The sequence below is a fragment of the Panthera tigris genome, chromosome D4 (genome assembly GCF_018350195.1).
Source record: "Panthera tigris isolate Pti1 chromosome D4, P.tigris_Pti1_mat1.1, whole genome shotgun sequence".
NCBI classification, from domain to species: domain Eukaryota; kingdom Metazoa; phylum Chordata; class Mammalia; order Carnivora; family Felidae; genus Panthera; species Panthera tigris.
In genome coordinates this window covers 1-470,658 of record NC_056672.1, presented here as the reverse complement: position 1 = coordinate 470,658, position 470,658 = coordinate 1, and the positions used below count along the sequence as shown (strand labels likewise).

Sequence of the window (470,658 nt, the reverse complement as noted above, 5' to 3'; positions counted from 1 at the left end):
AAACTAGTCAGAATGAAACTAAAAATTCTATAACTGAGCTGCAATCACAGATGGATGCTGCAGTGGCAAGGATGGATGAGACAGAACAGAGAATCAGCAATATAGAGGACAAACTTATAGAGAATAACAAAGCAGAAAAAAAGAGGACAAAAGAGCACGATTTAAGAATTAGAAAAATCAGTGATTCATTAAAAAGAAACAAGATCAGAATCATAGGGGTCCCAGAAGAGGAAGAGAGATAAATAGGGGTAGAGGGTTATGTGAGCAAATCATAGCAGAAAACTTCCCTAACCTGGGGAAAGACACAGACATCAAAATCCAGGAAGCACAGAGGACCCCCATTAGATTCAACAAAAACCGACCATCAACGAGGCATATCATAGTCAAATTCACAAAATACTCAGGCAAGGAGAGAATCATGAAAGCAGCAAGGTAAAAAAAAGTCCCTAACCTACAAGGGAAGACAGATCAGGTTTGCAGCAGACCTATCCACAGAAACTTGGCAGGCCAGAAAGGAGTGGCGGGATATATTCAATGTGCTGAATCAGAAAACTATGCAGCCAAGAATTCTTTATCCAGCAAGGCTGTCATTCAAAATAGAAGGAGAAATAAAAAGGTTTCCAGACAAACAAAAATTAAAGGAGTTTGTGACCACTAAACCAGCCCTGCAAGAAATTTTAAGAGGGACTCTCTGAGGAGAGAAAAGATGAAACTATACATATATATATTATGTGTATATATATATATGTATATCTTTTATATATATGTATATCTTATATACATATATATTATATTTGTGTATTGTATGTATATAAAATATTGTGTATTTTATATATACATATATGTATATATATACATATATGTATATATACATATATATATAATATGTATTATGTATATATACATAATACATATAATATAATATACATATATATGTATATATACATAATACATATAATATATATAATTATATATAAATATATGTATATTTGTATATATTTGTGCATATATATATGTACATATATATGTATATTTTCATCTTTTCTTGATATATATATATATATATATATATATATACCATCTTCATCTTTCTTGGTGTGTGTGTGTATATATATATATATATATATATATATATATATATATACCAAAATCAACAAAGATTAGAAAGGAGCAGAGAACACCACCAGAAACTCCAGCTCCACAAGCAGCATAATGGCAATAAATCCATAACTTTCAGTACTCACTCTAAACGTCAATGGGCTCAATACTCCAATCAAAAGACATAGGGTAACAGAATGGATAAGGAAACAAGATCCATCTATACGCTGTTTACAAGAGACCCACTTTAGACCTAAAGACACTTTCAGGTTGAAAAGAAGGGGATGGAGAACCATCCGTCATGCTAATGGCCAACAAAAGAAAGCCGGAGTAGCCATACTTATATCAGACAATCTAGACTTTAAAGTAAAGACTGTATCAAGAGATGCAGAAGGGCATTATATCATAATCAAGGGGTCTATCCACCAAGAAGACCTAACAATTGTAAACATTTATGCACCAAATGTGGCAGCACCCAAATATATAAATGAATTAATCACAAACATAAAGAAACTCATTGATAGTAATACCATAATAGTAGGAGACTTCAACACCCCACTCACAGCAATGGACAGATCATCTAATCAAAAAATCAACAAAGAAACAATGGCTTTGAATGACACACTGGACCAGATGGACTTAACAGATATATTCAGAACATTTCATCCTAAAGCAGCAGAATATACATTCTTCTCCAGTGCACATGGAACGTTCTCCAGAATAGACCATATACTGGGACACAAATCAGCCCTAAGTAAGTACAAAAAGATCGAGATCATACCATGCATATTTTCAGACTACAACCCTATGAAACTCAAAATCGACCACAAGACAAAATTTGGAAAGGTAACAAATACTTGGAGCCTGAAGAACATCCTACTAAAGAATGAATGGGCTAACCACGAAGTTAAAGAGGAAATTAAAAGGTGTATGGAGGTCAATGAAAATGATAACACCAGAACCCAAAACCTGTAGGATGCAGCAAGGCCGTCATAAGAGGAAAGTATATAGCAATCCAGCCTTCCTAAAGAAGGAAGAAAGATCTCAGATACACAACCTAACCTTACACCTTAAGGAGCTGGGAAAAAAAGCAAATAAAACCCAAAACCAGAAGAAAACGGGAAATAATAAAGGTTAGAGCAGAAATTAACGCTATTGAAACCAAAAAAAAAAAACACAAAAAAACACACAAAAAAACAGTGGAACAGATCAATGAAACCAGAAGCTGCTTCTTTGAAAGAATTAACAAAATTGATAAACACTAGTCAGTTTGATCAAAAAGAAAAAGGAAAGGACCCAAATAAATAAAATAAAAAATGAAACAAGAGGGATCACAACCAACACAGCAGAAATAAAAACAATAATAAGAGAATATTTATTGGCAATTATATGCCAATAAAATGGGCAATCTGGAAGAAATGGACAAATTCCTAGAAACATATACACTACCAAAACTGAAACAGGAAGAAATAGAAAACTTGAACAGACCCATAACCACTCAGACAACACAAAGAAATAACAGGCATCCAAATTGGCCAGGAGGAGGTCGAACTTTCACTCTTCGCAGATGACATGATACTCTATATGGAAAACCCAAAAGATTCCACCAAAAAACTGCTAGAATTGATTCATGAATTCAGCAAAGCGGAAGGATATAAAATCAACGCACAGAAATCGGTTGCGTTCCTATACACCAACAATGAAGCAACAGAAAGAGAAATCAAGGAATTGATCCCATTTACAGTTGCACCAAAAACCATAAAATACCTAGGAATAAATCTAACCAAAAAGATGAAAAATCTATACACTGAAAACTATAGAAAGCTTATGAAAGAAATTGAAGAAGACACAAAAAAATAGAAAAAGATTCCATGCTCCTGGATAGGAAGAACAAATATTGTTAAAATGTCGATACTACCCAAAGCAATCTACATATTCAATGCAATCCCTATGAAAATAACACCAGCATTCTTCACAGAGCTAGAACAAATAATCCTAAAATTTGTATGGAACCAGAAAAGACCCCGAATAACCAAAGAAATCTTGAAAAAGAAAACCAAAGCAAGAGGCATCACAAGCCCAGACTTCAAGCTATACTACAAAGTTGTAATCATCAAGACAGTATGGTACTGGCACAAGAACTGATACTCAGATCAATGGAACAGAATAGAGAATCCAGAAATGGACCCAGAAACGTATGACCAACTAATCTTTGACAAAGCAGGAAAGAATATCCAATGGAATAAAGACAGTCTCTTCAGCAAGTGGTGCTAGGAAAACTGGACAGTGACATGCAGAAGAATGAACCTGGACCACTTTCTTACACCATACACAAAAATAAACTCAAAATCGTTGGAAGACCTAAATGTAAGACAGGAAGCCATCAAAATCCTCAAGGAGAAAGCAGGCAAAAACCTCTTTGATTTTGGCTGCAACAACTTCTTACTCAACACGTCTCCAGAGGCAAGGGAAACAAAAGCAAAAATGAACTACTGGGACCTCATCAAAATAAAAAGCTTCTGCACAGCGAAGGAAACAGTCAGCAAAACTAAAAAGCAACCGACAGAATCGGAGAAGATATTTGAAAATGACATATCACATAAAGGGTTAGTATCCAAAATCTATAAAGAACTTAATCAGACTCAACACCCAAAAAACAAGGAATCCAGTGAAGAAATGGGCAAAAGAAGGAATAGACACTTCTCCAAAGAAGACATCCAGATGGCCAACTGACACATGAAAAAACGCTCATCACTCATCATCAGGGAAATACAAATTAAAACCACAATGAGATACCACCTCACATCTGTAAGAATGGCTAACATTAACAACTCAGGCAACAACAGATGTTGGTGAGGATGCAGAGAAAGAGGATCTCTTTTGCATTGTTGGTGGGAATGCAAACTGGTGCAGCCACTCTGGAAAATAGTATGGAGGTTCCTCAAAAAACTAAAAATAGAACTAGCCTACGACCCAGCAATTGCATTACTAGGCATTTATCCACGGGATACAGGTGTGCTGTTTCAAAGGGACACATGTACCTCCATGTTTATAGCAGCACTATCAACAACAGCCGAAGTATGGAAAGAGCCCAAATGCCCATCGATGTATGAATGGATAAAGAAGAAGTGGTATATATATACAATGGAGTATTGCTCAGCAATCAAAAAGAATGAAATCTTGCCACTTGCAACTACGTGGATGGAACTGGAGGGTATTATGCTAAGTGAAATTAGTGAGTCAGAGAAAGACAAAAATCATATGACTTCACTCATATGAGGACTTTAAGAGACAAAACAGATGAACAGAAGGGAAGGGAAACAAAAATAATATAAAAACAGGGAGGGGGACAAAACAGAAGAGACTCATAAATATGGAGAACAAACTGAGGGTTACTGGAGGGGTTGTGGAAGGGGGGGATGGGCTAAATGGGTAAGGGGCACTAAGGAATCTACTCCTGAAATCATTGTTGCACTAGATGCTAACTAATTTGGATGTAAATTTAAAAAAAAAAATTAAAAGTGAAAAAGAAATATACATTTGGTTTTCATTCTTTTTTCTTTTTTAATTTTGTTTTCAAAATTTTAAATATTTTTTATTTTTCTTTGAAACACATTATAGAGCAACGTATGTGTGTAATCCATTATCTCTATCTATCAGTTATCTTGATAGTAATTCAACAATCATAACACAATACTGCATTAGCAAGACAAGAGAATCAGCAGTGTATTCACATTAGGTAATCTGGTGAGGTAGCCTTTGGCTAAAATATCTAGATAATACAGAGAAGACCCTAGTTTTAATTTTTTATTTATTTATTTATTTAATTTATTTTTTTTTTTAATTTTTTTAACGTTCATTCATTTTTTTTAAAATTTTTTTTTAACGTTTATTTTATTTTTGAGACAGAGAGAGACAGAGCGTGAACAGGGGAGGGGCAGAGAGAGAGGGAGACAGTGAATCCGAAACAGGCTCCAGGCTCTGAGCTGTCAGCACAGAGCCCGACACGGGGCTCGAACTCACGGACCGTGAGATCATGACCTGAGCCGAAGTCGGACGCTTAACCGACCGAGCCACCCAGGCGCCCCTAGTTTTAATTTTTTAAATATCCACATAATTGTCTTCTTGTACAGATTCATTACAGTCTAAAACTATTATAAAAATGAATATTTATATTACTCCCAACTCTATCCATTCTTTGACGTTTTCAGAACTATGAAAGATTACCTCTATTTCTTAACTAGACAGTAACACATTTTTTAACATTCTATTGCCAGCCATGTGTATTCTTTTTTTTTCTATCAAAGTATGATAGAAAATTGACATACAATATCCTATTACTTTCAAGTGTACATTATAGTGCTTCAGTATTTTTATCCATTATGAAATGATCCCTATGAGAAGTCCAGTTGCCATATATCACCAAAGTTACAATGCAATTGACTACATTCCCTGTATACATTCCCTCCGCTGTGCTTTCCATGCCCATGACTTGTTTTATAAACTGGAAGCTTGTGCCTCTAGACCCCCTTCACCTATTTCACCCACCCCCTACTCTCTTCCTGCTCTGTTAACCAAAGTTTGTTTACTGTATCTATGAGTCTGTTTCTGTTTTGTTTTGATTGTTCATTTGTTTTATTTTTTAGATTCCACATATGAGTGAAATCATTTGGTATTTGTCTTTCTCTGTGTGACTTATCCCACTTAGCATCATACCTCGTAGGTCCATCCAGGCTGTTGCAAATGGCAAGATTTCATTCTTGTTATGGCTGCGTAATAGTCTGTTATTCATATATGTTGAGTTCTAACCCCCAGTACCTCAGATGTGACCTTTTTCGGAAATAGGATTATTGTAGATGTGATTAGTTACAATGCGGTCATGTTGGAGTAGGGTGAGCCCCTGATCCATTAAGACTGGTGTCCTTCTGAAAAGGGGAAATTTGGACACAGGGATATACATAGGGAACATGCTATGTGAAGAGGAAGGCAGAGATTTACAAACAAGGAACCCCAAGGATGGGCAGCAAACCACCAGAAGCCAGGAGGGAAGTGAGGAACAGACCCTGCAGGAGAAACCAACCCCACCAACAGCTTGACGTTGGGCTTCTGGCCTCCAGAGACAGTAAGTCTCTGTTGTTTTCGATGCTCAGTTTGTGGTATTTTTTTTCTTTTAAAAAAGTATTAGTTTGTGGTAATATTTAATCGTTTTTTTAAATTAATACTTCCTTAGAGCAGTTTTAGGATTATAGAAAAATTGAGGGGAACGTGCAGAGATTTCCCACATCCCCTCATCCCCCCACTCAGAGCTTCTTCCCATGATCGTCACTCTCCGTGGTGGACATTCTGTGGGTTTGGAGAAATGTACAAGGACATGTGTGCATCATTATGGTATCACAGAAGGTATATTCACTCCCTAAAAATCCTCTGTGCTCCTCCCCTTCATTCCTCCCTGTCCCCCATCCCCTGGCAACCACTGACCTTTCCACTGGCTGCGAGGTTCTGTCTTTCCCAGAATGTCATACAGTTGGAATCATGCAGTATTAGCCTTTTCAGACTGGCTTTTTTTTCACTTAGTGATGGGCTTTTAAGTTTCCTCCATGTCTTTCCATTGTTTGATAGCTCATTCTTGTTGTTGATAAATAATATTCCATTGTGCGGATACATAGTTTAATTGTCCATCACCCCATGAAGGGGGTCTTGGTAGCTTCAAAGTTTGGGCAATTATGAATAAAGCTTCTGTAAACGTCCAAGTGCAGGTTTTTGTGTGAGCGTAAGTTTTCAACTTTTCTGGGTAAATGAGGAGCATGATTGCTGGATCACATGGTAACAGGATGTTTAGTTTTGTAAGAAACTAACTGTCAAAGCACTTTCAGAATGGCTGCACCGGTCTGCCTTCCCACCCGCCTTGAATAAGGTTCCCACATCCTCGCCAGCATTGGGTGTTGTCAGTGTTACTGATTCTGGCCATTTAATTTGTGTGTAGTGGAATCTTACTGGTGTTTTAAGTTTGTGTTTATTTTTTATGGCGTTTCTAGGCAATGAATAAAATATACGATGTGTATTTTCATTATTGGGCACCATAGGATCTGTTTTTGTTTTTGATTTGGATGCTATTGGCCCTCATATGGGTCTTTTGGTCTGAAGAAAATGGGCACTTCCTTCCCTATTGAAGTGTGTCTCTGACATCGCCTGAGTCATTTGGGGTATTTCAGACTCCAAAATTATTTTATGTCATTCGGTGTTAGGGGTAGTTTCAATTAGTGCTTGGTGGCAAGCTATTAAGTACTCCAAATTCCTTTTTGGTATCACTTCTTCTGGAGATTTTCTGCTCCCAAATCCCAGCAATCACCACTGGGTGGTGCTCATTGGCTCTCACCCTACACTGTGGTCAGCCTGCCGGCTCCCTGCTTTTCCTGCTTTTCTATGCTTTTCCCGCTTTCCCATGGGTCACACAGCACTATTTGAATTTGTTGGTACCAGCACTCGGACTTCTCAAATGTCATTAATTAAAGTGGTACATTCTTTTGCCCACCAGGTGTTTTATGTTGTTGAAATTAACAAACTGTGTGGGCATGGAAAATTCTGTCATTCCCTATTTTGCATGTCCACTTAATACTGGCCAGAGGGTAAACGTACCTGCCTTCTGTTTTACAATTCTAAGTAGGGGAAGTGTTCCTTAGTCAGACATAATATCCATCCCAAAATTACACTCAAGCAAATGGGACTCAACCACTTTGCACGAAGTCTGTTCAACATTCCAATTCTTATCCCAGCTTTTATCTTAATCCCACCAAGATACCCCCGTATCCACCCCCAATCACCTGTAGCCCCGTTGGTTATCACACCAGGTTTGGGAATCTCACTGCATTGGAACACCATGCCAAGGAACCCTAGAAAAGTCTCCATACCGCCTGGACAATTTGCCCACATGTGTCTATGATCTAGGGTCTCCAGCTGGTGGCTAAGCCAGGGGGCTTTGCCCTTTCATCCTTGTCCTGATTAGTTTGCTGGATCATTGCCCCAGATGACTTGTCATGTTACTCAATGTCATCTTTAATTTCCAGTGTTAAAGGTTTTCCCAAATTTGTACTCAAATTTGAGTAAACAGAGTCAATTGGGGAACCGTCAGGGGTCACACTGGTCCACCCACCTGTGATCATGCTGCGTTAAAACCTCGGTGTTGTCCCTGTCAATACGTTCTTTGCTCATCCCATTTCTTAGTAATTGTCTAAACAATTTCACCTTTTGAGAATGAATCCCTCGACTTTCTCCTTTGTTTTTCCCATTTTCTTTTTTCTTTTTTAATGTTTATTTATTTATTTTGGGAGGGGGGAGGGGCAGAGGAAGAGAGAGAGAGAATCTCAAGAGGCTGTTAGTGCGAAGCGTGACGTGACGCTTAAACTCACAAACCACGAATTCATGACCTGAGCCAAAACCAAGAGTCAGAAACTTAATCGACTGAGCCACCCAGGCACCCCTGTTTTTTCCATTTACTTATGAATAACTCTGATTTTCTGTTGTTCAAGATCATTCTTCCCTTTGGTCATGGCCCTGAGGCCGGTGGCTATGGCTCCAACTGGCCAGAGTCCCAGCCCGGCACTGCTTGGTAGTCTGTCCCTGTGCTCACCTTTATTTAATATCAGCTACAATAGACAACAGTGACCATGAGATTGGATATTTAGCTTGCTTGATGTTATTTTATATTTCATTATGTATCTACTGAGTCAACTCTTTGGGAGTTGGGGCTATCATTTCTAAATTCCACTGATAACTTTCACCTCTATCAGCTAATTACAAAATGGCCACTGCTTCACACCATGGATGACCCAGTAGCCACCCCAGAGTCATAAAGATTCATCAACGCCACCCTCTCATCCTTCTTTATTTCAGATTCGGTAATTCACAAGGACTCACAGAACTCAGAAACGCTGTGAGATTCATAGTGACTATTACAGCAAAAGTGTACAGTTTAAAATCAGCAGAGGTAAAAGGTACAAAAGGTGGAGCCCAGTTGTCCACTCCCAGTGGAGCTGTATACACGGCAAGTGTGCAACAACTTGCACACAGCATTGCCAACAGAGAAGCTCACCATGGCTTGTGTCCGGGATTTTTACTAGGGGTCTGTGACCATGCACCTCCCCTTAGTTATTCCATCCTCAGGTCATCCAGAGGTCACGTTGATGCAGTAAATCACAGTAAATCACATTTTATCGTAAACTATCTGATATGGCCCAAGGCCAAAGGTACCCAGAGGCTGTCTCATCAGGCAGGGTAACCCGAGGGTCTCCAGGTCATGCCTCAGGAGCCAGGTGAAGCCCTGCTGTTTGTTTAGGATGCGCAGAGTCCACACCTCGACTCGTTAAGTCTGTCTCTTACCGCACGGTGCCCAGTTGTCCAGCGCCATTCGACGAGAAGTCTGCTCTTTCTCCCCCGAGCTGCTTTTTTCAAAAATCAGGTTGACATCATTGTGTCGGTCCATTTCTAGATCATCTCTTCTATTTTGTTGGTCTGTGTGTCTATTCGTCTTCCAGAACCACGAAATTGTGATTCCTGCAACCATACAGGAACCCATAGTGTCAGGTAGAGTGATTCTTCTTTTACTCTTCTTTCCAAAATGTTTCGCCTTGACCTTTCCATATACATTGTAGAAAATCTTGTCTGTATCTTCAAAAATTCTTGCTGAGATTTTGATAGAAATCACATTAAACCTATGTATCATTTTGTGGAGAATTCACTTCTTTGTTGACTCTTCCAGTTTAGGAACACAAGATGTCTGTTTATTTAGATCTTTTTTGAATTGTTTTCACCAGCATTATGTTGTTTTCAGGATACACATCTAGTGCATGTTTATTACATTTACACCTAGATATTTCATTTTCTGAGTAACTGTAAATGGTATTGTACTTAAATTCAGCGTCCATGTGTGCATTGCTAATAGTAGAAATACAATTAATCTTTATGTTGATTTTGCATCCTCCTACCTTATAGGTTCTTTAGAATTTTCTACATAAACCATCTTTTCACCTGTAAATAACAGCAGCTTTATCTCTTCTGTTCTAGTATGCATGCCTTTTATTTCCATCTCTTACTCTGCTGCACTGGCCAGAACTTCCAGTACTGTGTTGAACAACAATGTTGAGGGTGGACATCCCTGTTTTGTTCCCAGTCTTGGGCAAAACGTCCAATCCTTCATCATTAACTACAGAGTCAGCTATGTAGTTTTTGTTTTTTTTTTTTTTTTTGGTAGCTACTCTATCAAGTTGAGGAAGTTCCCCTCTACTCCTATTTTTCTGAGTTTTTTAATCATAAATGAGTGTTGATATTGATGCTTTTTCTGCATCATTTGATATGATTATGTCATTTTTCTTCCTTAGCCTCTTTCCTCTCCCTCCAGGATTCTGGTCACGTAATTGTTAGAACCTAGTTATTAGTCCTGTAAATTACTGAGGTTCTGCTTGGTGGTTTTGTTTGTTTGTTTGTTTGCTCGCTTCAGTTTATTTTCTCTCTGTGGTTCAGATTATGTAATTTCTATTGTTTTATCTTTCATTGTATTGACTTTCTTTTGTGTCCTCCATTTTACTCATGATCCCAGCCACTGGACTGTTTACTTCAGTTATTGTATTTTTAAGTTCTAAAAGTTCCATCTGTTTCTTCCTTATTTCTTCTATTTCTTTGCTGAGGCTATTTTTCATTTGTTTTGCTTGTGTTCATAATTGGACACTGAAACATTTTAATCAAGGCTGCTTTTTTTAAATTATTTTTTTTTTGTTTCTTTTTTTTAAAGTAATTTCTACCCCCAACATGTGGCTTGAACTCACAACCCCAAGATTAAGAGTCACACACTCTACCGACTGAACCAGCCAGGCACCCCTAATCAAAGCTGCTTTCTATTCTTTGCCAGGTAATGTTGACATCTCTGTGTCATCCTGGAGTTGACATTTATCTGTTGTCTTTTTTCATTCAGTTTGATATCTTCCTGGCTTTTGGTATGAGCGATTTTTTTATTGGAACCCAGATATTTCGTATTCTGTTGTAAGACTCTGGGTCTTATCTAAACCTGCTGTTTCAGCTGGCTTTATCCGACACTGCTCCAGGATGCGAGGCCACATCGTTACTGCCAGGTCCCCACACGTTTCTCCTGACACCACAGTAAGAGGCTGGTGGGGTTGAAGTCCTAGCTTCCTACTTGGCTCTCTCTGCGCCACTTTGGAGGTGGTGGGAGGGGACATCCGGGTGCCAAGGTTAGAAGCTTTGTGTCCCCACTTGGCCTGTCCTTGGGGCAGTTTCTTCTGTCGTGTTTGGCTGGAATAGAGCATGTTGGACAACCAGTACTCTGATTCTGTGGGAAGAGACTGTATTTCTCAGGTACTAGTGAAATAGTGTAAAAAACTGGGTCTGTCGGCCTATGGGTGTTACAGATGGGCTTTGAGCACAGAAATAACGTATGCAATTTGAACAGTGTGGCGGCATGATCTAGCAGGGCTATTGGTTGATTTGTCTTGTTTGTTTTAAGCAAATAAAAATAAGATGAGAACATACTAACTCTGTAATAGTCACAGAACATAGAAGTCATTTAACATTAGAATTAAAGAGAAATATGTTTTCAGAGGCAAGACAAGAAGTGTCTTGAGATGAGGACAGTAGGGAAGGAAATAGGAAATAAATACTGGTCAATACAGGTTCAGTGAACGGTAGCCCTACTAGGATAAGATAGTGATTTCTTTCACAATTATTTGTTAAGCACCAACTATGTGCCAAGCACTGAACCAATGATACAAGAGCAGCACCTCTAACTGTGTGCTCCATTGCTTGGTTTCTGATTTTGTACTTCTTGCCGAGCCAATTTTCCCTTTTCCTTTCAGATGAAGAATTTAGACCTGAAGTCACAAAAGTGGGAATTTCTGAAGAGTATTTATTCCCTTTTGAGATTATGGATCAGTTCTCAAGGGATGATTGACATGTTGTGACAAACCACGGAAGCTTTTAAGTCAACTTGGAGGTGGTGGACCAGAACTTGGTATCCACCAGAGAAATCATACCCTCATAAAACCTTATGAATATTCTAAATATTGGAAGACTTCTCTCAGCACATCTTGCAGGGCACCAGGTAACACATACTGATGAGATACCTCATGGTGTGAAATGTGTAAAACACTTTAAAAGTAAGTCAGACTCGTCAGACTTCGGAGGAGTCATAGTGAGCACAAACCTTGTGAATGTGCAGAATGTAGAAGAAGCTTTTCTTGTAAGGTCATCTCAAGGCACATCAGAAAATTCATACTGGGAAGAAATCCTATAAATGTGCTGAGTGTGGAAAAAACTTCTCATGTAAGTCAGATCTCTGAAAGCATCAGACAGTTCATACTAGAAAGAAACTATGTGAATGTAATAAATGTGGTAAAACCTTCTCCCTGAAAGCACCCCACATTCACCATCAGGTCACTCATACTAGGGAGAAAACCCATGAATGTAATGAGTGTGGGAAATTATGTATGTTTATTGCTTGTTTGTTTGTTTTAGAGGGGCTCCTGGGTGGCACAGTCAATTAAGCATCAGACTTTTTATTTTGGCTCAGGTCATTATCTCTGGGTTCATGTCAGGCTCTGTCCTGACAGCATGGAGCCTGCCTGGTATTCTCTCTCCCCTCTCTCTCTGTGCCCCTACCCCGGGCTCTCTTTCTTTCTCAAAATAAATAAATAAACCTTAAAAAATAATTTAGAGCAGGCACATGCATAAGAAGGGGAGAGGGGCAAAGGGAGAGGGGGAGAGAGAGAGAGAGAGAGAGAGAGAGAGAGAGAGAGAATCCCAAGCAGTCTCCATGCTCAGTATGGAGACCATCATGGGGCTCCATCTCATGACCCTGGGATCATGACTTGAGCTGAAATCAAAAGTTGGATGCTCAACTGACTGAGACAACCAGGCACCCTGAGTATGGAAAAGCTTTTAGCTTGAAGCCAGAACCATTCAGACAGCAGAGGAACATTCTGGGGAGAAACCATATGAATGTGCAGGATGTGGAAAAGCCTTTTCTCATAAGGCAGGTCTCAAAACACATCGGAAAATTCGTACTATGAATTTTCCTATGAGTGTGCTGACTGCTGGAAATCAAAACTCATCAGACATCAGAGGATTCATTCTGGAGAGAAGCCCTATGAACTGGGTATTGTAAAGTCTTCTCCCAGAAATCACACCTCACTGAGCATCAGTTAATACATACTGGTGAAAAACAACACCATGGCTATGACTATGGGAGACCCTTCATCATGAAGCCAGAGCCCATTAGACAGCAAAATATTCTCAATGGAGATATTCCCTCTTAACATAGTGGATGCTAGAAAGTTCGTCCTATAATGCCCATTTCATTAAGGTTCATTTAATTCATACCAGCGAAAAACCCCATCGAAACAACAAATATGGAGAAGACTGAGTCCGAAACCAGAACTCACACATAAGAGGATTCAGCGTCAGGGGAGGCCTGTGGATGTGCTTTTTCTAGATGGCTTTTATTTGGAAGAACTCTCACAGGTGAGAAAATCTTACAAAGGTACTGAATGTGGAACGGTGAAGAATGTAGCTCAAATCTTCTTAAACTAAAAAATTCACGCCATGAAGGAGCTATCATATTGATGTATTTCAAAGAGCATTAAGGAAAACGTTTATTTAAGAGAAACAGCACACGAGTGGACAGAGGAGCAGAAAGAGGCAGAGAATCCCAGGCAGTCTCCAGGCTCCGCACGAAGCTGACAGGGGGCTCGAAACCACAACTCCGGGTTTTCTGACCTGAGCCAAAATCGGGAGTCAGACGCTCAAATGACTGAGCCCCGGCAGGCGCCCCAAGGAAAACAATTTTTAATTATAATGGTGTTCACTGTGGACTATGGAGCTTGTCAAAGTGAAAACAAATGGAGCCACACAGTGCTCGATTCCATACGCAGACACTTCCCACCTAATGTGTCTGCTGTTCAATACATTACACAAAACTGTAACACTAGCAGGAATTTCTTATGTAAGTTTCACGTAACGATGACAATTCACTCCTGCGGCGCACACAGAACTGCTTCTATCAACTGCTTATAAACACCACGATTTAAAAGTGTAAATAAAATATGTTTATGTGTTGTTAAATATATCACTCAGAGAAAGACAAACACCATAGGCGGTCACTCCAGCGCCCTCAAACGCGCCCCGCCAGACCCACAGGCGCCCGCGCCCACCGCCGGAAGTGCGGGGGCCCGAGGCCGGGCATGTGCATCCGGGGCTGGAACTACGGAGGCCGGGAGGCGGGGCGCGCGCTCCCTGAGGGGATAGCGACCGGCGCCCAACATCCTGGACCTGGGCGCCCGCTGCCGCCCGCCTCGTGGGGACCCGAGATCCTCGCCGGCGGGAGCGGACAGAGCGGCCCGGATGTGGGCTGGAGGGAGTGGGTGGACCTAGGGAAGACCCCCCCCCCCCCCCGGAAGAGTCTGGCCGCTGCGGGGGTGGGGGTGGGGGTGGCCAGGCCAGGTGGGAGCCACAGGTGGCGGGGCTCGTGCAGGGCACGTTCTGTGCGTGACTCATTTCCCAGGGGAGGAAGGCCGGTTCTCCGAGAGGCTCACGAACCCAGCATTCAATCCAACTGGTAAGGACCCTGTGTTGTATTTATCTCCCTGGATTTCCGGGCCCATCAAGATGGCCACAAAGTCTCCCCGACCGAGCCCGAGTGGGGCTCCTCTGCGCCTTCATCTCCACTGGGCTCCACAATTTTAGCGAGAATCCTACTGAGTCAGTTGAAAGAAAATCCGCCACCCTTGGTGTCTGCTCACCTTTGCTATCCGATCAGGTTACTCATCCTCGCCCTCCGTGTCTTACCATCCTGGCCTGCTTTCAACAAGAGTCCTGCTGAGTCCGTAGGAAGAATCCCCCTGGCCTTGTTTCCTCAGACCCAGGAAATTTTCATCCACTCGCCCTCGCTCTGCTCCTTGGCCATAACCCCCCCCCCCGCCCCTTCCTTGTATTCAGAGCTGACCCGAGTCTCTCCTCCAGCAAAAGCCCTTTGCAGTAGTCCTTCACACCTATCATTATAGTCCGGAATAAACATGCCTTCCTGTTTTAACTAGTGTCAATAACTTCTTTAATTTTTTCTTTAACAATAAGGAAACTGAAAACAATAGCTAAGATATGTTTATGTAGCTTCATGTGAAAAATACGGCTTCCAGAAAGTTGAGGCAAAAAGGGAAACTGGATAAGTAGGTACTAAAGGCAAAGAAGGAGCTTGGCATCTTGTGGGAAGTCAGACTTTGTCTGACCTCAGAACTCCCAAGAGGCAGGTGATGGCTTCTGACCTCCTAGGAGTTCCACTGTTTGACCCCTTTTTTGCCAGGCCCCTCTCTTTGACTCCCCTAAATCTTAAATCAGCCATTCCTTTGGTGGAAACGGCCTTTGCAAATGGCAGGTGTGTATTCAGTTTGAGGTTACTAAGTATAAAATTCATAGGCTTTGTTCTCTTGATCATGTTTCTAATCTGTATTTCCTTCCAGGCTCATGCATACTGTTGCATCCACACGACTCCTGAAACAGAATGCTACGGGCACCAGTGACAGTCACAACAAAGTTTATTACAATGAGAGGCAAGGCCGACCGATCGGGACCAACACTCTTGATAAGAGTGCGGCCCCGAACAGCCGGGGGACAGAGTTTTTATAACCAATCACATCGTTTTATCATCACCTGGGAACAAAACAAAGAAACAGGTTCCAGATGAGTTAACAGTTGCCTAATGAGGTGTTTACTTTAGACTTTCTGCCTCTAAGTTGCAACCAGTGGATCTCCTTGACCCTGCCTCTGATGCTCTTTTCTTTGAACTTTTGTTTCCTTAATTGTGAAGCCTAATTTACAAGGGTATGAGGCGTAGTTTACCAGAGCAAAGCAAGGCTGTTATCTCTTAACCTTCAGTGTCAACACAAAGCTGTTATTTTTCAAGCTAAGCATTAGCCCTACACTACAATTTAACCCTTACAATACAAAGGTATGACCTCCCTATCTTGACCCAGTGCCCAGGGACCTCTTCACCAGGAACCCTTTCAAAACTCTTCAGTTAAAGACCACTAGGATCACACCTGTGGTTAAACAGCATTTATGTTGCAGTAAGGAAGAACATCATGGGGAACCATGAGTTATCTCAGAGGAGTTAGAAAGAGCCTACTTGGCTCTTGGACTTCGAATGATTTGCGGTAGAGTCTCAGGGAGGGGGAGATTTGCTGTAGGTTGGATACTGTCAGAAAGTAAGGCAATGTGATGATTATTTTGTGGATGGCACAGCGATCTTGTTTTTCTCTGTGCTTAGACAACATGAAATGTCCTTTTTGTGTTGCAGTTTATCATGGTCTCAGAATAATCTTGTCTGAAGTTAGTATTCTGTAAGATTGTTATGTCCTACGGGACAACAAAATGATGTAGCTGTGTCAGACCAGTTTGTAATAACATTGAGGCCTAGCTATGAAGGAAATATGGACAGAATCGAAGGTAGAAATACAGCCCCGCAACAATAGTTGAAGACTTCAATACTCCGTTTACAATAACCTTAAGACTGAAAAAAAAGGGGGGGGGGCTGACAAGTCCAGATTGACCAGAAATGGTATATTAAGGGGGCTGTGGACAAAAGTGTCTCTTGGGCAGCTGCACGATGAATAGATCTTTTACAGTTTCACATATAGATCCACATAAATATAGTCAGCTGCTCTTTTACAAAGAAGCAAATACAACACAATGAGGCAAAGGTAGTCTTTTCAACAAATGGTGCTGGAGCAACTGGACCTCTGCATGTGCGCACACTCCCAAAGAACCTACACGAAGACCGTATTCTGTTCACAAGAAGTAACTCAAAATTCATCAAAGAACTATATGTAAAATGCAAAATGATAAAACTCTCAAAAGATAACATAGAATATGGGGTGCCTGGGTGGCTCAGTCAGTTAGGCATCCTACTCTTGGTTTCAGTTCAGGTCATGATCTGATGGTTTCGATGAGTTTGAGCCCTGCATCAGGCTCTGTTCTGACAGCATGGAGTCTGCTCGGGATTCTCTCCCTCTCTCTCTCTGACCCTCCCCTGCTTACACTGTCTATGTCTTTCCTAAAAATAAATAAACTTAAAAAAAAAAATAACATGAGATAAAACCTAGATGATCTTGAGTATGACAGTGACTTCTTACAATACCAAAGGCCTATCCATTAAAGAAATAATTGGTGAGATGGACTTTATTAAAATTAAAACTTGGGGTACCTGGGTGTCTTGGTTAAGTGTCTGACTTCTACTCAGGTCATGATCTCACAGTTTGTGAGTTCAAGCCCTGTGTTGGGCTCTGTGCTGACAGCTCAGAGCCTGGAGCCTGATTTGGATTCTGTGTCTCTCTCTCTCTGTCCCTCCCCTGTTGTGGGCTCTCTCTCTCTCTTTCTCATAAACAAACAAACAAACATTAAAATAAAATTAAAACTGCTCTACAAAAGACAATGTTAAGAGAATCAAAGGACAAGTCACCAACTGGAAGAAAATATATGCAGAAGACACATCTGACAAAAAATTGTTATACAAAAGACATAAAGAACTCTTCAAACTCAACAATAAGAAAACAACCTGATTTTTAAAAATGGTCCAAAGACCTTATCAGACACTTCACCAAAGAAGATGTATAGATGGCAAATAAGCAAATGAGAAGATGCTTGACATCATATGTCGTCAGGGAAATGCAAATTAAAACCACAATGAGACAATATTACACTATATTAGAATGGCTAAAATCCAGAATACTGACAAAAACCAAATGCTGGCAAGGATGTGGAGCAAAGGAACTCTCATTTATTGCTGATGGGAATGCAAATAGCACAACCACTTTGGAATACAGTTTGACAGTTTCTCATAAAACTAAATATACTCAATATATGATTCAGCATTTGCACTCTTTAGTATTTGCCCAAAGGAGGTGGAACCTTATGCCCACACAAATATTTATTGCAGCTTTATTCATAATTGCAAAACTTGGAAGCAAACAAGATGTCCTTTGGCAGGTGAATGGATAAATAAACTTTAAGTAATCTTTACATCCAACATGGGAGTCGAACTTACAACCCTGAGATCAAGAGTCACCTGCTCTACCACCTGAGCCAGCCAGGCACCCCAGCAATGGAGTATTATTTAGTGCTAAAAAGAAATGAGCTTTCAAGCCACGAAAAATTTACTAAGTGAAAGAAGCCAAAGTTTATGTACTATATACTATAGGATATAGTATATGACATTCTGGAAAACTATATGATATTCTGGAAAAGTAAAAACTATGAAGGCAGAAAAAAGGTAAATGGTTTCCAAGGGTTGAGGCAGGGGAAGAGAAATAAGCAGAGAACAGAGGATATTCACAGAGGGTACCATAATGATGGATACTTGTCATTATATATCTGTCCAAACTCATAGCCTATATAACACAAAGAGCGAACTATAATGTAAACTATGGACTTTAGGGGATTATGGTACATCAATGTAGGTTTATCAATTGTAACAAATGTACAAGTCTGGAGGAGGATATTAATAGGGGGAGGCTGTGGACGTATGGGAGCTAGAAGGATATGGACAATCTCTGTACCTTCTCAATTTTGCTGTGAAGTTAAAACTTATAAAAAATTAAATTCTTAAAAAATTCCTTTTTTGTCCTTTTAATATTGAATTCAATATTTAATATTTAATATCCATATCATTTTAATAATATTTAATACCTTGCTCTTCTCTAATTTCCTAAGATGGAAGTTTAGATTATTGATTTTAGTTCTTTCTTCCCTTCTAAACAATGCAATCAATTCCGTAAATTTCCCTTTAAACACTACTTTTACTGCATCTTACAAGTGTTTATAAGTTATATATTCATCATTTAATTCAAAATATATATTTTAATGTTTACTTATTTTGAGAGAGAACATGCGTATGAATGCGAGGGTGGGGTGGGGCACGGTGGGAGGGAGGGAGAGAGAGAGAGGGAGAGAGAGAGAGAATCCCAAGCATGCTCTGCACTGTCAGCGCAGAGCCCAGTGCAGGGCTGGATCCCACAAACCGTGAGATCATGACCTGAACTGAAATTGAGAGTCAGACGCTTAACCGACTGAGCCACCGAGGTGCCCCTATTTCATTGTATTCTTAAAATTTCCTTAAGACTTCTTCTTTGGCCCATGGATTATTTAGAACTGTGTTGCTTAATTTACGCGTGTTAGGGGCACCTGGGTGGCTCAGTTGGTCGAGTGCTGGACTTCTGCTCAGGTCATGATCCCATGGTTTGTGAGTCGGAGCCCTGCATGGGGCTTGCTGCTGTCAGCACAGAGCCTGCCTCAGATATTCTATCTCCTTCTCTGCTCCTTCCCAGCTTGCGCTCTTTCTTAAACAAACAAACAAACAACAAAAAAACCCCACGTAATTTACAAGTGCTGATTTCCTGTTGTCTTTCTGATGATTTCTAGTTTGATTCTGTGTCCAGAGAACTAGGCTGTATGATTTAAGTTTTACTAAATTTGATTTGTTTTATGACCCAGGTTGTGACCTAGTTTGGCAAATGCTGCGTGGGTGCTTGAATAAAATGTGTACCTTCCTCTTTTGGGGTGAAGCGTTCTATAATTGCCGATTGTCTCCAATGGTGGCATTGAGTGCACGGGAGCGAGGGGAAGGGTCTCGGTTGTTGCTTCCTGGTTGTCTCGCTCTGGTTGTTTCCTGGTTGAGTCCCAGAGTAGCACCTCCGCCCGGCCGCGTTTCCCGAGACGACTCTGAGCTCCACGGTCTTTACATCACTTCAACATGGCCGCCCGCACGCCTGGGCGCCTGATGGGCGCCGCCATGTTGGCGCGGGCCAGCCATTTGGAGGGAGCCGCTTTCAGCGGCGAGCCATGTTAAGTACTCGCGGGCTAGGGCCAAGAAACCGCTGCTGGGCATGCGCACACCCAGGCGGCCCCGTGAGGAATCCCGCAGAGAGTGGGGCTGAGCGAGAGGGGCAGTCGGCCAGATTTAGTCGCCACCCGAGGTAAACGGCCGCTGTTTTGAGAGGGCGTGGGTGAGGGGTAGGTGGGTGCTGCGACGGGAGCGTCGGGCGATGCGTGGCGAAGCGTCGCTGAGGTCCGTGGTTAGCAATCCGGCCGCTGACGGGGGCGGGCAGTGGATGCGGTAATGGGGTCGATGGGGTCTGGACGGTGGATCCGCGGGGAGGGATGGGGTCGGGGGGGATCTCTGAGGGCGGGTCCGCGGGGAGGGATGGAGTCGATGGGGTCTGGACGGTGGATCCGCGGGGAGCGATGGGGCCGGGGTCGGGGGATCTCTGAGGGTGGAACCGGGGGGAGATGGGGACGGCGGGGTCCTGAAGGTGGATCCGTGAGGGAGAGATCGAGATGGTGGGATGTCTAACGGTGGATCTGCGGGGAGACACGGGGTCGTGGGGTCAGTAGAGGTGGGTAGCTGTTGAGAATGAGGACTGAGGGATATGAGGGCTGAGAGATTGAGGTCTTAATTGATGTTGTCTTTTAAGCTTATCAGTTTGTTACTATTTGTTTTTTAAATTTAATTTTTTGATAAGAGTGTGTGAGTGAGCGAGGGGAAGAGAGAGAGGGAGAGTATCCCACTCAGGCTCTGCACTGTCAGCTTGGAGCCACAAGCAGACCTTGAGCTCACCCAAAGCGGGGCTGGAACTCAGAACTCAGACCCCAAGTTGGATGCTGAACCAGCCGAACCCCCCCAGGCGCCATATTTTTTTCTCCTTTCTTCTTTCTTTCTTTCTTTCTTTCTTTCTTTCTTTCTTTCTTTCTTTCTTTCTTTCTTTCTTTCCTTCCTTTCCTCCCTTCCTTCCTTCCTTCCTTCTTTCCTTCCTTCCTTCCTTCCTTTCCTTCCTTCCTTCCTTCTTTCCTCCTTCCTTCCTTTCCTTCCTCCCTTCCTTCCTTCCTTCCTTTCCTTCCTTCCTTCCTCCCTCCCTCCCTCCCTCCCTCCCTCCCTTCTTTCCTTTCCTTCCTTCCTTCCTTCCTTCCTTCCTTCCTTCCTTCCTTCCTTCCTTCCTTTCCTTCCTTCCTTCCTTCCTTCCTTCCTTCCTTCCTTCCTTCCTTCCTTCCTTCCTTCCTTCCTTCCTTTCCTTTCCTTTCCTCCCTTCCTTACTTCCTTCTTTCCTTCCTTCCTTCCTTCCTTCCTTCCTTCCTTCCCTTCCTCCCTTCTTCCCTCCCTTCCTTCCTTCCTTCCTTCCTTCCTTCCTTCCTTCCTTCCTTTCCTTCCTTCCTTCCTCCCTCCCTCCCTCCCTTCCTTTCCTTCCTTCCTTCCTTCCTTCCTTCCTTCCTTCCTTCCTTCCTTCCCTTCCTCCCTTCTTCCCTCCCTCCCTTCCTTCCTTCCTTCCTTCCTTCCTTCCTTTCCTTCCTTCCTTCCTCCCTCCCTCCCTCCCTTCCTTTCCTTCCTTCCTTCCTTCCTTCCTTCCTTCCTTCCTTCCTTTCCTTCCTCCCTTCCTCCCTCCCTCTCTCCCTCTCTCCCTCCCTTCCTTCCTTCCTTCCTTCCTTCCTTCCTTCCTTCCTTTCCTTTCCTCCCTTCCTTCCTTCCTTCCTTCCTTCCTTCCTTCCTTTCCTTTCCTCCCTTCCTTCTTTCCTTCCTTCCTTCCTTCCTTCCTTCCTTCCTTCCTTCCTTTCCTTCCTCCCTTCCTCCCTTCCTCCCTTCCTTCCTTCCTTCCTTCCTTCCTTCCTTCCTTCCTTCCTTCCTTCCTTCCCTTATTTATTTTAAGAGAAAGAGAGAGAGCATGAGCAGGGAAGGAGCAGAGAGAGAGGGAGAGTGAATCCCAAGCAGGCTCCTGTCAGCACAGTACCATACCAGTCTTGATCCCAGGAAGCATGAGATCATGACCTGAGCAGAAGTCAAGAGTCAGCGAGGTTGGGGGTGGGGGGGGGATGGTCTAAATGGGTCAGGGGCATTAAGGAATCTACTCCTGATATCATTGTTGCATCATATGCTAACTAACTTGGATGTAAATTAAACAATAAATAAATAAATAAATAAATAAATAAATAAATCAGAAGCTCAACCAACTGAGCCACCCAGGTGCCCCATTTTTTTCTGTTTCATACTTTCTACTTTCATTGTAGTGATTAAGTTTCTGTTCATTGTTTCCATTCTACACCCCATATAACTTACGTTTTTTCTTATGTTTTAATTAGAAATGTTTTATCATAGAATATTATCAATTTTACCTTTAATGGCCTCATCCCATCACCACTCTTGTCCTTTTTTATAATCATATCTCTTGCAAAAATTATTGCTGAACAGTATTTTTCTTTGGGAGATCTCATCTGATTCAATTTACATTATTTGGAATACTTTTTAAAGTATTTTCGCCAGATAAAGATAGAGATACTCTGCAAGTACTTTTATTCCTGAAAATGTCTTTCTCTAGCCTTCACAGAGAAATGGCCTTTTAAAGATTTTTTTTTAAGTTTATTTATTTTGAGAGAGAGATAGCAGGGGAAGGGCAGAGAGAGGGAGAGAGAGAGAATTCCAAGCAGGCTCCTGTCAGTGCAGAACCCAACATGGGGTTCGAACTCACGAACCATGAGATCATGACCTGAGCCAAAACCAAGAATTGGGCACTTAACCAACTGAGCCACCCAAGTGCCCCAGAAAAGGCCTTTTAGATACATTTCTGATATCATTTAATTTACTGCAGATGAGGCATCTTGATTTTCTGAAAATTTTCTCTGTAAATAATCTGTTATTTCACATGTGCTTTGGATTTATGTGTTTTTGATTATCTTGAAAATTCAAGAATATCCCCAGATTTGATCATTGATTGGGTTCCTTCCTGTGTGTGTGTGTGTGTGTGTGTGTGTGTGTGTGCGCGCGTGTGCGTGTGTGTGGGTAAGTTTGTGGGGAAGGCTAATGGTACAGGCCTAGTAGTGGTGTGAGTGGTGGGAAGTGTGCTTGGGTACCTGGTGCCAGTGCAGGTGCATCTGGGATTGGGACTCTTGGGATGATTGATGAAGATGCATGGTGGGTGGTGATGAAAGTGTGGAGGCCAGCAATGGGGGCATGTGATATTGTGATATAATAAGAAATAAGTATTTTAGTCTTAGTCCATGGTTCCCAGCACATAGCTCCTAGAACCTTTGTCATTTCCTAAATGATAAGAGCCACAGGGCACCTTTTGTTCCTGACTCCAGAAATTGCTCCAGAGAGATGAAGGTGAAATGGATGTTGTCATCATTCATAATAAATTCTTTTGAACCACACCTGAGTTTACGTTAATGAAGTAATTTTTCTAAAGTCTCTCCATAACCACTCGAGGAGGGCTGGTTGCCAGGGGAGCGAACCATGTGATTAGAGCGTTGGAACTTGAAACCCATGCCCCGAATGGAGGTTGAGTCAGTCACCAATGGTCAGTTATTTAATTAATCATCTGTACATAATGAAGCGTCCATAAAACCCCAAAAGGATGGAGTTTGGAGAGCTTCTGGATTGAACACATAGAGATGCTGGGAGAGTGCGGCACCCCTTCCCCTATACCTCGCTCTATGCGTCTCATCCACCTGGTTGTTCCTGAGGTATGTCATTTTATAATCAATCGATAATCCAATAAGTCAAATGTTATCCTGAGTTCTTTGAGCTGCTCTGGCAAATTAATGGAACCCGAGCTGGGGGTCCTGGGAACCTCTGATTATAGCCAGTTAATAAGCACAAGTAACAGCCTGGGCTTATGATTGGCATTTGAAGTTGGGGCAGGGAACACTCATGAGACTGAGCCCTCAACCTGTGCGATCTGATGCTGACTCCAAGCAGATGATGCCAGAATTGAGTTAAATTGTAGGACATTCGGCTGGTGTTGCAGAATTGCTTAGTGTAGGGATTCCTTCCCCACCCCCGACCTTTTCCAACACACACACACACACACACACACACACACACACACACACACACATATTTGATGACCAGAAGTATTGAGAATAGAGGAAAGACCTATAAGAGGAATTTTTCCTTTGTGGGGCATGGAATTTACTGGTGGCAAGCCAGAACGATCAGGTTAGAGTGTTGGAGGCTCTGTGATCAGGGACTGTGGAATGAATGATTTGGGGTCTATGAGCACAGGGTATGGGAACCGGTGATTCTGAGGTGTGAGTGATGGCTCTCGCGGGAGGTCGGTGTGCCGCAACCTACAGTGGAGCCACTTGTGGAGTGCGAGTGAGGAACTGGGGGTCGGGGTTGGTGATGACTTACTTGAGGGGCTGTGAAGTCAGATGACATCTGGTACAGTGATTGCAGTCTACGTGGATTACTGATATTGGAATAATATCAGTAACGAATTTTAGTGAGTATTTGTATGCCACACCTGTCTGAGTGCTTTTCAAGTATTGTAAGTTTGTTTATCTAAAAAGTATGAAGATGGGGAAACAGATTGAAGAGAGTTCTCTAGGTTGTCCTACTAGAAGATGGAAGAACTGAGATTCAAACATACATTGATTTGGCTCCAAATTCTCGTTGTTCCCCTGTGCCACCCGTCCCACACCGTATGAGGCTCTTGGGAAGACAGCTGAGTGGCTGTCACCATGTGGCACTGTCTCTGCAGGATCTCATTGTGTTTCCACAGATCCCTGGTGTCAGAGCACATAGTGAGCCTTCAGAATCTCTTTTTCGGACTCCAGTCCACCTTGGCCCAATATTTGCTGGCAGAGTTTAGACATGAAAAGTATATTTAATAGGAATACTTTTAATATAAAAGTTCAAAGCAAAAATTAATTTTAAAAGTCTATCATGAAAAAATATTGGGGAGGATAGGTCTAGGGTCAAAGGGACACAATGACCAATGTGTGTGTCTTGATTAGAACCTGCTTCCAGGGGCGCCTGGGTGGCTCAGTTGACTGTCTGCCTCTTGATTTCAGCTTAGGTCACGATCTCACAGTTCGTGGGAGCGAGCCCTGCATTGGGCTCTGTGCTGACAGCAGCGAGCCTGCTTGGGATTTTCTCTACCTCTCCTCTCTCTCTCTCTCTCTGCCCCTTCCCGCTCACTATCTCTCTCAAAAATAAACATTTATTTTTATTTATTAAAAACAATTTTTTAATGTTTATTTTTGAGAGAGAGAAAGAGACAAAGCATGAGTGAGGAAGGGGCAGAAAGAGAGGGAGACACAGAATCTGAAGCAGACTCCAGTCTCCAACCTGTCAGCACAGAGCCTGACACGGAGCTTGAACCCACAAATCGCGAGACTGTGACCTGAGCCTAAGTTGGAGGCTCAACCAACTGAGCCACCCAGGTGCCCCAAATAAACAAACATTAAAAAAAAAAAAAGCTACTTTGTTTTATAAGAATATAAAAATTACCTATAATTTTACCACCACCCAAATAATATATCTGTTAACATGGTAGTATATTTCCTCCCAGACAATTTTCTTTCTTGTGTATGAATGCACTCATATATGTGTCCATGCGTGTATGTGTGCATGTGTATGTACACACATATTGTTCAGTGAAAATGAAACCATACTATTTGGTACATCTTTTTATTTTTACTTGGCCGTTTAACATATTTTTCTACTGTAATTTAATTTTATGTGTCTTTATGTTTTCAGGATGGTCCACAAATTATTTAAAGAGTCTATAGTTATTGGGTATCAGTATGTTCTAGCCTTTTAATTTTGTTGTTAGCCATGCTGTGGTGAAATTTCTGCTTTTCAATTTTTGTGCAGGGGTGCCTGGGTGGCTCAGTCAGCTGAGCATCCGATTTCGGCTCAGGTCATCATTTCACGTTTCATGAGTTCGAGCCCCATGTCAGGTTCTGTGCTGACAGCGCAGAGCCTGCTTGGGATCCTCTGTCTCCCTCTCTCTCTGCCCCTCCCCCACTCTCTCTCTCTTTCAAAAAATAAATAAACATTAAAAAAAATAAATTAAACTTTTGTGCAATTCAGGATGGTTTTTTATGATGTAGTCCTGGAAATGAATTTTTTGGGTCAGGTGCATGGATGCTAAATGATGTATATGTCCATGTGTGGGACTCTGGCACACTTCCTTCTCTCATTGGTCACTCTGTTCATCTCTTCTCAGATCTCTGCCTCTTTCCCAGAAGAGCCAGAAATGACCAAGTCTCTGGTGAGTTCTTATTTGTTCATTTACTTATTTGTTGTTTTGTTTTCTAGTGGATTTTAGGAAGCATCTAACAACCCATATCGTAAGATGGACAAGTATAAATTAATAAAAACCAAGATCAGAGGGCAAAAAAGAACTATCAACTCCAAGTCAAGCTTGGAGTATAGATATATGTGAGTTGTGATTTTATACAGCTATGAACTTTGAACTGTGAGATTGTCTCTGATCTCCGTGAAAGACATAGCAATAATGAAAATGAGATACTGGTTTATATTGTTGATAAGTAATTTATTTCATCTGTAGTAAAGATTGCCTGGTTCTTGATGCTTGAGAAGAATTCTGATGGCTCTTCAGATGAATGGAGACAGAACAGTGTCTTCAACAAGAACACTGTTAGAAATACACTGACAGGGTTTCCATCATTACAAAGTGGTGCTTCTCTCGCTGGCACGTGACTTCAGATTCTTATTTAACAGGGTTGCGATTCCAACAGGGTGTCATTGCTGCTTGTCCAAGGACTACCTTGTGAAACAAAGTTTTGAGGTTTTATCATGAATAGGTGTTGAATTTTGATTTTCTGCATCAGTTGACATGGTTGTGGAATTTTACTTCCTTAGCCTACTGCTATGATGGATTACATTGATTTTCACATACTGAGCCAGCCTTGGCAACCTTTGAATAAACCCCATTTGATCATGGCATATACTTTTTTTTTTTAATGTTTGTTTATTTTTGAGAGAGAGACAGTGAGAGACAGGGCGAGCAGGGGAGGGGCAGAGATAAAGGGAGACACAGAATCTGAAGCAGGCCCCAGGCTCTGAGCAAGCTGTCAGCACAGAGTCTGACGTGGGCCTGGAATCCACAAACTGCGAGATCATGACCTGAGCCAAAGTCAGACACTTAACCGACAGAGCCACCCAGGCACCCCGGCATATACTTCTTTTTATGTATTTTATTTGCTCATACTTTGTTGAGGACTTATATTAATGAGAAATATTGGTCTATTTTTTTTTTTTTTTATTTTATTACTACTGTGTATGAATGAAAGTTCCAGTTCCCCCCTGCTTTTTCCCACACCACACCATTGGAATGTGAACGGGCATCTTTGTTCAGCCAGGCAAGAGTGGGAGTCTAGGCCACTCCCTGGGTCTTTACTGGTGGGCGTGGGGTCAGGCCCAAAGTTTTTTGTTTCTTTGGGTTCTTCATCTGTTGTGTTTGGCTAGAGTATATTTTGCCTAAAATTTTTCTGCCTTCTAGGTTGCCCCTTTGCTGATCTTTTAGCTAGAGAGAGCAGACTTTTCTTTGAGCTCTCTTTGTGTGCTCTTGGTGATTCTGGGTTGTAGAATGTTCTAGCACCTGTCAGGGCTATATGAGGCAGTCTTCAGGAACTAATGTTGTGTAGTTCCTTGGTTCCTGAGGTCTCTAGCCAGTTTGTCTCTTATTCTTTAGCCTTACAGAGTATTCTCAGATTGTTTATGGATGATGTCTAGGGTTTCTAGATGAGCGTAGTGGAATGAGGAGAGATGAGTGCATTTGTTCCCATCTTTCCAGGAGTGGAAGTCGTTCACTGATTTTTTTTTTTTTTTTGAAGGAGGACTTATTTTATAGTAAGCATATTCTTATATATTTTTTCAATAATATTTATTATCTCTGCATTTTAACTTAAAAAAAGATTTTTTTAATGTTTATTTATTTTTGAGAGACAGAGACCCAGTGCATGCAGGGGAGAGGCAGAGAGAGAGGGAGATACAGAATCCCAAGCAGGCTCCAAGCTCTGAGCTGTCAGCATGGAGCTCGACTTGGGCTCAAACCCATGAACCGTGAGATCATGACCTGAGCTGAAATCAAGAATCAGGTGCTCAACCAACTGAGCCATCCTCATATCTCATTTTTTGGAAAAATGTCTATTCAGGTCCTCTATCCATTTTTAACCAGATTATTTGTGGGGTTTTTTTTTGTGTGTGTTGAGTTGTATAAGTTCTTTGTATATTTCAGATATTAACCCCTTATTCAGTGTACCATTTGCACATATCTTTTCCTGTTCAGTAGGTTGCCTTTTCATTTTGCTGATTGTTTCTTTCACTATGTAGAAGTTTTTTTATTTTGACATAGCCCCAACAGTTTATTACTGTTTTTGTTTCCTTTGGCTGAGGAGACATATCTAAAAACATGTCGCTAAATCTGATGTCAAAGAGGTTACTGCCTGTGTTCTCTTCTAGGATTTTGATGGTTTCCTGTCTCACATTTAGGTTTTTAATCCGTTTTGAATTTATTTTTGGGTATGGTGTAAGAAAGTGGTTCAGTTTCATTCTTACATGTAGCTGTCCTGTTTTCCCAACGCCCATTTATTGAAGAGACTGGCTTTTCCCATGGTATATTCTTGCCTCCTTTGTTGTAGATTAATTGACCATATAAAGCCTGGGTTTATTTCTGGGCCTCCTATTCCATTCCAATGATCTATGTGTCTGTTTTTTGTGCTAGTACTATACTGTTTAGATTACTGTAGCTTTGTAGTATCTCTTGAAATATTGGATGTGCTACCCCCAGCTTTGTTATTTGATTGCATTTGCTACTTGGGTTTTTTTGGTGGTTCCATAAAAATTTTAGTATTTTTCTAGTTCTGTAAAAAATACTATTGGCATTTTATAGGAATTATATTGTATCTATAGATTGCTTTGGGTAATATGGAATTTTAACAATATTAATTATTCCAATCCATAAGCATGGTATATCTTTCCATTTGTTTGTATTGTCTTTGGTTTCTTTCTTTCATTAATGCTTTATTGTTTTTCAGGGTACAGGTCTTTCATCTCTTTTCATTAAGTTTATTCCTAGGCTTTTAGTCTTTTTGATACAGTTGTAAATGGAATTGTTTTCTTAATTTCTTTCTGCTACTTTATATTAGTATATGGAAACATAAGCAGTATCTTTTTTGTATGTTAATTTTGTATCTGCAACTTTACTGGATTCGTTTATTATTTCTAATATTTTTTTGGTGGAGTTTTTAGGATTTTCTGTGTATGGTACCATGTCATCTGCAAATAATGACAGTTTTACTTCTTCCTTATCAACTTGGATGTCTTTTCTTTTTCCTTTCTGATTGCTGTGGCCTAGACTTCCAGTACTGTGTTGAATAGAAGTGATGAGAGTGGACATCCTTGTCTTGCCCCTGATCTTAGAGAAAAAGCTGTCAGTTTTTCACCATTGTATATGTTTGTTGTGGGTTTGTCATTTACGGCCTTTATTATGTTGAGCTATACTCCCTTTATTTTTAATTATTTATTTTATTTTAGAGTGAGAGAGAGTGTGAGCAGGGGAGTGGAGGGGCAGAAGGAGAGATAGAGAATCTTAAGCAAGCTCCATGCTTAGCACAGAGCCCAGTGTGGGGCTCAGTCCCACAACCCTTGGATCATGACCTGAGCTGAAATCAAGATTCAGACTCTCAACTGACTGAGCTGCCCAGGTGCCCAGAAATATATTCCCTTTAAACCCGCTTTGTTGAAAGTCTTACTTTTATTTTTTTCATGAACAGGTATTAAATTTTGTCAAATGCTTTTTCTGCATTTATTGAGATGACTACATGATTTTTATCTTTATTTTGTCAATGTGGTGTGTCATGTTGATTGATTTGTGGATATTAAATCATTCTTGTATCCCAGGAATAAACCTGGAAGAAATGGATAAATTCCTAGAAACATATAATCTTCTAAAACTGAATCAGGAAGAGATACAAAATCTAAACAGACCAGTTACTAGTAGTGAAATTGAATTGATAATGAAAAAAAAAAAACCCAACAGACAAAAGTCCAGGACCAGATGGCTTCACAGGTGAATTTTAGCAAACATTTATTTTATTTTTTATTTGTTAAGTGTTTGTTTATTTTTGAGAGAGTGCAAGTGGGGGAGGGGCAGAGAGAGGGGGACAGAGGATCTGAAGCCCGCTTTGCACTGACAGCCGTGAGACCTATGTGGGGCTCGAACTCACGACTGAGATCATGACCTGAGCTGAATGAAGTCAGATGCTCAATCGACTCATCCACCCAGGTGCTCCATCTAGTAAACACTTAAGGGAGAGTTTAAGGGGTGCCTGGGTGGCTCAGTAGCTTAAGCGCCTGACTCATATTTCTGCTCAGGTCATGATCTCAGTTTGTGAGATAGAGCCCTGCATTGGGCTCTGTGCTTAGAGCTCAGAGCCTGCTTGGGATTTTCTCTCTCCCCTCTCTCTACCCCTTCCCCATTTGCTTGCTCTCTCTCAAATAAATAAACTTTAAAAAAAAAGTAAAGGAGAGTTAAAGCTACTCTTGTCAAACTATTCCAAAACATAGAAGAAGGAAAGCTTCCAAATACATTCTAAAAGGCCAGCATTACCCTGATACTAAAACCGGACAAAGATACTACAAAAAGTATAGACCAAGATCCCTGATGAAACATATACAAAAATTCTCAGCAAAATATTAGCAAACTACATTCAACAATACATTAAAAGGGGGTGCCTGGGTGGCTCAGTGGGTTAAATGTATGACTTTTGATTTTGGCTCAGGTCATGATCTCACAGTTTGTGAGTTTGAGCCCCGCATCTGGCTCTGCACTGATGGCACAGAACCTGCTTGGGATTTTTGTCTCCCTCTCTCTCTGTCCCTCTACTGTTTGCTCTCTAGCTCTCTCAAAATAAATAACAATAAATTTTTTTTTTTTAAACAATACATTAAAAGGATCATTCACCATGATCAAGTGGGATTTATTCAATCTTTGCTTTATCTTGAATGTTTAATCCATTTACATTTAAATGTTTATTTATTTTGAGAGAGTGAGAGCACCATTGGGGGAGTGGCAGAGAGAGGGGGAGAGGGAGAGAGAGGACCAACTGTGAGATCATGACCTGAGCCAAAATCAAGAGTCAGATGCTTAATCACCTGAACCATTGAGGCTCCCAAGTCCATTTACATTTAATGTAATGGCTGATATACTTGCACTTATATATACTATCTTACTATTAATTTTATATTTGAACCATCTATTTAATATTATTTTTACATTCCTTTCTGAATCTTCTTTTAGATTACTCAAAATTTAATTTTTTCCTTTGTTAACTTGCTCATTGTATACATTCTTTTTTTTACCCTAGATATTACAGTATTCATCTTTAAGTCGTTGTTATTTCTACCCCCTTCTCAATAATTCTGGGATACCAAATCATCTTAATTCCATTTACCACCTCTCATCTTTGCATTCTTATTTTCATGCATTTAAATTTGACATGTATTTTATTATTATTTTTTTAAATGTTTATTCCTTTTTGAGAGAGAGAGACAGAGCCTGAGCGAGGGAGGGACAGAGAGAGAGGGAGACACAGAATTCGAAGCAGGCTTCAGGCTCTGAGCTGTCAACACAGTGCTGGATGCGGGGCTTGAACTCACTGACCATGAGATCATGACCTGAGCTGAAGTCGGATGCTTAACCGACTGAGCCACCCAGGCGCCCTAGATTTGACATGTATTTTAAACATCACTAGATATTACTGTTACCATTTTTTATAGTCTTTGCAGTTTTATAAAGTTGGATTTGAGGAGCTTCTTGAATCTTTGGGCTGATGTTGTTCACTGATACCTCTCAAATGTTGCCTCTGCCCCACATTCCCCCTCTGTCTTCTCAGACTACAATATGTTATTCCTTTTCACTGTGAATATTATGAATAATGCTACTATGAATTGTCATGTGCAAGTTTTATGTAGACAAATGTTTTCATTTCTATTGGGTATATACCTGGAAGTGGACCTTTTGGGTCATGTTGTAACTCTGTGTTTAACTTTTTGAGAAATTGTGTTTTTCAAAGTGGTTATATCATTTTACATGTCCACTATCACTGTACAAGGGTTCCAATATTTCCACTTCCACACTAACCATTTATTATTATCTTTTTTTTTAATTGAAGCCATTCTCGTGGAAATATACCACTGATGACTAACAGTATTAAATATCTTTTTTATTATAGTCATCTTAGTGAATTTGAAGGGGTATCTCTATGATTTGGATTTCTATATCCTTTATGACTAAAGGTACTGAGGATCTTTACATGTGCTTTTTCCCATTTATGGATCTTTAGAGAAATGTATATTCAGGTCCTTTATTCATTTTAATTGGATTATTTATGCTTTATTGAGTTACAGGAGCTCTTTATATTGTAGATACAGGTCACTTACCAGACATATAATTTGCAAAAATTTTGTTCCAGTTTTTGGGTTGTCTTTTCGCTTTCTTGATGATATCCTTTTAAGCACAAAGTTTTTAATTCTGATGAAGTCCTATTTATTTTTTTCTTTTTAACTTTTTTTAATGTTTACTCATTTTTGAGAGAGAGAGACAGACAGAGTATAAGTTGGGGTGCTGAGCTGTCAGCACAGAGCCTGACGGGGGGGCTTGAACTCATGAACTGCGAGATTACGACCTGAGCCGAAGTCAGATGCTTAACTGACTGAGCCATCCACTTGCTCCTCTACTTTTTTCTTTAGTTGCTTGTGCTTTTGACTTTATATCCCAGGAATCATTGCCAAATCGAGCATCACAAGGATTTACCCTTTTAGCTAAAGTGTAAATTTGGCTAAATATAAGAACATTTAGGCCTTTGACCCATTTTGAGCTATTTTTTTTAATATGGTATGAGGTAGGTGTCCAACTTCATTCTTTTATCCTTTTTTTCCCGGTTTTAAGTTGTTTTGACACCTGTGTTGAGTATCAATTGACTATAAATATGACGGTTTATTTCTTGATTCTCATTTACATCCCATTGACCTATATGTCTCTCTTTATGCTAGTACCACACTGTTAAAAAAAAAATGCCTATTTTAATTATCTTTTTTAAAGAAAGAAATGGACTTATTCAGTGAATTGGTAAGTGCAAAATGAACGGCAGAATATATTTTATCTTTTAAATGAAGTTTTAATGACATATGGCATAGAAAAGAATGCACAAATCATAAAGTTTTATGAATTTCCACAGCATACCAAAAAAACATGACCAAAACAACCCAGAATATTATCAGTACTACAGAAAGAACGGCATGATTTATTTATTTATTTATTTATTTATTTATTTATATTACTTTAATATAATTTATTATCAAATTGGCTAACATACAGTGTGTAAAGTGTGCTCTTTGCTTTGGGGGTAGATTCTGTGGTTATATATATTTTTAATGCTTATTTTTGAGAGGGAGAGAGAGTGAGAGCATGGGGGTGGGGGGTGGGCAGAGAGCGAGGGAGACACAGAAACCGAAGCAGGCTCCAGGTTCTGAGCTGTCAGCACAGAGCCCGATGTGGGGCTCAAACTCACGAACCACAAGATTATGACCTGAGCCAAAGTCGGAGGCTTAATCTTGACTGAGCCACCCAGGCACCAGCATGATATTTTTAATGAGATTTATTTTCCCTCAAATAATGATATAAAATACAGGTGTTTAGTGAGAACTTTATATGTTGTAGCATGATGCAAATTATTAAAAGTAAGTTCCTAAATACCTTGTTTCCATTCTTCACATTGAATAGGAATATGTTTTTGCAGGGGTCAGTGTCATTCAAGGATGTAATGGTAGACTTCAGCAGGGAGGAGTGGCAACGATTGGACCTTGCTCAGAAAAGCCTGTACAGGGATGTGATGCTGGAAAACTATTTCAACTTGATCTCAGTGGGTAAGCACAGCTCCCCTGGGGATAAGGCTATACCTATTTGAGTATATTTGCATTCTCAGTGGAATTTTTTAAATCTGTGGAATTTCTGTGATATGTGGGAATTCTAAAGGCTGCAGGTCTGGGAGGGGCCAACATGGTGGAGAAGTAGGGGGAATCCATACTTCCTGCATCTCTCAAACAAGGAAGTGTGGAAACCAAAGGACTTTGAACACCAGAACCTGGGAGGAAAAGAGACTGAATCTACTAGGATGAAAATGGGAAAGATGGAAAAAAGATAGGTGGGTAACTGTGAACTGGGGGAGATAAAAAAAAAAAAAAGGCTGCGTGGACATGGAGGGGAGGGACCCCCTTCTGCGGAGAGACAAAACGAAGAGATGAGTGGCTAGGGAAGTGTAGGACGGTATCTGGACAGGAGAAAGACCTCGGGCTGAGACTGGGAGGGATCCAGTCTCTAACTGCGGGGCTTTCTTTGAACTGGGGCCGGCTCCCTGTTCACGCACCTAGGGAGGAGGGGAGCCAGGCCTGGGTGCGGGTCAGGGGCTCAGCCCGCAGCTGGAGAAAGTGGTTCCCTCCCTGGAGAGCTGCGCGATAGTACAGAACCTGCCTGCGTCTGCTACCCCTGGGCACGGTGGCCAGGGTGAGGGCGCAGTCTGCAGGAGGAAAAGGCCGCCGTTTGCCTGAAGTGCTTTGGAAAAGACAAAGACTGCCTGCGTGCGCCACCCTGGGGGCTCATGGTGAGGGCAGTGGCTGTGTGCGCAGTAGGAGAAGGTGGTCCTCCCTGAAGTGGCTGTGGCACAGACAAAGCCAGAGGGGACCACATATCGCGGCACTGAGAGGCACTTCCCCAGTGCCAGAGTGCACAGAGCGGGACTTTGGATCCCAGCCAAGCGCAGGGTCAGGGGAGTTGGCAGAGTGAGAAGGACCTTCTTGTCTGTGTCCGTGGCACAGTGAGGGTGACTCAAACTGAGTCCACCGGGTCCAGCTCCGTAGAGAAGAGACTGGGGGATCGCCATTTCCTCCCCCACTCCCCACCACCACCAAGGCAGGGCCTCAGGGATCACTCCTGGGCCCATAGTGGAGGTGGATCCAGAAAACGCCAAACCACGCCCCTTTGCACTGGGTAACTGCTGTCCACCAGCGGGGCACAGACCCGGTGGACAGCTACCCTGCCAAGCGATGCAGCATTGCCTGGATTGACTAGGTCAATTCTGGATACATAGGTAATTCTTCCCTCCCCCTCTCCATTTCTCCTCCTTATCTCTTCCCTCCCAATAACTCTGGTTATTGGTCTGTCTAAACAGACATATTTAATCCATTGTCTTGACACATGTTCTACACCTCCTTCTTTACAGTCCTTTCTCTCTCTCTGAAATAATTAAGCCATATAATTTCTCTGGGTAACTTTATCTTCATTTCATTTTCCCCGCCTCCTTTTTTTTCCTTTCTCTCTCTCTGGATTGAGCTTTTAGTCTCTCTGCCTAATCAGTGTTTATTTTTTCTTCCCCCCCCCCCCCCCCCCCCCCACTCCTGTCATTTCTGTCCTTGTATGTGCTCTTCCATCAGCACCGCCTCTACCCTCTTCTTTTCTTGCAGTCTGTTTTTTTGTTTTTTGTTTTGTTTTTAGTCTTTAGATTTTTGTTTGTTTATGTTATTTGTGTGTTTGGTGTTTTGTCTCCTGTTTGTCTATCTGTTTTCCTTTACAGGGCTACTCCAAGGAATAAATCAAAGCGCATCTGGTGGAGGGTCCAAAATATTATTACGAGTAGGGTAATAAAATAACCGAAGTCACAAAAACAGAGAGCAAGTAACAATCCCTTAAAAAACACCTCCTGAAGGGCCCGGCTCCGGACAGTATATATGAGCCTCCTTTAATATAGCGGTGTTTGCAGGTGCAGAGCACACAACAAGCTTTTAAAATGCATAAGGGACAGAAAACTAGCCAAAATGATGAAACGGAAGAATTCTCCTCAAAAGAAATTCCAGGAAGTAGCGACAGCTAACGAATTGATCAAAACCGATTCAAGCAATATAACTGAACAAGAATTTAGAATAATAGTCATAAAATTAATCACTGGGCTTGAAAAAAGCATAGAGGACAGCAGAGAATCTATTGCTACAGAGATCAAGGGACTAAAAAATAGTCACGATGAATTTAAAAAAATGCTATAATTGAGGTGCAAAATAAAACGGAGGCGACCACAGCACGGATTGACAAGGCAGAGGGGAGAATAGGTGAATTAGAAAATAAAATTATGGAAAAAGAGGAAGCTGAGAAAAAGATAAAAATCCAGGAGTACAAGAGGAGAATTAGAGAACTAAGTGATGCGATCAAGCAGAACAATATCTGTATCATAGGAATTCCAGAAGAGAGAAAGGGGCTGAAAGTGTACTTGAACAAATCATAGCTGAGAACTTCCCAGATCTGGGGAAGGAAACAGGCATTGAAATCCAAGAGGCACAGAGAACTCCTTTCAGACATAACTTGAATTGATCTTCTGCATGACATATCCTACTGAAACTGGCAAAATACAAGGATAAAGAGAGAATTCTGAAAGCAGCTAGGGATAAAAAGGTCTTAACGTACAAAGGTAGACACATAAGGGTAGTAGCAGACCTATCTACTGAAACTTGGCAGGCCAGAAAGGAACGGCAGGAAATCTTCAATGTGATGAACAGGAAAAATATGCAGCTGAGAATCCTTTACCCAGCAGGTCTGTCCTTCAGAATAGAAGGAGAGATAAACAAACAAAAACTGAAGGAATTCATCACCACTAAACCAGCCCTACAAGAGATCCTAAGGGGGACGCTGTAAGTGAAATGTTACAAGGACCACAAAGTACCAGAGACACCACTACAAGCATGAAACCTACAGACATCACAATGACTCTAAACCCATATCTTTCAGTAATAACACTGAATGTAAATGGACTAAATGCTCCAACCAAAAGATATAGGGTATCAGAATGGATAAAAAAACAAGACCCATCTATTTGCTGTCTACAAGAGACGCATTTTAGACCTGAGGACACCTTCAGATTGAAAGTGAGGGGATGGAGAACTATCTCTCATGCTACTGGAAGTCAAAAGAAAGCTGGAGTAGCCATACTTATATCAGACAAACTAGACTTTAAAGGCTGTAACAGGAGATGAAGAAGGGCATTATATAATAATTACAGGGTCTATCCATCAGGAAGAGCTAACAATTATAAGTGTCTACCCACTGAATTTGGGAGCACCCAAATAGATAAAACAATTAATCACAAACATAAGCAACCTTATTGATAAGAATGTGGTAATTGCAGGACACTTTAATACTCCACTTACAACAATGGATAGATCATCTAGACAGAGAATCAATAAAGAAGCAAGGGCCCTGAATGATACATTGGATCAGATGGACGTGACAGATACATTTAGAACTCTATATCCCAAAGCGACGGAATACACTTTCTTCTCGAGTGCGCATGGAACATTCTCCAAGATAGATCACATACTGGGTCACAAAACAGCCCTTAATAGGTATAAAAGAATTGAGATCATACCATGCACACTTCCAGATCACAATGCTATGAAATTTCATATCAACCACAGGAAAAAGTCTGGAAAACCTCCAAAAGCATGGAGGTTAAAGAACACCCTACTAAAGAGTAAATAGGTCAACCAGGCAATTAGAGAAGAAATTTAAAAATATGTGGAAACATGTAAATGAAAATACAATAATCCAAACGCTTTGGGATGCAGCGAAGGCAGTCCTGAGAGAAAAATACATTGCAATCCAGGCCTATCTCAAGAAACAAGAAAAATCCCAAATACAAAATCTAACAGCACACCTAAAGGAAATAGAAGCAGAACAGCAAAGACACCCCAAACCCAGCAGAAGAAGAGAAATAATAAAGATCAGAGCATAAATAAACAATATAGAATCTAAAAAAACTGTAGAGCAGATCAATGAAACCAAGAGTTGTTTTTTTGAAAAAATAAAATTGATAAACCTCTAGCCATGCTTCTCAAAAAGAAAAGGGAGAGGACCCAAACAGATAAAATCATGGATGAAAATGGAATTATTACAACCAATCCCTCAGAAATACAAGCATTATCAGGGAATACTATGAAAAATTATATGCCAACAAACTGGACAACCTGGAAGAAATGGACAAATTCCTAAGCACCCACACACTTCCAAAACTCAAACGGGAAAAAATAGAAAACCTGAACAGACCCATAACCAGCAAAGAAATTGAATCAGTTATCAAAAGTCTCCCAACAAAGAAGAGTCCAGGACCAGATGGCTTCCCAGGGGAATTCTACCAGACATTTAAAGCAGAGATAATACCTATCCTTCTCAAGCTGTTTCAAAAAATAGAAAGGGATGGAAAACTTCCAGAATCATCCTATGAAGCCAGCACTACTTTGATTCCCAAACCAGAGACCCAGCAAAACAATATTCCTGATGATATGGCTACAAAAACTTCAACAAGATACTAGCAAATTGAATTAAACAGCATATAAAAAGGATTATTCACCATGATCAAGTGGGATTCATTCCTGGGCTGCAGGGTTGGTTCAGTATTCGCAAATCAATCCATGTGATAGATCACATTAATAAAAGAAAAGATCTGCAAAGATCCTGTCAATCTATGCAGAAAAAGCATTTGACAAAATACAGCATCCTTTATTTAAAAAAGCCCTCAAGAAAGTCAGGATAGAAGGAACATACTTAAACATCATAAAAGCCATTTTTGAAAAGCCCACAGCTAATATCATCCTCAATGGGGAAAACTGAGAGCTTTCCCCCCTGAGATCAGGAACACCACAGGGATGTCCACTCTCACTGCTGTTGTTTAACATAGTGTTGGAAGTTCTAGCATCATCAGCAATCAGACAACAAAATGAAATCAAAGGCATCAAAATTGGCAAAGATGAAGTCAGCTTTCACTTTTCACGGATGGCATGATATTATACATGGAAAACCCGATAGACTCCACCAAAAGTCTGCTAGAACTGATACATGAATTCAGCAAAGTTGCAGGATACAAAATTAATGTACAGAAATCAGTTGCATTTTTATACACCAATAATGAAGCAACAGAAAGAGAAATAAAGAAACTGATCCCATTCACAATTGCACCAAGAAGCATAAAATACCTAGGAATAAACCTAACCAAAGATGTAAAAGATCTGTATGCTGAAAACTATAGAAAGCTTATGAAGGAAATTGAAGAAGATACAAAGAAATGGAAAAACATTCCATGCGCGCAGACTGGAAGAATAAATGTTATTAAAATGTCAATACTGCCCAAAGCAATCTACACATTCAATGCAACCCCAATGAAAATTGCACCAGCATTCTTCTCAAAGCTAGAACAAGTAATCCTAAAATTTGTATGGAACCACAAAAGACCCCGAATAGCCAAAGTAATTTTGAAGAAGAAGACCAAAGCGGGAGGCATCAGAATCCCAGATTTTAGCCTCTACTACAAAGCTGTAATCATGAAGACAGCATGGTATTGGCATAAAAACAGACACATAGACCAATGGAATAGAATAGAGACTTCAGAATTGGACCCACAAATGTATGGCCAACTAATCTTTAACAAAGCAGGAATGAATATCCAATGGAAAAAAGACAGTCTCATTAACAAATGGTGTTGGGAGAACTGGACAACAACATGCAGAAGAATGAAACTAGACCACTTTCTTACACCATTCACAAAAGTAAACTCAAAATGGATGAAGGACCTGAATGAGACAGGAAACCATCAAAACCCTAGGGGAGATAGCAGGAAAAAAATCTCTCTTACCTCAGCCACAGTAATTTCTTACTTGACACATCTCCAAAGGCAAGGGAATTAAAAGCAAAAATGAACTTTGGGTCCTCATAAACATAAAGAAACCTCTGCACTGCAAAGGAAACAATCAACAAAACTAAAAGGCAACTGACGGAATGGGAGAAGATATTTGCAAATGACATATCGGATAAAGGGCTAGTATCCAATATCTATAAAGAACTCACCAAGCTCCACACCCGAAAAACAAATAATCCAGTGAAGAAATGGGCAGAAGACGTGAATAGACCCTTTTCTAAAGAAGGCATCCAGATGGCCAACAGGCACATGGAAAGATGCTCAACGTCACTCCTCATCAGGGAAATACAAATCAAAACCACACTCAGATACCACCTCACGCCAATCAGAGTGGCTAAGATGAAAAAAATCAGGAGACTATAGATGAGAGGATGTGGAGAAATGGGAACCCTCTTGCACTGTTGGTGGGAATGCAAACTGGTGCAGCCACTCTGGAAGACAGTGTGGAGGTTCCTCAAAAAATTAAAAATAGACCTACCCTATGACCCAGCAATAGCACTGCTAGGAATTTACCCAAGGGATACAGGAATGCTGATGCATAGGGGCACTTGTACCCCAATGTTTATAGCAGCACTTTCAACAATAGCCAAATTATGGAAAGAGCCTAAATGTCCATCAACTGACGAATGGATAAAGAAGATGTGGTTTATATATACAATGGAATACTACGTGGCATTGAGAAAGAATGAAATCTGGCCATTTGTAGCAACGTGGATGGAACTGGAGAGTGTTATGTTAAGTGAAATAAGTCAGGCAGAGAAAGACAGATCACATATGTTTTCACTCATATGTGGATCCTGAGAAACTTAACAGAAGACCAGAGGGGAGGGGAAGGGGGGGGGAAGTTACAGAGAGGGAAGGAGGCAAACCATAACAGACTCTTAAATACTGAGAACAAACTGAGGGTTGATGGGAGTTGAGGGGTGGGGGGAAAGTGGGTGATGGGCATTGAGGAGAGCACCTGTTGGGATGAGTACTGGGTGTTGTATGGAAACCAATTTGACAAATTTCATATAAAAAATGGCTGCAGGTCATCTGAAGTGTGTAATAGCTTGTCCTATTTGTTCTATGTTAGTAATTGCCTATTTGGTGTGTTATGAATATACCTCTATTCTGCATGAAGATTTCTGAAAAGTAAATGGAATGCTTCATTGAATGGCCTCTGAAAGCAAGTCTTTTGTCATTTTCTGTTGATAGGGTGTCAAGTTCCCAAACCAGAAGTCATTTTCAACTCGGAACAAGAAGAGCCATGTGTGCTGGATGGTGACATTTCAAGTCACAACTGTCTCAGTGAGTAGGGGACTGAGAGCATGGAGAGTGTGTTGTATGGGCAGCAGCTGGGCTTGTGGGGCACTGTCAGTAGGACATTTCTGTAACATTCTCCACTTTTGGAACTGCATGGTGGCCGTGGGTGCAGTCCCTAGATATCTGAAGGCCATTCCTACCTTAAGGCCCCTTCCCGTATCAGCGTCCTTGTCTTTCCTTGACTTTCTAGGAGGGAATGTTCTATAATTACTCCTAATTTGGATCTAGGATCCTGCTTTATGGTTTTTCTCCCTTTTTCTAGCATTTCTATTCTCTTTACCTCCATCACATCATGGTCTTAAATCCTTCTCTTACACATTTAGATACTCATTGATTTACCTTTTTAAAAAATTACTATGGGTTACACTATTGCTGGTTTCTTTTCATTTTCTCTCTTTCCCCTTAATGCTTCCGAATTGTCACTTAGAGGTGCCCTCCTGTATCATGTCCCATGTCTCTCCTCTAGCTGTTGACTTAGAGAGTACCATTACTACATTTGGGGGGCAGCGTTTTACTATTTATGACATTAGTTTATGTTTCCTGACATTTTCTTTTTACTTGGCTAGTGTAACACAACACTGACTTCACCTTTCTAACTAATTTACTTATTTTGACATTTTACAAAAAGTTTCTGTACTTTGTTTACAGGAAATTGAGTTAATTATATTCCTTGGTTTGTAGTTAATGTCATTATCAATGTACCTAACATTCCCCTCCCCCAATTTGTTTCTTTATTTCTCTCTTTTAATTCTCAGTCCCCATATTTGTTTTTATCCTTAGAGGTAACTGTTCTAATGTAATTGATATGTTTGCTCTCAAACCTTGAATTTGTAGAGTGTTTGTAAAATTTAAATTGTTGGTATTTTTAATTTGTAGAAATGGTACTCTGCGTACTGTGCTATATGTCCTACTCAGTTTCTTTTTTTTCTTCTTAGCACTAAATTGGCTCATGTTGCAATGTGTTTTTCTAGTTCATTGCTTCTTTTTTTTAAAATATTTTTTAATGTGTATTTATTTTTGAGAGAGAGAGAGAGAGAGACAGAGACAGAGTGCAAGCAGGGAAGGGGCAGAGAGAGAAGGAGACACAGAATCCGAAGCAGGCTCCAGGCTCTGAGCTGTCAGCACAGAGCCCGACACGGGGCTGGAACCCATGGACCATGAGATCATGACCTGAGCTGAAGTCGGATGCTGAACCGACTAAGCCACCCAGGTGCCCCATCTAGTTCATTGCTTCTAACTGATGCATAGCATCCCATAGTGCGGAGAGACATCACATTTTACTTGTCCAGCCTCCCAGCTACCACAATTAGTACTGCAATAAATTTCTGCATGAATTATTCTTTGGTAATGAGAATTTCTTGAGGAAGAGTAATGGGATTTCTTTATCATTGGGTTATAATATTTTATTTGATGAAGTATGACCACATTATTCTAGATTGAATGTGTTATTCTACAGTCCCATGAGTGTACGAAGACATCAGTTTCTTTCCATCCCTGCCCCATTTTCTAAGAATTTCTAATTTGGCTAATCCAATGGATTATAATTTCTAGTTATTACTTTAATTTGTGTTTCTCTAATAAAATATTTTGAACATCTCATCATATATCTAATAGATTCTGACTTTATTTTTCCAATTTTATTGGGAAATACATGACATATATCACTGTATAAACAACATGATGGTTTGATTTGCATATACTGTGAAATGAACCATAGGTTCAGATAAAATCCATCTGCTCATATACATACAATAAAAAGAAAAGAAAGAAAAAAGGGAGAATTGTTTTTTCTTTGTGATGAGAACTCAGGATCACTCTCAACAACTTTCCTACATGCTGTATAGGAATGTTAGCTCTAGTCTCCATACTGTGCATCATGTCCTTGGTGCTTATAACTGGAGTTTTGTATCTTTTGACCACCTTCCTCCAGTCCCCTTCTCCTACCTTCTGCTTCTGGTAACCACAAGTCTGATTTCCTTTCTATAAATTTAGGTTTTTTTCGATTCCACGTGTAAGTGAGATTATCACTTATGTAGTGTTTATCTTTCTGTCACTTATCTTAGCGTAGTGCTTTCAGATCCATCCACGTAGTTGCGAATGGTTGGATTTCCTCATTTTTTTATGGCTGAATAATATTCTGTTGTATATGTACACTACACCCTTATCCATTCATTCATCAATGGACACTTAGGTTGTTTCCATGTCTTGACTATTGTAAATATTGCTGCAGGGAATATCGGGTTGCAGATATGTTTTTGTATGAGTGTTTTTGTTTCCTTTGGATATATTCCCAGAAGTGTAATTGCTGGATCAGATGACAGTTCTATTTTTAATTTTTTGATGATCCTCTGTACTGTTTTCCACAGTGGCTGTACCAGTTTATACTCTTGCCAACAGTACACAAGTGCTCCCTCTTCTCCACATCTGTGCCAGCATTTGTAATCTCTTGTCTTTTTGATGATGGAAATTCCAACAGGCATGAAGTGATATTGCATTGTGTGTGTGTGTGGTTTTTTTTAATGTTTTTATTTATTTTTGAGAGAGAGAGACAGAGCATGAGCAGGGGAGGGGCAGAGAGAGAGGGAGACACAGAATCCAAGGCAGGCTGTAGGCTCTCAGCTGTCAGCACAGAGCCTGATGCAGGGCTCGAACTCACGGACTGTGAGATCATGACCTCAGCCGAAGTCGGATGCTCAATCGACTGAGCCACCCAGGTGCCCCTTGCATTGTGGTTTTAATTCACATTCCCCTGATGATGAGTGAGCATCTTTTCATGTACCAGTCAGCCTGTCATATATATTTTTTTTTTTTTGAGAGAGAGAGAGAGAGAGAGAGAGAGAGAGAGAAAGAGAGAAAACACAAGTGGGGGAGGTACAGAAGAGGAGAGAGAGAATTTTTTAAATATTACATATAATATATTGTCAAATTGGTTTCCATACAACACCCAGTGCTCATCTCAACAGGTGCCCTCCTCAGTGCCCATCACCCACTTTCCCCTTAAACTTAAAAAAAAAAAAAAAAAAGTCCCCTGTGAAGCCATCAGGCCCTGGACTTTTGTTTGTTGTGAGTTTTTTGATTACTGACTCAGTTTCTTTGTTGGCTGTAGGTCTGTGTAAGTTTTCTGTTTCTTCCTGTTTCAGTTATAGTGGTTTATGTTTCTAGGAATTTATCCTTTTCTTCCAGGTTGTCCGATTTGTTGGCATATAGTTTTTCATAATCTCTTGTAATTGTATTTCTTTGGTGTTAGTTGTTATTTCCCTTCTTTTATTTGTGATTTTATTTATTTGACTCCTCTCTCTTTTCTTTTTGATAAGTCTGGCTTGGGTTTTATCAGTTTTATTAATTTTTTTTATAGAACCAGCTCCTAGTTTTATTGATCCATTGTATCGTCTATTTTGTTTGTTTGTTTCTATATAATTTCTGCTCTAATATTTATTATTTCCTTTCTTCTGCTGGCTTTAGACTTTGCTTGTTGTTCTTTTTCTAGCTCCATTAGGTGTAAAGTTAGGTTGTGTATTTGAGATTTTTCTTCTTGAGGTAGGTCTGTATTGGTATATACTTTGCTTTTAGGACCACCTTTGCTGCATCACAAAGGTTTTGGACCATCGTGTTTCATTTTCATTTGTTTCCACGTATTTTAAAATGTGATTTATTCTGGAGAATGTTCCATATGTACTTGAGAAGAACTGTATGTATTCTGCTGCTTTAGGATGAAATGTTCTGAATATATCTGTTAAGTCCATCTGGTCCAGTGTGTCATTTAAAGCCATTGCTTACTTGGGGCGCCTGGGTGGCGCAGTCGGTTAAGCGTCCGACTTCAGCCAGGTCACGATCTCGTGGTCTGTGAGTTCGAGCCCCGCGTCAGGCTCTGGGCTGATGGCTCGGAGCCTGGAGCCTGTTTCAGATTCTGTGTCTCCCTCTCTCTCTGTCCCTCCCCCGTTCATGCTCTGTCTCTCTCTGTCCCAAAAATAAATAAAAAACGTTGAAAAAAAAAAATTTAAAGCCATTGCTTACTGGTTGATTTTCTGCTTAGATACCTGTCCCTTTCTGTAGGTGGGGTGTTAGGGTCCCCTACTATTATGGTATCATTATCAGTGAGTTCCTTTACTTTTGTTATTGTGTCATATATTTGGGTGCCCGCATGTTGGGGACATAAATATTTACAATTGTTAGATCTTGTTGGATAGGCCCCTTTATGATGATATAGTGCCCTTGGTTTGAAATCTAGTTTGTCTGATAACAATATTGCTACTGTGGCTTTCTTTTGAGGTCCATTTGCATGGGAAATGTTTCTCTATCCCTCACTTTCAATCTGCAGCTATCTTTATGTCTAAAACAAGTCTCTTGTAGGGTCTTATTTTTTTATCCATTCTGACATCCTGTATCTTCAGTTGAGCGTTTAATCCATTTACATTCAGAGTAATTATTGGTAGATATGTATTTAGTGCCATTTTATTACTTGTTTTGTTGTTTCTACAGATTTTTCTGTTCCTTTCTTGTCTTTATCACTTTTGGTCTTTCCTTTCCACTCACAGAGTACCCCTTAGGATCTCTTGCAAGGCTGGTTTAGTGGTCACGAACTCCTTTAAGTTTGTTTGCCTGGGAAACTCTTTATCTCTCCGTCTATTCTTTTTTTTTCTTAATTTTTTTAATGTTTATTTTTTTGAGAGAGAGAGAGAGAGAGAGAGAGAGAGAGAGAGAGAAAGAGAAAGTGAGAGGGAAATAACGAGAGAGAGAACAAGCAGGGGAGGGGCAAAGAGAGCTGGAGACACAGAATCTGAAGCAGGCTCCAGGCTCTGAGCTGTCAGCACAGAGCCTGATGCAGGGCTTGAACTCATGAGCTGTGAGATCATGACCTGAGCCACCCAGGCACCCCCTCTCCTTCTATTCTGAATGACAGCCTTGCTAGATAGAATATTCTTGTCCTTTGCCCATTTTTTAATTAGGTTATTTGGTTTTTTGCTAGTGAGTCTTACGGGTTTTTTTTAATCTATTTTGGATTTTAACCTCTTATTGGATACATGGTTGCAAATATCTTCTCCCATTCTGTATGCTTTCCTTTCATTTTGTTGTTGGTTTCTTTTACTGTGAACACAGAATCTTTTAAGTTTGATACAATTACACTTGTTGATTTTGGTTTTGTGGCTTGTGCTTTAGGTGTCACATCTGACTTCATTTTTGATGTCTGACTGCTGACATCTCCTAAGCCTCACCCCTCTCTCCTTGCCTTCTGCCCCACATCTGGGCAAATCTACAAGAAAGCACAGGTGCTCTCTCCCTCGGTGCTGGTGGGAAGCTGCACAGGAGTGGTCAGCCTGACTGCTTGTGCTAAGTAATGAACCTGTTCATACCTTGTTGGTGTGTGTATTGCATCCTCAGTCTTGACATCTGAACCAAATTTGGGGTGGGGGTCCATCCTTTCTTTGCAGGCACCTTAACAGTTGGTGCAGTGAGCAGGATGTCAAGATGATCACCAGTGCCAAAGGGTTTTTTTTTTTTTTTTCTCTTTTGCTATCAGTTTCACCTGCCTGCTGGTGACTACATACTTAGAACTTTGCTGCGTTATGCTACATTTACTGAGTCCTATGAGCCTCTGTCATATGTATAACCAACCCAAGTTGAAAGTTAAAATTGCCATTTAGAGACAGTTGTGTGTCTCAGATTGAAATTAAGGGTCTCAATTCCAGCATAAATTGTGATCATCACTAGGCTCGGCTCAGGGAAACGAATCTTAATGCTGTCACTGTTGATTGTGTGTCTCAAGCAAGCATTGGCCCTTGTATAGAATACTCAGGGGAATGACTGATGGCTTTTGCATTTAAGGGTCCATCTGGTGGCCGCTTATATGAAGGAAGAGCAGGTCCAGTGCAGCATGCTAAGAGTAGATAGCTCACCTTTCAAAATTTCATCATGTTCTATTGTGGTTCTTTACTTTCCCTGTGATACATCTTCTCAAATAATTCTTTCTGCTCTTTTTACTAACTTTTCTGTTTTAGAAAATATCACTTAGATGCCCTCCTCCTCTTACTCAAAACCATGTCTATATTTCTTCAAGCCTTTAAGTTTATTCTAACCTTACTTGGATGTGCTACCTCCATATTTTTTTACTAGTTCATCTTAGGTGCTACTAATAGATTTCATTGTTCAAAACACCACGTTTATCCTGTCATAGGTATATGGATCCCAACTGACGTTACTGCCTATTATCTAACACATGACAAATTCTTCTCTCAGTGGGTTTGTAAACCAAAGAAAGGAAGAGGACAGGTTTTGATTGACAGCTTTCAGGCCCTGCTTCAGAAAGCCACCCCTGTCTGCTGTTATATGCCTCCTGTTGAGTGCATGTATCTCTGCACCCCAAACCAGAACAAAGAATCGAATCATAGATATTTTTTGCCATTTGGCTAAGTCAGAATGACTGAAGCTGCAGTAGTTTCGCTGTGCATAAATAAATTGGTGTTTAGGGCACAGTGATTAATAGGGAAAGAGAAAGTGGGAGATTAGTGGATGAAGGATAACTAGAATAATAGGATAAGAATAATGAGGATGATAAGAAGCTAGACCCATACGTTTCTTTTAAGCCACATAGTTTGTCACTTTGCCCCTCTGACACCTTACTGTGTATTTCTGCTAATGTACATGGAGCTGACATGGCTTCAGTTTGAGGCTCATCTTCTCCAGTCACTAAACATTTGATTTGGGCAAGTTACCTGACTCTTCTGTGGCTCAGTTTCCTCGTCTGTAAAATAAAGACAAGGGTGACACCAAGCACGAAAGGGTGTGATGATTACGTGAGGTAGTATAGAACTTAGGACGGTGCCTGGCACATCTAGCTGCCACTGCTTGTTTAGTAAATGTACTGTAAGGGTTCATTTTACTGCTGTCCCACATATAAATCTATTACAAATCCTGTATTATTTATGTTTTATATATTTGCATACATATTTGTTAAATTTATATAAGCTTCTCACAGTTCTCTGTATTCACCCTAAATCACCTGTATATATTATCCCTTCTATGTTCTTAACTCTTCTTTGTGTGTTTTATTTTTTCCTTCTTTTTTAGATGGGGATATTGGTTTTGAAACTTTACAGCAGGGAACGTCTGAAGAAGTTTCAATACGGTTTGAGAGAATTAATCTCTTTACAAGAGGTGACCCATATTATTCCATTTTAGAAGAATTGTGGCAAGATGACAAACAGACGGAGAGATGTGAGGACTACCAGAACAAAAGTGTAAGTCATGTCGCCTTTGTTGACAAGGAAACCGTAGCTAATGAGAGAGACTGTGAATATAAGGACACTGGGAAAACTGATCATGTAAACACATACCTTGTTCCTGCAAGAAAAAGGCTCCAGAACTATGACTCATTTGGAAGGAGTTTGAAGCCTATTGTAAGCTTATGTAATTATAGAAACAATGCAGTAGAAAATCTTGATAAGATTATTGGATATGGTAATATTTTCACTCCTATGAATTCTCATACAGAAATGAATGGTTGTGAATATAATCAGTGTAAGAAACTTCTGAGTCATAAGCAAGCTCTCATTCAACATCACAAAATTCATACTGGGAAGAATCTCAATTTATTTTCTGATTCTGTAAAAATTTTCACCCAGGGGTCACACCTCTTTGCACATCAAAGTATCTATCCTGAGGAGAAACAGCATGAACGCAGCAAATATGAGACAGTCTTCACTCAGAAGCCCCAACTTGCTGTACCTCAGAAGGCTTCTACAGGAGAGAAACCCTATAGATGCACTGACTGTGAGGAGGACTTTTGCCTCAAGTCAAGTCATGAGGAAACTCACACCGAGGAGAATCACTGTAAATGCAGTGAATATGGAAAAGCCTTCATCCAGAAGTCAGATCTGTTCAGATGCCAGGGAATTCATATTGGAGAAAAACCCTATGAATACAGTGAATGTGGGAAAAATGTTTCTCAGAATTCAAACCTCAATATACATAAAAAAAATTATACTGGAGAGAAGCACTTTGAATGTACTGAATGTGGAAAAGCCTTCACAAGGAAATCAACACTAAGTATGCATCAGAAAATCCATACGGGAGAAAAGCCCTATGTATGTACCGAATGTGGGAAAGCCTTTATACGGAAGTCACATTTTATTACACATGAGAGAATTCATACTGGAGAGAAACCTTACGAATGCAGTGACTGTGGAAGATCCTTTATAAAGAAGTCACAACTCCATGTGCATCAGAGAATTCACACAGGAGAGAATCCCTTTATATGTACAGAATGTGGGAAAGTCTTCACTCACAAGACAAATCTCATTATACACCAGAAAATTCATACTGGAGAGAGACCTTACATATGTACCGAATGTGCGAAGGCCTTTACTGACAGGTCAAATCTCATCAAACACCAAAAAATTCATACTGGAGAGAAACCCTATAAATGCAGTGATTGTGGAAAATCATTCACTTGGAAGTCACGGCTCAGGATACATCAGAAATGCCACACTGGAGAGAGACATTATGAATGCACTGAGTGTGGGAAAGCCTTCATCCAGAAGTCAACACTAAGTATGCATCAGAGAATTCACAGAGGAGAAAAACCTTATGTTTGCACTGAATGTGGAAAGGCCTTCTTCCATAAGTCACATTTTATTACACATGAGAGAATCCACACTGGAGAAAAGCCTTATGAATGCAGTGACTGTGGGAAATCCTTTACTAAGAAGTCACAACTCCATGTGCATCAGCAAATTCACACAGGAGAGAAACCCTACAGATGTGCTGAGTGTGGAAAGGCCTTCACTGACAGATCGAATCTGTTTACGCACCAGAAAATTCATACTGGGGAGAAACCCTATAAATGTAGTGACTGTGGAAAAGCCTTCACTCGGAAGTCGGGCCTCCATATACATCAGCAATCTCATACTGGAGAGAGACACTATGAGTGCAGCGAATGTGGGAAAGCTTTTGCCAGAAAATCAACACTAATTATGCATCAGAGGATTCATACAGGAGAGAAACCCTATATTTGTACTGAATGTGGGAAGTCCTTCATCCAGAAATCACACTTAAATCGGCATCGGAGAATTCATACTGGAGAGAAACCCTATGGATGCAGTGACTGTGGGAAGGCCTTCATTAAGAAGTCACAACTCCATGAGCATCATCGAATTCACACGGGAGAGAAACCATTTATATGTGCTGAGTGTGGAAAAGCCTTCACTATCAGATCAAATCTTATTAAACACCAGAAAATTCATACTAAACAAAAGACCTATAAAGGCAGTGACTTTAAGAAAGCCTTAAACTGGAGGCCACAGCTCAGGATACATCAGAAATCTGACACTGGGGAAGTAGCATGTCCACTGCCACAATCATGGTGTGGGGATACCAAGGAATGAGAGGCTACCATGGGACTAAGAAGCAGGAGGTAACCAAAGCCACCTTACCTCTGGTCAGAAGTAGGAATGTCTGGATTACAGAGCTGATGTCCAGCTACACGTTTGCGGGAGATACTTGGGAGGAAGGGTTTAAGTGATGTGTGATGGCCACACTTAGTTACCAGACAGGTACTGGAATTGTCAAGCCCCTGGAAATAATAGCAAATCTGCAAGGAGAGGACTTAGTCTTTCTTGTTTCATGTTGTGGAGAAGCAGCTTCATAAGTTCAGGGTTGTTGAGCTTCTCACGCCCTGGGTAGCAAAAATATTCGATATTGACTAAAGGAAGTTCTTAATGAGCAGAGAGCTAAAAAAATTTTTTCATTGTCCAAGGGCACTGAAATCAAGGCAAAAGTATGGACAGTTCAGGTCTATAATGAAGAGAAGCCAGAGGTTTTTTGTGAAAATTGACATTAAAGACACAAAGGACTTTTTTCCCCCCTTTTGGAAGAAGCCACTCTTATTTATTATTTATAGTATCTATTAGTGTGTGGAAATTTGGATAAACACTTTTTTTATTTGACTTTGAGATTGGTAATCAGAACCACAGGCCTACTTGAATATTCATAGGCCTCTTTAGTTATTAACCAATATGTTCCTGTATTCATTAATTCCCTGCCATGGCCTAGGTAACTCACACCCAAGAGGCATAAAGTTATCCCAGCTGTGTCCCCAGAGTGACCAATGAGGTAGACAGCAGCCCCACAGACTCCTTACTTGTCACCTCAGGACTGGCCCTGAGGCCATGGGACTCAGGTCACAGATCCAGAGGTCAGCACTTTGGACTGTCAGCCTCATCCACAGAAGTCTATATTTTTTTAAATTTCTGTTTGGAAAAGAGACAAATTAAGAAAATGGGTTTCAAAACCTAGAATTCTTTCCTTCCATGGAAGTTTTGTTGGTACATTCTCTGCATGTCCATTACGTGCCAGGTGACTATGGGACACTACTGTTCACATTTGAGTTTGTTTTCTAAGAAGACAGGGTTGTACTTTCGGAAGAGTAATCCTCTGTCCCCTCCCAGTGTCTACAAATTAATCCCATTGTGTTTGCAGACCCTCTGTATTCTTACAGACTTTTTTAAATCTTTTTTTTTCTAACTGATTCTAAAAGCAGTGTTTCATCTTCCAGAATATTTGTGAATTTGTCTCTCCTGTAGATCAACCCATTTTTTTCTTATATTTTGAGTCTTTGTTTTTACATACATTCAGATTTAGAGTTGTTATACTCTTTCTGGTTAATTGAAAATTATTATGAAATGTCTGTTTTTATTGCTACTGATGTTCTTTTTTGCCTTAAAATTTACTGCATCAGATGTTAATACTGTATGCATACTTCACTCATTGAAGGCTAAAATAAATGAGTCCCCTCTCTACTTTCCAGATGAGGTGAGGAGCTAGAACATTAGCTCCTTTATTTCCCTCTTGGTTTACATGGTATTAATGTCATGCACTTGGATTTTGTGTGTAGTTGATGTGGTCAGTCATTTGAGTCCATGTTCATTTATATTAATCCATATGTTTTCCTTTTTTTTTTTTTTTTGAAAATAAGCTTTCAATGTAAGTACCTTTGAAGATAATGTGCTTTTTTCCCCTTTTCTCTCCCTCCTTCAAAATTTGTCTTATCTTCGGCTGCCAGCAGTTCACAGTGGCATGCCTAGGTGTGATTTTCTGTGTGCTTGTTTGGGGTTTGCTGTGTTTTTTTTTTTTTTTTAATCTGTAGCTTGGTGGTTTTTTTCTTTACCTTTTGGGAAATTTCTTGCTGCTATCTATACAAAGTATGCTTTTGCTTCATGTCTTCCTCTGGTTTGTCTAGAGATTGCCCCACTATTTAGACCCTCTGTAAAACTTTTTCCATTCGTGGTTTCAGATTTTGGTAATGCTTGTTTCCCCCTATACCTGGTAATTTTAAATCAGCTACCAGGCACTCTATATTAGGCACTGCAGAGACACTGAAGTGGTCTGGATGGTATCATCTTCCAGAGAAGATTTGCCTTTGACTCTAACAGGTAGGACTAGGCAAGAGCATAAGCACCCCTGCCTGTCTTCGTCCAGTCTTGTACTGAGAGTGTGAGACTGGGCTCCAGTCCCAGGGAAGGCTTGTCTGGTGTTTTTCACCCTAGAGATGTAGGACTTGGGGAGATTTTCTAGGTGCCTCATTCTGTGAAGGAACTTAATTTTAGTATTTGTCCCATTAGGTCCATAAATTTGTTAAAAACTGTCTTAACCTCTCTTCTTCGGTATTTGCTTTAAAAATTAGCAAACAAACACCTCTTTTTAATAGTCCCAGACTCCAGAGGTTATGTCTTATCTCTAATCCTATTCCTGTATTTTCTCACTTCTTGGTAACTCTCCAGTGCCATCACAAAATTAAGTATATTTAATATTTTCTTCCACCATTTTTAGTTCTCAAAGGAAGTACTTGTCTGTACTACCTGCTCTGTCTAATCATTAGCAGAAGTTTTCAATGCCCTGAGATAGCTGTTCCTTTCTTTTAAAGTTTTTTTTTTAATGTTTATTTATTTTTGAGAGAGACAGAGTGGAGGCGGGGCAGGGGTAGAGAGAGGGAGACAGAATCCGAAGCAGGCTCCAGGCTCCCAGCTGTCAGCACAGAGCCTGAGTGGGGTTAAACTCACAAATGGTGAGATCATGACCTGAGCCGAAGTTGGACGCTTAACAGACTGAGCCACCCAGGCACCCCAATAGCTTGTTCCTTTCTAAGGAGTGTGGAGTCCAGAAATATATTTTTTAAATTACCAGAATTTTCCAAGCTAATTTAAAAGTGAAAATGCACTGATTTGTGACACTGTTTCCTATTTTTGTGGCTAAAAGTTAAGGCATTTACTGTTTTGTTGAAGATTTTGTAAACTTTGAAACCTAAGAGAAAACTGACTGTGGTGGTATCAGATTTTATTATGGTAGCTGCCAATCTTTGGCAAAAGGAGATTGAGACTGTCATGTTTCTTTGTTAATAGTGTGGCTTTTTTCCTTTGGGTAATGAATAGGAAATTAAGTTAATGAAGGCTGGTGTATGAGCCCAGGGGTTTGAAAATAAGGATTTTAAAGACTAATTTAGAAGGATCACTGAGATAGTGATTCTCAACCTTTTTATTCCCAGGCACATTTTTAAAAAATGTGGGCACCTGGGTGGCTCAGTCAGTTAGTGTCCAACTCTTGGTTTTGGCTCAGGTCATGATCTCATGGTTTGTGAACTTGAGCCCCATATCAGGCTCTGCATAACCAGTACAGAGCCTATGGAATTCTCTCTTCTCTCCCTCTCCCTCTCTGTCCCTCCTCTCTCTCTCTCTCTCTCTCTCTCTCTCTCTCTCTGTGTCTCTCAAAATAAACTTTATAAATACATACACACATACAACAATTCTACATTACTAAGCCAAAAAAAAGAAGATATGTTACCTTCTGTCAACATGGCAACATCTAGGAGAAAGGAAGACTTCCTTTTGTGGGCCTCCACATATTTGAAGGGGCGCTGGAAATTGGGGAATGGATGATGGAACAGTTCTGGGTGGAATGGGGGGAGCTAACTCTTACTTAGATGGAACTCCAAGGGTAGTGTAGATTGGATGCATGTGCAAGAAGGAGAGTAGTGTGAATTGGACATAGCTTTTTATGCCAGAACTATAATATAGTTCATTTGTATTTACAGCAGAACTTTTAAAAAAGTTTTACAATGTAAATTTAATTAGCAGTGTACTTTAATTTTTAAAAGGAATCTTAGTCTGTGAATTCAGTAGATGTAAGAAAACTTTAACGCAAACCAACATTTGTATATCAGATGATTCATAGGAGAGAGTAATTTTCTTAGTAAATGTGAGTAGAGCTGCATTCACAAATCATTACTTCATTACATAACAGAGAATTCATGCTGGAGAGAAACCTTATGTATACAATAACCAGAAAAATCATCTGCTGGAAAGTCAGCTTTCTGAACGTCAGCAAATTCACACATGAGAGAAATAACAGGCCAAAAGCTTATTGTTTCCCGGAAACTCATTTTGGAGAGAGAAACCTATAAAAGCAATCCCTTGAAGAACCACGTAGAAATCATAAAATGTCTGCTGGAAGTAGACAAAATTAATGCACTTTGTGTGAAAATATCTTCATTCAGAAATCAGTTTTCAGTATTCAGTATTTGTGCATGAGTGAAATTGTGTATTTTCTGAAAATGAGAAAGGCTTCTCATGTAAGTTTGAACCAATTGTAAATTATCCTACAGAATTGCTGTATGTCAAAAAGTCTTTGTCCATGAGTTGTATCTTACTGGACATCGTAGACAATGGAGAAGAATTAAATCATTTCTTAATACATCAAATTTTCTTTTCAAATACATCATTTTCTTTAAAAAAAATTTTTTTAACATTTATTCATTTTTTGAGAGACAGAGTGTGAGTGGGGGAGGAGCAGAAAGAGAGGGAGACACAGAATCCGAAGCAGGCTCCAGGCTATGAACTGAGAGCCTAGAGCCCGATGCGGGGCTCAAACTCAAAAACCGTGAGATCATGACCTGAGCTGAAGTCGGGTGCTCAAGCGACTGAGCCACCCAGGTGCCCCCAAATACATCATTTTCTTAAAATGCCATAAACTTCATACTGGGAGGATACTAAATTTGTTACAGGAAGAAGAAGTATTCCCATAGAAGCAAATTTCACAAGAAATATAATTCATTTTGTTTATTGGTTAAATTTCATGCCTGTGTCTCAAACCAGTGGGGACAAATAGGCCAGCCCAATAATTGCCTTTTTAAAAACTTTTTAAACTTTTTATGTGGAAATCATTTAAAACATAGAACAGATAGAAGTGTTTCAAGAATAGGAAGAGTACAAAAAATATATAGTAACCCTTTACCCAAATTCATCTATTGTTGATCTATACATTTTGCCTCATTTGTTTTATCATTGAAATTTTAATTCTTAGAGTTTTATTAGTAATGTTGGCAAGAAACAACCAGATTGTGTCAGTAGGGTAATTTTCTATCACTAATCATCATAGAAAAAGAAACAGTACAAGTCAAGGGAAATGAGATTTGAAGGCTGCTACCTTTTCTGCCACCACTTTCAAGGCCTTTCTGATGTCCTTATTCTTTCAAGGGCAGATGATGGGGTTTAGCACGGGAATGACAACACCATACAGGACGGAGACCAGCTGGTCTTCCCCCAGTGAGTGAGGGGCCGTACGTATGTGAACATGGTGCTGCCATAGTAAGAAGGACTTTTGCCTCCCCTCTAAGGAGCGGATCCTCAAGGCCGTAGAGATAATATAGAGGTAGGAGAAGACAATACTCAGGAGAGGAGCCCACCAAATGAAGACCCCAGTGGAGAACAATGCCAACTCGTTGACAGAAGTGTCCCCACCAGACATCAGCCTTTCTTTTAATTAAATATGTTGAAACACATACGTGTGTGTAGACACACATAAAACTATGTAAATGTGACGTGTTCTATTTATTGAACTTTGGACTTTGTCCACTCTTCTAGCAACTCCAGCCACTGCAACAGTCTGTCACCATGTGAGCAATGGTTGTCAACTTCATAGTTTTCTTTTTACTTGGTGATGTAGACCATTAATATATGTGCACACGTATGAGTGTGGGTTTTTTTTAATTTTTAAAAAATTTATTATTTTTGAAAGAGAGACAGTGTGAGCCGGGGAGGAGAAGAGAGACAGGGAGACACAGAATCCAAAGCAGGCTCCAGGTTCTAAGCTGTTAGCACAGAGCCTGAAGCAGGGCTCAAACTCATGAACTGCAGCAAGATCATGACCTGAGCCAAAGTCGGATGCTCAACCGACTGAGCCACCCAGGCGCCCCATCTGTGTTTTCTTATTTAAAGAAATTGCCAGATCTCTGTGGAGTAAGACTTGCATTTCATATTTCCAACATTAGTGTATAAAACGGTTTCCCCTATACTAAAAATAGTGGTTACTTTTTAACTTGGAGAAGTTTTCTGATTGCAAAGTGATAACTACTTTTAATTTACATATTAATGTACCTCTTTAAGTGTTTCTTGGCCATATACCTTGCTCTTTTGTGAGTTGCCTTTTTATACCATTTATTTATTTATTTATTTATTTATTTATTTTGGATTGTCAATTTGTAACAGCTTTTTGTATGTCAATGGTAATAACTCTTAAGAAAACTATTGCTTGACTCTTGACTTTGTATATATTTTCTCATTCACATGATTTTATTTTTTACATGTTTAAATATGTCTGTCTATTATAGTTTCTGAGTTTCTAGTCTTAGTTAAGCTTCACATATTAGAAGATTTTTAAGTGTCTTTTTTGGTATATGTTGTGTATCTTTAGGAAAAGTGATTATTTGTTTCTTGGGCATGGATAGCCACTTTCACAGTTTTAGACAGTGTTGCGTTTGCTAAGCAATTCCAATCCTCTTCCCTTATTGCTTACTTTGTTAGCATCTTTTGAAGCTGTTAGTTTGCCTGGTGACTGACTCAGGCCAGGAAAAGCAAAACACTGATAGGTGTGTTCCGGGAAAACCTTTGCTTTCCTAAAAAGGGACAGATTTAGCTGCTGCCATTAATTTACCCACCTTCTGGCCTTGCACGTGATGCCTGGGGCAGTGGCATGGCAACCTTCTCTCAATCCTAGGGGAAAGAATCAGAGACACTGGTCGTGACAATATTTAGTCAACACTAATAGCAAGTTAACTCCAGACTTTTGCTAGGTGATAGAAATAAGCAGATTTTACATAAGCCATTCTATTCTAGGTTTCTCTTGTATCTGAAAGCGTGCCTAAATTTATTCAGGCATCAAGATGTATAAAGTAATCCATCCTTTTTCTTTTAAAGTAGAAAAATATTTTAAAACCCCAGTAGATCCCCCACATAAGTTTAAATAAGGTAAAGAGAGCAAATTTACATAAGATTTGTAATGAGTAAGAAGAAGCACAATTGATACTGTATCCATTAATAGGATCAAGAGAGAGAATACTACCTAGAGGAAATGAATGATTTCCTGGCAAGAGGAAATTGATCCAAATCAAAAGGGAAATGAAAAAAGTTGATAACCTTACAATAGATGCTAAATATCATTATACAGAGCAACCATTTAAAATATACCAGGACAGGGGCGCCTAGGTGGCTCAGTCGGTTGGGCGTCTGACTTCGGCTCAGGTCATGATCTCGGAGTCTGTGAGTTCGAGCCCCGCATCGGGCTCTGTGCTGACCGCTCAGAGCCTGGAGCCTGTTTCAGATTCTGTGTCTCCTCTCCCTCTGCCCCTCCACAGCTCATGCTCTGTCTCTGTCCCTCAAAAATAAAGAAACATTAAAAATTTTTTAAAAATATACCAGGACATTAGGAAAAGATTTCTTTTTTTTTTTTTTTTTTTTTTTTTTTTTTTATTTATTTTTGGGACAGAGAGAGACAGACAGAGCATGAACGGGGGATGGGCAGAGAGAGAGGGAGACACAGAATCTGAAACAGGCTCCAGGCTCCGAGCCATCAGCCCAGAGCCTGACGCGGGGCTCGAACTCACAGACCGCGAGATCGTGACCTGGCTGAAGTCGGACGCTTAACCGACTGCGCCACCCAGGCGCCCCAGGAAAAGATTTCTTAAATAGGAACTATAAAAAAAAAAAAAAAGATAAATTTGACTTTTCAAAATTAATAACTCATCCTTTGAAAAGCACTACTAACAAAATGAAAAGGCAAGGGACAGAATGGGAGAGAATATTTGCAATAGATATCTGACAAAAGATTTGTATCCTGAAAATTTAAGGACATTTACAACCCAATTATAAGAAAGCAAATAATCTAATTAAAAAATTGCAACAAATTCAAAGGTTGTTCATGAAAGAAGATGTGATGTGGCCAAGAAGGACAAGAAAGCATTTTCAACATTAGCCATTAAGGAAATACAAATTAAAATCACAATTATACCTCTATACACTCATTACAATGACTAAAATCAAAATGATTGGCAGCATCACATGTTGGAAGTTGTGCAGAAACTGGAACTCATTTGTGGCAAGTGGAAATTTGAAATGACAAACCCTTCGAAAAATAGTTTTCAAGTTCTTAAGCAGTCAAAACATACAGCTACCATTACAACCTAGTCATTCCACTCCCCATATTTAACCCAAAAGCACCAACAACTTATGTCCCATAGAGACTTCTACCTGATTGTGGATAGTTGTATTCATAATAGCGTCAAACTGAAAATAACTCACATGTCCATCATCAAGCGAATAGATATCCAAAATGTCGCATATCCATAAACGACTGCTACAGTGCTATTCAGCAGTAAGGAGCAATGACTACTGACATGTGCAACAGCACAGATAAATTGAGGTCATTTTGAGTAAAAGAAGCCATACATAAAGGTATAACATACTGAATAATTGCATTTATATGAAATTCTGGAAATGCAAACTAACAGAAAGTGACAAAAATCAGATTGGCGGTTGCCTGGGGCCGGGGGTGGAGGGAGGGATGTTCATCAAAGGGGAACAAGGAATGTTTTTAGGGTAATGAAAATGTTTTGTATTTTTATTGTGTTGGTGGTTTTGCAAATGTACACAGCTGTCAAATGCATTGAACACTAAATTGATGCCGTTTATTGTATGTAAATTATATCAATAAAGCTGATTTTTAAAAAACAACATGAAAAGTTGGATTCATATCTGATTTTGGTATGTTTAGAGACCAGATAATTTTATTAATTCAAATTATTCCAAATCCTAGAGATAGCATTTCCCAGTATATTTTTATTTCTTTTCATTGCTTCATTGAAATTTAAAAATACGCCATCACTATAAAGCCATCATAATAAATATAATGCAAAAATAAGGAATTATTATTAACTCTTGTAGCTTATGACCATAGATGCAACACTCGTGACATTTTAGCACATAGAATGAATCTTGCAGTATATAAAATAAAAACTAGTAATGATTTTAATCCTGAAATTCAAAAGTGATGGGATATCAGTGAGGATAACCTAAGTTAAAAGAGAAAGGCAGGGCGCCTGGGTGGCTCAGTCAGTTAAACCTCTGACTTCCGCTCAGGTCATGGTCTCACAGTTCCTGAGCCCCACACAGAGCCTGCTTCCAATCCTGTCTCCCTCTCTTTCTGCCCTTCTCTGCTCTTGCTCTTTCTCAAAAATAAACATTTAAAAAAAAGAGAAAGGAGCGGCACCTGGGTGGCTCAGTCGGTTAAGCCTCCAACTCTTGGTTTCAGCTCAGGTCATATCGAGGTTTCATGAGTTCAAGCCCCACATCGAGCTCTGTGTTGACAGTGCAGAGCCTGCTTGAAATTTTCTCTCTCCCTCACTACCTGTCCCTCCCCCATTCATGCTGTCTCTGTCTCTCTCATAAATAAACTTAAAAATTAAAAAATAAATACATAAGACAATAGGTTTAATATCAATATTTACTGAAAAGTATTTGATCAATTCATCATTCTTTACTAATAAAATAGACATGGCTAGAAACTACTCAAATGTAGTTATTTTGTTAATAGCAACAACAAATTATTTTAAGTAGAAATAAATAGTTGAATTAAAATCAGTAGTTAGGGGGCTCCTGGGTGGCTCAGTCAGTTAAGTGTGTCTGACTCTTGATTTTGGTTCATGTCAATGATTTCACAGTTTGGGATTTTGGGCCCTGTGTTGGGCTTCTCTGACAGAGCAGAGCCTGCTTGGGATTCTCTTTCTCCCTTTCTCTGCCCCTCCCACTCACACTCTCTCTCTCAAAATAAATAAACTGTTAAAAATCAGCAATTAGGTTTTTCAACTGGTGCCATTATTGTTTAACATAGTATTAGAAAATATGGCATATGAAATAAGACGAGAAAATGCAAATATTGATATCAACATTGGAAAGAAAGAATTAATAGATTTCAGTTGCAGAATTAATAGATTCTGTTAAAACAACAGCTATATCATTTAGTTCTATGAGAAAATATAGTTCATCTATTACTGATAATATATGCACTTGCTTAAAATATTTAAAACATTACAAGAGAATATGCAGTAAATGCAATCCCCACATTCCTCTGCCAATTTTAATCTTTGGAATTTAAGCAGAAAATCAGCATGGCTGGCTAATTACTCTGGATATTAGTACACATATCTGTATCACTTATTTTTAAATGTTATTGGTATATATTCTATATATACATTGATAATGGATGTACCATTATTATTTACTCCATCACATTTTTTTCATATTAAAAAAAATGATCACCACACCCAATATGGGTCTCAAACTCAGGACCCTGAGATCAAGAGTCACGTGCTCTCCTGACTGAGCCAGCCAGGCGCCCCACCCTATCACATTTTGATGGGCATTTGTTTGTAGCTAATGTTTTTACATGTCAGAAAGTATACAGTATACTTTTTACATAGATTTTTGGGTTGGGGATATTTTAACTTTATAGAAGTTAAAAGATTGTCAAATTTTTTCTGAGTCTGAAATGAGAAAAAGGTAACTATGTACATATTTTTAACCATATTTTAAGTTTATTTATTTTGAGAGAGAGAGAGAGAATAGGCTGGGGAGGGGCAAAGAGAAAGAGAGACAGAATCCCAAGCAGGCACTGTGCTGTTAGCACAGAGCCCAGTGCAGGGCTCGAACTCACAAACTGTGAGATCGTGACCTGAGCCAAGATCAAGAGTCTGACAATTAACCAATTGCGCCATCCACGCATCCCTTAACCATATTTTAATATGAACGTGGTGGGGTTCTTGCGCGCGTGTGTGTGTGTGTGTGTGTGTGTGTGTGTGTGTGTGTGTGTTTAGAAGCCATTTTTATTTATTTTACTGTGAACTGCCTGCATATTGTCTTTGCCTATTATCTTCTTTTTTTGTTGATTTTATATATTTTGGACAGGATTCCTTTGTTGTATGCCTTGCATGTTTCTTACTAATCTGTCATTTCTCTGTTGATTTTGCTTGTGATAATTCAGCTATACTTTTTTTTCTTTAAAATTTTTATTTTGACATAATTTCAGACTGAAAGAAAATTTGAAAGAACATCTTAAAATTCCCATGTATTCTTCACCTAGATTTCCCAAATGTTAACATTTAACTACATGTACTTCAACCCTCTCCCCACATAAACATATCACTTTTTTTTAAAGTTATTTATTTACTTACTTACTTATCATTTTCTTTAATGTTTATTTATTTTTGAGAGTGAGAGACAGAGTGTGAGCAGAGGAGGAGCAGATAGGGAGACACAGAATCCGAAGCAGGCTCCGGGTTCTGAGCTGTCAGCACAGAGCCCAATGTGGGGCTCAAACTCACAAACTGTGAGATCATGACCTGAGCCCAAGTCAGATGCTTAACCAACTGAGCTACCCAGGTGCCTCTTTAAAAAAATTTTTTTTAATGTTAAAAAAATTTTTGACAGCAAATTGTAGACATGACTCCTCTTTATCCCAAATTCTTCAGTTTGTGTTTCCTTAAAAAAGGACATTCCAAATAACCACAACATAACTACCAAAGCAGGAATTAATATTGATCCAATATTATCCAATCCACAGACCTTATTCAAGTTTTGCCATTTGTTCAAATAGCATACTTTATTGCTAAAGAAAATCTTAGAGTTATCTTGTCTCCTTTTATCTACTACAACTCTTGTCTTTTTATGTGATGTAGTTTTTATGTACTTTATGACATTTTTTGAAGTGGTTATTTATTTTGAGAGAGAGAGAGAGAGAAGCAGGAAAGGGGCAGAGAGAGAGAGGGAGAGAGAATCCCAAGCAGGCTCCATGCTGTCAGCACAGAGCCCAATGTGGGACTTGATCCCACGAACCATGAGATCATGACCTGAGCTGAAACCAAGAGTCAGACCATCAACCTACTGAGTCACCCAGATGCCCCCTGAATGACATTTTTAATGAAGAGTACAGACCAGTTATTTTGTAGAATCTCTCAGACTGTTTTTGTCTGATGTTTATTCATGACTAGATTTGAGTAACTTTTTTCAAGGATGCCATAGAAATGATTCCGTATTCTAAGTTCATCATGTCAGAAGGCATAAGGTATTGATTTACTCCTCAAAGATTCATCCAGTATACTTAGCATTTACTCATGTTTCTTACCTAGCCCAATTGTTCAGTCTGATATCTGCAAAATGATAACTTTCTAATTCCTTTTTTCTTATATAAATTCCTATTTTTATTCACCTTTTTTCCAGCTTTATCATGATGTAATTGACATGTAGCATTGTGTAAATTTAAGGTGTGCAATGATGATTTGATGCACATACATTGCTAAATGATTACTACTATAAGGTTAGTTAATATATCAATTATCTCACATAGCTTTTTCGTGTGGTGAGAACATTTAAGATCTAGTCTCTTAGCCACTTTCAAGTATGTAATGCAGTATTCACTATAGTCACCATGCTCTACATTACATTGCCAGAAATTATTCATCCCCATTTCCCCCACACCCCAGCTGTTAGGAATCATCCTCTCTTGTTTCTATGAGTTTGACTTTATTAGATTCCACATATAAGTGAAATCATACATTATTTGTCTTTCTCTGTCTGGTTTATTTCACTTCAGATAATGCCCTAAATTTCCATCCATGTTGCAAATGGAAGGATTTCCTTTTTTATATGATTAGTATTTCACTGTGTGTTTGTGTGTGTGTATAATATTTTCTTTATCATTGATCTGTTAATGGACACTTAGTTTGTTTCCATGCCCTAGCTATTGTGAATAATGGTGCAGTATATGGGAGTGTAGACATCTCTTCGATATACTGGTTTTATTTCCTTTGATATATACCCAGAAGTGGAATTGCTCCGTCATATCCTAGTTATATTTTTAATTTTTTGAGGAAACTCCATACTGTTTTTTAATAGTGGCGCACCAATTTACATTCCCATCAGCTGTGCATAAGCATTTCCTTTTCTCCACATCCTTACTGACACTTGTTATCTCCCTTAAAAAAAATAGTCATTAAAACAGATATGAGGTGGTATCTCATTGTGGTTTTGATTTGCATTTCCCTGATGATAAGTGATGTTGAGGATCTTTTCCTGTACCTATTGGACATTTGGACATCTTTGGAAAAAATGTGTTTTCAGATCCCCTCCCCATTTAAAAAAAAATTTTTTTTAACATTTATTTATTTTTGAGACAGAGAGAGACAGAGCATGAACAGGGGAGGGGCAGAGAGAGAGGGAGACACAGAATCTGAAACAGGCTCCAGGCTCTGAGCGGTCAGCACAGAGCCCGATGCAGGGCTCGAACTCACGGACCGTGAGATCATGACCTGAGCCGAAGTCGGACACTTAACCGACCAAGCCACCCAGGCGCCATCCCCTCCCCATTTTTAAATCAGATTGTTTGCTTTTCTGCTACTGAGTTGCATATTTTGTCTGTAGGTTTCCATTTTGTTTTGCAACTGTTTCACTTGCTGTGCATAAGCTTTTGAGTTTAATGTAGTCCCACTTGATTATTGCTTTTGGTGTCATGTGTATATAAATTATAAATAGTTGCCAAGATCTATGTCAGGGAGTTTTTCCTCTTTTTTGGGAATCTTATGTTAGTACCTGTTACGTTTAGTCTTTAGTCTCTTTCAAGTTAATTTTTGTGAGGGGTAGCAGGGAGTGGTCCAGTTTCACTTTTCTGCATGTAGTTATCCAGTTTTCCCAGCTCTATTTGATGAAGACCGTCCTTTCCCTATTGAGTATTCTTGGCTCCATGTCAAATATTTTTAACTTAATATGCATGAGGTTGTTTCTGGGATTTTGATTCTGTTCCATTGATTTATGGTATTATGCCAATACCATAGTGTTTGATTACTATAGCTTTGTAATATAGTTTGAAATTAGGGTGTGTGATGCCTCCAGCTTTGTTTTTTTCCCTCAAGACTAATCTGGACATTTGGAGGTCTTTTGAGGTTCCATACAAATTTTGGGATCATTTTATCCAATTCTGTAAAAAATGCCATTGGAATTTTGATAGGGGTTGCATTGAATCTATAGATGGTTTGGGGCAATATGGATATCTTAACAATATTAATTATTCTGATCCTTGAACACAGGATATCTTTCCATTTATTTGTGTCCTCAGCTTCTTTCATCAATGTCTTAATAGTTTTCAGTGTACAGATATTTCACCTCCTTGGTTAAGTATATTCCTAAGTATCATATTGTTTTTGACACTATTGTAAGTGACATTCATTTCTCTATTTCTTTTGCAGATATATTGTTGTTAGTGTACAGAAATGCTACTCATTTCCATATGTTGCTTTTATTTTTTTAATTTAACCATTGCAATTGTTTACTGTAGAAATATTGAATAGTATAATAATCTCCATATATCCATCACCAGTACCATTGTTAAAGTTTTTATTTACATTAAAGTTATTTACCATACAGTGTTATATTAGTTTCAGGTGTACAGTATAGTGATTCAACAATTCCTTACAACACTTGGTACTCATCACAACATGTGCACTCCTTAATCCCCATCACCCGTTTCACCCATTCCCCCCACCCACCTCCCTTCTGGCAACCTATCAATGTGTTCTCTATAGTTAAGAATCTGTTTCCTGGTTTGCCTCTCTTTCTCTTTTCTGTCCCTTTGCTTGTTTGTTTTATTTCTTAGATTCCACATATGAGTGAAATCACATTGTATTTGTCTTGCTCTGAGTGACTTTCTCTAGCTCCATCCATACCATTGTAAATGGGAAGATTTCCTTCTTTTTTATGGTATTGTGTATACATACCACCTCTTCTTTATCCATTCATCAACTGATGGACACTTGAGTTGTTTCCATAATTTGGCTATTGTAGATAATGCTGCTATAAACACTGGCATGCATAAATCCCTTTGAATTAGTATTTTTGTACTCTTTGAGTAAGTAACCACCTAGTGATGCTGGATTGTATGGTACTTATATTTTTATCTTTTTGAGGAACTTCCATACTATTTTCCACAGTTGCTGCACCAGTTTGCAGTATCATCCTTGCCCACACCTGTTGTTTCTTGTGTTGTTGATTTTAGTCATTTGGATAGGTGTGATGTGACATCACATTATGGTTTTGATTTGTATTTCCCTGATGATGGGTGATGTTGAGCATTTTTTTCATGCATCTGTTAGCCATCTTGATGTCTTCTTTGGAAAAATGTCTTTTCATGTCTTCTTCCCATTTTTTTTTAAATAAAATAAAATTTATTGTCAAGTTGGCTAACATACAGTTATATAGTGTGCTCTTGGTTTTGCGGGTAGATTCCTGTGATTCATCGCTTACATACAACACCCAGTGCCCATCCCAACAAGTGCCTTCCTCAATGCCCATCACCCATACTCCCCTCTCCCTTGACCCCACCCCCCTGCCATCAACCCTCAGATTATTCTCTATATTTAAGCGTCTCTTATGGTTTTCTTCCTTCCTTCTGTATTTGTAACTATTTTTTTCCCCTTCTCTTCCCCCATGGTCTTCTGTTAAATTTCTCAAGTTCCACATATGAGTGAAAACATATGATATCTGTCTTTCTCTGCCTGACTTATTTCACTTAGCATAATACCCTCCAGTTCCATCCATGTTGCTGCAAATGGTAGGATTTCATTCTTTCTCATTGCCAAGTAGTATTCCATTGTATGTATAAACCACATCTTCTTTATCCATTCACCAGTTGGTGGACATTTAGGCTCTTTCCATAATTTGGCTATTGTTGAAAGCGCTGCTATACACATTGTGGTACATATGCCCCTATGAATCAACACTCCTGTCTCCTTTGGATGAATTCCTAGTAGTGCTATTGCTGGGTTGTAGGGTAGTTTATTTTTAATTTTTTGAGGAGCCTCCACACTGTTTTCCAGAGTGGCTGCACAAGTTTGTATTCCTACCAACAGTGCAGGAGGGTTACCATTTCTCCACATCCTTGCCAGAATCTGTTGTTTCCTGAGTTGTTAATTTAGCCACTCTGACTGGTGTGAGGTGTATCTCAGTGTGGCTTTGATTTGTATTTCCCTGATGATGAGTGATGTTGAGCATCTTTTCATGTTTCTGCTGGCCATCTGGATGTCTTCTTTGGAAAAAATGTCTATTCATATCTTCTGCCCATTTCTTCACTGGATTATTTGTTTTTCAGGTGTTGAGTTTGGTAAGTTCTTTATAGATTTTTGATACTAACCCTTTATATGTCATTTGCAAATATCTTCTTCTATTCTGTCAGTTGCCTTTTAGTTTTGTTGAATGTTTCCTTTGCTGTGCAGAAGCTTTTTATCTTGATGAGGTCCCAATAGTTCATTTTTGCTTTTAATTCCCTTGCCTTTGGAGATGGGTCAAGCAAGAAATTGCTGCCACTGAGGTCAAAGAGGTTGTTGCCTGTTTTCTCCTCTAGGGTTTTGATGGTTTCCTGTCTCACATTTAGGTCTTTCATCCATTTTGAGTTTGTTTTTGTGTATGTGTAAGAAAGTGGCCTAGTTTCATTCTTCTACATGTTGCTGTCCAGTTCTCCACAGCACCATTTGCTAAAGAGCCTGTATTTTTTTTTCCATTGGATACTCTTTCCTGCTTTGTCAAAGATTAGTCAGCCACACATTTGTGGGTCCATTTCTGGGTTCTCTATACTATTCCAGTGATCTATGTGTCTGTTTTTGTGCCAATACCATGCTGTCTTGATTACAGCTTTGTAGTAGAGGCTAAAGTCCGGGATTGTGATGCTTCCTGCTTCGGTTTTCTTTTTCAACATAACTTTGGCTATTTGGGGTCTTTTGTGTTTCCATACAAATTTTAGGATTGTTTGTTCTAGCTTTGAGAAGAATGCTGGTGTCATTTTGGTTGGGATTGCATTGAATGTGTAGATTGCTTTGGGTAGTATTGACATTTTAACAATATTTTTTCTTCTAATCCATGAGCATGGAATGTTTTTCCCTTTCTTTGTGGAATTTCCTTCATAAGTTTTCTATAGTTTTCAGCATACAGGTTTTTTACATCTTTGGTTAGGTTTATTCCTAGGTATTTTATGATTCTTGGTGCAATTGTGAATGGGATCCATTTCTTGATTTCTTTTCCTGTTGCTTCATTATTGGTGTATAGAAATGCAACCAATTTCTGTACATTGAGTTTGTATCCTGCGACTTTGCTGAATTCATGTATCAATTATAGCAGATTTTTGGTGGAGTCTATCGGGTTTTCCATGTAGAGTATCATGTCATCTGTGAAAAGTGAAAGTCTGACTTCTTCTTTGCCACTTTTGATGCTTTCATTTCATTTTGTTGTCTGATTGCTGAGGCTAGGACTTCCAACACTATGTTAAACAACAGTGGTGAGAGTGGACATCCCTGTCGTGTTCCTGATCTCAGGGGGGAAAGCGCTCAATTTTTCCCCATTGAGGATGATATTAGCTGTGGGCTTTTCATACATGACTTTTATGATGTTTAGATATGTTCCTTCTATCCTGACTTTCTTGAGGGTTTTTATTAAGAAAGGATGCTATATTTTGTCAAATGCTTTTTCTCCATCTATTGACAGGATCTTATCCTTTCTTTTATTAATGTGATTTACATAAGAAATACTTTCCTTTTGCCCTGTTAGGGATTCTGAGCTTTGCTCAGCCCTTTTCTGTGGATATGTCTACTCCACACTTCTTGTTCCCTTTTGTGGAGGAAATCTTAAAATTATATGCCTTCTATTGATCCTGCACTGTCAGGTTTGGTACTGACAGACTCCCTTTTGCTGTCCCTGCATTGCTGCTGAGTGCCTAAGTCTGTGGTTTCTCCTAATTCTGCAGAATCAAGCTGGTTTTCTACGCATACTCAGTAGCCCTCTTCAGAGTCTCTCTCACCACTTTTTTGGGCATGCTCAAGGAACGGACCACAATGTACTGGTGTGTGTAGGTGAGGCACTTGAATCACTGGGGGTGCCCATGAACCAGTTGAGATCCACAGGCAAGCATCTACCACAGTCACAGGTGGGATTCCTGATGGAGCCTGCAATGCAGTTAATAGGATCCACATCCCTTTGTGCCCCTGGTTGCTATTCTACCAGCCACTCCCTGTCTCCCAGCCACACTGCATACCTCAATATTCTGGATGGGATGAGAAAAAAATGTGGGTCTGGTTTTCAGCATTCTACATAGGTGGTGAAACTGGGTACTCACATGCTCATGTTCCCTCATGGGAGAAATCAGGACAGACAAAATCCATCTTGGCATCGAGCTGTGCTGCTTTGGTGGAAAGGTAATGCAGGGAAAGTGAAACTGTCCCTCTTATTCTCTTCTATGATTCCAGTCTTGGATTTTTTGTTGTTGGTGTTCCAATGGTATGCTAGTTTTTCTGCTGGATTCCTGGACTTCCACAAATTGAATGCTGTCTTGTCCATTGGTAATTGGCTAAATTGTGTTATTTGGGAGCAAGATAGAAAAGAAAACTCTTACCATGTTAATGACATCACTACCTCTCGATGACTTTCTTGATTTTTTAAATGTTTATTTATTTATTTTGAGAGAGAGAGAGAGAGAGAGAGAGAGAGGGAGAGAGAATATCCCAATCAGACTGCATGCTGTCAGTGCAGAGCCTATTCAGAAGTTACTTGGGAACTCAGCCAGGTGATCAAGGTTAACATCAACAGTGATAAGTCATGTTGATGGTATGTAAAGAGTGGCACTTTACCTTGCGGTCTTCCTCCCCAAAACATAGAACACCAGTATAATCATAAGAGGAACATCAGAAAATCCTAGTTACAGGACATTCTACAAAATTCATCCCCAGTGTTCCTTCAAACTGTCACTGAGAACAAAGTCTAAGAAACTCATACCCAAGAGGAGACATAATAACTAAAAGTATTGTGGTATCCTGGAACACACAAAAAAAGAACGTTATATTAAAAAGTTAAAAAAATGAATATATAAACTTCAGTTACTAATAACACATCAGTATTAATTCATCAGTTGTGACAAGCACACCATACTAATGTAAGATGTAGGTCATAGAGGAGACTAAGTGTGGTACACCTATAGAAAATATCTCTACTATTTTTTAGAGTTTATTTATTTATTTTGAGAGAGAAAGAGAGAGAGCACTTGTGCGCAAGCAGGGGACCAGCAAAGAGAGGGAGAGAAAGAATCTCAAGCGGGCTCTGCACTGTCAGCGAGGAGCCTGATGTGCGGCTCAAACTCATGAACTGTGAGATTATGACCTGAGCTGATTCTGATGCTTAACTAACTGAGCCACCCAGGAGCCCTTCTCTCCTATTTTAAAATAAACTTTTGCTAAATCTAAAACTATTCCAAAATAAAGTTTATTTTTAAAATTTTTCTGAGAAAATTAACTACAAGTCTGGGGAGGTCAAAATGGCTAGATTTCCAGGGCACAGAACCAGACAGGAGGGAGCTGTGCATGTGCACACACACACACACACACACGCACTGCACAAGGCTGCACACACACACGCACTGCACAAGTAGTCCCTGTGCAGGCCAACCAGAGTGGAAAGCCTCATAATTTGTGGGGTATTGGGTAAAGTACTTAGGCAAGTTTTGCCTCACTAGAGAGGCAAATTTAGCTCTATACCAAATGATGTTTTGGCCCTAACAAACTTTATTAGAAATGTCATTTGAAAATATCCTCTTCCATTCAGTAGGTTGTCTTTTAGTTTTGTTGATTGTTTTCTTTGCTGTGCAGAAGCTCTTTATTAAAAAGATGTTTTAAAATATATTTTGGTTAGTTAACATGTAGTGCAATATTGGTTTCAGAAGTAGAATTCGGTGATTCATCACTCACATACAACACCCAGTGCTTTATTTTTTATTTTGTTTCCCTTGCCTCGGGAGAATGTATGTATAAAGAAGTTGCAGTGGCTAATGTCAGAGAAGTTACTGCCAGTTCTTTCTTCTAGGGTTTTTATGGTTTCTGGCCTCACATTGTGGTCTTTAATCCATTTTGAGTTTATTTTTGTGTATGGTGTAAGAAAGTGGCCCAGTTTCACTGATTTGCATGTTGCTGTCCAGTTCTCCCAGCACCATTTGTTGAAGAGACTGTCTTTCCCATTGGAAAATCTTTCCTGCTTTGTTGAAGATTAATTGACCATATAGCTGTGGGTTCATTTCCGGATTTTGTCTTCTTTTCTATTGATATATTTGTCTATTTTATACTGTTTTGATTACTAAAGCTTTGTAGTATAACTTGAAACCTGGTATTGTGATGCCTCCAGCTTTTTCTTTTTCAAGATTTCTTTGGCTCTTCAGGGTCTTTTGTGGTTCCATACCAATTTTAGGATGGTTTGTTTTTGACTCCAAGATTTCTGCTGAAAAGCCTGCTCATAACCGTATTGGGAATCCCTTATATGTAAAGTTTCTTTTGAGATTTTCTTTGATTTGACTTTTGACTATTTATCACGTGTCTCTGTGTGGTTCTCTTCATTTTATCCTACTTGGAATTTATTGAGCTTCTTGGATTTGTGGATCCATGTTGTTCCTCAAATTTGGGAAGTGTTTTATATTATTTTTTAAAATAATCTCTCTGCCCCATTCTTTCTTTCTTCTTCTGGGACTCCAATAGTAGAACATAAATTGGTCTACTTGATAGAGTCCCAAAAGTCCCTTAGGGTCTATTCATTTTTCCTTAATATTTTTCTTTTCCTCCTGAGATTCAATAATTTCAAATGTCTTCAAGTTTCCTAGTTCTTCTGCCTGTTTCAGTCTGCTATTGAATTTCTCAATTCAGCTATCTGTATTTTTCAGCAACAGATATTCTTTTTGGTTGTTCCTGTTATTTTATTTATTTATGTTATTTTATTTATTTAATTGATTTATTTTTTAACTAGGCTCTGTGCCCAACATGGGGCTTGAACTCATGACCCTGAGATCAAGAGTCACAGGCTTTACCACCTAAGCCAGCCGTACCCACCCCCCATGTAATTTAAAATGTCAACTTCCCAATAAAGCTCACCCCAACTTCTCTTTGGAGTGTTAGATATTCTATCATATTCCTCCACCCATAATCTCTTGCCACAGGTATCTGTGTGTCTGCAACTTTCGCAAGCAATACTTGCTGTTTTCCAAAGCTTTTTCCAGGCTGAGATTCATGCTATTCCACTTTTGCCCCATCTGAGCTCCTAATCCAAAGAAACAGACCAATCCCTCAGGCAGCCCCCAGACCGGTTAGAATGTCACAAGTAAAATCTGGTTTGCTTCCTTCATTTTGATGGAGGAAATTGGGAACTGGGATTTTGTTTCCTTTAGACCACCCTACACTGCATCACACCATAGAGGTGTGGAGACAAAAGTGAGCAAGAATGTCATGAAATTTCCTATTTTGAATGTGGCTTTTTGTTGATTGGGCATCTGCTTGATTGCTGTAGTCCATTGTTTTCCAGGGCTTCTATAAAATTATTTCAGGGGCACCTGGGTGGCTGCCTGTTGAGTATCTGACTCTTGGTTTAGGCTCAGATCATGATCTCCCAATTCGTGGGTTCAAGCTCCATGTCCGGCTCCGAGCTGACAGCATGGAGCCTGCTTGGTATTCTTTCCCTCTCTCTCTGTGCCCCTTCCCCACTCGCTTACTCTCTCTCTCAAAAAAATTGTTTTTTCAAAAATTATTTATTTATTTATTTATTTTTAATTAAAAATGTTTTGTTTATTTTTGAGAGAGAGAGAGCGCAAGTGGGGGAGAGGCACAGAGAGAGGAAGATACAGAATCTGAATAAGGTTCCAGGCTCTGAGCTGTCAGCAAAAAGCTTGATGTGGGGCTTGAACTTGTGAACTGTGAGATCATGGCCTGAGTGGAAGTCAGACGCTTAACCAACTGAGCCATCCAGGATCCCCTCAAAAATTTTTTTAAATGTTTATTCCTTTTTGAGAGAGAGACAGAGAGAGACAGAGAGAGAATGAGCGGGGGAGGGGCAGAGAAAGAGGGAAACAGAGGATCTGAAACAGGCTCTGTGCAGACAGCAGACAGTCCATTGTGGGGCTGGAACTCATGAACTGTGAGATCATGACCTGAGTTGAAGTCAGATGCTCAACCAACTGAGCCACTCAGGCACCCCTCTCTCAAAATTAATAAACTAAAAAAAAAATTATTTTAGCCCATGTACAGTTTTAAAAAATGTTTTCATGGGCAAAGAAGGCCTGGGGCTTCCTATTCTGCCATCTTGCAAATCTCCCTTCACTGTGGCCAGTATTATAGTCCCATTTATTTCAATGCTCACTAGTAGTTTGGATATGTGAACAAATTGGATATGTGAACAGAGGCTTCAGGCCTTCCTCATGGTTTCTCAGCAGGAATCAAAATGAGATGTGTTTTAATAGCACAAAATTACATTCAACCTATGTGACCTTGTACTACATCAAAATGGAAGCATTTACATGCTATATTAATGCAATTAAAAGAAATGTAAAGCGATAGTAGATTTTGTTTTGCAAAGCCATGGGTTAGCAATTCTGAAACTACTTTCTGTACATTCTGTCTCCCCACAAGATGCTTATTAGTAATTGTGTAGTGGAGAAATCTGAAAGGCACTACCTTAACCAAATGATCAAAGTTGACAGTGCCTTAATGGGACAATGTGCCTCCTGATATAGGTGCATTAGAATTTTTTGTAGTATTCCTGGTAAAAATAATCTAAATTTAACACCAAGAAAACATTAGTGAAATCCAATTTTGCCAATATTATGAAAATATAAAGAAATCATCAGGAAAACACTAACAATTTGTTGCCTCCCATTTAAAGTAAGCCCTGTCAGTGTGGTTTCTTTTCTTTCTCTTTTTTTTACAGCCACATTGAGCTGTACAGCAAGGGTACAGATGCACAGTGGGCAAAGGTCGTTATATGACCAGAACTGTATTTAACCAAAGCAAGAGAGCAGCCAGCAAGTTACAGGTGTACACAAGCGAGTATACAGGCTGACCATGTTAAGAAGGGAGAAGAGGGATGGCGAGGTATAGACCTATGATCAGTGCATCCGGCGTGGGGCTGGGGAGACTTCCAAAATCTGGGTAGGCGCTTATGAAACTACAAAACTTCCCTGGTCCCGCAGACAGGTGCCTCTCTGGAGACTGCGGCCGCCCAGGGTCAGCCAGGCTCCAAGCCCCACGCACCTCCTGCCGCCCAGGACTACGCTTCCCGGCGGCCTCTGCTCCCGGCGCCCAGGACTACACTTCCCGGCGGCCTCCCCTTCGGAAGCGGTTTCGTCCAGACCTGCCTTCCCGCCGCTGATTGGCTGCTGCCTTCCCGCCGCTGATTGGCTGCTGCCGGCCGCCGCCCGCACGGCTGCTCTCGGAGGTGGTGTCGGTCCGATTGTCCTGACGCCAGGTGTGGGGTGCAGGTTCCGGTTACAGTGGGTGTTGGCGGGCGGCTGACGGTGACTGTGCGCGTGTCTGGGAGCGGGAGTGGACGTACGAGGGGGCGATACGGGGAGGGGCGGGGCGCCCGGAGGTCAAGTGGGCACCGGCGGGCGTGCCTTGCTGGTGTGCCCGCCCTCCCGCTCCGTGAGCTGTGTCGGCACTTTCCTTGCGCGGTGCTGAGGGCGGGGGCGGGGGAGGTCGGAACGTGCGGGAACCTGCGCGTATCTGGGCGTCTGCTGTATTAGGGGCTCTTAGGGTTCCTCGGAGTGCTTCTTCCAACTCATGGTGTTGATTTGTTACTATTGGTGATTTCCTCTACTTGCATTTTTATTGCATTCTTAGTCTTCTTCATTCGAATATACTGTGCATACGATTGCACGAGTTGATGAATTTTTGCAACCCTAATACGCCTTGGCAATCAGCACTGAGACAGGGTGAAAGAAATAAAAGGATATTGCCAGCATTCCAGTTATCATACCCCCCTGCCCCGTTACTGTCAATATCTGATAACGTGAATCCTTTACAAAGAATTCCCTTGTAAAACCTTTGTAAAGGTTTCCTTTGAGATTGCCTTGGCTATTCACAGATCTTTGCACTTCTATAAGAATATTAGAATTGATTTGCTAATTTCATTAAAAAATTACTTTTTTAAAAATTGGGGTTGCTTTGAATCTACAAAGTTTTTTGAGAGAATTTACATCTACTCATAAGTCCTCTAATCAATGAACATGGGATATATATATCGTTCAATAATATTCTGTCTTTTTTTTTAATCTAGAGGTCTTAAGACTATTTTGATTTGTAACTAGCTATTTGATTTATTCTTATACTGTTGAAAGTTACGTCAGTTAAAATTTTGTGTTTCTGTTTAGTTCTTGATTTATGGAAATTTATGGATTCTTTTTAAGTTGACCTTTTTTCAATCTTGATAAAATCACTCAATTCTAGTAGTTATCTATAGATTCTTTAAGATTTTTTAATGTACACAATCATGTCATTTGTGACTAATGAGTTTAATTTCTTCCTTTTTAGTACTTATGCGTTTTCTTTTTTCTTGCCCTGTTGTACTGGATCAGACCTCTAGTTGAAAGGTCTTTTTCATAATTTTAAGGGGAATGCATTCAGATTTTTAGCTTTAATTGTGATTTTTGAGGGAGCATTTTAAGATTTGCCTTATCAGGTTAATGATAGTGTTTCCTTTGATTTCTGGTTTACTCAGTTTTTATCAAAATGTTGGATTTTGTCAGAATTTCTGCAAGTATCCAGGGGATCATGTAATTTTCTCTTTTTTCTATTAATGAGGTGAGGTACACTGATTTTTAGTAATATTATTACTATTTTAAGGTATTATTATTATTATTTAAAGTAAGTTCATGCTCAACATGGGGCTTGAACTCAGGACCTGAGTTCAAGATCAGGAGTCACATGCTCCACTGACTGAACCAGCCTGGCACCCAAAGTACATTGATTTTCAAGTGTCAGACATCTCTTACATTTTTCACATAAGCTCCACTTGGGTATGATATATAGGTATGATTTTTATATATTACTGCTACTTTATTTAAGATTTTGCAGCTTTGTTCATGGGAGAGATTGGTCTGTAGTTGCCATTTCTTCCTTGTTAGGTTTTGGTATTAAGATTACACTTACCACTTAGAAAGAATTTAAGATTGGTGTCACTTCTTTCTTAAATGTTTGGAGGAAGTCATCAGTTAAGTCATCTGGGCCTTAGTTTTCTTTGTGGGAATTTTAAAAGACTGATTTCCTTAATATGTCACCGAATATTCCTATTTTCTACTTGTGGTAGCTTTGATAAGTTGCATTTATTGAGAAACTTACACATTTCATTCAAATACATTTTTTACATGCATTAAGGTTGTTAATAATATATATGTTTTTAAGTATCTGTAGGATTATTATCCCTGTTATCATTGCTGTTTCTCTTATTTTGTTGTTGTTGGTTGGCCTGTTAGGGGCTTATAAATGTTTTTCACTCTTTGTAAAGCAGCAACATTTTGATTTTGTTGCCTTTGCTTTCTGTTTCACTGATAGCCTCCCTTGTCTTTATTATAATTAATTTTTCATTAGGTTTGGTTTGCTCTTCCTTTTCTAGTTTTCTGAGATGAACACTTAAACGCTTCGTTTTTAGCCTTCTTTTCCTTAAGAAGGCTGTAGATTTTCTTTAAGACTTCTTTAAGGCTATAAATTTTTCTCTGTGCACTACTTTCAGCACATCACACAAGTTTTGATATGTCATACATCAGTATTTTTCAGTTAATTATACTAACTTGTAATTTGATTTCTTCTTTGATTCATGGATATTCGTAAATATATTGTTCAACATTCAGGTAGTTGGGGATTTTCTGGTGGCATTTTGTTAGACTTTTAGCTTTGTTCTGTGAGGTCAGTGAGTATCATTTGAATGATTTCCTTGTTGAAAATTGTGTAGCCTTTCTTTATAGCACAGGATATAGCCAATTTTGGAAAGATTTCCAGTGTATTTGAAAAGAATGTGAATTCTGTCATTTGATCAAGTAGAATTCTATATGTTACAATAACTTTGTTAGTTATATCAGTCAGATATTCTTTAACCAATACTGATTTTTTCCTACTTGTTATGTTAACTGTAGAGAGGGATGTGTTAAAGCTCTCTCTCTTTGCATTTTTGTCTTACTGGTTTGCTTGTCTGTTTTTGCCTTCTATATTTTGAAGTTGTGTTGAGTAGATAGAGGCGTAGAATTTTGATTTTCCTGTTGTGTTGACATCTATAATAAAGATGAAATATTCCTGTTTAAGGCAAGAATAACTAATAGACATAAAGCCTATTTTGTTTGATATTACTGTAGTTCTACCTGCTGTCCTTTGGTTAGTATTCACATGCTATGTCTTTTTCTATTCTGTTACTTTCAATCTTTTTCTACCTCATATTTGAAGGGTGTCTTTTGTAAACAGCATGGAATTGTATTTTGTTATTAAATATGCTCCAACAAGTTTAGTCTTTTCTTAGTTTGTGTTAGTTTACATTAAATGTAATTACTTACATAGTTGGGTTTATGTCTGTTTTGTTGTTGTTTTTTCCACTTAGTACATTTTTTTTAAGTTTATTTATTTTGAAAGAAAGAAAGAGTGAGCAGTGGAGGCACAAAGAGAGAGGGAAAATCAGAAGCAGGTTCTGTGCTGCCAGGGCAAGAACCTGATATGGGGCTTGAGCTTATGTGAGATCATGACCTGAGCCAAAATCCAGAGTCAGACGCTTAACTGACTGAGCCATCCAGGTGCCCCTAGTTCATCTTTATGTTCTCTTTTGTCTTATTTTGGGTTAACTGAATTTTGTATCTTTCCATTTTTTTCCTTCCATCATACATTCATGTATGTTTGTTTTAGTGTTTTTGCACTAGAGATTGCAAAATGCATCATTGATGCTTTATAGCGGAATACAAATTACTATTTTTACAATTTCCCAGTGGTGCTAGAATTTTAGAACTTTTAAAACTGCATTTGCCAACTTCATCCTGTCTCTCCATCCCCTCCAGTATTTCTTGGTAATGGATTTTAATTCTACATGTACCTTTTTTTAATTAAAATTTTTTTTATTTTAGAGAGAGAGTGCATGCGTGGAGGACAGGGGAAGAGGGAGAGAGAGAATCTTAAGCAGGCTCCACACTCAGCACAGAGCCCAACATGGGGTCTGACCCTGGGATCATCACCTGAACTGAAATCAAGAGTCAGGTGCTCAACCAACTGAGCCACCCAGGCGTCCCGATTCTACACGTATTTAAATATGAATTTTTTTTCCTGGTTAATATTCATTGAAATTTACCCCTATACTTATTCATCTTTTATGTTTTTATTCATTCTCATGCTTTCAATGAGGATTCTTTCCCTTCTGCCAGGTGAACCCATAAAACTTTCCTTCATATGGGTTTGGATTAGGAGTTGACAGAATATAGGAAGCTCTCAGCACTAATACATGATAATAGGGCCTTTATAGTAGGCAGTTTAGCAATTTTTGTGTAAAAATTTGAACGACACACCCTACAACTTGACTCATGGATATTATCATACAGATTTGTTTGTGCGTGTGAAATAAAATATAAAATAGATAGTGATGGTTTATAAATAATCTAAATATTGATTATTAGGCAGCTAGTTAAAACATTGTGGGTCATGGGACACCTGGGTGGCTCAGTTGGTTAAGCATCCAGCTTTGGCTCAGGTCATGATCTCACAGTTTGTGAGTTCAAGCCCCATGTCAGGCTCTGTGCTGACAGCTTGGAGCCTGGAACCTGCTTCGGATTCTGTATCTCCCTCTTTCTGCTCCTCCCCTGCTTGTGTTCTGTCTCTCTCTCTCAGAAATAAACAGTTTAAAAAATTGTGGGTCATTCTTAAGACGGATTATTTTTTTTAAGTTTAGTTTTTAAAAAAAAATTTTTTTAATGTTTATTTATTTTTGAGAGAGACAGAGACAGAATGCAAGTGGGTTAGGGGCAGAGAGAGAGGGAGACACAGAATCGGAAGCAGGCTCCAGGCTCTGAGCCGTCAGCACAGAGCCCATTGTGGGGCTCGAACTCGAGCCGTGAGATCATGACGCCAGCTGAAGTCGGACGCTCAACCGACTGAACCACCAGGCACCCCTTAAGTTTAGTTTTGAGAGAGAGAGAGAGAGAGAGAGAGAGAGAGAGAAAATGGACGAGTGGGGGAAGGGCAGAGAGAGAGGGAGGGAGGGAGAGAGAGAGAGAGAGAATGAGAGAATCCTGAGCAGGCTCTTTGCTATTAGCATAGAGCCTGACACAAGCCTCAAACTCACGGACTAGGGCATCATGACCTGAGCTGAAGTGAGAGACGCTTAACCGACTGAGCCACCCAGGTACCCCAAGATGGATTATTTAATATCTCAAGAATAAAGGAGCTCTTAATGCATTAATATAAAATGATCTCTAAAGTATATGGTTAATTAAAAATAAGGCAAAAGGAGGTACTTCCACATATTGTAATGAGACCTAGGACAGTCTGACCAACCTGTTAGTGAAAACACTGGTAAGTTATAGGTACTATATAAAAATAATCACTGAGAGATTTTAAAGAGAGTTAAAAACAAAAGTCTAGAAACTTGAATGTTCAGGAAACCTCCTTTAGTAGGTTAGAATGGAGACATTTTATTATAGCACCTGAATAGTATTGTTATTCTTGCTGTAGCAGCGTCCGCAGTCTCTGGGCTGTTGTTACCATGCCTGTGGGAGGTGGGGATGGGGAAAACAGGTCCTTGTGATATACGGTTTGACTTCTCTGAGGAAAGCCTGTCTGTCCTGCCTTCTTTGTATTCAGCTCTGCCCTCTCAGGACAGTCACTGAGAGGACAGATCATTCTTGGAATTCTGAAAACTGTGACTCATGTGAGTTGGAATGATCACTTTCTGTATTTCTACCAGCTCCTATGTTTTTATTGTCTGTCATGAAAGTTGCTCCTGGGATGTCCTCCAGGAATCTGCTCCCAGACCCACTCTTGTGAGCGCCTTCCCTAAGTCCTCTCCTCCCCAGCCTGTTCTTGAGTGTACCGTGAACAGTCTTAGACCTTTCTCACGTGGTTAGTTTTCAGTCAGGAATGCGGATGGAGCACATTTTCCCAAGGGAAATATTAAAGATGCCTGCCACAAAACCATGGCTTAATAAGGCTGTGACAAACCACATCCTTTGTCGATACAAAGTTTTGATCTGTTTCAGGGAGGTTTTAAATTAGACATAATGGTATAACTAGATAATAACTTTCCATCTATGAATTCCTTCAGAGTTTGGGCAAACCTAAGTGTCTAAAATATAAAATATAAGAATGGTCAAGTCGGTTATAAGATACACGATTTATCTTATATAGCAGGAGAAAAATGCTTGTGATCTCCCGACATAATGATGAAATAGTCCTTAGACTGTTTCTTTCTTAAATCATTATATCACATGCAAATTGTGCTTTCAAAGAGAGAAATATGGTCTGAGGTACACATAGGATGGATGGAGGCCACAAGTTTTTCTTAGTCAAGCTGCGTATTTTCTGCTACTTCGCTTACTGGGGAAACTCCATTTTACAGTATTTGTTCACTTCAAGCCCTTCCGTCTGAAGGTGGCTTGTTTCTCCCACGAGCGGGAGGGAGGGTAGCGGCTCCCGACCTGCCAGACGTGTGCTGTAGCCCCAGCCTGAGTCTCCTCCTTTCTCTGATGACTCTCCATTTCCCTTTCCATGTTGAAAAATTGCCTTTAACTTCATCAGTGATGCATATATTGACTTTTTTCAGGGGTTGGTAGTATTCAAGGACGTGGCGATAGACTTCACCCAGGGAGAGTGGAACTACCTGGGTGCTGCACAAAAGGACTTATCCAGAGACGTGATGTTGGAAAACTACCACAACCTGGTCTCTGTCGGTAAGGACGTTTACTTGCAGATCATTCGGTATTTGCCTTGTGGAATTTCTGCCCCTTTCCATGTGGATTTCTGGATTGTCTGAATTCTGTTTCCTGCTACTGAGGGAATAATCTGCACTCTATGGTTTTGGGGAAGACGTCTCTGTCACACACTGTTCTTCGGGAGACCTTCACCCTCCTTGTTACTCTTGTTGTTGTCTTCTTCAGTGACCACAGCTGGACTTGAATTCTGCCATACCTGTAGGTTGATCCTATTTCTTTTCCTTTCTTGAAGTAGGACTTTCCAGATCTAAGCCAGATGTGATCTCCTTATTGGAGCAAGAGAAGCAGCCTTGGATGGTTACAAAGGCCATGACAGGTGGACCTTGCCCAGGTGAGTGAGAGCTCATTGACAGAGAGAGGCCTTGGCAGCCCAGGTGGCCTTGCCCTGCGGCAGTTACCACCTTTGATATTTTTATTGGGAAGTGCCCTTCCAAGGACTGAGGCCTGACAAGGGAGAGAAGGCCTGAGTCATAGAAAAGTAGCTTTATTTCTCTCCCTTCCCCATGACCAGCAATCTTTTCCTTATATGTGCAATCTAATTCTTTCCCAGCTTCCCCTTGTCATTTAAACTTGTGTAAGTATTGTTACTTCTGAACAATATTTCTTAAAAACCCCTATTTTACCTTTTTTTCAATGACTTGATCCTTTTTGAGAAGTTTCTCCTTTTTTCAGTAATTCATGCTTTATTCATTCACTCTTATCCAAAATGTATTGATGTTTAATTTATGCAAGCCTCATTTCAGAACTTGAGGGAATTAAAGTGAGTAAATTATTATTATTTTTTTATTGATGTGTAGTTGACACACACCATTACGTTAGTTTCAGGTTGTCGCGACCGGCACGACAAACACCGAGGTCAGGGTCCTGAGGGTAGGGGAATGCAAGAAAAAAAGAGAGAAGAGAAAGTTTGGGAACAGGAGGGTCCCCTGGGCTGATGGCCTAAGTGACGGCTTTATTGTTGCTGTACACAATCTTTTATATCCAGACTCTTATGGGTCAGGCCATTCTAAGAATAAACAGGTTTCACATAATCGCTGCCCACCAAAACATTTAGTTCTGTGTTTCTTGTGCATTTTCTAGACGGGTCACAAGACCTTGTTGATAAGATTGCTAGCAAAACACAATTCCCATGTTTGTTTCTATCTGACTCGGGGTAGAAAAAGGGAGGTAGCATTACTGCCAACACCTGCAGACCACAGGCTTCAGGAATTAACTTTCTCGGCCTTGACAAGGCTTTCGTATGCCCTTGAAAGTGGGGGAATGGGAGGGGGAACCACCGGGTTGGCTTGAGTCAACAGGGAACGTTGCTCGACCTGGTCTCAGCCTGGCACCGGGGCCCGGCCCCCCACATGAATGGGAGGGGGAACCACCGGGTTGGCTTGAGTCAACAGGGAACATTGCTCAACCCGGTCTCAGCCTGGCACCGGGGCCCGGCCCCCCACATCAGGTGTACAATGTAGTGATTTGACACATCTGTCCCTTATGCTGTGCTCACCATAAGTGCAGCTGCTGTCTGTCCCCACATTACTGTGTTCTCTATGTTGTGCCTCTCATCCTGTAACTTACTCATTCCATCACTGGAAGTCTATGCCGCCCATGTTCCCCCCTGCCCCCCAGCAACCACCAGTTCTCTACATTTATGGGTCTGGTCTGCTATGTTTCTATGTTTTGTTTCTTTATTCATTTGTTTCTTACTTTCCATGTATAAGCGATATTATATGGTATTTTTTTTTTCCTTCTGACTTATTCTGCTTAGTATAATACCATCTAGGTTCATTAGGTTCATCTATGTTGTTGCAGATGGCAAAATTTCACTCTTGGTGTGGCTGAGTAATATTCCATTGTATGTTCACCACATCTTCTTTATCCGTTCCTCTATGGATGGACACTTGGGTGGGTTTCATATCTTGGCTATTGTAAATAATGATGCAGTAAACATGAAGGGTGCATGTATCTTTTCGAATTAGTGTGTTCATTTTCTTTGGGTAAATACCCAGCAGTGTAATAACTAGATTGTATGGTAGTTCTGTTTTTAATTTTTGGAGGAATCTTCATACTGTTTTCCACAGTGGCTACACCAATTTACTTTCCCGCCAACAGAGCATAAGGGCTCCTTTCTTCCACATCTTCACTAACACTGTTATTTCTTGTCTTTTTAACACAAGCCATTCTGACAGGGGTAAGGTGATATCTCATTGTGGTTTTGATTTGCATTTTCCTGATGATTGGTGATGTTGAGCATCTTTTCATGTATCTTTTGGTCATCTGTATGTCTTTGGAAAAATATCTATTCAGGTCCTTTGCCCATTTTTTAATTTAATTTTTAAATTTAGGTTTGCTTTTGTTTTTTTGGTATTGAGTTGTATATGTTCTTTACATTTTTTTGGATATTAACTCTTATCAGATATACCATTGGCAAATATCTTCTCCCATTCAGTAGGCTGCCTTTTCATTTTGTTGATGGTTTTCCTTGCTGTGTAAAAGCTTTTTATTAAAAAAAATTTTTTAAAGCATTTATTCATTTTTTTGAGAGACAGAGTGTGAGTGGGGGAGGGGCAGAGAGAGAGAGAGAGAGAGAGAGAGAGAGAGACAGAGAGAGAGAGACAGAGGGACAGAATCCAAAGCAGGCTCCAGGCTCTGAGCTGTCAGCACAGAGCTCGACGTGGGGCTCGAACTCATGGACTGCGAGATCATGACCTGAGCCAAAGTTGGATGCTTAACTGACTGAGCTACCCAGGCGCCCCAAAAGGCTTTTTATTTTGGTTTCAGTTTGCCTTTGTTTCCCTTGTCTTAGGAGACATAGCTAAAAAAACGTTGCTAAGGCTGATGTCAAACAGATTACTGCCTATATTTTTTTCTAGGAATTTTATAGTTTCAGGTCTCACATTTAGATCTTTAATCCATTTGAATTTATTTTTGTATATGGTGTATCAAAGTGGTCCAATTTCATTCTTTGGATTGTAGCTGTCCAGTTTTCCCAGCACCATTTATTGAAGAGACTGTCTTTTCCTCATTGTATATTCTTACCTACTTTGTTGTAGATTAATTGACTATAAAAGTGTGGGTTTATTTTTAAGCTTCTGTTCTGTTCTATGTGTCTATTTTTGTGCTAGTACCATACTGTTTTGATTAATATCTCTTTGTAGTGTATCTTGCAATATGTGGTTCTGATACTTCCAATTTTGTTCTTCTTTTTCAGTATTCCTGTGGCTATTTGGGTTTCTTTGGGGGTTCCGTAAAATTTTTGTATTATTTGTTCTATATCTGTGAGTAATACTTTTGGTATTTTGATGGGGTTTTGGTATTTGATTGCTTTGAATCTGTAGATTGCTTTGAGTAGCATGGACATTTTAACAATATTAATTCTTCCAACCCATGAGCATGGAATGTCTTTCCATTTATTGTGATCTTTAGTTTCTTTCATCAGTGTTATTTTAGTTTTCAGAGTACAGGTACCTCACCTCTTTGGTGAAGTTTTGTTCCTAGGTATTTTATTCTTTTTGGTGTAATTATAAATAGAATTGTTTTCTTAATTTCTGTTTCTTCTACTTCATTATTAATAGAATGTATAGAAATGCAAGCAGTTTCTGAATATTAATTTTGTACCCTGCAACTTTACTGGATTCATTTGTTATTTCTAATAATTTCTTGATAGAGTCTTCAGGGTTTTCTATATATAGTATTATGTCATCTGCAAATAAGGACAGTTTAACTTCTCCCTTACCAATTTGGATACTTTTAATTTTTCCTTTTCTGATTGCTATGGCTAGGATTTCCAATACTATGTTGAGTAACAGTGGTGGGAGTGGACATCCTTATCTTGTTCCTCATGTTAGAAGAAAAGCTCTCAGTTTTTTTACCACTGAGTATGATGTCAGCTCTGGGTTCATCATATATTGCCTTTATGTTGAGGTATGTTCCCTCTAACCCACTTTGCTGAGAGTTATCATGAACAGATGTTGAATTTTGTCAAATACTTTTTCTGCATTTGTCAACATGGTCATATTATTTTTATTCTTTATTTTGATAACGTGGTATATCATGTTGATTGATTTGTGTTTTATTGAAATGTCTTTGCACCCACCCCTGGATAAAATTCCACTTGATCATGGTGAATGATCCTTTTAATCTATTGTAGAATGCAATCTGCTAATATTTTTTTATTTTGTATCTAAGTTCATCAGGGATATTGGCCTGTAGTTTTCTTTTTTGTGATATCTTTGTCCAGTTTTGGTATCAGGATAATATGGCCTTGTAGAATGGAAGCTTTCCTTCCTTTTCTATTTCTTGGAATAGTTTGAGGAGAATAGGTATTAACTCTTCTTTAAATGTTTGGTAGAATTCACCTGTGGAGTCATCTGATCCTAGACTTTTGTTTGTTGAGAGGTTTTTGTGGTTTGTTTTTTACTAATTTAATTTTGTTACTAGTAATCTGTTCAGATTGTGTATTTTTTCTTGGTTCAGTTTTGGAAGATTGTATGTTTCCAGGACTTTATACATTTCTTCTAGGTTGTCCAATTTGTTGGCTTAGTAGTAGTCTCTTGTAAGTCCTTTGTATTCCTGTGGTGTTATTTTTCCTCTTTCATTTCTAATTTTATTTATTTGGGTCCTCTCTCTTTTTTTCTTGGTAGTCTAGCTAAAGGTTTATCATATTTATTTTCTTTTCAAAGCACTAACTTTTGGTTTCATCGAGCTTTTGTATTGTGATTAGTCTATTTATTTTTGCTCTGGTTTTTATTATTTCCTTCTACTAACTTGAACTTTGTTTTTCTTTTTATGGTTACTGTAAGTGTAAATTTAGATTGTTTTTCAGAGATTTTCTTGTTTATTGGTGTAGGCCTGTATAACTATAAAAGTTCCCTGTTAAAACTGCTTTCACAAAAAGATTTTGGACTGTTGTGTTTTCATTTTCATTTGTCTTCATGTCTTTTTTCATCTCCTCTGATTGCTTAGTTGACCCATTGGTTGTTTAGTAGCATGTTATTTAGATTCCATGTGTTTGTGTTTTTTTCCAGTGGGTTTTTTTGTTGTTGTTAATTTATTTCTAGTTTCATACCTTTATGGTTGGAAAACATGCTTGATATGATTTCAGTCTTCTTAAATTTATTTGGACTTGTTTTGTGGCCTAATGTGATCTGTTCTGGAGAATGTTCCATGTGCATTGGGATGTATACATATTTTACAGATCCTTCCTTGTTCCATTGGATCATATATAACTATCCACAGATAATATGCTTTATTGTTTTGGTGTATATACACACACACATACATACTTAGAGAGTATCAAACTGTATACAGTATATTGTTCAGTAGGCAATGTTTTCACTTAACCTTTGTCTTACTTCTATTTCCATATTGTATAAATTATTGTGACTTTATATATTTTATGTATGTATATGTATTATGAATATAATACATATGTATATGTGGGATATCTTTATTCTTGGTAGAGTAAATCAACTCTGTTATTTTAGCAAAGTTTTCCATTTTTTTTCCCTTATAATTCTTTCTTCCTCTTTATTATATTAACAGTTATCTCTTTAAATTTTGAAAAATTTATCACAGTGAAACTTCAGTGTAGTTTGAGTAATAGTAGTACTAGTGAATATTCTTTTACCATTTTTTAATATGGGATTTTGGTACAGATCTTTATCTCAAAAAGTTTTAAAGATTTTGTGCGTGTGTGTGTGTGTGTGTGTGTGTGTATAGTAAAGTTTTAGTCCATCTTCAGTTTAATCCTGTATTTGGCATGAAGTAGTAATTTTTCATCATTTATTTGATTATTCTCTCTTCATCATCTGGAAGTTTATTCTCTAACATGGTAAGATCTCATAAAAAACTTTGTGTCTCCTTCTGGGCTGTCTTCCTTTTGATGCCTTAAATCCTGTGTCACTACTAATTTAAATTACTCAAGGAAATGTAATAAAATAGCCAGTCAGCTCTGAGGCTGCAGTTAAGATTTGTGTTCTTATATTGAAAATGGACTACTTATCTTCATTTTGTGTGCTTCTCCACCTATGTTCAGTGATTTTGGTGCAGGCATAGGATAAGCAGGAGGTTGGATTGAACCAGAGTTGGAGATCGATTCGAAAGTTATAATGATAGGTTAGAGAATCAGAGCTGAGTAAGCAAAAATGAGAACCAAAGTGTTGGATTGGGAAAAAGTATTGCTGCTTACTGAGTGGTAGTTTATATGAGAGAGGAGTTTAAATAATATTCATTTCATAGTTCTCTTAACTGCCAAACTCTTCTTCCATAGTTATAACAATTAATATAGATACTACATATATATTTTTTTAATGTTTATTTTTAAGAGAGAGAGAGACAGAGTGCAAGTTGGGGAGAGGCAGAGAGAGACGGAGACACAGAATCTGAAGCAGGCTCCAGGCTCTGAGCTGTCAGCACAGAGCCCGATGAAGGGCTCGAATTCACAAGTGGTGAGATTATGACCTGAGAAGAAGTCAGATTCTTAACTGACTGAGCAATCCAGGTGCCCCTAATAGATACTTCTTATTGAGGACTTATATTATGCCAAGGAGCTGTAGTCTTCTTAATCCTCACAGTTCCATGAGAATAGTTATTCTTTATCAAATGAGAGTTTGGGGGCTCAGGTTAGTTAAGTAACAAACTAAGACATAAAAGTAATGGACTTGAAAGTATTTTAATAGTGTGCTGGTCATTTCCACATGGAACTCATCAGTGGTGTATCATTTTCTCTAAATCTACCCATTCTACTTTGTCACTGCTGGAACCTCACTGAATTCTTCCTTACTTCTGTCAGAGACATTATAAAACAAGCATATAGTAGTTGGGAAGTTCCTGTAAATAGACTATATAGTATTCATGGACTTCTATTTATCCTCCATTTTTGTAGACTTACTTAGCATCTTACTGTTTTTTTTTTTTTTAATTCCTCTCCCTGGACTCTTGTCCTCAATATTTGAGAATGTTTTCATCCATTTACTTCTTTAGAACATGATTTTCCCTTATCTAGTTTCTGCCATAGAAGTTTAATTTTTGATGGAAGAGGAATATATTATATGTATACTTTACTGTTATTTTTCAGATTTACAGTGCATGTGTGATACTAAGGAGTTATTTCCGAAAAAGAGCACTTTTGATAAAGAATCATTTCAGTGGTATATAATGGAAAGATTAAAAAACCACCTTGATGGATCCAATTTCAGAGGCCTATCTGAAATAAAACAGAAGTGAGAAGGAATATTTCAGATAAGAGAAATATGAAAAAATGCCTACATTCAGCCAGCACCCAGCAGCACATATTTATAAGGCTTTTCATAAGAATTCTCAAGAGCTGTATCAGATAATTTATACTAACAAGAGACCTTATGAATGTAAGGAATGTAGGAAAGCTTTTAGTTGTGGGTCACAACTTACTCGACATTAGAGAATTCATACTGGAGAGAAACCCTATGAATGTATGGAATGTGGGAAGGCCTTTGGTCATGGCCCACAACTTAATTGACATCAGAAAATTCATACTGGTGAGAAACTCTATTAATGTAGGGAATGTGGGAAGGCCTTTATTCAGCTATCATCCCTTATTCGACATCTAAGAATTCATACCGGCGAGAAGCCATATGAATGTAAGGACTGTCAGAAGGCTTTTAGTTGTGGCTCAGAACTTACTCAACATCAGAGAACTCATGCTGGTGAGAAGCCCTATGAGTGTACGGACTGTGGGAAGTCCTTCAGTCACGGTTCACACCTTGTACAACATAGGAGAATTCATACTGGAGAAAAGCCTTATAAATGTAAGGAATGTGGGGAGACTTTTAGACATATCTCACAACTAGCTCGACATCAGAAAATTCGTACTGGTGAGAAACCCTATAAAGGTAGGGAATGTGGGAAGGCTTTTATTCAGCTGTCACATCTTGTTCGACATCTAAGAATTCATACTGGTGGGAAACCTTATGAATGTAAGGATTGTGAAAAGACTTTTAGTTGTGGCTCAGAACGTACTCAGCATCAGAGAACTCATACTGGTGAGAAACCTTATGAGTGTAAGGACTGTGGGAAGGCCTTCAGTCATGGTTCACACCTTGTTCAACATCAGAGAATTCATAGTGGTGAAAAACCTTATAAATGTAAGGAATGTGGTGAGGCCTTTTTTCAACAATCACATCTTACTCGACATCAGAGAATTCATGCTGGTGAGAAATGCTGTGTATGTGAAGAGTGTGGTAAGGCCTTCATCTGGAGCTCCCAACTTGCTCAACATCAGAGACTTCATATTGGAGAAAAAAAAAAAAGATTATGAATGTAAGCAGTGTCAAAGGTCTCCCTTGGTGGCTCACAGGTTTTCAACAGATTATTTATATTTAGAGTAATCCTATGAATATAAGTAATTTAGAAAAGTTTTTATTCAGAGCTCCTACTTTACTCAACATCAGAAAATGCATACTGTGAGAAATACTACGAATGTAAGAAATGTGAAAAGGCCATTAGTCTTAGCTCAAAACTTAAATATTACAGAATTTACATTGGAGAAAAAAAAATCTTATGAATGTAAGCATTGTGGGAACACCTTTAACCAGAGCTCAAACTTTTGCATCAGAGATTGTATACCAGCCAGAACAGACAAGTGAAGAATGTGGGAAGGCTGGTAGTTGTTCACCTACTGGCAAGAATTTTTTTAAGCTTATTTATTTTTGAGAGAGAGAAAGAGAGCGAGTAGGGGAAGGGCAGAGAGAGGGAGAAAGAGAGAATCCCAAGCAGGCTCTGTTCTGTCAGCACAGAGCCCAACGTGGGGCTCAATCCCATGGACCATGAGATCATGACCTGAGCCAAAACCAAGAGTTGGATGCTTAACTGAATGAGCCACCCAGGTGCCCCAAGAAAGTTTTGTGTAAGCTATGTAGGAAAGTCTTTCTTCATAGTTCAGACCTATTAAATATCACATAATTTATAATGGTGAGAAACCTAGGAATGTTAGGAATACAGAAAACCTTTCATTAGGATTCACAACTAATTGAGTATCAGCAAGTTTATAAGTTGATATAGGGAAACTTAACGTGCAATGCATCAGTTATGTTACAATAAATTTATTAGAAGAAAATCCAATAGATACTAATCTCATTTGCTTCTTATTTATATCTAGGCATCAGAAAATTTATTTTGGGTCAATAATTGAATGTAGAAAATCCATCACAGTTTAGACTGAGAGAACAAGTCTAAATTCAAGATACAAACTTGAGAGAACTCTTCATAGAATATTTTTTTAAAGAGAGAAGCAAACCATAAAATAAAAACTATAGAGAATAAACTGAGGGTTGATGGAGGGAGGTGGGTGAGGGATGGACTAGATAGGTAATGGGTACTAAGGAGAGCACTTGTGGGGAGCACTGGGTGTTGTACATATGTAGTGATGAATCACTAAATTCTACTGAAATCAGTATTATACTATATGTTAACTAGAATTTATATTTGAACTTGAAACAAAATTTTTAACCCCGCATTACATATTGTAGTTCTACCACTCTTTTACTACTGGGACAATGAGTAGGTAAATTAATATCCCTGTTCCTCTTTACTTGTTTTTAAATTGGAGGGAATTAAATATTTCATCTCATATGTTGTCTGACAATCCCCAGTAAATGTTGACAGTATCACTATCACTGGTAGAATTATTATTAAAATGAATGGAGAATACTTTGTTTAATAACATATGAAAGCTTTGATCTCTTACTGCATGTAAAAAACTTATCTTCAGAATGTAATAAATATGAACAGCCCATTATTCAGATCCTTTTTGCTGTGTCTGCGAGTTCATACTGGGAAAATAATAATCTCATGATGTAGTGAATGTGTAATTAAGAGTACAGCTTTTAAACCAAATGTTTTATGAAGTAACCTCTATAACAAATCCTTAAAAGCAAAAGTTGTATAATTTTTATTTTCTGCAGTAGTTATGGATGTTGAAAATTTTGAAGCTCTTAGAAACTTAGTAACATCTGTATGCTTAATTATTTTAAAAATAAAACCAAAATAGATTCTTAAGGGGAGTAACAATGAACCACTGATATATCAAGATATAGAATGTGGTCAAAGCTGTTTTCAGTAGTTCATGCATCATATTAAAAAGTCAAGGACAGTTATTTAGCATTTTCATACTGTATCTTAAACACTTTGAATAGGGAATTAATATTTGTTGAGTAAGTAATTATATGTTTAACTCAAGAAAAGGGAAAAAATTAAAGACAACCCTGAAATGATTAGATAGAAGGGTCTAATAAAATTAAAATAGATTAATGAAAAAGAAAGCAATAGGGGTACCTGGATGGCTAAGTCAGTTGCGTGACCAACTCTTGATTTTGGCTCAGGTCATGATCTCAGGGTTGTGGGATTGAGCCCTGTGTCTGGCTCCATGCTCAGCACTTAAGATATTCCCTCTCTCTTTCTCTCTCTCTCCCCCTCCTCTGCTTATGCATGTTCTCTCTAAAATTAAAAAAAAAAAAAGTAGTTTAAAATAAGGAAAGGAAAAAAAAAGCAATAGGCAAAACCTATTTGAATTTGCTAGACTAGACTTTATCATGTCACATCAGAAAACACTGGTCATAACTCAGTCCAACACTATGAGTGAGAAAGGAGCGATCATGATAGATGTCATAAAGATATTTTTTACTGTAATAATAATTTATTACAATAAATTCAAAAATCTAGAGAGAAGGCATAATTTTCTAGATAAATATGTCACTGAAATTCATTCGAGAAGATAAAATATCTGAAGACACTAATTAATGGAAGAATAAATAGTAATGGAACTTTGTTTTTAGATGTTACTAGATAATTTTACAGGTGACACCTTGAGGAAACCTAGCCACTCATTCTACAAGACTCACATCCTGCTAAAAATGCTAGAGCAATGCTTCTCAAACAGATGACCTCTATCCTCAGGGAGGGTTGACAATGTCTAACAATTTTTGGTGCTGCTGGCGTCTAGTGTGTACAGGGCAGGTTGCTGCTAACCCTACAATGCACAGGACAGCACCCCACCCCAGCGCAGAGGATTGCCAGGTTGAGCATGTCAACATTACTGCTATCAAGAAAAGCTGTGTTCTAGGATGGCACCCTAAGAACAAATGCCAGATCAGTATCATTTGCATAGCTTTCATTTCAGCTTCTCACTCTTAGTTTGTAGAAGGTTTTGGAATATTTTGAACATCATTTATTGAAAGTATTTTTTCAGTCTTTGGTATCATTTTGTGTATATTTTCCTGTGTGTACATGCACATGCGTCTATATTCCATTTAACCACATACCTTTTTCTTTGTGGTTTCTTATATTCCTGTCTTAGAAGTATTCCCCACACCAAGGTTGAACAAATGAATATCCTAATAGTTTGTTTTCTGTGCAGATTTTAAAAGACTTTAAGGCTAATATGTCAACCATATAGCTACTACATAGCATTAACATTTTAACAGTTTTATTTCTTAATTTTTAATATTTTTTTTGTTTTTATATTTATTTTTGAGAGAAGGAGAGAGGAACAGAGAGAGAGGAGACAGAGGATCTGAAGCGGGCTCTGTGCTGACAGCAGAGAGCCCAATGAGGGGTTTGAACTCACAAACCATGAGGTCATGACCTGAGCCGAAGTTGTACGCTTAACCAAATGAGCCACCCAGGCGCCCCTCTTATTTTTCTTTTTCTGTTCTTTACTGTCACTTTTCTAATTTCACTCCTACAACTCCTGTTAGAAATAGCCATCACCATTAATTTTACATATTTTCTTCCTGCATATGTACATACATGCCTGTAACCACTGTGCTGCATGTTCTGTGGGGTTGTTGTTTATTGTCTTTTTAAAAGTGTTTATTTATTTTGAGAGAGAGAGAGCGAGTGTGAGTGGGGAAGGGGCAGAAAGAGGGAGAGAGAATCCCAAGCAGGCTCCGCACTGTCAGCACAGAGCCTGCTTTGGGGCTCGATTCCATGAACTGTGAGATCATGACCTGAGCCAAAATCAAGAGTGGACACCCAACCACCTGAGCCACCCAGGTGCCCCTATTCACCCTTATAGCATCATAGTTCCACCATGGCATATTTAGATTTTGTATTATTTTTATTTTCTTATTCAGATTCAGCATAGTTGTGGAATCTATAGGGATTCATATCTTTCAATTCTGTTGAAAACTAAGTCACATATTCCTTTTCCTCTCTCATTTATTTTCTTTGGGAATTCCAGTTAAACATATATTGGGCCTTCTCAGTCTCTCCTCTATGGTTTTTTTCTTCATTTTTAAATCTATTCCTATCCCTTTTATGTATTCTCTATAATTTTTAAGTCTGTTTTGCAGTTTATTAATTCCTTATATAGCTAAGTCTATTTGTGGAATGTAATATTATGAGTTATTTTTATAGAAATTTTTATTTGGTTGTTTTCTAAATGTAAGTGTACTTGGTCATTTTGATACTGTCTTTCTGTTTCTCATGTTTTTAATGAACTCTTCCTTTTTAACATCATTTCACATTAAAAGAATTTTTTTTAATGCTTATTTATTTTTGAGAGAGAGAGAGAGAGAGAGACAGAGTGTGAGTAGGAAAGGGGCAGAGAGAGAGGGAGACACAGAATCCAAAGCAAGCTCTAAGCTCAGAACTGTCAGCACAGAGCCCAATGTGGGGCTCAACCCCATGAACCGTGAGATCATGACCTGAACTGAAGTCGGACATCCAGCCAACTGAGCCACCCAGGCAGCCCTCATTTTATGTTCTATCTGTTGATACTTCTAATATTGGAAGTCTTCATGGTTCTGCTTCTCATGTATTTTTAGTTTTGGTTTTGTTTACTCTCACTTATGTAATCTTCTTTCCTAGTGTGGTTTTGTTTTGTTTTACCCTATATACCTTAGAATCTGCCTACAGGTTTTTTAAAAAAAATCTAAGTCGACTGTATACTCCAGAAAGGATTTACTTTTTTGTTTCCTGCCATGCCTTGAAGACATTAGCAGTAGACTCTTTTTTTAATATAAAATTCTTTTTTTTTAACGTTTATTTATTTTGAGAGAGACAAAGACTGCACAAGTAAGGGAGGGGCAGAGAGACAGGGGGAGAGAGAGAATCCCAAACAGGCTCCACATTGCTAGCTCAGAGCCCGATGTGGGGTTTGAACTCACAAAGCCATGAGATCATGGCTTGAGCCAAAACCAAGAGTCAGATGCTTAACTGCCTGAATCACCCAGGTGCTCCAGCAGTGGACTAATTTTTAAGTTAGAAAACATGCCTTACAGTTTTCCAGACCTTGCAAATACTGTTAGGTTCTTAAACCTATGTGAGGGCCTGCATGTGACCACAGATACCCAGGGGAGATTTTCTTCCCGATACTTAGAACCAATGTGAAAGCAAACATTGTTTATTTCTGTCTTAATCCTGCTTCTCTCTTTCCCTAAGGATAAAACCATTTGAGTTTTTTAGTTTTATGTTTTTATTATCTACCAACTCACCATAAGTGTGCCCCAGGCCTTTTCTGTTGTCCCATACAGACAGATATGTGTCTTTTATGATAGAAACTCTAGACCTCCAGGATTGGTAGATGCCCTTTGGGGATTCCAACAGCTATTGTACACATTCATGTTATTCCCATCTTCAAAGGATTTCCCTCAATTCTTACCAGTTCATCATATCTTTTAATGGACTCTTTTATCTGTAGAAATTTTCTATGAGGACCTTTTCAGCTTACATGGTCCTTCATAATGTCAAATGAAAGCTACCCCATTCTTTATCCTATTTTGTGGGTTTTCTTCCTGTAGCACTTGTCACGTGTGTGTGTGTATGTATCCCCACATGGGGGTGGAGGTTGCCCTTAATAAGAATGTAAGTTCTAAGAGAGCAATAACATGCCATTCTTCAAATTGCTATTCCACAACTCTAGTAAAGCTCCTGTCCTGTAGCACAGTAAGCTTTGTCTAGATAGAGATAGGAGATGATGCAGAAAAGCACAGTAATTGGTGAGAGAAAAGGGGCTTCACTACCAAATACACAAATCTATTCTTGTTTGCAGTGATGATCCAAAAGAGGCGATAAGTCACAATCTAAATGTTTCCTTGTCACACTTTAAGGGCTTAAAAAAATTTTTTTTTAAGTTTATTTTTGAGACAGAGTGTGAGTAGGGAAGGAGCAGAGAGAGAGGGAGACACAGAATCTGAAGCAGGCTCCACTCTCTGAGCTGTCAGCACAGAGCTCGATGTGGGGCTCAAACCCATGAACCGCAAGATCATGACCCTAGCTGAAGTCGGACGCCCAGTGACCGAACCACCCAGGTACCCCTAAGGACTTTTTTAAAAAATTTATTTTTGAGAGAGAAAGAGTGTGAGCTGGGGGGGGGGGGGGTTGGTCCAGAGAGAGAGGGAGACACAGAATCTGAAGCAGACTCCAGAGCCCGATACGGGGCTTGAACTCCCTAACCATGAGGTCACGACCTGGGCCAAAATTGGATGCTCAACCAACTGAGCCACCCAGGTGCCCCTCCTTGTCGCACTTTAATAAGATCCTGGTTTCTCATTTTAAAAAAGCTGCTAAATTTTTTCTTAAGAAATAAGTCAGAAGGAGCAAATTAGATAAAATGGCTTGAGTTACATACCTCCCAAAGAGCCTATTTACTATCAAAATCTCCATCTCTTGTTCTAGCCCCACTAGTACATCTTTGCCATTTCTAAACTCAACATTTTTAATGTTTTAATGGAGTTTAATCAAATTCTATAATAATTCAGTTGCCCCATTTATGATGCATGTTACTTCTTGAGTTGGTTGTCTTGGTTCACAAAAAAAATGCCTTCCATTTCTCCTTCTAATTCTTTGCCTCATGATCTTCAAGCCTCTGTCCCAGGCCACAGATATTGAAAAGTGGTCTTTTTGTTTTAGTCATCTACTGCACACCCCAACTTTGATTTCCTTTAGTTCCACAGCACAAATGAAATAATTTTCTACCAGACTCTGTGCCTATTACAGAGTCAGACTCTGATGATCTTTTTCATTTCTCTGTATCTTCTCATGTGTGAAGTAGAAGGAGGTATAGATATCCTGCCATCTCACAATCTTTTACATTTAGCAGGTGTCTCTGTAGCACCTACCATATGCACGTTTTCCTTTTGGAGATGAGAAGAGATTGGATATAGACATGGAAACAACGTCAACGATTATAAGAGAGTGCTGTTTATTATGTGTGCCCCTTTCCAAAATATTTAAAAATTGAGTTTCTTTTCCCTCTTATTTTGAGTTGGAATAGTGACGATTGTAGAATGGATTGTTTCCTCTAAAATTCATATGTCGAAATCCTAACCCCCAGTGTGACAACATTTGGAAATAGGACCTTTAAAGAGGTGATTAATGCTAAATGAAGTAATAAGGGTTGGGACCTAATCCAGCATGACTAGTGTCCTTATAAGATGAAGAGAGAACATGAATATGCACACACAGAAAAAAGGACATGCAAAGACACAGCGAGAGAGTGGCCATTTGGAAGCAAGGAGGGAGGTGTCTAAGCCTATAGACACCTTGATCCTGAATTTTCAGCCTCCATAACCATGAGAACATAAATTTCTGTTGTTGAAGCCACCTGGTCAGTGGTATTAGTTATGGTAGCTCTGGCAGACTGATACAGTGACTTTTCAGGATATCTGTGAAAGGTAAAGGAAACAATTGATCCGGATAGTTGTCAGTTCTTTAAAAAATCTGGTAAAGCTAGGCTGTTTGTCCTCAAGTACACCTAAAGTAGGTTAACACAAAAGAAAACAATTGGAGAAAGATTTCCGAGTTTATTATACCACATCCTATTTCCTGGGGAAATTGGAAAATAAGGATGGGTGATACGAAGTGTAAAACTTGAAGCATAGGTACTTCTGGCTGAGAATATTTCTGTTTTCATTGGAGGGCATCTTTTTTTAGGCCATGGCTTATACATGTCTGTTCTCTGGTAATGAACACACCATTGCAGGGCATGCTCTTCTGAAAGATCTGTTGTTTGGAACAAGAGTGCACAGTGCTGCACATCTACGAAAGCTTTTTCCAGGACTGGGATCATTTGTTGAACTGCACACAGTGACTTTCCTAGTATAGGAAGCAGAACTATTGAGTTTTGGCAGGACAAGTATTTTCAAGTTTCTCTCAATTATCTAGGTTACAACATATTCTCTTTGAAGCTTTGTGTTGACCATAGTGCCCCTAGTACTCCATAAACCAGGGTTGTTGATAGTTTTTGAATTTGAATTATTTTTTTATCTTCCCTGTGTGCCAGGTCAGAAGTTGATTGCTGGGAGCCCCTTTACTACTTTATTATAGCATTTTACTGTTCCAAAACAAAGTTAAAATGAACAGTCCTCACAAGATAGTTATGCAGGGCCTAATTTAAGAATAATTACTCAAAATCAACTCAAAATGGATTAAGGAATTGAATGTAAGACCTGAAACTATAAAATTCATAGAAGAAAGCATGGGGTGTAACCTCTTGACATCAGTATTAGCAATGAGTTTTTAGATTTGTCAGCAAGTCAAATTTTGGTAACAAACCAAAATAAACAAGTGGAACATTGAACTAAAAAGGTGCTCAGCAAAGGGAACCATCAACAAAATGAGGTCAACTTGTGGAGTAAGAAAATATTTGCAAACCACATATCTGCATATCCAATAAGGGGTTAATATCAAAATATACAAGGAACTCATACAATTCAATAGCAAACCCCCCCACTGATAACCCAATTAAAAAATGGGCTAATGACCTGAATAGATCTATTCCCAAAGAAGACATACAAATGGCCAACAATACATAAAAAGATGCTCAACATCACTAATAATAAAGGAAATGCAAATCAAAACACAATGAGATATCATACCTGTAAGGTGATTACTATTAGAGAACTCAAGGGATAAATGCTGCCACGGATGTGGAGAAATAGCCATCCTGTGCACTGTTGGTGGGAATGTAAACTGGTGCAGCCACTATGGAAAATAGTACAGAGGTTTCTCAAAAAATTAAAAGTAGAACTACCGTATGAGCCAGCAATTTCACTATTGGGTATATATTCCAGTGGTTACAGAATCATTATCTTGAACTGATACTTGTATCCCCATGTTCATTGCAGCATTATTCACAATACCCAACGTATGGAAACCACCTGTGTTGATCAATGGATGAACAGAACGAGAAAATGGGAAAGCCATATATGCAATGGAATATTACTCAGTCTTATAAAAGAAGGAAATCCTGTTATTTGCAACAACATGAATAACCTCAAGGGCATTATACTAAGTGAAATAAGCCAGACAGAGAAAGAGAAATGCTGCATGGTATCACTTACATGTAGAATCTTTAGGAAAAAGAAAAAAGCCAAACTCATAGAAAGTAGAAAAGAGATTGTCAGGGGCTGCAAGTAGAGGAAAAAGGCAGGGGAGGGTCAGAGAGGGAGACACAGAATCCAAAGTGGACTCCAGGCTCTGAGCTGTCAGCTCAGAGCCTGACGTGGGGCTTGAATCCGTGAACTGCAAGACCATGACCTGAGCCAAAGTCGGACACTCAACTGAGCCACCCAGTCACTCCCCCAAATTTTTTAAATTTATTTTTGAGAGGCGGGTAGGGGCATAGACACACACACACACACACACACACAGAATCAGAAGCAGGATCCAGGCTCTGAGCTGTCAGTATAGAGCCCAAGTAGGGCTCCAACTCCTGAATTGCAAGATTGTGATCTGAGCTGAAGTTGGACATTTAACTGACTGAGCCGCCCAGGCGCCCCTAAGACTTTCATTATTTTTGATGCTGTTAATAGATTTTTTTTTTGTAATTTCCTTTTCAGATTATCTGTGTTTGTGTATAGAAATGGCAACCGATTTTTGTGTGCTGTCTTTGTATCCTGGTACAATGCTGAATTCATTAGATCTAACAACTTTGTGTGTGTGTGTGTGTGTGTGTGTGTGTGTGTGTGTGTGTGGAGTCTTGAGGACTTTTTTATGTATAAGAATATCTGCTCTTCCTTTCTGATTTGGATGCCTTTTATATCTTCTTCTTGTCTAATTTCTCTGGCTGGAACTACATACTATGTACTCCACTACTATGTTGAGTAGATCTAAGGAGAGTTGGCACCCTTGCCTTATTCTGATCCTTGAAGAAAAGCGTTCAGGGGGCACCTGGGTGGCACAGTTGGTTAAGCATCTGACTCTCGGTTTTGGCTCAGGTCATGATATCATGGTTTTGTGAGATTGAGTCCCATGTCGGGCTCTGTGCTGGCAGTGCAGAGCCTGCTTGGGATTTTCTCTCCCCCTCTTTCTGCCCCTCCTCCACTTGCGCTGTCTCTGTCTCTCTCAAATAATAAACTTAAAAAAATCTTTAAAAAAAAGAAAAGAAGAAAAGCTTTCATACTTTTACCCTTATTATGTTTGCTGTGGTTTTTTTTAAAAATTTTTTTTTAACGTTTATTTATTTTTGAGACAGAGAGAGACAGAGCATGAACGGGGGAGGGTCAGAGAGAGGGAGACACAGAATCTGAAACAGGCCCTGGGCTCTGGGCTGTCAGCACAGAGCCCGACGCGGGGCTCGAACTCACAGACTGTGAGATCATGACCCGAGCTGAAGTCGGACGCTCAACCGACTGAGCCACCCAGGCGCCCCTGCTGTGGTTTTTCATGTATGACTTCTATTATGTGGAGGTAGTTTCCTTCTATTCCTATTTTTCTGAGTGCTTTTATCATGAAGGGGTATTGAATTTGTCAAATGCTTTTTCTGCAACAATGAGATCATGTGGCTTTTTTATTTTAGTATTTTATTGTTGTGAAGACTTAAAAAAATTTCCAGTATAATTAACATACACTGTTACATTCGTTTCAGATGTACAAAATACTGATTCAGCAATTCTATACATTACTCAGTGCTCATCATGATAAGTATACTCTTAATCACCTTCGGCTATATCACCCTTCCCCCCATCACCTCCCCTCTGGTAACCATCACTTATCTATATTTAAGAGTCCGTTTTGGGGGTGCCTAGGTGGCTCAGTTGGTTGGGCGTCCGACTTTGGCTCAGGTCATGATCTCACCGTTTGTGAGTTCGGGCCCCGCATTGGGCTCTGTGCTGACAGCTCAGAGCCTGGAGCCTGCTTTGGATTCTGTCTCCCTCTCTCTCTGTACCTCCCTGCTCACATTCTGTCTCTCTCTCTCTCTCTCAAAAATAAATAAACATTAAAAAAAAAGTCTGTTTTTCTGTTTGTCTATTTACTTTGTTCATTTTGTTTGTTTCTTAGGTTACACATGAGTGAAATGTGGTATTTGTCTTTCTCTGACAGACTTATTTCGCTTAGCATTTTACCCTAGATCCACCCATGTTGCAAATGGCAAGATTTCATTCTTTTTTTTATGCTTAATATTCCATTGTATATATATCACATCTTCTTTATCCATTCATCTATGGATAGACACCCGGGTTGCTTCCATAATTTGGCTATTGTAAATGATGCTGCAACAAACATAGGAGTGAATATATCTTTTTGAATTAGCACTTTCATTTTCTCTGGGTAATTCTAATTTTCAAGGAACCTCCATACTGTTTTCCACAGTAGCTGTGCCAGTTTGCGTTCCCACCAACAATGCACCAAGCGTTCCTTTTTCCCCACATCCTTGCCAACGCTTGTTGTTTCTTGTGTTTTTAATTTTAGCCATTCTGACAGAGGTGAAATGATATCTCATTGTGGTTTTGATTTGCATTTCCCTCATTACTGATGCTGATCATCTTTTCAATGTCTGTTGGCCATTTGTATGTCTTTGGAGAAATGTCTGTCCATTCTTTTGCACATTTTCCCCCCATTTTGTAATAAGCTTGTGTGTGTGTGTGTGTGTGTGTGTGTGTGTGTGTGTGTGTGTTTGGTGTTGAGTTATATAATTTCTTTATATATTTTGGATACTAACCATTTAATAGGTCATTTCAGATATCTTCTCCCATTCTGTAGGTTGCCTTTTAGTTTCATTGATTTTTTACTTTGCTGTGTGGAAGCTTTCCTTTCTTTCTTTTTTTATTTTGAGAGAGACAGAGTGCGAGCAGGGGAGGGGCAGAGAGAAGGAGAGAGAGAGAGAATCCCAGGCAGGCTTCATACTGTCTGTGGGGAGCCTGATGTGGGGCTTGAACTCATGAACTGAACCATGAGATCATGACCTGAGTCGAAATCAAGAGTCAAACATTCAACCGACTGAGCCACCCAGGCGCCCTGGAAGCTTTTCATTTTGACGTAATACCAATGGTTTCTTTTTGCTTTTGTTTCCCGTGCTTCAGGAGACCTATCTAGAAAAATGTTGCTTCAGTCGATGTCAGAGAAATAACTGCCTGTGCTCTCCTCTAGGATTTTTATGGTTTTTGGTTTCACATTTAGGTCCTTACTCCATCTTGATTTTAATAATGTGCATGGTGTAAGAAAATGGTCCAGTTTTATTCTTTTGCATGTAGCTGTACAGTTTTCCCAGCACCATTTATTGAAGAGACTATCTTTCTCATTGCATATTCTTGCCTCCTTTATTGAAGATTAATTGACCACATGATTGTGGGTTTATTTGTGGGCTTTCTATTGTGTTTCATTGATCTATGTACCTGTGTTTGTGCCAGTATCATACTGTTCTGTTGCCACAGCTTTGTAGCATATCTTGAAATCTGGGATTGTAGTACACCCAGTTTTGTTCTTTTTTAAAGATTGCTTTGGCTATTTGGGGTCTTTTGTGGTTCTATTCAAATTTTAGGATGTTTGTTGTAGTTTTGTGAAAAATGCTGTTGGTATTTTTTTTTAAACATTTATTTATTATTGAGAGACAGAGAGACACAGAGCATACGCAGGGAAGGGGCAGAGAGAGGGGGAGACACAGAATCCGAAGCAGGCTCCAGGCTCTGAGCTGTCAGCACAGAGCCTGACGCGGGGCTCAAACTCACAAACTGTGAGATCATGACCTGAGCCAAAGTCGGTTGCTCAACCAACTGAGCCACCCAGGCGCCCCAGCTGATGGTATTTTGATAGGAATTGCATCAAATGTGTAGAATGCTTTGGGTGTTATAGACATTTTAACAATATTTGCATTTCCAGCCGATGAGCATGGAATTTCTTCCCATTTTTTGGTGTCATCTTCACTTTCTTTCATCAATGTTTTATGTTTTCAGAGTACAGGTCTTTAATCTCCTTTGTTAAGTCTATTCCTAGGTATTTTATTATTTGGGTGCTATTGTAAGTGAGATTATTTTCTTAGTTTTTCTTTCTGCTTCATTTTTAATGTATAGAAATGCAACAGATTTTTGTATATTGATTTTGTATCCTATGATTTTACTGAATTAATTTGTTCTAGTAGATTTTTGGTGAAGTCTTTCAGGTTTTTTATATATACTGTTATGTCACCAGCAAATAGTGACACTTTTATTTCTTCCTTCCTTGTCTATTTGGATGACTTTTATTTATTTTTTATTTTTATTTTTTATCTGATTGCTGTGGCTAGGACTTCCAGTACTATATTGAATAAAGGTGGTGAGAGGCACCTGGGTGGCACAGTCAGTTAAGCGTCTGACTTCAGCTCAGGCCATGATCTCTTGGTTTGTGGGCTTGAGCCCCATGTTGGGCTCTGTGCTGACAGCTCAGAGCCTGGAGCCTGTTTCAGATTCAGTGTCTCCCTCTCTCTCTGCCCACCCCGCCCCACTCTCTCTCTCTTTCTTTCTCTCTCTCTCTCAAAAATAAGTAAACATTAAGAAAATTTTTTTTAAAGTGGTGAGAGTGGACATCTTTGTCTCATTCCTGACCTTAGGGGAAAAGCTCTTAGTGTTTTGCCATTGAGTATGCTGTTAGCTTTGGGTTTTCCATTTATGGCCTATATCATATTGAGGTATGTTCCCTCTAAACCTACCTTAATGAGAGTTTTTATCCTTTCTCTTATTTACGTGATGTATCATGGTGATTGATTCACAACTATTGAACCACATTTGTATGCCGGGAATAAATCCCACTTGATTATGGTGAATGATTTTTTAAAATGTAGCATTGGATTTGGTTTGCTAATGTTTTGTTGAGGTCTTTTGCATCTATGTTCATCAGCGATATTATCCTGTAGTTCTCTTTTTTTGTGGTGTCTTTATCTGGTTTTGGTAACAGGATAATGTTTTATTCATAGAATGAATTTAGAAGCTTTCCTTCCTCTATTGTTTCTTAGAATATTTTGATATATTTGGATTCTTTCTATTTACTTTTTGGCATGTCTATTGCTGGTTTTTGATTTGTGGTTACCATCAGGTATGTATATTACATCGTATGCATGTCCAGTCTATATAAAGTTGATGGTTGTGTAAGTTTGAACCCATTCTAAAAGCACTATATTTTTCCCCTACCCTCCCCACCTGCCCTATGTTTCAGGTATATGGTACATTCTTTACATCCTTTTATTTTGTGAATCCCTTGACTGACTTTTATAGATATACTTAATTTTACTGCTTTTGTGCTTCTTACTTTTCTTACTTCTGTTTATGGTGTTTCCTTTCCCCTCAAAGAGTCTCCTTTAATATTTCTTATAGGGCTGGTTTTGTGGTGATGAATTCCTTTAACTTTTGTTTGGGGAACTCTTTATCTCTTCTTCTATTCTGATTGATAGCCTTGCTGGATAGAGTATTCTTGGTTATAGGATTTTCTTTCAGCGCTTTGTATCATGCCCCTCCATTCTGGTCTGCAAAGTTTCTGCTGAAAATTCAGCTGATAGCCTTATGGGGTTTCCCTTATTTGTAACTGTTTTTTTCTTTTCTCTTGCTACTTTTAAAATTCTCTCTTTATCACTACTTTTTGCCATTAAAAAATTTTTTTTAATGTTTACTTTTTTTTGAGACAGAGAGAGACAGAGCATGAGTGGGGGAAGGGCAAAGATAGAGGGAGACACAGAATCTGAAGTAGGCTCCAGGCTCTGAGCTGTCAGCACAGACACATGGGGCTCCACCTCACCAACCGCAAGATCATGACCTGAGCCAAAGTCAGATGCTCAACCGACTGCACCACCCAGGTGCCCCTACTTTTTGCCATTTTAATTACTATGTGTCTTGTTATGGACCTCCCTGTGTTGATTTTGTTGGGGGCTCTGCGACTCCAGGATCTGGATTTCTGTTTTCAGTTCTCCAGATTCGGGACGTTTTCAGCTTTTATTTCTTTAGATAGATTTTGTACTGTTTTCTCTCTCTCTTCTGGGATCCCTACAATGTGAATATTATTACTCTTGAAGGTGTCAGTAAGTTCCCTAAGTCTGTTTTCACTTTTTATTACATTTTTCTTTCTTTCCTGTTCAGCTTGATTGCTTTCCATTACTCTGTCCTCCAGGTCACTAATCTGTTCTTCTGCTTCCTCTAGTCTACTATTCATTCCCTCTAGTGTATTTTCAATTTCAGTTATTGAGTTCTTTATCTCTGATTTTTAAAAAATGTTTTCTGGGGCGCCTGGGTGGCTCAGTCAGTTGAGCGTCTGACTTCAGCTCAGGTCGTGATCTCACGGTTGGTGGGTTCAAGTCCCATGTCGGGCTCTGTACTGACAGCTCAGAGCCTGGAGCTGTTTCAGATTCTGTGTCTCCCTCTCTCTCTCTGCCTTCCTCCCCCCCCCGCCCCCCCAAAATAAATAAATATTAAGAAATTTTAAATTGTTTTATTTCTCTTTGTTGAGGATCTCATTGAGATCTTCCATTATTTTCTCAGGTCCAGTAAGTAACTTCATGACCATTACTTTAAATTCTCTATCAGGCATATTACTTATCACCAATTTGTTTAGCTCCCCTGCTGTCAATTTGGGACATATTCCTCAATCTCCTCATTTTATGTAACTCTCTCTGTCAGGAAAGTTAGCTATGACTCCTGATCTTGAAAGTCATGGCTTTGTGAAGAAGAGGTCTTGTAGTGTCCTGCAGTACAAAGTCCATTTTTCATCAGAACCTGGCGTTTCAGGGGTGTCTCCTGTGTGTATTGTGTTAATCTTACTGTTGTGGCTGAGTTATGTTTGCCTTCTGTCCAGTCATCTGAAGGGCTCTCTTTGCCTGTTGAGGGCAGGGCTTGGTCCTTGTGTTGTTAGTGGGCCAGTCTGTGGCTGACTTGGGCTTGAGTTGAGTCAGACCAGGTGTTTTCCAGAATTGCAGTAGCACAGAACTGCAGGGTGATGTCTCAGTGTTGTCCTCTGAGAAGTTTTCATCGGTGGGCAGGGCCTGCAGCCAGACCTGATGTCTGTCCCCAGCTCAGTGCTGGGTTTTCAGTCGGACTGGTGTGTGTGGTTATTATCCCTTCTCTTCACAGCAAGCAGCACTCTGGAGTGGTTCTGGCTTCTGTCAGTTCTGCTTGCACAATGCCAGACTCGTGACGTCGCTTTGGATGGACTCCTGTCAACGTATATTAGAGGCGGCAGGTCTGCAGGAGAATGTGGGGCAGGGTGTACAGTGCCAGCAAGGCCCGTGCAGGCTTGCTTTGGTAGAGGATCTGCAGTTACCTGCAAAAACTCCTGTTGAGGCCAGGATGGAGGTGGAGCACAGGGGCCAGAAGAGCACAGGGCAGGGCTTGTTGTTAGCAAGCTATGTGGATAGTCTTCACACTGTGCTGGTTCCTGTAGCTGTGCCCACAGGTGTCTGTCTCTGCCGGAGGGCAAGGGAGGGAAATGGTGCCCACCACGTCTTTTATCTTAGAGAAGTCTCCTAAAGATCACTGCCCCTTCAGCACCTGCTCTTATATTAATAAACATCTCCCTCCCACCAGCCTAGGCATTTTTCATACTGATGCCCGTATATTCTGTCTCAGAGGGGCTGTTTGTTGTGCTGTCTCTTTAAGGGTGGCAACTCAGTTTCCTTTCATTCTGTGGCTCTCCTACACCTAAGCCCACTGATTTTTAAAGTTCCAGATACTAAGCCCCATAGATAATAAGAAGTCACAGTTAGGCATCTCTGGTTTCCAAAGCCAGAGGTTATGGGGATGCGTCTTCCCAGTGCAGGTCTCCCATGTCTGTGGTTTCTGGTATGGGGTCTGCTCGTCTCCATTCTCTGTGCCTGCAGTGTCCCTCGTGTGGATAGTCCCACAGGCCGCTTTGTCTCTTGACCACATCTCTGCCTTTCCTACTTTCTTCAACGTGGCTTCTTCTCCACATTTAGCGTGGAGTCTGTTCTGCCAGTCTTTGGGTCATTTTTTGGATTATTTACACTGATGTGTGTGTTATCCAGGTGTATCCATGGGACAGAGTGAGCCTACAATCCTCCTACTTCACCAGCTTGCCTGGAAGTCGAAGACTTGTGTTATTACTAAAATTTTGATCCAAAAGCATGATCTCTATATTGATTTTTACTGTCTGGAACTGATTATAGAGACAAATTTGTACACCTTTCCTCTTTTGATAGATGTGCTGATGTATGGTTTCAGACTGGCATAATTTTTTTCTTTTTCTTTTTCTTTAAATTCCAGTTAGCTAACATAAAGTGTCATATTAGATTCTGGTGTACAGTATAGTGATTCAACACTTCAATACAACACCCGGTGCTCATCACAAGTACACTCCTTAATCCCCATCACCTGTTTAACCCATCCCCTGCCCTCCTCCCCACTGGTAACCATGCTTGTTCTCTATAGTTAAGAGTCTGTTTCTTATTTTGCCTGTCTTTTTTCCCCTCTGCTGATTTGTTTTGTTTCTTAAATTCTGCATATGAATGAAATCATATGGTATTTTTCTTTCTCTGACTGACTTATTTCACTTAGCTTAATACTCTCTAGCTCCATCCGTGTCATTGTAAATGGCAAGATTTCGTTCTTTGGTATGGCTAATATTCCATTCTGTATATATACAATGGATCTTCTTTATCTGTTCATCAATTGATGGACGCTTGGGCTGTTTCCATAATTTGGCTATTGTGGATAATGCTGCTATAAACATTGGGATGCATGTATCTCTTAGAATCGGTATTTTTGTATCCTTTGGGTAAATACCTAGTAGTGCAATTTCTGGATTATAGGGTAGTTCTGTTTTACGTTTTGAGAAAACTGCATACTTTTTCCACAGTAGCTGCTCCGGTTTGTATTCCCACCAACAGTGTAAGAGGGTTCCCCTTTCTCCACATTCTTGCCAACACCTGTTGTTTCTTGTGTTGTTAATTTTAGCCATTCTGGCTGGGGTGAGGTGCTTTCTAATTGTTGATTTGATTTGTATGTCCCTGATGATGAGTGATGGTTTCTGTTAGCCATGTGTAATTCTTTGGAAAAATGTCTATTCATGTCTTCTGCCTATTTTTAAATTGGATTATTCTTTTTTGGGGTGTTGAATTTTATAAGATCTTTATATATTTTGGATACTAACCTTTTATCTGACATGTCATGTGCAAGTATCTTCCCCCATTCAATAGGTTGCCTTTTAGTTTTGTTGATTGTTTCCTTTGCTGTGCCAAAGTGTTTCATTTTGATGAAGTTCCAATAGTTTAATTTTGCTTTTGTTTCCCTTGCCTCAGGAGACATATCTAGAAAGAAATTGCTATAGCTGATGTTTAAGAGGTTACTACCTGTGTTTTCCTCTAGATTTTTGTGGTTTCACATCTCACATTTATGTCTTTAGCCCATTTGGAATTTATTTTTGTGTATGGTGTAAGAAAGTGGTCCAGTTTAATTTTTTTTTTTTTTTTTTTTGCATGTTGCTGTCCAGTTTTCCCAACACTATTTGTTGAAGGGACTTTTTACCATTTTATATTCTTTCTTGCTTTGTCAAAGTTGAATTGACCATACAGTTGTGGATTTATTTCTGGGTTTTCTATTCTGTTCCATTGATGTATATGTGTTTTTGTGCCAGTACCATACTCTTTTGGTCACTACAGCTTTGTGATATGACTTGAAGTCCGGAATTATGATACCTCCAGCTTTGCTTTTCTTTTTCAAGACTGCTTGGCTATTTCAGGGTCTTTTCTGGTTCCACACACATTTTAGGATTGTTTGTTCTAGAGCTGTGAAAAATACTGTTGGTATTTTGATATGGATTGCATTAAGTGTGTACATTGCTTTGGGTAGTATAGACATTTTAACAATATTCTTCCAATCCTTTAGCATGGAATGGAATATATTACATACATTTTATGTAATGTATGAGGTCTGAATAAAGTGTTTCTACAGGTTTGGTTACGATTTTGCTTTTAGGTTTTAATTTTTCAGAATTAGTACATTTCCCATGGTGAAAATTGCTGATAAAAAGACTTCCTAATATCTCATTGATCATATAATAACTACCATAAGAAATATGTAAGATTGAACATGGTACACAACATGTTTCAGTTCCTTTCCACAAATAATAATCATGATGGCTAACACCAAATATTTATTATGCAACAGGTACTATTCTAAGCATTTTAGGTTTATTAACCCATTTGGTATTCATAATCATGGTACAAGGTAGGAGCTCTGTCACTATTTTATGATGCATTCATGTAATATCACAAAACATACTAATATATTTCTACAGAGATAAAAGATTTGGAATAATGAAGACTAAACTAATTATGTGGTTACCTTTGGAGAATGTGCAGGGATTTGGGTAGGCATGAAACAGAAATTTAGGAATCTGTCATGTTTAAACCTTTTTCACAGTACAATATATTTGTACATTTAGAAAAATTAATTTTCTAAAATAAAAAGGTAAGCATACAAAGACATATCTAGAAAAATGTTGATATAATACATTGTTCATGAGCTTGCCAAATTGAGAGCAAATTAGCAAATTTATTTGGTAAATACAATTCTATGGGGAATCCTATGTTGCCATTTAAACACAATGAAAGATTTAAACTACTGACATGAAAATTTCTTTGGCATGCGAATGGCAAGTGATAGTATAGTTATAGCATATTAATATTTCCTAAGAACAAAAGTTGGAACGATTTGATCCAATTATTTGACAGTAGTTTGTTCTGGTTGATAGAATTGTAAGTTGCATTTTTTCTTATGTTTCTCTATGTTTCCAGAAGTTTTGTGGTATTACTTTTATATAAGAAAATAAAGCTCTCTTTTAAAACAAAGAGATATAAATCTTTCAGTTATTTAAAAATTTTAAATTCAGGTAATGACATAATGAGAGCAAGTACAGATATTTAGGACCAAAGTAATAAAAAAAGAGGGTCCCTAGGCATATGACTAATATAAATAAGAATATACATATTAACAAGAGGCCATATAAACATTTGAGATAAATAATAATTACATGGTGCTGAGATAAGAAATTGAGGGAAAATAATTTAGGAACTTATATTTTGGGGTACAATTTGAAATGGTTTCAAATGTTAGATATAAATTAAAATTATAGACATTACTGTGTAGAGATAAATTCCCAGGGTTACCCTGACATATGAACTTTGTAATATATATAGTAATATTATAAATTTAAAAATGTGGATTTTCTAATGCCAGATAAGTTGGGGCTATTGATGTTTTTCGACATTTATTGGTTGTTAGGATGTTTCCACTGCTTGAATTTTCTTCAGTTGTGTAAATTCTGATCCAAGAAAACATTTTCTACACAGTTCTTCCATTTATTGGGTTAATTAGCATTATGAATTCTCAGATGTTGAATAAAGCTTTAACTCCTAGTGAAGGCCTTCCCACAATTCTTGCAGCCATCCTGTTTCTCACGTGTGTACATTTTCTTATGTACAGTGAAGTTTGAGTGATAACTAAAGGCTTTCCCACATTCTTTACAATCATAGGGCTTCTTACCAGTGTGAAATCTCTGATGTTGAGAAGGGTTTGAGCTACAAGTAAAGGTGTTTCCACAATCCTGACATTCATAAGGTTTCTCATCAGTATGAATTGTCTCATGTTGAATAAGGCTTGACCTCCTAGTAAAGGCCTTTCCACACTGTTTACATTCATAAGTTTTTTCACCAGTATGAATTATCTGATGCTGAACACGTTTTGAGTTCTTATTAAAAGCCTTCCCACATTTATTACATTCATAGGGTTTCTCACTAACATGAGTTCTCTGATGTTTGGTAAGATAGAAACTCCAAGAAAATGTCTTTCAACATTCCTCACATTCATATGTTTTCTTACCAGTGTGAATTTTCTGATGTTGGGAAAGATATGAGCTAGTTCTAAAAGCCTTTCCACATTCCTTAAATTCATAAGGTTTCTCACTAGTATGAATTCTTTGATGTGGAGAAAAGTATGAGATCCAACTAAAAGCCTTGCCACACTGTCTACATTCATAAGGTTTCTCACCAGTATGAATTATCTGATGTCATAAAAGATCAGAGCCAAAGCGAAAAGATTTTCCATATTTCTTACATTCATGAGATTTTTCACCAATGTGTATTTTCTGATGTTTATTAAATGCTGAGCTGTAACTTAAAGGTCTTCCCACATTCCTTACATACATAGGGTTTCTCACCAGTATGAACCTGTGGTGTAGAGTAAGTTGTGAGCTACCACTAAAAGGCTTTCCCACATTCATTACATTCATATGATTTCTCTTCGTTTTCAATTTATTTTGTGTGTAGAGTAAGAGGTACATGCTGATTAAAAGTAGGTACAACTTCATGTGCGATTATTAGTTGGCTGAAATACACCTCCTGTTGTGACCCTTGCCTTTTAAATTGATCTCCCAAACATCTCTGACACTGGAGCTTGGCATTCTAATTCTTTCCTTTAGTCCAACTGAAATGTTTTTACATTACTAATTTCTTTCCTTAAGGATGGTTTCTTGGTCAGAGACTTTGATGCTTTATTTGAAATAAAATAAATATCAAACATTTGCTTTTTTTCTATTCAGGGAGAAGTAAAAGTTCTATAGTAGCAGAAGTACAGGTAAACCAAAAATGTTTTCAAATAAGGTTCTAATAGTCAATGGGTAAGAAACTACTAAAATATAGCTATGAATTTCAGAAAATGAAAAAGAGATGGAAGAAAGTCCAAATAAAAAGATGAGGAAAATGGCTAAGGAAAAAGATATTATTAATGATTCTCGAGAGAATATATGTCTCAGAATTATTTGGGAAGCTTGGTAAATATATATTGTCCTGGGTGATCATCCAAATTGAAGGAAAGAAGGTTAATTATATTTCTATACGTATTCTATCTATATAATCTACACTATATAATTCTACACTATATAATCTAAAAGGAGAGAAATATTGTATCTCATAAGATAATGTGAGAATTAAGTATAATAAGATGATCTTTTTGAGGTAAAAGGAGTACAGAGAGCTTGCTAAGTAATATATTGGAAATTATGTGAAAGTAGGGTAAAAGAAGATAGAAATCTTGATTGGTTATAACCTAAAGAAAAACGTCAAACAAGTCAGGTATGAATTGAGTTAGAGAAGACTTATGTGGCTGTGCTGAAATATGTTGTGGGAATCTCAATGAAAATACTATTTGGGAAGTCCATGAAACATAAACTTACTGGAGGGAATATTGCTCAGCAAAGGTTACAGTGGTGACAGACTGAGGGATAAAGTCAGCTTTAAGTTCAGATAAATGGAAAAAGAATAGAATGGGTAACAACGTGGTCTTGTGGTAAAAAATAGAAGACTAGGTTACATTTGTACCCCAACAATGAAATACCAGCTTAAATTTTGGGACAAATCACCATATCACTGTAAGCTCTTGTGCAATGAAGGATTAACCTCTTTTTTTTTTTTTTAATTTTTTTAACGTTTTATTTATTTTTGAGACAGAGAGAGACAGAGCATGAATGGGGGAGGGTCAGAGAGAGGGAGACACAGAATCTGGAACAGGATCCAGGCTCTGAGCTGTCAGCACAGAGCCCGACACGGGGCTTGAACTCACGGACCGCGAGATCATGACCTGAGCCGAAGTCGGCCGCTTAACCGACTGAGCCACCTGGGTGCCCCAGGATTAACCTCTTTTAAAGAAAGGTTTGGTCACTGATCAGGTTCTGGTAGGTAACCTCTAAAGCCTTGGCATACACTCTGATAAGATTGTCTTTGTTTACTTAGAGGCCTTCTGTGGGCCACACAAGATAATCTATGCTAATAATATGATTTATGATGCAAGCCTTGGGCCATACACTGTCAACTTGGGTCTGAAGGGGCTGGAGACTGAGGGCAGCCACATGGCAATTAGCAACACCTACATGACCAAAACCGAGTAAAAAAACCTTAGACACAAAATCTCAGGTGAGCCTGACTGGCAATACTCCATGTGTGCTGTTATTCATTGTTGTTGGGAAATGTAAGTGCTGTCCACATGACTCCACCAAAAGAGGACAATTAGGAGCTCATTCCTGACCTCTCCTGGATCCCCTGCTATGTACCACTTCGCTGATTTAATCTTAAATTGTGATAAATGGTGAATGTGAGTACAATAACTTTTCTGAAATCTGAGTTATTCCAGTGATTCGTTGAATCTGAGGTGGTCTTGGGGATCTATGACTGGCGTCAGAAGTGGTGTCAGAATGCTTTTTCAAGCATTGAGTCTAGTTCACTGAAACATGGCAAAAGCACTGTTTGGAAAAAGGAAGGACAAGAGTGTCTATAGGGGCAGGGGGTTAAACTTAGATTCCTGGGTGACCATCTAGTTACTATGGTATAAAACTGCAATTGTGCTGCAATCAGTTACTTAAGGTAAAAGTTACCAGTGGAATTTAGAAATGATAGATTCAACTCCTGAAGCGTTGGCTCACTGGATACATAAGAAAAAACAAAATAAAAATAAACAAGCTCTAGGGATGCCTGGGCGACTCGGTTAAGCATCTGACTCTTGATTTCAGCTCAGGTCATGATCTCACAGTTCATGAGTTTGAGCCTCCACATTGGGCTCTGTGCTGACAGCATGGAGCCTGGTTGGGATTTTCCCTCCCTCCCTCCCTCCCTCCCTCCCTCTCTCTCCCTCCCTCCCCACTTGGGCTCTCTCTCTCCCTCAAAAATAAATAAACAATAAAAAAGAAACAAGCTAAATACACAATTCATTGGTTATTGTTATCTGCAATCTGGGCTAAGCTTGTATTTCATCCATTCTGATGTACAGTCACAGGGCTGCTACCAAAGGAAAAAATTATGCTGAAATAATAGATAGCTAAGATCATTACAGTGAGTTACAGGAGAGTGAGGAAAGGTAAAAATTAAGAGTCAAGGGACTCATATCAGGGTATAAATCTTTAAACAATTTTTAAGAAATAAGAATAAAGCAGAAAAATGACAGAAGCAAAACAAAGGTCTTAATGCAGCAGTATTGTAGGTGGGGTGGATTAGCAGAAGACTGTGCTGTCTCTCAACACTGAAGGACACTTAACAAATCTGCTGCATTTATCCTGTTTCAAAAGAACCTAAAAAACTGCAAGGCAAAGATAACAGTGGGAAACCTGTCTTTGAATTGCCTGGGAACATCAAACTAATCAGTATGGGAGTCTGGGTGGCTCAGTCAGTTGAGCATCGACTTTGGCTTAGGTCAAGATCTCTCGGTCTGTGAGTTCGAGCCCCGCGTCGTGCTCTGTGCTGACAGCTCAGAGCCTGGAGCCTGCTTCGGATTCTGTGTCTCCCTCTCTCGCTGCCCCTTCCCCTCTCATGCTCGCTCTCTCTCTCTCTCTCTCTCTCTCTCTCTCTCAAAAATAAATAAACATTAAAAAAAATAGAATTGACAAAAGGGCCAAGGAAGTGCAAAGACACATGAAAATGTCTGGGTTCAATGCCCAATGGATGAAGAAGAAACTTAGTTCTGAGACTCTGATATGGGAACCCAATGTGCCATTAGAAAATCTTTACATTAGGTGAAGTCCTATTGGGGATATTTAGATTGAGAAAATATTAGGATGAAATAGTTGATAGAATTAATTTGAAAGTTTGGATGAAAATTTGAATGAACAAAATTTATGTTAAGTGGTTATAACTCCTCTACCTGAATGTATGACAAGAATGGACATTATATTTGTCTAGGAATACTTCCCTTACCTATTGTAAAAGCGAAGGTATATAAGGACTGTTTAGCCAATATTGAGTAGACATTCTAAATGGAAACCAACAGAAGTGCCAAAGCTGAAATAGGTTGTTAATTTGAAATAGATAACCTGGTGGACAAAAAGAGATTACCACTTTGATGCCCTGTTAGAAGCTGGAGTGGTGGTACTAACAGATTCTTTCTAAAGCTCTGTGTGGATCATAGACTATGCCTTATTTTAAAGCCACTGAGAACCACCCAGTAGCAAGCAGTCAGGTTTTGTATGAGAACATTTCCAGATACTGTAATACAAGATACATCATTTGAGAGACTCTTACTAGCTTGCTGTACTAAAACTTACCCTATGACTAAAGAAAATAAAACTCTTGAATCCTGAAATATTCATAATGCCTTTGAGCAATTTGATTATGATGTATACTGATTTTTAAAAAAGTGTTTCTTGTGCTATCAGCTCATGAAGATTGTTGGATCTATTTTTGTAAATTGTCATTTTTCAAAAAAATTTCTGCTTCTACCCTTTTTTTTTGGGGGGGGGCTCCAAATACTCATATTTTAGGCTGCTTGAAGTTATCTCATGGCTCACTAATGCTCTTTTTTTTTTAGAATGTATTTATTTATTTTTTTCCAATATATGAAATTTATTATCAAATTGGTTTCCATACAACACCCAGTGCTCATCCCAAAAGGTGCCCTCCTCAATACCCATCACCCACCCTCCCCTCCCTCCCACCCCCCATCAACCCTCAGTTTGTTCTCAGTTTTCAAGAGTCTCTTATGCTTTGGCTCTCTCCCACTCTAACCTCTTTTTTTTTTTTTTTAATGCTCTTTTTTTTTAATAGAATCTTTCTCTTTCATATTAGATAAGTTTCCATTTCTTTGCTTTCAGGTTCACTAATGTTTTCATCTACAGTGTCTAATCTGCCATTAACTTCATCAATTGTATTTTTCAACTCAAACATTTTAGTTTACAACTCTGGAAATTGAATTTGAGTACCTAAAAATGTATTGTATGTCTGTCTCTACTTAAGTTTTGAACATTTGGAATATAGTTATCATTTGCTTAATATTTTCTGCTAATACTAATATTGTCATTTCTGGGTTAATTTTGATTAAAAAAATTCTCATCATTGTGCTCCGTCCCCCCGCCCCCGCTTCTTTCCATGTGTAGTAATCTTTGATTGAACACTACACATTGTGTTTTACCTTGATCTCTGGATTTTGTATTCCTCTAAATATTCTTGAGCTTTGTTCTGGGATTAATTAAGTTACTTGAAAATAGTTTGATCCTTTCAGGTCTTCTTTTTATGATTTGTTAGGAGAATCCAGAACATTACTACTGTTTTTACTGACCAGTCCCATCCCCACTATTAAAGCAAGACATTGCTGAATAGCCTAACCAAAACATCATGAATTGTGAGCTCTTTCTTTTTTTTTTTTTCAATATATGAAATTTATTGTCAAATTGGTTTCCATACAACACCCAGTGAATTGTGAGCTCTTTCAATCTGACTGGTGGGAGCAGGTATTGTTCCTTGCCTTGTGTGAGTGCTGCACATGGTTCCCTTCAAAACTTTGAATGGTTTTTGTTTTGTTTTGCTAGCATCCAGTAATTTCCCATGTGTGATTAGTACTCTGCTGAATACTCATAGGTGACCTCTGAAGATGTTAGAATTCCCTCATTCTAGGTCTCTTTCTTCTTTAGTACTCCTTTGGACAGTTGTTGCCTTGATTACCCCTGAGTGTCAGCGATATCGCCTCAACTCAAGGAGTCTGTCAAGCTCTATCTCACTTATTTTCTGTGCGGTGTACTATAATCTGTCGTAAGGCAGTAAAATGGGGGGGAATAATAGGGTTTTGCTTCCTGTCCCCCACCTCATGAATCACTGTTCTTCATTGCCTGATATACAGGAATATTACTGAAAAATGATCTTCCTCCCTCCCTTTTTCTTCCTTTCCTTCTTTTCTTTTCCTTTCTTTCTTCCTTCCCTCCTTTCTTTCATTTATTTTAATGTCTGTTTGTTTATTTTTTTACTTCCTATAATTTATTTATTTTTTGTAATTTACATCCAAGTTAGTCAGCACATGGTGCAGCAATGATTTCAGGAGTAGATTCCTTAAGCCCCATACTCATTTAGCCCATCCCACCTCCTACAGACCCTCCAGCAACCCTCTGTTCTCTATATTTAAAAGTCTCTTATGTTTTGTCCCCCTCCCTGTTTTTATATTATTTTTGCTTCGCTTCCCTTATGTTCATCTGTTTTGTCTCTTAAAGTTCTCATATGAGGGTAGTCATATGATATTTGTCTTTCTCTAATTTCACTTAGCATAATACCCTCTAGTTCCATCCATGTGTTGCAAATGGCAAGACTTCATTCTTTTTGATTGCCAAGTAATACTCAATTGTATATATATACCACATCTTCTTTATCCATTCATTCATCAATGGACATTTGGGCTCTTTCCATACTTTGGTTATTATTGATAGTGCTGCTATAAACATTGGGGTGCATGTGCCCCTTTGAAACAGCATACCTGTATCCCTTGGGTAAACACCTAGTAGTACAATTGCTGGGTCATAGGATAGTTTTATTTTTAAATTTTTGAGGAACCTTCATATTATTTCCAGGGTGGCTTTTATTTCTAATTTTTTGAGGAACCTCCATACTGTTTCCAGAGTGGCTGCATCAGTTTGTATTCCCACCAGCAGTGCAAAAGATATCCTCCTCCTCCACATCTTCGCCAACATCTATTGTTGCCTGTTGTCGCCAACATCTGTTAATGTTAGCTAGTTTGACAGGTGTGAGGTGGTATCTCATTGTGGTTTTGATTTGTATTTCCCTGATGATGAGTGGTGTTGAGCATTTTTTCATGTGTCGGTTGGCCATCTGGATGTCTTCTTTGGAGAAGTGTCTATTCATGTCTTTTGCCCATTTATTCATTGGATTATTTACTTTTTGGGTGTTGAGTTTGATAAGTTCTCTATAAATTTTGGATATTAACCCTTTATCTGATGTGTCGTTTGCAATTATCTTCTCCCATTCCGTTGATTGCCTTTTAGTTTTGCTGATTGTTTCCTTTGCTGTGCAGAAGCCTTTTATTTTGTTGAGGTCCCAATAGTTCATTTTTGCTTTTGTTTCCCTTGCCTCCAGAGATGTGTTGAGTAAGGGTTGCTGCAGCCAAGATCAAAGAGGTTTTTGCCTGTTTTCTCCTCGAGGATTTTGATGGCTTCCTGTCTTACATTTAGGTCTTCCATCCATTTTGAGTTTATTTTTGTGCATGGTATAAGAAAGTGGTCCAGGTTCATTCTCTGCATGTCGCTGTCCAGTTTTCCCAGCACCACTTGCTGAAGAGACTGACCTTATTCCATTGGATATTCTTTCCTACTTTGTCAAAGATTAGTTGGCCGTACTTCTGTGGGTCCATTTCTGGGTTCTTTATTCTGTTCCATTGATCTGAGTGTCTGTTCTTGTTCCAGTACCGTACTGTCTTGATGATGACAACTTTGTAGTATAGCTTGAAGTCTGGGATTGTGATGCCTCCAGCTTTGGTTTTCTTTTTCAAGATTGCTTTGGCTATTCGGGGTCTTTTCTGGTTCCATACAAGTTTTAGGATTATTTGTTCTAGCTCTGTGAGGAATGCTGGTGTTATTTTGATAGGTATTGCATTGAATATGTAGATTGCTTTGGGTAGGATTGACATTTTAATAATATTTGTTCTTCCAATCCATGAGCATGGGATATTTTCCCACTTTTTTTGTGTCGTCTTCAATTTCTTTCATAAGCTTTCTATAGTTTTCAGTGTATAGATTTTTCACCTGTTTGGTTAGGTTTATTCCTAGGTATTTTATGGTTTTTGGTCATCTCATTTCTTAACAACTATTTAAAGGTTTCTACCCCACCAGGACTACTAGTTCTCCCCTTTCTCATAAAAAATCACTCTTTCACAATTTTCTGTTGTCACCATAACTTTCTCTTTGGTAGCAGCCCTGAGGTAAACAGCTATAGCTTGGACCAGCAGATTTTGAGTTTGGCCCACACTTTTCTTATTTTCATTTTAACTTTTCCCATCAATAGCAGCTCTGAGACTAGAGGATGTAGCTTGGTCCTGCCACAATTTAAGGCTGACCCAGCATCAGGACCTATCTCAACATTCTTCTTTACTTTTGTTTTAACTATTACAGGCCACGATAACCAAGGGACTATATATTTGGCTTATTTCTTGCTACTTTGCATTTCTTTATACATCCAGGGAGCCAACTCCTTCAGACTTAGATCCGTCATTTCTAAATTCCACTGATAATTCGTCTCCTGTAACTGACTGCAGTACAGCTGTAGTTCCATACTATAGGCAAACCTATGGTCACCCAGGAATCAAAAGTTTATCATTTTTCATCCTTCATCCTTTCTCATCTCAAACAACACATTTCACTTTGTCAGGGTCATCCTAGTAATTCCAACTTCTGACACCAACTGCAGAGTTCCAACACAGTCCAAAAGACTCTCTTCACTTCTGACACCATTTGTAAATTTTGTGGGGGTGGTCGTCAAAACCACCCTTAGTTTCAATAATTCACTAGCAGGACTTACAGAACCCACTCAAGGAGAGTTCTAATCTCAGAGCTTCTCTTTGTGGAATCACAAACAGCATTAACTCCTCTTGGCAATGTTTGTGACAATATGCACATAGTGTTGCCAACCAGGGAGGCCACCAGAGCCTTGCTGTCCAGAGCGTTTATTTGGATTCTATGTTCAACTCTCCATGTGGCTAACCTGTGTACAGCTCTTCTGGAGGTCAAACTGATAATGCATGACTTAAAGTCCCCACAATAAATCACATTGTTAAACTTTTGGGTTAAACTTTTGGGCAGCTCCCAACCCAGAGACAGTCAGGTATGACAGTCCAAAGTCTTAGAAATTACCTCCCCCTCTCCCCACCAGAAGCCAATGGCAAAGACACACCTGTCTCTGGGCAAGGTTAAATTCTTTATTACACCACACTATTACCCTTGCTTAAAAAAATCTTCACAGCACTTAACACCATCTGATATGTTATGTATTCAATTGTTTATTATTTATTTCCTCTAATTAAAATGTATACTTTCAGGGAATAGGAACTATGAATATTTTGTTCACTGCTGTGACCTGGAATACAATAGTTACCCAGTAAATACCTGTTGAATAAAAAATGTGCTCTCCTAGGCCTCCCTTTTTTCAATCTTCTCTCCCTTCTCTCCTCCCCATGCAAGACTATATTCCCAATGCCCTCACTGCAGACAATTGCACTCACTTCAACTCTTACTTATTTCCACTTATTTCCTCCAGTCCTGGCCTCCTCTCGACTCTTAATGTGAAAATTCTCCTGTGGTAAATTCTACCTTGTAGAAGTTATTTATGTACATATTCTCAGCCATTATTAAACTATGAAATCCTTAACATTTTACACATTTTTGGAAAGTCTTGCACCCAAGAGTTTGCCTTGTGCAATTTACAAGTTTATTATGTATAGGTTAAAACAATAAATTAATGAATGTGCAAACAAGTGAAACTGGTTAAACAGAAGCAAACATAGGCAGATCATTAAGTGAAGGCCAAAATAGAAATATAATACACACACACACACACCCCACACATACACACAAACACCACATGCACATCACACGCACAATTTTGTGATAAAGAGCATCACTTATACAAGTCTAAATTACAAATAAATAAGCCAAGAAGAATTTAAATACAAAATACACACACAATTACTTTCATGGGTGAGGAAGAAGTGTTAGATGATAAAAAAGGAGGTAAATTGGATTGGGTATGTCGAGGGAGAGGAAGAACAAAAAGAGACCCAATGCATCACTGTCTCCACAAGGCCTAAAAAAACCATCTTCCAGACTCAAGGGTGTCACTTCCTCACTACAGGTGGATCGCTACCTGATACTCCCCTTCAACATTTCCAATATTCCCTCACTTACTGAGCACTGGCTTGTGGTTGGTGCTCTGTCATCTGTCCAGGCCTCCTGCCCTTGCTCCAGTAAGATTACAGCTGGATTAGAAATGGAAAGTCCTGCTCATGAGAAAAAAAGGTCTGGGATATCCCAGAATTCATCCAGTCCTTTGGTCAAGAAAGAAATAGGATTATAAGAAGGACCAACCAGAGAAAAGCATATATCATGAAAAATGAATAAAATTATGTTTCCACCATAATCTATGATGTCACCTATTTCTATCTCACAAAATTCAAACTCTATGAACAGAAAGCAGAAATTCAGCTGGTTATTTGAAAGGTAATTAAATAACTCACAATGTAGGAAGCAGATTCTTAAGAGCAGATTTTGAAATTTAGAGGACAGATGTACTTACCCACAGAGACCAGGTTACTGTAGTTTTCCAACATCGTGTCTCTGTATAAGCTCTCTGGACAGAGTTCAGACACTTCCATTCCTCTTGGGAGAAATCTACAGTCACATCACTGAACACCACCACCCTCTGAAACAGACACATGGAGAGGCAGAAGGAAACAGAGGTGAGCACAGACAAGGAAGTAGTTCTGTATAAAAGGGGAGCTATTGTGTGCCATCAACCTTGGGATGGAGAATTCTAAGGAAACGTGTGACGGAAGCAAATGGTCTTCACATTCTGAAACATTCCATTTTCTCCATGAAGAGTTTCACATGTAAAATGGGCATTTCTGTGATTCTGTGATGGGTATGTACAAAAGCAAACTGTGTGGAATCTCATAATTAAAAGAAATAGCCTATATGCTCACACTCAACACATTTCCTGGAAGAGCAACTCTTTCTTTCTTTCTTTATTTATTTATTTAAGTAACCTACCCCTAACGTAGGGCTCGAACTCAGGACCTCAAGATCAAGAGTTGCATGCTCTACTGACTGTGCCAGCCAGGTGTCCCTGGAAGAGCAAATCTTAATAAATGTTTCTTTTCCCTTCTCTAAGCCACAGAAAGGAGGACTCCTGAGATTCCTTACAAAATGAGTTATGAACTACATTAAGAGTAACATTTTATAATACCTGGTATAAAGACAAAATCCTAAAACTTTCAGTTAGAAAAAGCAGCTCCAATGACAGGTGCAGGGGTAATATGAAAACGAGCTTCCCAACAAGGAGCTTCCTAGAAGGAGGGAGACGCGGGCGGAAGCAGTTCTTCCAGCACCCTAAGAAAAACCAACACTGACCTAAATTCTATGCCCAAACATCAACCTAGGGTGTATATGAATAAAGACACTTCTAGCTATGACTGAAAAAAAAAAAAAACAAAAAAAACCCATCATTTTCAAATGCATCTGCACTTTTTTTTTTTTTTTCTAAAGAAAGCTTGTAGAGTACAAGCTGGAGGTAATGAGAATGTATGTGAAAACATAGGGCTCCCATACTCTCCCCTAAAGGGGTTATTGAAGCAAAGTCCTAGTATAATATGCAAAAGTGACATCTAGATTTAAAAAAAACTCACAACAGTCAAACGTCAGTAAATCACTCCATTTTGGATCAGGGCACAAGGCTCTATAGGAAAGGTCTCAGGAGAGAAAAGATAAAACTAATTATGTGGCCATATGGGAAACATTATTGATAGGCATAGACGGTATTGTTGGACTCTTAGTAAAATGAAATGATAAATGCATGGAAGGACTTTTCACAAAACATGGCAATTAAATCCAGGAAAAAGTTCTACTTCAAACACTGAATTTCATGTGTCACTTGTCATAGCAGTTTAGCATCATTATTATGTGTATACGGCTGGGTTTAAGCAATAACTTACGGGGGGAAAGAGAAGTGGGGGTGTGGCATGGGAATTCTAAAACCCATACGGAATTCAGCAGGTAATATCTAATATTAAGAAGTACCAGGCTAAGAATGTTAATTAGGAATATAAAGGTAAATATCAGAAGCACCAGGTAAAAGAGCTGAGGTGCCACCCTTGGCAGGGAGACTGTGTCATGTAGCAGGGCTCTGTTGTTTTTTTTTTAATGTTTATTTATTTTAAGAGAGAGTGTGTGCATTCAAGTGGGAGAGAGGCAGAGAGAGAAAAGAGAAAGAGTCCCAAGTAGGCTCCACGCTGTCAGCACAGAGCCCAACTTAGGGCTTGATCCCAGGAACTGTGAGATCATGAGCTGAAATCAAGAGTCAGACACTTAGCTGACTGAGTCAGCCAGGTGCCCTGTGTTTTTGTTTTAATAGGCTCTAGTTTAGAAAATAGAATGTGCACATAATAGAGAAAAATTTAACAAATCACATATTCTTATACCACACTGTCATATAAATAAAAAGTTTTCCTTGTTTTGGTACTTGTTTAGTAAACACCATTTTTACTGGCTGTATAATATTACATCACATGACCAAATCTTAAAACTTTGACACCTATTGCTTTCCATCTCTAGAGTCTCAGGCAAAAAATGAAACAGAGAGTATTCCATTTTAACTATCTGTTATAAAAACTATAACTCATAAATAATTGGAGACTTCAGGAAGATGGCTGATAAAGTTGTCTTATAGCTTTATATTTTAATATATGGTTACATATAAGGAAAAGGGGGGCAGCTAGAGTGAACCTCATGGTGTTAGACTAGAATCAGAGACACCAGTAGTAACTCATGGTTTTTAATACTTAGCGAAATGAATATACAAATGTGGATATGGGAGAATGTGTGTCAATATGCATATGCATGTTTCCTACCTCTATCTGTTAAAAGGAATGATACCCAGATGCAACAATCACACCTGATATCTATATCTTGTTTTCTAAATACTATCTTTAATGAAAAGAAACGGAGTTCTTTAGAAAAATGTTGAATGCAGGGCTAGGAAAATACATGATGGGCCTGGAGCATCTTGCGGGTGCCAGCAAATAAAGAAGTGGTCAAAAAATAATAGAGGCATTGAAGGTACACATGACCTAATTTGGGTAGAGCTCCCAATCAACAAAGCTGGGACAATTTGAGCAACAAAATAAATAAATATGAATCTGTACTAATGTAAATAAATAAGTTAATAACAGGGAAAATCGTAAGTTGAATTTCAATGAATAAACAGAAAAAAAATAGGGGAAAATGCCATTAGGCAAATACCACTGCAAAAATTGTTGCCGACAAGCATTGTTTGAAGCTAAAATTAGTGGGCTAACGTATGATGAGAAACAAGGTATTTGGATAGTCTCAAATTCTCTCTTCACAGTATACTTAACAATTATAAAGGGAATGGATAGTAAATTTACCATGAGGAAACCAGGCAGCCAACCAAACCTTAACCAAGTATTGCAGGTTAACACTGCTGTTGCCAGTGATTAGACAGATCATCATATCCGTATCACGCACCCTCCTCCCATGAGATGCTTCTCAAATGGCACATCACTTCTGTGGTACACTTGCCAAAATGCAGAGCCTCAACCTAAGACCTGGGCCATTCTATAAGTTCTTGGAAGTTCTCTTCAAAAGTGTCAAGGTCATTAAAACAAAGACTGAGAAACTGTCACAGATTTGAGGAGACTGAGACAGGACAACTGAATGCAATGTGTGATCGTGGATTAGGTTACCAGCAAATTACATTGGCAGAAAAATTGGCGAAATTGGAGTAAGGTTTATAAATTGGGTTTTCATATTCTATCGATGTTATTTTCCGGGTTGTGATAGCATGCATCATATAACATGTGAACATTAGTGCAGCTGGGTGAAGGGTACATGGGAATTCTCATACTGTTTTTTAAAACAATCTTTTATTTATTTTTGTGTGTGAGAGAGAGACTGAGCATGAGCAGGGGAGGGGCAGAGAGAGAGAGAGGGAGACAGAGAATCTAAAGCAGGCTCCAGGCTCTGAGCTGAGCACAGAGCCTGACGTGGGGACAGTGAGATCATGACCTGAGCCGAAGTCGGAGGCTTAACTGACTGAGCCACCCAGGTGCCCCCATACTATTTTTTTTTTAATGGTAAGAGCCTGAGATCTGTAAGGGAGGTGAAAATCCCAATAAATGCCTTATAGGAAGCTCAGTATGGTGTATTTTGAAAAGTGAATAAATTCCTTAGTCACTATAAATATGCAGAACTCTGAAGGGTATAAAGAGTGTCTTGGTGAGGCCTTATCTTGTGGCTTTAGCATGTACAGAGACATGTGTGACCTTCATTTATATTTTGGGTATCTGTGAGGCAAGAGATTCCCAGAATCTATTACCCCAAAGAGGACAACTATGTGTTAAGTATTGTTACTGCATTGACTGGACCAGATGGCCAGACCTTTGTCAATGGCCCAAGAGTCCATAAAAAATGTGCATTTGGGGTCCAATCGTTAGCCAAGCCATTCAATCCTAAAATGACTGCCTGAGGTTTAGCTAATTGTGCTGACACTTGGGTCCGTCTTTGATCATGAACGTTTGGGTTAAGTAATGAAAAGCCTCATCTCTCCAGCAAACTGCACACCTGTGATCATAGTGACATCCATGAAGTGCACAAACTTACTTTGCTGTGTAGTCAGGTAGTCCTAAGCAGGTCCGCAGGTAGTCAAGGGATCTACACAAGGGGTGACGTCCTCCAGCACCATATCTGGAAAGAAACTGAGGATGAGGAGGCCACCCCTGCTGCAGGGGGTATGCCAGAGGTCCCAAGCCTGGCTCCTATTACAGTAAGGAGGCCTTGATGGTGCCACATTCTGTAAGTGCTCTTTTCACAATGCAACCCATTTGGGCAGAAAGGGTCAAAGACTCTTTGTGAGAGCCTCTATTTCCCAAAGAGCCCAGATGTGACCAGCAATTGCCACTGCAATGGTATGTGGTGTGGGGCTAAGGAGGGCAGTGTCTTGCATCACAAGCTAATGGGCAACTTACGGTCATTATGGTAGTCCAGAAACTAAAAGGCATGAGAAGAGGTTGCTCAAACTCAACAGTGGAAGACTCTGTTCAGGTACTTAATGGAAGTGCCCTTGTACTGGAATTTTAGCAGATTTTAGAGTCTTTTATTGGTTGGTACCCCATTCAGTTGCACTGATCAGCAAGTAACAGTGTAAATGGACTTAAGTAAAATGAGGAACATGTTGCCTCCAGAACATGAGGAGACGTAAAAGATATTTGGCTTGTTTTAACGTTGTGGGTGCTGAAAATAAATAGCTGTGTCTTCACAGTGTCAGGGATGGAGAAGCATGTGGGTTGCCAAATAATTTTAGGAACTTAATGGAGGTAGCTGGGTCTACTATTATGTGTAGACAATGGCCCATTCCCTTTCCCTGAGCTCCTTTGTGTCATGAATGTGTGTCAAATGAGTCTCCTTGGAGGATGGCTTCAATGTGATGCCGTACTTGTGTTCCTGGAGAAAGCCGGATGCAGTTGATCCTGCCTAGAAAGATTGTGCATGAAGTCAAGACTACTGAGGTACACCAAGAGTAGCCTGGTTAAGGTGTATCATGTCCCTGGAGGTAAAGGCAAAGTGTATCTCAGAGGCTAATGAAACAGGCACTAAACAGAACGTATTAGTCAAATGTATAACAGTGAAATATTGACCAGTTGCTGCCTGGATGGCTGCCATTTCAATTATATTGGGTTTAGGAGCCTTAGTGGATGGGTCCAGAGCTGAAGCTGAGGTATTTCACCATTTTCCTGGTTTGAGAGCAGGCCAAATTAGAAAACAGAGAAGTATGGGGGAGGGGCATTGCCCCTTCTCTAAATAGTTTTTATATAATGAGTTTTAATCCTTGACGGCCCTTTTTAACTTACAGTGGATCATTGTGATGGGTAGAATAATGCCGCCTACAGATGTCCACATCCTAATCCCTGGAAGCTGTGAATATACTATATCACAAAAGGGAGCTTTGCAGCTGTTATTAAATTAGGACTTGAGATGGAAAGATTATCCTGGATTATCTGGATGGACCCAATGTAATCAATCTCTAGGCCTTTATAAGAGAGGGAGGTAAGACAGTCAGGGAGAAGGGAGGGATCATGAGCAGAACACTATGGACAGCCACCAGAAGACAGAAAAAGAAAGGAAAACGATTTTCTCCTGGAGCCTCCAGAGGTGATGCAGGCCTGTCATTTAGGACTTCTCATGTCCAGAAGAGATAGTAAACTTGTATTGTTTTTAGCCACCACGTTTGCAGTAATTTGTCACAACAGTAATAGGAAACTAATACAGCTGTATTAACTGTCTTAACTGGAGAGAAAAATTATGTGGATTTCCATTATTATAAATGGCAATTTAAATTTACTACTTACTGGGTTAGAACACCTATGCCCATTATGGGATATTTTAGGGTAGTGAAGCAATGACCATGAGGAATTAAAAAGGCAAACTTTTGATGGTTAAGCTGCTGTATATACCTCTTTGTCTTCTATGTTATGTTCAATAACTCCCCTAAACTTATATAAAGTACCCTGTTTTAATTCAGAGGGAGCCCCAAGTGTAATGAACCCTAGCAGTAAGGACATAAGAAATTGCCAGCTGGTGCATTTCGGCAGATGTTAAAGTTGTGAAGGTGTAAAAGTCTATTAACACTCTTCTTTTTCTTGTATAAACTCTTTTAGTAAATTTGGATTTCTAACTGGATCAAAATATGGACTTGTTTTAGTGTTTTGCTTCCTCTCCACATAATCCAGGTTTACTTCGTCCTTTTTTTTCCTTTTTTTTTTTTTTTTTTTTTTTTTTGCTACTGAATATATACTTCGGTAGGGTGGTGGTGGGGTTCTCCACTCTGCTTCTATTTCTGTTTCTTCCTTTTTAAGAGTCCCAAATACGAATTGTCAGTGTTAGGGCACTCTCCCATGGCAATGGTTGAATTAAGCCCTGGGCTTACTGAGTGTTTTTCCCTATGACCCAGGATCAGTATCGTTTTTGATGACACAGGCATATGCAGCAATAGCAAACCTGCTACATAGCCACCTTCTTCTTCCACAGGAGCAATCAGCTATTTCGTTCATATGTTGCACCAGCCATCAGTCTTCCCCCTGAGTAGTCTATCCAACATAAGCCAGAGTCTGCTGGAGACTACAGCCAATGGTACGTGACAGGGTGAGAGTCTTTCCACTGACCGTCAGTCACAGTTAATGCCACAGAAGCAACATAGTTCAATCTGAGACACACCAGGAGGTCTAGGCTGAGAGACATGTGACCCAGAGTCATTTTAAGGAGGGCCCAGTCCCTTACACAGGTTCCTAAATGCCAGCTATAACTTGTGACTTTGGTAGGTTACATATATGACAGACGTTCATAGGACTTGGCAAATGTAGCAAAGGATTGCTCAAGTCAAAGTGCAAGCGAGGTAGCAGGCAGCAGTACAGCTCAAAGAGCATGTGAGCTGGCAAACAACAGTTCAGTGTGCAAGCTTGAGAGTGGGCGGCAAGCCAGAGCAGCAGAAGAAAGATCTCAGTGGTGGTGGCCACCATCTATGCATCCTGGTCAAAGCAGCAGTTAATTGTTGTGCTCATTCTAGAGCAGGACAGACCCCCACCCCAGCTTTTATTTGGATGTCAAGACTGATGTTGCCACACACACATAAAGGGAGTGTGAAGAGATTGATTAGTCATATCATCAGGCTTTCTGGGGGGAACAAGGTAGGCTCCAACTAGCTCCAAAGATTGTTTGGGAGTTCAGTGATGGGTGACTGGTTCGGGCTTTTATTGTGGTTGGGGATGGGGCCAGGATGCAGGCTTTTGTGCACGGGCCAGGGTAATGTCTTTGTTATAAATATGTACTGTTATTATTCTGTTTATCCAAAATTCTAATATACAGTGACACAAAACAGTTTAGTGATTGCTTGACGGGAAGGGGAAGGTGGAACAGTAATGGGAAACAGGTATTACAAAGGGGGCCTTCAAAGCTTTTGGGAGTGATATGTTCATTACCTTGCTTGTGGTGATGAGTTCATGGATATATAGACGTGTGTACCACAATTTATTAGCAAAGACCAGAGGCTCGATAGCATACTCTGTTGGTCGGCATAATAGACACTCTGGTACATTGCGGGTGGAAATGGATGAAGGCACAGTACCCCTACAGAGGGCAATTTGGCAGTATCTAGTAAAATGACATATGCATTTACCCTTTGATCCAATAAGTCCTCTTTTCAGAGTCTATCTCAAAGATGCGCTGGCAAAAGTAAGAAAAGATATACACAGAGCTATTCACTTTAGCACTACCTGCACGTTAACAAAATGTTGAAAACAATTCACATTTTCATGACAGAGGATTTGTTGAATGAATTATGCCCAATCCTCACAATGGAGTACTATGATACTCAAATAGAAGTGAGCTACCCCTTTATATAGTGCTAAAGGTTTACTTCCTGTGTGTGTGTGTGTGTGTGTAAGAAAAGCAAGGTGGAGATAAGTATGTATATTACAGTACCATTTTCTAAGAAAAAGGAGAATAAGAGTATACAGACATACATGTGCACATACACACACATTTGCTTAAATTAAAGGAAAAAATATTAGAAACACAAAATAAGTTTGTCTATGGGAGAGGGAGGAAAGTAAGTATGGGGACAGTAACAGAAACTAGATTTCTCTGTATATACCTTATTTTGTAGACTGGACTTTGGAACCTTGTAGATATTTCAAATAATTGTAAAATTAAATTAAAATACTAAAAACAAGCCCTAAAACTGAAAAGCAAAATGAAACAAATGAATATACCCACATACTGAGTGGGAACATGCCCTAAAGATGAACAGAACTGGAAAAAATGTATACATATTTAAAATAGCAAAGCAAATAAGTAATTATGACAATGAAATAGGAACCAAATTTCAGTGTAAGAAAAAAAAGAGGGATATGTGATCACAAAATTAAGTAAAGCTCCATATTCCAAACTTGAATCAAAAATGTCAGTTTGAACTCAAAGTACTTCTCCTTTAAAGAAATCTATATTGCCTAGTTTTATTCACAAAAAAAAAGCCAAGAAATTATGACCAACCCCAAAGTACCAAGCACCTATACCATACAGACTGTAATCTGTAAATGCTATTTCCTGCCTAAAGAAAGTAGGGCTCCTTGAATAAATGGAAATGGTGAATTGAGGACAAGAACAGAAACTGTATAAAATAAGCCGCAAGAACATGATATACCAGAAAGTTGGGGCATACTTAAAAGCAATTGTCTTCAATTGACAAAAAGTCTTAGGAACCAATTTAATTTTTTTAATGTTTATTTATTTTTGAGAGAGAGACAGAGAATGAGTGGGGGGTGGTGGGGTGGGGGGTGGGGAGGTGCAGAAGGTGCAGAGAGAGAGGGAGACACAGAATCTGAAGCAGGCTCCAGGCTCTGAGCTTTCAGCATAGAGCCTGATGCAGGGCTCGAACCCACGAGCAGTGAGATCATGACCTGAGCTGAAGTTAGACACTGAACCAACTGAGCCATCCAAGCACCCCGGAGCATCTGACTCTTGATTTTGGCTCAGGTTCTGGGATTGAGCCCCTTTTTGGGCTCTGTGCTGAGCATGGAGCCTGCTTAAGATCCTCTCTCTCTCTCTCTCTCTCTCTCTCTCTCTCTCTCTCTCTGCCCCTCTCCTCTGCTCGTGTGCTTTCTCTAAAATAACAACCAAAAAATTTAAATACTTCAGACTTTAATTAATCTTTAATTAAAGATTTAAAAATAACAAAAATATATGCACCTATCACTATGATTAAGAAATAAAACATTATAAATAGTGGAAGACAAGAATACAAGGAACAGGGAATAAAACAAAGTTGACAAATTTATATTAAAATTCAGAACTTGTATTTATCTGAAGACACCATCTACAGTATTAAGAAAAGAAAGTCATACAACCCAATATTATCTGACTGACTCAAGCAGACACTTTACAAAGGATACATTTTTTCCAATAAACACACGAAAAGGTTCTCATTAGTCATCAGGGAATGTCAATTGAAACCAAAATTAGATACCACTATACATTTGCCAGAATGACAAATTAAAAAGCCCAATTATACCAAATGTTGGTAAGGATGTGAAACAACTAGAATTTTTTTTTAATGTTTATTTATTTTTGAGACAGAGAGAGACAGAGCGTGAGTAGGGGAGGGGCAGAGAGGGAGACAGAATCTGAAGCAGGTTCCAGGCTCTGCACTGTCAGCACAGAGCCCGATGCGGGGCTTGAACTCACCAACTGTGAGATCATGACCTGAGCCGAAGTTGGACGCTTAACCGACTGTGTCACCCAGGCGTCCCTGAAACAACTAGAATTATATTTTCAAGCTGATGAAAATATAAATTGGTGCAACCACTTTGGAAAACAGTTGGTCACTACCTACTAAAGCTGACCATATCCATACTCTATGACCAGCAATTCCGCCACAGGCATATATTACACAAGAGAAAAGCATACGTAAGTCCACCCAAAGACATCCGTGCTCACAGGAACACTCGTCATAATAATCAAAGGATCGAAACCAAATGCCTGCCAGTATCAGAATATGGTATTTACAAATAACAGAGAACAACACACAGCAATGAAAATGTATTGAGTTTCAAGTAAATGCAGCAACCCTGAGGACACTGAAACAGAATGTTAAGAGAAAGGCACTAAATACAAAAAAAGGATACAGTGTATGATTCCATTTATCCACGAAGTTTGAAAACTATGATGTCAGAACAGGTTAACTCTGAGGGACAGAGGGGTGGGAGGTGACTGGAAGTCAGCATGAGAAAGTACACTGGTTAATATTCCATTTGGTTTGGGTGATGGTACAGAGATCCAGTTTGTGAAAACTCACAAGCTACACACTCATGACGTTTGTATTTACTTCTCCTTATGTTAGTGTTCAATAAAAAAAAAAAAAAAAACTTAAAGCAAGGCACGGTGAGATGCCAGTACAACCGACAGAATAGAAATAATTATGTGGAACAAAGGAATGAAGAGCCAAGGAAAACTCTCATATGTTGCTTATGGGAAGATACAAATTGACACATTTGGTTTGTAACAAAGTATTTGGCATTTTCATAAAGCTGAAACAGGCATGATCCAGTGACCTAGCAATGTCCTTCCTAAGTCTACACAAGCATACCTCATTTTATTGCGTTCCATTTTATTACGCCTCACTGACATTGACCCTTTCTTTCTCCTCTACAAATGGAAGAATTGTGTCAACACTGCATCGAGCATCTATCAGTGCCAACAGCATCTGCTCACTGTGTGTCCCTGTGTCACATTTTGGTAATCTTTGGTCTGTTTCAAACTTTTTCATAATTATATTTGTTATGGTGATATGTGATCTTTGATGCTACCATGTAAGTTGAGGCACCACGAGCCACGCCCATATAAGCCAGTGAATTTAACTGGTAAGTGTGCCAAAGCCTCACCCAGAGCAAGGCCCTGACTCTTCGATTCTGGGAAGGCTGAGGAGGTGAGGAAGCAGCAGAAGAGGTAGGAGCTAGCAGAGGTTGGTTCAGGAGGTTTTGGGAAGGAAGCTGTCTCTGTAACATCCAAGTGCAAGGTGAGGCAGCACGTGCTGACACAGAAGCTGCCGGAATTATCCAGAAGATCTGACCGAGAGGACTCATGAAGGTGCTCACACTGAACAGATTTCAATTTGGATGAAACAGTCTTATATTGAAAAATGCTGTCTAGGACTTTCATCCCTAGAAAGAAGTCAATGCCTAACTTCAAAGCTTCAAAGGACAGGCTGACTTTCTCGTTAGAGGCTAAGGTAGCTGGTGACTTTCAGTTGAAGCCAATGCTCATTGACCATCCCCCCAAACCCTAGGGCCCTTAGGAATTATGCTAAATCTACCCTGCCTGTGCTCTATAAATGGAACAAAGCCTGGATGACAGCATATCTGTTACAGTGGGAGTTAGTGAATATTTTAAGCTCAAGATTCAGACATACTTAGGAAAAAAAGATTTCTTTCACAATATAAAGACAGTGCACCTGGTCACACGAGCGCCCTCATAGAGACATACAAGATTAATATTTTCATGCCTGCTAACACAACATCCATTATGCAACCCATAGATTACCCCTAGGAGTAATTTCAACTTTCAAGACATTATTTAAGAAATTCATTTCGGGGCGCCTGGGTGGCTCAGTCGGTTGAGCGTCCAACTTCAGCTCAGGTCATGATCTCGCAGTTTGTGGGTTCGAGCCCCGCGTTGGGCTCTGTGCAGACAGCTCAGAGCCTGGAGCCTGCTTCGGATTCTGTGTCTCCCTCTCTCTCTCTGCCCTTCCCCCACTCACGCTCTGTCTCTCAAAAATGAATAAACGTTAAAAAATTTTCTTTAAAAGAAATACATTTAATAGGGGCACCTGGGTGGCTCAGTGGTTTGAGTGTCTGGCTCTTGGTCTCAGCTCAGGTCATGATCTCACGATTCATGGGTTCAAGCCCCACATCAGGCTCTCCACACTGAAAGCACGGGGCCTGGGATTCTCTCTCTCTCCCTCTCTCTCTGCCCCTCCCCTGCTTGTGATCCCTCTCTCTCAAAATAAATAAACTTAAAAAAAAAAAAAAGAAATACATTTCACGAAGCTATAGCTGCCATACACACTGATTGCTCTGATGGATCTGGGCAGAGTAAACTGAAAGCATCCTGGGAAGGAGTCACCATCCTAGATGCCATGAAGAACATTGGGGATTCATGGGAAGAGGTCACGATTCAACATGAACAGGAGTTGGGAAGAAGCTGGTTCCGGCCCCAGGGAGGACTTTGAGGGGTTCAGGACTCCAGGGGAGGAAGTCACCACAGACGTGTGGCAACAGGAGAACCGGAAGCAGAAGGGGGCCTGAAGACGGCAGGGAGCTGCGCCACCTAGGATAAAGCGGATGAGGATTTGCTTTCCATGGATGAACAAAGAAGTGGTTTCTGAGATGGAACGTGCTCCTGGCAACGATGCTGTGAAGACTGTTGAAATGATAACACAGCACTGAAAATATATTACATGAACTTAGCTGACAGAGCAGCGGCAGGGTGTGAGAGGACGGTCTCCAGTTTTGAAAGAAGTTCTGTGCGTAAAATGCTACCAAACTGCATCACGTGCTACAGAGAAATTGTTCATGAAAGAAAGAGTCAATTGATTTGGAAACCTTCATTGTCTTATTTTATTTTATTTTTTATTTTATTTTATTTTTTTTAAATTTTTTTTTTTTTCAACATTTATTTATTTTTGGGACAGAGAGAGACAGAGCATGAACGGGGGAGGGGCAGAGAGAGAGGGAGACACAGAATCGGAAACAGGCTCCAGGCTCTGAGCCATCAGCCCAGAGCCCGACGCGGGGCTCGAACTCACAGAGTGCGAGATCGTGACCTGGCTGAAGTCGGACGCCCAACCGACTGCGCCACCCAGGCGCCCCTTCATTGTCTTATTTTAAATCACAGCTGTTCCAACTTTCACAACCACCACCCTGATCAGTTGATTAGCCATCATCATTGAGGCAAGACCCTCCAACAACTGGAAGATTACAACTTGCTGAAAGTTCAGATAATGGTTGATGGTTTTTAATGAATCGAGTATTTTAAAATTAAGGCATATACATTTTTAAAAAAGTTTACTTGAGAGAGAGAGAGAGAGAGCAGGGAAGGGGCAGAGAGAGAGAGAGAGAATCCTGAGCAGGCTCTGCACTGTCAGCTCAGAGCCCAATGCGGGGCTCTATCCCCATGAACCATGAGATTGTGAGCCGAAATCAAAAGTTGGATTAACCAACCGAGACACTCAGGCTCCCCTACATTGCTTTTTATAAAAGACATAATGCCATTGCACACCTAGTAGACGATAGTGTAAACGTAACTTTTATATGCACTGGAAACGACAAAATTATTAGCATCACACTCTAACCAACTGAGCTAACCCGCCACTTTGGAAACGACAAAATTAGTTTGACTCGTTTGATTGTGATGTTTGCTTTATGATAGTGGCCTGGAACCAAACCTGCAATATCTTCGAGGTATGCTTGTACCTTAGAGAAATGGGCTAATCTGCACACCAGTAGTTGTGTACAAAAATGCTCCATCCAGCAGCCTTGTCAGAGCCAAAAATTGAAAAGTACCAAAGTAACCATCAATGATATAATGAACATAAGTTAACCTATTTATATAAGGATACACTATCCAACAGTATGAAAAAATACACAATACAGACTAGTTTCATATTACAATGTTCAACAATATAACAAAAGGGCAAAAAGTCATGTAAAGTTAACAAAAAGTAAGTTATCGTTTATTGATGCATACATAGGTAAAACTACAACGAAAACACTGATTATCATAAAAGTCAGCGGTAGATAGGAAGGATGATTTTGATTGGGATGTTACTTAAGTGCTTGCAGTGTTCTACGTCTTGATCAGTTATTTCCTTTTTCTTTTCCTTTTTTCCTTTTCTCCTATTTATTTAATGTTTATTTCTGAGAGAGAGACAGAGAGGGAGGGAGGGAAGGAGAGACAGGGCACTTAATGGGCCTAGATCAGGCATCAAAGGAAAAAAAAAATCATTCAAAAGGCAAGGAAATCAAGGCTGAGGAAAAAGTGAATTATTACAAAAAGAAAATACAGAAGAAACACCAAGCTACCTCCTAAGTGGCTTTTGGACATGCAGCGGCCATTCCTTCCTCGTCCAGGCGCCTCTCGGAGAAGAGGGCACAACTAGGGACGCGAGAAGATTCGTGAGTCCCGACCGCCCCAGGCGAAACCACATTCACACCCGTCCACCCCCACCCCGGTGCCAGGCACCCACCCACACACGCGAGGGGGCTCTAGGACCCTGTGGCCGACTCCGCCCAGTGCAGGTGCGGGCTGAGTGAAGGGAGCCGGGGCCGCGGGCACACGCCGCAGGCAAGCGTCCCTCACCACACAGCCTGCCTGGCAGCACGGCGCCCGCCGCGCACACGAGCGCGCACCTGGGTCCCGCCGCCGCCCTGCCCGGGGTTCTGGAAGCCTCTGCTCTCGGCATCCTCTGGGCGCAGGCAGAGACGACCCACACTGCTTGGGGCACCCGACGCCCAGAGGGGCCGGATTCTGCCGCCAAACCCAGAAGAGCGCGCGGTAACGGGTTGCGCCGCACGGCAGGTGGGCAAAGTGGTGCAGCGCCGACTCAGCGGCTCAGGCCCGGAGGCTGCCACCTGCGGTTCCGCCAGCACCACGCCCACTCCGTGATGCAGCAGCCACGCCTGGCCGCAAAGTCCCGGGCGCCCCTGGAAGAAGCCGGGTCCTTCCCGGCCGCCAGGCGTGGACCGGCTGGCCACACCGCCAGCGCCTGGGGAAAGTCGCGCCGGGCCGTAAAAGCGGCGGTTCCCACGAGAGAGACGCCTGGGTGACGACGCGCCGAGCCGTAAAAGCAGCGGTTCCCACGGAGACGCCTGGGTGACGACGCGCCGAGTCGTAAAAGCAGCGGTTCCCACGGAGACGCCTGGGTGACGACGCGCCGAGTCGTAAAAGCAGCGGTTCCCACGGAGACGCCTGGGTGACGACGCGCCGAGCCGTAAAAGCAGCGGTTCCCACGGAGACGCCTGGGTGACGACGCGCAGCGCCGAAAAGCGGCCCGACTGAGGAGCGAAGCTTAGCTCAGGGGGCTGGAACTTGGGAAGTGTCGCGCGAAGTAAGAGCCGCTGGACCCGCAAGGTGGGTGGTCGTCCTACGGCTCAGTCTCTGGCCTGCGGTGGTCTCTTAGGAGTCCTGAGCGTTCTGGCCCCCAGTGGTCCGAGTTCGAACGGAAGCGCACCGGACTTCGGCTTTCTCGGTGTGGCCAATACTGGGTGGAAGGAGGACGTGGGATTTAGGTGGGGAAGGGGCGGTGTCTGCGGGCCCGGGAGAGGGGAACTAGCGGTGTTGTGAGCTTGGGCCCATAGGAATAAGTGTTTGGGGTGGGTTGGGGCTGAGGGAAGCCTCGGGTGTTTTAAAGTGAGTCCGTGTTGGGGTGCTGGGTGAGTAGGAATCTCCGAGGATACTGGACGGGGTGTTTGTGAGTAGGAGGGCCGTTGACCGCTGACGTTCCTCTTTGACCAGGCAAAACATCAGTGCATTTCAGATTTGGAGAGGCAAAAATCATTTAGAATAGATCAAAATAGACGTTTATTTTGATATGCACGCAAGGTCCGAATTTGTTTTTGAACAAGAAAGATTGAAAAAAAATTTTTTTTAAATATCTTTCACTGATTTTTGAGAGAGAGCGAGCGAGCGGAGCGAGCATTAGCAGGGGAGGGGCAGAGAGAGAGGGAGACACAGAATCTGAAGCAGCTGCAGGCTCTGAACTGTCAGCACAGAGTCCCGCTCCGGGCTGGAACCCAGGGAGCGGCGAGATCAAGACCTGAGCGGCAGTTGATTGCTCAACGACTGAGTCCCCCAGGAATGTTCAACAGGCAGTGTATACAAAGAGCTCAGAATTGAGGAAGGCGGCAAGTTATGTAGGTCAGGTAGTGTGCTCATTTTCTGAAGAGACAACTTTGACTCAATAGAATTTAAGCTGAACATATGGGATCTGGAGGCTGGACCGGTTTTCTGTGATCACAGGCCACTTAAAAAATGTTTGTATGAAGATTTATTTAACACTTATTTCACCATCGTTTCTTTGCATGATTATAAATAATAGAATCCAGTAGGATCGCTGGGCATAAAATTATACTGATGGCATTATTAAAATAATAGTTTATGGATGTAACGGAAGTAAAGACTCCTTTTCCCATTTTACAATAGACACTAATAAGAACAGAAATAAACTCAACATGAAATAAACAAGACATGTTTTAGAAAAACTTTGAACACTAGAAAAAAGAAAACCTTAAAACACAACATAATTGTGGATAGGAAGACTAAACATCAACTATCAGTTCACAGGACAAAAAAATAAATAAGGATTTAAAACACCAAATATAAGGTAGATTTTACGCACAAGTCTTGACTTTAACACTTTGGAAGGAAGATAATACCATCTTATCAAGCCCATGTGAAACACTCATAAAACTAATTATAATATAGGTTTCAAAAGAAAAAACAATTTACTTAAAGTAATAAGACAGTATTTATTTTTATTTATTTATTTATTTATTTATTTATTTATTTATTTATTTATTGAGAGAGAGTGAGCGTGAGTAGGGGAGGGACAGAAAGGGAGAGAGGCTCCGTGCCATCATTGCAGAGCCCAGTGCAGGTCTCAGTCTCACAAACTGCGAGATCATAACCTGGGCTGAAACCAGGATGGATGCTCAACCGACTGACCCACCCAAGTGTCCTGACAATATTTTTAAAAATTATTTTATCATGTAGAAAACTAGAAATTTTCTTTTTTTTTTTTTGAGTATTTATTTTGAGAGAGAGTGCCCCATGGAAATTAATTTTTCAAATGACATACAATTCATCCAAAGAAAAACTGCAAAATGACATGGCAAATTTTAAAAGAAAATAGATAAAGCACAATATATCAGAAACTACAGGGGCCCCTGGGTGGCTCAGTCAGTTGAGCATCTGACTTTGGCTCCCGTCATGATCTCATGTTCATGGGTTCAAGCCCCACATCCAGCTCTGTGCTGACAGCCCAGAGCCTGGAGCCTGCTTCGGATTCTCTGTCTCTCTCTCTGCCCTTCCCCTGCTTGTGCTCTGTCTCTCTCTCTCTCTCTCTCAAAAAAAAAAAAAAAAAAAAAAAGTTGAAATCACTCCCTCTCACTCTCTGCCCCTCTTCTAGCTTGCCTGCTCTCACTCTGTCTCAAATATTAAAAAAAAGTAAATGTCAAAATTAATAAGACTTAAAAGAGAGATGAAAACTAAGTGAATAAGTAAATAAATGAAGTGCAATTAAAAAAACCCTATAATAGTCAAGCCACTCACCATAAATCAAAAAAGTGAAAAAATGAAGAAAAATGCAAGAAGTGACCAGGAGAAATAATTGTGAAAGAGAAAATTTTAGCAGTAAATGATTTTCAAAATTCTATGCAAAATAAATAATAATAGAACAAAAATAAATATAAGGTTTGATTAATAGACTCCTAGGAAAACACATTTATCAAAATTGGCAGAAGTTATGATAAAAAGCATTAAACAAATTTTATTAGAAGAAATGAAGAAATGTAACTATCTCACAAAATCAGGTCAGGCATAGAAAGTTTCACAGAAGAATTCTGTCCAAAAGAGGGAAGGCTTCAAGTTATATAAATGGAACAAGTATAACATTTGGACCAAAACTTGAAGGAAAGTGTACAAGAACTGTAGACAAATCTCTGTAATGAATATTGATGTGAAAATTTAACTATTAGCAGAAACCAACAGCGTATTAAAACCTCATCAGGTTGAATTTATCTAAAAATGTTACGATGCCTCAATATGTGGAATCACATAATAGCACAATCACATAAATAGATCTAAGGACAAAACCATAAAATTTCTCCCTTAATTTTATTATTATTTTTTTAACATTTATTTATTGATGAGAGACAGAGACAGAGTGCGAGCAGGGGAGGGGTAGAGAGAGAGGGAGACAGAATCTAAAGCAGGCCCCAGGCTCAGAGCTGTCAGCACAGAGCCGGTTGTGGGGCTCAAACCCAGGAACCTCGGCCTGAGCGGAAGTCGGATGCTTAACCAACTGAGCCACCCAGGCACCTCTCTCCCCTAAGCTTTTAACTTGAAAAGATCTTTTACAACATCCAACACCCATTTCTAATTAAAAAAAAAATCACCAAAATAAGAATTGATGTATCTTAGACCTAAAACAGGTATCTTCCTTAATATGTAAAACACTGGAAACAGTTTCTTAAGTTCAGAAGCAAAGCAAGTATGTTAACTTTGTATTGCTGGTATTAGCCAATGAAATCAATGAGAAAATAATGAGAGTTATGTAATTTAAAATGAAGTGAAACTATTTGCAGAAGAAATCATCTAAAAAACTCAGCAGTCAATAATAAATTACCGAATATGCATCAGGATTTTAAATTAATACACAAAGTTGATAGCCTCCATTTATTTAAAAAACAGGTTATGACAATAAGGAAAACTCAACATATTTTTTTAAAAAATAAAATACTTAGAACTAAAATGTGAATAGCTATAAGAATAAAACTTTATACTACAGAAAATCACAAAATAGACTTGGTCAAATGTCATAAAGATATAAATTCTTTCCAATTTGATATAAAACTTTAACATAATTCCCCAAACAAACAGGGTTTCATGCTGGAGATTAAAGCTGAATTCACAAGGGGGCCTAGGTGGCTCAGCCAGTTAAGTATCTGACTGGCTCAGATCATTATCTTATGGTTAGCGAGTTCCCCATCGTTGAACTTGAGCCCCACTTCCGGTGAGCTCATGCTCCGCATTGGTGAGCTAGGGCACCTCATCCGTTGAGCTCCAGCCCCGCTTCCGGTGAGCCCTGCTTCTCTCTGTCTCTCTCCCCCTCTCTCCCTCTCTTTACCCCTCCCGCAGCCTCGTGGGATTCTTTCTTCCCCTTGCTCATTTTCATTCTCTCTCTCTCTCTCTCAAAAAAAAAAAAAAAAAAGGGGGGGGGGGAGGCTGAATTTACAAAAAAAATTAACAGTTAAAAAGCTGGAAATCTTGAAAACGACAGGCAGTGAAGGAGGTTTTGCTAACATAATCTAGGTCCTTTGTAATTGTAACATCGTAGAGCCAGAAGCATAAATAGACAAGGGGAATAAAGTAAAAGATCCAGAAGTGGACTGAAGTATATTTGGATAATGTGTACCAAGGATGGCATAAGATATCACTGGGGAAAAGATGGATTCTTTAATAAATGGCATTGTGACAGTAGATAACTATTTGGATAAAAGGTAGAATTGAGTCCATACTTGACAACGTAAGCCAAAACAAATTCTAAATATGTTAGAAATCTAAATGGAAGAAACAAAACCACACAATTACTAGAAAAAGAGAATTCCTTAATACCTTGGGTATGAGTAAACATTTTCTAGTTATTACTCAAATTGAAAGAAATAAGAGAACTTAATAAATTTGCATTAAAAATATCTGTATGGCAAAAATAAGCGTAAGACAGATAATAAATTTGGAATAATTGCAATTTATCTCACAGATAAAGGGCTAACTCACTAATATATAAAAAGCGTCTTAAAATTTTTATTTTTTAATTCAAGTCTAGTTGACACAGTGCTATATGAGTTTCAGTGTATGTTATAGTGATTCAACAATTCTATACATTATTCAGTGCTCATCATAAATATACTCGTAATTCCCTTCGCCTGTTTCACCCATCCTCCCACCCACCTCCTCTCTGGCAACCAGCAGTTTGTTCTCTGTATTTGAGTCTTTGTCTCTTTTTTTCTTTATTTCTTAAATTCACATAGTGAAGTTAGACAGTTTTTATCTTTCTCTGACTTATTTTACTTAGCTTTATAGTCTCTGGATCCATTCATGTTGTTGCAAATGGCAAGATTTTATTCTTTTTTATGGCTGAGTAATATTCCAGTGTGTGTGTGTGTGTGTGTGTGTGTGTGTGTGTGTGTGCGCGCGCCAAATCGTTATCCATTCATCTATAGACACTTGGGTTGGTTCCATATTTTGGCTATTGTAAATATTGCTGCAGTAAACGTAGGGGTGCATATCTTTTAGATTAGTATTTTCATATTTTTGGGTAAATACCCAGTAGTGGGCTTACTGGATCACGGTAGTTGTATTGTTAATTTTCTGAGGAACTTCCATGCTGTTTTCCATAGTGGCTGCACCAATTTGCATTCACATCAACAGTGCATGAGTGTTCCCTCTTCTCCACACTTTGCCAACACTTGTTTCTTGTGTGATTTTAGCCATTTGGAAAAATATGCAGTGATATTGTTTTGATTTGCATTTACCTCATGATAAATGATAATGAGCATCTTTTATGTTCTGTTAGCCATCTGTATGTCTTCTTTGGAGAAATTTCTGTTCATGTGTTCTACCCTTTTTTAATTGGATTATTTGTTGTCTCTTTTGGTCTAAATTGTATAAGTTCTTTATATATTTTGTATATTAATCCCTTGTCAGGTATACTCTTTGCGAATACATTCTCCCATTCAGTGGGTTGTCTCTTAGTTTTGCTGATGGTTTCCTTTGCTGTGCAAAAACTTTATATTTTGGTGTAGTCCAAAAACTTTATTTTTTTTATTTTTATTTTTTTTAAGTTTATTTTTGAGAGAGAGAAAGAGAGAATGTGGGGTAGGGGTGAAGACAGGGAGGGAGGGAGAGAGAATCCCAAGCAAGCTCTGCACTGTTAGTGCAGATTTGGGGCTCAAACTCATGAACCGCGAGATCATAACCTGAGCCAAAGTTGGATGCTTAACCAATTGAGCCACTCAGGCACCACAGTCCAAATACTTTAATTTTGATTTTGTTTCCCTTGACAAAGGAGACATACTAGAAAAATCTTCCTGTGACTGATATCAAAGTGATTACTGCCTCTGTTATCTTCTAGGAATTTTAGGGTTTCAGGTCTTATCATTTAGGTCTCTACTCCATCTTAAGTTTAATTTTGTGTGTAGTGTAAGAAAGTGGTCCAATTTTTTTACACGCAGCTGTCTGGTTTTCCCAGCACCATTTGTTGACTGGACTGTCCGTTTCCCATTGTATATTCTTGCTTCCTTTGGTTGAAGATTGACCATATAATCATGGGTTTATTTCTGGGCTCTCTGGTCTGTTCCATTGATCTGTGTGTCTGTTTTAGTGCCAGTACCATACCGTTTTGATTACTAAAGTTTGTAATATAACATCAGGTCCAGAATTGTGATGCTCTCAGGTTTGCTTTTCTTTTTCAAAATTGCTTTGACTGTTCAGCATCTTAAGTGGTTCCATACAAATTTTAGGATTGTTTGTTCTATCTCTGTGAGAAATGCTGTTGGTATTTTGATAGGATTGCATTAAATATGTAGATTGCTTTGGGTAGTATGGACATTTTAACAATATTTGTTTTTCCAGTCCATGAGCATGGAATTTCTTTCCATTTGTTTGTGTCATTTTCAATTTCCTTTATCAATGTTCTATATTTTCAGAGTACAGACAGGTCTTTCACCTCCTTGGTAAGTTTATTTCTAGGTATTTATTATATTTGGTGTAATTATAAATGGGATTTTTTTTTTCTTTCTTTCATTTTTAAGATTTTATTTTTTTTAAGTAATCTCTATACCCAACGTAGGGCTTGGACTCACAGTCCTGAAATCAAGAGTGGCATGCTCCACTGACTACAGCCACGTGCCCCAATGTGATTGTTTTAATTTCTCTTTCAGTACTTCATTATTAAATTGTATAGAAGTGCGTCATTTCTGTCTATCAGCTCTAGTAGTTTTTTGGTGGAGTCATTTGGCTTTTCTAGATATAGTATCATGTCATTTGCTTATAGTGACAGCTTGTACTTGTTCCTTACTGATTTGAATGCCTTTCATTTCTTGTCTGATTATTGTGGTTAGGACTCTCAGTACTATGTTGTAAAAGAGTTGTGAGCGCGGACATCCTTGACTGTTCCTGACCTTAGGGTAAATAAATACTCCCAGTTTTTCACCATTGTTAGTTGTGGGTTTTTCAAATATATATATGTATAAATATTGTTGAAGTATGTTTCCTCTAAACTGACTTTGTTGAGGGTTTTTATCATGAGCAGATATTTTACTTTGTCAAATGCTTTTTTTAAAATTTACTGTAATGATCATGATTTTTATTCTTTGTCTTATTGATGTGATGTATCACAGTAGCTGATTTGAAAATATTTAACCATGCTTGCATTCTAGGAATAAATCCCACTTGATTGCGGTGAATGATTTTTTTTAAACGTATTGTTGGTTTGGTTTGCTAATATTTTATTGAGGATTTTTGTATCTGTAGTCAGAGATACAGGCCTGTAGTTCTCTTTTCTGTAATGTCTATGTAGTTGTGGTATCAGGGGAATGCTGGCCTCATTGAATGAATTTGAAAGCTTCCCTTCCTCTTCTGTTTTTTGGAATAGTTTGAGAAGAATAGGTATTCTTTAAATATAGAATTCCCCCATGAAGCCATCTGTTCCTGGACTTTTGTTTGTTGGCAGTTTATTGATTACCGATTTAATTTCATTGCTAGTAATCAGTCTGTTCAAATGTTCTATTTCTTCCTAACTCAGGTTTGGGAGGTTATAGGTTTCTAGGAACTTATGCATTTCTTCTGGGTTGTCTAATTTGTTGGCATATATTTTTTTTTGTAGTAGTCTCTTATAATCCTTTGTATTTCTGTGGTGTTGGTTGTTTTTCCCCTCTCTCATATCCGAGTGTATTTGAGTCTGCCTTTTTCCCCCCTTTTAGTCTCACTAAACTTTTATCAATTTTACTGATCTTTTCAAAGAACATGCTCCTGGTTTCATCGATCTGTTCTATTGCTTTTTTTAGTTTCTGTTTTATTTCTGCTCTCATCATCATTATTTCTTTCCTTCTTCTGGGTTTAGGCTGTGTACTTCTTTTTCTAGTCCTTTTCGGTGTAAGGTTAGGTTGTTTATTTGAGTTTTATTTTCTTTTCGCTTTTTTATTTTATATGACTAAATCAGTATTTATTTATGTATTTAATTTTTATTTTTGGTTTTGTTTTTTTCTTTAATTTTATTTTTTACAATTTACATCCAAATTAGTTAGCATATAGTGCAACAATGATTTCAGAAGTAGATTCCTTAATGCCCCTGACCCATTTAGCCCATCCCCTCTACCACACCTCCTCCAGTAACCCTATGTTTGTTCTCCGTATTTATGAGTGTCTTATGTTTTGTCCGCTTCCATGTTTTTATATTATTTTTTTCCCTTCCCTTATGTTCATCTGTTTTGTCTCTTTTTTTATGTATGAAATATTTTTATTCTTTTTTTTAAATATGAAATTTATTTTCAAATTGGTTTCCATACAACACCCAGTGCTCATCCCAACAGGTGCCCTCCTCAATATCCTTCACCCACCCTCCCCTCCCTCCCACCCCCCATCAACCCTCAGTTTGTTCTCAGTTTTTAAGAGTCTCTTATGTTTTGGCTTCCTCCCTCTCTAACCTTTCTTTCTTTCTGTTTTTTTTTTCTTCCCCATCCCGCATGGTCTTCTGGTAAGTTTCTCAGGATCCACATAAGAGTGAAAACATGGTATCTGTCTTTCTCTGTATGACTTATTTCACTTAGCATAACACCCTCCATCCATCCACATTGCTACAAAAGCCCATATTTCGTTCTTTCTCATTACCACGTAGTATTCCATTGTATATATAAACCACAATTTCTTTATCCATTCATTAGTTGATGGACATTTAGGCTCTTTCCATAATTTGGCTATTGTTGAGAGTGCTGCTATAAACATTGGGGTACAAGTGCCCCTATGCATCAGCACTCCCGTATCCCTTGGGTAAATTCCTAGCAGTGCTATTGCTGGCTCATAGGATAGATCTATTTTTAATTCTTTGAGGAAGCTCCACACTGATTTCCAGAGCGGCTGCATCAGTTTGCATCCCCACCAACAGTGCAAGAGGGTTCCCATTTCTCCACATCCTCTCTAGCATCTATAGTCTCCTGATTTGTTCATTTTGGCCACTCTGACTGGCGTGAGGTGGTATCTGAGTGTGGTTTTGATTTGTATTTCCCTGATGAGGAGTGACGTTGAGCATCTTTTCATGTGCTTATTGGTCATCCGGATGTCTTCTTTAGAGAAGTGTCTATTCATGTTTTCTGCCCATTTCTTCACTGGATTATTTGTTTTTCGGGTGTGGACTTTGGTGAGCTCTTTATAGATTTTGGATACCAGCTTTTTGTCTGATATGTCATTTGCAAATATCTTTTCCCATTCCGTTGGTTGCCTTTTAGTTTTGTTGATTGTTTCCTTTGCAGTGCAGAAGCTTTTTATCTTCATGAGGTCCCAATAGTTCATTTTTGCTTTTAATTCCCTTGCCTTTGGAGATGTGTCAAGTAAGAAATTGCTACGGCTGAGGTCAGAGAGGTCTTTTCCTGCTTTCTCCTCTAGGGTTTTGATGGTTTCCTGTCTCACATTCAGGTCCTTTATCCATTTTGAGTTTATTTTTGTGAATGGTGTAAGAAAGTGGTCTAGTTTCATCCTTCTGCATGTTGCTGTCCAGTTCTCCCAGCACCATTTGTTAATGAAGCTGTCTTTTTTCCATTGGATATTCTTTCCTGCTTTGTCAAAGATTAGTTGGCCATACTTTTGTGGGTCTAATTCTGGGGTTTCTATTCTATTCCATTGGTCTATGTGTCCGTTTTTGTGCCAATACCATGCTGTCTTCATGATTACAGGTTTGTAGTAGAGGCTAAAGTCTGGGATTCTGATGCCTCCCGCTTTGTTCTTCTTCTTCAAAATTACTTTGCCTGTTTGGGGTCTTTTGTAGTTCCATACAAATTTTAGGATTGCTTGTTCTAGCTTCAAGAAGAATGCTGGTGCAATTTTGATTGGGATTGCATTGAATGTGTAGACAGCTTTGGGTAGTATTGACATTTTAACAATATTTGTTCTTCCAATCCATGAGCATGGGATGTTTTTCCATTTCTTTGTATCTTCTTCAATTTCCTTCATAAGCTTTCTATAGTTTTCAGCATACAGATCTTTTACATCTTTGGTTAGGTTTATTCCTAGGTATTTTATGCTTCTTGGTGCAATTGTGAATGGGATCAGTTTCTTTATTTCTCTTTCTGTTGCTTCATTATTAGTGTATAAGAATGCAACTGATTTCTGTACATTGATTTTGTATCCTGCGACTTTGCTGAATTCATGTATCAGTTCTAGCAGACTTTTGATGGAGTCTATCGGGTTTTCCATGTATAATATCATATCATCTGCAAAAAGTGAAAGCTTGACTTCCTCTTTGCCAATTTTGATGCCTTTGATTTCCTTTCGTTGTCTGATTGCTGATGCTACCACTTCCAGCACTATGTTAAACAACAGTGGTGAGAGTGGACATCCCTGTTGTGTTCCTGATCTCAGAGGGCAAGCTCTCAGTTTTTCCCCATTGAGGATGATATTAGCTGTGGGCTTTTCATAAATGGCTTTTATGATGTTTAAGTATGTTCCTTCTATCCCGACTTTCTCGAGGGTTTTTATTAAGAAAGGATGCTGAATTTTGTCAAATGCTTTTTCTGCATCGATTGACAGCATCATATAATTCTTATCTTTTATTAATGTGATGTATCACATTGTTTGATTTGTGAATATTGAACCAGCCCTGTAGCCCAGGAATGAATCCCACTTGTTCATGGTGAATAATTCTTTTTATATGCTGTTGAATTTGATTTGCTAATATCTTATTGAGAATTTTTGTATCCATATTCATCAGGGATATTGGCCTGTAGTTCTCTTTTTTTGCTGGGTCTCTGTCTGGTTTAGGAATCAAAGTAATGCTGGCTTCATAGAGTGAGTCTGGAAGTTTTCCTTCCCTTTCTATTTTTTGGAACAGCTTGAGAAGGATAGGTATTATCTCTGCTTTAAATGTCTGGTAGAATTCCCCTGGGAAGCCATCTGGTCCTGGACTCTTCTTTGTTGAGAGATTTTTGATAACTGATTCAATTTCTTTGCTGGTTATGGGTCTGTTCAAGTTTTCTATTTCTTCCCGTTTGAGTTTTGGAAGTGTGTGGGTGCTTGGGAATTTGTCCATTTCTTCCAGGTTGTCCAGTTTGTTGGCATATAATTTTTCATAGTATTCCCTGATAATTACTTGTATCTCTGAGGGATTGGTTGTAATAATTCCATTTTCATCCATGATTTTATCTGTTTGGGTCATCTCCCTTTTCTTTTTGAGAAGCCTGGCTGGAGGTTTATCAATTTTGTTTATTTTTTCAAAAAAACAACTCTTGGTTTCATTGGTATGCTCTACAGTTTTTTTTTAAGATTCTATATTGTTTATTTATGCTCTGATCTTTATTATTTCTCTTCTTCTGCTGGGTTTGGGGTGTCTTTGCTGTTCTGCTTCTATTTCCTTTAGGTGTGCTGTTAGATTTTGTATTTGGGATTTTTCTTGTTTCTTGAGATAGGCCTGGATTGCAATGTATTTTCCTCTCAGGACTGCCTTCGCTGCATCCCAAAGCATTTGGATTGTTGTATTTTCATTTTCATTTATTTCCATATATTTTTAAATTTCTTCTCTAATTGCCTGGTTGACCCATTCATTCTTTAGTAGGGTGTTCTTTAACTTCCATGCTTTTGGAGGTTTTCCAGACTTTTTCCTGTGGTTGATTTCAAGCTTCATAGCATTGTGATCTGAAAGTGTGCATGGTATGATCTCAATTCTTTTATACCTATGAAGGGCTGTTTTGTGACCCAGTATGTGATCTATCTTGGAGAATGTTCCATGCGCACTCGAGAAGAAAGTACATTCTGTTGCTTTGGGATGCAGAGTTATAAATATAGCTGTCAAGTCCATCTGATCCAATGTATCATTCAGGGCCCTTGTTTCTTTATTGATCCTGTGTCTAGATGATCTATACATTGTTGTAAGTGGAGTATTAAAGTCCCCTGCAATTACCACATTCTTATCAATAAGGTTGCTTATGTTTGTGATTGTTTTATATATTAGGGGGCTCCCGTATTTGATGCATAGACATTTATAACTGTTAACTCTTCCTGATGGATAGACCCTGTAATTATTATATAATGCCCTTCTTCATCTCCTGTTACAGCCTTTCGTTTAAAGTTTGTCTGATATAAGTATGGCTACTCCAGCTTTGTTTTGACTTCCAGTAGCATGATAGATAGTTCTCCATCCCCTCACTTTCAATCTGAAGGTGTCCTCAGGTCTAAAATGAATCTCCTATAGAGAGCAAATAGACGGGTCTTGTTTTTTTTATCCATTCTGATACCCTATGCCTTTTGGTTGGAGCATTTAGTCCCTTTACATTCAGTGTTATTATAGAAAGACATGGGTTTAGAGTCATTGTGATGTCTGCAGGTTTCATGCTTGTAGTGATGTCTCTGGTACTTTGTGGTCCTTGCAACATTCACTCACAGAATCCCCCTTAAGATCTCTTGTAGGGCTGGTTTAGTGGTGATGCATTCCTTCAGTTTTTGTTTGTTTGGGAAGACCTTTATCTCTCTTTCTATTCTGAATGACAGACTTGCTGGATAAAGGATTCTCAGCTGCATATTTTTTTCTGTTCATCACATTGAAGATTTCCTGCCGTTCCTTTCTGGCCTGCCAAGTTTCAGTAGATAGGTCTGTCACTAGTCTTATTGGTCTCCCTTTATTTGTTAGAGCGTGTTTATCCCTAGCTCCTTCAGAATTTTCTCTTTATCCTTGTATTTTGCTAGTTTCACTATGATATGTCGTGCAGAAGATCGATTCAAGTTATGTCTGAAGGGAGCTCTCTGTGCCAAAGGATTTCAATGCCTTTTTCCTTACCCAGATCAGGGAAGTTCTCAGCTATGATTTGTTCAAGTACACCTTCAGCCCCTTTCCCTCTGAATATGCACTGAATATGTAGATTGCTTTGGGTACTATTGACATTTTAACAATATTTGTTCATCCTTTCCAGGGACATAGAATATTTTTCTTTTTGTGTGTGTCATCTTCAATGTCTTTCATAAGCTTTCTATAGCTTTCAGCGTATAGATTTTTCACCTCTTTGGTTAGATTTATTCCTAGGTATTTTATGGTTTTTGGTGCAGTTGTAAATGGGGTTGGTTCCTTGATTTCTCTTTCTGTCGCTTCATTGTTGGTGTATAGGAATGCAACTGATTTCTGTGTGTTTTTATATCCTGCAACTTTGCTGAATTCATGAATCAGTTCTAGCAGTTTTTGGGTGGAATCTTTGGGGGTTTCCATATCATGTCATCTGCCAAGAATGAAAGTTTGACCTCCTCCTGGCCAATTTGGATGTGTTGTCTGACTGCTGAGGCTACGACTTCCAATACTATGTTGAATAACAGTGGTGAGAATGGACATCCCTGTCTTGTTCCTGACCTTAGGGGGAAAGCTCTTAGTTTTTCCCCATTGAGGATGATATTAGCTTTGGGTCGTTCATATATGGCTTTTATGATATCAAAAAAACCATAGTGGATCATATGGATCCTTCTATCCATACTTTCTTGATGGTTTTTATCAAGAAAGGATGCTGTATTCTGTCAAATGCTTTCTCTGTATCTGAGAGGATCATATGGTTCTTGTCCGTTCTTTTATTGATGTGATGAATCACGTTAATTGTTTTGTGGATATTGAACCAGCCCTGCATCCTAGGTATAAATTCCACTTTGTCTTGGTGAAGAATTTTTTTTAATGTATTGTTGGATGTGGTTGGCTAATAATCTTGTTGAGGATTTTTGCATCCATGTTCATCAGGGAAATTGGTCGATAATTTTCCTTTTTAGTGGGGTCTCTGTCTGGTTTTGGAATCAAGGTAATGCTGGCTTCATAGAACACGTTTGGAAGTTTTCCTTCCATTTCTATTTTTTGGAACAGTTTCAAGAGAATAGGTGTTAACTCTTCCTTAAATGTTTGGTAGAATTCCTCTGGAAAGCCATCTGGCTCTGGACTCTTGTTTTTTGGCAGATTTTTGATTATTAATTCGATTTCCTTACTGGCTATGGGTCTGTTCAAATTTTCTATTTCTTCCTGTTTCAGTTTTAGTAGTGTATATACTTCTAGGAGTTTGTACATTTGTTCCAGATTGCTGATTTTATTGGCATATAATTGCTCATAATATTCTCTTATTATTGCTTTTATTTCTTCTGTGTTGGTTGTGATCACTCCTCTTTCATTCTTGATTTTATTTGGGTCCTTTCCTTTTTTTTTTTGTTTTTTGTTTTTTTGATCAAAGTTGCTAGTGGTTTTTTAGTTTTGTTAATTCTTTCAGAGAACCAGCTTCTGGTTTAATTGTTCTGTTCTTTTTAGTTTCAATACCATTATTTTCTGCTCTAATCCTTATTATTTCCTGTCTTCTCTTTTGGGGTTTTATTTGCTGTTCTTTTTCTGGCTCTTTAAGGCGTAATGTTAGGTTGTGTATCTGAGACCTTTATTCCTTCTTTAGGAAGGCCTGGATTTTTATATACTTTCCTCTTATGACTGCCTTTGCTGCATCCCAGAGGTTTTGGGTTGTGGTGGTATCATTTTCATTGACTTCCATGTACTTCTTAATTTCCTCTTTAACTGCTTGGTTAGCTCATTCATTCCTTAGTAGGATGTTCTTCAGTCTCCAAGTATTTGTTACCTTTCCAAATTTTTTCTTGTGGTTGATTTCGAGTTTCATAGCATTGTGGTCTGAAAATATGCACGGTATGATCTCGATCTTTTTGTACTTGCTAAGGGCTGATTTGTGTCCCAGTATATGGTCTATTCTGGGGAATATTCCATGTGCACTGGAGAAGAATGTATATTCTGCTGCTTTAGGATGAAGTGTTCTGAATATATCTGTTAAGTCCATCTGGTCCAGTGTGTCATTCAAAGCCATTGCTTTTTTGATGATTTTTTGATTAGATGATCTGTCCATTGCTGTGAGTGGGGTGTTGAAATCTCCTATTATGGTATTACTATCAACGAGTTTCTTTATGTTTGTGATTAATTCATTTATATATTTGGGTGCTGCCACATTTGGTGCATAAATGTTTACAATTGTTAGGTCTTCTTGGTGGATAGACCCCTCGATTATGATATAATGCCCTTCTGCATCTCTTGATACGGTCTTCATTTTTTTTAAATTTTTTTTCAACGTTTTTTATTTATTTTTGGGACAGAGAGAGACAGAGCATGAATGGGGGAGGGTCAGAGAGAGAGGGAGACACAGAATCGGAAACAGGCTCCAGGCTCTGAGCCATCAGCCCAGAGCCTGACGCGGGGCTCGAACTCACAGACCGCGAGATCGTGACCTGGCTGAAGTCGGACGCTTAACCGACTGCGCCACCCAGGTGCCCCGATACGGTCTTCATTTTAAAGTCTAGATTGTCTGATATAAGTATGGCAACTTCGGCTTTATTTGCTGACCATTAGCATGATAGATGGTTCTCCATCCCCTCACTTTCAATCTGAAGGTGTCTTTAGGTCTAATGTGGGTCTCTTGTAAACAGCATATATATGGATCTTGTTTTCTTATCCATTCTGTTACCCTATGTCTGATTGGAGCATTGAGTCCGTTGACAGAGTGAGTACTGAAAGATATGAATTTATTGCCATTATGTTGCTTGTAGAGTTGGAGTTTCTGGTGGTGTTCTCTGGTCCTTTCTAATCGTTGTTGCTTTTGGTATGTATGTATGTATGTATGTATGTATTTACTTATTTATTTGTATTTTCATCTTTTCTTCCCTCAGAGAGTTCCCCTTAAAATTTCTTGCAGGGCTGGTTTAGTGGTCACAATCTCCTTTAACTTTTGTTTGTCTGGGAAACTTTTTATCTCTCCTTCTATTTTGAACGACAGCCTTGCTGGATAAAGAATTCTTGGCTGTATGTTTTTCGGATTCAGCACATTGAATATATCCTGCCACTCTTTTCTGGCCTGCCAGATTTCTGTGGATAGGTCTGCTGCAAACCTGATCTGTCTTCCCTTGTAGGTTAAGGACTTTTTATCCCTTGCTGCTTTCATGATTCTCTTCTTGCCTGAGTATTTTGTGAATTTGACTATGATATGCATTGTTGATGGTCAGTTTTTGTTGAATCTAATGGGAGTCCTCTGTGCTTCATGAATTTTGATGTCTGTGTCTTTCCTCAGGTTAGGAAAGTTTTCCACTATGATTTGTTCACATAACCCTTCTACCCCTATTTCTCTCTCTTCCTCTTCTGGGACCCCTATGATTCTCATGTTGTTCCTTTTTAGTGAGTCACTGATTTCTCTAATTCTTAAATCGTGCTCTTTTGCCTTAATCTCCCTCTTTTTTTTCTGCTTCATTATTCTCTGTATGTTTGTCTTCTGTATCACTGATTCTTTGTTCTGCTTCATACATCCTTGCCACTGTGGCATGCAACCGTGATTGCAGCTCAGTTATAGCATTTTATTTCACCCTGACAGTTTTTACTTCTTTTATCTCTGCAGAAAGGGATTCTAATCTATTTTCAACTCCAGCTAGTATTCTTATTATCGTGATTCTAAATTCTGGTTCAGACATCTTGCATGTATCTGTTTTGGTTAAGTCCCTGGCTGTTGTTTCTTCCTGCTCTTTCTTTTGGTGTGAATTCCTTTGTTTCGTCATTTTGAGGGGAGAAAAGCAATTAATGAGGTAGCAAAAATTAAAATAAAAAAATAAAGTTAAAAAATTAAAATTAAAAAATTAAAAACACACAAAAATCGAATAAATGGTGCTAGATCCTAGGTGTGTTTTGGTCTGGGTGTTGAAAGTGGCTTGACAGATTAGAGAACAAAGGGAGAAAAAAAAGAAAAGGAAATTGTTTGAAAAATTGCAAAAATGAATAATACACTGAAGTAGACTAAAATGATATGATGGAAGTAAAATAGAGTTTGAAAAAATTTACACAATAGTAAAGAATATAGTAGAATAAAATAAAAATATTTTTAATAAAAATTAAAGATAAAAATGAATTTTTTCTCTTTCTGTATTCAAAGGCTAGAAAAGAAACTAAAAAGAGAAAAAAGAAAAGAAAAAGGAAATTGTTTGAAAACTTGAAAAAGTGAATACACTGTAGTAGACTAAGTTAAATTATGGAAGTAACATAGAATTTGAAAAATTTTACCCAAAAGTATAAAACAGTAAAAAAATTAAAAATATTTTCAATAAAAGTTGAAAATAAAAATGAATTTTTTCTCTTTTTGTATTCAAGAAAAAAGAAATGAAAAAAAAGAAAATTGAATAGATGGACCTGCTAACAGACTGAAATATGACTGAAATTACTTCATTTTCCCCTAGAAGTCAGACTATGAAGCACTTTATAGTCCATAAACTAAGCAGGCAGTGAGACTTGTGTTCTTGAAGAGTGAGGTTGGCCCCCCACCCCCAGTTGGGCGGGGCTTAGTGTAACGCCTCCATTCTCCAGTAGATGGTGCTGCTAGCCTACTGGGTGGATTGTTGTGGTGCTTGTAGGTGCGTATGCGCATGCGCGGGAGCGGTGAAAATGGCATCACCCAGCTACCCAGTCTCTAGTATTGGAACTCTGTTTTCCCGAATTAGCAATCATGCACCAGTGCTTTGTCTTCAGTTTTCATCCACTCCCAGATTTTACACTGTCCGTGACCAAGCCCCAGGTCGTACCTCTGTCCTGAGTTTTGTCTCAGATGCGGCTGTTCTCCCTGGCTCCTTACTTCTGGGGGAATGCGGCTTTGACCCATTCTGCCCCTCTGTGGAGGATCTCACCGAGCAATGGCCAAATGCACCCAGGAATGCTTGCGGGATGTGCTGCCTCTGATGCCCAGAGACTGTGGCCAGCCCGCTCCAGAAAAAGTTCACGAGATAGCGTAGCAATAGCGTTTCAGGGATTATGGAAAATCACAACACACATCTGGCACCAGGCTTCACCCTTAACGACCTTGTTCTAGCATCGGCAAATGTGGCCATTCTCTGGGGTCTGCTGGGAACGGGTGGCCTCAACAGTGTATACCAAATGTCCTTCAGCAGTGGAACCACTTTTCCCTGTGTGGCCCAAGAACCTCTCGGACCCCACTCTGCTCCCGGGGATTCACCCTTCCCACCAGAGTGCTGCCAGGTATCCAGCTGCAGAGTTGCAGTGCCCTCCCCCTTGTTTACAGTCTTAATGGAATTTAAACCCTCTCCTTTCTCCTTTCTCCTTTCTCCCTTTTTAGCTTAGTCCCTGTGGCTATTTCCCATTTTTCATTTTATCTCCAGCTGCTTTTGGGGAGGGATGCTTTTTCCATAATCTCCCCCCACCCCCATCTCCGTCCTCTCTCCACATGCATAAGTGGCTCCCTGCCCTCCACGGCTTCTCTCTTCCCAAGTTCACCTCTCTGTGCCGCATACCTGCTGAATTCTGTGGTTCAGGTTGTGCAGATTGTTGTGTTAATCCTCAGATCTATTTTCTAGGTGTGCAGGATGGTTTAATGTTGGTCTGGGTGTATTTCATGGATGTTCCGTGCTGGATGTTCCATGCCTTCCATGCTGTTCCTCCATCTTGGCTCCCTCTGTTTTTGCTTTTTGATGTAGGCCTGTTTTCCATAATCTTCCCTCTTAGAACAACTTTTGCTGCATCCCAGAGATGTTGGACTTGTGTTTTATTTTCATTTGTCTCCATGTGTTTTTTGTTGTCTTCTTTGATATTTTCATTGATGCATTCTTTGTTTAGTAGCTTGTTATTTAATCTCCATGTGTATTCTTTCCAGATTTTTTCTTGTGGATGATTTCTAGTTTCATAGCATTGAGGTTGGAAAAGATGCATGAGATGATTTTAGTGTTTTTGAATTTGTTGAGACATGTTTTGTGATCTGCTTTAGGGAATGTTTTATGTGCACTTGAAAAGAATGTGTATTCTGTCTTAGGATGGAATGTTCTGAATATATTTTAGATCCATCTAGTCCAATGTGTCATTCAAAGGCATTTTTTCCTTGGGGTGCCTGGATGGCTCGGTCAGTTAAGTGTCTGACTTTGGCTCAGGTCATGATCTCCTGGTCCAAGCCCCGTGCTGGGCTTTGTGGTGACAACTCAGAGCCTGGAGCCTGCTTGGATTCTGTATCTCCCTCTCTCTCTCTCTGCCCCTCCCCTGCTTTCTCTCTCAAAAATAAACATTAAAAAAAATTACCGAGGCATTCTTTCCTTGATAGTTTTCTGTTTACATGGTCTATCCATTCATGAAGTGGGGTGTTATATAATTCACTACTAGTATTGTATTACTGTCAATTTTTTCCTTTATGTTTGTTAATATTTGCTTTATTTATTTGGGTGCTATCATGTTGGGTGCATAAATATTTATAATTGTTATAGCTTCTTGTTGGATTGTCCCATTTATGATTGTGTAGCATCCTTTTTTTTTTTGGTCTCTTGTTAGTCTTTATTCTAAAGTCTGTTTTGTTTAATATAAGTATTGCTAACCTAGCTTTCTTTTAGTTTTTGTTTGCATAATAATTGCTTTTCTATCCCTTCACTTTCAATATGTATGCATATTTAGGTCTGAAATGAGTCTCTTGTAGGCAGCATATAGACGGGTCTTTTTTTATCCGTTCTGTCACCCTAAGTCTTTGAATGGAATGTTTTGTCCACTTTACACTCAAAGTAATTATTGATAGGTATGTACTTGTTGCCATTTTGCTACTTGTTTTATGGTTGTTTTAGTAGTTTCTGTTTCTTCCTTTCTTCTCTTGCTCTTTTCTCCCAGTTTCTTGGCTTTCCTTAGTGATACATGGCTTTCTTTCTCTTAATTTTTTGGATATCTATTACCGGTTTTTGATTTGTGGATACCGTTAGATATATACATAACATCTTATGCATGTAGCAGTCTATACTAAGTTGATGGTTGGTTGAGTTTGAACCCATTCTAAAAGCACTACATTTTTACTTCTCTTTCTCCCATGTTTCAGGTATATTGTGCCATAACTTACATCCTTTTATTTTGTGAATCCCTTAACTGATTTTTATAGGTATACTGAATTTTACTGCTTTTGTGCTTCCTACACTGCTTACTCCTGCTTATGGTGTTTCCTGTCCACTCAGTCCCTTTTAATATTTCTTGTAAGGCTACTTTGGTGGTGATGAGTTCTTCTAACTTGTTTGTCTGATAAACTCTTTATCTCTCCTATTCTAAGTGGTAGCTTTGCTGGATAGGGCATTCTTGGTTGCATGGTTTTTCTTTCAGTACTTTGAATGTATTACACCACTACCTTCTGGCCTGCAAGTTAATGCTAAGAAGTCAATTCCCATGCATGCAACTTTTTTCTCTTGCTGCTTTTAGAATTCCGTATCACTACTTTTTGCCATTTCAATTACTGTTTCAAGGTGACTTCGTGGGATGATTTTGTTGGGGAGTCTTTGTGCCTCTGGATCAGGATTTCTGTTCCTTCTTCAGATTTGGGAATTTTTCAGCTATTATTTCTTGAAATAAACTTTCTGCTCCTTTTCTCTCTCTTCTTCTTCTGGGATCATTGTAACATGAATGCTGTTACACTGCATGGCATTGCTGAATTCCTTAAGTCTATTTTTATTTTTTATTCTTTCTTCTCCCTTTTGTTTGGATTGATTGCTTTCCATTACGGTATCCTCCAAGTCATTTATCCATACTTATGCTTCCTCTAGACTGCTATTTATTTTCTCTAGTGTATTTTTAATTTCAGTATTGAGTTCTTCATCTCTGATTAGTTCTTGTGTATATTTACTGTCTCTTTTTTTGAGGTTCTCCATGAGGTTCTTCACTATTTTCTCAAGTCCAGTGAGTAACTTTATGGCCATTACTTTATGTATTAGGTATATTATGTCCATTTTGTTTAGCTCTCCTGCTATGATTTTGTCCTGTTTCATTTGGGACATATTTCTCCATCTCCTTACTTTGCCTAACTGTATGTTTCTGTGTATTAGGAAAGTCAGCTTCTATTTCTGCTCTTGAAAGTCATGGCCTTATGAAGAAGAGGGTACTGTAGTGCCCTGCAGATGCAGTGTCTCTTGTTCACCAGTACCTGGTACTTCAGGGGTATCTCTTGTGTGTGTTGCATGTGCCTACTGCTTTGGCTGAGCCGCTTTTGCCTTTAGATAGGTTATCTGCAATGGCTCTTTTTTCCTGTTGTGGGCAGGGTTTGGTCCCTATGTTATTGGGCTTGTCTGGGACTGCCTGGGGCTTGAACTGAGACCAGGCCTTGCCAGAGATGTAGTAGCTCTGAACTTCAGGGCACTCTCCCTGTGTTGTCCCCTTAGAAGCTTTCATTGGTGGGCAGGTCCTGCCATCAGAACAGATGTCTGTCCTCAGTCCACTGCTGGGGTCACACTTGGACTGTTGTATGTGGTTATCTTTCTCTCTACCCAGGACAAGAATCACTTTGGAGTGGTGCTGGCTTGTCGAGGTTGTTTGCACACTGCTACACCTGTGGCACTGCTTTGAATGGACTCTGGTAAGGGTGTGTTGGATTGTGGGGTTCTGCAAGAGAACATGGGGGTGGGGTGCAATGCCAACAAGGTCTGTACCGGTCCGCTGTATAAGGGGAACTGCAGCCACCTGGGAAGATTCCTGCGGAGGCCAAGATGGATGGGGTGAGTCCACAGAAGGACATGGGCCTGGGCTCACTGTTAGGAAGCTAGTTGAATAGTGTTGCACTGTGCTGGTTCCCGCAGGTATCTATCTAGGCTGTGGGTTTGGGGTGGAGGGTGGATGGCATCTGTCAGCTCTTTTGCTCTTGGACATCTTCCAAAGATTCCTGCCTGATTTTTAAATTCTGGATGCTAAGCCCCACTGATTGTAAGAACTGGCTAAACCAGCTCTCTCTGGTTTTCAAAGCCAAATGTTATGGGGATTCATCTTTTTTGGGCAGATTCCCCATGCCTGAAGTGCTCTGCTCCTCTCTCCTCCCATGACATCCCCCCCCTTCTGTGGACAGTCCCACAGGTCTGTTTGGCTCTAGACCGCATCTCCACTCTTCCTACCCTATTTGATGTGGCTTCTTCTGTACATTTAGCTGTGGAGAGTCTGTTCTGCCAGTCTTTGGGTCACTTTTCAGGGTTATTTAAACTGATGTGGGTGTTATCTAGTTGTATGCATGGGACAAAGTGAACCCAGGATCCTCCTATTCCACCATCCTCCCCAGAAGTCCTGAAATGCAGCTGATTTTTTTATGTTATTTTGCATTCTGCAACTTTAGTAAGTTTGTTTATTAGTTCTAATGGTGTTTTTCAGTGGATTCTTTAGGATTTTCTGTATCAAGATCACATCACCTGCAGACAGGGACAGTTTTACTTCTTGTTTTCTAATTTGGATGCCTTTTATGTTTTTCTTTTTCTTCCCTGATTTCTCTGGCTCAGACTTCCAGCATTATGTTCAATAGGAGTGGCAACAGTGAGCACTCTTATTCTGTTCCTGATCTTAAAAAAAAAATGTTTTCAACCTTTCACCTTAGAGTATGTTGGCTGTGGGCTTGTCATATATGGTGCTTGTTATGTTGAACTATGTTCTTTCTTTGCCCTGTTATCTGAGAGGTTTTTTTTTTTTTTTTTAAATCATGAAAGGATGTTGAATTTTGTCCAGTGTTCTTTCTGCACCTATTGAAATGATAGGATTTTTATCTTTTGTTCTAATGCAGTGTATCACATTGGTTGATTAGTGTATAATATTGGCTGAATTGCATATGTTGAACCATCCTTGTATACCAGTGATAAATCCCACTTGATCATGTAATTATACTTTTAATGTGCTCTGAATTTACTTTGCTAGTATATTGTTGGCAACTTTTGCATTTTCAGAGATATTGACCTGTAGTTTCCTAGTAGTGTCCTAATCTGGCTTTGTTCAGGATAATGCTGGCCTTGTAAAATGACTTTGGGAGTATTCTCTCCTACTTGATTTTTTGAAAGACTTTGAGGGGAGGAGTGGTGTCAATTTTTCTTTAAATATCTGGTAAAATTTATGAGGGAAGCCATTTGATTCTGGGCTTTTCTTCATTGGTAGACTTTTGATTACCAGTTCAGTCTCCAAACTAGTAATCGATCTATTCAGGTTTTCTATTTTTTTTTTTTTAATTTTTAAAAAAATTTTTTGAGAGAGATCACAAGCGGGGGAGGGGTAGAGAAAGAAGGGGACAGAGGACCCAAAGCAGGCTCTGTGCTGTCAGCAGAGAGCCTGATGTGGGGCTTGAAGTCATGAACTGTGAGATCATGACCTGAGCCAAAGTCAGACTCTCAACCAACTGAGCCACCCACGTGCACCCCCAGATTTTCTATTTCTTCCTGATTCATTTTGGTAGGTTGTATTTTTCTCAGGATTTTTCTGTTTTTGCGTGGTTGTTCAGTTTGTTGGCATACAGTTCATAGTAGCCTCTTATGATCCTTTGTACTTCCATGGTATCAGTTGTAATATCTTCTTTTTCATTTATAATTTTGTTGACTTGGGTCCTCTCTCTTTTCTGTGTCTAGTCTAGCTAAGGCTTTGTCAGTTTTATCTTTTCAAAGAACCAACTCTTAGAGTTTGGTTAATCTTTTCAATTTTTCTATTTCCTATTTCTGTTCTACTCTTTACTTCTTTCTGCTAAACTTAGGGGTTAAGTTATTCTTTTCTTTTTAGGTCTTTTGAATTATGTTAATTTTTTCCCCCTTAATATATGCATCTATAGCTATAAACTTTCTATCTAGCACTGCTTTGCTGCACCTTTTAAGTTTTTGTATGTGTGTTTATATTTTGTGTGTCTCAAGACATTTTTTGATTTCTTTTTTGATTTCTTCTTTAATCCATTGGTTGTTCAGGAGTATGTTGAATCAAATATCCTTCAGCTTTGTTTGCCCTAGTAGTACTTCATAGAACTTTTGTGTTGATAAGTGGAATGACTAAATATAAAAAATGCAAATGGTAGCTGTTTTCATAATCGTCAACATCATCATCTCATTATATCCATCAAAATTAAACTGTCTTTGGGTCAGCTTACTGAGAGGCATTTCAGAAAATGCTGAGAAGTAGTCAGGAGTGAGGCACAAAGATCATCAGGAGTTGTTTTTCTTAGCAGGGACCATGTCTTAGACATCTTGTGCCTGTATTGCCTATGGTAATGCCTAATATGCACTGAACCCTCAATAATGGAGAGTCAAATGATTAACTGAATGAGTTCCTTGGTATGGACCGAGTCTCTCTAGCATTATGGATAGTTTCTTGGGAGCCTATTTATTATGATAAAAGCTTAGTAGTCTAGGGGACATTTATGTTTTTAGCGCTACTTAGTTGGTCTTGCAACCTGTTGCCTCCATGGAACATGGTTATGAAAGTCTTTGTTTCCCTGGGATTGGGAAATTAACCCCCACCCAAAGTTATTTTTGGTGTGTGAATATCATCAGCCCCATCTTCTGCTCTAACTTTTGCTCTGCATCTTTAGGTACACTGGTAGGATGTGCAAGGATTACTCTTTTCTGGGGCAGTGTAGTGGATTGACTAGGAAGCTCCATCTTTCCCTGTTTGTCTTGTTCATTATGGGGGGAATATAGTTTCTTCTTTAAATTGCTGTAGTTGAATTCATTTCCCCCACAAAATTTTGAGAGCTTCTTAGTGCTATGCCAAAACTAAGGATCACTGCAACGTTCTTAGTGCCGACCTGCATTCAACTGACAGTTGAAATATATTCGTTCACTCATTCATTTTTGAAGGAAATAGCATGAACATGTAATTGAAAGCAATTTCTTTTAAAAAAGATTATAATAAGTTAATGGTTGCAATCAGTTGAAAACTTTGCTGCTAAGGATGTTTCTTTTGTTTTTAACTAATAATGGAGAAAAACATATTCTGAACATATTCAGAAAAAAAGGTTTTTTGATTCTTCTATAATTGTAGGGCAATAGCCTTAAACAGGAGATTCATAAGCAGTTTTGGTATGTAATTATCTTTCCTAATATTACTTTTATATCCAGCAATTGGCCAGACTCAGAACTCCCCTGAGTGGACTTTTGGGAGCTCGCCATGCTGGTAGAAAAGATAAGGACAAGGAAGTTTCAAGTACTCTTTCATGACAGAAGAGGACAGTACTTTCGTCTAGAATTACTATGGTTAGAAGAGGAAGTAGGTTAGTGTACTTTCATATGAGGTAGTATCACTTTTCTCTCTTACTCCTCTCTTTATGTGTTATATACATTTAATGTGAAATCATTACTGTCGTTAAACAGGAAAGAACAAAAAAACTCAGAAGTGTAGCTGTGACGTATACTGTCTTGATATTACTGCTCAAGAGTGTTTGGTACTAGGAATAAATTGTGAGATAGATTGCTGGGCGCAACATCAAGGAAGGTCAGGCAAACATAGAAAATAAAAAGAAAGGAAAGAAAAAAACTTTCAAGCACAGCAAAGCTTGGGCACCTATGTGGCTCAGTCAGCTCAGTGTCCAACTCTTGGTTTTGGCCCAGGTCATGATCTCAGTTTTGTGAGTTCGAGCCCCGCTTTGGGCTCTGTGCTGGCAACTTGGAGCCTGCGTGGGATTCTCCCTCTTTCCCTGCCCCTCCGCCACTCTCCCTGTCTCTGTCTCTCTCAAACTTAAAAACAAACAAACGAAATAAATACAAGAAATCTAGAAAGTGAGACAGGGGAACCTAGTCCAGATGCTCACTCCATCTATCTTAATCACAGAACTGAAAATGAAAAAGGAAAAACGTAAAAAGAATAAAATCCAAACTCCATTGCCCAAGATTGCCATCTCCCTGGACAAGGGATAGAACGGGAACAGAAACTATTTGAAGAGCCTGAACAGTGCTGTATATCTGAGAAGGGGCAGCACCAGGCATCTGCTCTGGGGAGCCTGGGACTCAGGGTGGGTTCTCCCCATGTGCAGCTGCCTGCTGGGGCTTCTGGCTCAGGAACACCAATGAGCTCTGTGCCTGGACCCACAATGGGACCAGGGAGCTAAAGGCAGCAGACATATTGTCTCCACTAGACAGGGACACAGACAAAAATCAGAAAATATATGAGAAAATTCAATGGTAAATACAGCGGCCATGAATTCAGTCTAGATGGTATGAAGAAATATGTGGTAAGAGATAGAAGGCATATGTCTCAGAAAAGAACCAGAAGCCCAGAGTTCCAGTTGGCAAAGGATGGTGATCTATAGCTGTTTTGTTGGACATTCAGTCAGGTACAAAGAGCATCCAAGGCTGTCCCAGAACAGAAGCTCTACCCAGTGCTCCTCTGTGTTCCTTGCCCAAACTGTTTCTCTTTCCTGAGAAGGTCAGGGAAGGTGCCCAGACAACAATTTCTAGCTGCTCCTGGCTCTCAAACCAGTGCTTAGCCCCTGAGTGAGTGCACTTCCAAGTCCTTCCCAGCAGCTAGCCCCTCCAGGGTAGATCCCAAGGGAGCAGAGTGGGTGCAGAGATCAGAATGTGAGATGTACTCTGAACTTAACAGAGTGAGATTGAAAACAGACTGCCCTTCATAGGATGAATTTTCAGATAGTTTAGTTTCTGCTTTGCAGCTAAGAGAAGGAAAAAACTAACCAACTTCTGGCAGAACAGAGTGCATTTCCACAGCAAACCAGTCTTCTTCAGAATAGTACAGTCCTGTGTTTAGAAAGGCAACTCTGAAGGTCAGAATGGTAGAGGCCGTTCTGGGGACTGGATGGTGATTTTCTTTTTTTTTAATTTTTTTAATTAAAAAAAAATTTTTTTTTAATGTTTATTTATTTTTGAGACAGAGAGAGACAAAGCATGAACGGGGGAGGGGCAGAGAGAGGGAGACACAGAATCCGAAACAGGCTCCAGGCTCCGAGCTGTCAGCACAGAGCCTGACGCAGGGCTCGAACTCATATGACCCAAGCCGAAGTCGGCTGCTCAACTGACTGAGCCACCCAGGCGCCCCTGGATGGTGATTTTCAATAAGACAGTCAGGAAAGGCATCAGGGGGACAACGTGAGAATGCCCGGAGGCAGAAGCGACTTTAGGGGTCTGGCGGTGGTCGGTGTGCAGGGGGCAACAGAATTGGGGGAGGGTATGTGGAGTCTCTGGACCAGTGTGAGGGGGCCAGAGGTGTTGGGCAATTGAGGGACAAGACGTGACAGATTTTTATCATGATCACTCTGGTTACTGTGTGGAAAATATATTGAAAAGATGTGGAAGAACAGTTAGAAGTCATAAAGCAGCCTCAATGCTACAAAGATATACTGTAGAGCAATTGTAAAGAATTAGATCTACATGGACCACTTTTTTGCTTTTGCACCTTTGTCGGACATCATTTGGCCATTCTTACGTGGGGCTGTTTCTGGGTTCTTTGCTCTGCTATGTGTCTGTCTCTCTTCCAACACCACATGGTCTTGATTACTGTAGCTATAAAGTACTTACTAAAATCAGGTAGCACGATGCCCCCAACTTGTTCTTTTTCAAAATTATCAGAGCTACTACTACACTCTTACCATACAAATTTTAGTATCTTCTTGTGTCTATCTACAAAGATCCTTCTGGGATTTTAAGAATTACATTAAATCTGTAGATCACTTTGGGGGAATTGACATCTTTGCCATGCTGCCTCTCCATTTAAGTAGGTCTTGTTTGAGTTCCTTCATTAGTGTTTCGTAGTCTGCATACAGATCCTTCATATATTTTGTTAGATTTACTCCCAATTTTGGGGGGAGCTATTGTAAATGAATTTTTTTAAACAAGATTTTTTTGTGTGGCTGAGTAATATTTTAGTGTGTGTGTGTGTGTGTGTGTGTGTGTGTGTGTGTGTGTGTGTATTGCATTACCTTGTCCGTTAATGCATTGAGAGACCCTTAGATTGTTCCTAGATCTTGGAACTTGTAAATCATGCTGCAAAGAAAAGGAAGATGCATATCTTTTCAAGTTAGTGTTTTTGTTTTCTTCAATAAATACACAGAAGTGGAGTTGCTAGATTAACGTGGTAGTTCCTGTCTTTTACTTAAGAAAACGACATCTGTTTTCCATAGTGGCTGCATCAATTTATATTTCCACCAACAGTGAACAAATGTTCCCTTTTCTCTGCATTCTTACTAATGTTATTTTTATTTTTTAAAATTTATTTTGAGAGAGAGAGAGAGAGAGAGAGAGAGAGAAAGTGTGTGTGTGTGTGTGTGGGGGGGGAGGCACAGAGAGAGGGAGAGAGAGAATCCTAAGCAGTGGGGCTCGATCTCACAAACTGTGAGATCATGACCAGAGTTGAAATCAAGATTTGGACACTTAACCGATTGAGCTACCCAGGTGCCCCTATTTTTATTTTTTAATAGCCATTCTGACAGGTGTGAGGTGATAGCTCATTGTGCATTGCATTGCATAGCATAGCAAATACATTGATTTGCATTTTCCTGATGATTAGTGACATTGAGAATCATGTGCTGTTGCCCGTCTATAAGTCTTTGAAAAAATGTCTCTTCAGGTCTACCACCCTCCTCCCGCCCTTTTTTTTAAATCATATTTTGTGTTTGTTTTCTCTTGAGTTTTATAAGTTCATAATCTATTTTGGATATTAACCCATTATCAGATATATGATATGCAAAATTTCAAAATTTTTCTCCTATTCTGGTGGTTTGCGTTTCCATTTTGTTAATGGTTTCCTTTGCTGGGAAGAAGCTTTTCAGTTAGATGTAGTTCCACTTGCTGACTTTTGTTTTTATTGCCTTTGCTTTTAGAGTGAGATCCAAAAATTTATTACCAAGACTGACATTGACATTACTGCTTTTAGGTTTGTTATGATTTCAAGTTCTACATTCAAGTCTTTAATCTATTTTGAGTTAATTTTTGTGAATGGTGTGATTCAGTTGTCCAGTTTCATTCTTCCGCATGTTGCTGTTCTTTTTTCCAGTAACGATTTAACAATTCATCTTTCCCCCCAGTTGTATTTTCCTGGCTCCTCTGTCATAAATGAATTGGCTATATATGTGTGGGTTAATTTCTGGGCTCTGTTGGTTCTATATGTGTTCGTTTTTATGCCAACACCATACTGATTACTAAACTTTTACAATATTATTTGAAATAAGGGAGTGTGATACTCCAGATTTGTTGTTCTTTCTCAAGATTCCTTTGAATATTTGGGGTCTTTTGTGGTTCCACGAACATTTTAGGATTGCTTGTTTTATATCTATGAAAAAATACAGTTGGAGTTTTAATAGGGATTGCATTGAATTTGAAGGTTGCTTTGGATAATATGCATATTTAACAGTATTAATTCTTCCAACCTATGAACATTGAATATCTTTCCATTTTTGGAGGGTTCTCTTCAATTTATTTCATCTGTCATACAGTTTTAAGTATATAGGTCTTTTACCTCCTAAATTTATTTCTAGGTATTATATTCATTTTGGTGCAATTATAAATGGAATTGTTTTCTTAATTTCTTCAATAGTTCATATTTAGGGTAGAGGGAGGGAGAGAATCCTAAACAGGCTGCATGCTCAGTGCAGAGTCTGACATGGGGCTTGGTCCCACAAACCTGGGATCATGACCTGAGCCAAAATCAAGAGTTGGATGCTCGGGGCGCTTGGGTGGTTCAGTTGGTTAAGTGTCTGACTTGGGCTCAGGTCATGATCTCATAGTTTGTGGGTTTGAGCCCAGCATCAGGCTCTGCGCTGACAGCTCAGAGCCTAGAGCCTGCTTCCAATTCCGTGTCTCCCTCTGCCCCTCCCCCACTTTGCAGTCTGCGTCTCTCTCAAAAATAAACATTAAAAAAAAAAGTTAGATGCTCAAACGGCAGCCACCCAGACGCCCATGGAGTCTTTCATTTATTTTGTTTAGAGTCTGTATGGTTTTCTACATGTAATATTATGTCATCTGCAAATAGTGACAGTTTTACTTCTTCCCTCCCAATTTGGATGCCTATTATTTCTTTTTCTTGCCTAATTGCTCTGCCTAAGACTTTCAATACAATGTTAAATAAAAGTGGTAAGAGTGGGCATTTTATATTGTTCCTTATTTTAAAGAAAAGCTCCGACCTTTTCACTATTGAGTAGTGTGTTATTTGTGGGCTTGTCATGTTTTATTTTGCTGAGATTCATTTCCTCTATACCCACTTTTTGAAGCGTTATCATAAAAGTTGAATTTTTCAAATGTTTTCAAATTCACAGAAACTTACCCTGTGAATAAAATTAATTTTCTAATTGTTTATTGCTAGTATATAGAAATATACTTTTCTCCACTTAAATCCAAGTATCCACGAAACTTAAAAATTTTATTAAATTTTTTATTTTAATCTAATATTGGTAACATATAGGGTTATATTCGTTTCAGTTGTACAATACAGTGATTCAGCTATTCTGTACATTACACTGTGCTCATCATAATAAGTGCGTTCTTTAATCCTTATCACCTATTTTACCCATCCTGCCTCTGGTAACTATCAGTTCTCCATAGTTATGAGTCTGTTTCTTGATTTGTCTCTTTTTCTCCTTTGCTCATTTGTTTCTTAAATTCCACGAGTGAAATCACATGGTATTTGTCTTTCTCTGAGTTACTTACTTCACTTAGCATTATACTATCTAGTTCCATCTATATTATGACAAATGGCAAGATATCATTCTTTTTTTGTGGCTGAATAATGCTCCACTGTATATATACACCACATGTTTAACACTTAATCTATGGATGGACACTTGGACTGCTTCTATTATTTGGCTATTGTAAATAATGCTGCAGTAAACATAGGGGTACCTGTATTGTATCCCTTTGAATTAGTGTTTTTGTGTCTCTTGGGCAAATACCCAGTAGTGCATTTATTGGATTGTATGATAATGCCATTTTTTTAAAACTTTTTGAGGAAGTTCCATACTGTTTTCCACAGTGGCTGTACAAGTTTACATTCCCACAAACAGTGCACAAAGGTTCTTTTTTCTCTACATCCTTGCCAACACTGTGGTTTGTTGTGTTTTTGATTTTAGCTATCGTGACAAGTGTGATGTGATATCTCATTGTGGTTGAGATTTGCATATTTTTGATGGTAAATGATGTTGAGTGTCTTTTCATGTGTCTGTTGGCCACCTCTATGTCTTCTTTGGAGAGATGTCTGTTCATGTCTTCTTGTTTTTTAATTGGATTGTTTTGGGTGTTGAGTTTTAGGAATCCTGTATATATTTTGGATGCTAATCCTTTATCAGGTATGTCATTTTATAGATACCATCTAACATTCAGTAGGTTGCCTTTTAGTTTTGTAGATGGTTTCCTTGCTGTGCAGCTTTTTATTTTGATGTAGTCCCAATAGTTTATTTTTGCTTTTGTTTCCATTGCCTTCGCAGGCATAACTAGAAAAATGTTGCTATGGTTGATGTAAGAGAAATTACTGCCTGAGCTCTCTTCTAGGATTTTTATGGTTTCTGGTCCCACATTCAAGTCCTTGATCCATTTTATTTTTGTGTGTGGTATAAGAATGTGGTCCAGTTATATTCTTTTACATGTAGCTGCCCAGTTTCCCCAACACCATTCGTTGAAGAGAGAGTTTTTTCCTCATTGTGTATTTTTCCTGCTTTGGTGAAGATTGGTTGACTTAAAGTGGTGTTTTTTTTTCTGGACTTTCTATTCTGTTCCATTGATCTATGTGTCTGTTTTTGTGCCAGTACCATACTGTTTTGATTACTGCAGCTTTGTATTATGTCTTGAAATCTAGGATTGTGATACCTCCAGTTTTATTCTTTCTCAAGATTGCTTTGGCTATTTGGGGTCTTTTGTGCTTCCATGCAAATTTTAGGGTTGTTGTTCTACTTTTGTGAAAAATAGTTAGTATTTTGATTGGATTGAATTAAATCTGTAAATTGCTTTGGGTAGTACATTTCAACCTTGTTTGTTTTTCCAATTCGTGAGCATGTCTTTCCATTTCTTTGTGTCATCTTCAATTTCTTTCATCATTGTTTTATACTTTTCAGACTACAGATCTTTACCTCTTTGGTTAAGTTCATTCCTAGTTTGTTTCTTTTTTGGTACAATTTTAAATGGGATTATTTTAATTTCTTTTTCTCCTGCTTCATTGTTGGTGTATAGAAATGCAACAGATTTCTGTATGTTGATTTTGTATCTTGCAATCTTACTGAATCCATTGATTAATTTTAGTAGTTTTTTGGTGGTCTTTCGGGTTTCCTATATATAGTATCATGTTATTTGCAAATAGTGAACATTTTACTTCTTATCTGTTTGGATAATAGATTTCATTTCTTTTTGTCTGATTATTGTGGCTAAGACTTCAGTACTATATTGAATAAAAGAGGTGAGAGTGGACATCCTTGTATTGTTCCTGACCTTAGGGGAAAAGCTCTGTTTTTCTCCATTGTATATGATGTTTGCTGTGAGTTTTTCATGTAGGACCTTTATTATGTGGAGGTATGCTTGTTGATTTTTTTTATCACGAATGGACATTGTACTTTCTCAAATGTGTTTTGTATTTATTGTAATGATATGGTTTTTATCCTTTATTTTATTGATGTGATGTATCACATTGATTGATTTACAAATATTGAACTATCCTTGCATCCTGGGAATAAATCCCACATGATTGTGGTGAATTGAGTTTTTAAATGTATTGTTGGAATTGGTTTGCTAGTATTTTGTTGAGGATTTTTACATAGTCATCAGAAATAATGACCTGTAGTTCTCTTTTTTTGCAGTGTATTTATCTGATTTTGGTACCAGGGTAATGCTGGCCTCCTAGAATAATTTTGGAAGTTTTCCTTCCTCTTTTATTTTTTGGAATAGTTTGAGAAGAATAGGTATTAACTCTTTTTTAAAGGCAGAGTTTGCCTGTGAAGTAGTCTGTAAGGCCTTTTGTTTGTTGGGAATTTCTGATTACTGATTCAGTTTACTTGCTAGTAATTGGTCTGTTCAAATTTTCTGTTTCTTCCTGCTTCAGTTTTGGTAAGTTATATGTTTCTAGGAATTTATCCATTTCTTCTAGGTTGTCCAATTTGTTGGCACGCAATTTTTCATAATCATCTCTTAAAGTTGTTTATATGTTTGTGGTGTTAGTTGGTATTTCTCCTCTCTCATTTTTGATTTTGAGTCCTTTCTCTTTTCCAGAAGTCTGGCTAGAGGTTTATCAATTTTAGCAATTTCCAGCTCCTGGTTTCCTTGATCTGTTCCACTAGTTTGTTTTTGTTTGTTCATTTTTAGTTTCTGTATCTTTTTTTTAGAGTTTACTTACTTATTTTGAGAGAGAGTGGGAAGGGCAGAGAGAGAAGTAGAAAGAGAATACCAAGCAGACTCTGTACTGCCAATGGGGAGCCCAACCTGGGGCTCAAACTCATGAAACATGAGGTCATGGCCTGAGCCAAAAGCAAGTCAGACACTTAACTGATTGAGCCGTCCAGGTGTCTTCCCATCCCCTTTTAAAGGCTTTGCCTGTTCTTTTTCTAGCTCCTTTAGGTTTAAAGTTAGGTTGTTTGAGATTTTTCTAAGTGCTTGAGGTAGGCCTGTATCGCTGTATACTTACTTCTTAGGACCGCTTTTGCTACATCACAAAGGTTTTGGACCATCGTGTTTTCATTTTCATTTGTTTCCATGTTTATATTTTATTTTATTTTATTAATTTTTTTGATTTCCTGGTTGACCCATTCGTTGTTTAGTAGCATGTTGTTTAACCTCCATGTATTTGTGGTCTTTCCAGGAACTTCTGGTTTCATAGAATTGTGGTCAGGAAAGGTGCATGGTATGACTTCAACCTTTTGTATTTGTTGAAGCTTGCTTGTGACTAATATGTGATCTATTTTGTAGAATGTCCCATATGCACTTGAAAAGAATGTGTATTCTGCTGCTTTAGGATGGAATGTTCTGAATATATCTGTTAAGTCCATGCCATCTAGTGTGTCATTCACATCCATTGTTTCCTTGTTGATTTTTTGCTTAGATGATCTGTCCATTGATGTAAGTGGAATGTTAAAGTTCCCTACTATTACTGTATTGCTATCAATTCTTTTATGTTTGTTATTAGCTGCTTTATGTAGCTGCTTTTTGGGTGCTTCCATGTTGAGCTCATGAATGTTTACAATTGTATCTTCTTGTTGGATTGTCCTCTTATGATTAATGCTCTTCTTCTCTTTTTACAGTCTTTGTTTTAAAGTCTAATTTGTCTGGGGTGCCTGGGTGGCTCAGTTGGTTAAGCCACCGACTTCGTCTCAGGTCATGATCTTGCAGTTTGTGAGTTCAAGCCCCGCGTTGGGCTCTGTGCTGACAGCTCAGAGCCTGAAGCCTGCTTCAGATTCTGTGTCTCTCCCTTTCTCTTTACCCCTCCCCTGCTAACCCTCTGTGTGTGTCTCTCTCTCAGTATTAAATAAATGTTAAAAAAAAAATGGAGTCACTTAACTTCTTGAGGCTTCCTGTAGAAAAAGGGATGAATTCCAATTCTTTAAAAGAAAAACACAAAGTCTAATTTGTCTGATATAAGTATTCCTACTGCAGCTTTCTTTTGACATCCATTTGCATGATAAAGTTTTCTCCATCCCCTCATTTCCAATCTTCAGGTATGGTCTAAAATGAGTCTCTTGTCAAGTACAATAGAGAATAGAGATGGGTCTTTTTTTTTTTTTTTTTTTTAATCCATTCTGACACCCTATGTCTTGATTAGATCATTTAGTCCATTTCCCTTCAAAGTAATTATTGATAGGGATGTATTTATTACCATTTTATTACCTGTTTGTCATTGTTTCTGGAGATTTTCTCTTCCTTTCTTGTCTCTGTCACTTTTGATCTCTCCTTTGCACTCAATCTCCTTTAATATTTCTTTCAGGGCTGGCTTAGTGGTCACAAACTCCTTCACTTTTTGTTTGGTAAACTCTTTATCTCTCCTTCTAATATGAATAACAGCCTTGCTGGATAGAGTATTATTGGCTGCATATTTTTCCCATTCAGCACCCGGTATATATCATGCCACTCCCTTCTGGCTTGCCAGATTTCTTTTTGAGAAAGCTCTAGCTAGTCTTTTGGGTTTTCCTTTCTATGTTAAGGACTTCTTTTGTTACTTTTAAGACTTTTTTCTTTGTCACTATATTTTGCAAGTTTAAGTACAAGGTGTCTAGGTGTTGGCTGCTTTTGTTGATTTTGATGGGAGTTCTCTGTGCTTCCTGGATCTTCCCCAGATTAGGGAAGTTTTCAGCTATTATTTCCTCATAAATTTTGTCCCCCTTTGCTCTCTCTTCTTCTGAGACTCTTGCAATATGTATTTTATTACGTTTGAGGAGTCACTGAATTCCCTAAGTTTATTCTTGTGTTGCCTAATTCTTCTTTCTCTTTTTTCAGCTTCATTGCTTTCCATTACTTTGTCTTCTAGGTCATTAATTCATTCCTGTGCTCCATCCATTCCTGCTGCTCATTGCATCCAGTGTGTTTCTAATCCAATTTATTGCTTTCTTCATCTCCAGTGTTTTTTTTTTGTTTTTTTTTTTTTGTCTTTTATCTCTGTGGTAAGGGTCTCACTGATGTCTTCTTTACTCAGGCCTAGGGAGTATCCTTATGGTAGTGGGTACTTTTGGCTGCAGATTTTTCCCTTTTGCACTTTGAAACAATTATGCCACACCTCTTGGCCTACAAAGTTTCTGATGAAAAATCCTGATAGTCTTGTGGGGTTTCCCTTGTATGTAACTCTTTTCTCTTGTTTATTTAAAAAAATTATCATTATTTTCTGTTGCTTTAATTACTATATAGACATCTTGGTGTGGACCTCATGTGGTTGATTTTGTTGGGGATATCTGTTTTCTTCCTCTTCTTCCTTCTACCTCTTTCTTCTTCCTTTTTCTATCCTTGTAATGTGAATGTTACTATACTTGGTAGACTCATTGAGTTCCCTAAGTCTATTCTCAATTTGTATAACTTTTCTCTCTCACTTGCTCAGCTTTAATTACTTTCTATTAGTGTCTTCTGGGTCATTAATGTGGTCCCTGCTTTCTCTAGCCTGCCATTTATTCTATCAAGTGTGTTTTTAATTTCATTTATTGTCTTCTTTATTTCTTTAAGGGTCTCACTGAAGTCTTCCACTCTTTTCTCAAGTCCAGTGAATATCTTCATCATCATTACTTTAAATTCTCTATCAGGCATATTACTTATCCCTGTTTTGCTTAGGTCTCTTGCTGTGGTTTGTCCTGTTCTTTGATTTGGGACATACTCCTCTGTCTCATTTTGTTCCCTTCTCTGTTTTTGTGTGTTAGGAAAGTCAGCTATGTGTCCTTGAAGTAATAGCCCTATACAGAGGTCCTATAGTGCCTGGCAGTACAGTGTTCTGTGTTCCCCAGTGTTCGCTTCAGGAAATTTGGGTTGCATGTGCTCTGCTGTTATGTGCTGGTTGCTTTTTCCTTCAGTTGTTTGCAGAGAGAAGCTCTGTTTGCCTATTGTGGGTAGTGTTTGGACCCAGCTGGGGTCTGGCACATTTTAACAAGGTATGTGCTGGTCTCCTTGTGTAATGAGACTTTCCACTGCTGGACCTGAGGCATATATTGCTAGAAAAGTTGTTGGTAGGGTTTGTTCCAGTCTTCTCGAGGAAGGGACTCATAAGCACCTGGACTGAGAAGGGTAGATCTGCTGTAGAGTGAGTGGCTGGGGCTTGGTGTAAGCAAGTTAGGTAGTGAGTGTGGGTGCTGCACTGCTTCCCACCGGTGGCCATGTGTTTATGGTGGGGAACAAGCGAAGGAAATAGCGCCTGCCAGCCCCTTTGTTCCTGGAGGGTCTCCTCGCCTCTCCTGGCCATTCTCTGAGATGAGTAAATCATTCTCCCTCATGTCTGCCCCCATGCTGTATCTCTGCTGGTTGTTGATGGTGCTTTGGCTTTAAGGGTGGGGATCGAGCTTCCTAATCACATCCAGGCTCTCCCATAGCCAAGCCTGCTGATTTTTGAAGTTCCTGACTTTAAGTCCCAACTGTATGTAAGAACTCACGAAATTCGGCCCATCTCACTTTCAAAGCCAAATATCATAGGGTTCCCCGTGTAGGATTGCTGGGGTGATAGTCTGTTTTTTGCCCTTTACATCACTGTGTAAGGCTCCCTCCTGACCATAGATGGCTATAGTCTCTTTTCACCCCAAACCTACGTCTCTGCCCTTCCTACCTTATTCAGTGTGGTCTTCTCTACCTTTAGCTGTGGTGTTTGCTCTGCCAATCTTCAGATCATTTTCTGGGGTATTTATGCTGATATAAGTGTTATCTAGCTGTATCCCTGGGACAAGGTGAACTTTGGGTCCTCTGACTCCACCATCTTCCTGGCTTCCCCCATCCATGAGACTTTTTATTGTCGTTGACATAAAAATTGTGTTTATTTAAGGTGTACAACTTGATGTTCATGATATGTATCTTAATCTAACCATTATCTCATTGTTTTGAATTTTGTAAGCTTGCAAACTTTATTTTGTACAAAAATATATGATTGTGTACAATTTTAATCAAAAGAGTAGTAATAATAAAAACCCAAACCTTAAAGGATGGAGTTCTGACAGGGCAGTCGCGAGAGACAGTATTTGGTGCTCTCAAGAGCCAGAATACAGGGGTTTCGGGCCCAAGGAAGTGGAGGGATTCCTACCATCACACCTACTAACTAACCCATCTGTGCAGTTCTGAGAGCTGCTAATGGGAGGGATGTGGGTAACACTGCCACAAGGTGACACAGCTATGGTTCCACTGCACTGGAGGAAGCAGCTGTCCTTGGCCTCCTCAGGCAAATGGGTCACTGACATCAGTGGGCAAAAGGAGGGCTCTGCCTGGAACTCAGGAGATTCTCTGGGGGCACCTCTTCCTACAGCTGGCCCTTGAACAACAAGGATTTGAATTGCACGGGTCCATTCTACATGGACTTCTTATGAAACAATACTGTAAATGTGTGTTCTCAAGATTTTCTTAACATTTTCTTTCCTCTAGCTTACTTTTTTGTAAGAATGCAGTATAAGATACATGTAACATACAAAATATATGTCCATGTCAAGAAGCGCCTATTAGTTCAGTTTTTGGTGAGTCAAGTTATGTGTAGATTTAACTGCACAGGTGTTTGGCACCCTTGCCCCCCACATTGTTCAATTGTACTTCATGCCCAGTAGAGAAGTTAGGAGAAAACTATAGCTACCCAAAAAATGGCAGGACTGTGGAAGATCCAGATACTTTAGAAACGCAGATCTGTGTCACAGGGGAGTTTGTGGCAAGGACCAGAAGCTCACTGTCCCTTAGTTCCACCCTGCCAAAAAGGATGCTGGAGGGACGCTGCAAACTGAAGAAGAGGCGTGACTGACTCCTTCCTGTCTTCTCACTTCATTCTGGTGATGCTTCTGCATGCTGGCAGTGCAGTTCTTTCTAAGAGTGACAGCCAAACCCAGTTTGCTGGCAGAACCAGGTACACTGTGTCAACCCCCAGCCATCACCCCACAGAACTTACTTCCAGGGCTTGAAATTCCACCACTGGCCACCTGGCAGCCCCTCTTCAGATGTCTGAAACCCAATCACGTGGGGACCCTTTCCTAAGACTCTAGTTTAATAATTCAGATGTGTATTCTTCCCTTCTCAGCCCAGGGAAACTGCAGTTGTCACCCTCATGATACTTTGGAACAGTAGTTGTTAAACTGTGGTCCCATGATCAGCAGTCACTTTCTCCTGGGAACTTGTTAGAAGCACAGATATTTTCAAGCACCACATGGGTCTACTAAGTCAGTAACTCTCATGGTGTGACAAGGGCTCTCTGCTTCACAAGCCCTCCAGGTGACTGTAATGCATGCAGAAGTTTGAAAACAACTGCCTTAGAGTTCTCTGCTCACTCTTTTAGTTGCCTAGTTAATAATTCTTTCCATTAAATTGTTTGAATAACTGGTGTGGGACACCCTAATAGAGTGGCATTCTACCAAAATGTTTAAAGAACTATCAACACCAATCTTTCTTAAACCCTGTGAGAAAACAGAAGAGGGAACTTTTCCCAACTCATTCTACATGGCCAGAATTACCACATATATCACTACAAAAGACTAATATCCCTTAAGATAATAGATACAAAAATCCTAAAAACATCAAAAATAATTAGTGCACTGCATCCCACAGCATATTAAACTGATTATGCACCATGACCAAGTGGGATCTAGCTCAGTAATTAATGCAAGGGTGGATCAACATATGAAGATCAACCAGTGTGATCCATCACATTAACAGAATGAAGAATAAACCACAGTCATCTTGATGCAGAAAAAGTATTTGACAGAACTAACATCCTTTCATAATTAAAAAAAGAAAACAAGACACCCAACAAACTAGGAATAGAGGGGAACTTCCCACAACACGACAAAGGGAATCTATGAAAAACCTCCAACTAATATCATACTTAGGAAGTATGCCTGCTTTTGACACTGCTCTTCAACACTAAAAATTCTAGCCAGAAAATTAGGCAAAAAACTAAAAGACATCTAAACTGGAAAGGAAGAAACATATCTCTGGAGATGACATGATCTAATACACAAAAAACCCTAACGAATCCACAAAAAAAGAACCCTTAGCACTAATAAATTCAACAAAGTTGTGGGATACACAATCAACACACAAAAATTAGTTGTATTTCTATACACTGGCAGTGAACAATCTAAACATAAAATTAAACAGAAAAACATCCCTTGGTCATATGGGTAGAAAGACTTAAATATTGCTAAGATGGCAATACTACCCAAGGTGATCTACAGGTTCAATGCAATCCCTATCAAAATACCAGCTGCCTTTTTTCCCCCACAGAAGTGGAAAAGCTCATTTTAAATTTTGTATGAAATCGCAGGAGTCACTGAATAGTCAACTTTAAATAATAAAGAGGGAGGATTTACACTTTTTTATTTCAGAACTTACTGTTGTAAACCTAGCTATCAAAACCATGTGGTACTTGTATAAGAACAGGCATAGAGACCAATGGGATAGAATTAAAAGTCCAGAAATATGTACTGGCACAAAAAGACACATAGATCAATGGAATAGAATAGAGAACCCAGAAATAGACCCACAAATGTATGGCCAACAAATCTTTGGCAAAGCAGAGAAGAGTATCCAATGGAAAAAAGTTTCTTTAGCAAATGGTGCTGGGAGAACTGGACAGCAACATGCAGAAGAATGAAACTGGACCACTTTCTTACACCATACACAAACATAAACTCAAAATGGATGGAAGACCTAAATGTAAGGCAGGAAACCATCAAAATCCTAGAGGAGAAAACAGACAACAACCTCTTTGACCTCAGCTGCAACAATTTCTTACTCAACGCATCTCCAGAGGCAAGGGAAACACAAGCAAAAATAAACTATTGGGGCCTCATCAAGATAAAAAGCTTCTGCAACAGCAAAGGAAACAATCAGCAAACTAAAAGGCAACTGATAGCATGGAGGAAGATATTTGCAAATGACATATTGGATAAAAGGTCAGTATCCAAAGTCTATAAAGAACTTATCAAACTTAACACCCAAAAAACAAATAATTCATTGAAAAAAATGGGCAGAAGACATGAATAGACACTTTTCCAAAGAAGACATCAGATGGCCAAAAGACACACGAAAAGACGCTCAACACTGCTCATCATCAGGGAAATACAAATCAAAACCACACTGAGATACCACCTCACACCAGTCAGAATGGCTAAAATTAACAACTCAGACAACAACAGATGATGGTGAGGATGCAGAGAAAGAGGAACCCTTTTGCAGTGCTGGTGGGAATGCAAACTGGTGCAGCCACTCTAGAAGGCGGTTCTTCAAAAAATTAGAAATAGAACTACCCTATGACCCAGCAATGCACTACTAGGAATTCATCCAGAGGATACAGGAGTGCTGATCCAAAGGGGCACATGCACCCCAATGTTTATAGCAGCACTATCGACAATAGCCAAAGAATGAAAAGAGCCCAAATGTCCATTGACAGATGAATGGATAAAGAAAATGTGGTATATATCTAACGGAACCTTACTTGGCAATCAAAAAGAATGGAATCTTGCTATTTGCAACAACATGGATGGAACTAGAGGGTATTATGCTAAGCAAAATTTGAGAAAGACAAATATCAGATGACTTCACTCGTGGAATTTAAGTTACAAAACAGATGAACACAAGGGAAGCAAAAATAATATAAAAACAGGAAGGGAGACAAACCATAAGAGAACAAGCACAGAACAAACTGAGGGTTATTCTCGTAAACACAGAGAACAAACTGCGGGTTGCTGGTGGGGCGTTGGATGGGAGGATGGGCTAAGTGGGCGAGGGGCATGAAAGAGGACACTTGTGATGATCACTGGGTGTTATATATAAGTGATGAATTACTAAATTCTATTCCTGAAATCATTACACTATATGTTAACTAATTTGGATTTAAATAAAACAAAGAAAACCAAAACCAATAACAAAATAAAATGCTATTTTCTTGAAAAAATAAAAATTCCAGAAATAGACCCCACACATCATTGTCCATCAAATTTTTGACATGTGTGCTAACACCTTTCAGTGGGGAAAGAATCTCTTCAAACAAGTGGTACTTAGATCACTGAATATTCACATGAGAAAGAATGAGATTGAAATATCTCACATAACATATAAAAATTAACTCAAAATGGGTCAAAGACTAAAACTCTTAGAAAATAAGGGTAATTTTTCATAACCTTGCATTTGGTAATGAATTCTTCGATGGGACACCAAACATAATAAGCAACAAAAGAAAACATGGAGAGGCTGGATGTCATCAAAATTAACACTTTTCAAAGTACACCATTAAGAAAGGGAAGACAACCCACAGAATGGGAGAAAACATTTGCCAGCCATTTACCTGGTAAGAACCTAGTATCCAGAATATGTAAAGAACTCTTACAACTCAACAACAGAACAACATCCCAGTTCAAAATGGGGGCATGAACTTGGACATTTCTCCAGAGAAAATACACAAATGGCAAACAACTCATGAAAAGAGACTCAAATCGTTAGTCATTAGGAAAACTGCAAGTGAAGACCACATTGAGGTACCATTTTAAACCAACCATAATTATCTATAAATGATGACAAAACAGAAAACAACAAGTGCTAGACAAGGATATGGAGAAATTCGCACCTTCTACATTACTGATGGGAACGTAAAATGTGCAGCTGCTGTGAAAAAGACGGTGGTGGTTCCTCAAATAAACAGTTGCCATATAAACCAGCAATTCCAATCCCAGGTATATTCCAAAGAAGAATTGAAAGCATGTTTACATAAGACTTGGATAAGATTGTTCATAGCAGCATTATTCATAATAAGCTAAAAGTGGAAACCCAAATGTCCATTTACATTTGACTGATAAATGAATAAAGGGAATGTGGTATGTTCATATGATGGAATGTATTTCAGCCTTTAAAAAGGAATAAAATTTGACACATGGATGAAACTTCAACATGGATGAACCGTGGAAACACGCTGTATGAAAAGAACTGGACACAAAATGTCACATATTGTAGGGTCGTGCTTATATTAAATGTCCAAAGTAGGCAAATCTCTATAAAGAGAAAGCAGATTACCAGTTGCCAGGTAATGGGGATAAGGAGAACTGGTAGTGATTGGTAAGGGATATGGTGTTTCTTTATTGGGATGATGGAAACGTTCTAGAGACAGTGCTAACAGCTGTACAACCATGTGAATAAGTTAAAAACCACTGTATTGCACACTTTGGAATGGTTAAAATGGTGAATTTTATCTCAATTTTGACATTTGTTATGCTGGGTAAGAAACTACAATTTTGATAAGCAGTGGTGAAAATGTCATGGGGGCATTTAAAAACATTGTGGCAGAATTGTGGTACAGAGAATTTACCATTTTAACCATTTTCAATAGTTCAGTGGCATTGAGTACATTCACTTTTATGCAACATCTCCAGAACTTTTCTCATCCTGCAAAACTGAAACTCTACCCATTAAACAAGAAGCTCCCGCTTGCCCTTTCCTCTAATTCTGGGAACCCCTATTGCACTTTCTGTCTGAATTTGACTAGATACTTCACAGAAGTGGATAACAGTCCTTTTGTGCCTGGCTTACTTCATTTAGCAGGTCTTGAGTGTTCATCCATGTTGTGGCGTGTGTCAGAACGTCCTTTCTTAGGCTGAGTATTTCATGGTATGTGTGTGCCACAGTACTTTCATCCACGCATCCAACACTGGACGTGCATTGGCCATTGTGAATAATGCTAATAAAACAGGCATACAAATACGTTTGTGTCCCTGGGTTATTTTTTTAATAAAAAAAAAGTTATGGTTTGTTTTTGAAGGGAGTCTGTTACAAATCACTTTTTTTGAAAATAAACCTATCTTTTGCATTAGCTTAAGGATTAGCAATTTAGTTGATAGCCACCGAAAAGAGAACCTGAAGATTGATGGTACTATTTGCTTTAAAGAAACACCAAAGACATAAAAGTATCCATTGCAAATTTATTATGCATTAGGAAGCTTAACTTAAAAACCAACAGCATAGTAAAAAGATATGTTATCTGTTCATAGCAGAACAGGTTTCAAAATATATTTTCTTTTAAATGTATTCAGTCAGTACACAATCCTTATAAAAAATGTATATATATTTTTCTGTCAACACCTTCATTACATTTATAAATACAAGATTTACACAGCACCCCATCAAAAAAAAAATTTAAAACTCCTTACAAATATCTACATATATTTCATACCTATAAAACTTTCAGAGGAGTGCTCTGTTAAAGGTGGGTGGGCCCTAGTTAATGGTCCATTTACTGGTGCAGCAAAATACATATAAATCTGTAAATTTTTCTGTCCATAAAACATCTCGAAAAATTAGCAAGACACTTATTTCTCAAACTGAGCTTCCTAAACCACCATGTTTTAGAAAAGAATTTAATGTGCATATTCCCATGAGATTCAAAAGTCAGATAAACAGATGGAAATACTGACTGGAAACAAATGCACACTACAGAGCAGTTAAGGCAGGAGTGTGATGAATGAGAAAAACTCAGAAGACAAACACAGAAGATGCAGCAAGGAGCAGATGGTAATAATACGTTCTATGGTCCGAAGTTGGATATAAATTCTGCCGGTATCCAGTCACTAATTCTCATCCTCACTTAGTAATATTTATATTGTCAAAAACTTTCTTAGAAGCTTCCTTCAATTTCTGTGTTGCCACCAGACTAGTCGATGTGTATTTTTCTTCTGTAGAATCACCTTGGATCTGACCCAAACACTAGCAATCTGAGTTGCCAGTTCTTCATAATTTAAATTTTTAAGAAAATTTTCCTTTATCTAGTAAAGGTTATCACTGATCAATATTAATAATGTCCAGAGGTTTATATGCTGAATTTCATTCTAGCCAAGAATAGGAAGTAGAAGGAAAAGGAGAATAAGACTTGGGTTTTTGTTTGACCTTTGAACAAAGGCAAGAGATCCCTGAAACTGAGTGACTCTTGGAGCGGCCACTCACGAACACCTGTGGGCTAAGCGGGCAAGGATCAGAGAAGCAGGAAGGAAGAAAATAAGAAGGGACTTTTCACCTCAACTCCTGTCCACACCACCCTGTACCTTCCACGGAAAGGGAGATGGAAAGACCGCTATCACTCCAGAATTACTCAAGGAAAGCCAGGCTTCCTACCACAGATACGAAATCTTTCTATTTAAGTTTTGAAGTGTGGACTCCAGATGACTTTGAGAGCTGCAATACTCTTTGCAGGAAAGTACTTCAAATCTTGTTCTAATGTACAAACAAAAAGAAGAAAAGAACCAGGAGGAGGAAGGAGGCAGAAGGGTGGAGGGAGTCACTTCTCAAACCTGGCCCTGAAGGATGCCGCTAATATCTTCCCTCCAGCACCATGAAATCTCCTACGTGGTGTGGCTCCCCATGGCTCTTAGAGACGGCATCTGCAGAATCCTCCTTTGTGCCCAGTTTACAGCTCGGTGCACCGATTCCCAGACTCCTCGAAAGAAGAGAGCTCCCAGATGCTGCTGTCTTGCAGCAGTGGCTCAATGTCCTCATCACTGCCCCGCTCTGGCATGTTGGTCAGGCTGCCGCTGATGCTGTTGCTGTGTTTTTGAATTCCACTGCCTTTACTATATTCAGGGATGAATAAGGCAACCAGGAAAGACAAAAGAACTATACATGCCCCAAATAAAAACGGCGGGCCTGGGATGACAGCTCCCTGATGGGCAAGGGAAACAAATGGAGACAAAGAATTAGGTTAGTCTTCAATCCAAAATTAGTCCTAGGTGACTCCCCCAAACCACCAAAAAGCAAATCCTTTTTTCATAAGCAAATGTTGCATTAAGTATCAAGGCAGAATCTAAGAGAGCTTGGTGTCTGGAACACGACAGAGGGCAACCAGCCACTGCTCTTTGCACCGCTTCCCAACTGCTTAGATGGCAGTTGTGGATCTCCAGTCCTACCCTATAACCGCAGGTCAGCACTCTGTTCATGAACATGAAGAGCAGTTCCACACAGAAATTAATACTGAACACTGCTTTGAAGGAAGGACTGAAGAAATATCAAATAAATAGGAAAAGCACTCTAAAGCACTCTCAAGTTTCTAGCAGGGATTTAGGTCATCTCACTTTTTATTTGGCCTGGTTGGGCTTCACGGAAGGAAGGCATTCTGACCAGAGTGCTTGAGTAGGTCAAAACGGACTCTGAACAAGATTAAGACAGAGCTTTTGAAGAATATATTAAATCACTGAAATGATCCTTCCCCAATCCCAGGAATGCACGGAACACAGCACTTACTACTACCAAATACAAGAGTAACATTATATAAACAAGAACGTTCTCCAAATTTAAGTTCAGAATTTGCTGGAATCAGACACAGTGGTTGTTATACAACTAGACTTATCACCAGTTTACCTGCAAGGCAGTATTATCAGAATTCAATTCCGGTTCCAACTCAGTCAGTTCCACATGGAACATGTAGAATATGAAGCCATACAGTGCTGGCCCCAGGCCATTACACAGTCCTCTTATTCCAGTTATGATCCCCTGGGCAACTCCTGTATCAGAACAAAGAGAAGGGAGCCGGTCTTCTCAGAAAAGCATCTCAAAATTAGGGACTTACATAAAGTAGATAAGGGACTTTTAGCCTACTGTAGTTTCATTCGGTGCACAAATGTTTTCTTGGTTTTACTGTGTCCTTTTAATATGGTCTTACTCTCTGCCCTAAGATCTATAAGGAGAAATGACAGAGATGATTGTGAAATCTCTTTTGGGGCTGAACCGCCCCCGCCCTCCAATAACAGCTAGATCCTTCCTATAAATGGGGAATAACAAAATGAAAAACTTTAATATTCCTCATTTACAGGTAATTTCCACTTTTCTATGGAATGAAATTTTCCTTCTCTACTCATCTAATGGTGCTTTAAAAATCTCCCCTTTGTCTCCCAGAGCCCTGGTGTAAGTCCACAGCAGCCCCAATGCCGTGTACTCCCATGTTCCTCATGGTGACCTGTACTGAAAAATCCCAGAAGGACCAACTTCTAGATATCTCTGGCTTCTAACATGACAGATAAAATATTAGCCTGAAGCATATGAAATGGATGTTTCCTAAGTTAAAAATGTTCAAAACATTAGGTTCAACTTAATACAATGTGTTCTAATAATGTTGTATGCTGACATTTAGAGAAACATCTGTACTAAAACGTATGAGCATAACAGGAGCCAAAGAAAATTCACGTTATGAAAGACCAGATGGTGCCTGTCAGACTTCAGGGCAGTGCCCATCCCCACAGGTGGCTCACATCTTCAGAAACAATTCCTCCCAAGGACACATGGACCAGTGAACTCCCATAGTCACTGTGACACATGGCATTTGTGGTGTTCAAGTGACACTTTAAATTTTTGTTTTTAATGTTTAATTTTTGAGAAAGAAACAAGAGACAGAGTGTGAGCGAGGAAGGGGCAGAGAGAGACACACGGAATCTGAAGTGGGCTCCAGGCTCCGAGCTGTTAGCACAGAGCCTGACACAGGGCTCAAACTTGCAAACTGTGAGATTATGACCTGAGCCGAAGTCAGACACTTAACCAACTGAGCCACCCAGGTGCCCCTCAAGTGACACCTTAAAACTGGTGAATAAGATGGTTAATTTCTGATGTGGAAAACTAGGTGCAATGAATAAACAATATTTTCCAACCTAGTTTTTTATTGAAACTTTTTAAAAGGCTCTAACACATTAAAAAAATTTTCTTTCTAAAATTCAGTACTTCCTGACAATATAGTAAGCCATTAAGAGAGAAGAAAAGGAACTGCCTGAGAGAGAAGCCAGAAGCACAAGAACGATGAAGTAAGAGTCTAGATGTAGGGGTGCCTACATGGCTCAGTCGGTTAAGCATCCAACTCTCGACTTCAGCTCAGGTCATAATCTCATGGTTTGTGGGTTTGAGCCTTGCGTTGGGTTCTGTGCTGACAGTGTGGAGTCTGCTTGGGATTCTCTCTCTGCCCCTCCCCTGCTCATGCTTGTGTGCACTCTCTCTCAAAAATAAATAAAAAAGAGTCTAGATGCAGAGTGCTATTCTCCACATGGTTGTCTTCATTTTGTTTCTCACTGTGCATTTAACTACACATATTTATCTTTTATCCTCTCAAAGAATCACTTCCTAAATTAAGCTAATGGCCTTTGATTCCAAACTAAAGAAATTTAAGTGATTACAGTGATTATAAATAAAGAGCTCACTGCTTTGCTAACCAGTTCATCATTCATTATTTGACATACATCTGTTAAAAGGATTATATAGTCTAGGTAATTCTCACGGTAACACAAAAAAGGAGTCAAAACCGAAAAGGGAAAATGAACAGTTCTAACTGCTTAGTCCAGATTTAAAGACTGTAAGATCAACGCAGGAAGTAAAACAGAAAGGCATGGTTGCTGAGAGAGGACCACATGGCTGTCACGTGCTCCACGAGCCTCCCCTACTCCAGGTTTATCTTAGCTGAAAGAGGAAAACAGCGAGGGGACAGTGACCTCACCTTGCTGATCTGACTCTGCGTTCCGAGAGACAAGAGCACTGACTGCAGGAAATGTGATGCTGGACATGGCGGCCACCGTCCCTGCTGCCCACATCATCCTGCAATGACAAGACAGGCTGCAGTCAGGCGGCAGGCCAGCCCCAAGCAGCTTGCTGTTCAGAGTACAATCTGGCAAGATCACAAAGTGCTTTCTGTTTTCTCCTGTTGTATTTATTTTTCCCCTCTTTAAAAATGTTTATTTTATTTTACCTCTTTGGAAATCTGTACCTCCTGCTTGTCTTCCCAGTACCAACTTTAGATGTAATAAGCTTAGTGAAGTTTCAAGGATTTCTTGTTTCTATAAACACATCTTCTTCACTGATTTTCCACTTTTCTCTCTGTACTTCTCACCTTTACACTGCCCTTAAACTGCTCAGTTTGCCACCCCACAAGGAAGTGTCATGTGCCACCAGTGGAAACAACAGAGACCTGATGTTCAGGATCACCATGAAAGGAGCGTAAGTGCATGTCAGTATTTAGTAGGAGTGTGGGCAACACGCAGCCCTCATGGCCGAAAATCTGCCTGGCCAGACTTCCTTGGGGCTGAACATGCACATCCTTATTGAAAAGAAAAAAACCCCTGCATTTCAACAAAATCCTTTAAACATACCACGAGTCGGACTGAATCAGCTACTGAACCAAAGTTCACAAGACTGAAATCTTAAAAAACAAGAAGAATCAACCACTGAACCAATGACCACATTTCTAGTTCCTCTAAGTTACGTCATCCACTTACATGCGAAAAAGGAGGATCAATTCTAGTATTTAAAATGGAGCTAGAAACTTGGGTATTTGGTGACCAGGCACATGTATCTTCTTGTTCTTCAGGGCTTATTTTGACCTTCCTGTTTGTGGGACTCTAATATGCTAGCAGTAATAACTACCTTAGGGCACACATGATTTTGGAGGGGATCTTAGTGTCCATCTAATTCAGATACTTTCTTACAAAGGTTAAATCATTACCCAAAGTCACTCAGCTAATTATGGCAGTGAACCCTGTCACAACCATTTTTTCTTGCTTCTTGTGTTGCTCTGGACTGTGTGATGTCATTAAAAATTGACAAGTGTGTATAAAAGTAGACCTAATTGGAGGGGTTGGAAGAGGAGACACACACATTGGATTAAATAAAAACTTCACCGCTGAGGTAAAGGTAATCTGAACAATCTTAGATTATCCAGATCCATCATTCCCTAAATTAGGTCTAAAGACAGATTTTGAAATGCTGAATATACCAAACTCCCAAGTAACCCTTGCTTCCTTCACCTCACACTCACCAACTCAAGTTCCTGTCAAGGGTGCTTTTGTCTGTTAGTTTATGAGAATCCAAAGGAGAGGCTTACCAGGCCTGAGATCCAAAACCATACCAGGCTAACTGGAACATCTGGAAGCCCAAGCCAAGGAGGACAGTATTCTTATTCCCCAACGATCTCATCAAGATGGTAAGAAAGACTGTCTGTAAACAAAGGAGATAATCTTGAGAAACCATGTGACCACATAGATTTGATGCAGGCTCTGTGAGGGAAGCCCATTAACGATGGCCAGGGACCTCTACTGGCACATAGCCTGGTCTGAGACCTGGGGCTCAGGGCCTTCAACCTCCTTCCACAAAGCCTGTTCATCTAATGCTTTGCTAGCATTACCCAAAAGGTCATCATAGCTGGTTAATTATCATGATTGAGAAGGACATGGCTCAGACTCTTAACCACCAGCGAACAGCAACCCCCTGCTGAACATTTACAGAATATGTGGGATTTTGCTGGAGGTTAACAGTGTCACAAAGTTGGATTGATATAAATTGGATTTTAACAAATCTATACTCTGCTGCTAAAAAACAAAACAAAACCAAACCCCACAAAAGTAGCTCAGATAGTCTGTAAAGAGAATAAAAGAGGAGTCTGGGTAATCAACTAACCACTTACTATAAAAACAAACCAAAACCACAAGCAACTTGAAAGCTCCACATAATTTACATTCACTGATACAGTTCAGTAAGGAGAAATAAAAGGCTTTTGCCTTGATGCCTTCCTTTGAGCCCTGTCAATTCTAATGTGCAGGCAAAACAGTTCCATAGTCTTCTGGTTTCTCCCTGAGAGAATTCTCCCAGAAGAGGGCTCTGCTTGGCACTCTACTATATAAAGCAGCATGAAGCCATCTTAGGGAATTGGCTTCTAGGCAGTTCCATGTGGAATCTGAATTCACCCAGGCATGTCAGTGAGTTAAAGGTCACATGACTTGCCTTTTGTGGTCCTACATTTATAATACATAGGGAATGTTCAATGCTCTTTACTCATTATATATATTCTAATGCACTGATTTACCACATCTCTTCAGTCCTGGGGATTATAGCAGGGTTTGCAACAGTTACTGATTTTCATTTCTGTTTTCCACTTCTGCTAAATTTTCAACATTAAAATACTGAAACATTCTCCTGATTATTTTGCAGTATCTGGAGTTAGACTGTTGTTAGTGGTTATAAAGCAAATTTTTATCCGCTGAATTGACCCAGTAGAGTAACAAGTATCCTAACAAGTACTGAAAAGTTGTCTTAACTTCCTAAATCACAACCTCAACATTCTATTAAAAGTAGAATGGTTCTGTAGACTATCCATGTCTGTTTACTGGGTCTGATACTGTACCATAGATATACAAGACGTTACCATGGATGGGGAGGAGGGGGTACAGACTTATTGTGCAGGGGATCTCAACGAACATTTCTTTGCAGTTTCCTGTAAATCTAGTTATTTCAGAATTAAAATGTAAAAAAAGAAAACAAAAACGGGTAAAATGTCACTTACCTGAGCCACAATAGACAGAATTCCTACCATAGCTATGAATGCTGCAATCTTAACAGATCCAAAACCTATGACCTGTGGAAATGAAAGAAAACACTTTTGTAATAGAGACATTGTAAAAATAATCCTCATCTCCAACCCACTAAGAGACAAACATAGTATCACCAAACACTAGAGAGAACATGAGGAAAATGGTTTGACTTTGGTGCTGCCAGCAGAGAATTTGCTCATTACCAAAGTTGGCGGCTCTCAACTTTGGCTGTACACTGAAATCATGGGGGCAACAGGGAAGGGGGGAGCAATGAAATGCTGTAACCCACGGGAGACCAATTAAATCAGACTCTCTGGGCCCAGCCACAGGCATGTTTAAAAAACTTCCATGGTGATTCCAGGAGCAGCCAAAGTGAGCTGGCAAGGATTTCTAAGCCTCTTAACCTCAACTGAAGCTCTGAAAGGCCACTTCAAGTTTTAAATATCAAGTTTTAAAAAAGTTAAATATTTTTGCCCTCTATTGAAACCCTATAAAAATCGGGAAAAGGACTTAAAAACTATTATACATTCCATTCATTTAACAAATGATTGTCTTGCTTCCAGTCACACAACTAGCTGATAAAAGAGCTAGAATCTCAGGTTCCCAAATCAGGGCTGCTGACGAACAGCCGCCTATCACTTGCCAATCAAATGCAATTAAAAAAAAATTGGAACCTGAAAATAGAGATTTAGGGACTATTTCTCAGCCTATATTTGTAAACATAAACATATCTATACTTAAAACAGCTTTATTGAGATAAAGTTGAAATATCCTATAATTCACCCATTAGATATGTAATGAGTTTAGTACATTCACAGAGTTGGGCAACCACCAACACAACTGCAGATGATGTCCTCACTCCTCAAAGAAACATGGTACCACATCAGGAGTCCCACTGCCCTGGCCCATCCCTCCATCCAGCCAGTGATAATACTTCTGTCTCTGGGTCTATTTATTCTGAGCATCTCACATAAATCCAATCAAACAATCTATGGTTGCAGTTTCTTTCACTTGGCACCATGTTCCACAGTTCATCCCCACTGAAGACTTAGCGCTTCACTGCTTTTTCTTGCCAAATGTTAACATCCCATTGTACGGATTTGCCACATTTGTTGATCCATTTCATGAGCTGATGAACATCTGGGTTGTTTCTACTTTTTGGCTATTATCAAAAATTTCTGTAAAAGTTTCTATGTAGATGCGTGTTGTAGGAATAGATTTGTTGGGAACCCTATGCTGAACACCTTGAGAAACTGCCTATCCCATTTCACATTCCCACCAGTCATGTCAGAGTTTCCATTTCTTCACACCCTTGTCTTTTGGTTACAGCCATCTTAGCAGGTATGAAGTGGTATCTCATTTTGATTTGCATTTCCTCGATGGCTAATGTTCAGTATCTTCTCATGTGCTTATTGGTCATTTGTGTATCTTCCTTGGGCAAGTATCAATTCAGTCTTTTTTGAATTTTTTTCAGTTGGGTGGTCTTTTCATTTTTGAGTTAAAAACTTATACTGGCTATAAATTCCTTATCAGATGTACAAACACCAAATGCAGTTTGAACGTGTGTGTGTGTGTGTGTGTGTGTGTGTGAACTGCTCTTAAAAGTGAGCACAAATACAAAATAACGTAAAATGATCCTGATTTACCATTAAGTGTTGGTGGTAGTGACATAAGCATATGTGCAGGAAAAAAGGGTAGAAAAGAAAATATCCACAGTTGCTTATTCTGAAGGAAGATGATTTTTCACTTCCTTAAGCTGAAAATATCCACAGTTGCTTATTCTGAAGGAAGATGATTTTTCACTTCCTTAAGCTTTCCCATTTTTCCTACATTGAATGTACCTTTAATTTAATGCATAATTTAATTACAAAAGCACATACGATTTTCTACATTAAATATGTTACCTCATTGGTCTTCCCTCTAAATCTCCAGCATCTGCTCACAAAAATGAATAAAACTGAAATAGAACTGTTTACAAAAACAGTTTTACTTATATACCACCATATAAAATATTAGTCTCATACTCTCAGGAAAACTAAAAGAATGGCAAGTTTAACAAGTTTCAATTAAAAATATCTCCCGACGGGCGCCTGGGTGGCGCAGTCGGTTAAGCGTCCGACTTCAGCCAGGTCACGATCTCGCGGTCCGTGAGTTCGAGCCCCGCGTCAGGCTCTGGGCTGATGGCTCGGAGCCTGTTTCCGATTCTGTGTCTCCCTCTCTCTCTGCCCCTCCCCCGTTCATGCTCTGTCTCTCTCTGTCCCAAAAATAAATTAAAAAAAAAAAAAAAAAAAAAAACAACTCCCGACAGAGAGGAATTTATCTTAGGAGGAGACCAGCTCTGCCACATGGAATAAACCATAGAAGGACTTCCAGTGAAATCGGTAAAAGACTGGGGCAGGATTGCCATGGAAGGCAACATGCGTCTCCGCAATCCCAGAGAAACAACAACAGTTGGAAAGGGAACTTAGTTTTAAATTGCCTTAAGCTAACCGCCTTTTTGGGGGGAACAAGGTAAAGTATACATTTTTAAAGAGAAAAAAGGTTAAGGGAGAGATTATTTAGATGACTGTTTGCAAGCCCCCTTGAAGTCCACAGCAGTGTTGAGCTATGGCCTTCTGAAGATGTCCCAGGTCAGTTCACATCAAATCAACTTGACCTCTCTTTGTGAAATTTAAATGATACATTCTGTTTATGCTCTCAAGGAAATTTTTCTCACAGTCTACATTTTATAGTATTTGAAAATATCATTGTATTAAAGGTTCCTCTGATTGCTACTTATACGTCAGCACCTACACTTAAACTATAGCTAGAAGCAGGTCCACACATTTTTTCCGCTATACGGTTTTCCTCAAAATACCTTTAGACAAATCCTAATCTTTGATTTCTTCATGTTCTAAAGCTACTAGGCACCCATTACCCACCTGTCTGAGATAGAGAAAAAAACTTGAATACTGTCCAGCTTCAGGAAGGTATGAAAGAAACACGGTGATGCAAATTAGTAAGACAGTAGAATCTTTTCCAACTTTCTTCAGTGACTAGGAATAAGCAGAAAGAGAAACACATAAAAAGTAGGAGACACTGACTGAATCACTGATATTCTGGGATACTGGTTTCATTGTTTTGATCTATTTGGGTGAATTATAAAAGTTGAACAGATTAGAAAAACAAGTAAATATTAACTCTATGGCTGTAAGTCCCAATTTCATAATTTTATGTTTACAGTTTTACAGCTTAAAAAACAAAACAAAAAACAAACACTTGCTCATCTTTGTTAACCATACTAGTTCACACACCCTGTGAATAGATCCTGAAAAAAATACTGCTCCAGAACCTTTTAAGAAAATCTCATCTCTTTCACTCATAATATAACCCCTTTATAAACACTTCAGGGTTTTTATTATATGTAAATTTACTATATTCTTTAAAATGTTAATATTCAATTGGCCTGTAAAACTGGAAGCCAAATAAGTATGTTCTAGTCATGGGGTCAGTGACAAGATTCTCTGACCAGTAACAGCTTTTTCATCTTCTTACAAAAATTTGAATCTTCCTTTTTTACACAGAATTGTTGAGAAGACCAAAAGGTGAGCTGAGGACTATAAAGTGCTTCTGTCTATGGAGACCTTGCTGCACACCAGACACTAGGTGAGTTAACTTATATACTCACCAAAACTCCCACACTAGCCTGGAAAGAATACACGGTAGTAGTCGTGCTTCACAGATGAATTTCCGTGTGTAACCTGGTCACTACATGACAAGAAAGTAGGAGGCGTGACTGGCTCCCAGGTCCATACCTGGTTTCCTTCTCTAAGCACCTCTTTCTCCATGTCTGACATTAGGGCACACACAAAATGACCAGGGGCTCTAGGTCATGGAGGCTTTTTAGAAAAGAATTTCTCACGAGTTATTTTTCTTATACACATTATTTCCTCACAAGTACACTTGGGTGATTAAAATCAGCAATCAAATCTCTGGTTATTTTTTTCCACATATATTTTTCTTCAAGAACAATGTTATGTCAGACAAGGGAGGGAGAAGGGGAGAGGTAAGATTCTTTGTCTCAGTACTTTTTCTAGTTGTTAATGGGATCCTTCCAAAAAAATTAAAAATGGTAAAAGCTTTTTAAAAGTAAAGAACCCATTCAGTCCACAAAATACAAGTCCAGAGCCTCTGGTCAAAGTGGATGTACATTAACAACTGAGAAAATAGCTACTACAGTCAGGCCAAATCCATTCACCTTTTCTGAATTTAAGTGAATGAACACAACCACTTCAAATGGCCACCTTCATTTTGTTAAAAAAAAAAAAAAAAAAAAAAAAAAAGTGAAAACAACCATGCAATAAGAAAAAAAAAAACTTCCTTCCCAAACCCTCATCAGGCATTAACTGAACATTTTTTCTTCTCTCTTCCCTCATGATACCACATGCGTGACTTAAACATAAACTCTATATAATCCTTGATTATATTATAGGATTATAATCTATAATCGTATAGACAACTACAGTCCCTTATATGCAATTTTTTTTTCTATTTTTCCTGGAGAAAGAAAGGGATCAACAACTGATGGGATGCACTAAGCTGCAGAAATATTCAATATTTTCATGTTTTTATTACCGCAAAAGGGTCTGCTTGTTTCCAAGAAATCTTAGCTCCCCAGGAAAGCGGCCTCATTTTCTCTGGCAAAGATTCTGGAACAGCCAATAAGATGAAGCAGATGTCCAGAACAGCCACGACTGTGGCCACCAGCACAACAAGGCTGTCTCCGTAACTGGCTGAAAGGTATGCTCCAATGGCCGGGCTGCTCACCAGACTTGCTGCAAAGGTGGCTGACACCTGTGGAAAAGCACACTCTCATCCACGGTCCTGGCCACTATCACAAACACACACAGAAGGCACACTCTCACTTAGTCCCATCTGCTGCAGGTGCACACCTAATTCTGGTTCTCATGTGGAGTCCCAAAGGGACGGACCATGACTGTCCTTCCCTGGCTTTAAACAAAACAAAAGGGATGTGTTGTACATACATTTTGACAATGGAAGAGTCATTTCATTTTAAGTACTTGTCCATAAACTATGAACTAATGAGATATCCTAGAAAGCTACAAGAATAAAAAATAATGGTATTAGAAACAAAAATTGAGAAAACCTTCCCCATAAATAAAACACACACACTTTAGGGTGCACCTGGGTGGCTCAGACTCTTGATTTTGGCTCAGGTCATGATTTCACTGCTTGTGAGGTTGGACTCCGTGCTGACAGCGTAGAGCCTGCTTGGGATTCTCTCCCTCTCTCTCTGCCCCTTCCTTGCTCGCGCACGCTTGCTCTCTCTCAAAATAAATAAAAAGTAAAATTAAAAAAACCCACCAACATACACTTTAGTCTTCTTTAATTGGGCAATAGGGATTTGGGGAGAAAAGCATGACAAAAATTTCTGCAGGGCTGATCACAAAACTTACAAATTACTCTGGGACTGTGTTGACTTCATATTCTAAAAACACTGACTGTTTGGGGTGCCTGGATGGCTCAGTCGGTTGACCGTCTGGCTTCGGCTCAAGTCATGATCTCAAGGTTTGTGAGTTCAAGCCCCGCGTCGGGCTCTGTGCTGACAGCTCGGAGCCCAGAGCCTGTTTCAGATTCTGTGTCTCCCTCTCTCTGCTCCTCCCCCACTCGTGTTCTGTCTCTCTGTCTCGGTCTCTCTCTCTCAAAAATAAACAAACATTAAAAAAATAAAATAAAATAAATAAAAACATTCACCATTTTATTATTTGGGGACCATTTCATTACCACGGAGATGGAAAAAAACCCTGATATTCTTAGAGAAAAAGCTGTAAGAACATCAAAGCTTTTTAACTAGAGATCCCTGGGCTGTTGATTTGTGTTACTCCCAACCTGCATCCAATACCAGAGACCACAAAGCCAACTGTCACACTTGCAACCTGAATCCATGTGGAATCTCTGCACACAGCTTCCTTTACTTTGGAATGTAATCTGCATGTGCAGAAGCTTAAATGGGCAGTCTCCAAATTATAACCAGATTGAGTGCCAAAAATATAAATTGGTTATTTAAATATCTACTAGATTTTAATAGAAACCACTGAAATCATTATCTATTATTAAAATTATGACTCCTGGTTAGCCAAAGACATTTTTCTTTCACCCAATACCCTTCCAAATAAATGTAAAAATACAATATATCTGAAATTAATATTACACTAAAGACACTATTAAAGCAAGTCCAATAAAAACTTTCTGGGGGAAAAAAGGAGGTGTAGAGAATTCCAATTTGGGGAACAGGAATCTTGGTTCAGTGTTTATTTAATTACCTGCTATGTACCAGGTGACTAAGAAGACAGAGTTCCTGCCCTTCAGGTTTTTCCATATTATTTGAGAAGATCAAGGCAAACACGTAACTACATTATAAACTACAATGACATGCAAATAGCTACGGCAGCACTGCTGTGGGGTTCTCGGGCTAACAACCTCTTATCTGCACAAAATGGGTCAGTAAAGTCATTTATTCATAAGTTTTTCATTATCTTAATCCTCTACCGCATTTTTGTACCTAAACCAAGAAGACACTCTACTCAATGTACAAATAAACAGCAATAGAAAGGTTAAATAGCTGTCTTAAGTTCATATGATGAGCAAGAACTAGAAGTCATTTTCCAATCTCTAAAATTCATCTTTCCCACTAAAATAGAGAGTCAGATTTACATCTGCTAAATTTCAGCTGAAACTGCTTTTTATAATTCCACAGCATTCCAAGTCTAAAGAATCTAATGATAACTTGAGTTTAAAGAAGAAAACAAGAATTTATTTATTTGTCAAAATGACATTTATCTACCATCATAACCGTCTTCTAGCCACATGGACATTTTCTTTTCTTTTCAAGTTTATTTTGAGAGAGAGAGAGTGAGTGAGCAGAGTAGGGGCAGAGAGAGAGGGAGGCAGAATCCCAAGCAGGTCCTGTGCTGTCAGTGCACACCCGAAAAGAGGCATGAACTCATGAACCATGAGATAGATCATGACCTGAGCCAAAATCAAGAGTTGGATGCTTAAATCAACTGAGCCACCCAGGCATCCCAAATGGAGACATTTTCTAAAATAAGCATTGTTCAATAACTCAAGATTTCGTCATTGCGAACAATGGACTTAAATTATTATTATTCTAGAACAACAACTTAAATGACGGCATTCTACTAAGCTCCCCTCAAAATACTTTGGAAAGGAGTCAGTGCTACTTCGGATATAATGAAATTAATGCTCATTAATAAAATGGTGCATTCCAAATCATGGTAAACTTTTTTTGGAGAGGGAGAGAGTACTCACGAGCAGGCAGGGGGCAGAGAGAGAGAGTCTCCAGGCCCAGCGCAGAGCCCAACACAGGGCTTAATCTCACAACTGTGAGATCATGACCTGAGCCCAGATCATGACCTGAGCCAAAATCAAGAGCTGGATGCCGAAATCAAGCCCTGGAAATCAAGGGCACTGAGCCACCCACATGCCTCTATGTTGAACTTTTAAATTCATCTTTCTCATCCATGTGCTGCCCCCTACACTGCTCTGAGAAAGAGGTGCTCTATTTTCTGGTATTTCTACAATTTAAATATTTGTAAACTGCCATAGAGAAAACCTGAAATTAGCAAAGGCAGAAATCTTTTTTTGTTTACTTATTTTGAGGGGGGGGCGGGGAGAGGGGAGAGAAAGAGAGAGAATGCAGAGGAGGAGCAGAGAGAGAGGGAAAGAGAGAATCCCAAGCAGGCCTACACTCTCAGCACAGAGCCCAACATGGGGCTTGATCCCATGAACTGTGAGATCAAGACCTGAGATGAAATCAGGAGCCGTACATTCAACCAGCTGAGCTACCCAGGCACCCCTAACAAAGGCAGAAATCTTAATGACAATCTTTAAGCTTTCAAAACAGAGTTTAGGAAACAAGCTTAAGACTTACGAGTCTATGTATCTGAAGAGCTGAAAGCCTCCCAGTGGACTCAAATGGGAAAACAGGGTGGATGCTCTCAGACACAGAGAGGTAGCTCCACCTGTCCTTCTAACACAGCCCAATTCAGTTAGGGCCCTCAGTGCCCAGGATTCTATCCTCCCACCAATTCCTCTGCTGTTCTCCACCTATAATTTTTCCTCCCTAAATGGTACACTGAAATAGGTATTAGTGAGGTTTAGTTTCTTAAAATATGCAAAAAGTAAAACGTAAGAGAGTGCAAGTAGGGTAGGGGCGGGGAGCGGGGCGGGGACAGAGTATCTGAAGTGGGCACAGAGCTGTTAGGGCTTAAACTCATGAACTGAGAGATCATGACCTGAGCCAAAGTTGGTCACTCAACTGACTGACCCATGCAGGCGCCTCCAGGAAGTGAGATTTGAAAGGATGAGCAAGACTTGGGAAAGGAGAGAGATAATGTGGGTTTCCGGCATTCAGTCCTCCTCCAACGTGTTCAACAGCTAGATCACTCCTCTTTTATCCACCTTTTCTCGATGTAAACATTTCAAACAGAGGGAACTTGAGAGAACAAGTGGAGAATGCACCACCCCAACTACACCACTTTGCATGTGGACTGTTTTGAACTGTAGGCAATTAAGACCCAGCAGGCTCAGGGAAAGCTTTTTTGCCTTTCTTTTAATGCCTGAAAGAATTCAGACAGGGGCCTATATCAGGAAGAGAGCTATGCCAGAAATAACTTTTTATATCAGAAAGACTTATCTGCATGGCATGGCACACATTTACTTACCAAACATTTGTTCTTCCCATCTTCCTGTGAACTGTCTTCCTCCCCTCCAAAGCCCAAGACCCCTACCCTCTTTTCCTTAGCTCAGGATGGCATATAAGTCTCAACTGCGTCCCAGTCTCTCGTGTCTTTGGAGCTCTGTACAAAATTAAGTGTTTCCCTCCTATTAATCTGTGTCAGTTTAATCATTAGGCCAAAGAACCTAGAAGAAGGGGTAATTATCCCCCTGCAACAGCATGCACATACCTCAGCAAGTTCACACATTGGACACACGCCCACACATGCTCACATGACATCTTTTACCCTGAGCCACATGAGTAGTCAAGACACTGAGCTAAAGGGCTTTAGCCTCCATCTTCTACAAGTCTTTCTTCCCTACGGAACTGCAATGCCATCATCACACTTCGGAAAATCAGAAATTATCTAACACTTACCAAGAAGAGATCTGTAACTTTCATTAAGCACTCCACAATTACACAGTACCATATCCCAAGTAAGTGCCTGAGACATGCAAGCAGCAATAAATATAGTAACAGTGGATTAACATGGTTGAGGCACAACATCTCCCTAACTGTGAATTAGGTGCATGGGGACTTATCTCAGCACCAGTTTACTGTTTATGGTTCCTCAAGACATAAGCCAACAAGAAACAAATCAACTTTTTAAAATATTTTGCAGTCAACAACTCACATTCCTGACAAACTTCCAACCCTATACATTATTATACATTATTAGCAATTTCCATCTGGCTACTTTAAACTTCATCAATTTCCATAGCAGTGCCTGGGTGGCTCAGTCGGTTAAGCATCTGACTTCAGCTCAGGTCATGATCTCACAGTCCATGAGTTCGAGCCCCGCGTCAGGCTCTGTGCTGACAGCTTAGAGCCTGGAGCCTGCTTTGGATTCTGTGTCTCCCTCCCTCTCTGCCCTTCCCCCGCTCATGATCTGTCTCTCTCTGTCTCAAAAATAAATAAAAACATTAAAAAAAATTTTTTTTAAACTTCATAAATCTTTTTTATTTTAATTGCTGTAGATTTTATGTAAGTCAGTATTTAAAAATTTTTTTTTAATACTTAACACTTTAATACTTTAACACAATTTAATTATAAATACTTCTCTGGTTACAATACATAAACTATAATCTTACCCATCCATAAGCAGTACTTCGCTCATGTTCCTGAGTGACATCAGCTACATAAGCAAATATCACAGAGAATGTGACCGAGAAGACTCCAGACACAGAAATCATCGCAAAATACCACCTATAAAAAGATTATTTTAATTACCTGGAAGAGAGGTGGCAGTGTGCATACACTTTCATAACCAGAGGTAATGATATTATGTAAAGATTATAAACAAATAAAAACAAATATATGTATGTGTATATTTAAAGATATAATGGACTACTAATAAACTGATAATCAGGATGGGGAAGAAGTAGAAACATACCAATTTTGTAATTGCTCAAAGGATGTCAGTACATGCAGGTGAAAAAATGAAAGAATAAGGGGATTAAGTAAAGATATAATCTTAAAGGTAGCCAACAGAAGAGAAATAAAAACTTAAAATTTCCTAGCTTTAGCTAAGAAAAAGAAACATACAGCATATGACTTTAAGACAGGTACACAAAGGCAGAAATCATAACAAAAGTATTAATGTATTTAACACTAAAAATTTCAATCATATGCACAGATGCTTTTAAATAAATATTGTTAAGATACCAACAAACAAAATCTCACAGAACAAAAAGTAGGATTTATCCTAGGGCAAAGGATATTTCAAGATTAGAAAATACATTAATATAATTCATCATAGTGATAGATAATATTTTTCAACAAAAGCTACCTTAATACTTAAATGATGAAACACTGTAACATTTCCTTTATATACATGAAAATGTTAGGTCCACAATTATCACTTTTATTTAACATTCTTCATTAGTCAATGTAAGTAGCAAAAGCAACAGCATGAAAACTGGAAGGGAAGAGGCAAAATCATTTAAAGATCTAAAGAAAAATATTTTAAGGTATTGAGAGGACATTAAAAGAAAAAGCCCTCATTTATCAGAAAAGCATGACTTGTTCTTGGACATAAAGACTCAATATCAAAAAGTATTTTATAAGATTCATCATCTGGTAGAAAATAAAATGATCCACCATGGGTACCCAACATATTTACAATGGAACAAATATTGACATAAAATTATGAGATAATCAAATGACATTTACCCAAGCCAATAAATACTGCATTAAAACAACAACAACCCCTTCCATTCTAAGGTGTGTTCTTTACACCTTATGAAGAACATCTCAGCATTTTGGCCAAATACCATCCTCTGCAACTAAGAAAAACAACTAAGGTACAGCTCAGGTACAAATTCCAACCCATCTTTGGTAACTGAAGAGACTTGGTTACATGTTAATACTCTCTATCATGAAAAATGAGATCAAATTCAAATTCCTATTATGAGTGAGAATAGGCTATTGGTCTAATAACTACAATGTACTCAAAAGTGACTCCTGTCTATTGATATAAACTGTTCATACAGTGCCCTAGAGCAGTGAGCTGACACAAACACATTTGCAGTCACAAGGGTTGAGTACAGAAATGGTACACCCCCTCCCAGGACCCAATCCTTTAATTAACCTCATGGCAACATCTTTAAATGTCTTAAAGCCCAAACTGGCTTTCAGTATTATCAGAGAGATTAAATAAAAACACGGGTACCAACTGCTTTGAAATAGTTAAGAAATGCTCTGCAGATGTATTATTCACATGTGACCCAAAACAGATAGTCATGATGGTGGAAGGTCAAGCCACTCACCACGGGCTGATCCTCATCAGTGGAATTGGGAAGCAGGTGAAGAAGACGGTGCCCAGGAGAAAGGGTTTCCTCCCCCACACATCAGACAGAGCGCCTATGAGGGGGGCACTCAGAAAAGATAGCAGGCCCTGGAGAGAAAAAACAGAAACAAAGGTCAAATGTACAATATGATCCCCCAATTACTTGTAATTCTTATTTTCTAAATGCTCCAATTTATTTTTTTTTTTTTGCCCCCAAACAGAATAATTTGAAGCATTAAATGCAAATTATCATTTAAAAACATTCTAGGGGCGCCTGGGTGGCTCAGTCAGTTAAGTGTCTGACTTTGGCTCAGGTCATGATCTCACGGTTTGTGGGTTCAAGCCCCACATCAGGCTCTCTGCTGTCAGCACGGCACCTGCTTCAGATCCTGTCTCCCTCTCTCTCTGCCCCTCCCTTGCTCACACTCTCTCAGAAATAAAATGAACTTAAAAATACAACAAAAACCATTCTAACAAATTTCTAAACATGCTTTAGAAAAGGAAAAAAGGGGGGAGAGTTTGTTTTTTAGGAGAAACTGAAGAAGAGGGGATATGAGATATGTATACCTATTTTACGTATCTTTACACCAAGCATACGGGAAGAGGCCAAAACTTATTTCATTTTAATAAATATGCACAGCTCTAAATCAACTGCTCCAATGAAGGTATTTTCTCACTTGCTACCTGGTCCCTGACCCTGGTCCTCCAGACAATATGTGCTCCCGTTGATGAGCTGCAAACCTTGCTCGGATCCCTTCTTTAAAACCCTGCAGCGGTTCCCACTGTGCACAGTCTAGAAGTCAGCAGGTATATAGGGGTGAAATGAACACCTGCACTTTGCTTTTACAAAAAATTGGGAGGGGAGAAAACAGATGAGACAAGAGTAGGAAAATGTTGGTGAGTAGTGAAACTGGGTGAGTTCATAGGTGTTCATTTTATTGTCTACTTCTGTGTATTGGAAATTGCTCAGCACAGCATACCAACAGGACACCCCAAAATCTGGCTCCTAACACACATCCTATGCTTTGGCTGTATGAAGCACCTCCTAGTTTTCCCAGCATACCGTCCTCCTTTGTGCCTGTGGGCCCTTAATGTGCCTGCCTACACTTCCCACAGTCGGGCTGGGTAAACTGCCAGTCGTTCTTTACAACACCGTGGGGAGAAGCACCTCCTCCTCTTAACTTCTCTTAGGTCCTCAAGCAGAATTAATCACACTGGTTTTTGTGGAGTGCAAAACAAATTCCTCCCGCCTGGTACGTTTCTAGCTCTTCCAGTGCAATTTTAACACTTGCTATTTATCTTTCTTCTCTTTCAGGACGGTTTCTTCACATCTCTGTACCCTTGGTGCTTATCACAAGGCCTCATAATAAGGGCTTTCAAAGATTTGAATTAAACTTTAAGAGGAAACCAAAGTCACACTGCTGGCAAGAAAAGGAACAGGATTCCGATCTATCAGCCCTAGGTAAACCTAGAACCCACTGGCTGGGAGACACGTGCACTGAAATAAGTGGGTCGGTGAGAAGACGACTCAACGGAAGGCAGGCAGGGTGAGGAGAAAAGCTTTTTAGCTCCTCTGAAATAAAATATTAATCCAAGCCCACGATCAAATCTTGTAATTTAATTTCTAAGTCACAATGGATTTCCATTTAGCCTGTCCTTGTGTCAAGACGGTAAACATCAAGAATTAAATGGTGTTCCTTTAAGAGCCAAGCAACTGCAGAAAGTGGGGCTTAAATTCAGGACTTGTGACTACCAGTTTCATGAATTTTAGAAAAGAAAATCTTCAAAATTCTCTAGAAATATCAAGTACCTGCATACGTGGGTAGTATAGAACTGGTCAACAAGAGGTCCTTGGGGGGCTCAGATGGTTAAGCATCTGACTCTTGATCTCGGCTCAGGAATTCAAGCCCTGCATCAGGCTCTGTGCGGACAGTGTGGAGCCTGCTTGGGATTCTCTCTTTCCCTCTCTCTTTCTGCCCCTCTGCCCATTGGTGTGCTCTCTCTCAAAAATAAACAAACATTAAAAAAAAGGGGGGGGGGATGCCTAGGTGGCCCAGTTGGTTGAGCATCCGTCAGTCAGGTCATGAACTTATGGCTTGTGTGTTTCAGCCCCGCGTTGGGCTCTGTGCTGATGGCTCAGAGCCTAGAGCCTGCATGTAAAGAAATTTAAGAGGACAAGGCAGTGAAAATCCACTACTATCACAAAACTAGTAACAAAAACTCTTTAAAGAGCTCTGGGAAAGTTTCTGGACAGTTCTGATTCCAGACTTCACACAACGCTTTAAAATATGGAATGTATGCCATTTTTAAACAAAAGACAGGAGAAGGCCAAGTATTAAAGTTATATTTAAAATAATGCATAGCTAGGGTGCCTGGGTGGCTCAGTCGGTTAAGCTTCCGACTTTGGCTCAGGTCATGATCTCAGTTTGTGAGTTCAAGCCCTGCATTGCGCTCTGTGCTGACAGCAGGGACCCTGCTTCGGATTCTCTGTCTCCCTCTCTCTCTCTCTGCCCCTCCTCCACTCATGCTGTCTCTGTCTCAAAAATAAACAAACGTTAAAAAAATTTTTTTGAATAAAATAATACATGGTTTTAACAGAAAAAAGGTACTGTCTTCGAGATTATGAATTTAAATGGTAATTTAATCTATCCATTAAAAATATTATTCAAATCAAATTCTTAGTAACAATAATAGATACTGAAAATAACTTTATTAAGATGCTAAAATACAATCTCATACAGTTCACCCCTGAAGAACACAAGGATTGGGGCACCAACACCCACCATCTTATGCAGTCAAAAGTCCATATCTAACTTCTGACTCCCCCAAAAGTGAGCTACTAACAGCCGACTGTTAGCCAGAAGCTTTACTGAGAACATAAACAATTAACAATATTTTGTATGTTTTATGTATCATATACCATATTCTTACAATAAAGCTACAGAAAAGGCGAAGAAAACCTTAAGGAAGAGAAAAGATATTTACAGTACTGTACTGCATTTGTCAAAAACAAGAAAAGTGCCTGCGTACAAGGGGACCCATGCAATTCAAACCCGGGTTGTTCAAGGGCCAACTTGTACTTGCCTCTTTGGAAAACCTGAATTTCCTAAAAATCAAAGACTTTCTCCTCTCCCAGGTACTTCTTCACTACCCAGTCTGGCCTGAAATTCTATTAGTGCACATTGTCAGAGCAGCAGATTGAGGACATTCGTACCCTGATGGATTGGGCAGGTACTTCTTCAGTACTAATGATGCAGGATACAATTTGCAAATGAGAACAAAATGTTTAAAACTTAACACCAGACAGACCTGAGAGGCAGACCTCAAAGCCCTCATCTTCATCAGAAATACAACTGATTCCCACCATTCACAGTAGTTATGTTCTGTAAGGTTGCCACAGACACTGAATTACAGAATAGGCAACGACTGCTCCTCGAGGAAACAGTGTCAGGTTCCTGCAAGCGTCTGGTCACCTAGTGTCATTTACTGACCAACACACAACCGTGATTTACGTGTGTTTCTGTTTAAAGACACTTTAATACACATTGTTGACTTATGAACACTGAATTCTCAGTCAACAGCACTACAGCTCATGCCTGAATGAGGCTTATCTGGCAGCATTCTCTCTGTAAGGCACATCACAGACCTCTTGCACTTCAAGATAGTAGTCAGTACTACACACGGGGACATTTTAAACAGCCAAATCACCAATAAAAGGCACAAAGATGCAAAATATGTGGCACTAAGTGGACCACAAGAAAGACAGATGTACGGTTATAAGACCTGAAACAACTAGGTGGAAGTTCGAACAAATGGCTGGGCACTCACACTTCTCCCCTCACCCCAGTGCATAAATGACCACAAAAGCACTGTGTTGATCTGGGGGTCACAAACTCAGCGAGTAGGTGGACTGGAAATATGAGATCCAAAAATAATGAGGGTCAGCTGATGCCATGCTTATCATAACCCAACCAGGACTAGATATAACACGATGTGCAGGCGTCCAGGCACAGATGGTGAAATTCACCAACGGTTCAGCACAGCCACGTCAGTAAGTTAGCTTCCCAGTGGACACGGGTGTTTAAGGTGGCATAATTAACTGGCCAATAATTCTGACATGACTTTAGCCTCTAAAGTGACAAAACAGCAATCAGAGTTTATTGTTCAATTAAATACAATTATCCAATAAACATTGTGAAGCATACAAAGAATGATAAATACAACTCATTTGAAGCACCCATGCATAAATTTTACACTTAATATAGCCATCACGGAAGTTTTAAGTGTACGTTTTCCTGTTGGTAAATATTTGACTAAAACAGTTTGTGTGAATATTTTTAAAACTAAAGACGGCTTTTTGTTTTCCTTTACAGTATAATTAACCTCACGAATGCATTTGAGGGAGCACTGGCACCAATGAAGAATAAAATACAAAGTCTTTTAACTACTACTAAAAACTTTTCCGTGAAAAAGTTCACATTCTATGACAAATTTTCAGTATTCTTTAATAAGCAATGAGGAACTTGCGACACGTACTTGGTTACCCCAAAGTTAGATTCATTTTGATCTTTCATACAGTAATTCACTAATAATGACTTTTATCTTGCATTTCTTAAAAGATGAAAGACAAAAATCCTACTTCAATAGAACTGTGTTATTTATATAATTGACAAGTATTTTCACATAAAGGGACCTGGGTGGCTCAGTCGGTTGAACATCCAACCTAAAGCAAAGAACTAGTCTTACCTACTTGTGAGTACTCTTACGTGTTTTCTTCAATGGATAAATTAGCAGTCTGTCATAAAAAGTCTGCACTTAAAATTGATGAGTCATCTCTCAAGTAGGTGGTTTAATAATTTTATTTATAGATAACAGAAAGGATAATCTTTATTCAAGTTCTTGTCCAAATTAAGCAAGAATTATTCTGCACACATGTGTGTGTAGGAAAAGCTCTCTGTACTTACTAACACCAAAGAGCAGCTTGAAGAAACTTTAAAGATACCTATCTTGGTTTTTTGTCTTGTAATTCTTAAAAACATCAGCCAAAAGTTTCTGTATGTGCTTATGCTAAGCTATGACTTAATTCATGTAAATGGCAAGATGACAGTTGAGCAGCAGCTCCTGGAATACAGGAACTTGACATTTAACCCTGGAAGAGCATCATGGAAGAGGGTCTACACGCCTTCTCCTTCATCAGAGTTGATGGCCAAGTCTAGACTGAGAAGCAGCCCATCTGTAGGTGACCCCCTGTGGCCATGCCCTGAGCTGGCTTCTGTGACGTTAAAGCCAGACAAGATCATGACTGCCTGCTTTAAAGCCACCCTCTTCATAGTGATCACTCCAGGTGTAAACTCGGACATGTGGCCCGCTTAGTCTGGGACACTGCTAAAGATATCTAATTTTGTAATAAATATAAAACATGCAAAAGAAAGAGGTTTCAAGAAATTTCAAGGCAGACACTGGGCCATCAGACCAACTGGTCTTAATGAAGAAAATTATTACAGTCACTCCACCTGCTCCTATTAACCGGGAGCCGTAACTAGACTTCATCTGCCAAGTGAAACCAAGGCATCTCAGCTTAGTGTTGCAATTTTGACAAAGTGTAGCTAAAACAAATGTGACAGTTAGTTTTAGGAGTCACCTTGGCTAGGCTATGATACCATTATCTAATCAAGTGCTAGTGTGGGTGTTTCTGTAAAGATATTGCGTAGCTCTGGTTAACACCTAAAACAGTGGCTCTAAGATAAAGGGTTCCCTTAATAATATGGCGGGGGAGGCTACTCCAATCAGCTGACAGCCTTAAGAAATCTAAAGTTTCCAGAAGAAAGAGTTCTGCCTCAGGACTGGAGCATTAACTCCTTCCTGAGTTAAGTCAGCCCTACATTATTTCAGACTTGTCAGCCCCATAGTCATGTGAATCTATTTGTTAAAATAAGTCTCTTGGGGCACCTGGGTAGCTCAGTCAGTTGAGTGTCCAACTCTTGATTTTGGCTCAGATTACGATCTCACAGTTGTGGGATCGAGCCCTGTGTCGGGGTCTATGATGAGCGTGGAGCCTGCTTGGGACCCACACACACACACACACACACACACACACACACTCTCTCTCTCTCTCTCTCTCTCTCTGCCCCTCCCCCACACTCTCTCTCTCTCTGAAAAAAGATATTAAAAAACTAAAATCTTTATATATATAATCTCTTAATAATATTAGCAAAATGAAAATAGCAAAAACTAGTATTTACACTGTAACTTAAAATCTTAAGAAATAAAGTGTTTTATTTCCTTATAAAAACTTACCAAGAGTCATTTGAACAGTGCCTGCCTTCTTCCTAAGCCAAGTAACATGTGATATGCAGTATCTTCTATGCACTGGCAAACTGCCACACAACTTTTCTAAATTCAGATCAACTTTCAACATTCTATGCTTTGTGTTTTCAATGTCACGAAATACCATCTCTGTGAGTCCCTTTAATGTGAAGCATTTTGCGGACATCACCTCCACTGGGACACCTTCATCCTGCTCATCATACCGTTCTTCTCATTTATGCTGACAAGTATATCTTTGCTAAGTCCTTTTGGCTGTGTGCCCCTGTCAGCTTATTTCTTCTAGAATTCTGCAGAGGTTCTATCCAAATACCGCTTCTACCATTATCTGTAATTATTTCTTCACTGCACTTCCATCCTTGTTGGCCAATTCCTTTTCACGGATCTGTTTCTGTAAACTGTCATGTGGGTTTATCACTGGAGACAAGGAGGCAACACAAGCACACGCTTTGTTGTCTGTGCACGAACTCAGACCAGTCACTGACATTTTGAAATGCCATGAATGGACACTGATGATGATGTTCATCTGTTACTAGCGTCCTGTGGACTGAGGAGCCAGGAGCAGTTCCTACTGCAAGCAGTTACTCAAAGTTAATACACCACGATAACAGGCTGGTATTTTTTAACTGAACTTTAGTAACTGGAATTTGTGCATACCAGGATGTGTAAAAAGAGGGGTGCCTAGATTTCATATAGTTTCTAATGTCATGGAGAAATTATTATATCATTAGTGACTGCTGATACAAGAACAAAGATAAATAGTTACAGTCTCCATGTGAGCTGGATCTTGACTATTTAAAAATGCAGAGAAAAAGACTGGAAAGAAATGTTAAGTCAATAATATTTATGAGCACCTATCATTTGCCAAGAACTGTTCTAACCTCTGGGGACAGGAGTAGACAAAAATTCATGCTTTCCAGAAGCTTCCAGTCTAAAAGAGGAAGGGTGAGAAGGACAAACAGTAACAAGATAAAGCAGAATATACAGCATGTCAGAGGTGAGATTATAATGTTTCTGGAGAAAAACAAAGCAGAGAAGGGAGACTGGAAGTGATGAGAATAGGTTACATTATTCAAGACAACAGACAGTAAAGGCTTCACTAAAAAATGACACCTGGGTGAAGAGTTAAAGGTTAGGGAGTGAGGCCAGTATCTGGGAGAAAGAATCAAGCAGAATAAACAGAACCTGCAGAGCACTCAAGCAAGCACAAGCTGAGGAAGCTATGGTCAGTGGGAGTGCAGAGAACAGAGGTGATGCCAGAGAAGAAAGTGGAGTGGGCATGGGACTGGTTAGCGATACCATAAGCTGGCTTATATTGTATCAGGACCTCTACTGAAACCAGGTAGTGTTTTCATTACAGACCTACTTTGAAGGTAGAACCACAGAATCTGTTGATGGAATAGATTTGGGAAGAGAAGGAGTCAAGATGACTCCAGGGATTTTGATACGAGCAAGAATGGCATGACCAGTAATTCAAATGAGGAAGGCTTGTGAGCAGGTCAGGCTTGAGGGGAGGACCAGGAACTTAGTTTGGCATGTTCACTTAAAAAATTTTTTTTTTAATTTTTTTTCTAATTTTTGAGAGTGAGAGAGAGAGACAGTGTGAGCAGGGAAGGAGTAGAAAGAGAGAGAGACACACAGAATCTGAAGCAGGCTCCAGGCTCTGAGCTGTCAGCACAGACTGCGACATGGGGCTGGAACCCATGAACTGTGAGATCATGACCTGAGCCCAAGTTGGACACTTAACCGACGGAGCCACTCAGGTGCCCCTCCTCTTGTATCCTTTACTGGTAGTCACCCCAAATATAAGCCTTCTCACCCATGCATCACGATTATAAACTTACAAAGTATAAATTAACTGTAGAAAATCTACAAAGAAAGAATATAAAGAAGAAAACTAAAAATTATCCATTCACATGGTTTCAAACCTCAGGGGACTCCTTTTTAATCAGGTTTTCCCCCTGCTTATACACATGTATTTTGGTAAAAACCAAAGCAAAACCACACTGTAGCTCTATATCCTTTCTGTCTCACACATTATATGGTAGTCTTCAGAAACGTGTTCTTTATGTGCTATTACATCATATGCCTGTGCTGCAAAGTACTTATTCTTCTAATTTTAAGCCATTTTAATGGTTTCCATGTTTACTATTACAAACAGCCCTTGACCTGAATCTTTGAATAACTCTATTGATTAGAACAATTTTCTAGAAATGGAACAGCCTTTGTTAAAATTAGTGAATACTGTGAGGTTACTAAAACGCTGCCTTCTAGGAAAGCTATACCAACTTAACTCTCTCATCAGTCATGTACGGGGACCCCATTTACCACAAACTGAACTAGTTATTGTCAGTTTAAACTTTTCTACCAATGCTTATGTGAAAATATAATCTCCTTCCATTTGGGATCCATTGCTTACTAGTGATAATCTTATTTTTACACTGACATCTTTTGTAAACTGGCAGCCTACATCCCTCCTTGCCCTTCTGGGATATCAGTAACTTTCCTATGGTTTTACCTGGAAGGCACTTCTATGCGGTCCTCCATCTACTATACATGTTGCAAATAACACGTTTTGTCATTTGTCTGTTCATTTTTATGATGGTGGTTTGACTTACCAAAGTTAAAATACTGATGTAAATGACTCAATCTTTTCCTTTATATATTTTTTCTAAGAAAAGAAAATCTTTTCCCAAAAATAGTTAAGAAAATGGTCATCAAGATTTCCTTCTAATAGTTTTTGTTTTTACATATTTCTCTTTGCAACATTTATTATTCGGCACTCAGAGGTATTGTGCTAACAGCTTATATACCAGCTCATTTAATCTGTATGATCACCCTGTTAGAAGATCTTTTATCTTTCTCATTTCATGAATAATGAAACTGAGGTCAGAGAAGCTAAATCACAGGTACTAAGTGCAGAACACAGACTTAAAGCTGAAGCAATCTGAAGCCACATTCCTTGCACTGTACTTACACACGCATTAAGCTATCCAATTCGAGCTACTTTGATGTAGGTGCTGTCACACATCCATATCCCTGACACAATAAGCAATCATTAAAGTTCCAGTAAAGCTCAATAAGGTCAAGTTCAATATTTACCTAAGTTGCCTAAGTCCTTGTCTAAGCCCCTGAATCAATCCAAATACCTTTTATTTTACATATTTTTAGAATAACACTGTTAGTGTCTCTAGGTCAAAGTGCAGCATACTGCTTGGCTTCAGAGTATACATCCAGTTGATTTTACTCTGCAGAACCAGACTAAAACACATTTTAGTAGCTGGTCCACATGACAATAGATTATAGATTAACTTCCCCAAGAATCTGCTGTAAGGATAAATTTATGTTGTATATTTATCATTGCTTTCTCTCATTTAATTTTCCTTTTGATCTATGCTAATCTAAAACTGGTGCTTAAAGGCCCACTTGCCAGATTTCGCTTTTTTTTTTTTTTAAAGATTTTTTTTAAGTTTACTTATTACAGAGAGAGAGAGAGGGAGGGAGGGAGGGAGAGAGAAAGCGAGCACAAGCAGGGGAGGGGCAGAGAGAAAGGGAGAGAATCCCAAGCAGGCTCCACACTGTCAGTGGAGAGCCCAACATGGGGCTCAAGCTCACAAACTGTGAGATCATGACCTGGGCCGAAATCAACGGTCTGACTGAACCCCCCAGGTGCCACCACATGCCAGGTTCCTGATAACACTCCTCTTCTCAATGAGGACTGAAAACTTGCTTCAACCTTTATTTAAGACGCCATTTTACTTATGCTATTATTGTAAGCATTCTCAAATTCTTTTTGAAAATAGGCAAAGAATAAACAGTATTTATTACAAATAATGCTGCTCAAAGATGTAAATTCAGCAAATTATTAGGGCATAATTTTAAGTGTGGTAGTTCACAGATCAGTACCATCTAAACTGGGAAGGAATCAGACGCTATACCTGTGCACTATACTGTGAAGTGGGAGTAGAATATAACATTACACTTTAACCTCTTATTTATAAGCTTTTCTGATAAATATCACATTAAAATTTAAATAATGAATTGAGGGTCGGGGCACCCGGGGGTTTCAGTCAGTTAAGCATCTGACTTCAGCTCAGATGATCTCATGGTTCATGAGTTCCAGCCCCGCGTCGGGCTCTGTGCTGACAGCTCGGAGCCTGGAGCCTGCTTCCGATTCTGTGTCTCCCTCTCTCTGCCCCTCCCCCGCTCACGGTCTGTCTCTCAAAAATGAATAAAAATTAAAAAAAAATTTTTTTAAACAATGTATTAAGGGTGAAGTGGTTGAGAACTCAGTTGTGACTAGAACACCAGCCTTGACAAAAGACTATACAGCCAACTAAATGTTGATGCTGCCTTCTTCCTCAATATCAGAATCTGTCTCAAAAGAAGACAAGAATATTTATCCATTTTATTCTGTTGACAGGCAGGGCAATTAAAAGCTCACAAAATTAAACTCTTTATAAAGTGCTTTTACAAGTAAACCATTCAATGCCTTATGGACTTGGATTGCATTTCACTTTGACATTGATAATCCAGTTAAAAGTTTAGCTTTAGTGTCACAGACTAAGAGTCTGGAGCTTTCTCTTGTCCAACAAGAGAGCAGATGCAGAATTGAATACAAGAGAGGCTAATGTCCAAACTGGAGTTCTGTCTCTGTATTGACTGAGCTCTCAAGATCTAACACATGTGGTGAATGTGAAGAAAATAATCAAGTTGTAATCACTAACTTGTGTAAAGGGTCTGGGAGGCAAGTGGAGTTTGTGATCAAAGTACAATAGTACATTGACATCAGATGGAAAGTAATTGCCTGTAGGTGATAGAACAAATTACTTGTGATCCCATTACAATAGCTTGCTAGCTAACCTCAGGTGCCATGGGGGTGGCTTTCCGCCCTAAACTTTTTCCTAACCCATTTATGTAAGCAGAACCTATTTCCCCACACTTTAGGTCTCCAGAGCAAATAGTGATTATTTCCCTACATCCCATTTAAACTTCCAGAGTTAAACTACTAAGGATTCCTGCCTTTGGTTCCTTGTGAACCACACAAAAACCATTCTTACCTTTACACCTTGAATGAGACCATTCATGAGGAATGTGTGTTGAGGAAATGTTTCATGTAGAACCTACAGAAAGCAAACATCAAGACAAATTCAAAAACAAATTAAAGGGAAAGGTTTTTGCCTCTGTTAATGTTAGGTCATGTAAAAAAGACGAACCCTGGAATAAAAACATTTGAAGTATCAGTGAAATATGGAAAATATCCTAAAAATATGAAAATGTAATAAATAATGAGGCAGAAATCTACATAAGGCAAGAACTTACATCTCAGTGCTCAGGTGCTTTTCTTACAAAACCTTCTGTGGTAAACATAAATTGTTAACTGGCTACATCTTTCACCACCAACACTTTTAAGCATCACACACACACACACACACACACACACACACACACACACACAGAGCTGTTTTTCTGTACTTCTACCTAAAATTTCATTGATATAAGACTAAATTTACAGTATTCCTGGGAAGCTAAGAATAGTGAGGCACTTCTGGATGATTACAGCAGATGGGAAAAGGCTGACAACAAACCCTAAAACAGTTGAAGAACACTAATATGTGAAAGTAGAAAAAAAAGATCTTTGAAAAAGTACGCTTTCCAGAAATCAGGTCGAGGGATTGGGGGGGGGGGGGAGGAAGTTAGATCTGGAGGAGGAGGAAAAACATCCATAGTTGAACAGGTTACAAAATAAGCTCCTGGTATCTTGCTCTCAAAGCTACTGACCTCCATATCTGTGCCCAATATAAGAATCAAAAAGCATAGTTCTGACAGAAACCATCAAAACTCTACAGAAAACAGGTAACAACCTCTTTGACCTCAGCTGCAGCAATTTCTTGCTTGACACATCTCCAAAGGCAAGGAAAAGCAAAAATGAACTACTGGGACTTCATCAAGATAAAAAGTTCTGCACTGCAAAGGAAACCATCAACAAACTAAAAGGCAACTGGCAGAATGGGAGAAGATTATTTGCAAATGACATACTGAATAAAGGGCTAGTATCCAAAATCTATAAAGAACTTACCAAACTCCACACCTGAAAAACAAATAATCCAGTGAAGAAATGAGTAGAAGACATGAATAGACACTTTTCCAAAGAAGACATCCAGATGGTCAACAGACATATGAAACGATGCTCAACGTCACTCCTCTTCAGGGAAATACAAATCAAAGCCACACTGAGATACCACCTCACACTGGTCAGAGTGGCTAACATGAACAAATCAGGAGACTAGAGATGCTGGTGAGGAACCCTCTTGCACTGCTGCTGGGAGTGCTAACTGGTGCAGCTGCTCTGGAAAACAGTGTGGAGGTCCCTCAAAAAATTAAAAATAGAACTATCCTATGACCCAGCAAGAGCACTGCTAGGAATTTACCCAAGGGATACAGGAGTGCTGATACACATGGGCACATGTATCCTAATGTTTATAGCAGCATTTTCAACAATAGCCAAATTATGGAAAGAGCCTAAATGTCCATCAACTGATGAATGGATAAAAGAAGATGTGATTTATATATAGAATGGAATACTACGTGGCAATGAGAAAGAATGAAAACATGCCATTTGCAGCAACATCGATGGAACTGGAGGGTATTATGTTAAGTGAAATAAGTCATACAGAGAAAGACAGATACCATATGTTTTCACTCCTATGTGGATCTTGAGAAACTTAACAGAAGACCATGGGGGAGGGGAAGGGGAAAAAATAGTTACAAACAGAGAGGGAGGGAGGCAAACCACAAGAGTCTCTTAAATACAGAGAACAAACTGCGGGTTAATGAGGGGTGGGGAAGAAGGGAAAGTAGGTGATGGGCGTTGAGGAAGGCACTTGTTGAGATGAAGACTGGGTGTTGTATGGAAGTGAATTTGACGATAAATTATATTAAAGAAACAAAGAAAGAAAATTAAAAAAAAAAAAGCATAGTTCACGGGTGCCTGGGGGGCTCAGTGGGTTAAGCCTCTGACTTTGGCTCAGGTCATGATCTCATGGTTCATGAGTTCTAGCCCCACACTGGGCTCTGTGCTGACATTGTGGAGCCTGCTTGGGATTCTCTCTCCCTTTCTCTGCCCCTTCCCTGCTTGCTCTCTCTCAAAATAAGTAAAATTTTTTAAAACGGGGAGGGCGCCTGGGTGGCTCAGTCAGTTAAGCATGTGCTCTTGGTTTCGGCTCAGGTCATGACCTCACAGTTGGTGAGTCTGAGCCCCACATCAGGCTCTGTGCTATCAGGTGGAGCCTGCTTGGGATCCTCTGCCCTCCATCTCCACCCCTCCCTTGCTCGCTCGCTCTCAAATATAACATTTTAAAAAATAAAAATAAATTTAAAAAACACAGAAAACAAAGTTCTCTGGACTGAGACTTCTACACAGGGTACCTGCAGAACCGAATGGGTGAGATTAAACAAGACAGTGCCCAAGGCCTCTTAACGGCTGCCAGGAGTAGCAGAAAGCCTTAAAATCAAATAATAAACCACTTCATCACAATAGACGGATCTCTGAACCACATTGTCAAAAATCAAGAGCTCCTATAAGCAATGCCTGCATTCAATTCTGAGGAATAGGGCTTTCCACCCGGGTTGGGTAACGATACTCCAGCTACCAGAGGAATCTAGGCCACAGTGGCAAACTGGCAAAGTGATGCCCTTTGTGATTTGTATTTGTGTTTTTCAAAGTGATGTAGTTGTCAATGTGTAAATTTCAGGAAATTTCACCATACTCCCTATGATTTTTCTAGCATGTCACAGGAAACCGAAGGTTTCAAAACATGGGGCTTGAATTGGCACATCACCAATTAGCTGAGTAAGCAGACAGTGGCCACTGCGGTTGATGGAGCCTATCTTCCAAATGTAATGTTTTTATCCCACTTGACGTTTACATTACCTGCCTAGCCCCAGATGACATTTGTTTCCACAATCTCTGATCTACCCCCTCATTTGTAAATATAAGCATATAAAACATTCAACAAAAATCTGAAAACCTCTGAAAGGCACAAAAAAGAACACAAATAGGAAAAGATAATCCACTTCACTGCTAAATAACCAAATTATGGTAGGAAACAGAAGAAAGTTTTAGAGTAAGTGCAAGTGTCCTCCAAGACATTCAAGAAAATGTTACATACATTAAAAACAATGTGCTGCACAGGGACCTATGCAGACTAAGCAAAACAAGAAAAATCTTGAAGAACTGATTACAGGAGAAAGCACAGAAATCCAGAAAAAGGAAGAGCATCAGAATGGATAAATATCAAGGTAAATATGGACTGTATAAATATTACAATGTACTACAGTCCTTAAAAAATACAGAATGTAGTTGCAAAACAGTAACGCAAAAAGTAGAAGAGAAACACATCTCTCTTGAAAGATGACAGAACAGGTAGACAAAAGACACCAGTGAACACATAAAAGATATCAAACGTAATGAACACATTTAACATACTTACCATATAGAGAACACTATTCTAGGGAATACTTGTTCTTTTCAGGCCATATGGAAAACTTATAAGACTTAGCCATATACTAGGATACAAAACAAGCATCAGCAAATTTAAAAGAACTAAAATAATTCATAATATGTTCTCTGATAATACAACAATCTAGAAAAGTCCCCAAATGTTTGGAAATTAAGACAATACACTTCCAACAATCCATGAGTCAAAGTAACAGGAAGTAACAGGAAGTATTAGAAAAAGGAAGAAACTAAATGGTAATAAAGATACAACACATTAAACTCATGAGTATAAGCACATCAATGCTTAGAGACCAATTTAAAGTTTTAAATACATTAAAACTGAAAAGCAACAAAAGGCTGAAATCAATGTTCTAAGCTTCCATGTAAAGAACCTAGAAACCTCTCTCAGCTCTGCCCTATCATACTCAGTGTGTGGCTGGCGTATTTTCAGAGAGAGAGGAAGGCCCTCCTAATGCATGATAGACCGGCCCCAAGTGGCCTCTCTCGGTTCCTAGGAGTGCAACAGTTGCTATCTGCACCTGGGGTGTTGTCAGCAGAATCCACCAACCTGCTCCTGTTGTCTTCCCCTTTCTAGCCAAGGCTACTTTTGATGTCATTTCCAAGACCTACAGCTATCTCACCCTTGACCTTTGGGAAGAGACTGTGTTCACCAAGTCTCCCTATCAGGAATTCACTGACCATCTTGTAAAGTCCCACACCAGAGTCTTTGTGCAGAGGACCCAGGCTCCAGCTGTGGCCACCACATAGTTTTGTACAAAAAAATAAAGTGAATTAAAACTTGTTAAAAAAATAAGTAAAATAAAATAAAATAAAATAAAATAATATAAAATAAAATAAAATAAAATAATCTAGAAAAAGAACAGCAAATCCAACCCAAAGAAATAATGAAATAAGGTAATAAAAGAACAGAAATCAATGAAATGAAATCTAAACATTCAATAATGAAAATCAACAAAACCAAAAGTAACTCCTTTGAAAAGATTAGAAATGATAATTCTTAAACTATTGGAACTACACCAAAATAAAAAGCTTTTGCACAGTGAAGGAAACCACAACTAATGACAAGATAATAAGGAATGTGAGAAATAACTGCAAAAGACCTATCAGTAAGGGTATGTTAATACTCAAATTATTGAAAGAACTTACACAACTCAATACCAAAAAAAAAAAAAAAAACCCAAATCCACAAATAATCCAATTAAAATGGGCAGAAAACCTGAAGAGACATTTTTTGCAGAGAAGACATAAAAATGGCCAATGGACACATGAACATCACTAATCATTGGGAAACGCAAATCAAAAGCACAATGAGATACCATGTCAGACCTGTAAGATGAATGGCTAGTATCAAAAAGCCAAGAAATAACAAGTGTTGGTAAGGATGCGGAGAAAAAGGAAACCTTCATGCACTGTTGGTGGGATTGTAAATTCGTGGAGCCACTATGGAAAAGAGTATGGAGGATCCTCAAAAATTAAAAATAGAATTACCATATGAACCAGTAATTCCACTCCTGGGTATTTACCTAAGGAAAACAAAAACACTAATTCAAAAAGATACATGTACCCCTATGTTGACTGAAGCATTATTTATAATAGCTAAGACATGGAAGCAATTTAAGTTTCCATTAACATATGAATGGATAAAGAAGATGTGGTATATATATACACAATGTAACATTACTTTGCCAGTTATAAAATAAAGAAGTCCCAGGGATGTACAATATAGGGAACTTAGCAAGACTATAACTTTGTATGGTGACAGATGGTAACTATCATGGTGGTGAGCGTTTTGCAATGTATAGAATTGTCAAATCACAATGTTGTACACCTGAAACTAATATTATACTGTATTTCAATTAAAAATAAAAATAAAAAAAATCACACACACACAGGGGAATATTACTCAGCCATTAAAAAAAGGAAGGAGGGGCGCCTGGGTGGCTAAGCGGGTTGAGTGCCCAACTTCGGCTCAAGTCATGATCTTACAGCTTGTGAGGTCAAGACCCCCCTTTGGGCTCTATGCCGACGGATCAGAGCCTGGAGCCTGCTTCGAGTTCTGTGTCTCCCTCTCTCTCTGCCCCTCCCCCACTCATACTCTGTCTCTCTCTCAAATTCAACATTTAAAAAAAAAAAAAGAAAAAAAGGAAGGAAATTCTGCCATTTGAGACAACATCAATGGACCCTGAGGGCATTTTGCTAAGAGAAATAAGTGAAAGACAAATATCAATTTTTTTGTGGAAGCAAATCTCACTTTTATGTGGAAGCAAACAAAACAAACAAGTTTATAGATACAGAGAACAGACAGGTAGTTGCCAGAGGCAGGGGATGAAGGGTGAAATGGATGAAGCTTCCAGTTATAAAATAAATTTATATCAAAACTGAGTGGGATTTATCCAAGGGTAGCCTAATATTCAAAAATCAATATAACTAACCACAATACCCAAATAAGGGGGAAAATCTTATACGCAGAAAATTCATTTGTTAAAATTTAACACCCATTCAGGGTAACAACACTAAGCAAAATCAGAACAGAGGTGAACTTCCTTTCTCTGATAAAGACTATCTACAAAAACAAATCTACAGCAAATATCACATTTAATGGTAAATTTTAGATCACTTTCCACCAAAGAGCATCTAGGAGATAAGGACGTCCACTACTACGACTGCTTCTATTCAACACTGTACTGGATGTCACAGTAAGGCAGTAAGAAAGAAAAAAAAAAAAAAAAGGACTGGAAGGAGTTAACTGTCACTATTCACAAAATATGTGAATATGTATATAAAAACCTACAGATAAACACTTAGGATTAATGAGTGAATTTAGCAAAATCACTAGACACAAGGTGAAAACACAAAAACAAATTGTTTTATATGCCAACATAATAGAAAATTAAACCTTTAAAACTATACCATTTATTTATGGTTTTTAAATTTATTTTAATGTTATTTATTTTTGAGACAGAGACAGAGCACAAGCAGGGGAGGGGCAGAGAGAGAGGAAGACACAGAATCCGAAGCAGGCTCCAGGCTCTGAGCTGTCAGCACAGAGCCTGATGCGGGCTCTGTGAGATCATGACCTGAGCTGAAGTGGGACACTCAACTGACTGAGCCAGCCAGGTGCCCCTAAAACTGTACCATTTATAAAAACCATCAAATACCTAGGAATAAATCAGGTGAAAAATCTCTGCACTAAGAGAAAATATTACTCAAATTTTAAAGACTAGATATAAAGATGATATACCATGTAGAAGACTCAATATTATAAAGATCAGTTCTCCAATTAATCCATCCTCAATGTAATCAATCAAAATTCCCATCAAGTTACTGTGTGAATATTGAATAGCTGATTATAAAATGTATATAGACATATAAAAGGCCTACAATAGCCAAGGCAATCTTGAGGAAGAAGAAGCAAGCTATAGAAGTTACAAAAGATAGCAAGATATTGCTACAGAAATCAACACAGCCTGGTACTGACACAGGACAATAGAGTAAGATATATAAATAGAATATAAAACTCAGAAACAAATCCGTATGTATTTGGTTGACTGGTTTACGACAAAGTTGACACGGTGGGGAAAGGGAGATTTTTTTCAATAAATGATGCTGGTTCAACTATGCATTATTCATATGGAATCAAAAGGAATCTATACAAAGGACCCCTACAAAACACAGTGACTTATTTCTAGATGGATGGCAGATCTATGTGTGAAAAAGAAACCAATAAAACTTTGGCGAAGAAGGTTTCTTCAACAAGACTTTAAGAAAGGACTAACCTTAAGGGGAAAATTAATAATCTGAACTGCATAAACTAAAGCCTGGCTAGCTGCAGGGTAAATCGGTAAAATTACTCTGGAAAACTTTTGGCAGTACATATATACTGAAGTTGAATGAAACCCTGCAATTTTATTCTTAAGTATATATTACAAGAAATGTGTATACACAATCATCAAAAGACTTTTACAAGAAATATCACGACAGCAATATATGTAAGAGGCAAAGACTGGAAACCCAAATGTTCATCAACCGAACAGATTTCAGTGATCTGATAAAAGGATTCACAGGACTCAGGAGTGGTTATATTCACAGTGACAACTGCTCACTCCATTTATTTCTTTGCCTCTCAGTATTTGACACTATTGTTCACTATTTCTTTAACTGTTCTCTTTACTCAGCTGGATTTTCTTTTTACCTCTTTGTACTTTCTTCTTCTTCTTTTTTTAAAGTTTATTTATTTGAGAAAGAGAGAGCGCACAAGGAGGGGAGGGGCAGAGAGGCAGAGAGGCAGAGAGAGAGAGAGAGAGAGAGAGAGAGAGAGGACATTTTAGCAAAAGGATGCAGCTCAGAACTGCAAACTCACTGTTTTTGCCTAAAGTTCAGTAGTTGAATGAATCAATGCTTCTCGGTTTGTTGTATGTGTTTGAATTCCAGAGCACTGAAATGTTGTTTGACTGTTCTGTCCAATTTTATTAGAAGAGAATTTGCTGACCTCCTTATACCATCCTGTCAAAAGTCTGACAGTAACTTTTGGAAGAAAAAAAGATAAAACCGGAACACTGCTTCAGAGACCTGTGTGACATTATTAACGTAAAAGTGTGTGATAGAAGTCCCCAAACAAAAGGACAGAGGAGGCAACAACAATACTTGAAGAAATAATGGCCAAAAAATTCCCAAGTTTGATTAAAAATATTAATTTATAGACCCTATCAGCTAAATAAACCCCAAGTAAAAGTAACACAAAGAGATCCACGCTTAGACACCTTAATGCACAAATTATTAAAAGACAAAGAGAAAAATCTCTAGGCACAGAAAAGAAAAAAAAATGAAAATGAATTCACCACATACAGTAGGGACCGATAAATTATTCTGTAAAGGGACATATAGTACATAGGAAATATTTCAGGGTACATGGTCTGTGTTGCAACTCAACTCTGCCTTGCAGCACCAAAGCAGCCACATTCAATGGGCACTACTGAGGTCCAACAAATTTTTATTTATGGATACTTCTACCTGAATTTCATATCAATTTCGTATTTTCTTTCAACTGTTTCCAAATGTTTACATTTTACATTTAAAAATGTAAAAATTGGGGCACCTGGGTGGCTCCATCGATAAAACATCATCCAACTCTAGATTTCAGCTCAGGTCATCTTACAGTTGTGAGATGAGGCCCTATGTCGGGCTCTGCCCTGAGTCTGCTTAAGATTCTCCCTCTCCCCAGGGGCGCCTGGGTGGCTTAGTCGGTTGAGCGTCCGACTTCAGTTCAGGTCATGATCTCACGGTTCATGGGTTCGAGCCCCACGTCGGGCTCTGTGCTGACAGCTTGGAGCCTGGAGCCTGCTTCGGATTCTGTGTCTCCCTCTCTCTCTCTGCTCCTGCCCCACTCATGCTGTCTCTCTCTCTCAAAAATAAACATTAAAAAAAAAATTTAGATTCTCCCTCTCCTGTTCCCTGCTCATGCTCACTCTCGCTCTCAAAAAAATAAAAATAAAAAAATAAAAACCATTCTTAGCACACAGATCACATAAAAACAGGCAGTAAGCCAGGTTAGGCCTGTAGGCCATACTTTACAGACCCTGACGGAAGGAAAACAACAATACTTAGGAAGAGCTGACTTCCCATCAGATAAAACGGATGCCAGAGGGCAACGTAATGATATAAGCGCTAAAAAACCTATGAAAAAAATCAGCATGTTTTATATATCAAATTTTAAGAAAGGAGACCTACCGACTGTTATACTTCCATGTCAACTCTTCTTATAATTGTACCAAAGTTGGAAATCAGCACTGCTTTTTTTTTAAGCATTCAAAAGTTTACTGATATAAACAGACTATAACATACACCCGGAGCACACAGGAGAGAAATAAACGCCAAGCAAAAGTCAGTACATCTGCTTAGTTAAGTCTCATTATATCACAACACTCAGCTGTGCAAGAGAAAAGAGAGATTTAACACATTGTGATCATATAAACACTTTTACTGAATGCCACTTACCTCATTTTAATAATTATAAGGCGCACAAGAGGGAAAATTCTGGGTACTTGGTCAAAAAACCATTAGAAAACTATCAAAACTGTAAGATGGACCTGAACCCCCAGATTCCAGGAAGCAAGACAGTCTCCATGTGACTAAAGCTAGAACTTGACTTCCTTTTACGTGGAGAGCAAAGCACCCGTGTACTATGCTCCAAATGCCCCAACAGTCCCATCCCATTCTACCTACCTCAGTTCCCAAAAGGAAATGATTAAGTGAAGGAAAAGAAGGGCTGGACTGAAGAGGAAATAAGGTGGAGACAAGACAGAATATATGGTTTGTTGAATAAATGAGCACATATTTTGACAGTAAGGACAGGAAACCGAATGTGGCAGCAAAGTGTTTAAATGGCACTCTCTGATTATTAGATCACCATATGGAGAGGATGGTGTGGGGGAATACTGTATTCTTGAATCTCTAGCTTGCAAAAGAAAATCTGCAAATTCCAAGAACAGAATTTTCCACTCACAGGGACCAGTATTAAGTGTATCTTTATTGAAATAGTGCTCTATTTAAGTATGTCTGAAGATGTTTATGTTAGTTTAATCAGATAACTTTATTTGCAATAAAATGAGATTAGGCCCTGCAAGAGGATGCACATTTTGAATAGAGGGTACAGTGTAAGCCAGGGACGTAAAGAGTCATTTTTACGTACAAACTACTGCTACTAGAAGGTTAAGCCAATGTGTGAGGTCAACTTCACAAATCTGCTTCAGTGTATTAGGGGCTGAGAACTTTCTGATGGTATTTAATAAACTAGGGTTGTACTCTAGGACATGGCTACAAGTGACAGGCAACAAATCTCACATAGAAAATGACTAAGAAAGAGTAAATTGTTCTCTACTACTTCAGACAGAGGGCTCCTACTGGTGCTAAAATGCAAACAGTCAGATTGAACAAAATATTAGTATGTAGGTACTGTTCTGTATCTCCAAATCGTTCCCTCAGACGACTTCTGTTCTATATCTACAAATCCTTCCCTCAGATGACTTATCGCCCAACGGAAACAGGACAGAGTGCTGTCCACTAGTTATAGAATAGAACCAACCCTAGGGGGTGCCTGGGTGGCTCAGTCGGTTAAGCATCTGACTTCGGCTCAGGTCATGATCTCACAGCTCGTGAGTTCGAGCCCTGCATTGAGCTCTGTGCTGACAGCTCAGAGCCTGGAGCCTGCTTCGGATTCTGTGTCTCCCTCTCTCTCTGCCCCTCCCCTGCTCAAGCTCTGTCTCTCAAAAATGGATAAATGTTAAAAAAAACACTTTTTTTAGAATGGAACCCACACATGAACCGTCATCCTAACAGTTACATCATGGTGGGTGACAGATGCAAGATGCCAAGAACTAGTTATCTGACAACAGTGAACCCAACATAAAGATGATAAACAAACTGCTGCAATGAAATAAACCCTAATTTTGTTCCTTCCTCATCAAACAACCTAACATTATCAGTTCTCTGTCCAACCAGAAAAGGCAGAAAGTGGAGGGAAATGCCAGAGAAAAAAAAAACCTTTTTTCCCCCAAAAGGAAGAGGGAACCAGCCCCGCAACATCAGAACAAAAACAGATGTAGCAAACTATGGTGTAAAGGCTGGGGAAGACAGGACAGTAGAGGACATTTAGCCTTACTTGACTCCAAGAGCTCAGAAAAAGAGAATGAACCCATCTACTAACTCAGCAACACTTCTATGAAGTGTGTCAGAGTGATGGTAGCAACTCTCTATTCCACACACATAAATGTTTATTTTAACCAAATCTTTGCAAGCACCAAAACTGGCTCGAAACTGGAAAGAGGCAGTAAAGCAGCATTTTAGCTGGCTTCGAAGGCTGCATTCCAAGGTCTAACAAGGACAAAGAACCACCAGGAAAATTATCTGCATTGGGCAGTAAGAAGAAAAGCACATCAGTCTTTGGGATAAATTAAAATTAACTAACTAGGGGTGGCTGGGTGGCTCAGCTGGTTAAGCGTCTGACTTCAGCTCAGGTCATGATCTAACGGTTCATGAGTTTGAGCACCACATTAGGCTGTCTGCTGTCAGCATGTCAGCACAGAGCCCACTTTGGATCCTGTCTCCCTCTCTCTCTGCCCCTCCCCTGCTCATGATCTCTCTCTCTCTCTCAAAAATAAATAAACGTTAAAAATAATAAATAAAATAAAATAATTAATTGAAATTAAAACGGATCTGACAATCTGTTGTAGGACCAAAAAGGTTCCCAAGGATTTGAACTGTCTGGAAGGTGGTTTTAGAATTCTTAACAAGGCCTCAAAAGTATCCCAAGTATTCTTCATTTCACTCTGAAGTCTTACTAGAGAATGATTATAGGATTAACTCTATATTGAGAAACCTGCTGAACCACTACAGATTTCTGGCTGCATCAGAAAAATACTTTTTAAAACTCTTAACAAAGAAGCTGAGGGGGACAGGCAGTCAGAGAGCTAGGACCAAAAATAACATAGTTCAGGGGCACCTGGGCAGCTCAGTCGGTTGAGCACCCAACTTCGGCTCAGGCCATGATCTCATGGCTCGTGGGTTCGAGCCTCATGTCAGGCTCTGTGCTGACAGCTCAGAGCCTGGGCCTGCTTCAGATCCTGTGTGTCTGTCTCTCTCTCTCTGCCCCTGCACACGTTCTGTCTTTCTCTGTCTCTCAAAAATGAACAAACATTGAAAAAAAAATTTTTTTTAAATAACATAATTCCTTAAAATGAGTGGCCTGGCATGTCTATATTCACACTAAAAACAGGTCTCAAAGAAACAATCCCTTGAGGACACACATGTGTGCCTACAATGCATATATTTATTATTCAAAGAAAACATCTACTAAGCACCGTGTCAAAGGCAGCCCAATGATGAACACAGCAGGCTCATGAAACTTAAAATGGGGGACTCCCATTAACTAATAACCATTACCTTCTGTAATAAAGCATTAGGAAGGAAAAGGCAGTGCAACAAGACAGAATAAAACAAGTTTAAAAAGAGGCAATCTTTTAAGTCGACTGTTCCATCCAAGTAGTAATTTTAATTAATCAAATTTTATTTTAATGCACGAAAAGAATTAAAAATTTAAAAACCACACAGCAAAGTCCTACATAAGGCTAACAGCCACCCTCTAAAGTTAGCTATTTGCCAAACCTATTTTGGGAACAAAGTTTACCTGTATACAAAGGGATTCTTTGGTTAGGGCAAAATGTTAACTGGGAAGAGTTAACCACCAATGAGTTTTAAAGAACAATTTAAGACAAAATGAAATTTAAGGCCAATTTTAAAATATCCTTTTTTCAATTTTAAAATGTATTTATTAAAATTATTAGCGATAAAGCACCTAAAATCTACATGCCACATTTTCTTTAGCATCTCCCTTCCCTCTATCCACACTATACATCAAATATCCAGGTTATTGCTAAGAAATTGAATGCAGCCTCTGCAAAGAAATGGCAATAGGTAAGCTAGCTACCAAAAATGAAAATCTGCACATTCTTACAATTATCACTTGTGTTACAAGGGACTCACCAATCTACTTACTATGTTCTTAGTCAAAGGCCATTACATCCAAAGTCAGTTATAAACTTTGACAAAGTTTTGTGATAAGTTCCTCTAGTGCAGCTTAATGATCTTCCTAAATGCAGATAGTTCACTCACAGCACTTCCAAGATTCTGGTTCAGTGGGAATGTCTTGTTACTTAACAATATTTAATGAGGAGCCCAGGTGTTTTGTTGCAGGTAGTTCACAGTCTACACAGTGGAAACAACCCAGCGGAATAAGCAGTCTTAAATCATTGTCAAATCTACTCTCAAACACACAGCTAGACATACAACCCTGAGGATATGTGCTTAAGAACCTCTCTTTTGCTTTCAAAAAAACCAACTTGTTCAGCAATACTTACAGTTAACATTGGAGTTGTCAACAAGCCCCACGCAAAGAATTCTAGGAAGATGACAATAGCAGCATGGTACACACTTGGTCGGCCAAAGCCCTGTAGCTAAAAAAGGAGGAAAGTTATTATGAAAACTAGTAAACATATGTAAGAAATCCATTACCCTAATAGTATCTAACACAAAAAAAGTGCTACACAAAATAAACTTAAAACCTACCTATATTGTGTAAGATAAAACTTCATTCTGCGGTATGCCTGATTCCTTCATCTTGCCTCATCACAGAAGATGCCAAGGTTAAAAAGTTTTTACTTGTCTCATCAATGCAAATAACTGAGTTCTGGTTGAGAACCAATTGGGGCTTTAAGAGACTGAGGTTTCGGGACCTGACTATTCTGTCTCATACTAATTCCTCCGCAACGTGGCTGCTCTAACCTAAAGTTTCCCTAGCTATGTAATGACATGTGGGTACGTGGGTCTCTTACTCAAGAGCTTCCAGGGCAGCACAGATGATTTAAATGATTTAAATGATGGCGGGCAGAGGAAGAACAATAAGGAAAACACAGTCCATACCACAGTGTCAAAATCCAGCTTTCGGTGTCTATTGCGTTTTAAGACTGTGCCTGTTTTCCTAATTTTCTGCAGTTTGTGACTTCTGCAAACAAAAATCTAAATTGTCTTCAATTTAATGTTCTTTGGCTTTGTGACATCCTCACTAGAAGATTAGGTGCCTTGCTACTGTTTGGTAGTAACTAGAAGTGATGCTTGCAAAAGACTCTATAAAATCCACACTATTCCTATGTTTATATCTTTAATTTTTTAAAAGGTAAAAGTATATCCACATGGTTTAAATGCAATCTAATCATAAGGAAATGATCAGACAAATCCAGATCGTGGGACATTATACAAGACAATGTGGGACATTATATAAGACAACATTATATAAGACAAAATGTCCATGTCAATGGGCCACCTGGGTGGCTCAGTTGGTTAAGCATCCAACTCTTGATTTCAGCTCAAGTTGTGATCTCTGGGTTCATGAGACTGAGCCCACATCGGGCATTGCACTGATAGCCCGGAAAACCTGCTTGGGATTTTCTCTCCTACCTCTTCTCTCTGTCCCTCCCCCACTGGCTCATGTGTGCATGCGTGTGCGTGCACTCTCTCTCAAAAGAAACTAAAAAAAAAAAAAAAAAAAAAAAAAAAGTCAATGTCATAAAAGACAAAAAATAAAGGCAGGGAGATTCATACACATTGAAGGAGGTAAGAGCTGCAACAACCAAATGTGGGATCCTGGACTAGATCCTTGATGAAAAGAGAACAAAACAATAAAATGTGAATTTGGACTACATATTAGATAATAATATGGGTGGTTCTTGATGTCCGCACCTTATTATCAAATGGTTTAGCCAAACAAACAAAAAAATGGTACATACATACTTCCTAAAGCAAATGTTACAAAACGTTAACTGCTAAATTTAGACGAAGGGAATAGAATTTCAATGTTTTTGGAGTTTTGGAAATTTTCAGAGCCAAGAACAATTGTTATTAAAAATTCAAACTTAGGGGCGCCTCAGTGGCTCAGCCTCACTCTTGATTTTGGCTCAGGTCATGATCTCATGGTTCATGGGATTGAGCCCCGCATCAGGCTCTGTGTTGTCAGCGCAGAGCCTGCTACAGATCCTCTGTCACCCTCTCCCTGCCCAGCCCCCCGCTCTTGTTCCCTCTCTCAAAAATAAACATTAAAAAAAATTCACACTTGTAAATTTCTCAATTTTTTTCAATGTCCAAAAGTAAGTACTTTTAAATGTCATTAAATAAGACATTTGCAAAAACAGAAAACATTTTACAAAGTTTAAAAGAAAAAGTATTTCCTCCTCCCCCAAAACCAAAAGGCCTTGAACATAACCATCAAAAAGCACTATTTTGCAACTGTCCTTTACGAACAGAAGAATGAATGGAAATGGAAGCAACTGTTCAGCCTCTACCTGTGGCTAAGCCTTCTGAGACTCTCTGTGTAAGTTATTCCTGCTGCTGGAGACAGAAACCTTGCCATTACCCTTGGCTCTACCCACACTCTCCTCCATCTAATTCCACCACCTCTAGCACAGATTACAGAGTAGCTTTCCAGCCCTGTTCCCTCACCCACTGCACAGCAGCCAGGGATCCATTCAAATGTAAATCAGATCCTGGGAACTCCTCTGCTCCAGGGCCTTCAGTCCCCCATCCCACTGGTCCAACAAGGTCTCCCACCTTTCTATCCCCTTGTTATGCTCTTGTTTTCTAGAGTATTCCAACAAATGGTAGGATTCATTTTTATCTACCTCCCATGGAAAGGTAACTTAAATGCTATGAAGGATGTATCCCAAATAGCCCTCCTCTCACCCCACTACAGTAAATAGTAAGCACTCCACAACATACATGGGAGGGAAGAAGGATTTCTTCTCTGATCTTTTAAACAGCAAAACCCGGGGTGCCTAGGTGGCTCAGTCAGTTAAGCCTCCGCTTCGGCTCAGGTCATGATCTTGCAGTTGGTGAGTTTGAGCCCCACATCGGGCTCCTTGTTGACAGCTCGGAGCCTGCTTCGGATGCTGTGCCCCCCCCAAGTCCCCCCTTTCTGTCCCTCCCCCACTCGTGCTCTTTCTATCTCAAAAAAAAACATTAAAAAAATAAAAATAAATAATAAACAGCAAAACCCAAAATGCAGAAAAAGTTTTGAAACAGATGACCCAGTTTCTTCAACAAGGAAATGGTATGGGCAAGAAAAGAAGAAAAAGGAGGGAGAACTATGTTAGTACATAGATTGAAAGAAATTTCAGAAATATTAACCAAAAGCAGTATGTGGGGCTTTGGGTTTTGACTCAAACTAGCTGGAAAAAAGACAATTCTGAGACAATCATGGAAATTCGAAAACAGACTATTAGCTGACAATAAAGAATTATACTCCTTGTAATAATGGTATTGAAGTAAGGCATGTTTTTAAAAGATCTTTCTTTCTTAGAGATACATACTAATGTGTATGTTTGTGAAACGTGAGTATGTTTGGAATCTGTTTTAAAATTTATAGAAAAAATGTGGAACTGGTGGCAAAAATAAATTTTAGAGAAGTAAATTAGATGGTATTTCCCAATAATTTCTAATTATTTGGGTGAAAATTCTGATAGTCACCACCCAACACTACAAAGCAATTGCTTCCAGTGGGTGAGTCTGTCAACAGATAGCCCAAACATTCCTTGTGAATCATTCATTTTAATCATTAAGCATCACACATACAAGAATCTCAAAAAACTCTGAAAACAGTGGAAACTGTTTCCTAAGAAACACAGGAAGGCAACCCTGTTTCTTGTTTGCAGTTTCTGTGGTTTGGTGATTTCACAAGCAATGAAGCTCTATTTGTGGAGACCACTGGGATAGAGATCCATGTGGCTGCAATGCTGACTAAACATAAAGACAGATATACACCTTAATCTGTGTGCTGTATCTTCAGGATATTACGCTATTTTAACAACTTGCAAAAAAACAGACAACCTACCTTTTTGTTTATATATTGTATGTTTAGATGTATCATTTAGAAATTGCTTAACAAACACCTCTTCTAAAATGCCAACACTTTCTTATTCTCACTTCTACATAAATGAATTGAACTATCATTCATCCCTTAGTCAATACCAGTGATACATCAGAGAAAGGGAGGGTAACAGGCAGGCCTTGGTACGGTGGGAACTAAGTGTGGGCAACTGGATACAAGAAGGTGACAAAAATAAATCTGCCTTCCTTCCAATTCTTCCTAAGCTCTTGGTGGTCAGTATGCTGATGAAAAACGTATCAGAAGTTTCTTCCTTAAATTGTGTGAGCGAATCAGAAAGATTTTAACAAAACTCAACTGCCTGTATCCAGTTGAGCCTGATCTAGTGCAGTCTCCCTGGATCAGTTCAACGTCTACTCTCTCGATGCCCCTTTATACATCAGTATGGAACACGGAGATGTTTAGATGACGAGCATATGGTGATGTCTTTATACACTGGTATTACCATCTTTCCCGCAAATGACTGCAATGGCCTCTTAACCCTATCTGGACTTCTCTTCCCTGCCTTTTCCAAATCTTTCTTGGTACCACACTTACGTCATCCTATTATACCTGTGGAAATAGGTATATACCTCAGCAAAAAGTGAGCCGCAAATTCCTCTCATCCCTGTACACATCATGTTTTGCAATGTGACTGTGCTGCCTCTGCCATCAAAAGGTAGTCTATTTCTTCACTTCCCTGGGTCTGGGCTGGCTTAACGACTTGCTCTAACCAACAGATGTTAGGTGAAGTGACAACATGGACTTCTGAACCGAGGCCTCCAAGACCACATGGAACTGCCTTCTAGGCACAGGAGGATGAAAGTGTATGAAGCCCTCTCTACTGAGCCACCTAGACCAGCTGGTGAACAGCATCACCACCTGGACGACATAGGAGAAAGGCAATCTTAGTTCACTCAAACCCATCAAGCCTGCAGGTGACTACGAAGCGGGAGTCACTCCAAGCAAATCCAGTGAAGAAGCCCAAGATGACCTAATCCAAAGAACTGTCATTAATGGTTGTGGTTTTAAAGCCACTAAATTTGGGGTTAGTTTCTTATGTAGTGATCATTAACTGATTCAGCACCCCCCTTGACCTCATGATTAAGTTTTAAACTCTTAAGACTTTCTTGGGATCCCTTTTGTAGCTATCCAATCTCATCCCTCAGTCCACCCATAACTGAAAATCAATAAACGGAAATCCCTCTAAAATTGAGCCAGTAAGCCCTTGCTCCAGGATGCAAACCTCAGTGGGTTCCTTTTTTACGGTAGTGATGATTTGCCTAGCATACTGAAGTTAGCCTATAAGTGAAAAAAAGGCATGGTCCCCAGCATTCTGTTTAAAAGACCGGTCACAGAAACCAGTAAGCAATGAATATATATATATATATATATTTTTTTTTTTTTTTAATTTTTTTTTTCAACGTTTATTTATTTTTGGGACAGAGAGAGACAGAGCATGAACGGGGGAGGGACAGAGAGAGAGGGAGACACAGCATCGGAAACAGGCTCCAGGCTCTGAGCCATCAGCCCAGAGCCCGACGCGGGGCTCGAACTCACGGACTGTGAGATCGTGACCTGGCTGAAGTCGGACGCTTAACCGACTGCGCCACCCAGGCGCCCCGAATATATATATTTTTTAACTTGAGGAGTTAACGTTGTATTGCTTGACACTCAGTCCTGTTAATTAAGCCTACTGTAATTCTCTCCTAAAGAGAGGTAACTAGAGGTTTACAGTCACTCTGGCTACAGAGACGTTTGTAACTAGTCATCAAAACAAAACACTGCAAAACAAGTATTCCCTGGGATTTCATTCAAAATGGGACACAGAAACCAACGAATAAATCACTACATACATATCCCTAAAAGTTAGCAATGCGCTTAAATACAAAGAAACAAAATATCAAACTCATGAAAGCCAGTACTGAAAGAACTACATACTTGGACTTAGCATTTCTCTTCCACCTAATGTGGTCTTTTGGCATCTTTTTTTTATGGAACATACTTTTTTTAAAAGAAAGTACAACTGTTAGTTACACTGATGTATGAATGGTGTAAAACCTTACAATAAGGGAATATACATGTTCTATTCTCCACAGGTATTCACAAAGTTAGAAATCTGTCATATATTTATTTACATGTATATTCATGAGTAAAAACATACTTTTACATAACTGGTAACAGAATATACAGGTTACCTTTTTTACCTTTATTTCTCTCCATGTCACTGCATCCAAATCCTCATTCTTTATAACAGCTACACAGTATTCTACTGCCTGAATGTACCCATCATTTTAACCATTCCACTACTGATGCTTATCTATGGAGTTTCCACTTTTTTTTTTTTTTTTAAGGCAGGGAGGGAGAGAGGGAGAGAGTTATCGTAAGGAGGCTCTGCACCCAGGTGCCCCGAGAGTTTCCACTTTTTTAATGTTGTTGCAATTAATTATTTTTATTTTTAAATAACTTAAAACCTATCAAAAGGCTGCAAAACCAGTACAAAGTTCTGGTATACCCTTCACTCAACTTTTCCAAATGTTAATGTCTTCTATAACTATGGTACAATTATCCAAACCTAGAAGTTAACATTGCTATACTACTGTAGCTAATTTACATACGTTATTTGAATATCACCCTTTTTCCCACTAACGTTTTATTTTTCCTGATTTAGGATCTAATCCTGGATTTCACACTGCAATTCGTTCTCATGTTTCCTTGTGCTCTTCCAATCTGAGATAGTAAGGCTTTTATTTTTTACTTTTGTATTCTTGACACTGTTGAGGACTACTGCTATCCTCTTTACCAGTTATTTTGTAGAATGTCCTTCAATTTGAATTTGTTTAATGCTCTCATTAGACTGATAATAAGCATTTTTAACTTTTTATTGGGCTATAGTTCACGTCCCATTAAAATCACTGTTTTCAACTGTACAATTCAGCGTTTTTTTTTGTTATATTCACAAGGTTGTAAAATTATCACCACTATCTTATTCTGAAATTAGATAATTAGGTGACTTTTCATTACCCCAAAAAGAAACCCCATATCTATTAGCAGTCATTCCCCATTCTCTCCTCACCCCATTTCCTGGCAAGGACTAATACTTTTTGTCTCTACAGATTTGCCTGTTCTGGAATAAAAAATAAATGGAATTCATAAATGGAATCATAGAACATGTAGCCTATTGCGCCTTGCTTCCTCTATTTAGCATGTTTTCAGGAATCATCCATGTTCATCATTCAATTTTATGGCTGAATAATACTGCATTATATGGACATATTGCTACCTGTTTATTCATCAGTTAACAGACACTTAGGTCGTTTCTAAGTTTGGCTATTATGAATAATGCTGCTAAAAATGTTGAGGTACAATTTTTTGTATGAACATATGTTTCTAATTTCCTTCGCTATATACCTAGGGATGAAACTGTTGAGACAATATCCTTTTATATATACAACAATGTAGCATTCCGGGATAAATTCCTATGAGTGGAACTGGAGGGCCAAAGTTACACACATTTTAATTTATAATCAGTAAGAACCAAGTGTAATTAAAAAGCTGTGGGTGAACAGATTTCAATTTACTATTGCAGCTCATCAATTGATTTCTTCAACATATAAAATGTTTCTTAAAAAAAAATCAAGATGGGGCACTTGGGTGGCTCAGTCAGTAAAGTGTCCAACTTCGGCTCAGGTCATGATCTCGCGGTTTGTGAGTTCGAGCCCCGCATTGGGCTCTGTGCTGACAGCTCAGAGCCTGGAGTCTGCTTCAGATTCTGTGTCTCCCCCTCTCTCTGCCCCTCCCATGCTCATGCTCTCTCTCTCTCAATAATAAATAAACGTTAAAAAAAAAAAAAAACATCAAGACGAACAACCCAACAAAAAACAGGCAAGAGATATGAACAGCTCATAGAAATAATATCAAACAGCCCTTCAACAACTTCATTCATAGTAAGAAAAATGCAAAAATCAAGCTATACTCAGATGTAATTCTTATCAGAATCACAGAATTTCAGAAATTTGAGAATATGAGTTTACACTGCTAATGGGGATGAGAAATAGTACAATGTCGCAATATCTAGCCAAATTACTTACATATTTATCCTCTGAAGAAACAACTTCACAAAGAGAATATGGCAAAAATATGAAGTGTCACATGCACTAGGCTATGGAAGCACTATCATAACCAAAAAGCAAGGGGGTGGGGGGCGGTGGGAGACTCTGTTCATTCAGTACTGGCAAAACAGACTACTTTAAATCCACACACTAGAGTATCGTACTGTGGCAAAAATATCTCTACATACTACTTCGGAGCAATGCCTAGGATATGCTAAGTAAAACAAAATAAAACAAAAGCAAATACAGAATAATATGTAATTTATAGGCACTTTTTTTTTTTTTTTTTTTTGCCAGAGAGGAACAAAGAATATGAATACCTATCACACACATTTATTTGCTTATATTAAACAAAACACAAGATGTTAAGAAAAATAAGCATTCACGCAATTACATACAGGAAGGAGAAAAGGGAGTGAAAGCCACAGGATGAAGTTAGATTTCATACATTGTTTCATGTTTAACTTTGGAACCAGGTAATGCTTTAGCTAATTGTAAAACAAAATTAAATCCGAATTAAATACGTCATCCTACCTATATATCAAGTTGTGGTTTGGTTACTTTAAAACACAGAATTTGAATGAGCACCTTTAGAAGTTATATTCTAAGAGTAAAAAGTAATCATGCTGGTAGTGATGAATTGTTTTTACCTTCTGAAACTTTCAAATGTAAACAGTGGAATACAGTCAGTAAGTCACAATGCTACGGTCAATAGGAACCAAGGTTATCACCATAAAAGAAAGATACAAGTATCAAATCAGAGAAGTAAAAACCTGAAATTTGAAATTTGGTTTTAAGAAAACAACATACATTATGATACGCATTACCTTAATGAAAAAGTTAGGATTTTCTAGTTCTAGCCACTGAAGACAGAAAAAATGAGCAACCCAATAGGAATGAACACTCCCTAGGCCCAGGATTGTGGTCTTCAACTATCAGTTCCCACTAAAAGAAAACAGGACTTGTTAGACAAACAGCTGATACCAGGTTTGTGGCAAAAAATATCACTGATTCTGGAACATATCTTGCCAAAAGCAAAGATGTTACTAAAGACTACAGTCATATCAAAAGGATTCAGGCACCAACCTGAAGGAACTCCCACTGGGCAAAGACTGAGTAAAAAGAGTAATATCTATCATTGACTGAAACAGATCATATATGTTCAAATTTACAAGTCCATTCATCTTAGGAGGATGCCAGAAAACCAAGCCATCATTCTGAAAACTGGTAAATGAGGAGGGGGGAAAAAAAGGGAAGCATTCCTTCTGCTTTTTGTGTATCTTAGAATAATCAAATATTTGACTAGGAAAAGCTCTTCTTTTTTAAGAATTTTGATAATGGACAAAGGAATGATTAATTTAAAATCCTGCCACTTTCTAAGCCTCACTGAAATAGTCAACTAGATATCAAGCATTAATGCCTGTTAAAACAATTAGGTTAAAAGCTGATAAGGCATTTTATAAGGGAATGATTAAGCTGACAATACCTAAAACCTCATCATTACAACATCACAAAGAGAGTTATTTGCTGTGTGATGTGTTACACAAGAAATAAACCACATATAAAGTATTCTTCCCAAAATGAAATAAAACAAACAGAAAGCTTGGATTCAATTTAGCTGATATGTAAGGACCAGTTTATAGAAAATGCAGGTGAACTAAGCTTGGCCTTGTGTGTTTTTAACTGTTAAGGTTAGGATGATGAATACAGGGGTAGTATTCATAACAAAATATAAGGAAACTAAAAAGCTTCAAAGAGGTTGTCAAAAAAACTTTTTAAAGAGTGACTTGTATCATTACCAGTGTCTGAGAATACCTGTCTCCCCATATCCTAAGACTACAAGTAATTTTTAAATATTTGCTAATTAGAGGGGCGCCTAGGTGGCTCAGTTGGTTGAACGTCTGACTTCAGGTCAGGTCATGATCTCACACTCCATGAGTTCAAGTCCCGCGTTGGGCTCTGTGCTGACAGCTCAAAGCCTGGAGCTTAAAAAAAATTTTTTTTTAATATTTTCTAATTAGATATTTTAATGGTTATATCATTTTATTTTGTATTTCCCTGATTACAAGTGAAATACTACTTCTTCCCTATGGTTCTTAGAAAGTTGTATTTCTTTGTCTACAAATTGTTCATTTTGCATACTTTTCATTAGAGAAGGTAATTTTTCATATTGATGTATAGGACTTCTTTATAGAAAATACCAAATATATTGATATTATATAACATTAAATCATTCATTCTCCCTTACCTGCTGGCACCCATACCCTTAAAAACTAAAAGGCACAGACAATTCAACAGTAATAACTGGAGATTTCCATACCTACTTCTAACAAGGATAGAACAATTAGAAGATCAACAATGAAGTAAAAATTTTAGCAACACCACACTAACTAGACCTAACATTTATTGAGAACTCTACCCAACTAGAGCAGTACATTCTTCTCATGTGTACAGAGAAATACCATAAAACAAGTCTAAATAAACTCAAAAGACTGAAATAATACAAACTATGTTATCTTGACCACAATGTAATGAAACTAGAAATTAGTAACATAAAGAAATTTAGAAAATTGACAAATATGTGGATATTAACATACACCTAAATAAACCATAGGTCAAATAAGAAATCATAAGTCACAAAACTTTCATATGAACAAAAATGAAAATATATCAGTTTGTTGAATGCAGATGAAGCAATGCTTAGAGGGAAGTTTATGGCCGTAAATGCCCGATTATTAAAAAAAATAAATATATATATCTGAAATCAGTAACTTAACTGTTCACTGTAAGGAACTAGAAAAGCAAGAAAAAAGAAAGAAATAAAGGGTTAGAGCGGAAATAAATGCAATACTGAGTAGAAGAGCAAAAAATGTCAAAAATCAATAGAAGTCAATTTATGAAACTATCAAAAAATTAACAAATCTTGGGGCATCTGGGCAGCTCAGTTGGTTAAGCTTCCAACTTCGGCTCAGGTCATGAACTCGCGGTTTCTGAGTTCCAGCCCCGTGTTGGGCTCTATGCTGATAGCTCGGAGCCTGGAGCCTGCTTTGGATTCTGTGTCTCTGTCACTCTCTGTTCCTCCCCTATTCATGCTCTGTCTCTATCTCTCTCTCAAAAATAAATAAAGATTAAAAAAAAACTTAAAAAGAAAATTAACAAATCTTTAGTGAAAAAGAGGTTGTATTAGTGAAAGAGTACTACGGGCACCTATAAGCCAATGGACTGGATAAACTAGATGAAATGGACAAATTCCTAGAAATACACAATCTACCAAGACTAAGTCATGAAGAAGTAGAACATCTGCACATATCCAGAACTAGTATTCAATAAGTGATCAAAAACCTTCTGCCAAAGAAAAGCCCTGGACCTCATGGCTTCATTGGTAAATTCTACCAAACATTTAAAGAAGAATTAACATCATTCACTCTGGAAGTCTTCTCAAAAATGAAGAGGAGGGAACACTTCCTAACACAGTCTATGAATGAAGCATTTACCTGTACCAAAGAAAAAGACACTACAAGAAAAGGCAACTGCAGGTTAATTTTCCTTATGCTTTTGATGCAAAAATCCTTAACAAAATACAGTAAAACCTTGGATTGTAACTTGCTCTGCAAGTGTTCCACAAGACAAGCTAACACTTCTAATAAATTTTAACTTGATAAAGGAGTGATGTCTTGCAATAGAAGTATATGACACCGAACATCACATGATCACAACTGAGCCAATAGTTCTGTGTGTGTGTGTGTGTGTGTGTCTGTTTGTCTCTCTCTCTCTGTCTCTCTCTCTCTGCAGGATTGTGGGGGAATGTCTCCCATGCTCAGATGCTCATGCTCCATCTCAGGCCGTGGTGTTTGGCAGAGATCAGTGATTTTTCAGAACGCTGGAAGGTGCCCAAACTGGCACTGGTGTATTTTTTTGCCACTTCAAAGCACCTATCGATAGTTCTTTGCTTTTCCATTACAAGAGTGAGCTTAGAAATGCTTTGCTTCATTCTAGGTCAGGCTGCCTGCAGATATAGACCCTTTCCTCTGCTGCCTTATTGCCAGTTACAATAAATACATGACAAGAGTTTATTAATACTGTACTGTCATCAACATCTGTGCGAGTGTATAAAATGGCTCTCATACAGAAAAAGATTCCAATGAGCCAGTGGACAGCAGTGATTCCATTAGTGATAATGAAAGTCGTTCTACACAATAACCCTCCTCTCTTGTCTCCCTCACACCAGCTACTAAGGTCTTCAAAGGTAAGTGCAGATGAATTTATTTTTCTTTATATTTTGTACTTTATTATTCTGTATTATATTACAGCATTGTAACCATTTTTATATGAATATTTTTGGGTTGTGGAACGAATTATCTGCATTCCCATTATTTCTAATGGGGAAATTCGCTTTGATATACATGTGCTTTGAATTATAAGCATGTTTCTGGAACGAATTATGCTTACAAACCAAGGTTTTAGTGTAGTAGCAAACTAAATTCAGCAGCTTGCTAAAGGGGATCTAACACCATGGCCAAGTAAGATTTATTCCTGGAATATAAGAATGTAAGAACAGTTCACAATGAAAATCAATCAGCAGGACACACCACTTTGAAAAGAAGGAGGTTGGGGGATACACGATCATCTCCACTGATGCAGAAAAAGCACTTGACAAAATTAATAGCTTTTCATGATTGAAAAAAATCTTAAAAAGGATAGAAGGAAATTACCTCAATATAATAAATGGCACATATGAAAAATCTACACCTAACATCACAATCAATAGTGAAAGGCTGAGAAAACTTTTCCTTTAAGATCAGGAACAAGAAAAAGATGCCTGCTTTTAACACTTTTATTTAACATAGTATTGGGAGTTCTAGCCAGAGTAATTACATAAGGAAAAAAAAAAATCCAAACTGGAAAAGAAAAAGTAAAATCATTTGTTTGCAGATGCCATCATCTTACATATAGAAAACCCTAAAGGTTCCACAAAAACACTTTAGAGCTAATAAGTGAATTCAGCAAAATTGAAGGACAAAAAATTCAACGTGCAAAAATCAGTTGCATTTGTATACACTAACAATGAAAATTACAAAAACTACTCTTTTGGGATGCCTGGGTAGCTCAGTGGGTTAAGCATCTGACTCTATTTCAGCTCAGGTCATGATCTCACAATTGTGATCATGATCTCACGGTGGTGAAACTGAGCTCCACATTGGGCTCTGCACTTGGCATGGAGCCTTCTTGAGATTTTTCCTCTGCCCCTCTCCTGCTTGCATATGCTCGCCTGCTCTCTTTCCCAAAAAACAAACCCAATTCTTTTTACAACAGCATCAAAAAGAATAATTTCTCAGGAAAAATGAACCAAGTAGGCAAAAAACTTTAACACTGAAAACTACAAAACACTGCAGATAAGAATTAAGAAGGCAAAAATAAATGGAAAGACCTTCTATGTTCAAGAATCAGGAAATTCAACGTTGTCTAGATGTCAAAACTGCCCTAAATGATCTATGGATTAAGTGTCATTCCTACTTAAGTGCCATGACCTTTTTTGCAAAAATAAAAAATCCATTCTAAAATTTATATGGAGGAAGGTGGGTGGGGGATGGGCTAGATAAGTAATGGGTATTAGGAGGGCATTGTTATGATGACCCCTGGGTACTGTATGTAAGTGATGAATACTGGATTCTACTCCTGAAACCAATTTTGTACTTTTTTTTTTAAGCTAGAATGTAAATAAAAACTTGAAAAAAAAATTCATATGGAATCTCAAATGACCCTGACAAGTCAAAACAGTTTAAAAAACAAAAACAAAAACAAAAACAAAAACAAAACTGGGGCACCTGGGTGGCTCAGCTGGTTAAGTGTCTGACTATTTCAGGTCAGGTCATGATCTCTCAGTTCGTAGGATTGAGACCCACGTCAGGCTCTGCACTGGCAGCACAGAGCCTGCTTGGGATTCTCTCCCCGCCCTCTCTCTGTGCTGCTCCCCTGCTCACTCTCTCTCTCTCTCTCTCTCAAATAAACATTAAAAAAAAACCCCAAAAAACTGCAGTATTCACATTTCCTGCTTTCAAAGCACACTACAAAGCTAATCAAAACAGTATGGCACTCAGGCACCCAAATGGCTCAGTTGAGCACCCAATTCTTTTTTCTTTTTTTTAAATTTTGTTTATTTATGAGAGAGAGAGAGAGAGAGAGAGAGAGAGAGAGAGAGAGAGAGAGAGAGAGAGAGAGAGATAGCGAACAAGCACAGGCAGGGAAGGGGCAGAGAGGGAGAAAGAGAATCAGAAGCAGGCTCCAGGCTCTAAGCTGTCAGCATGCAGGGCTGAACCCATGAACCACAAGATCATGACCTGAGTTGAAGTCAGATGCTCAACCAACTGAGCCACCCAGGCGCCCCAAGCACCCAACTCTTGATTTCAGCTTAGGTCATGATCCCAGGGTCGTGGGATCAAGCCCCACATCACGTTCCATGCTTAAAATTCTCTTTCCCCCTTGGCTCCTTTCCCCACTCACACTCTCTCACTCTCTAAAATATGAATGAATAAATGTTAAAAAAAAAAACCCAGGGCAGTACTGGCATAAAAACAAAGACCAATGGGATATAATAATAGAGAGTTCAGAAGTAAACACTTGTATAATGGCCAAATGATTTGCAACAAGAGTGCTAAGACCATTCAGTGGAAAAAGAATAGTCCCTTCGACGCAGGGTCCTGGGAACACTGGATATTCACATGCAAAATAATGAAGCTGGACCTTTTACCTCACTTCATGTACAAAAAATTAATTCAAAATGAATCAAAGCCCTAAACATAAAAGCTACAACTATAAAACTCTTAGAAGATAACACAGGAGGAAAGCCTCATGACAATGGACCTGACAATGATTTTCTGAACATGACACCAAAAAAAAAAAAAAAACAGGCAACAAAAGAAAAAATAGATAATCTGACTTGATCAAAAAGAAAAACTTTTGTGCGTCAAAGGGCATTATCAACAGAGTGAAGAGGCAACCCACAGAATGGAAGAAAATATTTGCAAATCACCTATCTGGTAAGGAATTATTATACACACAGAAGCATGCACGCACATACATATAAACTCCTAAAGTTCAAGCACCAAAAAAACAAACTGATTTAAAAATCTGCAAAGGACAAAAAATTACATGAAAAGATGCTCCATATCACTTATCATTAGGGAAATGCAAAGCTAAACAATACTGAGATATTATCTTGTGCTCAATAGGATGGCTACGATTAAAAAGAAAAAAAAATTAAAAACCTGAAAATAACAAGTGTTGGCAAGGATGTAAACTTGTGCACTTTTGTGGCAATGTAAAATGGTATAGCCAATGTGAAAACACTATGGGAGTTCCTCAAAAAAATTAAAAATATTGACAATTACCAAATATCCAGTAACTCACTTCTGGCTATATACCAAAAAGAAATGAAAGCAGGGTCTCAAGGAGATATCTGTACACCCGTTATTCACAATTCCAAATATTCACAATAGCCAAAAGGTGATGGATTATTATATAGCCCTGAAAAGGGAATTCTGACAACTGCTACAACACAGCTAAATGTTGACAGCATTACGCTAAGTGAAATAAGCCAGTCGTACAAGGACAAATACTGTATGATTCTGTTATATGAGATTTAGAGAGAAAGAAAGTACAATGGTGGTTGCCAGGGACTAGGTGGGGAGAGGGAAATGATGAGTTATTTTTTAATGGGTACAGAGTTCAGTTTCAATGATGAAAAGTTCTGGAGATGGACAATGGTACTGGTTGTCCAACAATGTTAATATACAAATGCCACTGAACTACATACTTAAAAATGACTAAAATGGTGAATTTTATGTTATGTGTATTTTACAATTAAAAAAAAAAAAAAAAGGAACTCAAAATAGATCACAGACCTAAAAGTAAGGTCCCTTAGTTTCATCATGAGTTTGTATATACAGCACTAACCGCACCATCCATGCAAGAAAAACTTGGCACGCTGGACTCCATTAAAACTAAAAACTTGTGCTCTGTGAAAGACACTGCTGAAAGAATGAAAAGACAAGCCACAGAGTGGACGAAAGTATTTACAAACTCGTATCTGATCAGGGACTTGAATCAAGAACTCTTTCAATTCACCTATAAAATGACAAGTCACACAGTTTAAAAATGGGCAAAGGACCTGTATAAACATTTCTCTGAAGAAAATAAAGAATTGGTCAATAAACACATGAAAAGATGTTCAACATCCTTAGCCACTAGGGAAATGCATATCAAAACCATAGTGACATACCACTTCAGACCCACCAGAATGGATGTAATAAAAAAATATTAACAAGTACTGGTGAGGATTTAAATAGGAACCCTCACACACAACTGTTGGGAATATAAAATGGTACCCCACTATGGAAAATAGTTTGGCATTTCCTCAAGATGTTAAACAGAGTTACCATATAACCTAGCAATTGTACTCCAATACCCAAGACAACTGAAAATATGTGTATACAGAAACCTGTAAACAAATGTTCACAGCAACATTATTCATAGTAACCAAATGTAGGAACAACCCAGATGTCTACCAAGTGATGAATGGATAATCAAAAAGTGGTATATCCATACAATGCAATATTAATCAGCTATAAAAAGGAATAAAGTATAAATTTATGCTACAACATGGGTAACTTGGAAAACTTTATGCTCAATCAGAGAAGCCAGGCACCAAAGGCAACAACATATAGTATTATTCCATTTATGTGAAATGCCCAGAATAGACATTCCACTGGAACAGAGAGCAGATTAGTGGTCACCAGGGCCAGAAGGTAGGGGAAGATAAGAATGACTGCTAATGGGTACAGGGTTTCATTCTGGGGAGATGAAAATATTCTGACAGTGGTAATGGCTGCACAACCTTGTGAATATACTAAAAATACCTGGATCGTACACTTGAATACAGTGAATTTTATGTGAATATATCTCAATAAAAATGCAATGGTAAAAAAAAAAAAAAAAGAGACACAAAGATGCAGAAAGAGGCTGACTCTGCCTCTTGGCTGTGTGTGCAGCCTGGAACCCTGACAAATACCTTGAGACCATGAGAGCCAGACAAGTCAATACACTGAAATCACCAAGTACCTGGGTCCTTGATTATGCTGCTTAAGTGCTAAATGAACCAATCCTGAAACTGTCTTTCCATCAGATTTCTTGCTAAACGAGTTAATAAATCTCCTAATTATAAAACGGGGTGGGGGGAGGGGCAGATCTTAACAGACACCTAACCAAAAATGATACAGAAATGGCAAATAAGTATACGAAAAGATGCTCAACATATGTCATTTAAAAATGCAAATTAAGGGGCGCCTGGGTGGCTCAGTCGGTTAAGCGGCCGACTTCGGCTCGGGTCATGATCTCGTGGTCCGTGAGTTCGAGCCCCGCGTCGGGCTCTGTGCTGACAGCTCAGAGCCTGGAGCCTGTTTCAGATTCTGTGTCTCCCTCTCTCTGACCCTCCCCCGTTCATGCTCTGTCTCTCTCTGTCTCAAAAATAAATAAACATTAAAAAAAAAAAATAAATGAAAATGCAAATTAAAACAATGCAATTGTTGGATGATAGATCTTAAATGCATATTACTAAGTGAAAAGAAGAAAGTCTGGAAGGCTATATAGTGTATGATTCCATTTAGGTAAAACTGGAGAGGTAAACAGATCAGTGGTTGCTAGGGGTGGAGGGGTAAGGTTAAACAGGTGAAGCACAGGCAGTGAAACTCATGTTTGTTTAATACTGTAATGGTAGAAAACAGCACTATGTGTTTGTCAAAACCCACAGACTTTGAACCCTGGTATAGGTTAATTTTTTAAAAAATGTTTAGGAGGTCAGAGAATCTCAGCATGGACTGCAGAGTGTGATAAAGGTAACTGTATTAGATGGGGCGCCTGGGTGGCGCAGTCGGTTAAGCGTCCGGCTTCAGCCAGGTCACGATCTCGCGGTCCGTGAGTTCGAGCCCCGCGTCAGGCTCTGGGCTGATGGCTCGGAGCCTGGAGCCTGTTTCCGATTCTGTGTCTCCTTCTCTCTCTGCCCCTCCCCCGTTCATGCTCTGTCTCTCTCTGTCCCAAAAATAAATAAAAAACGTTGAAAAAAAAAATTAAAAAAAAAAAAAAAAAAAAGGTAACTGTATTAGAAATGCATGAATCAACTTCACTGAAGAGGGTGGGGGCAACAGTTAGTGATCTAAGTAACATTAGGGATGAGTAGGGTCTGTAAGACCAAAAGGCAAAAGGTACCACATTTAAGCACTGTATTAATTGATAAATATGTTCCCACAAGGGTACAGATAACCATTCTGAAATCAGTGTACTGGAATTGAACAATTAAGTAAATGGATGGCAAATGGTAGGAGTTACTTTTTTCACTGCTGGAGCAGAAGGTTATCAACAAGGGAAAAAGCTAGAATGATCCCTGTGATAACAGATTAGAGTTGGAGATAACACTATGAACTCATTTTAATTTTACATAGATACAGATGACCATATACAGAACTATTTATAGATAACATGTATACACAGGCTAATATACACATGTATATTTTCCTTGCTCTGTCACCCGAGAGAACCTAAAAGTAATGACATCCCAGCAGCCCAAGAGCAGTCAGTTCTGGTGCCTTGATCTTGGTTTCAAATACAATTTTCCAACAAAAGGAGCCAGAGCTCCTTAGAGAAATGGCTGATTCTAGGACTAAGGCAGGAAAAATACAAGAGAAATCTCGCAAATCTTGTAGTACCAGAATATATTGCTAAAAACAAAAAACAAAACACCCCAATGAAATGCCAAAAACATAGGGATATGTCAAAGAGCTCCCAATGGCCAAAGCTGTGGCAATATGAGGCAACAAAACAAAACAGTACTGGATTATAGCTAATATAATAAAATATATATTTCATTATATATGAAAATATATAGCTAATAAAGTTATAAAATATATGTATTATAAAATACATATCTACAAATCTATACTAGTAAGATGACATAGTAAACAAGTGGGGGAGAAAAGACAAATCTGTGCAGAGGAATTCCAAATGCAAGAAATTCCTTCAAGTTTTGCCTTCAAGGAAGTGAGGCAAAACTCCCATTTCTTAAATGTGGGCCGCATGTACTTTCTTCTGAAGAGTACAGCATAGAAAGAGGGGAAGAAGAGTATCTTTCTAGAGAAAGGTGACAAACACTACCTCAGACAAAATGTTAATGTCAACAGTGACGTGTATCCTTGATATGTTATGAAAATGGCACTTCACTTCTGTGGGCTTTCCTCCTCTAAACCCGTAATCCCACCCTAATCATGAGGAAACATCAGATGAATCCCACTTGAGGGACATTCTGCAAAATAACCAGGACTCGTGAAAATTGTGAAAGTCATCAAAAACAAGGAAAGTCTGAGAAACTATCATAGCCCAGAAGAACTTACAGAGACATGAAAACTAAATGTAATGAAATACTGAAACAGAAAAAGGGCATTTAGTAAAAACCAGGAAAATGTGAATAAGTATGGACTTTAGATGATGGTAAGGTATGGACATTGGTTCATCAGTTTTAACAAATATACCATACTAATATAAGATGCTAATAACAGAAGGAAATGGATGTGAGGTATATGAAACCTCTCTATACAACCTTTTTTCTGTAAGTCTAAACTATTCTAAAATAAAGTTTCAAAACATTAATGGGCAAGAATACCAAAAACATCCTGAAGGTGGAAAGAATAGGGGAAATATTTGAGCAGGGGTTGGGAAACTACAGCCCACAGCCTAAATCGATCACCAGTTTTTGTAATATGTTTTACTGAAATTTAGCAATGTTCATTCATTTACATATGTCCAAGGCTGCTTTTGTGCTACACTGACAGCACTGAGTAGCTGCAACAGACTATATGGCAGAAAAGCCTAAAATATTTACCATCAGGTTCTTAACAGAAAAAGTTTGCTGACCCCAAAGTGAATAACTAGAACACAAAGGGGAGATCATAAGTATCAGTAACCCCATATAATATCTGAGAAGCTGCTGACATTCCTTGACCACCCTGAACAGAGGCAGGTGCTTCCCTACCAAATTCCTGTAGCTTCTTTTCCACATACGACTAGTCTCTCTCCTGTACTACACAACACCTCTCAAAGGCAAGGATCTCAATAGTAATTCTCTAAATGCACCCTGAACTCAGCAGATAACTGGCTTTTATGACGTTAGAAGTTGACTTCCTACACCACCAAGACATATTTGCTAACAAATTCCCAACTGTGTTCATGTTTCAGCAACCGTGTGCATAAACAGACTAGTCACCTCCTGAGACTGCAGCCTTGAGAATTCTTCAGGTCCGGAAGTTGAATCTTGACTAGTCAACCTGACCAGGATCATTCAATGACTAAAGATAGGAACGAACTACATGGACCAATTATGGCCAATGAGGTATGAGGGGAAATACGTGGAGGGTTTATGGACTTTCCTTCATTCTTCTAGGGACATATATCAAAACATTACTGTTTCCAGTTTGAGGGCACTGTTGTGTAAGCATGTGATACTTAGCATCATAGCCATCCTGAGACCACACGTGGTCAATCTTATGACCCCAAACTATTACCCTGGGAAGAGCAGAGCATATGAATGTAATGAGCCCACCATGTCTTTGGTGATATTACACTGCTAAAATAAGCACACAATCTCTGTACTACCTATCATGTGCAATAATAAACCACTTACCATCAAGTTATCATTACACCATGTACAATGTTAACCTATTAAAAATGAAATATTTTGATCTTGATTTTTATGGATAAGCTGAGGAACTAAGAACTATAACTGTAAACTGTTGGCTCTATTGTACTTCTAAGCAGAAAAATTATTTTAAAATATATTTTAATTGAAAACGAGTACTCCATAGTTGGGATGTACTGCCATAAGATTCATAGTAATCTCTGCAGTAATGCTGAAGACATATATGAGAAGTATATTTCACTCTAAGCTCTGAGTACTTTAATAACATAGAAGTTTACTACTTCTTGCCTATATCCTTTGTATTTATCTGGTTAGTAAAATGCTCCATCAAAAATAAATTCTTTATCAAAAATCTTTTTAAATATAAACACAAAGATGAAGTACATAAAAAGTTTTAAACGAATAAATGATTACACCTAAAGGCTTTGCTTTTCTTCCTCCTAATACTGAAATGCCAGTAGGAAAAACAATTTTACGGCTTCTTTAGATGAAATAACTTTTCCACAAAAATTATGAAAATTTTCTCAGCACTAAATTAAATAGTTGAATACATGCAATCACTATGGGGTTGGACAGACAAAGCATTGATTAAATATTTGTAAGATAACTGCTTTTAAGTCTCCAAACTCTATAATTTACCAACCACCACCCAACTTAAAGCAAACCAAGATGCCAAGGACTACTTTTGTAAATATTCCTATCTCTATCAACCTTATCTAAGAATGAAAATATTCAAATCCAAGTGGTTAATTCACTCAGCATGTATATGTTGAGCTCTAGTATGTCTGCTAGATGTTGGCAACAACGGTATCAATAGATACTATCCTGTACTCGTTTAATGAAATATAAATCTTTAAAAGGAAATGAACACTATAAAGAACAAGGACACAGCTCAGAGACAGTCATTACAAAAGATCTAAGCTGGGGCACCTGGATGGCTCAGTCGGTTGAGCGCCTGACTTCAGCTCATGTCATGATCTCACGGTTCGTGGATTCAAGCTCCGCGTCAGGCTTTGAGCTGACAGCTCAGAGTCTGGAGCCTGCTTCAGATTCTGTGTCTTCCCCTCTCTCTCCCTCTCTCTCTCTCTCTCTCTCTCTCTGCCCCTCCCCTGCTCACACTCTGTCAATCTCTCTCTCAAAAAATAAATAAACATTAAAAAAAAAAGATCTAAGCTATACTGCAAAAATTATTCTACAATAGCAGGAGAAGCAGCAACAGACACCATGCCAAGACCTGATCAAAGCACATTACAGATGCTACCGTTTTTTCTGCACTGTAGTCTTCAAGATAAAAACTATCATCATCCCCATTTTATAGATGACAAAAGTCAGATGCAGAGAATTCATGTAACTTGCCCAAGTCATAGAGTTACTAAGTGCCTCAGCTGGTATTCCATCCAGAGAATCACGTACCTCCAGAGTGTATGCTACTAACCACTGTACTGCTTACACTACCTTTCTTAGCCTACAGTTTTCATAAACAGAATCAGCACATACATGACAGGTAGCCTGGACTGCAGCAACCTGAGTAAGAGGTGACAGGAGCCAAATGTAGGCAGTTCCTCAGGCAAAGTGCAGCCTTTTACTTACCCACCCACCTCTGTTCCCACACTAAGGAGTCTGGCTGGGCTAGTATGTGCCTGGACAAAAAAAAAAAAAAAACAATCTCCATCAACCCCCTCACTTGCTTTCTCAACATGACCTGAAAAGATGAGACTAGCAAGAGCACCTGACTTTTATCAATCAGGTCATCTGCCTTCAATTGGAAAAAGATAAGGGTGAAAACTACTCCCGTTGGTCCCAAACATGATCTCCAACTCACAGATCACGGTACACAGTAAACATCAGTGAGTGACTCCCAACATGGAAGCAGGAGAGAGAAAGAGGCTGTCATATACACAAACTGACTAGAACTGGGTTTCCATAAATAAACTGATACATCTATATCCTGCTGATTTTTGGCAGGAGTGCCAAATCCACTCAAAACAAAAGCACAGTTTCTTCAACAAATGGTGCTGAGACCACTGAATTTCCACATATAAAGAATGAATCTGAAACCCTACCTCACACCATATAGAGAACCCAAACCAGATAAATGATCTAAGCTAAAACCACAAAACTAGGAAGAAAACACAGAGCTAAATCTTGGATTTAATCATGGATTCTTAGACATGACTCCAAAGCAGCAACAGTAACAAGCAACAAAAGAAAAAAGTAGATATTGGGCTTTGTCAAAACCACAAACTTTTAAAATGAACCAAAACCCTAACTAAGTGTATGACATAAAACTCTCACAAAACAACATAGGGGAAAAGCTCTGTAACATTGGATTTGACGAGATCTTGAATATGACACCAAAAGACAAAGGCAACAAAAGTAAAAACAGATTAAATTGAATGTTACCAAAATTTAAAACTTCCACACATCAAAGGATACAATCAACAGAGTGAAAAGGCAACCTATGGAGAAGATATTTGTAATGCATGTACCTGAAAAGAAGGTAATATTCAGAATACATCAAGAACCTCTACAACTCAAAGTAACAGTCCAATTTAAAATTGAGCAAAGGACTTCTGGTGGGAATTTAAAATGGTGCAACTACGATGGGAAACAGCATGGCAGTGCCTCAAAACTTAAAAATGGAATTACCCAATGATTTAATAATTCCACTTCTGGATAGATATACAAAAGATTTGAAAGCAGGGTCTTAAAGAAATATTTGTACAATCATGTTCACAGAAGCATTATTCACAATAGCCAAAACAACAGAAGCAATGAAATACTCAACAGATAAATGGAGAAACAAAATGTGGCATATACATAAAACAGAGTATTATTCCATCTTGAAGGAAATTCCAAGACATACCACACATGCCTTCAGCAATCCTGAAGACAACATGTTTCGACATGTGTCAACAACAACAACATTGAGGTCATTATGCTGAATGTCACAAAAATACAGTGTAGGATTCCACTTATATGAGGTATCTAGAGTAGTCAGACTTATAGAAACTGAAAGCAGAAAGATGGTTATTAGGGAATGAGGGACAGGGTAAATGCTATTTAATGGATATAGAGGTTTCGTTTTACAAACTGAAAAAGTTCTAGAGATTGGTTTCACAATAACGTAAATACATTTAACACTACTAAGCTGCACAATTAAAAATGGTTGAAATGGTCAATTTTATGATATATGTATTACATTGCAATGTTAAGAATTTTTTTTTTCAATGTTTTTTTATTTATTTTTGGGACAGAGAGAGACAGAGCATGAACGGGGGAGGGGCAGAGAGAGAGGGAGACACAGAATCGGAAACAGGCTCCAGGCTCCGAGCCATCATCCCAGAGCCCGACGCGGGGCTCGAACTCACGGACCGCGAGATCGTGACCTGGCTGAAGTCGGACGCTTAACCAACTGCGCCACCCAGGCGCCCCAAGAATTTCTTGAAGCCACTGTGTTTCTATATATTGGCAACAATTATGAATTTGAATTTTTAAGAATTTACATATTTAATATTTACACTATTGTACAACAGCATCAAAAAATTTGAAATGGGGTATACTCTGACAAATGATGTGAAAGGCCTGTACACTGAAAACTCCAAAACACAGGTGGGAAATTTTAAAGATCTAAAATAAACGGAGGGATACCTCTTTCATGAATGAGAAGATTCAATGTTTTCAATTCTTCCTAAACTCATTTTCAGAATCAACACAATCCCAATGAAAATATAAGCAGGGTTTGTTTGTAAAAATTGAAAATCTGATTCCAGAATTCTAAAATGCAAAGGACATAGAATAGCCAAACAATTTTAAAAGAGAACAAGTGTGGAAGCCTAACAGTACTTGTTTCAAGTATTAATATATACCTCTAATAATACATATTAAGCAGTATTGATTTATAGATAAAACAGAATACAGAATAGACTGACATATATGAATAACTGAATTTTGACTAAAGTGCAACTTTAGTGAATAAGAAAGTCTTTTCAACAAATGATGCAACAGTTATCCATACACAAAAAGAGAACTTCCATCCATACTTTGCACCATATTAAAAAATAATTCAAAATGGTCATAAAACTAATTGTAAAATCTAAAAAGCTTCTAAAAACTGAAGGAAATCCTTGTGATATTGAGTTAGGCAAGCATTTCTTAGATATAAACCAAAACCAATCCATAAAAGAACAAATTGATAAATTTCATCAAAATTAAACATTCTGCTCTTCTAAAAAATTTTTTAATGTTAATTTTTGAGAGAGAGAGAGAGAGAGAGAGAGAGAAAGAAAGAGAGAGCACAAGCAGGGGAGGGGCAGAGAGAGAGGGAGACACAGAATCCTAAGCAGGCTCCAGGCCCAAAGCTGTCAACAGAGTGGGACTATGGGCTCAAACTCACAAACCGCGAAATCATGACCTGAGCCAAAGTCGGATGCTTAACTGACCGAGCCACCCAGGCGCCCCAAACACTCTGTTCTTCTAAAAGCACAGCTTAAAAGAAAATATTTGTGGGGCGCCTGGGTGGCTCACTCGATTGGGCATCCGACTTTGGCTCAGGTCATGATCTCATGGTCCGAGAGTTTGGGCCTCGCGTCGGGCTCTGTGCTGACAGCTCGGAGCCTGGAGCCTGCTTCAGATTCTGTGTCTCCCTCTCTCTGATCCTTCCCCGTTCATGCTCTTTCTCTGTCTCAAAAATAAATAAACATTAAAAAAAGAAGTTTTTTTAAAGAAAATATTTGCAAAGCATATATCTGATAAAGGACTTACATCCTAAATCTATGAAGTACTCTCAAAAATCAATTATAAGATAAACAACCTAACAATAAAAATAGGCAAAAGACTCGAACAGACGCTTCACCAAGAGGATATAAAGATGACAAATAAGTTTATGGAAAGATGTTGAATATCATTAGCCAGAGGGACATGCAAATTAAAAACAAAATAAAACAATTAAAATACAGATCTATTACAAGGGCTAAAATTGACCAAGTGTTGAGGATGTAGATGAAGTGGAACTGTCATAGTGCTAGTGACAACGTAAAACTGTAAAATAACTTTAGAGAATGGTTTGGCAGTTTTCTTTAAAAGTTAAACAATACACCTACCATATGATTTAGCCACTGCACTCTAAGTATTTACTTAAAAGTATATCCCATACAAAGACTGGTAGACAAACGCTCATAGCAACTTTATTTGTACTGCCAAGCCTTAGTGATGAAGCAAATGTTCATCAACAGCTGAATGGATAAACAAATTGTGGTATGGTATGTCCATACAATGGAATACTACTCAGCAACAAAAAGGAATGCACTGATTTATACAACATGGATAAATCTCAACTCATGCTGAGTTTAAAAAAAAAAAAAAGCCAAAGCAAAAAGAGCATATGCTAGAAAATTAACAGTAATATATACTGACAGTAAGTAGATAAATGTTTGCCTGGGAAGTAGGTGGAGAGAAGATATAAAATGGGCACAAGGAAACTTCTGGGAGTGATGGATATATTCACTGTCTTGATTGTGGTAATGATTCCACAAGTGTATACACATGTCAAAATACAAACCTGTATAAACATATATAGTTGTTACTATGTCAATTATATTTCAATGAAGCTATTTTTAAAAGATAAACAAATACAAAACTATTGTATTAAAAAGTCAAGCAGGGGCATCTGGGTGGTTCAGTCTGTTAAGCATCAGACTCAATTTCGGCTCAGGTCACGATCTCACAGTCAGGCTCCAGGCCCAGCTGCAGAACGTAGCATGTGGAAATGATACTAGACACAAAGGTAAGCAGAAAGATGCATAATTTGTGGTCCCAGCATACAACATGAACATTTAAAGGTATTCACGGGGCGCCTGGGTGGCTCAGTCGGTTGAGCGGCCGACTTCGGCTCAGGTCACGATCTCACACTCCGTGAGTTCGAGCCCCGCGTCGGGCTCTGAGCTGACAGCTCAGAGCCTGTAGCTGCTTCAGATTCTGTGTCTCCCTCTCTCTGTGACCCTCCCCCGTTCATGCTCTGTCTCTCTCTGTCTCAAAAATAAATAAACGTTAAAAAAAAATAAAAATAAAAAAAAAATTACAAAGGCATTCACTTGCTTTCCCAGCCACCACACATTCCAAACGAGCACCAGTGTCTGAACTCTGCCACCTGCCCATGCTAATCATCTCACTAAGTACAGTAAGTATCAAGAAAATTCACTGTCAGTATTCACTGCAGTTCATCAATACGGAGTCCATGCACCCTCAGAGACCAGGAAAGACTGGGTAGCAATCTATCTGTGCCCAAATTAGCAGGTTAGCATCAGGGTCCCACAGGAGAAGGAACCAGGGAATAGAGTCTAGGTTTCCTTGAGTAAACTTCTTTGAGTAAACATCCTTCAAAAGTTCCAGCTCTAAGCATATAAAATTATCAACTTTTTTTTTTAAGTTTATTTAGAGAGAGAGAGAGAGAGAGAGAGAGAGCAGGGGAGGGACACAGAGAGAGGGAGGGAGAATCCCAAGCAGGCTCTGCACTGTCAGCACGGAACCCCACACAGGGCTCAAACCCACGAACGTAAAAGCATGACCTGAGCCAAAATCAAGAGTCGGACACTCAACCGACTGAGCCACCCAGGCGCCCCCAAATCATCAGGTTTAATTTTTAGTAAATGACTTGTCAGGAATCACGTATACATTCTGACCATTCATGCTGAAAATATTGAGAAACAGTAACAGCCAATATTTATTGAGAACTTACTAGGTACAAGGTTGCAGTAACCCTAGCAATCCTCTGAGGTAAATACTATTATTAATTCGGAGATGTTATGTAACTTGTGCAGGTAACAAAAGGTGGGGACTGGGATTCTGAGCATGCTCACTTAATCACTATGCTACAATGCTTCAACCTGCTGGGTTATTTATTTTTATCCAAAAAGCCAAGGAGAACCAATGAAAAAACTTAAGGACAGCAGTAATTATGACACTAATCAACCAAGAACTGATGGTGAGGTTAGCAAGGGTCCCGAGAGAGAAGTCAAACGCTAAGTCAAAAACGCTGAGGAACTGAACCAGAGGGATGCAGAGGAAGCCGACAACCTAAAATCTTCGCCTGGTAAAATTAGCTACACTTGGCAAAGTACTGGGTGTCCTTAAGTACAGCAACGGATGAGGGAAGCTGTTTCCCGTGTTACTAGCTTGGTGGCTGATGAGTAATTATGGTCTGTCCATGCAGACCCAGGAGGACCCGGCGGTTTGGCTCAGTTGAGGGGCAGGAATATGAGGTCTCCTTTTTAAATAATCAGAAACAAAACGAGAAAAACCAATTCTCTGGAATTTCCTCTCACCATGAAATAAACCTCCCTTTCCAGACATCTTGTCTTTGAAATGAGGAACCCTTAACGCTTTTTCAAAAATGAGAACTCACTTGAGCAAGGAGGGCCCTTCAACACTACTACTAGGCTCTCCTCTCCTTTTATGGATGAGGCACCGAGTGGCAGGGCACACCGTTCTCACAGGACCAGTACCAGAACCAGCTCTTCGGGCTCCATTCTACTTCCCCCTCCTCCCAATTCTGTTAATGCAGACTCGTATCACCAAGTAATATTCATCTAGCGTCTCCTAAAAGCAAATATAGGTATGTAAGCTAAAAATCTGTAAAGCAAAATTTGTAAAAAAAAAAAAAAAAAAAAAAAAGTCGACCGCATACATTTAACTTTCCTAAAATTTCTGGTTTTCTTTGGCAAAACGTTTCCTTGGTGTTACCCTGTAACGTTTCTGTATTTCCTGTCCTGAATAGAGCAGAAAAACCCACGGTCTTTAAGGAAGACTGGAGCTCTATGTTTTCTCCTCCCCCATAACGAACCGGAGGCGCCTCTGAGCCAGCGGGCTCTGCCGAAGCCGGGCCTATGAAATCAGCGCCCCGGCGGCCACCCGAACCCGGCGGAAACCCGGAGGGAGAGCGGCCCGAGCGTTCCCGGCCGACAGGCCCGCACACGCCCGAGGAGGCCGAGCCGGGAACTGCACCACGGAAGTGGAACCGCCTGCCACACGTCTGGAAGTTCCCGAAAGGACTAAGCCACTTCTCCTCGGGGTCCCGCGCACAGTGCTTCCCGAGACAACAAACCACCTGAAGGTTTCTCCGGCGAGGCGCAGGAGTGGCCCCGGAAAGGACGGGCTGCCCGAGAGCCGGGGCCCACGCGGCCTGTCCACGTACACCCCCCCCCCACCCTCATCCCCGGGCTCCGCACCCCGGCCCCGCCCAGGCTCCCTGGGCCGCACCCGCGCTCACCGAGAGGCCGCCGGCGGCCTGCGCGCCCGGGCGCTTCTCTGGCATGGCTCCCGCCGCGGGCTCCGACGCCGCCGCGTCCTCCGGCTCCGGCGGCGGCTCCGCGCTCATGCCGCGGCCATGCCCGCGCCGGCTCGGGGTGCTCCGGGACGACGACGACGCCGCGGACGCGGCGGCGGGGCCCGCGCCCTCATGGGCTCCGTGGCCCGCGGCGGCCTGCGGGTCGGGTGGCGGCGCCAGCGGCGACGCCGAGGGCTGTAAGGGCGGCTGAGGCCGGAGCCACCAAGGAGGCGAGGCCGGGAGCGCAACTGCAGAGGCCGCCGGTCGCACCCGCCGCAACGACCGCGACTCTCGCAGCGGCCAGCGGCGTCAGGGGCGGCCCCGGACGGTCACAAGGCCCCGCCCCGCGCCCCAGCTCCCGCCTGGAGCTGGGCGCCCGCGCCGGAGGCCTCCGGCAGCGCCCCGCCCACCTCAGGCCCCACCTCCACGCCTCCGAGGCCGCCGGGGCGTGCTCACGCGGCCGCCCGCCGGAAGTATGTCATCTCCCACGGCCAGGCGGCCGTGCTGTTTCCGGAAACACTGTCCAGTCTGGGGAAGTGAGTTAGATGGACGACTGTTTTGTAATTTCGGCGCTTGTGGAACGGCTCCTGGTGTCCTCTTCAGGCACAGAAATGGACACATCCTGACGCGGAAGGACACCCCTCTCCAGTCTGGAGTCCAGAACTGGGAAAGCGCTATATGTACTGTGACCAGGCAGTCTGTTCCTCTGCGAAATCCGAACAAGCTGAGGGCGAGCCCAGTCAGGCTGTGGGGTGCGGGGAAAGGACGGTGTTAGGAAACGGGAGGGCCCCTGGTCCAGTCTCGGGCCACTGATGGCTCCAGCACGGCGGGTTATGTACGGGTTACTCAGCAGCACAGAACTTAGCGTATGGAATATCTAGGGAAAGTGAACACGAATCCGGGCTTCATAAATGCTAATATCGTCATCACTGGCCACTCAGAGACCTTGTGAGCTGCACAATTTGGAGTACTGATACACGATACACTCAGAGTATTTTCTCCTGCTTAGATAGTTCAGCATTCATTCAGTGCCTCCTTGAGAGGAGACGAGTACCTTGAAACCCTGAAGGCCTCGTGTCTTCCTCCTCATTAGACCCAGATGGACTTAACCGAGAATGAAGTAAGTGCCATCAGTCCACTACTGATTTACATCTTGTGTTATTACCGTGAGAATTAATAAAAGGAAACCGGAAGGGGGAGCTCTCATGCCCTATCCCTTGGGTCAACTGGAGACCCAACAAGAAGAGACGCAATTGAAAATCCGCGGTGCTTTAGCTACCAGTTATTGTCCCAGCAGGAGGAAGAAAGGTTCTTCTCTCCCAAGCTCCAATGAAAAGCCATTATACTTCAAACTCCTCGTTTACTCAAACGAACTTTTTGTTTGTAATAGCTTTCCCAACTTTCTCTGCAAGAGAACATTCCTCTCCTTTGTTCTTGGGGATGTCTATGGTTTTGCCAGTAGCTTGCTTCCTTGCCCTGAATTGCAATTCGTTGATATTTCTGAATAAACCCATCTTTGCTGGTAAAGTAACTGGCAGTTTTATTTTTAAAGTTTATTTTTAAAGTTCCAAACAGTTAATGCACAATCCTAAATATTTTTGTCTGCTCTGACATACTGTATAAACTGGCTTAGGTCCCTCCCAGGCCTTGAGCTAGTATAACCTTGGTGTCTTAGCTCAGGCAGCATAACAAATACCACAGACTGGATGACTTAACAGTCACGTTCTGATGAGAGCTTTTTTTCCCCGGCTTACAGATGGCCTCCTTACTGTGTCCTCACAAGGACAAGCTCTTTGGTTTCTCTTATAAGGCCATTGATCTCATCATGAACACCCTGCCTTCATGATCTCATCTAAAACTCACCACCTCTCAAAGACCCTATGTCCAAATACCATCACATTGGAGGTTTGGGCTTCAACATTCACATTTTTGGGAGGACACAATTCAGTCTGTAGCACTTGACCTACAGAGACTGTTCAGACTGTGCTTCCCAAAGCACATTGATGTCCAAAATTGGCTTTTCCTGAAAGAACACTATTGTTTTCTTAATCTCAAGCAATCAACGTAATTGCCCCCTAATGCAGGGACTGTACTGCTACTCGGCCTTGATTAAAGACACTTTAGTTCACAATAGGAGACTGATCGAATTTTAGAAGTCACCAGCATTGAATTGAGACTAAGAAATTTCCCAACAATATCTTAGCCAGGTTGTCATCTAACTTCTACTTAAACATAGCCAGAGAAGAGATGTGTTAAACACACCCAATTCACTTATGGATAGCTCTCATTATCCTTTCATTGAGCTAAAGACTGCTTACCTCTTTCAGCCATGCTTTCCTCCTGCCTCTGCCTGCTTTGTGTATATAAAAATGTCTAATTGCAATTGCTTAAAATGTCAAAATAAACCTGTCATCTTTCCTGATTATCCTCCAAATGCATACCAATTTGTTAAAATCCCAGTTGAAATGCATTGGCAGAAATATACCACTGTAAGTAGTATTTGATGAAAGCACTGTGAGGTGGTCCCTTGATCTGGACAGTCATAAAAGTAATTTTTAAGAGGTGAATTGTGTAATTGCATTATGTTAACAGTTATACCATGGGATTTAAATAGACCCTTATCCTTACCTCTTAATTGATTCAGCACTGATCAAGGTCAAAGACCTGGGAATCCAGGGACACCTTGGTGGTTCAGTAGGTTAAGCATCCAATTTTGGCTCAGGTCATGATCTCACTGTTCCCCAGGTTGAGCCCCACGTCAGACTGTGCTGACAGCTCAGAGTCTGGAGCCTGTTTCAGATTACTGTGTCTCCCTCTCTCTCTGCCCCTCCCCCACTCACACTCTGTCTCTCTCTCTCTCTCTCTCTCTCTCAAAAATAAATATTTTTAAAAATTAAAAAAAAAAAAAGACCTGGGAGTCCACATAATTTAATCCAACATCCTAGGCTCTAAGAAAGTAATAGTGCTCATGGAAAGATGCGTGTTACCTTGTTTCATCCAAGAGTGGTTTAGATATCTTCAATTGTTTGAATTCATATTATTAATGAAAAGATGCTTCTCAGGATGTTAATAGGTATGCAAGAGGAAGAGTGTTCCCCTGGTAGGAAATAACTATGTGTTAAATAATTACAAAATTAAAATGTTTTCTTTTTTGTTGCCAGATTTCCTCTAGTTTTATTTATTTTTAAAACATTTTTATGTTTATTTTTTGAGAGAGAGAGAGCTGTGGAGGGGCAGAGAGAGAGAGGGAGAGAGAAATCCCAAGCAGGCTCCATGCTGTCAGCACAGAGTCTGATATGGGGCTCAAACCCACGAACTGTGAGATCATGACCTGAGCCAAAACCAAGAGTTAAATGCTTAACTGACTGAGCCACCTGGGCACCTCTCCTTTTGTTTTTTTTTTTTCTTTTTTTCATTTTTTTAAATGTTTATTTTATTTTTGAGACAGAGAGAGGCAGAGCATGAGTGGGGGAGGGGCAGAGAGAGAGAGAGAGAGAGAGAACCACAGAATCTGAAGCAGGCTCCAGGCTCTGAGCTATCAGCACAGAGCCTGATGCAGGGCTTGAACCCACAAACTATGAGATCATGAGCTGAGCCGAAGTTGGACACTCAACTGACTGAGCCACCCAGGCACCCCATATCATGATTTTTCTAATGAGAAAATATAGTAAGAAGTGTTCCTCAAACATTTTTATTCTTGAAACACTGATTAGTATATTGAAGATGTGTAGGACACAGTTTGGGAAGTGCTGCTTTTTTCTTTACTGATTTTTAAAGACGCACATGAACATGAAATATGCATACAATAGTGTAGCATAGAAAGATCGTAAAACAATAATATGTTTGATATTTTTAAAAACATTAATTTAAAAAAGAATGGGGCATCTGGCTGGCTCAGTTGGTTAAGTGTCCAACTCTTTATTTCCACTCAGGTCATGATCTCATGGTTTGTGAGTTCAAGCCCTGCACCAGGCTCTGTGCTGACAGAGTGCAGGGATTTTCTCTCTCTCTCTCTCTCCCTCTTCCCGCCCCCTCTCCTCCTCGCTCTCTGTCGCGCCCGCTCCTCTCTCTCTCAAAATAAATAAATAAACTTAAAAAAATTAAAGTACTTCTTTAATAATGATTGGCTTTAGAACTAAGAATATTTTTCATATAAATTTCTGATTTGGGACTATATTTTAGTATACTTTTATAATCAGAAGAAGAAAACTGACCAATTTCCCAATCTAAAAAAATATGAATTATGCACTTTTTGTTACTTTCCTATAGCTACATAGCAAATTACTACAAATGTAGCAACTTAAGTGAGCACCAATGAATTATCTCAGTGTCTGTGGGTCAAGAATCTGGCAGACTTTAACTGGCTTTGCTGAGGGTCTCACAAGGATAAAATCAAGATGTCATCTGACCACATACTCATATGGAAGCTGAACTACATAAGGATCTGCTTCCAAGCTCTCTCAAGTTATTGCTAGAATTCATTTCCTTGTGGTCCTGTGACTATGGGTCCCATGTTCTTGCTGGCTATTAGCTCCTGCTCTCATCATGTAGAAGCTGCTCTCAGATACTTGCTAAGTGGTCCTATCCACGACAGTTTGCTCCTTCACACTTCTCTGATACTTCATCTTTTAAGGAGCTCACTTGAGTAGGTCAGGGCCATCCAGGACAGCCTTCCTTTTGATTAACTCAAAGTCAACTGATTATTAGTAGCCTAATCACAGAAGTGATATCTCATTAGATTCACTGGTCCTGCCTGGACTCAAATGGGGGGGGTTTGCACACCAGAATACAGGAATCTTGAGGACCATTTTGGAATTCTGCTTACCATACACTTCTTTAGAAAAAGAAACTTCTCTCATTTGTCTTTGTAGTCCCATGGCCTGGCTTGGTGCCCAGAACAGAGGAAATGCTCTATAAATGCTTGTAGAAGAAATTAAAACAGGATAATACTGTTTCAAACAGGGTGTATTTAGGAAAGAAGGCCCCCTAGTATGGATTGGAAGTCTTTCCTACTTAATTTTACTGGACTCATACAGTATATTGTATGTTGCTAATCATGTTTTGGAAGGCAGAAATGTTCATAGGGGGCTCCTGGGTGGCTCAGTCAGTTCAGCATCAGACTCTTAATTTCAGCTCAGGTTATGATCTCACTGTTGTGAGATCGAGCCCCATGAGCATGGAGTATCCTTGGGATTCTCTCTCTCTCTCTCTCTCTCTCTCTCTCTCTCTCTCTCTGTCTGTCTCTCTCTTTCTGCTCCTCCCTTGCTCATGCTCTCTCTCTCTCTCTCTCTCTCACACACATAAAAAAAAACTTAAAAAAGAAACGTTCATAGGTACAAGCAGAATGGGTATCAACCCAAGGAATTATATACAAGGGTGAGGATGCAATCTCTTGTTCTTACCTGGTATGTCTATGCCAACATTTAGAACTTCAGCTGGAATTTTTAGTTGAGGTGCATGTGGATCAGATATTTAATATTTAAAAAAACCTGTGGTCTTTAATTCACAAATCTTAAGAAATAGATTAAAGGAAATGGTGACAGTAGTAGCTGAAAGACTGACTTGAGCTGGAATCTCTTCACCTCTTATTGCTTGTGCAGCCTTAAGAAAGTTATTTAACCTCCCTAATCCTCATTCTCCCCATAAACAAATTTGGGGTATTAATACCTACCTTGTTGGGATTGTTGTGATGATTAATTTCAAAAACCACAGTGTTGCGACCGGTGCAACAAACACCGAGATCAGGGTCCTGAGGGTAGGGGAATGTAAGAAAAAAAAGAGAAGAGAAGCCAGTTTGGGAACAGGAGGGTCCCCTGGGCTGATGGCCCAAGTGACGGCTTTATTGTTGCTGTACACAATCTTTTATATCAAGACTCTTATGGGTCAGGTCATTCTAAGAATAAACAGGTTTCACATGATCGCTGCCAACCAAAACACTTAGTTCTGTGTACCTTGTGAAGTTTCTAAACGGGTCACAGCAAGACCTTGTTGATAGATTGCTAGCAAAACACAGTTCCCATGTTTGTTTCTATTTGACCCGGGGTAGAAAAAGGGGGGTAACATTACTGCCAACACCCACAGACCACAGGCTTCAGGAATTAGATTTCTCAGTCTTCACAAGGCTTTCGTATGCCTTTGCAAGTGGGGGAATGGGAGGGGGAACCACCGGGTTGGCTGAGTCAACAGGGAGCCGTTGCTCGACCCGGTCTCAGCCTGGCACCGGGGTCCGGCCTCCCACACCACAGTATGTAATTATACATAGACATAATTGAGATGATTTGTTGAGATGATTAATGTAAAGCTCTCAATTATTTTCTGTTTCTTTCTGGATATTCTCTTGATGCCTGTGGGAAAAGTTAAGTAACATTTGAAAATAATCACTCACACACACTTAAAGCCTTTACTTTGTTGCTTCTTTTAATGTGCTGTTGATGCTTTTTCACTTGTTGAAACAGTATTGGGTTATCACAACAAGAGCACTCCTTAATCCCCAATCTCCTATTTCTGTCATACTCCCACCGACCTCCTCCTGGTGTCCATCAGCGTGTTCTCTGTAGTCTGTATCTTGGGGATTAACAAGTGTACTTGGGATGAACACCAGGTGATGTATGGAAGTGTTGAGTCACTATAAAGTAACCTGAAACTACTATTACACCATATGTTAACTAACTGGGATTTAAATAAAAACAATTAAACTCTTATATTTTAAAGGAATAAAAGAAATAGTAGGTTTTGCTATTTGTTGCATTACTTATGAGTAGGCCACATTTGCTCACATGCTTAAATCTAAGCTAAGACAAGAGGAACTTTTTTTTTCAGTAGACTTTGTCTAATGGCACATATACAAGTCCCAAGGTTCTATAAAATTGTCCCATTCTTCAAACCTGTGGTCCTCAACCTGGGGTAATTCTGCTTCCCAGGGGGTATTTGGCAATTTCTGGAAACCTTTTTTATTGTCATTTTATTGGCTCCTGGAGAGAAGCAGTTAGTAAGAGGCCAGGGATGCTAATAAACATCCTACAATGCATAGGATAGTCCCTAACAGCAAAGAATTATGAGGTCCAAAATGTCAGTGGTGCTAAGGTTGAGAAACCCTATTTTACATAAAGGAATTTGTACAATGTAATGTAGTCGGTATATTATTTTGAAAAGAAAATACATGCATGATCTCCTAAATCATGGTGGTTTCCACAGTGGAATACCATATAGCAATGGCAAGAATGAATGAATTATAACTTCCTCAGTAGCATTTTGAACCTCACAAGATGATGTTGAACAAAAGAAGCCAGACATAAAAGAATATAGACAATATGATTCCTTTTACATAACTCAAAAATGCAAAAAAAATTAATTTGTTTTTCAAAGTCAGGGTAATCAGTATTGTAGAGGTTTCTATATGGCTGATCATGTTCTCTTTCTGGATCTGGATGCTGGGTACACAGATGTGCACATTTAGTGAAAATTAATCAATTTTATATTCATGATTTGCCTACTTTTCTGGATGAATACTTAATTTAAACAAATAGTTTTCTAAACAAAAAGCAAAATATATGCACGATGCCATGCTATTTGATTATAATGATTATATCATTTATGAGCTAAAGTATCACTTCCTGTTACCTGGGTCCCCAAACCAGAAAATTTTGTAGGACATTTTCTTAAGCTACACTCACAGTAGAGCAATGGAGGTTTTTAAAGTTTATTTTTTATTTACCATAGCATCCACTGAAATTTGCTATAACATTGATAGGATATGTAGAACACGGTGTGATTCCACTAAGACTAATCTTAAAATAAGTACAAGATAAGGATGCCATTATAATGTTGGTAGGAATGCTGACAACATTGACTGCATCTCTGGCCCTACCTCTTGTTTATGTTGGTGTAGTGATATGTATTCCAGGCCCTTTGGAGATTAATATATGCCCTGACCAGAAGGCAGGAAGGCTTGTTCTGATTGTCCCTAAATTTCTTTAGATAATTAGTAGAAATAAAATAGTTTCTTTCTCTCCTTCTCCTCTGGCACACAGATGGCACCACTTTAGATAACCAGTAGAAAGAGATAACCTTGTTTATTCCCCTCTCTCCTCTCTAGTACACATATGGCACCACTTTAACTAGGTCTGCAAAATCTGTGGATTAAGGTCTGGACTTGGCAGAGAATAGCTGCACAACACCTGGATTGTCATCTGCCTGATTCCCAGCCACCCCAAAATTGTTGTCACTACATTACCCTGAATAAAACTGTGTAAATGGTATGGAGTAGCTTGCTTCATTTTTTGGTCTTAAAAGTCTGGAAGATATTTTACTGTTCCTCCTTCACCTTCTAACAATTGTTGATGATCAATATTACCATGTCAGAGCAAAATATACTAATACAGTTCTTTTTCCTAAGAGGAGGAATACAAGGGTTTATTCAGTTTGACTATATATTTTTGTTGGGTTTTTCTCCATTTAAATGAATTAATCATGCTGTCTTAAAGCTGAATTTTAAGATTGAGGTAAGCTTAATACCGCATTACACTAAAATCAAAGATTTAAAATCAAAGATTTTTTTAAGTAATCCTGCTGTGGACAAGGAGTGCAGGAGAACCTCAGCATTCTTTGCCACTGAGGACTGCACCCGTCCTTGCTGTGCCGTGTTCACCTGCAGCCTTGGCTGCCAAGGACCTCTGCAGTGTTGACTGATGCTAATCTCAGCTGACAGAGTTGCTAGGAGTCCACACTGCTGCACTCTCCCAGAGCTGGAGTTGCCAAATCCCACCTAGCTAGCACCCTCAAAACCAGCTGTAGGTGAAAGTCTTTGTCCAGTAAAGTTTTCTGTAAAGTCTGGAAGAGGGGACTTAATTCAAATGCAGTTGTCAATATAAGGCTATCAGAAACACACACACACACACACACACACACACACAGGAAATCAAGGAAAAAAGAAACAACCAATGAAAGAGAATAATTTTTCAGTTAGAGTCCCCAGTGGAAATCTATGGATTTCCTGACAAAGAATTCAAAATACTGTTTTAAAGAAGTTCCGTGAGCACACAAAAAAACACAGACAACTCAACAAAATCAGGCAAACAATATATGAGTAAAGTGAGTTCCACAAAGAGATGGAACTTATAAAAGAGAACTAAGATAGAAATTCTGATGCTGAAGAATACATTTGAATGAAATGAAAAACACAGTAGCTTCAACAGCAGACTTTAGAAGAAAGAGTCTTCAAACTCAAAGATCATTTAAAAGTATCCAATCAGAGTGGGAAAATGAAAAACAGTGAAGAAAATCTGCAATATTAATGGGGAAACATCAACAAAATCAATGTATGAATAATGGCATAGCGATATATCCTAGAAGAAATAATGGCTGAAAATTTCCCAAATCTTGGGAGAGAAATAGATATCCAGATTAAGGAGGCTGAAAAGTTTCCAAACAGGATAAATACAAAGAAGAAAACACAGGGGTGACTTTGGCTCAGGTCATGATCTCGCGGTCTGTGAATTCAAGCGCCGCATTGGGCTCTGTGCTGACAGCTCAGAGCCTGGAGCCTGCTTTGGTTCTGTGTCTCCCTCTCTCTCTGTCCCTTCACCGCTCATTCTCTGTCTCTCTATCTCTGTCAAAAATAAATAAACATTAAAAAAAATAAAAAACAAGAAAACACAGAGATACATTAGAACCAAACTTTCAAAAATCAGTGACAAAAATAGTGTTTTGAAAGCAGCAAGAGAAGAGCCAGTTATCACAATTAAAGGAACTTTTTAAATATTATCAGTGGATTTCTCAGCACAAACCTTGCAAGCTGGGAGAGTGGGAAGATATATTCAAAGTACTAAAAGAAAAAACTGCCAGCCAAGAATAACTATATCCAGCAAAATTTTCCTTTGAAAATGAAGGAGTGATAAAGACATTCCTAGACAAGCAAAAACTGAGGAAGTTTAACACCACTAGACCTGTCTTACAAGAAATGCTTAAAGGAGTCTTCAAATTAAAGTGAAAACATGTTCAGGGTGCCTGGGTAGTTCAGTTGGTTGAGCAAATCTGACTTTTGATTTTGGCTCAGGTTGTGATCCCAGGGTCATGCAATTGAACCCTGTGTCAAGCTCTGTGCTGAGCGTGGAGCATGCTTAAGATTCTCTCTCTCTCTCCCTAGCCCCTCTCCCCCACTTGCAATTGCTATCTATCTCTCTCAAAAAAGAAAGAAAGAAATGAAAACATGCTCAACAGCAGCATGAAAGCTTAATTCTCACTGGTAAAGGTAAATATACAACAAATGGTTGCACTGTAATGGTTGTTTATAAATTACTTTTAACTCTGACTTAATGGTTAAGAGAAAAATTTGTTCATGGATACACAACATAAAATGAAGTAAACTGAGTACAAGAACACAATGTATGTGGGGGAGGATAAAAGTGTACAGTTTTTGTTATGCAACTGAAATTTAAAACAGGGTCATAACTACAGACTATTCTATGCAAGCCTCAAATTAACTACAAAGAAAAAACCTATAATAAATACACAAAAGATAAAGATAAAGGAATCAAAGAAAATCACTAAAATATAAATCAATAACGAAGGAAGACAGCAAGAGTGGAAGAGAGAGGCAAAAGAACTGCAAAACAAGACAAAATGGCAATAGTAAGTCCTCATTTATCAATAATTACTTTAAATATATTCGAATTAGCATCACCAGTCAAGAGGCATAGAGTGATTGAATGGTTAAAAAAGCATGATGCAGTAGTATGTTGTCTACAAGACACTCTTTTAGATTTAGGCTGAAAGTGAAAGGATGGGAAAAGATATCTATGTAAATGGCAACCGACAGAAAGTAGGGGTGGTTATAAATTATATCATATAAAATAGACTTTAAATCAAAACCTGCCTTTAAAGACAAGGTAATAATATAAGGATGAAATGGTCAGTTCAGTAGTAAGATATAACAATTATAACTATGTACACACTCAACATCTGAGCACCTAAATATATAAAAACAAATTTTATATACCTGAAAGGAGAAATAGGCAGCCATAAAATAATAGGGGAGAGGCGCCTGGGTGCCTCAGTTGGTTAAGTGTCTGACTTTGGCTCAGGTCATGAACTTACAATTCATGAGTTCATGGAGCCCCTGTTGGGCTCTGTGCTGATGGCTCAGAGCCTAGAGCTTGCTTTGGATTCTTTGTCTCCCTCTCTCTCTGCCCCTTCCCTGTTCGTACTCTGTCTCTGTCTCTGTCTCTGCCTCTGTCTCTGTCTCTGTCTGTCTCTGTCTCTCTCTCTCAAAAGTGGGAATTAAATACCCCACTTACAATAATGGATAGAATATCCAGACAGAAAAATCAATAAAGAAAGAGATGACTTGAGCAACATTATGTCTAAATGGATCTAACAGAACCCAGCCACCCAGCAGCCCAAGAATACACGTTTTCGGACACACAGAACATTCTTCAGGTTAGATCACAAGTTAGATCATAAAACAAATCTTAACAAATTTGAGAATATCAAAATCATTCCAATTATCTTTTCTGACCACAATGGAATGAAACTAGGAACCAAAAAATATCAAGACAATGGGAAATTTTTACAAATACATGGAAACTAAACACCATGTTCTTGAAACCACTGGGTCAAGGAGGAAATCAAGAAGGAATTTTAAAAGTATCTCGAGACAAATGAAGATTAAAATACATTATACCAAAACTTATGGAGTAAAGCTAAAGCAGCACTAAGAGGGATGTTTATAACAATAAACACCTCCATTAAAAAAAGAACAAAACCTCAAATAAACAATCTAACTTACACCTTAAGAAACTAGAAAAAGAACAAACTAAGCATAAAGTTAGGAAGGAAATGATAAATATTAGGGCAGAAAAAAATAGAAAAAAATCAACGACTAAGTCAGTTAACAAAAGATTAACAAAATTAACAATTTTTTAAGCTAGACAAGAAAAAGAGGAGGCTAAAATAATAAATTCAGAAATGAAAGATGATGCAATATAGTGATGGCTTATAAATAAAAAGAATATTCAACAAAACTAAAAGGCAACTGATGGAATGGAAGAAGATATTTGCAAATGACATATTTGATAAAGAGTTAGTATCAAAAATTTATAGAGAGCTTACCAAAGTCAACCCCCCCCCCCAATAATCCAGTGAAGAAATGGGCAGAATAGACACTTTTCCAAAAAGACATCAAGAGGGCAAACAGACATATGAAAAGATGCTTAACATCACTCATCATCAGGGAAATATAAATCAAAACCACAATGAGATACCACCTCACACCAGTCAGAATGGCTAAAATTAATAACTCAGGCAACAACAGATGTTGGTGAGGATGTGGAGAAAGGGAAACCCTATTGCACTGTTGGTGAGAATGCAAACTGGTCTAGCCGCCCTGGAAAACAGTATGGATGTTCCTCAAAAAATTAAAAATAAAATTACCCTATGACCCAGCAGTTGCACTACTAGGAAGTTATCCAAAGGATAAAAAAAAAAAAAATGCTGATTCAAAGGGGCAATGCATCTCAATGTTAATAGCAGCACTATCAACAATAGCCAAATTATGAAAAGAGGCCAAATGTCCATCAACTGATGAATGGATTAAGAAGATGTGGTATATGGGGGTGCCTGGGTGGCTCAGTCAGTTAAAAGTCTGACTTTGGCTTAGGTCGTGATCTTTTGCAGTTCATGAGTTCATGAGCCCATGTTGGGCTCTGTGCTGACAGCTCAGAACCTGGAGCCTGCTTCAGATTCTGTGTCTTCCTCTCTCTCTGCTCCTTCCCTTCTCACACTGTCTCTCTCTCAAAAATAAACATTAGGGGCGCCTGGGTGGCGCAGTCGGTTAAGCGTCCGACTTCAGCTAGGTCACGATCTCGCGGTCCGTGAGTTCGAGCCCCGCGTCAGGCTCTGGGCTGATGGCTCGGAGCCTGGAGCCTGTTTCCGATTCTGTGTCTCCCTCTCTCTCTGCCCCTCCCCCGTTCATGCTCTGTCTCTCTCTGTCCCAAAAATAAATTAAAAACGTTGAAAAAAAAATTAAAAAAAAAAATAAATAAACATTAAAAAATTTAAAAAAAGATGTGGTATATGTATACAATGGAATACTACTCAGTGCTAAAAAAAATAAAATCTTGCAATTTGCAACAATGTGGATGAATTGGAGGGTATGATGCTAACTAAGTGAAATAAGTCAGTCAGAGAAAGACAGGTGTCATATGATTTCATTCATATGTGGAATTTGAGAAACTTAACAGATGCTCATAGGGGAGGGGAAAGAAAAATAAGATGAAAACAGAGGGAGGCAAACCACAAGAGACTCTTAAATACGGAAAACAAACTGAGGGTTGATGGGGGTGGGGGTGGGGTAATGGGCGATGGGCATTAAGGAGGGCACTTGTTGGGATGAGCGCTGGATGTTATATGTAAGTGATGGACCACTGGGTTCTACTCCTGAAGCCAAGGCTACACTGTATGTTAACTAGCTTGAGAATTAAAAAAAAAAAAAAAAACAAGTTGCCAATAGATATGACACAAAACTACAAAAAAAATCTCAAGAAAAAAAAATCTTAACAGACTGTTATAAAAAATTATATGCCACCAAAATTGGTAAGCTAGAAGAAATAGATAGCTTCCTAGAAACATATAACCTATGAAAGCTGAATCAGAAGTAGGAAGTCTGAGCAGATCAATAATAAAAGAGGTTGAATCAGTAATCAAAAGTCTTCCAACAACAAAAAAAATCAGGACAAGGTGGCTTCATAGGTGAATTCTACCAAACATTTGAAGAATAATTAATACCATTCTTTCTTAAACTGTTTAAAAAAATGAAATAGGGAATACTTCAAATCTCATTTTATGAGAACCACACCACCTGAATACCAAACCAGACCAAGGCACCACAAGAAAACTACAGGCCAATATTTCTGATGAACACAGATGAAAATATCCTCAATAAAAATTAGCAAGCCAAATTCAAGAGCACATTAAAAGGACCATACACATGACCAGTGGAATTTATCCCTGGGACACAAGGGTGGTTCAATGTACACAATAAACACAATATACCACATAAACAAAATGAAAGAAAAAACCCACCTAATCACCTAAACAGATACAGAGAAAACATTTGACAAAACGCAATATTGTTCGTCATTAAGACTTAACAAAATAGGCATAGAAGGAACCTAACTCAACACAATAAGGTCATATATGAAAAAGCCCTCATCTAACATCATAACAAATGGGGAAAAAATGAAAACTTCCCACCTAAGATCTGGCACAAGGTAGGGATGCCCACCTAGCCACTCTCTTTAATAATAGAAGTCCTGGCCAGAGAAACTCAACAAGAAAAAGAAATAAAAGACATCTAAATGACAGACGCAGTTATCTTTGTTTGCAGATAACAGTTTAGCCTTTGCAGAGACATTAGTGAACTTGAAAACAGCAATGGAAGCTATGCAAAATGAAACAGAATGAAAATAAAAACTGGAAAAGAAGTGGAGTGCCTCAGTGTGTGCCAGATTCACACACTAGCTTAATATATAATTTGAGTCCCCAGAGGAGAATGGGGAGGGGCATAGAAAGTATTTGAAGAAATAATGGCCAAAACTTTATGAATTTGATGAAATCTATAAACCCACAGACCCAAGAGGCTCCATAATCCCTAAGGACAAGAAACATGAGGAAAACTACACCAAAGCACATCAAAACCAAATTGCTTAAAACTAGTTAAAAACAGAAAATCTTAAAAGAAGCCTCCCAAAAGAGACACATCACATACAGAAGAGCAAAAATAAGAATGAGACATATTTTTCTCAGTAACAATGCAAGCTAGAGACAGTGGAGCAGCATTTTTAGAGTAACGAAAGAAGAAAAACAGCCTCAACCTAGAATTCTATCATTATTTTGTTCAGATTGTTCTATCTTTGGCCATTGGGGGCTCTTTCAGGTTTTCTCCTATGTCCTTTACAGAAATTACTTTTCTTTTTTTTAAAAGAACTTTGTTATTTTCTGACTCTACAAGATGCTTCAGATTCATCTTGTACTTTCTCAGACCATCCCTAGAATCAGCTGTTTCCGATTCCTTTTATTAGAGACCGGTACTTAGAAAACAAGTTTGGGGGCACCTGGGTGGCTCAGTCCGTTGAGCATCTGACTCTTGATTTTGGCTCACGTCATGATCTCACATCGGTAAGATCAAGCCTCATGTTGGGCTCTCAGCTGACAGCACAGAGCCTGCTTGGGATTCTCTCTCTCCCCCTCTCTCTGCCCCTCCCCTTTCTCAAAATAAATAGACTTAAACAATTAAAAAAAAAAAACCCAAGATTTGCGTGGTGAGTGTGCTTGTCGCCACTGAGGCATCAATGCATCTAGGCCCTCTCATGTATACACATATCTATGTTTTTATATCTGTCTGTTGTTTGAAAGGTTTCACCTTATTCATTCCCCTCTTATTTATGGAGAACTATCCTTACTCAATCTTCTCAATTCCTTGCATCACAGAGCTATTCTATATAGTAAATTTGGTTTAAAGTCAAATGTAATTTACCTTTTGAAAAAAGTATGTTAGGCTGCCATGCATACACAAATGGTTCAGAACCAGATTGAACAGGCAAACGTTTCATAAGAAAGGATGGAATTTTGAATGAGCCAGGTAGATGAAGAGTTCATTCTGCAATGTGTGTGAACTATGCAAAAGGCGAGGAACTTCAGGACTTTCCTGCTTGCCCTACTTCTCTCACATATTGACATGCTGAATATGTGTGGCTGCCACTTGATACAATCTCTATGCCTAAAGTGGGAATTATTGCTGATGTAGGTCAGCTCCTCCTCCTTGCCACTCCCTCATAATCAATTATCAAATGTTACTTTATAGCCTTTCTAATATCCTACCTCTCTTTCTCTACCCACACATGCAAGCAACCATCATGTCCTATTTATTCTATCTCAAGTCGTTCTCCACCTGCTTACTCACACTGCCTTAATTCATACCTTCTTATCTCTTGGTAATTTCGTGTCTTTATCTTTGGGTTTACTTCCATCTGTGCATGTGCTCTTCAAACAAAATGCTGGCTCCAACAGGAAAAGATGTTCACTGCATCTCCTGCAAGAAATTAACTATCCCTGCAGCTCAGCTAATGAGAAACTCCTCACCCTGAATTCTTGCTATTCTTCAATAAACTTTCATTCAAAACAACACCTCCCAACCAACCTACCCCATATTCTCCATGAAACCACATTTCTCTGCTTTGTTTATTGGACTTGCCTTTTGTTTTACTATAGCTTGCATGTTACGATTACAATTCTCTGCTATTCCTAAATAAACCCATTTTGCTAGTAAAGTAACTGACATTTTTACTTTTAGGCTAACATAACAATAAAATTTAAAGTTCCTGGTCTCTTTCTCTGTGGCTGCTGCCTTTTACCTTGTGCACACTACTTATTTATTGTACTCATTATAATTAATTGTAATTTCTATATTTCTTTGTGTATATTCTTTGTATATATATTCTTTCTATATTTCTCACCTTTTTAAGAAAAATACTTTCTATTATCTATTGACAAATAGTTGAATTGAAATAAACTCAACTCACCCAAATAAACTGGACTAGAAGTATTTTGAGGACAAATCTGTGTCTTATTCACAATTGTATACCAGTGTCAACATACAGAAAGAATGAAAGCACATTTACTGAGAGTTAACTGAATGTCAGGCCTGTACTAACCGTTTAATACACAGTCAGTGCATCATGAGAAACCTGCAGGCATTGTCTGCATTTAAAATGCAGGAAAGGGGCGCCTGGGTGGCTAGTTAGTTAAGCAGCTGAGTCTTGCTTGGTCTTAAGCAGCTCAGGTCATGGTCCTGCGTTTCATAGGTTTGAGCCCCACGTCAGCTCTGTGCTGATAGCATGGAGCCTGCTTGGGATTCTCTCTCTCCTTCTCTCTCTGTCCTTCCCCAGCTTGTGCACACACACTCTCTCTCCAAACAAACAAACATTTATTTAAAAAATAAAAATAAAATTCAGGAAAACAGAAGCAGAGAGATTAGTTATGGCACTCAAGGCCACACCATCAGTAAGTGGTGGTACCAGGATTCAAACATGTAGAATGACTCCAGAGTTCGTGACCACAATTTAATATTATCTTACAAATTGGATATGTCAAATTGAATAAGTAATGAGCAAAACAGCTCCATGTAATTAATATAGTTTCAATAGGCTTTGGGAAGATTGTGGCCCAGATGACCCTCCTTGACCTGGAGTGAAAGAGGAACATTCATCTCATCTGGGAGCTGTCGGGCAACAAGAAAGCTGAACCTCCACCATTGGCCTTGCATCCAGGGCTCAAAGGGCATGAGAACATCACAGTGAAAAGTATCACCACCAGAGAGAAGCCTCAGAATACAGTGGGAAGGCTAGCCTGGAATGCCAGTGTAAGCAGGTGCATCTGGTGGTAAAGTGCTCAGAGCTGTGAGATCATGGCATTTGTGTTCATGTGGTAGCACTGTGCTGCTAACAGGCTGGGAAATCTTGGGATACTCCGTTTTCACTACAATTCTTTAAGAAATTATGAAAGTATTCCACAGTTCTCTTAGTGAATCAAACTTATTAATTCTTATTTTAAATCTTTTGCAAAAAAAAAAGAGAAAGAAAATGCTGAATAAAGTTGTCTCTCATTTCCTGTTAGAACATTTTTGCTGTTGAATTTATGAAGTCCTTGCCCTCATACATTGACTTAGCTGCTTGAAACTGGATTACAACACCATTGTGAAGCTCAAACAATGCCCCAATTATTTTCCAATTCTCAAAAGTTCAGCCACTAAAAACAATGTCACTTTGACCAAGTTACTTCATATCCGTGAGACACAGTGTTCTCATCTATTAAATAAGGGTGATCTGTAATCTACTATTCTTTCATAATCTCAAAGACAATGATGGGGAGCATGACACCTTAAATGTTCAAAGTGGATTATTATAGTATCTTTGCCTTTAAGACATTACTTATCAGGTTATAATTTATTTGCTGTTAGTGAGCCTTTGGTCAGAGTGTAATCCCAAGTTCAGCTTTGTTTCCATAAAAATACAACTATATACATCTGAAACTAATATAACACTGTATGTTAATTTTACTGGAAATGAACAAGTAACATGATCTGAATTAAAACCAATGGCCAATTGTACACTATGTAGAAACCTAAGGTTTCTTATAATCCAACTTGAAAGCCATTGGCCCTATTAAAACCCATAAAATGGAGAAGATAAAACTCAGAATAAAATACAATCTAAATTGCCAAAACAGATAGATATATAATCCATTGATTAATGAATACACTTCGACCAAACAGATGTGTTGAATGATTATAGATAATAAAATATCGAATGACCAGAGAAATCTAACCCTAACCCTGATAGCATTTTATCTAATTTTCAAAGAGTGATGTAGTTTCATTGACAATGCAATCCATATAAGAAATGGAACAACCAAAAGGTATTGCCTCCCTCCTCCTCCATCCAAAAATTCTCAGTAATGGAATTTCAGAGTAAGTTGTTTGAAATAGTATGTGGAGAATAAAATTCTTCATACAAATGTTTTCATAGGAGTATAAAGCTTTTCAAGACCTAGCAATCCAGTAGTAGAGACATTAACAAAAATTCATTGTGATACTTGGTGTCATTGTATAACAGAAATAAGGTAACCATGCAGACTATATATAGTCCCATTTAATTGCCAAATATGAGCACAACCTATTAATTCAATGTCTGGCTTTCTTGTAGAAACCAAATTTTGTTTATTAAATAGCATCTCATGACATCAGTGTAACAGGAAGAGGAGAGTGATGCTCAAACCCATCTCCTGCCTCAGAGTCTCTAATTAGCTGACCAACGATGGGACATTCAGTGTTAAAACCAGGACAGCCCTGGGAGGACAGAGATGGTTGGTCTTTTACACACCTGTAGTTATTTTAAAATGTTTGGAAGATTCATACATCTTAATCTGGGGACTTTTCTGCTTGCATGTAAGGCTCTCCCAGGCAGTTCCAGTGCTGCATGGTAGAGAGGGCTGAGGAATCGGTCATGCCTCTGGGGCATCCACCTGCTCATTGGGACCATAACTCCAGGTTATCTTGCTTCATGAAAGCTGGCAGAGGCTGCTGGGCAGTTGAGACAGGGCTCTCCTGGGTGACTTTTGTCTTTGATACTCTTTGTCTTCCCTGTTGACACCATTGGCTTCTACTCCCAGTGGGCCCCATCGTGTATTTCCTGTGACTCATGCCCACAGATACTCCCCTATAGGGACTACTTGCTCTCAGCATGCGATTAACTAGTTGACAATGATGCTGACTACTGAAGTCCAAGGGGTGTTGAGGTTTACATTGATCACCCCAGACTGCCTTCAGTGGGAATCCTGTTAGGACTCAGCAGGATCCTATTTGGCCAGAATTGTCTCTAACCCCTGATGCTTCCTCTCAGTTTTCTATCCACTGACCTACTTGGCTATAAATTCCCATTTTTCTTTGTTGTGTTATGAGTTGAACCCTTTCTCTCTCCCCAACTACAAAATCCCATTGTAGTGTTCCCTTTAAAGTTTCCTTACTATCTTTAACAAGAGTCATAAGTAATTTTTTCATTAATAACACAAACATATTCACACATGTTCAGTTTTATGCATGTATAAAACATGTATCACTATACATTCATTCTTATCATGGTCGTTTTTAAAAATTTTACAGGGGCGCCTGGGTGGCGCAGTCGGTTAAGCGTCTGACTTCAGCCAGGTCACGATCTCGCGGTCCGTGAGTTCGAGCCCCGCGTCAGGCTCTGGGCTGATGGCTCAGAGCCTGGAGCCTGTTTCTGATTCTGTGTCTCCCTCTCTCTCTGCCCCTCCCCCGTTCATGCTCTGTCTCTCTCTGTCCCAAAAATAAATAAATAAATAAAAAATTAAAAAAAAAAAGAGAGAAAAAAAAAATTTTACAGTCTTGCTTTTTTCTCAACTCACTTGCCTTCCGCATGCTCACAGAAACCAATGTGAACAAATTGGTACGTTTTTTCTCTTCCTCCGTGTTTTGATTCCCTATTGTGAGGTGGGCATTGTTCTTTTTTTTTTTTTTTTGAGACAGAAAGATGGGGGCGGAGAATACAAGTGTGAGCAGGGGAGGGACAGAAAGAAAGAGGGGGAGAGAGAATCTCAAGTAGGCTCCACACTCAGCACAGAGCCCAGCATGGAGCTTGATATCAAGACTGTGAGATCATGACCTGAGCTGAAATCAAGAGTCAGATACTTAACTGACTGAGCCACCTACGTGCCCAAGCTGGGCATTGTTCTAATCACAAGCCAGAGTCCCATAGCAGCTTATATTCTTCTGAAAAGAGAGGGAATAAACATTTAAAGAAATGAATAAGATCATGTCAGGTACTATTAATTACCATGGAAAAGATAAGAATTTGTGAAAGTGTTTTTATTTGGTGTTTGAGATGGCATCTCTGAAAAGCAGACACTTTAATTAAGACCTGAATGACAATGAGGAAGCAGTTATGAGGTGATCTGAAAGGTGAGTGTTCAAAACAGAAGGCCCTGTGTAAGGCCCAGAAAGGGGATAAGTTTGGGGTGGCTGAGAGAGGGACAAAGGACAGTGTGGCTAGAGCACTACAAGTGAGAGAAGCAGAGAGGAAGATGAAGCCAAGAGATGTGGCCTCTATGGGGCCATGTCAACTTCTCTCCAGATGTGGTAGAGTCCATCAGAGGTTTCAAGAATGACACAGTCAGTGATTTGCCTTGTGCAATGATCTCTTCCATTCTAGTGTAGCACATAGGATGTATGGGCCAGAGTGGAGACAAGGAGACTGTCAGGAGGCTGTGGTCAGGGCCTAGGTGAGAAGTGACAGTGGGGATGGTGAATGGCTGAATTCTAAAGTGTTTCAGAAGGAAAACTAAAAACTGAAGTGATGGATGGACTGTGAGGCCAAGTCAGATCGAAGCAGGCAACGTGAGCAGAGTATGTGGACGTACACTAGATGAGGCTGCTGGGATCCTCTGGTGTGACAAAGGGGAGCAGGACAGGAGGGACAGTGTGGAGGTCAGAGCTTGCTGTAATGAAGCAAGTGCCACGTCATATGATGCCCTAGTGAAGTTGTTATGCCTTAGAGAATGAACACTGGGCAGGCAACATGGCCCCAACCCATTCTTGTGAGTGTCCACATACCTCAGTATGCAAAGATCATGACTTTCATCTTTCTCCTATGTGCAAAATAGGGCTAATCATGTGGGGTCTTGGTGAGCACTTAGCACCTACAGAGTGCATTCTATCACATTTCGGCCTTTGCGGTGTGTGGCCAGTAAGGCATTTAGAAGTCCATTCCCACAGCTGCTACTTTTCCAATATTAAAAGTGAAACTTGGTGGAGTATACAAGATCCAGAAGGGGACCCAGGAAACTCTTTAGGCTGTATTTTTCTGATTCCTTTAAATTTTTTGTGAAGGCATTTTTTACAAATAAGTGACAAGCTACTATCTGAAAATAGAAGGATGAAAACCAAAACAAAACAACTGGAATGAGTTGTAATGAAGGAATTGCAATGATGCTCCCCACTCTGGGTTTAGTGAGGGTTGGGGTCTTTCAACTTTCTTTTTACTGTATTCTAGTGACGTGAACTTGCAGGTTCAATGAGGTCTCCTAGTTTGCACCTGGGATCAAGCTTCTCTATGGCTCAGTCATTCAGATACATATTATTTTTTTTTGTCACCTACTATGTGCCTGATAATGGTCTTGGCATTAGGAAGTCTTCTGTGAACAAAGCCAACATACTGTCAACGTACAGCCATGGTCCATTGGTTTTCCAAGCTGTGCTCTGATGTCATCATCAACAACCCGGGAAAACCAGAAATTTCATGTGCTTGGTGCTAGGGCAGGCTGCCACCAGCCAGAACCAACCACAGTTTCTACCAAGCCCCAGGCTCCCCAGGAAACTACTAGTGTGGTACTTTTCATATGATCTCCCCTTCAGCTTTTGGGATTTCAAAGGCAAGGGTTGTGAGCCAGATTTTGAGATGCTGGTCTGACCTTTGTGTGAATTCCTCTCCCTGAATGTTGTGGTAGAATGGCTGCCCAGATAGAGATTTGTCACTCTTCTCAGAGTTGGCAGGTGCTGTGCCTGGAGGCACACCCTGTGTTCTGGGTCATGAGCCTTTCCAGAATTCCACTGTACAGGCCAACATCTGCTCTGTGTGTGTGTGTGTGTGTGTGTGTGTGTGTGTGTGTGTGCTTCTCAGTATAGACCAGGTGTCCCCAAGTTCTCCAGATTTCCATTTAACAAGAGGTTATCAGCCCAGCTGAGTGAATGCTGGGAGTCTAGACTTTTATTGGGCTTCTGAGTGAGTGCTTGCCCCGCAGGTTTTCCTGAAGGCTATGATCTCAACTTTTGTTCCATTTTCTGCATATCACCTCTTCTCCAGGCCAAAGCTGTTTGCAGTTCTTTATCTTGGTTTTCCAAGCAGCTTGGTTTTCCAAGACAAGATACTGGTTGCAACAATTAAGAAAGCATTAGTATAGACTTGGGAAATAACACTAGGTACTTATGATAAGAAAAGCACAAAATAAAGCCTGAGTTTCAGATAAGGATGACAATGGTCAATGCCTGCTCAGTAATGAAGGCTGGCTGGCTGGGGGACCTCTTCTCAGCTCCTAGCCTACACACCTACACTATGCCAAAGGTCTTTTTCTATTTTCATTTCTTTTTTAAAAAAGGTTTATTTAATTTTGAGAGAGAGAGAGAACACAAACAGGGGAGGGGCAGAGAGAGAGGGAGACGGGATATGAAGTGGGTGCTGCACTGACAGCAGTGAGCTGGATATGGGGCTCAACTCAGGAATCACAAGGTCATGACCTGAGCCAAAGTTGGACACTCAACCGACTGAGCCAACCAGGCACCCTTTCTTTTTTTTTCTTGATCTGCACACTTGTCTCCAGGCCTTTGCTCACCATAAAGGAGGCCTTCCTGCACTTTTTTTTAAGTTGAGGTGCAATTTATGTAACACAAAATTAGCCATTAAAATTTTTTTAATGTTTATTTTTGAGAGAGAGAGAGAGAGAGAAACAGAGTGGGAGTAGGGGAGGGACAGAGAGAGAGGGAGACACAGAATCTGAAACAGGCTCCAGGCTCTGAGCTGCCAGCACAGAGCCCAACGCGGGGCTCAAACCCATGAACTGTGATCATGACCTGAGCCAAAGTCAGATGCTTAACTGACTGAGCCACCCAGGCACCCCAAAAATTAACTATTTTAAAGTATGTAGTACATTCACAAGGTTGTGCAACCATCACCTTCACCTAGTTCCACATCATTTTTATTCCACCAAAGGAGACTGGGCCCCCAGCGAGCAATCACTCCCAGCAATCACTCCCCAGTGACTCCTCACCCCCCGCCTCCCGCCAGCCGCTGATGATCAGCATTCTTTTTTCCATTTCTATGAATCTGACTACTTTAGGAATCTCACAAGGTGGAATTATGTAGTATTGTATGTGTGTGTGTATGAATGGCTTATTTCACTTAGTACAAATGTCTTCACGTTTTATTCATGCTGTAACATACCACAGAATTTTCTTCGTTTTTAAAACTAAATAACATTTTATTGTATTTATATGCCACATTTGTTTATTTGTGCATCATGTGATGGGTGTTTGGGCTCTTTCTACCTTTTGAATGTCATTAATAGTGCTGCCATGGACATTTCTGTACAAGGTTTTCTTGAACTCCATTTTCAGTTCTTTTGGGTATATATCCAGAGGTGCAAGTGCTGGTTTGTAATTCTATGTTTAGCTTTTGGAGAAACCTCCAAGCTGTTTCCCACACTGGTACACTGTTTTACATTTCTACAGAAATGTAAGAGGGTTCCAGTTTCTCCACATTCTCTCCAATACTTATTTTCTCTTTTTCTTATTTTTGTTACAGTTATGTGAAAATAAATAAAGAAAGCCTCAGTTAAGAATGGGTTGGGAGGGTGGCTTGGTTGGTTAAGCATCTGATTTTGGCTCAGAGGGTCATGATCTCATGGTTCACAAGTCTGAGCCCTGCATTGAGCTCTGCGCTGACAGCGTGGAGCCCACTTTGGATATCTGTTCCCCCTTCTCTCTGCCCCTCCCTTGCTTGTGCTCTCTCTTTCTCTCTCTCTCTCTCTCTGTCAAAAATAAATAAACATTAAAAAGAAGAAGAGGAAAAAAATAGCTTAAAAAAAAGAACGGAGTTGGGAAGTCCTGCACGGGGGCTAACATGCACACCCCACTTGCTGCAGCCTGCACAATCAGCAGGAAGAAGGAAGATAATTTTTATTTCAATAAGGAAGGACACAGGTAGGAATTTTAAGAAAAGGAAGGATCTCTCTTTGCTCCAGCAACAACACATTAACCACTGCTTGCAGATGAGAAATCACCACAACCTCAGAGTCTTTTTCTTCTCAGATGTACTTTTGTTCAAAACAGCCTTTCCCAGTTTCCTCTTAAAACCTCATAAAAGGGATGCCTGAGTGGCTCAGTCTGGTTATGTATCCAACTCTTGATATAAGCTCAGGTCATGATCTCTAGGTCGTGAGATCAAGTCCCAAATCCGTCTTTGCGCTAACAGTGTGGAGGATGCTTGGGATTATCTCCATCTCTTTCGCTGCTTCCCCCCTCCTCCCTCAAAAACAAAAAACTACAAAACAAAAAAAAAATCATGAAAATTGACCTTCACTTTGTTCTCCCAACTTGGCTATGGTTTGTCCTGAATTGCAATTCTTCTGCTATCCCTGAATAAACTCATTTTGCTAGTATGGTAATTGGCTTTTCCTAAAAGTTTATTTATGTATTTTGAGAGAGAGGGAAGGGTGGAGAGAGAGAGGGAGACAGAGAATCCCAAGCAGGGTCCAGCTGTCAGCACAGATCCCAATGTGGGGCTCAAACCCACAAACTGTGATTTATTCTGAGAGTGGGTGGAAATACAGTTGAATAATCCATAAATGTTAGTTAGATGGTAAGCTTCCAACTCTGGATAATGAGCCTGGCCACTGGGGAAACACAGATAACTGCAAATATAGTCTAGACTACGTCAAATTATCCTCTGTTACAGTCTTTGTCACCTGAGATAGTGGTGAACTTTCAGAGCTGGGACCTGGCAAACCTGCTGAGTCAGAGCCCCAGGACATCGGCACCTGCTCCAACTTTGCATTGCCCAACTCTCTTCCTGATGCTGCAATCAGTCCCAGATGTAATGTAATTTCAGAATAATATATGTATATTCATAAGCAGATTATCTAATGCCATATCTTCAAATAAACTGCTTATTGACTTCATGTTTTCTGAGGAAGTAAAGCTTTCTGAGTTACAGACTGTAAGTGGGTTCTAAGCAAAACAGTTTTGCTCATGTAACATTGCAGTTATGACCTACATTGTGTTATGGAAACATCTTTTCTTTTTTTTTTTAGTTTTATTTATTTTTGAGAGAGAGAGAGAGACAGAGCGTGAGTTGGGGAGGGGCAGAGAGAGAGGGAGACACAGAATCCGAAGCAGGTTCCAGGCTCTGAGCTATCAGCACAGAGCCTGACATGGGGCTCCAACTCATGAACTTTGATATCATGACCTGAGCTGAAATCCAGAGTTGCATACTTAATCAACTGAGCAACTCAGGCGCCCCTACAATGCCACTTTTAAAAGGTCATTAAACTGGGGTGCCTGGGTGACTCAGTCGGCTGATCATCTGACTTTGGCTTAGGTCACGATCTCACAATTTGTGAGTTCGAGCCCCCATCAGGCTCTGTGCTGACAGCTCAGAGCCTGGAGCCTGCTTTGGATTCTGTGTCTTCTTCTCTCTCTCTCCTCTGCCTGCTCACTCTCTGTCTCTCCCTCAAAAATAAATAAACATTAAAAAAATAAAAGGTAATTAAACTAAAGTTAAGTAGACAATAAAATAAGCAGAAATTTCTTTAAAAACAGAAGGAAAGCCCCAAATACCACCTTCTATAGAGAACCCATGGTTCAGCTTTATTCAGAGCAAAGAAAAAAAGAAACTTTTGATCAGGCTGGAAGAAACTCAGTAGTACGTTTGGAATGTGTACTCAAACTACACACGCAAGGAGGCCAATATTCTGGGAAAACAACTGATTTGCTGCCGCATTTGTCTACTGTTTGTCTAGTATTAACCATTATGAACAGAGCAGTGCAACCAGTATACGGAGCACTCCTTACAGTGTTACAGTGTCAGGTGTACCATTTCACTTCTTTTCACACAACTGCTTCTCAGTGTACCTGGGCTTCCTCTTCTTGAGGAAAATCATTTTTGTTTTTTGTTCTGTTTTCAGATTTTTATTTAAATTCTAGTTAGTTAACCTACAGTGCACTATTGGTTTCAGGTGTAGAATTCCATGGTTCATCACTATATATAACACCTAGCCCCCATCACAAGTACCCTCCATAGTACCCATCACCCATCTAGCCCATCCCTCACCCACCTCCCTCCATCAATCCTCAGTTTGTTCTCTGGGAAACTTGGAAAGGAAAGGATAGTGAGTGTTAGGGGTTTATAGTGGAAAGGGGTCCAGGGTAAGTGTTCCTTCAGGAATCCAGGGTAGGGTCTGACCAAAGGTGAATGATAGGTGAATAATAGGTGTTATTTCATAAATCATGGAAGGTAGGGGGTATTAATGCCAGTGTCTGCAGAAGTTTGTTAAAAGCTAATGTCTTGGAATATGTTTGGGATCTGGTTCTTTTTAGATGTTATCAGGTATTTGGGGGCCTAGGACAAAACTCAGAGAATGATTAACTTTCTTGTTTCTCCCTTGGGGTAGAAACATAGCTTCTTTGGTTTACTCAGATGCAAGGTGAAATATAGAGAATGTGTGAATGGGGCTTTGCAGAGAAACAGCAGAGATGGAGACTTTCTTCCATTTCTCTGTCTCAGTTATATTGATAGGAGCTATCTAGAATAGCAAAAATCATGGAGACAAAAGGTAGAATGGTGGTTGCCAGGCCCTAGTGGGGAGAGGGAGGTGGGAAGTTGTTGAATGGGTGTAGATTTTTCAGTTTTACAAGATGAAAAAGTTCTGGAGGTTGGTTGCAGAACAATACTGTTAAAAAGGAAACCACAGGCCCAAGGTGGAGACACTTGCACCCAGGATGAGAAACTAAGACTTAATTGTAGTTTTAAGGAATTGAATTTTAAGCCAATCAATCTGGGATTTGCTGGTCACAGTGAGGTACTTTGTACCATGGGCCCTTTCCAGCCCCCAAAGAAGTTGAGGTCATCTGCCTAATAGGAACCCCTTGCTTCCCCCTAAGGGAAGGTGGCTTGAAGCAATTCTTTCTTTTCTTGTGCTAATAACTTCTTGCTGCACCTTCCATCCTCTAAAAACTTTCCATTTTGTATAACTCCCGGGAGTAACTTTCTGTTTGCTAGAAGAGATGCTGCCCAACTTACGTATTGCTTAATAAAGCCAATCAAATCTTCAAATTTACTCAGTTGAATTGTTTTTTTTTTTAAATGTTTATTTTTGACACAGAGAAACAGCACGAGTGAGGGAAAGACAGGGAGAGAGGAGGGGGGAGGCATAGAATCCAAAGCAGGCTCCAGGCTCTGAGTTGTCAGCACAGAGCCCAAGGTGGGGCTCCAATCCATGAGCCAAAGTCGGACACTCAATCGACTGATCACCCCGGTGCTGCAGTTGAATTGTTTTTTTAACATAGTAAATCTTAAATTTGAACAGTGCTTATTTTTTTTATCTGGGGAAGGGATAAGGTAGGATGGATAGCTGTAAACAGAATGGCTAGTGTTGTAAATATGTTAAATAAACACAGTGGACTGAATCTTACAGGCCTTACGTTGAGGAAGATAGACCATGCTATATTCATCTGCTTCCCAGTGCTCAGACCAGTGCCTGCCATGGAATAAGCAGTCAATACATTTTTGATGAAGGAATGGAGATACTGCTTTACGTTTGCAGCCTAAAATGTAAAAGAAGCTTTGTAATATTAAAGCTAGAAACAGTTTTGCAAATAAATTGTGTACTCAAATGTGTACTCAATGTGTAAAACTTGGGCTCCATCATGACCTGAGCCGAAATCATGACCTGAGCTGAAATCAAGAGATGCACGTTGAAATGACCGAGCCCCCAGGCTCCCCTGCATATTCTAATTCTAATCTCTGATCCCCTGTGAACCTATTTCTATCACTTGTTCTTTCTGCTTGTTCTTGTTAATGTTACCTGGTCTCCTCTTGTGTCAGTATAAATTTGAATATTGTAGACAATGCATTGAAAATTCCTTCTAGAAATAATATGAGGCCCACAGGTCCTCCTGAGTCTCCTCCTGACTAGCAATCCAGATCACCTAATTACATTATCAGAAACTTCAAACTCCTAAGCCCCCAGATGTCTCAGCACTGGCTACAGTCTGCTTGCATTATCTTTGCTTTTTTTTTTTTTTTTTTTTACACCTTTACCTGTAATTCAGTGTTGCTCCCAGGGTTCCAATCCAAGTGCAGGAGATCACCACGGGTGCCCCTGGGAGCTGGCATCCCATGTTCTCCCTCCCACCTCCCCCAGGATGTCACAAGCACTGCTAATTCATTCAGCCCCGACCTGGGCAAAAATGCCCGAATCCAGGCCTACGTCCCTACAAGTATGGCTTTTCTTGAATCTGTCTCCTAATTGCTCCCTTCTTGGCTGGCTCTCTGATGCCTTCAGACCTTTAAAAATAATTGGGAGCCTGGGATCCTGAGGGTGTGGAGGAACATCAGGTGTCTTCTTCCCCGGGGCTTCGGGTCTGAGAAAGAGGAGGCAGTGCCCAGTGGAGCGAGTAAGCAGCAGACAGCACGTGCCTCACAGCCCAGATGGTCGGGCACCGTCTCTCAGATGTCCTGCCTCCCAGGGGCTTGCGGCAGCTGCAGGGACCATCCCTGCTGCTGGGGACCCGCAGCTCAGGCTCACGGCCCCGGGTGTCTCAGCGCTCACTGCTGGCCAAATTTAACAAGAGAAGCCCCTCTTGTTCCAAAGGGTCCCACCCCTCTAATGACAATACCAATTACTGTGGAATTGATGGTTAGAGGGGAAAACCAGGTGTCCATGTGGGCACTCTCCACATGTGGCAGTCAGTTTTGTTGGAGACATTTCCCACTGCAGGTTCTAGGTATCAGGGAAAAACACGGTTAGGGTTAGAGTTAGGGGTTAGGGCTAGGGGTTAGGGTTAGGGTTAGGGCTAGGGTAAGGGGTAGGTCATGCTTGCGCCCCCACTCTAAGCCAGAGGGTGTTCACACGTGGACACTGCCCCCCATTCGGTGAGGGAGGGCATTCAGGCAATAGCCCTACCCTCTCTGTGCGGGAGATTTTTCACACCATCGTCCTGCCCCCTCTTAGCCTGGTAGGGTTTCCCGTACCGGCCTGCCTCCCCTGCATGCAGGAGGGGGTTCTTGCATGCGACCTGCCAGTCCCTCTGCATGTGAAGGTGTCACCCATGCTCTGGGCCTCCCCTCAGCGAGGAGGTAGTGATGCCACTATTAAATCTGATGTTTCACAAATGGCTCCTTTCTCTTCCACAGCTGAAGAAGCAGGCATTCCTTAAGGTAAGGGTTATGGTTAGGATTAACGTTAGGGGTCAGGGTAAGTCTTAAGTCATGGTCGCACACCCACTTGGTCCTGGTGGGCTTCACGCAGGTGCTCCATCTGCGCCCCTTCATCAGTGATGTAATGGTGATTTTCCTTTTACGTCAGATGTTTTCTGGGAGCCCGGGTGGCTCATTGGGTTAAGAGTCCCACTTCGGCTCAGGTCATGGTCTCTCAGTTTGTGGTTTTGAGCCCTGGGTCAGCCTCTATGCTGATGGCTCTGAATGTGGAGCCTGCTTCAGAAACTGTCTCTCTCTCTCTCTCTGTCTCTGCCCCTTCCCCATTTGTGTTCTGTCTCTCCCTCTCTCTCTCTCTGTCTCTCTTTCTCTCCCAAAAAATGTACCTAAAAGCATTTTCAATCAGACATTTCCTGGATGGATCTTTTCACTTTCATTCCTGAAGAAGCAGGCATCTGTCTCGTCCATTGTTCTTTTGTTATCTTTGATATAGGTGACGACATATACCACATTTCCCCAGCCAGCATTGGGGTCGTGCAGCGTTTCTTCTACTGTCCAGAGACCTCTCAAGTACTGTGACACTGCATTCCTCTAGCGCATCCCACATGCTCCAGGAAACTGGACTGTAACTGTGGACAGCAGCACTGTCCCATTGTCTTCTGGTGGTACTTCAGTAGGCTCTTCATTCACATCTTCGGTTACCTGAGTGTGTTCTGTCATCTTCTCTTATTTTTTTTCTGCTAGGCCACTGCTAGGACACCCAACAGGGAACCCGAAGCAGCAAGGGATCCAGGAGCAGCCCAGCTACCGCTTGGCTCCCACATAATTGTCGCCTTGGAACTCTTTATGGAAAAGGAGAAAACACCACCACCACCACCGTTTCATAACCCTGCACTGAACGTGAAGACAACAACCACCCACCCCCAAAGGAAACTCTGCCAGGGTACATGTATAGTACCTACAGCATTGATCAAGTATTTTGGATCAATAAGTGAGGTTGTACTGTTGACTGGTAAGTATAAATCTAAATCCCTCAGAGGGGATTTTATTCTCCGAGGTCACCCCAACCTAAATTTTTGGTCCATGGGGAGATCTGTTGTCCCTATTGGTTGTATTGATGTAGTCTCTTTGGGCCAGTGAATTAAAGCTCCATAGGGTCTTGTCCTATTCCTGTCTCTTCACGGGAAGGTCCATTTCACGAATTGGAAGAGACAGTAAAACCCTCGTGTGGCCGTTCATATGAGTCACTATTTAGGGAACAAGTGATTATGCTACCTTTGCATGGTCAGGATACCACAGCCTTTTCACGAATGTCCTTGGGTAGTCAGGGCCTCCAATACTAGAAATGTTAGAGGTGATGTGATTGGTAAACAGGTGGGGTTTGTGTTCCCTGAGTTCCTTTTACTTCTTTTCATCTTTCCTGATTGTCTATCTGTGTTGGGTTAACAATTGGTTTGATGTTGACTTTATAGTTAGGTTATTTTTATCTTATTGTTAACTATCCGTGGTTATGCGCTCTGATAGAAGCTTATGCAAGGACAGATATTTCTTGTTGCACATACTAGCATTATTGTTCTATTGTGAAATTCACCCAAAGTTAGGAGTTGGTTGTCTATTTTTGGTATTTAGATCTTAAGATCATATACCAATGCCTGAGCCCTAGTACAAATGCTCATCACCACATCCCTAACAGCTGGCTACAGTATGCGAATCATATTTTTTGCCCTTCTAGGACAGGCTCCATACACCTACATCAGTGATGGGGAGGTGTGATGCTTGCACCCCTCATCCGTGATGGAGGATTGTTATGGTTGCACCCCTTCTGTGCCCTTTCACCAGCCATGTAGATATATCATGCCTGCGCCTCTTCATGGGCCATGTAGGGGTGAACCGACAACACCCCTTTAGGGGCCAAGTGGGTGTGAACCATCTGCACCCCCACATCGGCATCCTGGACCCTTTCATTGGCATTGTGGGGGTGTGCCGCCAGCACCCCTTCATGGCCACTATAGTATTTGTACTGTCTGTGGTTTCAGGGATCCACCTGGGGTCTCCAGACATATCCTCATGGATAACGGGGGGCTTCTGTAGTCGTGTTCCTCTGTATCACATCTCCCCCACACGACCCTCATCTCCAGATAAATCTCACGGGATCAGGAACCACTTTTCCTTGCACTTTCTTCTTCGTGGAAACATCTTGCCTTTGCTTAGCATGGTCACTTTGCCCTCTCCACCATCTCCTGGAGGTTCCCTTACCCTTACAGCGCTCTTCACTCACTGCTTTTGGGTGTGCGGTCTATCTCCTGTCGCAGTCCTGCACAAGTGGTAGTTTGTACTGCGAGTGGCCGCAGGAAACTGCCTGAAACTGGCACTCTGGGACTGGACTGCTCTTCTCTCTGGTGCACATACAAGTAGCTTCCTCGTTGGCAGAAGTGGATACTGGTCATTGGTGGCAAGAGGTGATTTCACATTTGCTCACATTACCACTAGTGCTGGTGCGGAGTGATGGAGGACAGCATGCTGGAGGATCGTGGGTGGAGTCATCACTGTAGCCATGGGGGCAGTTACAGAGCCTGTCTGGGGTCAGTTTTGGGTGTCTGGGGTATATGCAGGAAATAGGATACAAAGCAAGGGAGAAACATCAGAAAATGTATGGCCTCATGAGGTGAGTATCTTGTGTTTTGTTGCCAAGAGAAGCAGCTCCCCCTCATCTGAGGAAAATTGTCTTACCCCACCCCAAGAACCCCTAGAGAAAAGGTTTCAATGGTTTCACCTAAGACAATACTGTCATGACAGAGAGCAGTGATCTTCAGGCCCCACGTCTATCATCTGTGTTTACTTCCTGGAAAATAACGGGATGCCAGTGTACTCCAAACGGAGGTATGGGATCAGGTTATTCAGGATCAGGTGCCCATGCAAGGGAGTGGCAGGGTATTACCACTTCGCACTGGTAGGAGACTGGGGAACAAGTATGGGAGTGGATTCAAAGAGTATTAAACCAAAAGGGTGACATAGGATTGGCCGGACATGGATACACAGTTCCTCCCACAGGAAATATAATTTAATGTGTTGCCTTGAGAAGTGGGAACGGTCATAATAATGACTCAATGGCTGCCTGGAGTCAACTAGGTTGTAATATCAGAGCATCCCTGACTTTCTCAGGGAAGGAAGACTCCAAAGTCCGAGGGAGATGGGAATGGGGACCTGTTCTGCACACACCTGCTCTTTTACCACAAACTTGGTGGCCTATGAGAACAAAATTGTGTTCTCTCACAGTTCTGGAGAAATTTGCATCATTAAGACTAAGTTGTCAGCAGGGCTATACTCCCTCTGGAGACCCCAGGGCTCCAGGGGACAGTGGATCTCTTCCCTCTGGTAGCTCCCAGTGCCCAGTGGCCACCAACCTCCCTTGGCTTGTGTCCACATCACCCCAGTCTGTCTCCCTGGACACAGTGCTCCTCGTTTGTCAAGTCTCTCTAAGGATGCTCGTGATTCCATCTAGGGCTCACTCAGACAAACCAGGACTCAAGATCCTTAACTAGGTCCCATCGATGGGAGTTAGATTCCAGGTATTAGGACTTGGAGGCTATTGAGGGCTATTGTCCAGCCTAGTACAACGTGTCCTTCCATAGGGAGATAGCCAAACCATGTTAGCCCCGTGAGGTGGGTTGCTCACCGGTGAGCAGTGCCAGGGCACGCACTGCTGATAGACACTGCAGCAGGACCAAATCTCTGGAGAATTATGCCCAGAGGGGAAAAGGCTAATCCTAAAAAGGTCATGTGCTTTTCGATTCCACTTGTATAATATTCTTGAGGTGACAAAATCATAGAAATGGAGAGCAGATGAGGGATTGCCAGGCATCACGGAGGTGATGGGGGCAGGAAGAAGGTGGGAATGTCTGCTGTAAGAGGACAACATGGGGGTCCCTGTGGAGGGCTCAATGCTCTGTTTCTCGTGTGCATCACTTTCGATATCCTGGCCGTGATCCCTTTCTACAGACAGAGAGAACATAGGGCATCTTCACCGTGTTTCCCAATCACACACAGTCCCAGCAACCTCACAGCCACCCACCTTGCTACATCTGTCCCCATGGCTCTGGCTGGTGCCCCATTGCCACAGTTGAGCCCTGTTCCTAAGGGAGGAAGCCATCTCGCTAACGCGGCCCTTGCACGGCTTCACTCTCTCCTGAACACCGGGGGTTTCCTTGGGACCCTGTCATCCTGTGCACCTGCAGCTGTTTCTCCTGGCCCATGGGGAGCAATCACTTCCCATCCACCACCACCTGTTTTGTCTTCCTACATCCTAGCATTGCACGTGCTGGCACCTGCAGACCTTCTCTCTGTCAGCTGAGTCTGAGAGGGCTTCCTCTCCCACTTGTTCCTAGTTGTCATCTCATTAATGAACGACACATCGCTGAAGCTCACGGTGAAGTCTCAACCTCCAGTTTGCAGACTACGTGGCACCATTTTACAGACACACGTAATTACTTTAAAAATTCCTTCCTTCCTCCACCCGCACCCGGGCTGCTGCTCACCAGTGTCTGTGTTGATCTGTCCTCATCTTCTTCCCACCTCCCATCAACTTTCTGCCTGTCCTTACTCTGGGGTGATCTCAGCCAGCCTCAGGCTTCTATCTACCAGCAGCTGGGGCCTGCAAGGCTTTATGCCCTGCCCCCAGCCCTTCATGTCTCCATACACCTGACTCCAATTGTGCACCACACAGGTGCTACCCTCCCCAGCCTCTGCTACCTCCCTGAAGGCATCTCCTCTCCCCCTCCCCTTGTTTACTGGGCTGTGGCCACACCCGCCCCCTCCCTGCTCCCTGAACATGTCAGGCACACACTCCTGCTTTAGGTCTTTGCACTCACTTTGCCTCTCTCTCTCTGGAATGTTCTCCCACATGCCCACATGACATACTCCCTCATTTCTGTCATATCTTTGCTCTGACGTCACCTGCTCAGTGGGGTCTCTGCTAGCTCTCTGTCTAAAACGGAAAACTGCTCCTTCTCCGACCGGAACACCCTATCTGCCTTCCCCGCATTCTTTTTCTTCCTGGCCCTTGGCATCATCTGTTTTTCTTGCTTGCTGTCTGTCGCCTGCTGCAGTCCCTGCCAGAATGTCGTCTCCATGGGGTCCAAAGACCAAACTAGCTTTGTTTAGGGCTGTTTCCTTAAGGCCCTAGAACAGTGCCTAACCCCTACAAAGGCTCAAACACCATTCTCTGAATAAGTGTTGGGATTTCTTATTAGTTTCCTGGGTCCGCCATCACAAAGTACCACAGACTGGGTGGCTTAGGCAACAGAAATTGATTTATTTATTTTCTCACACTTTAGATCAGGGTGTGGGCAGGGTGGGTCTCCTCTCTCCATGGCTGGTGGATGACGTCCTTCCCAGTGTCTTCACGTGGTCTTCCTTCTGTGTGTGTAGATGCCCACTCTCTTCTTATAGGACACGTTATCAGATTAGGGTCCCTCCCCCCAAATGAGCTCATTCACCTTGGCTTTACCTTTCAAGATCTGGTATCCAAATACAGTCACATGGGTAGTTAGTACTTCAACGTATAGATTTTGGAGGCAAATCCATTCCATAACAGGTTTCTATCTGTAGTACCTAGTCACTACTCACATGCGGTTTTTTTTTTCCATATTCCCTTGCCCCCATTATTTGCTCACACAGTGCTAATCCCAGTTTTCCCTTAGCCCAAGTTATAACTCTATTTATTTATTTGTATAGGCTTGCACTTTCCCTCTACCACTATACTCTAAGTTCCTGGCTGGCACTGGAGTTACATCCTTAGCATGTACACCATAACCTCCAGGTGAGGTAAGTATGATTACTCTCATTTTGAAAAAATCTACAATCTGAGGCTCGAAAGAGAGTAGGTTATGTTTCTGAGATCACAGTACTAGTAAGTGCTGTCATTTTGATAACTTTGTTCTCATGGGCTCCAAAGCCCAGTTTCTTTCATCTACCACACTGTCCCCAAGATGAATGGGGAAAAGTCATACTTCAGCCTGACCTGGTACCTGTAAAGTACCAGGTACAAGCAATGGTACCTGTAAAGCTGGTTTTACATTTCAGAAATGGGATTAAGTTTCGAATCTGAATAATTATACCCACAGGTTGAAGTTGAATCTCATATCCTTTTTTTTTTTTTAACTGCTGCAATTTCTGTTATCCTTAATGATTATCTAAATGTATTCTTCCCTTGGGGCGCCTGGGTGGCTCAGTCGGTTGAGCGTCCGACTTCGGCTCAGGTCATGATCTCGTGGTCCGTGGGTTCGAGCCCCACGTCGGGCTCTGTGCTGACAGCTCGGAGCCTGGAGCCTGTTTCAGATTCTGTGTGTCTCCCTCTTTCTCTGACCCTCCCCTGTTCATGCTCTCTCTCTGTCTCAAAAATAAATAAATGTTAAAAAAATTAAAAAAAATAAATGTATTCTTCCCTTGACAGAATTTAGCCACTAAGAATACTAAGAGAGTTTTTTCCTTTTTAGGAGGTCAGAATTATACAATGAATTCATAATGTCAAGGCAATAGCTGTTATTTTATCCTAAAATATAAAGGAAAAGGTCACTGCCTTTGTTGTAAGAGTTTACCATGTGTTCTTGGTAACATGCCTAAGCTCTATTGGTGAAAAACCATCGTAGACTTTGAAAGTCAGTTATTTATAGTTAGGAGACTATCGTTCTTTCTTTGGGTGCAGCTGATTGCTTAAAATAGAACTTAGGATTTTTCTCCATAGATTTTATATTTTAGAGTGAGCTTTGCTTTAAAAAGTATGTTATATTTGCATGCATGCAAGTTGTGTAATCATTGAATTGACAGGAAAGCAGCTGTTAATAGCTGTCATTTGGACATGTAGATGGAAATAGTATAGGTCATGGTGTGACTCCTCACACCTGTTGAGCTCTGGTTTCATTTGGCATTTCCAAATCATTGCCCTGAGCTTATGGATGTTGATCAAGTGGCCATGTAATGGTTGTTTTCAATTGGTATCGGGGGGTAGAGAAGGCTGTTAAGTTGTGTGTAAGGAAGCTGTTGGTTCTCTGCTTCTATGTGTAGCTCCTAAAAATAGAAGACTAGAACATCTTATTAAAATAAATTTTGTTCAAAGTAAATGCACCTTGTGAATGAGTAAAGGCTTAGATAATAATCAATGCATTTGGAGTCTGATATTAATTTGCGAATTTAATATAGGTCTAGGGGCATCTGGGTCACTCAGTTGGTTAAGCGTCTGACTTCGGCTTAGGTCATGATCTCACTGCTCATGACTTTGAGCCCCATGTCGGGCTCTGTGCTGACAGGTGGGAGCCTGGAGCCTGCTTCAAATTCTGTGTCTCCCTCTCTCTGCCCCTCCCCCACTTGCTCTATCTCACTCTCTCTCTCTCTCAAATATAAACTAAAACATAGAAAAAAGGCCTAGAATAAATCTGTAGACAGTAACATACTTACAATGACTGCTGATTAAAACAAAGAAATAGCCTGAATCTCCACGCATAAATAACTGTTCTTTCCCTAGGAACCCATCATATATCAGGTTGACAATTAAGCTGAGTGAAAGCATTAATCTTTTAATAACTTGGAAGAGCTAAGCATACTATCTTAGCTAGTAAGGTTTGGTATATATTATTGTTGTAGACCTATTTTTTTTATTGATCAAAGAATTAATTTGAGGTCTCTTTTATTTGCTTTTTTAAAAAAATTATTTATTTATTTATTTATTTATTTATTTATTTATTTTTCTTCTCTTTTTAAAAGTTTTTTTATTTTTTAAAAATTTACATCCAAATTAGCATATAATGAAACAATGATTTCAGGAGTAGATTCCTTAGTTCCCCTTACTCATTTAGCCCATCCCCCCCTCCCACAACCCCTCCAGTAATCCTCAGTTCTCCATATTTATGAGTCCCTTCTGTTTTGTCCCCCTCCATTTTTTTATATTATTTTTGTTTCCCTTTCCTTACGTTCATGTGTTTTGTCTCTTAAAGTCCTCATATGAGTGAAGTCATATGATTTTTGTCTTTCTCTGACTGACTAATTTCACTTAGCATAATACCCTCCAGTTCCATCCACGTAGTTGCAAATGGCAAGATTTCATTCTTTTTGATTGCTGAGTAATACTCCATTGTACACAGATACCACCTCTTCTTTATCCATTCATTCATCGATGGACATTTGGGTTCTTTCCATACTTTGGCTATTGTTGATAGTGCTGCTATAAATATAGGGGTGCATGTGTCCCTTTGAAACAGCACACCTGTATCCCGTGGATAAATGCCTAGTAGTGCAATTGCTGGGTCGTAGGGTAGTTCTATTTTTAGTTTTTTGAGGAACCTCCATACTGTTTTCCAGAGTGACTGCACCAGCTTGCATTCCCAACAACAATGCAAGAGAGATCCTCTTTCTCCACATCCTCGCCAATATCTGTTGTTGCCAGAGTTGTTCATGTTAGCCATTCTGACAGGTGTAAGGTCGCATCTCTTTGTGGTTTTAATTTGTATTTCCCTGATGAGGAGTGATGAGCATTTTTTCATGTGTCGGTTGGCCATCTGGATGTCTTCCTTGGAGAAGTGTCTATTCACATCTTTCACCCATTTCTTCACTGGATTCTTTGTTTTTTTGGGTGTTGAGTTTGGTAAATTCTTTATAGATTTTGGATACTAACCCTTTATCTGATATGTCACTTGCAAATATCTTCTCTCATTTTGTCGGTTGCCTTTTAGTTTTGCTGATTGTTTCCCTCACTGTGCAGAAGCTTTTTATTTTGATGAGGTCCCAGTAGTTCGTTTCTGCTTTTGTTTCCCTTGCCTCCGGAGACGTGTGGAGTAAGAAGTTGCTGCGGCCAAGATCAAAGAGGTTTTTGCCTGCTTTCTCCTCGAGGATTTTGATGGCTTCCTGTCTTACACTGAGGTCTTTTATCAATTTTGAGTTTATTTTTGTGTATGGTCTAAGAAAGTGGTCCAGGTTCATTCTTCTGCATGTCGCTGTCCAGTTTTCCCAGCACCACTTGCTGAAGAGACTGTCTTTATTCCATTGGATAGTCTTTCCTGCTTTGTCAAAGTTAGTTGGCCATACATTTGTGGGTCCATTTCTGGGTTCTCTATTCTGTTCCATTGATCTGAGTGTCTGTTCTTGTGCCACTACCATACTGTCTTCATGATTACAGCTTTGTAATACAGCTTGAAGTCTGGGCTTGTGATGCCTCCTGCTTTGGTTTTCTTTTTCAAGATTGCTTTGGCTATTCGGGGTCTTTTCTGGTTCCATTCAAATTGTGGTATGGTTTGTTGTGGCTCTGTGAAGAATGCTGGTGTTATTTTGATAGGTATTGCATTGAATATGTAGATTGCTTTGGGTAGTATCGACATTTTAACAATATTTGTTCTTCCTATCCAGGAACATGGAATCTTTTTCTTTTTGTGTGCGTCATCTTCAGTGTCTTTCATAAGCTTTCTATAGTTTTCAGCATATAGATTTTTCATCTCTTTGGTTAGATTTATTCCTAGGTATTTTATGGGTTTTTGTGCAACTGTAAATGGGATCGATTCCTTGATTTCTCTTTCTGTTGCTTCATTGTTGGTGTATAGGAATGCAACCGATTCCTGTGCATTGATTTTATATCCTGCCACTTTGCTGAATTCATGGATCAGTTCTAGCAGTTTTTTTGGTGGAATCTTTTGGGTTTTCCATATAGAGTATCGTGTCATCTGCGAAGAGTGAAAGTTTGACCTCCTCCTGGCCAATTTGGATGCCTTTTATTTCTTTGTGTTGTCTGATTGCAGAGGCTAAGACTTCCAATACTATGTTGAATAATGGTGGTGAGAGTGGGCATCCTTGTCTTGTTCCTGACAAGGAACAAGGGGGAAAGCTCTCAATTTTTTCCCATTGAGGATGATATTAGCGTTGGGTCATTCATATATGGCGTTTATGATATCTAGGTATGATCCTTCCATCTGTACTTACTTGAGGGTTTTATCAAGAAAAGATGCTGTGTTTTGACAAATGCTTTCTCTGCATCTATTGAGAGGATCATGTGATTCTTGTCCTTTCTTTTATTGATATGATGAATCACATTGATTATTTTGTGGATATTGTACGAACCCTGCATCCCAAGTATAAATCCCACTTGATTGTGTGGACTAATTTTTTAAATGGGTTGTTGGATCCGTTTGGCTAATATCTTGTGGAACATTTTTGTGTCCATATTCATCAGGGAAATTGGTGTTTACTTCTCCTTTTTAGTGGGGTCTTTGGTTTTGGAATCAAGGTAAATCTGGCTTCATAGAAAGAGTTTGGAAGTTTTCCTTCCATTTCTATGTTTTGGAAGAGCTTCAAGAGAATATCTATTAACTCTTCCTGAAATGTTTTGTAGAATTCCCCCCCGAAAGCTATCTGGCCCTGGGCTCTTGTTTGGAGATTAAAAAAAAATTTTTTTTCCTTAATGTTTATTTATTTTTGACAGAGAGAGAGAGAGAGAGAGAGAGAGAGAGAGAGACAGAGCATGAGCAGGGGAGGGGCAGAGAGAGAAAGAGAGAGAGAGAGAGGGAGACACAGAATCCAAAGCAGGCTCTAGGCTCTGAGCTGTCAGCACAGAGCCCAATGCGGGGCTCAAACTGACAGACCGCGAGATCATGACCTGAGCCGAAGTCAGACGCTCAACCGACTGAGCCACACAGGCGCCCCATGTTTTTGGAGATTTTTGATTAGTAATTCGATTTCTTTACTGGTTATGGGTCTGTTCAAACTTTCTATTTCTTTTTTTTCAGTTTTTATAGTTTATATATTTCTAGGAATTTGTCCATTTCTTTCATATTTCCCATTTATTGGGGGTATAATTGTTCGTAATATTCTCTTATTATTGGTTTTATTTCTGCTGTGTTGGTTGTGATCTCTCCTCTTTCATTCTTGAATTTATTCATTTGGGTCTTTTCCTTTCTCTTTTTGATTTAACTGGCTAGTGGCTTATCAATTTTGTTAACTCTTTCAGACAACCAGCTTCTGGTTTCATTGATCTGTTCTACTGTTTTTTTCTTCTTTAGCATTGATTTCAACAACATTGATTTTTGCTCTAATCTTTATCATTTCTTGTCTTCTAATGGTTTTGGGTTTTATTTGCTGTTCTTTTTCCAGCTCTTTAAGGTGTAAGTTTAGATTGTGTATCTGAGACTTTTATTCCTTCTTTAGGAAGGCCTGGATTGCTATATACTTCCCTCTTATGACTACCTTTGCTGCTTCACAGAGGTTTTGGGCTGTAGTGTTATCATTTTCATTGGCTTCCATGTATTTCTTAATTTCCTCTTTAACTTCTTGGTTAGCTCATTCATTCTTTAGTAGGATTTTCTTTAGTCTCCAAGTATTTGTTTTCTTTCCAAATTTTTTCTCATGGTTGATTTTGAGTTTCATAGCATTGTGGTCTGAAAATATGCATGGTATGATCTTGATCTTTTTGTACTTGTTGAGGGCTGATTTGTGTCCCCAGTATGTGATCTATTCTGCAGAATGTTCCATGTGCACTGGAGAACAATATATATTCTGGTGCTTTGATATAAAATGTTTTGAATATATATGTTAAGTCCATCTGGTCCAGTGTGTCATTCAAAACCATTGTTTCCTTGTTGACTTTCTGTTTAGATGATCTGTCCATTGCTATTGTTATGGAACCAGGCTGGAATGCTGGCAGAAAAACCAAGTGGCACTCGGAGATCTTGGTGGGTTGGAGATTTATTTTACACTGGAGAGCTGAGTGGAGACTGTTTCTCCAAAAGTGTTAGCCTGGAATGCAAGTGTGTGTGGGGGGGTAATTTATAGCCGACAGCTTCCATATCTGCCGGGGTTTTCACGCGCATGGCAAACAAAGGAAGAAGAACCCGGATGAGGGGTCTCTAAGCTGGAGACCAGAGTTTGTTTTAGCCCCGTCGGCCATCTTTGGCATACTTTACTTTTTCAACATTCCCCCTTTTTGATGCCTTAAAAAAAAACTTTAATAGGCATCACCTTTCAGTTTTATAGGTTGATACTCTCAAAGGGCTAAGATAGGTGCAGTAGTTTGGCAAGCAACAGTGTTTTCAGCAAAATGTACCACAGCATTCAGTATACAAGGACTGATGGATACAAGTAAAATTATGGAGAGGAGAGGACCCACCAGGGCGGGAAGCCAGGATGCCCAGTCTCTGAGATCTCATCCTTCCCATTGATTGATACTTTTCTGTTGTCTACCTTGAATTATTTCCTTGAGTTCCTTAACCTTAGTTGTAACTATTCCAGACTGGTTTACAAAATACCAACATTCCTCCCCCAGAAAGATTCAAGTTTCTCCTTTTTCTGAAGTGAGGAGGTTGAGAGCTTGCCTATTTTGGAGGGTCACTGCCGCCAGAGAGTTCATTTGGTTTTGTAAGGTTACCAGAGAATCTGCCACCCGTTCCATGTCTTCATTTATCTCTTGAGATAGTCTATGGTATAGTCCAACAGTTGAACTTTTGCCTCCTATTCTGGTTCCTATTCCTATCACAATTCCTGCTCCTATCAGAATGGGTAGCAGGACAGCCTGTTTAGCCTGGGACTTGGGGCTAAAGGCTGTTAAGAGCTGATCTTCAGTGTATATGGATATCTCTGGGGTTAGGAAGATGGAATAACATATTTGAGTCCAGTTGGCCTCTAAGCATCAGTAGGCTGAATTAAAACACAGATAGAACACCCCACGGGTTGAACACAGGGTTGCATTCCTCTTTAAAGTTACATTTCTTCTACATAGAGAGGTACAATTCATACCTTCAGGGACTGTGCAGATTAGATTGTCGGCATTTGTGAGATGGATCCCAGTGGCCAGGGGTCCAGTTAAGACACAGGTGTTGGTTTTGAGATTTTCAGGAGCTTTTCAGGACAAAGGTATGGGAGTGGCTAAGTAAACCCTCTGACTGAGGGGCAAGCACATCCAGCAGGTTTGGGTGTGATTATCTATTTTATGGAGGACTTGTAGAGTAGTGTTGGCCCAATGCTGGAGTGGGGAATTGGTAAGCATCTGATTGAGGGCTGAAAGTTTCAAACCTTGCTAGGCTGCCAGGGGAGTGGTCGCCTTTATGGCTTGTATTATCCTATCCTGGGTATCCTTTATAACTTTTTGAAGGGCCCTGTCTTGCACCCCTCCTCCATCTGAGATCCCCCATTGAGGAAGGTAAGTGTAGCAAGCAAGCTTCCCTCTCTGGAGGCCCTTGTTATGACATGGGTTCCTGACATTTTGGGTTATCTCTATGGTCCAATACTTAGCCCTTGGGGCACTGGGTAACTGACAGAGAGTGGGTGTTTTTCTCTTGTAGCAATCTTTGTGGAGGTAGGTGAAGGCCCTGAACACTCTTGATCCCCTTATTATCATATAGCAATCCTGGGGGCAAAGTGGGTAAGCGGCAGTTTGAGGGTGAGAGAGGTTATCATAATACACTGGCAATACTTAATAATCCCCCCATCCAAAGGAAGTATGTGGGACCCAACATGCATCTTTTGTCCCATGTCCAGCTTGTTGGTGTAGTCTCTATCAGCCCAACAATAAGAAGATCAGGGCTATGGCATCAGTAAGGGGCAAGGGCCAGCAGAGTTTCATCCAAACCCCTGGGCTAGGTTCATGCATTGATTCCTCAGACTTCTGCCATGCGCAAGCCAGCCAGCTTCTGGGGTGTGGCTGGAGCAGGGCTGGAGGTCTCAGGGGCCAGTTTCCCTTTGGAGGGACAGTTTAAGTGGGTTGACTGGATCTGGATCACTTCGCCAGGTTGTGGGTTCTTCTGAGTTGGCCTTGTTAACTCTGGAGTGATGGACCCATGGGATGATACCTGAAACTTTAAGGGTTGCTGGAGTTGTTAGAATAGCAGTATGTGGCACAGTCCACCATGGTCTAAGAGGTTCTCTCTTCCAATCTTTGACCCACACAGAGTCTCCTGGCTGAAAGGGGTGAACAGGGGTCCCTAAGGAAATTGGGGCCCTCTCTATGGTGTATCTCTGTAACTTATTTAGGAGTGCCCCAAGGTCTGGAGCTGTTCTCTTATTCCTTTGTCTCCAATCTGGTGTAGGTCTCCTGGGAGTTTTCCTAAACATGGTGGGGGGGGGTTCACCCATATAATAACTCAAAAGGGGAGAATCCCAGTGCCTCAGGCATGCATCAGGCATGCAGGAGGGCCAGCAGTAGTAAATCTGGCCATGGGAGATTAGTCTCTTGGTGGAAACTTAGCCAGGGTTTCCTTGAGGGTGCGATTCATCTGCTTTACTTTTCCTGAGCTCTGGGATCAGTAAGCAGTGTGCAGTTTCCAGGTAATGTTGAGGGACTTTGTCAGAGTTTGTATAATGTCTGCCACAAATGCAGGTCCATTATCACTGTGTATGGTTAAGGGTAGACCAAACCAAGGCACAATCTCCCATAGAAGGGCTTTGGCCACCTTGCAACTTCATTCCTTTCTGGTCGGGAATGCTTTGACCCATCCCGAATATGTGCAGATTATTACAAGAAGGTACCTGAACCCTTTATTTGGTTGTATGAGTCTTCAAAAGGAGTGGCCCCCATCCTTTGCGTGCCAGGTGGGGGCCATGGGGCAGACCAAGCATTATTTTTGGCACACGTTGCACATTGTTCACTGACAGCTTGGCATAATGCCAGCAGCTGGCTGATGTAGTAGTTCTTTTTGAGGAGGGCTTCCAGTGCAGTTTTCCCTAGGTGCATGAGTTGGTGATATTCCTTCACTAGGTATTTTCCCATAGATGGCGGGACAAAGATGTGCCCATTTGGCATGACCCCCCCCATCCCTCTTTGCTTAGTGTGCTCCCTTCTGTCAAGGCCCAACTTCTTTCTTCATTTGTGTACAGGGATGGGGAGGCTTCCCTCTGGGGCGCAAGAGTCATAGTGTAGGTAGAAGCTTCACCTGGGTCATCACAGGCGGCCGCTCTGGCTGTTTTGTCAGCCAGGAGATTTCCTTGAGTTATGGGGTCATCTCCTTTCTGATGTCCCTTACAGTGTAGGATAGCTACCTTGTCTGGCAGCCATACGGCCTCAAGAAGCTTTAGTATTTCTTCCTTGTTTTTGATAGTTTTCCCTGCAGCAGTAAGGAGGCCTCTTTCTTTATAGGTGGCCTGTGTACATGCACAGTAGTGAAGGCATACCAGGAATCAGTGTAGATGTTAACTCATTTACATTTGCTAAGGATGAGGGCTTGGGTTAAGGCATACAGTTCAGCCCATTGTGCCAACTATCCTTCTGTCAAGGCCTTGGCCTCCAGAACTTCAGTGGTTGTGGTTACCGCATATCCTGCTCTTCGGCTGCCCTCTTGTAAATAGCTGCCCCCATCACTGAACAGGGTGATCTCCAGGCTTGTTATAGCCTGGTCTTGGAGGTCCGGGCGGCTGGCATAGACTTCATCCACTACTTTGGAACAGTCATGGTCAGGTTGTCCCTCCTCCGTGGGAAGGAAGGTGGCTGGGTTTAGTGTTCTTACTGTTTCGAGAGTGACCCTTGGGTTTTCATAGAGAAGGCCTTGGTATTGTGTCAGTTGAGAATTGGAGAGGAAAAGATATCCTTGGGTGTTCATGAGGGACATGACCACATGTGGGACCTTAACATTAAGCATTTGTCCCAGTGTGAGTTTGTCTGCCTCCTTGTTGAGCAGGACTGTGGCTGCCAGTGCTCTGAGGCACGGTGGCCATCCTGCAGCCACAGGGTCAAGTTTTTTTGACAGGTAGGCCACTGGCCATTGCCAAGGCCCCATGGTCTGAGTGAGCACTCCAAGGGCTATTTTGTCCTTTTCATGTATGAAGAGATTAAAGGGCCTCTCTATGTCGGGCAAACCCAGGGCTGGGGCTTGTCCCAGAGCCAACTTTATTTCTGTGAAAGTGGCCCTTGCCTCCTGAGTCCATGTGAGGGGCTCCCGGTCTGGCCCTCCCAACAGGTCACAGAGGGGCCTCACTATGGCTGAGAATCCAGGAATCCAAATGCAACAGAATCCTGTGGCCCCTAAAATTCACACAAGCCTCATTTTGTTTGGGGCTGTGGCAGTGTGGTGATAACTTTCTTCCTTTCTGGTCCTAGTTCTCTTTTTCCTCTTGTGAGGAGGAAGCCTAAGTATCGGACCTACTGCTGACAAATCTGTGCCTTCTTCCAAGAGGCTTGGTACCCCAAGTAGGACAGGAGCTGCAGGAAGGCCTTGGTACCTTTCATACAGTCTTCTTGGGTGTTGCTGGCATGGAGGAGGTCATCTACATATTGAAGGAGAACACACCCTGTGGTTTCCCTTGGGAAGTCAGCAAGGTCTGTAGCTAGTGCTTCCCCAGAAAGAGTGGGTGAGTTCTTGAAACCTTGGAGAAATTGTGTCCAGATCAGCTGCCTCTGGGGCCTTGTAACGGGCTCAGTCTATTCAAAGGCAAACAATGGTTGACTTTGAGGAGCCAGGCGGAGGCAGAAGAAAGCATCCTTTAGGTTGAGGCATGTAAACCATTTGGCTGACCCCAGAATGTGTCTGGGGAGAGTATATGGGTTCAGAACCACTGGGTGTAAGGAAACAGTCACTTTGCTAATGGACCTCAAATCCTGTACTGGTCAGTATCCTCCTCCTGGCTTCTTGACAGGCAAGAGCGGGGTATTCCAAGCCGATTGGCACTCAACTAGAATACCTGCTTCTCTGAGCTTGGTCAGGTGCTCTTGTATACCCATTCTAGCCTCGAGTGGAAGAGAGTACTGCCTTTGTCTCTGAGGTTGGGCTCCAGGGATCAGGTCAACAACGGTGGGGCCCCAGCTGTAAGCTAGTCCAGGTGGGTTATCTTCAGCCCATACAGAGGGGAGTGTAAGCCTGAATTCTGAGGGGCTACAGGGTAGGGCCTGAGCACAAAATAGTCTCCATTCTTCTTCCCTTGGCAGGGTAATCACCAAGACCAGGGTTTCCTTCTGCCTTGGGTTTAATTGGAGGCTACTATGTCCAGTGGGTTCAAAAGTTATCTGGGCCCCAAGTTTGGAGAGCAGACCCTGGCCTAGGAGAGGAATCGCGCAGTCAGGTAAGTAGAGGAACTCATGCTGGACCTTGTGACTCCCAAGTTCACATTGTCAAGCTCGACAAAGGGCTTCTGCATCGCCCGTATCCCAGTAGCCCCAAGTATGGTTGCCGTCTTTTGGCTGAAGGGCACCACCTAGGAAATAACAACCGAGTGTTCAGCCCCAGTGTCAACCATGAAAGTTACTGTTCGGCCCCCTACCTTCATTTCCACCATGGGCTCATGGAGGCCAAGAGAGAAAGAGTCCGGTCCCCCTCAGTCCAATTCTATCCCCGCCAGACCAACAAAGTTCTCATCTTGAGGTTCCTCCTGATATTGGCTGGGTTTTGAGGGCCCCTTTCGATTTGGACATTTATTCTTCCAAAGTCCTTTTTCTTTGTAGTATGCACATTGGTCCTTGCTAAGGGGGCTGTGGGCTTCCTCCTTTTTGGTGGTTGGGGTCTTACCATCTTTGCAGTGTCTGTTTCCTTTAGTGCTGCTTTAAGAAGGGTGGCCTTCTTTTTTAGTCTTCTCTCCACTTCTCTTTCGGCTGTGACTTCTCTGTGTATGAAAACTGTACTGGCGACCTCTATCAGCTGAGTGATATTCATCCTGGCAAAGCCCTCCAGCTTCTGGAGTTTTCTTCTGATATCTGGGGCAGCCTGTGCCACAAAAGAGGTATTTACAATTTGTTGACTTTCTGGTGCCTCGGGGCCAAACGGAGCACATACACGGTATGTTTCACATAATTTTTCATAGTAGTCTCCGGGAAACTCCCCAGGCTGTTGTGTGACTGGCTATATTTTAGTCATGTTTATGGGCTTTTTGGCTCCAGCTTGGATTCCCTGAAGGAGGGCTTCCTGGTATCATCAGATGTGGCCTTGTCCTTCTTCTGTGGTAAAATCCCATGTTGGGCATTCTTCAGGTGTGGCACCTTGAGGCCAGACAGCAGGGTTATTAATTCCCGGAGGTGCGCGATCTTCTAGGTACTGTTGTGTTTCTCTCATTATTTATTTTTTTCCTTCTGTATTAAACAGAGTACAGAGTAACTGTTGACAATCTTCCCAAGTTGGTTGGTGGGTCTGGAAGAGGGACTCCATCAAGTCAACCATTGCTTGTGGCTTTTCAGAGTATGATGGAGTGTTGTGTTTCCAATTGAGGGGGTTGGTTGTAGAGAAAGGTTGATAATATATCATGGAATGGCTGGGCTGGACTGTTACATCCTCATTCTGTCTTTCAGGTTCTCTAATCTCCCTTACAGACATTTTGAGAGCATTAGGTCTGGGTCTGGGGCACAATCTGGCTGCTCGCCCTTGTGGGGGAATATTCTCTGGGTCCAAGAGGGCTGGGGAGATGGGCGTGGGAAACAGATGACTCTGGCAGTGGCTGAGGATAGACAGATGGGGGAGGAGTTTCAATCTCAGGGGCAGTGGGGAGGGAGCTTGACGAGTCATAAGGAGGTGGGAAGATGATATCTTCCCTTGCATCTCCTTTAAATATTAGAGGAGCGGTGGGTCACTTCTTTGGCTCCCTGGGTGAGTCTCCGGATAAAGTGGCTAAAACCTTTGCCTGGCTCTGTTTCCTAATGATGAATCACACCCAAGTTGGGGGGTTTTGGGCAATTTCAAGCCAGGAGTCGATGTATGGAAATTGATCAGGGTGGCCTGGGTTCCCTGTGACTATTAGCCAAACCTGCTGCACTATTTGAGCATCTAATGTCCCTTCTGAGGGCCATCCTACATTGAATATGGGCCATTCTAGTTCACAAAAGGTCCTTAACTTCCCGGGTGCCATTTTCACCCCTTAATTGCCTGAAAATCCCTTTAAACTTTTTTTGAGCATGACCTCTAAAATCGTAGGCTTACTCTGTTTTGATCCCATTATTAATTTCTTTCTTGTGTTCGGTGTTGCAAAGACAGACAAAGGAAGGGTATCCCCTCGGATGAGATGACCAATCAGATACTCCTCTGGTCGCATTCCCGAGTGAAACTTTAGGTGAGGTTTGGCCATAGCAGACTCAGCTTTGTGATTTGCGATTGGAATCTGATCTGATACTGCCCTAGACCTTATATGCTCACCACAACACAGGAGAGCCCATTCAGACTTCATAGACTTTTGGGGACCCTAAGGGTGCCTGTCCGTGGAGCCACAAACTCTAACTCAACTGGCAAGCCTGGTCAAGTCGCACATTCTCTCTCTCTCTCTCTCTCTCTCTCTCTCTCTCTCTCTCTCTCTCTCACACACACACACACACACACACACACACACACACACACATGAGTCAGAGTCTATTACATTACTTCCTGCAAAATTCTCTGTGAGACCTGTTAAGGCCTCCAAGGATTGATCAGGTCCCTCCTTCCACCCTTTTGGGTGGGCCTGACTTCTTTGGGGCCCTGGCCTTACTGGTTCCAACGTCAGGTCCACGTCCTTGCCTACCAGGTCTCTTTGAGTCCAGCGGGAACAACAGAGGAGGGCTGGCCCAAGGCGACCAAGTAGGAGACTGCCACAATTCAGGCAGGTACACCTTCTCCTTTGCGATCCTTCGCTCTGTCACCACCTTGCCATTCTTCCAAACTGGTGGCAACACTGGGCCAGCACAGTTGGGTTTCCTGGTCAGGGAACCAGATATGTTAAGGAACCAGGCTGGAATGCCAGCGGAAAAACCAAGTGGCACTCGGAGATCTTGATGGATCAGAGATTTATTTAAAACCAGCGGCCTCAGAGGAGACCATTTCTCCAAAGATCTGAGTGCCAAATGCAAGTGGGGAGGGCAATTTATAGTTGTCAGCTTGCATATCTGTGGGGGTTTTCCCACACGCAGAAAACAAAGGAAGAAGAACCCAGAGGAGGGGTCTCTAAGCTAGAGACCAAACCTTGTTTTAGTCCCATCAGCCATCTTTGGCACAGTATTTTATTTATTTTTCCAACAAATGAACTGGCACCAAATGCTGTCCCTCCTTAATTCTTCCCAAGTCCCATCGGAGAAGACTCCAGGGCCAGATTCTCCCTCCTGGTTCCAAGGGCCCTGGGTGACTCCTTCTGCCTGTTCAACAACTAGGACTCAAGGGTCATGGGGGACACTCCTGTGGACCCAGGTGTCCATCTCTGCCTGTCTTTTCCATGCCCTGCTGGAGGGTAAAGTGAGGGCCAGAGCTAGTGAGGTGGCTGGGAAAGGGTAAAAGGACCGAAGGCAGCCTAGGGGGGTGATTCCACTTGTTTGCAAGACTGTGGCTCATTGCTCCATTCACGATCCCATGGATCTGCTGCCTCTTAATGTTGGAGAAGTGGATAAAGTACACCAAAGATGGCTGATTGGACTAAAATGAACTCTGGTCTCTAGCTTAGAGACCCTCCTCCGGGTTCTTCTTCCTTTGTTTGCTTTGCGCATGAAACCCCCCACAGATATGGAGGCTCTCGGCTATAAATTACCCTCCCCACTTGCATTCTGGGCTAAGACCTTTGGAGAAACAGTCTCCTCTGAGCCCGCTCGTGTAAAATAAATCTTCAATCCACCAAGATCTCCGAGTGCCACTTGGTTTTTCCGCCAGCGTTCCAGCCTGGTTCCGTCACTGTTCCAGAAGGAGAATACGAACCTTATTCTCAAATACTTTTGGATGAGATTAATAATCCATCTTTGCAAATTCCAGGCTGCAGGCTCTGGGGGCAGCCCAATTCAGCAAATTCACACATACAACCAGTACACACACAGACACGAAATACAGATACACACAGATACTCCCACAGGGACACATGTACCTGAGAGATGCATATAATAGTCACAGACACAGAGATTTGCACAGCAGATATATGCTTATTCAAAGACACAGACACAGATACACATGCATACAGATAAACACAAGAGGAAAATGATGAGGGAGCATAAGACAAGCTTCCAGGCCTCAAAACCCCACTCCCACCCCCAGGTGGGATGGGTGTGATATCCCTTGGGTACTCCCAAGCTGCCCAAAAACAAAGCAAAAGGAAAAAAACAAATGGTTAACTGATAGAGATTATAGTCCTTCAGGGCCTGTCTCCACCTATTTACAAACAACAGTAAATCATTTGAAAAAGGCAATCTTATCAATAGACTAATCTCCAGAAACCTATGGACTTGGTTTCCTAGATCCCCAACATCATCCCTCCGTAGGGATGTAGGAAACTAAGGCAGAAGGAAATGGCAGATAGAACTAAATTTCCTTATAACCTGCAGCCTATTGACAGATACTTGAGGCCAGCAGAGTGAAATATTTCTCCAGGAACTCCCTATGTCTTAATGTTAATGCTTTGCTAGAGGGCAAACAACCCTAGTTTGACAATAGCTATGTCGCCAGTATCCTGGGAGTCTTCTTTAGCATATGAAAGTCTCATTGGAAACTTCCTTTGGACTTGACCTCCCCCCAGCTCCATAGTATATAACTAGTCTCTCCTCATGGTGCCTGGGCAGCTCTTCAGCCAGGGCCACTGGTCCTGTCCCCGTGCTTTAATAAAATCACGTTTTTGCACCAAAAACTACTTCAAAAATTCTCTCCCCACGAATCCCACTGACACCCCAAAATCTCATCAGAAAACATGAAAACAACCAAATAACAGGAAATTTATGTCCACAGTCAATACACCCACAGACACAGAACTCCGACTCACAGGTGCATGATGTAGATTGCGCACGCGCGTGCGCACACACACACACACACACACACACTTCAGGACAGTTCTGGCACTCCAGTGGAGGTCACTGCAAGAAGAAGGTGTGCACAGACCCTGGCATGACCTGTCCCATCTAAGTTGTCATGGAAGGAGTTGTTTTCCTGGTTCCAACCCTGTGCTGGGCATGTGCCCCATGTCAGTGCCTTATGGAAGGTTGTGCCCAGGCCTGGATTCCAGAGAGTGGCCAGGGTAGGGTGGCCACAGGGACGGGGGCACAGGGTAGAGACAGGGTACACTTAGAGTGGGGGTGTTGCATGAGGCCAGGTCAAGTGAGGGAGACAGGCGAGCCTTTCCAGAGTCCTTGGGTGTGTCAAAGTGGGCTGCGCCCTCTCCCACAACAATAATAGCACTAATGGCATCATCAGGACTAGTATATGATAGCATTATCACCACAGAGATGAATGACCATCATCCTGAGGTGCATGAGCTGGGCTGTGACCTTGCTGTCTGGTTTGGCCTCAGCTTTTGTACAGGCTGACCTGGAGCAAAGCTGGACGATGGGGCCAAGCATCTTTGTGGCCCCTGCTCCCTCTGGAGTCCCCAGGCCCCAGCTTCCCACTCTCCCAACATCCCCTCCCAGACCCAAGTCAGCAGTGAGCCTTTTTGCAGCCTGGGTCCAGCCTTCCTCTTGAGGGCTCTGAGCCTGGTTCCCCATCTGTGCAAGGGGTTAGAGACGGTACTGCCGCTGGGTCCTGAGAGGTGATGTCTGCAAAGGCAAAGGCTTGGCACAGGCCTGAAACTGGAGGGAACTGTGGTTTTCACCTTTGTTGCCTTTAACAGCTGTGCAAATTTTAACGCACCAGACTGGGAAGACACATGCCCCAGGGAGGTGATGATGCTGATATCCACTAGTAGTCAGCACGTGGCTTCCTCTTGTCCTCAGCACAGTTCTGGACACAGGCATGGACACTCCCATTTTACTGAGGGAAACCAGCCCAGGCTCACACAGCTGGTAAGCAACACACTGGATCTCAAACTCTAGGCTCCTGGCCCTGCTACCAGGAGCAATGAAAAGCTCCCCAGATGGGAGGCTGACATTGGCTTTGGGGACAATTCCTCACCTCCATGAATGATCTCACTTGTTCAAGGCCCCCCAGACTCTGTTCACTGCCTCTTCTTTCCCTGGTCCCTGCTCCAGTTATAATCAGGGTGACCCTGGCCACCCTTCTTGGAATTCCCTAGGCCCCCTTATAGACAGGGCCTCTCTCCCATTCACTTTTGGGCCAGTCGGACTCCACCATCTCTGGAGCTAGCCTCTCCTTGTATGACCAGGACAACCCAACACTGGGGCTCTTTAGGCAGGCAGCAGGATCTAAAGGGAATGTAACACTATTGGTTTTTCACTCCTGCTTTGTTTTGGTTTTGGTTGTTTTGTATGGTTTCTTTATATTTAGGTTGGAACCTTTGCTTTGCTATTTTAGCAGTGCCAGAGTGGTTCCTGTTACAGTAAATTTACATAAAATAAAAGTGAGGGGATTTAGAGCAGTGATTTTCAGTTGGGGAATCAATGAGTCAATCATGTAGAGAAACTATTTAGGAAGCTCAGCTCAGGACAGAGCTCAGGAGAGATGATCACAGGAGGTTTGTCTAGTCACCTGGGTCCCTGGCCCCTGCCCACCTGCTTGGCTTTCCCTGCCCCGCACACCTGGCGCTGCCAACAGTCTGGGTGTTGTCCCGGGTCCCCCAGGGGAAAAGCTGAGGAACTATATCTCTTACAATGCTCTCATTCCTGGAGATTGCAGGAGATCCCTTGTGAGTTAGCTGGATCTCCCCCTACCCCCCACCTCCTGTAAAGTTCATTATGTACAGCCCATGCCAGTAGGTAGGAGGGTCACACAGATAAGTGACAGAGCTACCGCTGTTTGTGGCATTAAAATGTCTAGGTCAATTAGAGACGATGTGGGGACCAGACAATCTTCTCACACCAATATTCCAGGACATTCCAGGCGAGGAGACATTTTTTATTACAATTTTATTGTGCTCCTATCATTCAATTCAAATATAGCTCTTTTTCTTTGGGATTTCTTGACTCATATTCTACTTCTAGAGGAACTTCTCAATTTCTGAACGTTTGGGAATTTCTAGTTACCTCCTTATTAGTGATTTCTAGCACATTCTATTACCAAAACATGCTTTGTATGATTTCCTTCCTCTGAAGTCATTTCATTCCTTTGAAATTTCCCTTATGGCCATAATGAATAGGGTGAATTTTTATAACTGTGCCTGACGTGAGTGTGTCCTCTACAGTGTTATGTCCATGTGGACACATGTATAGATATAGCTGTGGGATTCAGATGGTTTACTATCAAGATCTCTATCTTATGGATGTTCTATCTGCCTTGACTTACTGAGAGAGGGTTAAACCTTCCTGTCTGCTTATGTATTTGATTGTTTTTGCAGTTCTGTCCTCCTTTGCTTTCTCGGTTGTTCAGCTATTGCCCATGGAAGTTGGGAGTTCAGAAAGGAAGGAAAGAGCACTCAGAGGAGGTGACAGGGAGCTGGGTTGGGAGGGCCCAGAAACCAGAAGGTCGGCCAAGTTTCCAGAGAGGAACTGTCGTTGGGATGGCACGTGGTGGTGCACCAGGCAGGAAGCGGCTTTTTTTCCCCAATATATGAAGTTTATTGTCAAATTGGTTTCCATACAACACCCAGTGCTCATCCCAAAAGGTGCCCTCCACAACACCCATCACCCACCCTCCCCTCCCTCCCACCCCCCATCAACCCTCAGTTTGTTCTCAGTTTTTAACAGTCTCTTATGCTTTGGCTCTCTTCCACTCTAACCTCTTTTTATTTTTTTCCTTCCCCTCCCCCATGGGTTTCTGTTAAGTTTCTCAGGATCCACATAAGAGTGAAACCATATGGTATCTGTCTTTCTCTGTATGGCTTATTTCACTTAGCATAACACTCTCCAGTTCCATCCATATTGCTACAAAGGGCCATATTTCATTCTTTCTCATTGCCACGTAGTACTCCATTGTGTATAGAAACCACAATTTCTTTATCCATTCATCAGTTGATGGACATTTAGGCTCTTTCCATAATTTGGCTATTGTTGAGAGTGCTGCTATAAACATTGGGGTACAAGTGCCCCTATGCATCAGTACTCCTGTATCCCTTGGGTAAATTCCTAGCAGTGCTATTGCTGGGTTATAGGGTAGGTCTATTTTTAATTTTCTGAGGAACCTCCACACTGTTTTCCAGAGTGGCTGCACCAATTTGCATTCCCACCAACAGTGCAAGAGGGTTCCCATTTCTCCACATCCTCTCCAGCATCTATAGTCTCCTGATTTGTTCATTTTGGCCACTCTGACTGGCGTGAGGTGGTATCTGAGTGTGGTTTTGATTTGTATTTCCCTGATGAGGAGTGACGTTGAGCATCTTTTCATGTGCCTATTGGCCATCTGGATGTCTTCTTTAGAGAAGTGTCTATTCATGTTTTCTGCCCATTTCTTCACTGGATTATTTGTTTTTCGGGTGTGGACTTTGGTGAGCTCTTTATAGATTTTGGATACCAGCTTTTTGTCTGATATGTCATTTGCAAATATCTTTTCCCATTCCGTTGGTTGCCTTTTAGTTTTGTTGGTTGTTTCCTTTGCTGTGCAGAAGCTTTTTATCTTCATAAGGTCCCAGTAGTTCATTTTTGCTTTTAATTCCCTTGCCTTTGGGGATGTGTCAAGTAAGAAATTGCTACGGCTGAGGTCAGAGAGGTCTTTTCCTGCTTTCTCCTCTAGGGTTTTGATGGTTTCCTGTCTCACATTCAGGTCCTTTATCCATTTTGAGTTTATTTTTGTGAATGGTGTGAGAAAGTGGTCTAGTTTCTATCTTCTGTATGTTGCTGTCCAGTTCTCCCAGCACCATTTGTTAAAGAGACTGTCTTTTTTCCATTGGATATTCTTTCCTGCTTTGTCAAAGATTAGTTGGCCATACGTTTGTGGGTCTAGTTCTGGGGTTTCTATTCTATTCCACTGGTCTATGTGTCTGTTTTTGTGCCAATACCATGCTGTCTTGATGATTACAGCTTTGTAGTAGAGGCTAAACTCTGGAATTGTGATGCCTCCGGCTTGGTCTTCTTAGGAAGCGGCTTTTTACAAATGAGGTCACACAGGATGTCCATATTGCTCTACCAGGGATTAGGGCAGCTGATTGGTCAAGAGAGAGTATAAAGGCTCTGGGTTGCTAAGGCAACACCCAGACAGGTGAGGGCTTGGAAGAAGAAGGATCTTCCTCTGCTCCACCTGCTCCTGAGAGTCCCCTTAACCTGCTGCTTGTGTCCTGCTCACCTAGTGATTTACTGACCTGCTGACCTACTAACCTGTCTGACCCTCCCCCCTCCCCTCTTGTACTTGATCTGATCCTGATACTGTCCCTGACCCCCTTCTTCTCCTGACACACCCCTTCCCTAACCCCACCCCCCTTTTATACTCCTACCCCATCCCCAATTACCACACCTCCCCTCTTTCCTGCCCCTCCCCACTCCTCCATTGCTCACCTACATCCCATCTCCCATGTCCACCTCCTGCCTGGAACCTTAGAGTCCCCATAAAGGACCAGGACAGGAAGGTGCAGAGGTTGTTTTTCTGGCTCCTTGTGCTTGGGTGTCCTGGCTGCCCAAACACAAATGTGAGTAAACATGGGACATTGGTGGATTCTTCCTTCCTATTGGGTTCTTTCATACTGTGGTTAAACAATAGCTTTTCCATGGGGCTTTTGATGGGAACTTCAGAAGAACTGCATTTCTTCCTGAAGACTGAGAACCACAGGGCAGGTTTCTCCACCAGTCTGAAGTGGTTGTGGCCACAGCTGTCCATATCAAGTTCTGGGTTCTGTCTGTGCTGCTTGGTCCAGAAAGAGCAATGTTGACAGGATGTAAACCCGAACATAGTGGGTTCATAGTGTCAAGAAGGAAGGATTTGTGAAGATACTAAAAGCTATTGAGCTGACTGACTTAAATAGGTGTTTCTATGATGTGTGAATTATTTCACTAAAGTTGTTTTTAAAAATGTCAAGAACTCTTATTTAATAGGACCTGTGGGTCTTAGACTGACTCCTGGAAGCCCTGTTAAGATCCTGCTTCAAGCTTTGTGAGCTTATATGTAGTCCATCTTATATATAGTTTCTTTTTCCTATCAGCACGTTGTTCATATTTTTGAAGTTTGGTAGCCCTGGGAACAGTGGTAACTGGAGCACTAGTGTTGGTACAAGAGTGTTAAAAAGTGAAATGTCTTTGGACTCTGTGCTTCCTGGTTTGTTGAATTTTAGCAACATCTGAGTCATCCCTTTGCCTCTGGTCTTGGAGGCCGTCCCCAGGACTCTGTGTCCAACTGTGTTGATGGGAGCCTCATAAGCCCAGCAGAAACTAAGTGGCTGCATGTTGCTTGGACATTTATGATAGGAAAGTCATGAGGAGCAACACGATTGGGAAGTGAATGAATTGTTGTCCTTTCTTTAGCTAAGTATGTGCAGAGTGTTGATTTACTCAAAGCAAGAAGGGTTCTGAACGTCCTTAGGATTGTCCAAATATAATGAAATACCTGGTTCCCAGTGTGACTATTTTACTCTATAATTGAAAAGCAAAATTTGAGGGAGGAGCCAAGATGGCGGAACAGCATGAAAGTTTTTGTGTGTCTCATGTCCATGAAATACAGCCAGACCAACACTAAACCATCCTAGAAAACTGATTGGAGGATTAAAACAATAATCTGCACAACCTGAACCACACAATTCATCAGGTATGAAGTGCAGAGAGCTGAACTTGGGGAGTGAGAAGCCGCGAAACATAGGGGAACCCCTTTTGCAGATAGAGAGAGGATGGAGACTGGGGGGGGAGCATACGGGAAAATCACCCCTCCCCAAAAGCAGCTGGAGAGAAAGTGAAAAATTGGAAACAGCTGCAGGGACTAAACTAAAAAGGGAGAAAGGAGAAAGGAGAGAGTTTAAATTCCATTAAGACTGTAAACAAGGGGAGCGCAAAGGCTGCAACTCTGCAGCTGGATACCTGGCGGTGCTCTGGTGGGAAAGATGAATCCCCAGGAACAGAATGGGGCCCAGAAGTTCTCGGGCCACATGGAGAAAAGTGGTTCCACTGCTGGAAGGACATTTGATGGAGACTGTTGAAGCCACTTGGTTCCAGCAGACCCCAGAAGGCGGCCACATTCACTGGTGCTGGGGCAAGGTCATTAAGGGTGAAGCCTGGTGCCAGATGTGTGTTGTGATTTTCCATAATCCCTGAAACACTACTGCTACACTGTCTCACGAACTTTTTCTGGGGTGGGCTGGCACCTGGCCGCAGTCTCAGGGCACGGGCAACAGCAGGGTCTAGCGGGCATTCCTGGGTGTAGCTGACATTGGGCCATTGCTCATTCGGCCATTTCTCAGTGAGACCCTCCCACAGAGGGGCGGAATGGGTCAAAGCTGCAGTCCTTTGGAAGTAAGGGGCTAGGTAAAACAGCTGCATCTGAGACAAAACTCAGGAGAGAGGTACTGCTTGTACCTCTTTCACAGAGAGTGAAAAAGTGGGGAGTGGATGAGAGCTGAAGATGGAGGACCAGTGCGCGATTGCTGATCCAGGAGAACAGACTGGGTTGCTGGGTGGCACCATTTTCACAGCTCCCATGCAAGCGCATACACACCTACGAGCACCGCAACAATTCACCCCAGTAGGTTAGCAGCACAATCTAGTGGAGAGCGGAACTGTTACACTGAGCCCTGACCAACTGGGCCAACTTCACTCTTCAAGAGCACAAGCCTGGCTTAATTTATGAACTATAAAGAGCTACATAGACTGACTTCTAGGGGAAAATGAAACAATTTCAGTCCTACTTCAATCTGTTAACAGGTTCATCTATTCAATTTTTTTCTTTTTTTCTTTTTCCTTTTTCTCTTTTATGATTTTTTCTTGAATACAGAAAGAGAAAAAATTCATTTTTATTTTCAATTTTTATTAAAAATATCTGTCTTTAATTTTTATTGCTATATTTTTAAATTTTGTGTAAATTTTTTCAAATTCTACTTTACTTCCATCATTTTATTTTAGTCTACTTCAGTGTAATCACCTTTTCAAATTTTCAAACAATTTCCTTTCCTTTCTTTCTTTTTATTTTTTTCTCTTTTTCATTTCTTTTTCTTGAATTCAGAAAGAGAAAAACTTCATTTTTACTTTCAATCTCTTTTAAAAATATTTTTATTTAATTTTTATTACTATATTTTTGCTTTTATGTAAATTTTTTCAAATTCTATCTTACTCCCATCATTTTATTTTAGTCTACTACAGCATATTCACTTTTTCAAATTTTCAAATGATTTCTTTTTCTTTTCTTTTTTCCTTTTTAAAATCTTTTTTCTTTTTCATTTCTTTTCTTTTTTCTTAAATACAGAAAATGAAAAATTTCATATTTGTAAAATTTTTATTGAAAATATTTTTCTTTAATTTTTTATACTATATTATTTACTTTTGTGTATATTTTTTCAAATTCTATATTACCCCCATCATCTCATTTTAGTCTACTTCAGGGTATTCCATTTTTTCAAATTCTTAAACGATTTCCCTTTTTTTCCCTCCCCCCTTTATTTTTCTCTAATATGTCAAACCACTTTCAACACCCAGACCAAAACACACCTAGGATCTAGCTTCATCTATTTGATTTGTGTGTGTGTGTTTAATTTTTGATTTTAATGCTTTTTTAATTTTAATTTTTTTAATTTCAATTTTTCTACCTCATTAATTCCTTTTCTCCCTTCAAAATGACAAAACGAAGGAATTCACCCCAAAAGAAAGAGCACGAAGGAATGACAGCCAGGGATTTAACCAACACAGATACAAGCAAGATGTCTGAACCATAATTTAGAATCATGATAATAAGAATACTAGCTGGAGTCAAAAATAGATTAGAATCCCTTTCTGCAGAGATAAAAGAAATAAAAAATAGCCAGAATGAAATTACAAATGGTATAAATGAGCTGCAATCATGGATGGATGCTGCAGTGGCAAGGATGGATGAGGCAGAACAGAGAAGCAGCGATATAGAGGACAAACTTATACAGAATAATGAGGCAGAAAAAAAGAGGGAGATTAAGGCAAAAGAGCACAATTTAAGAACTAGAGAAATCAGTGACTCATTAAAAAGGAACATCAAAATCATAGGGGTCCCAGAAGAGGAAGAGAAAGAAATAGGGGTAAAAAGGTTATGTGAACAAATCATAGTGGAAAACTTTCCTATCCTGGGGAAAGACACAGACATCAAAATCCAGGAAGCACAGAGGACCTCCATTAGATTCAATAAAAACCGACCATCAACAAGGTATATCACAAAATATTCAGGCAAGGAGAGAATCATGAAAGCAGCAAGGGAAAAAAAAATTCCTAACCTATAAGGGAAGATAGTTTATGTTTGCAGCAGACCTATCCACAGAAACTTGGCAGGACGGAAAGGAGTGGTGGGATATATTCAGTGTGCTGATTCAGAAAAATATGCAGCCAAGAATTCTTTATTCAGCAAGGCTGTCATTCAAAATAGAAGGAGAAATAAAAAGTTTCCCAGACAAACAAAAATTAAAGGAGTTTGTGATCAGTAAACCAGCCCTGCAAGAAATTTTAAGGGTAACTTTCTGAAGGGAGAAAAGATGAAAACAATATATATAAAAATAAATAAATACCAAAAATAGGAAAACATTAGAAAGGACCAGAGAACACCACCAGGAACTCCAACTCTACAAGCATCATAAGGGCAATAAATTCATATCTTTCAGTACCCACTCTAAACGTCAATGGACTCAATGCTCCAATCAAAAGACATAGGGTAACAGAATGGATAAGAAAACAAGATCCATGTATATGCTGTTTACAAGAGACACACATTAGACCTAAAGACACCTTCAGATTGAAAGTAAGGGGATGGAGAACCATCTATCATGCTAATGGTTAACAAAAGAAAGCTGGAGTAGCCATATTTATATCAGACAATTTATACTTTAAAATAAAGACTGTATCAAGAGATGCAGAAGAGCATTATATCATAATCAAGGAGTGTATCCACCAAGAACACCTCACAATTGTAAACACTTATGTGCCAAATGTGTCAGCACCCAAATATATAAATCAATTAATCGCAAACATAAAGAAACTCATTGATAGTAATACCATAATAGTAGGAGACTTCAACACCCCACTCACAGAATGGACAGATCATCTAATCAAAAATCAACAAGGAAACAATGGCTTTGAATGACACACTGGACCAGATGGACTTAACAGGTATATTCAGAACATTTCATCCTAAAGCAGCAGAATGTACATTCTTCTCCAGTGCACATGGAACGTTCTCCAGAATAGACCATATACTGGGACACAAATCAGCCCTAGGTAAGTACAAAAAGATCGAGATCATACCGTGCATATTTTCAGACCACAATGCTATGAAACTTGAAATCAACCACAAGAAAAAATTTGGAAAGGTAACAAATATTTGGAGACTGAAGAACATCCTACTAAGGAATGAATGGACTAACCAAGCAGTTAAAGAGTAAATTAAAAAGTATATGGAAGTCAATGAAAATGATAACACCACAACCCAAAACCTCTGGGATGCAGCAAACGTGGTCATAAGAAGAAAGTATATAGCAACCCAGGCCTTCCTACAGAAGGAAGAAAGATCTCAGGTACACAACCTAACTTTATGCCTTAAGGAGCTGGAAAAAGAACAGCAAATAAAACCCCAAACCAGGAGAAGACAGAAAATAATAAAGATTAGAGCAGAAATTCATGCCATTGAAACCAAAAAAACACCAGTAGAACAGATCAATGAAACCAGAAGCTGGTTCTTTGGAGGAATTAACAAAATTGATAAACCACCAGCCAGTTTGATGAAGAAAAAGGAAAGGACCCAAATAAATAAAATCAAGAATGAAAGAGATCACAACCAACACAGCAGAAATACCAAAGATAATAAGAAAATATTATGAGCAATTATTCGCCAATAAAATGGGTAATCTGGAAGAAATGGACAAATTCCTAGAAACATATACACTGCCAAAACTTAAACAAGAAGAAACAGAAAAGTTGAACAGACCCGTAACCAGTAATGGAATCAAATTTGTACCTGAAAATCTCCCCTAAAAAAACAAGAGTCCAGCGCCAGATGGCTTTCTAGGGGAATTCTACCAAATATTTAAAGAAGGGTTAATACCTATTTTCTTGAAGCTGTTCCAAAAAATAGAAATGGAAGGAAACTTCCAGACTCATTCTATGAAGTCAGCATTACCTTGATTCCAAAACCAAAGACCCCACTAAAAAGGAGAAGTAAACACCAATTTCCCTGATGAATATGGACACAAAAATGTTCCACAAGATATTAGCCAAACGGATCCAACAACCCATTTAAAAAATTAGTCCACACAATCAAGTGGGATTTATACTTGGGATGCAGGGTTCGTACAATATCCACAAAATAATCAATGTGATTCATCATATCAATAAAAGAAAGGACAAGAATCACATGATCCTCTCAATAGATGCAGAGAAAGCATTTGTCAAAACACAGCATCTTTTCTTGATAAAACCCTCAAGTAAGTACAGATGGAAGGATCATACCTAGATATCATAAACGCCATATATGAATGACCCAACGCTAATATCATCCTCAATGGGAAAAAATTGAGAGCTTTCCCCCTTGTTCCTTGTCAGGAACAAGACAAGGATGCCCACTCTCACCACCATTATTCAACATAGTATTGGAAGTCTTAGCCTCTGCAATCAGACAACACAAAGAAATAAAAGGCATCCAAATTGGCCAGGAGGAGGTCAAACTTTCACTCTTCGCAGATGACACGATACTCTATATGGAAAACCCAAAAGATTCCACCAAAAAAACTGCTAGAACTGATCCATGAATTCAGCAAAGTGGCAGGATATAAAATCAATGCACAGGAATCGGTTGCATTCCTATACACCAACAATGAAGCAACAGAAAGAGAAATCAAGGAATCGATCCCATTTACAGTTGCACAAAAACCCATAAAATACCTAGGAATAAATCTAACCAAAGAGATGAAAAATCTATATGCTGAAAACTATAGAAAGCTTATGAAAGACACTGAAGATGACGCACACAAAAAGAAAAAGATTCCATGTTCCTGGATAGGAAGAACAAATATTGTTAAAATGTCGATACTACCCAAAGCAATCTACATATTCAATGCAATACCTATCAAAATAACACCAGCATTCTTCACAGAGCCACAACAAACCATACCACAATTTGAATGGAACCAGAAAAGACCCCGAATAGCCAAAGCAATCTTGAAAAAGAAAACCAAAGCAGGAGGCATCACAAGCCCAGACTTCAAGCTGTATTACAAAGCTGTAATCATGAAGACAGTATGGTAGTGGCACAAGAACAGACACTCAGATCAATGGAACAGAATAGAGAACCCAGAAATGGACCCACAAATGTATGGCCAACTAACTTTGACAAAGCAGGAAAGACTATCCAATGGAATAAAGACAGTCTCTTCAGCAAGTGGTGCTGGGAAAACTGGACAGCGACATGCAGAAGAATGAACCTGGACCACTTTCTTAGACCATACACAAAAATAAACTCAAAATTGATAAAAGACCTCAGTGTAAGACAGGAAGCCATCAAAATCCTCGAGGAGAAAGCAGGCAAAAACCTCTTTGATCTTGGCCGCAGCAACTTCTTACTCCACACGTCTCCGGAGGCAAGGGAAACAAAAGCAGAAACGAACTACTGGGACCTCATCAAAATAAAAAGCTTCTGCACAGTGAGGGAAACAATCAGCAAAACTAAAAGGCAACCGACAAAATGAGAGAAGATATTTGCAAGTGACATATCAGATAAAGGGTTAGTATCCAAAATCTATAAAGAATTTACCAAACTCAACACCCAAAAAAACAAAGAATCCAGTGAAGAAATGGGTGAAAGATGTGAATAGACACTTCTCCAAGGAAGACATCCAGATGGCCAACCGACACATGAAAAAATGCTCATCACTCCTCATCAGGGAAATACAAATTAAAACCACAAAGAGATGCGACCTTACACCTGTCAGAATGGCTAACATGAACAACTCTGGCAACAACAGATATTGGCGAGGATGTGGAGAAAGAGGATCTCTCTTGCATTGTTGTTGGGAATGCAAGCTGGTGCAGTCACTCTGGAAAACAGTATGGAGGTTCCTCAAAAAACTAAAAATAGAACTACCCTACGACCCAGCAATTGCACTACTAGGCATTTATCCACGGGATACAGGTGTGCTGTTTCAAAGGGACACATGCACCCCTATATTTATAGCAGCACTATCAACAATAGCCAAAGTATGGAAAGAACCCAAATGTCCATCGATGAATGAATGGATAAAGAAGAGGTGGTATCTGTGTACAATGGAGTATTACTCAGCAATCAAAAAGAATGAAATCTTGCCATTTGCAACTACGTGGATGGAACTGGAGGGTATTATGCTAAGTGAAATTAGTCAGTCAGAGAAAGACAAAAATCATATGACTTCACTCATATGAGGACTTTAAGAGACAAAACACATGAACGTAAGGAAAGGGAAACAAAAATAATATAAAAAAATGGAGGGGGACAAAACAGAAGAGACTTATAAATATGGAGAACAAACTGAGGGTTTCTGGAGGGGTTGTGGGAGTGAGGATGGGCCAAATAGGTAAGCGGCACTATGGAATCTACTCCTGAAATCATTGTTTCACTATATGCTAACTAATTTGGATGTAAATTAAAAAAAATAAGTAATAAAAAAAAAACCCATAACCACCAATGAAAAAAAGAAAAGAAAAGAAAAACTTGTACCCCTATGAGAGTGAGAGAGGCTGACAGACAGACAGGGAACACATAGAGATAAGTAGATTTCTTTAGATTGGCATGTACCAGATCCTTAGAGCAGGATCTGGAAAGTCTCAGTAGTCAGGAATAACCCTTGCATTAAGGCAGAATCATTCCACACTAATGCCTCCCATCTAGATAGAATCGATTCTATTTGTTTTGAGACCATGAAGGAGGAAAATTCTTGATCGTCTTTATGAGAATTTCCCCGCTGTACCTAGGCTGCTTCTCACAGATTGGTTCAGCTCTCTCTCCCTACCTCATCTCTGAATTCTTCCATTAACTAACTTGTCTTGCATTTTCCACCTCCACCTACTCATGGTCATTGACTATGAGAACCTAGTGTTATTGGCCCCATTGGATCTAATCGAGTTCAGCGTCACCTAATGATATCAGCAGCCAGACAGCTGCCAGATGCACCAAGAGTGCCCACAGCCGAAGATTTTTTACCTTCGTGACAAGATGGCCTCTGTCTTTGGTGCATTTGAGCCCCATGACCAACCATTGTGCTGACAGCTACTTCTTTCTTTCAGACAGTGGCTAGTCAAAGACAGTGGGTGTCTACTTTCCACCATTATACATTTTTGTGACCTCATCTCTGAGAGCTGAAGATGAAAATGTTATAGATTTCAGAGGCTACTTTCTAGACAGGTTCCTTTGCACAAAATTAAGCGTGGTATGTGAATTAGTGTGAGTTGCATTGTGAGTGTTTTGCTCCTAAAATGCTTCTAAGTCTGGTTTTTGTAGAATGAGATGTATTCTGTTGTTTTGGTGACCATAGCCAAGAATTTTATATTCTTTGAGAGATCATTTTTCAGAGTTGCTATTGATTGATTTTGGCACAATACCATGAAATAGAAACATGAATTCCTTTCATTGGCTATTTGGAGATGTGTGTTCCAGTAACTTAAAATCCCACAGACATTATCAAAATATACACGATCACCTGATTGTGCAAATCTTTGTGTACCTCAGAAATCTGACATTTTGAACTGTGGTTCAGAATCAAAGTGAATATTGAAAGAAAACATCAAAATGTGAACCATAATATGTAATTTATTTTTTTGGAAAAATAATCCCATATTATTATAATAGCAGTTGCCCATCTATCTCAGATATATCCGTATTGGTAAACTTTGTGTTTTACTTCCTTCCATTCTTCCATGAATTTTGGGCATAATTTGGAGATATTCCGAAGGATTTTATCCAGGTATTTTGTGAAAATACAATAGAAGTCATTGACTTCTTATCTACTATAAATTTGCATTTTCTTAATTTTTCTATTTTACTTTGGCTTACAAATTCCTACTATTAAAACACAGTTGCAATATGTTTGTCAGCGAAATAAAATTTCTCAGTGTTGCCTATTACATCTTTCCTACAGCTTCAGTGTCGTATAATTTGTATAGAATAACAACACCTTTTTAAAGAATACAGTTTGTCGATATTTGACATATGTAAGCAGCAATGAAACCATGGCCACAGTAAGATAGCAAACACAGTCATCACCCCACAAGTTTGTTCCTGCTCCTTTGTAAGCCATCTGTCCTCTTGCTCTTACATGAGGAGACATTTGAGAGGTGTGCCTATAACCTCCTGGAGGCCGGTAGAGGGTTTATAAAGATGATTCTTTGTGACAGATATATTGTAAACATCTTTAAGATTCCTCATCATCTCCGATATTATTTCAGCCTGTCCATATTTTGCCTGACCATTTCTCTCTTGGCTCTGATGTGTTTGAAATTCTGTGGAAACATAACATTATTACTGCATCCATGGGAACTTGTGCTTGTCTAATTTACCTCTGGAGAGCTGTTTTTGCTGCGAGTATACTAAAGTACCTTATACATAGACTTGTAATCATAAGTAAGCAGAAAATTTTATAGTCACTGGACCTTTTATATGCACTCAGTATTACAGATTTCCCTCTAATACGTTCAATTTCCATTATCATTTAGATCAAAATATGTTAAAATTTCTGTAGAAATGTCTTCTTTGACCTATATGGACTTTTTAAAAAATTCAACTATAATTAACATACAGTGTAATATCAGTTTCAGGTGTTCCACATGATTCAGTGATTTCATGCATTTCTCAGTGCTCATCACAAGTGTATTCTTGATCTACTTGACCTCTTTCACCCATCCCCCCACCCAACTCCACTCTAATCCATGTCTTTTTGAGAAACTTGTTGTTTAATCTCATGTTTTTTTGTCATTCTCCAACTAAGAACTTTTTGTTCTTGATGTCTAGTTTGAGTCATTTGTGGTCTGAGAACCGACTTCCTATGATTTTATTTACTTTGTTCAGATCTTGCTGTGACATCTCAAGTACCTGCTATAATTTTATAATGTCTTCAGGGAATGACTCTGTTCAAGAAAGCACTTTCTGCACTTTCTGAAAACGTTTGTTTTCATTTCTGTTGTTGCTTGTGTGTTTTCTCTAGCCATCTCCCCCTTCCTTTCTGATTTGAAAACCTTTGTTGTTGGTGATGTGGGAAAAGTCATAGGACCTGATTTGACAGAATTGTTTGTCAGTTCAGGAAATAGCCAAATGAAGGAAACATTTCTCCCGTGTGTCTCATGGGTCAGAGGCATCTTGTAGTCCAAAGATTTTGCCTTTACTTTTGTTTTGTCTGATACTCTGAAACAATTTGTGGTTCTGGAGTTTATTGTGGCTATTGGACTTGACAAAAAATAATTGGAAGTAAATAGTGCATTGGTTATTAAATTAAAATAAGTCTGCCATTTCCATTATTGAAGATTAGTAGTTTGGTATCTGTTTAATAGAATGGAAACATAGCTTTTGGTCAAAAATAAGATATCTACTTTAATTCTCTTCCTTAGAAATGGTTGTTGAAATATCAGCAAGTAGAAAGGAAATTCTTTCTATAGCTTATTCTACTTCTAAGGTTTTAGTATGCTAGGCCTTGGCTACATTTTTCTAGAGTGTTTCCTGAGACAGAGGAAATAAAAACAAAATTAAACTATTGGGGCTATATCAAAATAAATCGCTCCTGCTCAGCAATGGAAACAATCAACAAAACTGAAAAGCAACTTACTAAATGGGAGAAGTTATTTGCAAATGACATCGCTGATAAAGGGTTAGTACCCAAAATATATGAAGAAATTATACAACTCAACAGCCAGAAAACAAATAGTACAATTTACAAATGGGCCAAAGTCACAAACAGACATTTCCATGAAGGAGACATTCAGATGGCCAACAGATACACGAAAAGATGCTCAAGATCATTCATGGTCAGGGAAAGGCAAATCAAAACTACCACGTGATATCACATTACACCTATCAGAATGGCTAAAATCAATAAGACAGGAAAAAAAACTAGTGTTGGAGAGAATGTGGAGAAAAAGGAACCCTCATGCACTTTTGCTGGGAATGCAAATTGCTATTGCCATTTTGAAAAACAGTATGGAATTTCCTCAGATAATTGAAAATAGAATTAATTTGTGATGCAGTAACTGCACTACTGGGTATCTACCCAAAGAATAAAAAAAAAAAAAAACTACTTATAAAAGATAGATGCATCCCTGTGGCGGATAAGCTTAGGAATCCCCCGGGCTTACACCAATGGATTAACAAGTCACAAAGAAATACAAAGTCAATATAATGCTTGCACCCAAGTTTGGGTAAAGCAGATTGGCATTCCAAGAATAGGGGGGTGCAAAGACAGCCCACAATAGGGAGGGGGTGCTGAGCCCCCCAAAATAGAGGCAAAGGCCTGAAATAGAAATGGCGCAAAGGTGCCTAATTCACAGGAATAACAAGTTTAGATATTCAGGGTGAAACCACCTCAAATTTAGTACCATAGCAGAAAGCTGCTTTTATAGGAGAATAGGGCCAGGGGAGGCAAATTGGTGAATTGGATTTCAGACCACTGCGCTGCAGGCAAAGCAGCCCAGAATGGAGATGGTTAACAAAAGAAAAGATGGCTTATTAACCCTGAGGTTATTCCCCCTATCTGTGTCATCCCCTAGGCTGGCAAAGATAAATAGGCACGGCAGCTCCTGTCTGCTGTTAACAGCCATCTACCCATCTGCCCGGTGCCTGGATTTTGTTTTATATTGACCCAAACCCCAAACACTGTATATCTTCAAAATCCCCTTTTCCCTGTCATATCCACAAGTTAATGTTCCTAGTTTCTTTGTCTCTTTGTACACACCCATCACGTTTGCAAGCCTTCTGATCTGAATAAATACGAGGCAAGGACCCTTATTCAGCGCTCTTGTCTTTTTCCTGGACATTAGCCGTGTCTCGTTTGAATCCTGCATCCGCTCTTTTGCTGGCCAAAAGAGAACTTTAGACTTAGAGTCTATGACACACCCCTATGTTTACTGCAGCGTTATTTATGATAGCTAAATTGTGGCAGCAGCCCAAGTGTCCATCCATAGATAAGTGGATGAAGAAGAGGTGATATATCCATTAACACACACACACACACACACACACACACACACACTAGAATATTACTCAGCCATGAAAAGGAAGGAAATCTTGCCATGTGCAACAACATGGATTGATATAGAGGATATAATGCTAAGTTAAAGATAAATACCATATTATTTCACTCATATGTGGAATTTAAGAAACAGAACAAATGAGCAAAGCGGGGAAAAAGAGAGAGATGAACCAAGAAAGAGATTCCTAACTTTAGAGAACAAAGTGATGGTTACCAGAGGGGAGAAGAGTGGGTGGGATGGGAGAAATAGGTGATGAGGATTAAAGAGTACACTTACCATGATGAGCCCTGAGTAATGTACAGCATTGTTGAATCCCAATATGTGTACCCGAATCGAACATAACACTGTATATTAACTATACTAGAATTGCAACACTTAAAAAATAATTTATTTTGCTGAACCACACCTTTATTATAACGCCACATTGGATTATGATTTTGACTTTTTTGTCACGAACTATACTTTTATAAAAAATATCGTTTTTACATCAAATTTAGTTTTCTTTATCCCTTTTCTAGGTAAAGAGTCGAATATATGAAGGTAAGATTTCAGGCTTCTATTTTCCTTGTAATCTATTCTTTTTAAATCTCTTTTTAAAAGATTCAAAATCCTGACGTGGGGCTCGATGTCACAAACCATGAGATCATGACCTGAGCCAAAATCAAGGGTTGGATGCTCAACCGACTGAGCCACCCAGGTGCTCTGTAATCTTTTCTTAATACAGCTGTTCACTGTGGTTTCTAATTCCGCTAGAAGTAAAGACATTGACTTATCAGGTATAGTTAGCCCCTTAACTAGTTAGCCCCTTAGCCTTCTTGTTTGTATCCTAAGTGACAACACAGATTGAGTAGCCACCAACTGAGACAGGTGACCAAGTAGAGGAAAAAATCGGACAATTAGAAGCAGATGAGTTTACCTCTGGTCAGAAATGTTTAAGAATCCAGTGGCAGGAGTATATTGGCGTGACCTGCCTACTGGGGGAAATGCACAGATTAAGGCACTCTCTGAGCCTGTCAAGAAGCTCAAGGCTTAGAGAAGAAGTCAGATATTGCCAGGCCACGTGTGTGTCACTAGAGAGGTTTAAAACATGTGTTACAAGTCCTGGGTGGAGAGAGCCTCTAATGCCAGTGGAGAGCGAGTGGAAGTGAACAAGATGCAAAATGGGGCTAATGGATTGTGTATAGGCTTCACGGACTGTGCTGATTAAGGGATTTGGCACATAGTGGGTCCTCAAATGCTGGCGTTGCTATGGGGAATATAGCACTGCTAGTATAGAGAATGGCGACCTCAGGGCATCAGAGCTCTCCCATTGTACAAATAGCAGGTAAGTTTGCAGTTTGGGACCAAACAATAGAATTCAATGCCTGTCAGAAGATTATGGAGTGCTGGGCCCTGTTCTAGGTGCTGTCCATGTGCTATCCACCTGTAAGGTGAGTGTTTCCTGCATGGTGTTTACCAGTGATGCAGGTGGTAACCTTTGCATCTTGGGCTTTCACCATCTTGTGATTTGGGGAGTTATCCAGGGTTCTAGCTACTAAGTAGTAAAGCTGACATTTTACCCAAGTGTGTTTGATTCCAAGGCCATATCCACCTGAGTGAGCATCCCGCCCTGGTTCTCATGGATGGGACCCTGTGGAGCAGCAGAAAGATATTGGAGGCCTCTGAGGGCCAAAAAGTGACACTTAGAATACTTTGTCTCTCAGTATTTGTTTAAATGTTTATTTACTTATTTTGAGAGAGAGAGAGTGTGTGCATGAGTGGTTGAGGGGCAGAGAGAGAGGGAGAGAGAGAGAATCCCAAGCAGCCTCCATGCTTTCAGTACAGAGCCTCACATGGGGCTCAATCTCACCAACCGTGAGATCATGACCTGAGCCAAAATTAACTGATTAGGCGCCCAGGTGCACGCTCTCTTGTTATTGTTATTTTTATTGTTATTGTTGTTTATTTATCTATATATCTACTTAAAGGATTTATTTAATTTTGAGAGAGAGTGAGAGTGCAAGTGAGGAGGGGGCAGAGGGAGAGGAGGAAAGAAGATCTGAAACAGGCTCTGTGTTGACAGCAGCGAGCCTGATATGGGGCTTGAACTCATGAGCGGTAAGATGATGACCTGTGCTAAAGCTGGATCTCAACTGACTGAGTCACCCAGGTGCCCCTTTCATTATTTTTAAAGGGTGGGTGAAAGTGGGGGAAAACGTGGAAGAAATTAGGCAGGTTATTTTTTCTTTTTGACTTTTTTTTTTAAAGTAATTGCACTGACTTGTTTATTTGATCATGAAGGACAGAATATAAGTATGTAGGATACTTGATTTTTCTCCATTTCTCCTCTGGTGATGTCAGAGCAATTTGAGCTGTTCATATATTCTAAGAAGAATGTTGCTTAATGATGGGATATTAGGGAGCACCTGGGTGGCTCAGTCGGTTGTGTATCTGACTTTTGATTTTGGCTCAGGAAATGATCGCAGGGTCATGGGATCGAACCCTGCCTCGGACTCCGCACTGAGCCTGGAATATGCTTAAGATTCTCTCTCTCTCCATACCTTTCACCCGCTCATGTGTTCTTTCTCTCTAAAAGAAAAAGAAAGAGGAGAGATATATAGAGAGAAACAGAGAGAGGGAGAGAGAGAGGAAGAAGGAAAGAATGAGAGAAGGAAAAATAAAGTGCCACTAACTAAAACTTGCTTTCTTCAGGGACCACAGTAATGCCAAAATGTTATATGTGACCACAGTGCCAGATCATATGCCTTTGCTGTTGACACAATGGGTGGTTTGATTTTCCTGGTTTTGGTACTAATCTTGAGAGATTGCTCTTTTATCTTTTTGGTTAATTTAGATCAAATTTCTGAGAAGATTAAGTACTACATGAAGGAAAATGCAAAACATGCAGAAAAAAATGTCCGTTTGTGAATAGAAGGTATAACCATCCTCCCCCCTTTTTTCATTTTCATGATTTCACCTGGAATTGTGTTCACTTCTGGTTCACTGATTTTGCCATCTCCTCTTTCATCCTGATGTCCCATTTCATTCCATTGTCTACCAGGCTAAATTCAAAGCAATCATCACACATGTAAAATACCATTCTTTATTTCTGTAATGACTTACCCACCAAAGATAAGTTTTTATGTCAACGTAGTTAATAGTTTTGAATTCTGAATCCTTTATTACATATTTGTGTAGATCAATGGAGCGAAGAAATGTGCTCAAGAAACCATGTGGCAAAATAAGCTTCCCTCTTACAAAGCACATAGATGTAAGATAAAAATCCCTTCTTTGTCCTGGGGCACCTGGGTGGCTCAGTTGGTTAAACATCCAACTCTTGGTTTCAGCTCAGGTCATGTTCTCATGATTTGTGAGTTTGAGTCCTGCATCGGGCTTCGTGCTGATGGTGGGGACCTGCTTGGGATTCTCTCCCTCTGTCTCTCTTTGCCCTTCCCCTGCTCACTCTCTCTTTCAAAAAATAAATAAAAAATATTAAAATACCTTCTTTGTCCTTTAAAAATGGAAGTAAAAGTAATGAGTAAGTGTTCCTGATGACTATGTGTTTTGTTGAAGAATAACAGTGAGACACTTGAGGGCACTAATGAATTTTTTAATAACATCATTCCAAGTGCACACGCTTCATTGCAATCTGAGAGAAATCAGAATGTCAAGAATTGGGGCTTCCCGGGTGATCATAATTTGACGTTTGCGCCCTTTTGGTCATTGGGTGAATTGAGCCCCTCAACCCTCCATGCTGTTCACTACTGTTTCAAGCAGTAACACTATAGTACCTCTTTTATTTAGGAGTTAGGCAGCACTTGTTTTCATAACCCTGGCTTAATTTTTATATCATTTAGTGCTGGTGGGAGAGAGCACTAGAGGTTTCTTGCCATGTTGAATGGTTCTGTTCCTCTTAATGTAGAGCAGAGAATTTTGAGAGAATCTGGTGACAATATTTCTCTTCCATAAAGAAAAGTCATTCATTGGAGCTGTTTGGCTTGAAATATTTTACACTTTCTTCGCTTTTTCATTGTCATCCAGTCACAGTTCCATTGACTGGAAACCAAGATAGTTGCGTGAAACATTTACATCTTCCACTGTTCTCTTCATCCTTCATTTCTTTATGTGTCTGTCTTTTCTCTTTGGCCCAAACTGGATTGACTGTTTTTGATGATACAGGGACTAACTGTGGGGTATGTTCTATTGACAGTGCTTCTTTGTACACTTTTGGTTTCTATCCTAATTGCAAATGGGGGAAAGGAAAAATCTACAAAGAACTTGAAAGGTGCTATTTTAGTAAACACTTCAGAAGTTTCAGAAGTAAATTCCCTCTATTTCCTGCAGGATCTCCATTGTACACTTTAGCTTTGAAGAAAAACAAATCTTTCATGTCTTAGAATATTCGATTTATATGTTATCTACTGAGTGATCTTCTTCTTGGGAAGAAGTCACTAGAAAGAATGTTTTGTTCAGGTTCACCTCTCCCTTTACGAAGTTCATACCAGAGAAGTGAAATTGAAGTGTGAAGAACAGGAAGTGAAATTGAAGTCTGAAGAAACTGGCTGTGCAGAAAGAAAATGCTCAGGTTAAGATCCACAAGAATCAGGTAAAAAAAATTTACTATCAAATGTTATATAAATCAGAAATGAACATCATTACTTTCTTTTTGAGTTTCTCTTCTTTAACTGGTAAAATACATGCATTAGAAAGTTTCCCATCATAAATATCTAAGTGTACATTTTAGTAGTGGTAAGTACATTCACGTTCTTCTATAGTCACTCCACCTTTCTCAAATCTGTCTTAAAGTCAGGAGATACTGGTGCACGCATCAAGGGTTCAATGCAGGGAGTCTTGACGTCTCATAAATGTAACCTGGAAGAGGTGTTGCTTGGAGGGAAGAAAACTGCACTTGATAGAATGAGTTTGGTCTGGGAAGGTAAAAAGTGGCTTCCTGCCTTGGGAATCCTGTCCTTTCTCCTCTCCCCCTTCATGGCCACACTCGTGGTAACAGGTGCACACACTCAAGTACACTGTTGGGTTTTTTTTTTGTTGTTAATTTTTAATGTTTATTTATTTTTGAGAGAGAGACAGAATACAAGTGGGTTAGGGGCAGAGAGAGAGAGGGAGATACAGAATCCGAAGCAGGCTCCAGGCTCTGAGCTGTCAGCACTGAGCCCGATGCAGGGTTCGAACTCACGAGCCATGAGATCATGACCTGAGCTGAAGTCGGACACTCAGCCGATTGAGCCACCAAGGCGCCCCTCAGGTACACTGTTTTATGCTTGACAGACAGCAAAAGGGAACTGGGGGACAACTGTGATGCACTTAAGTGTGGGAAAGGGTCAAAGGATGCCAAGTGGGACACGCTGCAGAAGAATGTAGACGTTTGTGTTGGAATGTGTGGACAAAGACAGAAGATCACAGGAGAGTAAGACTTTCAGGAATTAATTGTTACAAACACTGTTGTAAGAACAAATGTGTCAGGCAGTGGGGATAATTTTCTTTCTCTGAGGACATTTAACACCAACAATACTTTTATTGTAGTAATCATTAAAAATTGTGTTTCTCCCTTCTGCCTTGATTTCTGTGATCTGCACCTTCCTTCACTTTGTGGAAATCTCAGGGTTTATTTTCATTGTCCTTTACATTTCAGTCCCATCGTAGCGACATGACTGCTAAATGTATATATTTTGTTGTTAAAACTCTAGATATTGGGTAGGAAATATTGGGAGGAGAATTCAGGTGTAGTGTGATGGTATCCTGCTGCAAATAAGATGGGAGTTTATGTCTAGCAGGAGATCAGGGGTGCCGGCATTACTGCATCCTATGAACTCAGTTTTCCTTCCTTTCACTCTTTTCCCTTCCCAACCTTTCCCCGCATTCCTTTTTTCTTTTTCTTTTTATTTTTTTTAACGTTTATTTATTCTTGAGACAGGGAGAGACAGAGCATGAACAGGGGAGGGTCAGAGAGAGGGAGACACAGAATATGAAGCAGGCTCCAGGCTCTGAGCTGTCAGCACAGAGCCCGACGCAGGGCTAGAGCTCACGGACTGCAAGATCATGACCTGAGCCGAAGTTGGCCGCCCAACCGACTGAGCCACCCAGGCGCCCCAACCCGCATTCCTTTTCAAGGAGACAATATTCTGAAGGTGGACAATTCACATCACTTTCTTTTCGTCAGTGTATTTTGCATTCTTCTCAACTGGTGTCTTTGAGGCAGGTGGCAAGAGTTCCCTCGTGAACTGTAGAAATGTCCAGTAGGTCATTGTACAGTGTGAATAACACCATGTCCAAGAGAGATGTCTCTATGGCCTTGATTGTGCTTCCAGGTTCCATGCCGAGGGAGCCTGAACCACTTCCGGACCCCAGGCGCGTGGTGTTGTCAGACTTTGGTATTGGGTCCCCATGGGGAGAGAGCCTTAGCTAGGGTTAGGGTTCGATCCCTGGACGTCACCAGGGCCAAAGCGACTCCAGTCTCATGATCTCCCTAGAGGACTGAAGTGAGGGCCATGCGATGGTGAGGGTCAAGTGTAGGGTTAGGGTTGGAGATAGGCTTAGGTTTCGGTTGAGGGTCCTGGTTAGGGGTAGGGTTAGGTCCCAGGAGGCTCGAGGCGCTGAACCAACAGCAGTGCAGTGGTCTCCCCAAAGGGCTCAGTTGAGTGAACAAGGGAGGGTGCCAGTCAGGATAGGTCTTTGGCTTCCAAGACCACAGAACTCTATGGGCCACTGGTCGGGTAGGCCTCAGGAATTCTCTGGCGTAGCTGTGGCTGGGCCTGGGAAACGACATGGTGAGCCTCCGGGTTCCATGCTGAGTGACCCTGCACCGCTTCTGCACCCCAGGTGCATGGTGTTGTCAGACTTTGGTATTGGGTCCCCATGCGGAGAGAGACTTAGCTAGGGTTAGGGTTCGGTCTGGGGACGTTGCCAGGGCTGAAGCGACTCCAGTCTCGTGAAATCCCTGGAGGGCTGAAGGGAGGGCTCATGCGACGGTGCGCTTCAAGTGTAGGATTAGGGTTCGAGGCTGGCTTAGGTTTCGGTGGAGGGTCCCAGTTAGGACTAGGGTTAGGGTTAGGGTTAGGTCCCAGGAGTCTCCACGCGCTGAACCCACAGCAGTGCAGTGGTCTCCCCGAAGGGCTCAGTTGAGGACACAAGGGAGGGTGCCGATGAGGATAAGTCTTTGGCTTCCAAGGCCACACAACTCTATGGGCCCCTGGTCGAGGAGGCCCCAGGAATCCTCTTGGGCAGCTGCAGCCGGGTTGGGAAATGACATGGTCAGCCTCCAGGTTCCATGCCGAGTGACTCTGCATCTCTTCTGGACCCCTGGTGCGTGGTGTTGTCAGAGTTTGGTATTGGGTTCTCATGGGAGAGAGCCTTAGCTAGGGTTAGGGTTCGGTCCAGGGACTTTGCCAGGGCGGAAGCCACTCCAGTCTCGAGATCTCCCTCGAGGGCTGAAGTGAGGGCCCATGCGATGGTTCGGCTCAAGTGTAGGGTTAGGGTTCGAGGCCGGCTTAGGTTTAGGTGGAGGGTTCAGGTTAGGGGTAGGGTTAGGGTTAAGTTTAGGACCCAGGAGACTCCATGTGTTGAAACCACAGCAGTGCAGTGGTCTCCCCGAAGGGCTGAGTTGAGGGCACAAGGGAGGCTGCCGGTCAGGATCCGTCTTTGGCTGCCAAGTCCACACACGTGATTGGGCCCCTGGTCCAGGAGGCCTCCGGAATCCCCTCGGGCCGCTGCAGCCGGGCCTGGGAAACGACATGGTGAGCTTCCAGGTTCCATGCCGAGTCAGCCTGCACCGCTTCTGGACCCCAGGCGCCTGGTGTTCTCACACGTTGGACTTGGGTCCCCATGAGGAGGCAGCCTTAGCTAGGTTTAGGGTTTGGTCCAGGGCTGAAATGAGGGCCCATGCCAGCAGGGGGCTCCATTGCAGGGTTAGGGTTCGAGGCAGGCTTAGGTTGCGGTGGAGGGTCCGGTTCAGGGTACGGTTAGGGTTAGGGTTAGGCAGCTGTAGCCAGGCCTGGGAAACCACATGGTGAACTTCCAGGTTCCATGCCGAGTGTGTCTGTCCCGATTCTGCACCCCGGCTCGTGGTGTTGACACTTTGGTATTGGGTCCCCATGGTAAGAGAGCCTTAGCTAGGGTTAGGGTTCCATCCAGGGTCGTCGCCATGGCCGAAGCGACTCTGCATCTCTTCTGGACCCCTGGCGCGTGGTGTTGTCAGAGTTTGGTATTGGGTCCCCATGGTAAGAGAGCCTTAGCTAGGGTTAGGGTTCCATCCAGGGTCGTCGCCATGGCCGAAGCGACTCCAGTCTCAAGATCTCCCTCGAGGGCTGAAGTGAGGGCCCTTGTGACATGCGGCTCAAGTGTAGGGTTAGCGTTCAAGACCGGCTTAGGTTTCGGTGGAGGGTTGCGGTTAGGGGTAGGGTTAGCTTTAGGGTTAGGTCCCAGGAGTCTCCAGGCGCTGAACCCACAGCAGTGCAGTGGTCTCCCTGAAAGACTGAGTAGAGGGCACAAGGAAGGTTGCAGGTCAGGATCAGACGTTGGCTTCCAAGGCCACACAACTCTATGGGCCCCTGGTCGGGGAGGCCACAGGCATCCTCTCGGGCAGCTGCAGCTGGGCCTGGGATTTGACAAGGTGAGCTTCCAGGTTCCATGCAGAGTGACCCTGCAACGCTTCTGGACCCCAGGCACGTGTTGTTGTCAGACTTTGGTATTGGGATCTCATGGGGAGAGAGCCTTAGCTAGGGTTATATTTCGGTCGGGGACATTGCCAGGCCGAAGCGACTCCAGTCTCGTGATCTCCCTTGAGGGCTAAGTAGGGCCCATGCGATGGTGCGGCTCAAGTGTAGGGTTAGGTTTCGAGGCCAGCTTAGGTTACAGTGGAGGTTCTGAATAGGTGTAGGGTTAGGGTTAGGGTTAGGTCCCTAGGAGGCTTCAGGCGCTGAACCCACAGGAGTGAATTGGTCTCCCCGAAGGGCTGAGTTGAGGGCACAAGGGAGGTCTTCGGGCAGGATCAGTCTTTGGCTTCCTAGGCCACACAAGTCAATGGGCCCCTGGTCAGGGAGGATTCAGGAATCATCTGGGGAGCTGCAGCCCGGCCTGGGAAAGGACATGGTGAGCTTCCAGGTTCCATGCCGTGTGACCCTGCCCTGATTCTGCACCCCTGGCGCGTGGTGTTGTCAGACTTTGGTATTGGATCCCCATGGGGAGAGAGCCTTAGCTAGGTTTACGGTTTGGTCCAGGGAAGTCGCCAGGGCGAAAGCGACTCCGGTCTTGTGATCTCCCTCGAGTGATGAAGGGAGGGCCCATACGACAGTGCGGCTCAAGTTTAGGGTTAGGGTTCAAGTCAGCTTAGGTTTCGGTGGAGGGTTCCGGTTAGGGGTAGGTTCAGGATTCGGGTTAGGTCCCAGGCGGCTCCAGGAGATGAACCCACAACAGTACAGTGGTCTCCCCAAAAGACTGAGTAGAGGGCACAAGGGAGGTTGCCATTCAGGATCAGTCTTTGGCTTCCAAGGTCACACAAATCTTTGGGCCCCTGGTCAGGGAGGCCTCAGGCATCCTCTGTGTCACCTGCAGTAGGGCTTGGGAAATGACATGGTTAGCTTCCAGGTTCCATGCCAAGTGATCCTGCCCTGATTCTGCACCCTAGGCGCGTGGTGTTGTCAGACTTTGGTATTGGGTCCCCATGGGGAGAGAGCCTTAGCTAGGGTTAGGGTTCGGTCCAGGGATGTCGCCAGGGCCGAAGCGACTCTAGTCTTGTGATCTCACTCGAGGGCTGAAGTGAGGGCCCCTGCGATGGTGCCGCCCACGTGTAGGGTTAGGGTTCGAGGCAACTTAGTTTTCGGTGGAGGGTTCCAGTTAGGGGTAGGGTTAGGTACCAGGAGGCTCCAGGCGCTGAACCCCCAGCAGTGCAGTGAACTCCCAGAAAGACTGAGTTGAGGGTACAAGGGAGGGTGCCGGTCAGGATCAGTCTTTGGCTTCAAAGTCACACAAATCTGTGGGCCCCTGGTCGGGAAGGCCTCAGGAATCCTATCGGGCAGCCACAGCTGGGACTGGGAAACTACATGTTGAGCTTCCAAGTTCAATGCCGAGTGATCCTGCACCGCTTCTGGACCCCAGGCACGAGGTGTTGTCAGAATTTGGTATTCCATCCACATGGGGAGAGAGCCTTAGCTAGGGTCACGGTTTGGTCCAGGCATGTCACCAGGGCCCAAGCGACTCCAGTCTCGTGATCACCCTCGAGGGCTGAAGTGAGGGTCCATGCGACGGTGCGGCTCAAGGGTAGGGTTAGGGTTTGAGGCCGGCTTAGTTTTCAATGGAGGGTTCAGGTTAGGGGTAGGGTCAGGGTTTGGGTTAGGTCCCAGGAGGCTCCATGCACTGAACCCACAGTCGTGTAGTGTTCTCCCCGAGGGCTGGTTTGAGGGCACCAGGGAGGGTGCCAGTCAGGATCAGATGTTGGCTTCCAAGGCCACACAACTCTATGGGCCTCTGGTTGGGGAGGCCTCAGGTATCCTCTCGGGCAGCTGCAGCTGGGCCTGTGAAACCACATGGTGAGCTTCCAGGTTTCATGCCGCGTGTCCCTGCCTCGATTTTGCACCCCAGGCGCGTGGTGTTGTCAGACTTTGGTATTGGGTCCCCGTGGGAAGAGAGCCTTAGCTAGGGTTAGGGTTCGGTCCAGGGACGTCGCCAGGGCAAAAGCGACTACAGTCTTGTGATCTCCCTCGAGGGCTGAAGTGAGGGCCCATGAGAAGGTGCCGCCCAAGTGTAGGGTTATGGTTGGAGGCAGCTTAGCGTTCGGTGGAGGGTTCCGGTTATGGGTAGGTCAGGGTTAGGGTTAGGTCCCAGAAGTCTCCAAGCGCTGAACCCACAGCAGTGCAGTGGTCTTCCCAGAGGGCTGAAGTGAGGGCACAAAGGAGGGTGCCGTTCAGGATCAGAGTTTGGCTTTCAAGGCCACACAGCTCTATGGGCCCCTGGTCGGGTAGACCTCAGGAATCCTCTCTGGCAGCTGCAGCCATGCCTGGGAAACGACATGGTGAGGTTCCAGGTTCCATGTAGGGTGACCCTGTACTGCTTCTCAACCCCAGGCACGTGGTGTCATAGGTTTATGGTTCGGTCTTCAGAAATTGCCAGGGTCGAAGTGACATCAGTGTTTTGAATTCCATGGAAGGCTGATATGAGGACACATGCTCCGATGTGGATCTGTTGTAGAGTTAGTGTGATATATAGGGTTAGGTGTAGGGTGAGGATTCTGGTTAGGTTTACCATTATGTTTAGGGTTAGGTCCCTTGGGGCTCCAGGCATTTACCCCAGATCAGAATAGGTGTCTCCCCAAAGGCCTGAGTGGAGTACACAAGGGTGTGTGCCCGTCAGGATTATTCTCTGTGTTCCAAGGCTAGACAAATGTATGTGCCACCTTTAGGGTGTGCTTTAGAAATCATCTCGTGTAGGTGCAGTCGCGCTTTGGAAATGACATGGTGATATTCCACGTTCCATGTCGAGTATTTCTTCACCGATTCTGGAACCCATGTTGCATGGTGTTATTAGAAAATATACAAATGTATATATTCTGATGGAATGATATCTCCCTTGATGTCTTTGTGGTTTTTAAGTGCCCTACTATGATTGTATGAGTATCAATTCTTTACTTTAGGTTTTGACTGTTTTGTGTATTGGATGTCTCAGGTTGAGCACATATATGTTTACAATTGTTGTATCTTTTGTTGGATTATACCTTTTGTCATTATAGTGTCCTTCTTTCTCTCTTATTAGAGTTTTATTTTTAAATCTATTTGTCTGATATAGGTATGACTACTGCTGTTTTCTTTTGTTACTTTAGTTCTATAATTACTCTCTTGTAGGTAGAGGTTAGATAGGTCCTATATTTCATTCATTCTCTCACCTAGTGCCTTTTATTATGAGGAGAGAGAGCACGGGGATGGGAGGGCAGGGTGGGGGGAATGGGGGAAGATAGAGAGAAAGAGAGAGAATGAGAGTGAGGATGTATCTTAAGCAAGTTCCATGCTCAGTGCAGAGCCCAATTGGGGCTCAATCCGATGATCCTGGAATCATAGCCTGAGCCAAAATCAAGAGTCAAAATCTCAAGTGATTGAGCCATCCAGGTGCCCCTGTCACCCAGTGCCTTTGATTTGAGCATTTATTCTGTTTCCTTTCAAAGTAATTGATAGACATGTACTTGTCCTTTTATTACTTGGTGATGGTTGTTTCTGAATCTTTTTGATCCTTTCTTCTCTTTCTCTTTTTTATGGTTTGCTGGGTTTCTTTAGTACCACAGTTGAAATTGCTTGTCTTTATAGCCTACATATGTATTGGTGGTGTTTGATTTGTGGTTATTATTAGGATTGTACCTAACCACTTGTGCATATAGAAGTCTATATTAAGTTGATAGTTGTTTAAGTTTGAACCAGTTCTTTACTCCTCTCCTCCCCGTGTTGTAGATATGTAGTGTCATATTTCAAAACCTTTCATATCGCGAATACTTTGGCTGATGTTTTACAGATATACTCATTTTTATTGCTTTTGCATTTCGCACTTTAATATTGTCACTTTAGGTGTTTCTTTTCCACTTAAAGAGTCCCCTTTAACATTTCTTGCAGGGGTGGTTTGTTGGTTGTGAACTCGCTGAGTATTTATTCTGGAACCTCTTGATCTCTCCTTCCATCTGAATGATAGTGTTGTGGATAGACTCTCTTTGGCTGCAGATGTTATCCATTCAGCACCTTTACCATACCGTGCTGCTCACTTACAGTTTCAAAGTTTCTTCTGAAAAACATCCAGTGATAACCTTATGGGGTTTCTCTTGTAGGTAATTGTCATCTTTTGTTTTCCTGCTGTTAAATTTTTTTCTTTATCACGACATTTTGCATTTTAATTACTAGGACTTGATGTGGATCTGCTTCTGTTGAATATTTTGGGGGTTCTTTGTGCCTCCTGCTTCTGGGTCTGTTTCATTCCCTGCATTAAGGAAGTTTTCATCTATTGTGTCTTCAAATAAATTTTCTGGTTCCATTTCTCAGAGTTCTGAGAATGAGAAATAGGACAGGAGAGACCTATGAAGTTTCTCTAATGAGTCACTGGATTTGCATGCGTGGAGGATAGATTTGGGACTCAAATGAACACTCTACCTTTAACTTAAAAGAACTAGAAAAAAACAACAATCTACCAATGTCCAATGTTCTCAAAAGGGAGAAATTAATCCATACGAGAGTGGAAACGAATGAATTTGAGACCATGAGATCAATAGAAAATATGAAGAAGACCAAAAGTGGGTTTTCTGAAGAGTGAAACAAAATTTTCAAGATTATACATCGACTATGCTAAGACAGAGAGAGGACCCAACTCAAAATAATTATAAATAAAAGTGTAGACATTACACCTGATACCAAAGAAACATAAAGGAGACAAAGAGGCGACCATGGCTAAATTAGATGCCAGCAAACCGCCTATCCAGAAGAAATGGATAGGTTCTTAGAAACACACAATATACCAAGACTGTATCAGGAAGAAATAGAAGGTTTGCACAGACCCATTAAAGGAAGACTGCATCAATACAAGAAGATAACCAAAGTAAGTAAATTGAATCAGTAATCGAAATTCTCTCAGGGAAGAAAAGCCCAGGACCAGGTAGATTCACTGGTGAATGTGACCAAACGTTTGTAGAAGAAATAACAGCAGTCCTCTCACTGATTCAAAAGGAATGAACACCATAAACTCATTTAATGAGACTGGAATTACCCTGGTAGGAAGCCAGAAAAGGATACTACCTGAACAGAAAACTATAGGCCAGTATTCCCGTGATGAATATAGATGAATAATTCCCAGTGACATACAGGCAAACCAAATTCAGGATCACATGAAAAGGATCATTGACCGTGATTTAGGGTTTTTTTTTCCCTGTAGAGGAAGGGTGTTTCAGAAATGCAAATCAATAAATATGACCCCTCACATAATTGAATGAAAGAAAAACCAACCAGAAACCAGACTCTTAACTATAAATAGAAAACGGAGGATTACTAGAAAGGAGGTGGGCAGGGGGATGGGTTAAATGGGTGATGGGCTAAGGAGGGCGCTAGTAGTGAGGAACACTGGGCGTTGTATGTAAGTGATGGATGACTACATTGTATACCTGAAACTAACATTACACTGTATGTTAACCAACTGGAATTTAAATAAAAACTTGAAAAAATAACTAAAGAAATACATAAATAAATTTAAACTAAAATAAATACATTTTTAAATTTTTTCTTAATGTTTATTTTTGACAGAGAGAGAGAGAGAGAGAGAGAGAGGGAGAGAGAGAGATTGGGCATGATCAGGGGAAGGACAGAGAGAGAGACACAGAATCCGAAGCAGGCTTCAGGCTCTGAGCTGTCAGCACAGAGTCTGATACGGGGTTCGAACCCATAGACTGTGAGATCATGACGTGAATCAAAGTCGGACGCTCAACCAACTGAACCACCCAGGTGCCCCATACGTTTTAAAAATTAAAAAGAAAACTCCTGTGACAATATCAATAGACACAGAAAAAAAAGTTCTGAGAAAATTTGGTATCTATTTGTGCTAAAAAACTCTTTAAAAATTCCCTGTAGAGGGAACATATCTCAACATAAGAAAGGCCATGTATGTGAAGCACATATCTAACATCATACTCAATAGTGAAATTGTGAAAGATTTTCCTCTAAGATCAGGTAAAAGACAAGGATGCCCTAGATATGTGAAGGGGATTGGGTGATGCAGGCTTCTGGTTATGGAATAATAAATTACAGATAGAAGATATAGCATAGGGAACATTGAGAATGGTACTGGAATAGTGATGCATGGTGACAGATTGTAGCTGCACCTGTGTTAGCGTATCAGAATGTATACACTTGTCCAATCACTATGTTGTTCATCTGAAACTAATGTAACATACTGTATCAGCTATTCCCAAATAACATGACTTTTTTTTAATAAGGTAAAAGAATGAAATAAAGTTCAGTGTAAAAGAACTTGTTAATGTCTAATCAAGAAATGCATTAAAGTTCCAAACTAGAAAGTCACCATGTCAAATTCTGTAGCTTTCCTATACACTAACCAAATTATCTAAGAAGAAAAGAAAACAATCCATTTACAATAGCATCAAAAACAATAAACTGTATAGGAATAAATTTAGCCAAGGAAGTGAAAGATCTCTCTACAAAAAACTATAACACCCGTGTACAGAAATGGGAGAAATTCAATTTGGATGAAATAAACAGGAGAACGCACAAGTCAGTGAAAAGCCATCCCACGTCCATCTTTCGGAGGAATTAATATAGATACAATGTCCATACTACCCAAAGCCATCTAGAGATTCAGTGCAATCTTTATCAAGACTCCAATGCAATTTTTATGCAATTAGAAAAACATATCCTAAAATGTATTTGGAACCACAAAAAGACCCCAAGTAGCCAATGCAAGAAAGGACAAAATAGGAGGCACCACACTTCTTGATTTCAAGCTGCATTCTAACACAAAGAAATCAGGTATGTCACTGGCATAAGCACACACACAAGACAATGGAACGGAAACTGAGAGCCCAAACTAAACCCTTGCATGCACAGTAAACTAGTATTTGACAAGGGAGTCAAGAATACACAGCGGAGAAGGGTAGTCTCTTGAATAACTGGGGCTGGGGAAATTGAATATTCACATGTATAAGAATAAAGCTTAGCACCTTATGTTATACCACTCCAAGAATTAACTTGAAATGGATTAAAGATGTAAATGAATAGTATGGAAACAAAATTCTTCCTCATCGTTTCAGCTCTTACTATGCCAACACGGAGCTGTTGAGGTGGTGAAGGGTTGGGTGGAGAGTAGTCCTGGACATAGAGGCCTGTGTGTGTGGAACAGACTTTCTTTAGTAGTCTGGAATTATCCCTCTGATCCTTTAAGACTAGCTACTTCCTTCCCTACATTTGCAGGCACAGCTAGTACCATGCTGCCAGCAATGCACTGCTTTGTCTCCTCCAACTCTTAGAAATTCTAGGTGGGACCCAGTGGGAAGGGTGGAGTTTAGAAGCACTGATGCTGCCCTATTGAAACCAGGTGAGAGGAAGGAGACAGGTGCCATTCGGCTTCATTGGGTTTAGGTATGTTAGTGTTGGTGTTGGTGTTGGATTTTTCACCTTTTACCCTAACACATCTCAAAAGTTTAATTTCTGTCCTGCAGGTCCACGTGGTTTCCAGGATATTTCCTCCTTTCCCAGAAGTGCCCTCCATGTCATACCCCGTAGGCTGACATTTATCACCACCCATGGGCTTTGGACCACCCCCACCTTCTCCAAACTGGGGTCCTCTGGGACCTCATCTTCCTCCTCCACCATGTGGAAAGATGATATGATCAGTATGAGTTGACTTATAAAACATGTTTTGCCTATTACTTGTTATGTGTTTGGAGAAGATGCAGTGATGGCACCACAGGGCTTTCAGGTCAGCCTGAGGACAGTGTAATGTGCTTCAATTTCTCAGGAAATGCATGAAATGGGCAGTCATTTACACCTAGTGAGCTGGGCAACACGTGTCTCTGAGAAGGAAAGAGGCCTTACACATGCTGACAGACATAACACTCCCTAGTATGTAGCTTGTACAGAGACCATGTGCTGGGCTCTCTGAGGGATGAAACACACCCCTAACATACTTTCTAGCAAGTTGACACCTGAGCTGTTCACAGCTGCTTGATTAGTTATAAAAACACCTGAACCAGGGCCCTGTAAACCTTCCTCAAGAGACAGGATCAGATCTCCCTCTTGTCCTCAAGGGTCACCCGAGGCACATGAAAAACGGTCTGTCCCTGGTAAGGGACCTGAGAGTGTGAATGAGTTGAATATAATGAAACATGTTGCAAATGGCTTGTTTTTCTTCCACACAGTCTATGCAAGTCAGAATCAACCTCCATCCACCTCCATCCTTTATGAGACCTAAGACGTGATGCAGCTCCCATGGGAAATATCAGTTTTGTCTCTACCAAGGATGCAGAGAAAGACAAGGTAAATTCTGTTGCCCGTTTCAGTTGCAATGCTTTCTGGAAACTTTTATCTGGCCTTGTCTGGTTTTCTTCGTCCTCTGGTGTCTTTACTGTTTGATTTACGTGGTCACAAGCCTCCAGGCTTCTCCAATGTAACATCATCATGTTAGCTAGTGCCTCTGGACGCCACAAGTACATGGAGGCTGAAGACCACGTGGCTCTCACTTAGCGTTTGTGGAAATAACTTGAGGAGGATGACACTTCACTGCACCCTCAAGTCTTCTGGAGCGTCTGACTCCTTCCGCACCTTCTTTACACGGGATTATCCTGATTATTTTCACTTTTTCCTATTTCAGTGTAGGCCATGAATTTGTTCAGAATGTCTGCTATGAGCCTCATGACTGGAATAGATAAAAACTCTTTCCAACATTATATTGTGTGCTTTGTGCAGTGCTGAGGGTTCTTAGAAAAATTTCAGAATTCATTACTGGTCCTTCTGTGTTGGTAAATGTACAATAGAGAATTTCTCCAGTTGTCCCCTAGGTGGAAATACTCTGAATTTTAAGAAGTGGCACGTGTAATAAAAAATGTACGTGGAACTGCAGTGAAGGGAGAGAATCAGTGATTACCTGCAGGGCCAATACCTCACAGAGTTCTTCAGTTGTGTTTATATGAGTAGGTTCTCTTGTGTCCTGGGAGCAGTTGTAATTGGTACTTTGTCTCATGATACCTTATGGGAGTTTTGCCCCTGAAATTGAGACATGTTTCTGCTCATTCTTTTATGTAGAATTTCTACCTCCCTTTTACAATGGCACAAAATAGCTCTGCAACTCATATTGTATTTAAAAGCTGAATTACCTGTGAATTAAGATAAACATACTTGAGACCAATGAATATGCATAGGTAATGTGTTTCCTCAGAAAACACATTTCCAGGCCCCATGCAGGACTCCAGGAATCCCCATCTCCTCAGATGTCCCTGTGGCCTTGCACAGAAGATGTCTTTGTCAGGGAGGGAAGCAGAGTGAGGACAGGCGTGGGATGGCAGGTAGAGCTTTGACCTTGGGGTGGCCCTGGATCTCTGTGTGGTTCTGGTCATTTCTTTCATTCCTTCATGTTCTGTCTGTTCTCAATGTGCAAAGAAAAAGTCTTCAGATCTGGTGGAAGAGGACACCAGAGGGGTCCTGGACACAGAAGCCTGCCTCTCTGGAATACGTTCCTTTATTAGACTGGCATTACTGCCATCAATCTTCTAGAATAGGACTCCTTGGCTTTCTGCATTTGTAAACATGGGCAGTGATGTGTGGCGACAGTAGTTTTTACTTGTGGCATCTGGTACTTTCAGGCTATAGGTGGGACCTCATGGAAGGGTAGAGTTTTCTGACACTGATGCTCTGTTCTACTAGAACCCATGAATGAACAAGGGGCCAGGTGCTGACACCTGCTTCATTGTGTTTCAGCTCCTGTGGGCGTTCTGCTTCTGTCTGTCATACCAACACACCTGTCACTTCTGTAGGTCCCTATGGGTGCAAGAGGACCTCCTTCTTTCCCAGGTCCATCCCCCACAGATACCCTTTATCACTGTTCATGGGCTCTATGGGCTGCCTCCAGCTCCTTGATGTTCTCAGGGACAGGACCCACCACCTCCACCTCGACTATTTGTGAGATGAACTGAGCTGTATGAGTTGACATGTTCAGCACGTTCAGCTCTTGTGTTGTTGAGTCTTTGAGAAGACGTAGAGATGGCCTCACATGCTTTGTAATGCAAGGGTGCTGCTGGATGAGGACACTGTTAAGATTCCTCAAGTTTCTCAGGACATACATATGTTGGGCTGTGTCATTTCCATTACTGAGCTGGGCTGCATATATACTTTGTGGAGAAGGAAAGAGTCTTTTAATAGAAAAGCAGGCATATTAGTTCTGCAGATGTGCCCAGTACACAGTCCATATCCCTGGCTCTGTGAGAGATGAGGCAAACCCTTTTCCATCAGGGGCTTCAACTGTCCTAATGGGGAGAGAGTCACATGCGTTAAATTACATGGAACTTCTGGTCTACAATAATGGCAGCTCCAATAATGGGTCCTCAAGTACAAGAGACGGAGACATGAATCTCATGGGAATGAATTGGAGACTGTTCATGAGAAGGGAGAGCTGAGATGGTGCAGAGGGGACGGTGTTGGACTCAGTGAGATGGAATTGGAGGCCATTTGTGGCAGGGTCCACAACCTGGGCAGGGAGAGTGAGCGACGAGTAACATCCACCCAGAGCTGCTGTATGGGTTCAAGGATAGTTCATGCAGGTATCCTCTCTGAAATGTCATTGTGGCCAAAGTGCACCTAGTTCATTATCTAAATAAAGACTGTTGTTTCCCTTGGAGGTTCTCCTGAAGGTTCTGGATCCTTGTGAAAGAATGCCCTGGAGAATTGTGGTTTAACTTGGTTCTTATGGGATGCTTGTCTGCCTAAGTTTGTGTGCCTCTGTGAGACTAAATGTGATGAAGGGTTGTAGATTAGCTGTGTGGCTACCTTGGCCTTCAGCCTGAATCAGACTCTTAGCAGGAATTCAGGGTTGACCAGGAAACGCCCCTGCTGGAATCTTGTTACCACACCCCTGAACCTACTGTCATGACCCTGCATGAAGATTTGTATCTCTGAAACTTCCCTCACAATTTCTAGAGGCACTGCCTGAGATCCTGCTGTCTCAGCCCTAATGCCATCTCTCAGTGGGGCCATCTCAGAGCCTCAGCATTGTAATCTGAGAAGCAGGAACAATGTTGGTCTCTGAGGTCAGTGCGATGAAGAGGTGGTTAAGCACATAAGGAATTTGTAAAATGTATGGGATGAGTGGGCATTCACCCTTCTCAGGGTGGAAATGAATGTATCTGCACACAGAAGATCATCAACAGATGTTCATTCAGTTTCATGAAACTAAGGGTATAATGCCTGAGGTTGGGAGATTGGCAATTTCTCTTTCAAAAGATACAACAAAGACACCTGTGTTTTTTCTATTGAAATTCAGGTCCTACTTTACAAAGAAGGAAAAGATAAGTATGATAATGTGTATATTCAGGCATCTACATCTAAGATCTGGGGTAGACACACAAATGCAGCCACACAAATATGTGCTCATCCAAGGCCACAGATGTATTGTAGAAGACAAAATGCATAGAGGAGAACAGAAGATCCCTTTGCAATAACTCAAAATCACTTTGACGTAGAGGGCAATCCGTTTGAAATTTGAAGAGGACACTGAACCATTACAAACCAGCTATGGTTATTATATATTTAGAGATGGTGTCTAATCTGCCCCTTGGTCTGAATGCTTTCCCTGCCCACCCTGTCCACTCCTCTTTGTCCTTCCTAATGTCCCCTAATACACTTGTCACAGTTGTGTTTCTGTGTCAGCGTCTGCTTCCAGGAAAATCAACACTCATTCCCCATCAAGTGTACACTTTGGGGTTCCTGTATATGCAGTTAGCCAACACATAGTATGTACACGATTGGTGGAAGAAGACAGATCATTCTTTGGGGTTGTAATGCCTGGAAGGGACCTATGGTTCCATCTGAGGAGTTGGATACATCCTTTAGGGAGATCTGGTGGTGGTTGTTATATCTGTAGATAGATACTCATGAGCACACGGCGTGCGTGCTAGTTGATGGGGTTTGTGCTGATGAGGAGGGCAGGTATCTGTCTCCAGGAAAGGGTCTCTTCCGATGGTGAGGAATGGATTCAGGAGACCAGTAAGGAGGCCTTGCATTAACTCAGTTCTTGTGCCCTTGTGCACCTTACCAGCTGCCCCCAATAGCACCAATCCAGGTGGCCTCCAAGGGGGTAAATGGCACAGCTTTTGTGGTGAGTCACATGATGTCTCACAAAACTTCCCCTGTTGCCTTATTGAGGGATGGGGAGGGCAGAGCTCCATGGTCTGAGATAGGTTCCTTGGACACCACCCAGGAGAGTTGTGTGTAAGCATATGGCTCCTTCTCATCGGCCAAGCCAATCCACTTTGTCCCAGGGACACTGAACCCTGTGAGCCCCTTTTTCCTCCCAGCTTAGGGAAGCAGCCAGCCCTCCAAGAGCTTTTGGGTCATGGCTGGGCCACCAAGGGTAAATGTCTGGCTATCCACATGCTGCCAGCATTGCTCTAGCAAATGTCAACATGAGCAGCTGCTGTACAGGGGATTCTCCTTCATTGTGATCAGGGCCTGGGACAAAACAAAACATGAGAGAGGGAGAGACAGGAATGCCCTGTGCTCCTGGACAGGGCTGCATGCACAGAGCAGATATCCTGAAGCCTGGGGAGAGGTGGAGAAAGGGACAGGCAGGGAGAGAGACACTGAATTTGTGATAGGGGAATTGGGCAAGTCCTAGAGAGTGAAAGGAAGAAATAGAGATGTGGTTAGAGAGAAACAGAGACAAAGAGGAAGTACAAGGGGGAAAGTAGAGACCTGGTCCAGGAATGTGGATGGGGTGAGATGGGCCAGGGGAGAGGGGATGTATGAAGTGTCTCTGAGTGCTGGGGCAGAAATGGTAGGTATCATGGGCATCAGTTTTCCGTGACTCCAAGACTCCAACATCCCTGGGGCCAAGCTTTGCAGAGGCTATTGCATTTGAAAAGATGGGTATCCCTCATTTCTCCTGGAATTGTGGGGGCACAGCCTCATGTTCTGTCATAGAGAGGGATGTCTTGAGGGAGAGTGTGCTGCTCATTGGCAGGTAAACGCCAGAGCCTACCCTGTGGGGAGGGGACCCGGACCCATCTCCCTCACTGCCCCAGGCCCTGTTGGATTTCCCCAGCACTCCCTACCAGCTGGTCTTCCTCATGTTCTGAACCCAGGCATCAGGCATTGTGTTGCCCCCAGGTCCGGCAGTCTGTACCTGGCAGAGTTGAACTGCTGATATTGATAAAAAGTATTTGACAAGAAGGTCCATATTCTCCCTCTGGAACTAGCGGTGTGCATCAAGATCGTGGGTTTCTATCCTCCTGTCCACTGCCAAACTGAGGATGCCAGATGGTAGGTGAACCCTTTAAAACACCATATTCTTCTCTTACATCAAATTCAAAGACATTTTCTTGTCCCAGCTGTCTTTTAATTTTGAAGAGATGACAATTAGTAATTGAAGGCATAACGGTCCTATAGGAATTGGACATATATGACTGATGGACATTATTTCATACATCTATATCCCTAAAGCACATTTCATTGGAAATATTAGCCAAGTATACATACAGTAAATTCATAACAGATGTGTAGCTCCCTGTAAGTTGCATTCTGACCCTGTCACATATGTGTCATCAAAGATATTATTAGTGACTATTTAGATAAGCTCTCAACATCAAGATGTGATATTAGAGAATCTGGTATAAATGGAGTTTCACAGATTCTAAATTAGGAATGATTTTTTAAATTTATAATGTTTCTGTTTTTCTTTTTTGGAGACAGCCTGAGGGAGGAAGGGGGGAGAGAGAAGGAGACACCGAATCTGGGGCAAGCTCCAGGCTCTGAGCTGTCAGGACAGAACCTGACTCAGGGCTCAATCTCATGGACTGCAAGATCATGACCTGAGGGGAAGTCGGACGCCTAACTGACTAAGCCACCCAAGCGCCCCAGGAATGATAGTTCATTGGCAAAAAAACAGAAATTAAAGATAGCGTAAAGGGTGTCGACTTTTAATTGAAATATTCTTCACACATTTGTTGTATTAGTTTTAGGCATACATTTTAGTCATTCCATATGTCTATAAATTATGTTGTACTTCAGCACAAGTGTAGCTATCCTGTGAAAGCATGCAACAATATTATTACAGGATTGACTCTATTCCATTGGCTGTCCCTTGTATCCCTAGGACTCACTCATTCCATAGCTGGAAGCGGTTATCTCTCTCTAAGGTGTCAATTCTTTATCTAACCTAAATAGTCTGGTGGCAAACACAATTACTTGCTCAGCATGTGTAAATTGGCGGTCTATTTTTCTGTGGACATTGCTTAAAACATTACAAATGATGTCATTATGTTAATAAATTCTGTTTCATTCTTCACTCAAAAAAAAAAGGAGAAGGAAAAGGTTTCTTTGTGTCCCAGGCCCTGTCACTAAGACCCTTCCCATTGTGGAGAACAGGCTGAGTTGCCCAGAGCACCTTCAGTCCCTCAGCTGAGCGACCAGGGCCTTCAACATTGCAGGAATTCCCATGGTAGCCAGCAGAGAGAGCTCAAGCACCACAGACCCGGAGGGGCGGGTTCCTCTGCCTAGGCAGTGATGGCCAGCAGAGGGCGCACCATCGGCTTTTCTGACCCAGGGTACTTCAGAGCAGGAAGGGCTGCTGTTGCTCCCAGAGGACTCAGGGCCTCTGCCGCTGTCTCAGGACAGAGAGCAGAGCTGCGTTTCCAGCGGGTTCTGCCGCCCGCCCCAGGGGAGACCTTGGGAGCTTTGCAACAACTTGGCATCTCCTGAGTCGCCAGAGAGAAGCTGCCTTTTTGTACTGAGTGCTGAGGAGGGGGCGCTGGGTGGTTTCCCTGGGCAAGCTGGTTGCTAAGCAGCACAGGCCCTTGCATTTTCTGGGCTGTTCCCGTGTTTCATTCCTCCACTTACCGGACGTATTTTATTTTATTTTATTTTATTTTATTTTATTTTATTTTATTTTATTTTTTAATGTTTATTTATTTTTGAGACAGAGAGAGACAGAGCATGAATGGGGGAGGGGCAGAGAGAGAGGGAGACACAGAATCGGAAGCAGGCTCCAGGCTCTGAGCCATCAGCCCAGAGCCTGACGCGGGGCTCGAACTCACGAACCGTGAGATCGTGACCTGAGCCGAAGTCGGACGCTCAACCGACTGAGCCACCCAGGCGCCCCACCGGACGTATTTTATTAAAGGACTCGTGGATTGCGGGGTCCCACGACATCACCTCATAGATGCAGTCGATGGTTTGTTCAAGATTCAGGCTTGTTTCCAGGAAGAAACCCTGACAAATTCAGAAGAACGGGAGCTGCATTCCATTAGGACATGAATACACGAAATGTTTGTCTCAGGACCTTCTAGAAGAATGAGCTGGGACCCACTTTCCGAGTCCTGCTGGAACCAGAGACCGAGGTAAGGGCACAAACTGTCCCCCACATCATACATGCTTTTTAAAAAATTTATGGTTATTTTTCCAACCTAATGAAGTGATTGAAAACTACAGAAAACCTGGTAGGTAGGTGTCTTAACCTTATGTTATCTTTTACTTTAAATTGCACTTAGTAAACATACAGTGTAATATTAGTTTCAGGAGTACAATATAGAGCAACACGTCCACGCGTCACCTGGTGCTCATCCCAGGTGCACTTCTTAATCCCCAGCAGCTGTTTCATCCATTCCCCCACCTCACTGTGGAACCCCTCAGTTTGTTTTCTAGTTAAGAGTCTGTTTGTCACTGTCTCCCCTCCCCCCGCCTTTGTTTTGTTTTATTTCCATGTGTTAGTGAAATCATCTGGTATTTGTGTTTCTCTGATAGGCTTATTTCACCCAGCATAACATTCTCTCGCTCCATCCACCTCGTGGAAAATGACAAGATTTCATGTTTTTACGGCTAAATAATATTACATTCCATATACTACATCTCAGTTTTATTCATCAGTTGATGGATGCTTGGTCAGTTTCCGTAATTTGGTGTAGAAAATGCTGCTGTAAACATCATGGTGCATGTATCCCTTTGAAGAATTATTTTTGTATTCTTTCTGTAAATACCTCATAGTGAAATTGCTGGATCGTAACATAGTTCTATTTCCATTTTTTTTTGACGAATCTCCATGATGTTTTCCAGAGTGGCTGCACCAGTTTTCATTCCTTCCCACAATGCAAGAAGGTTTCTCTTTCCCCACAGCCTTGTCAACACCTGCTGTTTCATCATTCATTGATTTTAGTCATTCTGACAGATGTGCCGTGTTATCTCATTGTACTTTTGAATTGTATTTCCCTGAAGATGAATAATGCTGAGCTTCTTTTCATGTGTCTCTTGGCTATGTTTATGTCTTCCTTGGGAAAATTTCCATTCATGTCATCTGCCCATTTTTAATTGGATTTCTCATTTTTTGGGTGTATACCTTTATATATTTTGGACGGTAACCCTTTATCAGATGTCGTTTACAAATATTATTCTGTAGGTGTTTTAGTTTTGTTGATTATTTCCTTGGTGACAGAAGCTTTTTATTTTTATGAAGTCCCATTATTTTTGCTTGTGTTTCCCTTACCTCAGGAGATATATCTACAAAGATGTTTGTACAGCCAATGTCAAATAAGATACTGCCTGTGTTAGGTATCCTCTGGGATTATTATGGTTTCAGGTTTCACACATAGGTCTTTATCCGTGTTGGATTTATTTTTGTGTATGTTGTAAGAAAGTGGTCCATTGTTGTTTTTGTTTTGTTTTCCAGGTTGCTGTCTAGTTTTTCCAAAACCATATGTTGAGGATACTTTTTTAAAGTTTATGTATTTATTTTTGAAAGAGAGAGAGAGCATGCAGAAGAGGGGCAGAGAGAAATGGAGAGGGAGAATCCCAAGCATGCTCTGCACTGCCCTGAGATCATGATCTGAGCTGAATCCACAATCACACGCTTTGGAGCCACACATGTGTCCCAAGAGTATCTTTTTTTCCCCATTGGATATCCTTTCCTGCTTTGTTGAGAATTAATTGACCATATACGTGTGAGTTCATGTCTGGGTTTCCGTTCTATTGATCTCTGCGTCTGTGTTTTTGTTGTTGTTGTTGTTGTTGGTTGCCAGTACCATACTGTTCTGTTCAGTACAGCTTTGTAATATAACCTAAGGTCTAGAAGTGTGATGACTCCAGCTTTAGTTTTGGTCTTCAATTTCTTTTGGCTGTTTGGGGTCTTTGTCATTCCATACAAATTTTGGGATTATTCTAGTTCTGTGACAAATGTTTTGTTTGTGTGGTAGGGATTTCATTATATGTGTAGATTGTTTTGTGGAGTGTAGACCTTTTAACAGTATTTTGTTCTTCATATCCATGAACATGAAATGTGTTTCCTTTACTTTGTGTCCTCTTCCATTTCTTTCATCAGTGTTTCATAGCCTTTAGAGTACAGATCTTTTACCTCTTTAGTTAGGTTTATTCCAGGTATTTTGGGGTATTTGGTGCACCTGTCAATGGGATTGATCCCTTACTTTCTCTTTCTGTTAATTCATTATTCATCTACAGAAATGCAATAGATTTATGTACATTGATTTCTGTATATTTTGATTTGTCGAATTCATATAGCAATTCTAACAATTTTGAGGGGAGTCTTTCATGTTTTTTATAGAAAGTATCATGTCAGTTCCAAATAGCGAAAGTTCTATTTCTTCCTTGCCAATTTGAATGCCTCTTATTTCTTTTTGTTGTCTGATTGCTGTGGCTAGGACTTCTAGTACTATGTGGAATAAATGGTGAGAGGGAACATCCCTGTCTTGTCCCTGACGTTGGAGGAACAACTTTCAATTTTTCCCCATTGAGGATGAGATGAGCTGTGGGTTTTTCATAGATGACCTTTATTATGTGCAGGTAGGTTGAGTCCCAATCTACTTGCTAGGGGGTTTTATCGTGAATGGATGTGACATTTTGTCAAATCGTTTTCCTGCATGTCTTGAAAGCATCATATTGTTCTTATCCTTTCTTCTATTACTGTGGTGCATCATGTTGATTGATCTGTGAATGTGGAACCATGCTTGCAGCCCAGAAATATATCCCACTTGATTATGGTAAATGATTATATTAATGTATTGTTGACTTTAATTTGAAGGTATTTTGATGTGAATTTATGCATACATACTCATCGCCGTATTGGTCTGTAGTTTTATTTAAAATTTTTTAAACATATTTAAAATATTTACTTAGAGACATAGAGTACATAAAAGTGAGGGAGGGGCAGAGAGACAGGGAGAGAGAGAATCCTGGCCATGCTCCACACTGTCAGCACAGGGTCCAACGTGGGACTCGAACCCATGCGCTGTAAGATAATGTCCTAATCCGAAATTAAGAGTTGGACACTAAGCCGACCGAGCCACACAGGCGCCCTGGCAGTTTTCCTGTTTAGTGGAGGCTTTATCTGGTTTTGGTATCAGGGTAATGATGGCCTCATAAGATGAATTTGTAAGTTTTCCTTCTTTTTTTATTTTTTGTAATAATTCAAGAAGAATACATATTATCTCTTCCTTAAATGGATGGTAGAATTCATTACTGAAGCCATCTGACACTGAACTCTTGTGTTGGGGGGATTTTTTTATTACTGATTTAATTTCTTTCTGTTTTCAGATTTTATGTATCCTCCCATTTCAGTTTTGGTAGTTTGTGTGTTTCTAGGAATTTGTCCATTTTTCTCAGAGTGTCCAATTTGTTGCATATAGTTTTTCATAATATTATCTTCTAACTGTATTTTTGTGGTGTTGACTGTTATTTCTCCTGTGTTATTTGTGATTTTATTTACTTGAGTCCTTTCCTTCTTCTTTGTGAAAAGTATGCCTAGGAGGTTTTCATGTTGATTACTGTTTTCAAGGAACCAGCCCCTGGTTTCATTGATTTGGTCTAGTGTCTTTTTGGTTTGTATATCCCTTATTTCTGCCTTAATCTCTATTATTTCCTTCCTTGGCTGTTCTTCTCATTCCTTTAGTTATAAGTTAGGATTGTTTGGGATTTTTCTTGCTCTTTATGGTAGGCTTGTACTGCTATATACTTCCATCATAGACTGCTTCTGCCGCATTCCAAATATTTTTACCAGTGTATTTTCATTTTCATTTGTTTCAGTGTATTTTCTCATTGATTTCCTGTTTGACCCATTCATTTGGTAGCATGTTATTTAACCTCCCTTTATTTGTGGCCTTTCCCCCTGTGTGTGTGTGTGTGTGTGTGTGTGTGTGTGTGTGTGTGTGCGCGCGTGTGCATGGTTAACTTCAAGTTTCCTAGCTTTGTGGTCAGAAAAAATGCGTGGTCTGATCTCTGTCTTTGGGTACCTGTTGAGGCCTGATTTGTGACCTAGAATGTGATCAATTCTGGAGAATGCCCCATGTGCACTTAAAAAGAATGTGTACTCTGTCATTTTAACATGGAGTGTTCTGAATATATCTGTTAAACCCATCTGGTCCAGTGTGTCATTCAAAGCCATTGTTTCCTTGTTGATTTTCTGTTTACAGGTTCTGTCCATTGATGTGAGTGATGTGTTAAAGTCCTCTACTATTGTTATATTATTATAAATGAGTTCCTTTATGGTTGTTGTTCAATGTTTTATATACTTGGTGGTTGCATGTTGGGGGCATCAAAATTTACAATCATTGGATCTTCTTTTTTGGTTGTCCCCTTAATATGAGATAGTGTTCATCTTCATCTCTTGTTACAGCTTTATTTATTTTTTAAATTTAAGTCTTAGTTGACATACAGTGCATTCTCGGATTCGGGAGTAGAATTCAGTGATTCATCCCTTACATACAACATCCAGTGCTCATCACAACAAGTGCTATTCTGAATACAGGTCCCCCATCTAGCCCAGAGCCGACCCATCTCCCTCCATGAACCTTCACTTTTTTTTCTCTATCATTAAGAGACACATGTGGTTTGTTACCACTCTTCTCTTTTCCTGCCCCCTTCCCATGTTTTCATCTGTTTTGTTTCTTAAATTCCACATGAGTGAAATCATATATTTGTCTTTCTCTGATTGACAAATTTCATTTAGCATAACACATTCTAGCTCCATCCACATCGTTGCAAATGGCAGGATTTCATTCTTTTTGAAGCTGAGACATATTTGATTGTATATACATATGTATGTATGTGTGTATGTACACACATACATACATATACACACATGCATATACATGAATACACAGACACACACATACACAGACCCCACAACTTCTTTATACCTTCATCACTTGTTGGATACTTGGGCTTTCTCCATAATTTGGCTACTGTTGATAAAGCTGCTATAAATATTGGGTGCATGCAATTTTACTACTAGGTATTGGCCTAAAGGGTACCAAACTGCAGTCTCGGTTTTAAAGTTTTTTTGCCCGATATAAGTATTGCTACTGGGTTTCTTTTGATATTATTGGCATGATAAATATTTTTTCATTCTCTCAATTTAAATCTGCAGGTGACTTAAGTCCAAATAAGGCTTTGTAGGCAGCACCTAGATAGGCCTTGTTTTTTTTTGTTTGTTTGTCTCTTTTCTTTTCTTTTCTTTTTTTTTTTGTCCATTCTGACCCCCTATCCAATGTCTTTTGATTGGAGCATTTAGTCGATTTACATTCAGAGTAATTATTGATAGGTATATATTTAGTGCCCTACTAGTTGTTTTGCCATTGTATCTTGATGTTTTCTCTGATCCTTTCTTGTCTGTAACAATTTTGGTCTTTCATTTCCACTCAAAGAGTCTGATTTAAATATTCTTTTCTTTTGACTGGTAGTACATTTCTTTACTTATTTTTAATATTTCTTCTTTTTTAAAATTTAAGCCCAAGTTAGTTACCTAATAGTGGAATACAGTTTAAGGATTAGAATTTAGTGATCCATCAATTACAAAATATATCCAGTACTCATCCCAAGTTCTGTCCATAATGCCCATCACCCATTTAACCCATACCCCTATTCAGTAACCCTCCAGGAACTCTGAGCTTCTTCCCTCTATTTATGGTGTCTTATCGTTTGACTCCATCTCTGTTTGTATCTTATTTTTGCTTTCCTTTCACTACGTTCTTCAGTGTTATGAATTCTCTCATCTGTGGAATTTAATATGATGTGTGTCTTTCTCTGACATATTTTGCTTATCATAATAAAGTCCAGTTCACTCCACGTTGTTGCAAATAGCAACATTTCACTCCTTTTGATCGCCGAGTAATATTCCATTGTATGAATATACCACATCTTCTTTATCCATTCATCTGTCAATGGTCATTTGGCCTCTTTGCATAATGTAGCTATTGTTGATAATGCTGCTATAAACATTGGAGTGCATGTGCCACTTCGAGTCAGCGTTAGTGTATCCTTTGTGTAAATACCTAGTAGTGCAATTTCTGGGTCCTAGTTCAGTTCTATTTTTGGTTTTTGTAACGAATCTCCATACTATTTTCCAGAGTGGCTACACCATTTTGCATTCCCACCAGCATTGCAAAACCTTTGCCTTTGCATCCTTGCCAACATCTGTCGTTTCCTGAGATGTTAATTTTAGCCATTCTGATAGGCGTGAGGGGATATCTCATTATGGTTTTGATGTGTATTTCACTTATGAGGAATGAGGTTAAGCATCTTTTCAAGTGTGACCAATCTGGATGTCATGTTTGTTAAAGTGTCTCTTCATGTCTTTTGCCCATTTCTTCACTAGATTATTTGGTTTTTGGGTGTTGAGTGTGATAATTTTTTATAGATTTTGGATACTAACCCTTTATCTGATATGTCACCTGCAAATATCTTCTCCCATTCCATTCACTTGCCTTTTAGTTTTGCTGATTGTGTCCTGTGCTGTGCAGAAGCTTTTTATCTTGATGTCCCAATAGTTTATTTTGGTTTTTATTGCCCTTGCTTCTGGAGACATGACAAACAAGAAGTTGTTGCGGTCAGGATCAAAGAGGTAGGTTGCCTGTTTTCTCCTCTAGGATTTTGATGGTTTCTTGGCTTACATTTAGATCTTTCATCCATTTTGAGGTGTGTGTGTGTGTGTGTGTGTGTGTGTGTGTGTGTGTGAGAGAGAGAGAGAGAGAGAGAGAGAGAGAGAGAAGTTTAAGAACATAGTCCAGGTTCATACTTCTCACTGTTCAGTTTTCCCAGTACCATTTGCTGAAGAGACTTTTCTTTTTCCTTTGGATATTCTTTCCTGCTTTGTGAAAGATTATTCAGCCATATGTTTGAGGCTCCATTTCTGGGTTCCCTATTCTGGTCCTTTGATCTATGTGTCTGTTTTTGTGCCCGTACCATACTGTCTTGATGATTGCGGCTTTCTAATGCACCATAAAGTCCAGAATTGTAATGTCTCCATCTTTGTTTTTCTTTTTCAACATGACTTTGGCTCTTTGGGGTCTTTTCTGGTTCCATACAATTTTAGGATTGTTGTTTCTAGCTCTGTGAAAAATGCTGGTGTTATTTTGATAGGAATTGCATTGAATTTGTCGATTGCTTTGGGTAGTATTGACATTTTCTTTTTCAATATATGAAGTTTATTGTCAAATTGGTTTCCATACAACACCCACTGCTCATCCCAAAAGGTTCCCTCCTCAATACCCATCACCCACCCTCCCCTCCCTCCCACCCCCCATCTACCCTCAGTTTGTTCTCAGTTTTTAACAGTCTCTTATGCTTTGGCTCTCTCCCACTCTAACCTCTTTTTTTTTTCCTTCCCCTCCCCCATGGGTTTCTGTTAAGTTTCTCAGGATCCACATAAGAGTGAAACCATATGGTATCTGTCTTTCTCTGTATGGCTTATTTCACTTAGCATCACACTCTCCAGTTCCATCCACGTTGCTACAAAGGGCCATATTTCATTCTTTCTCATTGCCACGTAGTACTCCATTGTGTATATAAACCACAAATTCTTTATTCATCAGTTGATGGACATTAAGGCTCTTTCCATAATTTGGCTATTGTTGAGAGTGCTGCTATAAACATTGGGGTACAAGTGCCCCTATGCATCAGTACTCCTGTATCCCTTGGGTAAATTCCTAGCAGTGCTATTGCTGGGTTATAGGGTAGGTCTATTTTTAATTTTCTGAGGAACCTCCACACTGCTTTCCAGAGAGGCTGCACCAATTTGCATTCCCACCAACAGTGCAAGAGGGTTCCCGTTTCTCCACATCCTCTCCAGCATCTATGGTCTCCTGATTTGTTCATTTTGGCCACTCTGACTGGTGTGAGGTGGTATCTGAGTGTGGTTTTGATTTGTATTTCCCTGATAAGGAGCGACGTTGAACATCTTTTCATGTGCCTGTTGGCCATCCAGATGTCTTCTTTAGAGAAGTGTCTATTCATGTTTTCTGCCCATTTCTTCACTGGGTTATTTGTTTTTCGGGTGTGGAGTTTGGTGAGCTCTTTATAGATTTTGGATACTAGCCCTTTGTCCAATATGTCATTTGCAAATATCTTTTCCCATTCCGTTGGTTGCCTTTTAGTTTTGTTGGTTGTTTCCTTTGCTGTGCAGAAGCTTTTTATCTTCATAAGGTCCCAGTAATTCATTTTTGCTTTTAATTCCCTTGCCTTTGGGGATGTGTCAAGTAAGAGATTGCTACGGCTGAGGTCAGAGAGGTCTTTTCCTGCTTTCTCTCTAGGGTTTTGATGGTTTCCTGTCTCACATTCAGGTCCTTTATCCATTTTGAATTTATTTTTGTGAATGGTGTAAGAAAGTGGTCTAGTTTCAACCTTCTGCATGTTGCTGTCCAGTTCTCCCAGCACCATTTGTTAAAGAGACTGTCTTTTTTCCATTGGATGTTCTTTCCTGCTTTGTCAAAGATTAGTTGGCCATACGTTTGTGGGTCTAGTTCTGGGGTTTCTATTCTATTCCATTGGTCTATGTGTCTGTTTTTGTGCCAATACCATGCTGTCTTGATGATTACAGCTTTGTAGTAGAGGCTAAAGTCTGGGATTGTGATGCCTCCTGCTTTGGTCTTCTTCTTCAAAATTACTTTGGCTATTCAGGGCCTTTTGTGGTTCCATATGAATTTTAGGATTGTTTGTTCTAGTTTCGAGAAGAATGCTGGTGCAATTTTGATTGGGATTGCATTGAATGTGTAGATAGCTTTGGGTAGTATTGACATTTTGACAATATTTATTCTTCCAATCCATGAGAAGGGAATGTCTTTCCATTTCTTTATATCTTCTTCATTTACCTTCATAAGCTTTCTATAGTTTTCAGCCTACAGATCTTTTACATCTTTGGTTAGATTTATTCCTAGGTATTTTATGCTTCTTGGTGCAATTGTGAATGGGATCAGTTTCTTTATTTGTCTTTCTGTTGCTTCATTGTCAGTGTATAAGAACGCAACTGATTTCTGTACGTTGATTTTGTATCCTGCAACTTTGCTGAATTCATGTATCAGTTCTAGCAGACTTTTGGTGGAGTCTGTCGGATTTTCCATGTATAATATTATGTCATCTGCAAAAAGCGAAAGCTTGACTTCATCTTTGCCAATTTGGATGCCTTTGATTTCCTTTTGTTGTCTGATTGCTGATGCTAGAACTTCCAACACTATGTTAAACAACAGCGGTGAGAGTAGGCATCCCTGTCGTGTTCCTGATCTCAGGGAAAAGCTCTCAGTTTTTCCCCATTGAGGATGATGTTAGCTGTGGGCTTTTCATAAATGGCTTTTATGATGTGTAAGTATGTTCCTTCTATCCCGACTTTCTCAAGGTTTTTATTAAGAAAGGGTGCTGAATTTTGTCAAAGGCCTTTTCTGCATCGATTGACAGGATCATATGGTTCTTCTCTTTTTTTTTTTTTATTAATGTGATGTATCACGTTGACTGATTTGTGAATGTTGAACCAGTCCTGCATCCCAGGAATGAATCCCACTTGATCATGGTGAATAATTCTTTTTATATGCTGTTGAATTCGATTTGCTAGTATCTTATTGATAATTTTTGCATCCATATTCATCAGGGATATTGGCCTGTAGTTCTCTTTTTTTACTGGGTCTCTGTCTGGTTTAGGAATCAAAGTTATACTGGCTTCATAGAATGAGTCTGGAAGTTTTCCTTCCCTTTCTATTTCTTGGAATAGCTTGAGAAGGATAGGTATTATCTCTGCTTTAAACGTCTGCTAGAACTCCCCTGGGAAGTCATCTGGTCCTGGACTCTTATTTGTTGGGAGATTTTTGATAACCGATTCAATTTCTTCGCTGGTTATGGGTCTGTTCAAGCTTTCTGTTTCCTCCTGATTGAGTTTTGGAAGAGTGTGGGTGTTTAGGAATTTGTCCATTTCTTCCAGGTTGTCCAATTTGTTGGCATATAATTTTTCATAGTATTCCCTGATAATTGTTTGTATCTCTGAGGGATTGGTTGTAATAATTCCATTTTCATTCCTGATTTTATCTATTTGGGTCATCTCCCTTTTCTTTTTGAGAAGCTTGGCTAGAGGTTTGTCAATTTTATTTTTTCAAAAAACCAACTCTTGGTTTCATTGATCTGCTCTACCGTTTTTTTAGATTCTATATTGTTTATTTCTGCTCTGATCTTTATTATTTCTCTTCTTCTGCTGGGTTTGGGGTGTCTTTGCTGTTCTGCTTCTATTTCCTTTAGGTGTGCTGTTAGATTTTGTATTTGGGATTTTTCTTGTTTCTTGAGATAGGCCTGGATTGCAATGTATTTTCCTCTCAGGACTGCCTTCGCTGCATCCCAAAGCGTCTGGATTGTTGTATTTTCATTTTCGTTTGTTTCCATATATTTTTTAATTTCTTCTCTAATTGCCTGGTTGACCCACTCATTCTTTAGTAGGGTGTTCTTTAACCTCCATGCTTTTGGAGGTTTTCCAGACTTTTTCCTGTGGTTGATTTCAAGCTTCATAGCATTGTGGTCTGAAAGTATGCATGGTATAATTTCAATTCTTGTAAACTTATGAAGGGCTGTTTTGTGACCCAGTATGTGATCTATCTTGGAGAATGTTCCATGTGCACTCGAGAAGAAAGTATATTCTGTTGCTTTGGGATGCAGTGTTCTAAATATATCTGTCAAGTCCATCTGATCCAATGTATCATTCAGGGCCCTTGTTTCTTTATTGACCGTGTGTCTAGATGATCTATCCATTTCTGTAAGTAGGGTGTTAAAGTCCCCTGCAATGACCACATTCTTATCAATAAGGTTGCTTATGTTTATGAGTAATTGTTTTATATATTTGGGGGCTCCGGTATTCGGCGCATAGATATTTATAATTGTTAGCTCTTCCTGATGGATAGACCCTGTAATTATTATATAATGCCCTTCTTCATCTCTTGTTACAGCCTTTAATTTAAAGTCTAGTTTGTCTGATATAAGTATGGCTACTCCAGCTTTCTTTTGGCTTCCAGTAGCATGATAAATAGTTCTCCATCCCCTCACTCTCAATCTAAAGGTGTCCTCAGATCTAAAATGAGTCTCTTGTAGACAGCAAATAGATGGGTCTTGTTTTTTTATCCATTCTGATACCCTATGTCTTTTGGTTGGCGCATTTAATCCATTTACATTCAGTGTTATTATAGAAAGATACGGGTTTAGAGTCATTGTGATGTCTGTATGTTTTATGCTTGTAGTGATGTCTCTGGTACTTTGTCTCACACGATCCCCCTTAGGATCTCTTGTAGGGCTGGTTTAGTGGTAACAAATTCCTTCAGTTTTTGTTTGTTTGGGAAGACCTTTATTTCTCCTTCTATTCTAAATGACAGACTTGCTGGATAAAGGATTCTCGGCTGCATATTTTTTCTGTTTAGCACACTGAAGATCTCGTGCCAATCCTTTCTGGCCTGCCAAGTTTCAAAAGAGAGATCAGTCACGAGTCTTATAGGTCTCCCTTTATATGTGAGGGCACGTTTATCCCTTGCTGCTTTCAGAATTTTCTCTTTATCCTTGTATTTTGCCAGTTTCACTATGATATGTTGTGCAGAAGATCGATTCAAGTTACATCTGAAGGGAGTTCTCTGTGCCTCTTGGATTTCAATGCCTTTTTCCTTCCCCAGTTCAGGGAAGTTCTCAGCTATGATTTCTTCAAGTACCCCTTCAGCACCTTTCCCTCTCTCTTCCTCCTCTGGGATACCAATTATGCGTATATTATTTCTTTTTAGTGTATCACTTAGTTCTCTAATTTTCCCCTCATACTCCTGTATTTTTTTTATCTCTCTTTTTCTCAGCTTCCTCTTTTTCCATAACTTTATCTTCTAGTTCACCTATTCTCACCTCTGCCTCTTCAATCCGAGCGTCGTCGTTTCCATTTTGTTTTGCATTTCTTTTAAAGCGCTTTTCAGCTCCTCGTGACTGTTCCTTAGTCCCTTGATCTCTGTAGCAAGAGATTCTCTGCTGTCCTCTATACTGTTTTCAAGCCCAGTGATTAATTTTATGACTATTATTCTAAATTCTCTTTCTGTTATATTATTTAAATCCTTTTTGATCAGTTCATTAGCTGTTGTTATTTCTGGAGATTCTTCTGAGGGGAATTCTTCCGTTTGGTCATTTTGGATAGTCCCTGGAGTGGTGAGGACCTGCAGGGCACTTCCCCTGTGCTGTGGTGTATAACTGGAGTTGGTGGGCGGGGCCACAGTCAGACCTGATGTCTGTCCCCAGCCCACCGCTGGGGCCACAGTCAGACTGGTGTGTACCTTCTCTTCCCCTCTCCTAGGGGCGGGATTCACTGTGGGGTGGCATGGCCCGTCTGGGCTACTTGCACACTGCCAGGCTTGTGGTGCTGGGGATCTGACGTATTAGCTGGGGTGGGTAGGCAAGGTGCATGGGGGCAGGAGGGGCAGGCTAGCTCGCTTCTCCTTAGGTGATCCACTTCAGGAGGGGCCCTGTGGCAGCGGGAGGGAGTCAGATCCACTGCCGGAGGTTTGGCTCCGCAGAAGCACAGAGTTGGGTGTTTGTGCAGAGCGAGCAAGTTCCCTGGCAGGAGCTGGTTCCCTTTGGGATTTTGGCTGGGGGATGGGCGGGGGAGATGGCGCTGGCGAGCACCTTTGTTCCCCACAAACTGAGCTCTGTCATCTGGGGGCTCAGCAGCTCTCCCTCCCTTTGTCCTCCACCTTCCCACTTTCTGAGCAGAGCTGTTAACTTATGACCTCCCAGACGCTAAGTCGCGCTTGCTGTCGGAACACACTCCGTCCAGCCCCTCCGCTTTTGCCAGCCATACTCGGGGGCTCTGCTTGGCTGGGGGCTCTGCTTGGCCGGCAGGCTGCCCCTCCGCCCTGGCTCCCTCCCGCCAGTCCGTGGAGCACACACTGCCTAGCTGCCCTTCCTACCCTCTTCCCTGGGCCTCTCGTCTGCGCTTGGCTCCGGGGACTCCGTTCTGCTAATCCTCTGGCAGTTTTCTGGGTTATTTAGGCAGGTGTAGGTGGAATCTAAGTGATCAGCAGGATGCGCGGTGAGCCCAGCGTCCTCCTATGGCGCCATCTTCCAACCTCCTCTAGTATTGACATTTTGACAATATTTGTTCTTCTAATCCACGTGCATGGGATTTTTTTTTCATTTTTTTGTGTCTTCTTCAACTTCTTTTATAGACGTTGTATGGTTTGTTCTTTTAATGTTTTTAATGTTTATTTATTTTTGAGAGAGAGTGAGCGAGCAAGCGAGAGCACATGACCAGGGGAGGGGTAGAGAGAGAGAGGGAGACACAGACTCTGAGGCAGGCCCCAGACTCTGAGCTGTCAGCACAGATCCCGTCGAGGGACTCAATCCCACAAATGCAGGATCATGTCCAGAACTGACGTTCTTAACGCACTTAACCAACTGAGCCACCCAGGAGACCCTCTATTGTTTTAACTGTATTGATCTTTTCCTTCTTTGGTTGGGTTTATCCCTGGGTATTTTATGGTTTTCAGTGCAGTTATAAATGACATCAATTCCTTGATTTCTCTTTCTGTTGATTCATTACTGGTGTATAGAAATGCAATCAACTTCTGCATATTGATCTTATATTCTGATACTTTCCTGAATTCCTGTATTAATCCTAGAAGTTTTTTGGTGGAGTCGTTTGGATTTTCCACGGAGAGTATCGTGTCTGTGAGCAGGGAAAGATTGACTCATCCTTGCCAACTTGGACACCTTGTATTCTTTTTGAGGTCTGATTGCTGAGGCTAGGACTTCCAACAGTATGGTGAATAATAGTGCTGAGAGTGGACATCCCTGTCGTGTTCCTGACCTTAGGGGGAAAGGTCTCAGTTTTTCGCGATTGAAGATGATATTAGCTGTGGGACTTTTGTATCTGGATATTCTCATGTTGAGGCACGATACTTCTATCCCTCCTTTCATGAGGTTTTTTTTCAGCAAGAAAGGATGCTGCTGCATTTTGTCAAATGTTTATTCTGCATCTATTGAGGAGATCATTTGGTTGTTATCCTTTCTTTTATCAATGTGATATATCACATCAGTTGATTTGCAGATATTGAATCTATTGTGCATCCCAGGAATAAAATCCACCTCATTGTGCTGAATAATCCTTTTTATGTATTGTTGGATCCAGTTTGCTACTTTTTGTTGAGAATTTTTGCATCCAGGGTCATCAGGGAAATTGGCCTGTAGTTTTCCTTTCTGGTGGGGTCTTTGTCCAGTTTGGACTCAAGGCCAAGCTGGCCTCATAGAATGAGTTTGGAAGTGTTCCTTCCATTTCTCTGGCCATGACCTTATCTTGTTCTTTCATTTGGGATGCATTCCTCTTGTCTTGGCATTTTGGTTGAGTATTTGCCTTCTCTGTTACCAAAGCTCATTATGTTCCCTCCTCTGAGATGAATGGCTTTATGAAGAGGAGATCATCTAGTGTCCAAGGCCTGGCACATCACGGATTGTCTTTGGTGTGTGTTGCATACACTGTTTTGTGTTCTGGCTGCACTATCCTTCAAGCCAGTTGTATGAGCAATGTATGGTCCTTGGCCAGAATGTGGTGAGAATTACCTAGGTCTGCTATGATCTGCTTGTTAAATGAGACTTGAAACGATTGCCACTAGAAGTGAAGCAGAACTGTGTGGTCAAGAGAGGTGGTGTGATCATGGGCTTCCACTGGTGTTCTGGGGAATGGGCCAGCTCCATTGGGACTGAGGTAAGCTTCAATGACCTAGGCCAGTCTCTCCAGAACACAGGAATGTGGGGTTGGTGTAAGCATCTTAGGCACCCAGTGTGGGGATTGCCTTATTTCCAGCAGATGGCTCTGTGTTTTTTTGCTGGGAGGGGGGTGTGCAGAGCAGGGAAATGGCGCCACGCAGCTCTTCTGTCCTAGCTCTTTGTCCCCTCATTGTGAACACTGCTTCTTAGGGATGTTCTCCACGATGAGTGTGTAATCTCCCCAGTGTGTGCACCAGGCGTTGTACAGATCACTGTTTCAATGCCATCTGCCTGCAAGTTGTTTGCGCCTTCTCTTCAGGAGTAGGCCAGTGCTATCACAGCTGTATCCCAGCCAAGACTGCTAACCTTTGAAACTCCACATTCTCGGGGTGACTGGATGGCTTGGTTAAGTGTCTGACTCTTGATCTTGGCTCAGATCATGACCTCTTGGTTGTGGGATTCTCTTTCCCTGTTGTCTTGCCCCTCCCTTGCATGTGCTCTCTTTGTCTCTAACTTGAATAAACTTAAAAAAAAATAGTGGCATGGAATACCTTATTTAGGCAATACTGCCTCTGAGGGGAATCGCAGGGATCTGTCAGTTAAATTTCCAGCACTGACTAGGAAATTCTTTGCTGACTGGTTAAAGGTTACATTCCTGCAGGAATGAAATTAGGTTTAGTGACATGTGGCCTTAACGTAAGTAACTCCATGATGGGCCTGTGATTTTTCTTAACATTCCAAACCCAAATTTTTACACATACATTTTTTTTCATTAAATGTATAGCCCTAAATAATATTTTAGCCATCTACTGCCGGCCCAAAGATCATATCCTGTGAAACTGTGACCATCTCCTAATCATAGGTGAAGATCGACTCTGTGGCTCTAAGATCTTTGTGGCTCTGATCTATGTTACTAAGATCTTTGTGAGTATAGGTTACTGCTGGCCTTTTGAAGTCTTTGACGCAGGGACCCCCAGCCATGTTGCTGAGCCATCACTTAGGCACAGAAGCACCCTTTCCAAGTCACCCCGCCCTAAAGCGTTGTCTTTCCCTCTGGTACTTCTGGGACTTACCCTTTGGCAAGTCACATATCCTCATGCAAACATGTCAAATGGGCCCAGAGAAAGCTGCTTGCCTGTGACTCCCCCTTCATGGTCACATCTTATCCTTCTGAAACTCTTTGAACTCCCTATAGTTCTTCCAGTCTTTGAATAGCTCTTTGATTTGGAAATATTTGATTCTCTTGTATTCCTGCTAAAAATATGCGTGAATATATTAAAGCAAGGATTCTTAACAATAAGTGAGCCAGTCACAGTGTTTCACCTGACCGCATGTATGTTTTTATTTTTGACAATGTTCAGGCATGATGTGACATACATCCTGTAAAATCTGAGTATCATTCATTATCTAGCATAACCACCTTTATGGAAAGCCATTCAATGTCATGCTCGTTCAAGATCCGAAAAACACTTAATTTACATACCACATAATAGAGTGGTATATACATATGTTATTATCTTAAAATATGTAAAGTAGATGTTTCTATGAAGTGTTTATCATGCATTCAGTTTTCTGTACCGTGAATGCTATTATTTAAATTAAACAATAGTAAGAACAACAAGAGTAGGTACATGTCCATCACTAGTAACTAATACTGGAACTAGTTATATAATCTTATGTGTTGAAAAACCATGGTTACTAATAATCTTTTCTTTCATGATGGGTTTCTAGTTACCAAAAAAAAATTGGGAAGATAATACTGAGTATCCACATACATTAGACTGTTTTCTCACTATTGCTGTCATAATGGTTGGTACATGATCACAATCAGTGTACCAAAGAGATATGGTAGTATGAAGTAAAGTTTAAATTTGTATTCAGATTGCTTCGGTTTTAAACTCTCCTAGCCCAGACTCATCCCACCTGGCACATTACAATCTTCCTGTCTCCTTAGGCTCCACTTGGCCATAACAATTTTTAGATTTTTCCATATATTTCAGAATCTGCAAAGTTCTGAGGGTATGTTTGTAGAATGTATTTTGTAGAATAATCCTTGGTTGGGATGTGTCTAACGTTTGTTCGAATGATTAAGCCAGAGTTATTGTGTTTTGGAGCAGAAGATCCAGAGGCATAGTGCCATCCATAATTATCACTTCACATAAAGATTGTTTACTCTGAAGATTGGGGTCTTTTTTGGTTCCATACAAATTTTAGGACTGTTCTCGTTCTGTGAAAACTGCTGTTGGTATTTTGATGGAAATTGCATTAATTCTGTCAATTGCTTTGGGAAGTATAGACATTTTCACTATATTTGTACTTCTGATCCGTGAGTATGGAATGTCCTTCCATTTCTTTGTGTCATCTTGAATTTCTTTCATCACTGTTTTATACTTTTCAGAGTATAGGTCGCTCACCACTTTGGTTAGATTTATTCATAGATATCTTATTTTTGGTGTACGACTGTAAATGGGACTGTTTTCTTAATGTCTCTACTTCTTCTGTATTGTCTACAAATGCAACAGATTTCTGTACAATGATGTATCCTGTGACATTGCTGAATTCATTTATCAGTTCTAGCAGTTATTGGGTGGACTCTTTAGGGTTTTCTATATATAGTGTCGTGTAATCTGCAAATCGTTTTGTTTCATTTGTCTGCTGGCTGTGGCTAGGACTTCCAGTAATTTGTTTACTAAAAGTGGTAAGAGTAAACATCCTTGTCTTCTTCCTGACCTTACAGGAAAAGCTCTCAGATTTTCCCCATTAAGCTTGATTATAACTGCAGGGTTTTCATAGATAACCTTTATGATGTTAATGTATGTTTCCTGTAAACCTACTTTAGGGGGTTACATGCATGAACGGATGTTGTACTTTGTCAAATGTTCCTTTCTGCATGTATTGAAATGACTGTATGCTTCTTTTCTTTTAACATTTATTAATTTTGAGAGAAGCAGAGCGTGAGCAGGGGAGGGGCAGAGAGAGAGGGAGACATAGAATTCGAAAGAGGCTCTTGGATCTGAGCTTTCAGCACAGAGTCTGACGCGGGACTTGAACTCAGGAATCATGAAGTCATGACCTCAGCTGATGTCAGACTGTTAAAGGATGAGCCACCCAGATGCCCCGATCATCTGGTTCTTATCCTTTCTCCTGTTGATGTATTGTATCACATTAATTGATTTGCGAATATTGAACCACTTTTGTAGCTTGGGAATAAATCCCACTTAATTGTGGGATATATTTACAGTTGTTATATCTTCTTTTTGGATTGTACCATTTACTGTTATATACTGTCCTCCTCTGTCTCTTGTTATGTACTTTTTTTAAGTGTATTTTTTCTGATACAAGTATTGTTACTCCAGCTTTCTTTTGACATTAATTTGTGTGATGTTTCTGTATCCTATCATTCTTGAGGTGTAAAGTGGGTCACTTGTAGGCATCTGAATCTGTTTTGTCTTTTCATCCATTCTTACTCCCTACATCTCTAGATTGGAGCATTAACTCCATTTCCCTCAAAATTGATTGATATGTATATATGTATTGCCATTTTATTGCCTGTTTTGTTGTGGTTTCTAATGATTTTCTCTGATCCTTTCTTGCCTTTCTTTCATGTATTGCTTATTTTCTTTAGTGATATATTTTGATTTATCTCTATTCTTAGCATATTTATGACTGGTTTTAGTATAGGGCTACTGTTAGGTGTTTATATAACCTCTTCTGCATTTAGCAGTCTGTATTAAGTTGATGGTCATTTACCTTTTAACCCATTACTTTCTCCTCCCTAGGTTTTTGGTAGATGTTATTATATTTCAAATCCATTTCTCTGAGTTCTTTAACTGATTTTTTCCAGAAATGTTCATTTTTTACTTGAATTGTGTCTTCTACCTCTATACTGTCACTGTTGGTCTCTCCTTTCCACTCAAAGAATCCCTCTTAATATTTCTTGCAGGACTGGTTTAGTGGTACAAACTCCTTTAGTTTTTGTTTGGGAAAGTCTGTGTCTCCTTCATCCTGAAAGATAGCCTTGCTGAATAGAGTATTCTTGGCCGCTGATTTTTCCATTCAGCACTTTGATATGTGATGTCACTCACTTCTGGCTTGCCAAGTTTCTGTTCAGAAATATGTAGCTAGCCTCATGGGTCTTCCCTTGTAAGTTAAGGACTGTTTTGCTGCTTTTACGAGTTTTTCTTTATTCTCACCCTAATTTGTAAGTTTGTTTACAATAGGTTTGTGTGTTGGCCTGATTTTGTTGATTTTGATGGGAGTTCTCTAGTCTCCCGGATGTGGATGTTTGTTTCCCTCCCCCAATTAGGGATGTTTTCAGCTATTATTTCCTCAAATAAATTATCTGACCCCTTCTCTCTTCCTTCTGGGACACCTACAATATGAATATTATTTTTCCTGTAGTCACTGAGTTCTCTTAGTCTCATCTCATGTTGCAGAATTCTGTTTTCTCTCTTTGGTTTAGTGTGATTAATTTCCATCACTCAGTCTTCCAGGCCACTAGTTTGTTCTGCTGCTTCTTCCATCACTCTGTTCATTCCAGCAAGCATGTTTCTCCTTTATTGTGTCCTCAGTGTCTGTGTTATATCTTATCTCTGTCAGGGGTCTCACTCTTCTACTCATTTCGCAACTCCAATGAGTATCCTTATGATCATTGCTTTAAATTCTATATCAGGTATGTTATTTATATCTCTTTGGCTTAGATCTCTGGCTGTGGCTTTGACTAGGTCTTTCATTGTAGATAAACATCTCTGTGTGTCCATTTTGTTTGTCTCCCTGTCTCTATTTCTCTGTGTTAAGAAAGTCAGCTGTGCCTTCTGATCTTGAAATTAATGCCGTTATGAAGAAGAGGTCCTGGAGTCCTCAGCAGTGCACGTCTCCATTTATAGGACCTGGACCTTCAGGAGGATATCATATGGGTATTGCTCACTCCCTGCTGTTGTGTCTGGGTTACTTTTCCTTTCAGTGCAGGGGTCTGCACTGATTGCATGCCTGTTGTGGGCTGTGCTTGCTCTCAGTGGGGTCAGTGGGACCCAGGCAGGCCAGCTGAGTCAAGAATCAAGAATCAGCATGAATACATGTGTCTTCTGTGGCCTGGACATTGTGTAAAATGCCATGTTTATGTTGCCTCTCTACACAGGCAGGGACCTGGCTATCACTCATCCTTCTGGATCACCCAGTGCTGGGTCAGCTGACCTCCAAAGCACCAGGATCTAAACTCAAGGGAATTCAGCCCCCCTGGGTTTTAATGCCAAATGTTATGGAGATTAGTCTTCCCTGTGTCAGCTCCCTGGTGTGAGGGCTCACTTTCTCTGCTCCTTCTGCTGGCATCCAACCTCCACCTTTCTGACCTTCCTAACCTTCCTGATGCAGCTTCTATTTAGGTGTGGAGTTTGTTGTGCAGGTCGTGGATCCCTCTCTGGTTCATGGACTTGGATGTGGAAGTTGTATAGTTGAAAACATGGGACAGGGTGAGCTCAGGGTCTGCTTACTCTGCTATTATTAATTTTTTAAATATCTTATTATTTTGGATTTTTGAGACATGGGCAGACAGACTCATCTCACCCATGCACTTTAGGATTTGAAAGGAATGTTCCCACATTTGCTTCTAGTATTTTGTGCTTTGAAACTCTCTTTAATGAGGTATAATTTACATATAACAAATAGCCTCAAATTAAAGGCTATTAAAGGCATTATAATTTGATGAGACTTGATCTCATGGATACAGCACCATGAAGTCATATGGTTGCTCTCTAAACCTTAAATCATGATCCCTTTGTGTCTAGCGCTAATGTTGCTTTTGAAGTAAGGACTTTTTTTTTTTTTTTTTTTTTTTTACGTTTTCAGATATTTCCCAGGTGTCTGAATGCCTGCAGTAGGGTACCTACCTCCTTTTCTGATAAACTGTATTCCCGTAAGGATTGCAGTCGGTCTACCTTTGGACTTTATCCTGCGTTGTATCTTTCAGTCTGTTCACTTAATTTTGTTGCAGTACTTTAATGCTGAGGGATGCATAATTGGATTGATTTTCACTAAATGGTACAAGCTGCAGCTCCAATCATGACAGAAAGCACATGCTTCCTGTGTTAGGTACTCAAGAGTAAGGCAGATACCCTGGGCACTTGAGCTGAGTATATCACTCTGTCTTTTTGCCAGCCCTCTTCCCTTCCCTGGGAGACAAGGGTCTCGTTTTGGTCACACAGAAATGTAGGTGAAGTCAGCAGAGAAGGGTCCCTTCTCTTCCGTTTGTCTCTCAAACACCCTGTCACTACCTTCTGCCTGTCCCTTTCCCTGACTCAATCCCCCAGGCCCACTGCTCCACTCTAGCCATGATCAGGCTGTCCTCCAGCTGCTGGCCTCTGCTCTGGCCATCGCTCAGTGAGGAAACTACAGGAGGATTATGTAGTTCATGGGTCTGATCAAGAAATCTCTGTTCCTCAGAGTCCTCCTACACGTGGTGCTGTCTGTGGAGACCTGGCATCCTGGGCGTGTGTCTGACCTTCACTCCTCTCTACAGTCACTGCTGGTCCCTCATCCTTCTCCACCATTAGAACTCAGCCATTTCCTAAGGACAGATACCTCTCTGTCTGACCCCAAGACACCATGGAGTCAGGGAATATTTCCAAAATAATTGAGCATAAGCACCCCATCAATCTAGATATAGGAAGTTCCCATCACCCCGGAAAACTTCCTCAGGCTCCTTTTAAGAGAGGGTGATCTTGCTTCTATCCTCCATCACCACCATTTCTGCCACTCTGTTACCTGTGTGTACAGGAACCCCACTGTGTGCACTCAATGGGGAGTGAGAGTAGATGGCCCTAGAAGCAGACACTGACAGAGACAAAACGATGAAAGGTAGATTAGGGGACAGTAGGAAGGAGAAAGTGGAGGGGACATGATGGGCAGGGAAAGCATTCAGGTAGATCTGACACCTTCTTAAAATGTATATACAAACACGATTGTCTGTCACCGTGCACAGTCCTCTTCAAATTTCAAAAGAGTTGTCCTATAAGGCAAAGAGATTTTGGTTTATTTCCCTGTGATCTTAGGTTTTCCTACATGCATTCTGTCTTCTGTAGTTTATCTGTGGCCTCAGATGAACACTGTAGTGTGTGGCTGCATCTGTGAGAGTATGTGTAATAAAAAATGATTCTCTTCAGATCTAGGTCTCTGAATGTACACATTCTCATAATTATCTTTTCTTTCATTGTGTGGCAGGGCCCGAATTCTAATAGAAAAATGAGGGACATTGTCTTATTTTTTAAAACAGTGATTCCCACTCCCTGGGCTGAGTTAACAGTCTTAGTTTAATGAACTCCTGTGACCATCTTTTTTGGAGGATCATTGTGTGGAGATATCTTAATTGAAACTGTGAGAAGCGTGTTCCCAGAGATTTTGCAGATGCTTTATACACTGAATGTCTTCTTTTTCTCTTGTTCTTAGAAACAAATATTACCCCTGTTTTCACAGATAACACAGCTGAGGCTCTGTGTAGGTCCCACTGAGAACTGTATTAGGGCTGAGACAGCAGGAACACAGGCAAAGCCTCAGGATATTGTGTGAGAAGTTTGAGGAGATGCAAAGCTGTAGTCAGGGTGATGACAGGGGTCCAGCAGTGGTGGCATCTGGCCAGCCCTGAATTGTAGGATGACTCAGCTGATCTAGACCCTGTCTCCACTTCTAGTCTCACTGAGGGATATGAACTTGGGCATACAGCATTTTCATAACACCAAGTTAAATTCCCATATCTCCAGGGCTCTTTCCCCCCACAAATATCCAGAACCTTCAGGAAAATCAAGGGAGACAACAATCCTTTTAGATGATTACCTGTGTGCACTTTGGCAACACACTGACATTTTGGAGGTGAACACTGCATTGTGCACTGAGAGTGATCCCAAATAGCAGCTCCTTATGGGCCTCACACTCCCTGCTCAGGCTGTGGTCAGGAATGACCTCCAACTGCATCTCACTGACCCCAACACCCTCCCCTCTGCACCTCCTCAAACTCTGCTTACTGTGCTCAACTTCCTTTCTATTCCTGTATGATTCAAGGTTCCCCCGGTTTTGCACTGGATCCTTCACTGGTGTTTCCATTTTGGTGATCACAAGGTCTGCATCATTTAATGAATGTCTCTCTTTCACACAGGACACCTGATGCTCTAAAAGTTAGGGGTGCACCTCATTTATTACAGAACCCAAAACATTGTGTCTCCAACATACTCACCAGTACTGCCGATATGTCTACTTTTGTGTAAAAAATCCTCTTTCATTTGACAAGAGAAACGTATAGCTCACTGTATTACAGGGACATGACACCGCCCATTGTATGTATGTCCTGAGAAACTTGAGATATGCTACAGTGTCCTCAGGCAGTTTGTAGTTGGATTGCCAAGACTCACAACCATCTCTACATCATTGCCACAAAGTCAATAATGAAGAAGATGAATATACTTTACCAGCCACTCATCCAGTTCAGGTCATCAAAACAAATAGAGTAGGTGGAGGGGGATGTGGCTCCTAGCCCATGACTGGTGGTGAAGGGTGGTCCATGGGGTACAGCCTGCAAGGCAACCCTGGGAAAGGACCAGGACTCTTGCATACAAAATAGCCTGCGGAAAAGAAATGAGAGGTATGTTCATAGGATAGAACAGAGCACCAACACCAGCAAAAAGCAGAAACCCAAAGCAGCAGTGCTCATATTCTACTAGCTTCCCCACCACCAGGTTCTAAGAGGGCAGCATCAGCGCCAAAATCTCTACCCATACTTTGGGTCCTCACTTTGAGGTGAGGAATGGATGTGATTGGGATAAACTAGTGTCCCCATGTGTCTGGAAACGTAGAAACAGCAAGGGCCCTTTTCCTAGAAGATTTATAGGCTGAATACTAAATTAACAAAGTAGCATATTCCAAATAGGAAGGCAACTATGTCCAGGATCACACTCCACCCTTCATCCCCTCCACCACAGAGGCTGTTTATTGTGTATGTGAAGAACTACAGAATGAGAAGGAATGACAATGCCAGTGTCCACACATGGAATCATAGCTCTTGTGGCTCAAAGTTCTGCCTCTAAGCCCCTGCCTGTGCCCAAACTACTGTCCCAACAATGGGGTCTCCTCCTCTCTGGAAGTGCTATCCATGGGCACAGAGACATATGGGGAGATGGGGATCCTGAGGGCCTGTAGAGGACCTGGGAAAGTATGCTCTTAGAGAAACAGGTAGCCTATACATGTTAGTTGGGTTCAGCTAATTTATTTGAATTCAGAGGTACTTCTCAGCTTAAGTACAGTACATTTTGCAGGGTAATTGTGTTCCCTGGAAAAATGAGCTGAAATTCTAAAAGACAAAATTAACACAAATGCACTTTGTTTTCATGTTTTAGCTGTACCTGTGACACAGGACACGAGAGAACGTGCTCATGTGAACACAAGTGAAGGACACCGTGGGGACTTGCCACACAGGTAATTTTGGATTTTTTCTCTTCACAATTTAAGTTTCAGTGCATGTTTTCTATGACAAATATGCCACCTAAGGTTCAGAGTATTTGTGCCCAGGGCACACCTGAGGGGATTCTGGACAGCATGTTTACCAAAATGCTGATGGGTATGAAGTTTACTTTGTCTAAAACCATTCTAAATGACACATACAAAAATATAAGTTGCGGTGAAAGCAGTTCGCATTTTCAAGTTGTAAGGATACCCACAGATTTTTCTGACCACGTTAAAACCCTCAATAGAAGGAAACAGGAGAGGAAGAAACAGCAAGAGCAATGATTCCACATTGAGGAGATCCACAAAGAATGAGGCAAGGTAGGAGACTTTCAAGTGGAGTGTGGTGTCATCTTCCTTGATTTATTCCAGGAACACATTGGAAAGCCCTATGGTTCTCACCCTTAAGCACGCTTAGCTTCTAAAGTTACCACAAACAGATGCCAGCTGGAAAACAGGGAATCCCATAGACTCGGTGGTAAAGGTTTTGCATTTGGGAAAAACAAAAACAAAAACAGCAGACATATCATACGACACACAAACCAGAGACAATGGCAGGAGAGTGTCCTGTACAGAAAGATGTGGCTGTCCGTAAAGACTTAGAACAAAAATGGCCACAGCATTTACTTTGTGCTTCTCTGCAGTTTTGGCAGAGCCAGTGTTGATGTCACTCTTGGTTGTGATACCTACTTCTGGATCTGCAAAAAGCCCCAGAAGGGATGGAGGTTTATTCTGATTTGAGTAGACTGTTTGGAGATCAAAAACAAAAACAAAAGACCCTCCCCTCATACTTCCGACAACTTAAACTCTTTGCCCTAGTGAGATCCCAAATTACATGCACAGGGTGTCCCACATGCCTCCGGTGATCCCCAAGAAGAACTTGAAGAACCATCCCTTATAACTTGATGAAGACTCCTAAAAGCCCTGATTCAGATGTATTCATCACTCATCGAACAACTATGGATGGCTGTGAGCACAACTAGATGGACGTACGTTACATTGTGCCTCATGCCTCACAGATCCCAGCAAGTGGACTGTGTACAGGGCATTTCTGCTGAAGCGCTATGTCTGCTTTTCTGCATACGGCCCCATTCCTTTTCCACAAGAGATGCCTGTACCAACCCATGGTGGGGGAAAGGACAAAGATGAGATCCTGAGAAACTTGAGGAATATGGTAATGGCAGCAGACACATTCCCCTTGCATCACAATGGTCTGTGGTACCGCCTCTGCACCTTGGCCCAAGACCTAACAGCAACAAAAATAAGGTGAGTGTGTTTTACAAGTCAACTCCTAGTGCTTAGATCATCTTACCAAGTGTTGCAGGTGGAGGGGTTCCGGGTGGCCCCAAGGCCACCAAGGTTCAGGAGGTGGACGTGCCTAATAGTCCATGGGGGCGGGGCATCTCCAGGGTAGGGCATGCAGAATTGTCCAGTTAATGGAGGAGGTCCCCAGGATCCAGACTGCCCTGCAGAACAGAAGTGACAGCTACATCCATATGCCAGACAAGAGAACCAATACCAAAATCAGCTGTAACCCAGAGAAGAATGTGTCAGCACCTGCCACCTTCTATGCCACCAGGATCCAAGAGAGTAGCATCAGTACCTGAAAACTCTGTCCCTGCCACTGGATACCACCTACAGCTTGGGGTAGTAGATGCAAGAGGTTAACCTACTGCCACCACACATCACTGCCCATGTCTGTGGAAGTAAAATGGCAAGGGTCCTGTCCTAGAGGGTTAACAGAAGTAATTACAGATTAATGAAGTAGCATTCTCCAGACAGGCAGCCATCGGTGTCCAGGTTCACCCTGCATCCCTCCTCTACAGTGACTCCAGATGTTCTGCTTTTGGTATATTAAGAACACACACACACACACACACACACACACACACACACACACACACAAATGAGTGGGAATACACGGCTCATATTCTGCTCATGGAATCACATCCACTCCTGGCAAAACGTTCTGCAGCTGGACCCTCACTGTGCCTCCTCTGCTCCTCTCCCTGAGAAAGGAGTCTTCCCTCGTGAAATGTTGTCAAAGGCCTCGGAGACCTCTGGGGAGTGGAGGATGCCTGGAATCTTGCAGGGGAATGAGAGTCTTCTGTGAAGAACAAGTTACTTGTGGTGAATGTCTACAAAGCTCAGATGTGTTCATCTTAATTCATAGGGAATTATGACTTTAAGCATTCTACAGGACACAGAATAATTATGTGCAATGGAAAAAAAGAAGGAGAAATTCACATAACAGATTTCATGCAAGTGTTTTGGTATAAAACTCCTGGTATGTGTCATGAGACTGTATCAGCTCTAACAGTGACTGGGGACACAACCAGAAACTGCTCATAGAAACACAATTGAAGGACACAGTGTTCAAACTATTTTTTACCTAAGGTATAGCTGGAAGGATTCTGGGCAAGTCATTTACTAACAAAGGAAGGTGATGAGTGATTACATTGACTTTATCTAGGACCACTCTAAATGGCACAGGGCACAAAATATAAAGTTGGAGTCATGATGTCGTTTCTTTTTTTCTTTTTTTTTTAATTTTTTAACGTTTATTTATTTTTAAGACAGAGACAGAGCATGAACAGGGGAGGGGAGAGAGAGAGGGAGACACAGAATCTGAAACAGGCTCCAGGCTCTGAGCTGTCAGCACAGAGCCCGACGCGGGGCTCGAACCCACGCACCGTGAGATGGTGACCTGAGCCGAAGTCGGACGCTTAACCGACCAAGCCACCCAGGCGCCCCCATGATGTCGTTTCTAACAGGTTCATCTCCTAGCCAGAATCAAGAAAGGAAGACACAGCAGCCACACTGTTCCCACAGAGGTGAGGTCTGGAAGGGGTCACCCAGGCCAGGAGACTTCTGTTTGGAGTGTGCAGTCATCCTCCTCTCATTATTTCTTGAAACTCACGGAAAAACCTTAAGGCACTCAGTCTCTAAGGGCTTTTGGCTTCTAAACCTACCACAGAAAGCTGACAGACTAAAAATTGAGAAGCCTGTTGGCTCCTGGGTTATGAGTATGCATTTTGAAAACAAAGAATAAACAGACATATCACACAACACGCAAAATGAGACAAGGCCAGGAGAGCGTGCTGTACATAAAGATGAGGGTTTCCCAAAAGAGTTACAACTGAGAATGGCCCCGGCATTTACCTTGTCCTTGTCTGCATTCTTATTACAGCCAGAGCCGCTCTAACTCACAGAGGTTTCAGCAGTTTCTCGATCTACTAAAGACCCTGGAAGGGACAGAGGTTTATTCTGCTTTTAGAGGACTGTGCGGAATGAAAATCATCCCTCCACTCATTCCTCAAATATCTTAAACTTTTCCCTATAGTCAGGTCCCTGACCAGAGGCAGAGGGTATGCCACATGCCTCAGGTGACCCCCAAGGATAAGGGAGAGAACCATCCCCTCACCTTGATAAAGACCTCACAGTGCCCTAGTTCATGTTGTTTCATAATTAATCACATAACTGTGAACAGGTCAGGCACAACTAGCAATTTAGAATTCATCAGTAAAACAGTTTTCTCAGTATACATCATGGGAAATCACGATTTCATTCCAGATCAAGAATAAAAATGAGGATGCTTGGATTCAGCATCCAACTCTTGATTTTGGCTCAGATCACGATCTCACAGCTTGTGAATTCAAGCCCAGCGTTGGGTTCCTCATTGACAGTGTGGAGCCTGCTTGGCATTCTGTCTCTGCCTCTCTCAAAATAAATAAACTTAAAAAAAAGAATAACATTGAGAATACTGGTTTGGTGTATATCCTCAATGAGTCCTCAAGAAGGGTGCCTTTCTTCAGACTTCAGGCAAATTGTTCAATCTCTCAGCTTATCTACAAGCTGCCTTCCACATGAGAGCAGTTAGTATATGATGAAAGACTAATTTTACACTATTGAGAAAAGAAAAACTGTGAGAAGTTAGCAGTGAAGCTGCAGAGTTGCACTGATACCATCAGAGGACTAAGCTAAGCTTTATGGAACTTGAATTGAGGGATGTAGGGCTACAGTTCCCAAAAACAAACAAAAAGAAAGACCGTTAAAACTAGTGAATAAATGACCTTCTCCTCAAATAAACTAGTCTTCATATTGAGTCCGGGTGGGAAGAAGGATGAGGCCCATGTCCTGTCATCCTTTCCAGGCTCTTCAGACAGGGGGATGCTAGAGGAGGTGGGAGGCTCACCGTCAGAGGAGGGGCATGAGCTCCACCAGTCACAGGGACAAGTGCCTCACTGTCTGCGGCACCAGAGGAGAACACCCTTCTGTCACCCCTTCAGACCACCTGCCGTCCTTAGTGCTTGTGATTCTTTCCAGACCACACGATGATCACATACAGGAACAGGCTGCACAGCAGAAATTAGACTGCGGCACATCACAACATGCTCCTTACCTCTCCTTGCAGGGTTCTGCATCTCTGGTCTTGCAGCCATTGGTTTCTGCCTCGTGTATCCCTCAGGCAGCCTCTTTGCTTCCATCCCGTCCAGTCTTGGATACAGAAAAATAATGGACTTCTATAAGAGTTGCAACACCACGTCGTCTCCTAGACAACAAACAGTGCAGGCGTCATCCCTGGAAACACCCATAAAAACGCAAGTCAAATGACCACATCTGAATTTCAAGTAAGCGACCTCCCTGCCCTGCTCCGCCATCTCCCTGTCCCAGATCTGAGTCTTGATCTGGGGGAGAAAAAACACATCCACCTTCAGTCGTGCCAGACTGTGCACTAAAGAAAGAGGAGGAAACAAGAAAACACTTACCTAGTTGTCCTGAGCATTCTTCTCATGAACTGCGATCTGAAAAAGCCAACAATGAAAAGCCCATGGTTAGGGATCCCAAGGGCCACTGCACTCACCCGCGTGAGGTACTAAGGGTTCAGTATGTCAGGAAGAACTCAGGTTACCTGGTATCTAAAGGTGAGCTCTGCCTGCTGTTCCCGTCTTTGTTCAATTTGTTGCCTGTGAGTTATAATTGCTCTTGTCAGATAAGGCCCAATATTGGGTATTATTTTAAATAAGCTGCCCACGTTCCCAACAACCTCATATCTGTCCCCTGATACAATTTATTCTTACACATGAAACACTTTGCACATGATTATCAATGTACAGTAGGATCAAAGCTATTGTTACATCATTTCATTACTCATTCCATGCCTGTAGGGTTCAGAGTTCATAGAATTCCTTCCCATTTTCAATCTTTGTCTAACTCATCATGTGACAAGTGTCTTTTATCATAAAGCTCTATTCTTCTATAACTTATATCCTCACCATGTTTCCCAGGGTTGCAAAGACGAGGGCCATGAAATGGCACTACCACGTTGATGGGTATGATTCATTGTACGACACACTGCTTTCCTACAGATGATGACAATTGACACCACCCCCGAGGAATGTTAGCATGGACAAAGTTTCCACACAGTCTGGCCACTACTTGAATCTGCAAATGTTTAGAAACTTAATTGTTTTATTCTTTCTAAACTTACCTTTTTTATCTGTTCATACTCTATGCATATGTTGACTTTAAACATTGCAAAAAGATTAAAAACCAAAAAATGAACAGCAGTTCCATGAGCTGCTGGTAATTACTAGCTGAACTCACTTGTACTTGGTTATTTCTTCTGTAGCTATTTTTTTCCTAATGTTTATTTATTTTTGAGACAGAGAGTGAGTGAGCACATGCATGAGCGGGGGAGGGACAGAGAGAGATGTAACAGAATCCAAAACAGGCTCCAGGCTCTGACCTGTCAGCACAGAGCCTGACACAGGGCTTGAACTCACGGATTGTGAAATTATGACCTGAGCTGAAGTTGGATGCTTAAATGACTGAGCCACCCAGGCGCCCCTTCTGTAGCTATTTTCAAATTTTACCTGCAGCTGCCAGCTGATTCTTCTTTGCCACCAGTTCACAGTGTCATTTTCAGCTTCCTAAGATGGGAAAGATACATACACAGTCAGGAACAAGGTCCAGAAGTTCCCCCTCTTTACCTCCCAGCACTCTTGAAGGCCTATGCAAATATCCCTTCCCCAACTTCTCCCATAAATGCACAGACTGACAACCCAATCAGAGAAATGAAGTGAACACCCCATTTAAGTCCAAGAAAATTCAACTTCTGTCTGCTGCCAAGTCTCTGCTATTGGAACGGTCTTTCTAGTTCTCGTTTCCTCTCCTTTATCATAAAGTCATCAAATAACATTGTACTTTGTGCCTTCCCAGAGTTGGTCTTTTGTTTGAGATGGTGAAGACTAATTTCATCTCAGTGAGTGAAAAACCATATCTGACCAACTGTACCCATTAGGATGAAGCAGGGGATCATCACTAGTCTTACACCTCCATGGGGAGCCCTGATTCTCAGGCCAAAGTTGTACCATGACACAGGCAATCATCTGAAAGACGACCTTCCAGAATATGGTTTCACTAACATTGCAGCTCACTCCCAGACATCGCTAGAGTTCAGGACTGCAACCCCTGCCTCCACCTTCAAAAGGCCGATCTTAGAACAACATCATCTCCTGAAGTACAACCTGATAAGAACTGTCACACAGTCTGGGTTTACTTCCAGGAAACAGATTTCAGATGGAAAACTCCCAACTTCATGGAGCCAAATCTACTTTAACAAGACTCATTCCATTGATAGTGAAGGCAGCAAAAGGCAATGCTTGGCAAGGCTGGGTGGCTGTGTTGCCCTCAGACTATTCTCTTTGTGGTGTTGATTGAGACGGATTCAACTTGACACTTGATGTACTCAAGAATCACATGCAAAATTGAAAATCTCTTAGAAAATGACACAAAAGCACTAGACAGAGAAAGGCACATGCATTTCCTTCTGGCCTCTCAGGCCGTCCTTCAGCAAATGCTTGCTGGAGTGGTTGTAATGTAGTGGCTCTGTTGTAAGGGGTTGAAGATAGAGAGGTGGTCAGGGTGCTGTACCCACTCACAGAAAGAGCTTACCAGTTAACAAAAACAAGATGCCAGTGAGACAGAGCAAGCCCTAACCCCAGCTGTGGGAAGGACAAACATAAGGAGTCTAAAGTCCCCCATCTCCTCCTGAGAACAAAAGGAAATACTGTACAAAGAAGGAAACATGACTGAATGCACCAAATATTTGACAACCCCACAAAGACACACAAGACCAAGACGGAGAAGAAGGAAGCCCAGGACAAAGCCAGCCTGGCAGTTGGACCCAAACTCCCTAGGACTCATCATTGATGTGGGGGGCATACATTTGAATGGCAAAGAAGCTGAACAACTTTATGGGTACAGACTTAGAAGTAAACAAGTGTAGTTCAGGGGCGGCCAGCAAAGATGAGCCCTAGTGAAGCTGCGGGCTTTGGCCAAGACTCAGAAGAGTTACACTTAAAAAATCAGGGGACAGGAAACAACTTGACTTTCTTAGGGATTGGGCCTGCAGTGAGCAATCTCACTGGCAGAATGGATGCAGGGATCCAGTATTGCTGGTACCCCTACCCATTTTCCAGAAAGGAACTTCCATTGTTTCTGCAGCAAGATAATTCAATTTTTTCCCCACACATTTTTGACACATGTCTGGTCCTGGACAAAAATGACCTAATTGCTGGGTGACAAAACAGTGTGATGCGATTGAAACCTATAGGACAGTGTAGGTGGATCCAGAGTGGATGCAGGTATTAACGTTATTAATGATGGTACCTTCCCTCTTCCACCCCCAAAACATGGAACAATGTGTGACAAGCACTTAGGACAGAAAGGAAAATGCAGGTTACATTACAGAAAGTAAGTAGGAAGGGAAGGTACAATTCTACCAAATGCATTGGGCAAAAATACTCTGGACCCAGTTCCAAAAGAAATACAATTATCTCTACTGGCTGCCATGTTCTCCCATACTATCTGGTCCTTGTGACAGTTCTCACATGAACATCTTACTTTTCTAAAAATTTTTTTAACATTTATTCATTTTTTGATAGAGACAGAGTGCGAATTGGGTAGTGGCAGAGAAAGATATAGAATCCAAAGCAAGCTCCAGGTTCTGAACTGTCAACACAGAGCCCGACACGGGGCTTGAACTCATGGACCGTGAGATCATGACCTGAGCTGAAGTTGGACGTTCAACCGACTGAGCCACCCAGGCGCCCCCATCTTACTTTTTTGTAGGCACTTTTCCTTGTTCATAGAATTCTTCCAGGTTATTTGCTTTCTCCTTCAGCTGTTTGACTTTTGCTTCCTTTGTGGCTTTCACAGACCTCAATGCATCACACTTGTCTTCCAGGGCGTTTTTATTTTCTGGATAAAAAAAAGGTGTTTTCTTGATAAACATGCACATGACCTGAGTCTTGATTTTGGTGAGACAGAAAAAGCGCAAGAACCATGAAGGCATGAAAGTATTCTTTCCCTTACCAATGCAAAGTCATTGCCATCATATGGGGATTTCTCCCCAACAGAAAATATAACTTCTAGTTGACAGTTATTGGACCTCAAGGCTCTTAGCTCTAGATCCTCGAATTCAACATTTGCATCTTGTGGTTAAGGCAGATATGAGGAAAGACTTTCACAGAAAACTGATCACACAACAATTTGTACCTCACACAGCAAGATCATGCATTGCAATCAACAAACACCACTTTGAGGCATGACTATAACTAGAAGATAAAGATGATGGAAAATAGTTCATGTCTAACAACTCATGGCTTTCTTAGTGGTATACATATGTATGTATGTATGTATGTATGTATGCATGTATGTATGTAATGTATGCCTGTTTATCCCCCCATTCACGTTGAAAATTTACTATTCAGCATTCAGAGAGAAAGAGACTATTGAGCACCTGGGTGGCTCAGTCAGTTGCGCATCGGACTCTTGATTTTGGGTCAGGTCATGATTGTAGGATCATGTGATCCAGACCTGTGTTGGGCTCCACACTTAGCGTGAATCCTGCTTAAGATTCTCTCTCTTTCCCTCTGCCCTCTCCCCCACTTGCATGCCCCCTCACTAAAATTAAAAAAACAAAATCATAAAGCATAATTTAAACATATTTTTAAAGGGAAAGGATTATACTTTGGCTATCACCCTTTCTCTCTCACCTATATTTGGGTATTTTCTACATATCTTGGAGGGCAGAGTTGAATGATGTGATAATTACCTAGTTGTGAAAATAAGAGATAACTCCTAGTCCTTGAAATAGCAAAACTCATCTTGGCGGTCCTAGTAAAATTCCAGCTCATTGGTCAGAAAGTTTTGGCTCCCAGAGGCCCACTGTCTACTGTGGTAAATGGCAGGCAAATATGCTGTGCTCACTTCACCCAATGAACAAAAAGCCTCCAAAGCCAAATTACGGTAAAACTCAGCAGCCAACTCTTACCACTTCCTGTTTCTTCACATTTCTTTCTCTCTGAGTTTGCAAGGTAGCAAGGGCACTCTGAACGGTGTCATTTAAAATTTGATTAAAGTTGGTGCCTTGGGGGCTCAGTCAGTTAAGCATCTGACTTCAGATCAGGTCATCATCTCATGGTTTGTGAGTTTGAGCCCTGTGTCGGACTCTGTGCTGACAGCTCAGAGCCTGAGGCCTGCTTCGGATTCTGTGTCTCCCTCTCTCTCTGCCCCTGTCTCTCTCTCTCTCTCTAAAATAAATAAACATAAATAATTTTATGTTTACTTGTACTCCACAAGTACAAAAAGATAGAGATCATACCGTGCATAGTTTCAGACCCCAATGCTATGAAACTCAAAATCAACCACAAGAAAAAATTTGGAAAGATAACAAATACTTGTAGACTAAAGAACATCCTACTAAACAACGAATGGTGGAATGCAAGCTGCTGCAGCCACTCTGGAAAACAGTACAGAGGCTCCTCAAAAAGCTAAAAAGAGAACTATCCTATGACACAGCAATTGCAATACTAGGCGTTTATCTAAGGGATACAGGTGTGCTGTATCAAAGGGACATATGCACCCCCATAATTATAGCACCACTATCAACAATAGCCAAAGTATGAAAAAAGCCCAAATGTCCACTGATGGATGAATAAAGAAGATGTGGTGTGTGTGTGTGTGTGTGTGTGTGTGTGTGTGTGTGTGATGGAGTATTACTCAGCAATCAAAAAGAATGAAATCTTGCCATTTGCAACTACATGGGTGGAACTAGAGGGTATTATGCTAAGTGAAATTAGTAGTCAGAGAAAGACAAACATCGTATGACTTCACTCATAGGAGGACTTTAAGAGACAAAACAGATGAACATATAATGGAAGGGAAACAAAAATAATATAAAAACAGGGAGGTGTACAAAAAGCGCACACATAAATATGGAGAACAAGCAGTGGGTTACTGGAGGGGTTGTGGGGGGGATGGACTAAATGGGTAAGGGGCACTAAGGAATCTACTCATGAAATAACTGTTGCACTATATGGTAACTAATTTGGATGTAAGTTGTAAATAATAAAAACTAAAATAAAAAAAAAGAATGAATGGGTGAACCACGAAGTTAAAGGGAAAATTAAAAAGTACATGCCCAAAAAGTACATGCCCACAGCCCAAAACCTCTGGGATGCAGCAAAGGTAGTCATAAGAGGAAGTTTAGCAATCCAGGTCTTCCTAAAGAGGGAAGAAAAGTCTCAGATACACAACCTAAGCTTATACCAAAAGTAATGGAAAAAATATCATCAAATAAAAACCAAATCCAGCAGAAGACAAGAAATGATAAAGATTACAGCAAAACTCAATGCTTTCAAAACTGAAAACAAAAACAAACAGCACCCCCCCCCCCGCAAACAGTAGAAGAGATCAATGTAACCAGAAGCTGGTTCTTTGAAATAATTAATAAAATTGATAAACCACCAGCCAGTTGGATCAAAAAGAATAAGGAAAGGACCCAAATAAATAAAAGCAAGAATGAAAGAGGAGAGATCACAACCAACACAGCATAAATACAAACAAGAATAAGAGAATATTATCAGCAATTATATACCAATAAAATGGGCAATCTGGAAGAAATGGACAAATTCCTAGAAATATACAAACTACGAAAACTGAAAGAGGAAGAAACAGAAAATATGAACAGACCCATAACCAGTAAAGAATTGAATTAGTAATCAAAAATCTCCCAAAAATCAAGAGCCCAGGGCCAGATGGCTCTCTGGGGGAATTCTACCAAACATTTAAGGAAGTTAACACCTATTCTCTTGAAGCTGTCCCAAAAATAGAAATGGAAGGAAAACATCCAAACTCTTCCTATGAGTTGGCATTACCTGGATTCCAAAAATAGACAAAGATCCCACTAAAAAGTAGAAGTATAGACCAATTTTCATGATGAACATGGACGCAAAAATCTTCCACAAGATATTAGCCAACCAGATCCAATGATACATTTAAACTTTATTCACCACGACCAAGTGGGATTTATACCTGGAATGCAAAGCTGGATCCATATCCACAAAATAATCAATGTGATTCATCACATTAATAAAAGAAGGGACAAGAACCACATGATGCACTCAATAGATGCAGAGAAAGCATTTGACAAAGTACACCATCCTTTCTTGATAAAAGGATTCCACCAAAAAACTGCTAAAATGATCCATGAATTCAGCAAAGTGGCAGGATATAAAATCAATGCACAGAAATTACTTGCATTCTTGTACACAAAGAAGCAACAGAACGAGAAATCACAGAATCAATCCCGTTGACAATTGCACCAAAACCCAAAAAATACCTAGGAATAAATCTAACCAAAAAGGTGAAAAATCTGTACACTGAAATCTATAGAAAGATTATGAAAGAAATTGAAGATGACAAACACACAAAAACGAAAAACATTCCATGCTCCTGGATAGGAAGAACAAATATTGTTAAAATGTCAATAGTACCCAAAGCAATCTACATATTCAATGCAATACCTATCAAAATAACACCAGCATTCTCCACAGAGTTACAACAATCCTTCAATTTGTATAGAACCAGAAAAGACCCTGAATAGCCAAAGCAATCTTGAAAAAGAAAACCTAAGGAGGAGGTATCACAATCCTGGACTTCCAGCTGTATTGCAAAGCTGTAATCATCAAGACAGTACGGTACTGGCACAAGAACAGACACTCAGATCAATGGAACAGAATAGGAACACAGAATTGGACCCACAGATGTATGGCCAACTAATCTTTGACCAAAAGAAAGAAGATCCAATGGAATAAAGACAGTCTCCTCAGCAAGTGTGCTGGGGAAACTGGACAGTGATATGCAGAAGAATGAGCCTGGACCACTTTCTCACACACAAAGACACTCAAAACGGATGAAAAACCTAAATGTAAGATAGTCAGCCATCAAAATCCTCAAGGGGAAAGCAGGCAAAAACCTCTTAATGTTGGCGTCCACAACTTCTTACTCAACACGTCTCCAGAGGCAAGGGAAACAAAAGCAAAACTGAACTATTAGGACCTCATCAAAATAAAAAGCTTCTGCACAGAGAAGGAAACAATCAGCAAAACTAAAAGGCAACCAACAGAATGGGAGAAGATATTTGCAAACGACATATGAGATAAAGGATTAGTATTCAAAATCTATAAAGAACATACCAAACTCAACACCCGAAAAACAAGTAATCCAGTGAAGAAATGGGCAAAGACATGAGCAAACACTCCTCCAAGGAAGACATCCAGATGGCCAACCGACACATGAAAAAATGCTCAAAATCACTCATCATCAGGAAAATACAAATCAAAACCACAATGAAACACCCCTTCACCCCTGTGAGAATGGCTAACATTAACAACGCAGGCAACAACAGATGTTGGTGAGAAAATGGAGAAAGAGGAACTCTTGCACTGCTGGTTCACTGGCTTGCACTGCTGGTGCAGCCACTCTGGAAAACAGTATGTAGGTTTCTCAAAAAATGAAAAAGAAGACTGTTCTACAACCCAGCAGGTGCACTAGTATGTATTTATGCAAGGGATACAGATATGCTACTTCGAAGGGACACGTGAACCCCAAAGTTTATAGCAGTACTATCAACAATAGCTAAAGTATGGAAAAAGCCCAAATGTCCATCAATGGATGAATGGATAAAGATATGGTATATATACATACGTATATACATAGTATGTATATGTATGTGTGTGTATATGTATGTATGTATGTATACACACACACACACACACACACACACACAATGGAATATTAGCCATCAAAAAGAATAAAATCTTGCCATTTGAAACTACATGGATGGAGAGCCTCCTGGAGCCTAACACTAACCATAACCCTAACCCTAACCATAACCCTCACCCTACACTTAAACCTATGTAGCACATGGAATGTAAACCAATCCAGAGCCGCACATGTGCCCTCACTTCAGCCCTCCATGGAATTACAACATTGGTGTCGCTTCGGCTTTAGCGACTTCTCTATACTGAACCCTTACCCTAGCTAAGTGTCTATCTCCACGGGGACCTAATTCAAATTCTGACAACAGCACGCAAATGGGTTCGAGAATCAGTGCAACAATACTCGACATGGAACGTGGAACATCACCATGTCTTTTGCAAAGTGTGATTGCAGCTGCACGACAGGATACCTGAGGCCTATTCCAAGGGTGGCTCAAATATCTCTCTGGCCTTGGATCCTAAGAACTGATACTGACCGGCACGCTCCCTTCTGTACTGCTCTCAGCCCTTCTGGGAGACAACTGCACTGTTGTGGGTTCAGTGCCTGGAGCCTCCTGGGACCTAAACCTAACCCTAACTGTAACCCTAAACATAACCCTCAACTTATACCTAACCCTATCTCTAACTGAACCCTATACTTGACCCCCACCGTCGCTAGAGCCCTCAACACAGCCCTTGAGGGAGATAATGAGAGTGGAGTCGCTTCAGCCCAGTCGTCTTCGTTGGACTGAACCCTAACCCTAGCTAAGGCTTTCTCCCCATGGGAACCCAATTCTAAAATCTGACAATAGCACCCACAAGGGTTCGAGAATCGGTGCAACAATACTCAGCATGGAACGTGGAACATAACCATGTCATCTCAAAAGCGCGCCTGCAGCTGCACAAGAGGATTCCTGAGGCCTACCTGAAGGGTGGTCCATACATATGCCTGGCCTTGGAACCCAAAGACTAATCCTGACAGGCACTCTCCTTCTGTCCTACACTCAGCCCTTCGGGGAGACAATTGCTCTGCTGTTCGTTCAGTGCCTGGAGCTTGCTGGGTTAGGACCTAACCCTAACCCTAATCGTAACCCTAATCGTAAACTTCAACCTACACCTAACCCTATCTCTAACCCAAACACTACACTTGACCCGCACACTCACACGGGCACTCAATTCAGCCCTCCAGCGAGATCACGAGACTGGAGTCTCTTCAGCCATGGCCACACCGCTGGAACGAACTCTAACCCTAGCTAAGGCTCTGTACACATTGGGGCCCAATTCCAATGTCTGACAACAGATCGCACACTGGTTCAAGAAATGGTCCAGAAATAGTTCACATGGAACTTGGAACATCACCATGTCACTTCCAAAGCGCGACTGCAGCTGCACGGGAGGATTCCTGAGGCCTACCCAAAGGGTGGCCCATACATTTGTTTGGTCTTGGAACCCAAATACGAAGACTGACGGGCACCCTTCCTTGTGTACTACACTCAGCTCTTCAGGTTGACACCTGCTCTGTTTGGGGTCAGTGTCTGGAGTCTCGTGGGACCTAAACCTAAACCTAACAGTAACCCTAACCATAAATGTCACCCTACACCGAACCCTGTCTATCTCATTAAGTCTACACAAGACCCACAGCTTCGCATGTGCCCTGACTTCAGAGCTCCATGGATTTACAACACTGGAGTTGCTTTGGCCCCGGTGACATTCCTGGAACAAACCCTAAACCTATCTAAGTGTCTCTCCCCATGGGGAACCAAGTCCAAAATCTGACAATAGCATGCACAAGGGTTCGAAAATAGGTGTAGAAATACTTGGCATGGAATGTGTATCATCACCATGTTATTTCCAAAGCGCGACTGCAGCTGCATGACAGGATTCCTGAGGCCTATTCGAAGGGTGGCCCATATATCTCTCTGCCTTTGGATCCTAAAGACTGATACTGACCAGCACCCTCCCTTGTGTATTCCACTCAGCATTTGGGGATACAACTGCTGTGCTGTGGGGTCAGTGCCTGGAGCCTCCGGGGACCTAACCCAAACACTAACTGTAACATAACCATAACCCTCACACTACAACTAACCCTATCTACCACACTAACTCTAAACCAGATCCACAGCCACGCGTGTTCCTAATTTCAGCCCTCCATGGAGTTCACAACAGTGGTGTCGCTTCATTCATGGCGACGTCCCAGGATTGAACCATAACCCTAGCTAAGGCTCTATACCATGGGAGCCCAAAACCAAATCTGACAAGAGCATGCACACTGGTTCGAGAATCAGTGCAGAAATACTCGGCATGGAAAGTGGAACATCACCATGTCATTTCCAAAGCATGAGTGCAGTTGCACAAGAGGATTCCTGAGGCCTATGGGAAGGGTGGCCCATACATTTCTCTGGCCTTGGACACAAAGACTAATCCTGACTGGCACTCTCCCTTGAGCACTCCAATAAGCCCTTCGTGGAGACAACTACATTGTTGTGCGTTCAGAGCCTGAAGCCTCCAGGGACCTAACCGTAACCCTAACCATACCCCGAACCATTACCCTTACCCTACACCTACCCCTGTATATAACCTACCCTACATTGAACCACACCCTCGCATGTGCCCTCACTTCAGCCCTCCATGGAATTCAAAACACTGGTGTCACTTCGGACTTGGCGAACTCCCTGTACTGAACCCTGACCCTAACTATGTGTCTATCCCAATGGGGACTCATTTCCAAAGTCTGCAACAGCACATACATGGGATTGAGAATCGGTGCATAAATACTAGGCATGGAATGTGGAACATCACCATGTCATATGCAAAGCACGACAGCAGGTGCACGAGAAGAATCCTGAGGCCTACCTGAAGGGTGGTCTATATATTTATCTAAAGTTGGAACCCAAAGACTAATCCTGACCAGCACCCTCCATTGTGTACTCCATGAACCCCTTCGGGGAAACAACTTTTCCCTGTGGATCAGAGCCTGGAACCTGATGGGACGTAACCCTAACCCTAACTGTAAACCTAACCATAAACCTAACCATAAACCTAACGCTACACCTAAACGATCTCTAACCATAACCAACACTTGACCCGCACCCTCGAACAGACCCTCAAGACAGCCCTCGAGGAAGATCACAAAACTGGAGTCGCTGCAGCCCTGGTGACTTCCCTGGATTGAACCCTAACCCTAGCTAAGGCACTCTCCCCATGGGGACCCAATTCCAAAGTCTGACAAGGCACGCACATGGGTTTGAGAATCGGTGCAGAAATACTCAGCATTGAACATAGAACATCACCATGTCATCTGCAAAGTGCGACAGCAGTTGCAAGAGAGGAATCCGGAGGCCTATCCGAAGGGTGGGCCATATGTTTGTCTGGCTTTGGAACCAAAAGACTAATGCTAACAGACACCCTCTCTTCTGTACTGCACTCAGGCCTCAGGGAGAAAACTGCTCTGCTGTAGAGTCACTGCCTTCAGTCACCTGGGACCTAACCTAACCCTAACGGTGAACTGAACCATAACCCTCACCCTAAACCTAACAATATCTAGCACACTAACTCCACAGCAGACTCACAGCCACACATGTTCCCTCACATCAGCCCTCCACTGAATTTACAACAGTGTTGTTGTTTCAGCCCTGGCGACATCCCTGGATGAAACCCTTACCCTAGCTAAGGCTCTTATCCATGGGCACCCAATAACAAAGTCTGAAAACACCACACACCTGGGGTCCAGAAACAGTGCGGGATCACACGGGATAGAACCTGGAACCTCAGCATGTCGTTTCTCAGGCCCGGCTGCGGCTGCCCGAAAGGATTGATGAGGCCTACACGACCAATGGCCCATACAGTTGTCTGGAATTGGAACGGAAAGACTAAACCTGAACGGCATCCTCCCATGTGCCCTCAACTCAACCCTTAGAGGAGACAACTGCACTGCTTTGGGCTCAGCGCCAGGAGCCTCCTGGGACCTAACCCTACCTCTAACCAGAACCCTCAACCAAAACCTAACCCTATGTCGAAACCTAACCCTACACTTGACCCACACCATCATAGGCCCTCACTTCAGCCCTCGAGGGAGATCACGAGACTTGAGTCACTTTTTACCTGGTGACATCCCTGGACCGAACCCTAACCCTAGCTAGGGCTCTCCAATGCCTGGGGTCCAGAAGCGATGTAAGATCACTCGGTATAGAACCTGGAACATCACACAAGTCATTTCCAAGGCCTGACTACAGGTGCTCAAGAGAATTCCTGAGGACTAACCAACGAGTAGTCCATAGAATTGTACAGTCTGGGACACAAAGACTAATCTTGACTGGCACCCTCCCTTGTGCCCTCAACTCAGCCTTTTGGGGAGACAACTGCACTGCTGTGGGTTCAGCACAGGGAGAATCCTGGGACCTAACCCTAACCCTAACAAGAACCCTCAACAGAAACCTAACCGTATCTCGAACCATAACCCATGAATCACACTGTTGCGTGGACCCTCGATTCAGCCCTTGAGGGAGATCACGAGACTGGAGTCGCTTCAGCCCTGGTGTTGTCTCTGAACCGAAACTTAACCCTAGTTAAGGCTCTCTCCCCATAAGGACACAATACCAAACTGACAACACTACGTGCCTATGGTCCAGAAGCAGTGCAGGATCACTCAGCATAGAATCTGGAACATCACCATGTCATTTCCAAGGCCCGGTGGCAGCTGTCCAAGAGTATTCCTGAGGCCTACCTGAACACTGGCCCACAGCGTTGTCTGGCCTTGGAATCCAAAGACTCATCCTGAGGGCACCCTCCCTTGTGCCCTGAATTCAGCCCTTCGGGGAGTCAACTGCACTGCTGTGGCTTCAGCACCTGGAGCCTGTTGGGACCTAACGCTAACCAGAACTCTCAAGCAACACCTAACCCTAACTCGAAAACTAACCCTACAGTTGAGCTGCACCGTCGCATGGGCCCTCACTTTAGCCCTCGAGGGAGATCACAAGACTGGAGTTGCTTTGGCCCTGGCGACGTCCCTGGACTGAAACCTATCACAAGCTAAGATTCTTTCCCAATGGGGACCCCATACCAAAGTCTGACAACACCAAGCACCTGGGGTGCAGAAATGGTGCAGGAACACTCACCATATGATCTGGATCATCACCATGTCATTTCCAAAACCCAGCTGCAGCTATCTGAGAGGATTCCTGATGCTTACCCAACCAGTGACCCATAGAGATGTCTGGCGTAGGAACCCAAAGACTATTCCTGACCATCACCCTCCCTTGAGCCCTCAACTCAGCCCTTTGGGTAGACAACCACACTGCTGTGGGTTCAGTGCCTGGAGCCTCTTTGGACCTAACCATAACCCTAACCCCAGCCAGAACTGCCAACCAAAACCTAACCCACTCTCGAACCCTAACTGTACACTTGACCTATACCATCACACAGGCCCTCATTTCAGCCCTCAAGGGAGATCACGAGACGGGAGTTGCTTCAGCCCTGGTGACGTCCCTGGACCAAACCCTAACCCTAGCTAAGGCTCTCTCCCCATAGGGACCCAATACCAAAATCTGACAACACCACATGCCTGGGGTACAGAAGCTGTGCAGGATCACTCCACATAGAACCTGGAACATCACCATGTTGTTTCCAAGGCTGGGCTTCAGGTGCTCAAAAGTATTCCTGAGGCCTAATCGACCAGTGGCCCATAGAGTTGTCTGGCATTGGAACCCAAAGACAAATCCTGACTGGCACCCTCCTTTGTGCCCTCAACTCAGCCCTTTGGAGAGACAAGTGCACTGCTATGGGTTCAGAGCCTTGAACCTCCTGGGAACAAACCCCAAACTCTACTCCTAACCCTAACCAGAAACCTCAACTGAAACCTAAACCTAACTCGAACCCAAACCCTAAAATTGCTCTGCATCGTCCTATTGGCCCTCACTTCAGACCTCGAGGGAGATGAAGAGACTGGTTTCGCTTGGAGCTGGTAACGTCACTGGACTGAACCCTAACCCTAGATAAGGCTCTCTTGTCATTGGACCCAATAACAACGTATGACAACACCACACGCCTGGGGAACACAAGCAGTACGGCATCACTCCGCATAGAACCTGTAATATACTATGTCCTTTGGAAGGACCGGTTGAAACTCCAGAGACATTTCCAAAGGCCTACCCGCCTAGTGGCCCATACAGTTGTCTAGCTTTGGAACTCAAAGACTAATCCTAATCAGCACCCTCCATTGTGCCTTCAAATTGGACTTTCGGGGACACAAGTGTACTGCTCTGGATTCAGCGCCTGGTGTCTCCTGGAACATAACTTTAAACCTATCCCTAAACCTAACCAGAACCCTCAACAGAATAATAACACTATCTCAACCCTAACCCTACAGTTGACACGCACCGTCGCATGGGTTCTCAATTCAGCCCTGGAGGGAGATCACGAGACTGGAGTCGCTTCGGCCCTGGCAACATCCCTGTAACAAACCATAACCCTACTTAAGGCTCTCTACCCATGGAGACCCAATAGCAAAGTCTGACAAAACCACACACCTGGGGTCCAGAAGCGGTACAGGATCACTCAGCATAGTACCTGAAACATCACGATGTCATTTCCAAAACCTGGCTGCAGTTGTCCAAAAGGATTCCTGAGGCCTACCAGACCACTCTCCCATACAGTTGTCTGGGTTGGAACCAAAAGACTAATCCTGACAGGCACCCGACCTTGGAACCTGAAATCAGCCATTCGGGGAGACAACTGCAATGCTGTGGGTTCAGCCCCTGCAATGTCCTAGCACCCAATCCTAACTACTAACCCTTACCCTAACACAAACCCTAACCTGAATCATAGCCCTAAATCCTATCCATAACCCAAACCATGACACTAACCCTACCCTAGCCCCAACCCCAACTGAAACCATAATACTAACCCTAAACCCTACACTGTAACCCTGAACCCTAAACCCCAAATCCTAACCCAAATGCTAACTGTAGCCATAAACTTAAACTGTAAACCTGAACACTAAACTCTAACCCTAATCCTTAAACCATAAGTCATAAACACTACCCTTAAACCAAACACTGACCCTGACCTAACCCTAAATTCTAACCATTAACACCAAACCACGAAAACCTAACCCCATCCCAAACCCTAAACTCCAAACAATAAACCTTAAATCCTAACAACTATCTCGACCCTGACACTACCCTGTGACCCTAACCCTGAAGCTAATACTGACACTAATCCTAACACCTAAGCCCTACCCTAACCCTAACCATCACCCCAACCCTAACCCCTAAACCCTAAACCTAACCTTCACCATAATCCTACCCTTTTAACTCTAACCATCTAAACCTAACCCTAACCCTAACCCCTAACCTCTAACCCTAACCCCTAACCCTAACCCTAATCCCATGGACAGTCCTTCATCACCAGTCATGGGCTATGAACCCCCCCCCTCCTCTTTTGGGTAGATAACCTGAAGTGGATTAGGGATTTGTAAAGCATATTCATCTACTTCGTGAAACACTTTGTGGGAAAAATGTAGAGATGGTTGTTAGGGCTTGGAATTCAACTGCAAAACTGCCTGAGGACTTTGTAACATATCTCAAGTTTCTCAGGACATATGCTCAATAGACTGTTTCATTTCCCTGTAATGAGGTCAGCTTTAGGTTTCTCTTGTCAAAAAGAAAGAGGATTTTTACACAAAGACAGATGTATCAAGCGTACTGGTGCATATTTTACAGACACAGTGTTTTGAGTTCTGTGAAGGATGAGATGCACTCCTAAGTGTAGGTGCATTTGGTGTCCTGTGGGAAATGGGGCACATGAATTATATGACACAGACCTTGTGGTGACCATAATGGAAGCACCAGTGAAGGAGTGGGGGAAACTTGAATCACACAGGAAGAGAAATTTGAGGAATTTGAGGACAGTAAGCAGAGTTTGAGGAAGTGCAGAGGGGAGGGTCCTGGGTTCAGTGAGATGCAGTTGCAGGCCATTCCTGACCACAGCCTGAGCAGGGAGCATGAGTTCCACACGGAGCTGCTATGTGGGATCACTCTCAGTGCACAATGCAAGGTTCCTCTCCAAAATGTCATATTTGTCAAAGTGCACCTAGGTGATCATCTAAAAAGTTTGTTGTCTCCCTGCTGAAGGTTCTGGATATTTATGGGTGAAAAAAATGCCCTGGATATATAGGAAATTTAACTTGGTCTTAAGGAAATGCTTGTCTGCCTAAGTTTATATCCTTCAGTGAGACTAAAAGTGAAGACAGGGTCTAGATCAGCTCAGTGCCTGCATTGGCCTTCAGCCTGGGTCAACCTGCAATTCAGGGATGCCCAGATGCCACCCCTGCTGGACCTCTGACATCATCCTGACTACAGCTGTGCATCTATCTCCTTAAACTTCTCTCACAATATCCCGAGGGTTTCCCTGTGTTCCTGCTGTCTCAGCCAGAATACCAATTCTCAGTGGGACCTACACAGAGCCTGAGCTGTGTTATTTGTGAAAGAGGGGTAATATTTGTTTCTAAGGACATAATGAAAAGAAGACATTGAATACAGAATGCATCTGCAAAATGTCTGGGAAATGTCCACTCACCCTTCTCACAGTTTCAATTAAGATATCTCCACACAAATGATCATCAAAATAAGATGGTCACAGAAGTTCATTAAACTAAGATGGTTAACGCCTCAGCCCAGGGATTGGGGATTGCCACTTTAAAGAAGAAGACAACGACACACTTATTCTATTAAGATTCAGGCCCTACCAGGCAAAGAAAGAAAAACATAATTACGAGAATGTGTATATCAGAGTTCTACATCTGAGATATGAAGACAATCATATTCCATTACATATAGACTCACAGATGCATCCACACACTAAAGTGTTCATCTGAGGCCACAGATTAAGTACCGAAGAGGGAATGCATGTAGGAAAACATAAGACCATAGGGAAATAACCCCAAATCTCATAAATCTCACTGCCTTATACAACAACTATTTTGAAATTTGAAGAGGACTGTGTGAGGTGACAGAGTATGGTGATTATCTATCTTAAAAATGTGTCAGATCTGCCTGCATGCTTTCTCTGCCCATGCTGTGCTCTCCACTTTGTTTTTCTTAGTATCCCTTAATAGTACTTTCACTGTTCTGTCTCTGTTTCAGTGTTTGCTTCTAGGAGGACCTACTCTCACCCCCCATCGAATGCACAGAGTACGGTTCCTATACACACAGGTAACAAACTAGCAGAAATTGCAGTGATGGAGGATAGTAGCAAGATCGCCCTTTTTGCAGAGGAGCCCGAGAGAGTTTTATGGGGTGATGGTAACTTGCTATATCTAGATGCATGGGGTGCTTGTGCTCATTTATTTTAGAAATATTCACTGACTCCTGGTGCTTGGGGTCAGATAGACAGGTACCTGGCCCTAGCATATGGCTGATTTCTAATGGTGGGTAAGGATCAGGGACCAGCAGTGACTGTGGGAGATGAGTGAGGAGGCCACACATGGAGTCAGATCCTCCCTCAGGATGCTATGTCTCAAGGACAGCAACCTCGTGCAGGAGGGCTCTGAGGATCACATATTTCTTGATCAGTCCTGTGAACTGCATAATCCTACTCCAGATTTCTCACTGAGGGATGGACAGGGCAGAGACCAGCAGCTGGAGGACACACTGATCATGGCTGGAGTGGAACAGTGGGCCTGGAAGATTGAGTCAGAGAAAGGGAAAGGCAGAAGATAGTGGCAAGGATTTTGAGAGATAAAGGGAAGAGGAGAGAAGGCAATGTTTTCTACTGACTTCACCCACATTTCTGTGTGAACAAAAGGAGATTCTTGTCTCACAGGGAAGGGAAGAGGGCTGGCAAAAAGATAGAGTGACATTCTCAGCTCAAGTGCTCAGGATATCTTCCTTGCTCTTGAATACATATCACAGGAAGCCTGTGCATTCTGTCATAAGTGGAACTGCAGCTCATACCATTTAGTGAAAATTAAAGCGATGATGAAGACCTCATCATTAAAGTAGTGCAACGAAAGTATGTGAACATACAGAGAGATACAATGGAAGCAAAAGTCCAAAGGTAGACCGACTGCAAAACTTATGAGAATATAGACTATCGGAAAAGGAGATACCCCAATGCCAGCTTTCAGACACCTGGGCAATATGTGAAAACGTGGGAAAAAAAAGTAGTCCTTACTTCAAAAGCAACATTAGCATTAGACACAAAGGGATCGTGATGGAAGGTTTAGGGAGAAACCATATGATTTCATGATGCTGTACCCATGGTCCTGTACCCTCAATCTCATCAAATTATACCCTTTAACTTGAGGCTTTGTTATATGTAAGTATACCTCATTAAAGAGAGTTTCAAAACATAAAATAATAGAAGCAAATGTGGGAAAGCTCCTTTCCAATCATAAAGTGCATGTGTGATATGAGTCTGTCTTCCCATGTCTCAAAAATCCAAAATAATAAGACATTTAAAAAATTAATAATAGCAAAGTAAGAGGACCCTGAGCTCACCCTGTCCCATGTTTTCAACTGCATAACATCCACATCCAAGTCCAGGAAGCAGATAGTGATCCAAAGACTGGCAGAACAAACTCCACACCTAAGTAGAGAGAAGCTGCATCAGAAAGGTTAGGAATGTCAGAAAGGTGGAGGCTGTTTGCCTGCAGAAGGGGCAGAAAAAGTGAGCCCTCACACCAGGGAGGTCACACAGGGAAGACTAATCTCCATAACATTGGGCATTAAAACTTAGAGGGGCTGAATACCTTTGTGTTCAGGTCCTGGAGGTTTGGAGGTTAGCTGACCCAGCACTGGGAGATCCAGAAGGATGAGTGATAGCCAGATCTCTGCCTGTGTAGAGAGGCAATGTAAACATGGCATTTTACACAATGCCGAGGGAACAGGAGACATATGTATTCATGCTGATTCCTAAGTGTGTTGGAGGACTTCTTCAACAATGAGGGAGCTCACAGGCACCATTCTTCTCCTCCAGCCTCCCAGAATAAGCATAGAAGCACCCACAAGAGGGTGAGGCTGCACAGACACTTGCTAACTAACCCGTTAGCAGTGCGCCAGTCCCAAGGGTTCACTAGGGGACTCACCAAACCAAGCCTGCTGGTCTCAGGGCAAACATTTTTCAAACCACAAGGGCACCCTGTCTGACAAGCTGCATGCACAGCTGCCACAGCAGACTGTGCACATCTGCACCTCACCCAGCTGTACATATCCAGGTACCCTCATCTGTCTCACTAAGCCACATGTCCCCAGGCACAGACATGCTCTGTGCATATCCTCAAGCCCCTAGCTTCCACCGCTGGTCCACAACCCCCAGGCACCAAAGGACATTGGGAAATCTGGCATAGGACTAGTAGCCCTGTGCAATTTTGCTAACACTCCTGCCCTGTGCCCAAGTTATCCAGCGGGCATACCACCCCACAGCTGGCCTGCCTGGGTCCCACTAACACCACTGAGACAAAGCACAGCCCACAACAGGTAGACATCTGCAGTGCAGGTGCAGACACCTGCACTAAAAGGAAAAGTAACCCAGACACAGTAGCAGGCCGTGAACAATACCTATACGATAGCCTCCTGAAGGTCCAGGTCTTATAAACGGAGATGTGCACTGCTGAGGTCTCCAGGATCTCTTCTTCATAACGTTATTAGTTTCAAGAGCAGAAGGTACAGCTGACTTTCTTAACACAGAGAAATAGACAGTGAGACACAAAATGGACACACAGAGATGTTTATCCACAATGAAAGACCTAGTCAAAGCCACAGCCAGAGATCTAAGCCAAAGAGATGTAAGTAACATACCTGATACAGATTTGAAAGCAATGATCATAAGGATACTCATTAGAGTTGTGAAATGAGTAGAAGAGTGAAACCCCTGACTAGAGATAAGAAATAATACAGTAGACATTGAGGACACAATAAAGGAGAGAGAAGCATGCTGGAACTAACAGAGGGATGGAAGACGCAGAGAAACAAACCAGTGACCTCGAAGACTGAGTAATGGAAATTAATCACATTGAACCAAAGAGAGAGAACAGAATTCTGCAACGTGAGATGAGACTAAGGGAACTCAGTGACTACAGCAAAGATAACAATATTGATATTGTAGGAGTCTCAGAAGAAAGAGAAAAGGGGGCAGAAAATTTATTTGTGGAAACAATAGCTGAAAAATGCCCTAATTGGGGGAGGAAACAAACATCCTCATCCGGGAGGCTAGGGAATTTACATCAAAATGAACAAAATCAGGCCAACATCCAGACATATTGTAAGCAAACTTGCAAATTACAGTGACAATAAAGAAAAACTCTTAAATGCAGCAACACAAAGAGACCTTAACTTAGAAGGGAAGACCCATAAGGGTAGCTACCAGATTTCTGAACAGATACTTGGCAAGCGAGAAGCAAGTGACATCACATATTCAAAGTGCTGAATGGAAAAATCAGCAGCCAAGAATACTCTATCCAGAATGGAAGGAGTCTATCATTCAGAATGGAAGGAGACACAGACTTTCCCAAACAAAAACTAAAGGTGTTTGTACCACTAAACCAGTCCTGCAAGAAATATGAAGAGGGACTCTTTGAGTGGAAAGGAGAGACCAAAAGTGTCACTATAGAGGTAAAAGACACAAATCAAGTAAAACATGAATATTTTTGTAAAAAATAGTTAAGGAGCTCAGAGATATGGATTTGAAATATAATAACATCTACCAAAAACCTAGGGAGGAGAAAATAATGGGTTCCAAGGTAAATGACCATCAGCTTAGTACAAACTGCTAAACGCAGAAGAGGTTATATAAATAACCCAGCAGTAACCATATATCAGAAACCAGTCACAAATATACTAAGAATAAAGATAAATAAATTAAAATACTTCACTAAAGAAAATAAGCAAAACATGAAAGACAGACAAGAAAGGATTGGAGAAAATCATTAGAAACCACAAGAAAACAGGTAATATAATGGCAATACATACATACATAGCAATCATTTCTTTGAAGGTAAATGGAATGAATGCTCCAATCTAGAGACATACGGTGTAAGAACGGATGAAAAGAAAAAAAAAACTAGAGTAGCAATACTTGTATCAGAAAAAATACACTTAAAACAAAGTACATAACAAGAGACAGAGGAGGACGTTATATAACAGTAAAGGGTACAGTCCAAAAGGAGATAAAACAACTGTAAATATATCCCACAATTAAGTGGGATTTATTCCCAAGCTGCAAGGGTGGTTCAGTATTTGCAAATCAATGTGATACAATATATCAACAGGAGAAAGGATAAGAACCATATGATCGGGGCACCTGGGTGGCTCAATCCTTTAGCAGTCCGACATCAGCTCAGGTCATGACCCCATGATTCGTGAGTTCAAGTCCCACATCGGACTCTGTGCTGAAAGCTCAGAGCCAAGAGCCTCCATCGAACTCTGTGTCTCCCACTCTCTTTCTGCCCCTTCTCTGCTCACACTCTGTCTCTCTCAAAATTAATAAACGTTAAAAGAAAAGAACCATACAGTCATTTCAATACATGAAGAAAAAGCATTTGACATACTACAACATCCATTCATGATTATAACCCCCTAAAGTAGGTTTACAGGGAACATACATCAATGCAATAAATGTTTTCTATGAAAACCCTGCAGCTAAATCAACCTTAATGGAGAAAATCTGAGAGCTTTTCCTATAAGGTCAGGGAAAACACAAGGATGTTTACTCTTACCACTTTTAATAAACATAGCACTGGAAGTCCAAGCTACAGCCAGCAGATTAATCAAACGAAATGAAATGAAACAAAACGAAATGAAACAAAACAACGTAAAGTAAATTAAAGTAAAAGAAAAGAATAGAAAAACTAATCCAAATCTGGAAGAAGTGAATCTTTCACACTTTGCAGATTACATGACACTATATATAGAAAACCCTAAAGAGTCCACCCAATAACTGCTAGAAGTGATAAATACAGCAATGTCACCAGATACAAAATCATTGTACAGAAATCTGTTGCATTTCTAGACAATAACGAAGAAGTAGAGAGAGAAATTAAGAAAACAGTCCCATTTATAGTTGTACACCAAATAATAAGGTATCTATGAATAAATCTATCCAAGGTGGTGAGCGACCTATACTCTGAAAATTATAAAACAGTGATGAAAGAAATACAAGATGACACAAAAAAATGGAAGGATATTCCATACTCATGGATCGGAAGTACAAATTTCATGGAAATGTCTATACTTCCCAAAGCAACTGACACAATTAATGCAATCGCCATCAAAATAGCAACAACATTTTTCATAGAACTAGAACGGTCCTAAAATTTGTACAGAACCACAAAAGACCCAAATCTTCAGAGTAAACAACCTTTATGTGAAGTGATAATTATGGATGGAACTATGCCTCTGGATCTTCTGCTCCAAAACACAGTAGTCAGCCTAAGCATTTGAACAAATGTTAGACGTATCCCAACCAAGGATCATTCTACAAAATACATTCTACAAACGTACCCTCAAAACTTTGCAGATTATGAAAAATATGGAAAAATCTAAAATTTGTCATGGCCAAGTGGAGCCGAAGGAGACAGGATGACTGTAATGTGCCAGCTGGGATGAGTCTGGAACAGAAGAGGTTAAAACCGAAGCAATCTGAATACAAATATAAAGTTAGTTAATACTACCATATCTCTTTGGGATATTGATTGTGATCATGTATCGACTTAGAGGACATCAATAGTCAGAAAACACTCTGATGTATGTGGAGACTCAATAATATCTTCCCAATTTTTCTGGTAACTAGAAACCCACCACGATTGAAAAGATTATTAGTAATCATGGTTTTATGTTTTCAACACCTAATATTATATGACTAGTTCTAGTATTAGTTACTAGTGATGGCCATGTACCTATTCTTGTTGTTCTTACTATTGTGTAATTTAAATAATAGCATTCATGGTACAGAAAACTGAATGCATGATATACACTTCATAGAAACATCCACTTTACATATTTTAAGATAATAACGTATGTAGACACCACTGTATTATGTGGTATGTAAATTAAGTGTTTTTCGGATCTGGAATGAACATGTCATTAAATGGCATTCCATAAAGGCGGTTATCCTAGATAATGAATGATACTCAGATTTTACAGGGTGTACTTCACATCATGCCTGAACAGTGTCCAAAAAAGAAAACATACATACACACGGCCAGATGGATCATTGTGACTGGCTCACTTATTGTAAAGAATCCTTGCTTTAATATTTTCACGCATATTTTTAGCAGGAATACAAGAGAATGAAATATTTTCAAATCGAAGAGATGTTCAAAGGCTGGAAGAATGATAGGGTGTTCAAGGGGTTTCAGAAGGAAAAGATGTGACCATGAAGTGGCAGTCACAGGCAAGCAGGTTTCTCTCATCCACTTTGACAGGTTTTCATGAGGGGATGTCCATCACAGCATGTGATCTGCAAAAGGGTAAGACCCAGAAGTACCAGAGGGAAAGACACGCTTTAGGAAGAGGTGACTTGGAAAGGGTGCTTCTGTGCCTAAATGATGGCTCAGAAACCTGGCTGGGTGTCCCTGGGTCAAAGATTTCAGGAGGCCAGCAGTAACCTAGACTCACAAAGATCTTAGTAACATACGTCAATGTAATTTAGAGTCACAAAAATCTTACAGCCACAGAGTTGATCCTCATCTATGATTAGGAGATGGTCAGTTTTACAGGATATGATCATCGGGCCAGCAGTAGATGGCTAAAATATTATTTAGGGTTATGTTTTTAATAAAAAAAATGTGCAAAAATATGGGGTTGGAATGTAAAGAAAACTCACAGGACCATCATGGAGTTACTTACGTTAAGGCCTCATGTCACTAACCCTAAATTCATTCCTGTAGGAATGTAACCTTTAACCAGTCAGCAATGAAATTCCTAGTCATTGCTGGAAATTTAACTGACAGACCCCTGTCATTCCCTCAGGGAGGAAATCTCGCCTAAATAAGGTATTCCATGCCACTAAATTTGTTTTAAGTTTATTTATTTTGAGAGAGAGAGAGAGAGAGAGAGAGAGAGAGAGAGAGAGAGAGAAAGAGAGCACATGCAAGGGAAGGGCAGGAATAGAGGGAGAGCGAGAAGCCCATGACCACGAGGTCATGATCTGAGCCAGGATCAAGACTCGGACACTTAACCAAGCGATCAAGACCCCGAGAATGTGGAGTTTCAAAGGTTAGCAGGCTTCGCTGGGATACAGCCCTGAGGGCACTGGCCTAATCCTTGAGAGAAGGCAGCAAACTACTTACAGGCAGATGGTATGGAAACAGTGACCTGTACATCGCCTGGTGCACACAGTGGGGCGATTATACACTCATCATGGAGAGTATCCCTGAGAGGCAGTGTTCACAACAAGGGGACAAAGGAGCTAGGACAGAGGAGGTGTGTGGGACCATTTTCCTCTTCTTCCCCACAGCATAAACACAGCCATCTGCTGGAAACAATGTCATCCCCACACTGGCTGCCTAAGATGCTTACACCAACCCCACATTCCTGTGCTCTGGTGAGACTGGCCTTCTAGGTCAATCAGGCTTGCTTCAGTCCCAATAGAGGTGTCCCCTTCCCCAGGAGACCAGCAGAAGCCCATGACCACACCACCTCTCTTGACCAGACAGTTCTGCAGAGCTTCACTTCGAGTGGCAGTCATTTCAAGTCTCATTTAAGAAGCAGATCGGAGCTGACCTAGATAAAACTCAGCACATTCTGGCCAAGGACCATATATTGTCCATACAACTGGCCTGAAGGACAGTGCAGCCAGAACACAAAACAGTGTATGCAACACACACCACAGCCACTCCCTGATGTGTCAGGCCCTGGACACTAGATGACCTCCTTTTCATAAAGCCATTCATCTCACAGGCAGCTAACATAATGAGCTTTTGTAACACAGAGAAGACAAATACTCAGCCAAAATGCCAAGACAAGAGGAATGCATCCCAAATGAAAGAACAAGATAAGGTCATGGCCAGAGAAATGGAAGGAACACTTCCAAACTCATTCTATGAGGCCAGCTTGGCCTTGAGTCCAAACTGGACAAAGACCCCACCAGAAAGGAAAACTACAGACCAATTTCCCTGATAAACCTGGATGCAAAAATTCTCAACAAAAAGTAGCGAACCGGATCCAACAATACATACAAATAATTATTCACCACAATGAATTGGATTTATTCCTGGGATGCACCACCAATTCAATATCTGCAAATCAACTGATGTGATACATCACATTGATAAAAGAAAGGATAACAACCATATGATTCTCTCAATAGATGCAGAAAGAGCATTTGACACAATGTAGCATCCTTTCTTGATGAAAAAAAAGCACTCATGAAAGGAAGGATAGAAAGATCTTGTCTGAATATCAGTATGTCCAGATACGAAAGTCCCACAGCTAATATCATCTTCAATGAGGAAAAACTGAGAGCTTTCCCCCTAAGGTCAGGAACACAACTGGGATGTCCACTCTCACCACTGTTATTCCACAAACTGTTGGAAGTCCTAACCTCAGCAAGCAGACAACAAAAAGAAATACAAGGCGTCCAAATTGGCAAGGAGGGTAAAACTTTCCCTCTTCACAGACATGATAATTTCCAAGGAAATCCAAAAGACTCCATGGAAAAACTGTTAGGACTGATACTGGAATTCAGGAAAGTCTCAGGATACAAAATCAATATACAGAAGTTGACTGCATTTCTATACACCAATAATGAGTCAGCAGAGAGAAATCAAGGATTGATGTACTTTACAACTGCACTGAAAACCATCAAATACCCAGGGGTAAACATAACTAAAGAGGTAAAAGATCAGTACACTTAAAACAATAGGGGGTGCCTGGGTGGCTCAGTCGGTTAAGTGCCAACTTCGGTTCAGGACATGATCCTGCATTTGTGGGTCTGAGTCCTGTGATGGGCACTGTGCTGACAGCTCGGAGCCTGGAGCCTGCTTCAGAGTCTGTGTCTCCCTCTCTTTCTCTTTCTGCCCCTCCCCTGCTCATGTGCTCTCTCTCTCTCTCTCTCTCAAAAATAAACAAAGATTAAAAAAATAAAGGAACAAACCATACAACATCTATGAAAGAAATGGAAGAAACACAAAGAAACGGAAAAACATTCCATGCTCATGGATGAGAAGAACAAATATTATTAAAATGTCAATACTACCCAAAGTAATCAACACATTCAATGCAATCCCTATCAAAATAACACCAGCATTCCTCACAGAACTAGAACAAACAACCCTAAAATTTGTAGGGAGCCAGAAAAGACCCCAAATCGCCAAAGTCATGTTGAAAAAGAAAACAAAGCTGGAGACATTAAAATTTGGACTTTATGGTGTATTAGAAAACCGCAATCATCAAAACAGTATGGTACAGGCACAAAAACGGACACAGACATCAATGGAACGGAAAAGGGAACCCATAAATGGACCCTCAAACATATGGCAGAGTAATCTTTGATAACAATGGAAAGAATATCCAATGGAAAAACAAAAGTCTCTTCAGCAAATGGTACTGGGAAAACTGGACAGTGAAAAGATTGGACCTGGTCTAATTCTTAAACCACACACACGTGCACGCACACACACACACACACACACACACACACACACACACACACCTCAAAATGGATGAAAGATATAAATGTAAGAAAGGGACCATCAAAATCCTAGAGGAGAAAACAGGCAATCTACCTCCTTGATCCTGGCCACAACAACTTCTTGCTTGTCATGTCTCCAAAGCAAGGGCAATAAAAACCAAAATGAACTATTGGGACCTCAAGATAAAAAGCTTCTGCACAGCAGAGGACACAATCAGAAAAACTAAAAGGAAACTTAATGGAATGGGAGAAGATATTTGCAGATGACATATCAGATAAAGGGTTAGTATCCAAAATCTATAAAAAATTATCACACTCGACACCCAAAAACCAAATAATCCAGTGAAGAGATGGGCAAAAGACGTGAAGAGACACTTTAACAAAGATGACATCCAGATTGGTCACACATGAAAAGATGCTCAATCTCACTTGTCATCACTGAAATACAAATCGAAACCACAATGAGATATCCCCTCACACCTATCAGAATGGCTAAAATTAACATCTCTGAAAAAGACAGATGATGGCAAGGATGCAGAGAAAGGGAACGCTTTTGCAATGCTGGTGGGAATGCAAAGTGGTGTAGCCACTCTGGAAATAGTATGGAAATTTTTCAGAAAAACTAAAAATAGAACTACACTAGGCCCCAGCAATTGCACTACTACGTATTTATCCAAAGGATACACTAACGCTGAGTCGAAGTGGCACATGCACTGCAATGTTTATAGCAACATTATCAACAATAGCTAAATTATGCAAAGAGCCCAAATGACCATTGACAGATGAATGGATAAAGAAGATGTGGTATATTCATACAATGGAATATTACTCAGCGGTCAAAAAGAATGAAATCTTGCTATTTGAAACAACATGGATGGAACCGGACTTGATTATGCTAAGCAAAATATGTCAGAGAAAGACACACATCATATGATTTCTCTCATCTGTGGAATTTAATACAACTGATGAATGTAGTGAAAGGAAAGCAAAAATAAGATACAAATAGAGAGGGAGTCAAACGATAAGAGCCTCTTAAATACAGAGAAGAAACTCAGGGTTCCAGGAGGGTTACTGAATAGGGTATGGGCTAAATGGGTGATGGGCATTACGGGCGCACTTGGGATGAGTATTGGGTATATTTTGTACTTGATGGATCACTAAATTCTACTGCTGAAACTGTATTCCAATATAAAGTAATTAACTTGGGCTTAAATTAAAAAAAAAAAGAAATATTAAAAAGAATTAAAGAAATGTACTACCAGTCAAAAGAAAAGAATATTTAAATCGGGCTCTTAGAGTGGAAATCTAGGACTAAAAGTGTTACAGACAAGAAAGGATCAGACAAAACATCAAGAAACAATGGCAAAACAACTAGTAGAATGGCACTAAATATATACCTATTAATAATCACTCTAAATGTACATGGACTAAATGCTCCAATCATAAGACATTGGATAGGGAGTCAGAATGGACAAAACAAACAAACAAACAAAAACAACACTTATCTAGATGCTGCCTACAAAGCTTTATTTGGACTTAAGTCACCTTCAGATTTAAAGTGAGGGAATGAAGAAACATTTATTATGCCAATAATGTCAAAAGAAAGCCAGTAGCAATACTTATATCAGGCAAAATAACCTTTAAAACCGAGACTCTATTTTGGTACACTTTGGGTAAATACCTAATAGTGACATTTCATGAACCCAGTATTTATAGCAGCATTATCAACAGTAGCCAAACTATAGAGAAAGCCCAAGTATCCATCAACTGATGAAGTTATAAAGAAGTTGTGTGTGTGTGTGTGTGTGTGTGTACGTATGTATACGCATATATACATATGTACGTATGTGTAAGTTCATATATACAAACATGTATATACAAAGAAATATAACTCAACTTCAAGAACAATGAAATCTTGCCATTTGCAATGATGTGGATGGAGCTAGAATGTATTACGCTAAGTGAAATATGTCAATCAGAGAAAGACAAACATATGATTTCACTCATGTGGAATTGAAGAAACAAAACAGATGAAAACATGGGAAGGGGGCAGGAAATGAGAAGAGTGGTAACAAACCACATGAGTCTCTTAATGTTAGAGAAAAAACCCGAAGGTTGATGGAGGGAAATGGGTCAGCGCTGGGCTAGATGTGGGATGAGTAGTAAGGAGAGCACTTGTTGTGATGAGCACTGGGTATTGTATGTAAGGGATGAATCACCAAATTCTACTCCCGAATCCGAGAATGCACTGTATGTCAACTATGACTTAAATTAAAATAAATAAATAAATGAATAAGTAAATAAATAAATAAAGCTATAACAAGAGATGAAGACGGACGCTATCTCATACTAAAGGGGACAATGAAACAAGAAGATCCAATGATTGTAAATTTTGATGCACCCAACATGCGATCACCAAGTATATAAAATATTTAACAACAACCATAAAGGAACTCATTTTTTATAATATAACGATAGTAGAGGACTTTAACACATCGCTCACATCAATGGACAGAAGCTGTAAACAGAAAATCAACAAGGAAACAATGGCTTTGGATGACACCCTGGACCAGATGGATTTAACAGATATATTTAGAACACTCCATACTAAAATGGCAGAGTACATATTCTTTTCAAGCGCACATGGGACATTCTCCAGAATTGATCATATTATAGGCCACATATCAGAAGAACAGCAGAAGGAAGGAAGTAATAGAGATTCAGGCAGAAATAAGGGATATCAAACCAAAAAGACACTAGACAAAATCAATGAAACCAGGGGCTGGTTCTTTGAAAACAGTAATCAACATGAAAACTTCTAGGCAGACTTTTCAGTAAGAAGAGAGAAAGGACTCCAATAAATAAAATCACAAATAAGAAAGGAGAAATAACAGTCCACACCACAAAAATACAGTTAGAAGTTAATATTATGAACAACTATATGCAACAAATTGGACACTCTGAGAAAAATGGACAAATTCCTATAAACACACAAACTACCAAAACTGAAACAGGAAGATACATAAAATCTGAAAACAGAAAGAAATAAAATCAGTAATAAAAAAAATCTCCCCCCAACACAAGAGTTCTGGGCCAGATGGTTTAACTGATGAATTCTACCATCTATTTAAGAAAGAGGTAATATGTATTCTCCTCGAATTATTACGAAAAGTAAAAAAGAAGGAAAACTTATAAATTCATCTTATGAGGCCATCATTACCCTGATACCAAAACCAGATAAAGCCTCCACTAAAACCGAAAACCGGCGGGGCGCCTGTGTGCCTCGGGCTGTTTACTGTCCAACTCTTAATTTTGGATTAGGACATTATCTTGCGGTGCGTTCATTTGAGTTCCATGTTGGACCCTGCCATGACAGTGTGGGGCATGGCCAGGATTCTCTCTCTCCCTATCTCTGAGCCCCTCCCTCACTTTTATGTACTCAAAGGAAAGAAATAAACATTTAAAAAATGTTAAAAAAATTTTTAAATAAAACTGCAGCCCAATAGCCTGATGACTATGTATGCAGAAATTCTTATTAAAATACCTTCAAATTAAAGTCAACAATACATCAATAGAATCATTTACCATAATCAAGTGGGATATATTCCTGGGCTGCAAGGGTGGTTCCACATTCACAGATCAATCAACATGATGCACCACAGTAATAGAAGAAAGGATAAGAACAATACAATGCTTTCAATAGATGCAGGAAAACTATTTGAAAGAATGTCACATCCATTCATGATAAAACCCCTCAGCAAAGTACATTGAGAGTCAACCTACCTGCACATAATAAAGGTCATCTAGGAAAAACCCACAGCTCATCTCATCCTCAATGGGGAAAAATTGAAAATTTTTCCTCCAAGGTCAGGGACAAAACAGGGATGACCCCTCTCACCAGTGTTATCCCACATAGTACGGGAAACCCTAACCACAGCACTCAGACAACAAAAAGAAATAAGAGGCATCCAAATCAGCAAGGAAGAAGTAGCACTTTCGCTATTTGGAACTGACATGATGTGTTCTATTAAAAACCTGAAAGATTCCCTTAAAAATTGCTAGAATTGATATATGAATTCCACAAGTCACAATATACAGAAATCAAGCTACATAGATGTATTGCATTTCTAACACAAATCATGAATTAACACAGAGAGAAAGTAAGGGATCATTCCCATTGACAGGCTCACAAATACCACAAGAAACCAGGAATAAACCTAACCAAAGAGTTGAAAGACCTGTACTCTAAAGTCTATGAAACACTGATGAAAGAAATGGAAGAGGACACAAAGAAATGGAATACATTTCATGTTCATGGATGGGAAGCACAAAATACTGTTAAAATGTCTACACTCCTCAAAACAATCTACACATATAATGGAATCCCTATCACACTAACAAAATCATTTGTGACAGAACAATGACAAATAATCTCAAAATTTGTATGGAATAACAAAAGTCCCCAAACAGCCAAAATAAACTTGAAGAAGAAAAGCAAAGCTGGAGACATCACAATTCCAGACTTTAGGTTATATTACAAAGCTGTACTGATCAGAACAGTATGGTACTGGCAAAACAACAACAACAACAACAACAACAACAACACCAAAACACAGAGGCATAGATCAATAGAATAGAAAGGCAGAAATGAACTCACACCTATATGGTCAATCAATTCTCAACAAAGCAGGAAAGAACATCCAATGGAAAAAAAGATAGTCTTGGGACACAGGGGTGGCTCAACCAACAAAGCGTGTGATTGTGAATTCAGCTCAGGTTATGATCTCAGGGCAGTGCAGAGCATGCGTGGGATTCTCTGTCTCCATTTCTCTCTGCCCCTCTTCTGCATGCTCTCTCTCTCTCAAAAATAAGTAAATAAACTTTAAAAAAGTTTATTTTTTAAAAAATAATTCATATATCAATTCTAGCAATTTTTAAGGGAATCTTTCATGTTTTTTATAGAACACATCATGTCAGTTCCAAATAGCGAAAGTGCTACTTCTTCCTTGCTGATTTGGATGCCTCTTATTTCTTTTTGTTGTCTGATAAACATATGGTTTTGGAAAAACTGGACAGCATCCTGCAAAACAAAACAAAAACAACAATGGACCACTTTCTTACAACATACACAAAAATAAATCCAACATGGATAAAGACCTATATGTGAAACCTGAAACCATAAAAATCCCAGAGGATAACACGGGTAGTATCTTATTTGACATTGCCTGTACAAACGTCTTTGCAGATATATCTCTAGAGGTAAGGGAAACACAAGCAAAAATAATGAGACTTCATAAAAATTAAAACCTTCTGTCACCAAGGAAATAATCAACAAAACTAAAACACCTACAGAATGATATTTGCAAATGACATCAGATAAAGGGTGAGTGACCAAAATATATACAGTTATACAGCACCCAAAAAATGAAAAATCTGATTAAAAATGGGCAGAAGACAAAAATGGACATTTCCCGAAGGAAGACATATACCTGGCTAAGAGACAAATGAAAAAATACTCAACAATATGGAAAGAACCTAAATGTCCATCAACTGATGAATGGATAAAGAAATTGTGGTTTATATACACAATGGAGTACTATGTGGCAATGAGAAAGAATGAAATATGGCCCTTTGTAGCAACATGGATGGAACTGGAGAGTGTGATGCTAAGTGAAATAAGCCATACAGAGAAAGACAGATACCATATGGTTTCACACTTATGTAGATCCTGAGAAACTTAACAGAAACCCATGGGGGAGGGGAAGGAAAAAAAAGAGGTTAGAGTGGAAGAGAGCCAAAGCATAAGAGACTGTTAAAAACTGAGAACAAACTGAGGGTTGATGGGGGGTGGGAGGGAGGGGAGGGTGGGTGATGGGTATTGAGGAGGGCACATTTTGGGATGAGCACTGGATGTTGTATGGAAACCAATTTGACAATAAACTTCATATATTGAAAAAAATGTATTTAGTTTAGTTTAAATTTATGTATGCATTTCTTTAGTATTTATTTTTTCAAGTTTTTATTTAAATTCCAATTGGTTAACATACAGTGTATGTTAATTTCAGGTATAGAATGTAGTCATCCATCACTTACATACAACACCCAGTGATCCTCACTGCTAGCGCCCTCCATAGCCCATCACCCATTTAACCCATGCCCCTGCCCACCTCACTTATAGTAACCCTCCATTTGCTATTTATAGTTAAGAGTCTGGTTTCTGGTTGATTTTTATTCATTCAATTATGTGAAGGGTCACATTTATTGATTTGCATTTCTGAAACATCCTGCCTTTACAGGGAAAAAACCCTTCATCACGGTCAATGATTCTTTTCATGTGATCCTGAATTTGGTTTGCCTGTACATTATTGGGAATTATTCATCTATATTCATCATGGGGATCCTGGCCTATAGATTTCTGTTCAGGTAGTATCCTTTCTGGCTTCCTACCAGGGTAATTCCAGTCTCATGAAATGAGTTTGGTGGTGTTCATTCCTTTTGAATCAGTGAGAGGACTGCTGTTAGTTCTTCTACAAACGTTTGGTTAAATTCACCAATGAATCCACCTGGTCCTGGGGTTTTCTTCCTTGGCAGAACTTCGATTGCTGATTCAATTTACTTACATTGGTTATCTTCTTGTATTGATACAGTCTTCCTTTAATGGGTCTGTGCAAACCTTCCATATCTTCCTGATACAATCTTGGTAGGTTGTGCGTTTCTAAGAACCTTTCCATTTCTTCTAGGTAGGTAGTTTTATGTCATCTAATTTGGACATAGTCGCCACTTTGTCTGCTTTATGTTTCTTTGGTAAAAGGCATAATATCTTCTCTTTTATGTATAATTCTTTTGACTTTGGTCCTCTTTATGTCTTAGCATAGTCCATGTATAGTCCTGACAATTTTGTTTCACTTTTCTGAAAACCCACTGTTGGTGTTCTTCATATTTTCTATTGATTTCATGGTCTGTTTCATTGGTTTCCACTCTCATATGGATTAATTTCTCCCTTTTGAGAACATTAGGCATAGATTGTTTTTTTCTTCTAGTTCTTAGAAGTTAAAGGTAGGTTGTTCATGTGAGTCTCAAATCTATCCTCCACGCATGCAAATCCAGTGACTCATCAGAGAACCTTCAATAGGTCTTTTCTGTCCTATTTCTCATTCTCAGAACTCTGAGAAATAGAATCCAAAAATTTATTTGAAGACACAATAAATGAAAACTTCCTTAATGCGGGGAAGGAAACAGATACAGAGCAGGAGGCACAAAGAACCCCCATTATATTTAACAGAAGCAGATCCACACCAAGTCGTATAGTAATTAAAACCCAAAATGTCGTGATAAAGAAAAATTTTCACAGCAAGAAAACAAATGTTGACAGTTACCTACAAGGGAAACCCCATAAAGTTATCACTGGATGTATTTCAGAAGAAACTTTGAAACCGTAAGTGAGCAGCATGGTTTGGTAAAGGTGCTGAATGGAACACATCTGCAACCAAAGAGAGTCTATCCAGCAAACTATCATTCAGATGGAAGGAGAGATCAAGAGGTTCCCAAATAAGTACTAAGCGAGTTCACAATCAACAAACCACCCCTGCAAGAAATGTTAAAGGGGACTCTTTAAGTGGAAAAGAAACACCTAAAGTGACAATATTAAAGTGTGAAACGTAAAAGCAATAAAAATGAGTATATCTGTAAAACATCAGTCAAGGTATTCACAATATGAAAGGTTTCGAAATAGGAACACTACATAGCTACAACACGGGGAGGAGAGGAGTAAACAACTGGTTCAAACTTAAACAACTATCAACTTAATATAGACTCCTATATGCAGAAGTGGTTAGGTACAAACCTAATAATACCCACAAATCAAACACTACTAATACATATGCAGAGTATAAAGACAAACAATTTCAACTGTGAAATTGTGAAGAAACCCAGCAAATCAAAAAAAGAGAAAGAGAACAAAGGATCAGAAAAAATCAGAAATAACCAATATCAAGTAATAATAGGACAAGTAGATGTCTATCAATTACCTTGAATAGAAACAGAATAAATGCTCAAATCAAAGGCACTGGGTGACAGATAGGGGCAACTGGATGCCTCAATCCCTTGAGATTTCGACTCTTGATTTTGGTTCAGGCTATGATCACAGGATCATGGGATTGAGCCCCAACTGGGCTCTGCACTGAGCATGGAACTTGGTGAGGATTCATTCTCATTCTCATTCTCTCTCTCCCTCTCTCTCTGTCTCTCTCTTCCCTCATTCCCTCCACCCCGCCCTCACATGCCTGTGCTCTCTCTCTTCATAATAAAAGGCACTGGGTGATAGAATGAGTAAATATATAGGACCCATCTATCTTCTACCTACAAGAGACTAATTATAGAACTAACGTTTCAAAAGAAATCTGCAGTAGCAATACCTTTAGCAGACAAAATAGATTTAAAAATAAAACTGTAACAAGAGACAAAGAAGGACACGATAATAATAAAAGGTACAATCAAACAAAAAGGTAGAACAATTGTAAACATATATGCGCTCAACCTGAGAGCATCCAAATACACAAAGCAGTCCAAAACTAAAGAATTGATAGTCATCCAATAATAGTAGGGCACTTTAACACCCCAATGACATCAATGGAGAGATATTTCCATCAGAAAATCAACAAGGAAGTAGAGACATTGAATGATAGAGTAGACCAGATGGACCTAACCGATATATTTTAGACATTCCATCCTAAAACAGCACAATACACATTCTTTTCATGTGCACATAGAACATTCCCCACACTCGATAAAATACTAGGTCATAAAACAAGCCAAAACAAAATCAAACAGATCGATACCATACGATGTGTCTTTTCAGACCACAATGCTATGAAACTAGAAGTCTACAACAAGAAAAAAAATCTGGAAAAGGCACAAAATCATGGAAGTTAAATAACATGCTACTAAACAATCAATGGCTCAACCAACAAATCAAAGAGAAAATCCAAAAAAACATGGAAACAAATGAAAATGAACACACAACAATCCAAACTTCTGTAAAGCAGGAAAACTGGTTCTAACAGGGAAGTTCATAAAAATACAAGTCTGTCTTAGGAAAAAAAGAAACAAAAAAACACACATTGAAGGAAACTCCATTACTTTATAAACTAAAAACCAGACAAAGGACAACAAAGAAAACTCACAAAGGACAGAATGAAGAAAATAATTAAAATCAAAAAAGAAATAAATGATATAGAGATTAAAATTATACACCTGATGCATCAAAAACAGATGAGGCAGTATGTGAAATCCTATCATACCGAGAGAGGCAGGTTGATGGTGTGAAACAGTCCAGAGCCAAGCAAGAATGGGGCAAGGCAAAAACAACCTCCAGTGCAGGGAGACAGGGGCAAAAAAAATTGAACACACTCCCTCCCAGATGCAGGGCGGCATCCACGCATAAAAATCTCCCTGCTCCAAGTGGGAGTGCAAACATAACTTACTTCTTGTCCTAGACCTAACCCTAACACTAGCCCAAATCCCAACACCTAAACATAACAGCTAACCCTAACCATAACCCTAATACTAAACCCTGTCACTATCCCTACGCCTAAACCCAAACCTAACCCTACCGAATTGAGAAAGTAAACAAACCCTGAACTAACCCTAACCTTGATCCTAAACCTCTAACCCTAACCCTATAACTCTAACCCTAAAACCCTAACCCTAATGCTCTAACTGTACCCGCTAACCCTAAAATTATAAAACCTAAAACTAACCCTATCCCTAACCATAAAACACTAACACTAACCATAACGCTAACCGCTTATCGAATCTCCACACCCATAAGCCGAACCCAAGTCCTAGTCCTAGACCTCACCTTATCCCTAAACCTAACGCAAACCCTAACACTAATGCTATCAACTTACCGTAACCCCACCATCTAACAATTACCTTAACTCTCAAACCCAAACCATAACTCTAAACCTAAGCTTAACCCAAGCCCAAACCTAATGCCTAAACCTAACTCTAACTCCAAACCCTAACCCTTAACCATTACACTAAACACTAACCATAACCTTAAACATAACCCTAATGCATAAACCTAACTCTAACCCCTAACACCAACCCTAACCATAACCCTAACCCCTAACACCAAACCCAATCCCAAACCCTAACCCAACGCACACGACACACAGGAATGGTGTCACATCCACACTGGTGAAGTCCCTGATCAGAACATTAACCCTAGTTAAGGATATTTCTAGATGGGGACCCAATTCCTATCTCTGAGAACACCACAACCAAATGGCCCAAAGCGGTATAGAATTACTCGACATGGAACATCGAACATCATCATGACATTTCCAATGCCTGCATGGAGCAGAACAAGGGGGCTGATGAGGCCCAACTGAAGATGGCACACACACGAGGCTGGTCCTGGAACACAAAGACTAAGCCTGAACAGCCCGTTCTGATGAGGCCCACACACAATCCTCTGGGGAGACCACTACCCTGCGGAGGTTCAGCGCTTGGAGCTTCCTGGGACCTAACCCTAACCTTAACTGTGACACTCACATACCGCTCAAACTAAACCTCACCCCAACTCTAAACCTAACCCTACACAGGACCCGCACCCACGCATGGACCCTCATTCAGCCCTCAGGGTGATCACGGCACTGGTGTCGCTTTGGCCCTGGCAACATCCATGGAACGAACCTTAACCTTGGCAAAAGCTTTCTCCTAATGGGGACCCAATTCCTAAGTCTGAGGACATGACGGTCATGGGGCCCAGAAGCGGAGGAGGATTATGTGGCATGGAACCTGGAACATCACCATGTCATTTCCAAAGACCAGAAGGAGGTCCACAGGGGACTTCTTGAGGTCTAACCGAGGAGTGGCACTGGCACCCAAAACTCAGCCTGACTGGGACCTTCCTTAGACCCCTCTACTCAGCCTTGTGGGGTGACAATGGCCCTACTGGGGGTATAGTGCCAGGAGCCTCCTGTGACCAAGCCCTAATCTTAACAGTGACCCACAGTATACACGTGAACCTAAACCTCACCTCATCTTTAACACTTACCCTACACCTGACTCGCACCATGCGTGTGCCCTCATATCATCGATACAGGGAGATCACAGGACTGGTGTCACTTCAGCCCTGGAGATTTCCCTGGCCAAAACCCTAACTGTAGCTAAGGCTTTCTGCATATGGAGACCGAATTTACACAGTCTGACAAGAGCAGGCACAATTGGTTGAGAAGCGGTGCAGGATAATTGTGTGTGAAACGTGGAACATCACCATGTCATTTCCAAAGCAGGGCTTCAGATGCACAGGAGGATTCCTGAGGCCTACCGAAGAGAGCGGATATAGGTGTGGGGCCGTGGAACGCAAAGACTAATGCTGACCGGTACCCTTCCTTCTGCACTCCAGTCAGCCCTTCAGGGAGACAACTGCACTGCTGTAGGTTCAGGGTCTAGAACCTCCTGGGAACTAATCTCAACCATAAACAGAAACGTAACCCTAACGCTACACCTAAACCTAACACGAACTCTCAAACTAACTCTAAACCAGACCCACACCCGCCCATGTGCCCACATTTCAGCCCTCCATGGAATTCACGAGAATGGTATTGCTTCGGCCCTGGCGATGTCCCTGTACCGAACCCTAACCCTAGCTAAGCCTCTCTCCCCATGGAGACCCAATTCCAAAGTCTGACAACAGCACATACATGGGTTCCAGAATAGGTGCAGAAATACTCAACATAACATGGAACATCACCATGTCATATCCAAAGCACGACTGCAGCTACAACAGAGGATTTATGAGTACTAAACGAAGAGCATTCCATACACTTGTCTGGACTTTGTACCCAAAGACAAATCCTTACTGGAAACCTCCCTTGTGTACTCCACTCAGCCCTTCGGGGAGACAACTTTGGGGAGACAGCTGCACGAGGGGATTCCTGAGCCCCACCAGAAGGGTGAACCATACATTTGACTGGCCATGGAACCCAAAGACTAATCCTAACTGGCACTCTCCCTTGTGTACTCCACTGAAACCTTCGGGGAGACAACTCCTCTGCTTTGGGGTCGGTACCTGGAGCCTCCTGGGACATAACCGTGACCCTAACCCTACCCCTAACCCTCACCCTACACCTGACCCTATCTATCACACTAACTCTAAAACAGACCCAGAGCCAAGAATGTGCCCTCACATCACCCTCCATGGATTCACAACACTGGTGTCACTTGGGCCCTGGCAATGTCCCTGGACCAAACCCTAACCCTAGGTAAGGCTATATTCCCTTGGGGACCCAATTCCAAAGTCTGACAACAGCACACACACGGGTTCAAGAATCGGTGCAGAAATACTCGCCATGGAATGTGTAATATCAAAACGTCATTTCCAAAGAGCTATGGCAGCTGCACTAGAGGACTTCTTAGGCCTAACGGAAGGGTGGACCATATATTTGTCTGGCCTTGGAACCCAATAACTAATCCTGACCGGCACCTTCCCTTGTGTACTCCACTCAGACCTTCGGGGAGACAATTGCTCTGCTGTGGGGTGTCTAGAGACTCCTGGGACCTAACCCTAACCTTAAACATAACCCTCACCCTACACCTAACCCTATCTGTAACCCTAACCCTACGCTTGACCTGCACCATCGCATGGGCCCTCACTTCAGCCCTCGAGGGAGATCATGAGACTGAAGTCGCTTCAGCCCTGGTGATGTCCCTGGACCGAACCCTAACCCTAGCTAACCCTAGCTAAGGATCTCTCCCCATGGGGACCCAAAACCAAGTCTGACAACACCACGCACCTGGGGTCTGGAAGCAGTGCAGGATCACTCGGCATAGAACCTGGAACAACACCATGTCCTTTCAAAGACCCGGCTGCGGCACCCCGAGAGGATTCCAGAGGCCTCACTGACCAGTGGCCCAAAGAGTTGTGTGGTCTTGGAAGCCCAAGACTAATCCTGACCAGCACCCTACCATGTGCCCTCAGCTTATTCCTTCGGGAAGACAACTGCACTGTTGTGGGTTCAGCGCCTGGAGCTCCCTGGGTCCTAACACTACCCTAAACCTAAGCCTAACCAGAACCCTCAACCGAAACCGAAACCTATGTCAAACATTAACCCTCCACTTGACCATCACCTTCGCATGGGCTCTCACTTCATCCCTGGAGGGACATCACGAGACTGGAGTTGCTTTGGACATGGTGACGTCCAGGGACAGAACCTTAACCCTAGCTAAGGCTCTATCCCCATGTGGGCCCAATACCAATGTCTGACAACACCACATTCCTGGGCTCCAGAAGCGGTGCAGGATCACTCGGGGTAGAACCTGGAAGGTCCCCATGTGATTTCTAAGGCCTGGCTGCAGCTGCCTGATAGGATTCCTGAGGCCTACTACCCCAGTGACCCATAGAGTTGTCAGGCCTTGGAACCAAAAGACTAATCCTGACTAGCACCCTCCCTTGTACACTCAGCCCAGCGGGGAGACAACTGCACTGCTGTGCTTTCAGCGCCTGGAGCCTCCTGGGACCTAATTCTAACCCTAACCCTAAACGTAATCCTAACCAGAACCCTCAACCAAAACCTAATCCTATCTTGAACTCTAACCCTACACTTGACCCGCATCATCGCTGGGCCCTCAATTCAGCGCGCAAGGGAGATCACGAACCTGGAGTCGCTTCAGCCCTGCCGACTTCCCTGGACCTGGTTAAGGCGCTAACCCCGTGGGGAACCAATTCCAAAGACTGACAACAGCACACACACGGTTTCGAGATCAGTGTAGAAATACTCTACATGGAATGTAGAACATCACCACGTCATTTCCAAAGCGCGACTGCAGCTGCACGAGAGGATTCCTGAGGACTATCCGAAGTGTCTCCCATACATTCATCTGGAATTGGAACCCAAAGACTTATCCTGACTGACACCCTCCCTGGGGACACCACCCGGCCCCTCGGGGAGACAACAGCACTGTTGTGGAATCAGTGCTTGGAGCCTCCTGGGACCTAACCCTAACCGAAACCGTAACCCAAACCATATCCCTCAACCTACACTTAACCCTATCTCTAACCCTAACCCTGTACTTCACCTGAAACTTCGCATGGGCCCTCAATCAGCCCTCTAGGAAGATCATGAAACTGGAGTCGCTTCAGCCCTGGTGACTTCCCAGGACCGAACCCTAACCCTAGCTAAGGCTCTCTCCCCATGTGGAATAAATTTCAAGTCTGACAACAGCACGCACATGAGATTGACAATCAGTGCAAATACTCGGCATGGAACATGGAAATTCACCATGTCATTTGCAAAGCGCGACTGCATCTGCATGAGAGGATTCCTGAGGCCTACCTGTAGGGTGGCCAATACATTTTTATGGCCTTGGAACCCAAAGCCTAATGCTGACAGGCACCCTCCTTTGTGTAGTGCACTCAGCCCTTCAGGGAGACAACTGATCTACTGTGGGTTCAGTGTCTGGAGTCTCCTGGGACCTAACCCAAACCCTATCTATGATCCAAACCATAACCCTCACCCTACACCTAACCCTATCTAGCACATTAACTCTACTGCAGACTCACAGCCACACATTTTCCCTCACTTCACCTTCCATGGAATTAATAACACTGGTGTGGCTTCAGCCCTGGAAACTTCCCTGGACCGAATCCTAAACCTAGCTAAGCCTCTCTTCCCATGGGGTCCCAATTCCAAAGTCTGACAATACCACGCAGACGGTTCAAGAATCGGTGCAGAAATACTCAGTATGGAGCGTGTAACATCACCATGTGGTTTCCAAAGCATGACTGCATCTGCACAAGAGGATTCCTGAGGTCTACCCGAAGGATGTCCCATACATTCATCTGGCCTTGAAACCCAAAGACTAATGCTGACCAACACCCTACCTTGTGTCCCCCACTCAGCCCATTGGGGATACAAAGGCTCTGCTGTGGGGTCAGTGCCTGGAGCCTCCTGGGACCTAACACTAACCCTAAATGTAACCCTTACCGTAACACTCACCCTACACTTAACCCATTCTCTAACACTAACCATACACTTGACCTGCACCCTCCCATGTGCCCTCATTTCAGCCCTCGAGGGAGATCACAAAACTGGAGTCGCTTGAGCCAGGTCTATTTCCTTGGACCGAATCCTAACCCTAGCTAAGACTCTCTCACTATGGGGACCCAATTCCAAAGTCTGACAACAGCCCGCTCAAGAGTTCAAGAATCGGTGCTGAAATACTCGGCATGGAACGTGGAACGTGAGTATGTCATTTTCTAAGGGTGACTGCAGCTGCAAGAGAGGTTTACCGAGGCCTACCCAAAGGGTGGCCCAGATATTTGTGTGGCCTAGAATCCAAAGGCTAATCATGACCGGCACCCTCCCTTGTGTCTTCCACTCAGCCCTTCGGGGAAACATCTGCACTGCCTTGGGGTCAGTGTCTGGAGGCTCCTGAGACCTAAACCTAACAGAAACCCTAACCAGAACCCTCAGGAGAACCCAAACCGCATCTCGAACTCTAACCCTACACTTGAAGCGCACCGTCACATGGGCCCCCCACTTCAGCCCTTGAGGAAGGTCACGAGACTGGTCTCGTCAACACTGGTGATGTCCCTGGATCGAACTCTAACCCTAGCTAAGGCTCTCTCCCCATGGGTACCCAATACCAAAATCTGACAATCCCACGCGCCTGGGGTCCTGAAGCGGTGCAGGATCTCCTGGCATAGAACCTGGAAAATCACTATGCTGTTTCCAACCCCACTGTAGATGCCCCTGAGAATTCTTGAGGCCTCCCCAACCAGTGGCTTATACAGTTGTCTGGCATTTGAGCCCCAAAATTAATCCTGATGAACATGATACACTGTGCCCTCACTCAGCCCTTCAGGGAGACAACTGCACTGCTGTGGGGTCAGCGCTTGGATCCCCCTGGGAACTAACCCTAACCCTAACATTAGCCAGAACTCTCAACAGATCCCTAACCCTATCTCAATTCAAAACCTACTCATGACCTGCACCTTCACATGGGCCCTCACTTCAAACCTCCATGGAGATCACAAGATTGGATTCGCTCCGGCGCTGGTTATGTCACTCAATCGAACCCTAAATTTAGCTAAGGTCTCTCCCCATTGGGACCCAATACCAAAGTCTGAAAACACCACGTGTCTGGGTGCATGAAGCAGTACAGAATCACTCGGTAAAAAACCTGGAACATCACCATGTCCTTTCAAAGGCCTGGCTGCAGCTGCCCAAGAGGATTCCTGAGGGCTCCCTGAAGAGAGGAGCATACATTTGTCTGGCCTTGGAACTCAAAGACTAATCCTGACCAACATCCTCCCTTGTGTACTCCACTCAGCCCTTTGGGGAAACAGTTGCTCTGATGTGGGGTCAGTGCCTGGAGTCTCCCGGGACATACCCTAACCCTAACCATAATCCTAACCCTAGCCTTCAACCTGCTCCTAACCCTATCTATCACACTAACTCTACAGCAGGCCCACAGCTGTGAATATGCCGTCACCTCAGTCCTCCATGGAATTCATGATACTGGTGTCACCTCAGCCCTGTCGATGTCCCTGGTCTGAACCCTAACCCTAGCTATGGCTCTTTCCCCATGGGACCCAATTCCAAAGTCTGACTACAACACGCACACGGGTTCAAAAATAGGTGCAGAAACACTTGGCATGGAACCTGAAACATCACCATGTGATTTCCAAAGCGCGAGTGGGTCTACAAGAGAGTATTTCTGAGGCCTACCTGAAGAACGTCCCATAGAGTTGTCTGGTCTTGGAACCCAAAGATTAATCTGGCTGGTACCCTCCCTTGTGTACTCCACTCAGCCCTTCGTGGAGACAAGTGCACTGTTGGGGTTTCAGTGCCTGGAGCATCCTGGGTCCTAAGTCTAACCCTAACCTTAACCCTAACCATAACCCTCAACCTACACCTAACTCTGTCTTATTAAAAAGGACAACATCAGAATCAGAGGGCTCCCAGAAGATGAAGAGAGAGACAAAGGGGTAGAAGTGTTAAGTCAGCAAATCATAGCAGATATTTTTTTTTTACCTAGGAAAAGGCACAGACATTAAAGTCCAGGAAGCACAGAGGACTCTCATAAGATGCCACAAAAATCCACCAGTAAAAGGAATATCATATTCAAATTCACAAAATACTCAGGCAATGAAAGAATCATGAATGCAGCAAGGGAAAAAAGTCCTTAACCAACAAGGGAAGACAACAAAGATCAGGTTTGCAGCAGACCTACCCACGGAGGGTTGGCAGGCCAGAAAGGAGTGGCAAGATATACTCAATGTGCTGAATCAGAAAACTATGCAGCCAAGAATTCCTTATCCAGCAAGTCTGTCATTCAAAATAGAAGGACAGATTAAAAGTTTCCCAGACAAATAAAACTTAAAGGAGTTCGTGACCACTAAGCAATTCCTCAAGGAATTTTCAGGGGGGCTCCCTGAGGGGAGAAAAGATTAAAAAAAAAAAGAATAAAAAAACACCAAAAGTACCAAAGACTGGATAGCACAAAAAAACACCACCACAAAATCCAACGCTACAAGACACATAATGGCAATAATCTCATATCTGTGAGTACTCACTCTAAACGTCAATGGCATAGATGCTCCAATCAAAAGACACAAGGTAACAGGGTGGGGAAAAAAAAAAGTTCCATCTATATGCTGTTTACAAGAGACCCATATTAGACCTAAAGGCACCTTCAGATTGAAAGTAAGGGGCTGCAGAAACATCTATCATGCTAATGGTCGCCAAAGAAAGACGGAGTAGCCTTACTCATATCAGACAATCTAGACTTCAAAATAAAGACTGTAACAAGAGATGAATAAGTGTGTTTTACCATAATTGAGGGGGTCTATCCACCAAGAAGACTTAACAATTGTAAACATTTATGCTCCCAATGTGAAAGAACCCAAAGATATAAATCAATTAATCACAAATATATAGAAGCTCATTGATAATAAAACCATAATAGTATGGGACTTCAACACCCCATTATGACAACAGAAAGATAATTTAAACAGAAAATCAACAAACAAACAATGGATTTGAGTGAGACACTGGACCAGATGGACTTAACAGTTATATTCAGAACATTTCATCCTAAAGCAGAAGAATGTACATTCTTCTCCAGGACACATGGAACGTCTGCAGAATAGATATCATACTGGAAAACAAATCAGCCCTCAACAAGTACAAAAAGTTCGAGATTATACCTTGCATTTTATCAGACCACAATGCTATGAAACTCAAAATCAACCACAAGAAAAAATTTGGAAAGATAACAAACACTTGGAGACTAAAGAACATACTACTAAAGAATGAATGGTGGAATACAAGCTGGTGCAGCCACTCTGTAAACAGTATGGAGGTTCCTCAAAAAACTAAAAACAGAATTACCCTACGACCCAACAATTGCACTGCTAGGCATTTATCGAAGGGATACAGGTGTGCTGTTTTGAAGGGACACATGCACCACCCCCATGATTATAGCAGCACTATCAACAATAGCCAAAGTATGGAAAGATCCCAAATGTCCACCAATGGATGAATGGATAAAGAAGTGATATATATATATATATATCAAAAAGACTGAAATCGTGCCATTTGCAACTACCTGGTTAGAACTGTAGGGTATTATGTTAAGTGAAATTAGAGAAAGAAAAAATCATATGACTTCACTCACATGAGGACTTTAAGAGACAAAACATATGAACATAAAGGAAGGGAAACAAAAATAAAATAAAAACAGTGAGGGGGACAAAACAGAATGGACTCATAACTATGTAGGACAGACAGAGTGTTACTGGACGGGATGTGGGAGGGGGTTGGGCTAAATGGGTAAAGGGCATTAAGGAATATACTCATGAAATCATTGTTGCACTATATGCTAATTTGGATGTAAATTTTAAAACACAAAAAATAAAATTAAAAAAAAAGGATGAATGGATGAGCCAAGAAGTTAAAGAGAAAATTAAAAAGTACATGGAAGCCAATGAAACGGATAACACCACACCCCTAAACCTCTGGGATTCAGCAAAGGTAGTCATAAGAGGAAGTTTATAGCAATCCAGGCCTTCCAAAAGAGGTAAGAAGGTCTCAGATACACATCCTAACTTTATACCTTAAAGAGCTGGAAAAAGAACAACAAATAAAACCCAAACCAGCAGAAGACAATAAATGATAAATATTACAGCAAAAATCAATGCTATCGAAACTGAAAACAAAAACAAAAACACACACAGAAAAAAAACAACAAATAACCCCCCCTCCACCCACACACAAAACAGTGGAACAGATCAATGAAGCCAGAAGCTTGTTCTTTGAAATAATTAATAACATTGATAAACCACTAGCCAGTTGGATCAAAAAGAAAAAGGAAAGGACCCAAATAAATAAAATCACGAATGAAAGAGGAGAGGTCACAACCAACACAGCAGAAATACAAATAATAAGAGAATATTATCAGTAAATATATGCCAATAAAATGGACAATCTGGAAGAAACAGACAAATTCCTAGAAATATATAAACTAACAAAACTGAAACAGGAAGAAATAGAAAATTTGAACAGACCCATAACCAGTAAAGACATTGAATTAGTAATCAAAAATTCCCCAAGAAAAAGAGCCTAGGGCCAGATGGCTTTCCAGGGGAATTCTACCAAACGTTTAAGGAAGAATTAACACCTATGCTCTTGAAGCTGTCCCCAAAAAAGAAATGGAAGGAAAACTTCCAAACATTTTCTCTGAACCCAGCATTACCTTGATTCCAAAACCAGAAAAAGACCCACTAAAAAGGAGAAGTATACACAAATTTTCATGATGAACATGGACGCAAACATCTTCCACAATATATGAACCAACCAGATCCAACAATACATTTAAACGTTACTCACCACGACCAAGTGGGATTAATACCTGGAATGCAAATCGGGTTCAATATCCAGAAAACAATCAATGTGACTTATCACATCAATAAAAGAAAGGACAAGAACCACATGATCCTCTCAATAGATGCAGAGAAAGCATTTGACAAAATAACAGCATCCTTTCTTGATAAAATCCCTCAAGAACGTAGGGATGAAGGATCATACCTCGAGATCATAAAAGGCATATATGAAAGACTCGACGCTAATATCATCCTCAAAGGGGCAAAACTGAGAACTTTCCTCCTAAGGTCAGGAACAAGACAAGGATGTCCACTCTCGCCACTGGTATTCAACATAATATTGGAAGTCTTAGCCTCAGCAATCAAACACCACAAAGAAATAAAAGGCATCCAAATCGTCCAGGAGGAGCTCAACCTTTCACTCTTCATAGATGGCATGAAACTCTATGTGGAAAACCCACCATAGTCCAACAAAAAACTGCTAGAAATAATACAGGAATTCAGCAAAGTGGCAGGATATAAAATCAATGCACAGAAATCAGTTGCATTCCTACGCACCAACAATGAAGCAAGAGAAAGAGGGATCAGGGAATCGATTCCATTTAAAATTGCACCAAAACCCATAAAATACCTAGGAATAAATCTAACCAAATAGGTGAAAAATCTATACACTGAAAACTATAGAAAGCTTATGAAAGAAATTGCAGATGGCAAACACACAGAAAAGACAAATATTGCATGCTCCTGGATAGGAAGAACAAATATTGTTAAGATGTCAATAGTACCCAGAACAATCTACATAGTCAACACAATACCTATCAAAATAACACCAGCATTCTTCACAGAGCTACAACAAAGAATCCTACAATTTGTATGGAACCAGAAAAGACCCTGAATAGCCAAAGCTATTTTGAAAAAGAAAACCAAAGTAGGAGGCATCACAATCCTGGACTTCAAGCTGTATTACAAAGCAGTAATCACCAAGACAGTATGCTCTTGGCACAAGAACAGACACTCAGATGAGTGGAAGAGAATACGAACACAGAAATGGACCCAGAAACGTATGGCCAACTAATCTTTGACAAAAAGTATAGAATATCCAATGGAATAAATACAGTCTCCTCAGAAAGAGTGCTGGGAAAACTGGACAGCAACATAAAGAAGAATGAGTCTGGACCACTTTCTCACACTCAAAATGGATGAAAGACACTCAAAATGGATGAAAGACCTAAATGTAACATAGGAAGCCATCAAAACCCTCGAGGAGAAAGCTGGCAGAAGCCTCTTTGATGTTTGCTTCCACAACTTCTTAGTCAACAAGTCTCCAGAGGCAAGGGAAACAAACGCAAAAATGAATGATTAGGACCTCATCAAAATAAAAAGCTTCTGCACAGTGAAGGAAACAATCAGCAAAACTAAAAGGCAACCAAAAGAATGGGAGAAGATATTTGCAAACAACATATGAGATAAAGGATTAGTATGCAAAATCTATAAAGAACATATCAAACTCAATACCCAAAAAACAAGTAATCCAGTGAAGAAATGAGCAAAGACATGAGGAAACATTTTCCAAGGATGACATCCAGATGGCCAAGTGAAACATGAAAAAATGCTCAACATCACTCATCATCATGGAAGTACAAATCAAAAACACAATGAGATAACACCTCACCCCTGTGAGAATGGCTAACACTAACAATTCAGGCAACAACCGATGTTGGCGAGGAAGCAGAGAAAGAGGAACTCTTGCACTGCTGGCGGGAATGCAAACTGGCACAGTCACTCTGGAAACCAGTAGGTAGGTTCCTCACAAAATGAAAAAGAGGACTACCCTACAACCCAGCAGTTGCACTACTAGGTATTTATCCAAATGAAACAGATGTGCTATTTTGAAAGCAAAAGTGAACCCCAAAGTTATAGAAGCACCATCAACAGCAGCTAAAGTATAGAAAAAACCCAAATGTCCATCGATGGATGAATGGATAAAGAAGATGTGGTGTATACACACACACACACACACACACACACACACACACACACACACAATAGGGTATTGCTTAGCAATCCAAAAGAATAAAATGTTGCCATTTAACCTGCATGGATGGAACTAGAGGGTATTATGCTAAGCGAATTTAGTCAGAGAAAGACAAATATTATAGGACCTCACTCATACGAGGACTTTAAGATACAAAACAGATGAACATAAGGGATGGGAAGCAAAATAATATAAAAACATGGAGGGGGACAAAAACATAAAAAAAAACTCTTAAATGTGGAGAATAAACAGGGTTACTGAAGGGACTGTGGGAAGGCTGATGTGCTAAATGGGTAAGGAACTTTAAGTAATCTACTACTGAGATCATTGTTCCACATTATGCTAACTTGGATGTAAATTTAAAAAATAAATTAACTAAAAATTAAAAAAAATTAACCCAGTAAACAAAAGACATCCCAACAGAATATTGTTGAGAAGCTGTCAGTCATGAGTACCCACTAAGGTTTTGTACCTACGTGGCTTTCTTAATTTCCCTAGTTTCTCATAAATACGGACAGTGTGCTCTGACACAAATCTGCTCTTGCCCTGCCTCAAGGTGAGCAGAAAGAATATATTCACCTTTGACTTGGCTTGTTAAAAAGAAAAGAGAAAAGCAAATTCATTTGAGATAAAGCAAGTTTTACTCATGATGCAAAGTCTGCTTGACTACTTTGGACATAATGTATTGCATTTGTTTATGACAGACTTTGCCTAAATTAGTGAATCTTTTTAAATGATCAAATATTGCACATTTCACTTAGTTGCAAACACACACACACACACACACACACACACAAATAACATGAAACAAAAGTGAATAGGATATAACATAAATGCAGTAAGGACATAAAAGATTAGTTTTCCTATAAAACATAAAATAACTGCTTTGGCAACAGTTTTCCATTTGATAACTTCACAAGCAAATTTATATTGACTTCCAATTTATTAACCATTTTTAGAAATACTATGTTTAATGATAACTCTAAATACAAATGGGATTATTTTTCAGAAAGAGGGAAACATTTTTTTTTCTCCTTAGTATATTAATTAAGCTGAAAACTGAAAGGATATCAGTTTTGTAAAAGACAATCCCAACAGACAACATTGTTGGTATCTGAACCATCATGTCAGTAAAAGTACAGTCACTGAGGCTGTATCCTTGACTGAAAATCATGCACCATTTGTGGAGGGAACACCAGAAACTCTCCTCCAACATAATGATTGTCATTCAGGAGCTGTATTTTTTTTTATTTGATGAAATGGCATGTTCAAACTATCTTTATCATGACTCCAGTCTCTGGCTTTTTAAGTCCAGGTCAGTTCTAAAATGGTCTTAATTCATTTGCCTCGGGTAACTTCTCTTAATCCTGAATACCCAAATAAAAGGGACCTCAAATTAATTTTTTGATCATTAAAGAAAATAGGTCTACCAAAACGACATATACCAAACCTTACTAGCTATGATAGTATGCTTATCTCTTCCAAGTTACTAAAAGATTTACTGCTTGTATTCAGCTTAATGGTCAACCTGGCATTTAATGGGAGCCTAGGGAAACAACAGTAATGTATTTTTGGAATTTCAGGCTATTTGTTTCAATCAGCAGTCACTATAAATATGTTATGGTCTACAGATTTATTCTAGACCTATTTTCTATGTTTAAGTTTATATTTGAGAGAGAGAGAGAAAGAGAATGAGCCAGGGAGGGGCAGAGAGAGGGAACACAGAATCGCAATCAGGCTCCAGGCTCCCAGCTGCCAGCACAGAGCCCAACATGGAGCTCAAAGTCATGAGTAGTGAGATCATGACCTGTGCCAAAGTCAGATGATTAGCCAACTGAGCCACACAGATACCCGAAGACCTATTTTAAATTTGCAAATATCAGACTCCAAAAGTACTGACTATTATCTAAGCCTTTAGCTCATTCACAAGTTGCATTGACTTTGAACAAAAGTAATTTTGACAAGATGCGCTAGTCTTCTATTTTTAGGAGCTACACAGACACAGAAGCAGAAAACCAACAGCTTCCTCATACACAACTTAAGAATCATCTCTACACCACTGATGCCAATTTAAAACAACCATTATATGGCCACTTGATCAACATTCATAAGGTCATGGCAATGGTTTGGAAGTGCCAAATGAAACCAGAGCTCAACACGTGTAAGGAGTCACACCATGACCCTTAGGATTTCCATCTACATGTCCAAATGACAACTATTAACAGCTGCTTTCCTGTCAATTTAATGATGGTACAACTTGCATGAATGCAAATAGAACATACTTTTTAAAACAAAGCTCATTCTGAAATAGACAATCTATGCAGAAAAATCCTAAGTTCTATTTCAAACAATCAGCTGCACCCAAAAAAAGAACAATACTCTCTTAACTATTAATAACTGACTTTCAAAATCTACGGACGGGTTTTTACCAATACAGCTCAGTCATGTTACCAAGAACACATGGTAAACTCTTACAACAAAGACAATGACCTTTTCCTCTATATTGTAGGAAAAAAATAACAGCTATTATCTTGACATTATGAAATCATTGTATAATTCAGACCTGTTACAAAGGAAACAAACTCTCTCAGTATTCTTACTGGCTAAATTTTGCAAAGGGAAGAATACGTTTATATAATCATTAAGGATAACAGAAATTGCAGCAGTAAAAAATAAAAGGATGTGATATTGAAATTCAACCTGTGGGTATAATTACTCAGATACTAAACTTAATCCCATTTCCTGAATTGTTACACCAGCTTTACACATAGCATTTCTTATATTATACCAGGCTGAAGTATGGCTTTTCCCCGTTCATCTTGGGGACATATGGTAGATGAAAGAAAGTGGGCTTTGGAGCCCATGAGAACAAAGTTATACAAAGGACAGCACTTACTAGTACTGTGATCTCAGAAACATGACCTACTCTCTTTTGAGCTTCAGATTGTTGATTTTCAAAATGAAAATAATCATACTTACCTCACCTGGAGGTTATTATGTCCGTGCTAAAGATGTAATTCCAGTGCCAGCCAGGAACTTGGAGTATAGAGGTAGAGGGAAGATTCAAGCCTATACTAATAAATAAACAGAGTTATAACTTGGGCTAAGGGCAAACTGGGATTATCACTGTGTGAGCAAATAATGGGCACAAGGGCATAGAGAAAAAAAGAAAAAAACCATGTAGGTAGTGACTGGGTACAACAGACAGAAACCTGTTATGGAATGGATTTGCCCCCAAAATCCATACATTGCAGTCCTAAGTACCCATGGGACTGTACTTGGATACCAGATCTTGAAAGGTAAAGTGGAGGTCGAATGAGCTCATTTGCGGGGAGGGACTCTAGTCTGATAACCGGTGTCCTATAGGAAGAGAGTGGGCAACTACACACACAGAAGGAAGACCACGTGAAGACAGTGGGAAGGAGGCCATCCACCAGTCATGGAGAGAGGACACCCACCCTGGCCACACCTTGATCTGAAGTGTGAGAAAATAAATAAATCAATTTCTATTGCTTAAGCCACCCGGTCTGTGGTACATTGTGATGGCGGGCCCAGCAGAATAATATGAAATCCTAATATTTACTTGCTCAACAAATGGTGTGTGAGCCTTTGAAGGAGTTAGGCACTGTTCGAGGGCCCTAAGGAACCAGCCCTAAACAAAGAGAGTTTGGTCTTTGGACCCCATGGAGCCAACAATCTGGCAAGGACTGCAGTAGGCAACATCCAGCAAGCAAGAAAGAAAAACAGATGGTGCCAAGGGCCAGGAAGAAAAAGAATGCAGGGAAGAGATATCGGCTGTTCAGGTCGGAGAAGGAACAGTTTTGTTTTACATAGACAGCTAGCAGAGACTCCACTGAGCAGGTGATGTCAGAGCAAGGTTATGACGGAAATGAGGGAGTATGTCTTGTTGGCACGTGGAAGTATATCCCCAACAGAGAGAGGCAAAGTGAGTGCAATGACCTGAAGCAGGAGTATGTGCCTGACAAGCTCAGGGAACAGGGAGGGGCCAGTGTGGCAGCAGCCCAGTAAAAAACAGGAGGGGAATAGGAAAGGCCTACAAGGAGGTAGCAGAGTCTGGGGAGGGTAGCACCTGTGTGGTGCACAGCTGGAGTCAGGTGTCTGGAGACATGAACAGCTGTGGGCAGCGCATAAAGACTTAGAGGCCCCAGATGCTGGCATATAGAAGCCTGAGGCTGGCTGAGATCACCCCAGAGTAAGGGAGGATGGAAAGCAGATGGGGGGCAGGAAGAAGATGAGGACCTACCAACACAGACACTGGTGAGCAGCGGCCCAGACAGTGGGAGGAGGAAGGAAGTAATTTTTAAAGAAAGGGGGTAATCAAGTGAGACTGTAAAATGGTGCCACGTAATCCACATACTGAAGTTTGAGACTTCACTGTGACCTCCAGTGATGTGTGTCATCCATTAAAGAGATGAGAAGTAGGGACAAGTGGGAGAGGAAGCCCATTCAGACTCAGCTGACAGAGAAACAAGGGAAGTTCTGCAGGCACCGGCACGTGCACTGCTAGGCATAGGAAGACAAAGCAGGTGGTGCTGGATGGGAAGTGATTGCTCCCCGTGGGCCGGGAGAAACAGCTGCAGGTGCACAGGAAACAATAATGCTAGTATGTGCAACAAGAAATATTTGTACTTGCTTAAGCTCTATCAGAGAGGATAACCATGGATAGTTAACCATGAGATAAAAATAACCTAACTGTAAAGTCAATACCAAACCAATTGTTGACCCAACACAGATAGGCAATCAAGGAAAGATGAAAGGAAGTAAAAGGAACTCAGTGAACACAAACCCCACCTGCTTACCTGTAAAATCACCTCCAGCATTTCTAGTTTTAGAGGCCCCGCCTGCCTAGGGACATTCATGAAATGGCCATGGTATCCTGACTGTGGAAAAGTAGCATAATCACTTGTTTCCTAAATAGTGACTCATTTGAATGGCCACACGAGGGTTTTGCTGTCTCTTCCAATCGGTGAAATGGACCTTCCCGTGAAGAGGCGGGAATAGGGCAAGAAGACAAGTAGACTGATGGTGCTGCTTTAAAATGTTTTTAGCTTCACTGTTTTTTGAGAGAGAGAGAGACAGACAGACAGACAGACAGAACACACGTGGGGAAGGGGCAGACAGAGAGTGAGACACAGTATTTGAAGCAGGCTCCATGTTCAGTGTCATCAGCACAGAGGTGAAGCGAGGGTTCGAAACCACAAACCGTGAGACTATGACCTGAAGTGGGACACTTAATCCACTGAGCGGTTGAGGCAGTGCAAAATACGTCTGGCCTAAAAGGAACATCAAGGCTACATCGCTGATGAAGAGGTGCAGAAGGGGCACATGCATGATCCCCTCCCGTGCCAAGGTGTGGGAAATAACATGAGTGACACCCCTCCATCGCAGAGACAGTGGCGCAATGGTGACCCCCTCCCTTGATGTGGGAGGGTGCATGTGTTAACCCCCTCCTGTCCAAAGAGGGGGAACGCTAATGCTTGAAAACCTTTCATACCCAGGGTGGAGGAAGTACTACCTAAGCCTTACCCTACCCTTTATGTCAGTGCCAACCCTAACACTTACCTTAAGAGATGTGTGTTTCTTCAGCTGTGAAAGTGAAAGAACCATTCGTGAAATATCACATTTAATAGTGACATCACTACTATCTCCCTAAAAGGTGGCACTGTGCATGGGTGACCATCTCACACACCAACCAGGGGCAAGGCAGAATCCTGAACCACCTCTGGCGTCAAGTGGGGTGGGGCACATGTTTGAATGCCCTCCAGTGCTGAGGGGGTTATGTGCATGTGTGAACACCCTTCCCACCGAGGTGAGTGGGGCCAAGCATGAACACTGTCCCTTGCTGAGGGAGGGTTGTGTGCCTGTACAAATGGTCTGCCTCACAGAGTGGGGGTTGTGGGCATGCCTGAACCTCCTTTGGCAAGGAGGGGGGTGCTTTGCACATGCGTGAACACCATCCTGGCGAGGGGAGCGGGGAGCATACATCAACGCCCTCCCTGGCCGCGTTTCTTCAGCTGTGTTTCTTCAGTTGTGAAAGTGAAAAGAACCATTCATGAAACATCACATTCAATAGTGACATCAGTACTTCCTCCCTGAGGGGTGGCTCTGTGCATGGGTGATCGACTCACATGCTGACAGGGGGCCAGGCAGAAAACTGAACCACCTCCTGTGCTAAGTGGGCCAGGGCGCATGCACCAACGACCTCCCTGGCTGAGGTGGTGGTTCTGTGCATGCCTGAACACCCTTCCTTGCCCAGGGGAGGGGGGCGCATGTGCAAATGCCTTCCCTCATTGAGGGTAGCTATGTGCATGCATGAACATATACCAGCAGGGGGGGCTGTGCGCATGCCTGTATAGCCTCCTGCGGTAGTGGGTAAGGAGCATGCATGCATGCCCTCCCTCACTGATGGGGATTGTGCTCATGTGGAAACGCCCTACCTCTTGGAGCAGGAGTTTTGTGCATGTGTGAACACTCTTCCGCCAGTAGGGAGAGCTGTGCACATGTGTGAACAGCACCCAGTGGTATGGGGCGGGGCCCACGTGCGAATGGCTTCCCTCCCCTAGCCGGGGTTGTTCAGAAGTGTGAACACACTTCTGCCACAATGGGGGCTGTGCACATCTATGAACACCCTCCAGCGCTGAGGGGGTAAGGTGCATAGGTCAACACCCTACCGTGCCAAAATGGGTATGCAGCACATGCCTGAACCATTCCCTTGTTGAGGGATGCATGGCGCATATGTGAATGCCCTCTTTCATGGAGGGGTTGTTGTGCGCATGCATGAATACCGTCCCTCACTGACTGGTGGCTGTGCGCATGCATGAACACCCTCCCGGGCAGAGGGGGACGGGGCAGATGCGTGAATACTCCCCCACGTTGACGTGTCACATCACATAGGTCAACACCTTCCCATGCCAAAGTGGGGGGATGGTGCACATGGGTGAACACCCTTCCGCCAGGAGGGGGGCCTTACACACACGAGAACAAACTCCCGCACTAATGGGGCAGGGTGCGTGAACAAAAGCCCTCCGTCGCCAAGGAGGGTTGTGCGTGAGAACACCCTTCTACACGGACGGAGGGCTGTGCCCATCTGTGCCAAGGGGGGCAGGGAGTATTAGTGAAACACCTCTCGTGCAGAGAGGGGGAGCAAGCACGACCTAACCCTTACCCTAAAGCCTAAATGTAATGCTAACCCTAAACCTTACCTTAAGTGATGCATGCTTCTTCAGCTGTGAAAGTGAAAAGAATCATTGATGAGAAGTCACATTTAATAGTGGCAACAGTACTCCTTCTCCGAAGGGTGGCACTGTTCATGGGTGACACCCTCCATCACCGAGGGGATGAGGAGCATGTGTGAACCACCTCCCATGCCGAGGGAGACAGGGCACATGTGTGAACACCCTCCCTCACCTTGGGACGGGTGGTGCAAATGGAGAATGCGTGAATGCACTTCCAAGCTGAAGAGGATGGGGCACATGTGTGAACACCCTCCCACGCTGAAGGGGGCGGGACACATGCATGAATATTCTCCCACACTGAGGGGCGGTGCTATTGCGTGAATACACTCTAGAGACTAGGGGGTGGGTGTGGAAGCATGACCTAACCCTTACCCTAACTGTTAATGGTAATGCTAACCCGGACCCTTACCTTAAGAGTTGTCTGCTACTTCAGCTGTGAAATTGAAAAGAACCATTCATGAAATGTCACATTTAATAATGGCATCACTATTCCCTCATAGAAGAGTGGCGCTCTGCATGGGTGACCTCCTCCCACACCAAGGTGGGGCTGTGCACATGCGTAAAAACCCTCCCTGCTGAGGTGAGCAAGACACATGCATGAACCATCTCCGATACAGAGGTAGGGTGTGCCCATGAGTGAACACCCTCCCGACCCGACAGGTGGTCATGCACATATGTGAACAATCTGTCCCGAAGGAGGGATCTATGCATGTGTGAAAGCCCTCCCCAGCAGAAGTGGAGTGGAGCACGTGCTTCAATATTTTACCACTCTCAGGGGTTGGGGTGAAAGGGTGAACACTCTCCCTTGCTCAGGATAGTGGGGTAATGCGTGAAGTCTTCCCGTGTTGAGGGGGGAGAGCAAGCATGACCTAGCCCTTATCTTAACCCCTAACTGTAATGCTAACCCTATCCCTGACCTTAAGAGATGCATGCTCCTTCAGCTGTGAAAGTGAAAACAGCCGTCCATGAAACGTCAGATTTAATAGTGGCATCACTACTCCCTTGCTGACTAGTGGTGCTGTGCACAGGTGACCCCCTCCAGCGCCTGAGGGGGGAGGGCACATGCGTGAACCCCCTCCCACGCTGGGGGGCAGGTTCATGCACATACCTGAACACCTTCCCAAGCCAAGGGGCACTGTGCTCATGCGTGAACACCTCCTGAGCCAAGGAGGGCATCGTGCATGGACAAATGTCCTCCCTCGCCAAGGGTTGTGGTGTCCATGCATGAACACCCTCGCACACGAGATGGGTGCAGGCGCATACATCAACATCCCCCCCGCTGAAGGGGACTGGTTCCTACTGGTGAACACCCTCCCGAGATGAGGGGGTGCGTGGCTCATGTGTGAACGCCCTCCCACTCCAAGGGAGGGTGCAGGCATGGCCTCTCCCTTACCCTAACCATGAACGGCAATCCTAACCATAACACTTACCTTAAGAAATGCCTGCTTCTTCAGCTGTGAAAGTGAAAAGAGCCATTCATAAAACAACACATTAAGTAGTGGCATCACTACTCCCTTGTGGAGGGGAGGCAGGCTGTATGCCTGAACACCCTTCCACAAGGAGGGTGGCGGGGGTCAGGTGTGACCTTCCTTCCTTGCCAAAACGGGGGGTGAAAGCATGACCTAACCCTTACCCTAATCCTCAGGGTAATCCAAACCCTAACCCCCATCATAAGAGATGCTGCTTCTTCAGCCATGAAAGTGAAAAGACTCATTCATGAAACGTCAGATTTAATAGTGGCAACACTACTCCCTTGCTGTCTCTTTCAATCAGTGAAATGGACTTTCCTGTGAAGAGGCAAGAACAGGACAAGACCCTATGGAGCTTTAATTCACTTGCCTACAGAGACAACATCAATACAATCAATAGGGACAACACATCTCCCCAAGGGCCAACAATTTAGGTTGGGGTGACCTCAGAGAATATCCTCTCTGAGGGATTTAGATGTACACTTACCAGTCAAAAGTACAACCTCACTTATTGATCCAAAATACATAACCAACACCTTAGGTTTGATACATGTACCCTGCTAGAGTTTCCTTTTGGGGGTGGGTGATTGTTGTCTCCACATTCAGTGCAGGGTTATGAAACAGTGGTGGTGGGTGTTTTCTCCTCTTCCATAAAGAGTTCCAAGGTGACCATTTGTGGGAGCCAAGCGGTAGTTGGTCTGCTCCTGAATCCCTGTGTGCTTCGGGTTCCCTGTTGAGCATCATAGCAGCGGCCTAGTGGAAATATGAGAGACATCAGAAGACACTCAGGTAACCAAAGATGCGAATGAAGAACCTCCTGAAATACCATCAGAAGACTATGGGACAGTGCTACCATCCACAGTTACAGTCCAGTTTCTGAGACCATGTGGGATGCTCTAGAGGAATGCAGTGTTACAGTGGATGAGAGGTGTCCGGCTGGTAGAAGAAATGCTGCGCATCCCCGATGCTGGCTGGGGAAATGTCGTATATGTTGTCAGCTATGCCAAAGATAACAAAAGAACAATGAACGAGACAGACGCCTGCTTCTTCAGCAATGAAAGTGAAAAGAGCCATCCAGGAAATATCGGATTGAAAATGATTTTAGGTACATTAGTTTTTGAAAGACACAAAGAACACAAGTGGGGCATGGGCAGAGAGAGAGAGACAGACAGACAGTATCTGAAGCAGTCTCCAGATTCAGAGCCATCAGCACAGACGCTACCCAGAGCTCAAAACCAGAAACCGAGAGACCATGAACCAAGACGAAGTGTGACGCTTAACCCAGAGACATCTGGTGCCAAGGAAAATATCTGAATTAAAAGGACTATCACTGCAAATCATGGATAAAGGGAAGCAGATGGGACACATTCGTGAAGCTCTCCCACAACAAGGGGGATTGCACCATGCGCTAAACCTTAACTGACACCTAACATTAATCCTAAACATAAACCTTACCTTAAGAAACGCCTACTTTTTCAGTTGTGAAAGTGAAAATAGATATTCATGATTTAATACTGGCATCAGTATCAGATTTAATACTGGCATCAGTAATCCCAATCTAAGGAGCAGTGAGGCTCATGGGTGACACCATCGCACGCAGAGGTTGTGGAGGGTCGCATGTGTGAACACACCCCATGCACCAAAAAGGATTGGGTGGTACGTGAAATCCTAACTTACCGAGAGAGTGTGGAGAGATGGTGTGAAAAAATCCAGAGCAAAGCTGGAATGGGCGCAGCAAGAACAACCTGCAGTGCAGAGAGACTGGGGCGGTAGAAAGAACACAATCCCTCAAACAAGGAGGGTGGTGTCCACGCATGAACACCTTCCCGCTCAAAGTGGGGGTGCAAGCATGACCTACTCCTTGCCCAACTCCTAACCCTATCACTAAACAAAATCCCACCACCTAAACCTAACACCTAACCCTAACCATAACCCTAATGCTAAATCCTGCCCCCACCCTCCCCCTAACCCTAGCCCTACCTTTAACTAACCGTGAACATAAACATAACCCGAACTAACCCTAACCTTACCCTAACCCTCTAACCCTAAGCCTCTAACTCTAACCCTAAAACCCTCATCCTAACGCTCTAACTCTACCCGCTAAATCTAAAACTATAAACCTAAGGCCCTCTCCCCATGGGGACCCATATCGAAAGACTGATAACAGCACACACACTGGGACCAGAAACGGTTCATAAACACTCAGCATGGAATGTGGACATCACCATGTATTTCCAAAGCGCGGCTGCAGCTGCACAAGAGGATTCTTGAGGCCTAACTGATGGGTGGCCCATACAGTTGTCTGGCCTTGGAACCAAAAGACTAATCCTGACCAGCACCCTCCTTTGTGTACTCCCTTCTCCCCTTCAGGGAGACAAATGCTCTGCTGTGGTTTCAGTGCGTGGAACCTGCTGGGACCTAACCCTAATGCTAACCAGGACCGTATGCTAACACTCAACCTAAACCTAACCCTATCACTCACACTAGACATATCTATCTAAACCAGACCAGATACAGTTGTCTGTCCGTAGGACCCAAAGATTAATCCTGACCCACAGCCTCGGTTGTGCACACCACTCAGTCATTCGTGGAGGCAACTGCACTGCTGTGGGTTCAGCGCATGGAGCCTTGGGAATGAAGAAAACCCTAACCGTACCCCTAACCATAACCCTCAACCTAATCGTAACCCTATTTCTAACCCTAACCCTACACTTGAGCCGCACCCTTGCATGGGATCTCAGGTCAGCCCTTGAGGGATACCACTAGACTGGAGTTGCTTCAGCCCTGGTGACTTCCCTGCACTGAACCCTAACCCTGGCTAAGGCTCCTTCCCCATGGGGACCCAATTCACAGTCTGACATCAGCACGCACATGGAATCGAGAAGCGGTGCAGGAATACTTGGAGTGGAATGTGGAACATCATCATGTCATTTCAAAAGCCCGGCTGCCACTGCACTCGAGGATTCAACAGGCCTACCTGAAGAGTGCCCGATACAGTTGTCTGGCCTTGGAAACCGAAGACTATTCCTGACTGGCAGCCTCCGTTGTGCACTCCGCTCAACCCTTCGGGGAGACGACTGCACTGCTGTGGATTCAGTGCCTGGAGACTACTGGGACCTAACTCTAAACCTAACCATAACCCTAACAATAAACCTCAACCTAAATCTAACAATTTCTATCACACTAGACACACCTAACTACACCAGACCTTATAGAGTTGTCCGTGCTTGGAACCCAAAGACTAATTCTGACAAGCAGCCTCCATTGTGCACTGACTCAGCCCTTCGGGGAGACAATTGCATTGCTGTGGGTACAGCGCCTGGATCCTTCTTTGACCTACCCTAACCCTAACCATAATCCTGAGCATAACCCTCAACCTCACCTGACCATATATCTCACAATACCTCTACACCAGACCCACACCAGCTCATGTGCCCTCACTTCAGCCCTCGAGGGAGATCACGAGACTGGAGTCCTTTGGCCCTGGCCACATCCCTGCACTGAACCCTAACCCTAGCTAAAACTCACTCCCCATGGGTACCCAATTCCAATGTCTGACAACAGAATGCACATGGGGTCGAGAAGCAGTGCAGGATCACTAGGCATGGAACGTGGAACATCACCATGTCATTTCTAAAGCCCGGCTGCTGCTGCATAAGAGGATTCCTGAGGTCTCCCCCAAAGAGTGTCCAATACACTTGTCTAGCCTTGGAACCCAAAGACTAATCCTGACCGGCAGCTTCCGTTGTGCCCGAGAGCATTCCTGAGGCTTACCCGAAGAGTGCCAGAAACAGTTGTCTGGCCTGGAAACCGAAAGACTAATCCTGACCCTCAGCATCCATTCTGTACTCGAATCAGCACTTTGGAGAGACCACTGTACTGCTGTGGGTTCAGCATCTGGACCCTCCTGGGACCTATCCCCAACTCTAACCAGAACCCTGACCCTAGCCCTCAACCTAAACCTAAACCTATCTCTCACACTAACTCTATACCAGACCCGTACCCTCGCAAGGTTTCTCACTTCAGCCCTCCATGAAATTCACGAGACTGGAGTCACTCTGCCCTGGTGATGTCCCTGCACTGAACCCTAACCCTAGCTAAGTCTCCTTCCTCATGGCAACCCAATTCCAATGACTGACAACAGCACACTCATGGTGTAAATCACTCGGCTTGGAACCTGGAACATCACCATGTCATTTCCAAAGCTCAGAGGGAGCTGCACAAGGGCGCTGCTGAGGCCCAAATAAGGAGTGTCCTACACCCAAGGAGGGCCTTGACACCCTAAGACTAAGAAGGAATGGCACCATCCTTTGCGCCCTCCACTCAACCCTCTAGGAGACCACTGCACTACTTAGGTTTCTGCACTTAAGCGCCTCCTGGAACCTACCCCTAACCCTCACCATGACCCTCGCCGTATTCCTCAACCGAAACCTCACCCCAATTCTAACACTAACCCTACACCTGACCTGCTACTGCGCATGGCCCTCATTCATACTCAATGGAGATAAATGGACTGTTGTTGCTTCGGCCTTGCTTATGTCCCTGGATCTAACTGTAATCCTACCTACTTCTCTATCCCGATGGGGATCCAATTCCTAATGCAGAGAATATCACGCACCTGTGGCCCAGAAGCCGTGCAGGATTACTCCACATGGAGCGTGGACCACCACCATGTCATGTCCAAATACCAGAGGGAGGTGCCAAAGTGTATGCTGAGGCCCAAAAGTGGCCCACATGCAAGGCTGGCACTGGTAACCAAAGACTAAACCTGACCAGAACCCTCCCATGTGCCCTCCACTGAGCCCTCCCAGGAGACCACTGGACTGCATGGAGTTCATCACCTGGGGACTCCTTGGAGCTATCCCTCACCCTAATCATGACCCACTCCATACTCCTCAATCGGAACCTCACCCTAAGTCTAACGCTAACCCTACACGTGACCCGCATCCGTGCATGAGCCCTCATTCAGCCCTCCATGGAGGTAAAGGGATTGTTGTTTCTTCAGCCTTGCTTACGTCCCATCCCTGGATCAAACCCTTGCCCTAGCTATGGCTCATTCCCCATGGGGATCCAATTCCTAACTCGGAGAAAACCACGTACATGGGGCCCAGATGCGGTGCAGGCTTACTTGGCATGGAACGGGGAACATCACCATACCATTTCCAAAGCCCAGAGGGACCTGCACAAGGGGGTTGCTGAGGACCAACCGAAGAGTGGCCCACACAAGAGGCTGGCCTTGGCACCCAAAGAATAAGCATGACCGGCACCCTCCCTTGCGCCCTTCTCTGGGTCCCCCAGGGAAACAACTGCACTGCCTTGGATTCAGCATCTTGGGCCTCCTGGAACATAGCCATAACCCCAACCGTGACCCTCCCCATAATACTCAACCTATACCTCACCCCAACGCTAATGCTAACCCTACACCTGACCCTCACCCGTGCATTGGCCCTCATACAGGCCCTCATGGAGATAACGGGACCGGTGTCTCTTCAGCCCTGCTTATGTCCCTGGACAGAACCTCACCCTATCCGTGGTTCTCTCCCAATGGGTATCCAGGTCCTAATTCTGAAACACCACGCATATAGGTCAAAACCCCTACAGTATTACTCGGTATGGAATTGGAGCATCATCATTTCGTTTCCACTGCTGGGATGGAGCTACCCCAGGAGGTTGCTGAGACCCAAATTAATAGTGGCAACATGGGAGGCTGGCCTAGAAACACAAAAAATAAGTCTGAACAGAAGGCTCCCACGCAGCCACCACTCAGCCTTCTGTGGAGACCATGTGATGCTAGGGGTTCACCGCCTGGAATTTCTTGGGCCCTAACCCTAACACTAACCATGACCCTCACCATACCCTGAACCTCAAACTCATTCCTACACTAACGCTAACCCTACAACTGACCCTCACCTGCACACTGGCTATCATTCATCACCCCATGGAGGTAAGTGGAATGGGGTAGCTGTGGCCCCCCTTATGGCCCTGGTCTGAACCCAACTCTATCTAAAGCTCTCTCCAGATGGTGACCCGATTCTTAAGTCTGAGGATACCTCCCTTCCAGAAGAAGAGGCAGATTCCTCGGCATGGAACGTGGAATATCACCATGTAATATCCAAAGCCCAGATGTTGCTTCAGAAGCGGTTCCTGAGGCTCAACCAAAGTGTCACCCACAAAGGAGGCTCACCCTGGCTCTCAAAGACTAAGCATGACCTACACCCTCCAGTGTGCTCACCACTGAACCCTGCAGGAAGACCAGCACTGCTGGTGCTTCAGCTTTTGGAGGACCTGGGAAAAAACCTAACCATTATATTGACCAGAAGCATACACATAATCCTCAACCTCACCCCAACTCTAAAGGTAATGCTACATCTGACCTGCACTCCTGCATGGGTGCTCATTCAGCCCTCCATCTAGATAATGGGACTGGTGTTGCTTCGGCCCTGCTTATGTCCCTGGACCGAATCCTGACCCTAGCTATGGCTCTCCCCCAAAGGGGATCCAGTTCCTAACTCTGAGAACACCATGCACATAGGGTCCAAACCCCTGCAGTATTCTTCAGGATGGAATTGGAACATAATCATTTCATTTGCACTGCTGAGATGGAGCTGCACAAGGAGGTTGCTGAGGCCCAACTGAAGAGTGTCACACATAGGATGCTGCCCTGGCACGCAAAGACTTAGTCTGAACTGTAGACTTCCATGCAGCTTCCACTCAGCCTTCTGTGGAGACCACTGCACTGCTAGGCGTTCACTGCCTGGAACCTCCTGGTACCTAACACTAACACTAAACTTGACCCTCACCATACACCTCAACCTAAACTTCACACCAGCTCTAATGCTAACCCTACACATGACCCGCACCCAAGCATGGGCCCTATGGAGTCCTCCAGAACGATCATGGACTCATGTAGATTTGGCCCTATCTACATCCCTGGGCCGATACCTAACCCTAGTAATGGCTCTCTCCCATTGAGGAACAAATTCCTAAGTCTCAGTCACCATGCATATGGGGCCCAGAAGTGCTGCAGCGTTACTCGCATGGAACGTGGAACATCGACAAGTAATTTCCAAAGCCCAGAGAAAGCTGCAAAAAAGGGTTTGTTGAGGCCCATCTGAAGATTGCCCCACAACTGATGCTGGCTTCTGCACCCAAAGACTAAGCCTGAGCAGCAACCTACCATTTTCCCTCCACTGATTCCTCCAGTGAGACCACTGGACTGCTTGGGGTACAGCACCTCGTACCTCCTGGAACCTAACCCAAACCGTAAACGTGACCATCAACATACTCCTCAACCTCAACCTTACCCCAACTCTAAGGCTTCACCTGACACCCTACACCTCACCCTCACCTGCACATGGGCCCTCATTCAAACCTCCATGTAGGTAATGGGATTGCTGTTGCTTCGGCCTTGATTACCTCCCTGGACCGAACCCTAACCCTAGTTGTGGCTGAATCCCGATGGGGATCCAATGCCTAACTCTGAGAGACCACACACATGGGGCCCAAAGCTTTGCAGGATTCCTCGGCATGGATCTTGGAGCAAATCGTGTCATTTCCATTACCCACAAGGAGCTGCACAAGGGGGTTCCTGAGGCCCAACTGAAGAGTGACTCACACGAGAGGCTTGATCGGGCACTCAAAGACAAAGTCTGATCAGCACAATCCCATGTGGGATCCACTCAGCCCATCTGGGAGACCACATCCTTCCTGGGGTTGTTGCACCTAGAGCCTCATGAGACCTAACAATAACCATGACCTTCAAAGTACCCCTCAAGCTAAACATCACCCCTATTCTAAACATAGCCTACAACTGACCCAAACCCTCGCAGGGACCCTCACTTCAGCCCTCCAGGGAGATCACGGGACTGCTGTCACTTCGGCCCTGCTTACGTCCCTGGACCGAACCCTAACTCCATTTTAGGCTGTCTCCCCATGGTGACCCAATACTTACTTCTGTGCAAACCACACACGTGCGGTTCAGAAGAGGAGCTGGATTCCTTGGCATGGAATGTGGAACATGACCAGGTAATTTCCAAAGCCCAGAGGGAGCTTCACAAGGGGGTTGCTGAAGCTCAACCAAAGTGTGGTCCATATCTGAGGCTGGCCCTAGCCCCTAAAGGCTAAGCCTGGCCGGCACCCTCCAATGCGACCTCCCTCAGCCCTCCAGGGATTTCACTGCACTGCTTGGGTTTCAGCACCTAGGGCCTCCTGGACCCTAACCCTAACTGTGACCCTCGCAGTACTCCTCAATCTAAACCTCACTCCAACTCTAACGCTAATCCTACACCAGACCCTCACGTGCACATGGTCCCTCATCCAACACCCCATGTAGATAACGTGAGTAGTGTTGCTTCAGTGCTGCTTATGGCCCTGAAGCAAACCCTAACTCAAACTAAGGCTCTCTCCTGATGGTGACCCAATTCTTTAGTCTGAGGATACCACACATATGGAGTCCAGAGGAGGAGGAGTATTACTCGGCATGGAATGTGGAATAGCACCATGTAATATCCAAAGCCCAGATGTTGCTGCAGAAGTGGTTGCTGAGGCTCAATCAAAGAATGGCCCACGATGGAGGCTTGCCCTGGCAAACAAAGACTAAACATGATGGACAACCTGCAATATGCCCTCCACTGAGCCCTCCGGGAAGCTCACTGCATTGCTGTTGCTTTATCGCTTGGAGCCACCTAGGACTTAACCCCAAACCCAATAATGAACATAACTATACACACCAACCTCACCATGAACATAACTATGAACAGAACTATAACAATGAACATAACTATAGACACTAACCTCACCAATTCTAACTGTAACCCTACATCTGACCTGCACCTGTGCATGCGCCCTATTCAGCCCTCCATGTAGCTCAAGGGACTGGTGTCACTTCAGCCGTGCTTATGTCGCTGGAACATACCCTAACCCTAGTGATGGCTCTCTCCCAATGGGGATCGAGTTCTGAATTCTGAGAACACCATGCCCATAGGGCCCAGACCCCTGAAGTATTATTCGGTATGGAATTGGAACATCATCATGTCAATTCCACTGCCGGCATGGAGTTGCACAAGGAGGGTGCTGAGGCCCAACTGAAGAGTGGCACACACGGGAGGCTGGCTCTGGCATGGAAAGACAAAGCCTGAACTAGAGGCTTTCATGCAGTCTCCATTCAACCCTATGTGGAGACCACTGCACTGCTAGGGGTTCACCGCCTAGAACCTCCTGGGACCTAAACCTAACAGTAACCTTGACCCGCACCATACCCCTCAACCTAAAGTTCACACCAACTCTTACCATAATCCTAAACCTTACACGCATTAGTGCATGGGCGCTCACTTCAGCCTTCCAGGGTGATCACAGGTCTCCTGTCCATTCAGCCCTAAGTCCCTGGCCCAAACCCAAACACTAGCTAAGACTCTCTCTCTCTCTCGATGAGGACAAAATTCCTAAATCTTATATGACCACACACATGTGGGGCCAGAAGTGGTACAGCGTTACTTTCCATGGAAAGTGTCCTGAAGGGCAGAGACGCTCCCAGTACCTGAAGGCACGCCCCACGCCTGAAGGCGCTCCCCGTGCCTGAAGACAAGCTCCGTGCCTGAAGGCAAGCCCCTTGCCTAAAGCCATGCCCCGAGCATGAAGCCATGTCCCATGCCTGAAGGCAGGTCCAATGCCTGCAGGCTCACCCCTTGCCTGAAGGCTCGCCCCTTGCCTGAAGGCTCCCCCTGCCTGAAGGCTCGCCCCATGCCTGAAGGCTCGCCCCTTGCCTGAAGTGTTAGGCATGCCCAGTGCCTGAGGGCATACCCAGTGACTGATGTCAGTCACTCCCAATGTCTGAAGTCATGCCCAGTGAATGAAGTCACTCCCAAAGTCACTCCCAGGGAATGAAGTCAAAGTCACTCCCAGTGACTGAAGACAAAGTCACTCCCAGTGAAGGAAGTCCCTCTCAAAGTCACTCCCAGTGATGAAAGTCACTCCCGAAGTGACTGCCAGTGACAGAAGTCACTCCAGGTGTCACTCCCAGTGACAGAAGTCATGCCCGAAGTCACTCCCAGTGAGGGAAGTCCCTCTCGAAGTCACTCCCAGTGACTGAAGTCAAAGTCATTCCCAGTGACTGATGTCATAGTCACTCCCAGAGACTGAAGTCAAAGTCACTCTCAGTGTCTGCAGTTACTCCCAGTGACTGGAGTCTCCACTCACAGGGACTGCAGTCATCACTCCCAGTGCCTGAAATTGGCACTCCCAGTGCCTGAAGACACTCCAGGGGAAGGACAGAGTGAGAGGGAGACACAGAATCCCAAGCAGGCTCCAGGCTCTGTGCTCTCACCACAGAGCCTCCTGGGGAAGGACAGAGAGGGGAGACATAGAATCCCAAGAAGCCCCTCCAGGCTCTGTACTCCCAGCACAGAAACCCCAGGCTCTGTGCTCACAGGACAGAGCCTCCAATGCCTGAAGGCACTCCCCTTGTCTGAAGGTACTCCCCTTGCCTGAAAGGCACCAGCACTCTCTAAAGGCATACTCCATGTCTGAAGGCATGCCCTGAGTCTGACTGAGCTCCCTGTGCAGGATGGGGCATTCCGTGCCTGAAAGTCACAGGCGCTCCCCTTGCCTGAATGGCACAGGACCTCCTCTTGCCTGAAGCCGCGCCCCATGCCTGAAGCCATGCACCATGCCTGAAGCCACTCCCTGTGCCTGATGGCTCGCCCCATGCCTGACTGCGTGCCCCATGCCTGAAGAGCACAGATGCTCCCCTTGCCTGAAGGCGCGCCCCTTGCATGAAGCTGCTCCCTGTGCCTGAAGACAAGCCCCATGGCTGAAGGTGCACCCCTTGCCTGAAGATGCTCCCTGTGCCTGAGGCCACTCCCTGTTCCTGAACCACGACCCATGCCTGATAGAGCTCCACATGCCTGTAGGCAAGCCCACTGCCTGAAAGCAAGCCCCTTGACTGAAGCAGCGCCCCATGCATAATGCCTCTCCCAGTGCCTGAAGGCACACCATGTGCCTGAAGGCATGTTCCATGCCTGAAGGTGCTCCCCTTGAATGAAGGGCACAGGCACTCCCTGAAGGCGCATACCATGCCTGACAGCGCACCCCTCGCCAGAGGGGGCCCCGTGTCTATAGAGCACAGACTCCCCCTGCAGTGCCTTAAGTCGTGCCCTGTGCCTGAAGCCGCTCGCTGTACCTAAAGGTGCTCCCAGTGCCTGATGACAAGCCCCATGGTTGAAGGTGCGCCACGTGCCTAAAGACGCTCCCTGTGCCTGAAGCTGCTCCCTGTTCCTGAAGGCATGCCTCTTGCCTGAAACAGCTCCAGGTGTCTGTACTCAAGCCCCTTGCCTGAAGGCAAGCCCCGTGCCTGAAGCCTTGCCCCATGCATGAAGCCCCGCCCAGTGCCTGAAGGCATGCCCAGTGCCTGAAGGCATGCCCCATGCCTGAAGGCTTGCCCCATGCCTGAATTCTCACCCTGTGCCTGAAGGCTAGCCCCCTGCCTGAAGGGCACAGGCATGCCCAGTGCCTGTGGACATGCCCAGTGATTGAAGTCAGTCACTCCCAATGACTGAAGTCTTGCCCAATGAATGAAGACACTCCCAAAGTCACTCCCAGTGACTAAAGTCAAAGTCACTCCCAGTAAATAAAGTTACTCCCAAAGTCACTCCCAGAGAGGGAAGTCTCACCCGAAGTCACTCCCCGTGATGGAAGTCACTGGCAAAGTCACTCCCAGGAACAGAAGTCCCTTGCGAAGACACACCCAGTGACAGTAGTCCCTCCCGAAGTCACTCCCAGTGACTGAAGTCACTCCTGACGTCACTCCCAGTGACTGAAGTCAAAGTCACTCCCTATGACTGATGTCATAGTCACTCACAGTGACTGAAGTCAAAGTCACACTCTGTCTGCAGTTACTCCTAGTGACTGCAGTCGTCACTCCCAGTGACTGAAGTCGGCACTCCCAGTGCCTGAAGGAACTGCAGGGGAAGGACACAGAGAAAAGGAGACACAGAATTCCAAGCAGCCTCCAGGCTCTGTGGTCTCAGCACAGAGCCTCCCAGGGAAGGACAGAGAGAGAGGGAGACAGAATCCCATGAAGCCTCCAGGCCCTGTGCTCGCTGCACAGAGCCTCCACTTCTTGAAGCCACTCACCATGCCTGAAGGCACTACCAGTGCCGGAAGGCACTCCCCGTGCTTGAAGGCACTCTCTTTGCCTGAAAGGCAGAGGTACTCTCTGAGGGTGCACCCCATGCCTGAGGGCATGCTGTGAGTCTCAATGAGCATCCTGTGCATGATGGGGCATCCCTTGTTGAAAGGCACATGTGCTCTCCTTACCTGAATGGCACAGGAGCTCCCTGTGCCTGAAGACGCGCCCCATGCCTGAAGATGCTCCACATGCCTGAAGGCAAGCCCCATGCCAGAAAACACTCCACTTGACTCAAGGGCACAGGCACTCCCTGAAGGCGCGCCCCATGCCTGACGGTGCACCCCGTGCTGAGGGCACCCTGTGCCTGATGGCGAGCCCAGTGCCTGATGGCGCGCCCTGTGCCTGAAGAGCACAGAACTCCCCGTGCCTGAAGTGGCGCCCTGTGCATGAAACCACTGACTGTTCCTGAAGGGGCTCCCAGTGCCTGAAGACAAGCCCCACTGTGGAAGGTGCACCGCGTTCCTGAAAATGCACGGTGTGCCTGAAGCCACTCCCTGTGCCTGAAGGCATGCCTCTTGCCTGAAACACCTCCATGTGCCTGTAATCAAGCCCCTTGCCTGAAGGCAAGCCCCGTGCCTGAAGGCAAGCCCCGTGCATGAAGCCCCACCCAGTGCCTGAAGGGACGCCCCATGCCTGAAGGCTTGCCCCATGCCTGAATGGCATAGGCATGCCCAGTGCCTGAGGGCATGCCCAGTGACTGAAGTCAGTCACCCCCAATGACTGAGTCATGCCCAGTACATGAAGTCACTCCCAAAGTCACTCCCCGTGACAGAAGTCACTCCCGATGTCACTCCCAGTGGTGGAAGTCACTCGTGAATTCACTCCCAGTGACAGAAGTCCCTCTCGAAGCCCCTCTCCCAGTGATGGAAGTCACTCCCAAAGTCACTCCCAGGGACTGAAGTCACTCCCAGGGACTGAAATCAAAGCCATTCCCAGTGGCTGATGTCATAGTCACTCACAGTGACTGAAGTCAAAGTCACACTCAGTGTCTGAAGTTACTCCTAGTGACTGCAGTCATCACTACCAGTGCCTGAAGTCTTCACTGCCAGTGCCTGAAGTCGGCACTCCCAGTGCCTGAAGAAATTGCAGGGGAAGGACAGAGAGAGTGAGACACAGAATTCCAAGCAGCCTCCAGGCTCTGTGGTCTCAGCACGGAAACTCCCGGGGAAGGACAGAGACAGAAGGAGACACAGAACCCCATGCAGCCCACAGGCTCTGTGCTCTCACCACAGAGCCTCCTGGGGAAGGACAGAGAGGGAGGCACAGAATCCCAAGCAGCCCCTCCAGGCCCTGGTGCTCTCATACCGAGGCTCCAGGCCCTGGTGCTCGCAGAACAGAGCCTCCAGTTGCTGAAGCCACTTGCCATGCCTGAAGGCACTCCCCGTGCCTGAATGCACTCCCCGTTCCTGAAGGCATTCCCTTTGCCTGAAGGCACAAGCACTCTCTGAGTGTGCACCCCACGGGTGAGGGCGCACCCTTTGCCTGAGTGTGCCCTGTGCCTGAGGGCGAGCCCAGTGCCCGAGGGCGCGCCCTGTGTTGAAGAGCACAGAGGCTCCCCATGCCTGAAGTCGCACCCTGTGCATGAAGCCTCTCACTGTACCTGAAGGTGCTCCCAGGGCCTGAAGACAAGCTCCATGGTTGAAGGTGCGCCCCGTGCTGGAAAATGCTCCATGTGCCTGAAGCCGCTCCCTGTTCCTGAAGGCATGCCTCTTGCCTGAAACAGCTCCAGGTGCCTGTACTCAGGCCCCTTGCCTGCAGGCAAGGCCCGTGCCTGAAGGAAAGCCATGTGCCTGAAGCCTTGCCACAAGCATGAAGCCCCGCCCAGTGCCTGAAGTCACGTCCCTTGCCTGAAGGCACGCCCCATGGCTGAAGGCTTGCCCCATGTGTGAATTCTCACCCTGTGCCTGAAGTCTAGCCCCCTGCATGAAGACACAGTCATGTCCAGGGCCTGAGGGCATGCCCAGTGACTGAAGTCAGTCACCCCCAATGACTGAAGTCACTCCCAGTGATGGAAGTCCCTCGCGAAGTCACACACAGTGACGGAAGTCCCTCTCAAAGTCACCTCCACTGACGGAACACTCCCGAACTCACTCCCAGTGACTGAAGTCACTCCTGACATCACTCCCAGTGACTGAAGTCAAAGTCACTCCCAGAGCCTGAAGTCGGCAATCCCAGTGCCTGAAGGAACAGGAGGGGAAGGACAGAGAGAGAGAGAGAGGGAGACACAAGATTCCAAGCAGCCTCCAGGCTCTGTGGTCTCAGCACAGAAACTCCTGGGGAAGGACAGAGACAGAGGGAGACACACAATCCCATGCAGCCTCCAGGTCTGTGCTCAAACCAGAGACCTCCCAGGGAAAAACAGAGAGGGAGACACAGAATCCCAAGCAGCCCATCCAGGCTCCAGTGCCAGCGGAACTGGGGCACAGGAGGCCCCAGTGACCGTGGCAGTGGAGCCTCCAGTGACCTCAGTGACCGCGGCACCGGAGCCTCCAGGGATGACAGTGCCCACGGCACTGCGGCCTCCAGTGAAGTCTGCCCCCGGCACTGCACTTTCCAGTGAACCCAGTGTCCACAGCATTTCAGCCTCTAGTGAACCAAGAACCCGCGGCACTGAACCCTCTACTGAAACCAGTGCTCATGGCACTGCACCCTCCAGTGAACCCAGTGACCACGGCACTGCATTCGCCAGTGAACCCAGTGTCCGCGGCACTGGAGCCTCCAGTGAACCCAGTTCCCGTGGCAGTGCAGCATGCAGTGAACTCAGTTCCCAGAGCACTGCAGCCTCCATTGAACTCTGAGCCCGCGGCACTGCACACTCCAGTGAACCCAGTGCCCAGGGCCATGCACCCTGCAGTGAACCCAGTTCCGACTTCACTGCAGCCTCCAGTGATCTCAGTGCCCGCGGCACTGCAGACTCCAGTGAACCCGGTGTTCATGGCATTGCAGCCGCCATTGAGCCCAGTAGCTGCAGCACTGCAGCCTCCATTGAGACCAATGCCCACGGCACTGCAGCATCCAGGGAACACAGTACTGTGGCACTGCAGCCTTCAGTGAACCCAGTGCCCGCGGCACTGGAGCCTGCAGTGAACCCATTGCCCACAGCAATGCAGGATCCAGTGAACCTACTTCCCGCGGCACTGCAGCCCCCCCGTGAACCCATTGCACGCAGCACTGAAGCCTGCACTGAATCCAGTGCCTGAGGCACAGCAGCCTGCAGTGAACCCAGTGCCCGCAGCACTGTAGCCTGCAGTGAACCCAAAGCCCATGGCACTGCATGCTCTACTGAACCCAGGGCCCACGGCACTGCACCATCCAGGGAAAAAAGTATCCGCGGCACTGCATCCTGCAGTGAACCCAGTGCCCAGGGCACTGCAGCCTGCAGTGAACCCAGTTCCCACTGCACTGCAGCCTCCAGTGAACCCACTGCCCGCGGAACTGCACCCTCCAGTGAAGGTAGTGCCTGCCGCACTGCACCCTCCAGTGAAACCAGTGTCCGCGGCACTGCAGCCTCCATTACGCCAGTGCCCGCGGCATTGCAGCCTCCAGTGAAACCTGTGCTCACTGCACTGCAGCCTCCAGTTACCCCAGTGACCCTTGCACTGCAGTCTGCAGTGAACCCAGTGCCTGTGGCACTGCACCCTGCAGTGAACCCAGTTCTGACTGTACTGCAGCCTCCAGTGATCCCAGTGCCCATGGCACTGCAGCCTCCAGTGAGCCCCGTGCTCACGGAATTGCAGCTGCCAGGGAGACCAGTGTCTGCAGCACTGCACCCTCCAGTGAAACCAGAGCCCGTGGAACTGCACCCTCAAGTGAAGACAGTGCTGGGTGCACTGCACCCTCCAGTTAACGCAGTGCCCGCAGCACTGCACCATCCCGTGAACACAGTGCTGGCGGCACTGCAGACTCCAATAAACCAAGGTCACGCGGCAGTGCAGCCTGCAGTGAACACAGTGCCCGGGGCACTGCAGCATGCAGTGAAGTCAGTGCCTGCGGCACTGCACCCTCCAGTGAAGTCAGTGCACCCAGCACTGCACTTTCCAGTGAACCCAGTGTCCACGGCATTGCAGCCCCCAGTGAACCCAGAGCCCACAGTACTGAACCCTCTACTGAAACCAGTGCCCGCAGGACTGCACCCTCAAGTGAACCCAGTGCCCACGGCACTGCACCCTCCAGGAAAGCCAGTACCCGCGACACTGCACCCTCCAGTGAACCCAGTGTCTGTTGCACTGCAGCCTCCAGTGAAACCAGAGCCTGCGGAACTGCCCCCTCCAGTGAAGCCAGTGCTGGGAGCACTGCACCCTTGTTTAACGCAGTGCCCGCAGCACTGAACCATCCAGTGAACACAGTGCTCCCAGCACTGCAGCCTCCAGTGAACCCAGGGCCCGTGGCACTGCACCCTCCAATGAAACCAGTGCCCACGGCACTGCAGCCTGCAGTGAAGACAGTGCCTGTGGCACTACAGCCTCCAGTGAGGCCAGTGCCTGTGGCACTGCACCCTCAACTTAACCCAGTGCCCGCGGCACTGCACCCTCCAGTGAAAAAAGCACTGCAGCATCCAGAGAACACAGTACTGTGGCACTGCAGCCTTCAGTGAACCCAGTGCCCGTGGCACTGGAGCCTGCAGTGAACCCATTGCCCACAGCAATGCAGGATCCAGTGAACCTACTTCCCGCGGCACTGCAGCCCCCCGTGAACCCATTGCACGCAGCACTGAAGCCTGCACTGAATCCAGTGCCTGAGGCACAGCAGCCTGCAGTGAACCCAGTGCCAGCGGCACTGCAGCCTCCAGTGAACCCAAAGCCCATGGCACTGCATGCTCTACTGAACCCAGGGCCCACGGCACTGCACCATCCAGGGAAAAAAGTATCCGGTGCCTGCGACACTGCACCCTCCAGTGAACCCAGTGTCCGTGGCACTGCACCCTCCAGTGCACCCAGTGCCAGCGGCACTGGAGTCAGCAGTGAATCCAGTGCCCGCGGCACTGCACCCTCCAGTGAAACCAGTGCCAGCGTCACTGCACCCTCCAGTGAACCCAGTGCCAGCAGCACTGCAGCCTGCTGTGAACCCAGTGCCCGTGGCACTGAAGTCTGCAGGGAATCCAGTGCCCGCGACACTGCACCCTCCAGTGAACCCAGTTCCCAAGGCACTGCACCCTTAAGTGAACCAAGTTGCCGCAGCACTGCACCCTCCGGTGAACCCATTTCCCGTGGCACTGCACCCTGCAGTGAACCCAGTGCCCTCGGCACTGCATTCCGCAGTGAACCCTGTGCCCACGGCACTGCATTCTTCAGTGAACCCTGTGCCCGAGGCACTGCACCATCCAGTGAACTCAGTTCCTCTGGCACTGCACCATGCAGTGAACATATTGCCACAGCACTGCAGCCTCCAGTGAACCCAGTGCCAGTGACACTGCACCCTCCGGTGAGGCCAGTGCCAGCGGCACTGTAGCCTCCAGTGATCCCAGTGCCAGCAGCACTGCAGCCTGCTGTGAACCCAGTGACCGCGGCACTGCAACCTCCAGTGAACTCAGTTCCCGCGGCACTGCACCCTCCAGTGAACACAGTGCCAGCGGCACTGCAGCCTGCAGTGAACCCAGTGCCTGTGTCACTGCAGTCTGCAGTGAATCCAGTGCCCGCGGCACTGCATTCCGCAGTGTACCCTGTGCCCGAGGCACTGCACCCTCCAGTGAACCCTGTGCCCTCGGCACTGCATTCCGGAGTGAACCCTTTGCCCACGGCACTGCATTCTTCAGTGAACCCTTTGCCCGAGGCACTGCACCATCCAGTGAACCCAGTTCCTCTGGCACTGCACCATGCAGTGAACATATTGCCACGGCACTGCAGCCTCCAGTGAACCCAGTGCCCGCGTCACTGCATCCTCCAGTGAACCCAGTGCCAGCAGCACTGCAGCCTGCAGTGAACCCAGTGCCCACGGCACTGCATTCTTCATTGAACCCTTTGCCCGAGGCACTGCACCATCCAGTGAACCCAGTTCCTCTGGCACTGCACCATGCAGTGAACATATTGCCACGGCACTGCAGCCTCCAGTGAACCCAGTGCCCGCGTCACTGCAGCCTCCAGTGAACCCAGTGCCAGCAGCACTGCACCCTCCAGTGAACCCAGTGCCAGCGGCACTGGAGTCTGCAGTGAATCCAGTGCCCGCGGCACTGCACCCTCCAGCGAACCCAGTGTCTGTGGCACTGCACCCTCCAGTGAACCCAGTGCCAGCAGCACTGCACCCTCCAGTGAACCCAGTGCCCTCAGCACTGCATTCCGCAGTGAACCCTGTGCCCACGGCACTGCATTCTTCAGTGAACCCTGTGCCCGAGGCACTGCACCATCCAGTGAACTCAGTTCCTCTGGCACTGCACCATGCAGTGAACATATTGCCACGGCACTGCAGCCTCCAGTGAACCCAGTGCCCGCGTCACTGCAGCCTCCAGTGAACCCAGTGCCAGCGGCACTGCAGCCTGCTGTGAACCCAGTGCCCGTGGCACTGAAGTCTGCAGGGAATCCAGTGCCCGCGTCACTGCAGCCTCCAGTGAACCCAGTGCCAGCGGCACTGCAGCCTGCTGTGAACCCAGTGCCCGTGGCACTGAAGTCTGCAGGGAATCCAGTGCCTGCGACACTGCACCCTCCAGTGAAACCAGTGCCAGCGTCACTGCACCCTGCAGTGAACCCAGCGCCAGCGGCACTGGAGTCTGCAGGGAATCCAGTGCCCACGTCACTGCTGCCTCCAGTGAACCCAGTGCCAGCAGCACTGCAGCCTGCTGTGAACCCAGTGCCCGTGGCACTGAAGTCTGCAGGGAATCCAGTGCCTGCGACACTGCACCCTCCAGTGAACCCAGTGTCCGTGGCACTGCACCCTCCAGTGAACCCAGTGCCAGCGGCACTGGAGTCTGCAGTGAATCCAGTGACCGCGGCACTGCACCCTCCAGTGAAACCAGTGCCAGCGTCACTGCACCCTCCAGTGAACCCAGTGCCAGCAGCACTGCAGCCTGCTGTGAACCCAGTGCCCGTGGCACTGAAGTCTGCAGGGAATCCAGTGCCTGCGACACTGCACCCTCCAGTGAACCCAGTGTCCGTGGCACTGCACCCTCCAGTGCACCCAGTGCCAGCGGCACTGGAGTCAGCAGTGAATCCAGTGCCCGCGGCACTGCACCCTCCAGTGAAACCAGTGCCAGCGTCACTGCACCCTCCAGTGAACCCAGTGCCAGCAGCACTGCAGCCTGCTGTGAACCCAGTGCCCGTGGCACTGAAGTCTGCAGGGAATCCAGTGCCCGCGACACTGCACCCTCCAGTGAACCCAGTTCCCAAGGCACTGCACCCTTAAGTGAACCAAGTTGCCGCAGCACTGCACCCTCCGGTGAACCCATTTCCCGTGGCACTGCACCCTGCAGTGAACCCAGTGCCCTCGGCACTGCATTCCGCAGTGAACCCTGTGCCCACGGCACTGCATTCTTCAGTGAACCCTGTGCCCGAGGCACTGCACCATCCAGTGAACTCAGTTCCTCTGGCACTGCACCATGCAGTGAACATATTGCCACAGCACTGCAGCCTCCAGTGAACCCAGTGCCAGTGACACTGCACCCTCCAGTGAGGCCAGTGCCAGCGGCACTGTAGCCTCCAGTGATCCCAGTGCCAGCAGCACTGCAGCCTGCTGTGAACCCAGTGACCGCGGCACTGCAACCTCCAGTGAACTCAGTTCCCGCGGCACTGCACCCTCCAGTGAACACAGTGCCAGCGGCACTGCAGCCTGCAGTGAACCCAGTGCCTGTGACACTGCAGTCTGCAGTGAATCCAGTGCCCGCGGCACTGCATTCCGCAGTGTACCCTGTGCCCGAGGCACTGCACCCTCCAGTGAACCCTGTGCCCTCGGCACTGCATTCCGGAGTGAACCCTTTGCCCACGGCACTGCATTCTTCAGTGAACCCTTTGCCCGAGGCACTGCACCATCCAGTGAACCCAGTTCCTCTGGCACTGCACCATGCAGTGAACATATTGCCACGGCACTGCAGCCTCCAGTGAACCCAGTGCCCGCGTCACTGCATCCTCCAGTGAACCCAGTGCCAGTGACACTGCAACCTCCAGTGAGCCCAGTGCCAGCGGCACTGTAGCCTCCAGTGATCCCAGTGCCAGCAGCACTGCAGCCTGCTGTGAACCCAGTGCCCGTGGCACTGAAGTCTGCAGGGAATCCAGTGCCTGCGACACTGCACCCTCCAGTGAACCCAGTGTCCGTGGCACTGCACCCTCCAGTGAACCCAGTGCCTGTGTCACTGCAGTCTGCAGTGAATCCAGTGCCCGCGGCACTGCATTCTGCAGTGTACCCTGTGCCCGAGGCACTGCACCCTCCAGTGAACCCTGTGCCCTCGGCACTGCATTCCGGAGTGAACCCTTTGCCCACGGCACTGCATTCTTCAGTGAACCCTTTGCCCGAGGCACTGCACCATCCAGTGAACCCAGTTCCTCTGGCACTGCACCATGCAGTGAACATATTGCCACGGCACTGCAGCCTCCAGTGAACCCAGTGCCCGCGTCACTGCATCCTCCAGTGAACCCAGTGCCAGCAGCACTGCACCCTCCAGTGAACCCAGTGCCAGCGGCACTGGAGTCTGCAGTGAATCCAGTGCCCGCGGCACTGCACCCTCCAGCGAACCCAGTGTCCGTGGCACTGCACCCTCCAGTGAACCCAGTGCCAGCAGCACTGCACCCTCCAGTGAACCCAGTGCCCTCAGCACTGCATTCCGCAGTGAACCCTGTGCCCACGGCACTGCATTCTTCAGTGAACCCTGTGCCCGAGGCACTGCACCATCCAGTGAACTCAGTTCCTCTGGCACTGCACCATGCAGTGAACATATTGCCACAGCACTGCAGCCTCCAGTGAACCCTGTGCCAGTGACACTGCAACCTCCAGTGAGGCCAGTGCCAGCGGCACTGTAGCCTCCAGTGATCCCAGTGCCAGCAGCACTGCAGCCTGCTGTGAACCCAGTGCCCATGGCACTGAAGTCTGCAGGGAATCCAGTGCCTGCGACACTGCACCCTCCAGTGAACCCAGTGTCCGTGGCACTGCACCCTCCAGTGAACCCAGTGCCAGCGGCACTGGAGTCTGCAGTGAATCCAGTGCCCGCGACACTGCACCCTCCAGTGAACCCAGTTCCCAAGGCACTGCACCCTTAAGTGAACCAAGTTGCCGCAGCACTGCACCCTCCGGTGAACCCATTTCCCGTGGCACTGTACCCTGCAGTGAACCCAGTGCCCGTGGCACTGCATTCTGCAGTGTACCCTGTGCCCGAGGCACTGCACCCTCCAGTGAACCCTGTGCCCTCGGCACTGCATTCTTCAGTGAACCCTTTGCCCGAGGCACTGCACCATCCAGTGAACCCAGTTCCTCTGGCACTGCACCATGCAGTGAACATATTGCCACGGCACTGGAGTCTGCAGTGAATCCAGTGCGCGTGGCACTGCACCCTCCAGTGAAACCGGAGCCAGCGTCACTGCACCCTCCAGTGAACCCAGTGCCCGTGGCACTGCATTCCGCAGTGTACCCTGTGCCCGAGGCACTGCACCCTCCAGTGAACCCAGTGCCCTCGGCACTGCATTCCGCAGTGAACCCTGTGCCCACGGCACTGCATTCTTCAGTGAACCCTGTGCCCGAGGCACTGCACCATCCAGTGAACTCAGTTCCTCTGGCACTGCACCATGCAGTGAACATATTTCCACAGCACTGCACCCTCCAGTGAGCCCAGTGCCAGCGGCACTGTAGCCTACCGTGAACCCAGTGGCAGTGGCACTGAAACCTCCAGTGATCCCAATGCCCGCGGCACTGCAGCCTACAGTGAACCCAGTGCCTGTGGCACTGCAGTCTGCAGCGAATCCAGTGCCCGTGGCACTGCACACTCCAGTGAACCCAGGGTTAGGGTTAGGGTTAGGGTTAGGGTTAGGGTTAGGGTTAGGGTTTAGGGTTAGGGTTAGGGTTAGGGTTAGGGTTAGGGTTAGGGTTAGGGTTTAGGGTTAGGGTTAGGGTTAGGGTTAGGGTTAGGGTTAGGGTTAGGGTTAGGGTTAGGGTTAGGGTTAGGGTTAGGGTTAGGGTTAGGGTTAGGGTTAGGGTTTAGGGTTAGGGTTAGGGTTAGGGTTAGGGTTAGGGTTAGGGTTAGGGGTTAGGGTTAGGGTTAGGGTTAGGGTTAGGGTTAGGGTTAGGGTTAGGGGTTAGGGTTAGGGTTAGGGTTAGGGTTAGGGTTAGGGTTAGGGTTAGGGTTAGGGTTAGGGTTAGGGTTAGGGTTAGGGTTAGGGTTAGGGTTAGGGGTTAGGGTTAGGGTTAGGGTTAGGGTTAGGGTTAGGGTTAGGGTTAGGGGTTAGGGTTAGGGTTAGGGTTAGGGTTAGGGTTAGGGTTAGGGTTAGGGTTAGGGTTAGGGTTAGGGTTAGGGTTAGGGTTAGGGTTAGGGTTAGGGTTAGGGTTAGGGTTAGGGTTAGGGTTAGGGTTAGGGTTAGGGTTAGGGTTAGGGTTAGGGTTAGGGTTAGGGTTAGGGTTAGGGTTAGGGTTAGGGTTAGGGTTAGGGTTAGGGTTAGGGTTAGGGTTAGGGTTAGGGTTAGGGTTAGGGTTAGGGTTAGGGTTAGGGTTAGGGTTAGGGTTAGGGTTAGGGTTAGGGTTAGGGTTAGGGTTAGGGTTAGGGTTAGGGTTAGGGTTAGGGTTAGGGTTAGGGTTAGGGTTAGGGTTAGGGTTAGGGTTAGGGTTAGGGTTAGGGTTAGGGTTAGGGTTAGGGTTAGGGTTAGGGTTAGGGTTAGGGTTAGGGTTAGGGTTAGGGTTAGGGTTAGGGTTAGGGTTAGGGTTAGGGTTAGGGTTAGGGTTAGGGTTAGGGTTAGGGTTAGGGTTAGGGTTAGGGTTAGGGTTAGGGTTAGGGTTAGGGTTAGGGTTAGGGTTAGGGTTAGGGTTAGGGTTAGGGTTAGGGTTAGGGTTAGGGTTAGGGTTAGGGTTAGGGTTAGGGTTAGGGTTAGGGTTAGGGTTAGGGTTAGGGTTAGGGTTAGGGTTAGGGTTAGGGTTAGGGTTAGGGTTAGGGTTAGGGTTAGGGTTAGGGTTAGGGTTAGGGTTAGGGTTAGGGTTAGGGTTAGGGTTAGGGTTAGGGTTAGGGTTAGGGTTAGGGTTAGGGTTAGGGTTAGGGTTAGGGTTAGGGTTAGGGTTAGGGTTAGGGTTAGGGTTAGGGTTAGGGTTAGGGTTAGGGTTAGGGTTAGGGTTAGGGTTAGGGTTAGGGTTAGGGTTAGGGTTAGGGTTAGGGTTAGGGTTAGGGTTAGGGTTAGGGTTAGGGTTAGGGTTAGGGTTAGGGTTAGGGTTAGGGTTAGGGTTAGGGTTAGGGTTAGGGTTAGGGTTAGGGTTAGGGTTAGGGTTAGGGTTAGGGTTAGGGTTAGGGTTAGGGTTAGGGTTAGGGTTAGGGTTAGGGTTAGGGTTAGGGTTAGGGTTAGGGTTAGGGTTAGGGTTAGGGTTAGGGTTAGGGTTAGGGTTAGGGTTAGGGTTAGGGTTAGGGTTAGGGTTAGGGTTAGGGTTAGGGTTAGGGTTAGGGTTAGGGTTAGGGTTAGGGTTAGGGTTAGGGTTAGGGTTAGGGTTAGGGTTAGGGTTAGGGTTAGGGTTAGGGTTAGGGTTAGGGTTAGGGTTAGGGTTAGGGTTAGGGTTAGGGTTAGGGTTAGGGTTAGGGTTAGGGTTAGGGTTAGGGTTAGGGTTAGGGTTAGGGTTAGGGTTAGGGTTAGGGTTAGGGTTAGGGTTAGGGTTAGGGTTAGGGTTAGGGTTAGGGTTAGGGTTAGGGTTAGGGTTAGGGTTAGGGTTAGGGTTAGGGTTAGGGTTAGGGTTAGGGTTAGGGTTAGGGTTAGGGTTAGGGTTAGGGTTAGGGTTAGGGTTAGGGTTAGGGTTAGGGTTAGGGTTAGGGTTAGGGTTAGGGTTAGGGTTAGGGTTAGGGTTAGGGTTAGGGTTAGGGTTAGGGTTAGGGTTAGGGTTAGGGTTAGGGTTAGGGTTAGGGTTAGGGTTAGGGTTAGGGTTAGGGTTAGGGTTAGGGTTAGGGTTAGGGTTAGGGTTAGGGTTAGGGTTAGGGTTAGGGTTAGGGTTAGGGTTAGGGTTAGGGTTAGGGTTAGGGTTAGGGTTAGGGTTAGGGTTAGGGTTAGGGTTAGGGTTAGGGTTAGGGTTAGGGTTAGGGTTAGGGTTAGGGTTAGGGTTAGGGTTAGGGTTAGGGTTAGGGTTAGGGTTAGGGTTAGGGTTAGGGTTAGGGTTAGGGTTAGGGTTAGGGTTAGGGTTAGGGTTAGGGTTAGGGTTAGGGTTAGGGTTAGGGTTAGGGTTAGGGTTAGGGTTAGGGTTAGGGTTAGGGTTAGGGTTAGGGTTAGGGTTAGGGTTAGGGTTAGGGTTAGGGTTAGGGTTAGGGTTAGGGTTAGGGTTAGGGTTAGGGTTAGGGTTAGGGTTAGGGTTAGGGTTAGGGTTAGGGTTAGGGTTAGGGTTAGGGTTAGGGTTAGGGTTAGGGTTAGGGTTAGGGTTAGGGTTAGGGTTAGGGTTAGGGTTAGGGTTAGGGTTAGGGTTAGGGTTAGGGTTAGGGTTAGGGTTAGGGTTAGGGTTAGGGTTAGGGTTAGGGTTAGGGTTAGGGTTAGGGTTAGGGTTAGGGTTAGGGTTAGGGTTAGGGTTAGGGTTAGGGTTAGGGTTAGGGTTAGGGTTAGGGTTAGGGTTAGGGTTAGGGTTAGGGTTAGGGTTAGGGTTAGGGTTAGGGTTAGGGTTAGGGTTAGGGTTAGGGTTAGGGTTAGGGTTAGGGTTAGGGTTAGGGTTAGGGTTAGGGTTAGGGTTAGGGTTAGGGTTAGGGTTAGGGTTAGGGTTAGGGTTAGGGTTAGGGTTAGGGTTAGGGTTAGGGTTAGGGTTAGGGTTAGGGTTAGGGTTAGGGTTAGGGTTAGGGTTAGGGTTAGGGTTAGGGTTAGGGTTAGGGTTAGGGTTAGGGTTAGGGTTAGGGTTAGGGTTAGGGTTAGGGTTAGGGTTAGGGTTAGGGTTAGGGTTAGGGTTAGGGTTAGGGTTAGGGTTAGGGTTAGGGTTAGGGTTAGGGTTAGGGTTAGGGTTAGGGTTAGGGTTAGGGTTAGGGTTAGGGTTAGGGTTAGGGTTAGGGTTAGGGTTAGGGTTAGGGTTAGGGTTAGGGTTAGGGTTAGGGTTAGGGTTAGGGTTAGGGTTAGGGTTAGGGTTAGGGTTAGGGTTAGGGTTAGGGTTAGGGTTAGGGTTAGGGTTAGGGTTAGGGTTAGGGTTAGGGTTAGGGTTAGGGTTAGGGTTAGGGTTAGGGTTAGGGTTAGGGTTAGGGTTAGGGTTAGGGTTAGGGTTAGGGTTAGGGTTAGGGTTAGGGTTAGGGTTAGGGTTAGGGTTAGGGTTAGGGTTAGGGTTAGGGTTAGGGTTAGGGTTAGGGTTAGGGTTAGGGTTAGGGTTAGGGTTAGGGTTAGGGTTAGGGTTAGGGTTAGGGTTAGGGTTAGGGTTAGGGTTAGGGTTAGGGTTAGGGTTAGGGTTAGGGTTAGGGTTAGGGTTAGGGTTAGGGTTAGGGTTAGGGTTAGGGTTAGGGTTAGGGTTAGGGTTAGGGTTAGGGTTAGGGTTAGGGTTAGGGTTAGGGTTAGGGTTAGGGTTAGGGTTAGGGTTAGGGTTAGGGTTAGGGTTAGGGTTAGGGTTAGGGTTAGGGTTAGGGTTAGGGTTAGGGTTAGGGTTAGGGTTAGGGTTAGGGTTAGGGTTAGGGTTAGGGTTAGGGTTAGGGTTAGGGTTAGGGTTAGGGTTAGGGTTAGGGTTAGGGTTAGGGTTAGGGTTAGGGTTAGGGTTAGGGTTAGGGTTAGGGTTAGGGTTAGGGTTAGGGTTAGGGTTAGGGTTAGGGTTAGGGTTAGGGTTAGGGTTAGGGTTAGGGTTAGGGTTAGGGTTAGGGTTAGGGTTAGGGTTAGGGTTAGGGTTAGGGTTAGGGTTAGGGTTAGGGTTAGGGTTAGGGTTAGGGTTAGGGTTAGGGTTAGGGTTAGGGTTAGGGTTAGGGTTAGGGTTAGGGTTAGGGTTAGGGTTAGGGTTAGGGTTAGGGTTAGGGTTAGGGTTAGGGTTAGGGTTAGGGTTAGGGTTAGGGTTAGGGTTAGGGTTAGGGTTAGGGTTAGGGTTAGGGTTAGGGTTAGGGTTAGGGTTAGGGTTAGGGTTAGGGTTAGGGTTAGGGTTAGGGTTAGGGTTAGGGTTAGGGTTAGGGTTAGGGTTAGGGTTAGGGTTAGGGTTAGGGTTAGGGTTAGGGTTAGGGTTAGGGTTAGGGTTAGGGTTAGGGTTAGGGTTAGGGTTAGGGTTAGGGTTAGGGTTAGGGTTAGGGTTAGGGTTAGGGTTAGGGTTAGGGTTAGGGTTAGGGTTAGGGTTAGGGTTAGGGTTAGGGTTAGGGTTAGGGTTAGGGTTAGGGTTAGGGTTAGGGTTAGGGTTAGGGTTAGGGTTAGGGTTAGGGTTAGGGTTAGGGTTAGGGTTAGGGTTAGGGTTAGGGTTAGGGTTAGGGTTAGGGTTAGGGTTAGGGTTAGGGTTAGGGTTAGGGTTAGGGTTAGGGTTAGGGTTAGGGTTAGGGTTAGGGTTAGGGTTAGGGTTAGGGTTAGGGTTAGGGTTAGGGTTAGGGTTAGGGTTAGGGTTAGGGTTAGGGTTAGGGTTAGGGTTAGGGTTAGGGTTAGGGTTAGGGTTAGGGTTAGGGTTAGGGTTAGGGTTAGGGTTAGGGTTAGGGTTAGGGTTAGGGTTAGGGTTAGGGTTAGGGTTAGGGTTAGGGTTAGGGTTAGGGTTAGGGTTAGGGTTAGGGTTAGGGTTAGGGTTAGGGTTAGGGTTAGGGTTAGGGTTAGGGTTAGGGTTAGGGTTAGGGTTAGGGTTAGGGTTAGGGTTAGGGTTAGGGTTAGGGTTAGGGTTAGGGTTAGGGTTAGGGTTAGGGTTAGGGTTAGGGTTAGGGTTAGGGTTAGGGTTAGGGTTAGGGTTAGGGTTAGGGTTAGGGTTAGGGTTAGGGTTAGGGTTAGGGTTAGGGTTAGGGTTAGGGTTAGGGTTAGGGTTAGGGTTAGGGTTAGGGTTAGGGTTAGGGTTAGGGTTAGGGTTAGGGTTAGGGTTAGGGTTAGGGTTAGGGTTAGGGTTAGGGTTAGGGTTAGGGTTAGGGTTAGGGTTAGGGTTAGGGTTAGGGTTAGGGTTAGGGTTAGGGTTAGGGTTAGGGTTAGGGTTAGGGTTAGGGTTAGGGTTAGGGTTAGGGTTAGGGTTAGGGTTAGGGTTAGGGTTAGGGTTAGGGTTAGGGTTAGGGTTAGGGTTAGGGTTAGGGTTAGGGTTAGGGTTAGGGTTAGGGTTAGGGTTAGGGTTAGGGTTAGGGTTAGGGTTAGGGTTAGGGTTAGGGTTAGGGTTAGGGTTAGGGTTAGGGTTAGGGTTAGGGTTAGGGTTAGGGTTAGGGTTAGGGTTAGGGTTAGGGTTAGGGTTAGGGTTAGGGTTAGGGTTAGGGTTAGGGTTAGGGTTAGGGTTAGGGTTAGGGTTAGGGTTAGGGTTAGGGTTAGGGTTAGGGTTAGGGTTAGGGTTAGGGTTAGGGTTAGGGTTAGGGTTAGGGTTAGGGTTAGGGTTAGGGTTAGGGTTAGGGTTAGGGTTAGGGTTAGGGTTAGGGTTAGGGTTAGGGTTAGGGTTAGGGTTAGGGTTAGGGTTAGGGTTAGGGTTAGGGTTAGGGTTAGGGTTAGGGTTAGGGTTAGGGTTAGGGTTAGGGTTAGGGTTAGGGTTAGGGTTAGGGTTAGGGTTAGGGTTAGGGTTAGGGTTAGGGTTAGGGTTAGGGTTAGGGTTAGGGTTAGGGTTAGGGTTAGGGTTAGGGTTAGGGTTAGGGTTAGGGTTAGGGTTAGGGTTAGGGTTAGGGTTAGGGTTAGGGTTAGGGTTAGGGTTAGGGTTAGGGTTAGGGTTAGGGTTAGGGTTAGGGTTAGGGTTAGGGTTAGGGTTAGGGTTAGGGTTAGGGTTAGGGTTAGGGTTAGGGTTAGGGTTAGGGTTAGGGTTAGGGTTAGGGTTAGGGTTAGGGTTAGGGTTAGGGTTAGGGTTAGGGTTAGGGTTAGGGTTAGGGTTAGGGTTAGGGTTAGGGTTAGGGTTAGGGTTAGGGTTAGGGTTAGGGTTAGGGTTAGGGTTAGGGTTAGGGTTAGGTTAGGGTTAGGGTTAGGGTTAGGGTTAGGGTTAGGGTTAGGGTTAGGGTTAGGGTTAGGGTTAGGGTTAGGGTTAGGGTTAGGGTTAGGGTTAGGGTTAGGGTTAGGGTTAGGGTTAGGGTTAGGGTTAGGGTTAGGGTTAGGGTTAGGGTTAGGGTTAGGGTTAGGGTTAGGGTTAGGGTTAGGGTTAGGGTTAGGGTTAGGGTTAGGGTTAGGGTTAGGGTTAGGGTTAGGGTTAGGGTTAGGGTTAGGGTTAGGGTTAGGGTTAGGGTTAGGGTTAGGGTTAGGGTTAGGGTTAGGGTTAGGGTTAGGGTTAGGGTTAGGGTTAGGGTTAGGGTTAGGGTTAGGGTTAGGGTTAGGGTTAGGGTTAGGGTTAGGGTTAGGGTTAGGGTTAGGGTTAGGGTTAGGGTTAGGGTTAGGGTTAGGGTTAGGGTTAGGGTTAGGGTTAGGGTTAGGGTTAGGGTTAGGGTTAGGGTTAGGGTTAGGGTTAGGGTTAGGGTTAGGGTTAGGGTTAGGGTTAGGGTTAGGGTTAGGGTTAGGGTTAGGGTTAGGGTTAGGGTTAGGGTTAGGGTTAGGGTTAGGGTTAGGGTTAGGGTTAGGGTTAGGGTTAGGGTTAGGGTTAGGGTTAGGGTTAGGGTTAGGGTTAGGGTTAGGGTTAGGGTTAGGGTTAGGGTTAGGGTTAGGGTTAGGGTTAGGGTTAGGGTTAGGGTTAGGGTTAGGGTTAGGGTTAGGGTTAGGGTTAGGGTTAGGGTTAGGGTTAGGGTTAGGGTTTAGGGTTAGGGTTAGGGTTAGGGTTAGGGTTAGGGTTAGGGTTAGGGTTAGGGTTAGGGTTAGGGTTAGGGTTAGGGTTAGGGTTAGGGTTAGGGTTAGGGTTAGGGTTAGGGTTAGGGTTAGGGTTAGGGTTAGGGTTAGGGTTAGGGTTAGGGTTAGGGTTAGGGTTAGGGTTAGGGTTAGGGTTAGGGTTAGGGTTAGGGTTAGGGTTAGGGTTAGGGTTAGGGTTAGGGTTAGGGTTAGGGTTAGGGTTAGGGTTAGGGTTAGGGTTAGGGTTAGGGTTAGGGTTAGGGTTAGGGTTAGGGTTAGGGTTAGGGTTAGGGTTAGGGTTAGGGTTAGGGTTAGGGTTAGGGTTAGGGTTAGGGTTAGGGTTAGGGTTAGGGTTAGGGTTAGGGTTAGGGTTAGGGTTAGGGTTAGGGTTAGGGTTAGGGTTAGGGTTAGGGTTAGGGTTAGGGTTAGGGTTAGGGTTAGGGTTAGGGTTAGGGTTAGGGTTAGGGTTAGGGTTAGGGTTAGGGTTAGGGTTAGGGTTAGGGTTAGGGTTAGGGTTAGGGTTAGGGTTAGGGTTAGGGTTAGGGTTAGGGTTAGGGTTAGGGTTAGGGTTAGGGTTAGGGTTAGGGTTAGGGTTAGGGTTAGGGTTAGGGTTAGGGTTAGGGTTAGGGTTAGGGTTAGGGTTAGGGTTAGGGTTAGGGTTAGGGTTAGGGTTAGGGTTAGGGTTAGGGTTAGGGTTAGGGTTAGGGTTAGGGTTAGGGTTAGGGTTAGGGTTAGGGTTAGGGTTAGGGTTAGGGTTAGGGTTAGGGTTAGGGTTAGGGTTAGGGTTAGGGTTAGGGTTAGGGTTAGGGTTAGGGTTAGGGTTAGGGTTAGGGTTAGGGTTAGGGTTAGGGTTAGGGTTAGGGTTAGGGTTAGGGTTAGGGTTAGGGTTAGGGTTAGGGTTAGGGTTAGGGTTAGGGTTAGGGTTAGGGTTAGGGTTAGGGTTAGGGTTAGGGTTAGGGTTAGGGTTAGGGTTAGGGTTAGGGTTAGGGTTAGGGTTAGGGTTAGGGTTAGGGTTAGGGTTAGGGTTAGGGTTAGGGTTAGGGTTAGGTTAGGGTTAGGGTTAGGGTTAGGGTTAGGGTTAGGGTTAGGGTTAGGGTTAGGGTTAGGGTTAGGGTTAGGGTTAGGGTTAGGGTTAGGGTTAGGGTTAGGGTTAGGGTTAGGGTTAGGGTTAGGGTTAGGGTTAGGGTTAGGGTTAGGGTTAGGGTTAGGGTTAGGGTTAGGGTTAGGGTTAGGGTTAGGGTTAGGGTTAGGGTTAGGGTTAGGGTTAGGGTTAGGGTTAGGGTTAGGGTTAGGGTTAGGGTTAGGGTTAGGGTTAGGGTTAGGGTTAGGGTTAGGGTTAGGGTTAGGGTTAGGGTTAGGGTTAGGGTTAGGGTTAGGGTTAGGGTTAGGGTTAGGGTTAGGGTTAGGGTTAGGGTTAGGGTTAGGGTTAGGGTTAGGGTTAGGGTTAGGGTTAGGGTTAGGGTTAGGGTTAGGGTTAGGGTTAGGGTTAGGGTTAGGGTTAGGGTTAGGGTTAGGGTTAGGGTTAGGGTTAGGGTTAGGGTTAGGGTTAGGGTTAGGGTTAGGGTTAGGGTTAGGGTTAGGGTTAGGGTTAGGGTTAGGGTTAGGGTTAGGGTTAGGGTTAGGGTTAGGGTTAGGGTTAGGGTTAGGGTTAGGGTTAGGGTTAGGGTTAGGGTTAGGGTTAGGGTTAGGGTTAGGGTTAGGGTTAGGGTTAGGGTTAGGGTTAGGGTTAGGGTTAGGGTTAGGGTTAGGGTTAGGGTTAGGGTTAGGGTTAGGGTTAGGGTTAGGGTTAGGGTTAGGGTTAGGGTTAGGGTTAGGGTTAGGGTTAGGGTTAGGGTTAGGGTTAGGGTTAGGGTTAGGGTTAGGGTTAGGGTTAGGGTTAGGGTTAGGGTTAGGGTTAGGGTTAGGGTTAGGGTTAGGGTTAGGGTTAGGGTTAGGGTTAGGGTTAGGGTTAGGGTTAGGGTTAGGGTTAGGGTTAGGGTTAGGGTTAGGGTTAGGGTTAGGGTTAGGGTTAGGGTTAGGGTTAGGGTTAGGGTTAGGGTTAGGGTTAGGGTTAGGGTTAGGGTTAGGGTTAGGGTTAGGGTTAGGGTTAGGGTTAGGGTTAGGGTTAGGGTTAGGGTTAGGGTTAGGGTTAGGGTTAGGGTTAGGGTTAGGGTTAGGGTTAGGGTTAGGGTTAGGGTTAGGGTTAGGGTTAGGGTTAGGGTTAGGGTTAGGGTTAGGGTTAGGGTTAGGGTTAGGGTTAGGGTTAGGGTTAGGGTTAGGGTTAGGGTTAGGGTTAGGGTTAGGGGTTAGGGTTAGGGTTAGGGTTAGGGTTAGGGTTAGGGTTAGGGTTAGGGTTAGGGTTAGGGTTAGGGTTAGGGTTAGGGTTAGGGTTAGGGTTAGGGTTAGGGTTAGGGTTAGGGTTAGGGTTAGGGTTAGGGTTAGGGTTAGGGTTAGGGTTAGGGTTAGGGTTAGGGTTAGGGTTAGGGTTAGGGTTAGGGTTAGGGTTAGGGTTAGGGTTAGGGTTAGGGTTAGGGTTAGGGTTAGGGTTAGGGTTAGGGTTAGGGTTAGGGTTAGGGTTAGGGTTAGGGTTAGGGTTAGGGTTAGGGTTAGGGTTAGGGTTAGGGTTAGGGTTAGGGTTAGGGTTAGGGTTAGGGTTAGGGTTAGGGTTAGGGTTAGGGTTAGGGTTAGGGTTAGGGTTAGGGTTAGGGTTAGGGTTAGGGTTAGGGTTAGGGTTAGGGTTAGGGTTAGGGTTAGGGTTAGGGTTAGGGTTAGGGTTAGGGTTAGGGTTAGGGTTAGGGTTAGGGTTAGGGTTAGGGTTAGGGTTAGGGTTAGGGTTAGGGTTAGGGTTAGGGTTAGGGTTAGGGTTAGGGTTAGGGTTAGGGTTAGGGTTAGGGTTAGGGTTAGGGTTAGGGTTAGGGTTAGGGTTAGGGTTAGGGTTAGGGTTAGGGTTAGGGTTAGGGTTAGGGTTAGGGTTAGGGTTAGGGTTAGGGTTAGGGTTAGGGTTAGGGTTAGGGTTAGGGTTAGGGTTAGGGTTAGGGTTAGGGTTAGGGTTAGGGTTAGGGTTAGGGTTAGGGTTAGGGTTAGGGTTAGGGTTAGGGTTAGGGTTAGGGTTAGGGTTAGGGTTAGGGTTAGGGTTAGGGTTAGGGTTAGGGTTAGGGTTAGGGTTAGGGTTAGGGTTAGGGTTAGGGTTAGGGTTAGGGTTAGGGTTAGGGTTAGGGTTAGGGTTAGGGTTAGGGTTAGGGTTAGGGTTAGGGTTAGGGTTAGGGTTAGGGTTAGGGTTAGGGTTAGGGTTAGGGTTAGGGTTAGGGTTAGGGTTAGGGTTAGGGTTAGGGTTAGGGTTAGGGTTAGGGTTAGGGTTAGGGTTAGGGTTAGGGTTAGGGTTAGGGTTAGGGTTAGGGTTAGGGTTAGGGTTAGGGTTAGGGTTAGGGTTAGGGTTAGGGTTAGGGTTAGGGTTAGGGTTAGGGTTAGGTTAGGGTTAGGGTTAGGGTTAGGGTTAGGGTTAGGGTTAGGGTTAGGGTTAGGGTTAGGGTTAGGGTTAGGGTTAGGGTTAGGGTTAGGGTTAGGGTTAGGGTTAGGGTTAGGGTTAGGGTTAGGGTTAGGGTTAGGGTTAGGGTTAGGGTTAGGGTTAGGGTTAGGGTTAGGGTTAGGGTTAGGGTTAGGGTTAGGGTTAGGGTTAGGGTTAGGGTTAGGGTTAGGGTTAGGGTTAGGGTTAGGGTTAGGGTTAGGGTTAGGGTTAGGGTTAGGGTTAGGGTTAGGGTTAGGGTTAGGGTTAGGGTTAGGGTTAGGGTTAGGGTTAGGGTTAGGGTTAGGGTTAGGGTTAGGGTTAGGGTTAGGGTTAGGGTTAGGGTTAGGGTTAGGGTTAGGGTTAGGGTTAGGGTTAGGGTTAGGGTTAGGGTTAGGGTTAGGGTTAGGGTTAGGGTTAGGGTTAGGGTTAGGGTTAGGGTTAGGGTTAGGGTTAGGGTTAGGGTTAGGGTTAGGGTTAGGGTTAGGGTTAGGGTTAGGGTTAGGGTTAGGGTTAGGGTTAGGGTTAGGGTTAGGGTTAGGGTTAGGGTTAGGGTTAGGGTTAGGGTTAGGGTTAGGGTTAGGGTTAGGGTTAGGGTTAGGGTTAGGGTTAGGGTTAGGGTTAGGGTTAGGGTTAGGGTTAGGGTTAGGGTTAGGGTTAGGGTTAGGGTTAGGGTTAGGGTTAGGGTTAGGGTTAGGGTTAGGGTTAGGGTTAGGGTTAGGGTTAGGGTTAGGGTTAGGGTTAGGGTTAGGGTTAGGGTTAGGGTTAGGGTTAGGGTTAGGGTTAGGGTTAGGGTTAGGGTTAGGGTTAGGGTTAGGGTTAGGGTTAGGGTTAGGGTTAGGGTTAGGGTTAGGGTTAGGGTTAGGGTTAGGGTTAGGGTTAGGGTTAGGGTTAGGGTTAGGGTTAGGGTTAGGGTTAGGGTTAGGGTTAGGGTTAGGGTTAGGGTTAGGGTTAGGGTTAGGGTTAGGGTTAGGGTTAGGGTTAGGGTTAGGGTTAGGGTTAGGGTTAGGGTTAGGGTTAGGGTTAGGGTTAGGGTTAGGGTTAGGGTTAGGGTTAGGGTTAGGGTTAGGGTTAGGGTTAGGGTTAGGGTTAGGGTTAGGGTTAGGGTTAGGGTTAGGGTTAGGGTTAGGGTTAGGGTTAGGGTTAGGGTTAGGGTTAGGGTTAGGGTTAGGGTTAGGGTTAGGGTTAGGGTTAGGGTTAGGGTTAGGGTTAGGGTTAGGGTTAGGGTTAGGGTTAGGGTTAGGGTTAGGGTTAGGGTTAGGGTTAGGGTTAGGGTTAGGGTTAGGGTTAGGGTTAGGGTTAGGGTTAGGGTTAGGGTTAGGGTTAGGGTTAGGGTTAGGGTTAGGGTTAGGGTTAGGGTTAGGGTTAGGGTTAGGGTTAGGGTTAGGGTTAGGGTTAGGGTTAGGGTTAGGGTTAGGGTTAGGGTTAGGGTTAGGGTTAGGGTTAGGGTTAGGGTTAGGGTTAGGGTTAGGGTTAGGGTTAGGGTTAGGGTTAGGGTTAGGGTTAGGGTTAGGGTTAGGGTTAGGGTTAGGGTTAGGGTTAGGGTTAGGGTTAGGGTTAGGGTTAGGGTTAGGGTTAGGGTTAGGGTTAGGGTTAGGGTTAGGGTTAGGGTTAGGGTTAGGGTTAGGGTTAGGGTTAGGGTTAGGGTTAGGGTTAGGGTTAGGGTTAGGGTTAGGGTTAGGGTTAGGGTTAGGGTTAGGGTTAGGGTTAGGGTTAGGGTTAGGGTTAGGGTTAGGGTTAGGGTTAGGGTTAGGGTTAGGGTTAGGGTTAGGGTTAGGGTTAGGGTTAGGGTTAGGGTTAGGGTTAGGGTTAGGGTTAGGGTTAGGGTTAGGGTTAGGGTTAGGGTTAGGGTTAGGGTTAGGGTTAGGGTTAGGGTTAGGGTTAGGGTTAGGGTTAGGGTTAGGGTTAGGGTTAGGGTTAGGGTTAGGGTTAGGGTTAGGGTTAGGGTTAGGGTTAGGGTTAGGGTTAGGGTTAGGGTTAGGGTTAGGGTTAGGGTTAGGGTTAGGGTTAGGGTTAGGGTTAGGGTTAGGGTTAGGGTTAGGGTTAGGGTTAGGGTTAGGGTTAGGGTTAGGGTTAGGGTTAGGGTTAGGGTTAGGGTTAGGGTTAGGGTTAGGGTTAGGGTTAGGGTTAGGGTTAGGGTTAGGGTTAGGGTTAGGGTTAGGGTTAGGGTTAGGGTTAGGGTTAGGGTTAGGGTTAGGGTTAGGGTTAGGGTTAGGGTTAGGGTTAGGGTTAGGGTTAGGGTTAGGGTTAGGGTTAGGGTTAGGGTTAGGGTTAGGGTTAGGGTTAGGGTTAGGGTTAGGGTTAGGGTTAGGGTTAGGGTTAGGGTTAGGGTTAGGGTTAGGGTTAGGGTTAGGGTTAGGGTTAGGGTTAGGGTTAGGGTTAGGGTTAGGGTTAGGGTTAGGGTTAGGGTTAGGGTTAGGGTTAGGGTTAGGGTTAGGGTTAGGGTTAGGGTTAGGGTTAGGGTTAGGGTTAGGGTTAGGGTTAGGGTTAGGGTTAGGGTTAGGGTTAGGGTTAGGGTTAGGGTTAGGGTTAGGGTTAGGGTTAGGGTTAGGGTTAGGGTTAGGGTTAGGGTTAGGGTTAGGGTTAGGGTTAGGGTTAGGGTTAGGGTTAGGGTTAGGGTTAGGGTTAGGGTTAGGGTTAGGGTTAGGGTTAGGGTTAGGGTTAGGGTTAGGGTTAGGGTTAGGGTTAGGGTTAGGGTTAGGGTTAGGGTTAGGGTTAGGGTTAGGGTTAGGGTTAGGGTTAGGGTTAGGGTTAGGGTTAGGGTTAGGGTTAGGGTTAGGGTTAGGGTTAGGGTTAGGGTTAGGGTTAGGGTTAGGGTTAGGGTTAGGGTTAGGGTTAGGGTTAGGGTTAGGGTTAGGGTTAGGGTTAGGGTTAGGGTTAGGGTTAGGGTTAGGGTTAGGGTTAGGGTTAGGGTTAGGGTTAGGGTTAGGGTTAGGGTTAGGGTTAGGGTTAGGGTTAGGGTTAGGGTTAGGGTTAGGGTTAGGGTTAGGGTTAGGGTTAGGGTTAGGGTTAGGGTTAGGGTTAGGGTTAGGGTTAGGGTTAGGGTTAGGGTTAGGGTTAGGGTTAGGGTTAGGGTTAGGGTTAGGGTTAGGGTTAGGGTTAGGGTTAGGGTTAGGGTTAGGGTTAGGGTTAGGGTTAGGGTTAGGGTTAGGGTTAGGGTTAGGGTTAGGGTTAGGGTTAGGGTTAGGGTTAGGGTTAGGGTTAGGGTTAGGGTTAGGGTTAGGGTTAGGGTTAGGGTTAGGGTTAGGGTTAGGGTTAGGGTTAGGGTTAGGGTTAGGGTTAGGGTTAGGGTTAGGGTTAGGGTTAGGGTTAGGGTTAGGGTTAGGGTTAGGGTTAGGGTTAGGGTTAGGGTTAGGGTTAGGGTTAGGGTTAGGGTTAGGGTTAGGGTTAGGGTTAGGGTTAGGGTTAGGGTTAGGGTTAGGGTTAGGGTTAGGGTTAGGGTTAGGGTTAGGGTTAGGGTTAGGGTTAGGGTTAGGGTTAGGGTTAGGGTTAGGGTTAGGGTTAGGGTTAGGGTTAGGGTTAGGGTTAGGGTTAGGGTTAGGGTTAGGGTTAGGGTTAGGGTTAGGGTTAGGGTTAGGGTTAGGGTTAGGGTTAGGGTTAGGGTTAGGGTTAGGGTTAGGGTTAGGGTTAGGGTTAGGGTTAGGGTTAGGGTTAGGGTTAGGGTTAGGGTTAGGGTTAGGGTTAGGGTTAGGGTTAGGGTTAGGGTTAGGGTTAGGGTTAGGGTTAGGGTTAGGGTTAGGGTTAGGGTTAGGGTTAGGGTTAGGGTTAGGGTTAGGGTTAGGGTTAGGGTTAGGGTTAGGGTTAGGGTTAGGGTTAGGGTTAGGGTTAGGGTTAGGGTTAGGGTTAGGGTTAGGGTTAGGGTTAGGGTTAGGGTTAGGGTTAGGGTTAGGGTTAGGGTTAGGGTTAGGGTTAGGGTTAGGGTTAGGGTTAGGGTTAGGGTTAGGGTTAGGGTTAGGGTTAGGGGTTAGGGTTAGGGTTAGGGTTAGGGTTAGGGTTAGGGTTAGGGTTAGGGTTAGGGTTAGGGTTAGGGTTAGGGTTAGGGTTAGGGTTAGGGTTAGGGTTAGGGTTAGGGTTAGGGTTAGGGTTAGGGTTAGGGTTAGGGTTAGGGTTAGGGTTAGGGTTAGGGTTAGGGTTAGGGTTAGGGTTAGGGTTAGGGTTAGGGTTAGGGTTAGGGTTAGGGTTAGGGTTAGGGTTAGGGTTAGGGTTAGGGTTAGGGTTAGGGTTAGGGTTAGGGTTAGGGTTAGGGTTAGGGTTAGGGTTAGGGTTAGGGTTAGGGTTAGGGTTAGGGTTAGGGTTAGGGTTAGGGTTAGGGTTAGGGTTAGGGTTAGGGTTAGGGTTAGGGTTAGGGTTAGGGTTAGGGTTAGGGTTAGGGTTAGGGTTAGGGTTAGGGTTAGGGTTAGGGTTAGGGTTAGGGTTAGGGTTAGGGTTAGGGTTAGGGTTAGGGTTAGGGTTAGGGGTTAGGGTTAGGGTTAGGGTTAGGGTTAGGGTTAGGGTTAGGGTTAGGGTTAGGGTTAGGGTTAGGGTTAGGGTTAGGGTTAGGGTTAGGGTTAGGGTTAGGGTTAGGGTTAGGGTTAGGGTTAGGGTTAGGGTTAGGGTTAGGGTTAGGGTTAGGGTTAGGGTTAGGGTAGGGTTAGGGTTAGGGTTAGGGTTAGGGTTAGGGTTAGGGTTGGGGGTAGGGTTAGGGTTAGGGTTAGGGTTAGGGTTAGGGTTAGGGTTAGGGTTAGGGTTAGGGTGGGTGGGGTTAGGGTTAGGGTGGGTTAGGGTTAGGGTAGGGTTAGGGTTAGGGTTAGGGTTAGGGTTAGGGTTAGGGTTGGGGTTAGGGTTAGTTAGGGTGGGGTTGGGGGTGGGTTAGGGTTAGGGTTAGGGTTAGGGTTAGGGTTAGGGTTGGTTAGGGTTAGGGTTAGGGGGGGGGGGGGGGGGGTTAGGGTTAGGGTTAGTTAGTTAGGGTTAGGGTTAGGGTTAGTTAAAGTTAAAGTTAGTTAAAGTTAAAGGGTTAAAGTTAGGGTTAAAGTTAAGTGTTAAAGTTAAAGTTAAAGTTAGGGTTAGGGTTAGGGTTAAAGTTAGGGTTAAAGTTAAAGGGTTAAAGTTAAGTTAGTTAATAGTTAGTTAGTTAAAGTTAAAGTTAAAGTTAAAGTTAAAAGTTAGTTAAAGTTAAAGTTAACGTTAGTTAAAGTTAAAGTTAGTTAAAGTTAAAGGGTTAAAGTTAAAGTTAAAGTTACAGTTAGTTAGTTAAAAGTTAGGTTAAAGTAAAGTTTTAAGTTAAAGTTAAGTAGTTAAAGTTAAAGTTAAAGTTAAAGGGTTTTAAAGTTAAGTTAAAGTTAAAGTAAAGTTAAAGTTAAAGTTAAAGTTAAAGTTAAAGTTAAAGTTAAAGTTAGTAAAGTTAAAGTTAAAGGGTTAAGTTAAGTTAGTTAAAGTTAAAGTTAAAGTTTACAGTTAAAGTTAAAGTTAAGTTTAAAGTTAAAAGTTAAAGTTAGTTAAAGTTAAAGTTAAAGTTAGTTAAAGTTAAAGTTAAGTTAAAGTTAAGTTAAAGTTAAAGTTAAAGTTAAAGTTAAAGTTAAAGTTAAAGTTAAAGTTAAAGTTAAAGTTAAAGTTAAGTTAAAGTTAAAGTTAAGTTAAGTTAAAGTTAAAGTTAAAGTTAAAAGTTAAAGTTAAAGTTAAAGTTAAAGTTAAAGTTAAGTTAACGTTAAAGTTAAAGTTAAGTTAAAGTTAAAGTTAAAGTTAAAGTTACAGTTAAAGTTAAAGTTAAAGTTAAAGTTAGTTAAAGTTAAAGTTAAAGTTAGTTAAGTTAAAGTTAAAGTTAAAGTTAAAGTTAAAGTTAAAGTTAAAGTTAAAGTAAAGTTAAAGTTAAAGTTAAAGTTAAAGTTAAAGTTAAAGTTAAAGTTAAAGTTAAAGTTAAAGTTAAAGTTAAAGTTAAAGTTAAAGTTAAGTTAAAGTTAAAGTTAAAGTTAAAGTTAAAGTTAAAGTTAAAGTTAAAGTTAAAGTTAAAGTTAAAGTTAAAGTTAAAGTTAAAGTTAAAGTTAAAGTTAAAGTTAAAGTTAAAGTTAAAGTTAAAGTTAAAGTTAAAGTTAAAGTTAAAGTTAAAGTTAAAGTTAAAGTTAAGTTAAAGTTAAAGTTAAAGTTAAGTTAAAGTTAAAGTTAAAGTTAAAAGTTAAAGTTAAAGTTAAAGTTAAAGTTTAAAGTTAAAGTTAAAGTTAAAGTTAAAGTTAAAGTTAAAGTTAAAGTTAAAGTTAAAGTTAAAGTTAAAGTTAAAGTTAAAGTTAAAGTTAAAGTTAAAGTTAAAGTTAAAGTTAAAGTTAAAGTTAAAGTTAAAGTTAAAGTTAAAGTTAAAGTTAAAGTTAAAGTTAAAGTTAAAGTTAAAGTTAAAGTTAAAGTTAAAGTTAAAGTTAAAGTTAAAGTTAAAGTTAAGTTAAAGTTAAAGTTAAAGTTAAAGTTAAAGTTAAAGTTAGTTAAAGTTAAAGTTAAAGTTAAAGTTAAAGTTAAAGTTAAAGTTAAGTTAAAGTTAAAGTTAAAGTTAAAGTTAAAGTTAAAGTTAAAGTTAAAGTTAAAGTTAAAGTTAAAGTTAAAGTTAAAGTTAAAGTTAAAGTTAAAGTTTAAGTTAAAGTTAAAGTTAAAGTTAAAGTTAAAGTTAAAGTTAAAGTTAAAGTTAAAGTTAAAGTTAAAGTTAAAGTTAAAGTTAAAGTTAAAGTTAAAGTTAAAGTTAAAGTTAAAGTTAAAGTTAAAGTTAAAGTTAAAGTTAAAAGTTAAAGTTAAAGTTAAAGTTAAAGTTAAAGTTAAAGTTAAAGTTAAAGTTAAAGTTAACGTTAAAGTTAAAGTTAAAGTTAAAGTTAAAGTTAAAGTTAAAGTTAAAGTTAAAGTTAAAGTTAAAGTTAAAGTTAAAGTTAAAGTTAAAGTTAAAGTTAAAGTTAAAGTTAAAGTTAAAGTTAAAGTTAAAGTTAAAGTTAAAGTTAAAGTTAAAGTTAAAGTTAAAGTTAAAGTTAAAGTTAAAGTTAAAGTTAAAGTTAAAGTTACAGTTAAAGTTAAAGTTAAAGTTAAAGTTAAAGTTAAAGTTAAAGTTAAAGTTAAAGTTAAAGTTAAAGTTAAAGTTAAAGTTAAGTTAAAGTTAAAGTTAAAGTTAAAGTTAAAGTTAAAGTTAAAGTTAAAGTTAAAGTTAAAGTTAAGTTAAAGTTAAAGTTAAAGTTAAAGTTAAAGTTAAAGTTAAAGTTAAAGTTAAAGTTAAAGTTAAAGTTAAAGTTAAAGTTAAAGTTAAAGTTAAAGTTAAAGTTAAAGTTAAAGTTAAAGTTAAGTTAAAGTTAAAGTTAAAGTTAAAGTTAAAGTTAAAGTTAAAGTTAGTTAAAGTTAAAGTTAAAGTTAAGTTAAAGTTAAAGTTAAAGTTAAAGTTAAAGTTAAAGTTAAAGTTAAAGTTAAAGTTAAAGTTAAAGTTAAAGTTAAAGTTAAAAAGTTAAAGTTAAAGTAAAGTTAGTTAAAGTTAAAGTTAAAGTTAAAGTTAAAGTTAAAGTTAAAGTTAAAGTTAAAGTTAAAGTTAAGTTAAAGTTAAAGTTAAAGTTAAAGTTAAAGTTAAGTTAAAGTTAAAGTTAAGTTAAAGTTAAAGTTAAAGTTAAAGTTAAAGTTAAGTTAAAGTTAAAGTTAAAGTTAAAGTTAAAGTTAAGTTAAAGTTAAAGTTAAAGTTAACGTTAAAGTTAAAGTTAAAGTTAAAGTTAAAGTTAAAGTTAAAGTTAAAGTTAAGTTAAAGTTAAAGTTAAAGTTAAAGTTAAAGTTAAAGTTAAAGTTAAAGTTAAAGTTAAAGTTAAAGTTAAAGTTAAAGTTAAAGTTAAAGTTAAAGTTAAAGTTAAAGTTAAAGTTAAAGTTAAAGTTAAAGTTAAAGTTAAAGTTAAAGTTAAAGTTAAAGTTAAAGTTAAAGTTAAAGTTAAAGTTAAAGTTAAAGTTAAGTTAAAGTTAAAGTTAAAGTTAACGTTAAAGTTAAAGTTAAAGTTAAAGTTAAAGTTAAAGTGTTAAAGTTAAAGTTTAAAGTTAAAGTTAAAGTTAAAGTTAAAGTTAAAGTTAAAGTTAAAGTTAAAGTTAAAGTTAAAGTTAAAGTTAAAGTTAAAGTTAAAGTTAAAGTTAAAGTTAAAGTTAAAGTTAAAGTTAAAGTTAAAGTTTAAAGTTAAAAGTTAAAGTTAAAGTTAAAGTTAAAGTTAAAGTTAAAGTTAAAGTTAAAGTTAAAGTTAAAGTTAAAGTTAAAGTTAAAGTTAAAGTTAAAGTTAAAGTTAAAGTTAAAGTTAAAGTTAAGTTAAAGTTAAGTTAAAGTTAAAGTTAAAGTTAAAGTTAAAGTTAAAGTTAAAGTTAAAGTTAAAGTTAAAGTTAAAGTTAAAGTTAAGTTAAAGTTAAAGTTAAAGTTAAAGTTAAAGTTAAAGTTAAAGTTAAAGTTTAAAGTTAAAGTTAAAGTTAAAGTTAAAGTTAAAGTTAAAGTTAAAGTTAAAGTTAAAGTTAAAGTTAAAGTTAAAGTTAAAGTTAAAGTTAAAGTTAAAGTTAAAGTTAAAGTTAAAGTTAAAGTTTAAAGTTAAAGTTAAAGTTAAAGTTAAAGTTAAGTTAAAGTTAAAGTTAAAGTTAAAGTTAAAGTTAAAGTTAAAGTTAAAGTTAAAGTTAAAGTTAAAGTTA

General features: G+C 41.5%; 3 protein-coding genes, 2 long non-coding RNA genes and 1 other non-coding gene across 11 annotated transcripts; 5 read left to right on the top strand and 1 right to left on the bottom strand.

The window, feature by feature from the left end:
- The first annotated feature begins 20,007 nt into the window (after positions 1-20,007).
- Positions 20,008-198,713, top strand: ZNF484 (zinc finger protein 484). Of its 4 annotated transcripts, XM_042964436.1 has the most exons (10): positions 20,010-20,123; positions 26,148-26,192; positions 33,748-33,874; positions 40,936-41,028; positions 48,109-48,278; positions 80,034-80,160; positions 80,435-80,533; positions 125,986-126,087; positions 188,768-188,849; positions 198,105-198,713. In XM_042964436.1, the coding sequence occupies exons 2-10, from the start codon at positions 26,178-26,180 to the stop codon at positions 198,154-198,156; spliced, it is 867 nt and encodes a 288-aa protein (XP_042820370.1). In that variant the 5' UTR covers positions 20,010-20,123; positions 26,148-26,177; the 3' UTR covers positions 198,157-198,713. The 4 variants fall into 4 exon arrangements, with proteins under 4 accessions (XP_042820369.1, XP_007097402.1, XP_042820368.1 ...); XM_042964435.1 differs by lacking the exons at positions 80,034-80,160; positions 80,435-80,533; positions 125,986-126,087; positions 188,768-188,849; positions 198,105-198,713 and adding an exon at positions 48,663-52,999 and having other exon boundaries at positions 20,008-20,123; XM_007097340.3 differs by lacking the exons at positions 80,034-80,160; positions 80,435-80,533; positions 125,986-126,087; positions 188,768-188,849; positions 198,105-198,713 and having other exon boundaries at positions 20,008-20,123; positions 48,109-52,999.
- On the bottom strand, positions 178,518-250,530 carry MFSD14B (major facilitator superfamily domain containing 14B). 3 transcript variants are annotated; one of them, XM_042964437.1, is made up of 12 exons: positions 250,217-250,530; positions 221,546-221,641; positions 208,174-208,236; positions 196,770-196,897; positions 195,093-195,207; positions 189,819-190,037; positions 188,126-188,239; positions 185,177-185,248; positions 183,722-183,834; positions 182,342-182,439; positions 180,229-180,371; positions 178,518-179,533 (listed from the first exon to the last, which is right to left on the bottom strand). In XM_042964437.1, exons 1-12 carry the CDS (start codon positions 250,322-250,324, stop codon positions 179,282-179,284), a joined length of 1,521 nt encoding a protein of 506 aa, XP_042820371.1. In that variant the 5' UTR covers positions 250,325-250,530; the 3' UTR covers positions 178,518-179,281. The 3 variants fall into 3 exon arrangements, with proteins under 3 accessions (XP_042820371.1, XP_042820373.1, XP_042820372.1); XM_042964439.1 differs by lacking the exon at positions 250,217-250,530 and adding an exon at positions 221,754-222,435; XM_042964438.1 differs by lacking the exon at positions 208,174-208,236.
- Positions 212,013-212,141, top strand: LOC122233331. Its single transcript, XR_006210890.1, has one exon. It is a non-coding gene; the product is annotated as a small nucleolar RNA SNORA64/SNORA10 family (small nucleolar RNA).
- Positions 247,625-248,734, top strand: LOC122233090. The gene is made up of 2 exons (XR_006210547.1): positions 247,625-247,809; positions 248,582-248,734. It is a non-coding gene; the product is annotated as an uncharacterized LOC122233090 (long non-coding RNA).
- Positions 250,323-258,422, top strand: LOC122233231 (CASP-like protein 4A2). The gene is made up of 3 exons (XM_042964977.1): positions 250,323-250,470; positions 250,504-251,393; positions 258,369-258,422. Exons 1-2 carry the CDS (start codon positions 250,323-250,325, stop codon positions 251,046-251,048), a joined length of 693 nt encoding a protein of 230 aa, XP_042820911.1. The 3' UTR covers positions 251,049-251,393; positions 258,369-258,422.
- Positions 258,423-331,827: 73,405 nt separating this feature from the next.
- LOC107179777 lies at positions 331,828-371,545 on the top strand. Its single transcript, XR_006210696.1, has 5 exons — positions 331,828-332,425; positions 335,751-335,868; positions 342,719-342,935; positions 366,942-367,020; positions 371,462-371,545. It is a non-coding gene; the product is annotated as an uncharacterized LOC107179777 (long non-coding RNA).
- The last annotated feature ends 99,113 nt before the right edge of the window (positions 371,546-470,658 follow it).

Coding starts and splice junctions, on each gene's coding strand:
- MFSD14B (XM_042964437.1), bottom strand. CDS start 250,324: ATGAGCGCGGAGCCGCCGCCGGAGCCGGAGGACGCGGCGGCGTCGGAG. Junction 195,208..196,769: donor CTGATGAGGATCAGCCCGTG/GTGAGTGGCTTG, acceptor ATCTTTTTATAG/GTGGTATTTTGCGATGATTT. Junction 190,038..195,092: donor GAAGTACTGCTTATGGATGG/GTAAGATTATAG, acceptor GCTTTTCCACAG/GTGTCAGCCACCTTTGCAGC.
- LOC122233231 (XM_042964977.1), top strand. CDS start 250,323: ATGCCGCGGCCATGCCCGCGCCGGCTCGGGGTGCTCCGGGACGACGAC. Junction 250,471..250,503: donor CAGCGGCGACGCCGAGGGCT/GTAAGGGCGGCT, acceptor GCCACCAAGGAG/GCGAGGCCGGGAGCGCAACT.
- ZNF484 (XM_007097340.3), top strand. Junction 33,875..40,935: donor TTTCAACTTGATCTCAGTGG/GTAAGCACAGCT, acceptor TTCTGTTGATAG/GGTGTCAAGTTCCCAAACCA. Junction 41,029..48,108: donor TTCAAGTCACAACTGTCTCA/GTGAGTAGGGGA, acceptor CTTCTTTTTTAG/ATGGGGATATTGGTTTTGAA.